This window comes from Ciconia boyciana, chromosome 1 (assembly GCF_034638445.1).
Source record: "Ciconia boyciana chromosome 1, ASM3463844v1, whole genome shotgun sequence".
NCBI classification, from domain to species: domain Eukaryota; kingdom Metazoa; phylum Chordata; class Aves; order Ciconiiformes; family Ciconiidae; genus Ciconia; species Ciconia boyciana.
In genome coordinates, this window is record NC_132934.1 from 154,635,127 (window position 1) to 155,211,842 (window position 576,716).

General features: G+C 42.2%; 6 protein-coding genes and 3 long non-coding RNA genes across 25 annotated transcripts; 5 read left to right on the forward strand and 4 right to left on the reverse strand.

Moving 5' to 3' along the window:
* Window positions 1-757: 757 nt before the first annotated feature.
* On the reverse strand, window positions 758-8,727 carry ING1 (inhibitor of growth family member 1). Of its 6 annotated transcripts, none has more exons than XM_072849867.1 (3): window positions 8,264-8,688; window positions 7,344-7,471; window positions 758-2,371 (listed from the first exon to the last, which is right to left on the reverse strand). In XM_072849867.1, exons 2-3 carry the CDS (start codon window positions 7,402-7,404, stop codon window positions 1,668-1,670), a joined length of 765 nt encoding a protein of 254 aa, XP_072705968.1. In that variant the 5' UTR covers window positions 7,405-7,471; window positions 8,264-8,688; the 3' UTR covers window positions 758-1,667. The 6 variants fall into 6 exon arrangements, with proteins under 6 accessions (XP_072705968.1, XP_072705969.1, XP_072705970.1 ...); XM_072849868.1 differs by lacking the exon at window positions 8,264-8,688 and adding an exon at window positions 2,463-2,562 and having other exon boundaries at window positions 7,344-7,484; XM_072849869.1 differs by lacking the exons at window positions 7,344-7,471; window positions 8,264-8,688 and adding exons at window positions 2,463-2,562; window positions 3,095-3,954.
* An 8,445-nt stretch (window positions 8,728-17,172) lies between these two features.
* On the forward strand, window positions 17,173-56,952 carry CARS2 (cysteinyl-tRNA synthetase 2, mitochondrial). Of its 5 annotated transcripts, none has more exons than XM_072849876.1 (15): window positions 17,173-17,543; window positions 17,660-17,710; window positions 22,429-22,546; window positions 25,254-25,325; window positions 25,963-26,068; window positions 26,782-26,865; window positions 29,693-29,822; window positions 32,600-32,733; window positions 36,688-36,755; window positions 39,487-39,553; window positions 44,617-44,752; window positions 46,799-46,922; window positions 48,917-49,015; window positions 52,696-52,959; window positions 55,967-56,952. In XM_072849876.1, the coding sequence occupies exons 1-15, from the start codon at window positions 17,320-17,322 to the stop codon at window positions 56,039-56,041; spliced, it is 1,752 nt and encodes a 583-aa protein (XP_072705977.1). In that variant the 5' UTR covers window positions 17,173-17,319; the 3' UTR covers window positions 56,042-56,952. The 5 variants fall into 5 exon arrangements, with proteins under 5 accessions (XP_072705977.1, XP_072705976.1, XP_072705978.1 ...); XM_072849875.1 differs by having other exon boundaries at window positions 44,614-44,752; window positions 55,967-56,951; XM_072849877.1 differs by lacking the exon at window positions 17,660-17,710 and having other exon boundaries at window positions 44,614-44,752.
* A 289-nt stretch (window positions 56,953-57,241) lies between these two features.
* On the reverse strand, window positions 57,242-110,289 carry NAXD (NAD(P)HX dehydratase). Of its 5 annotated transcripts, none has more exons than XM_072849870.1 (12): window positions 109,998-110,289; window positions 107,704-108,281; window positions 106,054-106,425; window positions 102,477-102,627; window positions 101,120-101,165; window positions 99,298-99,386; window positions 86,175-86,283; window positions 71,792-71,842; window positions 71,607-71,711; window positions 71,107-71,227; window positions 62,133-62,253; window positions 57,242-59,529 (listed from the first exon to the last, which is right to left on the reverse strand). In XM_072849870.1, exons 2-12 carry the CDS (start codon window positions 108,260-108,262, stop codon window positions 59,379-59,381), a joined length of 1,875 nt encoding a protein of 624 aa, XP_072705971.1. In that variant the 5' UTR covers window positions 108,263-108,281; window positions 109,998-110,289; the 3' UTR covers window positions 57,242-59,378. The 5 variants fall into 5 exon arrangements, 4 of the variants coding, with proteins under 4 accessions (XP_072705971.1, XP_072705972.1, XP_072705975.1 ...); XM_072849871.1 differs by lacking the exon at window positions 109,998-110,289 and adding an exon at window positions 109,843-109,982; XR_012040379.1 differs by lacking the exons at window positions 57,242-59,529; window positions 109,998-110,289 and adding an exon at window positions 67,902-68,021 and having other exon boundaries at window positions 107,704-108,876.
* LOC140646250 (uncharacterized) lies at window positions 108,941-115,143 on the forward strand. Of its 2 annotated transcripts, none has more exons than XR_012040380.1 (4): window positions 108,941-109,357; window positions 110,992-111,195; window positions 111,674-111,786; window positions 113,339-115,143. It is a non-coding gene; the product is annotated as an uncharacterized lncRNA (long non-coding RNA). The 2 variants fall into 2 exon arrangements; XR_012040381.1 differs by lacking the exon at window positions 108,941-109,357 and adding an exon at window positions 109,857-110,042.
* A 31,527-nt stretch (window positions 115,144-146,670) lies between these two features.
* Window positions 146,671-149,314, reverse strand: LOC140646253 (uncharacterized). 2 transcript variants are annotated; one of them, XR_012040382.1, is made up of 3 exons: window positions 148,950-149,314; window positions 147,340-147,442; window positions 146,671-146,747 (listed from the first exon to the last, which is right to left on the reverse strand). It is a non-coding gene; the product is annotated as an uncharacterized lncRNA (long non-coding RNA). The 2 variants fall into 2 exon arrangements; XR_012040383.1 differs by having other exon boundaries at window positions 147,340-147,468.
* RAB20 (RAB20, member RAS oncogene family) lies at window positions 149,187-178,240 on the forward strand. Its single transcript, XM_072849880.1, has 2 exons — window positions 149,187-149,758; window positions 177,163-178,240. The coding sequence occupies exons 1-2, from the start codon at window positions 149,587-149,589 to the stop codon at window positions 177,681-177,683; spliced, it is 693 nt and encodes a 230-aa protein (XP_072705981.1). The 5' UTR covers window positions 149,187-149,586; the 3' UTR covers window positions 177,684-178,240.
* A 5,798-nt stretch (window positions 178,241-184,038) lies between these two features.
* Window positions 184,039-330,140, reverse strand: COL4A2 (collagen type IV alpha 2 chain). Of its 2 annotated transcripts, none has more exons than XM_072849881.1 (48): window positions 330,010-330,140; window positions 329,630-329,733; window positions 329,433-329,493; window positions 287,164-287,244; window positions 236,450-236,584; window positions 236,323-236,367; window positions 234,075-234,191; window positions 233,287-233,358; window positions 231,680-231,715; window positions 231,527-231,589; window positions 229,180-229,215; window positions 228,472-228,513; window positions 227,871-227,945; window positions 226,601-226,645; window positions 225,335-225,397; window positions 224,528-224,572; window positions 222,093-222,146; window positions 221,760-221,826; window positions 220,252-220,353; window positions 219,691-219,846; window positions 218,569-218,661; window positions 218,117-218,283; window positions 215,229-215,301; window positions 215,041-215,147; window positions 213,655-213,856; window positions 212,829-212,888; window positions 211,852-211,914; window positions 208,179-208,286; window positions 206,077-206,298; window positions 203,717-203,878; window positions 202,957-203,127; window positions 202,623-202,766; window positions 201,269-201,394; window positions 200,738-200,919; window positions 199,791-199,854; window positions 199,327-199,401; window positions 198,603-198,710; window positions 197,455-197,562; window positions 196,101-196,172; window positions 195,575-195,700; window positions 194,037-194,153; window positions 192,318-192,479; window positions 192,084-192,182; window positions 191,228-191,374; window positions 190,500-190,616; window positions 189,458-189,649; window positions 188,783-189,069; window positions 184,039-185,787 (listed from the first exon to the last, which is right to left on the reverse strand). In XM_072849881.1, the coding sequence occupies exons 2-48, from the start codon at window positions 329,671-329,673 to the stop codon at window positions 185,533-185,535; spliced, it is 5,148 nt and encodes a 1,715-aa protein (XP_072705982.1). In that variant the 5' UTR covers window positions 329,674-329,733; window positions 330,010-330,140; the 3' UTR covers window positions 184,039-185,532. The 2 variants fall into 2 exon arrangements, with proteins under 2 accessions (XP_072705982.1, XP_072705983.1); XM_072849882.1 differs by lacking the exon at window positions 330,010-330,140 and adding an exon at window positions 329,916-329,934.
* On the forward strand, window positions 297,670-298,806 carry LOC140646256 (uncharacterized). The gene is made up of 3 exons (XR_012040384.1): window positions 297,670-297,888; window positions 298,139-298,342; window positions 298,458-298,806. It is a non-coding gene; the product is annotated as an uncharacterized lncRNA (long non-coding RNA).
* A 33-nt stretch (window positions 330,141-330,173) lies between the features above and the next one.
* Window positions 330,174-460,673, forward strand: COL4A1 (collagen type IV alpha 1 chain). Its single transcript, XM_072849883.1, has 52 exons — window positions 330,174-330,469; window positions 387,235-387,285; window positions 406,093-406,182; window positions 406,273-406,317; window positions 407,902-407,946; window positions 408,056-408,118; window positions 408,219-408,272; window positions 408,417-408,443; window positions 409,788-409,871; window positions 409,983-410,045; window positions 411,095-411,130; window positions 411,690-411,731; window positions 413,317-413,406; window positions 414,024-414,059; window positions 414,208-414,267; window positions 416,436-416,480; window positions 416,703-416,756; window positions 417,235-417,276; window positions 418,163-418,256; window positions 418,919-418,954; window positions 421,118-421,282; window positions 423,081-423,176; window positions 424,134-424,217; window positions 424,960-425,030; window positions 427,708-427,899; window positions 428,774-428,942; window positions 429,315-429,407; window positions 429,506-429,610; window positions 431,139-431,236; window positions 431,534-431,684; window positions 432,021-432,134; window positions 432,542-432,709; window positions 433,267-433,356; window positions 433,963-434,115; window positions 436,962-437,060; window positions 437,152-437,241; window positions 438,118-438,257; window positions 439,158-439,288; window positions 439,393-439,469; window positions 440,229-440,327; window positions 440,855-440,905; window positions 442,838-443,023; window positions 443,702-443,835; window positions 446,884-446,956; window positions 447,650-447,721; window positions 449,711-449,839; window positions 451,285-451,383; window positions 451,532-451,744; window positions 453,257-453,434; window positions 456,254-456,368; window positions 457,390-457,562; window positions 459,339-460,673. The coding sequence occupies exons 1-52, from the start codon at window positions 330,407-330,409 to the stop codon at window positions 459,418-459,420; spliced, it is 5,010 nt and encodes a 1,669-aa protein (XP_072705984.1). The 5' UTR covers window positions 330,174-330,406; the 3' UTR covers window positions 459,421-460,673.
* Window positions 460,674-576,716: the final 116,043 nt, after the last annotated feature.

The following is a 576,716-nucleotide window of genomic DNA, read 5'->3' on the forward strand; positions in this document are numbered from 1 at the left end:
TATAAATTTTAAGAGAATGTTGTGTTCCAAAAAAAAAAACCAAAAAACCCAACCCCAGTCTCCCATATTCTTACAAGCCTCCTGTCTGACGCACCAGATTCCACAACCTTCACTTCCACGTCCTTCCTACTGCTGGTCCCATCCCCTTCTCACTTGCAGTGAAGGCCCCCAGAAGAACGAGGAGACGAAATCAGCTCAGCCAGAACGTCAGTCCCTCCAGCCACGCTGGTGAAGGGAAGTCTGACCAAGCTTCACTATAAAGCTAAGCGACAGAGGATCTGGGTACCTAATCTAATGCATAGCACCTTGGTCAGAGCTAGTATGAAGAATAAAAATGCCTACCCTGGAACAGCTGCAATAATACTTTGAAAATACTGTAACGCAAAAGATCTTTCTGCTGATAACAAACATGGAATAATTTATATCTGTAGTGTAAAAGCATGAAAACAACTGAACAAGACCAGCTCTATACTATCGATTTTTAGATAAATGGCCAGGTCTGGGAGTGACTGCAAGCACAAAAAGAGTAGAGGTGGATTGAAAGTTAAATGCTATTTTGGCTCTCCTGCGACCTTGCGGGTCGTAAGTTCTATGAAGATTCATTATCAGCACTGTAATTTGGTTACCACTACAACAGTTTCAGGCTTCCTAGCAGCAGCTTGCTGGAGCTGCTGAGGTTATAGACAATTTTTTTTAAAGCTATATGAATGATCATTAAACATGATTGCTAAAGAAGCAAACTGTCAAAGTTGTTTCATTTATTTCTTAATATCACAGCTGTACAGTTTTCATACATACAGCAGGAAATGCACATTGGTTACACAATGGCATTTGGCTGCATTTCCAAGTATAATACAGTAAGTGCAACTCCACTTAAAAATGTACATTTATACAACTTAAACAAATTAAGGATTGCTACACTACTATCTGTGACAGTATAAAGCTTCATTTATGTTAAGTCTCATTACTAAACCACTTCCTGGTTAAATATAAAACATAGTCGATCATTTTAAAATGGCCCTTGTGGTACTTGGCCAGCATATAAAATATTTGTTGTGTAAAATTTAACCATTAACTTTTTTTTTAAAAATAATCCTCTAAGCCTATTTAAAACATTTGCTACCGAACTGTTATACTGACACTTTGTAGCAGGAACCAAATTTTACCCTCCTTTTGTTTACTCTTGCACTGCTTATCATCGAAAGAAGTTACATTTGTATTGTGTTGCAGCTTTATTCAGATACAACCAGATGGCTAAACTATTTAACAATTTTGCTCAAAAGGTAAATAACATTCTTCAATAAAGAAAACGAAATTACATTTCAGAGATATTTGTCATCAAAATTTTAATGGGTAGAGTGCTACCAGCACTGGGGGGAAAAAAAAAAAAAGTATTAATTTATCCTTTAAGACCCACCCAAATATTCAGTTTAAACTCTTATAACTTTACTTTTGGAATACATTGGTCCACAGACCACAGTCTTGTTACAGTTTACCAAATGAAAAACAAAATTGCTTATTGCCGTCCCTATAACAGGAATGGTTCAGTTTTAAACCTCCTTTAAAAATATACATTTTACAATCCTTTCACCTCAACAAAGGTGACACTGACAATAAATACACTGGTTTGGTGGTTTTATTTTTCTTCACTAGGAAAAGTCTACAAACTACCTGTTGTAGGCCCTTTCTTTTTTAGACTTCTCCAATGCCTTGTCCATAGTTTTCTCGTTTTCTCCTCTACATTTGGGGCAGTACCATTTGCCCTTTGGTTTATGATTGAGTCCCACGCAGGAGAAGTGAAACCACTCAATGGGGCACTCATCATTATCGCATCCTATCATTTCTCCATAGGAGACTTGGTTGCACAAGCAGTATGTTGGCTCATTGGGGTCAATAGGAAGGTCTGGGGGAGAAGCTTCCCTCTCTGCTTTAGCCTTGGATCGTTTCTTCTTCTTGGACGTTTTTGCTTTCTTCTCCTTTGGAGTTCCTGAGGTGATGTCATCGTGATCATGATTATTTGAAGCATTTTCTCGATTCTCATTATTTCTTTGCCGCCTCGATCTCTTATTGTTGGGCTTTTCAGCCTGCGCGATTGTCTCATTCTTTGACTTATCTTGGCTGGCTTTCCCGCTGTTTCCAGTGGTATCATTAGTCTCTTGACAAGTCTCAAACAGTTCCACATGGCTGTCCACTTGCCTAGTTCTGTTCTCAACGAGCTCCACCATCTGACTGACGATTTGGATCTTCTCGTCCCCCAGTTCCTGACTCCGAATCAAGGCTCTCTGTATGCAGTGCAACATTCTTCTCTTCTGCACGGCATCTGTCTCTCGTTTAAATTTTTCATAGTAATCATCCAGGTCCTTCAGAATCTCTGCAAGGAAGAAATAAAAACTATAAATATTTTCAACAAGGAGAATGGCAAAACAAAGCCTTCCCATATCGTTCCTTCCATGCAGCAACACCTTTTTGTAACGCACAAAGCTGATCAAAGACAGATTCCCTGAAGCTGATATCTGACAAGTGGCTCACGACTCCAGTGGATTACTTTTGTTCTAGTCAGTCCTGCAGGAATAGAATGCAAATGCCGATTTAGAAAAAAAGGAGTAAATATAGTCCCTTTTGTGCATGTTGACAATTCTTCCCTTTAAACTTATCAGTAATTAAAAAGAACTAACTAACTAAACAAATACACACACCCCCCCATCAAAAGTTCTAAAATTAATAGTAAAATTAGAGGGGAAATCAATAGATTCTTTTTCCTGGACATTCGCTGTACAACAACATTAATATTTTTACTGAATGACTGGGAAAGTGGGAGAAAGAGAGTGGGACAGAAAGAAAACACAAACCAGTGCAGAAATCAGATGCTGAGTTACTTAATAATCACTATCATACTTGATAGCTGATGCAGAAGAACTCCAAATACACGGGGCTAGGCCCTAAGCTATGGCAAGTTTCATCCAATACTGCTAAGCTATTTTTGCTGAAAATGTGAGGCCACTTAAATTCTTAGGACTACAGAATTAGGAATACAATATCCAAGATGTCTAGATTATTTCCTCCCTATACTTTCTGTAAAAAACCTTCTGCTTACTTTTTAAAACACAAAAATAGAATCTTCATTAAACATTTACTGCAAAGAAGGAGATAAGAAAGTTAGAAGATAACATTAAAGATGATATGCAACAACTGGAGCAGCTAGAGCTTCCGATTTAAAATGCTAACATTGAAAATATGTTAGATCTTGAATTGCACCTCAAGGATTGTTCCAACAGTGTATGAGAAAGAACACTGCACAAAAGTGTTTAAAGTGTCAAGAATAGTTCTAGAAACCTATTTTTAAGCAGATGTTTTTGAGTTTCACTACGATACTCAAATCAACTCAAACATGCAGGACACTCAGCATTTCCATACTAAGTCCTCAAAACCACGTAGAATGTTTTTCCTGCATGTCCTTTCTTCTCCGATTGTTCCCTTTCTCACAGGTTAGAACATTCGGCCTTAGAGAAGCAAAACATACTGAGATATAAAATCTAACCTCAATTCACCTAACAGAAACCAAGATCTCATATACATGCAAATGGCATTACCAAAACTGTCTCTGAATGTCACAAGTATGAACCTACTTTTTAAAAACTTTTTTTCTTTTTTTAAGTAACTGACTGTGGTAACAGCAATTTACATATGCAACTAATAGTTATCCTGTGATTTAGGTTTTGTCTTGCCTGGGTAGATTTTTTTTGAACACACGCCTTCCAAATTTCTTGTGAAGACATGGAAAGTTTATGCAAGTTTTACTTCAGTTTTTAGAGCTGCAGCCTATGCTTCTCACATCAGTTAAGCAGGACCTGTCAGCAGGTACTGCAACACAACCTATCTGACCAAAATTAATATTTCAATATGTTATTAACTATCTTCAATATGTTATTAACTATCTTAAGCCAATGCCTTTTTTCTAACTAAAAAAAACCCAACAAACCACCAACAAACCACACACGCACAAAAAAAACACCAAAAAACCCCCCAAAACACCCATCCCAAAAACCCCATCCCTACCACCACCACCAAAAAAACCCCAAATGTAGAGAAGATTAAGCGTTCAGGAAGATTAAAAATCCAGTGTTAATTATTTTCAGTGGCTGAAGTGCAAAAGTTTTACGTTCGAAGTTCTGGCACTTGACTGATGTCATCAGTTTAACCCATCTGAAGCCGGTGCGTAGGCATCTTTCATGAAGAACACTCTCTCTCTCGACACCACAAAATAATTAGTGACCTAATGGCTTAAGCCGGGCATGAAGAAAACTTCAGTTCTAGCACTGCGTACGCACACTAACACTACAGCACCACACCACCTCCTGAAACTGCTGTGTTACGCAGGAGAAAGAGCTGGCTGCAATGATCCTGAATTCTGCGAAGCCCGGCCGAGCGCGCCCTGGGGCACCGACCCGTGTAGCAGGCAGGACGGCGCGGGAGCTGTGCCGCTTCACAACCGGCGGGCAGACAGGACGGGAAGCTGAGCACCAGCGTCGGGAACGTGTGATTCAAGCCGTGCGCCAGCTCGAAGGAACAGCCTGGCAGCTGCCCGCTACGGCCTGCAGGAGGACTGCACCACCGCTCCTCGTACCAGCACGCTCGGCTGGAGCCGCCCGCCCGCAGGAGGCTGCCTTTATCGGAAGTCCAGATTTCCCCTGGCCTGCTCTAACAGAAAGGCCAGAAAGCTGAGTTTTGCGCCGTTTGCGCGTTACGCAACCGTTCGCCCGCTGGGAACGCGCACCCCCCGCATCGCAAACGCCATTCAAACGGCGCAAAATAAAAAGGTGCCGTACGCTGTGAAGGCTTTATTCCCCGGACAGCCCGCAGCCCCCACGGGGGCTCGGACACCGCCGTAACGGCTGCGTGCCCACGCACGCCGGGAGCCCCCTCCCGCGCCGCCGCCAGCGCCGGGCAGCCGAGGCCCCCGAGGGGACGGCGGGGGCGGGAGGCGCCTCCGCGGGCGGGGGGGGCAGAAGCCACCCCGGGATGTCCGCGCTCCGCCGCCGCCGCCGCCTCCCGGCCGGCTAGGCGCTTCCCGCGGAGGCCCCCTCCTCCGGGGCAACGGCGTGCGGGACGCGGCGCAAGCAGCTGCCCCGGCCCGGGGAGGACCCGCCGAGGGCCCGCCCCGCTCCCGCCCGCCCCTCTGCGGCGCCACCCGCCGCCACCGGGGCCGCCCCTGAGCCCCGCCCCCGCCGCCGAGCTGGGCTCGCCCCGCCCCGGCGGCTCCGCCCCGCGCCGGGCCCGGCAACCCGCGTGCTCCGCGGCCCGGGGAGGGAGGGCGCCAGGCGCCGCCATTAGCGCAGCCGTTCCTAACGTAACGGAGGGCAGCCCCCGCGCGCCCGCCCGCCGGCCGGGAAGCGGCCTCATCCCGCCGGGCCAGGGGGCCGCCTTCTCCTAGCAACCAGCGCGGCGGCAACGCCCCGGAAGTGACGGAGCAGCTATTGTTCTCCGGCAGGAAACCGGCGGCCGTCCCCCCGGTTCGCAGCGTAAGAGGGGAGCCAGAGGAAGCGGGGGAGGAGGCGGCGGAGACCGGGCGGAGAGGGGCGTCGGCCCGCCCACCCTCGCGCCTATCAGAGCCGCCGACGGGGAGAGCCCGCCCCTGCTGGCCCGGTGTGCCCAATCGGAACCAGAAAGAACCAGAAGAGTGAAAAATAATAATTAAAAAAAAAGCAGCCAATCGCAGCGGGCAGAGCGAGCTTGAGCCCGCCCCCTCCAGCACCAGCGCGCCATTCACGAGCAAGAGGAGGCGGGAAGAGCGGCGTCCCCCGTCCCGAGAACACGTCAGTCACACTCCGAACGCCCAAGGTTGGCCTGCCCGCTGCCGCCGCCCCAGCCAATCAGAACGCACAGGCCGGGGCAGGCCGAGATATTCAAATCAACCCCACAGAAAAGTTGCTTCTCGAAACGTCACAGGGGGCGGGGCACAAGGCGGAACAGCCCGGCCCCAGGACCAATCGGCGGGAGGAGGTGGGCCGCGGCCGGTCCGTGGGGAGGCTTCCCCCCTATCAGCCCCGCCGGGGGCGGGGCGAGCCGCGCTATGCTAACGACGGGCGTTGATAAAAGCCGCAACGACGCCGAGTCCCCAGCAAAGCGCGGAGGCGCCCGCTGGGCCCGGCGGCGCGTGCCCGGAGCGCGCGAGGAGCGCGCTGCCCGCCCTGCCCTCTCCTTTCCTCTCTTCTCCTCTCCTCTCCTCCCCTCCCCGCCGGCCCGCGCCCCCCGCGGCCGCCACGGCCTCCCGAGGAAGTTTCCCCCGGCCTCTTCCCCCGGGAGCCGCCGGGCTCCCTGGCGGGCTGCCCGACGAGCGGCTGGGGGAACCGCAGGGCTCGCTGCCCACCGCCCCGAAGGCCACATGCAGGGGGGCGTGGGGCGGCGCGCCCGCCGGGGAAGAGGGGGTCTTCCCCGCCCGGCGCCCCGGCTGTCACCGCTGCCGGCGGCACCGAATAAAGCCCTCCCCTCCCCCCTTCCCGAGCGGACACCAGCGAGCAAGTGACAAAGCTGCCCCGAGCCCCGCACAAACTGGCCTCCCCTTCCCTCCGCCCGTGGGGCATGGGGACAGCGTGCCCCGAGTGCCGGCAGCGCGGGGAGGGGAGAGGGAGGGGGGGGGGCACTTCAGCCTTCAGCACATCCGTAAACCCGACCGTATCACCCCCCCACGCACACCCCACACCGCACACGCCAGTCCCGTCCCCCCCGCCCCACGGAGCGGGGCCGTTTTACGGGGTGAAACGAAACCCACCGCGGAGGGAGCGAAGAAAGCACACCCTGCCCCCCACTCTCGCCTAACCCCCCTCTCCTCCCTCCTTCCCTCCCTCCCTCCCTCCCTAGCTGCCTCTCTCCCCTACTACAGCCATAATGAATACTGTACATTCCTAAATGTTGTGCTGTAATCTCTCCCTCTCTGTCCACCCAGCACTTTCTTCGGTACCCCCAAAGCCTTCCACCTCAGCCCCACGGCCGGGGACGGCCCCCCTTTGTGCACCGCACACCCCACTTCCCTGCCCCCGCCTTCTTGGCCAGCAATTTACACAGAAAAGCAGAGTCCTTGCTTAATAAGAGAAGCTGGAGACCTTTTGTTCCGCCCCATGACAAGAGCTAACGCTGCAGATCAGCCCCTCTCTCTCCTCGGATCTCTCCTCCTGGCTTTCTCCCTCCTCTCACCTCCCAAAAATAAAACTACCATCCCTGTAGGGTGCAGACGGGCAAACGGAGCCGAGGCTCAGCTCTGAAGAAAAGAAAGGGAAAGACACCCTCCCCCCCCAGCCCCATACCACACACACACGGGCACACACACATACATAGAAAGCACTTACCTTGATATTTGGCGTCAATTTCCCTCATCAAGGAGACATTTCTCTGCAGATCGAAGGGCATAGACTCGATGGAGTCCAGATAATCCTCCACATAGTTCACTAGGTGAAGCTGGTCTCCGTTTGCAGGACTCAACATTTTCATCCGGCAAAGAAAAAAAAATATCCTTCCCCACACCTCTCTCTCCCTGTCTGTGCGAGAGCAAGTGCTGCTCCCTCCAAAGACGGTAACCCCGATGAACGGCTCACTCCCTGCCCACCTCTCTCTGTAGCTCCCCCAAAAAACCGAGAGAAGCTACATCTGACTCCTCTTGTGTGAAACAGAGGGAGAGACAGACACACACACACCCTCCGCTAGTCCCCTACAGCCAGCAGCAGCTGATTGAATGGCTGTCGTTGTGGGTAATTCACGAAGGAGGTGGTAGGAACAATCAGAGGGATTTGTGTGTGTGTGTGTGTGAAGGGGGGGGGGAGGAGGAGGAGAAAGGAGGGGGGCTTAAACCAGCTCCTCCGAAACAATCTGGAAACAAAATGTGCTCTGCAAAGTGTCTGTCAGAAGCAGCGGCAGCCCCTCTGCATGCGCCAGCGCCGCTCTGCTCCGCTTCTCCTCCGCTCCCCCCTTCCCCGCTCTCCTCACCGCCGCCGCCGCCGCTGCTCCCCGGTGATATTAACGCAGCCTCCTCGCTCCTATACGCCGCACTTGATCCAACGTGGAAAACCCAAATACCAGTTTCAAACACTTGGGAAACATTCAGCCCCGCCACGCACGGCGCATGCGCACCCCTCCCAGCGCTGTATACACACACACACACACACACACTGGCACACTCACCGCGCACACACTCTCTCCCCCTCCCCCTCCCGGAACCGCGGCGGGTCGAGCGCTCCTCTGCATATTCATCGTCCCTCCTCCCCTTACTCACGTTTGGGGAGGGAAGGCGGCAGGGATGCGGTCGTAGCGAGGGGGTGGGCGGCTCGGTGCCGGCGTAGGGAGGAAGCCCCCGCGGTTGGGCGGGGGGAAGGGGGGGGGGGAAGGCGGAGGCTCCGGTGAAGTTGCGCGGACGCTGCGAGGAGAGCAGCCCGCGGGGAGGCTGAGGGGACAGTGCGCGGCGCGGGGCCGGCGGGCTGCCCGAGCTTGCGAGCGGGGGAAGTTGGATGCTTTTGCGGTAGGGCACGGACTTTGGAGGAGTCTCTCGCCTTCTGCGAGCTGGTGGCGGAGGCCGCGCTCACCCCAGAAAGGAGCAGCTCCGAGGGCTTTCCTGGGAGGGACGGGGAGAGGGGGGCATTGGGAACCATGCGACGCCACGGCTGTGGCTGCACCGCCACCCCGCTCTGGGGGCAGGGCCGTACCCGGCGCGGTGCCGGACGCTGAGGAGAAACGCTGCCTCCCTCCTCAGCAGGCAGCCGCATCAATCATCCCCGCGGCGGGTGACACCCGCCCCAGCCAATCACCTCTTCCCTCCTGTCCCGCCCCGCAGCTCCCTCGGCCAATCGTCGTCAGGCGGGAGGGAGGGCGCCGCGGTGACAACGCTGCCCGGGATACCGGGCCGCGGCAGAGGGGGCGGTAACGTGCGGGGGGAGGGGAGGGAGGCGGGTGCGCGCATGCGCACTCGCCGCAGCGCGGGGAGAAAATGGAGCCGCCCGTTACGGACGGGATTCGACTACGTTTCCCAGCGGCCCCCGAGGGGTGGTGGGCGGGCGGGCTTGCCGCGGTGCCCCTTCCTCCGCGCAGCGGGCTGCGGCAGGCGGCGGAGAGGGAAGGGTTAGCGGGTGTTGTCGGAGCAGGGGGAGTGCCCCGGGGGGCGCTTGGGGCTGCGTTATGGAGTAGCCCGGCGGCGGGCTGCCCCGCTCCTCCTGGGCGCCCGGCAGAGAAGGCTCTGAGCGCCTCCGGGGAGGAGGCGGAGAAGGGGCGCCCGGTACGGCCCCGTGCCGCTCGACTTCTCCCCGCCAGGGTGGCCCGGGGGCCGTGAGGAAGGACCCCGCTGTCGGTCACCTTTCCCGGGGCTGGGGCTCGCCGGGGGCAGCCTGCCTTTGTTTCCTGAAGTTGCTGCCGTGGCCGTTCATAGCCGGCAGCTACCCCGCCGCGGGCCGGCCGGGGAGATCAGACCCTCCTTCCTCCCCGGGCTCCTCCGAGCCCCAAGGGGCTGCCAAATCCATCCTTGCCCCCCCCCCCCGTGCGGGGTGCTGAGGGGCAGCAGGCACACCTGGCGGGGCAGGGGGCGGCGGTAGGGCCGGGAAAGCCCTCCTCTCCCGGCGATGGCCGCCCCTGCCCGCCGCCCGCCCCGCTCCCCCCTCAGGCGGCGGGGCTCCGGTCCCCCCGCGCCGCGCTCTCCGCCGACCGCGGCGAGAGGCGGGACGGGCGCTGAGGGGAGGCGCTGAGGGGAGGCGGTGGCGGCCCAGCCCCGCCCGCGGGGCCGCGCAGGGCGGGCTCCGGCCCGGCGGGGTGTAGCGGCGTTGCCAGCGCCGGCGATTTTGCCTCGTCCTTCGTTAGGGAGATGCGCTCGCGTTGATCCGACATTTCCCCTCGGGAAGTCCCCGGTAGCCCGCAGACACCCGGTCCCGCCAGGATCGGCGGGGTCGGGTAGCGAGGAGCGGGGAAGGCGGGCCTGGAAAACCTACCCCGGCTCCAGCGAAGCAAAACAACGCACGCTTTCAGCCTCTTCTATTTTTTTAAAAACGTCATTGGCAATCCCCTAATTTAGGGGAGACTGACTCATCATTTCTAAACGCTCAGACTTGCTGGTACAGTCGTTGTTTACTGAGGCACTGATCTTGTAGGGAACAGAGGGAGCGAACGGCCTGACCAAGGACCTCAGCATCTTAACCCTATATAAGTATTTCTGATGCTGTCATCAGCTTGGTGTCTGAACGCCCAGAGTGGGGTTTTCAGGGGAGCACAGGCAGCTATTTACCGATCCCTCCAGTGGGAACCAAGCGCCGAAATACTTCTGAGCAGTGGAGCCAATTTTCCATAGCATAGACTAAGCCCATTGGAACTGACCCTGCCCCACTCCTTTGGGCAGATTTCAGAGGGCAGTTGCTCATTTTCTGAAGATACCTGTAAGTTCTCCGTTCTTTTCTTCCCCTCATTTTCTGTTTCCACAAGTTGCTGTACTTGCTGATGTAAACCTCAAAAACCTGAGATCTTAAGTATGTAAATGATGATGAGTACTACGGCATCTAGGCAGCGCTCCAAGACAGTGTTTCTGGACCTGTGTGTGCTGGTTTACCGTGGCATCAAGAGGGAGTTGTGTAATGGCAGCACTAGCCTGGGAACACCTATCCTAAATTGTTGGCACCACTTTGTTAGTTACAGCCTGTTTCACCCTTGCCTAGAAGAAGCTGAGCCACTGTCAGCAATTAAAGGTAGTTAACAGTCCCCTGGCTAGTATAAGAATCCAAGCCAATAATTATGACTCAGTAGAGGCAAGACATCTGAAAAGAATTCACGAGTCCCAAAAAGAGTCATTCTTGCAAAAAGTTAACCGCCATTCTAGACACACAGTAGTAATTACACATACAAATAAGAAATCAGTTTGTAAAAGTACCTGCTAATGTACTAAACAAGCACTTCTGTCCCTCCTCCTTATAGAAAAAAAAAAAAATTAGAAAGGTACAACTTTCAAGTGTAGTTGTGGCCTGCTAGGCTTCAGTAATTTGCTCAAAAGTATTGATAGGCTTGGATGCGCTGAGGATAGAGAGCTTGGAACCATCTGCCTCTTAAAAGTGCCATCTACTAGATCTTCCTCTGTTAGCCTCTCATATGTTGCCAGAAGAGCAACAGAAAAAAAACATCATCGGACTTTGCACAAGTCCTACAGAGAGGATGGGACTGAGCTCACCTGAGACTGCATTTGGTATACACTTTGAAGGTCCCCTTTCACAGTTCCCGAAGATGATTCTCAGTGCTTTGTGTAGTGCTGTCATCAAATATACTTGTACCCAGAAATATCTATTCTCTGCACCTCCCTCTAGGCTCAGCAGCACTTTAGCCATCTTTTTAGAAAGCTGGGGGTGGGGGGGGGAATCAGGTATATGTGTACATCTCCAGGTTGGAAAGTTTTGGGGCATGTGGAACTGACACCCATTGCCCATCTCTGCTGCTTTTCCTCCTCCTCCTCTGCTTTCTTTTTACTTTGGCCTCTTGTCTCTGAACTGCAGTAGGTGAGAGATGGGAGATTTTGAATGGAGTTTCAGTTGTTCTTTTGTATTAGGGGCTCATTTCTTACTCTGGTGGAGCACTCACAAGTAGAAGTGTAGGGAATGATTGTCATGTGTCAGAGAAGGAAGAGACTTGTGGGCTTGATTTTCTTCCTATTTTCTATACTTCACAGAAGGATAAAGTATCCAACTCTCCTCCTTCTGCTTCCAAGCCCCTTTGCTCTGATTACAAGAAATCTTTCCTGTTTAGAAACCCAAATCTCTAGGTTTTTCAAAAGTTTCTTGCGGCTGTTACCTTACTAAAGATCTAAACTCACAGCAGTGGGAATCAAGGGAACCTATAACCAGATCAACAACTCAGGCAACTACTGTGGAGCGTATATATTACGTATATATAATATAACATGTACTTCATATAACATAAATATTCCAGTAATTATGGTTATTCCAGTCATTATGGTTATTCCACCTCATCAGCATAAAGTTCAGAATTCTTACTATGAGGAACATAAAAAATCCCAAACCTCCAAACATGTTCCACAAATGCAGATACTGAATATATGAGGATAGCTGGTATAAGGAATTCTGTCTGCTTCCTTTCTGTTTCCCTGCCTTAGTTGAATATTGCTATATGAAATACTATGTAATTACTACAGCTGTGTGTTTATTAGAAAATATAGTGTCTTCTGATCATTAGTCATTATACTTTATAGGTACAGACGAATCATGTGAGTTATTCCTTCTAATGAATTGCTGTTTTTCACCGCTTAATAGCTTAATCCCTCTCTTCTACAGTTACGTATGGGGTTTTTTTTGTTTGTTTGTCTGCTTACTCTTTATGAGGCTAAATTCATACTTACCTGGGTGATGATAATAGAATTTTACAAGTCTATTCATTTTGCTTACGGTTGAAGGTTTTGAAACAAAACTGCACAAGGTTAACATGCAAGATGAGCAGAGCTGAGGTTTGCAAGTATGAAGACCAGCAGACAAGCCATAGTTCACGCGTTCATGCAACATGCTTTGTCTGTGCACTGGCCAGTGTACACCATTTACAGGTATTTGGGCACAGATACCTGTTCATGTCAGCAAACGATGTGGGATTAATGGATTCTAAAATCTGGAGAACAAATCTAGCTGAGTCGGTCCTTTTTCTGCTTCCCAGTAAAGGCTCAAAAACTTCACAAACTTCCCCAACACTTACTTAGGCCTGCTATTCTAAACTTTTTGTCTTTTTTTTAAGTCAAGTCCTGCTGAAGAAAATGGGTATTTCACTGGATACAGCTCCTCATCTCTTCCTCTGCTTGCCCTGGGACTGTTGCACTCACTGCCTCTTTTCACATCTGTTTTCTGGCTGCTGCCATCTCTTTCTTGCACCTGCTGCACCTAGTGAGCTTAAACAGCACTGGCATTAAAGGTGAGCGAAAAATTCTGACTGGAACTAGGAATCGTGTGTTGCAGTACAAGGCCAAGGCAGAAGCACATCTGAGTTGTGCCAGCGTGGAGTCAGCACAGATCACAGGGAGCTTATTCCACAGGCTCCACACTCCCACAATGAGTTCAAGAGAGATGCACCTCAACAGTTGGAATCTGCTGACAAAGACACCAACCCGACCCCTGGCCAAATGCAAACCAACCCTCAGGCTTGTTTCTGTAAACTGTGGCGCAGGACCCAAACACTTCTGATGAAAAACAGGCAGCATTTGTTAGAGCAGTTGACGGGTAGGTTGTCTGAACAATAGTAGACAGTGTTAAAAACTCCGGGTCCAGCCTACTAGGCTTTTGATAAGAGCAGGAAAGTTTATTTTGTTCTTTAAGTCCACCAGTGAAATTTCTGTTTCAGTTTTATTTCATTTCCCCAGAATCACTCTTTTAGAATAGGTATCTCAAGATGATTTCTCTTTTATAAAAAACATAACTCTTTACTTTGTGAATATTTGGGGGAATGGCCACTCAACATTTACAATATTTCTGAGTCAAGCATCTGTAATAAACTTGAAACAATTTTTATTCTCCTTTTAAAAATTAAATGAGATTCTTAGACAAACTGATATGCACCTAGGTTTTGTAAAAATAAAAACACTATAAAAGGCAAGTCAAAATGTGTCTGTTATTCAGGCTACTACAAAGCGCTAAGAGAAATTCAGTCCACTGCAGTGGATTTAGCTCATCTTTGCTTTTGGTTTGTAGTTTGCCTTTACAACCTTTCCCCCCCTTATTTTCTCAGGTTCAGCTTCCTTGCCAGGTTCCTGAACTAGAATCTGACAAGAAGGGCCACAGATACTGGAAACATGTTATTGATAACACAACAAATGCAGCCTTTCTCCTCTGTCAACAATTCTAAGATGGTGTAGTTTAATTTTTTAGAAGAAAAATGCAGCACCTTTAGCAATAGGGGGAAAACTGTAAAACCTTACAAAGCATGTATCTCTTAACAATAAATAGAAAGGAAAAATTAATTTTTAGCTTAATTTTTATTTACTTACAATACAAAACATGCTCTGGGGTTTGCCCACTGATCTTACCTCTTGGGGACAAATCTTGTAGGTAGTCCTGGTCTTAATACCTGGGACTGGAAACTAGAAAATACATGAGGAGCCAGGTGAGCCAGAACTCCCAAAGAGCCTCCCTGCCCACCCCAGAAGTTTTGCAGAGCTGCTGGTGGAGAGAACACACAGCTGTGCTTCTACCAGATTTTCCTTTTCTATCAAGCCCAGAAGGGAAACTTGTCTTCTTGCATAGGCAGATAAAGGGACACAAAATATATAAACCCATTCTAAGGTGTTCAGGAGCTACCTCTTTACCTTAGAGTTTCAGTTTTTATTTAAAAAAAAGGAAGTTTTAGCCATAACAGCTCCTAAGAAGAATGTGAGAAGATGACCTGACAATATTAAATACACGGTGTCCCCTTGAAACAAGTTTACCTGAAGCTCAGATAGACACACCTCAGTGGGACTGTGACTAAGAGATGTACTGCTCTGGAGACCACATCTCCTACTAGCTATTCAGCAGAAAATACAGAAGTAACAGGAGTACAGCAGGCCCAGGCCTGGTATTGATGGGATGTACCCTGGCAACCTCTACAGGCATCTTCTACTCCAAGTGGAAGCAGAGATGAGTCTCCTGATGGAGACAGAACATCCTTTGCCACTATTCTGCCTCTCTGGTGGTAGATGAGTATGGTCTCATTCCACATGTCCCAGGCCAGGAATAAGGGTATCAGGAGGGGAGGTAGTTACAAGTGGCGTAAGTAGAGGTGTGCTTACAGCGATAGACCAGTTGTTTCTGAGAATGTTAATATTTTTAAAATACATAATCTATGGTTAAAATCCATGAGGATTAGTATTGCTTTTCCTTTTAAATTACATTCTTTTGGTACTTCAGGGCTTGTAGAATACTTCCCACCGTTCCACTGAATTTATTCTACTGCATTAAAACAAATCTCAAGCATGAATGATGCTAACTGTTTATTTCAGGCATTTAATAATTGTGGCCTTTCCTGCCCTCAGAAAATAATATTTTATAGCAGGACATAGAGGTTTCTGGACTAAATGCTGGAAGCCAGTCTGTGGATAGCACAGACACCAAGCCTTCTGAAACCACTGGGGAAAGAAAAAGCTCCTGCATTCTTCTGATCCGTTGGCAGTTTCATCCATGATAGCTAAACCTGGAATTAAGGCTAAAAAACATCCATTGTTACTTAGTATTGATTTGGACTCTGTCAAAGTGCTTGGCACCTTACGGAACAAAGAAGACGAGAGTTAATGACAACTCTTAACAGGATGTGTGTTGAATGGCAAAGACATCAAAACCGGCTCACTATGGAAACTGAAATAATTGGCTTGTGAAGCTTCCCGAGAAACATATAAAGCAAATATTTACAAAGGTTATTGGACGGTATCTTCAGTTGCATCCTAGCTAGTCTCAAATTAGCAAGCCCATGAAATAGCTTTCTTACTTGATCAAAAAGTTAAGATTGGTAAATGAAAAATATTGTGGAAAGTGCATATTAAGAAAAAAAAGGAAACATTGTCACTGTTAGGGCTTTATATCTGATACTCTCTAAAATGAAGCACGATGTACACCACAGTCTATTATTATGTAAAAGCAATTATTTTAAATTATCATATTACATATGAGAAAAATCTATCAAACCTGTCCCTGGCAGATAGAAGAGGAGACAATACAAGGACTTCTGTGAGGCAGTTCACCACGGGCATACCTATTCCCTGCAGTGTCCAGTCGAGAAAGGGTGCGTATTACCTTCCTCCCAGAGGCCAAGAAGAGCTTTAGCAGTTGAGTAACACAGTGGTCGGGGAGACCTGAAAAGGCTCTGCTCTGAACAGCCTGCTTAGAGGCTTCTATAGAGAAAGACAGTTGGGAGCAGGGCAGACAGCGTGCGCTGGAGCCGATGGTTCACTCTTCTCATACAAGAGCAAGGGTGGCTGCAACTGGCGCTAATAGGCCTCAACTTCAACACGTGCCAAGAGGACGCTTCCTAAAAACAGCAGTAGACCTGCGGTACTCCTTGCCAAAGGCTGGAGTTGGTGTGGGTTCACAGAGGCCGGGGAATTTAATAGTAGAACAATCTATTGAGGGAGGGTAAAAAAAATGGGGGGGGACAGACACACCAACACCAAAGTGTTCAGCTGAGGAGGTCATCTGGTTGGAAGCTGGGAGAGTAGCAGGGAAAAGATTATATATGCTTGTAGAGTTCTCACTTGTTTCCTTGGTACCTGCTCATAGTTACTTTTGGAAACAAGACGCTAGTTAAAAAATACTTTTGGCACCCTTATGTCTGTTCCATTACACTGTTACTCACTCTAATTAAGTAGCTCAATGTCCTAAGTGGATCAAGGCACTGCAGCCAGGTAAGCTCCATTTCCTTGGCATGCTCTGAAAGAAAGAAAAAAATCCACAACGAGACGAGAGAAGCGTAATCAGAAAACACACATCCTTTGCTTGTCCTGACACTGGAAAGGAAGCCGACCTTGGCAATCCATCAGCTGGCTAACGCACAGGGTACCTCACTGAGCACCTAGCAGCAGTCCACGTCCTTTTTGAAAATATCCAGGTCGGGTAGGACTTTACAGAGGTACGTGGGTGTAAGGGGGGTGCAGAAGTGTTTTTTGAGACTCTGATTTATTAAGTCCAGCTTGGCAACATCGCGTTTTTCTTTCAGGGGCTAACAGGCTGCTTGCCGTTCCCCCGACCTGCAAGGCACCGTAAAATAGATTCACCCCCGTTTGACCAAATTGACTTGACACAGCAGAGATAATTTTGTTAAATTACCACATATTTCCTACAAACGCGCCCACTAAAAACCTCGTTAAGAAGAAACCGCGCGCTGCTGCAGTTACACTGAAGCACAAGGCTGGCTGCGCGCTATTTCGGTCGAGCTGAAGCGGGGCACCGCCCGACCCAAGCCGGGGCCGGCAGCCCCGGCCTCGCACCCCCAGGCGCCCCGGCCTCGCACCCCGAGGCGCCCCAGCCGCACCCCTGCCCGCCGCACTCACCGCGGGGCCGCTCCGAGGAACACCCGGGCCAGGCCGGGCCGCCGCGCAGACAACGACCGCAGAGGCCGCCCCGCGGCCCGGCAAGAGGCGGTGGCCCGGCCCGGCCGCGCCCCCTGCCCGCAGGCCCCTCCTCTTCCTGCCGCTCCGGCTGTGGCTACCCCGCTCGCCTGCTGTTTCCCGGCACAGGCGGCGCGGCTGTCGTGGCGACAGGCGCGGCGGGTTGTGCCCGCTCCCCTCGCCCCCTCCCCGCGGAGAGGCGGAGCCGCCGGCTCCCCGCCCGGCCCCGGCCGGGGGCTGTGGCCATGCTGCGCGGAGCGGCGGCGGCGGCGGCCCGGCGGTGCGGCCCCGGCCCCGGCCCCGGCCCCGGCCCCGGCGGGGGGAAGGCGGCGGCGCGGCGGTGTTGCAGCGCGGCGCGGCGGCGGGAGTGGGTGCCGCCGGCGGGGCGGGACAGCGGGATCGTGGCTTACAACAGCCGGAGCCGGAGCAAGGAGCCGCTCGTACTGGCCGCGGAAGGAGTGGCGACCTGGTAGCCCCTTGCGGCGTGGCGGGCGGGTGCGGGGCTGCTGGGAGGGCCGGGCCGCGGGGCCGCGCCCGGCGGCCGTGCCGGGGGTGACGGGTGCGGTTTGCCTCCCCTCTCCGCAGGTACAGCTGCGGGCCGACGGTGTACGACCGGGCACACCTCGGGCACGCCTGGTGAGTCGCGGGGGGGCGATGTCCCGTCCTGCGTGGGCACGGCGCGGGTGGGAACGGCGGTAGCGGGCAGCGTGTGTCCGGGTGACAGACCCCGTGTCTGGTGACAGGCGCCGCTGGGAGCCGCTGCGGGGGCGCCGGCACTGGGCCTCCTGTTCCATGCAAAGGGCAAAATCCTGTTTGGGTCCGTCCCCCCCCCCCACCTCAGGAAGCACGAAAGGGGCTGTTGGTGCAGCTCGTCCAGACAGAGACGATTGTGGCGTGAAAAGTATTAAGAACGCGCACTTTTTTGCTAGGCAGGGTGAGTTATTTCAAATCGTATGGGCGTAACGTGACCTCTTGTGCAGAGGAGTTGGGATCCTGGAGCAGAGCCTCTTGTCCGTGTGAGGTGATAGTTGTGCCTCGAATTGAGTTTGGACACTGTCAGCACCAAGGCAAAGCCATTCAGGGTTGACTATTAAAAAGATGCTTTTAAGGTTAACAGATAAAAGTATCAGTTCTTAAATGTCGGAAAGCCCAGGTAGCTTAGAGGTCTTTTTGCATAGTAACAGTTCAATGGCTTACTGTGTTTAAAAAAAACCAAAAGAAAACAACACAGCATTTTCTCCGTACGTCATTCAGATAATTACAATAATAAACCGGCTTCATTATAAGTAACCTTCAAAAAATACTTTAAATACACCAGAGAAGGTTGCTGCCAGTTGTTTTAAAATGCACCTGATGAGAAGACATGCAGGGTAGGGTGCCTGCGGGTTCCTGTGAGGCTGAGGGGAGTTGCAGCAGCTCAGCTGCTCTTGGGCTCCTTTCTCCTGATTCTTAAAAGAACAAGATGCATTGGGCTCCTTGGAAGAGCAGGGGTTTCTCAGATTGCCATCTGTATGAAGATCAGACGCTGTGTATTTGAGTAATTCCCTTTTAATGTAGGGCATTTCACAGCTTCTGGTCCCGTCTCAACGTCATTCAGAAACTTGTGTTGAATTTTGCTCGATGTTGAGCTATCGCACTACTGCACAGCTGCTCCTTCTTTCTCTAAAAGGGAAGTTTTAAAATACCAATTATGTAACAATACTGTTGGCAACCTCTCCTTAACTGCTGCTATACTGTTGTGTGTATGTGGTGGTGTCTTTTTCCTCCTTGCTTTTGTCCAGTCTTAGCAGAAAACTAACCTAGCTTTTTCCTGGTGATCTAAAAATCAAGAAAATGGTATCTTGAATTATTTTGTTTGTACTTAGTACCTTTAGGGGAACTTTAATATTTAAAAAAAAAGTCGTAGCAATTTGTGTATTTAAGTCTACAGTTATTGTAATACAGGCTATGTTACAGTTTACCTTGAAATAATTACAATTTAAAATCATCACTTGAGAGCAACTGTATGAAAAGATGCTAATAAATTTCTTTCCTTCATCACTCCGTTGAGGTTCTCTGGTACGGCAGGACCTGTCTTCCCTGATGTGGTGTAGGAGGGAAGGGAATTGCAGAAGTGCTCCCGTCCTGAGGGGTATAGTGGATCTAGAGCACAGCATTTATCAAGGTGGAGAATTTCACCTTTTGATCTTGCAGCTCACTGTGGCTTTTGAATGTCTGTTTTTGTCAGTGGTTCTCCTTGTTCTCCTGCCGTCTGGCTCTTTTGATGAAAGGAGGGGGTAGGAAGGCCTTGCTCGCTCTGCCTGTTCTCTTACCCATCTCTTCCTATCCTATGTCCAAACTAACAATTTCAAGCTTTCCTGATGTGGAGGTTTGCCGTACATCTGTGCCACCTGGCTTTGACCTCTTCACTTGCTGATTTACGAAATAACAGTTAGGGCCGAATATTGCCTTTGGAGCGGTGTATCACGCAGATAAGTAGCTGTGTTACACTCTTTCTGCTGCCTCTTTAGCGCCTTCACGTGTTGTTCCTGTAGTGCTGTTGTGTGGCAAGATGCCTGTGCTGAAGACCTTCCTCTCTCTTTTCTGCTCAGTTAAACCCTCCAGCACATGAGGAGTTGGCTGTTCCTTCCCAGTGTCTGTGGTCTCTCGTGTCAGTGTTGACATCCTGTTGCCCAGCTGATTTGTTCGGGATGGTGGAGCACTCCTGATTTTATATTTTTTTCTAAAAAATTGTATATTTTTTCCCAGTGGCTAGGTCCAGCTGTAGAGCTTTGGTAGGCACAGCTGAAATGCATGCTGCTGATGGGGGTCTACAGGCCAGGAGATGTCCTGGGGAAGAGCATGAAGTCAAATGGAGTGATGGCTGTTGCTACTGTGCCGCTCTTGTGAAATACCATCATTTTGTTATACTCTTGCAACATGTTATCTTATCACTAGAATTCCTTTTTTCCCTCCTTCTTACATTTGACTTGTGGCAAGCACAACAAATGCGGCAGGCAGTAATGCAGAAAGAAATAATAGAAATGAGCTTGAGTTCCTTGAGAAGAATTTGAAAATAATGGCATTATTATTTTTCCCCCCTCCTCTTTCCCTTCCACAAGGATTTCTGATTTCTCCAAATAATCCAACTTTCTGTAGTATGTTGTGCTTTCCAGTCTTCAAAACAGGTGCTCTGTATGCCTCAATCTATAAAACCTCATTGTATAAAAAGAAAAAAATCAGACGGGCAGACAATGCCATCTTTTCCCTCAGTTCTGAGACTGGGCTTGATCATGCTGGTATGAGCTGCAGCCTGGTTGGCATCCAGGTTCCTGGCTGAATGCTTGGAAAAGAGTAAAACCAAGCACAAGAGGAGATTTCATTCAGTCCCTTGTGCCTGCTCAGCCTCTCTCCTGATTTTGACTATCTGGTTTTTTTTCTTTTCAGTCCTGAAATGGTAAGTACCCTGCTTTCTGAGGTGTCAGGAGATCTTGTTGTGGTTTAACCCCAGCTGGCAGCTCAGCCCCACCCAGCCGCTCGCTCACTCCCCCCCGGTGAGATGGGGAGAGAGTCAGAAGGGTAAAAGAGAAAACTTGTGGGTGCAGATAAAGACAGTTTAATAGGGAAAGCAAAAGCCGCGCACGCAAGCAAAGCAAAGCAAGGAATTCATTCACTGCTTCCCATGGGCAGGCAGGTGTTCAGCCATCTCCAGGAAAGCAGGACTCTATCACACGTAACAGTTACTTGGGAAGACAAATGCCATCACTCTGAACATCTCCTCCTTCTTCCCCCAGCTTTATATACTGAGCATGACTCCATATGGTATGGGATGTCCCTTTGGCCAGTTGGGGTCAGCTGTCCCAGCTGTGCCCCCTCCCAGCTTCTTGTGCACCTGGTGGAGCAGGGGAAGCTGAAAAGTCCTTGACTTAGTATAAGCACTACTCAGCAGCAACTAAAACATCCCTGTATTATCAACACTGTTTTCAGCACAAATCAAAACCATAGCCCCATAGTAGCTACTCTGAAGAAAATTAACTCTATCCCAGCCAAAACCAGCACATCTGCTCTGGCTCTTGCAGTGTTTCTTCCATCAATTCAGTTGGAAGATCAGAGGAAAGGGAACAGTGCGAAATTTGTGTCTGCTCTGGGAACTATGACTGCAGGGCTGTTAAATCTAATATCAAGCTTTTGATGCTGGCATTGTTCCTCTGAACAGGGTCCAAAGACCAATTTAATATTCTTATGGCATTGTGTCACCACATTAGATGAACCTTACCCCCAGTGAGCTGGTATTCATTAAAAACTGTCTCCCTGGCAGCAAGGCTTTCAAAAAGCCTTTTTCAATGTGGGCATAGAGCAAACAAAAACAACAAAAGGTATTTTTCTTCATCAAGATATTACACATCCATAAATCTGAACCTTAATGCCACCTGGTCCCTGCAGCTAAGGATGCAAATTGTTTCCGCTATTTGCTTACACTTCTTTGCTCTGACAGCCATGGGAGTTGCAGTTCGTGCGGTGCTGCGGGTGAAATGGGAACCTGTAGGTCTGTGAGTCTCCTTTCGGGCTCTGTTTTCTCCAAAGCCAGCGCAAAGCCTCTAGTCACCTTCTAATATCTCACCTAATAATTGGGTTTTACTCAGTCAAAGCGTGTTTTGAGAATTACAAGTGGAGAGTCTGTGAGTGGCAGAAGGCTGCCACAGCTCTATACAGCTTGTAGGTACATCAGTCTATCAGCATTAAATACTCTGTTTTGTGACAAAGAGCCTGAATAATTTTGATAATTTATTCTCAAGTGTAAATAAAAGAAAATAACCCACAGAGCGGCTGCTCTTTGCTATCAGAAAAGACCTGTGGTGGTGTGTGAATGAAATAGTTTATTGGTGGCTGGTAGCTGTAGTTGTTACTCAACCCTAAGCAAAGTTCATTTGATCCCTGTTTTATTTCTCCCTGTTCTTCTGCTCTGTGGCTTTTGAAAACCTGTTAGAATATACAAAGCCCGAAGGATGGATTTCAAGAATTTCTGATCTGTGTGTCTTATTTCGTACTGCTCGCTTTGAGAGAGTCTCCTGGCTCACATGTAGCTTCCGACGCACTTTGGTGCTTGAATAAAGAGATGCAACAAAAGAAAACACTCAGAAAATTTGATGTAATGTGTCACTAATGCCAGAAGAGGGTAGGCCAGTTCAAGGGAAATTTGCTTGACTTCTGTGCAGGTGGTAACTGGTTTTGGAAAAGCACTTTATGCACTGAAGACCTTTTCATTGCAAGTGTTGGGGTATTTAGATTGTCCCTGTGGCTGTTAGTGCTGTTGGTTATTTTTAAGTTTATTCTTACTGCTGCATGTTTAAAAGCTCATGTTTTTTCTTTTCCAGCTCCTATGTTAGGTTTGATATAATTCGAAGGATAATGACTAGGTTTTTTGGAATTGAAGTTATCATGGTGATGGGGATCACAGACATAGATGACAAGATAATAAAAAGAGCCAATGAGGTAGGTGTTTGCTGCAGTCTTTGAACCAAACTTTTAGTATTTTCTACAGCTACTTACATAGAAAAATTAAACTGGGTTTGGGTTTTTTTTGTTGAGTTTTGTTTGTTTTAATTAGTAGATAATAAATCTCGAGATTTCTGGTCCCCTAGCATGGCTGTAATGGGGCTGGGAGTCCAGAGGGCTGGGTGTCGAGAGCTGCGTGGAGGTCAATGGGTGCAGAGTTGTATGAGGGGGAGAGGCAGGAAGGGCTGCATTACAGCACCCACAGCCGGGGGCCTCCTGCCCTCGCCCCCTGCCTGGGAGGCCGGTGGGGAACAAAAAGCCCGGGATAATCCTCAGCACAGTTGGAGAGTATCTTATCCCAAAAACAAACACAAACCTTACCAGCCAGTAGGCTTCTGGCTGTCTTCTGGAGAAGCGTTGTGTGCCGCCGATGGTTAAAGGTAGTATATATAGCATTACCACGTGCAAGGGTGAGGGTGGTTCCTGAAAGGTGCCGAGCACCATCCAGCTGCAACGTCAGCATCTTGGAAAGCTTTTTGAGTCTTGTCCAAGTTCATCACCACGTGAAAGTTGACATTGAGTATAGCGGTAAATCTTGATAAGACTGGGGCTATAAGTGGCTCTCAGTTGGATTTTAATCAGACCTTTTTTACCAGCTGAGCTTGGTAAATGACTATTCCAATTATCTTTTTTTTTTTTTTAAAATGCTTTTTGGACTCTGAAATGCTAAGAATGTTCTGCATTTTATTCTGCTTTTTGAATTTTTTGTTTTGTTTTTAGAATCCGTAACTCATGTCTTCTGGATCATAAATGAATGTGTTGAATCAAATTGCAGTTGCAAGCTTTAAGCTAGTTTCTTGGTGTCAGAGAATTTGACAGCTGTCACTTTTATTTAATCTTTAAGTAAACAGTTACTATTGCAGTTAAATACAGGGCGCTGCATTCAAACGAATACTAGCACACTGCTCCTGTAGAAATACAGGTGTGTTCCCTCAGTCCATTTACTTGCAGTTTTCTAAGGCAGTAGGCCATTTAAAAAAAAAAAACAAAACAAAAAAACCCCAAACAAAACAAAAAACCCAAAACAAACCAGGCATTTTAAATCTATATGTGTGCATTTCAAAATTTTTCCTTATTGTCAGAACATTATGGAGATTTTATGTTTGAGGAGGGGTAAACAACATGATGTTTTAAAAGTATTTGTGTTCATTTACTGCATTCTTTGGTTCTATAAAGTAATCTTTTCATGGCTTTTTTTGGTGACTTTTTGAAGTGCCTGCTCTGCTCTGCACATTTTGTTTGGATGGCCAAGGCTTCTACCTCAGTAGCCTGATTTTGTTGTTGGGACCTCTGTACCTGAAGCATTACAGTGGTAGGATCAACATGCCTAAGCTCGTTCTCCATCCTTTGGTGGGATTCATTTAGAGAAAACCTGAAAGTTTGGCATCTAGTCTACGATGAGTGTGCTGGATGCCCTCAGTGGTCCTTTGAGAGAGAGATAAGTCTCTTTGTGTTTTGAACATCCATCTGGACAGGAGGAATTTCCCCATCTTCCTCATAGCGGCACCTTTGTCTCTCTGTTGATCGAAGAAGCAGCTGAACTGTCTTAGGGAGATGAGTCCCATCGCTGGGGTCTGGAAGAGCACTCTCTCTGGTCTGTAGGCAGAAACATGCCTTCGTTTCTCAGTGCTGAGCATCTTCCTCGTTTTCATTGCTGGATGAGCGTCTGGTCTGTCTTCACCAGAACTCCTGCCTTGTCCTGGAGCTTGTTCAGATAGTGGTTCCTACTTGCGTTCCGAAAATCAGACCCCTTAAAGATGCTCCAGGAATGAAATGGAAGTGATGAAACCAGATTTATTTTGTTAATGATTCAATTATCTGCAAGCTAGAGAGACTGACAGTATGTTGTCTTCTCCCCAGTAGGTTCTCTTTAGAGAAGATGTAAAAGCTCGCATTTGATGCTTTTGCTTGCTAGGGCAGGTTTTGCTGTCATGCACCTTTCAAGCCCTGGCCTCTTCTGAGTATTTGAGAACAAGTATGTTGTCATGTGCAAGTTGTCTCTTTCCTTTCGGGTTGCGCTTTCTCGTTACTTCTGCAAGGATCCCTGTTCCTGTCCGTCACCCCGTGAATGAGAAATGTGAAGAAGGTGCCTGAGAAGTGCCGCACTTGGCAAGCATGGGACTGACTTTTCAGTTCATTTCCCCTGATTGTACTGAGATCTATGAGTAATCATGATCAGCTGAAATAGCTTATTTTTCTTAATCACTGAAAATTAATATCCTGTCTCATCCTGCAAGTCTCTATCTGTCTTTCTGACATGTAGGTGGTATTGGTGTCCCCTGCCAATAATTTGAATGAAGTCCTGTGTACTGTACTGTATCTTGTCACAGGAAATGGAAGACCCTCTCAAGAGGAAAATAATGAGGCAGGGAAGGAGTTTGTTATTTTAATCTTTGGTTGCTTTCTCTTAAAATATATGTATTAATATTTTGGCTATTCAGAAGCATAAATGAAATACTACTTTTAAGTTATTTATAACTTACATCTCTTCCCCATGAATGCTGGATTAATAAGCCTTTCTGACTCTTTACCCTGGGGGCTTGTTAAGTCTTCCAATTAGCTATTAACTGTCTGATAAAAGATTGCAATATTTTATATTATTACTTTGATTTATGATTTACTAATCTGCTTCTCTCTTTTTCAGATGAATATATCGCCAGTAGCTCTTGCTCGTATTTATGAAGAAGACTTTAAACAAGATATGGCTGCCTTAAAGGTACAGATAATTGAGCTTCTAAATTTAAGAGTATTTTAAAGCAATTATTTTGATAAGGAATCTGATTTTGACAGTTTGATCTGAAAAAATAAATTGATTGCTTGTGTGACAGTGTTGCTCGGAAACTGAGTACTGATTTACTTTTTCATTCTTCTGGGAAGATATTGCACACCTTTTGAGTAAGGAAATGAGGGGAGAAGCAAACTCTAGATTTGGAATGAACAAGTTAAATTTCTTTAGGAACACAGAGTTTTTCACCCCGTGCAATAGACCCTTGGTTCACAGATAATACATATTTACTATAATGCAGAAGTAGCCTGATCTAAAGCATATGAAACATCAGATATTCTTTCATCAACTTCAGGTGTCTGCTTCTTGTCCAGAATACTTGACAGAAGCAGGGAGTAAGCCACTGGGAAAAATTAGTGGATTTTTTTTGCCATCCCTCGATTTTTTTTTTGTGTGTGTGTGTATTATCTTAAATGCTGCTTATGACCTTTTAATGATACTTGCAACATTTTTTTTGAAAGATAAAATTGAGGAGAAGGTTCTTTAAAATTTGTTTCTTAGAGTGAAGGGACTTGTCAGCAGTGTGTTTCATACAGGCTAATGAGATGTTACTCTTTCTTTGTTTAAGGTCCTTCCTCCTACGGTATATATGAGAGTGACTGACAATATTCCTCAGATAATTTCCTTTATAAAAACAATAATTGCTAATGGACAAGCTTACGCAACCTCACAAGGTAAGACTTATAGCAAGGCAACTCCCTGTTCAGCACGTGTACAGGAAATCAGTGCTCTTAGTAATCCTGTTTTGGGATCAGATGAGATACCCTGGGCCAGGCTTTCCTTCTGTTGATTAATAGACACAGTGTGAGCAACTTGTTCTGCCCACTCATGTCACCACAAACAACTGTTACTCAATTTTGAAGTTAAATGTAGCTCATTACTTAATGTAATTGTTCACTGTAATGAACTGCTATCTGAGCTCCTGTGGGGAAGTCCTGGCCTGGCTTCTACAAGAGAGTTGGGGGAACCTCTTAGCTCTAAACAGGAGATGCTGTAAAAGATGTGCCTGCAAAGCACAATGTGTGGATCTTTTTTTAGCAGAGCTGGTGGTAGGAGAAGCATTCGAGTGCATTATAACTGGAGTAGCAGTAAGCGATGTTTCAGTCGGAGAGGGGATTGTTGATTGTGCATGGGCAGGGAAGAACCTGAGGACCCCTCCAGAATACAAAGTTATCCTATGTGCCAAATGAGCACATGCAGTGAGGCTACTGAAAAGCTGGTGACATGGAAACGTGCTACTACTTTCGCAGTATTTCTGAGTTTATAAATCAGAATTTCAAATGGAAGTTGAAGGGTGTTTTGTTTTGCTTTCGGGGAAATGTTCCCTCTTCATCATGAATGTGAAGCCCCATCTTTGCTATAAAACTAAATATTTCTTTTCTGTTAGGTAATGTTTATTTTGATGTTAAGTCTTGGGGAAGAAGATACGGAGTATTAACTACTGTTTATCCTGATACCCAAGATGAAGCAGGTATGTTCATGGCGCCAACTTGTTTGTATCAATGCATTGTCTGAACTAGTGATATATCTATGCATAAACCTTTGTTCAATAGTCCGAAACAGTTTTCTAACCTGTTGTGTGTAACCAGCTTTTTGGTTAATTAAGACATCAGGTTTTTAAAAATTATTTATTGAGGCAATCACTGTTGCCAGTGCAAGAGGAAACCTGGTGATCTCTTTTCATACTTGGTTCCCTTTATACTTTTGTTCTGGTACCCTAGAACAATTAAGATTCTTAATTTTATTTAAGTACTTGGGAGTGGTGCATACAAACTTTATAGTGAGGTGGTGGTCTCGGCAGTTGCACTAGCCAGCAGTGAGATAGTCAACAGTAAATGCAGGGAAACGTCATCTACCATGTTATTGTCTGGGCAGTTGCACCCTTCTGATGCGTGCTAACCAGATGAATTTGTTTCTTTCATTACTTACCCCTGGACTACTGCTAAGCAGCCTGTTTGCGTGAGGGTGAGCAATCTCTTGATAGGTTGTGCTAGAGCATGCCTATAGCCTTGGCTGGGTGTTTTTTGCTGCAGTTGTCCAGCTGCTAAGCAGGATTGCTGAGCCGCTCTGTAGTTTCCGTAAGTTGGGTCCGATCAGGTCTTTGCATTGGAGAATTTGATGCAGGTCTCCTGTATCCTTTGCACGCTGAAGTTCAATATTTCTTCACTGAAAAAAAAATCTGTTTGCAATTACTGAAAATGCCTGGCAGGCTGATGCTCAGGTGAATCGCAGCCAGAAGCTTCTCACAGCTCTTCTCTGGAGTTGTTTCAGCATTACAACTTACAGAGGGAATGCGTTTTGTTGACAGTTATTTAGAGGCAGTTACTGACTGCAAAGGCAGCCAACAGCCTCCTGGGCTGCATTAGGAAGAGCATTGCCAGCAGGTCAAGGGAGGTGATCCTTCCTCTCTCCGTGTGAGGTGAGACGTGCCTGGAGTGCTGGGTCCAGTCCTGGGCTCCCCAGTACAAGAGAGAGATGGGCATACTGGAGAGAGCCCAGCAAAGGACCGCAAATATGATGAGGATGGAACATCTTTCATATGAGGAAAGGCTGGGACTGCTCAGCCTGGAGAAGAGAATGCTCGGGGCATCTTACCCATGGGTACAAATACCTGATGGAGGAAGTAAAGAAGATGGAGCCAGGCTCTTCTCAGTGGTGCTTGATGACAGGACAAGAGGCAATGGGCACAACCTGAAACACGAGAAATTCCATTTAAACCTAATAAAAACCTTTTTTACTCTGAGGATGGTTAACACAAGAACATGTTGCCCAGAGAGGCTGTGGAGTCTCCATCCTTGGAGATATTCAAAACCCAGCTGGACACTGTCCTGGGCAGCCTGCTGTAGCTGAGCCTGCTCCAAGCAGGGGGTTGGACTAGATGATCTCCAGAGGTGCTTTCCAGCCTCAACTGTGACTGATTCTGTGTTTTACCCCATTTCCCCTCAAGTCACTTAAAACTAAATTTACTGTTATTTCTAAAGATTTTGTCTGTTGTTTTGCTTATAACCGAGGTGGTGAAGAGTGCTTTTTTGTAGCAGTATACTCAAACAAGGGCAAAAGAGGGATGGAGTCAACAGATACTGGTCACCCAGAGCTTGGCAAACTAGTGAAAGAGCCAAGATGAAGATGCAGTGGATAAAACTAGGGTTATATTTCTGTCCCCTTATTTCTTATCAATTTTGAATGATGAGGCAGGTGTAATGGATTTTTGTAATGTGCTTCCCTTAATATTGCATGACGTTCTGAATAAAAACTGACTCTGCATAATATCATTAAAGTACAAGTGGAGTGGCTCAAGAAAAATGACCATCTAATAGATCTCCAAAAATAGCTGTGAATCATCATTAAAATGTGTTGATACTGGAATGCTCCAGGGATTGGTTCAGACCCAGTGATACACTCTGGTTTTGTTAGCGATCTGAAATAAGTAAAGGAAAGAAGTAAATCTAGCGTCAACTGCTGATAAAACAGATGAGTGGTGTTAAATAAGGGAACTTAAAACAGTGCGAGTTGCTTGCCAAGCTGGATCCCTTCAAGCCAAATAGGTATATTGTTCTGCATCAGTCAAATGCGAGGTCATGTATTTGTCAGCAAAAAAATACGGACTCCAGAACCCTGTTCTGTAGCTCCTGCCAGGGAGCGGTGTATATCCAGCCGGGGGTTAGGAGCCAGCAGAGACGAACCATCCTCTGCAGTACTGTGGCAAAAAGGACTACATCCTTGTCTGCGTAGTGAAGGAAGCAACAGATATAGCTGGGGAGGAGACCTTTGTAGAGAAGCCATTGGTGAAAATGGTACTGGAAGGTTGCTACTGTCCAAGAGTAGTTTTGATTCTCATCTCTCTTTTTGGTTTTACAGAATCTGAACCAGAAACTATTTGTGTCCCAGAGAAAAAATTGTGGGTCGTCTTTGTTGTTGTTTGTGGGTTTTGGTTTGGGTTGTTTTTGTTACCTTTTCTGCTGCAGTGCAATCTGTTTGTCCTGGGAAACTGGCTGATAAGTAACTAAATGAATGATGTAGAACTAGAGAAGGCCAAAAGGACTAAAAGCATAGGATGTATTAAAGAATCTTGAATCCATCTTTTTAGCCTGCAGAAATCTAATTCAACATATTATTTTTTTTCAAATGCTTGACTGAGAAACTGGAAGCCCTGTATAAAGGGGAAGGGAGGGAAAAGAAGTTGAGCGAAAGAGATTAACATCCGAGTAGTTCACTAAACACACATTTCTACTTGCTTTCATTTGCCCTTTTATTTTCTTTGAGACATATCCCATTAACAAATCACTTATTCTTGGCAGTTGATACTGATAAACGACATGGTAAAGATTTTGCCCTGTGGAAGGCTGCCAAACCTCAAGAGCTATCTTGGACTTCTCCATGGGGAAAAGGAAGACCTGGATGGCACATTGAGTGCTCCACAATATCAAGGTCAGATTTCGTGGATTTTAAATCTAGTGCTAGTTTCTGTTTTCAGTCACAGTACAATGGTAGCAGCAGTATTGAAAGTGTTTTTTCTGATCAGTAGAAGTAACCAGTTTTAATGTGAATACTTTGTGCAATTTGGGATGTCACGTGTGGCCGAAACAAACTCTGCTCCACCCTAATGGCATAGCTGTCTTGCCATGTTTTGGCACCTTCTCTTGAGACAGACATGGGTATTTAAAATACACTGTGCAGAATCACACAGTTGATTAACAAGTCTTTTCACTTGAACCAAGTAACCAAAGTTTTAGTGAAAGTTACGGTACCTCTTTCATTTGCCTCCCTTCCACTTCTTGCAGTGTCCATCGGACCTAGTCCAGCATGTAGTGCTGTCTCAGGAGGACAGGGTATGGGATTCCATCCTGACTCCAGCAAGCGTATGAGATCTTGCTGGCCTTATCTTAACAGCAGTTGCAGATGCTTGTGCTAATCGTCTAAGTGTTATTCAGCTTTCTTTAAAAGTCGGCCACAGTATTAAATATCCTGATTTCTCTGTGGCAGTATATTCTGTGGGCACGATGTGAATTGTGCCTAGCAGCATTTTGCTTGTAGTTGGTTTAAATTAATTTGCTCTTCATTTGGAGTTTTATATTCTCCACAGGGATGGTAGTACTTTGTCCTGCACTGTATTAACTTATGACCTATTAATTTGTATTTTAAAAAAGAGACTTTAAATCTTCTCTCCTGGAAGATTGATAGTGGTACTTAATTTTGTATTAGTCTCAGATCTTTTTTTGGAAGCTAATAACAAATTATTTAGATCTGGCCCTGTTTAACTTAAGTTTTCAACCCAGGCTGAAAGTAGACAGAACAGGTCCTTTAAGTTTGCCTTTCATATGCTTTGCTGGTGCACCTGGGGTTGTTAGTCATTACTACCTCATTGTGAAAACCATTTATAAGGGTGATTTTCTGTCTGTAAATAGCTTCAGCACTGTGAAACACTTCTTAAAGCAACTGAAGTGCACAAAAACATGCTGTATTTGAAGTGCAACCTGTGACAGAAGTGCACAGGTAAGAAATGCCAATTACAAAATGGCCTATCTGCTAATGCAGTGCTGTTTATAGTCTGCATTTCTCTCTGTAAAAACTTACTTTACTGTGGCTGGATGAGGCTCCTGCCATGTAAATAAGAGTTGACCCATGCATAGCGTAAGTGTAGTAATCTTGGACTGTGAAAAACGGAGAGCTTATTTTGCTAAGTTACCTAGAACGTTTTGCTGTCCCAGTCAGCTGTCAAAGGCCCGTTTTAAGCAATACCTACTTACCCGTCTGTTTTGCCAAAGATCTCAAAGCACTGTAAGTAAGTTAGGTAAACTAATTTTGAAAAGTCTTTGAAGTGTGCCTGGGGAAAGTGAATGAGAAGGGTGTTGGTCTCTAATGCAGCCCTGGAGGAGGGAACCTGCTGTGACTTAGGTCTGATTTCCTCCCTGGAGTTTCCCTTGCCGTGAGACGGGCCGCTCCTCCCGCCCCTGAGCGTTTTGCAGATCCGACTCTCCCCACGCCCCAGCTCTTAATGGTTTTGTTGGAGAAAACAGCAAGTGGCCAGTGCTCCCCTGTAGATGGCACAAGGGAAGCCATGAGCCAGGGCCACTCCTGTGAAGATCTGTGCTTAAGCTGATTTTGGAGCAGGCAGGAGGAAGCAGAGGGGCACGAGCTTGGGAAATGGCAACAGCTGGTCTGGCTTCCCTCCTCTCTTCTCCTCATTTTCTTTTCTTCCTGTGCCCCAACTGCTTCTGCAGGGTGTTAGCAGGGTGTTTTGTCCCAAAAAGGGACAAAAGTATTAATATCTAGCCAGCTACCAGGAGCAACTTGTTAACGTGACATATGGAAAGACTGTGTGTGTCTGTGTGTACACACATGTGCACGCCTGTGTGGGGCTTGCCTTTTATTTTCTACTTGTGTAGACCTTGCATCTTCCCCAGCTTGAGTGTCCCTGGTTTCTGGGCAGTTAGCGTTGATTTACCTCCTGGTGAGTAGGTAAGTGTTATCTTTGTTTAACAGATGGGCAAAATGAAGTTATTAACTTGCCCAGCGTGACCTAGCAGGGACTTGCTGGAGCGGTGGGCAGAGTGCAGAAGACCTGAGTCCTGGTGTTTAACCAGAAAGCGTCTAGGTCTGTCCTGTTGCCTCATGAATACCTCACTTCCAGCCACCTGTATTTGCAGAGAGGCCTGTGCCATGCAAGCCTGTGGATGACCAGCACAGATGCAGCCGTGCTGTTGGGATGAGAGGAATGGCCTTGGGAGATCAGAGGCACTGACACTTTCTTCTGACATAACAAAATAGGACTAAGCATTTTCTATTGTGAGTGCATACAGTATTGCCTGAATTCTTACAGAAAAGGTACAAGATAAAGAATAGTAATACCAAATTTACAGAAATGTTCCTCACTTCCAAGATGTTAGGTTTGCAGATGAAGGCAGGCTGTCTGATACTGAAACTAGCAGAACAAGGAAAAGAGATGTCCTGCTTGCCATTCTTTAATCTAAGTTAGAAAAATAATTGCTCCTACTAAGAACTAATTGCGGGCAGATACGGGTCCTGTCCATACAAGTTCTGCTGCAGTTTTGGTATCCAAGATCTGTGTAAAGTCTTGTTTTAAAACTGCAATCATTAAATTGTACACTTAAATTTATGATGTTTCATCCTATTTTTTTCCTGCATTTCTTTTACGAAAAGCTTTGGTAGTGTTCTACTTACCGATCAGGAAAATATTGTTACAGTGCAGTGTTTGGAAAGCAGCTGGACATCCATACCGGTGGAATAGATCTTGCATTTCCTCATCATGAAAATGAAATTGCACAGTGCGAGGTGTATCATCAATGTGAGCAATGGGGGAATTACTTTTTGCATTCTGGTAAGTAAAATATTAATCACCTGAGAGCCCTGTACAAATATAAGGGTTTGGTTTTTTAGGTTTGGCATTTGTATGGTATGAAAACAGATGCTCTACTACAGTGACCAAGTTCCTGTCCTCACTAAGTGAAGAAACATAAATGAGAGTGAATCTTGAAACTGTAGAATGAATGCCTTTATTAATAAAGCAGTTACAGTGAAATATTCCTGAATTTCATCTGGGGAAATCTCCAAATAATAAGAGTATATGCATTGCCCATGTACAGTGTTTACTCGTAATTAAAAATGTGGAAAGAAGAGTGTTTCCTGTAGAATCTCATTCCCTTTCATTTGAGGTTCCTCAAAATTTGAGGGTACTCTGTGATAGGCTTTCTTTTTTTAATTGTATTTTGGCTGTAACAGTCGTGCAGGACTGTTTTGTAACAGTCCTGCGGGAAGAGCATGAAAATATTTGATCTTTTCTATATGTGTTTATGTAGTCCTCCTAAAACCAGAAATTCCTGCTGTCTTAGAACCAGAGCCTGCAGTATCTGAAGGCAGGTAGTGAAGGTGGCAGGTGGGCAGATAACTGATTGTAGCGTTTTAAAAACATTGAGAAGAGAATAAACCAGTCTTGTTTTCCAGTGTCTCTCAGCACCAGTTGCTTGTGGGCTTCAAAAAAAGTTTCCAGTAGCAGGCAGAATCAAATAGCCTGTGTTTGTAAATACGGTGAAAGGCTTTTAATCACGATAAGAAAAAGATATCTCTACTACTGGAAAATAAGAGTGGCGAGAATGCTAAGATACATGAACTGATGAACCAACAAAGCTTACAAAGTTGTGATCCTGCAGAGAAATGTCTGAGCTGGGATGTTTTGTATGGTTTGAAATGTGGGGGAAGCCTTGCAGGCAGACGCTTTGCTGCAGCAACCAACCACTAGACATTCCGTGTTGCAATTCACATACCTGTAACTGTTTAAATTCTCCTGGGAAGCCTTTTTTTATCCACCAGTAAAATTATGCCTAGTGACGGGTATGAGAAACAAGACTCATGCTGAAGACCAAGTGAGTCAGATGCTTTGGTCTACTCTGGTCAGGCATGGTCAATGAGGTTGCTGGTGGGTAGAGACAAGGAGGTCTGTGACATCTATGGACTACATAAAGACCAAGTCACTCACCCCTCAGCTCTGTAGAAAAGTGGAGACAGTTCCAAAGAACTGAAGTCAATAGAAAGTCAGGTTCAAATCTGCAGTCTCTCTTCTTGCTGAACAGTACTTTGTGCAAGATGTCTTGGTGAACTCTTTGAGCTGCTTCCCTGAGTGAGAGATGCAGAGTTAAGCCTGTGCTATGCTCTGGGAATTACTTGGGCTTTCTTTTTTATATATATTTGTACTGTACGGGGTGAATATTGAATTCTAGTTTCAGTTCCCAGTGCAGAGCCTGTTATAAATCAATAGCAATTGTCCAGAGGCTGGTGCGTCCTCCAGGGTGTGCTTTGCTCCTGAAGTGCTGGGGAATTCTCTGCGCTTCCACTGAGATGCACTAGTTACTGCCAGGTGGAGCCTTCTGTTGAAAACCAGTGAATCTGACTTTTCAAGCTTGGAATTGAAACTGTAGGGGAAATATTCTTTGAAACTAACTAACTAAAGAGGAGTCAGTTTTTCTTTTTTTTTTTTTTAAAAAAAAAAAGGAAAAAGAACTTAATTCCAAGGGCAATTTGTACACTGAGGTTCTCTAGGAGCTGATAGATTATGTTCATTAAGTCAAAGAATTTTGCTGGAGGATGATAGTGTGAATTATTTAGGCCAAATGAATCAGCTTCAGAAACAATTTATTCTGGTAACAGACTTCAGAATTTTAGCAGACTCAGAATTGGAGGAGCAATCCCCATTAGAGGAAAAAAATCCCTGCACTGGGGATAAATCTTCTTCTAAGGACTTTATTTTTAGACTACTTGTACTCTGGGAAGAGCGCCAAGCCAAAGTTATGAAAATCCCTGTATTTTGTGATTCTTTAATGAAATCATTCTAAGTGCTGAAACTCTTGAAGAGGAATAGTATTTCAAATGCAGATGTTACCTGTACTTTATTAGGAAACCACAATCAAACTATTTTAAGTTGTCTGCCTAACGTTAAGTAAGCCAATATTTAGGCACCTTTGCAAAAGAAAAAAATAATAATGGTACCTAGGCTCTTCCCCTTCTCCCAGGAGAAGTTTGTGGGTTTTACTGGAGTTGCAAGAGCTGCAGGTGTCCAGTGCCTCTGACAGCCTGAACGTTCTTATTGAGGGCCCCGAGTTTAACCACGTGGCGGTGAAAATGGCCTCACCTGCTAGCAGTCAGGACAAACACGATGAAAACAAGATTTTGGTTTGGTTGTAGATTTCTGCTGTAGCTAGTTCTGTATCCATAGATATCTCGATTCTTTCCTATTCTCCACAGGGTGTGTTGTGCAAACTTTAATTTCCAGGTGGTCAGGGTAGGACTGGAGGTAGCCGCCTTATGGAGAATCCCCGCTGCATTGAATCATTGTCAGAAATAGCTAAGAAGTGAAACCAGATGCTTTTCATGTCCGTTTACCAGGCCTGAGCGGGTTGCTTTTGTATCCAGATGAGCATAATGGGGATTTTATCTGCTTGTGGAAGAGGGCATTCCAGGCAAGGCTGCAAAAGCAGCACTGTGCGGAGAGTAGCACAAAATTCAGATAGCTGCTTGGGCTGCTGAGCAAGAAATGCCACCTCTGCCACGACCTATAGAAGCAGAAGCATGATCATATATAGTCCTTGCAGAACATTCTGATGTATTGGTAATGCTGGACTGCCAAATCTGAAAGAATGCAGAGTGCTGATGTGGTATTAAAGAGTAAGAAAAGTTCCTGATTAAAAATCTGCCTCTAAGTACAATTAAGTGCTGGATTCTGCAGGTCACGAAGGGCCTGAAAATTGCGTGTTAGTTGTGGGTGCTTGGTAACTTACAGGATTACTCTTTTATTAGGAGAAGCCAATTAAGGCTTTTAAGAACACTTCTGAAATGATGCCGAGTAGTCTTTTATTGCCTACGTGTTCGGCATCTCTCCGGTGCTGTGAATAATTGATGTTTTCCATCAGCAGTGGTGCTGTGGCTAGCACGGATGAGGCTCGGGAGCGTACGGCCTGAGGTTGCCCATCTCCTGTCTTGCTTCAACAGAACTTTCAGTCCTGAAGCCAAGCTCTATGTACTCTCCTAAATGTGAAGGAGATCGTTACTGCCTTTTTCATGTACTACAGCCCTGCAAACTGATGGTCCATGCAGCTATTGAAAGCTCTAGCAATGCTCAGAGATTGCATTTTAAAATAAGCTAATTCAAATTAGGCATCATAGCTACATCCCTCCCTCCCCCTTCTTTTTCTCAGTCTCCCAAAGTCTGGAGAAATAGGGAATGTGTAGCAAATACATGTAAGGTATTTTGAACCAGGAAAAGAAACTTTTGGATTAAAAAAAATAGTGTAGCTGCAACCAGCAAGTAATAAGTACAGAAAATTGTTTGAGATATTGTAATGTGAGATCACTGGAAGATCTCTAAAGGTCTTAAAATATTTCTGGAAAGTAAAGAGTAATGGGTAAGGTACTTTTCTGTGAAGATTGAAAAGTATTTCCTTGCTTTCTTGTTTTTATCAGTTTATTATCAATTCTGAGCAGGGAGACTTTTTGTTTTTTCCTTATTAATGTCTCTGCTCATGGTGGTGGTTTTTTGTTTTTTTAAAAAACATTTTATTTTCCTATGTTTTAAAATTCACCCAGCCAAAGCTGAGGATGGAGAGGCGTGCAGGACTGTAGGCAAAGCTACTGAAAAATGTTACATGTTGCATTGAAATGGTTGGTGCATATCCATCACAGCATATGCTGCCTCCAGCGTTTCCAGTGTCTCAGTGCAGTCTTTCTCACTCACTCCCCATTCAAAAGCATGCTCACTTATCCTGATTAATTTTTTTCATTCTAGGGCACTTGCGTGTTAAAGGAAGTCAAGAAAAAATGTCCAAGTCATTAAAAAACTACGTAACAATTAAGGTAATCTATTTCTGTGAATTGAAGCAATGTGTGTTTGTAGTATGCAAATATTAATCACAGCCCTCTTTTGAGAAAACACTGGAGTGTGTGCTTTCACTGCAGTGAAAGACCTGAAGCGGAGTGTTTCTCTAGTGCTGGTGTACCTGTTATTGTGGATCTGGATGTAGGAAACCTGCTCGGACTCAGGGTTTGCTTATATGTGGATCTCACTGAGCTGAGGGCATTTGCAGAAGCAGCGTTTGTGCCCAATACCAGACTTCTGCATTGTAGGTTTATGGTTGGACTCGACGATCTCAGGGGTCTTTTCCAACCTAAATGATTCTGTTCTATAGTGATGGGTTCTCATCTGTCTCCTCTTAATAGTGCATATGCTTTTGGGACTCAGAAAGAGTGGACATTTTTCGTTGTTCTGCTTTAGGTGAAATGGGACATAGTGTCAGCATTTTGTCAGGAAGCTATTAGGTGTCCTGCAACCGCACTACGCCAGCGATCTCTCGTACTCTCCTTTATTTTTGTACGGTCACCTTGCTGATGCACAGAGAGCTTTGTCTTTTGGTACCCACAAGCTACGTGAATATGTCCTGTTTTACTGTGTCCCAGAGTTTTTGGTGTAGCCCAGAGCAGGGTTTCTCTGCCAGGCATGTGCGATACAGCTGTGCTTGGCGCTAGGGTGGCTCCTGTGATGGCTGACAGCTATTGCCAGAAGTGGGTAATTTCCTTCCTTTAGACAAAGCTTGAGAGGCCTTTTCAGCACATATGTTCCCCTTTGCCCTCTCGGAAGACTTAATTAAAATCCCTTTAAAAAGGAGTTCAATATGAGCTGCTTTATTCTTAATTCTCCTGATGCTGTCTGGGTACAGTTAAGCCCTGTCTCCCCCAGGAAAATTACCCATCACTCACAATTTCCACAGAAATTTCCTGAGTCTCAGCAGACATTGTGGACAGGGAGGAGAAATGACCACGAATGCAATGCATGCAGTTAAAAATTACATATAGAAACGTTCCCCTCCATGTCTGCGGTGGGGCTTCTTTCTGTTCAGAAAACAAAAACTTCAGGCCCGTCTCTCTTCCCTTGCGGGTCTCCGCTTTTAATTTCGGCCCTTAGGCACGGCTAACAAGTATTAATCCTTCCCTTAGGTAATTTTTCAGTCGAGTGAAGCAAACTTCTTCCCATACAGCCTTCCTGCATCTTGAAAGTTAAGCCCTATGTAAGCTTTTATGCCCGCTCTGGAAGAGGGGAGGCCTGTACGGGACAGGGCCTGCGGCATTCCCTTGGTCCTGCTGGCAGCCATCTGCATTCCAGGCCGTCGTCCGGGCACGGCCACCCTGCATCCTCCTCGTCCAGCTGCCCTGTTTGCCCTCACCCTTGTCCCTTTCTCTGACTTTTTTTTCCTTTTTTTTTTTTTAAATAGCTATTAATTCTGACCGCAAAATGCAGTACATTGCAATAACGCGTGGCCGAGCAACCTGCTTTGAAAGAGCAGTGATACTTTCTCTGTGCTCCGTTTTTAACGCAATGCAGAATTGGTTTTTCCAGTTTGGGTGGTCCTTTCCCAAATTCGAATTTATTTCTGTACTTTACTCATATTGTTCTACCCCTGTATATTAGCATAAAGCTTCTGGGCACATTGAGTACACTCAGTTACATAGAGTTAATAAAAAAAACACCAAAACCATCTACCAAAAGAAATGGTATCACTGTCTATTTCTCGATTTAGCTTGCCCTGATTGCCTCGATTATTTCTATTTTCACATGAGAGAGAGCACATAACTGATGCTTTGCTACCTTCAGTGTTCAGACTGGTTTAGCCTGGTAGCAGAAGCTAAATTTTGAAATGTGCATCTTTAAGCAAATGACACTTTCCGTATTTTCTCATTTGTATTGACTTCTCCTTATGATTTTCTATTTCAGTGGCACTTCAGTGTTACAACCTTACCATCACCAATTTGCAAATTGAAAAAAAAAAAAAGCAGGAACGCAGTGTTCACAGTCAGTCTGCCACGGTGTCCAGCCTTGCTGAGAGCAGAGTTGGAAGTGATTGAATGTCTTATCAGTGTGCCTTCCAAGCATTTAAATAGTTCTTTATACTATTAGTATAAATTAGTCACACTAGTAGTAATAGTAATAATTTACTATTTACTGTAGTAAATTATTTGTAAAGCTGGATAAATATTAGGGTGAAATTAATGAGGCTTCATAATTAACACAGATAAATTCTAGCAATATTTTAAAAAAAAGGTTTTTTTGTTCACTCCCTGTTTTCCTTCATATTCTAGTCCTGCAGAAAAAGTACGCTTACTTTCTTTTTCAATAAATCTTTCTTTTTTCATAAAGTTTTCAAAACTCACGAGCTATCCTTTCCTGCAAGATTGTATCCCAATCTTAGTCTGGTAATTTAAGTTTGTTTTTTTGCAAAGGTCTTTATACAGTGCATGTTTGATCATAATTACCAAATGCTTTTCACTGTCTTCTATTTGACATTGTGTGTATATTTATATCTTGTATATATGTATGCACATCTGTCTTATATGGAATTAGATTTTATTTAGTTTAGTCTTTAAACCCATGTTATAGCTTAAAGCTTTATGCGTATCTTAAACTACAAAGATGGGTTATTTGTCATGTTAGTTTGTCTGAAATATGCTGTGAAACTAGAGTAAGGGGGTGGAACAACTCCTGAAGAAATTGTTTGATGCAATGCTAAAGCTGTCTTTTTGTGGTGGAGTTTAGGATTTCCTGAAGAAATTTTCATCGGATCAATTCAGGATGTTTTGTTTGCGCAGCAGATACAGCTCAGGTAAGGAAAAAACCCCTTATTTGTTGGGAGATGCATGGCTTTCCACGCTTGCTTCCCAAGCTGGCGATGCAGAGGTGCGGTGGTGGAGCAGGCTCTCCCTGTGGTGCCTTGCAGTTCCCCTCTGGTAGGTGGAAAGCTTGGCGGTGCTCTGCGGGGCTGTTCTTTGGCTCTTGTGTAGAAAAGCATCTTCACCGAGGACAGTACTTAGCCATTCATCTAAATACCTTCCTGAGCTGCAGTTAATTGCAATTCTCAATTAATTGCATTTTCAATTAATGAATTAACTCCATCTCTGATTTGCATCTGTTGCAGTCACTTGTATTTCAGTCACGATCAGCTGTTTCTGGAGACGTATCTAGCTTTGCCTTATATTCCCGTAGGGTATGACAAGGGCTTGCTAATAACTTTTTATCTCCCTGCTGTGTTATCAGTTTTTGTCCCGTGGAGTTACTGAGTGTTCAAGCAGTTCTGTGGTGCAGTGCAGCTCGCTTACACCAGTGCTTGATAATCTAATGATCATCTTAGCCTGGCAAACACTGCTGGTGGGGAGAGGTGTGGGAGATTTTGCCAGCTTCCCTGTCTACACCATGGTGTTTCCAGCAGGCAGATGCTACTTCGAACTGGAAGAGGTTTTCATATGGATGAAAACTGTATTTTTTTACCAGTTTATTGGGGCCTTCCAAAGGCAGATGTTAGTTCCCTAACCACTGCTGGGTCGCCTGGCTTGTTGGCCGTCCTGGCATGGTAAGGGGATGGTGGAGCGCAGGGAAACACTTGCTGCGTCATTTCAGTGGGCTTCTGGCTGCCTCAGATAAAGCACCTCTAGCAGTGCGACCAGGAGAGCTGGTGTGGTTAAGGCTCTGTGGCTTTGCTAGTGTCCGTCAGCATACAATGTGCTGCAAGCCTTTATAGACGTGCAGTCATTAGACTGAGAAGTCTTTTTGCTTGTTAATACCTCTAGCTGCTTGCAGGAGCCACCCCTCTGGTCTTTGTGGTGGAGCCTCCCTCTCTAAGGCAGCTGAAGGCATCAGGAATGCCATGTATCTCTGAAATATTTTGAAGCATGGGATAGTAAAGAGACTGCTGGTTATTAACTGACAACCTCCACCATGGTAGGAAGGGAGGAGCAGATCCAGGTGGGAGGTTTGCTGCAGAACAAGCCCCTGTTTGGAGCAGGAGAGGGGGCAGGCAGTGGGGAGCACTGCCACCACGGGGTGAGGCTGCGATTCGGTGGCATACCTGGCTGTTTCGGGGTGATACCACAGGACAGTGGCACACCTGGCTGTTTCCTCTGGGTCTCTGTCAGGAGGTGAAATAAGTTGTGCACACATAAATGGCTTCCTGGCTTCGAATGGGGGTACTTGAGAGTATTGAACAAATGTGTATTTAAAACAAAAGAAGAAAAAAGGCTAACACCTACAACACTGTCTTATATAAGTTTGTCCTGTAAACAAAAGCCGAATGGCTGACAATTTCTAAGCTTGCCTCAGGGCAAGGAATGGCACTGGAGCCCTGCAGCAGACGGCTGCCTGTATGACTTCTCCACTGCATGTCAGCTGGCTGCATTTGAACCTCTGCGAGAAGGACGTGACTCTTTTTTTGCCTTACTTCTAGGTTAAATACCTTCCTGTGATAAAAACAGAGGGCTACCTGTGCAAATATAGGTGGGTTTGATGAAAGGATATGGTGGTGTTATGTCAGAGTATAGTGCCAGCAAGCCACTCGGCAGATAAGGATTGCTTGAAGGTCTGCTGCGCTTGCCACCTCCACCTTATGAGGTAGGGTGCAGTTATTCACTGTCCGATAAAGAGCCAGAGTCAGTCCCTGCTGAGCCAGATATTTACTATGCAGCCTGTCAGCTTGTGTCCCTGCTATCAATTCACTTTGGTCTAAAGATAAGTTTACTGCACTCCTCGTCTTGCTGTCTGCTTCCTAAGTATTTTTATTAGAAGTGAAATCCCAAGCACCTTCTGTTTGTTCCTAAAAAGGTTTTCGTAGCCTAAACCTGTTGGTGATGATTCCTGCCATCCCTGCCTGTGAAGGAGAGCCTTTTATACTTGCTAAAATCCAGGTTTTTGGGGTTGGGTGATGTTACCGCACTCGTTGAATCGAGCCCATGAAAGATCTTCGTAGGCATGCGGATGAGGGCAGCACCTGGCAGCTGGGAATGGCTCGTGCTTGGTGCTGTGGTTTACACAGATCTTGGGCTCGGGATGGGCCTTTTTTGTGGTCTGGGCTACCCCCTGCCTGCGTGTGTGCCCACGGAGTCACGTTTGTCCCCAGGTGCCCAAACTGCCCCAACCACAGAGGGGCAAGGGCTGGAGGGGTGCATGCAGGGAGGTGTGTGTGTTTTGTGGGAGTGGGAGCCCCCTCCCGTGGCAGTCATTGTCTCAAGGAGGATAAAGCTGGATGCCGTGCCCGTGGGGAAGAGGAGAAAAGTCAGAGGGAAGAGGCTTTGATGCAGAACATTCCCCTTCCACAGTGTGTCTCTGCAGGGGGTCCCGCTGCTCCATCACCCTCTCTGCCTGATCAGGCTGGTGGGGCGGAGCTGCTCGGGGTTAAGCTGAGCTCTGAGGGCAGTGGTGGTGATCCGGGCCTTCTGCTTTGGCTGATGCCTCTGGCTGTCCCTTCTTGGCCTGAATCACCACCCTTCGTCCCACCTGGGGCTGCTGGGAAAAGGTCTTTCGTAGGTGCCCCAGGCAGCAGCATGGTGCCCCACCACCAATGTGCCTGCCAGGCTGCTCCTGAGTGCAGCTTACAAGGAGACGTGCCATCTCCGAAGCCCTGTGGGACCACGTTGTGAGGCACTGCTTTTCCTCTTGCATCTCATCAGCAGTGGCTTTGCTTTTGCAGTTAGGTGGAGGGGCTGTCAGCCTGCTGCAGACAGCGGGGTTCTGTCCCCAAAATGCTCTCCTGGTCACCAGAACTGCTCTGGTGATTTGTGAACTTGAGTGAACTGTTAACATTTTGGTCCCTCTGGTCTTTAATTACTTGTTGGTGCTAATAAACATATGTTTTGTAATTTGACGAAGTAGCGATGATGCCCTTGGTGGCAAAGGAGGGAAGGAGTAGGGAGTATGGTGAAGATTTATAGAGCCAGGCTTGCCTGTGCCGCGCTGTGGGTTTGCAGTGCCTGCAGGCGGTGGTTTAGGAGAGTGCCGTGAATTGGGGAAGAAGAATGGCTTTAATCAAAGAGGGCTACATCAGGGTAAACTTTCATCAAGTATTCCTCGTGGAGTTCCTGTAACCAGGGTAATCAGTTGAGTAATCTTAGTGGATATAAATAATCTCTTTCAATATCTCACTGTTTTCTAAAAGTCTGTACATCAGTCTTTTTAAAAGCTGAGTAAAGCTTAATTTTAAAACCAGTGTTAATGAGGCAGTAATGCAGATTTTTAATTACACAGAAGTGGAAAATCTGACAAATACAGGTCCAGACTTATGCCTTAGTTATACTGGGGTAAATCCTACAGAAAGTCTGTTTAAACAGTTAGGCTTCTTTGGGATTTAGGCTAATGGAACCGAGATCACGTCTCACATCTGGCTGCTTCTGCCCTCTTAGATCTGTCCCCTTGCTCAGACTGACTGCTCTAAAGAGTCTGTGTCTGGCAGCATTGGGTAATTGCACAAATTGCGGCTGTAATGTGCGCAGGACCAGAGGTGAGATTGCTGTGGAAACTACAGGTGATGCTCAGTGCTGATGAGATTAGGAATACGCTGCAAGCTGTAGTTTGAAAGTACCTTAGTGCAGAGGTCAGGCATAAAATGGTGAAGCAAGATTGCACTGGCTACGAATGGCTCTTTGATACAAGTAATCAACTCTAGTGTGATATTGTGGGAAGGAATGCATTTAAACTTAGGCCTGTCCTTGGTGGACACAACTTCCACCAAAGCCGGGCGAGCTGTCTTGCGTGGGGTCCGAGTGCTCTTCTGCAGAAAATTGCATGTTACTGTACAAATAGAAAAATTGCCCCTTGCTGATGGCAGCTCGCAGTAAAATTCCCAGGGGGCCAGTCCAGCACCTGCGCTTCTGAGAGCATAGGCAAGGTGAGAGGAGCCTGCTTAACCCTAAGCCAGCAGAGGCGAATGCTGGTCGTTCCTGAAGCGCAGTTGCCTGCTGAAGCTGGAGTCCTGCTGAGTGCAGTCAGGGTGTCTGTGTGCGTGGATGCCATGTTATTGGGGGAGCTAATGTCGTCTTTCCAGTTGGTGGAAGAGAAGCACTGTAGGGTTAGGGTATAACAGATCTCATAATAAAGTAAAGCTCCGCTTAGGATCTAATGAATCCTTTACCTTAAGGTTTTACCTTTCTTTCCATTGACTATAAAGAGGCTTAGATGTAAGTGTGTAAGTTGGATGTGATGAATCCCATCCCAGACAGGCTCTTACAAGTTTAGGCAATTTGTATTTTCTCTAATAGTTGCCTTTGAAAATTGATATGGCCAGTTTAGGTTTGATATTGTGAGAGAATTGTATATCTAATGCAGAATCTAGACTGCAAAATTTTAGGTCCATCTAGATTTTAGATGCTGGTGAAGCAGCTCTTTAAGTGCCTGTATTCCTCACAGTCAGTGGTGAGGATTAGGTCTCTTTGGAGGTCTACAAAGACAGGTCGTGTCTACCTAAATTACAATAGGAACAAAATTAGGGGTGAAATCAAAGGTATGTCTTGCCAAATTAAATCTGGGGGGACGCTTAGAAGTATATCCAATCCAAATGCTTTGGAGTAATAACTTCACAGAGAGATTCAATAATGAAAAAAAAAATAAAATCAAGTAGCTATTGCTTCAGTCAGCTTCCAGACACTTTTTGAATCAGTCTGATACCTTTCCAGTAGGTTATACTTTGTCATATGTAATGATTATCTTTTTATACTGATTTAATTTGCCTAGTGCGCATTAAGAACGGAGTTTTTAATTAAATATGCAATTAATTGTAAGAAAAGTTTGCTGTGACAAATCATAACAGTTTTCCTGGGATGACTTTGTCTCAGAACATTGTTTCTATGTATGACAGACAGCATCCTCTGTATCATAACACCCAAATAATTTTTTTTTTCTTAGCAGTAGAATTTAGTGACGAGAGCATGGATGATGCAAAGCACCTTCTTCAGGCAATCTCCTCATTTATTAGAGATGCAAATGCTTATATAAAAGGACAGCTGGTATGTGACCCTGTTAGAGAAGACATACTGTGGGAAAGGTAAGGTGTACCTCCTGTATCGTAAAGATTGTGATTATGCAAGCAGTAGTTTGCTGACAGGCTCAGAGGACTAAACACTGTAGTGTGCTGAGTTCAGTTTAAGAAGCAGGACAAGAAGAAGGACTGAGAAACAGTCTTCCCTGCCAGCTCTCACCAAGGGCAGCTTTTTTCTTCTTTTTCTAGCCAGCTGCTTTTCCTCATAGTCTGCTACACTTAATTAATTACATTTTTATAATCAGTGTTATTTATCCGGTGTGCCTGTCCCAACACTTGCACCTTTACCCCTCTTGAGTGATGTAGAAGGCAAAGCTATGACTGAAGTTGTGAGGCTACCCAGTTTGTAAGCAGAACTGTGCTTAGCAACTAAAGAAGAAAGAGGACAACTGGAAAGTAATACACCTTGGGCACGTGAGCTTGTAATCAAGCTGGCTGGCACTGTGGCTTGCAGCAGAGGAGAGAAGGGGTTACTAAGAAACTGGTCAGGGAAGAGATGTCACAGGGAAAGAAGAAATTCTCCTCATCAGTGTCAGAAGACCCTGACACTGATGAGGAGAATCTTCTTTGGAGTTCCTTAGGAAAACCAGATCATCTTCCAGGAGGGAGACATGCTGCGTGTTGGGTGCAAAGCTGAGAAGACAAGTGCAGTGCTCTGGAGTTGGGGTAGGAGGGGCGTTGCGCACCCTGAAGTGACGTACGTGCAGGCAGCTCTGGGATGTAAGATCAGAGGGGAAATGGCCTGTGCTGTAGAAGTGAGAGGCAGCTTCCTTGTGGTGAGGGCACCTTACTGTCGGGGAGCTTGCGGCTGCACCGACTAAGGCTTGCAAGGGGCACTGGAGTGCGTTACAGGGAAAGGGGAGCTGAATTAACTAGTTGTGATATTTGGCAAAAGGGGGTCCTTCAGCAGGAGGCTGCAGAAGACCTGTTGGTGAGAGATAAGGCTGAGAGACGTGAGGCACATGGGCAGGCTGAAATGGATTGTCAGTGGGGGACGTGTGGGAGGGCACAACTTGTGTATCCCTAGATGTGAAAACAACCAAAAGGAAACAGAGCTCTTAAGTAGGAAAGTGGTAGATACACAGCAGAGAGAGGGAAGCTTGCAGGGAAAAGCATTGGGAGGAATGGGTTAGGGCAGTAGCCATCTGATATCTGAGGGGAGGCAGGCATTCCAGGCAAAAACACTCAGAAACAGGCACAGCTGTGTTGAGGAGAGCCCCAGAGGCACTAGGATAGCCTGAGGTTCCCCAGGGCAGCCCTCCTCCCTGAGCTTTATCGTGAAACGGCATCCTCGAGTCAGCACTGTCGAGGTCTGGTTTGCCTGGCTGTGTGCAGGAGCGTGCTGCCCGCAGCTGTTTGCAGCTCGCCATTTATTCCCCCTGCTGTCCTCATCCTCCCGCTCAAAGCGGCTGCAGCAGGTGGCACTGGTCCTGCGGCGATGAGCGCTGCCTGCCCGCTGGCTTTTGGCACTGTTACACGAACAGTCCCACCAGACCTTTCTGTCTCGGCCAAGCCAAGTGGAGTCCCACGGCTGGACTTGAGCTCACCTGGGAAATGAGGAAGCAGCTCCCGCGTCCGAGCCGGATCCTGCCAACAGGATGCCTGGCCGACCCCGGGTCAGCTCTCTTGCCAGGCACTGGAGTGATGCGCGTAACGTGGCTTTGGAAGAGAAACATGCCGTTAGCATGAAAAATGGGCTGCTGGAAAAAAAAAGAACTTAGCAAAATCTTTAATGTGCTTAATATCAACCTCATTTTCCATCTGTTTTTAAACAATTAAGGCAAGCCTTGCTCTGCCGTTGTTGGTTCCTGTGATTAATGATGTATTTATTGAATGGATGTAGCACTCTGGATTTTGACAGGCATCAAGTTTTTCCCTTTGCAGCTGAAGATGTGTTCTCCCTGATCAGTGTAGCATCGCCCATCATCGGACAGCCGGGAAGGAGACGACAGTATCCTTTCGATGACTCCCTCTGGCTGAATAGCTGATGAATTCAGCGTACTGCTGGCATCTTGTTTGTCTTATCTTAAACGTTACCTTTTCTTCTTGAAGGCTAGCCAACACAAAAGTAACTGTGAAGGCTGCGTTTGCAGATGACTTTGACACCTCCAGGGCTGTTGCGGCAATTATGGACCTCATTCACCATGGCAACAGACAGCTTAAGGCTGTTACTAAGGTAACCCATTAGGATACAGAGATCAGAAAATGACAGCTGTCCACTGTCCTACTGTTTAATGCAGACAGATTAGTTTATTGTTCACATAAGAAACCAGCAGAAACAAAGCTCCATAAATTGTTGACCTTAATGGTGCCCATTTGTCCTGACCGTGTCGCAGGAATTGTGTACGGCTATTGTTTCGTGCTTCGTTGTGTCCAAAGGATGTTTCTTTCTTGCTGCCCTATATTATTTATACCTAAGGTTTTTGAAAGGCCTGAAGCCATTGTGGCATGCTGCTAATTTTAGTGCTGGTTTTATGTTCTTGCCCTGCTTCTTTGCTTAATACCCGTGCACAGAAATCAACCTAAATTGGGAAATGGGGGGTGGTGGTTGCTGCGGGGGCTTTGGCAGGCAGTCCCAGGTGCATGGGGCAGTCATGGTGGTGAGTTCAGCTTTGGGGACCGAGTGGCTTCCGCTGGTCAGCAAATTATAACTGTGGCCTCAGCATGTCTGCATGAGTCCGTCTTCAGATGGCTTTTGGCAAATTGAGACTCTGTTAAGATCTCTTGATGCTGACACAAAGGAAGCATCTGGTAAGGACCAGACCTGAGCAATAAAAGTCTGAAGGACTTCTGGCTCTCCTTGTACCAACAGCTTCCTTTCTTGCACAACATGAGCAGCTCAGCCTTGTTGCTGTGCTCCTTGATTGCTGGTGTCATCATGTCCACCATTTTTGTGCTGTGAAAGAGATGTTGAGTATATAATAACAACTGAATTGACTCATTGGTTTAGAAATCATCCCTCCACCTGGTCTTGTTTTGGTGCTGGTTTTAAATTCTGTCCTTAGCCTTATCTTTCCCTTTTCTTTACAAAATGACTCTCTGAGCAAATCCCCAACTTGAGCCAGTTTGCAGCAGGGATCTGTAACAGCATTACCACTCCTTAAATACAAGTAGCCTCATTTTGCCAGTTGTTGCTTGTTTTCCCTGAATTCCTTCTGTCACTCACTTTGCTAAGAATTGGGTGCGATATTTGCGGGGAACTGACTCGGATTTCTGGTTGTGGTGGTGGAGCTTTTCTGCGTGCAGCCCAGCTGTCTGAGCGTTACCTCCTACTGACTGTGCGCACACTTTTTCTCTATAAGAGTTGTGAGTAAATTCACAAAAACATAACTACTCATTCCTCTCTTTAATCTTCTCGCCATTCTTACCTTAGTTGGCACATTCCTGTTTCTTTCCCTCAGCAGTCTGCTTCAGCTCCTTCCAGTTCAGATCCTTTGCAAATTTTAGGTTATGGCTTGTCTCAGGCCCTAATGGCGATGTCGGATAAAATCCAGTATCAGTTGCTAATTTGGTTGTGTATGTTATCACTCTTTTTTTTTAAGTAAGGGTTAGTCCCTTAAACTGCTTCTCAGTCTATCATTTAATCTTGGTTTAAACTTTTTTTTTGTGAAATAAATATGGAGGAAAGAAAGAAATACATGTCGTCTTAAAAATGCTATTCTGTCACTGCTGCTGGTGGTTGCTGGTGCTACTGGGGCATGACAAAACGCCATAAGCTATCTCAAAGCAGTCTTCACATTTAAATCAATAAGACGCTCAAAAAAGGGTTTGGGGGTTTTTTAATCATTTATTTTATAGGTGCCCTTGAAGCTGGGATTTTGTTCTTCTACTTTGTTTTCACACACACAGCCCTTTCATGCCCAGAAGTGCTATTTTTAGGTCTAATTTACTGCACGCATGTAATGTATGGCAGCTTCACGCATCTCTTCTCCTCGCTGTGCATGCTGGTAATAAGCTCTTCCCCTCCCCCATTTACTTAAATCTTTTCCCTTTGTGTTGTGAGGTGCTTTCATATCTCTGTAAAAGTTCCCATCTGGGCAGGTGTTACTGGTGGAGGTAGATCTATATAATTAGTAATAGTTTTCCCTTGTGGACCTAGGCTACAGAGAGATGTTGAGTTCTGTAATATGTATTGACTGGACAATCTCTTTTTGAGTGTTTTTTAAACAGGATGCTGGATCTCCTAGAAGCTCTGTTGTGTATGGAAGCATTATTTCCTATATAGAAGGCTTTTTTAATGCCCTTGGGATGTCCTTCGGAGAAAGACAGGTACGAAACATCTCGCCTGTGTGTACTAATATATGGTAGCAGTGCCAGTGTTATGTTTTATGGAACACTTTCCAGAAGCGTCAGGAATAACAAAGTTATTTATGTTTTAGTAAACCTTTCTGCACTGCTTGCAGTTTCTACTGTGATGTTTTAGGAGAGCATGTGAGCAAGTAGAACAGGAGAAAGCAAAGTGTGGGCTTTTTTCTTCTCTGAGATACTCCCGTGTCACTTCTGCAGCACTTGCGCTGTGGAAATGGAAGTTTGAGGAATGAAATGAGAAAAAGTTAGCATTGGAGGCCTTTTATGTTGGTCCTGTTATGCGTCTGGCTCTTTCCCGGCTCCTCCTCCTCTTTCTGATCGTTGCACCCAGGCTGACTTCGATAGCCTCACGAATATTTCTGGTTGTGACCTCCCTGCACAGCAGGAGCCAGGGTCCAGCTCCTCTGCAGAAAGCCAGGGTGCAGGGAAAGGGGCCGCTCTGCCTTGAGACGTGGTAGGGTGCGGCAGCCGGGAGGTCCCATCGTTGGAAATACCTTACATATCCTCTAGTGCTTGGAAGGGAGGGGAGGGGGAAAAAAAGGAGGGAAAAGCCCAAAGCAAAGGGAAGAAGGTGATAAGTACGAAGGTGATATCCTGATGTATGGAAGGGGAGCATTTAAAATAACCTAAGGTGTTGGAGACTAGCAGGCTGTTCTGTGCTTCTCTCCTGCTCAAATCTGGAGCTGAATACCAAGAAGTTGAAAACTTTCTTTAGATAAACTGTTCTGCAAAAATTTCTTTTGGGGGAGAGGGAGAAGAGGATAAGAAAATGTGAATAACCTTATTAATCCTTTGAAAGTCAGGCAGTATGGCAATAAATTCATATATTTACTTTGCCTCTTTGTGGATTTTTCCACAAATTTCTTTCAAAACAGCAGTTGGATGTGATTTGGCTGTGTGTTACTCCTGATAACCCATGGTTTGTCACGTTAATTTTTAGTGGCATCCTAAACACTTATATTTGTCTGTAAGTTGGATGTCAAAGTCATTCCTCCAGACTCTGGGCTGTCTGTATGCAGGTGCCTGCTGCATCTTTCTTTTTGCTGAAACAAGTGTCTGAATGCTTTTGTTTTTTGCATGCTGTGCTAGTTTCTCTGGGGCAGCAGGGTCAGCAGAAGACATCGGCGTGAGGTAGGCAGGAAGGAAGGACCAGCACGTCAGAGCCTTCTCTGTCCCTCTGCTCTTTCCTTTCAGCTTCCAGTAAATGAATGAGTCAAAATCTTCATCAGAAAGGTCCATGGGCTGCTGCAAACCAGTAAATAAAATGCTGCAGGGATTGTTCTCTGACCTCGAGACCAGCCACAACAGCTCAGTGTCCAACCTTTCTTGTCCCTCAGCCAGGTGGCCCCAGGCATGCAGCTTGCCAGGAGCAGTCCCTGACCACCACAGGTCCTGGCACGTGGCCTGTCTGGGAGAGGGCTAGCTGGCCTGGCTGCTGCTGTGCTAACAATTTAATGTAGAGGCTACGGGGAGCAGTGTTTGGGCCGGCTCTCTTCATTTGGATGTTTGTGTGTGCCTGTGGGTCTGTCTTGCTCTTAGGATGGGATTCACCTCAGCTAATTAGCCTTACAGTCTAATGTAGCTGCCTGTGCTTCTGCAGTAGTCAGTGGAGAGAAAAAGGCACCGCTAAGGGACAGTTCATGTTAGTCTGGTGGTTGTATAAAATAAGACTGCCTGTCTCTCTCTCTCTCTGCATTGGCAAGAGAAGGGGCCTGGACAGCCACAGGCAGGTCATATGAATCCATGTGAAATTTCTAGAAGACTTTGCTAACCAGGCAGAAGTCTAGGGAAATGTTTCTCTCTTAGGTAGCCTTACCACTTACTGCTGGGGAGTCTAGCCGGTGGGTGGAAACCATTGTGCCCGTTTAGAGCAGAGGAGCAAAGGTGAGGGCTTTCGCTCTGTCGATGAGTGCTGTATTGCGGGTGCAGCCGGGGCAAACAGGTGATCGTCTGTGGGGTAGGCAAGGGCTAAACTTCCACTTAAAACTTCTTACGAGCCTTTTGGATGGGTTGGTACTGCAGAAGAAGAAATTAGAGATCAACCCTGAGAGGCTACACAGTGTTTTACATGGCAATCGGATTGGTTCATCTCCTAAAGCTGCCCCTTCTTTTAGAGGATCTTGCCTTTGTGGCATGCCTGGTTTGAACTTTGGCAGTGCTGTCTGTAGACATGTTTCTTGCTCCCCTTATCATTCGTCTTTCCTCTCCCTTCTGTATTTAAGCATTTATCCTGCTCTTTTCCCTGCCCCAGGTTACAATGGAGCATTTTTGGCACTTGGATTTATTACCTTCTTCAGTCTCATAAACTTCTTCTTTAGTATGTTTACATGTTTTGAAAGTTTAGAGAATTTGCTGCCTTTTATAATTGTGGAGAGCATTGAGCATCTTGCACTCTAGCCCTTCAATAGCTTCCCCCTCACCTCCTTCTCCTCCTCTTTGTTTGTCTGCTTCAGTCAGCGACCTCTGAAACTGCTCCCTTTCATTTCCAGCCTGCTGTTTGGTGACTAAATACAGTCCCCTCTGGCTTTAATTACTCAGCTGCTCTTCTGCTCCCAGTCGAGCATCGCTGCCAGCGACTTTGCCCCCGGCCTTGGTGTGCTTTGTATCTCACTGCTCTGTTGTCTGCTCCCCGCCTTGTGTCTTAGTGATAAAATACTGCGATGATGTTTTCTTGCTTGTTGGAGGTTTGTCCTTTTCCTCCCCCTTAGGAGTTTGCCTCTAATGAGAAGCAGGGATGGTTTCTCTGCCAGAAGCGAGACTGGGAGCCTGGCTGTGCCAGTGCTGAGGAGTGGCCTTCCTTTTCTGCTAGCACCTGAGCTCCCATCCCGGCAGCCGTTGGGAGTGGGACCCTCTAGGAGGAGTGAGGCCGTTCCCTTCCCGTGGTGTTGACCAGCGAGACTTCTGCCAAGCCAGAGGAGGCCGAGGAAGCTCGGAGCTGACTGAGGGGAGGAGGGGGCCAGGCAGCAGCTGGAAAACATACGCCGTGTGCAGTGGCTGCTGCTTGGTCAGGTCTTGTTGGGTGGCTGAAACTGGATAAGGCGGATCAGATAAAAGTTCTGTGGATTCGGGGAGGTGCAAGGAGAAAGGGCAGTCTAGAGACTTAAAGCCAAAATACCTAATTTTCCTGGTTTGTGATTCTTGAAGAGGGTCTGCAGCTCAAAGGCAGAGTAAGGGGCTGGTGCACTCTCTAGCTCTGCAGGCGTTTACAGCCGAGGGACTGTCTGAGCTGGCGGCTGGGCTTCTTTTGCTGTGTTGGATGGCTGTTGCCAGGCGTTTCTTCCATTAATTTGTCTAATCCCTTTTTAATTTATGCACGCTTCTGGCATCTAGGAGGTTTCCTGTGGCGATGAGTTCCAAAGTTGGGTTATGCAGCATGTTATGTTTGCATGAGAGCCCTCTGCTCCAAGATAGACGTTGTCCTGTATAGGAATACACTGAACTACTTCCAAGTATGCCTGTACTGTAACTGTTGTCCAGCATTAGTGAGATTGCGATGTTTTAATTGTACCAATACAATGGAAAATGCACAACCAAGAGAGATGGCGACGCCTCAGTGTATGCTACTGAGGGTTGATTTTAAAGTTGGGGTTGATTTTAAAATCATTCTCACATGTTTGTAAAGCAACCTGTTTGATTTCTAGGTGGCTCTGGGAGGAGGCGACTCGACTGTGCTCTCTAACGTCATTGAAGAGCTTGTAAGGTTCCGCACGAAGGTTCGTCATTACGCGCTAGCTCTGCCGGAAGAAACAGCAGAAGCTGTGCCAATGGAGGGTGCTGCAGGAGCCAAAGGACCAAAACAAGAACAGAAAGAAAAGAGGCAGCAGTTAATGCAGGAGAGAAAACCCCTCCTGGAGGCTTGTGACAGTCTGCGCAGAGACCTTGCTGCCTTTGGAATCCACATAAAGGTAGAAGACAGTGACCTTCTTTGTGAGAGCATTAGTCATTTTTTTAAGACGGCGTTTATTTTTGCCCTTCATGCCCCTTCGGCAGCTTTCAGTGTTGTGCCCTGCTCTCTGTACGACTGCAGTAGCAGGAGGTAGAAGTTAAGCCCTTGCCTGGTTGTACTGCTAGCTTTCTCTTCTGCTTCTCCTCAGCCTCGTGTCTCCATGCAAGCTGTAGCTACTTCTGGAGTTGCTAAGGGTGTGTTATTTAGACACTGAAAGTCTTGTAATGTTCAGAAATCCCTAAGTTGCCCACGTTCAATCCAGAAGGAAAGGTACGAGTAATGTGTGCAATCTTTAAAAATTTAGATTGCAGAGGAACTGGAAAGTAAACTGAGATGACTTATGAAAATAATGCCTTCCCTCTACCCTCCCCACATTCCCCCACCCAAAATGCCCTTACAAGAAAGCCTCTTCTGTCTTCAGCAGCTCCATTTCCAGCTCTTCCTGAGCCATAAGTACTTTGTCTGATTCCTGTACCGCTTCTCTCTCCACCCTGCTTTCTGCTCTTAGCCTATACCTAATGCCACTGTTCTTTTCCTTTTCCCTTACCCCAGTGGTGTCTTCTGCTCAAGAGAAATCCCCTCACTGGCTTACTGTCTCCTCCTGGTTTCAAGGTGCTACATGACTTCTTCTAGTGCTGCTGCTTCCAGTTCCTCTTGCTTCACTGCCCTTCTCACCCCAGCTGCAGCCCGTGTTGGGTCAGTGTTGCTCCTTATATGCAGAATAATGCTCCACTTTCTCTCCAGCGTCTTTCCCCCTCCCTTCCTCCAGTTCATGCTGCTCATTTTTTCCCTCGCTTGGGAACTGAGCCTTGCATAGTCTCCTTGCATTGTTTTACCAATGGGAGGATATAAAGCACAATGACATTAGGGAGTGGCAGCATACATCCTCTTTAATTGCTGAACGTGAGAGCTGTCATTTGTCAAGACACCTATTAAAACCAAGTATGAAGTGTGGTCAGCTGTCTCATGATCTCAGATGAAAGTGAGTGTGCTGATACAAACTGGGGTGAGGGCCAAAGCGCAGTGGTGGTGAGCTACAGCTGGGAAAGAAAAGGAAGACACTGGGAAGTTGGAACACCTGCTTCCTTAACTTGTTTTTACATAGCTAAATCCTCGCTCCACTTATCTGTCAAGAAAGTTTGCAAATCCAAACAACTGCACTGAGATAAAATCTTGGAGAAGAAGACTCCCTTTTGATCTATTTGTCAAAAAGGCCACAGGCCCACCCCCACTCTTTTGAAGATTTGTTTTGGGTTGTTTTTAAAGGGATTTATGGACATTTAATAAAGTCCTAGAAATTGGCCTTAGCCAGGATTCAGCCCATTCCATTTATTTCAGGGGGTTTTTTTAATAACCTGCAGCTCGGTATAATCTGTCTCCTGCTTGTCCCAGAATAGTTTGCTCCTGTAGATGAAGCACGCATGCGTGGATGAGCACAAACAGCACGCGTCCAAAGCTGAACTCCTGCTTGTTTTGCTGCTTAACGAGTGGAAGTATCTGAAGGTGTGCTGTGAAGGTTGCCCAGCTCTTGCCTTTGCAGATCCCAGACGAGTCCTGCAAACCAAGCGATGCAGCTCTGCAGCTCCTTGCACGTGTTCCCAGAGCAAACACGTGACAAGACATGGCCCTACCCAAAGCAGGGCTCTCACCACCCTCGTGCTCAGCATGAGTCTGCTTGGCTGGGTTGGTTGCCTGCCCTGGGTTGGCTATTGCCAAAAATGCCACGGTAACACAGTACCTAGCAGCTGGGTCCTGAGTGCCTAATAAGCACTCGAGGAAGTAATTTGAATTTCTCTTTTCTATCCAGCCTCTGATTTCCATGAAACTGTTATGAGCTCCCCGAGCCCCACGCACACAGTAACGTGTCTGTTAACACGCTTTCCCTCTGTCACATGCAGCTGAAGTTGGCCAGAAACTTCTCAAGCCCATGTGCAGGAGGAAAAGCAGCAGTACAGATGAAGCAGACGAGCCTCATCTCCACCCAGTGCAGACTAGGAACCCCTGGTTTGGGGTTGGCCCCTCTAGGGTGCAAGTAGCAACTTGGAGAATGCTAGTAGCTTAATTCTCTTAAAAATCAGCTTTGTAGAAAGGGTAATCTCTCCTTCAGCTTGTAAGTTCATGATTTCTGTACACTGCTTTCTTCTCTCATGCTGCTCAATGCAGACAATGTTTTGTCCGAAGTTACAGAACTTGCAACAAACTGATTAAAATATCCACCGGTCTTTTCATGTCATTATAGTGTGCTTGAAGTGCAAGCTAATCTGCGCTACTAAGTGAAATGTAGTAATTAGGTATTTACGAATCAAAAACAGTTTTCACTTTAATGTAAAGAAAATTCTACCTTGTATTCCAGCCTCTCTCATGAGTCAGAACTCATGTAACATTGTCATGTTTCAATATTCAGATTAATTTTTGTTTTCAACAATTGCAGTCAAACAGACAGACCTTAACAGTCAGAAATGCTCGATTTGACTGTAATAGTCTCTTGCGAAAACACAACGGTATTGCATTACAGATAGCTACAGCAACAGGCTACTATCCTAAAATCCAGGAGATCAAATATGTTAGGCACTATATTCTCATGTATTGGCCATAAGAAGAGCCATTTTCCATGTCCACGAACCATTTAAACATAGAAAATGTGATTGCCCGAGTTTAACAGAAATTACTCATATGAGAGACACTACACACTGCTGCAGCATCCCACACTAAGGAGGTGACATTTCTATTGTGGGGTTTTTTCCTTCTTAACTGTGAAGAATTATCTGGGTTTGTTTTACAGCTTCGAGCATTATTAGTAACAATGGCATTCCTGTGAAGTGGTATTGCCGCCTCTTTCACCTACCCGGATTAATAGCTTTGCTGTGTGAAGCTTGGTTAAAAACCTGTGCCTCCAACTACCTACACAGCTATGATAGCTGTGTGATCCAGACTGCTGGGATTGACCTGCTTACTTCTTCTTACAGGACAGAGCTGCTGTTTCAACCTGGGAAATTGTGGAAGGAGGGCAAGCAGAGCAGCAGACTGAGAACAAAAGCTGATCCTTCATCCTTGGACTTGTTTTTTATTTCAGCTGCTTTGGCAACAGTTGTAAATACTAATGCTTTCCAAATAAAGTCTTTGGAACAGAAGGGCTAACAAAGATACAATCTGAGCAAAACTGTTGACACTACTCCTAGGTAAATAAATACAGGACTCACAGCAGGTGTGTATGCAGTGCAGGTGGGGGAAGCATCCCAAACACACGGCAGCATGGTAGCAGCAGCAGCATTGTCTGACACAGCCCTCGGTATATTCTAGTGCAGAAATGCCCCAGCCCCAGTTGCTACGTGATCTGTGCTCACACTGTTTTGCTGAGCTGGCACTGAGAATTAAAACATGGTGAAGACAGAGGCAAGAACTTAGGCCTAGCTCTGAGGGTGAAAGCACTTAGTTTTGTGCCCACTGGTTTAAACAATTGTGTTCCTTTCAGACATAGAAGGAGGTGACACTTCTAGCCTCAAAGTATTTCCTTATTGCAGTGTTGCTGGTTTGGTCCTGTGAGACCTTTAACTGTGATATGACAGTATCCAGTTATCTGCAAGGCTTGGTATCCTTTTAGTTTGCTTTTGCACAGAATACACTGAGATTTCCCTAGCACTGGGAGTGTAGCACACTCAGGATCTCTCCATCAGAACTGGGAAGATAAAATTAGTATGTTTAGTTATTACCTGCTCAGTTACCTTTTTTCTTTTGCCATGTTTGTGTTAAAAAAAATCCCCTGGTTGGTGTGGCTGTGGGTAGATGCAGAGAGGCCTGCCTTACACATGAGGCAAGCGTGTTCTAGTGGCTGCGTTTATATGGGGTGTGTACTTACCTACTGGCATACTTTCTTTAAATCAATTTATGAAAAGATAACAAAAATAAGAACATGGGTTCATCTACAATGAATTTCATCTGAAAATACGATTCACACAAGTAAAGCTTTGATCCTTTTGAACAGATTCTTTTATATTGTTGAGAACAAAATGTGTAGCTGTTTTCCTGCTCCCTTTCTGGCTCTCTGCTCCTAGAGAAGATGGGGGTGGGGGTGGGGGGGGTGGGGTGTATCTTCATTAGCCCTGTGGCAGGTGCTTATTTGACACTGTTGGTATTTTAAATTTGGTAGTGGCTGTATTGCTCAACTGGAATGGATGGCAAACAGCTCAGCTTCTGTGGGAAATGTGATCGCAACATACCAAACAAAGTACACACAATTAATTTGCTATTATTTTTATTTCCTACCAAAAGAAACTGCTACATTTCCAGAATGTTTAAAAATTGTAACAATTTGTATACATTAGTGAATAACAGAGTTACAACTTTTGCGTAGATTTAAAACCAACACGGCAGGTTGAAATCTGTACTGAGCTCTGTTAATTGATTGACTTCGCCTACAACTGCCATTTAAATTATAATACCACTGATGTCCTAAATACAAACAAATGCTCATTTTAAAGGAAATCCAGTAGCTGTTTTAAAATCAGTTTTAACTTTCTGATTTTATTTAAAAGGAGTCGGGCTTCTCAAATAGTTTTAGGGGGAAAAAAACAATAGTAGCTTTGTTTCCCCAAAGATGTAACAGTTTACAAAACTGCTTAAATTAAACACCTAAACCCCATCTCTTATGAGTAGACATTAATCTAAAAAGTCTGTGAACCCTCATAGACCAAAATGAGCAAACATTTAAAAACCTATTTTAAAAATAGGTAACTGGTTTAAAAAGAAAAACAAAAATGCATCGGGGTGAGGTAGTAGTCACAGTGCATCCAGAAATATCAACTATAAGGGCTGAAGGGAAATACTCGGAGCAGCCTTTCTGACTGCAGGTGCTTTCTGTGGGCAGCTATTGCAAGGTACGAGAATGCAATCTGACTAGTATGCATGACACCAGATTCCAATCTAGAGCTAGATCACTGGAAAAGAGTGGCTGCGATGAATATATAACATCTATTGCAATAACTAGACACATTATATGCTTGTTCCTGCGCTTTAATGAGTATATACACTTGGCCTAGATTGTAGGTTTAAGGGAAGTACCCACTTAAGCGTACTTTGCATGAACTTGCCCCTCTCTCCATATTGATTCAATCCCTACAAGCTTTGACTGAATTTCCAAACATTTAAGAAATGATACTGTGCAAAATCCCACGCAACTTCCCCTTTATACCCAACACTCATCTGCCCTGCCAACGAGCCAGACAGAGAGGACTTCTACTGTTGGGCCATACCTGTCTTGCTAAGGATGGAGCAAAAAGCCCCTAAACCCAAGTGCTGCACTCAGAGCTCAAACACCAACCCCCATTTTTCTATTCCTGCCTTTGACTTGCAGTGTACGGCTGCCTGCACAATGCTATGAGGGTACAGCTACGTGCCGTTGGCTGCCTGTTGTTCCTTCAGTTCATATTCCTGCTAGTTAATAGCTAGCCACTTGTTTATCTGTACGCTGATCTTCTCGGAGCTCTAACTCAGCAGGCATTTTGAGTTTTAAAAGCACTTCACTCTTCCATAATCACCGAGAGTTTGACCAGTTCAGTCAGGTATCCCTAAGTTTCTTATCCCACCTAGTACCTCTCCAAATGATAATTTCACGAAGTCCATCATACCAAGTTCTAGATGAGTCAAGGCCAGCTAAAGGAATAGAATTTTTTTTTTTTTCAGGTAAGCATAATTACTGTTTAATGCTAAAATACCTACAGGATATCCTTATTTGGTGATGGGGGAGCCTTAAAAAAAAACCAAAACCCAAACCCAAGATGTTGCAGGAAGGGGTGTCTTGTCGAAATGAACGCTGCCTCTGGGACCGGGAATGGGAAAAGGCAACTAATTACATTCAAAATCTACAGCAACTCTCATGCATTCCCTTTCCAAAGAGGCTTACTTTTTGCTTCTTAATATACTAGTATGGCAAAAATATGAAGTGCAATAGCTAATTCTAGACAGAGGGTCTAAGAATGAAAACACGACAACCTTGGTGCAATCCAAGAAATTCGGTTGAGCTGGTGGAAGAATTTTATCTAAGTATCAAGTGCATTTTTTTTTTTTTTGCTGTTCACACTTTAGTTATTGCTCAATAACTATCAAAAAGAACAGAGGAATACTTTCAGTTTAGTTTTATTATATTATAACAGATCTGCAACTACAGCTTATTTCAGCCAAAACATTTTTGTATTCCAAACTCTTAAAAAATATCTACATTAATCATATTTTTCTATTCTTAAAAATAAAAAAAAAATCTACCTAGCATACCAATGCTGCTACAGCACTTGAAAGGGTGCATTACTTATGTAAATTCTACGGTAAATGTAATTACTCTTGCAGTCATTGTTCTTCCTTTTCTTCTTCTCTGCTGCTTTGGCTTCAGGTTTCAAAAAGTTTGTTAAAAGCTGTTCCAACTTCTGAAACCATGTCAGAGGCAGTCATTGAACGTCCGAATTTTTGAAAGGCTTGGTGGTTAGACTGCCTCGTGAGAGAGCAAGCTCCAAATGCAGCCACTAGAAAGGGATTTTGACTAAAAGGAAAACACACGCAACATTATAAACAAAATCTGAACATTCCTGTGTAATTCATAAAGTGGTGGGCATAATCTTTGTACCCATAAACATTTGTCAGCATTGTTGGGAAGGCCTCTTAAGCAAACATCTGTGTTTCTCTGACTCTTGCATTGCAGAGCACCTTTGGCTGAATTTTTTTTTAACAAATACTTCCCTTCCCATGGCACAGCATGTGACTGAGTGAGAAACACCACCAGGGCCGAAGGATGCAAAAGGAAAACATGCTTAAAAAGTGGGTAAGAAGGTGTTCTAAGTCTAGCTTTACCGATGTGAAACTTCATGCTTTCCTTCAGAGGAAGACTGAATTCTCACCTGGCAGCCTTTTAACTCCCTCTCCTCCCCACTCACTGGGTAACTCAGTTTAGTTTTGTCTTGCAGGGGGTGGGGGATGCGGACAAGAGATGATTTTTAACAGGGCCATAGTCACTGCTCCGGGGCCTTCATTAGATCAGCTTAAAAGGGGTACAGCGACAGGCACACTCTCTTAATGCCTCCTATGTGCTTATGAACTGCCTGAGAATGTGTACCCAGCCCCAGTCCTCAAGTGCTGAGCCCCCCCTGGAGAAGGGAGCACAGCCCTGCCACCTCCAGAGCACCTTCTCACAGGCTGGGCCATGGGAGCCGCTTCCGCTGCCTTACAGCGCCAGAGCAGAGGAAAACAACTGCAGAATAATTCAGCAGCCAGCCCTGGGCTCCAGTTGCTGGCTGGTTAAAAACCTCACAAAGCTCAGCCACGGCTGGGACATAGCTGCCTGTAAGTCACTAAGGACCTACTGACTCCTGTGCCACGTAACGGTTTTGTGAAGGATCACGATATAAAACACAGGCAAAGCAGAACGTGAGTTTACAATTAGGTGTAACCAGGGCAGCTTTGAGTATCTTTTCCTTGAAAACAGCAACTTCATACACTCATCAAGGTGCAGGAGTGAGTATTTAACCCACCTCGAGAGTCAATCCTGGATGCCCAAACACTGCTCTGAAACAAGAGCTGTGCACAGGCTTCTGGACTCCAAACAGCTAAAGCACCTATTTCTAAGGTTACCGCATAACCAGCTTGATACACACCATACTCCAAAGACATCACCTTCGCATCCTGTCTACTTAACAGGAGGATCATACCTAGTATACCATTAGCACCCCTGAAAGCCAGTGCAATCTTAATGTTTCAAAATCCTGCTCTGCACAGACCCGTTTTGAAACAACAGAGCCAGGCACAAGCGTGGAAGGACTGGCTGGACTGCCTGCAGTGCAGCCTACAAGCTGATGCCCTGATTCACTGAACCCAAAAAGCTCCTCCTTTCCTGAAACACACGAGATACCTGCTGTACCAATCCTGTTTGTTTGAGAAGGGTCACCTTAACACCACCACAGGAGACACAATGTATTGCTGATTGCCAATTATACTCTCCCACTTTCCTTCATCTATGAAATAAAGGAGTTTCTGAGCAAGCTGTTTGGAAAAGCCACAGGAGCCCAAGTCAGGAGAGCCTGGAGAACACGTGCTGTGTTTGCTAATCTCTCCAACAATTTAATACTGATCTGTTGTACACCATGCAAAAATGAAGTCACCCTTTTAATGAAGTAAAACCAAATTCCTCCTTTAGTGGCAGCTGCAACTTCAGATAGATACACAATCTTGCTTTCATTTTTCTTTCTGGGTACGTTAGATTTCAGAATGTTAAAGTCTGGTTCAACTGGTCCCTCATTCCTCCTGGGGGATCTAGTGCAGTGCTCTCACAGTAACGCAAGCACAGACTAGTTAACTCCCATGGATATCTATAACTGTGCATCTGCATGCAGCATCCAAAAGACTACAAAATATCTCCACTCCTCCAGCTTCAATAGCTCATTACTTATTGGGAAGAGGTACTGTTATTCCCTAACTGCTTGTGTCAGGGTTCCTTTCAACTTTATTTAAAGCAGCTACTTTCACAGAAAGACTACATGACTAGATGGACCAACTAGTCGGACAGGAATTGACATAATTTAATTTAACAAAAGAGCCAACAGCCAGCTGCAGCTGCATGGCTGCTTTATGTATGACGAAACTGCGCTGCCATTTGGCCTTAAAATGGTTACCCTCTTTGAAATTGTATTTTGTTTGCAAGTTTCAACTTATCTGCCCCACTGAATTATGTAGGTACAATGCAAGAGGATTCACCAAATTACAAAAACAAAGCTAAATGACACGGTTTTTTGAATTACAGAGATGTTACTGCCAGTGACTACCACTTATTGATTCTTCATACTTTCTGCCTACAATCAATTGTTTTGAAAACACATACGCCATACACATATGTCCTTGGGAATCGATCCACGTTCACACTATTCTTCTGCCTCAGACTTGGGAGATGCTAGATTACGGAAGAGTTTGTTGTATTAAAATTGTAACTATTACGTAGATTGCTCTAGAACACCTTACGTTTTTTTAAAAGTACATGGATACCTTAGTCCCAACGACTCCAATTTCATTTGGAAATTTCTGTAGCAGCTCTACAACAGTTGCCATAGGAGAACACAGACTCACAAGAAGTAAGAAGTTATTAATTAATATTCATACCCATTCGTTTTTTCTGCTCCAGCAAGAAATGCCCAGTGCGCTAAGACTCCAAGAGAACCAGAAAGGAGGTCCCCCTGTCCACCACATCTCCGGCTGCTTCCTTCATGACTGCATACAAGTACTATGAACAGACAAACCAAAAACAAAAAGTCATGTGCATTTTTTCTTCTACTTACAATGATATCACTGTAGCTGTGAGGGTTAACCTCTGAGGCACACAGCGATTAACAGGTGAGAGATTAATCACAGGCAGCAGCATATGCTGAAATACACTATTCTTAAAAAAAAAGTATTGCATTAACATTTAAAACATACTTTTCTAATTACTTTTCAATCCTTTACAAATAACATCACACAACGTATACACTTTCTCCACTTCACTCGCCTGCACAGAAGATTCAGTCACTAATGAGTTCAGTGATTCATGTGAACTGATGCTGCCGTGATGAGCAATCACCCCAAAATGGACCAGGTCCCTCCACAAAGCCATTGCACAAACGCAGCTCTCCAGAGTTTCTGACCTTCAGAGTTTACAAATGTAAACCAAGGTGTTTTACAGAGAGGAAATGCAAAATAGAACTAAGACCTCAAATCTTCTGCCGTGCCCATCAGAAAGGTATTTTACTGAAAACAGCCTTTTCCTTAGGCTTTGTAAAAACCATATGCAAAGAGAGATCTCTTTTTCTGCCAATCAACAGTGTCCTCAGCATCCGTGTATGTTTCTGTCAGCAGTGTCACTGCGGGTAGGCTCTGTCAGAATATCAGATGTTACATTTCTATTTTAAATATACAAAGGACCTTGGTCAAACATCTCTTTGTGCAGCTTTCACTATGAAGAACATGCAAATGGTTTCACTAAATTTAACTCCTTTGTTCTCCACCCTCAACAAGCCCAAGCAGGAAGCCTGAAGGATACGTAAGGCACACAAAAAGAAAACAGCATCAATTCTGCTGCCCTTCTCCAAACTCTCTTGTGGGTATGTATCTATCCTTAGCCTTCCTTCTTGCTAGGCTCTGAAAAAAACCCAGGAGAAATTTATTTTCCTCTCCTAGGAGAACGGAAGAGCTGGCAGAATCATTGGTGGCCAAGTAGTGATCCTTTGCATCTCCAGTCAGCTACTGCAGAGCTACTCAGGTTCAGGACTATGCACACAATTGTTTGTGCACTCCTGGACATGCCAAGTACACAAGCAAAGTATAAAGCAAGACATTGCTTGAACAACAGCTCTTACCTCAATTTTCTCAAGTCACCTGGGCTGGGTTTCTCCAAGGTGTATGAACAGAGCAACCCAGGTGTTTTAGGGGGAGTACTATCCCTATTTTTAAAAGGAATTTTTCTCTTCCAAAATAATGGGAAAAATCTGCACAAAACTGAAGGACTTGCAGGTAAATCTTCTTGAATAGCAAGAGATAGATAAAAAACTACTTAACGCAAGTAAACCCTTTCCAGTTCATTAGCATAGCTCATTTCTGCTTTTTGTTATTCGGTGCAGCAAAGAATTGTACTTCACTTCCATTTCCTACTGATTCTTCCAGCAGTAATTGCTGGGCTCGTGAGGCCAGGCAGTTGTGCATTTTTGCTGCCACTGAGAGGGCAAAGATTCATTAGTCACCACGAACACAGCAGACACCGCTGCAGCGTTGCCAGCAGTTAATTTTCCCAATCACTCTTCTCCCCTCCCCCCTCCCCCCCAAATTAAGATTCCGGATGTGTTTCTCAGCGAGCAGTAGTTAATGTCAAATTTCACAAGTGTAATGCTCTTCTGAGTTAGCTATTTGAAGAAGGTATGCCCTTTTCGGTGGCGTGGTTTATTTATTTATTTTTTTAAAAATACAATGCTTTGGAGAAATTACCTCTAATTCTGCTACTTTGAAGATGGTATCTCACAGGATTTTCACTTTGAGGGCTTGAACTCCTGGCAGGAGGCAGGATGGAAATCCTCTGTTCAAAAGCTTTGGGGCCTTCTGACTGACAGCTGAGCACAAGCCCCTGCTTATTAGCTGTATGTCACCATCTGCCACTATTCTGTAGCCCCACAACCTTCCAGTCAGTTTTGAGCTGTACAGGAAAGCAAGATCTCCTCAAACTAGGCCAATTATAATACACCGCTACAAAAAAAAAAAAGTGGTCTTTTGTTTGTGTTTTTTTAAAAAAGTAAGTCTCGAATATGTGCAGACTACCTCACATGCAACAACAAAAGCAGACCTTTGTACTCCGCACAGAGATGCTGGAAAACAAATTCATGCAATAGCTTCAAAGAAGCAGAACTACAGGATGAGGGGGGAAGGTAAAACGCTCAGGCAATTCTTGCGCAGAGGCTCAACTCCTCAAAGAACATCTCAAAATAAAAGGAAGATGAACATTACAACAGGCAATGGGAAAAGGAATGAAAAACTCCTCTGAAATATAGTTGCTGTTAAAAGCTTTTAAAATAAAAGACAGAGAATCCCACGCTACCATCAAGACAAACTGGCATACTGCCAAATCCACAAAGGACAAAGTCTTCCTGATGCTTTTCCCAGCTTTCTCCTAGAACAACAAAAATAAAACTGCTGTCTTCCCACTCCCCCAATCCAACATCTCCCACTAAATGTCTGTGACCTGCTGTGAAGACAGCTCAAGCAGTTCTTTAAGGACCACAGGGATGATGTCCTTATAAGCTGCACTGAGCAGTGACAACGAGTGGCAACGTTACAAGACCTCGATTAGATGGACATGACTGAATAGTCAGCGGCGAGGCCGAGAAGGCAGGTAGTTCTATTCCCTGGAGAGATGCAGAACGATGTATTTACATGCGGATGAAGTATTTTGCAGTCCATTGCTCAGTGAGGCTACACCACATTCAACTAGGGATGACGATGAACATGCACATCAGAAAGCCTAGAAAACATGGTTCTTCCAGTCTGGAATAGCTGATGAGACCAAGATGACTGGATGCTGGACAACAGGGACACTGCAAAGACTGAAATCACCACAACGTGTCAAGGTTGAAAGGCAGCAACCAGGGCCACTTAAGGTCAATTAGTCTGACACTAGTCCCAGTCAAAATAATGGAGAGGTTCACCTATAATTCAACTGACAGACCTTAAGAGAGAGAAACACACAACCAATGCTCGTCAAACTGGCTGCTGGGACAGGGTGTTTTGTTTTGGTTTTTAATAGGTTTGGGCTACCAAATCTGATGTCATTATTTCACAGGGTGATGAATCGAAAAAATAACTCAGTATATTTAATAGACAGTCTTTTAACGAAAACTGATTTATGCCAAGCAGCTTTCTGAAAAAACCCTACTCCCTAGCACCTACCCGTGGAGCATACATACACTATCATAAGAAAAGGCAAGATGAAATAAAAATGTTATCGTTGACGAAATCGCTGAATGAAGTATGGCAAGGAGATCTGCTAGAGTGAGAACAACCACAGCCCTATTCAACGGTTTCAACATAATCTCAGCTATTAAACAGCACGTAAATATTGCCAGAGCTGTACGCAGCAAATACAACACGTCCCTCGCATATAGTCACCTGGATTTCTTGTGTACCTAAGTCCATCGAAACAGTTTGTACTGAAATATGAGTGCAACAGAAACAAACAAACAGAAGGCTGTCATACTGACAGAATATTGGAAAGTAGAAATTCAGGAGTTTTAGGTTCCAGTCAATTCAAAATTTTGCCCCAGACTCCCCTGGGTAACTGTGCCCAAGACATTTAGTAGCTCTACGCTTAATGTATTTCAGGCCAGAAAATAAGTTACCATCACTCCCTTTTCAGCACTCCTTGAAGATAAGATAAACATTAGCATTTGGGGAAGCATTCAGACCATGGCGTCATGCTTAACTATACCATTGCCAGCAAGTTTTAAGGAACTCCCAGCCCAAACTGTGCTGGCAGATCAAAGCCCAGAATGACCCATTTACGGGGATTGTATGCTTAATTAAAAAACCAGCCTGTTATGTAAAAATAGCTGCCCTCTCTTTGAAGGAAAAAATTAGAATTTAATAGTTTTGCTGACATCAAGCACTATGAGTTAACTGGGAAGCACAGATTTTGATACGGCTGTACACAGGCAGCCCTACTTACAACACTAGCTCCTAAACACATTACAGTTAGAAAACCAAAGGCCCATATAGTATAAAAAGTAATGTATGTCTGTGTGTTCTTGAGTTGCAACATTTGTAGTAGTGAAAAAACAACCAAAACAAAACAGGGATTAATTTTTGAACACAGAATATGAAATGTGTTTTTGTTTAGAACACAGAATGTGAAATATGGGATAGCTAAAGGTTAAACACGTAATACTGATGATGCTAAAGAAGGCTAAAGAGCCTATGTGAAACATCACACTTACTGAGGCTGCAGACCAAAGACAGCCTGGAGATTAAAATTTAACTAATGAATCTCAGATATCCTGAACAAGTTCTCTGCACTTGTTTTCCTCTTACAAAGCAGGAGTATTACACTTATCCTAATGTGCTCAAGGATCCGCGCATGAAAAGTACGACCATTCTGACTTCTGATATGGTCCAGCTGGAGTACATCAACTAATATCAGCCACCCCACAGAACAACAAATACTCTCATTTAGTTAAAAGGCTTAAGATTTCCATTTTCTATGCAAAATAATATACCTGTCAAGGACCATTCTGCTCCATCAAATGCAAAGTTCAGGTTTAGACCATTATCAGATCTTCAGTAAAATCTTTTAACAATATGTATCTCTGACCTGGCAGATATTCATACTAGTAAGAAATTTATCTTTTTCCTTTTGCAAGTTAGTTCACAAAAGCACATAGCTAGAGACTGTGGACTCCCAGAAACATGTCCCAGAGTGCATACAGACAGGGAAACCAGTGTTGATGACTTGGGCTGGAGAAATCACTCAACTGGTGTGGAAAATGTAAGTTGGCTTTTATATAAAGGGTGCTTATACTTTTATATTCCCTAATCACACTTTTAAAACTTAGATAGGTCCTTGAGTATGAGACACCAGGCAATTTAAGTTAAAAGAAAATAATCCAAATTTTCTATTGTGTTTCTTGGATAGGTGCAGGAGCCAGGGGACGGATGTGATGACAGATGAGCAACGTCAGGGAGACGGCAGGCTGGGCTGTGTGTGCAATGGAGAGCACAGTGGCACAGTGGACAGGAACCATGACCTCCCTGTTTTGTTCACTCTGCAGAAGCAGGAGTGGAGACAAATGTGCTGCCTCTCAGTTAAAATCTTGGCAAAATTTGCTGGGCAGCTGGACACTGTAAGAGCTTTCAGCTAAGAAAGCTAGGGACTAACAAGCACTGAATGGCTTCCTTTCTGGCTGTATAGGGAATGAATGGCAGAAATTAGAAGTACTGCTTGGGAATTTGTGGCAAGAGCTGGCTTTTTACCCCATATTCAGTACTCAGTAATCCCTCTCACATGCTTCTTTGCTTCTCTTGACCCCAGCTGCAGCTGGGCAACTGGAAAGAAATTCTGTTTGGCTACTGGCTCCAGATAAAAGTAGTCACAGGCAGCAGTGGGCTGGTTACCCATAAAGTCTGCCTTTTGGAAGGAAGGAGATGACAAACACAGGTACTGGGGAAAATACAGAAAAACTCGTTATAACATTAAAAAAAAAAAAAATCCAAATCCTCTACTTCAAGGACCTAACCAAATTTTAAACATGTTAGGAACTAAGACCGGTATAACCACACTTTATTATTGACCAGTTCTCCAAAGAATAATAAAAAGAAAACCTTAGAGAGCTGTGCCATAGTGAATAAAAGCTGACTTACCTTTTACCCACAGGCTGAGTACTCATTCCTACCCTGGTCAGTGATGGCACTGATATCACCTACCAAGAGCATGGTGAAGCTCATCTTTGTAGAGCAGGGAATCAACAACTGTAGACCAAGCTATAATGTGAAATTGCAAAAGGAAAGAGAAAAAGAGTATATAAAACTTAATTTAAAATCTTGGTGATTACGTTTAAAGGGCAGTTGGCAGCTCATAACTGAGATGGAGACAAATTTTAGAAAAATCTCCTTTATTGTGGAGGACTGCTACTGATTTCACAGAGGCCATGTACGTGATTCAGTACTGATTTTAAGGCCATAGGGAACCACCTGCATCATCTAATCTGATCTGTAAAAACAAACCTCAAAGGTGTCCAGACACTTCACAGTTTGGGAGTCTATCAAAGTTCTAGGTATGTTATTGTCATAGCTAATTTATTTGTCTGTTAATAAAGTCTGCCTTACTTTTAATCTGAATTTATTAAGCTTCAGCTTTCAATCAGAATTTATTGTGTCTGTCTGCTTAGATTACAGAGCTATCTGCTGACAGTAATCCTTCACAAACACCTGTACCTCCAGCTCACTATCAAATCATCTGATAACCATTTTCATCTCCAACTAACAGAACTGAATTGTCCACTGAATTTCCTACAGATGCATGAATAAAAGTATTGTGGAAATAACCACTACAATCACTCTAAGCTATAAAGTATTCACCAAGCCAGTCTTCCCTGCTGTAAATTCGGCATCCTCAAAAAGCCTTCCTTCCACAACAGCCAAGCACAGAAGGCTAAAGCTACATCGTTAAGTTTTCAATTTCTGCTTTTCCTGGAGAGCACTGAGACTTACTTTTTTTCAGAAAGCATGCATGCAGTATATTCCCAAATAAGAAAGTTTAAGAGTGATATATGGAAACTATAGTACCAGTGTGCTAAGCACATTTCAAGCAGGAAATGCCTGCAAATAGGTATGGCTTAAGCACTACAAACAGATGATGACATGAAAAATAAAGGCAAGAGGAGTACACAGATCTTTTCATAATATTTGATTGTGCTCAGAGGACATTGGCCTGAACCAATGATCTGGATTTCCCTCACACTGGAATCATCATGTATGTTGTCTCAGCTGAAAAAAAATGACATCAGATCAAAAGAACAGACAGATGAAAAAAACCAGAAGTTAAGAGCAAAAAACCTGGGAGAGAATTCAAGGTCAGTGACATGACAACATGTTCTGTGTTGTGGCACAGAGCAGAGAGTACATCTCCTTTCTCAATGTAATTTTGCATTTGAGAAGCTTTTAAAAAATTGACTGACAGTAACTCCCAGACCCAAAGAACATTCTTGTTAAAAAGAAGGTGAAGTCTATAGTTTCTGCAAAATTCTCAGGAATCTTCTTGCAGGCAACACAAACCCTAAAAACAGTGTTTGTAACCGACATTATAACCTGTATTAAACCTGACAACTGCTTTCTTACAGCTCAGCAATGCTGCCTGTAATGTCTGTAATCCAGGAGAGAGAAAGCATCAGTGATAGAACCAAGGTAAGAACAAGAAAGCAGCCTATAGCTGGACATGAAACAACTGCTATAAAGGCACAGAACTGTTTTTATTTCAAATCAAAAAGCCACTTAACTAAGAGAAAAAATATCAGAACACCACAGAGACAAAGAACAAGGTGGGGGGAAAAAAAAAAAAACGAGAAGCCCCAAAAGCACACAAGACATACACCAAACTTGTGCCACACCTGAACATTCAAAATTGAAATTGGAAAGAGTTTCAGTTGTTTCCTGGTTTTTTGAATCCTGCATGACAAGAAACAATAGAGACTGAGTGTTCCCCCTCTCCAGCAAGGATGGGGGTACACTTATCTCAAGAATAACAGCTCAAAAGGAGAACAGAAATATACTAAGCAATGTGCTCAACCTAAAGCGCTCACCCAGTTTTCCTGACATTCATTAAAAAAGCAACAATCCTGCATAAAAAGAACGTGGGTAACATAAAAACAGAGAAAGAAGATACACTACAGTGCTCTAAAGCTCTCTAGCTGGCATAAACTGGAGCCAGGATATTTTATCCTCTGGCAGAGTTCATTCTCCCTTAAGCCTGGCCTGACTGTCCAAGGTTACAAATCAAGTCTGCTATGGGTGCAAACATGACAGCAGTCTTCATGCAGGGCAACTTGGGTACTGTATGACCGATCAAAGTCCTTCACCACATTGGTGTAACTACATTGCTTCCAGATCCCAGCTTGCTTCACAGTCTGCTATAGTATATGTACTAAATGGGGGTACATGGAAGGTGGCTCTGCACAAAGCAGTTGTCATATTACATCTGTTTTTCTGTCATGAAAGACTCCCATGGCTCCCAATAATGAAAAATTGACTGTATATACAAAATGGTTCTGAAGCGGCATAAACATTTACCAGAGATTAGCATTTCAAGTAATTAGAGGCAGAGCTGCTGCTTGTTATGTATGTGAAATAAGACCACGTAGTCAAAATGAGATGAAGTTACTCATGAATTAATTTTATACTGATCACAGTAAATGATCGGTATAAAAAGCATCAGAAAGGCAGCTAATTTTATTAAGTATACTTTAACCATATTAGTGACTGTTTTAAAAAGTTGTAATGGCAATCTAGAGCTAATTTGTTGTTTGGTTGGTTGTTTTTTGTTTGTTTTTTTTTTTTTAATTGTCAGGGCTAACGTACAAGTCATATACGTACATGCTAATCTACAGCATGGTGGACAGTATCAAGGAACTGAGCAGCTCATGAACCTCAAGATGTCTTAATTTTTCAGACACACCAATATACGGTGAAACAACAATATTATTCTGCGTTAATTTAGCAATGACATCTGCACTTATAGAGACCATCTCAGCCAAGGATTTTATAACAGTTCACAAAGAACAAAAAATTAATTTATCAGTATCTATGTAATGTAAAATATACATTATAGCCATTTAAATGAGAAATAAAATCAGCAACTTTTTTCAGCAAATAAATTAAGTCACACTCTTAAACTATGAATTTACACAAATCATTTAAAGGTGATATGCAGAAGACAGCCATCCCTCCCTTTCAATCTTCAGGGGAATACAGTCAACCAGTTACTATATATAGTCCAACCACTGGACTACGACTCAAAGGAAACAAACAAACAAACAAAATCACATTGCTAAAAGCAAAAGGCTTCACTTACCTTTCTCTCCATCCGAAATAAGATCTCTCTCTCCCTTTTGAACAACTGTTAAATTCCCCATGGCTTGGCTGAGTCTTAATACACATCCATGATGATCACTACTGTCTACGGGGTCTCTAAGCTACAACACAAGAATTCCATACACAGTACATATTTTGCTACTAGAACAACATCTCTAACACTTGCTACTTCAGCATATGTATGGGGGGGAGGTGGAGGGGAAGCATCATCATCAGTCTTTCCAAGTATTTTTATTCTAGACCCACTGCAGTGCCAAAAAATGCATGAGTCTTCTTTAAAAAAGAGCTCTGTTTAAGAATATGTATTGTTGTGGCAATTATCCCATGGAATAAAAACCCAGAAGAATGCTTATCTCGCATATAAGAAACAGCACATATAAGAAACAGCACAATGTTTAGCCCAGTAATAAGTTGTTTATTTTCAAAGTCTAAAAGACTAAACTTACACGTACTTAAATATCAAAAAGGAAAACGGCTCACCATGGCTTCATACAGTCTACTAAACTCCATATAGTTTGGAGTCAGAATAGCTCGCTGGTAGCCTTGAATAAGCGAAGGCTGCTGGGAAATGAGCCACAGTCCATCCTGCAAAAAACAGTAAGAAGAACATTTACTGACTAGATTCTTAAATGTCAAACCATTGACTGAATCCAGAAAATACTTACAGCATCAATAATGATAGGAATTCCTTTGACTTTCGACTTTTCTATAATACCCTGCAAAAAATGCAGATAACTTTAAGATGCTTGCTAATTTAAATCTCATAAGATCTGAAACAAATTAACACAATACATCTGATCATATAAGTTGTTTTTACAAAGTAAGATACAAAAAAATCTGTTACATTCTGCAAAGTAATAAAAGACATTTTCGTATCAACTGGTAATTTTACAGGTACATTGTTCTCTCCCTGGTTCAGGTATAAGCAGTGTCAAAAGGGCTTCCATAACTGATGCCTTGGTGTTGATATGCAAACATGCAAGCAATCTCACTGAGTCTCCCTGCTGTAGGAGGCATGCAATGCCAACACAAGTCGCACATAGTAAACATACATCTCTACTTTAAAAAAAAAAAAAGAAAAATCCAAATGAGTATTGCCATGATAAAAATCTACCAATAACTATAACACTAATTTTAGTTGCTTTTCTGATGATAGCCCCATTGCGCTATTTGAATATACGTACAAACAAACATCCCGAGACAAGCAGTACCTACAACATGTCATTTCACTCGTGGTCCTGGAGGTTTCATACTTTCAAAGCAAAACCAAGGCAGCCCAGACAACAGACCATTTGCAAAAGTGTTTTTCAGCAAGCGGTATCTGCCAGTGGACCGTCTGCCCTTGCTCTCTCTCCTAACCAAGCAGTGGCAATGACTGATACCCAAGGTTTTTTAATGAGCAATGGCTGACAGTCAAGTTTTCTGAGTGTTGGTCATTACCAACTTGTCTTTGAAGCTGGAGAGTTTATCTTTTTCCTGTATAAGATGACAGAGGATGGTATCCATCCAAAAGTCTAATTATTTTTGAACATTATTAAGCTCTTCAGATTAGCTATCATATGGCACTGAGTTCCACAGGTTAGCAAGACATTATGTAAGGAATAAGGAAGCAGTTTCTAGTTAATTTTCAGGGTACTGAATGTACCTCTGTTCTTGTATTGTGGTCAAAATAAACACCACCCACCTTGCTTTCTGTAAATTATTAAGTATGGCATATACATATCCTCACTAACTCCTTCTTATCTGATTCTGATTTTTTCCAATACCAACAGAAATTTTTCCCTTCTATTTTTAAATGGATGACCAGAATTTAGCAGCGTGCTTCAACCCAACACTACTTTTGTTTGTTTGGGTACTATTTGCATGTCGTAAGTGTGAGACTGAAACACTACCCACTGCTCCAAGCCTGAGGACTTGTCTCAACACACAGCTGCAACTACATTAGAAGCCACTACAGAATAAAAACCTTTCCATGACATACACATGCCTGCACAGGTCTCAGCTTGGGCTGTGTGTCACAGACTGCCAGGTGTCCACCCTTGTCGGGATCCCAAGGGAACAGCACAAGTGTTCTCTTATATTCAGCTACTTAAATAATTTTGAACCAATTGCAAGTTTTACACAACTCATACCATTCAGCTACTACTAAATTATTCAAATTTATGAATAAGCATATTTAACAGCCGTGCAAGGATGGAATCTTAAAACATACCTAGCATTGGTTTTCAGTATGCCACAACTAGAGAGCCTTACTTTCAAAGCTTTTAAGAAATGTATGAGATAGAGTCATTTCTTTATTCAGTAATGTTAATCTGCACAGATGCGCACAGCTCAGTTTTCCTTCACAGAAGCTGTACTGCTTTGCCCACGCTGTGTTAAGTTCATTAACAATTATGTTTAATTTAACTCACTTGGTTATAATAAGACACGGCTGTGGATCTAGCAACCAGGTTTATGGGGCTTTTGTTCTGTATAAATGAATGTTAGACATCCAATAGTCCAATTATTTTTGAACCATACTAAGCTCTTCTGGTTAGATATCATATGGCACTGAGCCCCAGAGGTTAGCAAGCTATTATGTAAGAAAGCATTTAGATCATCCTCCCCAATTTTTGAAGATACAAATACCATTTACTGCAACCTCGTTTTCTAACTGATTTTAATTAGAGTATTTTTGTACATTAGCAGCTTCACCAAACTCCTTCAGTACACTTAAAATTATTACTGCTCCACTTCCCACTAATATGAATCACCAGTTTATTCTAGTATGTCAACTTTAGCAAGCCGGTCTTTCATGACACTTCATTTTTTAAAACCAAAAAAAGACTTCCCCAACAGATTCCATAAGGAAGTCTGAAGGAAGACACCAGATCTCAGAAGCCCTTATCCTTCCAAACTATTCTCTTAAATTCATTATGAGCAATCCACGGAACTAATTTTGCCAAAGTTCTGTTCCCGAAACAGTTAAGGTTTGGCTGCTGCTGTTATTGTTTGGCCCCTTTTCATGTTTCCTCATAATTGTCATCCTGACTACTGGTTAGAAGTTCTATTTTTGTCTATATATGTATCTAACAACAGGCTAAATCAAGAACCCTGAAGATCCATTGTCCACCAAAAGAATGTAAGTATAAGAAAAAATGTGAAAGTTACAAAGCATGAAAGTATATGTACAGTTAAACAGCTTCTGGAAGGCTGGGTCACTGGTACACTCCAGAGAAATAAGACATTTCTTCCTAATAACATTTTGAGTTCCTACCTCTCCAGCACGTCCTCCACAATCCTGAGACATTTGACCTCTGCTCTGAAGAGAAATTTCATCTTGCTAAGTAAAACCTACTGGCCAAGCAACTTTTATTGTGTACCCAGTCTCTGAGGTATGAGTTTCTATCCTTAACATACTGAGTGATCTTTGCTTTTTCTTTCTCTCTTTATAAAACAAATAATCAGGGGATACAAAGTCCTTTGTCTTATTTAGAAAGCTCATTTTTTATTAAAAAACAAAAAACCAAGCAAAAAGCTACCCTAATTATTTTCCTTTCCTCCTCCCTCCTTAAACCCAGACAGAAACTGCTTGGAGACAGAGGACCTCAGAGAGGAAGTTCTGGGGAGGGACGGGGTAATCTGGCAACCATAATAAAGCAGTAACAGAGATAAGAGAACCCCCCTAAGACAACTACCTGTTTGAAGGACACAACATTCATTGGAGAACCTCTGTCTCCTATTGATTGTGGACAGGACCCATCTCACCTGCTGCCATTTAAAGGTCAAATGGCTCACCACTGGAGAGCAATTCATCCCATGCAGCTTAGACACAGCATTTAAGGTGGGATGAATCACCAGACATACCTGTCTCTCCTCAGCTATCACAGAGGGAGCAGACACTTTACTGCTTTATTCTCAGACACAAAGAATTAGGTGAGATGAAGCCCACTTTTAAACACTCTATTACTGCAGATACTGTATAAAAAATATTTGGGTAAGAGGTGTTTACAGCAATAATGGCAACATCCTCTATGCAGAGTATTTTGTTCCTGGAAGCAAAAATAATTTTTCAGCCGCATCTGTATCTCTGTATTTGCAATGGAGTTTCCTGTTTTAATCCTAGTAGCATACAGAAGAACCTTCACTGTTAATTGCACAATTAATACAGCTCAGACTAACTTTACTTTCGCACCAAAACCTATTTAATCGTTTCTGATAGGACTATGTATGAGCAGGAACCATCTGTTCAGTTTTATCCCATGTAACAATTATTTATATGGGAAAGGATTTAGAAGAGAACATTGCTAATTAAAAACACTAAGAAATGTTACTAAGACAAGACCTGAAATCCAAACACCAATCACAGAAGTAAACAGCAACACATACAGGTATCAATGACAAAACCAAGACATCGCCCCTTCCCTTCAAACAACACTTTGAATATTAAGATTTTGGAGATTCTAGCTCCAAGATATCCCAGTGGACTACCTTTCTGTGCACAGAATATATTATACCACAACAGCAGTGGTTCAGCTTGGTGCAGAACAAGGCAGGAACACTTCCTTCACTCGATTCCTAAGCACTCGAGGGCATCCAGAAAGGAAGGACTGGACTCACAGGGCAACCCTGCACTAGCCACAAGTAGAGAGGACAATGAGGAGGAGGAGAGAGTGACATGCTGCTGTCATCCAATCCAACCTCATGACCTACAGCCACACTGGTTAGCTAAGATAAAGACTGCAATTTGGATCCTTCCTCTGCGACATTCACAGCCAGGGCCAAATTTCAGTCTCCTACCTTTCATGTTGAGAGTTCTAATAACAGGGGTTTGGGCAGCCTCTTGCTAGAGATATTCTGCTTCGTATGAGTTAGCTGAATACTTGGTGACTCCAAAACAGTGATTCCACAGCCCACAACATTTGAATGAGAAAAGGGAAACAGGTTCCAGCCCGCTGTGATTAAAATCAGCAATAATGAACTGTATTACGAGACTGCAGAACTCATGCTAGAACAAATCTGTAACAAGAGCTTCTTCTCCTAATAATTGAAGACCAAAGTTTAAGTTTCTACCCCAATTAAGGCAAAGAGGAAACGACCTGGGATTCACACATCCCATGAAGGTGCTGTATGGGACAACCTCCCACACAGTTATCATTTGTTAGTGGCACCAAATACTCAACATTTAGGAATGCCCAAAATAATATTTCAGTGATTGCAATTTTTGGTGGAGGTGGCTGAGGGAAGGAAAGCCAGAGGGGGTAAAATTAACCTGAACCTACTCCCACTCTACTCTTGAAATACACAATTTCCTGAAAAAAAAATCTTTGTTCTGTGACTGGGTATCTAGGACTTGTATGCAAGCAACCTACTCCATAAGAACTGAAAAAGAAGTTGTGTCACAGGAGAAACTAGTGTTCTGTCTGGCTAAAGGCAACCCTTTATTGTAATTGAGAACATTTACAAAGTAAGGGCAAAGAATTTATGTGCTTTAATTAATTCTTTTATTATCATGGAATCTATTCCTTGAAATGCAATGCATTCATTTTAGTAGAAATCTGTGTTCTCTGTCCCAACTTCCACATGGGAATTTTAAAATAGATTCCCAAAACCAAATTCCAATCTTCTTTTTGGGGAAAAAAACCAAACAAAACAAAACACAAAACCCCCAACACACTGAAAGCAGAACAACACACACATGAAATCAGAATCATTCCGGCTGGAAAGGACCACAGGAGGAAGAAGCTTGAAGCAACAAATGGACAGGCTACTGCTGAAAGAGAGCACAGTAACACAGAAAAGCACAGTACGATTTATCCATTTGATACCCTGCAGCTGTGCTATGCCATACAAGATTCACCTGCACTGCACTAACACAGACATCCAGGACTCTTGCACACTTCCACAATTATTATGGAAAAAGGGAATGGGCCAAGATGAGCCAGTGCGAGACACTGGCTGCAAAAAACAGCTAGGAGGGGAATGAGGGGAACGTGTGAGGGAGGAATAAATTGCTATGGAGCTTCTAGGTACTATCAAAGGATATCTAATCAGCCATGGAAGTCTTTGTAGAGCAGCCACCCTGAGGCACCAGGAGCAGACAGCAAGTGGTTGCACTCAAAGCGAGCACCCACAGCCTCTTGCAAAACTTTGCAGTCATTCTGGACTTCTCCACCCCAGTCCACGAGCCAGCATTAACACGCATATCCTATTTACTCTGCCTGCATACAACAGCATACAAGCTGTTTCTCCATGGCTCCTCAGAAAAGACAACTATGTACAGTTCTGCCCACACCTGACTTAGATATACTTTTCAGCTTTTTTAATTAGATGTGGATTGGCAGCAGAAGGCCTGCAATGACTTTTAATATATTATTAATTGTGTCACTACTTGTGTTTCTCCTGATGAACTGGTTTAGCTACACAATAACTTTGGCATTTGGTGTTTGCAAAGGGAAGAATCAGGAAATTAGAGCTAGTGGTTTTAATAAAAGATTGAATTTTAATGAAATAAACAGAAAACCACAATAGCAGCATATATAAAGCACCATCTATCCCACAACAGTAATTAATTTTCACTAAAGATGCATCGCATTGTCATCTTTCTACCTTGCGAAGGAAAGATACTGCAGGCAAAGTTTCCTTTACTGACACCTGCAACGAACACCGCATTTCCTAGGTCCCTTAAAGAGTCATGTCTTGGCCCACTTTGGCAAGGTTCCTTACCCATGTGCTCAAAAAGAAGTTCAAGCTTCAGCATGCCATAATAATGGACAGCATTGACCACGATGACATCCAAACATTTTAGGAAGCAGTATAACCTTGCCTTCAGCTCACCAAAAGTGCATTCTACTGCAACCTGCAAATGCCAAGTATGTAATTAAATCTTCTGCTAGATGTTCCAAAGTAAAGTTAAAATATCTTAGGAGAGCTGTTAAGCAGGTGAGGTCCTTTCAACGAGAGTTTGCACCCATACAGCGTGTTAATAACCAAACTTCTAAGAGAGAGTAATATCCTCCCTTGTCCAAACAGGTAACTGCCAGACCTCCTTGGCATCTGGGCAGTATGTGCCTTACCAGTGAAGCACCGTGCCTGTGTTCACACATTTAAAACTCCAGTCAGCTGAGGCCTGCAGAGCACGTCAATGCTATCCTACGCTGTACTCCTCCGGGAGGGTAATGAAAGGCCTGCCCATAGCCCAGGAGAGGTTGAAAGGCCCATTCTCTAAAAGCTCAAATACTACCTTCTGGAATGCTGGTTACATTAAGTTGACTGATAGCGCAGTTTAGCTCCACTGCTCCAGTCCGTGCTACTGATTTGACAACACTGGACTGACCGGGGCTGCTGGCTGACTAAGCTGGAGTTGCCAGACTCAAGGCAGCAAGAGTGACTAGCTTCTGGTTTGGTAGAGACATGCAAATGTGCGTAACCTGGCACTGGTTAGGTCTCATACAACCTTAAATAATCAAAAAGGAGTGGCAGCCCCTTTTACAAAGAACCCTCTACTGAAAGCTAGGATCAGAAACTGCTGTTGAAATGCTACCTATAGTTGCTTGTATTTTCTGCATGGATGCTGCTCTCATCCAACAATCCTGAATTCATGCTTTTGTCTGGAACAGGTCAAAGGGAATAATAACAATAAAAGGGAATAAGAACAATAAAAGGGAAGAAATGGCCAGAGATTTCCCTGTAAATGCTGCAGCTGGAAGCATTTCTGCACACCCCCCTCCCCAAGGTGCCTGGGAGGAACAAACAAGTTCGACCCCAACACGCTGCAAACTAATTCCTACAAACAGGCACTGAAAACCCTAGGAAGCATTTCTGCATTCCTTGCTTCAAGCCTGGATAAATGCAGGGACTTGGCTGCATAGAGGTCAGGATGCAGCTCTGCGGTAGAGATGCTTGGAAAATGGGCTTGGCAAGCAGAAGTTTGTAATCTTGCACAGCTAGAGGTAGGCAAATATCCCAAGCCCAGGCTATGCTCAAGCCTACAGTCAGGGTTGGCAGGGGCAGAAGCTTCCCTAAATAGAATATATTTGATACAGAAGGTTTTGAAAAATGTTAAAAATGGAGTTCCACTGTTTGAGATTCTTCACATTAGAGCCATATTTTCAGTAACTGGTTTTGTTTTTTATTTACCCACTGGTGGAGACATGCAGTTAACTCTGAAACTTGCTTTCATTAGTTCCCACAAACTGATCCAAGAACTCATCCTCCTTTCAAAACTCAGCAACATCAATCAAAATCTCACTTTGTGGACAAGATTTATATAATCACCTTTAACTAGCCTAATTGCCTCAGTTTTACTTTATATATTCCTGTATGCATAACTAGCACTAGCTCATTAATTACTCCACTAAGCTCTCAAACCTCACATAAGAAATGATTAACTACTGATCACCAGTTGTACTACTTGAAAGAAGAGTCACATAACAGAGATTAATATCCTTTCTTTGAAACAAATAGCTTCTTTATCTCATGGTTTATGCTCCATTCCATTTAGCTAAGTCTTTTGTCCTTTAACTGTAGTACCACATGCTAGGCCCTGTTTTCCAAAACAGATTTTCAGGTGCACAGGAAAATACTTCATTTAGGCCAGGCAGAGGGTGACAAGGACTCTAAAGAGTAACCCACTACATCACCAAGCTCATTAAGTGCTTTGGGAAATGTTAAAAGCTGTTGTTACAACTAACGAAGCTGAAGATGCTGTAGATGGCTGCTAACCAAAACTGTTCTATTCTACATAAAATAAATAAATAAATAAAGATGAGAATGATCCACTTGTAGATTCCCTCTTTGAATTCAAAGTAGATCACTTGCTGTCAAACTTGGAGCAAAACTGCAGCTAACAGTTTCTTAATATCTGCCTCAGTCATATGCTAAATTCTTAAAGAAGTTACATATTTGAAAGTAATGCCTGAACATAAGGAACACAAGAAAACAAAGCAAAAGCCTCTGAAATACTGTCCCAGTTATGCAAAAAAAAAGCACTCCTTTTTAGCTATCCCTCCCAAATTAATGATCAACCAGACACCACTTGAGAAGCCACATTTATATATTTCCATCCCTAAACACATTCAAATCCCGTTTAAGCAATAATCCTGTTTACTTCAATCCAAAGTAAAAAATCTAAATCAGAATAAATAAAGGCACTAAATTTTCTCAGGCTGTCTCATCCACTAAACATTTGCACTCACAAAGCAAACTCTACAAGGTTTCCAATTTATGGTTGATTATGTTAATGTTAGATTTGGCTTAAGATATTCATGGTCAGCTGATGGCATTTTGTCTTAAAATGAAACAAATAAACATAAACTTAAAATGAACTCTGCAATTTATCACTGCCAATTTCTTTTTAGGGTTTCTATCTGAATGATGCTCAGAAAGAGTTGAAAAGGTATCCAATTCTAGCATTTTGCTTAAAAATGCTTTTAAGTATCAAAATCAAGTTAAACAACAATATAAGCCTGCACACAGAAAGCAAATAAACATCCCACTTCAGTGTGAATGACTTTCATCAAGATCCATTACATATATTAGAAAATAAATTCTGCTTGCAAGCTGCATAAACCTGTATTTAAGGTCCTGTTAGCATATTTTCAAACACTGTTTTTCTAATCAAGACATTTGCAAGGAAGCCACAGAATACTAATAGTTCTTAGCACAAGCAGCAATGGTTCTTAGCATAACCAAGAGGATCTCTCTGCTTACAGCTGGCATTCCCAAGCTTTGCCCACACCAGTACCACCATCACAGAGAAAGAACTGCACCCGATCCCAGCAATTGCCTCATCTTAGGTGAAGATGTCCACAAATCCCGACTCTCATTGGGCTGTTTGAAAGCAATGACGCTTGGCTAGTAAGAGAGTAGTTTTTCACATGATACTACTTGTAGTATATGCATCAATCTTGGAGGCTGGGTGAGGGCTGAGAGAAATACAGTTCACACACACATTCTCACAGTGAGTGCGTGTACATGCCCTGTGGTTTTTGCCTCTGCAGTATCACAGGCACAAGATCTCATCCACCTCACCTCCTCCTAACTGAAGGCTGAGAACAGAAAGTGGAGTGTCCTCACTGCTACTGCAGTTCCCTATGAACTACCGAATCCCCACAGCAATAATCTCCAGAGGACAAACAGGGCAAGAAGCAAATGCATGTGACACATATTGAAGAATTAAGATTCTGGTAAATAATTTTTCTGCTAACTTGAGTTGATGTGAGCACTGATTCCAAAGAGTAACACATCCTGTGGTTCATATTCACACATGGTGGTAGGTACCACAGACAATACCTATCAACTGCAGCATTAGCCTGGGATGCTTCTCAGGTATATATACTTGGTACAAACAGAACCTGGAGGGCTGCTTAGGCAGCGAGAGGAAAATGCTTATCAAAGCCCATAGCGGCAGATTTAGCTTTAACGAAATGCTATGACAACAAAAGGTGGCTCTGTGTTCTGTAGCCCTTTTGAGCTTGCAAAAACTAGTGCAGAGAGTGTACTGAAGCACCTGGTCCCGTTCTCACAATTTATTAAGGCTGAGAATTTGCCTGAATCCTGAAGGCATGAGGCTTGAAGGGGGGAAATTAATCCACCTAACCAAAAACAAACACAGAAAGGCTGATACCTCAGTTGAGGTGGAACTGAGAATCCATCTGAAAGAGAAAACTTCAAATGGGCTCCCTCTGGGCACACACGATGGAGGTGATCCATGACAATGGCACAGACCTCTCCCACCCTTTGCTAGATGTTAACTACAGCCAAGACATTTTCACACAACCTTCAGATGATGTAGAAAATGAGATTTCTGAAATTTATATCCCAACAGATAGCAGAGATCTTTAAGCGCAAATGACTGGCTGAGGGTAGCGTTGCCGGGTGAGGGGGCTGGGAGGAGAGAAACAGCAACAGCAATGGGCAGAAATGGCAGCTAGGCAGGGCCGCAGCCAAAAAAAGAACCACCCAGGCTGGTATTCAGGACAGTTTCTTGGAGCTAAAAGAAAGACTGAGAATCAAGCATGAGGAACAACTACGCAGTTTGAGAACCCAGTCGATTTTACCATGTAATCTGAGTTACACAGAGCCATTCTTGCTATTAATCATTACCTCTCTTACAGGAGGGAAGCAAGCATACTCTGCTGAAAACACCAATCTTAACTTTGCTGCTGCAAGACAAAACATGGCAAGACTGGAGTGGCAGAGTCCAGGATTTGGTGCTACCACTTCAGGGAGAGAGGCAAGGAACCCAGTGATGATTCCAATGTCCAAAGTCTTACTTCAGTTAAGGATAGGGCTCTTCATAAGGATGAATGCTTTTCTCTACCTGATCCCAATAGTAACTACTATTCCACCAATCATTCTGTATCAAGTCCATTTGACCACAAAGCCAGTAACATACCCAATAAAGATTCACCAAACTCAGAAGCAGAAAATTTGACAGGAACATCACATTCATGCCAGAAGGAGTAGGAGGAGAAAGGAGATGACAAGAGGCTGGAAACTGATACAGGACACAGCTAAGCCCATACCTGCCTAATTGCTGGGCAGCAGCAGAATGCAGAACATTCTGGAACATCAGACAGCATCGTCTCCTCTCCCAGAAGGCTATGCAAGGAATATGATATTCTTTCCAAAGTCCTCTCAGGAGCTGCTCTCATCACTCTGCAGGAGAGCAATGTGGTTCCCCCACAAACCTGAGGAACAGCTCTTGATGGTACACACGGGAATTCCCCTACTTCCAAGCCTCAGGCTACAAGAAAAATCAGATCAGAGTAAGACCAGAAGTGCAAACGCCCCTGGAATGGCTGAATGAAGAATACTGTGGTGGGTAGATATGATAGGGACATAATATTGCTGCTGTGTGAAAAAAGGAGAACATCCAATAGCTTTGGAAATATGCTGCTTCGAAGCACTGACAGAGGACAGTCGTAGGGACCTCGGCCTTGCTTCCACATGGTGGCTAAACTCTTTGACAACAGAGTCTAAACCACCACCAGCTGCATACCAACTGAGGTCAACTCACGGAGGTAATGGTACTGTCGTCTCTGGCCACAATCAATCACGGACACTGAAAGAGAAAAACGGATGGCCTGACGTTGCCTACAAGGAAGCTGGCTGTGATGGCCAAGTTCCATGCCAGGTGTGGTACCGCACTGCGGAAGTTTGAAGTAGAATGGGGAGCAAAGATGCTTCAGTCTGCACACTCCAGAGCTAAGTGGAGCAGAAACGTGGTTTTGTTCCTTTCTCTTGAAGAGAAATAGCTTGGACTGCTTATTTGCTACAGAGTTGGAGGGTCTAACTAGGCCAAGACTAGGATTGCCACATCTGCATGGGATCCAACTGCACAGCTATTAGGACACAACAAATGCTTTCTTTAGGATATTTTTCTGAAGCTGCAGCTCCTGGTCCTGCAAACCCGTGGCTAGAAAGCTCTGACAGCGCATCAGCCCTCACCCAGGCAACTGAGGAACAGCACGTGAGGGGTTTGGCACTGACTCACACAAGTGGCATATGAGAGAGGGATATAACTTGTAGAGTGGCTTCTTGTAACAGGACTTGTAAGTGGAATTACAACCAAAACCAGACAATCACAGGAAGCCAGTAAGTATGTATTCAAAGAGTATCACCATGTTCTCAAGGGGGGGGGATCAAAAGAAACTGATCACAAGGTGCTGCTTTTCCATCAGACTGTTAAAAGGACCTGAAATGCCACAGTGCATACACTGCAGGTATTAAGCACGAGGGAGGCAGGTGCTATAGTAGAGATGCTAAGGAAGCAAAGTATTGTCTGGTCTGGAGAGAAAAGGTGAATGCACCATCTAGTCAACAAGTACTCGGGCTATTCCACAATAAAACAGTGTCCATGGGCTGTATACCAAAAATTGCAGGTTACTGCATTAGTATCTTAATTTCTCAATGCTCAGAAGAGAGAAGCAGCCCAAACACACAACTGTTTGGACAAGCACAATCGTTGGCAATGTGCTGGCACATACTGACAAGAACCAACATAAGAATAGCATCAGAGTGGTGACAGACCACTATGCCTCAGCACTTTAACGGGGCAGGAGGAAGAAGAGGGGAAGCTCTCTCCCATCCTCACTGCCACTCTGATACAAAACCCTGACCAGAAAACAGACACTAATCTACATCTCAGCCCTCTATTCATATGACAGCATGCTGAGGTTAGCTTAAAGAGAAAACAGAAAACTATGTACCAGCCAGCCTCCTATAAATGTTTAAAATAGCAACGCTATCATCACTTGGTTTTTTTCTTGAAGGTGAAGAGTGATATAAAGCTTAAAATTCATTGTTGAAGGACGAAAGGCTGAGAGGGGGACTCAGTCTTTCCTCAGCACAGAAAAGCACGAGTCTTCCTCAAGCAGGCAACCAGGGTTCTCTTGTGCCCAATTACAGGCACTTGTTAAAGCTTTTGCCCGAACAAAGAATTTAGAAGATTTGGTAGTTGGATTAAAAAAACCCCAAACACTGGGTAACTAATGAATAGTTACATAGTTACAGTGAAGACAAAGAATTTGAGCTTTAATATGACTTGAAATTAATAAAGTCAGATCCACAGCTCATATGAACGTGGCCTGTGATTTTAGCCTGAAGTAACTTCCAAACACCTTGTTTTCATTGGCTGGGTTTGTTTCTTTAATTTTAAGCTAGCTCACACAGGACGGCCAGGCTGAAGTAAAAGTATGCTTGTAACTCACTGAGAAAGCAAAATTATTTTTAGCAATGATGAAAAAAAAAAGATACAATCAAGGAATCTTCCAGATTCTTCTGTAATACAGATAAGCACATTGACAGATATCTATAAAACCCAGATGGAATTCAGATATAAAAGAAGCTTATGTTAGATATCTTAGATATTCTAAATGAATTCTTATTTTCTTTTGTTTAAAGTTGTTTTCCTTTAGAAAAAAAAGCTTAAAAATTTTTTAAAAAACAAGAAAAAAAGAAAAATCATTGCCCAAAATTTTTTTCTGTAAAAAGAATTCTGAGAAAATGTTTTCAAAACAGAATAAAATCTCTGTTGAAATTTTTCATTCAGAATAGAATTTTATTTCTTGATCAGCTGTAATAAATTTCTTTTTTCTTTCTTTCGGAATCCGTGCTCTTTATTAGTTTTGCACCTCTATATCATAAACCAACCATTTTTTGGAAGCAGAAGGAGAATTAAAGAAGTGAAGAGCTCCAACAGCAACCTTCTCTAACAAAAGCCTAGCAAAACCACCTTCCATAGCTCTCAAGGTATTCTAAACTACTTGGATAGTGTCATCTCCAGTCTCTTGCCTCCCCTGTTTTGCAATTTCACTGTGTAACTGTCAACATTTCTGTAAATTATATTAATTCCACTTGTTAGTATCACTGATTAATTCAGTAATACTTCTCAGGAAAAAAAAAATTAAAATTGTACAAAATTAGATTGACATTAGACTGAAAGATATACTTTGAACGTACAGAGATGTGTTGACAGTAACACAAGACATCCTCTGGAAGACGGTGTAAGTACTATAATTTAGAGTACAGAACTATCTAAGCTCCTGTTTTCAGCTCTCCCCTAAGGCTTGACAGAAAATAGGATTACCTCTTTATCCAGAACAGAAATCTGCAACATTTTATAATTAAAAGTATTATTTCTTATTGCAAGGGGACACAGTCCCTGTTCTTTGGTACCTCTCCTGATACAAGTTGTCAAATACAGTTCTGAAAATTAGGAACTCAAATTCATATTTATGTTCTTACAGCACAAGTGCTTTGCACCTAAGAAAACACAGGGCCCTTTATCTAGAGACACCAACATCTATTTCTTAATTAGCGGCTTTCACAATCAAAACAAAAGCAAATCAAAACAAACATACCGGTGCCTAAAATTCAGAGTGATGTTTACAGTTCAATAATGCAGACCATGACTAACAGCTGTAATTTTCAGTCAACAATATTTTATTAAATGTTATTTAGTAACCCTATCAAGAACATTTGTGTAATCATGTAAAAGATAGGAAATTGGTTAATAAAATTCAACATAAAAGACACAGAATAAAATATCAGTATACACATTACCTTAGCGTTCTCAAGTAGAACTTCATCTCTACCTAAGCCAGGTCCTATGACAACTGAGTGCAGTCGTGGTAACCACTTTTCCACCTCATGGACAGCATTGGGACTATCACTAAATGGAATTGGGAAAAAAAGACAAGTTTAAAAAGGCTTCATTTTAGTATTCTCAGAATCTGAGTTGTAGATGCAAGATAGAAAGAGGTATTTCCTATCCTGAGTCTCAGGCAATTTTATCCTCCAAACTACCAAAAATCTGTGACCCAGGAAATACGGAATGGTTGTCCAAACAGCTAAAATGAAACATTTCTCTCTATTCATTCCTTAGGGGATACCACATAAAAATGAGGAGGTAATTGCAAGTATCCACTATGGTTGTTACAAAATTTAAAAATAAAACCCAAGTAGGAAACCAACAATTCTTACAGTCTGCCACAATTCCCTACTTTAAGCTTCTTTGCAGAGATTACACCTTGGAGAGAGATCCACCATCTCACAGGTATATACTGCGGCTTGCTGGAAATGATGCAATTATTTATTATCCTTCATGGCAAAATGATAAATCTACTCATACGCTTTTTTGTCAGTTGCTTCATAAGCATTTGTTCCAACCGAATTCCAGCCAAACTGTCCCCTTTCCCCAAAAGGCAACAGGAGAATCAAGCTATTCAGTAAGGGTATTATCTGCTTGTAATGCCTAAGATTTCTGTAGCATTCAGGTTTTGTCTACATTGGAAAAATGATGAGAAAATCACTGCCAAATATAGCTGCCACAATACTGCATTCAGCCACTGACCAGAACTGTTTATTTTGTTCTGATCAGTTTTGTTGTGTAAATAGGCCAGAATATTTTGAAAGCACTGCCCAACAATGTCATTTAATCCTTACTGACAGTACCGAGGGAAAATTTAGCCTCCCTCCCTCCCCACTTCTGATATAAGCGATGACAATAAATTAACATTTTAACTGAAGCATGGGGGAATAAAGCTCCCTATAGGCTAAGCAAGGAAGTACTATTTGATAGTATTACTCAGAATATTTTGACCTTGCAATACTTCAACAAAGCTTTATTATTACAGATGAAAGCCCTTGCATGTTTTTCATAACCAACAGCTGTACTGATGGGACACACCACTTGGGAACAAGTGTTTAGCTTGCGTCTGGCAGAATCAGCAAATTCCACAACGATTTCTGCAAGTGCCAGGCAGGAGCCCAAAGCTTTTGCAGCTGCACCAAGCGACGCAGCCTGCTCAAGGCCGCAGGGATGCGGTGCCTCGCGCCTGGACGTGGCCCAGCGGCCCCTCCACTGACAATAGCTGCTTCAGAAATCCCCGGCTGCAGCCGCGCCAGCTCCCCAAAGGCACCCTGTGCTGACACCACAAAACAGCTCTGTCAAAACAAGGCTGCTGGGTGGAAGCGATGACCCGCTGCAAAGGCAAGGGAGACAACGAACCACGTGAGGACATCGGTGTCCCTGGAGCAGTCCCCCGCTTAGCAAGCTGAAGCTGAATTTCCATTTGAACGATGCAGCTCCCTCCCTTCTCCTCTAACTCACAAGGAAATAGTAGTAGCTTGAGAATTGCCAAACAGCTCAGTATTTTTTTTGTCCCTGTACAACCACCTATCAGTTTATAATGTAGATACAGGCTGGAAATAAAAATGATTCAAGAAATATTTAAAGCACTATTAAAAAAAGCCAGTTTTTTTACATGTGGTAGGTTGAACATGTGAAAAACTGTCTGTGAACCAAACTGTAATAAAATGTCACCATATCTGAATGCAGACCACTTCTTTATTTACATGCTGAAACTGATTTTATCTCTAGAAGAGCAATATATACCTCAAATATATCTATTTCTCAAATAAATATCTCATATCTATATATCATATAGTTATAAGAATATTGCTATATATATAAGGATGTTTGAATGGATTGGATTCAAAATACCTTCGGATAGTAGAAGTCAAATACATTAAATAAATGTTCCATTAAACATAAGCTAAGAACAGAGCCATAGATAGTACCATAACTGCTCTGCTCTTTTACATATATCTCATGCAAATAATCTCAAGGTAGAAAGTTTGCCAATTTATTTATATTCAGCATTGAAATAAGATAATTTTGTCTCCAACCCAATTGATAATGTGCACTCTTCAAAACAAAGCCAATCTCTTGGGAAATGAACAGTCCAACATTAAGCCACTGCTGCTCACTTTGCCTCTGGTAATAATAAAAACCTACTGTAGAGCTTTTCATCTTCAAAGCATTTTACAAACATTACGTTCACATAACTCCTCTGCAACTTCAAATCAAGAAGCAACCCAAGGCATATGAAGGGCCAAGAGATTTAAAATGGTGATAATGACTATTAACATTGCAAAATCAGCTATAAAAACATGCTGAAAAATAACTAATGGATTTTGATTCTTCATAAGAAAAGCAGAACAAATACTGCCTCAGAGAAGCATCATGCCAACTTCACTTTTAAGATACCTAATGTTCACAATGGCTGTGGTTATGCAGCTAAAGAAACCTTACAAATATCCTGTGTCTACGGCTTCTCTGAAGGTGGAAGGGCTATCGCATCATCTTATGGTTTATTCCCACACACAGACATCAAAGTAGTAGCATTTTAAAGCTGATAGGGTACAAATGATCAGCATGTAACTTTCTTCAGGAAGGGGTATCACCTTGAATGTTCCTGACTGTGGGATTTAGCACAAAGACAGACGCTCTTCTAGCACTTAACAGCTACAGTCTACACACAACATTTAAACATGCCCAGAAGAGTTCTCTGACACTGAGGGCAGCTGGCCTCTACACCCTCAGGCTTCCGAGCAGGTAACGCTCAAGCTGCCTATCAGGCGCGGTTCCTGGACCGTGGCGGGGCCTCAGCAGTGGAAGAAGTTGCTGGGAGGGGCTAGCTGGCACGGGCCAAAAACCTTGCCAAGGATCATTTGGATAATTTGACAGTACAAATAATCACGTTCGAGTACATGGGAATAAATATTCCTTGGCAGTGTTTAGTTTGTTACTACAGAAAAAGCCAATGTGTATTCTTGTTTGCCTGTGGATCAAAAACAGAAAAAAAACCCCCACAAAATACTTTGGAGGTACCAGCACAGAAAGCAAGTCAGGTCCTCAGCTGTTTGCTGTGTCCTACACTCACACAAATAACGTTGTTAACTTCCTTTGTCCCTTCATGCCAATTTCTCCACCTGATTACTAACCTGATTTCAAGCATCTCGATTTAATTAACGCCTCCACTGACCAAGACATGCATATACAATTGAAATAGCACTGTATTTTTTTTAAAAAAGTACCTAGAAAGGTATGAGATATGAAGAAGACATCCCTTTGATGAAAGAGATGCAATCTTCAGGCTTTCACAGAAAGGGATCAAGTAAGCAAGAATCAGTATTGTCTTTAGAGATGCAGAGCTATATGATAAGTGACTTGGCTTTTTTCCAGAACAGGAATCACAAATGCAACACGCCTACTCTAAAGCGCAAAGCTAAGATTAATATAAAGAGGAGTCAGAAAACCTCTTGCAAGGCCACAAGAAAACAGCATTTGAACTTCTGAAAAGAGGGTAAAAACCTTTGAGAGAGACTGATTAATGAAAAGTCTGGGATTTCCCAAAATACAGCAAGCTTTTTTGGAAGGTGATGGGACAAGAGACTGGGAAACAATCTGGCTTTCCCATAATTTGAAAATACAAACTGCACCATGGACATACACAACAGGAGTAATTTGGGAAGCTGAATCCAAACAGTAACACCTGTAAACATGGAGAGTGAACTACAATACCATTGTGCAGATGTGTGCTGCTAAAGATTCTGGTGACAGACCACAGTTGTAGATTTGCAGGGAATAAACAGATCTTCAAACAGCTATTTAACTTCCAGCTAACCACGTTATCACATGTCATTCTGATGAAAATCTAGATTACAACAGCTCACTGCTGTTGAATCAAGCAACCAAACAACACCCCTCCAAACCCCAAAAGCTTCCTCAAAGTCTTAGCTTGTCTGGAAAGCAACTGATAAAGCTCTGACTGCATACAGTAAAGAACTATTACAGGATAAACACGTAAATAATAACTGCAAGACAACAGAATCATTAATAAGGAAAACCAAAGGAGCTTCTGTAACTTGTCTCATTCCTGTGAGGTTTAGTAGGTCAGAAAGAGTCTAAAGCTAATGTCAACAATCAATCAATTTTACACATCGTCCATTAGTCAAAGCAGATCTAAACAAATAAACAAGCATACAGAGAGTCTCACGGGAGGCACACCATGAAAAAGGACTCCACAGATGTTTACCTGATCAACTTTCCTTGGCTATTAGTGAGAGGTAGAGGAGAGAGACAAAGCTTCGCTCAGTGGAGGCTGAGAAGACTGCGATCTCATGGGAAGACAGACACAACAGCTTTAGCGCTTGCCTTCCTTGAAGCCCTGTGTAGACAGGGCCAAGGTATGGTGTTCAGCATCTTGCATGATTATCTTTTTGCTCTTTTTCTGCCTCCAAAACGCATTGAGAGAAGTACTTTCCATGGCAAAAGCTATAAAGATTCTTCAAATTAAACAGCACTGAGTCTCTGAAATGGTGAGGACAAATTTTCTTACTGAATTATGACTAGCTTTAGATAACTTCTGCCAAGTTAAAATCAATACACCCTGAAAAAATTCCTCTTGTTTTGCAACCTCAATTATTTTTGCATACAAGAACAGCACTGGTTTGGTTATGGTGCTTATAGCCGTAATCGCTGGATTCAGTACTGCACAGTTTCACTATTGCCTCTTATCTTAATGCACAACCCCACAGCCTCTTATAATACCTTTTAGTTTTTAAAAGCTAGTAAAGAAAATAAAAACTTTAAGTCAAGCTTTTTGCTCTTCAGGACTTTTCTGTATTTCACTATCACACAATAAAAACTGACGTAAAAACACAGTTCTGTATATCTTCATCTTGGTGGAAGCTTGATGTAATAACCTTTCCAAAAACAACAAAGAGCCTGAAAAAACCATGGTGGCTACTGCCCTAAGATCACCCACAGTTTCTAAACATCTTCCAGAGCAATTTGTAATAGATACTTGACAGGTGCCATCTGCTTGAAAGTCTATTCTAGGCTGGTCATTGTCCGGAGTGGGACGACACTTGACAGTTAGGACTTGAAACGCAACTCCCCTCTCCAGCCCCCAAAACAAAGAAAATTTTGCTGTACACTGCATTTTATTCAAAGACTGGCTTTCACCAAATGATCAAAAGCCGCCAAGGCAATAGCTTTAATTGATCACAGAAAGCTCTAAACACAGCAGCTTTCCTCATTCAGGATGAACGACAGTTACTGTCACTGCTTTTTAGAGGAGGGAAAGGAACAACGGTGATAAGGTGCAGACTTGTCAAATTTTACATTGAAACAAGAAAATGTGAAGTCAGCATGGGTGTAACCAGGAGCTACGGAAATAGTAGGTAAGCATGAATAACAGCGCAGACAGGAGGCAGCAGTACCGCAGCTCTTCACATGTGTTTTAGGCAGAGCTGGAACCACCTTAGTCATCAGAGATGTGGCTTGGACGTCACAAAATGCCAATCAGTGGGACCTCCTGCTAGAGACGGACACAAGACACAACCAAGACTGCCGTCACCTTATCAACTATACGGCTCCTCGTTGGAGAGCATATTTTTCAAATTCTGCTCATTATCTTTGCACAGTTGGTGTGACTGAGGCAACTTCAAATGCTTTAAAATGTACCATTGCAAAAGTGTTATGTAAACTCAGACAAAGCCACTTTAAGTGGGCAGTTTCAAAAGCCAACCTAGAGTCTTATCTTCAAAGATGGGAAAAGTCTCTGATCTGAGGATGAAAGAGGTTCGGTTTTGTTTGTCCAAGCACTGCAGGTAATTATATTAATGTGAATCAAATGTTAGACCTGCTGACATTTAGATCCTGTCATGTTATACAGTACATCAAAAGAGTGAAAGACGGGACAAATGCGTAGCTCTAGAATTTAAGTAGTTATCTCAGAAAGCTGATTATTAACTATTGTGGTAAACTTTGGGTGAGGTCATTATCAGAAACTGGGTAAATAAGATAGGGAGAGAGATTATTATGGAAAGGTTAGGTCAAAGGAATTAAAGGGAAAAAATGAACAGCGCAAAAATGTTTGAGCATAAAATTAAACTAATTCTATATTCCAAGAGTAGCTGTATTTGTCAATGTTTAAATCATCATTCTTGTAAATTAACTCAAAATTTCCAGAAGCCCAAAGGCTTGAGGCAGCATTTTTCAGCCCCATGAACAGAACTGGAAATAACAACTTATTCTAGAAAAGCCCATTGATCCCATTATTAGCTCATGGGTCTCTCACTAAGTCAGGTAGAGCAAATCTCAGTGACAACACAGTGGCATGAAGTTAGCTGGATGCAATCAGAGACCAAAGAGAGTTACATTTAGTAAATTAAGATTAGTGTATTAAAATGCCCCCAAAAATTTTACAAGACAAAATGGTCATTTTCACCCACTAGGCTGTTGAAAGATCCTTATATAGTGTTTAATCTGCAAATGCTGGGTAGACAACAGCTATTTGCCTGCTACAATCTGATTAAATGACGGGGAAGAAAATGAAACAAAAAGAAAAACAAAGACCCTAATGAGAGAGGGATTGAATACTATTCAAATCAAGTGTTCCTTTTCAGCCATTGAGTAAGTTCATTTAGACACCAGAAGTGAACCTGGTAGGCTTCATCTGAATATTAACACCACAGCAGCAAGAACAGCAACCCATCAGCCAGGAGAAGCACTGGTGTCACAGGTTCAGAGCAAGAGACTGCTCTAAATATGCAGATACCACACTCTTTACTTGCTCCATATTCTACCTTCAAGGTAGCAAGACTGTGAATGACCTATTGAGGTATGCATTTAGAAAAAAATGCCATATTTACCATATCATGTTTCTCGTATCATAATAATGATGTCAAAACCCAAAATGTATTGCACAGCTGCTACTTGGACACCAAAGACTCTCATTTAGGTATCAGATCTTCTGTTTCACTAGGCACTGGGCAGGAGTGTTGTCAACACACTACAGGCATCAGAGCCAATAACAACCTCTTTAATAATGAACCCAAGCACAGTATACAAATGGGGTCACTTTTCTCATGCAGAGCCTCTCACATCCTGTGAGAAAGAGCCCCAAAGGAGAAAAAGCTATTGCTTGACTCTATTTTCTGAGCTTTCGCACACACACATAGCAGCACTCAAGGTCAACCTTATTATCCAGCCTTGTAAAGATACCACAGGTATCAACACAATCATTTTACAACCTGCATTTTACAACCTTCAAAGCAGTGGTAGTATGTTTTGATCTCAATCACATTACCAATGTGTGTTATGACAATCTTCCAAAAAAGTACGATAACCAAATGTCTTGACTTCGTATTTTCAGAGTTCATGGAAGTGGTCATGACCTATTAATACTTCCTGTTAACTGACTTGGTAAGTAGAATCTGTCAAATATTCTTCCGAATGGACTGCAATCAACCAAAACCTGTGACTTCAAAAGTGACAGAATGAAGTTGAGACGACACTGTAATTTCCCTCAGAATGAAACAGACTTAAAACATCCCTAGAAAAACTAATGCACCTTTTTTTTTTTTTTTAATGTTAAAACCAATAAAGTGAAAAGCTTTTATCGTGTTGGTGTCCCTCTCTGGTTTACATTCAACTCTTAAGGCACAGATGATATTTGAATCAATACCCAGAAGGCTAGAGTACTTCAAATCAGCTGTGGACACATGAGAAGACAAAACAAGCCTCAGTCTAAACATCTGTTTTGCTGACTGTCAGCTGGAAAAAGAAGAATGAGACCCTAAAAGCTTCAAATAGTAATCATAATAATAATAATAAAAGAAAAAACAAATCCCAGGCATGCCTGCCTTCACTCAAACTCAAGAAAGATTAAACACCAAAGAAATCTAATCCTGGTGTGAAATCACAGCAGTATGGCAAGTGTTCATAAGGATGAATTTGGCCAGGACCTAACTGGAGTAAAACGCTCCTACACATGTATACATCTCTTTCTGATGTATCAGAAAGCAGCAAGAACAGTGGCAGTCCCTGCAGTGATGCTAAAAATCTTTGACTCCTTCTCACATTTTGAGGAGGTGGCAAAACCTGTGTTAGTATCACCGGGGATAAAGACCTCTGCAACAGGGAGGAAAGGGACTATAGTATGGGGTGAATACATCTCCCATTTTTTATTCACTCTGTAGCATACAGCAAAGCAGCAGCAGCTTTTTGCCGAGAATGCTGGGCACAGGAATGAGGTCCATAAACAAGTTTTGTCCCTGGCACTGCATGACAGGATTAGAAACAGTTCAAGTATACTTCTCTGAGTCAGCACATACAAACTGACCTTTATCTCTCCCTAAGTACTTGGGGGGGGGACACCAACAAAAACTTTCTCATGTGATTCCTAGCTAGGCTGCTGTCTAAATGAGGTTTGGGAGGAAGATCACAAAGTTTATGCCTGCATCTTCTCTGCAGGTATAATAGGGATTGAGCAGCCAAGTCAAGGGAGGTATGTTTTTGGTAATCGGAGCAATCTGTGCTTTCTCCTTGACTTTCCGTGGTGACAAGAATTCTTACACTTCTTCCAGCAGCTGATTCAGAAGAGAGGTTAGTCCCACGTTACACAGAAGTGTTTAATAGCTACTCTTAGCTAACACAACTAAAAGGTATGAGCTTCCTCCCACAAAGGACCAATGTTTTTGAATCTCCTCTCCACATAATGGATTAGAAAGGGCCAAAAAACTTAAGATTGTTTCTGGGCTTTCTTTAAGAGATTTGGCACTGGTTAAAAGTGTTCAAATAACTTATCAGGAGCTCTCTATCTATGATTCACTTTCATGATTTTTTCAAATGATCAAAACATAGACAAAATCCAATAAAACTAGGTAAAATATGTTCCAGCATTCCTGATCTAAGCTAAGCTTCTTCATTAGCGGTAACTGGCCTCAACACACAGGCCAGCCTCATAAGAGTTTTCTCCCCAATTATTTTTATTTCAAACTGAAAAGAATAATCTTTTTCAAAATCCAAACCAAAACTTGAACTCTGCAATTAACTATAAGACTTTCCGTAATTCCGGCAATCTTTCCTAGTCCATACAGACCCATAGATACAATCGGCTGGGAGGAAGGTATTGGTTCTAAATCCATACCTAGTTCAAGGGTGACTTATTTGGAGATAATGGAAAATTACGTGACTTCTTCAGAACCACAAGAAATTAATGACCTGACATCTCATTCTGCTTCTCTGATAAAACTCTGGAAATCAAGGAGTATATCGACTGTTGACTTTATAACTTGTCTGACAACCAGGTCAGAAGCGGGCTACTCACTAGTATCTTGATCTTTCCTGGCCTACAGAGAATGAAAAACTCTGTAAGATTATGAAAAAGTCCTTGCAAGAGGGGAATCTAACACAATACATTTATTCTATTTTCTTTTAAAGTATAACCAGCTGGGTTCATATAGCTCATTTAACTCTGATCACTTGCCTATCAAGACAGGATGAGCTAACCCAACACAAGTAACCAAGAAGTCTATTCAACCTGACCTGAGCCAAGGAATTAACATGTGAAATATAAAAAAAGTCCCTGAAAACTGTTCTCTAGAAAGTTCCCAACACTAATGCAAGAAAATGTGTACACATCTACAGCAGAAATCCACGCAGAAAACGCCTGCAATAAAACTTAATAAAATGCAAAAGCTAAGTTTTACCTTGTCTGTATTTCTGTAGAGTTTACAGTAGGAGCAGGTTAGCTGAGAAAACAGAAAAATGTAGCACAAACCGGGGCTAGTGGTGACAAGAGCAAGGCAGCTGTGACCAAGACTCAGTATACTCCACTATTCAAAAGACCCCGACTTCTGCAATACACACTTTTCACTTCTCCACAGGAAAGCAAAAAGCAAGTCAGCAAAAATACTGAACTGGTTAGCTGGTCAGTTTTTAATTAATACTTTCATTAATACCAAGTTGTTGTGGAAGGGGCCATAATGCATTTGACAGAACCCCTGAATAAAAAGGAAAAGCTACTATTGATAATATTGACTATTCATGGCCCCTAGACACCCAGCTATCATTATTCAGCTCAGGTGGTGAGGACGCACAGAGCCAAGTGTTGAAGCTTCGTCTTTCCAGATCCCAGGCTGCCATGTGCAGTCCCAGCTCTCTTACTGTCACTCACAGAATAGAGAATGAAGTCACAAGAGAAAAACCACAGAGAAAGTTGAGTTACGGGTGTCCCCAGCTTGGCATGTTACACCGAAAGGAATCCCAGGACGGTATGCAGCTGGGGCCACATGGAATTGCACTGGCAATGCTGCAAGATGGATGCCCATTTTCATAACCCTCCTTCTGCAATCCTACTCAATCTTTCTCACATAACATTCCTCGCATCCTTGAAGTGACAGACATTTGCCAAGGACCTGAAATGCAACAGTGCAACTTCTAGCTCTCGCATACCTTCCCTAGTCATGCCGTCAAAGATCCGCAACGGCAGCTGTAACGAGCCAGAAGAGCCCTCACATTCAGGGGGCAGCGGGGAATAAAAAGAGCACGTTCTTCCCTTGAGGTGATCCCCTGCGAGGTGAAGGCAGTAGGGAAAGGTAGCGGCAGCCAAGTCGCAGAGGAGATGATAAAATGTCAGACTCTTGGCAGTACAAAATGGCAGCTGAACCCTGGCGAAATGCCAAGCTGTTCAAACAGTGAATTGAGGAGTACACAGGGCCATAATTATGATTAGCATAATAAGAGAGTGGTACAACAGCTACCTAGTTACTCTGAAGGGTCATGGAGAAATCATAACAAAGCAAAGTTTTAAGGAGACACACAAAAGAAAACAATGACGTAGCTGCTCGGTGGGTTTTACCCGGAGGTTCTTCCATGCGTGAAGTGCGGCCTGGGAGAAAGTACAAAGACTGTTTAAGAGATCAGGCTCTGAATCAAGAGCGGCCAGCCGTGCCTGCAGAACTCAAACGGCTCCACAACATATAAAAGATCATATGAAAAGTGTGACACTGAAGACAAAGGAGCTTACGAGGAAAAATAGGCTGTTTGTGTAAATTTGAATAAAACCTGGGCTCAATAGAGTCAGTCAAGATTTCTTCCTTTCTAACCAGAAAATATTGTTTTCTCTTTTCCTCAAATGAACCAGAAGAGATAAAAATATGAGAAAATTTAACAAACAAAATATGAACATTCTGGTATTTCCATTTTTTCATTTTGAATGTCATATAAACAATATTTACAGATCCATTGCTTCATGCAATTAGCCAGCTGTCTGGGTGAAATTAATCAGAGTTGTAATAAAAGTATTAAACATTGAGTTTCAGACTTAAAGCTATATGGATATGAAAATTGCTAGATTCACTGTGCTTTGTACATCTGGAGGAATTTATAGAGAGGGCTGAAGTTTCAAATCAAAATTTCTCTTTGCGAACAGAAAGATCAGAGTTTTCAATGAGATCTGAATTCCACAGAAGACACTGAGAATCTGTGTATAAAAAAAAATATCCTTATTTAGTAGGCACAATCTGGTCCTCCACGAACAGAAATTTTACTGTTTACACATTGTCACCTCCCTTTTTCTCCAAGATGCTTCTGTTTCTCCTATTAACCTTCTCCATTACCACAGACATCGAGAACCCTGTGTATACAAAAAATGCTTCTCCCAAGGCAAGGTCAATTCCTTCCCATACAAGACAACCATATGCTGTATCCTGAGTGTCATCCATCAAGACAACCTAAGTTACAAGCTAATACTGCCATTAAGATTCTCCATCTCATTTGTTATCATATGATATCAGACAGAACATCAACTGAAGATGTGCCTTCTGGATTTTAGAGGCTAATGCAGTTGGACTGATAAAAACTTTACCCCTGTATCTTCCCCTCGCTTTCAAACATCATTTTTTCCCTGTCTAAAATCCACAAAGTAATGAGTTTCTTCTATCTTTGAAAAACAAACAAACAAACAACACAACCCTTGATATCTGTCTAACTGACTGCTCTCTAAGAACCTCTCTCTACACCGACAGGAATGAAACCCACTTTTAGAATGTGGTTAGAACTTACAGCTTCCAATCGCCGGCATCCCCTGCAGGATCTCCCCACAGGGAGATCATATTTTTCTCCTCAGACACCAAAATATTTCTACTGTCATAAATCCTTCCTGACAGCAGTATCTAACAAATATGATTGTAAATTATACTTTTGCTAGCTTAATCACAGCTTTGCTATGTACACCAACAGACTTTGACACGTACTGGTGCAAGCTAAGCTCAGGGACATATACCTAAGGCACACATATTAATTCTCATTCGCAGTGTTCATTGTAAACCATCATAACACCTAATTGAAACAATTTATCCTGTAAAAGTTCACCAATCAGTAACATATTTCAGAACACAAATTCAAGGAAGCACACACTGATTTTCCCCAATTAGGACAGCTGCTTATTAAACTTCTCATCTTCTTGTTAATAAACCCTGTAGTTTAGATCATTTTAGGACATTCATTTATTCCCAGGAATAGGCGTGTAGCTAATGCAACATAGTCACGAAGAAAAATGAGAATCAGCATCTCTCTCGCCCAGTAATTTTGCATAAATGACTATATACACAGTAGTGAGAGGAAAAAAGATACACTACTGCTAAATACTATTAGGACTGAAGAAGCAAGACAACATACTCTATTTGCCTTTCAAATACAGATTCTAAAATGCTGACTTGTAGTGAATCTTAGTTCTGGATTTTGCTACTGTTCACAGTTAAATGCATTACAATCACAGAACACATGTCAGCAAGTACCAGAAAGCAAGGTCTTTGCTTTTTAAAAAATTGTACTTTGATAGTAATGAAAAAAATTCACAACTGATTGTCCTATATTAAATATCTAACTGTTTGTAATGAAAGGACAAACCCAGGAGTTTTTGCAATCTCCAGCTCACCCATCCTGTAACTCAAAAACAGAAATAATGCAAACTAATCAACTGTCAAACTGAAATGTTCGAACTAGTAATCCTGACTTGCTCATTTAAACAAAAGATAAGTCACTTACAGAACTGGATGAACAATCAGCTCTGGACTATATGATTTGATTACTGTTGCTGCATCTTTGGTACAAAACACATGGGATAAATCTGCACCCTAAAAAAGAAAATTTGCAAACAAAATTATCAAATTTATACTTAATAGTAACTTTATCATTCCAAAGTTTACTTACTGAATAATTCACCCGAATTCTTGCTTCTCGGTAGTTAAAGCAAACTTTATTTTTTTTTCTATTTTGGCTTATACTACCATGCAATGTTTTGGAGAAATTTTTCTGTATCCAACTTCCAACAGAATTTTTTGCTGTTTCTCACCTATAGGATGACTGAAAACACAGATCTTGAGCCTTTACTCACTTGATAAATGTTTCTCATTTGCAGATGAGCAAAGACTAAAATGTCACACGTACAATTAGAAAGGCAAAAGAACACAGCTGAACAAGAGACAAGCTACATTAGAGGAAAAAATAATACTTGCAAAACACTGCTATGGCAATCTGTGAGTACGTTTCCAGTCCTACCATTTTTACTCAATGGGCCAAATCCGTACCAGAGAAAGGCGGCACAATTTCAACAATACCCTTTAAATTAAATAAACATTAACGCTGAGGAGTTTAGCCTTAAGCTTCTGTTATCAACTCAACAAAAACAGACATATATATAAAAATTATGTAAGCAGTGACCAGAAAGCCTGATCTTGTATGTCTTGCATATTGAAATTTCCCAAGGTTAAGAAAGCATCTCCTCTGCTTCACTACTATACATTTAACATTTCAAGCTACTAAGTAATGCAGATACTTGATCCTATGACTCTTTATGTGCAGATGTAATGATCTGAGACCAAGTGACTTCAATAGGGGACCTCCTAGTATGCTACTGTATCTGCACATAGTGAACAGAAAGCTGAGTGGCCTTAATATCTTATATAAGAACATTAAATAATATCATTTCAGTTTTAAATCCTTGAGGGACTGCATCTGGGGGTGGGTGGTGCTGTCTGCGCGCATGTGTGTGCATGTGTGTGTGCATGTAAATACCTGGATGGTTACATACTTATTGAAACAAATCTTCAAAAAGAAAAACATACACAATGAACTGAATGTACTGACACACTATATATAGAGCACCGAAATGTATTATGTACGCATGATTTGTTTACATTTGGCTTATCACCACTGTATCTATGTAGTCTGCAGTAAATGTATTTTTAGCGAGTTAATATGTCACTAAAATAAGGAAGTTCACACTTCTAGGAAAAAAAAGCTTAGAAAATACTTCTGCTAAAGATTATAATGTAAATAAAATGTGCTATTAAAAATTACATTAAATTCAACCAACAATCTTTAGACTTACAGCACATAAGAATTTTACTAGCCTAAAGCTGTAAGTTTTGAAAGAAAGTTACTTCATTCAACACACTTATCAGGTCCAGAAAAAATTTCTGAAGAACTGACTGCAGCATTGAAAACATAACTTTAAACATTGATCTAAAGTTATTTTATTGTTCACTTTTGGAGAAAATATTTCATCAAGTTTTCAAATTTCCTATCCAAGTCTCTGATAAAACAGTTCTGCCTCTGAAATTTTCCATTTTTTGACAGAGAAATTAATAATTACCTTATACAGAGAAAATATTTACAGAAACATAGCAAATGACACATATTTACAAAGTATTTCTACAAATCCAGGACTAAGGATTTTCTTTTGTTAAATAGAAGACCTTCTAGAACTCAAATTTCATGTGCAGCACAGAACGAATGCTTTTAAAAAATGGCGCTTAGCCAATATAAATGATGAAAAGTTCATTTTGGATTGGTATAGAACACGTACCACTTTGAGAGCTGTAATTGCAGCAAAATACGGTGCTCCAGTGTATCTAGAATGAAATACAATTTAGGTTAGGAAACACAGTCATGAGATTAGGTCATCTGGAAATCAGCCTGCCATAATGAAGTCCCAAATTCAAAAGCAAATTTTAAAAAAAGCTTTCTCTTTTGCTTGCTGTAAAAGACAGATAAAATCTTGCTACACTGAAGCCAATCTCAAATCTTGCTTTGATTTCAAAGGCGCAGGATTTCACCTTAACCACCTGATCCTTTCATAGAAATATTTATAAAGATCATGCCATAAAAAAGCAAACTCTTCTCAGACAACCAACTTAAAAGTTTAGAGTCAAACAAAACAAAACAAGAGTCAGAGCACTGTTTGCAAGCCAAATCTGGGATCTGTGACCTGGATCAATCCCATCTGGTTTTAGATGCTTAACTAAAGTGCCTAAACTGTGATTCCGGTTGCCCTAAATTCTTATTATGAAGACTGAAGACAGAGATATGGACACAATCACCCTCCAGAGATGCCTACTTCCGCCAAGAGGTAAGAACCTAAGCGCATTAGACGAACAGGAAAACTAACTCCTGGCTAATCAACCCAGCTATAAGACAGCACCTTTTTGCTCTTTATAGAATGTTTATTAATGGCAGATGTCCAACAGCAGACCTATTTTACAGGAGAAAGGTGCCATCTCTACCAAAAGGGGAAAATGAAAAACAGGAGGGTGTCGTGGCTCATTCAAAGTATTGACCACATTCAGTAATCTGCACAAGAAAAGAATAGAGCCTGTTTTATTTCTAGGTCAGTACAGCATTTAACTGATTTATGCTGTATCTCTTTTTTTTCCCTGAAACATGCTATTTCTATTACTCCAGAACATAAAACAAGGTATTGACAGAATCTAGCAAACACCATGATTTATCAAAATAAAAAGCGTGCAGTAAGAAAATATTCTATTCCTGATTTAAGAGACCCAGTTCCCAAGATACCAAAATACAAAAAAATAATCAGATGTGCCACTGTCTTACTCTATTCTACTTATTATATAATTTCATCATGTAATGGGAAAAGACTAACACTGAGAGCAGAGAGTTCAGTAGTCAAAAAAGACAGAGAAGGTAGACACAGACACAAACAGCGTTCTAAGTTTCAACCACATTCACTACCAAAATTTTGCAACACAACTGCAGGGAAACATGTGCTTTCGTAAGTATGCATGGTCATGATGATGGACTAGTACAGCGCTCTGGAAAATACTCATGTTTTAAACGTAAGGTGAGTCTGAATGGCTTCTACAAGTATTTATAACATCCTCAAACTCTCTCAGAAACAAAAATCAAATTTCTGTTTAACTTACTCTTGACATCCTCCAACAATGCCTATACGTCCATCTTGACCTTTATGCCTTTTCCCTGTTAGAGGAGGGATAACATTGCGCACCAGTTGAAAAATATTCTCCATATCCTTTAGAGAGTGTGTTCTGTGCAGTGAAAAAGATCTCTCTATAACTGAAAAGAAGAAAATAAGTGTTACTTTGAAGTATGTTCTTTCTTAAACTACCATCAGCATTTCTTTTAAGCACTCATAAACACTAATAAAATCACTCAAAGATATACAAAGTGACATACTTCTAAAAACCAAATGCTTCGTCACTTAAAGGCTTTTAAAACAGTGAGTAACTAGGGAAGGTGATCATTTTAAAAATGAATTTAGGGTCTGATGCAGAGACTATTCCCACCGACTGCTCATAGTCCTAATTTAGAGCTCAGGTACAGAAAGAAACAACAGCCCAGAATAGTTATATGAACATTTTGTAACCAGAAATATCTTCTTAGTTCAGCCTGAAATCACTTCCATAATTAAGCTCAACTGAAATAGGTACACTTAGTAAGGACTAAACACATCCAGGCACAGAGCAAGCACAGAGCAACTAAAACCACATTTTAAACGTACACCCTGTCTTATTTTTTACTTCCCCTTAAAGACTTCCACCTCTTAGCAGAATCAGGGCCTATCTCACTGCTTTTTTGTTTTGGCAGGTGGTTACAAAGCATAATGAAAATCTTTCTGCAAAACTATAATCCAATGCACCACATGCATACATTACAAATATCAGGCAAAGATCATTTTTAGCTATAATATAACTACAGGTCTCTGATGCAAAGCTACATGTCAAGCTACATATTAAAACAACTGTACACTCAGAAGGCTACATATTCAAATTACTGTTTCAAAAGACTACAAAAATTTAGAATAAAAAAGTATTTCAACAATTACAACTAAAGAGAATTAAACTGTTTACCTAACATGGGAGAAACTTGAAGATCAGTACTTCTATCAAGGATGTGTTAACTATAAATTGCAGTAAATACACTAAAAGAATAAGATCTATTTCAACAAAGCTCCTCATAAACTATACAATTCTGTTCAGAAGAGCAGTTTATTTTAATGTTAATATCAGTCTCCTAGACCGTAGCTATGCTTACTTTCTTTTTTACAGATCTTCTAAAAAAAGCTTTCATGAAACTGCTATATGGTAATACATAATTACATAAAAAATAGCTCCACGATACTCCTTATTTTCAGCTGTATAAAACTTCGTAATCCCACCCCCCACCTCCAAAATGTAGAGGAGGGGGAAGAAAAAAGCGGGGGGGGGGGGGGGGGGAGAGGAAAAACTGTTCCACAAATTTTGGACATAATGGGGAAAAAATGTAATAAAAAAGAAAACTCCGCATCTGTGCGCTATCAGCAGAAAGCATCTTTTTCTCCGTCTTCCACACAATCTAAACCTAAACCAGACACTAATCTTCAGTAATAAAATGCTTTAGTGTTCAATAATGATAAATACTCCTGGCTGATCTTTTGCTTTTAAAATCCTTCTATAATAGAGGCATCCCATTCCTACTGAGGTTAAACAAACAAACAAACAAACAACCACCCTGTTTTGCATTATAGCCAAAATAGCTCTTGCAGTGACCCAGAGGAGAACAAAATGCTCATCTCCTCTGGAAATAGGGCAGATTATTTTCTTTAAATCACACTTCATGCACTCACTGGTTTCAACCACACAAGAAATATACTTATCATATAGCTTGTAACCCTTAAAGTGCAATGTTGTTAAGAAGGTCCTCTGCTTCTTTGTTGCTGTTTTTTGTTTATATGTAAATATAAAGTGGTTGCATAATAAATGGGGAGAAAACAGAGAATTATGCAAAAAGCAATTCTTAATAGAGCCCCACTTACCTACAGAAACACTAAGGCATACTTAGCTATAAACAACTGAAATCTTAATTCTGTAAAAGATGTGCTGCCTGAAGTGTTATTTTCACATTTTATTATAAACTCTTTGTTATACCTTCACCAATTAAAGGATCAGAATCCCAAGTTCTCTTGCTACAGTTAAATATACATAATGCATTTTTGCACAGTGTAATATGATTGTACACCTATGTGATGAAGTCCAGCAAGAGAAGCTGAACTTTAGTTTCAAGTCTTTACAGATAACGAAATGCTTTCAGTGAAAAACCTTTCAGAAGTAATGGTAAGGCCTTCTAGATACCATCACCGCAGTCTGGAACCTTAAATAATTTCCTAAGGGATTTTCTAAAGCACTTTAGGTTTCCTTTTAATTTAAAAGTGAATACAACATTTAAAACACAGAATCCATGCATGTGTTGTAATTTACCTACAAAAGTCTGCTGCCATCAAGGAATGCTACAGACCAACTATCCAGTCAAGAAGAAACACAACCAAGTCAGCCAGCCTAAACCCTCAATAGGCCTAACCATCCAGTCCCCCATGCATTTTACAGGGAAACGCAGTATGTAACGTAGAACTGAAAAGGCTCCAAGATTCTCCCAGGAATCAGAGAATGCCCTTTAGGATCTGGCATGCCGGATTATTATTCAACAGTGAGGCTGAGTGTTTTTCTTTCTTTTCAAACCATGCTTTTTTCTTCCGAGCACTGTGAAATTCACAATTAAAACAGAACAAGACTTATGTCATTTCCATGCGGCAGGTTACAACCACTGAGCCCCAAGTCGACTCTGGTTTCAGCACTGACAAGAGTATCCCTGTTTTCCTCCTGCCCACACAATCTACCTCCACATACAAAGAAGCTACGATAAAGATAAATGACACGGAGCCACAGATCCCGAGAAGTCTGTTAATGAATGCTAATATCCAATTATCAGCTTCTGGCCCACCCATAAGGTACGGAAGGAAAAGTCTGTGCATAAATACCAATTCTAGAGTTACTGCTTTGCCTTTTTCTTTAAAATAAATTCAGGTCCCCAAAGAATTTATAAATGAACTGGTGTACAATAAAAATATATGCCAATATTTTAATCTTCTATTACGCCTACTACAGTAATATGATGTTTAATTAAAAGATAAGATTCAGAATTTTGATTTAAAGACATTTATTTTAAAGAAGCTAGATTTTAACATTTGACTTACTTCAGTGTAGGCAAAACTCCACTCTTTTCCTAACCCTGAAAAAACATATGCACAGCCTTAACTTCACATCCTGGCTTAGGCCTGTTAACTTCAATAGCAGCAGAATTTCCACTACAAGGTACCTAGTGTTTCCAGACAGCTTTCAGCAAATGCACTACTTGCCTTTTACATATAAAACTTCTCCTAACTTCACTTTACAGAGATGTGAACGTGGAAAGACGTCCCCACTGTTTATAGTGTTCAAAAAGTGTGATTTCACTCATTAAAATTTGTTATAACTAATGTATCTATATTAAATAATCGGTACAATGGTACGAATGACGTTTTAATTTCATTTTACATCAGACAGACACCTTCACCACAATGTTAAATAATTCCAACTAGCTTTTATTTTCAAAAGCTACTTACTACCAGTGCTTTCACACAGACGTTTAAAAAAAATGAGCTTTTGTTTATGCTATAGAAGGAAGTACCTATCGGTGGAGAAAGTGCTGCTGTCATAGCATTATAATTAAAGTTATCCCCATATGAACGATGGTTCGCTCTCTGAGGTGGACTCGCTGGTATAGATTGTGACCTTTGTGATACCGTAGAAGAAATTCCTGCCAACATCTGTCCCAACATCTGTAACATCTGGAGCTCTCGAGCATGCTCAGCTTCCCGACGCTTGTCCTCAATTTTGAGCCTCTGCTCTTCATATCTGTAAAATTTCTCTTCTGTATCCACACTCTGCTGCAGGAATTTTTCCATCATTTTATCCAATGTTAAATTTGCATGGCGTTTTTTTGACCTTTTGGGCTGATTGAGAGGTGGGGTAATAGTTGGAGCATTGATTTCTTTAAAGCCTAAAACAAGAGGACAGACAATTATTTTTCTGAAGTGCTAAGAAGAAAGCAGCAAAAAAATCTCCCTATGAGATGTGGACCTAATACGTCACAAAGTTGTTATTCTTTTTTGATGTGAATTGTAATCATTTCAGATATTTTTATTTCAGAGTACCACAGCAAAAACACAAGCTTCTGCAAAGTTATAAAGGTAACATGAAAATTACACAGAGGCATATTTTAATTGTTGTAGTACTAAACTTCAACAATAGGAGTCTTTTTGATCTTCTAAAAAGGTTTAAGTGAAGGCTATTAAATAGTATAGCCTCATTTGTGTATTGCAGGTAATTACATTAATCTAAATTGAGTTTCAGTCTGTTGGCATTCTGGATTTGCATTTCAAAAGAACATTAGTGTAAACAATTCTTTGATGGGGTTTATGTGTAAAAAGAAGGTTGGTTAAACGTCAACCAATTGGCTGATCCCTCAGTGATGTCAACTTCTGAAGACAGGTTCATGTTTGTATTAAAACCACGGTATTAATCTAGATTTAAAACAAACAAATAACACTGTCGTCCGTCCCCCCCCCCCCCAACACAAACACGGAGCTGAGGGTAAAGAACGAGCAAGGAAGGGACAGGCTTTATCTAAGGGCTGCTTCTGTCCGCAAGCCTGCTAAAGTTAGAAGCAGTGTTTCTGAAACAACTCAAGCAATTAATTATGTAAAAGCTCTCCCCTAGCTTTCTGGCCTATCTGCAACAATAAGCAGATTTTTCAGGTATTATCGTCATCATCGTTTTAATGCCGATTAACAAAACTGCACATAGTCTGCAGGGAACGGGAAAACCCTCCAGCGAGAAGGATGCCTATTTTCTTGTACAGCGCTACCTGACACTTTGTCTTGATAATCTCTGCGCTAGTTTTCCCTTGGTTTCCCATTGATAAACACCGATAAAAACTCACTACGGTCTCCGTCCGCCCAGCATCTCCCCTCTCCCCCTACCCGGTTTGCAGCACTTCCCGCCCCCCGCAGCAGCCCGCTGCCCTTCCAGGCGGCATTCGGGGGGGGGGAGCAGAAGCTTTCGGGGCCGAGCAAGGTGCAGGGGAAGGGGGGGGAGCAGGGGCGGATTTCGGAGCGCAGAGGACGGGGCGGGAGAGAGGAGGGTAAGGCAGAAGCCACTAGAAGCACGCTAGCTGGAGAGAGGCGCGGGCGGTTGGGCTGCCAGAGCCCGGGGGGTGCCGCGCTGCTCGCGGGGTGAGGGGAGGACACCCGGCGCCGGGAGCCCGGCGGCTACTCACCGTCGCCCGGCGGCACGGGGATGGCGAAGGGGGGGCACTCCACCTTGATGGGGTGGTCGGCGTAGGAGGAGCACTCCCCGGAGTCCTCAGTGAAGTTGTCGCGGGGGGACTCCAGCTCGGCGTCCTCGTCCAGCTCGGCGTCCACCTCGCGGCTGTTGTGCGGCGTGCCCGGCGTGGGCGGCCCGGCGAGCGGCCCCGCCGGCTGGGCGCCGTCGGGCGGCGGGGCCAGGGGTTCGGGGGCGCCGTCGGGGCCCCCCCGGCAGCTGAGGATCCGATCCATCTCGTCGTAGTACTTGCATATCTTGCGGGCGTGCCCGTTCTTCTTCAGCCCGTCCCGGGCCTGGTAGTACTGGCGCTTGAGGCCCTTGATGCGGATGCGGCACTGCTCGGGGGTGCGCTCGAAGCCCAGTTCGGCCAGGCGGCAGGCCACGTCCCGGTACACATGGCTGTTGCGAAAGTTGCCGTCCAGCGCCGACTGCACGTCCGCCTCGCCCCAGATCTCCAGCAGCGCCCGCGTCTCCAGGTCCGACCAGAGGAAGCCCCGCGTGTTCGTGATCATCCTTGGCCGGCCGGGGTCACTGCAATGGCCGCGCACCGGGGAGAGGGAGGGAGGGAGGGAGAGAGCGAGGGAGGGAGGGAGGGAGGGACGGAGGGGGGCGGAGGAGGGCGGCGGGGAGGAGGAGGGGGGTTTAATGCCCGCACTCGGCTCTCCCAGGGGGCGCCTACGCCAGCCCCGGCAGCCGCGGTGCGGCGGGAAGCGGCGGGGAGCCGGGCCCCGGGCCCCGCATCCCAGCCCGGGCCGCCGCCGCTCGCAGCCCGCACGCACGCAAACAAAACTTTCCAGGCGCCGCTTTGCGCTGCGGGCACCTGCAAAAAGGGGGGGGATGGTGTGTGTGTGTGTGTGTTAAAAAAAAAAAAAAAAAATCCCTTCCCTCCCCGGCTCGCTCCCCTCCGAAAACAATGATGATAAATAAAAAATAAACAACCGGGCTCCCGACGCGGAGCCGCGGCACCCTCCCCCGGGGCAGGACGCGCCGCCACCCCGCTCAGGCAGTCATCCGTGCGCGGCCGGCGCGGCCGCTCCCCCGCCCCGGGCTCCTCCGGGAGCGGCAGGACGACGGCGCTGGCTGGACTTGGAGGCCCTGCTCATCACAGTGCGCCTCCCTCCCTCCCTCCTCCTCCTCCTCCTCCTTCCTCCCTCCCTCCCCGCCGCAGTGGAGCGCGATCTCTGCACACACGCACACACACAGGGCGCTGCAGCTCGGCGCACGGCGGCCGAGAGCCCGCGGCTCCGCTCGGCGCCCTACCTCACCCCAGCACACCGCCGCGCCGCGCCACCACGGGCAACAACCTCCCTGCCCGCTCCCCAGGGCCGCCGTGTCACTCAGCCGCGGGGCAGGCGGCCAGGCTCCCGCAGGCACGCACTAGCGCACACACGCACAACGAGCGGTGCCTGCGGCGCGGGGGAGCCCGGGCGCAGCCGGCTCGGCTCGCCCCTGCAGGCCGCCACAAAAGCCCACGCTGCGGCTGCCAGAGACGGCGCCTCCCGGAGGCCCCCGCTGGATCAGGCAGCCCCTGCCCTCGGCGGACCCCTGCGAAGGTGGTCGGGTTTGCGTGCGTGCCCCCCCCCCCCCGCCATCCCTTCGCAAGGCAGGTGAGCGGCCCTGCCGGACCCCGCTGCAGGCGGGGGTGGGTTTCATTGTGCCGGGCCGCCCTCGGGCCCCACTGCCGCCCACAAGCCGCTCCGGCCCCTGCCCTTTCGCTTTGGTTTTGCTCCGAAACCGTTCTCCGGCGGGAGCTGCGCAGCGACGGCGACAAGCCCACCTCCCCGTCACGGGGCCCCGCCACCGCCTCCCTCACGCCCCGGCCCAGCCCCCCCAGCGGGGCAGCCCGACCGAGGCCCCCGCCCGGCGGCCTTTCCCTCCGCAGGGAACACCCACCCACCCGGCCGCCCCATGGGCTTCCGTGGCCCCCCTCGGAGGTCAGCCCTCGGCACTGGCCAAGGCTGCCGCCGCTCGGGGCGCACCCGCCACCGGCGGCCCTCGGCGCCCACCCGCCCGGCCTGGCCCGCCCCCGCCTCCCCTCAGGGGCAGGCCCCACCCCCTCCCCGCCAGAGCCCCGGTGCAGAGATGTGTATACCTTCATCACACCGCAGCCAGAGGGCCGCAGCCAAGGCCAGCGCAGCCAGGGCGCCGGCGGTGACGGCGCCCCGTCCCCACATCCTCCCGGGGGAGAAGGCAGGGGCTGCGGCCGGGCCGGGCCCCGCGACGCGCTGCTCCGCGCTCTCCTCTTACCTAGCCACAGCGCGGGGCTCCCGACACCCCCCGCCAAGCGCGCAGGCAAGCGGCGCACACAACTCATCGGCGCGGCTTCCGGGCCGGGCAGGGCAGGGCCAGGCCGGGCAAGGCAGGCCTACGCGGGCGCGCCCGCCCGGCACCGCTCCGCGCCTCCCCGCGGCGCGCCGCGGCCTCCCCCCCACCCCTCGGCGGCAGCCAATGGCGGCGCGGGGCCTGCGCGGGCGGGCCGCGCTGAGGGAACGGCCGCGGCTCCCCGCGCCCGTGGGGCCGGACAGGGCCTTCCCCGGCGGCGCTGGGCCTGGCGCCCTCGGGCCTCCTCCTCCTCGGAGCGGGGGCGGGCGCGCAAGGTGCGCCCCTGCAGCGCGGCAGCGCGGGCCGGGCGGTTGTGTGGCGGGGCCCGGCCCGGGAGGGGAAAGGTAGAGCCGGGAGCGCCCGGCCGTCAGGGCGCTTTGGGGCTGCCTTGCAGCCCTTTTAATCGGCAGCAATTAAAAACTCCTAGGAATTACCATTTATTGCTCCCAGCATTTGAAAGCGCTTCACATTCCTCACCTCGCCAGGCGTTTGTGAGCAAACCCCTGATTTACGAGTGCGATTCATTTCTAAGCTGCTATTTCTAGCTCGGATACGTCATTTTAGAGCAGTATTCTTGTAATATTTTCTTTTACTTTAAAACACACCAGAGCCAGTGGAAATACCAGCTGATGTTCAGCTCTGGTCCTGCGGCACCTGCTTAATCTAGACAATAAATCAAAATACAGCGTTGCCCAGGAAAAACTGACATGGTTATATGCATGAGAAATCTGAAACATTAAAGCTCAAAACAGCGGTAATTTCTGCTCTAGACTCCTAGGTATTTCAAGCAAGAGTGTTGCTATTAACTCATAAAAGCTTCTAGCCTAACTACAGCAGTAAAATGTCAATGTTTCAATCAATATTTTGAAGGGGTGAAGACAGACAACATTTTCCTTTACTGTTTTGTGTTATATGTAAGCTGTGCTCAAACAGACCTGCTGGTTTTACCTGGACCAAACCCAAGCAGGAGAGATTTGTGCCTTTCAGCTTTGGGAGCATCATGTAAAACAGCCATGCTGTCTGCAAACTGCAAGACACACAACCTGAGCTTTTAGTAACCCAGATTGAACAGTAAACCAGGTACTGGAGCAGGAACTTGGATGCCTGACAAGTTCACTATCAGGTATTAACTCGTTTATTGAAAAGTTACTCTTCTATAGGTCCTGGTATCTGGTACGATTTTAAAGGCAATATCGGGTCAGTAAAATTTGCCTTGTATTCAGTCAACACAAGTAATGCTTTTTACCCTTTGATTATCTGACTGCGTAGCAACCCAAAAGATAGACTCAACAGCCAATCACATTTAGTTTTTACATGAGTTTTAACCCAGAAAAAAAGGTTATCGGATTGTTGAACACCACGTTTCTTACACTTGTGTTTTGATTCCATCTGGAAGGATAAAGAGTGTGTAGATTTCCTGTAACTCCAGCACTGACTTAATGTCTGGAAGAGGAGGGGGGAAAGAACGATGCAGATTTTTTTTCATCCCATCAAGTATCTCTGGCTCCACCAAAAACATGTCTTGTGCCCAACAAATGAGAGAAGAAGAAAGATGTAATTGTAATGTTGTTTTTCACTGGGTTCCCTGGTCTCCTTTGTAGCAGAGATGGAAGCAAGTTCTTCCGATGCTGCAGAACCCTCAGAAGTTGTTTTGTGGAATCAGTGAAGTTTTCAGAAACCAATTCTCAGTTCACGTGTAGAAGAAAACCTAAAGGTATCTATGGGCTTCGTCTATGCCAAAGTTGTTCAGGTTGTTATGGACGATCTTGACATCAACTAAAAGAGTCTTGCTACTGCTATTAGCCAACATGAGTGTAAAAACTTTGAGCAAAACACACTGCCACGCCTCAAACGTTCTACTGCTCTGCATCTAATTTAAGTTACCTTCTTTTGGTATAGTACCGGCTGCCATCGCCATACCATGTACAGTATAAAGCCGTAACTACTAGTGCCATCTCTGAGCCCAGCATCAGCGATGTTACTTACTGTAACATGCTGTGCATTTTTTATTGAGCTTCCTGTTCTGACAGTCCTGTCACTTTGTCTGCTTGTCTGTCTGCTTGCCCCTCTCTTACATGGAGGGAGGAATGACCCTGCAGAGTTCCCTTTCATGCTTTGGGCAAAATCCTTCTGGCTTCATTGCTTGTTGCTCCATTAGTGGCCCCTCCTTCTCAGAGTCTTGCCCCTCCTTCCCTAGCTCTTGATCTCAGCCTTCAGTTCCAGCATTTTAACCCTTTTCTAGCTGCACTGTCACCACAACATATCCTCCTCATTAGTGGAATAATTACTGCGACCTCTTCCTCCCCTGCTACACAAAGAAAGGCTAGCCGTCAGTGTCTGACCTGAGAATGTCCTACTACTGTCAAGGTAGGCAAGAGCTTGGAGGTTTGACTTAGTAGTAGATTGCAGCAGTCACTGACAGCTGATGCTTGGGGACAACAGAATGTACATATATAGATAGGGTGAGGTATGGACTGTAAGCTAGATGTCCCTAGGTAGAGATCCCAAAATAGTGACCACTCTGGAGCATTTTGTAGTTTCTTCTGCAGGTTCCTGCTGAATCTTTGTTCACAATATGTTTGCTTTTTGCTTCTGATCACTTTGTACCCACTCAGCACTGAAGTCTGAGTCCTTGCCATCCATTTGATAACTGTTGTGCAACCCTGCCTACCCAAGCCATTCCAAGGTGAACGTGGGCAGCAGGTGGCAATAGCAGAGCTTGCAACATACGTTGATGGTGTTCTCTCCACTCAAATAACTGTCAGCCTGTACTGGAATCACCATTTAATATCATAAATATTATAAACGTATCCATGTTAACATATCCATGTTAATAACTGCAACAGGGGGTTTAAGCATTCATGTGGAGTGAGGGAATGGAAGAACTTGGAAGTAATAAGTAGCTTTAATTGAAACTGCCCATAAAATATGACCAAAGATTTCTTTGTTGTTGAAATGGGAATCTGGAAGCACTTCTCACTGTGAAAAAGATGAAAAAGTGGAAAGTCTTAATTTCATTTGAATGTTTACCTAGCTAAGTTGTAGGAGTTAGAATTGGTAGTGGTAATAGAGAAGGCAGTAATGGTATATGTGTTAAGATAAAAAGGAGGCCAATCCTGCAGATGTTATTAGCAGTACTATTTACTGCCATTAAAGTGAGCGGGATGAGCATGTTTTACACCAAATATTATGTTTGTCTTAGTGCAGGACAAAATGTGTTTTTATATGGTGCAAATTTTAGTTTGTTTGTTTTGGTGTCTCTCTAGGCTGCAGAGAAACTAAAAACAGCATAAGAAGACCTGAAGCTATGATAATTATTCCTGTCACTATACTTCTGTGCATTTTTATATTCAAGACAAAGGATAGCAGCAAGCAATTAACAAGCCTTTACAAAAACACATCAACATGCTTTGGTTTACCTATAACGTTTACTAGACAGGAATGTCACATGGGCTGAAGAAGGGAAAGAAAACTAAATGAGAAGAAATATACTCACACCTGATTAAATACTGTGTAATTAGTTATTCCCTACAGCTTCTTGTAATTCTTCATATTTTTACCAGGGCAGTACAGATATTATCACTTCTAGACATATTCAGTATAATAATGTTTGTCAAGCCTTGTGCTTCTCTAGATAATTTTTGTTTTATCCAAAGTGATCAATAAGAGGTTTTTTCTTTTTGCTGAGTGTTAATGGTGAAAAAACAGATATCAAGGAAACAATAAAGATAACATTTCTGTTTTGTCCTCTTCTTAGAGCAGGCAATAAGAATGATCTATGTACTGCAATAGAAGTGAAGAGGGCTTTTTTGGGCTCACCCAACTTCTTCGAACAAGTTCCTGATATCTAGTGCAAACATACATAAACTTGCACACCTCTTAAGCAACATCCAAAAAGTTAAAACAAATCGTCTCTTTTTCAATAGGGAATAATGAGACTCTGAGAAAGTAAATATTGTGGAGTTACACAGTTTTCCATAAAACTGCTTTTGCTCTGTCCTTTGGTGGCAGAAGGTAACATTTGCCAAATCCATTAACTTACACAATTTAGAACACTGCTATTATTATGAAGTACACTACTAATTTATATCACTTTTCTACTGTTCAATAGCTACATGATGTTTTATTTTAGTTGTGTTGTAGCTGAGCCTGGAGGCTTTGCCTGGGTATTGTCTTATCCATTGTACATATACAAAAGTCAACCCTGTGGGATAATTGCTGAGGTGACTTAGAAATTAGAACTTATATTCACACTGTTAGGTAAGGCACAGCATTGAAGAAGCTTCCCAGGTGGAATGCGGCTGACATGCAAGGAATCCATTCCATGGAAGTTCCCTAAGCCTGCAACCTTAGATGTTGGTAACACCAGGGGAACTTGGTGTGCTGACTCTAAGAGGCACTGCCCGGAGGGTGGAGCAGTGTGGAGATGCTGCGGCCAGGCTCTGCAATTATATGGGAACTTAAAGGTGTCATGGAACTGATAAGCTGCATATTTACTACCCTGGGCCAACAGCCTGCCATGTTTTTGACAAAATGCTGTCCTTTTGGTGAACTTTGCTCATTATAACATCATTATAATACCAAAACACACCTCCATCCCAAAAGCTACCTGCCTCCAAGGTGCGACCACCCCTCACTGAGCTTGTGCTCTGAATTTTCCTAGCTTACACCTTTAAAAGCGAAGCGAGAAAACTTTACACCAATCCTAAACAAAGGTATGTATGACTAGAGTCACTCAAGCTCCACCTGAAAGGTGAAAAATAGTATAAAATGGCTTAAGAGAAAGAGAATGTTAGGGAAGACACCATCATGTACCACTCTGACATTTGGGATCAGTCGATGGGCTGAGCCTCTCTTCCCCCCCATCGGGACGCCTTTGGGTAAGAGTCGAACACTTGGTTATACCAGGTGCCTCCCCAGGAAACTTAGAAATCTCTATAGAGTCGCTTTATTATCTTTTAACGTGTTTGTAGCTGGCAGTGTTACTCATATTCTTGGTATTTGCACGTGCTTTGCAGACAGTGAATTTATCACCAGTAATCCAAAGAATCTGTGTGTCTGTTGCTCTAATAAACTGCACTCTTCATTGATCTAGCCATGGTAGTTCTCATTGAACATGACCAGACTCTTTATGTGTGGCCGTGATAGTTCATGCAACACAACTAGACTGGGGGTGTAAGCGCGTTATTTGTGAATCCGTAATCGTGAAGTTCAGTATGCTGGACACGACCGGACTTAAAACGTTGTAAATTAATGCTGTTGCCTTAGCGAAAGCCCTGAGAGGGCTCTGGTTCTGATAAGTGGCTATACACACAGTCCTTAGAAAATAAACCGTTGACCAAGTCTGAGACTAAGACTGGACCTAGCCACACCTAGACTCCTCTCTGAGAAGGAGTTTAGAAAGCAAGGGGGTCCTGTCTGAACCTCATGACTCAACGGGAGGGTTCCCTCCCCAGCCACTCCTCAGACTCCTATTTGTATGCGACAGTAACTCTTAATGCAACAAACCCCTTGCTCAAAACTCAGCTTTATGTGCATTTAAGAGAGACATGGATACTCAGCATGATGGACAGATTTGTAAATGATAAATTGGTTTTAGCTTAAGTGACACAGTTCGGTACAGTCTTGGAAACATATAGTATATCTTGAACGTGACTGCTAGAAGAAGACTACATGCTATATCCACAAAGGGATTTGAACGCTGAAAGGTTCCTCTTTCAGGTACCTTGCTTCCTTTTTTTTCCTGTAATATGTTGCTAGTCATCTCACAGATCCAGCATATCAACTTTAGTAGTTGTGTCCCCAGGTTTTTCTCGAGACTTTGTAGTTGGTTTCCCCACAACCCCCTAAGCCTTGCATTTGTAGTCAGTCTTAGATTGCTGTAGTGCCACGGGTGATGTCTTTGCCTCCAGTTGCTTCTGGAGTTGTGCATAATCTTGTTGCCCAAAGGAAAAAGCTGTAGTTCTCTTCCCTCCCTGTGAGAGCTGTTCATGTTACGTATTCCTGAGATCTTGTATATGGAAAATAGTCCTTAATATGCCTGCTCTTCAATATACAGGTGTTAAAATTTAACACGCGTACCTGAGTTTGATTACAGCATCCTTTACTTGAAAGTCAGCATGTATGCATGTGTATTATTTCTTCCTGTTGTTGCCACAGCTGTATAAGTGTATGGGCAGCAACAATTCATTTTCTTCATGCCAAGGCCAGGTCTGTGAGTTTTACTGGTATAATTAATCCCATTGGGGGAGGAGAAGGTCATTTAAAAATAAAAGCCAAAATAGGGTAAGAGGGTGGATATAACTATGTCGTTATAAAGATGACACATCAGAATGATGATTTTCCTTGCTGTATGGGAATAGCTATCCCAGTATAAAGCACCTTTATACAAATAGAACTATAGACGTGTTAAGACGTTGAGATGGCAGGGAAATTGTATTGCTTTAGTTCTATCATAATTAAAATAGTACCTATTTTTGACAGACAAGCCCCAAATAACCTATGGCAATTTTAAATTACTTCATTTGGCCAATGGTTTTCCACAAAGAAGCTTGTCCTTTCATGTGAAGTAAAATAAACTTTTCAAGACGACATTTCCATTTTCTATCCTTCATTATTGTTAACACCTTTCCCAGAAAGGTGTGCCACGTCAATGAATCCTGTTCTCCTGATAGCACATTTTCGTGAAGAGTAGTTAATGAAGGAGCAGCAAAGATCAGGAGGAGCGGGAATTTTGTGGGGGGGTGTGGGAAGGAGAGCGTTGACAGATGACTCCCCAGAACTAGGGCTGCCAAACAGCGTGTGTCAAGAAAGAGGATGTGTGGCTGGGGAGGAAGGGAGGCAGATAGCCCTTCTGCCCCTGAGCTCCTGCTGTCACCTCTGAGTTCGCATTAAAAGAGTTCAGGCAGCCCATGCCGGGGTCACCACTCTGTACCAACCCACCCCTCCTGCACTCTGCTCTCCCGCCGTCTTCCAGTGTCTTCCACCAAAACTGTGTCTCATTCACAAATTAAAATAAGATTAAACTCTCAGTGAGTGAAGGGGAGAGGTCTCTGCGTGCCCGTGCAGTTAGGGGAAGGTCTTGCTGCCCTGAGTCCATCCTGCTGGTGCTCCCCAGCTCCAGAGCCTTTCCTCTCCCTCTGCGCTTGCCCACTCTCAGCCCCTTCCCTTGCTGGCCACGCTGCGGCTCGGCATCTGGTGCCGGCTAGCTCTAGCCTCCCCCACCATGCACTGAGGCTGTCCACAGTGGCCTTCTGTTCTCACTCTCCCTGCGCAAGAAGTGGCTCCTACTGCTGGCAGTAAGGCAGACACAGCCTGCGCTTCACCAAAATCCAACCAGCCAGGACCCTGATGGAGGAAAAAGAGGAGGTGTGTGCGGCAAAACCCAGACACCTTAGCAGGGAGTAATCATGCCAACCCTTGGTACTGTGGTGGGGGGAACGGGTGGCAGAGTGATTATGAGCTGGAGTGTCTTGGGATGCTGAGGCCAACCCTCAGCTAGGTATGCAGAGCTCAAGTGAGCGGGCAATACTACCGTGTATCATCTTCAGCCTGCAGCGTTGGCTGATCTATCATGCTAAACCACTTCAGGTACCCCCACTCTGCAAATAAGGACCCCAGGACATTCCTCTTACCTTCCCCATTTTTTAATTACACATCCCACTCCCTCAGGCTACCACCCCTAACCTTTGCATCCCCACTCTCCCCTTCTTTTCTCTTGAGTACCTCCCTATCCCACTGCAGAGCATGATTTGGGCCCTGCTCTGTATTTTCTTTTGCAAAGAGGGTCCCAGCACTATGTTGAATGTGAGGGCGCACCTTGCAGTGGAGCAGGCACCGCAGCTGGGCACCGAGCCTCGCACACTTTTACAGGGTTACTGTGCATTTCCATACGATATGCTGTATGTGCCACAGGTGAGCAGTTTCTGCAGGTGATGGCAGAGGACCAAAGAAAGTCTGTAAGCCGCCTTCAGCCCTGTTGTCAGCTGGCGAGTTACCTGCTGTAAAAAAGTCTTTTAAGGCACTGCCTTCCAAGTGGCTGTGAAGGCTTCCTCCCGTTATACAGAAACCAGATTATCACTGAACTTATTTGATCCACTCCTAGGGAGTAATAAAATACACATTTTGCTCAGTAAAAACTCCATCTGGTCTCTGAGATATATTGGCATGGCAAGCATCCACCTTCCATTGCTGTTGCTCGCAGTCCCCATGCAGCCACTTATCAGTTCATCTGTCACAAGAAGCAGAAAGGTTTCCCTTGCATAGACAAAAAGACACCTCCCTGAGGCCTCTGGTAACTGGTCCTGCCTCTATTCTGGCAACCAAAGCCGCACATTTTAAGATTGTAGCAGCCTAAAAAGGATTTAAGAGGCTGCCCCTTCTGCTCAGGCATTCAGAACTGTCTCTCTGCAAAGAAACTGTGTAACGGGGAAGGAAAGCATTGGGAAGAAAAAATTAATCACCCTTTTTTTTTTCTGGGAGACCTCTTTTATAATACTTCAGAGCAGACAGGAGTTTGCTGTTAGGAAAATCAGCAAATGGAATGCCATTCTTTTGAGATAAAATGTGATGCCTTTCATTTGCAGCTGTGCACACAGAGTCTTAATCTGCCCCATGTTTATCAGGTTCAAAAGCACTTTTATCAAATTCACCGAGGAAAAAGAAGTGCTGCGGTTTTGGGCTTAACTATCCTTCTGATACCTGTGGGTCAAGGCTGAGACCTCAGGTCTTTCTTTTCTTGGAGGGGGACTTGTTTCCCTCCCTCTTAGGCTGAGTTTATTAAAGCTGCTGACCTGTTGCAGTCCATCGTGATTACACAAGTGACTCAGTCACCTTTCAAAAACATTGCATTATTTCAAGACAAAAACATTACTGAGTAATATCATGACGGTAAATATTTGATGGAAAAAATACTGTTTATCAGGTTTAACAGATGCTTGAGGTTATTAGCTCTTCTGTCAAGTGTGTGTTTCTGCATGTGTTTCCTTGACCCTGTCCAGAGGTGCCCTGTCTCTGTGCCCTTCTCCCTCCCTGGTTTTTGTCCTGTTGAGCCAGAATCCACTAGTATAGTAATTTTCTTGAGGGCACAAGGCTTCTCAGACTTGTTTACCAGCTGTAAGATTAATCTTAACTACTCTCCAGTGATTCTAGGGTCTAAAAGATGCAAAGGACACCTATTGATACATTAACCTATGAACAACTCATGTGCAGAGCCTGGAGATATAATAATTTTTGCTTTTTCTGGGCTTCCAGTCTCATGTTGTTACAAAAAGGCACTTGGACTGTTCAGTGTGAGTAAAATGACTCAGAATTGGAGGTCAAAGTGACAAAGGACAAAGATGACCTAATTGTGGAGGTGTGTGAGGATTGTTTCAGAGTAGTGGAAAAAGTGGAAATAAAGGAGGTCAAAGAGTTTCAGAAGATGCTTCTGGCTGAGTATTTTTGCCAGGTCATGAGCTGTAACGGGAAATATGGAGTGTAATTCAGCTCCAGATTGTAGACATCTAAATTTAGCTATTAAATGTAGGTAACTGCCTGTGAGCCACATACCTAAACTTCCATTTCAAGTGATGCAGATCAAGTCCTTAGAGTTATTTGGGCCTGGAGAACTACCAAGCTCATCCTAAATTAGACACCTACCAGGCCAGTCAGTCAAAGACCCACTCCTGCTGCTGCTAAGGTATTTCTTAAACTTTGGCAAGTCTATTTGGCACATACCCAGATGCCTAGGGTGCCTGAAGATGTGCTGGGTTCCCCAAAGCCAGAGGAACCACACGCATCCCTCTGGTAACTCTGTTGGCAGGGAGAAACTCTGAACCTGTTTGCCCACACAGAAACACACCAGATGGTTGGGACAGCTGAGTGTAATGCATCCTTCAGTGCAAGCCTCCTTGAATGTCCCAAAAGCTGCTCATATACTTGCTTTTTTCACATGGTAGACACGTGAAGGATGTAAACATGGCATCAGCTGCTCCTGGGAAGCCCAAGACCTTCATCTGTTCAGAGTCTCTCCGCCAGGCTTGCTAGCGTGGGCATAGTCTTGACTGTGGGGCTATGGATGGGAGCTGTAGGACTTGGGGCTGTTTGATGAGAGTGGCTAAATATGTCTGCAGTAAACGCTACTAATTAAAAAGACGTGGCATGACAACCCTGGCACTTTATAGGTATGGAGTATATACAGAACATATAGGGGAGGCTAGAAACTGATTTTATAGCTCCAGCACTAAAATATATAGCACACTCATTTACAAGAGAAAGGGCACTTTCCTCATGTATTTCTCTTTTATCTTACCCTCTACTCAGCCTAAAAGGTAAGAAAAAAAAATCCCAAACAGGCCTACAATCCCAAACAGGCCTACAAACAGGCCTTGCAGAGTTCACTAACAAGGTTTCAAATCTTTTTGGTATATTGCACAAGGATTACAGGAATTTACAAATGGATTTTCACAGCAGAACATAAGATGAGTACAGAGCATTTCTGGAAATACAGTATGTTCATACAGTTCAACATAAGATGTGTGAACACACAAGTACTTAACAGTGGATATTAAGAATAGATACAATTGGCTAACATTGGAGAATATATGCATAGATAATTGACTTGCACTTCATGAGAAAGTTCTTGGTCCCACATTGCTCATTGCACATTCCCTTCACAACGTATTCCTGGTACACATCTGCCTTAAAAGCATAATCAGCTTTGTCTGTGCCACTGTTTCTACACGGTCATGTTCTTTCTTGCTGTTGTTAGGCTTCTGTTTGCAACTACAGGCTGTTACTTCCATCTGCTGTGGGCAAAAATCTGCCTCTGAAAGACTCTCACTGTCCCTTGGCAGCATGCCACAGAAACATTTCTCCACAAAACCAGTAGCTGTCAGTGCTGGATTTTAGGGACTGCAGGATCACCTTCAGAACGTAACAGCATACCTTTACATTAGTTATTATTAGATCCCTCCAGGAGATGAATTTTTTGGGCCTGGACTTCTGAGCCTCTTCCATTCCCCAGATGGGCAAAGTGACTGATGTACAGCCCAGTGTTCATGCAAACACAGGGCAGCCTGGCAAGTTGCAGTGCTATGAATCTTCTCCTTCCTTTTCTCACTTTTAAGCAAGAGAGCTTGAAAGAGAAGCGATTCCTCTCTCATAACCCATATATATCACTGTGCTCTGCTGTCTACCCAACAAAATATTTCCTCTCTCCTACGCCCTTTGTAATCATTATTGACAGCACGATTCTTCTGATTGTCCATCAGATTTATAACCTGGGCATCACCTTCAGATTGAAACTTGTCTTTGAGTTCCTTGCATCCAAACTATGCTTAAATCTTGCAGGTGATTATTGCCTACTGTTCTGAGGAAGTGATCCTGTCTACTTACACACCAAAAAGCTTGTCAAATACAGGTGCTGCAATATTGGAAGAAGAGTGAGAACTGCTATTTTTTTTCATAATCCTTGTCTGTAATTCCTGTCGTGCTTAGAAGCACTACTCTCTGATCAAGACCCCATTGCACTAGGAATTGTGTAAAGTTTGTAAAAAGGACAGCGTCCAAGAAAACTTTACAGTCCAAGTGTATGAGACAACACTCGGGTGGATACAAACAAGCAGACAGGAAAATACAGAGAATCAAGAAGTCATTATTGGTCAGCATGGGGGTGACAGTACTGCCAGCACACCTGCAGCATAAGTTTCAAGATTTTTGCTGGAAAGCTTTGAAAAGCACAATACGTTCACTGCATAAACTTTATGGCATTCTTCTCCCATATGTGATAGCTGCGTGGGAGGAAGTACCAAAGGGTTGCAAGGAGAAATGCAACAGATGGCCAGTTGGTGGCTGGAATCAGCTTCTTATAGAGAATGAGGGATAACAACACAGTGCAAACATGCTAGGAAGGCCCTTGAAAATGAAGACAGGGATATATTTGATGAGAGAGAAAAAAGTGGAGAATAAATGTAAAGTTCGAAGACAAACTGGTGGAAAGGAAATAAAAGAAATGAATGGAGGGCAGAAGCTGTTACTTTTGGTGGTAAGGGTGCAACCTTAAGCTCAGCAAGTCCCTAAGCTGCTGACTATGGGAAGAAAGAGAGGAACTCTCTAAATTTCAGGTTTTCTGCCCATGCTCTGAGCATCTCTAAGCCTCCACAGGTGATTTCAAAGAGTGGGAGATAAGGTAAATACAAAGGAGAAGTCTTGCAAGTAGAGTTAGGCATTTGCACTGGCAAATGTTTTGGAAACTTTGCACTGAAAAGTAATGGTCTGTACATTATTTTCCCTAAATACACCTAATGACCAAAAGTAGGGTATGAGTTCAGATGCCGTGGTTTTGTTACCAGGACAGATGAAAGAATGAAGGACATATATAGGATGTGGGACTCAGCAACAGAAACTTATCTGTATTACAGTTACAAATTTCTTAGCTGTATTTAGCTGGCTAGAGAAAAACTATGACATTTGACTAAGATACTGCTATCCAAATAAATCCAATTCATGCACAGCCCACATTAGATTATTTGCAGGATACAAAAGTTTCTCTTAAATTTGTTGAGTTTTCCCTCCAACCACTCAGCACCTTTTGCGCTACCACCCGTTATCCCTGCAACATCTCTGCCTTCAGAGCTGCTGACCTCATCTCAGCCTTTTTTCCCCCCTCAATATAAAATAATTTTTGAACCAAACCACTTACAGTGAAATTCTTTTCACCTAACTCTTGTCATTTAAAAGTTAGCCTATTAATCTAAAAGTCAATCTACTGATTCAGTTCTGGATGAATAAATTGAGGGAGTGGTTCATTTCATTCCTTAAAAGTAAGTATGTACTTACATTTGCAAAGATATTGTAAGTCCTTTAAGGTAGGACTTCAGTTTTTTCTTGACCTTCATATCAAAACTGTGGTTCAGGTGCACTCGAAGGTAAATCCTGTATTAATAGTCACTGATTGCCCACATTGGGGGACGTGTTGGAGTACATCACTGCCTCCTCCTTTCTCATGTATCTAGGTCTTCCTCGGGGAAGGAAAAGAGCCTCAGGGAAGGAAAAGGAGCACAAACATCTGCCTTTCCCCCTAGTATGCAGTCAGGGTGGAGTCAGAGTGGCTATCTGGACCCCAATGCTCTTTGGTCTGTGACATATTATATCCAGCAATCTCTCTTTATGTTTGTTACGTAAGAGAGGTGTGATTTTTTGAGCTGTCAGACATGGTATGCAAATCTGTAACTACTTCACAAAGCAGGTCATAAAACCCAGGAAGGGGAAGAGGTTAATAGGCCTGTATTCAAAGGCCTTTGGCAGCCACTTCTGTCTCTTTCCTGTATTTTTTATACTAATCTCTTGAAATTTTATGATGTTGTTTTCATATGTGTTTTCCACATTTATTGATGGAGATTATTTAGATGTTCTTATTGAGCTGTTTGTGCGTCTGTGGCTGCTCTTCCCATGATGCTTCTCATTTTTAAAATTTCGTTAATACCTTTGAGAAAAATAGAAGTGTGCACAATAATTCATAGATGTAGCAAACTTCAAAAAAGCTGCTCAGGTTTCTGAGCTCTCAGTTTTAATTCTGTCTGTCTCTTTAATGTCAGCTGAACACTTAATACTGAGAAGACAGCTGGTTGCTCAGACATGGATGTACAACATCTGCTGGCTGCTGTATAAGCATGAGACTTGGAACAGCTTCCACTCACTGTGCACCTGACTTTTTTGAAAATGGTCCAGTTTTTGTGTTTGTGAACTGATTTGGTGCCTTTATTCATCATAGATCATCTCCTCATTCCTTCTTTATCCATCCTTGAATGTGTGCCACGCCATCTGAAAAGAAAAGATTGAACTGGAAGGATAGCACTTGGTTTTTAGCTTTTACACAGTTCTTTCAATATTTCCTTTAGTTAAAACAAAAAAGAAATTATTTTTGGAGTGGCTGCAAGTCTGTGTGACTCTTTATCTCCCTTGCCACAGGTGGCAGAAGAGAGAAAATGAAACACCCCAATGCTTACAAGCTTGGAGCTATGGGCAGGGGCTGCTAGAGAATCTGCATGGGGTGAAGAGTCTCTGGTCCTGCAGCAGCTGAACTATGAGGTCTCATTTCTTTAAAGAGGAAACAGGAAAAGCTTGTAACTAGTAAGTGTGCCTGAGAGATGAATTAAAACAGCAGCGTTGGAATCCACTCGCAATAAAGAAATTTAAAGAGCTTCTGGGTCCCTGATTGTAGCTGGGTGAGCATCCAGTGGGGAGAAACCTTTCCAGGGCTGTAACCTGCACTCAGAGTGCTTCCCGTGCTGCTGGGACCTTTCAGCAAAATACCACAAGATGGTTTGCAAGTGCTGAATATGTACATGTACAGATGGTGGCTTTCTAATTCTGTAAAATGCTTTCTTTCCAACACACAACACAGGCATGTCGTTCCGTGCTGGTGTGAATGTGCTCATGCAGTTTGCTAAAAACATCCTTTATGTTAAAGGGACAAATGGGGAAATGGGAACTTTATTTACCATCAACACAAAAGTAAGAGGGGATGCATTTCATTGCCTCTTTCCACTTCAACTTAGGTGCTTTCTCAGGGCAGGACCTGCACAGACCTACGCACATGTATAACCTCAAGTGTGCAAACTGATTTCCAGGGTGGGATGGGAAAGTGTTGATATGCTCAGAGTTAAGCACAAGGCTAAGAACTTGCAGATCCAAAGTTGGGAATGTAAGTTCTCCAGGGACAGGAGCATGCCTTCCTGGGCAGCTGGATATATATGTCGTCAATAGCATGCCCTCATCCAAAATTCCTGTAACCATGTTTGCTGGCACATCGCTTGAATCTCTCGGTCATGCTTACTAGCTACAGATAGTGCTTCATGAATGCATCTACACAAGTTCTGGATTGAAGTTAGCTCCCTGGAGTGAGGGTGAGGGGAGCTTACTGGGATAGGTACTAGGTGCTATCCAGTGTCCAGCACAGCCAGGGCTTTGGGTCTTGCCCAGAACCTGTAGGTACTATTGCTATAGAAATAATACTTTTTGCCTACTTTGTCAAGATATGAGAGGATTTGCTGCTTTTTAAGAAAAACGGGAAATTATTATTTAGGATTTCAAAGATTTCTACAAGGTATATTTTTGCTGGGATTCTGCATTTTTACCCCTTGCTGAACTATGTTCACTGGATCACTTCTTACTCTTTCCAAGCAGAATTTGTGAATTGTGCCAAGAAGTGTTGGTCTTTTAAGGTCTCTGACTCACCTGCACTGGACCAAATAGCTGTGGTGATTTAGGCTATAAGCATTTCAACAGCTACCTACTCCTTCCCTTGCCAGGGAGAAAATTTCTTCTTTTGGCTGGGCTACGGCAGTCCATAGGTCAGGGTAGCAAACCCACTTCATCCTGGTTTTAGCTACAATAAACTCTGAACTGGAACACTTACTTAAAGTATGTGCTTGATTATGCTGGTACTCTTCTGGGGGTATGTGGATGGACTAGAATTTTTTTTGGTGACTGTAGTGCCTTTGTCAGGTCCCTTCAACACAAATAACCTTGTGAGGAAATATGGATGCACCGATCTGCATTTTGGATTGTAGACAGAATCAGATTTTAGCTTACGCCACTGGTTGTGACAAGGGTAGAGTGTATTTGCTTGGTACATGTCCAAAACCTCTTGGCGGGTGCATTCCCTATGAAGGTTGAAAGGCAAAGGTAGACCTCATTTACTTTAATTTAGTTGCCTGAAGGTAAAGTATTTAGCCTCAGATTGTCATCCTAGGCTCCTTTTATAATCAACGACCAGGGAAACGTGCCATCCAAGATGGTATGTGTCTTCCTAAAATGAATGCCCGTGAAAAGTTAGGCAACTGAGAGAGACAATCCCTCTGTTTCCTTCCGTTATACTTAAAGAGGACATAGGGTACTAGCTCCGACTGCTGTGGATGGCTTTCAGGCTCCCACAGATCGGTGGCAATAATTCAGTGTTCACTGAACTTGGACATTCCTCTTCACAGGTAACAAAAGTAGAACACAACTATGAAAGCATATGAATAAGTGACAGAAGGACTTGAGATGATAGACATTTACAGTGGCCATCAGGACTGGATGGCTCTTCTCTAGGAGTGATAAAGAATGGAACAGCTGACTTGTTAATAAATATCTGCAAGTGATCATCTCACATTTATTATGCCATGCTGAGATGAAACCCTAACCCTGACTCTAACCCTAGCCCTAAGAATACCAGTTAAGTTATAGATATTTTATTTTTGCATTATCCTGAGGAACAGAAATATTGCTAACACTGAACTCATGCTAAAGAAATTCCAAAGAAATACCAACCAATGCTCTTAGTCTCATTACTAAGAATAGTAATTAGCAAACACATTGAGAATGACAAAATACTGAGATGCTTATGATTTAAGAGCAAATTATCCGCTTTCATGAGGATAAATTCTGACTAATTTTGTGTCTTTTTTGTAGCAAATTAATAAAGGAAGGGAGAAAGAAAACCAGGCAAATAATTTACTGTCTGAACTTTCACACAACAGGCTGTAAAAGAAACGTGAAAACCACAGGGTTGCAGAAGTTGTTCTATCATTAGTCAAAACCTGCAAGAGAAAGGAAGCAAAGGATAATAATATCAGTCTGAAATGAGGGTAAATCTGAATTGTTTGAGTGACCAGTACATGGAAAAGTTTCTCGTGTACTATCATCAGCCACAGTTAAAGAGAGAATTAGCCAATTATCATAAAATGTGTGTATAACTATTCAGCAAAATGTTACAGATCTGAAAACTTATTTCAAGTTGGAGACTAGCACTTATTTTTCTCAAACTTCATTTCATCCGGCTATGCTGCAAAACCTTCCTACAGTATTATTTTATTCAAGTATCTCATAGAATGAAGAAGGATTCAGTTTCTTCATCCAAATCCCTGGAATACATCCATTTGCTAAGTTTCAGGTTCTGCATTTTTTGGTGTCCATGGAGTAGGATGGGAGTGCAGCTGGTTGCAGTTGTTCATGCTTTATACCTCTTGACATATAAGAGCCTGGAAAAAAGCTGTGAGCGTGCCATCGTGAGTATGTTGGCTTGAACATTTGGCCAGTGGCATACAAAACAGAAACCCTAATGTCCGACCGCAGCACGCAAAACATGGAGTCAAAGTATGGCAATACTGCCACAGAGGGAGAAGAAAGCAACCCATGAGGTAACACTGTGTAAAAACATGGTAAAAATCTTGCTCCAGACTTAAAACTTTCTTTGGACTTTTGCATAGGTTTGCCAGATGGTTATTTTGTAGGGGCTGGTGGTAACAGGAGCTCGGCAGAACCGCGCAGGCGATCTTATTCACGGAACAGTTGCACTGACCAGGTGGTCCTGTGAGGTTGGCTGGGGACACAGACGCTTCTTTTTACACTTTCTAGGAAACGTCCGGATGCAATTAAATGAGCCAGGAAAAAAATCTGTTCTTCATTCCTTGGAAAGCTGAGGTAGTACGGAAGAAATGCTTTGGGTTTTCCAGAACACACTCCTAAAATGGTTTGGCGAAGAAGCGTGTTTGACCAGAGAAACACAGACAACACAGTATCACATTTTTGGACCCATGGGGTGAGAGGGAGAACTCCTGCAGCGTGGAAAAAACCCAAGATTTTTTTTTGCTGCCTTCTACGCCTTGTGACACCGTGAAGGTGTCACACAGCGGGAGCCACAGGGTCTGTCACTGGTAATCTTTCCACACCCTGTGGAAGCAGTTTCATTTACCTGCCTTCTGCCTCCAAACTGGCTTCTGATATTGAGTGGAGAAGGTCTCAGTGGGGGCCAGCTTGTGGTAGAAATACTTTCTTGCTTACACACATGAGAGCAATGAGTCTAATTCAGCTTGACACTTTCTTAACCTCATTTGAGTCCTGTTAAAGACAGGGTCTTCATCTTACCATTCCTTTTGCACACTCCTGTTCTTCAGCCCTTGGAAACACAGCGGCTTTCTGGAGGAGAATTGTTTCTGTAGCCAAGGGGGGGATGGCTAACCAAGTAAGCTGCTCCAGAACCACATTCAGCATCACTAACACACCCATTAAAGCCTGTGAAACGCATGCGAATAAAATTTATGGAATATGATTGTCATTTGCCTGTTTCCAGTGCCTCTTAGGTTGTCAAATAAATTGCTGAAGGTTAGGGCTTTATTATCCTCTTTATTGGAAGCATAGACTGAGGGATGGAATAGTGAAGGAATATGAATAATACCAAAGAAGAAAGTTGCTCCTAAGGTTTTGGCCAGGATGGCATATTCCCAATGAGCTAATGAAGACTTTGCAACAACCCTTTTTTTTTAATGCCTTCAGCTCAAAATGCCAACCGAATGAATCAAAATTAGGAGTGTTCAGCAGAGCAAGAAAGACTGCAGAGGACTGCTCCTCTGAAAATTAATAGAGACGTTCTGGAACCCCGCCTCAGATGCATGAATGAGTCCATAACCTCAGCTATCAAAAATTTGTTATATATGTAGCTTTGGGGGATTTAACAAGACGTTTGAAAGATCAGAAACTATAGGAGAAATGAAAAACAAATTAAATATGTTCATTACAGTATCATTACTTCATTTTGCCTTCAGAAACTGGCATGTATGATTTGGCTGAACAGACATGGAACAGTTTCTTTTGATGAGTATGAATTACAATGCATTTTGCCCTGCTGCCGCTTTCTGTTACTCGTTCCGTGGCTCAGGTTGCACAGGGTTTGATTAATGTACATGCTTTACACGGGGTCATTTTTTCTTTTATAGCCCCACTAATAATTATATAAAAAGACAGTATCTACCCTGGATCAGAACTCCCCTGTTAGAGAAAACACACACTTTTCCCCCCTGAATTTTTGCTCTACAGTTTTAAAGGAAAATAACTTTGAAGCTCATCATTTCTGCTCTTTAATGAACATAGTATTGGTCTAGGAAGAGAGCAAACCTAGAAATGAATAATCAGAGTCTCTTACTGCCCTGACAGCTACAGGCTTGGCCTGATGGGACGCACTTTGACAGAGTCTCAGGAACTAGTAATTGAAGGCACCAAGGCCATTTGATTTAGGGATCTAGTTTTAGGTATCCAGGTGAAAACAGTTACTCCTAATGTTCTGTATTTTTGTGATCGGACTGTTTGCATTTAATTGGTAAACAAAATTTAAACCAATGGAATATTATCATGTTAATATATATACCACTGCTAAAAGACTCAGCCTGCCTCCTGGCTGAAAAAGTTCAATTTTCCCTTTTCAATATGGATAAAAGTAGATTTTTTTTTGCTTTCCCAAAAGCTCATGCAAAATTTCATTTCACCCAGACTTCAGAGTTGTTTTTATCCTCATATAGATGTAACTCTACAGGCTTCAAAATGCCCCATATAAAAGTTATTTAACTTTCAAAAGACTTGACTAATAATTTCCATTGGTGTACAAGAGTTGTCGTTGCATTGAAACTATTTGGGTTGTATTAACATTTACAATACTGCAAATAGTGTCAGACACTGGAAGTGCTACTCCCGTGCCCAGGGCTGGCAGAAGGAAGCTGCTCCACAGAGCTTTTTACTCACTGTGAGCAACCACAGAAATACATTCAAGAGTCCACATATTATCATTAAACTTAATTAAAAATGGGAAAAAAACCTCAAACCACCTAAAACTCTCAGCACGGCAATTTGCTTCAAAGGAAATCCTCAGCTTGTTTTTGCCCTCCCCAGTTGCTCTTTCTTTACTTTGACCTTTGCTATGCAAGGTGCGTACCCAGATTTGGGTTAAGACACTAGGATATGTAGACCACAGCTAACTCAGAATTGTTCGTATACTCTCTTAACATATGAATGGCTGTATTTTTTCATGCCGCCAGAGTACTTAGTCCGGTCAGAAGGTAATTTCTGAGGTAGGTGAGAATACATAATGTATAGACTTTTTTTTTACTATAGATATACTGACATTGCATCACGACTTGGAAAGCGTGGAATATAGAGATTAAAAACTTGGAAGCTGACCTGATGACTTTCACTCCCAGCAGCCTAATCCAGTACACCTGCTCATTCCCGCAGGCTGTGCGCAGTAAGGAGTGGTGAATTCCTCTTCCCCAAGCCACAGAAACACCCTCGGGTAACTCCCGCAAGGTGAAGGCCCCCGTGATTCCTGCGGCCGAGGCAGTACCTGTCCACCAGGACACAGCTATGTGGCCTTCAGGACACATGCTGCTCCGAATGGATTTTCTGTTCTGCTCCAGCCACTTTGCACAGCTCAGGCACTAGCAGAGGGCTACAGCACGCCTGGAGACAGCCAGCAGAGAATTTCCTCCACACAAAGGGGCTTTTCATTGGTGTTAAGCACGCAGAGCCAGCAGAGCTGTGCTCTGCACCAGCCGTGCTGCCCTTCAGTGGTTTACTGGTGCCAGGGGAAAAGGGCAGACTGGAGAAGAGGGACGGACAGAGGTCCGTGTCCATTTTCCAGACAGCCCCAGGATGGGGAGCGCTGGCAGCCTGCACACAGAGCCCCTGCACCAAGACCATCACCTGCCGTTGGTGAGGAACAGTGGAGTTTTTCATATATATTTATGCACAGGAGGAAAAAATACCCTCAGCAGCAGCCCCAGCACAGCCAGGTGGTAACACACAACCTGAAAATTGCCCAGCAGGCAACAACAGGACACCTGACATGGGTTTTGTCCAAAACAGGCTCCAGCAAGGTACATGCCTGCATAGGAGGGAGCAGAGGGATATGCTGTGCCGGCACGTCTATGAGAGTGGAAGCAAGGAATATGAACTGCACTTTAAAGGAAGTTATTTGTTTTCATGTCTTTAAGGGATGCTGTCAGTCTCTATCCTCATCAGAAACAAATAGCAAACAAGTTTTCCAGGAAAGTGAGCATGATCTTAACAGCATCTGACTGCACATGTGAACGTTTTCTGAATACGATGACATTTCTATTGCTTTTTTATATAAAGTATCCTTGGGAAGAGTACTCCATGACAGAGAATTTACTGTAAAAGCAGAGCAGGAAAAAAGTGACTGAAGAAGGAAGGCCGCCTCATTTCAGTGCTGTAAACATGGAGATGGCTGTTCAGATCCGGCTTGAAACCCGAGAGATCTTGCACTCAACACTCTTCCCGTGGCATCCATTTCCAGCCGGCGCGATGAGGGGTCTCACGCTGGTCGGTGAATCCCCAGGCAGCGGCAGCCTCTGGGCTGTCATGACAACCATGGGGTTATGGCCACGGGCTCTGGATGCTCAGCACACACTGCATGGAGGTTGGGTTTGTGACTAATCCTTTACCATCAGCTGACTGTTGCCCCCTGCTAATGTTTCTTCCAGTTCAGAGATCACGGGAAGTCATTTCCACCGGGCCGTTCATTCGTATTGCTGACTTAATGGTGCTTTTCTGCCTAATGGTATCAGATTATTCCAGGAAATAATGTATCTAATGACCATTTTATCAATGGTCTAAAAAATAGTAGTCTAAAATAGTCTAAAAAATACCCTCTTTTGTCTCTTTCAATTCAGCAGTGGCCCCTAAACCATTTCTTTCCTAGGCTTAGGGTCATTCTTGATTACTGCAGTGGTAGACTACGGCCTGTGACAGGGAGCATGAACAGCAATATCCCAGGTATGTCAGCATCTCAGCACAGTGTGACTGCAATACAAATGATTTTTGGACTCATGCTGTGACTCTTCAGGGGAAGAGACTCTCCATCTCCACCTTCACAGCTCTTATCAGTGGAGCTTTTCCAGAGGGTGAACAACCTGGGTAATCTCTGCTGTTTGAATCATTAGTCTTTGTCGAGTATTTCTTGCTGTGATAAGCTTTCAGTTTAATTTGTGGATAGGATCGTTCATATTCAGAGCGGTGGTAGGAGAGCTGTATCCAAACAGGATAAAGGCTGGTCCTTACTTGCCACGGTATTACTGCAGTTTCCTGATGCTGTTGTTCCCTGAATTAGAGGGAGGGGGGTCAAGAGCGCCGTAGTCCTCCACCGGCACACCGGGTATGTGTTCAAGGAAAGACATGCAGCCCCTCCTCCCCCGGCCTGCATCTCAGCACCACCGAGACCAGCGCTGAGCTGCACCAGGGCCACCGCCAGCCCGGGCCACCGCTGCCCCGCTGTGAGACCCTCTGAGCGGCTGCAGCCTGGGCGCCCCGGACGCGGGCCCTCAGGGCAGCTCGAGGTCTGCCTCTCCAGGAGCAAGGCTGTTGCAAAGGCAACTGCTGAGCCTGATGGGCAGTTCCTTCGTTTGCCAGCTTCTTCAGAAGGTAAGACTGTTAATCCACCACTGAAGAAACGCTCTCTTATTGCAGCCACACGACTGTTATGTATTTTGGCTTTCAGGTTAAGCAGTTAGAGAGCAAAGAGTAGTCAGGAAATACTTAGAGACAGCCAATCTCCCGGGCGCTCAGAGCCAAGGGGCTTCCCCTGACTCTTTGAAGCTGATTTATTTATTAGCTGCTGGGGAACAGCAATAACCCTGTGTCAGTATTTGCCAGAATTTGTCCCCGATACCCTTCCCCATGAGGTGGGGCTAGCACCTCTGCAAAGCCACGCAGAGGGAGCCTGCTCTGAAGGCTCAGCAGGTCCATGAGGGGCTGGCATCCGCCACAAGTGAGGGTAGCTCTGCCAAAGGTACTGCTACCTTTAGCATCGCAACAGACTGCTTAAATGTAATAGGGTTGCAACTTAAAACACTAGAAGCAGGTTTTCTATTAGTTATGGCTTCCACGGCCACTTAAGTTCCATGGGAAGTGTATGCTTTGACCCCTGTGCCTAGAGTGATGCCCACCTTTCTCCTTGGGTCACGGCACACACATTTCCCTTAGCTGTATGACTTTAGCTAGCAGTTACATGGTTTTCAGAGGAAAGGTCTGAACCCGGACACCTGCAGCCAGGGTGGTCTGTCTCATTTCTCCTCATTCACTTTCCTATTAATTCAACAGTCCAAGCACACAGACTTGCAGGCACAGTGAAAAGCTCTTTGGCTTCCCAGGGGCTCTTCCAGGACAACGAGATGAATGGGCTCACTGTGAGGGCCCTCAAGAAGATTACAGGTGTAGCCCAAAGTGCTCAGAAGCCGGTTGATATTTGGGACTTGGTATCGTGTTGAAAAATGATTCTGTGAGGAGGAACATCAGAGAAGCGCAGGGCAGCCTGACTCTCTCCCACCGTACCACTGCAAATTGTTGGGATTTAGAAGGTTGGAAAGAGCAGAACCCCAAAATACCTAACGGGCCACCACAGCTGAGACCCCGGCGAGCGGGGCGGAGGAGGGAGCGGTGGGTGTTCACTAACGACTCCCGGTACGAGACCCCCCCGGCCCCGGCCCCGGCCCCGGCCCCGGCCGAGCCCTTCGGGGGGCCGGGGCGGCTGGAGGGCCCCGTGCTGCCACCTGCCGGCTCCGGTGCCCTGCGAAGCCCCGTAGGGAAACCCCGGCACCTCCCAGATCTTCCCTTCTCCCCCCGCTTTGTGCACTCCGCAAATTATCTTCTGTTTTTCAGACTTGTCTGGGACCACGCATATCCCAAGCATTCATGTGACATCCAGCATGTTTTATCCTACTTTGTAGTGGAAATATTAATAACACATACTGCACGTCTGACAGAGGTGATTTTTGAAAAAATATGTCTAAGATAAATGGTAATTCCTTTTTTTTTTTCTTTGCGAGAGCTTGTTTCAGAAATAATTCCTTCAGTTTAGGTTGTGCCGATACTCCTGGGGCACAGGTACTGTGTATATGTCTGCAGTCTTGATTTTCCTACTTGTCCAGATAAAGGCGCCTGCCCGAGTTTGCAGCTGCCCAAGACTGCACCTGCTCCCTCCTGTCTGAACATTAAGTTTTCTTTTACATGGAAAAAAAAGGACAGTGAAAGGACAGGTATGGTGTTTCAAGCATGAAATCAGGACACGAGTTTTTAAGCATCCAGACTTGGCAACAGAGAGATGCCGTCATGCCCTGTAATACAGCCATATCCTGAATGTCCTTTTGTGATTGGAGTTGTTCATGTTTCAAGACATTCACAAGCCCTGGTCCTCATGGGGAACTTCAGCCACCCCAATATCTGTTGGAGGCAGGGCATAAGCAAAGCGGGATGTTCCTGGAATGCGTTGATGATAACTTCCTTCTCCACATGATAGAGGAGCCAACAAGGAGAAGGTGCTGTGCTGGACCTTGTTCTCACCAACAAGGAGGGGCTGGTGGGGAATGTGTGGCTCAAGGGCAGCCTTGGCTGCAATGACCATGAAATGGTGGAGTTCATGATCCTTAGGGCACCGAGGAGGGTGCACAGCAAGCTCACTGCCCTGGACTTCAGGAGAGCAGACTTTGGCCTCTTCAGGGATCTGCTTGGTGGATTACCATGGGATAAAGCCCTGGTGGGAAGAGGGGCCCAAGAAAGCTTGTTAATATTCAAGGATCACCTCCTCCAAGCTCAGAAGCGATGCATCCCAACAAAGAGGAAGTCAGGCAAAAATGCCAAGAGGCCTGCATGGATAAACAAGGAGCTCCTGGACAAACTCAAACACAAACACGAAGCCTACAGAGGGTGTAAGCAAGGACAGGTAGCCTGGGAGGAATACAGAGAAATTGTCCGAGTAGCCAGGGATCAGGTTAGGAAAGCTAAAGCCCTGATAGAATTAAATCTGGCCAGGGACATCAAGGGCAACAAGAAAAGCCTCTATAGGTACGTCGGTGATAAAAGGAAGACTACGGAAAATGTGGGTCCTCTCTAGAAGGAAATGGGAGACCTGGTACCCAGCATATGGAGAAGGCTGAGGTACTCAACAACTTTTTTGCCTCAGTCTTCACCGGCAAGTGCTCAAGCCACACTGCCCAAGTTGCAGAAGGCAAAGGCAAGGACTGGGAGAATGAAGAACCGCCCACTGTAGGAGAAGATGAGGTTCGAGACCATCTAAAGAACCTGAAGGTGCACAAGTCCATGGGACTGGATGACATGCATCCACAGGTCCTGAGAGAACTGGTGGATGACGTTGCTAAGCCACTGTCAGTCATATTTGAGAAGTTGTGGCAGTCTGGTGAAGTTCGCACTGACTGGAAAAGGGGAAACATAACCCCCATTTTTAAAAAGGGAAAAAAAGGAAGACCTGGGGAACTACAGGCCAGTCAGTATCACCTCTGTGCCCGGCAAGATCATGGAGCAGATCCTCCTGGAAACTATGCTAAGGCACATGGAAAATAAAGAGGTCATTGGTGACAGCCAACATGGCTTCACTAAGGGCAAATCGTGCCTGAAAAATTTGGTGGCCTTCTATGACAGGGTTACAGCATTGGTGGATAAGGGAAGAGCAACTGACATCATCTACCTGGACTTGTGCAAAGCATTTGACACTGTCCCACACAACATCCTTGCCGCTAAATTGGAGAGGCATGGATTTGATGGGTGGACCACTGGGTGGATAAGGAATTGGCTGCATGGTCACACTCAAAGATTTGCGGTCAAGGGCTCAATGTCCAAGTGGAGACCAGTGATGAGTGGCGTTCCTCAGGAGTTGGTATTGGGACCGGTGCTGTTTAACATCTTTGTCGGCGACACGGACAGTGGGATTGAGTGCACCCTCAGCAAGTTTGCCAACGACACCAAGCTGTGTGGTGCGGTCGACACGCTGGAGGGAAGGGACACCATCCAGAGGGACCTTGGCAGGCTTGAGAGGTGGGCCTGTGTGAACCTCATGAAGTTCAACAAGGCCAAGTGCAAGGTCCTGCACGTGGGTCAGGGCAATCCCAAGCACAAATACAGGCTGGGCGGAGAATGGATTGAGAGCAGCCCTGAGGAAAAGGACTTGGGGGTGTTGGTTAATGAGAAGCTCAACATGACTCAGCAATGTGTGCTTGCGGCCCAGAACGCCAGCCATATCCTGGGCTGCATCAGACAAAGCATGACCAGCAGGTCAAGGGAGGTGATTCTCCCCCTCTACTCCGCTGTGGTGAGACCCCACCCGGCGTACTGCATCCAGCTCTGGGGCCCCCAGCACAGGAGAGACATGGACCTGTTGGAGTGAGTCCAGAGGAGGGCCACGAAGATGATCAGAGGACTAGAGCACCTCTCCTATGAAGACAGGCTGAGAGAGTTGGGGTTGTTCAGCCTGGAGAAGAGAAGGCTCCAGGGAGACCTTATAGCAGCCTTCCAGTACCTGACGGGGGCCTACAAGAAAGCTGGAGAGGGACTTTTTACAAGGGCATGTAGTGATAGGACAAGGGGTAATGGCTTTAAACTGAAAGGGGGTAGATTTAGATTAGATCTAAGGAAGAAATTCTTCACTGTGAGGGTAGTGAGGCACTATGAGCGTAGTGGGCAACAGGTTGCCCAGAGAAGTTGTGGATGTCCCCTCCCTGGAAGTGTTCAAGGCCAGGCTGGATGGAGCTTTGAGCAACCTGGTCTAGTGGAAGGTGTCCCCGCCCATGGCAGGGGGTTTGGAACTAGGTGGTCTTTAAGGTCCCTTCTAACCCAAACCATTCTATGATTCTGTGATTCTAAATCCACAAAACCCCCACATACTGTATTATGAGACTAGGCACCAACTTAGGTTGTAGATTCTTCCAGGATGTCTTCCAAAAGGATACCTATTTCCAAAGGATATCTTCTCAGGATAACCACTACAAATCCTGTAGAACTGCAGAAACTGAAATATCTTCTGAACCATTTCATGGTTGGGAGGATGTAATTTCACATCATCACAGAGGAAGTGAGGATCACAGTCACTGGACTCCCATAATTTTGGACAAAATCCTGTGAATTGTAAAGCATCTATGAGGGATGGCACGTGTGAGCAGAGAGCTCCTGCTTTCATGTTCCAATGAAAAATGTTCTTAGTCAGAGAGAGGAAATTGATGCAACACATCAAAATCCTCACTTTCTTAGCCAAAATAGAAACGCCTCTATGGGTATGTCTACATTGCAGCCAAATTCATGACTACAGCTCCAAGTTGTTCATGCTATCATAATTCCCACCCACAGGCTTCTGCTGTGTTAGTGATAGTAAGGGGTAAAAATACATTGACTCAGCTTTCCTCTCTCTGACATAATTTGGGTCAAAAGGAAAGGATTTTTTTCTTCATCTTACTTACTGGAAAAGATGTCAAGGAGATGACCTTGAGCATTCAGGCATGAAACTATGGTATCGTGCAAATTTTTAATTAATTGCAAATTAATATCACATTTTAATCGATATTAATTCATTGATATATTAATTTATTGTGAATTAATATCACATTTCTAAAATGCACAGAAATTGTGCATTTTTAAACAAAAACCTCTGAAAGTTACAAAAGGAAACATGGAGTCTCAAAAAAAAATGCACAGCAGATATTAATAAAACCCCTACTATGTTCGCCAGAGTTGGGCCATGACTATTCAGTATTTTTGATAACCTCATATAGCCAGTCTTATTAAAGCCTTTTGAAAGTCTGGGTAAACTGTGCTAGCTTTTTTTCCCTGCTTAGGAACACCTTTAAAGAACTGTAATCGAAGAGGGAGATTTTCCAAGGTGAGACTGCTTGACTAGGTATCAGACTGTGACAGCCAAAGCATTTTTATGGATCAAAAATATAGCTAAAGAGTGGAAAACATACTAGAAATGAATACTACGTTTCTTCATGACAAAAAGCTAATAGAGGGTTGTCTCAAGTTTCTGTATTAGATATGACATGGTTTGATACGTAAAATAAAAGAAGAAAGACGAAAGGTCAGTTAAAGAAAAGAGATGAATGAGGTAACTTTCACAAATGGTACAACATGTAGGATTCATTTCTCTAACGCTGGCCGACTTACCATGCCTTGTCGAAGCAGGTTGTTTCACCCCACTCCGTTTGCGAGGTGGAGTAAATTGCTGTGGTGAGGTTCCCGTTTCTCTCCACTGACCACAGAGGGAACCCAGACACCCTTTCTACTTGCTCACCTTTTCTTCTGGCAAGTCATCCCTCCTGCTTCAAGTTCTTTCATTTACCCATGTCCAGAAAAGACAATGCAGAAATTTAGAGCATCTTAACTGGATTTAACTGAAGGAGGAACACAATAGTAGATGAACCTCATTGTTAATAAATGAGAAATAATTCACCCTGGGGACAACTACATCAGCTGACAGGGTCTCCTACAGGATGCCTTCAGAAACACCTCTCTTCATTGAATGTATAGCCTCTGCACAAACCATTCAGTCCGGGAACTATGAGGAAGAAATGTGGCTCATAGGCTGAAAGAAAGCAAGAGGCTGCTTTCAGGACAAGGTACACCATGTATCCATGGCTCAGTTCAGATGCAGCCATAGAGGATGGAGGCGATGAGCTTAGGCAGACTGATTCATGAAGGTACTGGCAGGGTACCTACTTTGCACCTATGGTACAGGTGCATATGTCCTTTGTGCTGTGGAAACAAGTTTCCACTCCCACCCGTTTCATGATGAGTTGCTTCTCACAGGATATTTCCCATGGTGGGCTGAGGTCCTAAGAGCCCACCCATGGCCAATTTTTTTGGTTTTGTTTTCTGCAAAAAAGTGGACTGTAAAGAAGGCTAGAATACAATTCTGCTAATTCAGATAAACGATGTCAAAACTGGAGGCTGGACTGTTAGCCCCTGAGTACACCCTGGTGAACAGTTACTTTTACTGCTACATTTGTTATCATATTATATTAACGCAATTAATATGCACAAACAGTAGATGTTAATCTACTCCTCTCGTAGAAGAGGCTAATTTTTTTTGCTGCAATCAGAAACCCAGTTTGTCAAGGTCATGAATTATCTCATTCCTCGGCAATGGCTGATCTCAGAATGTGACCAAACCAGCCTCCACTTACTGGTTAATAGTTAACAGTTTATTTCAAGTGCCTGATAAATTCTGGGTCAGATCTCCTGAAAACATTTGAGGGCTCAGAGTTAATGTTTATTTTAGCAGGGTGAAAATATGAACCACTTATTTCTGTAGCCTTTTGTGATTTGATTTTATTTCCAGCATGAAACAAATGGGGCACAAGCAGCCACCTGGCTTGCCAGGGAGACCCAGTAAAAGAGCTGAACAGAAAAAACTCTCTGAAATAGAAGACTAGATGGGAGGAAGCTACAAAGACCAGAATAACAAGTTACCACTGCTATCAGATAGTTTAAGATAGTTTAAGGCCAAACATCTACCCTCATCTAAGTTTTGATCACGTTATGCAGTTTTTGCAAAACCTTTTCAATTCTATAATCTCTTACTACTATCTCTACATTTCTTTGCTTAAATCCAGTATAGATTATACTACTTCCTAAAATCCACGCTACTTAATTTCTTCTTTCAACTAGCTGGATCATGTCAACGTAAGTTTTATGATCCTTCCAGCTGATAGTTGAGAAGCAAGAGAGCAGCTGTGGCTTGCTCTTCAAAAACCTGAAAAATAAAGCCTTGGACAGTTGTTAGCCTTCATGTGGGTCTAATTTATACTAGAGGATGAGTTAGATCAGAATCTGGGAGACCTTTGCAGCTCCCTTCTACAGTCACCTCCTACCCTGACCACACCTCAAAATCTCAGTGTCCCACAGAAAGGACAAATGAGCCATCATTTTAATCTCCTGAAATGCCACAGCTTTTAGATTAATGCTTTAAGACAAGCTGACCCAAATTTCAGTTTATATGTAACTGCAGCGGTTTGGGGGCTGCTTCATAAAACCATTCCTTTCACAGAGGTGAGGAGGATTCAAGTGGGAAATAGAGCAAGTGTGCAGGAGCTCTTTCCTGGTAAATGCTGCGAGTGTCTCAGAATTAGCAGCTTTGGGACTTTCTGATTTCCATGAGTCTAACCTTTTTTTTTAACTTTTGGCCTTCACAAGGCACGGAGTTCTGCAATGTAATCACTCACTGAGAAAAAACAATTAATTCCTTCAGTTTTAAACCTTCTACCGCAAGATTGTAATGGCTACTCTCACTATTGCTAGCTTCCCGCTAGTTTTTCATCCTGTGTATTGGCAATTTGAGGACAGAGGCAATGAGGTAAATGTTTTATCTGGAGAACAAACTCCACTTCCATTCCCTGGATTGCCTAAATTCTTCCATTTTAAAAAGACCTTGAGTTTCAAGTTGTTGTTACAGTTCTTGTGCCTTCATACCATACAAAGGTTTGTTACAGATCTTTTCTCTTTCGTGATCACAAGATGTACTTATAATGAATATAAGCACATTGTGAACTTCTGTGCCTTATCCATCAAAACACAGGCTTTGACCTGAAGCTCACTGAAATGGATGGATTTTTTTCTACCTGCTCCGAAGAACAGAACTAACAAGTGTTGGCTGTGATTTCTCCGTTTGTACGCTATCATTTTTTATTTCCTTTTGTTACTATCCATTTTCCGTATGTCCAGAAGTTAGCTAATTTATAATCCTAATCAAAAACTGAGAATAGAATTTAAATTCAAGTCCATCTTTTTCACTAAAGAATTTTAGCATAGGCCTCATTTAGTTATGCTTTTAACTGTTAATAGTATTCCTAAGAGCTAAGAAAATACTTCAGCACTCAGCTGACCAGCAACAGGCTATGTGATCAGGTCCCTGCTTGCCATTTCACTCAGAATGGAAATATTTTTCTGCAGTCACTGATGTCTTCCAACCAGAGTGGATATTCCTATTAATTTTTCTTTTACCCTCTTCCATTCTCATTTGCCTTGTACATATTCTATAATGAAGCTTTTGTTTTACACTTTGTATCCTCTCTCTTCTCTTTTGGACAAACACCCTTTTGTTTCACCTTTTAATTTCAATTATTTTTTCCATTCAGTTTCATTTGTCTATAGTAAATTAATTTTCTCCTTCCTCCTTTTTCTGATCTAAGAATAGCAATCTTGCTCTGTTATTTTATAGTAATCTCATCTGAGCTTTAGAGAATTACAAGCTTCTTTATTTGAATTAAATAGGAACAAGCTCACTCCAATAATAGTATCTTACATTAACATCTCCAATATGTTCTAAAAGTTCTCTTTACTCTGTTATTTTTACTCCTTAAACAGACCAGCTTTGACACAAGCAGGTGTTTGAAGTCAATTAGATTATATCATATTAAATCTGGAATGAGTTTCACCCAGCAATTCTGTTTAAATTAGGGATTTAGATGAAATATCAACAAGCATTAATAATTTCTGCAACTTCCTCTATCTCACAGAAGCTGTTTTCTCAGTGTGTTAAAAGGATACGTATAATTCACATTCTATGAAAAAAAATTTCATAATAGAGAGAAACTTTTTCCTTGAGCATTTTCCTTCTTCCATCCTTTATGGTTCTAAGTTTTCTCTCTGGTTTAAGAGTTTCTTGCCCCAGGTGTGAAGGAAGGTTGGGATACCTTATACTCAAAGCTGCTGGAACCGATCAGTGATGTGTCAGGCCAAATACGGAACTGCTTTGCTCCCATAAGCAACTTAAGCAATGAAGCAACTTAAGCAACTTAAGCAGTGAAGTCGGCATAAGTGTAAATCAGCACAGAATGTAGTGCTACATTTCTGCAGTGCTCTGAAGATGAAAACGTCATGACAATACTAATTATTACTGATAACTAAATAGCCAAAGAAAGGCAATCTGCAATTATGTTTACCTCCCACTTGGCATTTCAAATGGAATAAAGCAAGCAAGCAAATTTTCAAATAATATTTTCAGAGCTGAAGCCAGACCAGGAGGTACTAAAGCAATTACTTCAGTGACTTGCTTTTATAAAGGGAATCACCAGCAACAGGTTTCATTTCTAGGTAACTTCCCAGGCTCCCAAGAAACACAGCAGCATCTACAGTCTGGAAAGATGTAAAAACAATAGCATGCAATTCATAGCGACTCAGAAACAAAGCGCCAAAAATATACTGCTTCAGCAAACATCGTTTGCATCAAATTTTCCCATAACAGAACTACATAGAGGATAATTGTATTATAGCAGGAGACAGAAGTTTCCGTTTCAGCTGCGAACATTAGCTGAATTGCCCTGTCAGAGGCAATTTTAAAGTACTTTTGCTCTTGAATTTAGAGCAGGATTATGTCTATATAATTAGATGGGAGAATATTTTTTTAAGGTGGCTGAAGGTCAAATCCCATCATGCTTATTTATACCTTGGCTATGAATAGTTCCACTGATCTCAGTAAGACTTCTGGAGGAGTACCCAAGGTGAGTAATGATGAAAAACTTGGTTATTAAAAAGAAAGGGCAAAAGCAAAACAGAACAGTTTCATAAGATCTATCAACAGCAATTTTCTAAATAGTGAAATTGAAAATGCGCTCAAACGAATGACAGAGAAATGGATTCCCAGAAACACTGTGATGTAAAGGGATGCACTGGGGAGTGGTGCACTTTATTTTAATCATAAACATATGGTTAAAGACACAGAAAAATAGGAAATTCTGAATGCAGCATCTTTATGTAAACTCTCTACAGGATATTACAGCATGGCAATGTTTCAAGTGTAATGATGTTGCCCTTATGCTGTGTTTTAAACTATTTTAATAAACTTTAGGGTTGTTTTAGTAGGCTTTAGTGCCTAGATATAATGTCTAATACACTGAAAGTCCAACTAACTAGCTATCAACCCAAATCTGAAATACTCTGTGTTTTTCATCTCTCTATACAAATTAGAAAGCAGCTAGGAAGTCCTCTTTCATCTTCTAGGAGGGAAAGATTTTCTGCTACAGGAGTAACTGTTACTAACAAAATCATCATAGCATCCTTTTTTCTAGTTCTAAACTAGGACTAGAAGAGGACTTGAAAATTTTATACAGTAAGTTTCTAATTTGAAGACTACAAACTTAAGCAAAAATGCCCAGTATTACTCACCAAAAACATGCAGGTATAAATTATATTTGATATTCTAAATTCCACCTTGATCATGCTTTCTTCTCTTAATCTCCAAGTCCCACCTTCACACATGTAAGTAAATCATGACTGTCTTTATACGCCTAATTACATTAATATTTCATTTCTAAATAAGTTCTATTATCCACCAATAACTGGTGCATCCCTCGCCCAAGGGCTAGAGGTAGGCGGATGAAGCAAGAGCCCATGAAGGTGTTCCATGCTTTTAGGAGAAATCATTGTGATGAATGTCATTTCACAGTGATCAGTTTACGCTTTGAAGGTCACAATATTATCTTTCTGTAAGGGGATAAAAAGAGGACAGCTGTTCTTTACTGCCAAATTCAATCAACTTCTTTTGACCTTTAACAAGCGCCCGGAGGAGAAGTCCCACTTCTCTCTGCATACTGCCAGTATGGGTGGGGAGGAGTTCAAAGAGGAAGGAAAAAAGGGGATCGCAATGGCTCATCCAGCCAAATGGTGAAATAAAAGTGTAGCAACACGGCTAGAGGCAGGACAAAATGTAACTCCTGACTGGCTGTGATTTTGCCCTGAGGCAAACTTGTCTGTGACACTCCTCAATGGCCTTTTCTTCCTGACCAGGAACAATGCTGACAAGCTTGGCACCATGTGAACTTCTTCATAGGGAATAGCTATGGCTCACAGCCTAGAGAAATGGCTTAAAGTAGGGTATAAAATGCAGAAGATACTTGATATGCATGAATGTCAATAGCGACAAGGTGGGCTCAGCTGAAAACACAGGTCTATTCTTCTGTATATGTTGCTTTTTTTAACGACTCACATTACGACAGTATTGAACTTGCACATAAAAATAAAGTTCTTCCAACTGTCACAAACCTGCATTGTGAAAACAACTTCACATTTAAAGGTCACAAGTTGCATTCGTTTTGGCTGCCATGTCATTATTAGTCACCAGGATTGTGCCATCTGATTCTGCCAAACCTGCACTCAGATTCCCATTCGTGGGCTGCTGCAGTCCATAGGACTTCTCACAGATACATGGATCTGTTTATTACGAACAAGAATCTTGATGAGTTTATAAGAACTAAAGCAAATTCTGTCTTACTACCAGCTAACTTACTCCATCCCTTTCATGATGCTGGAAAGAGTGAAAACCTAATACATCTTTTTATAGGCCACAATTCTGTAACTTCTCGCAGGCATATAGACCTCTCACATCCACGCACAGTGCCCTATTAAACTCCAGGAACATGACAGAATAGTAGGACAGCCTTCGGTTCTCATGTGTCGATGGAGTCTGATTAGACCTTAAAATGCTGCAGTTCGAAAAAAGAAATCTGTGCAAAACTCACATTTTGTGCACTTACGAGAATTTCTTGCATTGTGATCACTTTGAATCACAATTGCTTACTTTCTGATCAAGCCCCCAGTCCTATATTTCCATGTCATTTTGTGAGTGCATCCACACTAAGCCCCCTGAAGTTCAGGAAAAAAGTTTTTTCTTTCATATAGCAGAAAGTCTAGAAAAACTAGAGCACTGGTTCCTTCATATAGTAAAACATATCAATCTGTCTAGATAGGTGCAAAATACTGGAGGACTTGGATGATTTTGATGAATGGGAAGTACTAGTAAGGAGAGAATCGAGCTGGCTGGTGGTGTGGGCACAGCAGGGCTGCTCCCTCCACACAGTGCTGGCTGCCTGCTGTTCTCAAACTCAGATTCCTCACTGAAGAAAGCTGATTTGAGACCTTGACTCACAGTTGAGCAATGAAGGCTAAACTAACTTCCTAACTAACTCCCCTGGGTGGGGACTTGAGCCCCTATTTCCCCTATTTTCATCCGCATCTCTAGCATCTGTGCATCAGGGAAGAGTTTACTACAGCTTGCTGGCTGTATCTACAGCTTGGGTTGCCTTATGGTTTCTATCTAAGACCTTCTTTTCAGTTGCCTGTAACACAGACAAACTTTAATCATCCAGGTGAGGCTTTTCCATGATAAGGATGTCTCAAGCTGGTTGATTTACCCGTCTCATTTTCAGCGCGCTGTGATTCCGACGCCTACCAGGCAGAAGTAATACAGCGATATGCTTGTTCAGTCCTGGTGAAAGAAAACAGTCCTACACCTGAGGTGCAAGGTTTGAAGAGAGGGCAGAGCAGGGACACCTGCTGAGGGGAAGCAAAGGCCCGTGCACCTCGCTGGCGCGAGCAGCCAGCACTGCCCAGCTGAAGCTCCGGGGAACTGAAGCTCAGTGGCCCCAACCATGGGCTGACTCCTCAGCCTCCTCTGTGCTGATCACAAAACCAGCAGAAAACTATTCACTGTCACTGTTGAGCTAGCATTTCATCAGCTCATCAAGCTCAATTGGCTTGGGGAAAGGTCAAGCAGAAGCCAGTGCCAGCACAAGGAAAGGGGTGGGAAAAGGAGAGGGAGAAAGGGGTGGAACTGCAACCCTAGAGAAAGCAGACTAACTCTTGATTTGAAGTGCAGGGCAATTTCCCTTGATTAGGGCATCTAGGCTGTGGACTAATCCGTGGGGTGAAGAGGAAAAACCTAGTCTATGTAAGGATAAATATGTAGACAGAACAGTGGCAACGTGATGAATAGCTCTTTCAGGCTTTGTAGCCTGAAAGAGAGCGCCTTGAGAGTGAGCTGTCTGGAAGATGAGGAGTGCAAATATTTCTGTTTAATGAGCATTGCACGCTCATTTGCTCATTTAGAAGAAAGAAGTCATAAAGGAAGGCAATAAGCAGAAACAAAACCAGAAATTGCCGTGCTTCACAAACTGCTACCTGTTCATAGCTTTTGCAGTGACCTCATGCCTCACCAAGAGGTGCAACAGATAAACCACTGGAGTGCCAGCACGTTTTGAGGATGAGGAATAAGCCTCCCTTATTGCCCTTCTCTTTTGTTCGTAAGGCCTTGTCTAGTATTCACTAGATAGCAGAGGTACATGTCTCTATTTTATGGATTCGTCCATGTTTAAAAAGCAGCATGTTTCAGCGGTTTGTGCCTCCTTTATCATTACCAACAGTCCCGTTGAGGTCCCCTGTGGTATCTCCAGAAAGCACTCGTCTGGTCATGGAGGTTCAACATCCCAGAAGACAGAAACGCTGCCAGAGGAGGAAAAAGAGACAGATTGAGGTGCTGAACACCAAGGCCACAGCAAACCTGTGGCACGTTGGGGGCAGCAGTTAGTAGCTGGCATGACATACACCTTCAACCGCTTGCTCAATTTGTCTCCAAAAGATCAGCTCAGCAAAAATCAACCCTGTTCTGTGACAAACATTTCACCCCATGCAAACTTGCAAAATACTGTTAGCCTGGAGACCAAATGGGTCCCATAGGCAGGACAATGTATATAAATACCTGGGGAAGGCTGGCAAGGAAACAAATAAACAGGCTCTAATTTTCTTCTGCAAAATTAGGCAGCTTCCATACTGTGGGAGACTAGAAAGGTTGAGTTACCCTGACGCCAGTACAGTCATTATTGGCTCAGGTTTTTGGCAGGCGTACAAGGCTGACATTCCCGTTCTTGAGGGGGTTTTAATCTAGCACAGAAATCAGTAGGAAACTTTAATGCGTTGTCTGCCTCTGTAAGCTAGCCCAAGTGTCTGAATTCCAGAACATCTGGAGACCAACCATGGTGACCACGTTGCCACGCTGTCAGAAAGGCTAATGAACAGCCTCACTGTAATTAAATGGTGTCCTCAGATGCTCTAAAATGAAAAACAAACAAACCCCAGACAATGCGTACAGCCTGCATACATGCACTGCCCAGACAGTAAAGTATTCCACATTCCTTCCTATCAAGCGACTTTTGACGTTCTTCATGCCCATACTTACTACAGTGGAGACCTCCTGGTACAGACAACTCAGTGATTTGGGGAAATGATCTTGCAAGAGGCCTATGCATCTGAGGGCTAGAGAGCAAATTACAGGCTCTTAGTGTTTTCCCAAATATTTTCATATACGGTCTGTTATTATCTATATTGCATTACAGACTATCATGAGCCATTTGACTTTAACAACAGGCGACTTAAATTGTACGCTGTAGATGGGAGCGCATTCATACAAGGAGACGTCGGCAGTAATAACCAAACACACTGCGCTGTGCCTGGTGAACATGTTCTAAGGTCAGGGGAAGCTCAGACTGCTGAGGACTTCACAACCTTGAGCCTTTAAGGGCTTACCTCAGGAGCCCTTCTACATACCTGGAACCTGTCCACATCACCATTTTCCTAAATTCTCTCAAGGATCTGAAACAACACACAGTACTCTCCTGTCTTATTGCATCCGATTATTAGGGGTAGATTACTATGAAACAGAGATGATCCTTTAAGTGGTGAGTGGGAGGTATATAGTAGTGGGATAATGCACATCCCTGGTATATAGCACATCCCTGGCTGAGTCAGAGTCATTAGCTGTGGTACCGGCTCCAAATGAGTATTGGGCCAGACAGATTTGTCGTCTCATTTAGCTAGGCCACGGTTAACATACAAAATAATACATTACCATCAGTGAAAGCTGGCTGGTGACACTTTCAGGAGAGTCCCCTGTCTGACTGACCGCTGCTAGCTGGAAATACACACACTCAAAAATGTGGGGATGTGGGTATCTGTTTCAAGCAACTGCAGAAAACATCTGTGAAAGGAGCAGTGTTCACTTTTTATAGTGCATGTTATTTATGAACAAAACCTAAAATCCCAGTTGCATTTTCACCCTATTATTGAAACTGTTTTCTGTCCTAGCTTGTCTGCATCACTGTTAGAAACTATTGATACCTGTTTTGAACGCCTGAAAGAGCTACATTTCAGTAACTTTCAGTACTTGAGTTACTTTCAGTACATGAAAGTAACTCAAGTGCAGCAGAATCTTGGTAAAATACGGAAATAATTGTTTCAAGCGCTTTAACTGCTATGATTTGGTAGCAGAAGCTCTGCTGTAAATCAATAATCATACTTAAGCTTTTAGGTATTTCCTTATTATGTGGACAGTAAATCAATGCATAAGGTGAGAGTACATACATCGAGGATCCCTTTACTGGTTCAGATCTTCATGGTCTAAACTCTTTGATACAAGATTCTTCTTTTCTCTTTCTGAAACGGTGCCTGCCACTTCAAAAGGGAGTAACGGGCATCACACATGGGAATTTGCAAATAGTATCCATGCAAAAAGAACGTCTGTTCCTTTTACGCTTTCATACCAGGCACCCAGAAGAAATCTACTTGCGTTGCACTACCTCAGAGAAGCACTCTCATTCAATTAGTTTCTTTTTCCCAGCTCTGGGATTGAGCTGGGAATCCAGGCAGGAAACGGGAATCCGGGGTGAAGGCTGCACAGACCACAGCAAAATACTGCCATACAATAATGAAAGTGAAACAACCCCCACACACATAGTATTACATAGAATCACATCCCATATTATTATTTTGGAGTCTCTTGTAAGCATTTTTTTTCCAAATAATTTAACATCCTCTCTCTCTCTGGGTATCTCCAGTACTTTAATATCTGGTGGGTATCCAATTCTGAACTGAAATTATGTATCACCAGGTACAGCTGCAAAACCACAAATCTGGACAGTAAAAGCAGAATAAGCAAAGCTAACTGGCCATGGCTTAAAAAAATCCCTGCTACGGAGCAATTGCTTTTTGGCAGGTAAGCAAAAATCGAAGCATCACGTAAATGTGAAACCTAGACTGGCTAAAGAAATTCTAACAGTTTCGACATGAGACATGCAAGTGTGAGGATGCGTGTTCATTCATTCTGAAAAGTGCTGCTATCTGAATGCTTCCGCGTGGGGAGGGAGAGGAAATTGATAATTGGTAAATTCTCTTAAAAGTACTCTAACGGTTGTTTCCCCTCCAGTTGGTCTGCACGTTATCCCTTTCCTTGCCCAAAATTCGTAACGTGTCTACGTCCTATTAAAATATTTTCCCTGGTTTTGTTTGGCACGAAGATGATCGATGCAAGAATGGTAGGCTAGATCTCTGGGTAATTTAAATGACTGCGATTCTGTCACCTGAACTGGAATTAAGCTGAGTTACAGCAGCTGGGCAACTGACCGTGAAAGCGGGTAGACTTGCCACTTGGAAAATAATCCCCGATTCCTACAGAAAACCTACCTCTCACCGAGGCCAACATGTTTGTCTGGCAACTGGCACAGCTCCGTGGGAGATGCTTACTTCGGAGCAACTTTCTGCCTCTCCGTGTACACCCCGGGAGGGGAGCGGCAGGAGCGGGCTTTCCGCTGGGGCTGAAGGAGAGCTGCGGAGCGGGATACTTTGTCATCTCCGGCGGGAGAGACTTCGGCAGCCCGGGGTGCACCAGCATCCCCCCGAAGGCTCGGCGTGGCCGAGCTCCGGCCCGACGCCCCCGCGGGAGGCGGCTTCTCGGCAGCCCGCCAGCAGCCACCCTGCCGCGGGGCGGGCGGTACCGGGGCGGCCGGCACACATCACCCGGCTCCTCCGGAGCAGGACCGAGACCGAGGCCCGGGGTGGGGGGGTTCGCCGAGCTCCGGCCGCCTCCCCGCCGCGTCCCCTCCCCCTGGCGCCGGCGGAGGGCGGGGGCAGGAGCGGGGCCGGGCCGGGCCGGGGGTAGGAGGAGCCGGGGCCGAATCGCGGTTGCGGCGGCTCCGGCGGAGCCTGCGAAGTCTGCGGTGCCCGCGGAGGGCGGCCCTCGGCCCTCGTCCCGCCGCTTCCGGGCTCCGCCGCGCCGGGCGGAGCGGGCGGGAGCCGGCAGGCCGGGCCGGGCCGGGCCGCGATGAAGAAGCCGGACGGGAAGGTGGTGCTGCTGGGGGACATGAACGTGGGCAAGACCTCCCTGCTGCACCGCTACATGGAGAGGCGCTTCCAGGAGACGGTCAGCACCGTCGGCGGCGCCTTCTACCTCAAGCAGTGGGGCCCCTACAACATCTCCATCTGGGACACGGCGGGTGAGGCCCCCGGCACGGCGCGGCCCCTCTCCCGGGCGCGGTGCAGGGCGGCCCGGAGGAGCGGGGGGTCCGGCCCCGCGGGCTCCCGGTGTTCCCCGGCGGAAAGGGCCTCCCAGAAACTTGCGGGGTGTTTGCCGGCGGGCTGCCCCTCTCCTCCGGGTCCGGAGGGAGCGGCGCTTGCCCCGCCGCCGTCTCGGGCGGGGACTGCCCGCCGGCACCGTCCGTGCCTTGCTCGCTCTGCGCGCGTTTTTCTTTTCCCTAATTTTGGCTCGGCCCTAATGTAAGAGCTGTTGATGGGAAAGATTTGCGGTCGGGTGACCTGGCTCGGGACAGCTTCGCCTTTCCGAGAACCCGAGGGCGGGAGATGGAGAGGTGAGCCCCGCTCTGCCCCGGCGGGGCGGCCGGCACCGGGAAACCCTCCCGGGGTGCCTGGCGCTTAGCGCGTTATTTCGGTACTACTGTAGCGTTAGTCGCTTAAAACAAATGATTCGGCAGTAGAACAAAGTCTGGGAAGAAGTGTGTTTTTGAGGGGCCAAAAGGGACCTTACGACTGCTGATCTCTGGTATTTTTGGACCGGCTTGGCGCAATGTGGATGTACAGAGAAGATTGCCGTGCCTGTTGGCTTTCTTTTGCCCGAGCGGGTGGCTGCTGACTGCAAATCCAGGCAGGAGCCAGAGAGGTTCCAACTTTCGTTCGCCACTTCTCGCTGCGTGCTTTCAGATGTCCAATTGATATCGGCTGTCGTCAGACTCAGACTTTCCAACACCCGCAACTCGTGAGCCGTTCGGATGTGGCTCCCTCTTTCACCTCAGCGATGAGAGCCTGCACATAAGGATTTAATGCGCAGAGAGCGTGGGCTGCAGGCAGTTTCTGTCTGGGATAGCAGCACAGGGTTGTCTGGCCCGCTGTGTTGCGGCAGGCAGCGTCTCCGGGATGCAGGAGGGAGCGTGGGTTGTGGTTTGGAGTGCTGGGGTGGAGGAGGTGGGAGGGCAGGGACTGGAGAAGTGGTTTGTGGTCTTGGTCATATGAATATCTTGCTCTTGGTTATTAGGTCAGGAAGCTCTGCTCTGTCACGTAGAGGGCCAGAGTACGCCGAAAAATGAGGTGCATGGACGCTCTTGCCTATTAAGTTGCTCGTGGGAGAAATGGCTTGTTCGGTATTTTTCTTGTCTTCACGTTTGGCTGAATTTTGTTAAAATTTGTTAGTGGCAATATGAAGAATGCAGATTATATTTTCTTATGAAACTTGGGGAGCTGCAGTATCGTGCAATATTCCAGTTTCCTCTTGGTGACGTTTGGGAGGGAAGTTCATTTGCTGTGTCACTTCATGTCACAATCTAGCCCAAAATGGCTTTTCCTGTGTCAGGAATTGAGAAGGAAGAAGGGAGGAATGAAACTGCCAAAAAGTTATGCAGAAACAGTTTTTGGAGGGGGGAAGGAGATGTTTAAGAGCTTTTGCTTCTTGCATTTTTTTAGTCTATTACTATCATGAAAGCTCTCTACCAGTAGCTCTGTTTTCGATATGCTTTCTATGTCCTTTGCAGTATTTTTTTTTTAAATCTACTTCAGTTTTAGAATTGACATGTTTTACTGTGGGAAGTCTCCTGGGGGTACTTGTTGCTTGTTTCTAGAAAGCCAGACCCATGTGGGTGAATAGCAGTGGGCTTTATTTCAACAGAAGAATTATTTTGGTGAGATTGTTCTTTGGTAATTTCCCTTACGCCCGTCTGCTTTTTTTTTAATCATATACTATAAAATAAGTCCCTCCCAGGCTTTGTCTTCTGGTTTTAGAGCCCTTTCTTCAGTTGTTTATTCTTATTGCAGTATTTTATGCAGTGTTAGTTGAACGTTCAGGTTCCAGCTCTGTGTGGCATCTGGAAAGCTCCAGAGGTGGTTCTCCAGGTGCCAGGTGAAGCACCCGGGCGATACCTGTCTCGGGGCAACACGTGCGTCCAGAACTCATCGCCTTCCTAGCAGTCGGAGTCCCTCTGCCCCCTGGAGCAGGGCCGCTGCCGATGCTGCTGCCTGTGTAGTACCGCAGTAGAAGCTCCCGCTGCTTCCTGAGCCTTGGTGGGACTTCTGTAGCAGGATTGCTGAAGCTGTACTTGCAGAGCGCCAGCTGAAAAGTGTTGTTGTATTGTGCTGAGGGCGGCATAGCATATCTTCCTTATTCTTCTCTGTTGTTGGAATTAGTGTCAAGCCCAGTGTCCCCTCTCTTGTGTTTCAGAGGCAGGTACGGACTCTTGCACTGTCTCCCTGTTGACTTGTGCTCCTGCAGAGCGATGGAAATTGCCAAGACTGGGCTAGACCATGTTGGGGTCTGTGGCTCTAGTTTATTAACAGCTCTCGTTAATCTTCTAAGAAATAGCAGCTCCCAGGGCACATACATGCTTTCTCCTGTCCTGTTGAAGAAGGAAGGGACCCTGTGGACGCTGCAACTCTGTTAATGTTAAGTCAACAAGGAGATTCAAAAGCCTGCCTTATTTATTTTTTTTCTTTTGTGTGGACACAACATGTCTGTAGTCCTTGGTCTGTGGCTCTTATCTCTCTATGGTGTCACTTTCTTATCTCTACCAGGTGGGTACCAAGTAAGCTTTGAATTTTTGTAATAAGGAGGAGTTTAAAATTTAGCTCTTTTGTCTGTTTATTAACCTGACATTGCTTACTACTGAATTCTTGTGAAGCAGTTACAGGATCATCAAATACATTGTTTTCTTTAACTGTGTGTGCGTAGATATACAGGGGAATCCAGAAAGAAACAATCATCCAGCAGATGAAAAATTCTTTAGCACAACAACGTGACAAAAGTACAGTTCAATGTTTGCACCTATCTTACCTACCTAAATACTGAGTGCCAACTCAAGATGTCTGTCTTAATACCCCAAGAGTACTTTACACAATGTACACTGGAGAAATATGGAAGATTTGGCCTAGAAAATGAGGGCATGCTTGGTACTAACTACTACACTATTTCAGTACTCTAGTAAAATACACAGTTATACAAGGTTAACTGGAATGCATGTTCTTTTTAAATTTTCTTGGTTCATGTTATATTTAGTGTGTGAATGTATGCTTATTTTTGTTGTTGCTTATGAGCATTATTTTGGGGACTATTGTCTCTATAGAAGTCTCCTATATTTTACTTTCAGTTCAGTTTGGATGGTTATTTGTTATTCTGGTGGGTTAGGCAGTTGGCTGTAACAATGTAAACCTCGATACACTGAAGCTTCGTTCCTGTAACACAGAGTTTTGTTTTTACGAGATTAGACTTTAGTGATTGATGAGTATATCTGCAGTAGCGGTGATGGATCAAAAGTTAAGTATGTGTTGATATTAGTACTATATAAGTTTAATTGCTGATATTCTGAATTATTTAAAATATGTGTGATTTTTACTTATCGCTCTGTTGATCTTGCATTACTTCTCACTCTGTTACTCAGAAAAATCTCACTTTTTTTCCAGAAAGAATTAAATTTGCGTGTCAAAGTGCTTAAAATGTATGTTTCTGTGTTGTTATCACTCAGTAAATCACAGAAGTGCACACCTGACCTGTTCTACCAAGTTAGGTCTGAAGTGCAAATCAGTTATTCTAGGGAGGACTCTTCTCTTGGTTGTACATTCACACCCCTCCTTATCTTGGAAAAGTCAGCTGCTTAGTCTAGTCTAAATCTTTCATGTTGTTATCTGCAAGTCTTGTAAAATGGGTGTGCAGAAGTTGTCAGACTTGATTATTTTTTATGTAAATGCTCACAGCAAATAATTCAACATTTCCAGTTTTCCAATCTGATGATTATGAGAGAAGTTATTTGGAAATTGCATTCAACTCAAGGAAACAAGCCACGGATGGAAGAATACCTGGGAGAAGTATCATATGCTTGCCATGTTTTTATGCTCTTTTTTTCCTAGCCATCTGCTTTTGACTGTTTCTCCATTGTCAGAGGCTTGGATAGACGGTCTTGTGTCTGACCCAGTGTGGCTACTGTTGCACTCTTAGTGCAGAGAATTATTTACTCCTTAGATTCTGACACTACAAATTATATTTGCTTGTTTTCCGTTTGGGTCAGTTAATTCAAAGGAATTAAAAAAAAAAAAAGGTGCATAAACTATACAAAAAAAGAGAGAAACTGTAAACTTTTAGCATGTTTTAAAGGACTAGTCTGCTGGATAGAGGCCTAGTCTCTAAAGCATTTGAGCATATGCTTTGAGACCTTCATAGTAGTATGTTTGAAGTAGTATTTTTCAGAGCAAAGGAAGGTAAGCAACAGCATCAGCCGGAAGAACTTTCTCATGTGAAAGGGTTGGAGGTTGGAAACTCGGGATGTCAAAGCTATATATATATATGTGTATGTGCATGTGTATATATATCTTCTAGGCAGTGCTGACAGCAACTGTGGAGTAAACCAAAACTTCCTGCTGGGTGTTGATGGCATGCAGCTTTGAGCTAGCACGTAGGCTTTTATCTCGGGCAGTGCAAACATGTCCTGAAGTTCTGAGGGTCTTGGGCATGCTCCGCCTTTAAACCTGGAATACTAACACATGGTGATTGCAGCTAACAGTTTTGTGGCACTAGGATTCAGGCTAATTTTCTGATGCTTTCATATTTCAAAAGTAAAAACTTGTTTGTATGTTGGATTTCAGTCTCTTTAAGTTGATATTCATTCATTGGACAGATAAGTGGTGCCCCCAGCAGCAGGGTTTCTTAATTATTAGTGGTCCGTGTCCCCTGTGTTGCTGGCTTGGTATTAAAGCAGCAGACAGGTAAGTTAATGACAAGTATTTCATAAAGTTCACTTCATGATCCTGTAATTGCATTTTAAGAAAGAGGCTGGGTTTTGAACTTACCAACAAGTAGTCATGCAGCATGATAATGGGGAAACATAAAGGTTAAGTGGGGAAGCAAACTTCCCTTCTTTTCCTTCCTCTCATCTTAAGCTAGCTGTCTAAACTAGCTGATTTTACTTTTTTCTTCTGTGGATATTGTTGTGGTTTAACCCCAGCCGGCAGCTCAGCCCCACCCAGCCGCTCGCTCACTCCCCCCCGGTGGGATGGGGGAGAGAATCAGAAGGGTAAAAGTGAGAAAACTCATGGGTGCAGATAAAGACAGTTTAATAGGGAAAGCAAAAGCCGCGCATGCAAGCAAAGCAAAACAAGGAATTCATTCACTCCTTCCCATGGGCAGGCAGGTGTTCAGCCATCTCCAGGAAAGCAGGGCTCCATCACACGTAGCGGTTACTTGGGAACACAAAACACCATCACTGTGAATGTCACTCCCTTCATTCTTCCCCAGCTTTATGTGCTAAGCATGACGCCATATGGTATGGGATGTCCCTTTGGCCAGTTGGGGTCAGCTGTCCCAGCTGTGCCCCCTCCCAGCTTCTTGTGCACCCCCAGCCTGCTCGCTGGTGGGGTAGGGTGAGAAGCAGAAAAGGCCTTGACTCTGTGTAAGCACTGCTCAGCAACAACTAAACCATCTCTGTATTATCAACACTGTTTTCAGCACAAATCCAAAACATAGCCCTGTACTAGCTACTCTGAAGAAAATTAACTCTATCCCAGCCAAATCCGGCACAGATATTCAGCTATCAGTTCGTATTTTTACACCCCCCACCTCGTTATTTTGCATCTGCAGATTTTTTTCCTGTGCCTTTTGACTTGTCAGAGCTAATAGGGACAAGAGAGATAAACGTAGCCTGGAAAAGGCTTTTCTGCAGCTTGGGTCAGCCGCAATGTATCCGCGTAACGGATGCTTACCCCTCTCGTGACTGGTTTGCTGATGTCTGATGGATCAGTGCTGGTGAGCGTGTGTGAAGCTCAGAGTTTCTGATCACCGGTGTTTCATTGGCAGCAGTGCAGGCCACTGCCTGTGCTGAGCTTTTTTGGGCTAGGTGTGAGTGTTCAGCTGGTAAGAAGTGTTAGGTTCCTCTCTAGCTTAGTTAGGCTTTGAGTCCCTTGACTTTGGTGTTTTGTTTTTTGGGTTTTTTTGTTTGGTGATTTTGTTTGTTTGGTTGGTTGGTTTTTTTCAGTATTTATCTGTGTAGATGTATGGTTCCTTCTGCACATGTTTTTCTTCTGGAAAGGGGGTGACCCAGCAAACTTCTCAGGGATTGTAATATATTGAATATACTACAATTTGATAGTTCTGTATTAGTACTATACAGATACAGTTCTAATAGTACCGTACTATTAGAACTATTAATACTTATACAGAACTATTAGTTCAGATAGTTCAATTATTAGTACTAATATATTCAATAATCCAGTACTGATATTAGTACTTGTGATGGGGTGTGACTCAGTCCTTTGCAGTACGAGATCAGCCCAGGTAAGCTGGTCTCCCTGCTGCCCTGGAGGCAAACGTTCCCTTGTGTGGTGAACAATACACAAATTGGCTGTAGGTAGGGAGGAAGCATGGGCCTCCATCATATTGAAACAGAACAAAGAAGGAGTAGGATTAAGCAGCATATTTTCCTCACAACTGAAGGTCAGTTGTAGCTACTCTGTTCGATATTCTGCTGGTTTTGACTTTTGGAAATAGAGGACTACACTGGGAGGAAAGAAGCTAGTAGGCACGGAGGCATTGGGTTGATATTTAGTAGGCACGGAGGTATTGGGTTGATGGTTGGACTAGACGATCGTAGAAGTCTTTTCCAACCTTAATGATCCAAAAAAAAAAAAAAAAGCTACAGATGAGACGGTTAGGTAGGTTAGTCAAAACCAAAGAGGACTCTTGAGGCATGTGGGAAAGGCTTTCCAAACCAGGTGAAATGGTGACGGAGTAGCAGTTGGGGTTGGGTGTTGCTGAATGTGTGATGAGGTATGTTTAACTGAGGAGGTCATTTGTGGAAGGGTTTAGAGGATATCACCTCAAAAAGTGTCTTGGGCATCAGGGATCATTTAGTGAGAAAGGCTGCTGAGAGTGTACCTGTGGTCAAGAGGCTGAAACTTAACAAGATATGAGATGGAAATTATGGAGAATAAAATGCCTTAAGTTTTTTGCTGGTGAGTCATGGCTCGGGGACCCGTTGCCACCAAGAAGCTTTGATTTTTTGCTTTTTGCCTTTGGGAAAATTATCCTGCAGAATATGATGTTGGCTTCTGCGTATTAATTGTTCATTAATTGTTGCATGTAAAATGATGACAGCTGAAGACCAGTGCCTCGTACATAAATAGGGCAGCTTCCCTGGGATTACTGTGTACGGTTACAGTCCTCGCATCTTGAAAAGGAAATCGTAAGAGCGGAGGTTCAAAGGGACAGTATGGTTAGCTGCCGAGAAAAATCTCTTGTGTACCTGGGGAAAACCCCTGAAGAGAGTTCACCGTCAGTGAGCTCTGTATCCGAAGCCTCTGAAGCAGGTTCAGAGGCAGGAATAAAGGTTTGGCTTTAGACCATCCCTGGAAGCATGGTTTTGTTGTTGTGAAGCAGTGCACCAGATTACTTTTTTTCTGCAATGAATGTTTTCTGAAAAGAGCAGAAGAACTTGGGAAGTGATTAAAAATATGAAGAAATAATGGTCTGGAGAAAGTCCTGGAGGAAGTTCTATTTTCCGTGTCCCACAACTTAAAGATACAATGATACACAAGTGAAGTCAAAGGTGGCAAATTCACTGCTGCTGAAAGAAAGTGCTTTTGCATGCAAATGGAGTAAAAATATGGAAATACCTTGTCAGAGGGAACTGTGAAAAATACACAAACATCAAAAAGAAACGGGAGACAAAATTAACAGAGTTTATTTATTAATCTGTGGCGAATTCATTTTATTGAAGGAGGAATTTTGTTTCTAACGTGTAATTTTAGTACTGACTCCTGGGGAGGCAAGCTAATGGGGAGGGTACACTACTTGTTTGTTGTGAGTACTTGATGCAGGCCAGGATAAATGTCGTACATGAACCTCTGCAGTAACTTCTGTATTCCAGCTTCCATGTGAAATCCCCGCTTTGCATGTGGTATTTAATAATAGCACGCAAAGTGACCACACTGTTCTAGCCTAAGTGGGAACTACTTGACGGTTCAGTGAGACTCTCTCTTGAATAGTATCAGTGACCTGAGGTCTGTGCCTGGCTAAAGCTCTCCAGTGTCATGCCACGGCATTGCAGCTTGATGAACACTAGCAACTTTGGAGTCCTCAGTAGCACCTCAACTTCTATAACAAAAGAGGTTGTCTTTGTTTTCTAATTTTGGCCTGGAGTAAGGCCTGAGTTTTAGAGTCATACTGTAAAAGGTGGGAGAGAGGTTAATATTGACTATTTTCAAGTGCATCTGAGAGGACGGTGGAAGGGAGAACAAGAATATATGCTTGTCTAGTCTTTGGTGCATGGCCTGTGTTCTTGTTTTTCTGTGAAAATTTTGCTTCTCGGCTTTGGCTGATACAAATGAGTCTGTACAAGTCCTTGAATTGATTGAACGAGTCTACTTTAAACCCGTGTTTTAAAGCCCCAGATCCTAGGTTGGAGCGATACTGAGGATCTTCACAATGAAGAGTTTGTGCCTTTGGCATTGCATCCTTTCTTCCCTACTTACTGAAGGAGGAGGTGTGTTTTCCAGATATCTCTGCCAAAACTGACTTGACAGCTGGAAGGCTAGTTTAAGTGTTGACTGTCTGCTTTGTGGCAATACTGAAAATATATGAGAGAGGGAAGCATGAACAAGAGAAATGGTTAGTCAAACAGTGTAAATCCAATGGCAAAGCTGCTGACAAAAGTTGCAGACAAATGGAAATTCATCATCGTGGTGGATCAGGATGTGGGAGAAGTTGTAGAAAATTTCAGAAGGGTGTCCAAGAACCGGATTATTCACTTCCATAAAACAGGTCTCCTAGTAGGGTGTGTGCAAAGGCTTAAATAGGCGTTCTGTGCAAGACAGCACGTTATTAATGCCCTGTTGCACTTTTCAGTCTGACTTTAATGTTTGTGAAATGTATATGTGAGCTGTCTAAGAAATGACCGCTCCTTCAACAGTTTGGGCATGAGGGGGAAAACATGGGGACAGGACCGGATGGGATGCGATACTTTTTTTCCACAGGAGTTCTCTCTCTAGCTGGGTAGTGTTGCACAGAACAGCAAAAAGCTTAATTAGCTGTAACACAGAGATGAACGTGTACAAAGTAACTGATGTTGACCCAATTCTGGTTATTTCTGGGGTATCAGGCAGAGTCTGTAGTGAAAAACAAATAGCTACTTAAAATTAGTATTGCATGTTTAGGTGCCTGAACTTAGGCAGTCTGTGTGTTGTGGTGCCTTTTTCTATAGACTATGCAATGAACTTTTCCTTTCAGAAGGAAGGTGACAGTGGGTGCTTGAAATACAAGTACAGGGCAGGTAACTAGGCGTTAGCTGTATGGTTTTACAATTACTTTGAGTGCTCATGTATGGCAAGTACTCTTCTTTTTTCATCTCACATGTACATACGCACTATAGTGCACAAATGTCAAAGCCAGGGAGGCTCATAGCCAGCTTCACAGTGCCTTGGCTGTGCTGCTTCTGATACTTAGGCTGGTTTAAGTATCTTTACTTCACATTGCAATCGTATCTTATAGATGAGTTGTTTGCTTCACTACAATTATTGTCTTGTGTTGAAGCCACTAGCCATGTGAGCTTCCAAGTGATTTTTCCTGTGGCAGTGTTTCACTGGCTGAACTTGGTAATTCCTTGTGTGAGTCACATTGTGCTATTGCAAAATATCCAAACAAGTAACCTTTGTTTGGGTCTCCATCGAGAAAGATGCTGAGTCTGTGGTGGATACATCTGGAGCCATTAAAAATCATGAAATAGAAAGAATCATTTTCTCTCCCAAGCCTGAATGATTTGCTTTCTTTCAGGTGAACACTGGGTAGAACATCCTGGGATTTGATCAAAAGGCATAAAACTTGTGATAAATTCCTTTTTCTGCACCTGTCATATTAACTATACCTTCATATGCAGTACCTGAAGATATGCCTAGGAAATTAGATCTGAACTTGGCGATTAAACTTAGCTTATGCAGGTGGTACTGCTGAGAGCAGAGGTGGTCAAAGAAAAAGAGGTTTTTTTGCGTTTAGTTTGAATGAATTCTCCACACAAGTAATTTGCCATCCTTCACCACAGAGGATCCAGGATAACATCCTTTAGGACAACCAAGTCAATAAGCATACAAGATTTCCTAATCCTACTAACCTATCTGGGCGTGGAAAAAAAGAAATCTAGAAGAGAACTACTTAACATTGTTTTTAAAGGGAGATAGATCATTGGATGTTTTTGTGAATCTTCGGGTATATCTTTCCATCTTTTAGGAAGCAGAGTAGAATTGAAGTTGGCTTTGCACGGGCCACCAAGGAGCCATTCATGGAAGAACTCTGCCGACAGCCTAAAGACCTGTGTGAGCTTGAATTTATTAGTGTTTTTTAGATAAAGCAAAAAGAGGAAAATGTGTGTTTGAGCTTTTGCCTTTTCACCAATTCCATTGGAGCAAAAATACATTTCAGTCTGGTTTGTAGCATGGTGGAAACTTCATGTACAGGACTCCAGGAGGGACATTTGAAACTTTCAATACTCAGACAGGCTAACATCTTATGAATTAAAACTTCTGTGCTTTCAGGTTGTTTCTGTTCCACCCTTTCACAAATTCTTTTTTTGTTTTTGCTTTTTTTCCGTCATGAAAATAACTTATCATATCCTTAGCTACAGAGAATACCTCCCTTTTCCTTTTTTTTTTCTGGTCTACAGGTTAGTGAATTGAAGGTTGGAATAATTTTGTTCAATAATGATTAAGCATCTGATATAGATACTTCTCCCTGTTCCTCTCCTGTTGATCCACTGATGCTTTTTCTTTAATCTGTTATATGATTTACTATTCCTAACCACTGTTTTGTACTTCAGTAAATTCCTGCAAAATACAGAGAAAAGATGTTTTCCAGCCATCCAACTGCTTTTATATACTTAGTTTAAAAATAATGGTCTTTGGTACAGCTGAAATAGCAGTATATTTTTGCTTTACATTCTGCAGCTGATGACTATTTAGGAATTTTTAGTCATGCATAATATTGGACCATGGATATTTAAATACTTGACATTTTATTTTTCTCTTAATTATATCATTATTTGTAAAATGAAGGATAGATTAGTTGGACCGTCAGGAAAATGGTCTTCCTGTAAGAATATATTAACTAGAAACCCCAATGAAACAGTTTGGGAGGCAGGGCAAGATAATTTAATGTGTAGTACACTTCATGAAGAATGTGAAGCAAAAGTTAGGTAGATTGGAATAGCCTTTAAAACAAAAGAAATGTCTAAATGCTGGTCATTGGCCAGGTAATAATTCCTCTACATGAGTCAGCCAACTTTGATTTCTTCTTAAGCTCATGTTCCCAGTCCACTCAAAGACAGCAGTATAAAAACCATACATGTGTGGTGATGTGCCCTGGTTGCAATGACCTTCAGTTGAGTTCCTGCTTCCCTTTCCCCAAGGGCTTTGGGCTGACAGACTTCCCTTTCTGGTTGCGCAGCTTACTTCAGCGACGGGACTGAAGCTTCACGTAGTTTAATGCCTTATGTTGTGAAAGTCCTCAGAAGTCAGTTTCTGTTCTTCATAGTGGGGTCTGTCATCTGGATGTACAAATCTGTTGTTGCTCTCTTCTTAATTGTTGAAGTTAGAAATAAGGCTCTCGGTTATATTTTAGAGGGTTTTTTTGTTTATTATTTATTTGTTTCCATTCTCTGTCTGTCATTTGCTCTCAAAAAACCCAAAGATTTTGGCTCACTCAGAAAAGGGAGAAACGACCAGAATTTGTAGCAGTTTATAGTTAAAAAACGAACAAAAGATAAAGCCCTATGCAGTTGAGTCATCATCTTCCAAGCTTCATAAAAGGGATCATCAAATCTTGTGGGTTGCTGCAAGTGAGACTCAGGTGTTTTAAAACAAAACAAAAAAACCCCACTGGTGTAATGAGAGGGGGGTTTTTTGTTTGTTTTTTTGTTTTCGTTTTTTTTTTTCCTCTGATACAGGCTGTTGCTTATTTAAAAAGGAAATCTCTTAATTTTCTGAAACTGAAAATGTCTCAAAGAGCTCAGCTCCTCCAGCCCCCACCAGTATGATTACTTCTTATTTTTATGAGGAGGAACAAACACTCCTGTAAGACCGTCTTCAGGACATGAGCTTTCCTTCCCACAGCAGATAGCTATATGTACCACATTCGTATTGTTTCCCCTATCTCCTTTCCTGTTCTAGCATTGTGTGCCCTTTCCACATTGTTCTGCTCAACTTTTTTTTACTTGAAGCCTTGGAAGCCCAGTGGAAGTGGAGTAGTTGGCATCTATCCTCTTTTTGAGTGGCAGAGCACTTTGTGACCTAGAGATGCTGCCTCTGCCTTAATTATGAAAGAAAAGGATGTAATGCATGCAAATCTGTAGGCAGTTCCCTTTTGGTAAGTAGCTTCCCCTCATGGCACGAGGGTTGAATGGGTAGACACTGGACAGTGGTAACATTGCTCTTTGTAGCTTACTCTGTATAGAAAGTTCAGAACTGAGTTGTTTATGGTTTTTAGTGGTATTGCCTTTGTGCCAGGTTGGAGAAAGTTAATGAGACGAGATTGATTTTTACCATGCCTGTTTTGTGGTTTTCATTTCTTTAATCCTCAAATTAATGCCTCTAAACAGTGAATACTAAATGTGCTCTTAAGAGTGTAGGCAGATAAGCAAGAAGTGGAATTAAAAGGGACAAGTAGTACTGGAAATGTAAAAGCCATGTGTTCGTCTTAGCCAGCACAAGTTCTCAAAACACAAGCCATGCGTCCTGTGATAAAATTATCTGAATGAGGTGAACAAGTTTTAAGTACATTCCCATAAAACCCAGGTGGCAGCTGTATGTCTGTCAGTCTCCCACTCTTGGTACCTGCTGAAGACAGCCCACCGGATCACCAGAACTTCCTCCTGCTTTTGACAAATAGCAAGGATCCAGAAGCACCCAGTGAAGACGACTTCAGCTGAATAGAAACTGGTGGTGGTTGGTAAGGAGTAGAAGCAGTTGTAATTTTCTTAAGGATAAATTATGCATGAAGGAATTGCATGTATTCTTAGTTGAGAACCTGCCTATAAATGAACTGACATTGAAACAAACCATAAAAATATCTGTCTATTGAGTGGGCCTACCTTCATGTCCCATGTTACTAATGTGAGTTTCTCTTAAAAAAAAAAAAAAAAGTAGATTTTTTCATTCAGTTTGCAAGATCTATGGCCTTTACTTCTACCCATTTAGCAAGGTTTAAATATTTTTCAAATTGCTAGTGAAGGCTGGTTTGAAGTTAAACTCAGTGTTACAAATCAGGAGCTAGCATATAGTTATCTACTACAGCTGAGTTCCATTTCACCAGAAGATAGTTTAACCTTAAATAAGAGGCACTTATGAAGTATCTGCTGGGGCAGGCTGTCTGTGGGTGCCTGCTATTGATCTGATAACCATAACTTCCTAAGGCATTTCAGACAACTCCGTTATTCATTATGTGTGCAGGAATCGTTTCTCATTTTCGAAACATGTGACACAGAAGGTCACTTCTGACAAGACAATCTGCCAGCTCTCAAGTTTCTTTTTTTTGTGAAACCTGGTCTCTGTTTTTCAGAATATGAATGTTGTGATTTGTAGAGACTTTTTTTTTTTTTTTTTTTTTTTAGTGCTGAACAGTGGTGATAACCAGAATTCAGCTGCTGTCTTGCACTAACTTCTGATTTGTAAAAGCTCGGTCATTCGGAAGTATTTCTAGTCCTCCTCTTCCCGTCATCTACTCCTAATCAGCCTGGAAAGGTACTAGTAGGATAAAAGATTTATGGAAATAGTGCTTGAGGTACTGTTTATACTGTCTATATACGGGCTTAGTAATCAATTTTATCTCCAAAAGGAACCATGACCAATATACTTGGGTCCCCCTCTCTATATTGTAGGGCCCAGCGCCTGTCCTGAGCAAAGCCGTGCTGCTGCTGTGGGAGAAGAGGATGGTCTCTGGCTGCGGGGAAGGGTGGGAAGGTGCGTTCCCAGGGGTGTGTGACTGGGTTGTCCTCAAAGTCTTCCAGGCTGATGACCAAAGGCTAAAAAGCTGTTGCTTCTGGTGCCCTGGTGCTGTGGTAGAAGCACCCTGGAGATGCCTGAAAATGTCTGAAGACTGAGCTTTTTGCAGTGTCTTAAAACCCTCTGGCCGCTGTCCTGGGATGTCCCTGAAGCGGGGCTCTGCCAGCCCGTCGCCGCTGCTAATGCTTCCTAAGTATTGACAGCAGGATGGAAAGAAGTGTCATTGAAGGGCGGCTGACAGAAAATAGGTACTGCCATAGCTAATGTTCTTGTAAGTGAAATTCTCCTGTGGGTCTGTGAAAGAGAAAGCTAACTTACTGTTTTTTTGCCTGATTCCCCGTGTGTGGGTGTGCACAAAGAAGGTCATAGCTGCACGTTGGTGGTTTGGTTTCCTATACTTGGGAAGGGATTTGAAGACTGACAGCCAGGAGGCAGAAGTACATGATGATGTGTTTGGGGTTAAAGTGGTAATATGGAAAAAGAATCATGTTTCTAATATATGAGACCATTTAATTTTATTTATGGTTGGGTACAAAACTTAATCCAAAGAGGATCTGCAATCAGTAACAATGAACTATTTTCCTTCTGTGAAATGTCGCTGTCCTTAATGAAGATGTTTATTAAGTTCATGGTATTTCCTCGCTCAAAAAAATGGTATGGTGTATTGTATTGATTGACTTGGTATGTATGTAGTTACTCTTCTGCAAAAAATCCTACAGGGACTTTTGATTAAAAAAAAAAAGCCATAAAGAGATATCTAAGGCAAAAGCAAAGTATCTAATGAGGAAAGTGAAAAACCTAAGTAAACTTAAAACATGAATAAAAATGAAGAAAACCAGGAAGCGCTTCTTGGCTGTGAGGGAGCGGGCAGACGCTGATCTGCTAACTTCGCTGAGAGCTGGCAGGAATGCCTGACGAGTGGTAGCATTTCAGAGTGCTTCGTGAGTTACATTTAGGAGGGCAATCTCAATTAACCGTACCCATCTCTGGATTTATTTATCTTATTATTTTTAAAATCACACACCTGTATCAATGTTTGCTTGGGTGAACTGGAAGCCAAGTTAACTTACCGGTTCCTTATTGAGCAATATAAAACATCCAACGTGTGTGGAGTGACCTCCCGGCCCTGCGATGCCAGTCAAACTGTGCTGAAATACACCTGGCCACGCATTCCTGCCTGAGCTGAGGACCTACTTCTCAGTTGGAAGAGCAAACTTGTGGAGGGAGTGTGGGCTTTGAAGATCTCCTTTTGGAGTGACTCTGAAGAGAAGGACTTGGTAACCGCCTCTGCTTAGCACTTGCATAGAGAAGTGGGCTCATCTGCAGTGCCTGTTCCCCTGTGGGAAAGCAATTGTAAATTTAAGGAAAAAGTATCAGTTTTCAGGTACTGGCAAGAAAAACAAGCTGCTTTTAGAGCTCATCCTGTGGAAAATGAATTGCTTTTCTGTAGGAAGGACTTTTCTTGGAGGAGATGGATTGGTATTCCAGCGGGCGTTACGACCAAAAGGCTTCTTGCACAACCCAGAAGCAAGCGTCTTACGCAGGAGAGGTTGTTTTACAGCCCCGTCCTGTAACTGGCCTCTTTGTTACCCACCACTGAGCAATATTTGACCATCAAGCTCTGCTGCTGCAGTTAGGTGTTCAGTGCTATTGCTTCCCGCAGAACTCTTCCAAAGTAAATCCAAAGGGTGTTTTTTTTCCCCTCATGGTTTGCTTCCAATCATATCTTTCCTTAAGAAGGTCATCTGCCAAATGACCAGTTCTTTTTTAAGTAGCAGTTTAAAATTGTCTTTTAAGCATAAAGCTTCAGAAGAATTTCACATCGATGCTTACATTTTGCTTACTCAGATTCAGATTTCTAAATTCGTCCTTGCACTCCTGCTCCTGTTTTAGTACAGGCATACAGGAGGTTCATAAATTTAACTCTCAAGCACCCTGCCACGTTTTCTTTTCAGTAGAGATGGTGTTGATGCTAATCTCAGCTGGAGTTCTGGTGGAGCATTTGCTCGTAGACAGGATGATAATGTCCCATAAATCTGGCATGCCCTCATTTCTTTAGCCAGACTTCAGTGTTTAGATAAAACGTCTTCCTACACAACTGTGAGGTTTCAGAGGGAAATAGATAAATACCGGTGTCGTTTTTTCAGTTTGTGTTGCAGATGCACTCAAGATACGCTTGCTGGACTGGCGGGGCTAAGGTCAGTTCTGTTCTTCTTTTACAAGGCACTAGGCTTCCAGACAGCTGAAAAATACGTGAATTGCTTGAAGCTTCTGGGGTTATTTCCTTCACTTAAAAATAAACACAGTACATCAGGAGAACTAAACAAAATGGGTGGTTTGAAAAAAGTAAGTCTTACCTAGGTAAATGAAAATATTATTCAGGATTGTAGAGGCGTCAATGGGATCTTTAGCTGCAAATAGGTGGTTTTGTTTTGTTTTGTTTTTTTCAGGTCTAGCCAAAGTTTTTGTTGGCAGAAACATGCTAGGTAGTGTGGTTAGGAGCTTTTTTCTATGTAATGCTTTTTGTTACAAGGCATAATATGATTAAATTTAAAACTTTGGATAGAAAGAATATTGGTGGAGTAAAATCGGTGTTTCTATGGGAACTTTGATTTTTGAAATCAAAATTCTTTTAAGTTTAGAAGTGTGGGCTTAATTTAATTATTATAATGGTAAGTTGTGATTTATTCTTGCCAGCAAGAAAAATAATTTTGTATTTATGCAACGGAATAGACCCCAGGTACTCTTTTGTCCCAGAAAAGCTGGAACTAGTTCACGGGCTAAATCTTGGAGATAATAGAGATCTTCTCTGATACTATTTCTTCTCCTTTATATAGGAGTTGTGCAGCTCCTTTGTCTGTTGAAGACGTTGCTGGTTATAGATACCATGAATATGCATTTAGTCCAAAGACATGGAGTTCATAAGTTTCTTTATAAAAAGATGATTGCAGCTAGAAATATGCAGACTAAACAAATGTGTGAGGCTGCAAGTGAAGAGAGACTAATGGTGTGGAGTGCTGGTAACAGGTTAAGCTAGATTCATTTGGGCAACAATATGTATTTTGCAAGGTCCATTGAGTTGGTAGTAGATGACAAACTGAGCTCTTGGTACCTCGTGGTGTCCCAAAGCCTACAAGCTGTTCTGAAGAGTATACCAAGTGTTGGGAGGGGTGAAAGGAGTGAAGAATTTAAGTAACCTCATAGCTTTGGTGAGACTCTCTTACAGTCTTGGTTGTAGAATAATATGGAAAGGTTGGAGAAAAGAGATAGAAGTATGGTTAATGATTTAGAGGAATCTGCCAGAGGCAGAGAGCCTGAATATGAAAAAAAGTGTTGATTTCTCTGGCCTAACAAGAAGGAGGTTGTCATACAGGAATACCTTTTAGAGAGGAGAGTGGGGGTTTTCTGTTCTTTGGGGTTGTTTTTTTGTTGTTTTTGTTTTCTTTTTTTTGGGGGGTGTGTATGGTGTGTGGGGTTTTTTTCTTTTTTCTGTCTTTTTTTGAAGAGGATACATAATAAAGGTGAAAGTATCAAAATTCAGAGTCTGAAAGCTGAAATGCAGCAAACCAATTTGTGGGATATTAACTTCTCTGTCTTTGGTTGCTTTATAAAATACAAATTCCTCCTCAGTCACAAGACGAGGGCTGAGCAAAATTCTATCATCTTTATTACGCAGGAGATCAAACTCGAATGAGGATTACACTTGATCTCTGGCCTTGCTCTGTGAAATTTTTTTCTTTTGTTTTTCTCTCTTCTCTCCCTTATTAACTTGATCTCCTCCTTCCTGTGAGTGTGTCCGACAGGTCTGTCTTTGGGAACGGTAATGGAAGTCTTCACTGCCAGTTACGGAATGAAAACTGACAAACTACTATTCGGGCCTGGATTAAAAAAATTTCTGGGAGTATTTAAACTAGTTCATGACCAAACAATACAGGATTTGACAAGATGACTGAAGGATGTTTATTATAGTTGAGGTGTGGGTGAGAGGGTTTAACCTGCAGTGATCAGCTTTTTCGGATACCTCTGTGACTCGGCATGCTCTGCAGGATGTAACAACGGCGTGATCGGCACCAGCATAAGCTGCTAGGCATCTGCTCTTAGTTTCACTGTCTTTAGAAAGTGAAGCTTTTACTTTAAAGCACATTTCTCCATAAACTATCACACTGTTAAGTGTCAGAAAAACATAGCAAACGTTTACCCATGTTTCAGTTGTGGGTTCTTCAAAGGTATGCTGTGCATTAAGGCTATATGTCTTTTGAGTCATTTCTTCAGCACATCGGAAAAATGTTGTGACGAGACATTTATTTTGGAGCTTCTACCAGCACGTGCCTAGAAAGATAACCTTTTTGGAGGATATGAAATAAAACTAACCCTGCAGCAAAAATTCCCGTTATTTTCTGTTTTGCCACTTTTATTAAACGGGGTTTTGTATGTGCCCTTTTGCTGAAGAAAAATGTATCGCAACAAGCCATCATCTTCAGATGAAGCTCGGATGATCCTGTAGATCGTTAAACCACGTCTTACGGAGTTTGGCAGTACACGACGCTGACATTATTCTTGCATAACTTCTCAGTGTGCTATTTGTCCTAACAATAAAAGGCCCATTTAAGTGAACTTCTTTGGAAGAATTGTTTTATGTGAATTGTGCCAAAGTATCACTTTTGGAATGTTAATTGAATTGGTGTTTTAACAGCGATTAAAGAGTCGGTTGAAACTGCTTGACCTATTGCTATATTTCAAGTTTGACAAGGGAAAGCTGTTCTTGGAAAGGATAGGGGCATAAAGGGGGTTGTTCTCCCAGCCGGTCAGGGCTGTCTTGAACGGGTTGTGCTATAATCGCTCTGGGTGTATATAGCAAAAAATTAAAAAAGGAAACACAGCCAAAATAGAATTATGAGCACTATTTACTGATGAAAACCACAAAAGGAGAAGCAAATTAATAATAGTTGCATCTGTCATTTGTTTTAGCTGGCTGTTAAGGTGACTTTCCTTTTGAAAAGGCTGTAAACAAGGAATAAGCTTGAATCTGTAAAGAAATAGAGAGCACATTACTATTAGCAAAGTTGTTAATCCTTTTAAGGGAAGGCTCATTTTTCAGAAGGTAGGTGAAGTGGCTAGAGTTTTAGGGAAAAATCTTTTACATACTTTGTATTTGTTGGTCCTTGCTGAAACATGTCCTGCAAACCCTATTTATCACGTGTCTGTTATTTTTAGTTTAGTTATTATATTTAAAGGGGAGGGAAAAGAAGTAGGCTGAAAGAAATCTGGATATAGCTATTATATTTAAAGGAGAGGGAAAAGAAGTAGGCTGAAAGAAATCTGGATATAGCTTTTTTCATTCAATGTATTACTATTCTTAGGTATCATGTGTAGTGGAATTTCCATTTCCAGTAAGTAAACGCCCCCTTTTTCTTTATTTCAGATGCCTTCTAGTGATTCTTTTTGTTTGTAAAGATTCCGAATTGATTCCTTTCCTAGCCATACTGGTGGTGACTACAACTCAAAAAATTGCATTCGTATGCTGCCTTTGTATTAGAACAAGAAAAAAGAGCAAAATCTCATACAGGATACAGGGTGTGGTGGGTTTTTTTTCTCTGTAGTTCGTCATTATGCTCTTTAAAAACTTTATTCTTTTCCTACCTTTGTCCTGCTTTCCTTATCTGTTTCCATGTCTCTTTTTTTTTTTTTTGTGAAATGTAGTAGGGGATAGAAATACATGATTTGTGGTTTTAGTGCCCTTAACTAAAGCAGGGGAAGTAAGAGTGTTGCTTTTCTTAATGCACACTGATAGTTGCTGGTGTGGACAAGCCTTCCAGGGGGTAGTCGTCTTCTCTTGGCAAAATGTTAATAGCTAATTTAGATGCCCAAAAGGATGTTGGTTTTGTTACGTAAAGGAATGGAAATAAAGGACGAGTTTTATTTTTTCCCTTGCATATTACATCGGAAACAGAATCCCCAGTAATAGGCCTTGATGCTTGGTAATCCTAATCATCTCATCCAGTTTTTCCTGAATACTATCGTAGCTTCTCCTCTTATTCCACGGAGGATGTATTAATATCTGTTAAATATTCCTGCATAAGTTTGCAGGGGACGAGTGGTTATCCTCCAAAGATAAAATATAAGATTTATGCTCTTTTTTAAAATTGTGTTTAAGAATTAGTCCTTTCAGATGGCCCTTCAGTTATTCATCGCTGTGTATTTTTCCTCATTTTTGATTCCTATCAAAATTTATGTTCCCTAATAACACAGTTTACATATATTTTGGGATATGTTTTTATCCCAGACACTGCTGGATCACTGATGGTAGTTTAGTAGACTTCTAAAAAAAATAAATAAATCTCTCTAATATTTTTATTTGAAGGCTGCTGCTTAATCTCTCAGAATAAAAACCATATTGTGGTACCATAGCTCATAAATTTGGGATTATAGTGCCAAGGCATTTCCTGTTTCATCCAAACCTTTCTCTGCCTCCAGTTAGATAACTAGTTGGATTTTTCTCAAGTAACTTATCAGGCTGTTCAGACAAAATGGGATCTATTAAATTGAATATTTTAATATTTGGTAGAATTCTATTCTATAATCTGCTAGTAGATTGTGTAAGATTTCTGTGTGTGAATTCAGCAGGGACTAGATTATAGTGACATAATCCAATGCCGCTTCCAGATCAGGAAGATAATGTTATGTTCCTCCTGTGTAACAGTGCACTGAACTCGAGACCTGCCTTTTATTCAAACGTCATGGAGTTAAATGTATTAGGAAGCATCTTCTGCTTCACTTTACAGTTCGCAAGGCTTTCTCATCTGTGGCAGGCCGTTCAAATGCATCGCTGGTTCCTTTGAGTCTGCGACTTGCCTCCATTTGAATATTGTGATCTTTTTTTATGGGAAGATATTTGTAGCACTTGAAACAAATGTCCTGAGTATATTCGCCTTCCTGAATGCCAGCCTCTAGGGGAGGAGAAGACCTTATGCAGTATATTTCCTTTATCTGTATAAAAGCAGCGGTATAAATACCTGAATGCTGTCAGGCTTGGATCATAATAACTTTGGACATGAGCTTGTGAATAATGTCTGTGATATGGAGTGTGTGTGCGTGCTGGAAGGAACCATGCGTGCAACGTGATGGTGCTTTTACTTGTTTTGATGTTTTAAATTGGAGTGAAAAGTGCTTTACAGACTGAAGCTGAGTTAATTGTTTCTATTTATTGTAAAGGTGTTTTTGAATAACCCCCATTTTCTAAGACCAGATCTGAGGGGATTTAAGTAATTCATAGATAACAATTATGCAGTGGATAAGTTCTAGTCTTTCTAGTCATTGATTTTTGTGCCCAAGTTAAACATTTGTTAGTGGGGATGTGATATTTCTAGTATGATAATTAAAGCTGAGTGAAGGACAGTGCTCCATTTGATCATGATTCCTCGTCTTGCCTAAGCGAGAAGTGAATGATTGCTGCTGTTCCTGTGGCTTTCTTGCTCACACTGAACTGCTGTTTTGCAGAAGGAGCTTTACAGGCCTCAAACGAATCACATTTGTAGAGTGGGGATGTCTGCAGGGTCTTGGGAATTTCAGACTCCTTCAGAACTCAAGTGTTTGTTCATGAAGTCAACAAATACATAGATTTAAGGGAAGAGATGGTCTCTTTTGCCATTTTAAATCTTCTTTTAATATGAGATAGAGATACTTGGCTTAGCAATTGAGAGTAAGTTACATTTACAAATGGAGTAGGCTTGTCCCAATTGTATATTACATTGAGTCTGCTTTCTTGACTGTTTTTGATGGCTTTTCTTTGGAGAGCTGTATTAAAGAATTTTCCTTTGTTCACTGTTCACTTAACCCATGTGGCTGTTATTTTCTTCTTCCATGTGTAGCTCTTTCTACTTTAAAACATGAAAGTGAAGCCCTTTGGGTATTAAGATCAGTACTTTTCTATGTTTGTTATGTTCTGCTTTGGCCAAGACATCCATATCTAAGTTTAATAACTTAAATAGAAGCTCTTGAAATAGGGCACATTTCATGCCTTGAATGTTGATTCATATCTAACTAATGAGTATAAACTAAATAAATGTCATCTTGATTTTTAGTAGAGCTAGAGGTCTGTTGCATTCTGAAACGTCAATATACACAAGTATATTCTATATTGTAGCATTGTGAATGTCTAATACTAGGTGAAGGTGGAGCTTAAATGAATTTTGTAGTTGCTCAACTGTAATTGTTTTGGTGGTTGTATTTTTGGGGGGGTTTGTGGTGGTTTTTGGTGTGTTTTGGGGTTTGGTTTTTTTGCCCCTCCCAGAGACTTTTATTCTATGGGGAATTTGATCTCAGAGGACAACCAAATGCTGGCATTTTTCTAATGGATCGGGAAATCACGTATTCAGACAGCTCCTAGATGTGTAAAAATTGAGCTCTCCAGTGCTTTCTGACTCATTTGTTTCCACTAATTCCTGCTTACGTCCTCCATGTTAATCCTTTGGGATAGAGAGCTTTATTTTATCCCCAAGTAACCACAGGCATAGTTTGGTTCTTAATAAAGCTCCTTACTTCAAGGGAAACACGATAAAGCCACCTAGAAGAAATAAATATCAGTCTTGAACAAGGTAATGAAGAACTCTGACTTCATCAAAACTTACAGCCTGACTCACATGTGGGTAGGGGAATTTTCCTGATAGCCTTCAGGGACCTTTATTGTTTGTTCTTTGATAGTCAGTATGTATCTCGGTATACGTGCACAAACAGAAATCTCAGTTCCTAGGAAAATTGTTTCCCCTGATGTCCTTTAAAGGGTCACAACTTTACTGCTTTGTCTGCAAACAGAAGGAAATGCTGTTCCTTAAAAAGAAGCTTCTTTGTCTCTCTTGTGATCACGCGGATGTTCCCGCTGAGGTAACTCAAGAGCATCAGGGTCACCCTTTGAACCTTCATCCACTGCAGCTGAATCCTCAGCTCTCATTTCTTGCTAATACTGACTTCTGTGCAGTGTCACGGGTGTCATACTTTCTTTTTTCTTTCCCATTTTGGCTGTTTCCTTAGGGCACAGTTCTGGTCTCTCTTCGTGTACACTCAAGTTCAGACTCTCTTATAAAGGAGAAAGAGAATTTGAAAGGCAAAACCTAGCTGATACCTTGTGTTTGTGTTAATTCCTCTCTACTGTTCAGGTTACAGTCCTGCTTAAATTACAGTGGAAATCCTGGGAAGATACCTGGTTTATGGACTGAGAACTTTCTGGACAATTTTGCAATTTTTTTCATTTTTAATGCAATGTTAGCGTGCTTCTATTGCTCATCTCCATGTATTTTTCCACACTACGTATTTACTTTAAGAACTCAGGATTTAGGACCCTGCTCAGACTGTGATATCAGAGTAACTACAGTACTTTTTTCGGTACTTTCTGGAGGAACTTCTTAGCTCTTTCGTATTTGTGGTGTTTTATTCCCTCAAGACTTAAAGTAACAGTCTGTTTTGCATTCTTGTGTGTGCTCAACACTGAGAGATTTAAAACTTGTTCTTCCAGTAGAGGATTTCTTGAAAGAGTGTGTGTGTGTGGGAAGTTATGCTACTTAAGAAGTTGTGGTGAAAGCCTTTGAAGAGGTGGTAGGTAAGGAACATTCAAATCTGGCTGGAGGAAATCTTGTGCTCTCGTAAACATCAACAGCAACTTCACAGGCGACTTTGGATACCAACCCCAGAGACGGCGGGCAGGAGGAGAGCTCCAAGAAGGAGATGGGGGCAGTGGCTAGCACTGCTGCTGCCAGTGGATCCCACAGCTGGGAGCTGGGAAGGGAAGGGGATGCTCGGTCAGGCTGTGGTCCCATCCAAAGAAAGTGTTCATGTAGGCTGCTGCCTTCCAGCTGAGAGGCTGGGGTGTTGTAGGAGGCTGGCTAGACCAAAGCCTAGGCCTTAAGTTCAAGTCTCAGCAGACTTTAAATCTAGCCTTGCTTACTTATCAGGCTGGCCTCTTGCAAGGTCTACTTTCCCTTTCTTTCTCCCTTGGGTTTCTTACGAACTTTATGGGACTGAGGTCCATTTGGCTCAAAATTCTGCAATTCGTTTATGACAACCACCATAAGATCTTGAAAATGCTTGTTGGCGACACTGCTCCTGAGTGGGTGAAGTCTCCAACAGGACTTCATATACTTGCTGGAAGAGCCTCTGAAAAGCTAATGGTGCTGCAAGAAATGATATGGCCGTAGCGTTATCGAACTGCTGTAAATAAGGCAAAATACAAAGATGAAAAGAAAAATGGAAATTAGTTTTTGGTTGCTTGGCTTTAAGAAATTTCCCTAATGTTGTGCCTTTGTGGTTGATTTGGTTCTTCTTGCAATTCCTTTGATTGCAAATTATTTGATAGTTCTGCCACTCTTCCCTGTTACCTCTATTTTTTGAAAGGGTGAAATTGTTTAATTCTTGGATTCAGGGTTTACTGTTTAATTTAGCTAGGTGTGTAAAAAAGGTACATGGTTGTAGTGGGACCAGATGGGTCCAGAGGAAGAAATAACTGGCCATAAGAAGGGTGTGTCTGTTCTCCTGCAATAAGTTTTCCACTGTAACGTCTGACACCTCGGGGACAGGTAAGATACTAGTTTAAATACTTTGTGTAGTTTTGGGGGGTTTCCACATCTAGGGTTGTTCCAGCCCTTAGGTGCCAGAAGTGGTCTGTACAAGGAAACTGTGCTGCAAAAAGAAATTATGCATTTTTTCTGCATGTAGATTGTGCTGTGTGGGTGAGCGAGAGAGACTATCCATAATTCCTCTGACATAATTAATCCCTTATGCAAGGTAAATTCTTCTTACTGTTTCTTTTCCCTTGTTAACAATATATTGGTTGTAGAAGTAGCCAGTTCGTAGTTAGAGTGTAAAAATGTCATGGATTATATTATGCTGTGCAAGATTAGATTAGCATACAGATTCCATAAAACAAGTAATAGCATTGTTGTAGTACTCGGTTGCTGTAGCAAGTGATTTTGGGGGCTGGATTTTACGTCTTAGGCATCTGAAGTGGGAGAACGGGGGAGGATATATGTTCCATTGTGCTTTCCAGACCGCAGTATAATCAGGATTCGGGTAAAAACAAAGTAGGGCACGGCACGGCACAAACTTCTACTGAAAATCTGGAGACTTTTAAAAACTCACTTGCAGTGCAAGTGAAAGCACAACTTTGAACATGAGATTGGAGGAAAAAGTATAAAAGCACTGACTTATTCCCTCCCCTACACCCCAATCTCTCTTGCCCTTACCCAATGTACCAAAACAAGGGCATATCTATTCTTTTTTTTCCCCCTTTTTTTCTACCCTCCAGATCATTGGTTAAAGAATTTCTTTTGCTGGAGGAAAACAAATCAGAGGTTATACAAAATTGCACAGAAGCAATTCTCCATAAACTTTGTCTAATGCTTTTCTGAACGCCCTTTATTGAACTTTTGACCTCTGCAATGTCATATAACACTTATTGCCCATTATTCACTGGGTAGGAAAGTATTTAAACTACATGCATGATTTTTTGATGGGAAATCCTAATTTTCTGGATTATGAGAAAGAGTAAATAGTTGTTTCTGGGTTACTTTCTCAGTATTAGGCCTGAATCTATAGACATCTGCTTATACCCTTTTTCAATCATTCAGCAGCCTGAGAGATCCCACAATTTTTCCTCATGCAAAAGTTTTGCATATTCTGAGCACCCTCACCAGCTTCCTTTAGACCTCTTTATCACGTACTCAGCACCTTTTCAAATCTATTTCTCTGGCAGTTACCAGAGTTTCACTAAGTGTTAAAGGTGTGGTGAGCTTCGGATTTCATGTTCTAGCTTGGTGTTTTCCAGTTTTCTTTTACTGCTAACGATGAACACCGTGTCTCTCTTCTGGCCACCGTGGAGTTAGTGTCCTGAGGTTTGTCAAAGGACTTAACTACAGTGACTCAAAGATCTATTTTAAGTTCTATTCCCAACTGGAGTTAGGCTCTAAGTTACTTTCACAGTGTGCATGTTCAGGTGCAGATGTGTTTTCCCAACATACACTGACCTGTATTTTTCAGCATGAATTTCTTCTGCCTTTCCTATTCCAGTCATTTACAAGGATTTCGTGATGCTGTAGCTCATGGTGGTCAGTAGCTTTGTGCAGAAAATTAATGTAACCAGATCACTTCCAGATTTTCTATAAATGGAGGCTCTGTGCAAAGAGACTGTACAAAAAGAGTTGATAAATGATGATGATTCTTAAGAAGATGTTCAGAAAGAAGAGCGTAGCTGGTCCGTCGTCCCCCCCCCCGTTCATTCACACTTCTGCAGTGACCTAAGGCTGACTCTGATGGCTGGTTGAAATCTAGTGTGTTTTATCTTTTTCACGATCGAGTTTGGGGAGTACAGTGAATGTGCTACAGCAAATTTTACACCTAGCAGGTATTTGGGGAAAGTTGCAGTTCTTGATAGGAAAGGAAAACACTGTCTTCTGCCTCATTTCCCTTAGTCCCTTTGCAACTACTGAAGAACATTGTTTGCTTCCTAGAATTTAAAGAAGAGTCAATTTTGTCTTCCAAGAAATTAATTTGAAGGAGACCATCAAGGCTTAGCTGGAAGTGCTGGTAGATACTCGCTGAATGACGAGAAGGAAGAAATGTTTTGTTATTAACTGTTGGTTATTGAGTGACGGTCAGGGCAACGTAAGAGATGAATTACTCTTAAAATGTAGTTAGGGTTCGTGTTTAATACTCTAAAAAAAAGTGAGAGTACTTGTGGTGGGACAGATGCATCTCAATACAGGCTAATATGGCAGTATTAAAGACAACAGGTCTTTTCCTGTAAAGCCAATGTACCTGAGAACTGTGGGTGTGTAGCATAGGACTAAATTGCTTACAAAATCCTTCAAAACCTAGGAAGAAGTGGATTACTGACTTTGATCCAGATTTTTGATGTACTTGAAAGTGTGTACTGAATTTATAGGAGTAATAAGTTCTAGCAGAATTTGAACTAGGAGAACTTATTTTTTGTTTATAAATGGTTAAATAGGTGGAATGGGCCGTCTGTGGATGCAAGCAGGGGAGTTGTTAATGTGACATAAATAAACCAGTATGCAATTTAATAAAAAAACAACCTTTTTTTTTGCTTTCTGCAACTGTGAATGCTGTGTCACACTTGCTTGCTCACTCATCTTTACAGATTCCCTGCTCTGAAATGGAGCAAGCGGTGAGCTGAGCTGTTCTGGGGCATTGTTGCACTCTTAAGGAAAAGCAGAAGGAAAAAACTGAAAACGCTACAAATAACACATTTTTACCTTCACTGCTCCATCCGAACTTGTGAAATTAGCTTAAAATTCCTTAAACTCTTTTACTCAGTTAATAAGGTAGCTTCCAGCACACTAACTTTTTATTGTGTTTAAACCTTTGCCAGGACGGGAGCAGTTTCATGGCCTCGGGTCTATGTACTGCAGAGGAGCAGCTGCTGTGATCCTCACGTATGATGTGAACAGCCTCCAAAGCCTGACAGAGCTGGAAGAAAGATTCTTGGCACTAACGGACAGTGCGAGTGCCGACTGCATTTTTGCTATCGTTGGAAATAAAGTTGACCTCACCGATGACTGTGCTTTACCACCGGATGAAAATAAACCCGAAAAGTCTGTTGCCAGCTGCGGCTCGAAGGTGCGAAAACAAGTCCGAGCAGAGGATGCGATTGCGCTCTATAAAAAGATACTGAAATACAAAATGCTAGATGAGAAGGATGTTCCAGCAGCTGAGAAAATGTGCTTTGAGACCAGTGCAAAAACAGGATACAAGGTGGACTACCTCTTTGAAACTGTGTTTGAGATGGTAGTCCCAATAATTGTACGGCAGAAAGCTGAGGGGCCACCGCAAACTGTAGACATTACTGACTACAAGCCAGCAAAAAGGACAAAATCTGGTTGTTGTGCCTGAACCATTTACGTGACATAAGAAAAGGGGAGGGATTGTTCGCTCCAGCAAACTGAGGAGTAACAAGTGCTTGCAGTTCACCAGAAAGGAAAAGTCAAAGAATAAATAGACTAAAATGGTATATGTGGAAAAAAAAAAAATCTTCTGACCGTTAAAGGCTTCTGGGAAGCTCAGTGTACGACAATGGGAATGTGAATGAAATAATGGAGGAAGACTTGCCAGTTTCCGTGGGCTCTGAGGACAAATGGTGTGTTAGTACAATTAGTAGCAACAATCATTTGAACAGTTTTGAAGGAGGCTGATTTTTGATGACTCGCCATTTCATGTTGCATGTAAATGATCTGTTTGTTTACTCTCGACAGCTTTCACATGATTATCTTTTGCTTTGCGATTCTAACTTTGGAAGATTGAACACATGGTACTTTTTTTATTCTTAAGAAAAAAAACAAAATCCAGGTATAATTTATATTTGTAGCTAATAAATCAATTGCAATCTCTATGTCAGATATGGCAGTGTAAGATTCAGAAGCTGAACTATTAAAATCACTGTGGATACATACTATTCATTTGGAGGCTTTATTGATGTGAATTCTCCTTCCATAGCGGGCTTTCATGTGTTACAGGCAGCATCACAGCTCTTGCTGCTCTAATTCCAAGTTGCAGGAGGAAGTTTTTTCTTTCATTTTTCTCTTGTAATTCTTTTTAATGTGGCTAGCAAAGTGGTTTTTTTTTTGGGGGGGAAGGAAGCAGTTTTCTATTTTGTCTGCATTTTGTAGACACCTCTTTATGGTGCCTATAGGATACTACAGTGTTGAGTACTTGGGTTCTGTCTGCCTTCCAACGCCTCCTTAGTTGTGCCCAAGCAACGCTGCAGCTTTGATTTTTAGCAGCTATGCATGACATTACCATCTACCTGGAGGGAAGTGAGGACTGGCATTTTCTGATGTGAAACAGGCTAATGCAGGAGGAAGGGAAGAGAAACTGCCTTTTGTGGAGTAGAAAGGCACATGAAGGAGCACTAATGAGGTGTATGTGGTTTCTCTCCCGACTGCAGTAAAAAGTAGGGGTTAATACTCAATACTGCTCCTAGAGTTTCCCAACCCGCTCGGCTACAAAGAAGGCATGCAGTGACCCAGGAGCTCACGCTGAGACACCATAACCAGAATGAAGAACTGCTAGGTTAAAAAACAAAACACACCCCACCCCCCTACCCCCGCCCAACCCCTCCCAAGTTGTTGTATGGGGACTCCTTCGTCTTCCTATGGATGCTTATGGCATAATTTTCTAAAACTAAAGGGTTGGTTGTTCTTATGCTTTGCTGTTGCCTTTCTCTGTCCCACCCAAATCATAGTTGTTTAGTACATAAGGAGACAATTCCTAAATGAATAATGAATTAAATTATTACTAAGTATATTTAAAACTTTTTTTTTCCAAAAGTATGTCCTCTTGAGCAACTTGCTGCAGAGTAGCAGCTTTATGTTCTGCTTTCAAGTTTATGCACAGTACAAGTGTAGTGGGGAAGAATGGGTCGAGAGAAAAACCTGTGTACATTTAATCACAGAATCATAGAATGGTTTGGGTTCGAAGGGACCTTTAAAGGCCATCTAGTCCAACCCCCATGCAAGGAGCAGGGACACCTTCAACTAGCTCAGGTTGCTCAGAGCCCCGTCCAGCCTGACCTTGAATGTTTCCAGGGATGGGGCATCTACCAGCTCTCTGGGCAACCTGTTCCAGTGTTTCACCACCCTCATTGTAAAAAATTTCTTAATTATACGTAGTCTGCATCTATCCTCTTTTTGTTTAAAACCATTACCCCTTCTCCTATCGCTACAGGCCCTACTCAGGGTCGTCATCTTTTGGATTTGCTAGGGGTTTGCAGTTTAACACCTGCCAGTCTGTCAGAGACTTGCTGCTCCTGCTCTGTGGTATTTAAAACTGTATACAATTAAAAACCTTCTATCTATTAACAAAATTCCAAGGCCAGTATCTAGTCTTCCCTCAGGACTGGGAAGAGACAAACAGGCTACAACCTCGGTCTTGTTCATGAGCAAAGCGATCTGCCAGCACATCTGTGAGAGGGCCACCGCTGGCTTTGTGGCATCTGTTGACAACTGACCCTGCAGCACACACTGGTTGCAAGGTCAGGCTTTTGGGAGATGCTTGGGAAATGTACACCTAGAAGGTACAGAGCAGGAAAAATATTTGTAAATTTAACATCTAACACTTCTTAAGGTATAAATATTTGCAATTCAGTTGCACCAGGGTTTGATTCATATGAGATCTCAAGGAATTCTTACAGTCCTTCCAAAAGCTCCAACTTGAGTGTTTTCACTGAAGGAGATGACACGGGAACCAGTCTTGCATGTGGTGCTTTTACCCTTAGGGCTACACTTGGCTGGCATGATGTTTGTGGCTTTTTAGTGTCGCTGGCTATTGTTCCTTGAGAAATGTCTCGGTTGTGATGGGTTGTCTCTGTGCCAGCGTGTGAGAGATCGTGGGGTTGCACAGCAGAACCTGGGAGGCTGTGTAATACATGGGAGCTATTGATAAGAGATCAGGAGATCTGGATTGCTCAATGTACGTGCTAGCCCCATTTCTTTACTACTTTCTGAAGTCGGATTATGCCTTCAAGCAAAACTTGAAGGTTTCTGGAGTTTGATGTAGGGTTGTTTTTTTTTTTAATTTCACTAGTAATTTAAAATGTGCTGTAGCTGAGCTCCATTTTTACAGCCCAGTGTTGATGCTCTGTCTGCTGCAGCGGTGCCTATGCATGTCTGCGAGCAATCCTTCATGTCTGCAAGCATTTATTAGAGAGCACCGTTCAACCCTCAATTGTGAAATTGCACAGATTTTTTTTTCCTGTTTAGTGGTGCTGGTTTTGTTTTGGCTTTTTTTTAACAGCATAGAGGAGCAATACAACATGGCCTGCTCTTGTGCTTATTAAGTGTCCTAACATAAATTCATTTATTTCCCTGTGGCTTCTGCAGGTGCACCCTGATATCCCAGCAGTGCTAAAGGCATTTCTTTTTTTTTTTGCCCCTCCCTCCTGCCCTACATAATTTTACTGGAACAATTCAGCTTGGCTTATGGGCGGGGAGGAGCAGTGAAGCTGCAGGGTAGGCACTGGCAGCACAGGAACTGCACCGGTGCACGCTTGTTGTAACTCTTGTTGTCTTACTAGCCTCACAACCTGGCAGCCGATGTACTTCTAGCACAGCACCTGTAGGCTGGGCCACCAGTCAAGCTGGGCCAGCGCTAGGACCCGCATTGACAGCAGCTGTGCCATGCACCTGTTCGATGCCAGCTCTTCTGTATCCACAGGCTCCAGCAAGTGTTTTCCTCCGTCATTGCGAGGTTGCTTTCCCCGTCCATCACCTCGGTGTGCAGCCTGGAGCTGGGCCGGTCGTGGCTGGAGCCAGGCGGCACCCCTCCCCAAAAGGAGGAGCAATGGGGGGTGAAAGCGGGGACCCAGGTGCTCTGCCTGCCCTGCCCGGGGGAGGGGAACCTCGTTTTCCAAGTATTTATTTTCCCCCTCTCTCTCCCCATTATGTTTGTCTGGATTCAGAGTGAAATAAGAGATGTTATTTTTGGCCACGCTGGGTGAATGCGAGCTACGGGCCTGCCGGTGCCTGAGGTGATGGCCAGGCCAGGCTGTGACCCGAGGGATGGTGGGGCGAGCGGGTGAGGATCTGTCCCGGGCTGCTTGGGAAGGCCCCATCCCCCTTGCAGGCGTTGATGGTGCAAGACCGAGGTTGCCATTGGCCCCTGACCACCCCAACAAGGCTTCGAGTCTCGTGGGGGCCACGAAAGGAGCCTGAGCCCCCCGGGTGCCCATGGGGCAGGCAGAGCTGCTGAGCCACCTGCTTCGGCGTAGTTATGCCCTTGCCCATGCGTGGTGGGAAGCGCTACTGCCTGTTTTTACTTCTGTCGTTGTGGGGCGCAGTGATGTTACTTGTTCCCCTCGTCCAGTATGTCTTGCACCGACGTGTGCCTAGTCCCTAACGGCTGCGAGGCCAGGCCCTGCTCACCCTCGGTGGGCACGGGTGGCCATCCCGGGGGTGCCGCTGGTCCCCGCGTGGTTACTGGCACTGCTGCTGCCTGCAGTGGGGTGCCACCAGCACGCACCAGTGACCCCCTGGCCTCTCTTCTCGCAGCGATCTGATACGTTCTCTTGCAGGGTCATGCTTGCTGCTTGCTGTTTGCTAATTTTCTATTTCCAGCAGCAGTGGACAAGCCCAGTCACGTAGGGTGCAAACGAACTTGGCTGATCTGGTTGATACGCTCTGAGGAAATAATTGGTGTCAACTGATGTCGCTATGTTGACTTCACTATATCTGTGCTGATATACTGGTGCACTATTACCTACAGAAGGGGAATATAGTCTTGTTTACCTTCTCCAGGCTCAGCAGCATGTTATACTTCAGCGTGTTTCCAAACAGTAAAGTGTAGGAAGCAAACAGCACGCTCTGAAGCAAAAGATTTGACTTGGTCAGACCCAGGCAAAACACTTGTGGTTTTTACATCCTAGGCTGGAGCACTATTGTTCAGTAAAAAGATTGTTTTGTTTTGCTGTAGCTGAGTTTTTCCTGTATAAAAATGTTTTAACTTCTTAGAAGTAGGTTCTGGGATCACAGAATCGTGGAATGGTTTGGGTTGGAGGGGATCTTCAAAGATCACCTAGAGCCATCCCCCTGCCATGGGCCGGCACATCTTTCACTAGATCAGGCTCCTCAAAGCCCCATCCAACCTTGGCCTTGAACACTTCCACGGATGGGGCATCCACAGCTTCTCTGGGCAACCTGTTCCAGTGCCTCGCCACCCTCATTGTAACAAATGTCCTCCTTCTGTCCAATCTAAATCTACCCTCTTTCAGTTTAAAACCGCTGCCCCTTGTCCTGTCACTACAGGCCTTCGTAAAAAGTCCCTCTCCATCTTGCTTATAAGCCCCCCTCATATATTTAAAGGCTGCTATAAGGTCTCCCTGGAGCCTTCTCTTCTCCAGGCTGAACAACCCAACTCTCTCAGCCTGTCCTCATAGGAGAGGAGGTAAACTTGAAGCTAAGAGGCAGTTTGAATAAGTCAGTTCCCCTCCATGCTGTGCTCCGGGTTAGCTCACCAGGTGAAATCCTCTGGCTGCTGCAAGTATTCCACGTGTTTGCATCTGTGAGCTCCTTCCCCTTCTCAAACAGCAATTACGCAGGCTTTGGAGAAACACGGGTATGAGTACACAGACCTGAAGCACATGATGTACACAAAGTACAGAAGTTCAAGTCTGCTTGGCCCTTGTGGGGTTTTGTGGTTTGATTGTTTTTTTCCCTGCACCGTCTGTGCATTCCACTCAATGTGTGCTGATACTGCGCTGAACAAACTTGTTAAGAACAGCTTATGTGAGTCAGAAAATTAAGAAGCAAAGCAACCGTTGGAGGAAGACCTATCTGCTAAAGGTTTTACCTGCAAAAAAAAGTAGCTGCATAGGGAGATTAGGCAATCTATTAGCCATGAAAATCCAAATAGTTTGCTGTTGTTGTTGTTGACATAACCGGCTTTTACAGATTTGTATAACTTCCACTGGAATTCTCTTAAAACACTGAATGTGCTGCATTGTGTAAAATCACAAGTGATAACTGTGTGATCATCCCACGACCACTGATCTCTAGCAACACCTGGAAGAGGTAAATTGCTGATTCTTGGGTGTTTGTTACTGCCATGTTGTCATTTAAAAGAGTTGGTAAACGTGGAATAGATTTGGCTGGTGTTGACTGCAATGTTTTCAATTCTAAGTGTTGTATTTAGCTGAAACAAATACTAGTGTGATTAGTTTGTTTGGGGGCTGCCTTTCAGAGCTACAGCATGGCCAGAGAGCTCATTTCAAGCTCAGGTAATTTCTCTGTTTATGGATATATCTAATTATATGTACAACTAATCTAGGTTAGACAATGTGCTAGCTAAGAACTTTAACTTAATTTATACGTCATATTTTTTGCAGAGGCAACACTTGTCAAGTTTGGTTAACATGGGTTTCCTGAACATTGTAGAGCATGAATAATACGTTGCTTTAATCTGCAACATCGCAATTTATTGGCTTAAACTGTTCTTCCTAACAACGGATGAAATACTATTTCAGTAGTTCAGCTTAAAAAACAAGCAATTCTAGAAACACAGCTTCCCTCTTGGATCTTTTTAAGTGCCATGGAATGAAGAAGCGTATTCCTGGTTGAAGAGCTTTTGAATTTCAGTGGAAGGAACTTTCTGGTAGTGCTTTTCTAATTCCTCAGGTGCAAAGTAATTCAACAGAGCAGTCTGTACACATTGTATAGAAAAACACTGTTTACAAAATGGAAATCATCAACAAATAGAGGTGTATAAAAAAACGGGTTTTATTTATGATACAGCGAGGATGGAATGTAATTACAAAAGCCAAGAAGCACCTGAAGCAGGAGTGAGGTGAACTGTTGAAAAATCAACTGTCATTGCTATAAACAAAAACCTCTTTGATTTCAGTTTTAAACATTTGGGTATATAATCAGACTATGTGAATAGGAAATTTGCAGCTGATCCTTGTTTTCCCCCTCCTCTTGCAGTGGTGATGGACAACTTTGGGCTAAATTGAAGGGTAAATTTGGCCTGTATAGAAGGAAAGAGCTAGCCATTCTGGCCATTTATGAAGCCTGGCATGCAATAACCTGGTTCTCTATGGGAAAGGATGGTGCCAAGCAAATGCCTTGCTTCCTTCCCCTCTGCTTTTGCAAGGATGGACGTGTGCAAGTCGGGATGGTGCTCATCCCATTGCCACGTGTCGCCAGCTGCCAGGACAGCATGCCTTCAGCCAGACAACTGGCAGGTCTGGAAGTTCTGCGTTTGAAGGTCATATGGCATTGAGCAATATGCTCTCCTGCAAAAGCTACCCTATGTGCAACAGCTGCTCCAACAGTACATGGTTAAAACCTGTTTGTGATGAGTGGCTTGGATTCAGAGGGGAAAAGCTGCAACGCAAAAACCACACAGTGCTGCTGCTGTGTGGGCAGCGTGACACAGGTGAACGTCCACCACACAATGGAGCAAGAGACCTTTGTAAGGATCCTTTGGCCTGGGGTATGCCTAGAAAAAAATCATCAAGCTTGTAAAATAAAATGCTGATCTTCATCATACAGTCTCCTAATCAAAACAGGAAGAGTTGCGTTTTGTGGTCACTATTTTTGGGAGGCCTGTGGGTTTGTCTGCTATTGCCAGTGGTAAGTGCTAAAGCATGGTGAGGCTTGAAAAAGCCAAATACAATAGAAAGATGATTGTTTTGAGTGTGTTTGAAATGCCCAAGCATAAAATACTAAAATCAAAGTTAGGTTTCAATGATGGACATAAGCACTTTCCAGAGTATATTTTCAGTATTTTGCAAGAGTTTAGCACTTTGATCACCCTGTGTTAATTTACGGAACTGCAGCTGTTAGTGTTTACTGTTGTGACAAATACAGTAAATAGAAAAGATACATATATTCTCTTAAAGTAAATGCAGTGGATATCTGACCAAGGTAACCATTTGTTATTGAAGTTCTTTTGGCATTTCAAAGCTGCGAGTATTTGTATCATTTGGCAAATGACATAATGTTAGACTAGCAAAAAATGTATATGTATGGTGTAGTAGGAGAACACAGCACTAGATCTGTGTGTTAGACTTAATTTGTGTTACACTTAATTTGCTTTTATAGACACTTTTAAAAATTAATTTTCCATTCAGCTTTTGAGGTAATAAGTTAAAAAAGCACCAACATGATTTATTAAACTGTCTAACCATCATGGAAGGTTTCACTGTATAAGAACTACATGATAAGCAGGTTCCTTATACTGTGAAAGACTTCTATAAATTTTTCATACAGACTTGACATCTGCTGATATGGCTTCGGATGAGTCCTGCCTTCAGTGTATCTGCCGAAGGCTTGCTTTGGAAGGGCTGGTCGATCGTAGTGAGCCAGAAGCTGTATTTGTTTGCAAAGTAGTGACAGGTTCCGCGTGCGCCGTTGCATTCGATGAAAGGAGTCGCTCTGAAATCTTCCAGGCAGCTCCCAGGAGAAACCAGCGACTGTCCTCCACCTTCATCACCAGCAGCAGTGTGCTAAACGAGACAAGGAGGGCAGCGGTCAGAGTACAACCTCAGGCAACGCTGTCAAAAACTTACACGTGGGAAAAGAGAAAAACCACTGGAACTGCTTCTAATTCTTATCTCCAGAGCAGAGAGTCGGCTAATCCTGCAACTACGTAAGGCTTAAGGGTTTGGCTATGCTTTAGCTATACAAAGGAGCTAGCTCATATGTTGATGCCACTTCAAAATCTTCGGACAAACATCTTTTCCATAGTTAAGATTTTCACTGCTGGAAGTCTCAGACTTGGAGAATCATTTAGGTGGGAAGGGCCCACTGGAGGTCACTTCAGCCAGTCCCCTGCTCAAAGCAGGGCCAACTCCAAAGTTGCCCTTGCTTGCTCCAGGGCTCTGTTGAGTTGTTAATACCTCCAAGGATGCAGCTTCCACAACCTCTCTGGGCAACCTGTTCCTCTGTTTGATTACCCTCACTGAGAAGAACTTTCCACCATATATCTAACTTGAATTTCCCTACTTATAAAGTCTGTCTTACTCTGCAGCGCACACGAGGGGCACTTTGGAAACAAAATTAGCTTCTATACAAATAACTAGTTCCCTCTATGGCATATTCTTTGACAGCAAATCTCACCAAAATCACGTGTCTTTATACCACTCAACTGTTACCTTTGACACATACTGTGGTAATGAACTGAATGTTACTTTTCTTCTGTCAGAGGCATTGCTAACAAAACAGGCATTTCCTCTGCCCCTTTAAGAGCTGTACAGCTGCATTTTTAAGTGAAGTTGTTTAATTTTCTGTTAAAAACTGAAGGAATTTGCAATATAAAAGAAAGCAGCTGGAAAATAAAGTTGCTAAATAGTTTTGTAAATATAAGGAGAAATCTGGGCATATCCAATATGTTTGCCTGTCTATGTTTTAATAAACACCATACTATAAAAGTGCAAGCTGTAACTGGCTTGGTTTATGCTGCAAGAGGCCCACTGTGTTCGTATTAATGAGTAACAGAAGTGGCCACCTTTTAACAGAGTAAAGGACTCTCATCTCTGGCTGGTGTTACATGTTGCTGAGGGTTTAGATAGTTGTTTTAAAAAAAAAACCACACCAAAACAACCCCACCCCCCACCCCCAAAGCTGCAGCCTACCAGCTGTCTTACAAATTTGCCAGATTCGCTAAGCTATGAAGTTCAGAAGCAAAACTGTTCTAGCATCCCTCTACAAGAACAAAGTTGGTAAGAAGCAGCACAAGCTATTGTAGCTTTGAAGCCTTTGCCGTTGGAGCTGGAAAGCAGCTAGTAAAAACTGCACATGCTATTTGAGCCCTGGCTTGGGAGCAGACCCGCTTGACAACCTCAGGACGAGCACTGGCATTCCTATGCTCAGTGTACAAGCTCCAACTCTATGCCTATAATATCTCTTCTTGGCTTGGCCACGGCCTTTTATCCTTCTGCAACGGTTACACCACTGTGCCTTTATAGGCTGCATGATAGTGGAGTGCCCTTGCTACGTGAGATCTTACAGACTTCTACAGCTGTTTGGGCAGGAGGCCATGATGACTCCCTTCATGATTGTACCTTACTCAGGGGAAGGAGGTGACAAATTTAAGGCAAGGAAGCAAAACAATATGTACTCTGAGATAACCACAGGTGTGCTGTACTTCTTCCATAGTTGCCTGAGAAGCAAAAATGCGTACACCAAACACTTCATTTGCTCCAAACGCTAGCTGGGAAAAATGTGAGCTCTTCTCATTGAGTGTCCCTTGGTGCTGGCAGGCTTTGGCCTGGCGAAAAGTTCTTGCTAAGGTGACAACTTTGCTCTTAACAAATGCTCAGTGTTTACACAGGGCTTTGCAAACATTTAATTAATCCTTGGAATTCTTGTGAAGTAACTATGAGATTAGTATCAGGGCTTTTTATAGAAGCAAAAGAAAGGTCAAACATAGGGCTGGTCAAAAATTTGACCTGCCCTCTCAAAACATTTTTTTCTTCTGTAACTAAATTAAAAATATCAGATTTCCCTTTACCTTATTTTCTGAAAAATTTAAGTTTTTGGCTTTTGGCAAACAAATGGTTTGTGGGTAAGATTGACTATTGTTCTATGACCTTTTCTGCCAGAGAAATCTTATTTTTTTTCCCCAACCCTGTTTACTTCAGCATTCAGTCCAGTCTTTAATGAGTTAACAACATGGGCATACTCTTGCAGGTTTTGACTCTCATGTACATCAAGCAAGTCAGAAAAATGAGCATCTGTCAGATCATTCACTAACACATTCTAGCTGCTCTTTCTTTACCATGTTAAGCCCTCCGGTGCTTATATGATCCCTCTGTACAGTCCTGCAAGAAAAGCAAGTCGGGCCCTTCAGCAGGTCTTCCACTGCACACCTAATGCTAAGCTTTTCTGTAACATCCCATTTCCTAACTATAAGATCACAAGATCTAAGAGATCCTATAAGCCATGGGATAGACAGCTCAGCTCTTGTTGCCATTAGAGATACAACACTGAACTTTAATTTTAAAAACAACAGGAGGCTGTCTCTCTTTCCAGACTAGGTGAAAGACTTTGGCTTCTAAATCTTTGACCAAACACCAATGATTTTAAGTTTCCAAAAGAAGGGGAAAAGTTTTTTTTTTCCCTCCAGATCTGCTTCTTAATAGTGATGTGCATAAGTAACTCCCAATCTTTAGCTGTGAAAATGCTTTGTAGGCTACTGTCGCACCTCAGTGCAATTTTATTTGCTAATCCACAGCTGTCCCTGTGTTCTGCTCCAAAGCACTATTTTGTACATAAAGGACTCCACATGCTAGTCTGACAAGAGGCAATTTTCTCTGCAATTCACAGACAGTTTGTTTCTCCTCTTCTGCTTCCTAGAAACTAGTTTTGTAGTTCCCTCGTTCCCCAGTGTGATGCATGGTTTTGGTGTTGCTGGATCTAAAACAGAGCGGCCTTCCTAGTATCTAAGACTCAAACTTAAAACCCAGTGCCACACAAAATGTGACACTGGAGAACAAATACCATAAGGAAGGAATATCCAATCCACAAACTGCGCCAGCCTTCAGGGCAGTGAGGAATAGAAGCTTCTTGGCTGTGGACAGCAATTGCCACAGCTGGGGCCTCACAAACTGAGCAGCGACTGATATATGGCCTGATGTCTTCTTCTGCCACGGGCATCATTGGAAGAGGTGCTGTAGTTGAGAGCCAGTAGGATTTATCATTTCGATTTGCATAATAACAAATATCCCCAGGATTACAGTAGAGGAATGGCATAGTACTAAACCGAGCCAAACATGAGCCAGCCAGCCCTGTTAAAAAAGAAGAAAGAAAAAGAAAAAAAAGAAATTATGGCAGTCATTCTCACAGAAGACAATGCATGTTTTCAGTTTCCTGCCCCTTCCCAAGCATGTGTCAGTAAAACCCTGCGGTCCAGAATATTTTGCTGGCTTTACAGGTCCCCTTGAACAACCCTAATGACTTGCAGGAGCTCTCTCAGGGGCACTCTGTGCAGACATACAGTTTTTATCTTCTCATTTTGGTGTTTCCTACACCTGTTTACTGAAGTCCCCGCTTTCCCCAAGTTTGTTGTGGTTTTTTTGTTTGTTTGTTTGTTTTGTTTATTTTGGTTTTTGTTTTTTTGTTCTTTTCAGCCAGAGGGATGGAATTGAGGCTGCTGCCAGCAATATCTGCACATACCTAGATCCTGGTTGTGTGCTTTCTCTTGTCCTTCAAAGTACAGTAGGCTGTATCCACTCCAGAGTTTGTTCATGCCAACTGGGCACATTGGCTCTTGATCGGACTGGCTGTGCTTCACCAGCAGGTAGCCCATGCTAACGCTGCGACCCGGCATGCCTGGCAGTCCGGGGCTACCGGGACGGCCTGGCTGACCTTAGAAGAGGCGGGGGGAAGAAAGAATACAACTTAGTTTGTGCTGCCACAAATGCTCTGGTGCTAGCTGATATTCCAGCTAAGCTGCTGATGAACAAAGCTTAATTGCATGATGCCTCTTCTTATGGTAAGTTATTGTTAAAAGAGCTGTAGTTCTAGGATTATAGCAGTTGCTTTTGAAGTAGATTGGTGCTGGATCAGGCTCCCTGGTTTCTAGGATGATGTATTTCACTGTCAGAGCCAGGGAAAGTCACACACAAAGTTCTGATGAATTTGAGCATATTTTGTACCATACAGATGAGCATACATTTCCTTTAAAATGTTTTCTTAGTCCAAGATTAACCAATGGTTTTTTAATTGCTTGCATTTCCTTCATATGGTTAAAACTATGCTCTGCAAATACCTTTTCCTCTGTGTACTTAGCTAATTAAGATAGTAATTGTTCTGCTCGTTGACTGGATAAGGACACAGGTATTTATTTTACAAATACATTCCCTTAAACATCATCTATCCAAATATCACCTACCCAACCATTCATTTCCATGAATGTAACTGTTAGTAAAACACTAGGCTAAAATACTTAAGAGAAAACCAATATAAAAATACACTCAGATCAAAACAAACTCACTCACATGAGTGGGCTGACATCTACATCTATCAAAACTTATTCCAAAAAATATTGCTTTAAGATAGCTGTTAAAAGTTAATTAGTTGTCCCTTGTGAAGAAGCTGTGAAGACAGAAACTTTCTCTCTCCTCCCCTCCTCCCCATCCAGGGCCGTAGTAACTACAGAACAATTTATGGCAGTGAAACAGGAAAGAGGGAAGAAGTGCTGTGCAACATCTCTTACCTTCAAATCCCACCGGACCCTGAAACCCTGTTGCTCCTCGTTCACCTCTGGAGCCAGGAGGAGCTGGAATGCCACCCCTGCCCTGGAGTCCTGGCTCTCCAGGTGAGCCTCTGAAACCTTGCACCAACAATGGTTATAAGCACAGTGACTGCAGAGGTATCAACATGCTACTCACTTTGTTAACATGGGCTCTACTTGCGTATGTTTGGTCCTATCCACCAGGTTTACCAATTTACACTAAAGGGAAGATCCTATGGTTCTTGCTCAGGCAAAGAGCACTGACTTAACTGGAAAAGGTTGCTGGGATCAAGACTACATGAGCCCCACAACCCTAATCTTTCACTCTCGCTACCACCACGCATCTCTGATGAGGCTAGTAGCAAGAGGTGCACTGCATCGGGTCCATGCATCACTAACACTACATTCCCTGGGTTGATAGCACGCCCACAAGGATGTGCACATTTCCACCAAAGACGTTCAGTCTTGATTTAAGTGAGATCCATATCTGATGTTGCTTTGGCTATGTGAGTGTTGAAGTTTTCTCCTGTTTTGCTTATGTTCTGAATGCTAGGAGGAGGAGGAAAGCCAAGCCCTAGCTTTGAAAGACCAGAATTTGACTCTCCTTTCTGACTTCCAGAATTTAAAGTACAAGAGAGCCAAAGCAGTGCTCTTGGGGCCTCACTCTGCTAAGGGGAACTGAGCTTTCACTCTGAGTGTGCAATTCTTACCTGGATCGCCTGGTGGACCCTGAGGTCCCATATCTCCTGGGCTTCCTTGAGGTCCTATATTTCCACGGGGACCTGGTGAACCTTGCTCAGCAACCAGCCTTGGAGGAAGAGGGGGCAGCCCAGGAGAGCCTGGAGGGCCCTGAAAGCCTGTGATTAGAAGCAGGATGAGATAGTTTGATTAAAAAAAACCCTGTATTTTCCTTAATGTGCTTTCATCCACAGATATGTTGCTGTTACTTGGCTGCATACATGAGAGAGGGACTGTGGTCTGCAACTTACCACCTTGGGTACAGCAGCTATATTATATTGGGGAAACGTGTGGGAGTATGGGGATTTTCTTCTCTTGGACAGCACACAGATAAGCAGAAGGAAATGAATGATGCTACTGCTCCCTCATTTATGACACAGGAAGCTGGGAAGTTCCCCCCAAACAGCCAACAGCTCTCTGAGGTGCAGCACAATCTTTTGGTGGGCTTTGGGAGACACAAATACATGATGGTATAGATGGGAGTGAAGGATTTTAAAGATATTTCTAAATATCCAGTATGTCTACTCAGGAGGATTAGTTTAGATCAGGAATTCTTCTTTTTTTTAACCCAGAAAGTGGCTCTGATTTTGGAGTTGGCATCTCATACAAAAGAAATTCGTAAAGGCAAAAAGTTGACTACCTGTGTTAAATTCAGGCATCTGTCCGCTGGCATTTGCCAGGGGTCACACAGAGTCATGCAGTTGGAGAGGACTCTGGAGGTCACCTAGCCCAACCTCCTGCTCAAAGCAGGGCCAGTTAGATCAGCTCTGGGGAGCTGCAAAATGAGTAGTTTATAAAGGAGTCACACATCTGACTGCACTTACTCACCAGTTACTCCTCTATCCCCCTTGGGTCCGATAGGTCCCATATCGCCTGGAAATCCTACTGCGCCCACAAAGCCGATGACACCTTGTTCACCCTTACGACCTTTAATGCAAAATGACAGGTGGCATTACTGCATTTCAACACAGATCAAGTGAGTGCAAAAGTCATGTTATTAAAGCTGCTGTAGCACAGGAGGTTCCCCTGCCCCCAGCCAAGATCAGCGTTTCCCATCCTTACCTTTTGGCCCAGGGTACCCAGGAACGCCAGGTCTCCCTGGTGATCCAGGATCACCTCTACTTCCTTTTGGGCCAATTTGTCCACTCACACCTGTTTGTCCACTTTCTCCTTTGCTTCCTGATGGAGCCGGTATTCCAGGCTGCCCCTGTAGTCCTGGATAGCCTGTTTAGAGCACATATAGGTTGTAATCTGTTTATACTTAAGACCTGGGCACAGGGGAAAATAACAGTACTATCTAATTGTATCCCATCAGGTTTTATTTCCTTAATTTAAGCGGGGAGCTAATGCTTAGCTCCCCAATAGATTTATTCAGCACTCCTGCTCCTGCTCTCAGGCTAGCATACCCTTCTGCTGTGGTGGCAGAGGAATTAGAGCATGAAGCTCCCACAAAGCACAGTGTCATCTCAAGCGAGGTTTCAGCAGAAGTGGGATGCCTGCTGAGATACAGCCTTCAATGAGCTATTCCTTCCCCAGCAAATGCCCCACTTCACTAGGTGCTTCCCTGCTTCATCCTGAATTCTCCAAGTAACTAGAGAGAAATCAAAGAGCAGTGAGTACCTGACTCAGTGCCAGGTGGTAAATAAGCCAAGGACTTACTATTCCATGTATCTGAGTGCTTCAGTTGAACATTTGGATACAAATAACTACTTCATGCTGTCTTGGAAATTATGGGAACAGCTTCTTTTTCCAGAATTACATACTGCCTGAAGCTAAACCTGGACCTTGTTTCTGAGGAGGGAGGGACTTACTAACTAGGGTTTTGAGTGGGGCAACTCTCGTGCTGCCTGCTGAAGTTGAATCACGTGTGGATACAAATGCAAGATGCATGTGGCAAAGTAAGAGCAAGCCATGCCCGTCTCACCATTTTGGATGGGAGATGGTGTTCCTGTTCCCACTCTCCTGACTGCTTCTATTTTTATTTTTTAATCCAATGATGGCCTGGGGAGTGGCAATCAGTATGCAGAGTTAGGCCAACTAATGTTCTCTTTGCATTCGGAAACCTAGGTATTTTGCTGGTTTTCAGCTGGTTTGCCTGTTGTAAGTTCTTGCCGAGTTTACATAAAAATTTCCATGCATCATATAAAGATGATAGTGGGACACCTGCAACTTCTGCTACAAACTCTTCACAGCGGCACTACAGTTTGAAATGATTGTGCAGTCCAATAAGCAACAGGTATATCAGCCTCTAAATATAGAGACACACACAGTGGCTCTTTCATATGTGTGACAGAGGCAGGCTCATAGCATGGACTTTTAGAGGGAAGAGCTAATGCTTCCCAATGTAACTTTGCATGGTAATTTCACATAGGAAGATTTTGTAAATGATTAAGAAAATATTCCGTAGACTTGCAAGTCTGCCACAGACCTCAGATTTTAAAGTAGTAAATTAGCATAATGCTTCTGAAAGCTGTTAAGAGAATTCTGGATGATTAAATCTGTTATTTGCATGAAAATCAAACCCTTCCATCAGGACAACCTGGAGGAACTACCTTTTGCTTTCAGGAGGTCTGTCCTTATTGTCTTATGTACCATCAGTTCTGTCCAAAAATTATTCATGCACTTTAGTGTTGCATTTAGTAGGGATATTTTACTGAATGAAGACAGAAATAACAATGACTGCTGTTGCTAACCCAGTACTTAATCTTCTATTGTTGTCTGAGGGCACAACCTTGTACTTAATCTTCTGTTGTTGTCTGAGGGGAACATGGCATGAATTACCTGGCACTCCGTCTAGACCTGGGGAGCCTCTATCACCAGGATATCCTGATATATTTGAAATCCCAGGAGGCCCTGGAAATCCTTCCTGCCCAGGAATGCCAAAGGGTCCTTGGACTCCTGAAAGGAAGAGAAGAAATAATCAGTACTGCAAGGAAAATGCACAATTACAATTATAAGGACTCACCTTAGCCTAAGTGTAAAGAATGGGATTTTCAAAATGGAAAACACCTGCAGTTCCCACTGATTTTTGTTTTATTTTTTCAAATGATGTTGTGGAGGTTTTTCTTAAAAGAACCAAATACTAGTTCTGTGCCAAAGCTCTCTGGATAGCTAATTACATCTCACTGTGTGGAACAGTAATAATCTTGTGTCTGCCAGGTAAAATATTATTTCAAGAAAGGAAGTACTCAAAATATCCTAGGTATATTGAAGCAGACAAGAAAGCAGCTTTGTTCTTCTGTGTTCTGTGGAGTCAGGGGTCACAGACTTTGGTTTTAACTGACCCCAAAAAACCCTGAAGTTTGAATCCACAAAGTTCTCTATAGATGAAAAGTGTTAGATGGCCAAAAAACTGGCCCACCAATGACAGATTATTTTTTTAAGTAGATTCAAGCTGTCAGGAAGCCACAAACCCCCTTTTGTTTATTCATTTAAAAAAAATAAATATTTAATTCTGACAAACAAACATGAATGAGATAAGTGAAATAGCTGTTTCTTTCAGGGCTTGATAATAAATCTCTGAATGGTGTTTGAGATGGCACAGCATGTTAGTAACAACAAAGTGTAACACAAAAGAACAGGAATGAGCCATTGAACCAAGCAAGCAAAGGCAGCAAGGCTTTATTTCTATGCCAGTCCTTAATCCTTTCAGAGCCAAAATGTTGGAAAACTTTTTTAAAAAACCCTGTAATTAGTTGATTCATCCATAACATCAGCCTGGTGGCTCCCTGGTGGAAGAATAACTGGTGGGGAACCATACTGAGATAAGCGCAGCCCGCTACAAGGTGTGTTTAAGCCAGAAGGCTGTACGCTTATATGGCACGAGAGGTGACGGTAGGAATAAAGCACTGTGCATGGGAATAGAGCCCAAGTGGCATCAGCAGGACAATCACACACTGATGGACAGTGAGGCTTTCAGAAGAAAGGTAAACATTGATGGCTTTGCAACAAAAAGAAAGAAAGAAAAGCCATAGCACTTGTGTAACCAGATCCTCATTAAAAATATTTTGGGAGCTGATGGCTGAGAGTAGCCTCTGGCATTTGCAGTGTGCTGAGCTCAGTGGGTGCTACAAGATGCTGCTACCATGGGGAAGGACCCAGGCTGTCCTGGAGGGGCTGGCTTGTCCAGCATTGGGCAATACATGCTGCTGTTTTCTGAGCAAGGGCTGGCTGAGCTGCAGCCCTAACTCCAAACAGTGACCTTCCCCACATCAGGAGCTCTCCTATACAACTGTCTACATTATACTGCATTTTGTGACATCTATAACACCCCCAGCTGAAACAAATAATAAGTAGATGCCATTCTCGGGAATACAAACCTGGAACACCTCTGTCTCCCTTCTGACCCGGAGGTCCTCGGCTGCCTTCCACTCTGCTTGGCTCTCCCGCTTCCCCTTTGTCACCCACTGCACCTGGGAAACCTGCAGAGCCGTAGCCATCTGGACCTGTTGTGGAGTTGTTCAAAATTAAGATGAAAGCTGAAATGTTTCCGCATATAGCAATGTATCAACATGCTAACATACATGTATAGAGCATGTGGATTTACTAAATACATGAGTCTGTAATGGCCCATTGAAAAAATGGCTCATAATAGAAAAAAAAAGCCTTAAGGCTTTAACTTTATAAGAGGAAAGAAATTATGATTTGAAGTTGTGTTCTAATCCATCTGTGTGGCAGAACATAGTGTATGAAGTTGTTTGCCAGTGCCCACAATAATGAAGCAAATTCCACATTAGGCTTTGGATGACACAGTTAAGAAAGTCACATTGCAAAGATCTCACTGACCAAATTTGCAGCCAACGCTATGTTGTGCCTATGAACAGGCAGAATAAGAGTCTCACTTACCTGGTGATCCTGGTATGCCCTTAGTGCCTGGTAAGCCATGCAGTCCACTGATTCCTCTTAAGCCAGGCAAGCCTGTTTTAAAATAACATTCATGATTATCATAGTAGTTTCTATGAGTCTGTATATATTCCTAGGTAAAAAATTCAAATGCTTGAATAAATACTATTCTGTGTTAAAATTCTGTGTATTATATGCAAATTATTTAATTACAATAAGCTTATTATGAAATACACCACACCATGGTTTTGTGATTGACAAATTTTGTCATTATCCAATAAACTCACTACAAGATTTTTTTAAAAAATATCTCTGATCTGTCTGGTAGCATGCCATTAGTTCCAGTCTTGCTGCCACAATTTTGTTAATAACCATTTAGTTTTCCAAAATCCTCAAACCAAGACAATTATGGCATAATTGTAGGTTCTAAATGTGATTATAATGAAGCTCTCTTCAGGGGAAATTCACTGTGTCATTTAAAAAAACCAACAAAACCCTAACAAAATGTCTAATAGGTGCTGCTGCTGCTGCTACAGGTAAAATTTATCCCATCTATTTGTACCTGTCAAAGTGTTAAGCATGATGTTAAAAGCTAGATAGGTATCTCTAATCAATGGCCAGAGCTCTGGAGGACAATACAACCTTCACAAAAATAAATCTCTGTCTCTCTCTTCACTGCCTATAAAGGCAGCCTTCAAAACTGTATTAGCTTAGATTTGATGCAGATTCAGATAAACGAATCTTACTAAAAGCAGGGCAATATCTGGCTGTACTGTAGAAAAACATCTGCTTACTTAATATATTAAGAAATTAGGTGGCAACCAATGAGATTCTGTATCCTGTGATACAAACAGCTTAATTTTAAACTATCACCTGTATTTTGATAGCAGAATTCTGTCTGAGCTATAAGTCATTTATCCTTAAAACCAGACATTGGATCAGTTCGCAGTTTTTGATGATGATGTAGGACAAGTATATTGTTTGCTATCTAATGGCACATTATAATATTCTAATACTGTATATCACTACTCTTGCTGCATTTTAAATCATTTTCTGTTTTTTCTTCCCAGCTGTCATGAAAAATGAAAATGTTTCCTGAAAACTGCTTTCCTGTTTGAGGGAGGTCATCAGCAGTTAAAGCGAGCTCAGTAGACACCAGTCCTTCAGAAGCCATAAATCAGAAAGCAGCCACGTGCTTCTTCATTAATGCACCTGGACTTTGTGAGGCATAAATGTTTACTAGAGGGAACTCTGCCACTCTGAACTGCAAAAAGCCCCCTTTCTTCTTCTTCACCCCAAAGGAACAATAGCGAGTGCTCACACTGAAATGACTGAATAGCTGAAGCTGTATGAATACCTGCTTGTCCTGGTAAGCCAGGCCAGCCAGAAGTTCCCTTTTCACCTTGAAATCCAGGCGTCCCAGGGCTTCCTTGCTGCCCTGGGGGACCGACCAGTCCTGGCAAACCTGCGCAACAGTGATGAATCATTGCTCATGAGTGTCCTTAAAACGAAAAGCCCAAAACATGGACTTGTGCTACCTTCATTCTCCCAGGTAGCAAAATGAAGGCTTTCCCCTCCTAATGTCGTTGTATGACACTGCACCGCTCATCCAAGTGGAAGAAAACTGAAGAGAGCAAAGGTAGGAGAGGCAAGGTATAACAGAACAATTCTTTACAAACTTCAGGTTTCTGACAACCTCAGAAATACAGTGGGCTCCTCCTATGAAAATGGTAATTCTACTTTTATTGCCAGTTAAAATAAGTAATTTCATTTATGTGCACCTCAGTTTCCCCTTCTGCCACATCTGTTTTGCCTTTCCAACTGGAAAGCTGATCGGACAAGGACTGTTTCCCAGTGAGGTACCTACTGAAACTGCTCCAGTCTTGGCTGGAGTTTCTAAGCCCTATAATTATATGAGAAATGTGGAGCAACTGTTCTGAAAGAGCATTTTCGTGATCCTCCTGCAATAAGACATGTTCTTAAGCCCCGAGTTTATGATCCAGCCAGAGCCAAACCTGACTTTGGTTCCCCAGTGCTCTTGGCCAGTACAGCTGGCCAAAGAGCCTGACTCAAAGGCTCCTGAGTAACTGGGTCCTGGGAATATTGACTTCACTTATGGCAAAAAAGAGCACTGAAAAGCCTATCTCCTTGTAGTGCTGAGACAGCATTAGAATACCTGAGTAAGCCAGCAATACAACACTGAATACTATAACATGATCACTATAATATGATCACTATAAAAATGATCTATGATACTAAATGATCACATGATACTATAACATGATCACTATAAAAAAGGTAAAACTGGTATGAAGCAGAGTTAGGCTTTTGAAATTTCCTGTTAATAAGTTCTGCCACGAGTTCCACATCCTTTTCACTGCTCTTTACCAACTTATAGAATGATCAACATATTAAAAAATGTAATGACTTTCGACGGAAAAGAGATTTTTTTCTTCCTCTTCTTAAACAGTTTTATTCTTTGGAGCGTTAAAAAGAATATTTTACCTTCCTGTCCCAGAGAGCCAGGGACACCTTGTGTGCCCTTGGGGCCTTCAATGCCACGGAAACCAGGATCACCGCCTTCGCCTTTTTGTCCTGCGCCTCCTCTTGTGCCTGGAAAACCACAAAACCAGTATATTATTTTAATAATTTCTATACGACCCTAAGCTAACAAGCATAATGTGAAGCTGGCTACTGAATGGGTCCTGGTCTTGCCACATAAAGACATTCTTCTAGTCAGGGTGCTTGCATAATCTGGGAGAATGAATAGTCGTCTACAGCATGCTGGCCAAACCATCATTAAATTTGTTTTTAAAAGTACTCCCCAAGTTATGTGGAATATAACACTAAGGTTCAAGTGTGCTGCATGTGTAGGGAAATTTGAATAGATTACCTAACCAACCCAATCCAAAAGCGACCTGACTGCTATCCCATCTTCCATAATCATGGCCTGCTATTGCTCCTTTTGTCATCAACAGCAAAAAATTATACAGAAATGTTTACTGGACTTGCATGTGATTGATGTTTACTGCTATAACTGTACTTTCAGTTGAACAGGGAAATGTAGCACATACTCATTTCAATAAAGAAAAGATTAACCTCTTCAGGAGCTGTCATGAGAGCACAGGTTCAACAACCATCAAAAGCCCATGGTAAGCTCCCCCTCCCTTCCTCTGTGGACTTTAGTACGTGAAAAGTAATACATCCAGAGCAACTGTGAAATTAATACCTGTTAAGCCTGGCACACCAATTTCCCCTTTAAGGCCTGGCATTCCTGGTAAGTTTATAATATCTCCCCGCTCACCTATTTCAAGCAAAAATGAACACATGAGTGGTAAGGCTTTAATTTACACAGTATTTCCTGTTGTTTCGAAGGAATTGCAACTTCCGAGGCAAAATTCAGTAATTATTATCTTTCTAGAATAAAAGAGGAATATGTTAAAGAAAGAAAAACACAAAGTCTCTAGAACAGCCACCCTCCCTGCCATGGATGGATTTATCCATGGATAGTACACGTTGCATGAAATTAACAGTATTAACCTTTTCACAGTCTCCCACATCTACAATATGATTCCAAAAGACTGTATGAAGACTCTTTAAGAGTGAAGACCCCCTAAGACTCTTCAGAACTTAATGTTGAGCATTTGATGGGGAATGAATACAAAGAGCGCTCAGATAAGAGAACAAACTCACCTATTTCACCATGTGAGCCAGGAGTACCAAAATGGCCTGAAATTCCTGGAATACCCTTTTCTCCCTATCATATGATTGAAAACAGGTATCAGTTAATGAGGATAAGGATTTATTCTACCTTCCAAGCAGCACAGTTTGGCAACATTGAAAAAAGGCTATTAAATTTACCATTTTTGAGTTTCCATAGCACTTTATAATTTCTAGTCATTTGGCTGAAATCAGTTAAACCAAACCAGTACAAACCAAGTGGCAAGCTATGTTTGCAAAGACTTAAGTTTGAAATTGAGAACATCCTGTTACACATATATGGTAGTGAGTCCTGCAGTCCCTGGTTAGGAAAAAGTCCTATTGAAATCTAAGGGCAAAGCTACCTACGAAAGGAACATAGTTTTTGGCTCTCTTAGATAAATGATGTCTGTGAGTCTACTGCCAGGCCTTTTGTAAGAGTTTATTTCTTACAGTGTAACTTATTTTGCAACCAGTGTGAATCACGGTGAATTACCCTCTAGGAGGTGAGATTCTTAAACTCCTTTACTGTTAGATGAGTGACAGTGAGTCATTTTTGGCAGTGGTACCATCAGTCCTGGGAGAAAGAGAAAAGTAAGCCCAGTGTTGAGAATAATTTTTACCAACAGCTACGGCAACAGGACCAAGGACCTAGAAGGAACTGGTCCTCATCGGCAAAATCGCCCCCCCCATCTGGGTCCTCATTGGCAAAAGGCTGGCGCATGAAATTTGGATGTCTCCCAATGAGAAAAGAAAGGACTCTGGTTAATGAATATTGGAGGGATCAAGCAAAATTATTTGATCTATTTATTCAGTTTTTATTGCATTTTTATCTTTGGACTGTAGCTGTTCAGCACAATTTCAAGAGGTGAACACCACTCCCTAGAGAAGCTGAATGCCAGCACAAGGACACCCTTATTCCCTCATGGGCATGAACTCACCCTGCCTCCTGTGCTGCCAGGGAAGCCTCTGATGCCAGGAGAGCCGGCTGGACCGGGATAGCCTTTCAGACCTGTCAGCCCTTTTGCGCCGACGTCCCCTTTCACACCAGCCACGTAGCTAGGATGCCCAGGGGACCCCGGAGTTCCTGTCTTTCCGGGAATGCCTGGCATTCCCTTGCTACCTGCAGGTGGGGAAGCAGAAAAATAAAGAAGACTTAAACTATTAAAGCTGGGAAGGTTGACACACAGTTGCTTGTGTGTAAGAAGTTTTCCTGCTAGCAGCCTTCTCGAAACATGGTGCCATGATGCGCTAGTACAAAAAGGCAGCACACGTATGCGACATAACCCCGCAAAGCTTGGGGGTGGCTCTGTGAAACGCAGCTGGGAGCTTAGCTTTCGCTGTCAGAGACTTTGCTGGGGGGGGGCTGCAGCAGTGGTACAATGAGCGGGGAATATTTAATATGGTAACTGAGAAAAGGCACTTATTGATAGTCCTGAATGTGCTTGCTTTGTTTTGCTGTGACCACTGACCTTTTAAGCCAAGGAATCCCTTTGTGCCCCTTTCTCCAACATCTCCTTTTTCACCTTTAACTTCCAGCATCATGCCGGGCTTGAGCTTTGGGGGTTCTCCTGGTGGGCCTTGATCCCCACGGTCACCTAAAGGGTAAAAACCCCAACCACATTACAAAAAGCGAGTCAGTGGCACTGTGTTGGAAAAAGCAAACAGAAGAGTGAATTTAGCAAAAAGGGATTAATAGATAATCTTGCATAAGCTATGGAAAATCCACCTGCATAAAAAGTTAGCTGTGTCAATACAACATGTCAGCAGAACAGTCAAGTATAAGAAAACATGAAAAATGAGTTAAACTTTTGTACATACAATCCTGGGGAGCTGGACCCACACTCCTCTGTGATAGATAATTTACCTCTCAGTTAGGTATCATGTGTTTACAAAAAACCAAAAAGCACACTGGAGAAAGCACAGAAAAGTAGGCTAGTTCCAGTGAAAGGGAAACTCTCAGTCAAAAAGCCTTGGGCAAAAGAAAGTGTTTGGATTTGTTACCAGTTACTTTGGTCCTTTCCTTGATTTGAAGGTTACTGGTGACATCAGCAAATAATATCCTGAAGAAAGGACCCAAACAGACTGTATGACTGTCTTTAGTTCTTTGTGGGATGCAGGGACAGGCCAGCCACCCAGACTTGTCTCCTATGATCATGCACTGTCTTATAATTCTTCACCAAGACGTACATTTGCACTTTTCTTCACAGGGGCTGTTTTCACACTTGCCTTTTGCTCAGACCTTCCATGAATTACTGGGAGCACTGTTTTGCAACCTTTGAATTGCAGACCGGTTTTTCTTAAGTACCTATCTCAGGGTCCCTAGAAAGAACATTTTGGCCTTGTGGTAAAGCGTGTATTTAAATATAATTGTATGCAAAGAAAAAAGGACTCGGTTACAGTTTTCATTTCACTGATGATGATATCAACTGATATGTTTCTGACTTTTAACTATTTAATTGCCTGGTTTTCTGAATATTTCAGTGCCTTTACAGTGCAACTGGAGCAAAATCTGAATCTTTCCCCCAAGCACCTTATGCTTCCTGGGAAAAGGCTCTGCACATGCCCAGACGTGCCACTATCTGAGCTCAGCTGAATAATGAGATGTCTGTCTCCAATCTTAAACATGTAAAGATTCACAAAGTAACCTTTCCCTGAGCCTAAAATCCAGGCCTCTCGGCCAGAGGCCCACGTGTGAAAAAGGTGGAGGAATGTCTGAGCTAAATTTACCATGTGAAAAATGTGTCTTCTTTGTCTTTGTGTCCTTGTAAAATAGTTCTCCAGATGTGAAAAGCAAACACACTGGCACCACCCACAAGCAAATACCTTTAAAGCCACGTGAGCCCTGTGAGCCTTTATCGCCCTGAGCCCCCAGCGGGCCCAATTCTCCTTTGATTCCCTTGATGCCTGGTCTTCCTTTTAGGCCTGGCATGCCTTTGAAACCATCAATGCCAGGTGAACCTCTTGAGCCTTTGAAGAAAGAAGAGGAAGAGAACTGTTACCTCACTCAGATTTCTGTATTGTGGAACATATTAGGCATATGACCCTAATTCTTCTGTTTTAAACAGAGGTAGCCCAGCAGAGAACGCGTCTTGTTCATCTCAGCGCAGAACAGCTTTAAGCAATATTACTTTTTTCAAAGCAGCTGTCCAGAGCTCACCTTTATCTCCTGGAAAGCCATCCATGCCGCTTATGCCAGGGGGACCAGTCATGCCAGGTACACCTTGTAATCCCGGGTAACCTGTTTCGCCTTTGTCACCAGACAGACCTTTCAGGCCCACGGGGCCAGGAAATCCTTGCTCACCATCTTCTCCCCTAGGACCAGGTGGACCTGCCGTGTGAACATGCGAAAAGGGAGATTAAGCAGCGTTTGGACATACGTGATGATTTCATACAAGGTAGCTCAAGAGGGAGAAAACCGCTATCCTACCAGCTTCATGATGAGGGGGGGAAATTAGGATTTTTTTCAGCAAAGAACTGCAGAAATGATTACAAAGACAAAGCAGCTCATCAATGCAAACCAGCCTCGCTGCCAGCTTGGTTCTGTACCCATTCCCAACAGGACCTTCCCTTCCTCTTTAATAAGTATTAAGCCCCTTTTCCCTAAGACTACTCCCATTTGGTAGCTCCCTTCTCCCAGTCTGCCACCAGCAAGCTCTGACCTGGCTTGGTAGGTGGCTACAGAAGGAAAAGCAGGAGCTCCACCAGTGAGGACCATCATCACCCCTACTTCCCACCTGTGATACCAGCACAATTTGCAATCACAGTGTCTGCACTATTACTGTCATTTCCCTGGCTGGGAATTAAAGCATGGCATGTGCCACAACCCCAAGCTTAACTTTCCGCTGCGGAAACCATACAGTTGCCCTGCCACAGAGAACTGGCAGGAGGAGTGACACAGGACAGCAGTACTTCCTCACCAACAGGTCCTTGAGAGCCAGGCCCGCCGCCTGGCCCAGGGTTTCCTGGTAGTCCTGGGAATCCATGCATTCCTCGTATTCCTGGCAATCCCATCAAACCAGGGAGACCTTGTGGCCCTGGATCTCCTTTGGGTCCTGGCAAACCTGGGTTACCATCCGCGCCTAAAATACCATAACCATGCATTAGAGAGCATAAATATCTAGAGAGCTTATTATTACATATCACTTCTGTGTATGCACTAGTCTTTCAGGGTATGTTTTTCCTCTGAAAATTGAGTGAGGACAGGAAAAGCAAATTAAATGACTGCTCATTAGTTTTAAAATAATTGACATCACCAGTACTGATCTCAATATTTGCATCGGAAAGGTTGACTGGCTCTTTCAAATGAATGGAAACAATTTGGCAGCAGGGCGATATAGATGGAGCAGGTCTCTTCCACTTTTAACCCCAATAATTCTGTAATTCCTGATCTCTCTCTTTATCACATACATCTTTGTAAAAGAATCAAATGAAGCAGCTGACTGAACCGTTGAAATAATGCTCTGTATCTTTTCTAAAATGTGATAGGCAGGAATGGGAACATTTAAGGCAGGCAGTGGGTTCCAGTTTTGTGTTATTGTTCAGAAATTTTCAAGTAAGGTTGTTAGAAGGCATTGTTATAAGATTCATACAAATTCCTAAGCAAAAAGGCCCTGATTCTACATGACTTAGTGCACCGGGTGAAAATTTACATCTCTACGATGTAAGAGAAAAGTGGGTGTCAAGATTTAAAAGGTAATGCTCACTTTGCATTCAGATTGGAGAATCAGCAGCATACAAGACCTCAAAACTACATGGCACTTAAAATTCATGGATCTGCTTCTCTTTATTCAGGTTTTATATCAGTGTACGTCCATTGGCTTGACTGTAGTTAAGTTTGCTTTATAACTGAAGTCACATAAGGTGAGTTTTCTCAACAACAGAATATAGGCTTTAGCTCTCTATTCTGAGGGGCTAGTAGTTTAAGTGGCATAGATGACAAAGGAATCACTAGCCACTTCATATAAAACTAAAAAAAAAAAAAGAAAAAAAGACTCATACAAAAATTCACATGCTTTTTTTGGAGCCATTCTGTCAAAACTGTAAAATAAATCAAGAACCGACAAACTAGTAATGCTTTTTCTTTTCACTGTACTTACTTTTTATTATTACTGAAAACTTAGTTCTACAAAAATGCTTAGAAAGAAGGTACAAAGTGACATAGTATTTTTTTCCTTTTCAATCCATGTCTTACCCTGAAGTTCTTCCCTTTTTCAGAGGTGTTAGTGATGTTTTCTGCCTTTTCTCAAACTTGCCAAGTGCCACAGAGCTGCCTTCATCCCTTTCCTTCACTCTGGGGCTCTACTGATGGTGAAACCAGCTCTCCTCACTTCAAATAACTCATGTAAGGTGATGCTCTTCTTTTCTTTTTTGATTTGTATTGAAAATCATGAGAAGAGTCTCCAAAACAGGTTCCTGTGATATACCTCCTTGCTTTGAACTAGTCACACAATTACTGCTCCTTTCTCACTTCCACAACAAGGCAAGGGGGTAATCAGCAGTCCTAAATTTAACTATGTGTCCAAATGCTAGTGAAACTGTGTAGCAGGGAATGCTTAATTCCCACATGTGCTTTTGAAAGTCCACAGAATTCAGAGAGTGACAACGTCAGACTTTGTAGAGAAACTATGGTTTTCTCTGTTTTCTATAGGGATTTCAGCGTGTTTTTTAAGCTCTGTGAAATAATGAAATAAAATGAACACCTTAAAGTTATGATAAGTATATAATGCTATCTTTTTCTTGTTCCTGAGTGCCCAAAGACTGACCAGGTAAAATGGCTTATTAACATTTACTGAACACTATGTCCTCTTAGTTAAAATTTACAAATTCTGCACTAGTGCAGTGTGCTATTCTGCAAAGACATGCATTATCTGAACATCTTCTGGTGTGGGAAACAATCTCAGTATTATGCAGTATGTAAGTGAAAAGTCAGGATAGTAACTACATCACCATTCCCTTAACTACAGTGGGAAAAATTAACAGTACATCTGAACACAACAAAGATAAGCAAAATCTGGTTCTCTGGTATCCTATTGTAGCTGATTTCATGTAGTGCAATGTGAAGGAGTGCTGGTCATAAGCAATGGATCTCCAGAAGGTGTTTGGGGGAGCCAGACATATTGGTAACAGTTGAGGTAGATGGGGAAGGGATGGGAGATCATCAGGCACTGGGATTTGATGCTGGGGTCATCAGTACCTCCAATGCGTCCTAACACAATCTCTTTATTTATAAAACAGTCTCTTTATATATAAGCATTTCTTTATTTGAAGCAGCTGTTACCTCTAACTCCCGGTATTCCTTGATCTCCTGGCATGCCTTTCAACCCCGGGAAGCCGGGGAGCCCGACATCCCCTCGGGAACCTGCTGCTGCTCCTAAAACGTCACCAGGAAAGCCCTTCGGTCCTGCCACTCCCGGAGCACCAGATTTTCCTGTAAGGCCTGGGTGTCCCTGCAGTCCAGGTAGACCGTTCGGGCCCCTGTCTCCCCTGGGCCCAGTAAAACCTATAAATAAAACAGGGACTAGGCATCACAAGGTTCACTACAAATGTTGGAGTTCAAATCCCAGATATACCATCACAATGCCTTTTATATTATTGTAATTTCCCCTAGTTCTTAGCAGAAACTTGCAGAATCAAACGAAGTGTTATATAAATGTTTTTAAATCATGTAGCATTTATAAGAACAATTGACCAAATGTGGAAATCGGCAGAACTTACAGGTCACCCCTCAGGATACCTAGTGCCTGGGTGATAAAAGATCCACAGCTCCAAGCACAGTTACTTCTGTGCAATTCTTTTGACATGACTATTGCAGCATTTTATAAACATCTTATTCTGTAAAGGTGAAAAAATAGCTCCTGTACACAAAAACCTGGTTTGATATGCAGCAGGGGTAAGACATTTCAGGGAGTCAAATTTGAAAAAATAAATGAGGAGTGAATGCATATTGGTAAACTGGGAAGACCTGGGGGAGTTGCTCAGATGGGTCATTGCTGTTGCTGTTCTCCGCACATCTCAAGGGGCCAATGCCAATTGCTTCACGCTCTTGATGAAGGACCGCCACCATCCCTGTCCTCCACCCTGTAGGTGAATGACTGGGAGGGCACAAACCCCCATTACCACAGATGACAGGGGAAAGGCTTCTTGTGGACTGTGAAACTGGACCTGGACTGGAAGTTAAGTCCAAGCACTGGTGAAAGACAGTATGGAAGACTGCAGAAAATTGGTCTGAGTGCTGACCACCCTGTGGCCTGGGAGCCATACGGTATGGGAGCCCTAATTTAGCATTTAGAGCACTCTGCAGAGCTTAGCTGGGGAAATACAGGTTCACAGTCTTGCCCTACACTGCACAGAGCCATGTTTTATGATGCATTCCTTGCCTGTTGACCAGGACATGCATCAACGCTTCTTTTGCTTTCTCTTTTGCTACTACAGATGTTGTAGATGAGCCTAGAGAATACTTTCAGGTCGTGTGCTGCTTTAGGCTGAAGCAGCACCTGGACACTGGATTTGGGAAAGTTTGCATCACTTGGGTATCTGTGAGGATTTAGGATTTGGAAAACAGATAGATGGAGAGAGTGGCTTCTGAATTGTGCTACAGAAAAAACTCAGTGCCCGTTCCTCTGATCAAATTAACCTGGTCAACCACAGAGAAGTTTTAGTTTCTGGCAGTAACTCTTGCTGGACTGACTGATGATCTGTGAACATACCCACTGCAGCTTATATGTGTGGGCAGTAGCACTATTTTAGGCTCATCTGACTTACTATCTAGGAACAGATCAACTATACAGGCAATTAATTGATGTGTCTTGGACATCCTGGAGCCTCTGGAGAGATACAGAAGCCCTGGGATTTAATCTGTACCTATTACAGACGAGCATAAAATATGACAGGCAGTGAACACTTGCAAACACTGTTTGGAAACACAGCCGCCTATGGGCAAGGTGAGTAGCTAGTACTCTGCCTTTGATATGTCCAGTATAATTTATACTAATGCTGGAAAGAGTTAAATAGAAATACTAATACTAGTATTTTCTTCCTTTCTGCATCATCATTCTGAGTATATTCCATTTGGAATCTGAAATATCTTGCTATTGAATTTCTTTATTTCTATGTGAACTTCATGAATTTTTACTGTCACATGTATAATTTTGCACTATAAAGCAGATTTTAATAGGTTGGCGTCTATGTTGCTTTTCATCATTATAGAAGTTGCAGGAAATCCTTTGGAATTTGAAAAGTAGCAGTTTTGTATAATAGTTTATTGCTTGAATGTGGAAGGGAAGATAAGTGAAAATATATCTGGAATCAAGTTTTTGTGTTTCAGTGACTGTAGTAAAGAGGTCAAAAGTATATAAAGAATGACTAATTATTTCAAGATACCTGGAGGACCTGGGAATCCTTCCCGACCTGGATCACCTCGTGTACCATTTAGCCCTGGGTATCCCACTGGACCTGGATCACCTGGGAATCCTCTTGCACCTTTTGCACCTAAATTATATAAAAGAAAGTAAGACAGCGTGATCTGAACAAACAAAACAGAAATGTGCATGTCATGTAAGAAAAGGTAGTGGTAAATATCATCATGATGTGTTTCCAGATGCAAAGATGAAACTTTTTAAAAAATTTAATGGGACTATACTGTAGCTTTTTAGCAGTATTCAAGATCCCAAGACATGGGCCAAAAATCTAGGCTAAGTGCTCTTACAAACATGGATTAACCTGACTTAAAGACTAATGATATGGAGACTGCTAGGGTGAAAATAATTAGTCTCACAGACTTTTGGAAACTGTTAATATTTTGTAAATTAAGACTTTTAGCTTAAGGTCAAAAAGGCAATGTCGAAGAAGAATGTTCAACAGAAACGGGCACAGATGAGACACTGTAGGAGGAACAAATTTTTCCCCTCCCTGCTAAACTGATCACAGAACAAGAGCAGACTGGTTTAGATAACCACGAAACAGAAATGTAAGGCTAAAGGTTAGATCTAATCATCCTAGAAACTGAATACAAATTAACTAGCCTACTTACTATATTTGTAACAGTACAGGTCTATAGCCTCGGCAGTAAAAGGACTGTGCCCTGAAAAAGTGTTCCTCTGGCACTGAACTCATGTTCGTACCGAGTTACCTCTGACAGGTAAAATGAGACCTCACTTCCTTGTGGTGTAGTATTCAACATTTGGGTAAGGGCAAATATTACTGTTTCTAAACATCTCAAAACCTGCAAGCATTTCATAGGATTCTTTTGTTAAGTTTATAAAATTATTTTATTTATTTATTTTTTCACACAATAGTTTTATTACATGAGTATCATTAATTCATTGTATTCCAAGATCAAGATTTTTGGGTAGAGTTCTTTGCAAATAATTCCTGTGGAATGCTTTGTTTCCCTGCCCTCCCCACCTCCTCAAACTCTAAGTTCCCAGCTCAGGCTTGAAGGTCAACAACATGCTTTAACATTTTAAGTGTTGTTGCTAAGCATCACTGTGAATTACAACTCATTTATTTATTACACTGAAAGCAAGTTTCTCTCCACCTCTAACTATGACAAACCAAGGAAAACATCACTTGAATTTTGATACTTTTTTCCACTGTAGTTTTCTGAATTTCCATTATTTAACCATGGTTTTTTGCAGTTTTAGCTGTTGTTTGTGAAGGGAAGAAGGAAACCTTTAAAAAGGCCACAAATAAGGTGCACATAAACAGCCAATGCAGTGTGAATAGCATTTTCCCAGTGTCGTACAGGACTATTGTTCTCTCCCTTATATGAACAATAACTTCTCAGAAAGCAATTAAAAGGAAAAATCCTAGGCTTTCAGGTCTCAATGAAAAATTCTAATGTGCCTCTTACTCAAATAGCATCTTGGTCTTGTTTCCCACCTGTAATAACTGACTTTCATTCATTCTGTTCAGTATTGCACTAATTAAAAAGCCATGTTAGAGAAAGAAGATGGCAGATGGAGAATGTAACCAGTGCTTACCACATATTTCAGTAACTCATTATGCGATGTTAGCTGGTGTTAACATGTTGTGCTAAACAGTAGCAAGAAAAAGTTTTTCTTTTAGACCAATGTTTGGTTTGCAAGCACTTTAGCTGTACGTTTGAAACAGAAAACAGCTTAAACATTTTATTTAACAGCAATCATGTAGGTCTTGAGACTACTGAATAATCAGGATGTAACTTAGGGTGGGCTGTGTACGTTGCCAGGAATTTCAAAGGAACACAAGGACATGAGGGTGTGAGACTACAAAGATGACTCCTTGCTTGATATATTGGGTACCCTTAGCGCCTAGGACACTGAGAGACCTGATTGTCTATAGCAGAGCTCCATCCTGGCTCAAAAGAAGGCAGGAAATCTTGTGGACAAAACCATATCATTCTAAGCAGACAGTGAAAACAGTGTAAAGGAGGTGTTGGTGCTTTTGTGCCGATGTGGAGAATGTGGGTAGGAATGATGTGCCAGGAAACTTGATTGACACAGCTACGGCAACAAGAAGCTGTGAAAAGCTGTAAAATGTGTCCTGTTCCTCCCGGGTTTCCAGCTCCAGAACTGCCTCAAGTTGAAAGGTGGCTATGAACAGAGTTCTGCACTGGGCTCAGCAAGGGGCCTTTTCCAGTTTTTGGAGGGAAGAGATGCAAAACAAATCTTAAAATTACTAAAACAGATAAGCTGACAAAGACAGCGAAAGATTTGCTAAAGAGTTAACCAAGAGTACAAAATATAAACCACACGAAAACAGCGTCACTTGTGTTACAGCAGTCTTACAGCTAGGAGTTAAATCTGACTGTATCTGCTGAAAGAAAAACCTTCAAGCTCATATGAATGAAAGAATAAACAAATCATCATACTCAGAAAAAAATTACAAAGGCGGCAAAGAAAGCAACCTTCAGAAGCACTGATCCTAACAACATACTAAGGCATTAGGAGTAAGGAAACATAGGTACAGAGATACACATCACCTTTCAACAGAGATAAAATGTTCCCTTTTAAGATGCATTAGTCTGTGATAAATCAATCCACCAATCCATTAATGACATAATAAACCTTGTTCTGGAAAAAAAAAAAAGCTTGACCTTAAAATGTATAGTCCAGATCTCTGACCTTGGCTAAAGCACAGGGGGCACAGGAACGGGTGCATTAAGAATTTTACATTTCCCAAACTCTGAAGGACCCAGTTATGGTTTTTGTCAGTACCTTTAGCAGCTGGCAATGAGAAGGATTTACTGAAAAACAGCTTTATTGCTTAGGCTGGGAGTACATAAGCTTGTAGAAACTACCAGTGCTGGTCAGAGGTTCCCGCTTCAAGGTCAATCATTATGACCACTCAGCACACCTTGTCCATGCTTCTCTCAATTCCGTCTCACACAGTCCTTCAGACTCTGTCCCCACCTCCTCTTCCTCTTCCTTTTGGAAAGAGGTGGGGAACCCTCAGTGCTGGGAAGGCCCAGGATCACCAGATGGTTCCTCTGGGCTAGGGTGGACCAGCTCTACAAGGACCTTCCTAATGCGTGGCTACAGAAAACGCAACTGCATTTTGTCAGACAACCTGGCCCATTACACCGAGCCGTGTTAAAGACTTCAGGCTCACGCTTGCTGAAGGTGCTCTGTATATCCCACGAGGAGGAACAGTAAGAAGGATCTGCCACAGTCCTCCATTGCAACCTTTTATCATCCTGCTCTGAAAGGACAGGATTTTCCTTGTGAGGTGTTCAGTCAGCTCTGAGAGACCTCAGTATACTCTCTACCAATAAACTTGGAGACTCTCTCTGTATACTCAGACTTACTTGCATGTGGAGAATAGCAAATGGGCTGTCCTTTCTGTCTTCTGTTTCATGGCTGACACTCATTAGCAAAGGCAGAATTAGCTCAGGAACAGTGCAGCCACCTGGGCTGCACGCTGCTTAGATCCCTCTGCCGGCTTCAAGTTAACGCTGTCCTCCATTGTCATTTCTAAAACTCGCTGCCTGCTAAGGCTCAACTTTAATCGATCTGGCAAGATCTCCCTCAAAACACAGTGTATGTGGGAAACAAAGGTGAAGGCAAAATGTTACCTGTGGCTCCTGGCAGTCCTGGCTTGCCTTGGGATCCCTTTGGTGGCCTCACACAGCCCGCACCTGCAAACGAAGAGGGTTAGTTGCACTGTACGTGCTCATATGCTGCCTCTCGTCAGCTCTGCACCTGCAGTTGAGACAACAGCATTGAAGCATGTGAATGAAATTAACAGGCAAAACCCTAATTTAAAAAAAGTTTTATTCAGGGGCTGCTAATTAGGGATGGTGGGTATCTGGAGGCTGATCTCCTTCCCCAGCTGGAGGAGAATTAATCCACCTGGCTCTCTTCCCACAAATACTTGGGTTTCTTTTGATGTTTTGACTTTTTATTCTTCATAAAAAAAAAAAAAATTGGTCATGGGTGGCATTTTCAAGGGAGCAGTCAAGCTGAGCTCCACCCCAAGAGCTGCTCTTCTGCCAATTTACAGGGGCTATGGTGGCTGCTCCAGTTGGACCAGTGTTGGAAGGGCAGTCCACCCTCATGGATGACTGTATTTTTCAGAATGAGAGAGACATTTTGTTTCCCTGTGGGCAATTTATACCCCTGAAGCAATCAAGTCAATTTTTGGTACAAATGAAGGATTTTTTTCTTTATATGTCAAACTGCACTGAAAACCTTCACCCAAAGTTCTTCTTTAAATAAAGTTGCTTACATTTTCTTCGGCACCTCATTTCTGGACCAGTTGTTATAGATTGCATGGTAATCATTATTTTGTCACAATAAACACTTAGGAGCAATTAAATAAAAGAATTTCTGAATTGCAGAGCTAAAACAGCAATAATTTTAGAGTATGTTCAATTTGATTAAATTAATTTAGAGCTACGTACAGTATATGCATGGTTATTTGTGACCTGAAGTTCAAATAGGTTACAATCAAGAGCATCCAAAGCAGTCATCAGAAAGAAAGTATCAAGCCATTAAGAGCAGCATAAGACTAAATATTAAAATATATTCAAGCCATTTGTATGTACAGTACCTGACCATATTGGCTCGGTTCCATCTCCTCTAGAAAAGTCTTCAATGACCTGCCCACAGTCTATGAGCAAAGAATGGGAAAAGACAGTTATTATTTAAAAGAGAAAAATTATAAAATGCTCTCAATTCTAACCAAAATGTCTATTACAACATCAGATAATGTATTCTCTTATGTACTATGCATACATACAACACAAACTATTTGCTATAACATACTGGAACTCTCTATCCATATATTAATTAGATCCAGGCCTGAAACCTAACCCTGTCAGAGTTAGGAGGCTATGTCCCCCATGCACTGTGTAGGGTTGGCAGGTGCCTGCTCTGGTTTGAATATTCTGCCAAGCATCTCGAAGTCGAGCAATAAAACTCTGAGCTTGAGCTCTTGTGAATGTAGTCCTGGCATTCTTATGCTGGAAGGGACTCGGAAAGCTGCAGAGATACTATGAAGAGCTCTGAAGGATGGATACATGATTTTCTCTCGTCGTTAAAAGATGTTGGATGGGGAAGACCACAGAAAGCCACCCGTGAATACTCCAATGGCAGGACATTGCTCCATTGCCTCCAACTGCTTGAAACCTGAAAGATGTTACTTGCTGGCACTAACACGTTCATTCATGCTGCTTCAATACCTGACATGAAACTACTGGGACTTCTGAAGTACTTCTTTCTTTAAGATTTCTGCATAACTAATACAAGCAATCCCTTTTTACCCACATAACCTCCCACCAAATGCTACCTTTTCAAGAGCGTGCTGTACAGGTGCTGCACACAATTCAGTAATGATCTCCTATGGCTTTGATGTAAGACAGAGTGATGTCTCTTACCTAGTTGGCCAGGCTCTCCTGGCAGACCGGGCAGACCTGGAGGTCCTGGATTTCCATCTTGTCCATGGTCACCTGGAGAACCCCGGTACCCTTTTGGACCAGGAAATCCTTCACCTGGCAGGCCTGCTTCTCCTGGAAAGCCCTTTGGGCCTAATTCGCCTGGATAACCAGGATCGCCGGGGAAACCTCTGATACCATCACCCTGAGGGAAGGGAACAGAGGTGGTCACTCCTGACTTTGCTGAGAAACAAAACTCGAACAGTTGAACTACTCTCATGAATAATATCTTATAGCCAGTAATTCCTCAGGTGTTGCATCCCAGCTCTTTCAATCAACATTGCAAATAAAATATATTTGAAATAATCTGACTTTAATTTAGACCCCATGGCAGAAAAGGCATGAGAGAAGCACTCTTAGAAAGAGCTGTCCCCTAAAAATGTTGGCCCATGAACAGCACTTGGGCAGTATGGACCACTGCTGTGGAGAGGCTTACTGCCCTTTCTGAAAAGCTGCAAGTGGGTTTTGGGGAAACCACATGCATCGCTAGAGATGTTCTGGTGTGGCATTTACTTCTGAGACCTTGAGAAAATTTGACACAAAATCTGCCCAAAACGACAGATTTTTTCTTTGTCTGTTCCTCCAGTGATATTTCTACACTACTGAATCAACATCTTCTGAACATCGCTAGAAAATGTTTCCATCCTCAGAAGTAATATAAAGTACCATCTGTATTGGTAGTAAAAAGCAGTGTGGTCCAGATTGGACGATATGGCTCTGGCCCATCTTCAAATACGATGTAAGAGCATCCCAGTGGTCCAAAACAGCATTTATGATGGGTGAGATGAATTCCTCTTGTAAGGTACTTAACTTTTTCTTTTGCCTACAGAAGGAGCTTAGAAAATGAACTAAGACTACATGTCTAACCTCTATAAGACTACAGTTAGTCAGGTGAAGTGCTATCAAGCATATATATGATGACACAACCTACATTTTGAGGACGTAAAATTGCAGTAAATTTTGCTTTTCTTTAACTCAGTCGTAACAAAACTGTTGAAGTTCAGTCACACAGAATCTCTCTTAGACAATGCTAGCAGGAGTCACTAATAAACCACTTATTATCACAAACTAACCAGTAATAACAAGCTGGCCTAAATGGGTTATACACTACTACTTAGTTGTTTAAATAAAATGGAAATAAAAGTGAAAGATTGCTCTAAAAACCCTGAGAGTAAACCTGATGTTTAATATATCAATAACCAGCAAAGCTAGTCTAGTTGTGCATCATTATCTGTGAGAGAAGGATAGCCTGGTGATCATAACTCCTCAGAATTAAATGCATTAGTAATTGAGCGTGGTGGAAATAATTTAGCTGTATTTGCTACTTACCGGAAGGCCAGGCTGTCCTGGTAAACCATCTAATCCATCTCTGCCTGGGAAACCATCTTCACCTCTGATACCAGGCAGCCCGGGATCTCCTCGGATTCCTTTGGTGCCTAAAGAACACCTTTCATTGTGAGACCAATCTCTCATGAAAGGTATAAGTAATAGCAAAATGCACGTAATTTTTACCCTACCTTTAGTAGTTATGTGTAAAGAATCTCCCTTTTCTCCTTTTGGTCCAGGAAATCCAGCTTGACCTGAAAATCCCTGGTGTTACATACATTGGAAAAAAAAAAAAGAACCACTTAAGAAATAAGTATCAAGATTTGCATTTCTGCTTTCCTGCTTAAAAAAAAAAAGTCTCCTTAAATTGTACTGCTTTCCCATTACTTTCTGTGAATGATTTCCTCTTCAGTAATCCCATTCTTGTGCCTGAATCTTTATTAATATGCTCTAATTAGGACCAAGGTCTATGTGGCATGGTAGGGGAGCTTCTGCATGAGGATGACATTGGGAGAGCTGTGGCTTTCCATAAGCTAGAGTCCTGCAGACGACTGCAGCTGCAGAACTGCATTGGAGAAAACATGGTAAATTGCTCACTGTTGGCCACTAAAGAAAATGCTGTAAGCAACTCTTTGGCACCATGGAAACAAAACTCAGGGTTATATTGACCCTCAATTCCTCCTGCCCACCACTATAAAAGAGGACAGCCTCATAGCTGGCAGTGCATTGTGATTCACAACACTGTTGTGGGGCTGAAAAACAGCACCGTCTTCATTTACCAGAGACAAGAACTTGGGCACATAGGGATTAAGTGACCTGCCCCAAACCACAGACCTGTGGGAAAAGTTTTGGTTAGAGGGGAGAGCTGGAGGTCCCTGATCCAACCCAGCACTTGGAGCTACAGCAGGTTGCTCAGGGCCTTGCCTAGTGAAGCTTTGAAAACCTCCAAGGAGGGAGATTTCCTCTCTTGCAGAGGCAAACTGTGGTGAAGCTAAAGACCAGTCTCTGGCATTCCTGACCCCTTGGCATAATGCAGAATCCTCCTCCTGAACAGCCCATCGGAAAGCAGTATTGCTAGCTTCTGGCCAAGAGCCTTTCAATCACAGGACCAAACCCATGGTAGGTGCCAAGGCTCAGAGGTTACAGACTCATTTACCATTGACTATTTTATGCCAGTTAGCTTTAGTTCTGAATAATTACATTCACGCTCACTAAACTATAAGCCACGCATGTTAGGTTTTCCCTAGCCTCCTCTTACTGAATTCCAGGGCAGACGCTGAATGAAAGGGATGTACCTGATGCATTTATTTTTTGTTTAAAATACTCCTGTGCTATACGTTATTTAAAAGAGTGTCTTTTGCGTCACTGCCTTTTACTGACATCCTCCAAGATTTTCTTGGGTGAAAACCATGTGTGGAAACTGTATCTCAGCTGCAGGTCATCTCAACAATACAGGTTCACACTTCTGTAAGTCTAAAGGGGGTATAAGGGTATACTCTAAATTGAGTATAAGGATCCTGCTTTACCTGGGCCATATTTGCAAACTGCATTTTAATGGTCAGTGAAGCCACACCTATATACCATGGTAAAGATGTTTCTTTTGGACATTGCTTTTTGCAGACCAAAGGAAATCTCAGGAACTTAATATAATGCTGAATTATTTCACTGACTATATAACTGCAGAAATCTGCAGCAGTAATACTGCATTAATAATATGATATTCACATTGCTATTTTTTTATTTTTTTGTTTTCAAGGTTTAGATGTTGTGTATAATGCAATTTAGTACACAGGTGTTTTCAAAACATTTTACAGCTGTTTCTAATTTCTCTTTCTCCACAGAAAAAAATACCCTTTGCTTGGGATAAAATTTTATTTTCATTAAATTGATATAGATGTGATCTAGATGAAGTGTATTTATTGTCTGTATATGTAACTTGTTGAATGTGCTCAAAGAATTATGGAGTTACTTCTGCCTAAGAATATGGACCAAGAATATTTAAGCTAAATTGTTTTACTTTGAATTTGTTGCAGACCAAAAGCTGAGATAAAGTCAGGGCTTTTCTGCTGAGTGATATTTTGCTATGCTATGTCTGTATATGTCTATACTACTGTCCTACAGTAACATAAATTCTGGGATGAAGATATTGAAATTCTTCATTTCAAAGGCAAAAAACCTTGCAGAACTTGCAAAATTTTAACCAAAGTTTCAAGACTGAACTTTCTGAAAATACTTCGGTCAATTTTTTCATGACTTCTAGAAAGCAGAACTTTTCATAAAAGTATTTTGAATTTTCAGCAAAAAAATGTATTTTTTCTGCTTTTTTTTTGACAGCCACAATGAAGTAAAAGTTTATTTTATTTCAATTCTAAAAACTTCCAAACTTAAGCTAGCTGTGAGTTTGTTTTTTTGATGTTCAGAAGATCCTAAAGCACTAACTGAAAACATCATGTTTGCTCTGACATCTTTGCATAAACAAAATCAGTTTTGGGTCAGCTTTACAAAAATGTTATTCTAAAATCTTGAGAGATGTGGCCTCCTGAAGTCAGTTCTGACTGTGAGGAACCATGATGCAGTTGGCATACCACATAGTACAGCACCTTTAAGTGTAAATAACAAGCAAGCAATCATAAGCAAAGCCCTTTTCTCGGGGTTATTGAATGGTGGTTTTTAGGAAGACTTAATGTATTGTAAACAAGAACCTTACATTTCATCAGTTTGACATATGCATCTTATTAGCAACAACCTTACGTTACTACTGGCCTTGTTACTCTTCTAGATGGTCAGATCATACTCAGTACTACAGCTGCTTGAAAGGGTTCTGCTGAAACGGCTTTGTTTAAATGGAAAGTGGACTGCGGATTATGTGGAAATCTTTCACTCTTCCAAAAGCATCCTATTTTCACCTCCATCCTAGCAATTTTTGGCTTTCAGTATTTTGTAGATAAGCAATCTGAAAGCTATTGAAGTGCACAGAAAGAAAGAAATCGTACTTTTCATCATTTTTCCACAGAGAATACCTTGAGCTTTTTTTCTAGTAGGCACATGAAACTATGCAATAAGGAAACAAGTATCTCACTTTTGCTCCAGGGAAGCCAGGAATACCATGTGGTCCTTGATCACCAGGCTCTCCTTTTCCCCCAGGCTGGCCAGGGGTTCCTGGAAAGCCAGGAGGGCCAGGGGGGCCAGTAGAGCCCCTTCTGATTTCATCACCCACAAGGCATTTACTGCAATCCCCTTCTTCGCCTAAGGAAAGGATTGGAAAGAGAAGAAAGAATGCTCTGTCACAACAAATAGACGTTCAGCTGTATCCATTTTATATATAGACTTGAGAATACTTGAGTAGTTTCTCAAATACTTGAGTACTTTCTTACAAGAAACTCACACAATGTTTCCTTGTTGTGTTAGCCCCAGATCAAATTCATCGGTCCCCAAGCATGTCATAGTTCAATAAACTCAGACTGAATACAGTGGGAGCTTTACACAATGCATAACAGCAGATCATCTATCGAGTTATCTGTTATAACCTACCTTTAGGTCCTTTTCGTCCTCTTGGCCCGGGGAAACCTTGCATGCCAAATCTACCTGGTGTCCCCTCCTGTCCTTTTAATCCAAAGAGAAAACCTAGAAGTTTAATTAAATAAAAATATCAATTAATCTACTGTAGATTTACTTTTCTTCTCTTTCCTCCCTATTCCTTTGAGCTGCACTGCATCTGCCCTTTTCTGTTTCCCCTACTGTCTAACCCAGCCTGTTATCTATCCCCTGCTCTCTTCCTCTCTCCCTCTTCCCACAGCTTCCCACACCTGTTCTCAGTAACTTCCACCTGCTGTGGCAGATGATCCTTGCCATTCTTTGCTTTCACTCACCCTGAATTCCTTTGCTCCTCTCTCTCAGCACAACCTACTTTGCAGTAGCGCAGACCACCTGCTCTAGATCACCTCCTGCACATCCTTTTCTCCACTCCTGCTCTTGCACTGCAGTGTGGTGCTTTTCACAGAGGCACAGCACAATCCCGGTCAGAAGTGGCCTCTGGAGGCCGCCTGGTCCAACCCTCTGCTCAAAGCAGGGCCAACCTCAAAGTTACAGCAAGTTGCTCAGGGCCTTGTGCAGCTGAGTATTGAATATCTCCAAAGATGGAGAGTCTACAACCCCTCTGGGCAACCTGTTCCAGTGTCTGACCACACTCATGGTGAAAAAGGTTTTCCTACTATCTAAGCAGAACTTCCCTTGTTGCAGCTCATGACCATTGCTCCTTGCCCTGTTGCTGTGCTCCTTAGTGAAGCATCTGGTTCCATTTTCCCTATGACCTCCTGAGAGGTAGGGGAAGACAGCAGCAAGATTCCCCTTAGCTTTCTCTTCTGCAGGCGAAGGAAGAAATCCAGCTCTCTCAGACACTCCTTGACACTCCAATCCCTCCCCCAGCCCAAAACAGACTTTCTTTTCTTTCAAATGTTGCCAGGAATGTCTACAAACCATGCAAACCTTTCCTTCATTGATAAGCATGTAACACTTCTCCCCTGTGTGTCCTCCCTGCCACCCATTTCATTTCATTCCCTCAATCTACTTTCTCACTTTGCCTTGCCAACAGCTATCTTTAAAATAAGCAAAGATGTTCCTGTGAGTTCTCATCACCTCTCTTCATGCACTTACCGGGGGATCCAACGGGACCAGGTGGACCACGGAGTCCTGGTGTGCCTTGCTTACCCGGAAGCCCAGGTGGGCCCACCTGATAAGCAGGAGATCCAAATTCACCTTTTTCGCCTTTTGGTCCCATTTCTCCAGGTAAGCCTGGCTTATCCCCATCCACTGAAACAAAACCAGGGAAGAAGTTCAGAACAATTTCTTAACAACGCTGCTCAAAGAGCTGTAATGTAGCAGAAGGGAAAGTTCACGCAACTGCACCTAGCACGCAAGGAAAAACGGATATTTACCATAGAGCAAAAATGGTAACTGCACTTTTCACTTGAGCAAATCAATAGCAATTACTGAAGCAAGGCTCTGTCATCACCTCTACTTCAGTTGTTTTGCCAGAGCCCCACTGAGGCCCCATTGAAGGAAAATGCTCCTCTCAGTTTTTGCCCCCACAGTTAGTTATCTACCACTCCGCACTGCATATTCCACGGACCACACATATATATTCCTTCCCGTCCCGTATCAGTTAAAACTCGCTATAAAGTTAAGCTGCTGCAACATGAATTGCTGGGCTATTACCATCAGAGAACCCAGGAAGACCAGGCAGCCCACGATCTCCCTCCTCTCCTGGGTCTCCCTGTAGTCCAGAAGCACCTGGAAAGCCTGGATCACCTCTTGCACCTGAAAGACATCCCCAGTTCCACAAAACACATGTTAGTGTCGTGCTGTTTGTCACCCACAAATGCTGACTTGTGATACACTGCAGATTGCTCAGTTCTTAAAGAGTAAAAATGAGGAACTTCAAGGGCTTCAGAATATTAGCATTTATGATCGTTTCTTAAAGGTAGCTTTAGGAATGCAAAAACCTGCTCCCTCATGCTGCCTCAGTCTGAATAAAGAAATATATCTGAGAGATTTCTGTAAAGCCCAAATACCCGGGAGCTGAGCATGGACTGTGACAGGAATGGTGTGGAGCCACCAGGCCCAGGAAGAAGGAGAATACCTCTCAGCTCTTACTAACATGTTGCTAGAGCTACATTGCTCCTGGGAAGCACAGAAGACCAGCTCTCTGAGGAGAGCCCCTCCTTTTCTTACAAGAAGCTGCCATTATAACAGATGTATGATACGTGAGCTTTCCTCTGCTCCCCAGTACCAAAAGCATCTGCCTGGGCCCAGCTATTGCCTATAGAAAGTATTGTGCTCTTGTTAAAGGTCAATGATACTAGAGGACATATGGTGTGTCCAGCCCCCTGCCTGCTTCCTCCTCTCTCTACACCGTCTCTCCTGCTCCTAAAAGCCTGGCAGGGTACGGGGGGGTGATTTGAACAATATTTTGGGCCTCTTGCCCCCATTCTCTGGGAGGAAGGGAACCATTCATTGTTAGACTCTCTGGCATTCAACAAGACTAGTAAACTCAACGGTGTGAGGACACAGGCTGGGGCAATGGCATGTGATCATCCTTGCTGTTTGCTGGCACCTTCCCTGGAATAGTTCTGGCCTTGGCAAACTGATACCACCTTCTATATGTTTCTAGCCTGGCCAGCCAGAGCCACCCCAGCTCTGCAGGACAGCTGACAGTGGGTGCTACAAGCCTAGTGAAAAGATCACAAAGGAAATTTGTCAATTTAAAAAAGGAAAAAAAAAATCCTCTTCTATTCCTCAAGGCTTTTTTAAGTTTGTTTTTTTTTTCTTTCTAAATATTAGATTATAAGAATGGCCTCTGCTGTGCTGCCATTGCTGCACTTTATCCAGGGTCTCCAAAACAGGACGCAGAAGGGAGACTCTCCCATTCTTCCTTTCAATGGACAACAAAGTCACATGCTTTTTTGCTTGTTTCTCCTCTGTGGACGCAGGAATGCATGGATGCCTTTTGTACAGCAATCCAGCTTCAGCAGGAGAGACAAAGAAGCCACCTGCCTGCGAAACGGTGATTAGGGACCTCTCTCGGAAGGCAATTGTACCTTCTGGAACAGTTTAGCAAACCACAGTTTTTTAAGGAGTTGAATTGTCAGAATTTCATGCTTTTGGTCTATGTAGAAGGTAGTAAAACGCAGCTAAGATAAACTATCTAAGCAAAGAAGACGTACCTTTCCTTGGGAAGCGGGACGGAAAATAGGAGACTGGTCCTGGAGGACCGATCTCGCCTGGCTCCCCCTGTTAACAGAAGTTGAAGTATCACATCTAAGCACATTATTCTAGAGAATTTCTTTTAAAATGGAAAGGTATGCCCATGAAACACAAAGAAACAAACTTTCAAAAGCACTGACGTGACTTTTTAGAAATCTGAGATCTCAAGTTAGCAAACCACATAACCAGTTCTACAATGACAACAAACACAGTTGTTATTACATGACAGAAAAGAAAAGAAAGCAAAATGACATCTGGTTTATTGCTTCTAGCAAATGAAAGTAAAGCAGTACCTTGCTTCCCCTAGGACCATAGCCACCTGGTGGACCATCAAATCCTGGAAAACCCTGTAATACACATAAAAATGATTGACTTTTCCTTTATCAGAGAGAGAATAAAACTATTTGGTCGGTAGCAGCCGGCTTCCTCCCATGTTAGTGTGAAAACTATGCAACAGAGCTGAGCAGAGTTTGTCTCCCTGGGGTGTAGTAATTTGGGTAATACCATTAAGTCTCCTCATGTTTTGATGTTCCATCTCTTGGACCAAGCCTAACTCCCATCAAAGGCCAGAGGGACCTGCTGTGGCACAGGCTCTGTCGCCCCTGGCAGTGGTGCAGATGGAAGGAGCACCTACACCCACACCGTCCCATGGAAGCTGCGGGACAGGGGAGGAGAAAGGGGATCCCCTGTGTTCCAGCTGACCCTGAGACACGTGAGCCAGGCAGTCAGAACACACCAAACTTCTGCAAGAAGACTAAATGAGCCCGAATCATTACGAGTGGCCATATTTTCACTGGAATGCAAACAGCGAGCAGTGAAATAGCACTGAAGTGCACAAGTCCTTTTTGCCGTTTTCCAGGCAGCTGGAGCCTATTTGGCCAAAGAGGGGTTCCCTGTCCGAATGAGAAGAGCCCAGGACCAGCCCTGAAGGTGCCTTCATCCACCTCTCCCACTCCCGGGCATGCCATATCCCAGAAAAAAATTTCTATCCCTACCTCAGCGAATGTTATAATATGTAAGATCCTGCCCACTTCATTCTTTTAAAAGGTTTGAAATCCAAAGCACGTGGATTAAAACATGTGTGGTAAAACACGGTACATCCTATCACATGAGAGCGTACTTCAGCTGCTGCGGGTGCACAGAGCAAAGTGCAGATTTCAGTGATGCTGATACAGAAGAGATGATCTCTTCTGTGTGCTTTACTCAGCTCCTTGACAACTTTTGTTCTCTATAGAAAATGTTCATATGTACTCTGGAAAAAGACTAGTGTTAGAAAGGTGAGCTTTTAGTAGAAAACAGTGGCCAGATCATCAACCGATATGAATTAACACAGTTTCACTGAAACCAGTAGATTTGTATAATTCACACTAGTTAGATTATTAGCCAGCTTTTTAAAAATTCAGCACCTCCAGAGTTTCACAGTGGGAACAACTCCTACACAGAACTCGAATGTTAATAACCAGCTCTGTAAGTCACTTATGCAGTTTTGAAGCACTGCAAATACCACAGCTCTCAGCAAGATGCCACAAACTGGACCGCACGCTTCAGAGACCTTTCCATAATGGCAACTGTACATCACACCATCAGAGCAGCCTCTTGAGCATCAGGTGGAAAATCTCTTTACACTAGGTGGAGCTGGTGGTCTAAAAGTGAAACAGCAGCTTCCTAATTAATTGCAACTTCATCTGTGTGCAGGCAGGACTTAACCATCCTTCTTTCTTTCTTAAGAATCAAATCACTCAAAAATCAACAGAAAGGAGGTCGTTGTGAACAGCACATGGAGTAGGCTGTCCCCTCTCATACACACGTTATACAATGATACTCCCTCCAAACCAATGTACCTTCTGCTAAAATTGTTGCCAAGATTCACCCTCAATAAGGGGAAGCCACTGACCATTTCTGACTGGCGCATGGACCTATGTTAAGGTCAACCAGTGGGCTTCAATGGGTTTTGCATCAGCCTCTCCACATACGTATTACTGATAGCATATTCCCTTCCACACCACCAGGTTTTGTGATGGGACCGAATAGCTGTGCAAATGTTATTTTTCATATTTCATGTACTTTCATGTCCCATGTGTTTCATGTTATTATTGTTATGTCCTAGTGGCAGGACAAATCCTTAAACAACTAAGGATGGAGCAGCATGGAAAAGTCATGCATCCCACAGCTATTTGAATACCTCATGGAAGTGATTTCTAATGCTGACTGAAGAAGCCTTTTTCTGAGACCAAACAGAAAGTATGAGCTCTTCTCTGTCTGACAGAATGCTATTTTAAATATTTGGGTGTGTTTCCATGGGGACAGAGATTTAACTGGTATATTTATCAGTTTCCTTCTCTTCTTCTCTTTTTGTGATATTCAAGACAACCATACATCTTAACCACATCTGCAGAAAGCTATTCAAAAAAGTAAGTTTCTGCATGTAGGAAGAAGATTACAGAAATCATGGTCGCAGTAATGGGAACAATGAAAATGACACCTCCCCATAGTGCTCTTAAAACATGCTCATGTTTTAAGCAAAACAGACTTTAATTATAGGGCTATTTTTTTCCCTCACTGATGAGAAAAATAACTGACCCAAAATTACAATGATGGATGAATCCAGATGGTATTTGTTAGACTACAGCTGGTGTAATTACAGGCAGAATTTGTCCTCTACAGTTTACTTTTCAGACAGATTGTCTACATATATGTTAGAAACAACAGTCTTGTATGAAATACTCACTCTTTCTCCACTGAGTCCTGGAAAACCATTGATGCCAGGCAGTCCCTACAAAGGCACAATAACATTAGCAAAATGAAGTGACATCCTAACATCCTAATGGTTAAGAACCATTATTATTTCTTAGATAAAATAAATCTGACAGCTTGAAACTCTAACACTAACAATTAGAGTTCAGACACTTTTTCAATGAGATTCATGTATGTTGCAAACAGAACAGGTCTGAAATCTAATCTGGTATTTGATTTTTATCTCTTAATGAATACATTGTAAATTGAACATGAAGATTTTAAAGATAGCTGAGATTTTTTTTAAATATGTGCTGAGTACTGTTCTCACTCTCTTTAAGCACTTTAGAAACACTGCCCCCCAAAAAGCATCCCCAGATGCTACAAGGTAGTAGTATTTAAATTAGCTTTTTTTCTGGGGTCACAAGTAACCAGAGCCAAACTCATGTTTGTTAAACATGGTCTGATTAGAGCTAAGATGGGAACAGTGAAATACAGTCTGTGCTGAGGACCAGGACAGTACCTGTGGTTAGTGAGCACAGCTTTAGGTAAGAGATGCACAAGGCTTCCCAACGATGGTATAGGCATACCTGTGAGTCCCGTGGGGCCCTTCTCCCACTACCGTTTCAAAATGGCCTTTTTGCTTTCCTATATCAGGCAGTTCAGAGCTGGCCATAACCTGGTGGGCCGAAGAACTATCATTTCTATAGTTTGTTAATCTGTGTTTTGTTCCTGATGGCAAACTCTCAGCTTGGATTTGCACATTCAGCTGGGTGACTTTTACCTTTAATTAGTGACTCACCCTTTGTCCTGGGAAGCCCATTACCCCTTCTTCACCTTTTTCAGGAGCATAGAGAAGTACACCCTAGGAAACATTACAAGTCAGTTCAACATATTTCTTCATGATGTGCAAAAAAATTGTAACACTGTTTTATAGAAGCTGAACAGGAAGAAAATATCATTGTAACACATGGAGGATCTAATAATAGCTGCATGTGAAAGAACTGTTGTCCTTAAAATTAAGTGTAACATGCTTGCTTCATTACAATAGCAAGAGCAGGCCATTAGGGAGAGGACAGGGTTTCTCTCCTATCATCTCCTCCTTCTTTATTTCTTCTGAGGCTGCAATCTGAAGAAGAGCCAAAGCAATTGTTCAGCTATACAACCAATTAAGCAACTCAGCTTATGCCCAAACTGTAGCTTCAGAGAGCTATTTGGCAAACACAGGCATGCTGCTATCCATCCTACTATCAACAAAAAAAAAAAAAGGAGAAACACATATCCCCTTTTGCTACATCAGCATAAAATCTATGGTTTTCCTCATGTAGGCAACAAACCCCTACATGTGTAAAATCTGACCGACAGCTGAAGAACTGGCTAGCAACTGCACACGGAGGGCATCACGGCTCACACTGTGACCTTCTCCCATCACCTTCTGGAGAAGCTGACCAGACCATCTGAGAAAATAAAGCTCTGCAAAATGCTCAGTGAGGCATCCCTAATTGGTAAAGACTGTATTTTAAACCACTCTGGGAAGTAAAAAGGAACCCCTCAATGGCAAAGCTATTTAGACAGTCTAGAGGTTGCCTGTGAGTTAACTAAACCACATTCAGTCAAGCCCGGTTGACATCTCTAAATGATACAGCAACACATGGGATTACTGTCCACCTACTCAACAGACTTAATGACCAATGAGACCAAAAGTCTGCATGTGCTGGAGAGTAGACTGAAAAGGATTGAGAAAATCTCCATATATACTTACTTGATGAATCTTAGTGGAATTTTTAAACATAGATCAGCAGATCAGCAGCAGTAAAGAGATTTACTAATAGTTAAAGCTAAAATTAAAAAATGTGTGAGGCAAAATCTTATTTTGGTAAACAACTAAGAGAACGACTGATTGCACTGTGGAGTTATTACATGTCATGTTGTTCAGTTTTTCTAAAGCATCAGAACTGGTGTCTCTGCTTATGTTTCTCCATATCTCTATTGCATCATTTCAATGATGAATGCACCAGTATTAACTCCAATATTATGATTTGTCTTTGCTCTCCTCCACTTGACTTACTGCAATTCCAGCTTCCCCTTTTTGTCCAGGTTCTCCTCTTTCACCCTAACAGTAAAGAAAAAGTATTCAGATATGTTAGGCATTCCCATTTACATTTCAATAACTTTTCTACAACACAAAGTGACAAATGTTGATAAAGACAAAAAACACCACTCTTGTGCTGTTCTTTATTCATGCACTTGTCATATGAAATGCATGTTTCCATAAGAAGTTTTTGAAGTTGCTTTCTTAAAAAATATTTGATAATTTTTCTGAAAAGGTTTCTAGGAATGTGAACACCTCAGGTTGTTTCCAGGCTTGTTCAAGAGATGTCTGGGTGGTGAGTGCCTGAGTAATGCCTATAAATAAATGCACATTCTCCCATTTTTACCTACTGATTATCTATGAATTGTCTGATCAAAAGTAAGAGTTCCTGTTAGGATGAGACAAATCATAGCCTGAAGTCTACTCACTACATTGATGATATCTCCATTGAATATAAAGGCTCTCCAGATAAGTAGCTCATATGCAGACACCTCTGCTTAGTCACAGAAATCGCAACATGTCCGTTACTTAATGCAGACTGCAGACTGTCAAAGGCATTTTTAGATCTTTCAGTGACATACCAATTTACTTATCTTACTGCAGAAATTGCATGAGCCATGTGAACTTTCTAACTTCAAAGTTGGGATGAAGAACTACGGGTCTGGAGGTTGGTGTCTGATACAGAATATATGCATACAGGGTATGAGTACTTCTGCTCCCAGCAAGAAGCAATAGATGAGAATAAACTGCATCTTGCTGTTGAGTATTTCTCCAGTACGTATGAACAAGCCTTAACTGTAAGTACACAAATATCCGCACTATATAGTTAAGTTATATAAACAAACACAATAATTCAGATAACTTCCCTAGAGATACGCTTCTTTTACAGGAAGAAAATTTCACTCACTATGATGTAAAATAAGATACTGAATTATTTCTCAGTAGGTATTTCTGCTTGTAAAATGAGAAGATGTGAGTGATGGCCAGTAGTTGCGTACTTACACAAAACGAACAAGTTTGCCTAAGGCACCTCTAGTCTGTGAGAAGTGCTTTCTGAATGACTTTAGCCACCATAGTTTCAATAAATACTTCACGATCCAAGCTACGGGAAAGTATCAGATTTCTCTTTTGATATACTAAAGTCTTCTAAGTGCTATAGATAAAAGCACATTTGTACAATATTTTAGTTTTGGTACTGCAGAGCTCTCAGTTCCTTGTGCATTTTGGCAAAATACCCTGTAGTTACCTTGTGTTTGTCAGAGGGGACACCCATCAGTTCTCTTGTAGGAAGCCCAGGTGGACCTGGAGGACCTGGGGGGCCCTGTAGGAAAAACATAAGGGTACATTTACTAACAGTTATAATACCTTGTCAAGCTGTTGATCAGCACAGGATCTAAGGAACTGCAACAAACAGAGCAACGCAGATTTGCCCCTGCTACGAGTATGGTTCTGAACCTCTGAATACATTGATGGCAAGACAAATTTATTTTGTGCTGGGATTAACATATAGCAATACTTGCTCTTGCCCTGTATGTTTCCAGAATGATGGTAAAGATTATCGCTTTATATAAAGTGGTCTGGCTCTATAAATTTCAGAAGTGTTACCTCTGATTTGTGTTGGTGTAAATGAGGGTACAGTTAGACCTAGATATGTAGAAGTTAGTTCAGCTATGACATTCCTTATGGAGGTCATAATTACTTTCAAAGCTGTACTTGTTTGTTTTCCTCTTATAATTACATAATACAATTGCAAATTAAGAGACTATTTAAAATAGGTGCCTTTATAAATAGCAAATAACATCAACCTGTCCTTTATTAGTGATATTAATTCATTAGTTTTCCTTTACCTGTTCACCTTTTTCTCCATAGAAGCCAAGGCCCCTGTTGCCCTGCAAAAGCAATAGGTCAAGATTCACTAAGTGTATGACTCAGTTTTCTAATGTAAAATTCGAATATAAACATGCTTAAAGGCCTTTTCAGGCTTACAAGTCTGTAGGACACCACTGAAGAACTGCAATCAAATAATAGTCTAGGTTTACCTCAAAGTATTTTTATAGATTTAAAAGTATTTTTATAGACCTAAACATTCAGAAAGACAACTCTAATTAAAATCTCATGCTACCAGTGCTTCTTACAATAGACTTTGAGTCATTTACTGAGTAATGTCGTGAAAAGATCAAGCATTTATTTTGCAAGTTTTTTAATAGCACTGAATGTTAAATAAAAATACCTAAGTGGGCTGGAACAATGAACTCATATATTTTTTCCGCAGAGATATAATTGAATATTGTAAAGACAGCAAGGATTCTCCATTCATGAGAAGCTACTGTGACTACAGTAGCAAATTAAATCGGGCTCTAGAACTGGTTTAATCTTTTCAGGGTAGGCGATCCCAGTGTAAGATTAACTTCTTATGGTATGCAGCCAACACAGAAGGTCTTGTGCTACGCAGCCTTTGGTGCAGCTTGTGGTTCTTTATTTTACTGCCTTCTAGCCGGTCTTGGATAAACCTCAGTGACACAAAATCAACATAAACAACTGACACAAAGACTTACTTGTGGTCCTGGTGGTCCTGGGGGCCCTGGTGGTCCCTGGGGAAATACAATAGGGGAGAGTAAGTTACTTGTTGCTTTCTAATCAATGCACGCAGGAGGTCAGCTACTTTATGTCTGAAATATAAGTATATACTTAGAAGGCAGTGTATTCCTCAGCATTCAACGTGCTATCCTTACTATATTAGCTGTGTTTACTGTTCTGAAAAATACCCTCCTAAGTCACATTGTCATCTTTCCTAACAGAATAACAGTCTCCCAGCTTAGACCTAATGAAATCCCATTTTTATTTCAAGTAATAAGACCTTCTGCTTTTGGATCCTGACTTAGTAACATTTTAAGCTCAAACCTAAAGTTAAGCACGTCTTTAAGTGCTTCACTGGACTGTGTCTTAGTACTGTATCCATCTGTAAAGGGAGTTGAACTATCATATGCAACTCAGATTACCTATTTGGTATTGTACAGAATGAAATCAAAGGAAGATGGTGGAAATGAAACTATAACAAGAAAAAACTCTGCTAGAGTCTTACAAGAAGAGCGGTAGGAAAGCCATTAGTTGGAGAGACAACCTGCCTTGCTTCAGTCAGCTATGGTAGTTAACAGGCTCCAAAGGGCTCTACACATTAAAAACTCTGTCAAATGCGGGAAAAGTGGGGTGAATAAGAAGCATGAGCTGTTCAGAGAGGAAGATGGCGAATACGAGGCACAGAAAAGAGAGTGAGCTGCAAATTGAAACATCCACCTACTGAGCCCCGAAGGGGATGTAACTGGGTTATGCAAAGTCAAGCTCAACTTGCAAGGAAAAGATAACAACGTTCAGGTGGGACCTGAACTTGCCTTGTAAATCTCTGCCTTGTTATGTATCTTTGTATGCACAAACAATTGACAACTTCCGAAAAAATTGCTTTTGAATCAGTTTTGGTTAGTTAAGTAGTCTGTGAGCCATTGCGTAATCTGCTGGGCGGATGCACTGTGCAGGGCATCCTGCTGCCTGGAGGTCCTGCAGGGACTTAGGGGAGCCACACTTGCTCTCATGTGGGATCCAGGACTTAGAGAAGAGAAATGATGCAAACTCAGACCTGGGAAATACTCCCAGGTCCCTCTCACAGATGAGCCACTGCTTTACAAATGGTAAATATAGTTGGATGTATTTTGTTAAAAGCTGGCGATGGTGGGGATCCATCTACTCTGGAAGCGTGTTCAAAAGAGATGTTGCCAAGATGGCAACCGGAGGGACGTAGTCACGACGCTCAGAAAATGTATGGTTCATAGCACTCCTAACATCCAAGACAGTGCACTGGGAAGATGAGTCATTGCAGGCTGCGCTCCTGTGTGAACCTCATGAACTTCGTGGGTTCACTCTAGAGAAAGAGTAAGTAAAGGACTGAGGAGACTTCCCTTCAGGAGGACCAGAGGAGAAAGACAAGGTGCAGCTTACTCCAGATGATAAAACAGGCACTGCAGAAAATTAACTTTGGAAAGGCTTAGTGTGCTGTGGACTTAGTCCTAGATTTATTTTTTTGTGGGGTTGGGAGGGGAGGGAGGGTGTCCCTGCAAACAGCTGTGCAGGCTGTGTGTAAGAAGCACTGAATTATTATTTTTTTTTCTTCCCCAAATCAGTGATGCAGACCAGGTCTGAAGTGAATTTTGACAAAACAAACAAAAAAGCAAATGCTATAAAGTTGTCTTACAGGAAAATAAAGCAAGCATAAAGAAAATGAAATATATTGAATTTGAACATTTGCTTCTCACCCACAAAACCATTAGCCACGGTAATAAGAAATGTAGAAAATGGTATCTGGAGAGAACACAATCTTCCCAAATAACTATTCAGCAACAGTTATCAATGTCAATGCTGTAAATGTTGATTTTGGAAAAAATTACTGAAAAATAGTGTTAAAATAAAATTGTATTCTAAATACTAATGAAGAATGTTATCTATTCAATCTCCTGTGGGAATTGTGGAGAGCTAACATACATATCCTTTATAAGCAGAAAATTAGGACCTGATATCTTTGATAACTCAGTGTACGGGGATGTAGACGGGACTGCATTCAATAATCTTTACAAACGAGGCTCTTGAAAGGAGGCTAAAGAAATACAGTATAAATCAAAAGCCTCCAGCAATACAGAGTGAAAGAAAGTATACCTCTTTTTGCAATATTCATCCTTGTAGAATCAGGGTCTTCCAGTGCTTTTTAAAAGGTTTTGCATCCAAGGACACCTACTTGCTATTTCTAACCTGTTTTTTCTATCCATTTGCTAGGTTACAATCCAACATAATGGAACTTGCTGAGATGATTCTTCTGTTAGGTTAATTTCCTACAGAACATATTTTAAACATACTTACTGGTCTTCCTCGCTCTCCTCTTGGACCAACAGGTCCTTGAATACCCAGCACACCTGGAGGTCCCTTTAAATAAAAAAAACCCCAACCATCAATTAACGTTGTTCTGGTATCAGCTACTATTGACACTATCACATTTGTTGTAATACTACTTACTTGAAAACCATTGAACCCTGGATCCCCAGGTTCCCCCTAAAAAAACCAAAGAAGTAAAAAATGCAATAAATACTACACAAAATTGAATAAAATATTTTTCTCACTCATTAATTTTTTTCTCATTCCAAAAACTAATCATAGCATACAATGCTATACAAACCCTTAGATATGGATGCATTCAATAGAGGTGTTGAGATAACTGAATGTGGGCCACACAGATTTTGTACTTTCTATATATAATATAGTTGCATGCAGTACAGTAGGAGGGTACAAAGTTGTCTAGGGAAGTTAAGGATCCAAACTAAAAGGCTGAAATGGAAAACAGACCACGTTTAATTATTTTTTGAAAAATCTCATCTAACCAGTGGCTTAATTAGGGCTATAACCTTAGCTGAAAAGTACAAGCTCATTTTTCATGAGTTGCATGGGAATTACTGAATCATTTTCATTCTCTTCTGAGTCACTAAAAGCATTTGGAACATACTGTTTTCAGTGACCACATATTTTAACTGCAGTACATGTTGAAATGTTTTTGGAAATTGCATCCAAAAATGTTCTAGTGCAAAGACCTTCCAATACCCATAAATAATGCAGTATTCAGTCCAGACACCTTTAATCATTTTGAATAGCATCCTAACTATCTAGTTAATTTGAGTTTAGTTAACAGAATAATTTGTGGAACCAAGCACTTTCTGAAATGAATACAGGTGCCAGTATCCATCCTTGGCCACAATATACTTGAGCAATTCTTAATCGTTACTTAATCATTCCTTAATCATGCGTAATTACTAACAAGTGCAGATTTGAAGAGTTTCTGAAAGGAAAAGAAGATTCCATTAAAAAATACAGGCAACTTAGAAATATGTCAATAGAAAAACCTATTTTGGCACTCATTGCTGGCACAAAATATACATAAACGATGTCAGCAGATCCCTTCTGTGCTGAGTACAGCTCAGATGTAGCTTTGTACATAAATTTGTCACAATTTATACTCTAACAGCATATGTAACCCCTTATCTTTACCTGACACCTTCAAATTATACAAGACTATATATATGAGAAAAAGCTACAAGTGATTACAAAACAAGTTTTAAGGATTAGATACAGTAAAAGTACCCGTAGGAATACTTGGGGTTTACTAACTAACTAAATAATATATTGAAGCATATTTAATCCCAAGTCAACCAAACTCCTGCATGAAAATTATACAGAAAGGGTCAACCAAACTCCTGCATGAAAATTATACAGAAAGGATGCTAATATTAAATAGAATAATTCAATGGACAAAACTATGGTAAAGGAATCATGATACAAAGACAGTAATTGAATAAAGAGGGTAATACTTGAACTACAACATCTCCAGTGCCTCTGCAATCCACCTGTAGGCTGGAATTCCTTGCAAATAACTCAGTGGAGATTTTTTTTCCCTGGATATCTGATAGACTTTGCTGTAAGCAGAGAAAGCAGAAGCTGCCTTGCAAAGCCTACATGGAATTGAAGCAGGCCTCTTGGGACGCGTCCGTCAGAGTGTAAGAAAAATCAACTCTGCATCATCTGCTTGTAAAACAGTACTGAGCGTGAACAAGTCACAGGAGTTACAGACGTACCCTGTATCGGCTTGCGATGTCCGGCGGCAGTATATAGGGCTCCCCCTTCTGGCCCTTTGGCCCCTGGACTCCCTGGAGGTGACCAAAAAAATAACAGAAGTAAGCTTTCATATCGTATATGTTAACACATAAACAACTAAGAGGAACGAAAACTATTTGTTGGGGTTTTCATGAGTATATACATACCGCTGTTTAGAGGCAGAGACTATGCCTAGCTCTGGAAATTCATGGTTTAAAAACAAAGTGCAAACCCTCACAGTACATAAAAGAATGAATTTCGATTCCGGGGGAAGAACCCCCCATTATCTGGGAGTGGGATTATGGGGTAGCACCTCCTAGCGAGAGCAGCAACTGCAGCTCCCCAGGGCTGACACATGCCCTGGTAAATCCAGGAGCCCCACTGCTCGCCTCAGCGTGATCCTATGTAGCGTGCCACGGAAAGCCAATACTTTCGCCATGAGGCAGGGAAGAAAAAGGTTACTCTCATCAGGAATTGTGAGTTCAATATTATTTTATCGCTGTTGGATAAAGCTGTACAGGTTTTCCTGAAATAATCTCTCTGTAAGACCTACGTGACAGGTATAGCTCTGGGCAGACCTCCCAGCCCTGGCTGCAATTCAGTAACTAGGCATAGTGCAGTGTGTCCACGGTAAGTGTGCACGGACGCTCTGCTAGGCCAAAAGGGAGCTCCATTAAGAGATGTCCCATTTGCTTCCAACACACACGTGAATGAAACTCACTTCAGAACGACCTCAGCTTCAGGTACTCACGTACTGCCAGCTACTTACAATGGTACCAGGGAAACCAGAGAGTCCGGGACTTCCCGAGTCACCAGGGTCACCTACTGTCCCGTTACAGCCATCATGACCCGGTTTCCCCCTTGATCCTGGCTGCCCTGGATGACCCTGTTGAGGAAAAAAAGAAGTGTTTATCTATCCATCTGTTTCTAGTTTTCCTTTTCCTGTAGTCACAGAGTATTTAGACATTCTCACATTAAGCCCAAGGCTTGGATCCATGGGAAACTATGATTTTCAAAGACAGAAACAGACAGTGCCTTTTTTTAATATAGCTGCAGCTTGAACCAGATGCCCCAGACAGCATGAAAAAATGAGTAGTGAAGGACCTTTCAGAAAGGGTAGGAAAGCTATGTTCAATGCAGGCTCTGTTAAGCACAGAACTAAGCCAGATGAGGCTGCTGTGCAGGGAGCCACCAAGAACTGGGATTGTTAAGCATTTCAGCGCTTCACACTGGAAGAGTGGGAAGAAAGGTTCCTCGCTGGCTTTGAACAGCTTCCAAGCCGGAAAAAAAGTCAGAGACGCTTTTGGAGCTAGGTTGAGTGTCGTGATGAGGCTGTAAGTATGGAAGAAAACAGCAGGGCTCAAAGCAAGGGAGCCGGGGGCACTGCAGAACCTCCACATGGAGCCTCTGAAAAGTTAGTCCTGTCTGAAAGTGGATTTCCGTTGCTGTACCTACATTCACCTTAATTGCTGTTGCTTCTGGTTTGCACTGAGGCTGATGAGAAGCAAATCTGCCCTTGCGCAGCTCTTTCTTCCAGGGGACTCAGTCAGAAAAAGCAGAAACTAACATAAAACATTTCTCCCTTCTCCTCTATCTAGAGCAAGAGTTTTCTCTTTGCTTCTGCTCCCCTGCTTACAAGAAAAAGAAATTTGTCCACGTTCTTACCTAGCTCCATCAAGTACTGGCATTCCTCACCCCAGAAGAGATTCAGGCTTGCCACCATCCTCTCTTGGCCTCCAGCCCCACATGCTAGCACTGTGCCATTACAGTTCGTACATGTGCCTATCTATCTGCCTTCCGATGGTCAGTGTTAAGTCTTGGCCTGAGAAAACTGGTCGGAGAACGTAAGCGAGTGGGAAGGGCAAGGGAGCTTGAGGACAGGCCACAATGAGCATGCAGGTTCAAGTACTGTCTGAAGGTATTTATCCCTCACAACGCAATGTGCAGAGGTCGGGAAGGCAGGGCTAAAAAAGAAAACCTGCTCAGGTAAGAGAAGCGGTCCAGCTATAGCAACACAGAGCTTCCCAGGGGAACAATTTACTCTCCTTCCCAGGACACTTCCCAGTGCTTAGAAAAAACTCAGTATGATGTGGTGAGATGAACAAGATCTTCAGCTTCAGGAGTGTTAATAGGAATAGGAAAGAGGGTCTTCTGCCTTTCCTTTAAGAGTGAGAAAGAGAGAGAGGAGGAAGACTGTGAGAGAGAGAGCCCTGAAACTCGATAGGGAGCTGTTCTGGAAACACAAAAGGGTGAAAGCAGAGTGGATGTGGATGCGTGGGCTGCAGAGCGGGGCCCCCGTGTCAGGGAGCACTACAAAGGAAACCCAAGCCTGGGAACTCTGTCCAGGGATTCCAGTGACTCAGATTTCTTTGTTATTTTATGACACAAGATGTAAAGAAGTGTAAGCTGGGAAAATACTGTGCTGTGAACTTTACCCGGTTTTCCTCTTTGAATGTTTCAGTTTCAGGGACCTGGTCAATTTGTTCAAAGTTTGACACTGTTTAGTGTTCAGTAAGTTTTTTAAGACTATCTCGAGCATGCCATATGAGCTATAAAGCAAATAACAATGGTTAGTATTCTTAAAATCATTTGTCTTTCTATGTGCTTTGCAACTCTGAAATAATTAAGGAATGACCCACTGGTGTCCTTCACTCGCAAGCTTAGGAGATGTGAAGTGCTTATCTCACAGCTCTTTCCTACAAAAGAACATACTTAGCTGGGTAACCTCCAGGGACACAGGAAATTTCCGTCCGTTCTTGTCCCCTTTACAAGGGGATTTCTCCATAGGACAAAGCAAACGGACCTTAATTATCTGAGGGAATGAGAGGGAGCACAGATTTTGCTCTCTTGTGTATCTGCAGTTCCACTCACTTCAATGAATGCCCTTGGCTTCAAAGTGTGTACATGGCTGATGCAGAATTTAGCCCAAAGTTTTTAATTAAAGTACAAAGGCTTTAAACTAGCCTGCAATATTTGCAGTTGGTGATTTCTTGAAGATGAGGCAACCGGCTACTTACAGGAATGCCATCTGCCCCGGGGAATCCAGTGACTCCTCTTTGCCCCTAGAGTGAAACAGCACAATTAAAACCATGTTCTGCCCAGTATTTTGCTCATTAGCTAAAACATCTGATATTCAAAAGTTACCATTTCTCCTTTGGGTCCACTTATTCCTGGATATCCCCTTTCACCTTTGTGACCTTTGGGACCTTGCACTCCTGGGATCCCCGTCAATCCTGGTGGTCCAGTGTACCCCTGTGATCCAAGGAGTCCTGGCTGGCCCTGATAAAAATAATAAAAAAGCATTTATTTAGGAACACTTGTGATGCACGAAGCTGGATTAGTTATCACTGCTGCAATGGAGTCAATCTCTTGAAGGGAAAATAAACACAGAATCCCTTTCCGTTCCAGTAGGCCAGACTCTTTGATGAACGTCATCTGGAAACACCACGCAGAGAAACTCCAGCAACAGTGACCACATTGTGCATGACAAAATCAATACATGGAAATTAACACTCAAATCAATATTCACTACTTGAATATTCATGGCTACTCCATGAAAAAAGTGTCTTCTTTGGAATAAGGCTTCTCAAGAGTGATACTCACTGACCTACAACATAATCAATTACACTCCAAGCAAGTAAAATATGCTTAACTGTGAAATCTGCTTAGTGGCCATATTTCTCACAAATGGAGTCTGATATTTAAAGGCAGGAATTTCTGTCTCTTTGGGGACGATATTTCTATTTAGCAGTGGAGCCTGAAAATGATTAGACGCGCACGCATCCACACAGGTTGAAGAGTTGCACGCAGGGCTCCCTTGTCATTCTCCCTTCCAGCACTGGTTCGGCTCTTCAGGCCACTTCAAACATTGTTTAAAAATAATCCCCTGTTGACTGCCAACATCACAAGGCTCAACAGGGGAAAAAATCATTTTGAAATGACACAATGGTGGTTTAAGTAATGGGTGACAGTATGTCTGAGATCTGTGAACCAAAGCATTTGAAAGCTGTTCCAGGCGTAGTGTCACCAAAGGCACATATGTTTTGCATGCTCTACAGTACTTGGTGCGCTAATGACACCAATAGTAAATCGCCGCAATCTTTTCTGGAGAAATATGCTTCGAAGGCGCAAAGCACCATTTACCGAGACTTTCTAATTACGCCGATTCTAATGAAAGCATTTTTAAAACACAGTTAGATTTTTCACAGACCAGTCTGCAACAGCATCAGTATCTCACAAAGCAAGAATCACAGCAAAACATGAATAAACAGATATATATATTTATACAAACGAGCTGATAAAAAAAATAACACCTTGTTTTAGTATAAAATACTTACAGTCTTGCCCATGCCTGGAAAGAAAGAGCTAGAAGATGAATGCAATCCCTGTCCAAGAAGGATAATAGTTCAACTTCATTTAATGCCATTGAGGTGGAAGGAGTGAAGGAGGGCAGTGTGGGGACTTGAAGAAATAAACCTGAAGATATCCTAATTTCTTTGTATTCAGGAAGTTGTAGTAAAGATACTGAACAATGCCTTATTGATATTAGGTAAAATTTATTTTATTCTCATATTGAAGGATAGGCCCATTTGTGACACACTTTCAAAACTTCATTGTCAACAATCTATCTATAATTAACATTTATCTATGCTACAGTTGTCTTGATATTGCAAACTCGAAAACACACACTATGACTGAAACACAGCTTACTTCTGGTTTTAAAAACAAATCAATTTTCCACACTGTTTTCATGGAAAATGGTTGTCACAACAGTTGGAGTAGGTTTTTATATTTTAAATCTTGTTGTATTATATCAAATGAGTCCATACTGAGAAGCTGACATAGCCAAACAAAGTACAAAACTCAGGGCAATTTTTTTTCTTGGAAGAAGACTAGGCATGAGCCAGTATGAAGGATGAATTACATGGAGTTCCTCGGGACAAGCCACCAGGATGGATCTCTTACAGTATGGATCTTTTGCTATAGTGTTATGATTAATTTGACAAAACTGATGGTTTAGAAGCATTGCCAAAGGACACCATGGATTTAAGTGTTTGAGCTGCCAGCGTGAAAGAGAATCTCTCCTCTGCTTACAACCAAGCCCAACTTTATATACCATCCCTACTTCTACACCAAGCCTGCTCATGTGGATTATTAGGTGCTAGGAGGCCAACGCCTTTTCAAGTTAACAAACTGAGAAGTAGCAAAGGATATATGAATACATATAAAATATAATATGATTCGTGTTGGCAGGAGGCATACGCGTCTGAACAAGCGGTCACTCATTTCCTTGTGCCAGCCACAGCTGGCTATTACAGATGCATCTTTCTCCACACCAGTAGTTTTCAGTTTTTTAAAAATCAGTGAATCTCTAAAAGTTAACCTATGCAGGTGCAGATCCTTGTCTAAACAGATTCACAGCAAACATACTTTTCTTAGTTACCTGACTCAAGTGGAAAGATGCTAATTAGAAGCACTAGAATAATGATTGTAATCTGAACCAATATTCATCAGTGTGAGCTCCAAGATCAGGAAAAATAAGTCTTTTCTGATGTCACTTTTTCTCGACTTTCCTTACCTACTATGGCTCATAATTGAAGTATAAAGGAATTAAGAGAGAGTACACATGAAGCTAGTTTGTTCTTCCCCATACACCCAAATCTGGAAAGAAACCTTTAAAAAGGATGAAAACATATGAGATATGTTTTTGTCTGCAAAGAACACAGAAAAATTATTCAAATTTAATTGTAGATATTTGAGTTGGCTCCAGTTTCAATTTAATTTTGAGAGGTTCTGAAGACAAATGTTTCAGTTGCTTCCACAAAGAAAGGAAAACATGGATACTGTACACTGAAAGTGCCGCTTCATTTTTGAACTACCTGAAAGGCAAAAGAAGTCAAATAAATTCCAAAAGCTACACATCTACCCGAGATATGCAAACCATCTCCTTAGTGTCCATCTACACCTCTTTTGTGGGCAGCAGGCTGCAGGCAGAACACGTGTAAAACATGTACTGGTAACTTCTGATAAAATGTTGGTTATGTTCAGAATTGTCAAATCCATGCCTGGCTTTCTGCAGGGGCCATGCAGAGCTGCAATGCTTCAAAGGTGGCATTACATGGAACATGGTTACCTCTCTCATTCCTACACCAAATACCACTCTCCCACTTCCAGTCCCATTTTCTTATTTGTCGTGGAGGAAGAAGTAAACAAGAAAAACAAGGAAGAGACCTGGGCAACGCCAGCGCCCCTTCCCCATGCTTTGCTGGTAATTATCTGATCATTTGTTTGTTGAGGAATAGGAGTTATTTAACATTATTTGCAATAAAGACAAAATAATTGATCCTTCTGGGATCAGTTTAGCATGAGGCTAGAGTCAGAGCTGGGGAAGTACTTAATATCATGACAATGTTTGTGTAATTCTTTAGCCAATTAGTACCTTGTCTTTTTAACTGAATTAACTTTGTTAACCTTCGTTAACTCAGACTTGTCAGCTTTTACTTTGCTTTCTTTATGTTAGATCTTTTGTTGAACAAGTATGTCCCTTTTTCATTAGCAAATGACCTAAGAACATTCTCTCTTTTGCAAAGGTCATTGAGGAGATTTAAGCAAAGACAATCAATTTGAAAAGTTTAGTCAAATAAAGCATGACTCAGTTATTAAAGTCCTGAATTCCGCTGTGTGAAACATGCCACGCATGGTACTGCTCTGCTTGTGCTCCTGGAGGGTCAGAAATCCTAGAAAATTGTCCAAAGCTGTGAAATTGTGTCTGGATTAAATTTCCAGGTCAAAAAAAAAAAAAAAAAAAAAAAGCAAGCGTAGGGAAACATGCTATCCCTATCTGTCATATTTTAGACAACTCACAAAGTACTTTCTCTGGTGCTTCCTTTCCTTAAATGACAAAGCAAAGCAGAAACGTGCTCTGGCCCATGGTGCTCTCCAGCAGAAGGCTTCCCATTTTGCTGGGGTGAACTGGAACTCTTCCCGAATCCAGAGCATGGCACAATTACCCCATGTCACCCACCACTGGATTTACAGGCCAGTGCTAAGAGGCTTACCTAAGCATGTGTGGCATGCTATGGCCAGCACCTTGGAGGGAGCACGTGAGAAGAAAAGGAAAAAGTGGGCTGATGGGATACCTTGAAGACTAACAAGAAGTTTTTTTCTTTGTTCTTATACAAAACTTCCATGTTCTGACTGTTGAGATGAATTACAAAGCTCTCAATGTCAGGATACACTCCCAAATAGGCAGTCCCTGCTTTGCTCTTCCTGCGACTTCAGCTGACTGGAAGAGATCTTGCACAACTCATGTGGCTGGCCCAGCCATGTGCAAAAGCTATTTACAGAGAGGAGCAAAGGTCAGAAATTTAGGAAGCCTGGAGGAAACCTTCCCAGAAAATATTTGCAATGTTGTATATACATTGTCGCTTGTCCAGTGACGTGCATGAAAGAAAATGCTGTTGGGGTTCTGACTGAATTTAATAACTGCATTTTGCAATTAAGTCCCAGTGGACTTAAGAAGATCCTGAACAGACACTTAAATCTGTACTGAATGTTCACGTTTTGTAGCTTGAACTTTAATTTCCAGTTCTTTTAGGATCAGTCAAATGAAAGAGATGTCATGTTGCAATACTTTCTTCCTTCTAATTTACAGCTAAATTTACAGTGTGGAAACAAAACGGGTAGAGGAGGGTGTGCTAATTTTGAGAGCAACCAATTGTTTGAGGTGCTATACAAATAAAGATATAATAAATGACAGTATCCGCTCCAAAAGGTTTTAAAATACAAGAACATCATAATGAATTGCTGAGAAATCCACCTACCAGCATGGAGATATGAAGAAAGGAGAAAACTGTTGATTTGCAATAAAGAGGAGACAGAATCAGAATTACTGCAGAGCTTCACTGTCATTGAGCCCATTTCTCCACATTTCATTACAGACTTCCATTTTGCAACAGCTTCTGGTACACGGAATGTGATGATTCAGTATTCCCCACATGAAAATGATCCTTGTAGGCCATCATTTATTTAATAGTGGACAAGAAGAAAGGAGGTTAATTCCCCGACATTTTACAAAGGTCACTGGTGAAAGGACAAGTTCACTTCCTGGGGGAAGTGTGATCTGACCGTGACGGGCAAGCGGGAGCTGGGACTTTTTGTAAGAGGGCTCAGCCCAGAACGCTCCCTGTAAGAACACATGGGGAAAGGATGTGACAGCAAGGACCTCGATGCAGTCCCACTACAGGGAGACCAGCGAGCGGAACAGAGAGCAACTCAGCAGGGAATAAAATTGGTTATAAGAAAAATGAGCAACTTCTGAACCGATTACAAGTGCTAACCCAGGAAAAGGCATCCCCGCAGGCACACAGGAAAGAAACAGAAAAGTTTTTAAATGTAATGCTGGCAAAATGTGGAGAATGGGGTGTAAATGTAGGGAATTTGCAATTCTCTGAGGCATCTTCCATGGAGGCAGGCATAGTAAAGCAATCGTCGAGCCCAACTAAAAAATGTATGACCTTAGTGCTCCCCCCACCCCCAAAAATATAAACTACAAGGAACAACCTCAAGAACCCTGCTGCGGCACACCGAGTCAGACTGGGATGGGCATATCACCTGGCATTTCTCCTGGAGTGTAAATCCAGGAGTTTATGCATTGAACGTCTCAGAGGGGAATAGATAGGGGAAGGGTTTGGGGTTTCAGCTCCGTGCAGTGCACGCTGTGCCAGAAATACTTCAGCTGTGGGGTTGCACAGCGTTGGGCTGAGAGGCAGAGAAAAGCAGAGCACACGGAGCATCCTGCGGCCATAGCTCAACTCGTTCATTTCCAGTCAGCGACCGCTTCTGGCGGCCCCAGGCTGCCCACTGCAGACAGATCTCCACAGAGCTCGTCGCACAATGCCCTCTGACTATTTACAGAACCAATTCCCAAACGAGTTTAAGACCCTGTGGATCTTCACTGGTTATTTTTGCACAATTCTCCATGGCAGGGATACATGTGTAGTCTTCCTTTCCTGTCAGCTCTGCTAAGATGAAACTTGTGTTTACCCACACTTGTGGGCGGTTACTGGAATAAACCAAGTTTAAAACACCTCGCTTTCAAAGCTTCGCTGGGTACAACTTCAGTCACTGATACGCACAACATTGACCATGACGCAGAAGAGACTGGTACATTTCTACACCACACGTCATTATGCTGTACTCTGATAATGTAGTTTGAATGGTTCCATCCACCTCAGCATTTCGTTTTAGCAAGATTTAGACATTTTTTAATGGTAGAAAATGGAATGGTAGAATGGTGGAATGGTAGAATGGTGGAATGGTAGAATGGTGGAATGGTAGAAAATATAAATACATAGGGGAAAACATAGCTAATGCTAGCCACTGGAAAGAGTGATTACCTGGGAGAAAAAAAAAATCCTGAAGTTTGTGCAGGCTTGGCTGTTAAACATATTAGCACGCCACTTCATTTCTGTGTCTTCAGGACTGTAATAATGACTATTTTCTTAAAGACAGATGATCAGTCTCCATCTGCAGCGAGCATTCAGAAGCTCCTCACTAGATGGCACCAGCCATTGCTGCTGCACGCCGCCCCGGCCCCCACAGGTGCATTTTCCAGAGCATGTTATAACCTTCAGGAAATCTGATAAGGAGTTCAGGTAGGGTCAAAATGTCTTTGTGCGAGGTCTAAGGCAACAAAAGCAGGTTTCCTGCAAAATGTCTGGCAGCGAGATAGCTGGGAAAGTGCAAATGAAGTGGGATGAAATTCATCATGAAACCGAGCAGCACGGTGTCTGGAAATGCCCATGTTTCGTTGTTCACCCTTTATTTTGTTTAGTAGAAGGACTTGGTCTTCTAAGAGGAATGAGAAAAAAACATTATTTTATTTCTCTGTTGAATTGTTAAATTTACATTTAATGTCACAGGCCTGCATCTTCTTAAATTTATGCTCTGAATCTGCATTTTACTGTAGGGCTGGCATTAGCCTCTGCCATCGCATGGTTACCAGCTTTAGGAAGGGATGGACTTCTGTGATCTAACTTGAATGTTGATAAGCAAATGAAGCAAACCTTTCTCAAGTGCCTTAAGCTGTGTAATATTCAATTCTTAAACACGGAGTAGCACTGAAAGAGTCAGCAGGCTTTAAAAAAAAGTACATAGCTAATGGTTATTTCTATTTTTAATTTGTCTTTCTCTACTTCAGAGAAGGTTATTTAGCTGAGTTTCACATTCCAGCTTGTTTTCTCAGAAAAAGCTTTCCTTCTCATTTGTTAAAAAGCTTTTTTATTTATACCAAAAAGTAAACAAAAAATTTATAAAATTCACTTTAAGTTAAAAATAACCAAAAAATGAGGCTAGTTCACTCTAGTGGCATGGTAACAATTTGCTGCTCTTTCAACTACATTGTCTGGACATGCGACATTTTCTCTCAGAACAGCAGCGACCAAATGACATTAACATTAATTCCAGAGCAGTGATTCAGCTTGCAGAAGGGTTTTTTTTTTTTTTTAATTAAGGAAGGAATAAACATTAAATCTTCATAAAAAAGAACTATGAAAGGGTTCTCTTTACCAGAAGCCACAGCCCTTTTCTGTATGTAGTCAGTAAATGAAATAATTTTGTATTGTTTTCTGTTCCCACGGTTTGATCTAATTTGTGAACTTCCAGAAAGTTGCTATGTCACCCAAGAAGATAAAACATGTGTAAAATGTAGGTCAAGCACTCGAAAGAACCAGTTAAAAGTTTCTTCATGTCACAAAATACATAGGAGTATATGTCAGAAATGCTTTCTGTGCTTTGCAGAACTGTTGTAGAAAGAATGACACTGGGACCATGGCAATGCTCTCTTGAAGACAAACATCAGAAAGGGCAAGTCTAGACAAAATCTCATGAGGATTTCCATGCTAAGTCTTCAAAAGATTATTGCATAGAGGAAAGGAGAAGAGGAAGAAGGAGAAGATGTGGGAAAGAAGCGGTGGGCAGAGGGGAATGGTGGTTTTGTTTGCAGACTCAGTAAGGGGATAGCTCTGAAAGTTCAAAGCAGCATCTCTGCCAAAGTATGGCTGCACAAACAAATGATGAGGTGGTACGTGAACTAGGGTTTGAGTTTGCAACACAGGAGATGTTTGTGGAGCCTGCCTGCATTCACGTTCTTCCTGTGTGGTAATTACGAAGTACCTTGCCCCACTGCCACTGAGAAGTAAGCTGTGGTAGGATCAGCACGTATGCACACGCTAAAGGTGGAGCAGTGGTTGTCAGGCTATAAATTCACATCCTGGTTTATTTCTTGATAATTTACTGGCTTGGAAATTTGGAATCAGAATTAAGACATATAATAGCAAATACACTATCTGGTGAGCATGCTCTACTGAATTATGTGATAGGACTTGTAATGACTTGAAAGGCACTGTATTTTTTTTAAGGGTTGCATTTATTGAACAGATACAGATATTTATCTACATGCAGTGTAGTCATCCAAAGATCCCATCAGGTGAGGGTGATATCTTATGGCATGATATATCCTAATGCAGATATTCATACTAGGTCAAACAAATGCACCCTGAATGTGCCCATTTTTCTTAACTGTCTATAAAAGGAGCTTAGGTCCCTAGCTCAAATGTTGACCTCCACATTGCTGCTTTCTAAACTGTGCAAGAAGGCAATACCCCAAAAGATCAAATCCTGGAACTGTGGATTTAGCAGTTAGGATTAAGACTAAAATAAACTTGAGCATGAAAATTATGCTGCATGAAAAAGGAGCTGGATATAAATGCAATAAATTTACTAAACTTGGCAGGCAGTATATGCCAGAACCATTGCTACTGGTTGTGCAAAATGGTAGGATTTTCTTGGAAGTTATAAATGTTTTGGCATGAAAAAGTGATCAGATGATAATGTTGTGTGCTCAAAAGCATATCCATTTATTCCAAGTATATCATCTGGCCCCTACCTTGCTTCCTTTTTGGCTACTCAGCTACATGTTTCTTTTAGGCTGCTAAGAGCCACATAAATACCAGTGCTTCTATATAGCTTCTTAGATCAGTTTCTATCATCTTTATTCAGGGCATAACAAAATTTCTGCCTACACTGGGCTCTGCTAAAATTCTGGTATGGAGCTCTGGCAGGACATAAGGGGATCATGGGGAAATCTTCAGACCTCAGAAACCTGCAGAGCTGGCAGAGCTGGGGCTGGCCTGACACTGTGCAACCTGGACAGATGCTTTGGGCTAGTGTGAGAGAGGAAGTGTGATTAATGCAGCTACTCACTTTATGTTGGTTGAACTGAGAGTACCAACCTAAGGCAACTATAAAACCAGAAAAAAATTACTTCTATTGACATGTAAATGTTGTCCCTCTGAGTTCCAACTAAATACTGTCTTTAAGAGTTAACTAAAATAACTTAGAGATGTTACTTTGAATCAACTTAAAGTTGAGATCATGAGCTAATGATGTTTTACAGAACACTAAAATGACATTGATTTATCCTTGCAAAACATTCATTACCATTTAATTAAATGGAGAAGGTTAGCTTGATAGCCAACCAAAAATTCACCAGAGAGGAAAATCATCTTGCCAAATTTGCTCTTACAACCAGACAAACATTAAGATGATGGGTGTGGAGCAGGAAGAAGCAGGGAACTCCCAGTTACTCCTTGACAGTTGCTACATCATGCTTATGTAAAAGGGCAGACTTTGGTCATGGTACCTATTAAATGTTTGATGGAGCATTTTGAGGGACAGTGAATGCCTCACACACTTTTAGCACAAGGAATATGTTTTCAAAACAGAAGAAAACTCTGTTCGTTCAACATGGGTTTTGACAGGATTAAAAAAGCCAGACACTTTCCAGGGCACTATACAATGCAGTGCAATCCTCCTAATCTACTAGTATCTACACCAAAATCTTTTTTTTTTTTTTTTTCATTCTTTCCATTCATTCCATTCATTTCATTACCATCACACTATTAAGAGCTTTTTATGCCTTTTTTAAAATCACAGTTCACACAAAATGCTAACAACTTGCATAACATAGTGGGTTGGATAGCTGTAAGGTTGCTGCTTGGCTAGCTGGGCTCCTCAAGGCAAGACAACAACCAGCACCTGCTCGTGTTAGAACATTCAGTCATAGACCCAAAAGTCGATCTGCCAGCCCGATTGCTTTCAAATGGCTTTCGGTGGTGTGTGGGAGTGTTCTCAAGCTCCTAAAATTCAGGAAGTTCAACACAGATGTTTTCTGTCAGTAGGCGTTGGAAGCACCAATAGTAACATCTGTTCACTTTTCATATTTGTGAGAACATTTTTTATCTGTCCAAAAACCATTCACTGTTGAAATTTCCTAATTGTGCAACTGGCCAAAATGTTAAGCTCATTGGGCTCCATGAGTTTAAGAGTATGTGAAAATTAAAACCCCTGCAGGAGTTCAGTCTGTCATATGCCAATTTTTCCATTCTGTGCTCCTCTTCTGTTTAAACAAAAGCATAACTATTTTTGTGGTGGGAAAAGCTATCAAAACTGACTTGATCATGCAAATATAAGTTACTGCTGACTGTTTTAAGCATAGAAAGAATTTAATTCTCTTACAGAGGCTGTGACATTTTAGTAAGTTGTGTGCTGAGATACCCTCTCCACATGGGAGCCCAGAATACATGCTCTAGCAGAATGTACAAGGGACTCGGTGCAGACCTTAGACATTCTCACACTCTGGTCATGGAAATTTACAGTTTGGGACAGTCTCCGAGTTCCTGGGCAGGCCAGATGATTGGCTCTGAACCACCAGGAAGGATGGGGGGCTTTAGGGCAGATGTGTGCGGCACTATGAAAAATCATTTGTCGATGCAGAATGAGAGACATTCCTTTTTCTCCTAACACTTCTGGACAGATGGGTCTCAAGAGCAGTGGGGTGCTGTGAGATCATCTGAAGGGAGTTTGCACAGTTGTTTTCTCTACATGATTTGCTAATCTTGGTGTTAATACCAACGTGGATGCTCTACAAATTTCAGCAACTAGGACTCTACTGAAGCCTGCTGTTGAGTCAGCTTATCCTGAAGTTAAATGAACCCTTATGCCTTCCAGTGGATGTGGCTTGTTAACATTGCAAATATTCTAATGCAATCACTGTGACAGTCTTTAAACTGAGCCTGGCTTCATGTTGGGTTTGTCTCCAAAAACAACAAATAGCCTAAGTAATCTATGAGAAGTCTTGCCATCTTCAGGTAGTAAATAGAAATACTGAAAACTGTCAGCAGTTGTCTTTTATATACTACAATTAAGTTTCTTGACTTTTGTACGCACAGATTCACAGAAGATTTTTATAACTTGACAGTACTAGATCAAGCTGAATGATCTAGGGAAGATAAATGATCTGGGGAAAGCACTACAGCAACCAATTACTTGTAGAAGTCTCTGTGATCCCACACAAGTCGGGTTTTTTTTTAATTCCTTGAAATCAGGAAGACGACAATTAAAAATATTTTCCTTTGAATCCTGAAGGAAACAGTTCTATATCATCTACCTGAAAAAAATGCTCTCTCTGTTGAATGTAACTTGTGATAACAGTCCTGAAGAGGGTCAAGACTGGAGTATGAACTAGAACAGGAAGGTATAATTCTCCGGATCCATTACGAAAGATTTAGTTTTTCTGTTACGCTCTGTTTGAGGTAGCAATAATGGGGGCCAAGAGTGCCCACACATCTTCTGCAGATTTCAAAATCTCATCACTCATGGGAAAGGATGTTCTGGAGAACACCAGCAGCAGACAGTTCCACAGCTGTTCAAGGAGAAAGCCTATTTATCATTTCAAATGTTGACTTCAAAAGCTACTGGAAATCTTTTAACCATTTACTGTAGGCAGTGTGGGCTACACAGCTGCTTCAGCAGAGGAATGGGATGAGAATCAGAGCAAACCATTCTGTTCGATCCTTTACTCCTTTTCATTCTGCAGATACTGAGGGAGTGAAGGTACTATTAAACTGTAATGGCAAGTTGCTTTTACTTGAAGGACATGCCATTAGTTTGACAGGCCCTGAAGAAAATTAAGGTTGTTCTCAAACTGATAGTAAATGCAGGTAATGTGGAGGAAAAGAGAAGCCTTCTAGACAAGGAGAAACAGCAGAAGGAGCCTTCACGTTCTATGGGAATAACAGACAGATTGCTAAAGAATTTGCTGTGACTACTCATCTGGGCCTCATCACTGAGGACTGGTTTCAGGCTTCAGCTTGAGGAGAGCATCTTCAGTATTTCAGATTCTGATTCTGGAGTGCCTCCAAGCTTTGTTAAATTAGTGCCTTCTTGGGTAAAACACGGTCTGCTTGCAGTATTAGTTGTGTCGAAGAAATCAGTGCTGCGCAGTGATGTGCTGTCTTCATGAACTTACGATAATGTACTTGCAGAGATGCTTCCATCAGCCTAATGGGAGAGGCCACATTTATCGACAGGGAAATTCGAATTGCTGGTGATGAAAGGTCAGAATGGTGCAGTTCACACGTTAACCATGACCCTGAATCTCTGCTAGGACGCCTCTCCTCCTTTACCTTGTCTGTGACAGGCAAGGATGAAAGGAAGCAAGAGATAAATTTGAAGCTACTCCTCCTTTCCAAAAAACCAACTGATGCTGGAACATCTGTATCCTAGATTTTATAAAACCTAGATTTATAGCTCCTGGATTCCCTGGGTACCTGAAATGACCTCAACTGCCACAGGGAGCATCCAGACTTCTGTATTTTTGACAAAGACAGTAAAAAATGCACTTCATGTTCATGTGGCACCTCTGAGCTTTTGACGTGCCTCTTCCCTTTCTCCATGAAAAATGTTCCAACTTTAACTTTCTTACCTCTTCTGCAGTTGGGAGAGCTTATGGCTTTTACCTAGCTTCTGAAAAGAGCCAATGCTAGCTCTCCTATGCAAGCTAACACCTATATTTTTATTGCTTTTTTGTCAAGAGGCAAAGGACACTTGTCATATGAAAGCAAACAAACTCTGAGCAATATCATTATTGAGCGCTACAGTGGTCAGTACAGACTGTGATAATGTGCATGGTTAAATGAGTCACTACAGCCTAGAGACTGGTAATCCCCAAATTACCTGGACAATTACCAAGACTAACCAAATATTACCTGCACTAGCTGACCCTGCTTGAGCAGGGAGGGTTGGACTAGATGATCTTAAGAGGTCCCTTCCAACCTCAACCACTCCGTGATACAGTGAAATACGGCAATATACCTGATGTTCAAAATCCTCCTTAAGATCCTGCAATTTAGCTGTTCACCAGGTCTGCTGTTTAGATTTTTTCCTCTCTGTGATATGTGCAGAATTTTTCTATGTCTGTGTATGTATTTATTCTCCCTTTGGTTTGCTGTCTTCAGATCTCTGTGTATCTAACACAAGCCATAAAGCACTCTAGTTTCTTTAAAACAGATAAGGGGAGGGAGTCACGGACATGAGGTGGTATACTTCCTTACTGTTAAACACTGATAATTACTATGAACTATTCAGGTAAACTTAGCATTAGTAACAAAAGCCAGGGTGCAAGTTTATAGCTATCTGCCCGTGGATACAATAGGTGTGTGCTTGTTGCAGACATATTTGTGTACGTGTGAGGTCTCCCGTATCTTTAGAGTTTAGATGGGTGCAATATTTATGAGAAAAGCTAGGCTTCTGGTTCTGCAACGCTTTAATAATCTCAGCTAAACCCCTGCCAGACCTGTCACTCTACCGACTCTCCTGCTTTACACAGACCTTGCAGTTATGAACTAGATTGCAAAACTTTCTGCTGATAAGTTACTTGTTTCCACAGGAAGACACCAGCAAGCACTCCTGAGGAAAAAAATTATTTTTTTCTGAACACCAACTGATATTTCAGTACTGCAGAAGTCCCTCCTAAAGAACTGTCCCCAGCAAATTCAGATCTTAGTATGCAGAAAATGTGGGGAAAAAAAAAAGTGAAATGTATTTTGAAAATACAGAAGAAACGTTAAGGAAAATAGCTGGAAATATATTTCAAGATTTAGCAAAAGATTAGACTTAGTAGACTGTTTTGCAGCTGTTCAACTAAGTAACTTGCTACTTCATTCAAGTCTTATCTTAGACAACTGATGATGTCATTACCCAATCGAATAGCTAATCCTTGACAGTAGAAATCAGCGATGATTTGAGAGAACAGCGAATTGACGACAGGGCATGAGATTCTCCATCGCACTGAGAACACTGCTGCCCTAGACCGCTGCTGATAGCATAAATAGTAGAAATAAATAGTTGAAAGTAAAAAATAAACAGCTGAAAGTAGTTGGATCGAAGTAGGAAATGGCAGGGAAAGTGATAGGAAGGGCGAGGAAGACCCTGGAGGAATAGCAGGCTCCACCAGCGTGGGGAAGGCAGGGACGCCCACAAACTAGGATCAGTGATTCCCTCCTTCAAATGCTATTACTGCAAGGCTGTTTGGTTAACTGTTTCTTTCTAGTCTTTTCTGGTCCGTGCTATTTACAAAGCACATGCATTACTTTCCCTCATATATAAGATACATCTATTAATTGGCATGTTTTAAAGAAATACAGTTTTCAACTTAGAAAGAGAAATGGAAACTAAATCCTACCCTGACAGTATGTGGGGATCACTTCGTTCACTACAGAGGAACAAATCACTAATATTAAGGAACCAGAAGAAGGTTTAGGAAAAAAAAACAAATCAGGGCAAGAGATGCTCCATGAAGTCATGCCAAGGGACATCAGCATTTCTAAAGCCTTGGCAGCCACGTGTCAGCCATTAATCCTATTCAGAGATATTAGAAATGATATGTCTCAGGTGGAGGGCAGTGGGGAAGAGATGTGAAGCTACACGTAAACCCCTGGGAAGAAAACTGATAGAGACAGACTCGATGCCAAAACATGATCAAGCACACACCTGCACCTCCCACAATGACAACGCTGCCTTTGAACTGTGCTTCAGCTATCAAAAAATACCTACTTCTGGTGGAGCGTTCACAGGATAGGGAACCTACTGGAAAGAAAATTAAGTATAGATAGCCTTTTTGCTTTATTTTTGCTTTTTTCTGCAGTTTTGCTTTTTTTCCGCACTCTCTCTAGACTAACAGTAGCCAAACAGTAGCTAAACTGTAACTATTTTATTAAAGAACAAATTACTATAAAATTTACTTTTACCTTAATGTTTGCCTGATATTAAAGACTGATTGCAGGACAAACAGGCAAAACTACAGCCTTCTCATTCCTCAGCGAGTAAGTCCGTGCAGATACTGATGCTGGCTTGAGACTGGCCTGCACTGAGCTAGCAGCAGTATCGCTCCCGTGCAGCAAACTGAAGATGGGAAGCACCCATCGAGGAGAACACTTCCCTCCAGTCAATGCCACCACCTCCTCATGCTGACCTCTCTGAAGTCCACAGGGAGTCTTCTTCCACCCTTTGCAGAAACCCGCGTGGGTATCACAATCCCTATCTCACCTCAAGAGAGCCGCAGGTCTCAGACAAGCCCTTCTGCACTGAGGTGAATTTCTGTCAGTTTGGTATTTGCTAATTATTTTTTTAGACTGCTTCAGCATCAGCAGCAATCCTTCAACACAGAGATGAACAGGACTTCTTTTATTTATGGAGAAAACTAAGGAAGAGGCTTGGAAGAACATTTCAGAAGACAGTTTTTGTGCAGCTGTTAACAACTTCATAGAAGAAATGCAGAAGATATGTGTTGGGATAATAATACACAGCGACAAAAATGTAAACATGAAAAGCTAGGCTGTGACTTAATTTAAGCCTTGTTCAGTCATGTACTAGCTGAAGCATGTTTCCACCCTCATAATTAAAAAAACATCCAGAAATTTAAAACAACTGAAGCCACACAGCAGTGGGACTTCCTGCACCGTCCCAAAGACGTGTAGTAAAAAAAAATCAGTTAAATCTCTGAGATTAAATAGAAAATATGCAAGCATCAATTTAAATGCTTTTACATTATTAATCACTTCTTTTTCTAAATCTAATGGAACATGTGTGTGTTCAGTAAAATGCATCAGTATCAGTTCCAGATTTAAAAAACTGATGACACAGTTGATCTTAAATTTTGGGAAATGAGTTAAAAAACATTACTGAAAAGACTAGATTCTAGCTGTAAACAATACGCCTTGTTCCAGATCAGGTGCATTAGATGGCGGGGATTGAAGCACGATGCTCTAGGCAGACACAACTATTCAAAGGGCACCTTGCAGGCCATTTTGAGTGGACACCAGTCAGAGAAACCTGAGAATTACTCCAGCATGTCCTCATAGCAAAGCTGACTATCCGCAACTTAAGAGTCCATGGGTACACAAGAAGCCCCTGAATGGACTAAGTGAGACTTGAAAAACGGGCATTTCATGACCTTCAAGATATGGCCCAAAATATGCCTATCTTTTCAAACAACTTTAATACTGTATTACAGAGATGATATGATATGGTACGATATGATAATTATCAGAGCCTCACTCAAGGTCAGCTGTCTTTGCAGCCACATCTACTTCTTATTTTTTTGCAAGCTATGGTTGAGGGGTGTCAGAGGTGCATGGGAAAATCTGTGAAGCCATTTCAAGTACTTAAAACTTCCTCTTTTCAAATGCTCCTATATATCCTTCAGGAGACTTAAATGGTACAACATTGAATTATTATTTGTAATAAAGTTGTGGTACGAACATTTCCAAAATTGTACTTACTGATTCTTTTCTCCAAAGATTAAATTTTGTCTTGCAGAGACTCTTGCACCACCGCTACACCAATGAGTATTCCTGATGTGCAGCAGTGCATGGAAGAGCCACCAGCAGGCATTCCTGGTGGGGCTGCTGCCCTAGAAGTCAGGAAGCCACTGGTTACACCTCACTGCCCTGCTACTTCAGCGTAAAAAATGCAAAGTATGAGTTACTTCTGGTTAAATTAAGCCCATGCTAATTTCTTGGCCGAAGCCCATCAGTTCGTTTTAGGGAGAGATGGGTGCTGTGCAGAGCGGCTGCTCTCCTCACTGTCCTTCCCAAGGACCATGGGAACCCAACGGGACAATCAAACTCTAAAAAAAACCCCAGTGATTTTTGGTGGTGCCTATTTAACAGGACTGCTCAAATGGAGTTGTCCCAAACTATTAGCTGCTTCTCACAGCATCTGCCAGAAAAGTTTCTTCAGCTTTCTTTGGAAGGCAGAAACGAGGCATGCAATACATCCATCTCTGTACCACCTTCCTCTGAGTGGACTTCCTTTTGGGAGGGTGGAGGGAAGAGGTGAACACAGGAGATCTTCCTCTGTGGGGGCTGTGGATCTGCCTTGCTTAAGGGAGTCTTTGGTGCCACTCTACACTATCAGGTCTTCCTTCCATTGGTCTTCATATGGACTGAGAGCAATGGGGTAGCACCCAGTACTCGTACACCTACAATCCTGGTCAGTGCTGCCCATCTTCCAAGTAAAGAAGACTTTCCATCTCCATGCAATTGATCTACAATAGGCTCTACAAACATCAAAAAAGTAACAGCTTGTGTGCAGTACTCAGTTTTCTTTACAAAGTTATTTAAAATTCACATAAATGTGAAATTTAACACTAAAAATGAGCATAAATACTATGAAAAATTAATGTCCCAAGGCCACTTACTATCACAAGCATGAAATACAGAGCTCCTTGTTCAAGTTCTCCTACACCATTCCAGTCTATTCCCTCCTCATTATCTCCACAGAAAGACTATTCATTTCTGGTAAGTTGGTTTGATTAGTTCAGATAATTTTCCATCGCTGTTCACATGCTCTGTTCTGCCTCCTGCAAAATTGCTTACAAGCCGCAGTCACAGCAAAGAGTTTTTGAGTCACTCTCATGAACCTGCTCCAAAATTAGTCTGCGCTGCCCAGTGCCTGAACCCACCAAAATAATCATAATAATGTTTGTATGTGGTGCTATTAGTTAAACATTTGGAGCTATAGCTGGAGAAATAAGGATTAGAACTTTTGCTGGTAATTATAATCAGATGTCTGCAACAATCATTGCGGTTTTGCCTGATCATTCAGTTGTTGCTCAGACAGACATCCATGACATGAGCAGGAAATTCCCGTGAGGAAAGATTCTGGAAACGAGGTCCAAATGGTGCACTCTATTAGTTTGAATGGAGAAAATAAGCGTTTTTTTTGTCAGTTTGATTATGGAGTAGCCAGAATAAACTGAATACACCCCAATAAATGACATACCTTTTATCATTGAAATGTATTCATTTTTGCATTATTATATATTTTTAACATTTAAAAAATTGTGGATAGAAAAAAATTACTGGTAGCTGATACACACATACTAAAGATTTTTACCCACATTTTATTGGTAAACAATTTTCTGACACATTTGTAAGTAAATAGACTGTACAACGTATCTCTAGACAAATATCAATGGAGATGGATAAACAGTCTGAGAAAGGTTTCCAAAAAATCTCAAGCTGTCGTGTAATATTAACAGGAATACAGTGTGCTCTCAGCAGCACTACTCGGAGTGAAATGTTATGCCCATGGATGGTAAAGCAATGAATAAGCTGCAGTTAGTCCTGGTTGTGAAGCGCTGTGTTTTAAGGCTGCACACGAATGCCAAAAAATCTGTACAATTAAGTGTTACTAGTCCTACAGATCCCAAGTAGGCCATATAAGAGCTTATCACTCTTCTTGCTGTGAAAAAACAAAGCGAAACACAAGCTCAACTGCTGCATACTTGCAGCTTTTCTCGATCTGCAGGGCTAAACAAAGCTGGGAACATAAAGCCACACAAGCCACCCATTCTGAGGGCAGTCTGGACTTAAGCAGCCTTAAAACCAGAGTTGTTTAGGATTATTTCGCTGAATGTTTTCTTATCAGAAAACACCAATCTGTCAGAAAGGATTCTTTGAATGATCAGTTTAGAAGACATTGGAGGGGAGGGAAATGGGCTAGAATTCCCAATTCCAAAATGGGAGTTTTGGTCAAAATGAGAGAAGGTGCCAACTCTTGTGCTAGTGAACGGCTACAGCACTCACAGGAGCTGTGGGAAGCTCAGGTTCAAGCCTAGAGCACAGCTGCACTGCCATGTCTGTATTTCTTTTTCTAAATGTGGTTTTCCATCTCAGTCTTAAAAAAAAAAATTCTCAGTTTTGCCTTATTTAGGAATAAAATATCGCAAGTCTTGAAAATATTTCAGGTCGGCAAAATCGGCTCTGTTAACATTTGTTCTGCCACACACTACCCAAGAGCAGTCTCCTTGCTTTCATGCTGGAGGACAGCAAGTTTGGATCTTGCTGTCTCCTGCCTGTTACATCTGCTATGCTGTGAATGGAGCCAATGTCACCAGGCTGGCTCTCCTGGCCTTATTCCAGTCTAAGATTTCCTCATGCTGGAGGGAACCTCTTCAGCTGCTTTTACAGAGCAGCTTTAATTCCCCTTTCCTCTGCTGCTGTTTTCCAAAAGGGGATCGAGCAGAAATTTAGTCTTCCTTATTTTTCATCTTCTTCCCAACAGTGTAGCTTCTGACTAATCCGGCTTTGATAACTAAAGTGGAGGTAACAGCTTGTGCGCTCATCTTAATTAAATGGGCTTTCATTGTCATTTAACTTTTATTTTCCCTAATCTTCACGTGAACTGAAATGTAAGTGTACACGCTACAAATCAGAACTCAGATTTAGATGTATTTCTTTCTGAAAGAATTAGTGAAAAAGGAAAGGGTATTCAAAAGGTAGTCCAGACTGAATACAGTACTGGAATAGGACATTCACTGGCTTGCAGCACTGGATGCAGAAAAGGGTCCCAATGCAAAGAGAGATTAATGGTGGAAGTCTGCTAGAATAAGGTTCTCTCTGGGTCAACTTCTGGCCATTTACAGTTTATGTTAAAATCTGTGATTCATAGATTTCTCTGCCTTTCACTATAAAATTTTCTTAATTTGGGATTATTTTAGCTTTCAGTTCACAGCCGTCACTGCTATTTAAACAGTAAGTATGTTGCAATAAACTCTATTGCCTTGTCATCTCTGATGAACTCCACTGAGTTCAATTACACCACTCCAGTACTAGACCAGTGCAGCTGAACTGGGAACAAATTTGGGTCTAACATCTAACAGATGTGCAATGGGAAAATTTCCAATGTCTCTCTTTTTTTTCTTAGAAAGCAGTTTAGAGCTAGAGCTAGTTTAACTCCAGTTTCTCATAGCTTAGAATCTCTCACAAATAACAAGCTTTAGGAATAACATGGGAATGAAAGAAACCACACTAATATAACAAGAGGGAATAACAGCTCTGCTTAAAATACAAACTATTTCACATGCTTATTCCTATCTGTATTATATAGAATCCTTCCGCTGAAAGCATTCCAAGAATGTGCCATTTACCATTAAATCAATGAAGTCAAAGAGCATGGGAATGTACTCTGAGATCCCAGAAGAATCCATCCAGATTGCGCTATCAACAACCTGCAATGTAGTACAAGGTTGAGACCGAGCCTGATACTTTGTCCAAAAGCCGGGTGATTATTTTTTTGAAAGCCTCAAATGCATGCATTTAAAGAGTACCATTTGTGACTGTTTGTCTCAGGAAAGTTAAGCAAAGTTGGAAAATAATGCTTTTCTAATGAACATATTTTATTTTCTCTCAATCTATATGCATACAGTTTATTGCAAACAAACTGTATGTAAGCTGTTCTGAAAACAACCCCCTTAAAATAAGTAATTGAAGCTTACTCAAATACACGGCAGAAGCAGGAATTTTGCTGAGTTATTACATGCTCAGCTTTTTCACTCCATGCCTCGTCTAATGTTAGGACCCCAGCTTCTGAGATAAATATGATTCTTGTATAAACACATTCTTTCCAACAATATTCATCTGGCTCTTTGCGTCTAAGAGTATGAAACGTTACAGAGCTCTCAGCACTTCATTCTCTCTCTCATTCAGCAAGCAAAAATAAATCCTTGCTTTTTCTGCTGGTATATAATACGCAGTGCCAGGAGCTGCAAAATCCTTCCCTTTTCTAGTAGTGTCTAGCGCACTCAAGAACTCGTCGTTAGCCACAGACATGAAGAAATGTTAAACAAAGTGGCTACTGCATAATCACCTCCTCCTACAAGAGCTCTTGCGATAGGTTTAATACTCAGCTGCGCTTGAAGAATATCCTTGTTGAGATTAATGTGGCATCATAGCTGGACTGCTTGCGTAGTTTTATTTAGAGTGGCGTCAGCATCCCTGCAGAGCGATCCAGCTAGGCTATTTAAAACACATCTCAACAAGGCAAGAAATCAGATTTTTCATATTGAACGCTCTGGAATTTTCACAGGGGAGTGGGGAGGTCTCGATTGCTGTTGGGCTTCAAAAGAAGAAGTCCTTACACATGCAGGACAGAATTTGGCTCCTCCTTTTCAGTTTGGGCTACATTAAAAGAGAAGGACCCAGCACAGCTTCCCAGCTCCTGGATCCAGATACTTATCCCACCCATTTCCTTCCTGTATATCAGGATGAGACACAGGTGCTCCTTGCCTCCTTGCTCCCCCTTCTCTGCCCCATAGTCTACTGGAACAGCATGAAGCTCACGAAGACGGAGGAATAGAGCTTGTAGGGGCACTGGCACTGCAGGGCTGGCTGCAAGAGAACCTGCAGTATACTTCAATTTAGACACCACTCTAATGAAACAGCTGGTACCAAACAGTTACATGGAGACAACAAGCAGAAATTAAGAACACTACCATGATTTCATAGCTAAGATACCGCACTAACACTGCAAATCTGAGTAGTTTAATTCTCAGCTCCATCATGGCTTTCCTTCCTAACACTGGTGAAGCATTTATGGCTGCATCAGTGGATAACACCTCCTTTCTTCAAGCCTCTGTCTCTGTTGCTTCAATAGGCAGCATGTTCTGCAGCGGCAAAACTGTACCTTGTTCTCATTATTTGCATTACTTTAGTGAGTAAAGCCCTCTTTTCAGATTAGAATGAAATTTCTGTGTGAATAATAATGACAGTAGAATAGCTGTAACTCAGTCTGTCATACTAATTTGGAACTGTCCATTAAAGAAGTCCATGTTTATCTTTTTGTTTATTTCATATTACAAAGAAGAAATCTTCCCTAAAATTATTTGCATGAATTTTCTTCACAGTGAACTCATACTAATTGCGAGAGTGATTTGTTCAGTAAAAGCGTGAGTAAGCAGTCTTGCACACACACACACAAACACGCACACATGCGCAAGGAAAGCTCTTCATGCCTAGCATGCAGGTGCCCATTTTTGTGGAGGAGGGGAACCACAGTTCTTTCACATTTGCTCATCATCCTTATTGTGTGCCTGCTGAGCTCCACTCTCTGGAGGTCCACCTCCGGGGAGAGAAATGTGATACGGGCAGCATCCTATATTTAGATTAGAGAACAACTGAGAAGCCCAATGGCGGCTGCACCGAGCAGCTTTTCTGTCTATTGCCATGTCTACAGCAGCCTTGAAAATTCACGCTCTGCATAGCAAAGGGCCATGTTTCTTTATCAGCTACGAGTCGGCTTATACTCCATTGGCATTTGTACAGCACATCAGTAGTACTGAGCCAAGACAGTGTATAGACAAAAACTAGAACCCAATCCACCAAGGCATCCTTTTCAGAGCTACATTGCTCCAACTGTAATACAGCGCTTCGTGCAAAACTGAGGCTATTTTTTTCTCTTTAGTAACAATAATGTACTTTTATGGCTGAGTTCTCCATCAGTGTATGCTTCTGACACAGGGAACTAAAAAAAAATATTTTCCTGTTTCTTTGTCTGTGTATAACGACATGTGCCAAAAGGAAGTATGTTTGGACATTATTATGCAGCTTGCTGAGAAACTATCTTAAACGTGAGGTTTCTTCTTTCCTACTAGCCATTATGAGTCCTTATCTCAAGCATTCAAAGTATTTGCTAATTAGTCTCTCTTCTGCTGTTTTTTTGTGCTTTTTGTTGTTTTACAAAGTGGTTGCTATGAAAATAATAATAACTTATGGTCATGAACATTTCTGTCCCTTTTTTTTAATATTGAAAGGCCCTATTTTTATTGAGTAGGAATGTTAATATATCTCTGGGAATATCCTTGTAGAAAGCAGGTTGAATTTTGTTGTCAGATTGAAAAGCTGGTGAAATAAAAAGACTGAGTAAGTCTTTTTGTGACTAATTGCTACCAGGAGTTATTACTAAAGCCTGATCCAGACCATTAAAATGAGTAGAAAATAGACCCCCATCTCCTTTACATTATATAAGATGCATTAGGCATAAAGGCTTCCATTATTTTTCATTGCAAGATCTGGTTTCCATTTATCTGTTATCTTGCTCTAGCCCTAAGGAAACCCCAAACATATTCAAACAAGCATAATATATGCTTGTCCATATATTAACATATTTAGGGTGCTTTTCAGACATAACATGCCCACAAAGTTGCCAATGTGACTAAAAGCAGAGGGAAAAAAAAGTGTGACCTGTATATGGGAACAAGAACTTTTGACAAGAGTTGTGCAGCATTTTGCTCTAGCTCACACTAGCATTGCTCTGCTAATGCACAGCTGAAATTCACAACTAAAACATGGAGATGGAGTGGCTGTTTCTTTTAAAAAAAGGTAGATGGTATCGAGACCAACTTCTAAAATCTTCCAACAGAAACATCTTTCCATCTGCTGCTATAGTTTCTTTATCCTGAAATTGTTCTGTGGAATTTCCTGTTTACTCCCAATCTCCTAATTTATAGATCGTGTCCTTCAACACCAATGGAAGAGTTTATGTAATTCCCATTCACTGAATTCCTTCATTATGCTCTTGTAGAATGAACTGGATTATTATCTTAAAGTGTGTAAGTTCAAGAGGTTTAGCATTTCTTTGTAATGAATATTTCTACAAACTTAAATTTAATTGCAAGTTTGAGCCTCTTACTGACAATTGCCTAATTAAAAAAGAAAATTAAATTCAAACTCCTGGAGTAAAATCTAGAGTGTATCTTACAGAGTGACACTACCATTAGTTCTGAATTTCCTCATTTTATTGGTGCTTCCAGTATGTATTAGTTCTGTCTGAAACACCAACAAAATATAACGTTCTCGTATTCTGTTACCTTCTTAAAAAATCCTTCTCCTCATCACTTTTATGTCTGATCTTGAAGCACAGGATCAGCCTGGAGCAGACCCTCCAGTGTGACAGCTGGGAGAGCTATAGGTGACCAACTCAGAAGGGAGAAGTTTGCGCACCTTGCGTAAGGAATTTCCCTTTCACGGAGTTGGTAGGATAGGCAGCCTTTCCATGGGGCAAGCTGTGGGGCTCACCCCTGGCTATACAGATGCTTCTTGACCAGCGGAGACCAGGACCCGGCTCTTCTAACCCCCTCCCTTTTCCTCCAGCCACACTTCCTTTACAGAAAGGTCTCTATAGCAAAGGGCAGGCACAGAAAGCCAGTCTGCGCTGTCCTTCCTAGGCAGTATTTAAGGAGGAGGATGGATGAGTCACTTTTTCCATCTCACAGAAGCACGCACTTCCATCCTCAGCCCATCCAGCACCGGCAGCCTTCCTGCAGCCTGGGAAAATGGAAGAAGAGCACCCTGGATCCCAGTGCACACCGCCGTTCCTCTCTCTGTCACACAGGAAGCCTTACAAAATCCACTCCTAGAATGGCTTTGGAAAATTGTGATTCAGTTTATTTACTAAAGTAAGATTTGTATTGCTAAGTCCTCACTGCATTTTTAAGTGGTTTCTTGAAAAATCTTCCAAAGGTTGACTTGGGAACCACATTCATTTTAGCTTAGCAGAAACTTAATCAAGTACCTAAGAAGCAAAGGCCATTTGCTGCTGACTGGCCAAACTCAAGGTGTGATTAAATAATATTCATGCCCCTTCGCCCCGACTTCTCCGCCTTCTCCCCTGACGTAACATGTCACGAAAGGCCCCCTCGTTCCCTCCCCGACACCATCGAGAGAGGGCTGGGTGCTCAGTGCCCACAGCAAGAGAGGCTGAGACAGCACTGAGCCGTCTATTTAAACAGCACGCTGGCTGCCCATGGTGAGCGAGCTGGGCACTGTTATACCTCGTAGCCTAACCTGGCCCTCAGACAAACAAAACATTACACTGACAATACCCCAATTCCCTCCGTTTCCAGCAACTTTATTCAAACAGGGAGAGGAACACAAATACGTCAACTTCTGCTCTATGACAGCTTATCAAGGATCATGTCCACCGCATAAACATTTACACAGAACGGACTTAAATTATCTTCCCCTTGTGCAACCCTGAGCCCTGCTGCGTTTCAACCGCTTTCCTCTACTGCCCAGCTCACTGTTCCCTCCTGCTCCCCACTGCTCATCTCCTCTGCTGGCCTTAGTCCCAGCCATCTGCTGTGGGTTCCTAGACAAATCACATCCACAACCTTCCTCCTGTCTCCTTCACCATCCACCCCCACACCCTCCTGAAATCTCTTTGCCAAATAGCCACTTGGCAAGAAGAGCATCTTCAGGTTCATCAGGTGCACATTCCTGGAGAGAAAAGCACCAGCTAAAAGAGAAGGGTGGGGTTGGCATAGGGATAGCCAGGGAAAAGAAAAAAAAACAAAGAGGCAATGAAAGCAGGGTAGGAAAGCACTATACAGACTTGGGAGATTCCTTGCCTGGTAGCATGGATGGCCAGCTGGGTTTCGGTGAACCTTAGAATGAATGAAACACCCCACCTTACGTCTACTCTATAACCTGGTCTTAAAAATTAGGAAGAAAGAAAACAACAACAAGAAGGTGGCTGGAGTACTTCGATAAAATTTTTATGGGCTGTGAGATGCTCTAAAATCCAGCACTGAAAACCAGCCAGAAATACAAAGAGCTAATCTGAGCGCTTGCATTTTTTGTTTCAGCAGAAGAAAGTACAAAACAGACCAAAATCAAAACACAGCTAATTTTCAGGAGACACTGGGTGGTAAGAAGCAGTTGTGTTTTGTAAGAATAAGCCATCAAGAAGAAGAATGCATCCTACTTTGATTTTTTTTCTAAACATGGATTTGAGCTAGATAAGGGTGAATGAGCTCACCTCCCAGTAGAGATAAAATTCTCCTCAGACAACTGATTAGCTAAAAGACAGTCCTCATCATACTAAAACTATTCCAATCAAATCCCCCTCCTGAAACCTTCCCCCCCCCCCCCCCCCCCAGTTCTCAGTGCATTGGAAAAGTAGCTGCTGACAAATGGGAGAGCTGTCCATCTACTGAGTTTTTCAAGTGTTATGTTTTGGCTATTTATTGGCATAGTTACATTGCAAATGAACTTGTCACTCACTGGTATGTTCCAGCAAAATTTTGACCTAAGCAAAGCGTGCCCAGTCATTTTTGCCAATTGGCAGGGCTTGATTAAGATCCCTGTTATTTTTACTTTGTTTTGACTGGCTTTGAAAAGGCAGTCCTAAACAGGCTCTTCCCACTTTCTGGAATCTTAGGGAGTCGAGGAGGTATCACACTGCATGTGCAGAAAATACCGTGGGTCCATGCAGCGCTGTGCAATTACAGGCTGCCACTTATACATTAATACTCCTCCTCTGATTTACTACCCAGCTATCAAAACAAGACGTACTGTTGTGCAAGCATTCCTTCCACACTTTGATAAGGGAAATGATATTAAAACCCAAAGGGGTCGACACAGATTTCCACAACTCCCGGTGAATGTCACATCCTTCTCACGCTCCTCACCTTCTCCTAACTAGACACTGCAGTTACTGGCACCTTTCTAGAAATACTCAGAGCCTCCTGGATGGTGTGAGATTCTGACTGGGGACAGAAGAAACCCTCTAGTGACAGAAGATGATTGTCATACTGACTGACAATTCTTACAGTATTTGTTGCAGAGATAGTCGTATAGTCCATGGAATATTTCTCCATCTCCTCAGACTTAAATCCTTTAGGTATAGCTCCCACTAACAGGAGTTACTTGGCAATAAAAGTTGCACTAAATGTTGGACTGCAGCATTCAGATACATACACATTTGTCCAATACCAGATTCAAATCTGAAGGGATGCCACAGCAACAACATAATCCAAGACGGAAATGACAGTTGTCTCACCTAATGGTCTTTCTCACCTCTGAGTTTTTGAACACTGTAGACAGGCATATATACCCCATAAAACACATTAAGTAATCCCTATGCTCTTCTTAGTATTGATAAGCTCTTGGCCAGACAGTCTAAGCTCAGCTCTGGACACTGCATTTCAAGAGTCAAGACGAAAATAATAAAGGATGATCAGTGATAAAAGAAACTTTACCTGCAAGTAATAAATGAATGAGTCAGCTCTCCCTAGACTGCAGCAGCAAAGACTACGTGGGCCGTAATAGCAGAGATACCAACACATGCACTTCAGATATGTTGACAAGCTTGCTGGGGAAGACTGTGGAGTCTCTATCATTGGAGGTCTTTAGGAGAAAGTTAGAGGTATCTCTGTTGGCAACAGTAGCGGAGATGGCATACCTTACAGTTTACTAGGACATAAACAAGAAAAAAAGTCCTGTCAAATGTAGTAAGTGCTTATTAGTTGTACTATCTACAGAGTCTCAAAGAGATCAAGGCCTCCGTGTGAGAGGCACTCTATATGCACATTGAATAACAGTTTAGAGAGCTTTCAATGTAAATAAACAAGAGGGCCGAAGGAGGGAATTGTTGATATTTTCTTTACTAAGGTTGAGAACCTCAGTCACAGTGGTATTAACCAAAAGACAAGAACCTAGTTTCCAAAAATACTCAGTACCAAACCCTGGCTCCAAGTTCCCTAAGGAGCCCTCAACTCCCAGTTAGTTAATTCTTTAGTAAATAAGTATGATGACCAAAAATCAGCACACAACGGACATAACTTATCCAACACTTTCAAAAATCCATTTTACTTCATTAACTAAAGAGAACTGAGCTCTTGAGAGATTCACCTTATATGACTTCTCTTCCAACAGACTAGGAGTCTGTGGCTAAGCCAAGAAAGGAAGCAACATTTCCTGAGAGCCCAAGGCTACAAGCAGGACAGCTTGCCTGGAGGTTGCAGCAACTCCTGCACCTCATTTCTGCTCACACACTGGCTGTGGGCACAACTCAGATGCTCATGTGGTAATTACTGAACTATCAGAAGTACATACAGCTGGGCCAAAATCAGTGATGCTGTAGGGTGAATCAGTGAAGTAGGGTGAACTGCGAGCTGTAGGATTAGCTGCTGCTTCATGAGCTATCTGCCAATCCACCTCAGGAGTAGGGACAACTTAATATAGTATATATAAGAGGGAAGTGCTTTCTCCTTCTGTTTTTTGGTAGTTACTTCTCACATACTCCTATGTTATGCAAAGCTGATACTGAGGTTCTCTACCAACAAACAATGTGTGTATTGAAGTACCTTGTGTCCCAACAGGCCTGGGAGCCCCAGAATGGTAAAAAGTGCACTTCTGGTAATTAAAAGGTAGTAGTTACATGTTGTCTAAAGACAATACAGAAATCTAATCTCTTAGGGGAAAAAACCAAACTATTTTGAAAACAATGTTTCTGATTTTTTTTGTTTGCTGGACATATATCACTCTAAAAGGTGAACTAGTACACTGTAGTAATGCCCAATTTCACCCTGTATATTCTTGATTTACATAGTTTATTGAAAAGGTTAAAACTGCTTGATGTTAATAAAGTCTGCCTTTTTTGTTCATAATGACAAATACAACCTGATTGACATGAATACAGAATAAGACCTAGTGGAGACCATGGGTGAGATGCCCAGCTGATGAACTGCGGTAGATCCATTTCCTTCTTGAAGCTGATGCGGCTATTCAGTAATTGTCCTGTAAGAAGATCTGACAGATACTTTTTACTTTTATCTACTGGTATCAGAGAAGCTTTAGAAGAAACATGTGTGGGCAAAGGAATGGGAATGGAAGAGAAACTACCTACGGGGCATCTGACTACAACTGGTCCAAAAAGAGGAAGACACAGTTGTCATGGTTTAACCCCAGCTGGCAGCTCAGCCCCACCCAGCCGCTCACTCACTCCCCCCTGGTGGGATGGGGGAGAGAATCAGAAGGGTAAAAGTGAGAAAACTCATGGGTTGAGATAAAGACAGTTTAATAGGGAAAGCAAAAGCTGCGTACACAAGCAAAGCAAAACAAGGAATTCATTCACTGCTTCCCATGGGCAGGCAGGTGTTCAGCCATCTCCAGGAAAGCAGGGCTCCATCATGCATAACGGTTACTTGGGAAGACAAACGCCATCACTCCTAATGTCCCCCCCCCCTCCTTCTTCTTCCCCAGCTTTATATGCTGAGCATGACGCCATATGGTATGGGATGTCCCTTTGGCCAGTTGGGGTCAGCTGTCCCAGCTGCATCCCTTCCCAGCGTCTTGTGCACCCCCAGCCTGCTCGCTGGTGGGGTGGGGTGAGAAGCAGAAAAGGCCTTGACTCTGTGTAAGCACTGCTCAGCAATAACCAAAACATCTCTGTATTATCAACACTGTCTCCAGCGCAAATCCAAAACATAGCTCCATACTAGCTACAATGAAGAAAATTAACTCTACCCCAGCCAAAACCAGCACAACAGTGCACAGACGGATCAGACAGTATTCTTCTTCCCCCACCACGGACTTTCACTGGTTTCTCTCCAGAGAAACTACCAACAGTCATCTGTACACCTTCCAAATCTCATTTCAAGATCCTGAGTGGATGTCAGTAGCCCTTAAGTTTTGTGGCTAGCCCTCAGTTCAGGACTGAATTTAGCAGAGGTGAAGGTGGACTCTACAGCAAAGGTCACACACACATGCACTGCAGAGTTCACCTTTTATTTTTTTCACTTAACAAAGCAGAGGGGACGGTTTTAGCCTACAAGAGAACCATGAGCTCAAGTCCAAAGTAACAGGGAACTTGTTTGTTTTCACTCTTTTTCTCAGTATAACTTCTTGTTCAGCAGCACTACACTGTGTACCCTAAAATGTGGAGAAAATCTGGCCTACTTTTGACCTCGGAGACTATAAATAAATGTAGACAAAACACAGACAATAGCAGATGACTGCACATTTTTACATATATTCCATGAAATTATAGCAATATTCTTCTTCACAGAAGTTATTTATACCCTTAAGCTCTAGATAACTTTGCGCTTAGTGAAAATGGTTGTGTGTGTGGCACTTTAATGTAATGACACAATCTGGAAGTACAATAGCCTAAGTTTAAATAATGCTTCCTCACGAAGTTTCAGGCGCACAACTAAGGAGTTAAGTAGTTTCCATGTTTGTTTTTCCTGGATCCTGTTCTGAGACTATCTTCCATAGCTGGAAAAGGTCAACATCCTACCATTAATACAACATTATTCCCACAAGTTTCTACAACAAAAAAAAGTTTTCATAAACAAAAGCCATTTTTTTAATGTGGTGCATCAAGAGCCATGTTTACTTACGCTGTTATTTTGCCAGTACCTTATGGTTTAGAAAAGATAAGGCTATTAACGGAATTTAGAATACATATTTTTTGATCTTATTCCACATTGGGAATGAAAGAAAATGTTACTAAACTGTCCTCCCAACTTCCTCTCTTGAGAGGTCAGACAACTTGGCAATCTATCACTTCTGAAAAAAAAGTATACGTATGTATATTTGAAGGAGCCACAACATGTAAAAAAAATCATATACAATCATTCAAAATTTTCTGAACTTTGCTCTGAAAATAAATAATACTATGACATTAAGAAACCAGTTTGAAGTATTTTATAGTTATTACAGTAAAGCCCTACAAATCTTCTCATAATCAAAATGCTCAGAGGAATTTCTCTACTTTGACTTTTAAGTCACTTTGCTCCTATGCACTGGCTGGCAAACACAGTTCATCTGGGAAATGCATGTACATTTATGGTCTTTCCATTTCTCAGCTTTCCGTAATACTTCAAGAGAGTATTCATGAAAGCAGTACCAAAGTACTTGCGTGACATCTGGCTAAAAATGTAAAAGGACAAAATATTGAAGAGAAGTGAGGCTTTTTTCTTCACATACAGTTTTCAACTGCGGCACCTGCTTGGATTGCTCATTTATTCCCAATGCATATGATTCACACCCCTTCTCTCCAGAGAAACAAATGTGCAAAACTGGTATGTACTGTCCAGAACACGGATCCCACTATTTCTTCCCTTTAATCTTTCAAATCTAATGTGGAAAGAATGTATTAGAGAGGTGGTATCTGAAAAAGAAGGTGTGGTGTATGGAATTAAATATGTGATAACCTTGAACTCCTAAACCCATAAATTGTTATTATCTGTTAGTCTACTTGATCTTCCTCTTCTCTATAGCATGCCTTCCAGAAAACAATCAGCGAGCTGGTGCATGCTGTCAGTTACTAGTTTTAGATCAGAAATGCTCCTGTTAAGTTTTCTAACATGAGGGTAAACATAGAAACCTGAAGAGCCGAGGCACTCTTTGACCCTCCTGCACTGCCCACACCGTCTGTTGGTGCTGGGTTATGGTATAAGTCTGCCCTGGTCTCTGGGCACGTCTCCTTGGGGATGTCTTTCTTTGACGGACGCTTTTCCCTCCCCATGCTCCATTAATGAAAAGGATTTTGTGTCAGGGAAGCAACGTCTGACCTCTGTCTAAAACTTGGGCGAGTTACAAACCTTTGTAAAGTTGCATACACTCAGCAAAGCTTTTTATTTTCAGCGGTTGAAGCATGGGATGATCCCATTGCTTCGGAGTGTGTCCAAACCCTCACAGCTCCTTGGCAGGACCAGGCTGTGTGGAGACAGAGCACCCCATGTGGCTGGGTCTGCTGTGTACCCCACCAATTGCTTGCGTGGAGCGACGTCAGCCTTGCAGAGGCCTGGGTGGGTGCCCACCACAATGCTTAGGAGCTCTGGGAGAATCATTCCTATAGCTCCTCTTCCAAACCAGCCTGGGATAGATATGAGAACTGAGAGCAGGTTTCCTGTCCCTTCTCAGTCAGCATTCAGGCAACGTGGGGCCCATCCAGGGAGATGCCAGGCTGGATGAAGAGGTTGGTGTAGGCTGCCAGCTGGAGGTGTCCGAGAAATCAGAAGCAAGGTTGTGAAAATGATCAGTAATGGCAGTCAGATGGGTTCTGGTGGCGCAGGAAGATTGGGATTCAAGAGTACCAGCACAAGAAGGGGCTGAATTTTTTGAAAAAAGAATGGGTAACCGGTGAAAGAGGGACTTTATGGTCAAATGGGGATGCAGATGGCTGTAGCAGAAGTACAGAGTAATGCATAAAGGGAATAACAGTTGGAACAGTTGTAATTTAAGAGATTTTTTATATGCGATTCTGGATTACACAAGAGATGTATTACACAGGATTACTGACTGACAAGCAGGTCAGGATTTTGTACCCGAAATGGCACTTCCATTTAAGAGCTATTCAGCAGTACTGAGGTGCTGCTGACTGCCCCCTCTTCTGAGAAAAACGTGGAGAGCAGGTGAGGAATAGGTGGTGACTCTACCACCTTAGTTGAAAGATACTCAGTAAGTCGAATTGGAGGAGTAAGATGAGGTAACTTCCCCTTGAGAAGCTTTCAAGAATGCTCTGTTCAAATTTCTAATTTCTATGTTTGGTTAGCCCTCACCCAAGCAAGAAGTTTTGTTCAGAGTTCTCCATTAAAAGAGTCCTAACAACAGCTCAGGTAACCCATAGCTCAACCACTCTGAATATCTACAGACACCAATTCTGCATCCTAAAGATTCAGGTTAAAGACCTGGAGGAAAAAATGCAAAGGGGGGCTATACCTAGGTACCTAATCTAGTTGAGATACATAATACCCTAACCAAAAGGAGAGGGGCTGAGCACAGAAACTGATCTTGTAATATAGTAGTAAAAGTAACAGCATCCTGAAGTGGTTACAGGAACACACATAGTAGCACATAATGGAAAGCAAATGTGCAGTTCATATTACTCGGGCTCCATATCCACCAGCCACAAAGCCGTAAAAACACATATCACACTAACAGCAACAGAAGAGATTACATCATTTCAGGGACACATCTGACTCTGGCTGTAAGAGAATCCGCAGGAGCACAAATGTCAGGCTAAAAGCTGGTAAGAGCCAACAGAGCATTACGTACGCCATGGCATCGTACAAAGGCATATGCGCTGGACATAGACTAAACTGGCCTAAGTTTCAGGGTCATAAACAAAGCAGGGGATTGTTTCACAGCCCCATCAGAATTTATTCTTAGCATATTCATCTGCCTGAATATTCAGAAGTCAGATAGGAAGTAAATAAAATTCATCAGTCATCAGCTGGCTGATGGTCCTGCATCCTGGAGTGTTTACGGGTTGTGCAACACTTCCTCTCCCAAGGAAAAAAAAATCCTTGTAACAAGACAAAATGTTTTTTTCAGTCACTGGTTCTTAATAACAGTTTGTTGTTGAGGTTTTCTTTGCTTTGTCTCCGCTTACCTCATTTAGTATCCAAATATTAGTGGATTGTTTGAAAGACTTGCCTTTTGCTTGGCTTACATATCACTATGTGCACTTTTACAATTTTTCTTTCTGACTACCACCCTCTCCTCCTTCCAGCCCATCCTAACCAACTCAGGGAAGCTTCTGCTTGTTCTATAATTACACTGAAAGCTTTGTGCCATGGAAGGAGGCACTTTGAAGAAGGAAGTCTTGACGCTATTTTGCTTTGCAGAGTAGTAGATTAATATCTCCAGATGGTTTTACCTCCATTCTCCCCTGAAAGTCAAATTTAAGCAAATATGCCTATTTCTTATTTCCATTACAAGAACCTGAAAGGTTCTCACAGAAGGGTAAGCTGGAAGCTTAAGCATTTCCCTCCTGGACCCTCTGGAATGTCTTTGTTACTGTTGTAACTTTGATTTAAAATGCTTGGGTCTTCTACTGGTCAAACACCATAAAATCCGCCCGTGATGTTTCTGCTTTCTTATGAAACACACTTTGCGCCTCTCGTGAATTCTTAGATGCTTAGTTAGCTCTTAAAAAGCCAAACCTTATTTCTCACCAAATTTCAGTTCTGAAAGCTAAACAGACCAGCAACCACGATAACAAATGATCAAACTAGAAATGCCCTTCTTGCAGGGCTTCAACCAAATTGTGTCTGGTGGAAATTGCTGCGAGCTATTTGGCAACACACAGCTGGGGTGGGATACCTCCCGCAACTTTTTATATGTGCCTGCAGCTAAAGGGATGCATTTGCAACACATGCTCAAAGGGTATCATGTACTCACTTAAACAGGCTGTTTAATTCACAGATGTTATAGGACCCTAGGACTGACTTGCTTTCCTACTGAGTGAATTTTGAGGAAGTTCTTCCTTGAACTAAAAGGCTATTTAAGGCGTAGGGTTAAGTTTGACTTATATTTCAATTTATGATATGAAAAGACTATAATACTTGAGAAAACAGAAGCTGACCAATCTTCTTTCTGAAAAATACTGTAGATGTTTGAATAAACAAACTGCAGGAATAGATGAACAATTATAAACTAATGCTAGGTATTGAATTTCATTATGGGAATGCTTTTAACTGAATTGAAAAAGAAATTGTATTTCACCAGGCATGGATAACAGCTATGCAGCCTCTAACTGCATACACTTCCCGAGATCTTCAACACAATTTAGTTTAGAGAATGAGGAATATGAAAGAGATTTTACAGGAGGAAAGACCTCTACATCAAAGATCTCCTCTTGAAGCGAAGGATTCACAAGTGGCTGCAAGAGTGTTCCAGCAATTGTAAATACATGTCAGAGAAGTATGTTTATCCCACAAAAATGAAAAGGATTCCTGTTGATTTAACACACAGAGGCAGGAACACATTTAGCTTTACAATTATGCCTTATTGCAGGAGGGTTTATTCAGCCAGCTGGTGTTCTGATTTTCACCATGCAAAACATCTTTGAAGTCAGTTAAGTTACACAATGTATATAAATCAGGATAGGTCTCTGCCTAGGACTAAGAATAGATAGAGAAGGAAAATCCTTACAGGGAAAAGGCAGAACACAATGTCTGCAAGGGGGAGAGTAAACAGCAACCCATACTGCAGCTGTGTAAATGCACTGAGCCCACAGACTCGGCAGACATCATCATGTGTATATTTATACCTGAGTGTTGGGGCTTGTTAAGCAGATAAAAATAATCTTTTTTAAAGTGTACTTACTGAGAATGGCATTTAGCATTTATTTAGTTTTGGTAAACATGAGGGGACAATCTGTCATACTTAGGCAGGGGACACTGAAATTATTCAGAGGATTTTTGGTGATTAAATGTATATATGACTGACAGAATCAGCACTGGCTAGCAGAAACTATTACCTTACTTAATAAAACTATTACTGTGACAGCAATATGTATCTTTGATGGCTATATATGTACTTTACTAGAGAGGAGAGTACTCCTGTGGTAGCAGAGTCGTGTGCCTCTCCAGCAAGGCCTGGACACGATGAGGAGGAGATGCAGGGGACAGGAGGGCCTCCTTCCCCCGAGGGGGAGGACCCCCATCCCTCTGCACGTTTCTCGTTCTGCTTACCACGCACCATGGTGGGCCACGGCCTGAAGCGTCCTGCTGAGTCGTCAGTGTTGTCCCCGTGGGCAGTGTCAGGGTCACTTTCTGTTACTGCCCAAGGGGTTGGTCTGAGGGCACCCTGATCCTTCCCACGGGTGCTTCCTGACGAACCAACTCCCTCCTCCTTGGCCTTGGTGGTAGCCACGGATCTGGACTAGCCCCAACAGACCCGTTCTCCATTTCCATGTGTCTCAGGTGGCTTCAGAGGCACGATGCCGGAGGATGATGGCTCAGGGGACAGGAGAAGCAAGCCCGTTCTCTAGCACACTTGACTGAGGTTACCACTGCAGATCAGGCCCTGGAGGTGCTTGATCTTATGGAGGTGCCCTGCGTCTTTAACATCACTCCAACACATACCGTTCCCCTTCTCAAGAGATGCTCGAGCTGTGGTGCCAGATAGAAAATATGCCACTACACGCCTGCTGGGTCCCGAGGAAATAGCTCTACAGGTGAGCAGCTCCCCGCCAAGACGCTGACCACGGCAGTGCCGAGGCTGGCGACAGGAGGAGGGCTGTGCCTGCCTCAGCCATGGCGTGGCAAGCACTAGGTACCGTCCCGGGGAACCACCATCGCTTCTTGTTTTCCCCCTCCCCTTTCTGCTCGGAGAAAATCCTGACACTTCCCACCCTGGATGAGCTGTGCCGGGCAGTGTGTGGGGACTGAGGAAAAAAGGGAAGGGGAGGGAGGCGAGGGCTGCTGCTGCCCCGGCACCCTCACTACCTGCCGGGGACAGGAGGAAGCACCGGGGCCTGGTGGCCTCCTGCTCCTCGCTCTGTGCATGGACCATCCATGATCCTGGGTGTACGGGTCTACATGATCTACTTACCCTCCTCTGCAATTTGCTTGCAGGCACAAAACAGCTCATTTTTTAAGCAGAATTTTCTACGATGGCCAAAGGTCTGCTGTTAGCAGCAGCTGTATTTTATGATGACACTTTTCAGATGGCTTTACAATTCACCAAGTGGTTTTCTTAGACATGCTTCCTCTCCTCAGGCTGCTCTGCTGTTTTCCTGGGGGGCGTTACGTTTTTCTCCAATCTCCTTTTCATGATAAAACTCCACCCTCCTTGAGAAAGCTTTCTGGTCCTTCCGCCCTTCTCCATTCTGCTGAGCTTTGGATCTCTCCATCAACTTCTCCAATTTTAACACTTGTTATTTAACTGGATAAACTGACTTCTTTCATTTTACATTTATATTTCATAGCACATCTGCAGCATTTGAGAGTTCACTGCATGGATGTTTCAAACCACGCCATAGGATCTTGGCAGTTACACATGACTTCAGAGATTTTATACACATATATCTGACGTACAGAGGAAGTAATTAAACCATATGGACCTCTCCCATACAGTAGGAAGAACAGCACAAATCTCACTTGATTTATTATAAGCTTATGTCATTTAGCAAAACCAACTCTGCAACTGTTTGAAAGAAAGAAGCCAGCTGAGGAGAGGGGACCTGCACAGGGAGCGTGGCTCAGGCAATCCTGAGCGGTTTTATGTGCCTGCGGCCACACAGCGCAGTCAAGACCTTGCTGGCAGCACCAGGTATGAGCTAGCGGAGTGCAGTTTGGTTTGCAAGGCTTCATAACAACAAGAAAAACAAATGGATCTGTCCTCAGACTGCACATTTACCTCTGCCTCTGCTCTGATGGCAGGGGCTAAGGTGGAGGGGCTGCAGGGGACAGCACTGGAAGCTGTCCCTTGTCACTCAGGGGGAGTCCACCTGTTTCTGTTACTGCCCAAGGGGTTGGTCCAAGGGCACCCTGATCCTTCCCACGGGTGCTTCCTGATGAACCAATTCCCTCCTCCTTGGCCTTGGTGGTAGCCACGGATCTGGACTAACCCCAACAGACCCGTTCTCCATTTCCATATATCTCAGGTGGCTTCAGAGGCACGACACCCACTTCTATCCTGCAGCCCCGCTCTGTGCAGGGGCTGAAGAAGGACGAGGCTGGGCTCATGCAATTTAGGCTGTCCCGTCTGCAGGTACACTGATGGTGGGGGAATGGTCCCTACAATCTCTGCCACCATGCAAAGTCCCTAGCAAATATAAATAAAGTAAAATAAAAGCTGTGGAAAAGGGTGCAAGATGGTGTTACACTGCACATCTGTGCCAAGCACATGGAGGAGTGTGCTCTGTAATGGAAAGGGAGTTAGTCTCACGGTGGTAAGGGATGCCCTGCAGTAGCAGCAAAGTCATATTTGAACTGAAGAGTTTCCTGTGGAAAATATGTTCTATCCATAAACCCGCATGCCAGTGCATACCCTCATTAAAGACTGGAATAATGAACATATGTAGGTCCAACACCCACAGTGTGGTGTAGTGCCTTTGGTCCCTGTGCTGCTGGAGTCCCTGTCTCCTGGAAAGAAGCTGTCACTGTGCCCCTCTGCGTGCTGCTACCTCTGCCATTAATGTGGAAGTGCTAGCAATGCTCTTGGCACTGTATGAAGAGCCACACGCAAACAGCTCCTGCCCCAAAGAGCTTATATCCTAATACAGCCAAGCACAGCCAGCTGTGAAGACCATGGCACCCTGTGTTGTGGGGGGAAAAGTTCACGTCACAGAACCGGCTTCTCTCATTCCTCTTCCAGGCTACCGAGAAGGGAAGTCCCTTATGGCAAGCCTTTAACACAAAAAGGGTGGTGAAATGGCAAAGGAAAAGATGTTGCATGGTTGGGAGCAGATAACAGAAAGGTCATAAAAATAATACAGAAGCAGAGGATCTAGAAACTGAGAAACAGCCAAAAGCAAGAGGTGGTTTATAGGAAAAAAAGGAGTATTTGTATCAGAAGAGTATAATACAGACATATCCAAGTCCTTATTAGACTGGACAGAAAGACTATATTGGCTATTGTACCCTGACCAGAGTGAAGCACTATGTGTACTGGGGAGAACAGTGAACACAAGAACTTTCTCTTTTGCTCTTACACCGATACTATGCTTTGCCAACAACCTTGGGGCCAAATAAGCCCGCTTTTAAATGAGTTATAAGGCTCGATAATATCTCTTTAACCAGTGATACTATATTTGCAAAAATTGGTTTTGCTAACTAATAAAATAAGCAATAGTTAGACACAGAATTTCATCAAACAACCATGACCCATACTAAAAAAAAAAAACAAACCAAACCCACCAAAAACCCCCAAAGAGCTTTTCTTTGTTGGGCGTCTATGATAGTACTAGACAGAAAGGAATCCGACAGACTAATATAATCTTTTCATAGAAAAATAATTTTAGCCTGTGGGAGAAAAAATGCTGCACGGATGTTTTATTTGTTTGGGCTTGCAGCTTACTCATTGTCTAGAGCCATTCTCCATACCTAAACCACAAACTTCCATCCTTCAAGATCTTCTTTCTGTATGCTCCCAAAATGAATATCTAATTGTAAGATATTTTAACACTTGTCATCCTTTTCCAGGTCAATGTAATGGAAGCACTTACATATATTTCAACAGCACCATTCATTACACAAAGACACTGAAATATATTTGGAAACCTTACATACAAATTGAGGTAAATAAGGAACATTTATTCTCTTAAGTGTCAATAAGAAAATGCTGAGAACCGGCTCGGTCTGCCTCAGCAGATAGCGTTCGTGATGTCAGCCTGCCCATTCCCACATTCCTGGTCTCTCCAGGTCAGACTCAAAGGATTCCAATAATAGTTTGGTACTTACCAAAGCAGACAGAAGGAAAATGGGTCAATGTTACTTGCTCCCATGTGACAAAAATACAGAAAATAGAAACAAGGACCATTTGAGAAACTTGTAAAGCCTTGGACACATGTCATGAGAAACCATTTACACTCTCTAGAGTGTAATTTAAGTGCTAAGAGATGACCTGGATTATCCTCCTTGGACGCCTGTGTGAGCTACCCAGTTACAGAGCACGGCTATCATCCTTCTGCTGCACGTTCTTTATACTCCTGCTCACGGTAAGCAGAAATTGCAAAACTTGGCCATAAGCACAAAGAATATGGACAGTATATTTGTCCTAAAACAAGCCTGACAGCGCATTTTATTTCCATAATGAAGTGCAATTCATATGTGAAAACCAAGCAAAAATATCAATGACAGATGAGAATGTACCATGCTGTGCAGACACTATTGACCAGAATGAGTGAAAAGATTACAGAGGAGTAGAGAGTCATGCAATTGCTTAACTGCAGGTACTTATTTTCTAAATAAGGTAAAATATACTTTCAGTATTTCATAGGAAGACAGGAAGTAAAAAAAATTTGCTTTTTAACTTTGAGTAAAAAAGTATGGTAACATTTTTAAATGATTGTGAATTACATCCAACGGGTTCTTATCCCAGTGTCAGCTATTGCAACCAAAGTTAGCTTTCCACTACTCATCTCCAACAAGACAGCTAGCTTTCTAAAAGTTTCCTATTATTTCTTCACTACAGTTAAATTTTCTACAGTTAAATTTTAAGTCTTGTTTTATCATCTGCAATAAAGTGGTTCTCAATTCCTTACTGTACTTTGTCTTGCTTTTCTTCTCCATCTCTCATTCAAATTTGTGATATGCAAATGGACAAATACACTCTTAAAAATGCTGCCCTCAAAATAGATTCCTAAAATGCCCTTGAAATACTGGCTGAATTTATTAGCCAACTGCCATAAGATTTGTTTTCTTATTTGAGTGTAACAAGTCCTTAAATCAACAGAATACATAGCTAATGCAAAAGGTATCAAATGGTGTAATTTCAAACACAGGAGCTGAATCTGCATTACAAATAGAGTTAATCCAGCACATTTACTTCAGTCATAATTTTGTTTAAACTACAACCTTGGTATTCATTTTGATTAATTACACTAATTCTTGAGCTTTGTCCAATGCTGTTGAATTGCTCTCTCGTCACACCAGCTGAGATTGCAAAGGTTTTTGAGACAAGCTCATAGGAGAAGTATCTGCACAGATACAGGCCCCTAGGTCAACGGGCTCTAGTGATGAAGTTGAAAATGGAAGTAAAAAGGTGGATGTGTAGTTTTGACTACTTTTCAGTCAAGTATCATTCTTTTTCTCCTGTATAGTTGATTTGAAAAGACTTTAAAGAAATTCTGCTTTCAGGGCTGAAGCAAAAGACAGGGAGTGCAATTTGTTAGCAAGGGATGGACTTAACAGTACTGTAGTCCTTTACATTACAAACATATACATTTTTTACTTATGGAATAAAACAAAGTTTCATAGCTGGCTGAAGCAGAAACACTCTGCAAAAGACCAAATTAAAAAGGAGGGAAAAGATCAGTTTTGGTCAACGTGCATATTTTGTTTGATTTGAAAGACTCCATTTGAGTTTATTTTATCTTTTAAACATTCTGAACATTTACAAATGAAAATGTGATTTTGGCATGAAAATTTAATTGTGTTCATGCATGTATCGAAACAAAACACCCTGCATTTTCTTACATATTTTGCATTTTTTGGTTGAAACAAGTTCTTAGGAAAACCTTTCACCGACTGTTCCCAAATCTCGTATTTTGTGTAGAATGCACATATGGAAGGAGGATTCAATGCTTCTTGCTCATGGGAAAGTTATCTAACCTCTGTCCACCAGTTCAAAAAGATCTCTGATGTTGATTAAACATGTATAAACAGAGCTAAAAAAAAAAAAAAGAAACATGCATATTTCACTCAAAGAAATGTCAGAACAAATGTATTAACAGAAATTAGCTACCAACATGAGTATCCAGCTACACGGTTGATTGATAGTCACTGTAGCCCAGGTTAAGCAATTTTCACAAATAAAACATTAGGTCATAAACTAGGCATTAAGTTTCAGACTGACTCAAGTTCAAGTTCTATCAAGCAAACCTGTACCCTGCCTGCCTTTGGTAGCTAACTCTAGAGATTATGGGACTATTTACTGCTAACAGTTCATGCAATTTAGCCTTAAGCCCAGGATTTAGATGCTTGTGGAACAATGTCAAGACTTTAGGGATTTATGTATGCTGGCAAGACCTTGTATGGCAGTGTTTTGAAAGCATAAACATAAACAAAAGCATGCATTTGAAACTACCCTCAAACGTGTATGTAAAAGGGAACTGTACTCTTGTATCTGAAAGCAGAATTTAGCTTCACACTGTTAAACACTTTTTTATGGTAACACTCTTCTTTTCCCTTCTTTTGCAGTCATCAGTAAGCTGCTCTCCACTATTACCTTGACTAGCCCGAGAAAAAATGAAAATTAAATCTCAATGTACCATACCAGAATTGATTACAGTACTGAAATAATGAAGGGTGCCTTCCTGTCCATGCATAAGAATGCTTATTAGCACTATCGGTATTTTGCATTTAAATCTGCTGCCATTATAAATACCTCCCTCAAACACTTCCCCTCTGAGGGCAGCTCCTCTTCCTGGAAGTTTCCAGAGATTTAACCTTGGCCTATGAAGCAATATGAAATTTTGAAGCATCTTTTTTTGGTACTTCATATCCATTCTAGAGCAGAATGTGACAACACTTTTGAAGATACATGATCAAGTTCACTCCCAAAGCTTTGTATATGGCAAACACTGGAAAGCAAATAGGACATTTTTCAAACCATTACCATCTGGGGAAGGTGAGAACAAAGAGCGACAAGCAAGGGCAGGCCACTGCAAGGCACGCAAGCTTTGTGAATTTTTGGCTTGCGTGATCAGTGGGGTTTCTTCTGGTGGTGGGTTCATGTTTGGTTGTTTGCTGAGAGGCTTCCTGGAGATGTCTGAAGGGTGTATGAACTGGCAAGGTGGTTCCTCGACCCTCACAATGGAGGAGCTTGCACAGCAGAGGAGCTTGCATCAGCCTGTATACAGAGGCTTAGGTCAGCTTGCCTTCTTCCCATGACTCCTAGGTACATCTCAGTGAGGCCAGATCTTCCTTATTGCTACTTAGCTTAACATGGGTAGAGCAGGGAAAGGGAAAAGTAACCCCACTCACCTATCAAAGGAGAGGTTATACTAATATAAACTTTCAAGAGCTAACATATTGTAAGCTCAGGATGCAGGCAGAAGCTGAGCAACAGAGCAGAGACCACTCTGTTTGTTGCAGAGTGCAAGGTGTGTTATTGCTGACCCAGGAGGCAGGTTTTGTATGCGCAGCCCCTGGTCCTAGCAGAAGTCCTGGATTTGTTCTCTAGAGGCAAGAGTGGCTGAGCTGGTAGAGGCAGGAGAAACAGGTCCACAGGCAAGGCCTGCTAGGATGTGGTGGAGCAGTCCCACCTCTGCTGTGGCCGCCCTCACATGGCCACCAGCAAAAAAACCCCCTGATGTTGACTAAACAAGTATTTAGAGGATGTCAGTCTGAGGGAAGGTGGATCCTCAGCTTGGAACGAGGGATCAAACCTCTGATAAACTCTAACCCCCAGCTGATTATAATGTCTGCTTGGCATGAGGATGCTCCTGGAGCAGAGTGAATCTTCCAGGAGAGGACAAAGCAGGTGACGGTAGTGGGAGGTTTGATTATTTGGCACAGAGATAGCTGGATTTGAAACAGCTGAGAGGACTGAAAGGCCTGCTGAGTCCAAAGGTAGCAGAGCCCACAAGATGTCCAGATAGGTATTTAGTCTGGGAGAAGGGAGGAACCAGTGGTCACAATCTATGTTATACCACTGATGAGGGAAAGTAGAGTAGGGATGTCCCAGGGGGTTAACTCAAGGATGCTGTGTGGGAGACTGAAGTCCTTGTAAACTCCTTGGAACAAGAGAAACCTGCACAGGAGGAATGGGCTGGACTTCAGTCAAAATGGAACAAGGCCGCTATTACTGAAAATTAAAAAGTTCACAGAGAAATAGTTAAACTAGAAACAGGGGGAAGACTGACAGCCATGGCGGAACACCTGGTTCAGACTGAATGAACTTGTGAGAGAGACATGGCTAATGTTTAATACATTCCTGAAAAGGCAAGGGAGGAAATGAATAGCATATATGCAATAAATAGGGAAGGTAAATAACACCATTTACAATGCCACTTGACTGGTCCTTGCAACAGAGAATGGGAAAATTTGTAAGTGCTTCTACAACAATGCTAGAGGTCTAAAAAATAGTATTATGGAATTAGATTCCTTGGCAACAAATGACAGCCCTGATATAACAGGCATCCCATGCTGGTGAAAGGAAGATAATCAGCGGTGTACAGAGTTGCTAGGCTGTCTACTTTACAGGAGTGATAGGAAATGAGATACAGCCAGGGCAGTGGCACAGCATGTGAAGGCTAAAACAAAGCGTAACAGAAAAAAAGTACTGAGGGCAGAGGGGAGATTAGGGAATCCTTGCGGGTGGAAATAGCAGAAAGGTAGGACTTGGTTTGTATTTAGGACTCCCCTGTTAAAGACATTGATCATGAAATACTCAGTGAAATTAGAGAAGCTGCAAAACTATGTCAGGTAGCAAAACTGGCAAATTCCAACTACCAATGTACCGTCAGGCACAATGCCTCATTCAGATGAGATAAGGAGATAAAATTTTTGGACACAGCAACTGACTGCTTCTTAGCACAGTGAGCCCTGGGACCTGGAAGAAAGGATGCTGCTCTGGGTTTAGTCTCGAGTGCTTCAAGAGGTACTAGTGGGAGAACTGCTCTGTAAGAGCTTCACAATATAACTGAACTTAATGCTGTAGTGGGATGGAGTAAGCCAAACAAATACATCACACAGATATCCAATTTCAAGAAGGGGAAATAAATAAAAATCACAAAAATAGTAAAAACCTAAAAAAGCAGTCAAAAAGGCAAGAAGCCTAAAGCAACCTGGAGGCTTTTCAAAAACACTGTATTAAAAGCCCTGGTAAACTATGTGTCACATATAAAAAAGAAAGTAAAACAGTTCAATAAAAACCCTGCATAGCTCATAAAAAAGCCTAAGGAGGCTATTGTAGGGAAAAAGGTTAGCATTTAAAAAATTGCTGAAACGAACAGGAAAGCCCATAAAAACCAGATCAAGCATAAATGGCAACTAGGATGGCTATAAAAGAAGGTGAATATTTTGCAGAAGATCATCAAGATGATAGTAAGAAGTTGTTTAAAGAAAAGCAAGAAGCCATCAAAGGAAATAGCGGTACCACATGATGCCAAAGGCTTATAAGGGGCACTTAGGGACAATAAGGCCATAGCAGAGAAACTTAGTGACTTCTTTGCATAGGTCTTTACTGCTGAAAGTGTTTGAGAAGGTTCCAAATCCAAGCTATTCTTTGACCCTGATTAATTTCAGGTAAATATAAAGGAAGTAGTAGATAAAATAGATAAGGCAGATGTTACTAAGTGACCAGGAATGGGTGACGTTCACCTGGGACTTCTGAAGGAACTCAAGTATGAAATTTGGAACTGCTGGCCAAGGTGTATAAGCATCACATTACAAACTGCCACTGCACCAGTGGGCTGGTGCCAACCAAGCTCCCATGTGGAAAAGAGGCTCAAGAGGACAAACTGTGAACTGTGAGCCAGTTTGTCTGACTTTCCTGCTTGGCCAGGCAGTAGTCTACCTTAAAGAATACAATAACTGAGCACAAGGATAAGCATGGTAAAGCAGGCCCTAGTGACCACATATATTTGGATTTTCAGAATGGTTTTGACAAAATACTTCACCAAAGCTTTTTAAAATAAATTCCCTTGGGGTTGGAAGAGAGGTGAACTGAAGGCTTTTATGAACTGAAGGCTGTTAAAGGATAGGAAGAAAAGAATAGTGCTTGATGGTCACATTTCAAAATGGAGACACAACAGCAGTGGGTCCTCTCAGGCATGGGTGCTGGAACTGGTTTTAGTGAAGACTTCAACAGTGATCTAGAGAAGGGACTGAACCATGAAACGTCCAAGTCTATAGATGATACTAACCTCTCTCAGGTTGTTAAATGCCATGCTGGTGATGGGGATGGGGAGATCTGGTGATCTCTCATGCTGGGAGATCCAGAAGGAGCCCACCAAACTGGGTGGGCAGATAGGTTTCAGTGTTGGGGGGCATCAAGAATGGTATTGGGAAGAAAACAGAGGGTGTCAATTTGCTGCTAAGTAAGACCTTGGTGCACCCATAAACCTGTGTGCTGTGTACAGTTGTGGTCTCTCACAGAAGAGAGAGAAGAATAATGGGATTAAGGGTTGGAGTGTTGCCTTCAAAAGAGAACCTAAAAAGGCTCCTTTTGGACAGGAGAAAGGTGGGAGGGAAGACGACTGAGGTTTACAAAATTAGGGAAGCAGTGAATAAGATAAACGCAGAACTGTTCCTTCCCAAATCTTACACTACTAGAAATAGGGTGTACTTGATGAAACCAGAGGGAGATGGACTTAGAACAGATCAGACAGTAATTTTGTATTATCTGAGTAGTGAACTCCTTGGTGCCACTGGAGGTTGTGAAGACACACAGTTACAGCAGCTTCAGAAAAGGATTAGACAAATTCAGGGAGAAACACAGATACTGAAGGAACACATAAATAGGGTGATCTTGGGTACAAGGGAAACGGACTGCAGAAAGTTGTCAGACCTCTGTGCTCCCTGTAAATAGCATCTCCTACTGCCACTGTTGGGGACAGAGTAGTGGGCCAGATGAATTACTGGTCTAATTTGAGAAGACACTTCTTATGTTCTTATTTTGTAAAAATAGAGTAAAATATCAGATTTCATCAGATGTATCAACTTACACTCACCAAGAGCTACAAAGGAGCTACTGCCATTATACCAGCTTAGAAGCCAGTTAATTGTGATGCTCAAGAATTACACTAACAGTTAATACAATGATTGTATTGGAGTTAAACATTTCCCTAAGATATAAGAATGGAATTGACTTTAGAATATTTAAGTGTTGCATTTTGTTGAATTTTTTTTTAATTATGGAGAAAAAAATCTGCTAGATCTAGTCCATGTGTTAAGATTTAAACTTGTATGGAAAATGCTTGTAAGTAAAGATCAGACACTAGATTTCACAATTGTATAGCACCCAAAAGCAGACAGGAATGATTATAGGTGAACTGGTAACAGCTTACCCTTGGGCATTGCATTAGTGAAAGCAATTTAACAGGTATCTGTAAAGGAGTTGCAGTGAACTCTCCTGTCAGCCTTGGTTAAAACCAAATGTTTAAGCACTCCCAAAAAGTGGCCTTTATGGGGGGACATGAAGCTGTCATTTTATTCCACAGTTTCCATTATTCCAGCCTCTTGCAAAAACAATGGCTTGAGCACTGTTAGATGCTTGACTCAGACAGAAAGTACAAAGCGAGATTTCAATAGAGTACATTTTCTCACTCTATAGAAAGATCAAAAAGATTTCTACTCACTTCCACTTTCTACAAAGCCTTCTAGGTTGATTATGAAGTGAGGTTGATTATGAACTTCAATAGGTCAAACAGTTGGCCATTGTACTGAAAGGAGTTATCGTTTCCTACATAAGTGCATTAATGTTTAACAAATTTCAAAGGTGCATATATTGTGCTCTGCCCAATATATGGTTTGCAAAGAACTATAAATCTCAAAATTTTAGGACTTGCAATAAAAATCTAGGGGAAAAAGAAAGAAACCAGAAGTTTTTCGTTTGTTTCTTTCCTTTAGTCCAGGGTTTCCATTTCATTCAAACCAGAATTTCAATACCGTATCAGTGCTTCCCTTTTCTCCTTTACCTCTTCTCCAGGCACCTGGGTACTCCTTCCAGTATTTTCTCCACATGCAGCTTAGGGAGAGGATGAGTCCGTTGCCTTAGGAGAACAACTTAGGAGAAGTTGTCTTAGGAGAAAATGAGAATATGAATCTGTCTCATCTTAGGGAGAAGATGAGTCTGTTGTCTTTCCTCTCCCTTTCCACCCTGTGCCCTCCACTGAGGCTTATATTGTGGTTTCTTTTTGTGTGGATTTGGACACTCCTGCAGGACCTTCAATTCTCGCTGGAACTCGGATGAGCTTTTTGCCAGCTGTGAGAAGGGAAGAGGAGGGTGAGGCTGGTCCCCAAGCTTGGCTCCTGCAGCCCCAGCTCCAACCACCTGATTAGTCATGAGGTGCGGTTAGATAGACTGCATATTCGTATCCAGCTAACAGTAAATACGCACCTAGGTTTAAAGTAAAATAACTAGGCTGCAGTGAAGAAGAACAAAGACGAGAGTGTCATTACACACTAGAAAAAACCCGGCTTATGGAAGAAGTTCCCTTTACTCTTTTTCCTCCGAAGGTGTGAACTCAAAAGCGAGACAGGAGGTGGGAACTTCAAGGTGATCGTGTGTGGTCCAAGAAATACTTTCCTTTAGAGAAACTTCTCCAAGTAACTGCTCAGCATTTGCTGTGAATTGCAAAGGCGGTTACCAACAGTGTCCTGTGATTCTCTGAATTTCTGAATTAGACCTGTTTTCCTCCTGCGAATGAGGCAGAAAGTGCCTTTCACAGCTGTCCTCGCATTCCCGTGAGCAGCTCTGATGAGAGGCGGGAGGCTGCAGGTTAGCCGCTGCCTTTGCCTTGCGGCAGCAGCTCCCACACCGCCACAGTGGGCAGATGAAGCTTCTGCTCTTTCATTTTCCTGTCCCCACTGGATTTTGTTGAGCTGTGTCTGAGCCCAGGGAAAGTTGCAGGGCCGAGCCCAACCAAAAAAGAGTGAGGGAAAAATAAAAACACATACCTCTTTCCGACAGGCCTGCTAGATGCATGCATTAATTTGTGCTAGGTGGCCTTTTGTCCCTACAAACTGCCTGTATGAAACACGATTCAACTTTCCTGTGCCTTTGTGCCTCACCTTATCAGTCCTGAACCAAAAGCAGTGTAGACAGAATCACAGGGCTTCCAGCTGTCCTGCATCTGGAGACCTGGCACAAATCACCGAAGCCTGTCTGAATCCTCATACATCAAGACAGACAGTGCCTCTCTGCCTCTAGCACAGAGCCCCCAGAAGATATCAGCAGGCTTATTTTGTAAAAACCACTTTTTTAAAAACAAAAGCCATTGGATTAAGATAACAAATAAAGAGAAGCATCTTTATTTAAATGCTGTACCTTAAGACTGTAACTGAAGCAATGGCAGAAAATGAAGTAGGACATATAAATAAAAAGTAGACATTTTTTCAGACCTTTTCTACTTTCACAGTTTGCAACTGTATTTACCCCTCCAGTAAATTCACTTCATTCAACAGCTTCTGCTATGCATTCAGTGGGAGCAATCCAAAGAAAGTGCTTTTGTTTGCCTGGTTTTGAGAGACCTGTCATGAAGAGAAGGTGACTTCAGGGGATGGTAGGGCAGACAGCTGGCTGCAGACCCTCACAGCGCTGTTCCCACCCGAGTTCCAGATGCCCTGCAAGTGACAGCTCTGTTGTACCCGAGATGGAGAACCATTGCAGAAGCAGGCTCTGACAGACTGCTTCAGGCACTCTTACAAGTGCAAACATGCAATATGTCTATTGTGCATGTAATGAGTCACCTCAAACAGAAAATGTGTGTCGTGCCAGATTATACAGAGGTTTTGTGAGAATAAATATTCCCACTGAGGATTAGCATGAGACCAGAAGCTATGCCAAATTTGACTAGTCTCTAAAGGCCAATCTTGTTCCTTAAACCAGATGTTTAACAGAGGTTGTGACATCTGAAGAGACCAGCAGACACAAAATACACGCAGTGTATGCTGACTCAGAATGAGGTATATAATTTCAGAGTGTTAAAATACAATTTTTGAAGTGTTATAAAATTCTTTAAATCACTTTCCCTAATATTCCTCCACATCTTGCACAATTAACCACAGTAGCAAAATATAATTTATGTTTTGTAACATCCTCCTTTTCTCTTTTTTAGTGTCTATTTAAAGGGAGGCCAGTGTGATTGGTTACTGGGGTTACTTACTTCCCTGAGATAAATCAAAGAGTGAGAGTGGCAAGTGAGTACATAAAATCTGCCCTTATCTCCCAATCTAGATACTAAGCAACTCACAGGCAGCTTCTCATCAGTGGCACCTGACTGATTCTCTACTTTGGTGATTTAACATTTTCAGCTTTTCTAACCTATGCAATTAATTTTGTTTAGCTACCTCTTTTCTCTTACAATCTTGCCAACTTGAAATTAAGGGTTATTCAGTCAATAAGGAACATGAAAAATATTTCAGTCACAAAAGTTGGTAGTTTTTTGACAGATCCCTATTTTCACGAACTGTAGTGGAAAACAAGTACATCCATGCTTTGCTTTCAGAACCAAAAAAAAATGACACTGAAAAAAGACATAGTAATATCATACTTGAAGCTGTTTCATATGGCATCAGTTTTTGCCTTTCAGTGCCCTTGGAGGGAAGTGGCAGGAGGCACTCGCCAAACTTAATGTGCTGGATGATGAGGGTAAGGCAGTAACAGCTGGAAGGAGCCCCACCAGAAGCTGTGTCTTGGGGGAGGGCTTGTTTGTCCTCAGCTTCATCAGTTTGCTATTAGATTATTGTAATGGGAAGCAGATCATGAGCAGGTCATGGTCAGGGGATGGTAGCATAACCATTACAGTCCTCATGGCATGGTAACGCCAGGATCATCTGACTGCCACGGAGACATCGGGACTTCTGCTGTAAACAAGAGTGTTCCTTGCCTCCCACCTACACTGTGACTTTCCTACCACCTCTTCCTTTGCTCAGACGTGGAGTCAAGCTTGAGGAATGCGATGGGACTGGGAACTGACAGCCTGCTGTGTGGAGGGAAGGCAGAGAACTAAAAAATCTTATGAGGTTTGTGATAGCAGAAAGAGCATATGACCTGCTGCATCTCTTGCCTGACCTATTCTTAGAGATGGGTGGATGGAAAAGGCTGAGTCACCGTCTCAGCTGCAGAAGACCAAGCTGTACAGAAGGAGCCTGCCAGCCAGGGCTCTGAGCCATACAGGATAGGAACTGCCCTATTTCTCAGAGTTCTTTGTGGCAGGTGGCTAATCCCCTCCCCCCCATCTCCCTTCCTCTGCCTCATTCCGCACTGCTCCCCAAAACAAAGAACACACTGTCAGCAACAACCTAATGCCTGAAGTCCCAAACGGTTCCCTTCCAGCAGGGATTTCAGGTTTTGCAGGCCTGGATCCCTTCTGCTTTAATGGAAATCACACACATGGGGTATCTTTTCATCAGATACCATTTCGTTAGAAAGACTTCATGAACATTACTGAGTGGTTTTGTCCATATTCATTCAGCACTGTCACACAATCCAGTGATGCTCTAGCACATAGTGTCCGTTAAATTCTGATCTGATCAGCTCATCATGGCCGTCGGGTCCCTTGGCCCTAATCTTTGAGAGAAGAACCTGCTATATTGCATAACAAAGTATTTCTTCAAATCTAGAAGCTCGTGAGGAAGTAAGACGAAACAACAATAACTTTTTCCTGAAACAGAATAATTGTTTGAATACTCTTAGCAGTCTGATGCAAGTCCACCTATAGCAAACAGCAAGAACGTTTTACAGGAAAAAAATGTTACTTACACGGCTTCCTTTTTCAGGGAAACACTGACATCCTCCACTGCAGTCTCTTCCTCCACATGGTCCCGTGTAAGTCTTACCACCCTGCAAACCAGAACACACATAAAACGAATTGTTAAAAGGTGCCAGCTACAATACCTGGCACAGCACAATAAGCTTTGATTAGCAGACTTGCTGGGAACTTGCCCAAGCAAAGACCAGGATCAGATCTATGACTTCCAGTTGAAACCTCTTTAATCTGTGCTTAGAAGCAGCCGTGAGTGGCTTTCCAGTTCTTGGAGATGAACATCGAGAAATATAATGTTACTCTATTAATTTCCCTCCACATTTTCAAAACATCACAGCTCCATGCTGAGCAGTATCTCAAACATCTTTTTGACACATGCAACAGATACTGTATCACAGAAGCGCAGCTGCTTGGATTCTTCAGGGACATGGACTAAGTCCTAGGTCACAATGCAGCACATCCTTCTATGCGTGCTCTAAATCGCTGCTATATTTTAAAATATTTATGGATGGACATAAAGGAAGACGTAGGTATTATGTTCAAAATCATAAGCCAAATTCCTGCCCTCTCCTCTTCAATGGCTGCCTATTCTGGAGGCACGTAAACTTGCTATCAACCAACCACTGTGACCTAGAAGTCAGACCTAGATTAAGTAGATGGCTGCAGTTACATCTCTCCTGCCTGTCCGGAGCCACCTTGGCCTGGGCCGCAAATATATGGATCACAAAATATGCATCACTCCATGCAAATCCTTGGATGGACTTCAACAGGCAGGCCAGCTCCGATTACACCTAGCATACACTGCCTGCACGAAATGCAGCAGCCACAGTCACTCTTGTTCAGAAACCTGAACAGCAGCGATGCTGTGCACGCTGTGGTGTGACTTTAACTGTAACTTAATAATTAGGAATACTGTGAAGACCAGCCTGCGGCCCACCTAAGCCCAGGGTTTTGAACCCCTGAAAGTGCCCCAGCAGCCTAGTAAGCAATCTGGGAAAGGAGGAAAGGATTTCTCATTGCTATTTCTGAACCTGGTTTGCCTCACAGCAAATAATTAATAGAGCCAGAAGAAAAAGAGAGAAGGACGGAAGTCTAGTGGCTACAGGAAGGACGTCTTGGAACCACAGCCCCTCATTCAGGGCGGCTGCTAATTTTCACATGCACCGCTCCTTAGATAAAACCTCGAGGTACCCCAGCTGTAGGGTGCAGAGTCAGGCTCCATGTCGCTTGCTCCCCTTGCGGCTGGAAGAACCCTGAATCCTTCGTTGCACTGTGGCAGGGCCAAACAGTCCCTTCACCCTTCCTGCCTCCTTCATAGCTTGAGCACGTCATCTCTTGGAAGGGGGATGACATGGGTATAAACAAGCCTCCAAAACAAGATGGGTGCTCTGAACTGCTATGCTGTTGCTTAAAAAGGCAGTGATGCTACCGTTCCTGCCTCAAGCCCTGACTCAAGATGCTAAAACACAGAGAGGGACCAACCCTGCTGTGCTTAGCAATTTTCATGTAGCTCTAAGCAATCCCCTACTCAACACCTGGGGTTGTTGGGTCACATTTCTCAGGTATCCACTCCTACCGTTACACTACTGAGAACCTGAAAACACAGCTCCAGGCTTTGGATTCCTCCCGGGGAGCCAAATGAATAAAAGGTATGGAGCAGGTACCAGGCATTGCCTAAGTCCTCCTTCGGTCATATTTGTACAACATGCTCTCAATCTTACGGCAAGCAGTAATACAAAGTTCCCAAAACAAGTTCTTATGCTTGTCATGAGAAGGTTCATGTCTGTATTGTAACTATTTTTATATATTAAAATACTTTTGTTTCAGCTTCCTATTTAATTCTCACATTTAATGAAACAAGTAGGCTTTTCATACTGATAAAACAGGTCCACAGAACTGAAACCATGCCCTAAGCTATTTAAAGGTTAGGTGTTTGGTTCAAGAAATTATTTCATGGATGTAACAGTGCTCTACGTCATGTTATGAACTCTACTTTATGTTTAGGCTATTGTTTAGAGGAAATAATAAGCCAAGATAGTTTTATAAACTCCAGCAGCTTGCTCAGGTTTGTCCATCTTTTAGTTAAATGTTTGGATGGTCACAAACTCACTGTCTCTGTGTTTTTTTCTTATTAAGCTATTTGCAGATGAAATGTGCACCTCTGGCTCAGTATTCTTCATTTCATGGAGTTTCCCCCTCAACCCCTTTTTGGAAATTAAGAATAGTTCTATTCATTTTTATGGACGCCATGCAGATGTACGGCCTGTGTGAACATATTCCTCTGTAGGATGTAGGCCTTCATTAAGGAGCAGTGTACTAAGTAGTGCAGCCGACAATAAGAATCAACTCTGAAATTTTAGAGAGCTGTTTTGGTTGGAGCTGTAAATAACAGTATATTCCAGTCTAACAGTGACAGACTGACAGATACAGTAATTTTATCATGTGAGTTTTCAATTATGCCTACTAAGAAAACAACAAGGAGAACAATAAGTTTATTTCTTTCTTAATTAGCAGTGTGACTCTAAATTTGGTAAACTGTTGCTAAGGAGAAAATAGAGTATGAATCAGAACTATGGCAAGATATTTGTGCACTTGTAAAAAAAAAAAAAAAGGAGGCTACTAATACTTATTTCGACTGGAAGAAGTTCAAGGTCTATTGTTTGTGTACTATCCACCATCCAACATTTTAATTTGCATGCTGTAACAATACCAGCAGCTAACGTGGGGACACAATTGTTTTCTTCCACAATTTTAGGAAGCCTTTTTTTTTTAGTTTTCTCATTTTATGTCCTTTTATGCACATAAATTCTTCAGATAATTAAGAGAAAAATCAGGAAGAGTTCTCCAAAGGTAGGGAACATAATGGGAAAGCATTTGAGACCAGCATTAATGTATCTCTTCCGGAATATACTTGTGCTCTCCTTATTGCCTAATTTCCACTTCTTCACTTTTTGACTGCTAGTGGGATGACTCTGGGAGCTTTTAGTCACATGTAACATTTTCTACTTTATTATCTATGAATGTTTATAATTTCCTGAAGGCAGATCATTGCACTGTCGTTTAATCTGACATTACTGGGAAGTTACATTATAAAACATTATGGTTTAAAAGTTCTTTAACATTGAAAAATAAATCTGCTAAGGATCCTTGTAAAACTTTGTCAAAAACAATTATACACATGGGCACACAGCTGAGATTAAGGGAAATCAAATGGACATGTATCAGTCAATAACTGGAATGCAAAAAGCCCAGTTTAAAATTTAGTGATAGACAATGCAGTTTTAAAGTACCACAGGTATTTATTTCCTGAGGAAAGCAGATTTCTGGGAACATAACATCAATGGTGACAACCCAGTGTAGTTGTTCTGATCTGAGGCAGGTGCCTGGAACACCTTTTTGGTCAGTGGGGAGAACAGTCAGTCCTAGGACACAATTCACCCCATCCTGATACTGGCATCTAAGCTGACCAACTGCGTCTCTCCCAGAAAGCACCTACTCTTAACCGTAAAGGTGAGTGGAGGTGACTAGTTTACATGCAGACATCTACCCTCTGTGGAAGTCTAAGGAACGGGAGATGAATCTCCTGATTTGCTCAATATGCAGTTAAATGGTGAAAAGTGTGTTTGCAGCAGAATGGTATTCTAGGATTTGGGCAACCAAGCTGGAAGATTGGCAATGGCTGCCAATTCTGCAGTTGTTTGCTGGGAAAACCTTCAGTTCCAGGTCTTGCTCATGTTTTGGATGATCCCAAATTCCACTCTAAAAATCCAGAGTCTAGGCAGAGTCTAGAAATGGCGTTTATATAATCTAATCTAAAATTTCTGTGATACAGGCACAACATCTGGCCTGCTCTTAGACCATCAAGAGAATCTCATCAGATCTATTTCAGACATCTGAGACAAATCTCATCCTAGAAGGATGAGGGGATTAGAAAGGTAGCCTAGGGTAACTAGTTGAGATGTGTCTACAGCGCAGCTGTCCAGTTTCAGGTGAGATGAATCCTACGCTTAGTGTCCAAATCTGATCCTCAAAGCTAGCTGTGGCCTCTGATGGGAACACCAAGTGTGAGGAAAACTATTTAAAAGCAGATATATGGTGCAAACACAAAATGGGTTATACCATTGCACTGGTATGCAAGCTCTCTGTGCATAAGGTGAGGTATTGCTTAATTAGAATTAGGTTGGGGAGTCAAGGCTAAAGTATGATAATTCTGTCCAAAAATATGTAATCTAAATGAAATGTAGCCAACATGAACCACAGGGTCAGAAGGCAGCCTTTGGAGGCAAGGCTGTCTCATTTAGGCAACTGTAAGGGTAAAATTGCCTAGGTAATAGTGTCAGAAACACCAACTTCTGAGTATAACAAAATTGGGACCGATAAGGAAAAAGTAACTAGGAGTAGGTTGTTTTTTTGGGAGGAGTATAGGCAGAGAAAAGGAGGTGCAAGGGTGGTAAAAAGGTGGAAAAGAAAAAAAGAGGAATAGGGTATCCCATTAGGTGAAGAACAAAGACAGTGAGGATATGCTAAGAGCAAGAGCAGGGACATCTGCAGGCAGCGGTGATGCTGAGCTGTGGGCACAAGCCCACTGGGACCCCCCTTGGGAGAGCCCACAGGTCTCTCCACCAGGCATGTCCCCAAAAGACTTTGCTGTGGCAGGGTGGACTAAGAAGGGATAAACTTGTAAGGAAGGACAGGCTTACATCTGAATACCAATTGCAGGAAGAAAGGCAACAGAATTGTAACTCAGTAGCCCTTTTGTGTGATTTATAAGATCTCTTTACAGTACTTTTGTATGAATATTAACAATAAGCAATAGAATTGTAATTCAGTGTTTCTTGCAGTGATGTAGTTGTGAATTAATACTACTACTAACAGTGGTGTGTTATTTAGCCAACTAAAGTATTATTAGGTTCTTAGAGGAGTGTCCTTTAACCAGCAAACATCGTAAGTTACATCTGACATCTCCAGTCTAAAGGGAAAGAGTTGGATTTCCAGAGTAAGACCCCTCTACGAAGCTTTCCGTTCATCCTGGAGGCACCAAAACCTCCTGTCCATCTCTTCCTCCTCCTGGCAGGAGGGCAGTTTTGCTTCTGGTCACACATACAAGTATGTGCTGCACCAGCCATGTGGGTTCCAGCCGACTTGCTCTGGGATCTGAAAACCAGGCAGAAACTACCACACATGAGGGGCTGGAGAGAGACCCTCAGCTCTGTGGACAAGAGGCACAGATCCGCCTAGATCCACAGTGTTCAGAGCTAGGCATCTCTAGAGCAGACTTACCTTGCAGAGACCGGCACAGAGCAGTCCAGAACAGATGAATATCTGCAATTCACTCTCTGCCCTCATTTATTTACCAGCTTAGATATCTCCACAGGGGCCCATATGAGTATGTCTAGCTCACGGAGCCTGACCTACTGGAAAATGTGGTTACAGCTCCTTTATTTTTAAAACAGAGCTGGAGAAGATGATGGGGTAGAGGAGGACTGAGCGGAGCAGCTTTACTCTGCCCCATTCGTTGCACACAATAGCACAGCAGTCAGCACAGTCTCTTAGGAAATGGGAGACCTAACTGCAGTTCTCTGATGGAGAAAATCAAACACGCACCTGCCCCTGGGAAAGCTTTAACCAGCAGGCTGTGAACTAGGCTGGCATGGATGGAGAAAGGGAATGAGGAAAGCAATAAACGGAAAGGGAGAAGGAGGACTTTTCCAACTCTCCTTTTAATATTGTTGGGTCACTGTGCTGGAGTGAATATAAGATTGATGGTTCAAGGAACGTGAACACTACTTAAATGCAAGCAAGAGAAAACATGTAAGGAAGTGCCATCTATGTTTGTAAAGCTTGTCTATTTGCCTAGTATAAAAACCTTCTCATTTTTGTGTATGTGAAATAGCAAGCATAAAATGTGGGTGTCCCAACACAAAATCTTTTTTTGCCCTCTTGCTTTCTCATAATATTTTTGTCCCAAAACAATATTACTTATGTTAGTACATCTTCAGCCAACAAAAGACAACTTCTTTTCTGAGAATTCATAGAGTTCTGCTTCTGACTTAAATGCAGTTTCTTTCAGCCCAACTTTTAAAAGAAACAGAAACATATATGCAGTTCTCTTTAAACTTTTCTGCACTTTAATGATTTATTTTAGTACTAATCTTGGCCACGTTTGTGTAATCGTTATCTCTGCGTGCCCATTCAAGTAGCTTCACTTCAAGGGTTGGTATTGTGACAAAGAACAAAGGCAACCAGAGGACAGACCTCAAAGTACAGTTCTATGAGTACGGAAAGACCAGGAAATATAAGCCATTTCCTTACACGCAGCTCAAAAAAATTAGGGAAATGATAATAAAAATATTGCAACCTGGAATCGAAAGACTCTGCACACTGACATTTTCTTTGATAAAGTTTTATAGGTTGCAGTTGTGCATTAACTTCTGTCCTGACTAGCCCCATTCTGTTCTCCCCATCAATCGCAGTGGCCCCTCCGAGCCAGCTAAGTTTCACTAAGAGAGGTTTTAGAAGGTCTGGGAGCTTGCTGAAAAGCTGAACTATGACTGGGGGTGCTGACATATTGCATGCTTCTGCAGTGTGGCAACCAGGAGCACATTCGGATGCTTCACATGAGACTTCAGCCTGGAAGCCCTCTGGGTCACTGCCAGGGAGACCAGACCGGCCCACACCTCCAGGATGGACCTCTGTTTCCACGTTTGACCTGCAGCCGTTGAAACTCATGTTAATTTCAAATTCGGTTTATAAGGCCCTGACTTAGAAACAGTAATTTTCTGCTTCCTTCAAAAGAAAGGAGGAAAAAATAAAGTAGGAGTATGATGAGGTACTCCTGCTGTTGATGAACCAGACAGAGAGGAACTTCATTGGTTTCAAACATAACCGCACAGTTGTATTTGCTCAAAACCAGCACTTTACTCCTTAAAGAGTCGAAAACATTTGTTGCCTGGATGCCAAACTCATTTCTCTAGAAACATGTATAAACAACCATTCAAAACAAGTATGGAGAACGCTGTCAGCGGGGGAGGCCTGGACTGCCCAGCGTCAGGCTTGGTGTGGAAAATGCTCTGTCCTCAGAGCTCCAATGCCCAAGAGGGAACCAGCCGTCTGAAACCACCGGCTTGCAATCCAGTAGCTACTAGTGCACTGGACAGTAAGACCACTGTGAAGACCTTAGCTGGCGAGGGAAAGGGAGAGATAAATTGGCACATTCAGAGAGGAAGGAAAAGATGTGGGTGTGGATCCTCTCTCCAACTGTTCTGAGAATTATTTTGCTAAGAAATAATTCTTTCTTTCATATTTGAATGCGAGCCAGAACCTTTTCTAGACTGGATGCATGGCAACTGGAATAATTTAGTGCGTGACCTCAATATCATATCAACTTCCCACCAAGTTTATACTTCCCACCAAGAGTAGGGGGAGCCATGTATTTACACATCCTTCAGTGAGAAAAAAGCTGGAGGAGGAACAGGAGGAACATGAAGAGACTTACCACCAGCCATACTAAGAAAAAGCTGGTCTCTTAACAACTGCCTAATGCAGTCTTCCCAATGTGATGAGAACAGCAATGCTTGTGGCAATCAATTATGAATTATCGATTGGTGTGGAGTTTCAAATGCCACCTCCCTCTTACGATGGAGTGGATAGAGAAAACTGCGAGGCAGGTTGCCAACCAAGCAAGCAGCTTGCTTCAGTTCTGAGTCCTGACGGGCATGGGAACGTCAACAGAGGAGGAGTATCCAAAAGCGGCACTGCTCCCAGGGACTGGGATGCCTGTGCTCAATGTTTGGGGTGAGGGAAGGAAGAGCAAGAGAATACAAAGTCTCGGATGCTGAGAAGACCCCAACAGACAGAAACTTGTCTTCTCAAGTGTGTCTCAGCAAGCACGTTGAAGCCAGCAATGGGAAACATGAATTCTGTACCTCTCAGAAGTTAAGCTATAAAAGACTTTCCTCTTATGGGCTGGCTTGTGGCTCTTAACGGTTGGACTTGATGATTTTAAAGGTCTTTTCCAACCTAAACAATTCTATGATTCTATGATTCTTGATTATATGAACTTCCTGGCATGTGACCTTGATTTGAAGGCTGCATAGTTTCATTTCAAAGTGAAACTTCACAGCTCCACATGTTCCCTTTATTTGAGGTACTATTTACCATCCCCTCTTCAAATTAAAAAGTTCTCGTCGCAGTCTCGAGACACTGCCTTGTAACAACTGCAGAAGCCAGACATGATACAGTGTGAACCTACTCTTCACATTTTCATAAAAGCATTTCTAATTTTGTGGCGCTCATCCAAACACATATTTACTCAGCAAACCAGATGGAATCCAGAAGGAGCTGCTGTGATATAGTAGGCATTAAAAAAAAAAGTAAGGTCTTTAAGAGGCTCAGTCAGAGAGTAAATCTTAAAGGCTGTCTAAATATACAGTACAGATATTTGAATAACTGTCCAGGGGTCTTGCCCACTTGCCCAACATGAAGTTGTTTGCAAACAGTACACTTCTGAGCAAGCAGTGTATGCCGTGCCACAGTTTTCTGTCAAGAAGTCAGTGAACGGGGGTCTCATATTTTACAGGTAATGAAGTTGGATTTGGCTACATTTTGCCTTTTTTTCCCTCTCAGAGATGATTATATGCTATCCTAAGAAAGGGACTAGAATGTAAGATGGGAAAATCCAGTTAAAACACTTTAAAATGTCAAACAATAAAAAATAGTCACCACTATAGAAAAATTTATCACTCCTGCTTATTTTTGAAGAATGTGTAATGCCATGGGAAAGGGAATCCTAAAAAGCAGCCATGGGTCTCTGCATGAATGTGCTCCATCTCTCAGGAGCTAATGAAGGAGGGTTAAGATGCAGAGGGCTTTTCCTAGAACAAAATTGCATCCAGAGGAGGAAGAACAACGTCCTCTGGCACTTCTCTATTTGAGACAGGTGACTTAGTTGCCTCAAGGAATGACAATTTTTGTCTTAATCATCAACTAAGGCTTGAACATACACTAGCAAGAGAGAGGTGATGCTGCAGGCAAACTAAGCTCTTTGAAGAGTGTGCAGCCATAGTTGAAAATACTTCTTACATCTTACAAAGAGGCAAACGTTACATGGTCATCAACTGACACCTATGGCCCACAGCGATTACAGAAGGACAATAAAACTGTTGCTTATGAGCACTCCGTTTTCAGTTTTACCAACTTAAGAATCAGGTTTGCTTTCAGAAAAAAACCCCACAGATATGAGTCTAGTAAGAGTTTGAAGCTGGAAATGTATTAATAAAGGTAAGCAAAGGTACATACATTAATTATTACTATTAGTTAAGGCAAGCCCATTGGCTTCCCCGAATATAACGAGAACTTAGACACCTTGTGAATATGTAGATGCCTAAATTTAGGTGACTTCATATCAACTGACTCTTCGCTCAAATGGGAACTTTTAGCTAAATCTGAAAGAAAGGTAGAAGATTCAGAAGTAGCTAAAGGAAAATCTGGATTGGTAAGTTCAAATTTGTTTTGATATCTTGTTAAACTTGATTCCATCTTGTTAAATGCATGCTCTTAGATGCATATTATTTTAGTCTATTAACTTTTCTTATGAGACAAAAGACTCTCATCTAGCATGCAACATGGCATTCTTCATCTAAAAAGATGGTGGTCTTTAGAGTGCTGGGACATCTTAACATGAGCCCTTATTCACAATACCCCATCCCTAGAAATTAAGTGTATCTCCAAAAAAGCTACTTTGGTGGTTTTAAAAAGTAGTATTGCAGGAGTCAGAAGAAGTGTTTTCTAGTTATCAGTGATGAAGAAAGCACTCTGACTTGGCAAAGAAGATGTAATCACTTGTTAGGGAGTCTGTGAAGACAAGCTACACTGAAAGGCACAGTTTGTTTATCTTTCAATTTTTATTCTATTATTTTATTTTATGCAAACCACTGTGCATTTTGTATTTGATCTGCACAAGTGTAAAGGCTTAGGCAAGGCACAAGTTAGTGGACAGTGTTATCACCTCATATGTGCAGCTACACTGCACAGTGGATCAAAAATATTTTCCGTAAAGGAATGAGGGTAAAGACACTGTCAGCCCTTAATCTGAATTTGGCTTTTGTCCAGTATCTTATATTACTGGAATAAAATCCCCCTTCCCATCCCTAAGAACAGAAAGGCATTTGTTCACATACTAGTAGCATAATAATGAAACGCAGCATCCACTCATTAAAGTAGCAATTTCTATATTTAACTACTTTTAGTTTCTGAAGTCTAGTCATTTTCAGTTCTGGAAAGACATCCAAATAATGATATCATTTGCTTCAAACAATAGAAAGTCTGGATACTATTCTATATATGGAGATTTTTTTTTAGTCTATTTATAAACCACGCCAGTTATTTGACCTGTCTAGTTTACTCACCTACGTAAATTGGCAGACTCAGGAAGCTTACTTAAGAACATATTATTCTTAGTGATTGCTAAACCTTAAAAGTTGCTAAATTATACTTCAGATATGCATCCAGTATTTCTGAAAACTCATCTGCACCTATTACACTAAGAACAAACCAACCTGCCAATGTAGGAAAGGTTTTTGCTTTTGAACCAGCAGCAATGCAATTGCATTAGCCCTGCTCGTGGGGAAGGGACTGATAGAAACCAGCCATACAGCTGTTTGCATGGCTGTATTGTCTATATTTGTTCAGTGCAGTGCAACGGTACCAGGGTTTCCCAAAATGTAAGTATAACCACCGAGATTTTATTCCAGTCTCATGTTTTCTATAATTACTTTCAAATGCTTGATTGTGTATGAACTGCATTTATAAATTGAATTAGTTTTCCTCTGAAGAATAGCTGTTTTACAGCCGTAACCTGCTGACCTGGTTCTTATGCATTCAGAGATCCTGGGAGGGTTTTTTTCCCCCCTTGGGAGGGGTGAGGTTGGTGACAGTTTTTAATGGCCTCTTTTAATCCTGTTGTGCCTGCAGAATCAACTATAGCAGAGAAAGAGAGAGAGCTGAGTTTAAGTTCTTCCTGCAGAATTATTTACTAAATTGTAATTAGAAATATATACCAAGAACTGGAAGTATGGACCTATCACTGAGAGCATGATTTGAAAGGAATGGATTTGCACATGTTTATTGGTGATGGCACAGATGGACCGACACTGCTTTTAGCATACATGCTGATGGGTAAGTCTAGTCCAGTATAATGCTTACAGCCCTGGCTCAGTTTTCAGAGTTGGCTGTTGGACAAATTACTGTACGGGAAATATTAAATGTGGAAATTTGCTATGCAATTTTTCAGAACTGCTTCTTGGGACTGGACTGGTATTTCCTTAAAAGTAAGAAGAATGGATATGAGATTTGCAAACTGGAAACAGAACTGCATTTGATGATGGAAGTGTTTACTGCTAACTGCTTGGTCAGATGCAACACCCACCATTTCCTTTCTATTTCAGTCAAGAAAAAGCCCATGAGAACTAGCTTTCTTACTGACCCATTTCACTTTTCAGTTTAGAATTCAAAACTTAACCTCCTCCGTGAGCCTTCTCCTCTCTGCTCTGAGTTGATCAGTGTTGCCACTGGTAAAAGCCTTGGGTAAAGCAGATTGTTACAGGGGGTATACTGGATAAAGAAGGTATATTAGAGGATCTGACATATCAGGACTATATGCAGACCTCTGTGAAAGTTTTGCTATTTGCAAAGGGGTCAAGGCAGGTAATCTAAAATACAGAAGAAGGTGTTCAGAAAAAAGATCAATCTCTTCCTTGTGGATATAAAAACTCACAGTCAACTATTAGTGATAATCTCCTTTCTCACCCATACACTTTTGATTACCAAAATGTCTTGATATATTTTCTCATAAGAGAAAAGAAGGGACCTGCAAAAGCTCCTTTTTTTTAATATATATTTTGCAAATAAGGTGTCCCAACATGCATAAGAAACACCTGAAAAATTCAAACAGGAGAAGCATTATAATTCCTGCTCATAAAACTTACATGATATATTTCGATTCCCACTTCTACCAAAAAGCTGTTTTATTTAGTTACCTCCTCAGGAGACAAAATCTATAGCTAAACAGAATGATTATTTTGTGTATTTGTATCTGTAGATGTCAAAATCTGAAACCTGGAATGGCCAAATTAAGTTCTCCTGGATACTAAAAAATAAGTAACAGCCATTTTTTCCTTTGGGTATTTTTTCATCCTTCATACCCACTTCTACATAAATTTCATGGGAGGGGTGGGAAGGTTTTGTCTTGTCTTGTCTTAGTCTTGTCTTAGTCTTGTCAAGTCTTGTCTTTGTCTTGTCTTAGTCAAACCTTGTTTGACTAAGGTTTTGGGGGGGAGGTTCAATTTCCTTCAAAATACCCAATCGACTATACAAGAATATTACCACAGCCACACCGTGAAACTTTGGCTCAGGAGAAGATAATGTAGAATTTACATTTACCCAGAGTAAGAAAAAAGGGCTCATCTTTCCCATACGTACCACTGAGTTGTGACTTACAACCTGCTTTGGTTCAGTTCAGCAGCTGGGCTGATTTCTGCAACGTTGCAGAACTGAGTTAAATGCACTTTCCCAGAGTCGCAGGGATGAGTCACTGGTTCAGCTTGGTCTAGGACCCAAGACCTTCCTGCCTCCCAGTTCATTTCCCTAACCAACAGACAAACACTGTCTGCATTGCTGCAATAAGTCTTGTGTCTCAGTCTCCACACTAAAAATGCTCTTATCACAGTACAAACAACTAACATACTGAGATTATAAACAACCAAATATCAAGCTTCTTTAAACTGACTTAAGTGATGTCATCTGGCTTCTCTTTCACATTCTTTTTCATTATATGCTTGTCTTTTTGCAAATGGATCTATAAAAATCCGGAAATGTTCATGCCTTGGCAGTAAAGAGTAGAAAACAGACAATAAAGTAAGGAATACACCTATAGTTCACTGTATCAGAAATGAGATAGGCTTGATTCTTAGAAGAGGTAGAACAGACCCTGCGGTGCTCATCAAGCTCAAAGGTCCTAGCAATTGGTAACCGATGCTTTATTCAGAACATGTTTCCTGTATAAACTGTACACCCCACCTAACTCAGGAAGAATAACTCTGAATTAGAAATCCAGCAGAGACAACCAGCAGACTGGATGTATGTATTCAGCTTTGCCATAAGCAGCTTTCTATGAAACTCCTCATAGGTGACGTCAGCTCAAAATGTTGATTTTGAGACAGAATGCCCAAAGCCCAAGAACGGATCTTAGAAACACATTATCAGCAATAGTGTGGAAATAACCTGGGACTGCAATGTTCATGTTAAAGGGTCACAATATCACTCAAAAAAAAATTCCAAGCTTTATCTCCTTGCTCGCCTCCCTGAAACTTCACAGATCATATCTCATGCCTCTGGTTGGAACAGATCTTCAGATTAGAGACCAGTAATGAGACTGTCGATGTCTTGGGCAGGTACCACATTATTAGGGCAGTGGTCAGGCCTCTCTAAGATCCAAAACATAAAAACCCAGTGGCTTTTGCCTGACATAAGATGCAAGACTGCTAAACTCCAAAGCTTGGTAGAGGAAAACAGCTCTCCACATGTAGACTGAGGAATCAGGACCCTAGTGAATCATTATCATAGGTATGGCTCAACCACTGTCAAGACTCTTCTCCAGAGGCCCTTTGCTCTCCCACATAAAGCCACAGCTTCATTTTTGGGCATCAGAAGGTAACAGAAAAATCACATATTTGTCTTGTCTTTCTTATCCCTGATCATGGAAAAGTCAGTATCTACATCGTATTTTGTGAGCAGGATAGATCTCAAATTAAGTTGCTGGAAGAACTCTGCTACGTTTCCCCTCCTAGCAGAATCCTCTCTCACCATTTACTTTTGAAAAAGAGACTTAATGGTTGAACTGCGGAAAGCATGGTAAAATAGCTTCATTGCTTCCTCTTCACTAGATCTTTCCTTCTGTGTTCTTTTTTTCCAGCCTCTAATAAATCATTCCAGTTGATTTTTGAAAGGCAGGTCATTTTTATGAAAAGGTAACCGTACTGACACATGCTGGATCAATAATGGGGTTTTGAGTCCTATCACACTTTCTCAGCAACAGCTGTTGTTCACAGATGGATCTCACTAAGCACACATTTGAGGGGCTAAGCACTGATTGTTCAATGCCTGCAAGCTGCATAACTACAGTCTCATTTCTCCGTCTAATGAGATTAGCAACGGTCCCCAGAAAATTCCCGCTCTGTTTATATTGCTTAGTTTGTAATCTCTTCCCTTTTGTATCCTGAAAGGTAAGAAGAGGGTTTCCCTAGTCGTCAGATCCTGGAACCTGTTTAACTGAATTGGAAAGATGCTAAAACAAGTCTTGGAGGCATTTACTCCAAACCTCATCCTCTTTATTTCCTTAGTGTGTACTTACATGCAAGTGTAATTCATTTTCCAGCTGTGAAGTGTAATAGTTTTTCTTCTGGCTCTTTTTCCTTACTTTTCTGTTTTTTCTGATGAACTGGGTTCCACTCGGGCAACTGATTCTCGGTAGCAGGAGATCCCAGATCAGCCAGTACCTTTGTTTCAATTTCAATTTTTCTGCTGAAGTACAATCTTTTAGCACAGTTGGACCACTTCTCTACAGCTCCCAGTTTTCATGGCACCAACCGTTCACACAGTCCATTCAGAATATTTATTCTGCAGTTCTTATTTCTGATAATATTCCAATTTCCCCAGACTTTTTTGACTGATGCCCATTACCTTCCCTATGCATACACATGCTTTTTCCTTCTCTCTGTACAACACCTAGGTCACCAGATCATTTGGAGAACTCCCTAAAGTAGATTACAGTCACACTAACAACCCTTATTTGTGGCGTTAGTGATTCCTGCTGTCCACTGTTATGCAGAACACTGACTTCAGTAGCTTAGGAGAGTGCTTCTTCCTGCTGGTGTTCCTGTGCTTCTATATTATACATGAACCAGATTTTGGAGTCTAGGTCACCACTGATGCAGCTGGGCAAGATACTTAGAATATGGCCATGACAAAGACAATCCTTGAAGACCTTGGTACGGTTAGAATAAAGCCCCCTTATGAATTTCCCTTCTCCTGCTTACTGAGAAAGGGTATCTACAGTAACACATTTCCCAGAAACTCCTGTGACTTCCCGATGCCCTGCTTCTTCTTACTCATCCCCAAAAACTACCTCCCAGTGCAAATAGCCAGTAGCTCTGAACTCAGTTGTTCCACTAAATCCAACCATATCCCTTAATCATGGAAACTGAGCCTCTTGATGCATACTGGAGAACTTCATAAAGTGTGATGTTCTTGGCTGTGAATTCCTGCTACTCTGTGAGCTAGGGCTCATGGCAAATGTGAAAGTTTTTTCTGCTGCTGCTGTTTTTTAGTATCTTTAGGTAACTAAGAAAACATTAGTTCTTGTGTTTTCCTCATTAAGCCACAGCAATAATATAAAAATCACGTAAAAAGCTACTCCTAAAATCTTGCAATAGCAGAAACCCTCATCCTCCACACAAATTTACTCATTAAGCTCCTATAGACCCAAACCCCAGTATGCTAGTCTTTGTACAAAACCACAACAAATGTGACTATTACCCGACACTGGTAATAGTCTAACTCTCTCCTGTCATCTTTTTCTAGCAACAGGGGACCTAGATGAAACATGACTTACGTGACTGAAGACAACTGTTTATGCCAGATGCTGAAAGAGCAATAGGATGCATTACACAAACAATTCTCGGGTCTTGTATTTTGACCCAAAATACTAATTACTACCCACCCCTGTTTCCTATCTTATCTTTTTTTAACAATTGGATGCTTTCGGGGGGAGAGCAGTACAGTGCTGACATGCTTTGCTGTGTCTATTTTGCTAAGAGTAGCTGGCACAGCTGGCAAAAGGGAGGTTAACTGACTTCTCACTCCCCGCCCCATCCCAGGAAGGCAGTAGGAAAAACGGAATTGTTCTTCCGAATTGCACATCCGTCCTGTCTCCTCCTGGGAAGAGACAGCTATTTCTTATCTTGGCTGTTTTACATCACTGAAATGTGAAGGCAGAGTTCAAAGGAAGGAAATCCGAGAAAAGAGACACCTCTCTGTTTCAGAGCATTGAAGGGAACTGCTGTCTACGTACCAGAAGAAGGGTGGGGTGGTTGGTGGTGGTGGGGACAAGAATGTTGTAGCTAATGGTGAGCTAGAAAACCTCCACTGACAGAAAAATAAAACTTTTTGGTGAAAGGGAGATCTTTGATCTGCTATCTGCTCTTTATACTTTTGAAAAAGACATTTAAATAAATACCTTTACATTATTTCAGCCTACAAACTTCTTGTCAATAGTGATTGTCCTCTGAAATCCTAAAGAAAAGATGCGGCTGTCTGTTATTCATGCCTCAAAGATAGAAAGGAAAGAAAAACATCCTTTTTGCACTATTCTAGGACACACTGCCCCTGGAAATAGGGACTTATGGCTAAATCTAGTATAAATATTGTCATTTGGTAATACTTCAACGAATGCCTAATTTAGCCTTCCCGCTGGGGATCATAAATGAACACATGAGTTCTCTGAGAAGACACAAAGAAATTTTAATTATCCCATTTAGGAGGAGATCTGTTTAAAGGACATAGACCTGAAATACGTGAGTGGCAAACTTCAAAAGATCTGGAGCTAAAGATAAGCACGCAAAACTGAGAGTACTTATGTGAAGCTTATCTGGACTATTTGATGCTCTGCAAGACAGTACCAGAAATCAGGTACCAGCAGGTCTTCTGCAGTAATTTCAGAACTTCCTTTCCAGCTAGAAACTTGATCTGTTTGGTGGCAATTCCTCACCTCTGGACCTTGCATAACACTGAGAGCGTGGCACGAGAACACGAAACTCAGTAACTTAAGAAACTCCCGTCATGGAAGTGCTATCCGGGCATTTCAGAACTCAAAACTCCTCATGCAGCAATGCGAGCTTGGCCAGACTCAGCCAGTTTCTCCTGTGAAAGCAGACGGTCTGAAGAGCAGCCCTTTCCCAAGAACTCCCGCGGACAAGAAGTCTTCTCCACAGCCTAGAGAAGGAACATCACCTGTTGGCATCCGCTGGCAAGAGAAGGGAACAACGGACCAGGCTTTATCAGGCTTAACTGAACATTTATTTTCTAGCATTTTGGGCCTTTGCGTTAAAAACAACTAAGTTAAAAAGTGTAGCAAATGGTATGCACAAACACGTTCGCAAAAACTTGGGTAACTTCCCTGGGGTAAACAGTGCTCCTAATAAACTGCTCTGGTCCTGAGAAATGGAAAAATGTCTCTATGTGGGGAAAAAGATTCCAAGCAGATTATTTCTTCCTTTCTTTTTTTTTCCTTTAGGAAAGAAAGAAGACTTAATTCAGTAAGCCCGTTCCGCGTGGCTGGGGCTCTGCGTGGATCCCCGCACCGCTGCACTTTCTGTAAAGCACCAGAAACACCGCAGGGAGGGCTGCGCGGTCGCTGCAGAGACCAGAGAAGGGAGTAGTCAGGAAGCTGGCTGCCGGCGCAGCAGTCACAGCTAGCAGCAGCACCAGCGACTAACGGCAAAACCAGTAACAGAGCTCAGCGCGGCAGAACACGTGCAGGAATTGGGGACGGAGCAGGTTTGGCTGCAGACGGCGCCCACCCCCTGCGAGACCTGGGCACCCTGCTCCTGCAGGGTGGGGGGACTGGGGAGGGAACGGCAAGCCACTGCAGCCATCACCCCCAGCTCCTGGAGGATGGTGTGATGCTGCGAACATACTCCATGATGGCAGTTTTGCCTCCTGCTGTGGATTACTTAGGTTTTCCAAAATGACGTATGATTAATTGGAAGGTAGAAAGAACAGGGAAGTGTAAAGATTTATTTATTTAGGCCCTTTAGTTTGATTCATTGTTCCTGCGGAGGGAAGTACTGCTCAATAAGAGAGCGTAATTTAGATTGCCAGATTTCTGGGTGGAGGCTCAAACTGATGCAGTTTGTTTGGCTCTGCAGGTTGGGTTGGTTTTTTTTTTTTGGTGGGGAGAGCTAAAATTGATTCTGACCTGTACTGCTTCTTGACAGAGAGGCTTCTCTGACGTTGAATTCCCTGTTGGGCTAGACATCAGTCTACCTGAATGATGTGGACTTCTAAAGAACCAGTACATCATACAAGCAGGTATCAAATCTAGATGCATCGCTATCTCATACATAGATGGACGTGATGAAGTGTAATTTATCACTTGGACAGCTCAGCCAGGAAAGGCTGCTATTGCAATCACATTGTCAAATTACACTTCTGCCAGTGGAATACCTCTATGCAAAAAATACAAATTGGGAACAGCACAGGCTTTGCCTTTCTGGTTTTATCTACAATAGAAGCTTTTGTCAGCAAAACATATATATGTAATCCACAGATGGCTGGATTGCAGACCTGGCTAAAGATTGCTTAAATAGACCCTTACACTAAGCTAGGTGACTAAAAGGATGCAACTGAGATGGCACAATGCAACACCTCGTCCAAGTAACGTCCATTACTTCGTAATAATAAGCTTACATGTAAATATTAAATGCCATAACTCAAGTACATGCTTAGATATTACATGTTTTTGATTGAGTTTTTGGTTTTGAGAAAGATCATATGAACTATGCTAATTTATTCTCCATATTAATTCAGATATGTTGCTTTTTAAAAAATAATTTCTTTATTTTCCTTTTTGGAAAGAAACTCCAGTGAAAACCAAAATTCCAGAGGAATTTATTCTTTTTGGAGAGCTAGCTGTGAAAACATGCAGAATTTTCGGCTTTCCCATAATAAAACTTCCTTGGCCTCTAACACCAGAACTATCCGTTCCTCCAAGTGCAGAACACACTAATAAAATATTTATCGTCTAGGAAAGACATTGGCAGTGTTTTTCATACCATCTGCATTCTGACTCTGGGACCTCTCAAGAGCTGAGCAAGGGTGCTGCTTGGACGGCTTTCAAAAACGGGGCAAAGAGTGCTTGACATGCCACGGGAGGTGAAGAGTCTGTGAGCCGAACAGTTACTCACCCCCACTATCCCAGTGCACCTCGGCCCATGTCCGCAGCCTGGATATCACGTTCCAGCTTTGATAAAGGCATCCTCCTTGCCCATATTTCTACAGTAGCACCAAAAGCATTAATTATTTCTGATTTGCAGTGCTGAAACTGTGTTAGTATGTCAGGCACTTTGTTTCATCCTAAAGAAGCTCTGTTGCCACAACGTAGTACCTGTGGCATGTATTTTGTGGTGTGGTTCAGTCCCAGAGCTCAGGACGTGTACTTTGCATTTGCTTGCTGCAGGGCAGATGTCCATCCTACCTAAATAACTCTAGCTGCAAACAGTAGCATCTGAGGAACTGATCAAGATCAGTACTACCAAATATTTTCATTATGCTGGTTTCTAACAGCACATTACACTTCTAGTAATTCTTAAGCTGAAAGTTCAATATAGTGCCTAAAAATGCATTTATATGCTTTCTGCTACCGGTTTCTTGTAATCCTTGGGCTCAAAACCAGCAAAAATTAATTGTGTGTGGTAGGAGACAGCAACAACAGTATCAGAACACATAATAGCCAAGGCAAAGTTGGGAAAGATTATACTGGTGTTAATTTTGATTTTTTTTGTACTCAAACAAAAAAGTAAACTTGATTACAAAGAAAGTTTTTCCCAACTTCAGCTACAATGTTTTAGGTCTATACAGTCAGGTCAGAAAAAGTTACATGAATGCAACATACTTTCTGTGTAAATACAAAGCGTAGAAAACTTCAATATCAAAATGATAGATCACTCGAGTTATTCATTTCTTCTCTCTGAGTAGGAAAAAAAATGTTTTCCAGGTATTTTTCCATGAAATGTATTAAATGAGTTCGAAACGTGGCTTCCTTTCTTTTAGATTAAAAGTAGCACACACCTTCAGGAAAATAGTAATAATAGAAAGGTCAGGCAACTTTCTTTTCCATGCCTCCACACAGGCTCAAGGCGCCCGTGCTCTGAGACACCTCCGCCTCAGGGAGGCTTGCCCAGCCCCGCTTTACTGGGGAGATCTGATAAGGCTTTGAGGTGGATCGACAGGACTGCAGGCCATGAAGACCAGCAAGGCTGTTCCAGCTGTCTCCCAAGTACAGCTGGAGCCTGCAGACATTACTGCTGTAGCACAGCCTTCTGCATCAGATCGCTAGTCAAAAGCAGAGGAGCATCAATGGAATACGAGAGGCAGTTTTCATACCGCTTTGCTGTCTGATCTTGTTGAGGCTACTGCCTTTCCATGGAGGACTTCTGTCTTGTTTGACTAAAATCCTCTCCTGCACTGAAGTTTTTTTCTCTTGGCATTCAACTGCTCCCTTTCTTTAGGACACGGCAACACCTACCGTGCGACGAAAACAGGAGGTATCACAAGCAGCATGTGGAACAGGTTCCTGGCTAGCAACACAGAAAACAAGAACATTCTTCACTTGCTTGCTCATTTGCAAAAGAGCGAATACTGCTGAGAGCTCCCAAGCCTCTGTTATCTCTGTGACTGATCCTTGGTGAACATCCGGCAGCAAAATGAACTTTCCAGGGTGGCTGAATATCAAATAAAAGTGGGTTGCCTGGACTAGAGAACAGCACCATTACCACTTATCTTGTTGTGACAAAACGAGTTAGCGTATTTGTCATTCTTTACTTGATAAATGTAAACAGACACAAGGGGTGTGTAGGGACATAACATCATTTTCTTCCATTTCTCAAAAATAGCAAAGCTAAATATCTTCTCTGTAAGTGCAGCATATTCTAAAATTAGATAAACAAAGACTGCAGAAAGGTTTCTGGAACTTAGTTTGCTAAGTAAATAATGGAAAGAATGGTTGCCTCCATCCTTCCAGTTCTCCTAGATGTCTAACTGTCAGCAGGTAGATGGAAAGAGAGTTGTAGTTAAGAAACAGGGAGCTGAGTTACATCCAAGTGAAAAAAATGAAAGAGGAGCTACTGAACTGAAAGAAACCGAACTTCAGTATTAAAGTAATATTACATAGGGGGGTTCCCAGACTTGCTTGAATATGGCAACAACTCTTGCTGTCGTAAGTGGGTGTATCTATTCTTTGAATTCACAAATGAATCTGAATTCACAAATCCAAACCTGTGCAATCACTTCCTTCATCCTCCTGTTATATACACTCACTCCCATAACACCCTAGCTCCAGCATCCTCAGCCGGAGCTGCAGATATCCTATGGGCTTCTTTGCAGTATGTCCGTGCTAGAAGAAATGGGTACTTCTCATTTTGCCTACATGCAGATGGCGACTCAAGTGAGCAGAGCTGGAAGCCACCATCAGCCACCAGCAAACACGTACCACTTTCAAACAGTGTGTCTATATGGCTATTCGTAAAATAAATAGTCTGGGGATCACACAGGGGACTGCAATAATAAGAAAATGGGAGTTATACCCGTTTGGACTGAAAAACAACAGTCACAAACATTTGGCTCCTTAATGCAGCCCAAGTCACGAAGCAGAGGTGAAACCAGCCTGTTTGCAGGTTGAGCTTTGGTATTAGAGATCTGGAGTCCCCTCACTTGTGTTGGTCTATGAAGGGAAAATGTTCATCAGTGCTAGTCCTGAGACCTGTGTATGGGAAGGCCACAACAATAAAGCAGATACTTTGGAATATTCATATTACATAACTGCTGTAAAGAAGAGGTAGCTGTAATGGCAGGAATGGGTTGGAGAGAAAAAATGCGATGACTTGCAGAAAGGAGAATTAGGAAACCTAAAATCTCAAGGAACACATTCAGAAAAAAGAAATATCATTTGACTGCTACTCTGAATTTTATGCCTGCACTAAAAAAAGAGTCACATTAACTTCTGTGCTACTGCTTTTTCTTAAGCAGAGGTATGCAAAGCAGCTTTAAACTTATCTCTTATCTCTATGCTTGCTGTATATGGAATTTTCCAGAGGAATTTGTCTAGCAGATGTTTTTAACTAGAGTTGGTTAAAAGCATGATGAAGCCACAGCAGGGAAAATAAATAGCAGTGTTCTGACACTAGGAAGCCAGTTGTCATTGTTAGTGATGAAGAAAGATAACTGCCTGTCCTGAGCAGGAGTGCTCTGGTGGTCTCAGTAAAATCTAAGACGGAGGAAAACAAGTTGGACCGAGTGGCCAGGGAAGCACAAGTATTGCCTCATATACCTTCAAATTACAATAAGCCTTGATCAGTTATTCAGCAGTCTTCAGTATCAGATTTTAGGAGCGCTTGCTATGTATCTGGAAAATAAAATGTCTGGAAAAAGAAACTGCCTCTCACCTAACTGGAAACTAAGAATGAAAGGCTGGGGTCCTTGGGCCTTTAAGATGGAAAGCATTTATCCTACAGAGGAGTTGTTCTTCTTAATTAAACTACTGAAGATAGTCACAGGGGACACAGAGGGGCTGGGAGGGAGAAGGAATTGGGCTCCCTGCACATTTCATGCTACCCGTGTAGCTTGTTTCTTCCAGGCTGAGGAAGGAAAATGCCTGGAGGAAGAAATGGGGAGGAAATTCTACAGGGAATTTTGAAAATATTTCCTTCCCTCTGTTTTCTCATGGAAGAAGGGGACCTGAACTCTTAAAGATAAAATAAATGCTCCATGAAGCCTCATATGAATCAGCTTCTTGTCAAAAAAGAGTGCTCTTCTACATGCAACACTTTAAAAAGTTCCTGTGGAACAATTTAATATAATTAGTTCCATCCAATCTGCAGAACTCCACCGCTGATGTGCTGCTTTCACAATACCAGAAGCAAAATTGAGCATGACTGAACTCTTTTCCTGCAATGTCATGTTGCTATACAAATAGTAACTGACTTCAGGCTAAACATCGCGCTGCCCTTTGGGTCCAGGTTAGCCTGTGCGGGGTGGCTGCACTCTCGGGCCTCTTTGGACAGGCAATGAATGGACACCGTGGGTGGTAGGTTCCCACAGTGCTAATGGTCACAGAAAAAAATGAAGCAAGACAGAGGGCAGGGGAGGAGGAAAAAGAAAGTAGGACCAAGAAGTGGAAATCCATTGTATGTCCAGAAAGCTCAAAGGGAAAGAATAAACAAAGCACTATTATTCCTTCTGTGGCTGCTTTTTTTTATAATTCATTTTCTCAGTGGTTTTTTTTACTACATTTCTTTCATTCTCCTGTCTCCTGATCTTTCTTTAGCAAAAAAATACCATGTTGAGATGCACTCAGGCTTAAAAATGATTAAAAGAACCACACTGTACTTATCCTTCCAAGTGTCCCTTTGTGGGGAGGCACTTCCCTGCCTCCCTGCTGACTGGGCTGTTGAGCCAGGTAGCAAACACGGGGCATGGTGCACTTCACTTCAGCAGGTACGCTCCCTCCTCCACTTGACCCCGGATCACCGCGGAGCGTGCACCAGGGGCGTCACACATCCGTCGGGGAACCCCGAAGGCATTCCCTGAAGGACAGTTCCCTGTCCCCTGGCACCAGGCGAGGGCTGAGCCAAAGCTGCCTCAGGAGAGGCCACGGGAGACGCCGACAGCTGCTGGCAGCAGCTTCCCCCGGTGGGCAGCTCGCCCCAGAGATGCATTTGAGAAGGCGGAAGATGTTTCTCATTACAGGCGTGTGATCGCAATGCAACACAGCTAAGCTGTGCCCTGCAGGTTCATTACAAACAAAAGCCTCACAATGATAAATACAAGTTCCTGGGGATTTAATATGCTTGGAAGCAAAGACCTGAGTCCATGTTAACATGCACAAGCCAGCAGTGTTTTCTAAACGACAAGAGGCTATGGATACCTGGAAGATGAGGTGTGCTGCGGTGACACCTCAGAAGGGCCTGTTTGACACTCATTGCTGCCTGTGCAACCAGGGAAGGGACATGGACATCTCCAGAGGACAACCGGGCCCAGCTGTCGTGCCCCTCTAGACACCCACCATGCAACAGGCTCAGCTGTGCCCGGCAGGGACCTCCTTGCCGGCAGCCAGCCTAGACCTACTGCAGAGCCCTTCCATGGCTAACGCCGGGCGAGGGGAAGCCAAGCCTTTTAAAAACCTGACTTCTCCGAAGCATCTCACATTGGACATTTACTCTTGGCAGTACTTTGACCATTATGAAGGGGAAAACCTTGTATTAATGAGTTTATCAGGTCCACAATTTACATCAAGCAAGCAGGCAACAAGGTTTTCAGCTGCAGAGCATCTTTTGTTCACTTTTCCTGGCGATACGGAGAAATTCTTGGATTAGCAGCAAGCAAAAGGAGTGACGCATGTCTGTGGTATACATTCAGAAGTATGAAAAGAAATGCAAGGATTAGAAAAGTATGCCTGATAATGTTCCAATTTATTTGAGAAGCTTCACTTTACTGTCATAAGCGTGGAATTAGTTTCTATAATGGAGTTTCCAGGAGATCCTATTATTATATCATAACCATTTAATTTACAGTACTTGAGGGAAGGCTTTCTTCTGTTTCTTGGGATACCTCCCAGGAGAACCTGGCACTGGAATGCTTGAGTCAGCAAATACTTATTTTTGGTAGTACAACTTTCTTTCCAGCAAATGTGTGACCTATGGTTATTTTTTGCAAAAGAAGAGATTTAGAACTACCTATCTGCATGGTATCCTTTAATAGTCTGAAAAAAAAAATTACTTTCCCTAAAAGAAAACTTTGAAAGATACTAAATTTTGTGAGTTATTAGAATATAATTAAAGAAGGGATCATTTTCCACGCAGGATGAATGACATATTGTGCTGGTTTTGGCTGGGACAGAGTTAATTTTCTTTATAGTAGCTAGTATGGGGCTATGTTTTGGATTTGTGCTGGAAACAGTGTTGATAATACAGGGATGTTTTAGTTGTTGCTGAGTAGTGCTTATACTAAATCAAGGACTTTTCAGCTTCCCATGCTCTGCCAGGTGCAGAAGAAGCTGGGAGGGGGCACAGCTGGGACAGCTGACCCCAACTGGCCAAAGGGCTATTCCATACCATATGGCGTCATGCTCAGCATGTAAAGCTGGGGAAGAAGAAGGAAGGGGGGGATGTTCGGAGTGATGGCGTTTGTCTTCCCAAGTAACCATTACGCGTGACGGAGCCCTGCTTTCCTGGAGATGGCTGAACACCTGCCTGCCCATGGGAAGGAGTGAATTAATTCCTTGTTTTGCTTTGCTTGTGCTTTCCCTATTAAACTGTCTTTCTCTCAACCCATGAGTTGTCTCACTTTTACCCTTCTGATTCTCTCCCCAGTCCCACTGTGGGGGAGTGAGCGAGCGGCTGGGTGGGGCCGAGTTGCTGGCTGGGGGGTAAACCACGACACATAGACAAGCGTGTACAGATAGGGAAAACTTACAGTTTGATTAACCCACTAACTTTGTCCCAAGCAAGATAACTTTTCAGAAAATACCTTCTCTATAGAGAAAGCAGGACCTCAGCCAAAAGGTGGACTCTTACGAATAGGTTTTAAATAGTAAAGCCAAAACTGCCTTTACTGTGTGCTTTCTCGTGAGTTCAGACAAAGGTGCATATATCCCAAGATATGCTAAAATAACCGTTTCCAAAGAAGCAAGTACTTGGTTGCATAATATTCTTTTAAGGCGGAGGTCATCAAACAAACTCTTGATTTTGAAAACTGTAAACTCAAAAGAGGAAACAGCCCCAAGCCAATTGTATCCAGAGAGATGAACTTTATAACATAATACTTTCCAATGAATGGTAACAGTAATTTCATCCCTTCAGTCCAAGAACGGCTGCACTTTCTAAGTATACTATGTTTGTTTCTTTGCATTATTTTATCACAAACATCCCAATTAGGTAACATACAATCTCTGCTTCCTATTCCCACTGTCATCCTTTATAAACTTAATTTAAAACTCTAATTGGAGAGGATTGTTTATAAACAATAAACTCTTCTTCAATGGGATGACCTCTTTTCCTAGGTATCAAGTATCACAGTGTGAGCTTTTCCCTTCACCCTGTGAAGCCTCTATTAGGAAACAACAAAGTAAACAATAGGAAGAAAAGAGAAAAACCCACCAAGCTCTAGACCAGCTTAACTTAAAGAACTTAAGATAATCTTAAAGAAGTTAACTGAAATAGTGTGGTAGCTTTTCTGATTAGTCTTAAGAAAATATTGCAGGCTTCCCAGAGTACAATGCACTCGCACATAAAATTTCAAATGAATCTGCATCCATGTAAAGAAAAGATGCTGCATTACAGACCAATCCTTAACTTGTATTAGTAGCTCTTAACAGACTGATATCCAACCTTTTTACAGTGTCAAAACTATAAAGAAAACGTAGCAAAAATAAAAAGAGGTACTTGCCTCTGTTCCTGTGGAGCTACCACCTGCCTTTGCAGTGGTACTTCTAGTGCTGCCCTGTGCTGGACGGAAAGTTCTACTGCTACCAGTGTAGAACGTATGTATACAGGAGTCTCTGTATGATCCCAAAAAGGGGAAAACCCCTTTTATTTGTGAATGAGCACTAAATTCATACTTCCCACTGCTGCAACTTTGACAACGATCATCACAGCTAGCTGAACTAGATTTAGATTTAAGATTTAGGATTTTGCCACTGTGCCGAGTAAAACTGTGTTGACTAATGAAATTTTAACCTTACATATGTCAAGTTATACTGCCCACAGTTAACAGCATCTTGGCCCTACTCCACATGCCAAGTAAGACAATGAAGTTAACAACATCAGGGTAACGTTACATTTGTGGAAGTAGGCCAACTGATGAATGATACATATCTGAATTTCCTCATTTCCTTCCACAGAAGAATTTATTATTAAATGTAAAAATACAAGGGACCTAAGTGAAAATAAGTAGGATTGTTGGTTAAAGCATTTTAAATCACTATGACTATCTTAAGAGAAAGAAAAGGCAAAGGAATTAACTGGAATTCATTACACTGTAAGGAGTAGGCACACCAATCTCAAGTTACTATTTTCAGCCTAGTACACATAATAGGACAAGAGGGCAAAGGTAGAAATTAAAGAAAAACAAATTCCAGCCGTCAGGAAGCATTTTTCACATGAGAATCATAAATGTTGGAACGCTCTATCAAGTAAGGTTAATGAGGCTAACAGCTAGCAGCCAAGGAACATAAAATTAGATGGCATCATGGGTGGATGACAAAAAAGGAAGCAATTTTGTAATTATCCTGAAGGCAAGAATGCTTCCAATGCTCTTTGCATACCAACTTACACACAGGGCCACATTTGCCTTTCAGTTACCTCTGCAAAATCCAATTACCATCCCCAGGGGAATTACACAGTATCACTGACAGGATAACCTGGTCCATGGGTTTTATGGAAGGTGTGCAAGAAATGAGAAAGGAAGGGTTATTTTTCCTTAATTGGCTATCATTTAACAACTAGGTTCATTTATCCGATTTGCTGTCCTTTGCAAACTTCTTATATTCACTTACAGTTTTATACAATTAAATAATACGTAAGAACTACAAGAAAATCTGTTCTTGAAACTGTTCTCATGGAGCAACAAAGATAACAATTTCACTGCATCACTCTTCAACTTGATGCTGCGTGACATTCTGATTATGAATCATGTAGGAAATTACCATCCAACAAAACCAACACAATATATCTTAAATGGGTTTAAAACAGATATTTTGCTAAGTGTCAGATGAAATTTCAGTTAAAGAGACGCGGGTTTTTGGTGATACCCCATAATGATTGATTCTTCACCCAGTGCTATGTAGCAGTCGTGTAAGTTACACAGACAAAGGTGTAACATTTTCACTGACAAAGTTAACTGATGTCATGAAGATGGGGAACTATAAAATAAAGTACAATCTAGATTAAATGCTAAAATGGGAGCAAGGAAACTACATTTTAGCACTGCCCATTGTAAATTCTTATCCATAAACAAACAAACTTGGGGCGCACAGAGTAAGAGGGACTCTTTTAGGGGTATCTGTTTCTCTGACAAGAGGCGTAACAGGGTCTTGATAATCCATCAGTTCAACGTGAAGTCCCAGTACCACACTTCAGCGAAAAGAGATAATACAATATTTGGCTGTATAAACTGAATAGTACAAAATAGAAATAAGGAGGTTATGCAATTTTCTTAGTTAAGACTAACAAAATGCTTCGTCCAGTTGTGATTGACAATTTCAAGTATGAATGGAAGAGGACTTGGAGAAAAGTCATATGGAATGGTCAAGGACTTGAAAAAAAGGAAAAAAAAAGACTTGGAAAAAATACTTCTTTAGTGACAAATTTCAGGAGGCTAATCTACGTAGCTTCGTAAGAAGAATGTGAGAATAGGGGTTTAAGACAATTGTTTCACCAGATACCACTGCCATCAGCAATGCTGGCAAACATCATGGACATGCCATTCTCCCAGCTCCATGTCTGGCCTTGTAACGCTCCAAAATGGGTTAAATGCTACAAGCCACATATATATATGTAAAATAGTATCTACATAATGAAACTAGTAATGCTGAGCTCTTTCATCTACCTCACAAAGGTAAAACAAAAGCTCAGTGACAGATTTCAAAGCTAGATCAATGTAGTCTAACTTCAGGCTAACTTTAAAGTTAGGCTAAACTGTGTGTTTGTTTATTGTAAGAGTAATCAACTACGGGAACAACTTAGCAAGGGCTGTGATAGACTCTCAGGCATTGGAAAAACAAAAAATACAGATAGGACATTTCTCTAAAACCAGCAGTGTAATTCAAACACGAATTAAATTCAGGAAATTCTCACAGCCTACATTATAAATATTAGTCTTGTTTTATACATCCCATATTTTTCTTTACACCAATACGTCATGTGAATCAAGTGTACTCTATCAAACTAAGTCTGTATTTTCAACTGATGGTAGGCAAGGATTGCAGATGAGAGATAAAAGACCTAATGGTTTAGTGCCATAAGTCTTACGTATGAAAGTGTAATGTGGTGGAGTGTCAAAGGACTGCAATGACTAAAATTCCCAGCTGGCTGCTCGCATGACCATTATTTAACTCAAACCCCAGACATAACTTCACTGGTTGATAACAAATGTAGGAGAGAAATTTGGGGACATATTCTGACTCACTCTTCCAGGACCCTGTTCTGACCTTCTGGTTCCTAGAAATTACAAATTGAACCTGCTTATAGTAAAACATTTCTCAGCTCAGACAGAGAGATACGACATACAACTACAAAACGAGGAAAGCCAAAAGATGTATGTAATGTTAAGTCACTCATTATTACCTGAGGGAGGCTCGGAAAGCAGAACTTTAGTAACGATTAACATGAAACCCCACTGTCAGCACACACAGGCAGCATTTCTATTAATTGTTACCCTGAACATTAAATTCAGTCAATCCTATTGTGTTCTGTTGCATCTCCCAGCAACCAACAGAAAAGTCGAATGCTTACGGCCTGATACAAAGTGTGCTTAAATCCATTGATTTAGAGGGGGTTTCTACAAATATGCTGCAATCTCACTTTAAAAACTGACTGAAAACATTAGACCATTTGATAGCTCCAGCTTAAATTAGAATTTTCTGCTGAAGACAACATGCTGTTCTGCTTAAAAGCTGGTGTCACGAAATGGCTCTCATAACACTGCAGTTAATCATTACAAAACAGTTAAGCCAGGAAAGTATTGTGTTCTTCAGCCTTAGTTATTTAGACTCAAAGCAATTGGTCACATGTTCTTAATAATTAGACAGAATCCATGTGATAATATACCAAGATCTCATACCGCTAAGTCTTTACAAAGCATGCTGAACGTACTCTTTGGAAACATGTGACCTTTTGGGGCATGTCTAATGCAGCACATAGCAATACAGCACAGAGATTCAAAAACCTAGTTTCAAATGACCCACCATGGGTACTGTATCTGGCCTGCATAGCGTGGGTTGCAGTGTATTTGTAAAACCTGCTAGAGGACTTAATTAGGAAAGTTAAAGCTGCAGAAACACAGGGCTTACTGAAAGTAACTTTCATCATGGCAAGGTAGCCAGCTCAGTAACCTATAGTGATGGAAACCAGCAGGCAATAGCATGCTACTGTGAGAGTGGAAGGATATAACATTTATTTCCCTGTTATTTTCAAAGTGGAGAGGTGTTACAGATAATGTAATGCAACTGCGGCACGGATGTGTGCACTGAATGTTAAAGAGGAGAAAGCGATTAACAGCCTGCTTATACGCCAACAGGGAGAATGAGAGAATGAGTTCTTTCTCCTCCATATGCTTGGCCAGGCAATAAGCACCTACTGTATCACGTAGATTGGGGCATGGCTCACCTACACCACAGCTGCAGGATGACCAACAGCACAGGGACAGACAGGCAGCAAGTCCTGACTCGCTCATGCTCCCTAGTGAGTCAGCTGCAGCTCTCATGGTGGGGTTGTTTTGAGACAGTTTGTGTGGCTCTGCTGTTGCAGAGGCTGATGGACCGTTTGACACTCATGCTTGAAGGAGGACAGCTGCATGGGTCTACAGTGGCCAGCAATTCCAGGTCTCCCAGAGGCTCGGTTGTGAGCTCTGTCCTGCAGCTGGACCCCTTAGGGAGCTGCTCTCCGCTTCTGCTTGTGAAATGCTGGAGCTTCCCCTTTCCTCAGGTCTCCAAGTTTTCTGGTATTTGTCTTGCTGCTTTTGGACATGCACAGATTTTGGGAACAGATCATCAGATCAAAAGGTCAGAAGTCCTTCCTGCTTGTGTTCTGGAGCACAGTTTTTGTATACACTGCTCATTTGAAAGACGCAGGGGACAGCTGAAGTTACGAACCAGACTCTCTGCAAAGGCTAATCAGACTATCTAAAATTACATTTGGTTCTGAAGTGCCACAAAAAATGGAATTTCTTCAAGCTATGGCAAAACTGAGTTAGTCCTTCATCCAATAAAGAAAGAAAAAACCAAGCAACAACCTTGCACTTTTAATTCACCATTTCCCATGTCTTTTCATAGGAAAACAGTACTCCCTTTTGACAGTAGGCAAACTTGGAAGTAGGAAGATACAGTAGAAATTCTGAGATTGAACAGCAAGATTTCTGCAGCTGAAACAACTTCAGGTCAATCAGACCACAAAAAGACAACAGAATGGTCCCAGGCCTGGCTTCTCAGCTACTGAGGAATAGGACTTTCCTCAAAGAAAAGAGTAAATTTGTGTTTACAGAAAAGCTGCAAACAATGGGGGATCTTGAGATGAGAGTTGAATAGTCTTAGGAGGGTCCCTGTCCCTCTTTAAATAAACAAATCCTGTTTCTTCTGCGTGTACAGAAATGGGTTTGGGCAGATGACATTTCTGCATAGGTGAATGGATTACCATGGGGTCACCCATTATCTGCACACAGCACTGTAACCTCTCTCTGTCCGCAGCCTAAGTAGTGAAACTACTTGGCATCTGCATTTTCATATCCCTTTATCTTCCGAGAATGACGAACTTTAATCCCTCAAAATTAATTGTGCTATACTATGAAGTTACGTGTGCTTGTCTTAATGGAACATTTTTTTAAAAGCCTAATGAAAGATTGGTAGCCTCAAGGCTAAAAGTACATGGCCAGGGCAGATCTCAGTCTACCTCTCATTCATAACGAATGATGACTGTACTTCAGTTCCTCTCTCCTTGTTTACACATGTTACTGGCTTTATGGAAGACAGTGAATGATACATGACTAACATGGAAATCACATTAAATGAAAATGAAATACCTTGAAGAAGTAGTAAAAATTACATCAACCCTAATTTGAGATGGTATACTTCCAATGAAGCAGCTGACAAGCCTGGAGTCCACCTCATCGAAACTGGATTCCATACACAAAGAGCTCCCAACATGCCAGTACGATGTTTCTGACTGCCTGTGATTTGGTCATAGTGACTGCTGTATGTTTTTCCTTGGGAAAAAAAAAACAGATCAGTTTGTTCAAAGCATGAAGCCACGCATACCTATGAAGCAGTGCAGGATCATGCAAGCATGTTGCTGTAGGGCTCACAGGGATTCCTTACTCAGACAAATTCAGGACTACAGTCCCAACCTTCAAAGTGATTTATGATCCAGCCTCAAGCTACCTTACTAATCACTCATCTACTCAATGGTGATCCTATGTAGTACTGTGTCCCTAAGAGACAATACAAACCTCAAGCAAGAGATTAGAGTTGTGAAAGCAGAGGTAATATTTTCTTGAAGTTCTCTAACATCTTAGACTATAGAACATACCTTACCAAGAATGGCTACTATCTTATCCCCTTGAAGGCACAAACAGGGTTATTCTAAATGAGTAACAACAAAGAGAGTTTGAAGTTTCCCCTCTTACATAGAAAAATAATCACATCAGTATTGGTCAGAGCATGCATTGGACGGTTTGGATCTCAATTTGATGGCATAAATTCATAAAAGGAAATCAATGTTAAAGAGAAATACAATTTTTTCCAGATTGTTCCCCAGTCTGTTGGCCATGAGTGTATTTAAATAATCATTCCTTGGAAGGGATTCAGATATAGACAGTTTGATGTGTAGAAACAGTACTGTATTTCACTCTCTTTGAGTCTAATTAAGTCTATTTACTCATAAGAAATGGGTACTGATCTCTTTAGTCCCTGGTCACTGAAAGGATGGAGTCCCAAGAAGTCCTCTCCTCACTCTCTAAGGCTGGGGCAAAAGCTAGCAGATATAGGACTATCTTATAGAAGACAACTTTTTTATTTTTTTAAAGGCAGTATTAATAGCTTCATAGATAAGGCAGCAAGGCTGTGATCCGCCAAACAAATCAAAACTATTGCCATAGGCAAAGACTGGAATAGAAAAGCAAGAAAGAAATCTAGACTGGAAGTTGGCGTTGTGTGACTGACAACTGATAAACCCCAGTTCACATCAAATGAGGACAATTAAACCCCCTACCTTCTACTACTCACCCATCCTTGACTTTATTCTAAAACCAGAAGGTAAAAGAGCACATTTTTGCCATTGCCCTCACCTGACCACTCTATGTAGATGGAAAACCTTTTGGGAGAGGGAGGCAGTTGGAGGAGGTGCACAGCAGTGTTCGCACTCTCCAAGAACCGACCAAAGTGCAGCTGGGGAACGCAGCATAAGCCACCAGAAAACGAGCATGTAGCCAAGTGCTACATACTCTAGTCACTGTCCTTTCCTTGGGAAGGACTATTTTTCCTAACACTTAGGCACGACAAAGAGGACTAGGAAATGGTTTTTGGACGCCTCTGCTTTTGCAATTTGGTTTGTGACCTGTTGCTATCTACATCTATTTACATGCTTATTTTTGTCCTTTATTTTACTTACACGACGTAGATATCAACAAATAGGGCATGATAATGCTATGAAACATCACATAAAGCTTAAAACAAAACTATCAGGAGGGGTTTTGGTTTTCCTTGGCATAAATTTCCTATTCAAGTGGGTGATGTGGCAATACCGTTGCAAAGCAAGCCGCAAGTATTCAGAATGCTAACTGACATTTTCTGCACCTGACCATAAAACGGCTGAGTTCTTCTATTTCATCCCTACTCAGGTAAAACTATCCCAATACACTGATGCATGTGAGAAATGAGAGTGGGCCCTGATTTCCAGCCAGTTAATCTGTCACAGTCTGAGGCACACATGCTCCGTGCCTATGTTAATATATTAAGTAGCCCCGTGCCCTGCAGCTTGACCATCTGTACTGCTTCACTGTCAGAAAGGTCCCATGCATGCCTGTTGCTTGGGCTAGGAAGCTTTCGCTTGCTTTGCTTCAGCACTCCCTCAAGACATTTTTGGGCATGGTGCAGTAGTCAGCATAATCTAAGGACCACAGGCAGTCTCTAAGGGGTGACCTTGTTTTGGAAACCAAGGAGGCTAATTACCAAGGCTAGTTACTGTTATGGACATGGACAGACTTGTGCCAACTGACCACAAGGGCAGAGAATTCACCTGGGACTCTGTGGTTTACTGTAAGGGACACAGCCAAAGAAGCAGCAGCAGCCTGTGGGCTTTAGCGAGTTAAGAGATAACAGATGTGCTGGCTACTCTGGACACCTTTATAGCTGCTCCTCTATACCTACTCTTACCACACACCTGCAAAGCACCTGGGGAAAACCCAGCTTCAGCCTCACAATGCAAGGGAAATGCTTAAATTTCCATGTTTGTTTCCTTCTTCCAGCCAGTGTCACTTAAGATTTTTCCGAGTGTCATGCAGAGACGTTTGGGCCGTTTCCAGCAGGCTGTTTCTCTGGCTGCCGGCTCGGGGAGATATGCAGGCTTCCCATGCTCCGCGGCCCCAGTGGCTATTCCCAGCCCTGCGCGGGAGCGGCATTCCTTTCTGCCCACTCCCTTCGCCAGGGCTCAGCCCGGGACATGCTGGCAGCCCAGGTGAGCACCTCTGCTCTCCTCCCGGAGGAGCTCCCCGGGGTCTCCGCACCTGTGTTCAGGGTGCCTTGAGACTTGGGCCAGGTGGCTGAACATGAGTTACACGGGGTCAGTGAGGCTACAGCTCGAATGTAAAAATGCCTTTCCTCATCTCTTTGCAGCGTGCCCGGGGACTGCACAGGCAGAGCGGCAGGAGCCGACACTGTGCCAAGAGCGAGGCACACACGAGCGCGACGGGGAAAGCTTGCTAAGCTTTCCGAGTTTCCCGCCCCTACCTTAAGAAACGATTCTACTCCCCAGGGCTGCAAGGCGCAGCAAGCATGGGCAGGACCCGACAACGGACCTGACAACGGAGACTCCTGCGGTACAGGCAGCAAATCGCCGATTTGTACAGATGCGCTTTTTTTCCCCTTCTTTTTTTCTCTCTCTTTTTTTTTTTATCCCCGATGAAGAGCAGGTTTGTTTCCAAGCCTGCGTTTCTGCAGGAGGTCGGGGCATGCAGAGAGGGGGTCAGCTTCCTGCGGAGCCAGGAGCTGCGGCCTCCTGAGGAGGGGCAGAAGGGCAGCCATGCTGCTCTGCCTGCCGCACCCGGCACCGACGGCCAGGACGCAAGCTCCAGGAACCGCGTCGGACGTAAACAGTCATGAGCTCAGAGCCGCGCTTTGGGACAAGACTTAAACCCAAGGCAGTTAGTTGTTTTCTAATGACACAGACAAAAAGAAGAAAAAAGAACAGAACCAAAAAACCCATTTGCAGAACGGGACAAATGGAAGGGTTTGTGCTGTATCAAAAATATTTCACTTTGCCTGACATCCCTTTTTTGTATACAGCCTGATAATATAGTTGGAAGGTAATTCTGAGCAGCAAAGAACCTTTAAAAGCCTTCTGAAATATAAAGAAAAAGTATAGTTGGAATAAAGAATTTATTACTTGGCTCCATCAACCAATGGTGAGAGGAGGTGTGGGCATGATCTGCAGCTAAGACCTGCCAAAAATAAGCCAAGCCCTATTTATCTGAATGATCTTTACTTGTTGACTTCAGAAAGCTACTTCAAAATAAAGGCTGGGATCATTTATGAATAAATAGGACGCCTGAAATATCCCAGGAAGCATACATCCTTGGTAACCGATATGATCTAAATGTTCTTCTGATCTCGCATGTCTAAAATGAAAATAGAACTAACTGGTAAATTTATGTTGAAGATCGTTTTTTTTTCTCTTGACAAAAAGTCCTTTTTTGAGGAACGTCTGCTCTGTCAGGAGAAAAAAAGCCACATCAAGCCGCCCTTTCAGTTCATACAGAAGGCTCTGGCCAATTTTGAAATTCTGTCCCAGCCCTCCTAAAACACGGTGATTTCCCCAAAATTGCCACCGAATTTTAACGTGCTCGTCTGCTTTTCCAGCGCGCAGTTTCCCGCCCCCGGCCGGCCGGGCTGCACCAGGAGCTGCCGGCCGCCTCCCCGCCGGCCGCGGCCTCGGGCCCGCTCCCCCGTCCCGTCCCGCCCCAGGGGAGCCCCGGGCCGGCCACCCGGGCGCAGGGCCAGCTCCTGGTGCAGCTGTGCAGCCTTCCCTCGCCGAGGGGTGTGAAATGAGCTGTGTGGGAAAAAGGCCGTGAGAAGCGGGGCTTCCCCCTCGGCCCGCCAGCGGCTTGTGGTCAGCCAGGCCTGTGCCCGGCCCCGGGCCGCCCTGACCGCCACCTGTGGGCCGATGTCCCAGCCGCGCCTCGGCCCGTCCCCATCCCCGCGGCCCTGCCCAGCCCGCCAAGGCCGTGTCTGACCCTGGTGACCATCCCTGGAGCTGCTGGGTGCCGTAGGGATGTGCCAGGAGGGTGAGGGCCCTGCCCGCCTCCCCACCCCAGCCTCCATCTCCTGTCTCCCAGGAGCAGCACCCTGCACCGCCGCTGAGGAAACCATGTCCGCATCCCCCCTCGCTCCCAGGATGTACAAACTGAAACACGTGTTCAGAAAATGCAGTAGCCTCGAGAAACACTGCTAACTGTTGAAGAGGGGAAACTGTGCTGCAAAAACATGATTCAGGTGAAGTATGTGCAATTACTCATGGAAACACAGGTTTGCTCATTAACTTCTCTGTGAGAGCTTTTCCCTTGGTACATATCATTTCTAGGGTCTGAAAACAAGGAGCTACCCTTGCACAGTTGTGATTCACACCCGCACCTTCAGCTTCCAAATGGACAAAAAAGGGCACATGAAAATCAACAACGTCGGTCCTTAGTCACTCAGAAATGTTTGCATGATAAAAATCACATACTTTCACTGTAAGCTGAGTCAACTGCTGCTGTCAGCTAGCTGCTGCCATTTTAAAGAAAATAGCTGTTGATAAACATCAGGAAATACTGCAAATTTCACTGTGCTTTTTGCTCCGTAGGAGCAAACAAGGTACTGCGAATAGTGCAAGGCATTAGTTTCCTAAGGGAGAAGGGGTTAGAGAAGATAAGCTGCCTTCTTTGGCAAGCAAAGATATTGTAACTGTAAGCTACTAAATTAACTTTCAACTCTCCCAAGATCTTGGACCGGTATAATACAATACGAAGAATGTTCCACTCCTTGACCAATTTTTGGCTTGGAAAAACAAAAGCAAAGAACTAATAAAGAATAGTCTGGTCTCAAACAAGAAATTCATTACTGCAAAAAGAAAAAAAGATCCACTAATGCAAACTGTGCTCTGAACTACTGAATGAAAATATTTGTAACAAATGTGTTTGCTCATAGTATAACTGAATAAGCCACAATGCAGCTTTACATTCTGGGTAAGGCAAATCTGTTTGGACTTACGAATAATTTTTTTCACAAAATTTAAAAAATACATGGTAGGTTTAGTACCATAATGCATAAAGGCTTCCTGCGGTGCAATCACTACACAATAAAACCCAGATGTGCTAATGAAAAGGTCAAGGAAAAGCAATGTTGAATTTTTGAAACCACTTCAGCTACTTTCAGAGAAAGGTGACAAAATAACAAGATCTTTTTTTTTTTTTACATGATAGTTTACCTTGTCAGGATTCTTGTCTCTCAGTATCAACATTCTAACCTCTGAGAAATATGGGAAGCTGACAGAATTCTCTCTTCTCCTATCAAATGCAGCATGACTATACAATATGCCATTTAATAACTCTAAAAACCAGAATTACTCCAAATATATTATTGCAGACATTCATTGAGCATGCTTCTGATCTACTCACAAGAAAAAGTGAGTAAAGCCTCCACATATGGCTTTCCACTGAGAGATTAAAGAACATGGACACTCACAAGATCCTCCTCCTCATCGCTAGCTCCAGGGAGACACAATATGTTGCTTTTGGTGCAACCTGTCTTTAGTCCTTGATTGAATAACTTGAATCAGTGTTAGGATATGACTGTATACAAAGAATAGCCTTTCTCATTTAATCCACACAGACATAGCAGAAATGGCTCTTGACGAAATCATCCTAGGAATAATTATTAATTCATAAGAAATTAGGATAAGTAGTGGTTTCATAGGCATGGCAGCAAAAAAGAATTTCAAGGAAGAATTTGAGGAATAACAAGGGAAAGAGACATTTAAGGAAACTCTTTTACTGATGAGTGGAGCAGACAGCATACAAGAAAGAAAGGATCAGAAATAAGGAATTTATAGCTATGGACCATGACTACATTTCTATGTATGCAATACCTGCAGTGAGTGTGTTAGTCTGCCGGACATCATATGATTGCTGGCAGGTGAAATCCTGGCTCCGATAAAAGAAAAAACAAAAATCCCATTTGGGCAGCCATCCTGCTGCCCATCTACAGCATGATGCACGCTGTGACCCTCATCATGGAAACACCACTGCCAGATCAAGGCATGGCTGTTGGGGTCAGTGAAAGTGAGGGGTTTTGCCTTATGTAGCTGCCAGATGCCTGAGTGAAGTCCTTCACTCAGGACTTCTCAGAGTTCTTTAATGGAGCTGCCCCTTCTTCACAGCTCCATGACTGAATGCAGAAAGAGTCCTCTCTGAAATACCCAATAATTCTTTCAGGGTTCAAAGAAATTTTGAACAAAGTGATCAGATATGCCGAGAGGCTCCGTGAAATGCTGTTTTTTTGCAAGGTATCATTATTCTGATTTTTTTATGAAACACAAGTCTTACTCAAAGATGAGCCAAACTGTACACTTATTTAAACAGACAAAAATAAGCCACGTCTTCAAGCATGGAAATGCCTCAAATTAAGTTGTTCTAAAATAGGATTGCCACATTTCTGTTTGGGGCATGTCCTAGGCAGAGCTATTTCTGAAGCAGTGCGCAGGTAGGGAGCCTGGTATTTCCAGGAAGAAATGGATTCACTTTGCATGCACTAAGTAATGTGGCAGAAGAAATTGATACGTCAGACTGACAATTCATTCCCAGATCACCTGGGCAGCATGCATGCACTGTTACATCTTGCACACTGTGATCCTAGCGCATGCATTGACAGCGGACGTGCCCAGCAGGATGGGCTGAGTGATTACTCCACCCTGGCTTCTTTCAGCCTGGAAATCCTGGGGTAACATAAAAAGTCCTCCTGTTTCAACCAGACAAAAGTTTCCAAATGGAATAAAATAGGACACATCTGGGAAAACCTGGATGTAAGACAGCCACAGAGCACTGACACATTTTAACTCAGAGCATTAACTTAGGCAGCTGTGCCAGCCATCTAATCTCACTATGAAGTCTACAGAAAGAAGTACATGGCAATGTTTTAAGGATTGTTGCTTCTCTCTCTTTGATACCATTTCCCCTAATATATCCCTTTACAATGTCACAGGAGTAAAGAAAATTGTATCTCATGCACTACTGTAACTCTATTTTATTTCTATATAAATGTCTCTAGACATCTCTGTATGTTCTGCTTTTTAACAGTTGTGATCTGTTACTTGTAGTTATTTTTGTAAATGTTATTCTAACTTACTCTCTCAATTTTCTTTCTTTTATCTGATAATCATTCCCTTCTTTTCTGGGATTCCATTGCTCCCACCAGAATATAGCTTGGAGAAAAAAAAAAGTAATTTTCATTAGGGGCAGTTTAAGAAAATATACTAAAGGAGCACCAATAAAGTCATCAAATATTACAAAACTACTTAGGAAGAAGCATGCTTTGGGAAAGACAAAATTAAAAAAAATCAACATTAGCAGAAGACATATTATCTGTGAAGAGAAAAAACAATAATCCAAGAATTATATTTTGGATGCAATATATTTGCAGGGACAGAAAGAGTGAGAAGAAATGTGCAAACTTGCCTAAGCTTTGGGTAGTTAACACAACTTAATTTTATTTAAGCCAGATGAATATTTAAATCTACAATTTAGTTCCAAAGTTACTTGGGGCCTTTAACATTGCCAGCCAGCGTATGCCAAAGAGCACTAAAGATAACTGGAGCCTGATCCACTCCATTTGGCTGTCTCTCCCAGTATTTCCATCCAAGGACTCCTCTTCCTTAGCTCTCTTCAAGCCTGCAACCGGCATCCTCTCCTCTTGGCCAGAGACACCATTTCGTCTTCCCCAATCCTCAGGCATCCTAAACATCCTTCTCCTTTTTCTTCCTCTTGCTTCTTTCTTTGCTCAGAAACATCCGTCTCCCTAACAGCTAGCAGCAGCCTGCCAGGCAAGACATCCAGTCAAACGCTCTGAGTTCCCCTCTTTCTCTCTCCCTCCTTCCTGGCTTCCTCCTTAATCTCATTCCAGTTTCTTCCTATGTGCAATTTCACTCATTCAACAACACTTATCTCCAGCAGCTGTAACTCATTCACATATATATGGCTGTCAAACTCAGCTGCTCTGCTTGTCTCATTACAGGCAGAACCATGACTTTTAAGATCTGGTCCCCCACACTTTAATCATTCATAGCATTATTTTAATCCAAGCTAATAAAACACTTCACAACATTAGCACATTAATCTGTGTAACAAATAGCAGAAGATTCTATGTGACAAACAGGATTACAGTATAAAGAATGTGCCAGTAACCCACCTGCAATTACTCAGGTGCTGCTGCTTCCCACACACACCTACTTTGTCACTCTGCAAACACGCTGGACCAGAGCTGTCACCGCAAGGGGCAAGCCCACCCCTCCTCCCACCCCCAGCTGCCTGCTCCCAGTCCCATGCCAGCCCAAGTTTCTATGAATACAATCAGTGACCTGATCCAGGCTAAAGTTAGCTCTCACCCCTCTTCTCTTTTTGGGGACGGATTAGTTTAAACAAATAATTTTCCAATTCAGTTCACCACATGACTACAGAAAGACCTGTGCTGGCCAAGGGAAGGGAGTGGCATACGGGTGGAAAATGGGATAAATATTTTGGTGGCAATACAGCTCTAATTTTTCATGGAAACATGACCAAACTTCCTCGCTCACATTCACTGGGGCGTTTTATCTCCTACACGGCCGCCACCTTAGGAACTGTTAAATCAGGGAAATGAGACCTCCAAGCAGGCCAATTTACTCTGCCAAGATACTCTGGGAAAACCAGCGTGTGGGGATTCAAGCAGCCATGACCAGACTGCATCCGCTAACTGAGGTAACTCGAACACCTCTTTGGTATACCTCTATGTTAACACCACAGCCTGCAGTCTACAAGCAAGAACATGAAGGAGAATGAATTAGCCCATGCTACAGCTAAAGCTCAGGTATCATGCTACGCACGCTACCGCACGACTTCATAAAAAGAAGAGTCATACCACAAATGTCGCCTTTTTATGTCAACTGATCCCAGTGATTTCATTACTGGGCCTAACACACTTGCATTATCACCAGCCTGCTCTGGTTTCAATAGCGCGTGGTAATATTATCATCCATTTAGCGCTACTCAGCAGAATGATGTTTCTATCAAAACACCGCAAAGAAAAGTAGCACGCGACACTCGAGGTCCTTGCTCGCGTCCCTTCCCATGGGGCTATGGGTCCCCAGCCTGTCACCTCTTGCTCAGCCACCATGTGGAGAGACCAACCATCCATGCAGACCAACGGGCAAGCTCTACATGCCAACTGCAGCTTGAGTGCGGAACTGTCGTGTGTCACAACACCTGCTGCAGAAGCCCTGGTACTTCCCATTCCTTAATATATTATGCCATCTCACCACACAGATGTAACCACATCAGATACCTATAAGGAGTGCAAAGTCATAAAAAAGGGGTGAAAGTTGCAGACAGTAGGATAGCTTTCGAAAAAACGTAATCAAGGCCCCACTTGCACATGACCACAGAGCCTTACCCACACGTGGTGGCTGAGAAATGGAGCCATAAGCCCAGCCTTAGCAACCTTTCAGCCTGCAGTACCCAGGCCTGATCCAAAGCCTGCTCGCATTAATGACAATCTTTCTATTAAATTCACCACGCTTTGTAACAGGCAAATGTTGCACTCCCATATACATTATCTCTCACTTTCTTCACGTCCATGTGACAATGACCCAAGAGTTTAATAACTTCTGTTTACATCAACACCTCAAGCGGATGGTTGCAACCACCTACATAGCACCTAACTTACCTCTTTTGGGATTTAACAATTTAATTAAACAACAATTTATTTATAAACATGTCTCTGATTTGTAAAAATAAGCCCTAGCTTCAACTTCTCAGCCCTCAGATGAGGTCTGCTCTTAACTGAAGATACTTCATCTGCAGGTTAACTTCTCCGAAGTACTCTCTGGTATCTACAGCACTGCATTTTTGGTGCTTGTCTTACAAAAATGAAGAAGCTGTGGGGCTTGCTTCGCTATTGCTTTAACAAATTACCCATTCTGAGCAAAAGTAACAGTGGAATACTTCAAACAACCTGACACTGAAGCCTTACACTTCTCTGCTAAACATTTTGTTGAAGGCAGTAATCTGTAAGGCTTGCAGAGATGATTTGTTGCTTGTTTCTTTTAACGGAATGATAGATAAGCCATCTGGCAAAGGAAAATGCAGTTCCCCACTTTCTGGTACCAAGGAAACTGCTTTTTCCTCCTCGTTCTCCTCAATAAAAGTCATAAGGCATTTTACTTACAGCATCCACTTTGACGGCGGACAGCACGACTTCCATCAGGATCAGCAGAAGCCCCAGATCCCTGCAGGGAAGGCGAATAAGCACGATATTGTTTTAAGCTATCGCAAAACAAGCACGTGGTAAAACTCTGCAGTTAAAGGTAACAATACGACTTTAAAAGAGTTATTTCCAAAACCCTGCGGAGCGGAATTACTTACTGACAAACAAAAATACGAGCACTGGGAAGCTGCGAGATGTCCATTTTCGCTCCTTCCCTGCCCGGGGGCTCGGCTCAGGGCTTCCTCCCGCCGGACGGCCGCCCCTGCAAAGCAGCGAAGAGCCCGCACGTAACGCCGCTGCCCCCGGCGGTCTCCGGGCCCGGCGACGCCGCTGCCGGGGCAGGGAGCGGCCCCACCGGCCGGGCCGGGCCCACCCGGGGAGAGGGGGACGTCGCGCCGCTCCCCGCCCCGCGCAGAGAGCGGCGTCCCGCCGGCGCGCACCCACCCGCGGCGGCGCGGACCCCGACGGGCCGGGCAGAGCCAGTCCCCGGCCCCTTCCCTTCCCCTCCCCGGCCCCGGCCGCCGCGCCCGCTCCGCACCGTTGCGCGCCGCGCTGCCGTGCCCTCCCGGGCGGCAGCGGCCGTGTGGGGCGAGGAAGCGGCGCGCCTCCCCCCTGCGCCCGCCCGCCACCCACCCACCCGCGGCGGGGGGGAGGAGGAGGAGGAGGAGGAGGAGGAGGAGGAGGAGGAGGACCTGCAGCCGGCGGGCAGCGGGCGAGGTTGCGCCCTCCCAGGGTCCCCGCCCGGGGGGAGGAGAGGGGCTGCCGCCGCCCATCGGTTACGGCGCGGCGAGTCCCTCGCCCCCGAGGCATTGCAGGCGCCGCGGCCGCCACGGAGGGGAGAAGCGCGCATGTGGGGCCGGCCCCGCGGAGCCCCACACTGAGCCGCCGGCGCCCCGCCGCCCAGGGACCGACGGCGCGGTGCGGTGCGCGGCAGCATGCGGCTCTGGCTGGGCTTCGGGCTGCTGCTGAGCGCCGAGCTCAGCGCCGTGTCTGCCGCGGTGAGTACGCGGGGGGCGGCTCCCCCGGGCTGCGAGACCCTCTCCCGGGGAGGCGCGGGGACGGGACGGGACGGGACGGGACGGGACGCCCGCGTGGGGCGGCGCGGTGAGCCCCCATCCCTGCTCTCTGCCCCCGCCTGAATTGCGCGGGGCCTCCGCTCTCGGAAAGGTGGAGCAGCCAGGTGGGCTTCGCGGGGATGCCCGACTGCCCGCCGCTGCCGCGGGGCTGCGCCCCCTCGCCGGCCCTCCGCGGGCGCGGAGCGGGGCGGCCGGCACCGCGCGTGGGGCCCCGGCCTGCCCACGGGTTGGCGGCGGGGCTCCGGGCTAGCGCCGCGGGACGGGCCCCGCCGCGGTCTCGCTCTCCCACGGCTCGGCAAGGAGCGCCGCTGGCTGGGGAGGGAATATAAAGCGCGCACCCACCCGGGACTTAAAAGTAGCAAGTTGTGTCTCCATGGTAAAAAAAAAAAAAGTGAGCTTTTGTGGGGGGAAGGAAAGAAAAGAAAAAAAAGAAGTGGTTGGTTGCTTGGGCTCAAAGTGCCGTGCTCGCTGCCTGTGACCCCCGCGATGGGCAGTAGGCTGGAGCCCAGGATCCTGATGTTAATGGTTAAAGCTGAGTGTTGGCACCTTTCCCGATGGAGGCAGATTCAGCCACAGACATTTAAAATCGAAAGTATGCAAGTAGTCTGAAAGTTTTGCTCAGGGAGCTAATTTTATCACTGAGATATTAGCTATCTGCTGTCCTTAAGTTAATGGACTCTCTTTCCTGCTGCTCCTGAATTATTTGTGCACTTCCGTCTGTACCTCTAAGTAAAGGGTGGTTGACATAATAAGTCGAAATAGGTCATCTTTTTGTGTCTCCTTGGTGTCTTGCATTTGATTAGGTTGATGCCGTAGTAGTGAAATTCAGGGGTGCAGAAAACTCTTCAGTAGCCATGGGCAGATGGTTTTTTGTTGTGCTTTCTGCTATAAATGTAGGATCTTGGTATAGTAATCAGCAAAGGAAGCACCGGAAAGTGTTGTTTTAAACTCTTTTTCTGCAGTTTCAGGTGAAATTAGGTTCTATAATGAATCATGATATCTCTATGTGACCACGGGGACGGTATGTATGCCTTGAATCAGATGAAGTAAGAAATGCACTGAACTTCTGATGTCTTATCTGTTGCTCCTAGGCTGATAGTATCAGGCTTACTGTGATTGCAGTAAATCACTCGGTGATGCAGCTCTTAGGCAATTCACCCATCATGTGGCATTAAGCTGATTAAACTGTATTCCTTTCAGGATATAATTGATTTTAATTAATTAAAACTTTTTGAAGTAAATGATTCACGTTTGAGTTCTGAATTTTGTATTCCTAGAGGTATAAATATCTGCCTGTGAGATATGTTCCCGTCTTGCGCTGTGAAGTGAAGTCATTGGGTCAACCATGACTGTCAATCAAAGACAGAAAACTACGTAGGGAAGATGTGCTTATTAAAAGAAGATACGAACCTTAATATCAGTTATACAATTTCAGGTCTTCTGTAGCAACTCTGAAGAGGCTCTGCTTTACAAGTGTCCTTCATGTGCTGGATAGATTGTTTTATTAAAATCAAGATTCCTTGAAAAGTAATCTGGAGCTGTTAATTATATTATGACGTTATCCCCATAATTAACCATTCTTTCTGTGCTATGCTGACTGCAGATTTACACTTCCTCATCAGTGCCACCGGGAAACACAAGTATGCTGTGGAAGTTGAGCTCCTCGCAGTTTTGTTGCCTTAGATAAACTTTCTGCCGTACATGGGTGGCCTTTCAATCAATTCAATTCTGTTGGCATTGTCCCCAGCTCTGTGCTGTTGCCTGTCACTAGCAACGACCCAAAAGGCGATGGAGACTGTTGTTGGCTGGCAGCATACCAGGTGTGGGTGGTGGTCGAGGGGCTTCTCTTTGGAGGTCCTTGAGCCGGGCTGATGCCTCTGAGGGATTGTGGCTGGGTGGTGTGGTCCACTGTACACCTGGGCAGGACCTCTTACTTCTGCTTTTGGAGAGCTGTCAGAGCTGGCCCAGCGCTCACATTGTCCTCAGACGAACGAGTTCCCACTGTTTACATTTAAAGAGTAGCTGTGTTAGCAGAGAACTGCATGGCAGACAAGGTTTTATGCAGTACTGTTGCGATAGGCTGAATGGAGCAACTGCTTTTCTCCTGCAAAAAAATGATGCTGGTTCTTTCCTGCCCCAAAATAGCTTATATTAGCTAGATTTAAAAAAAAAATATTATTTGTGCAGCCACAGTCTTGTCATGTTCTTAATTGTCCTATAGCCTTCATCATGGAATCACTGGGGCTGGAGGGGCATCTTGGAAATGGTCTGCTCCAAGCCCCTGCTCAGAGCAGGGCCAGCTACAGCAGGCTGCCCGTGGCTGTGTCCAGCCGGGTTTTGAGTATCTCCAAGGATGGAGACTCCACAGCCTTCCTGGGCAACCTGCGCCAGGAAAAAATGTTTCTTCGTATGTGCATTATGGTTGTGCCAGGATAACTAACTGAGACTTGAGACTGTGCCTGTGAATGCAAATGTAGCAGAAGCAGCTCGTGCTTTGTTGTTGGTGGTGATTCTGCAGTGTAACAGGGCTGGCAGAGTGAAAAATTGTTTTTATCACTGACATATCCGTGATTAAATACATACAAGGAGATTTGGAAGGACTGCTCTCACAGAGGCATTTGACGTAGCAAAGCCAGCCTTGAGCCAGCTACTGGCAGGATCATGTGCCTCAGTACAGAAAAGGGAGCTGCTCCGCTGCAGCTCCCACAGGTTGTTGTAATGTGGCACTATAAAATGCATCCAGATGTGGCACTGGAAGCTCAGTGTTTTTTACGTTGACCAATTATAATTAAAATATTAATTACAGCTAATCTGGGCTTTTGTACCATTCTGTGTTCTTCTCAGGAGATTCATTTTCAATTTATAAGGAGAGCAGAGGGGAAGACAGGGCAGTAGATTAAGATGTTTCCAGGTCAGGCTGAGAGACTGCTCCCACGAGACGGTTACAGGAGAAGCTTGTTTTGATGGATCTCTGCAGGGGCTCTCATTTCTGACACTCTTCAGGCTGCCATTTCCTTTGAAGAAAGTCTGTTTCCTAACATTAGTACTGCTTGGTTGAGAGATGACAATGCCATGGAAATCCTGGTTTCATGTTTCGGTACCTTGTCGATGCTGCTGCAGCGCCCGTCCCTGTGCTTTCTGCAATGGAGCAAGATCTTCCAGCTGCACATGAGCCCTGGGGCAAGTTGCCTTCCACGCAAGTGGGCTAGCTGCCATTGAACGCTGGGGGAACGGAGGCGATGCCCTATCCACTGCTGCTCAGCAATGGGCTTAGCCATCTCTCTGCGTTCCCAATCCCTCTCCCTTTCCATGGTTAGTGTTGGCAAAACAGGAGCCAGGCCAGAGCTGAGAGCAAGCTCTATCCAGCTACTAGGAGAAGGCGGGCCAGAACAGTGATAAAAGCATGCATAATTTTTTCCACAAGGGCAGTGCTGATTCCACCAGTGCTGTTTGAGCCGAGCGTGTGGTGGCAGCTGGGGATGCACTGGTGGGAGGCCAGGAGGTTTCTGTCCCCGGGTAAGCCCTGTCTGCGGAGTGGTGCCCAGTCCCTGGCAGGGCAGAAGCAGCTCTGCTGCGTCACGCTCACACCTTGCTCGTGTCACCTCTCCTATTTTTAAATTGTATTTGGGCCTGCAGTCTGGCACATGCAATTCTAGGCCAAAAGCGAAAAAATAAATTGCTTCCAAGTAGTCTGAACAATTTTCCTGTTCCTTTTTTGTTAAAAACATGGTTTATTGAGACGAAGAAGTACAAGGCAGGTAAACTGAGAGCGGATAAAAGAAATGACTCGGGTTTTTGGCATGTGGCTGAAGAGAAGTCGTATGACTGAGTCTGAATGACTGACAGCACTTCACTTGGGTGTGCTTTTACTAGTGAAATAAGGCTGGGCTGATCACCTGCTTTCTGCAGCCATTCGTGTCTAGGGCTGCTACTGTATTCTATGCTGAGAAACCTATCCCCTAAGGGTATTTGACATCCTTGTCCCTGCATGTCCTCAAGGACTTGTCAATACCAAGAGCACGTCTAACAAACCTCAACAGGTTTTAGTTCAGGATGGAGATATGGTCATTTCAATTCAGAAAGTGTGGCCAGAAAGAGAGACCCAAATGACTTCAAATAAGTTAAGCACCTCTTGGGCTAGAAGGCTTCACAGGGAAAAGGGAAACGGGGTTCAGTTCCCCCTGCCAGGCTATGGAGGGGTGCGGGAGGGTCTGAAGAAGGACAGCACTCCCTTTTCTTCCTGTTGGAGTGAGGTGGCTTGGCAGGAAGGGGTATGAGACCTGGAGCAGCTGAGGGTACACCACAGAGGGCCATGAGAATGCGGGTAGGAAGGTGGCCTTCAAGCCCAAGGCGAGGAGCGCTTGCCGGGGAAGCGTCAGTCATGGGTTCGGCTGTCCACCCCCAGCAGTGGGGAGTCATTTGGTCAATATATATACAGAACAGAATGCATGGGCACTTCTGGGAGCAAGGGGGCAGGCCTGCTGACTCCTTGCTCCCAGGAGAACATCCTTGTCCCTGCTGTCTTTCCTGCCCACTTCCCCTCTCCCTCTGGCCACCTTTTCTACAGCATCACGGCACAGGGTGCCGGAGTCAGTAGAGAAGGGTAGGCTCTTTTGGGAACGCATACCTGTTTGCTGCCACCTGCGCTGGAGAACGCAGTCCCTGAGCCTCCCTGAGCAGTCGGTCCTGACTCATCTTGGTGAACTTCGTTCCTGGAGCCAGCTGTTGAGCGTCAGCACACGCAAGTGCATTCCTGGACCGTCATCCCAAGTAGCGCAGTTTTCGCTTCTGAGCGTTGGCGTGTATCAAATGCCTGCAGGACTACTGCAGTGTTTCATTGCAAGTCGTCCGCTTGGTGTATATAATCCTGGGATATAATTAGGTTATATAATGCCTGAGGTTATGCCAGATGTATATACTGTCACTTGCCCTGATCACGTAGAGAAATGTAGGATAGCTGCTGCAGGCAGCTAAGACAATTGTTTAAAAATGTCAGAAACCATCTCTAGGGATAGGCTTATGAATATTGTTCTTTTTATAGAACGAGACTAAACAAAGGAAGATTCAACAACCTCAACATGAGAATAAATTGACTTACTTCATCAGTGTTTAAAAGTTACATAGTGCTCCCTTCCCAGAATTTCCGTTGACTTTCCCATCACAAAGGCCCATAACACCTTGCAAAATTTGGTCAAAGGGAAGAATTTGGGCATGGGCTATGACCTGACTGGAATAGCAACCTGTGCCTTTACTGAGTAGCTGAAGGTGTGAAGTACTGCTGCAATTTAATGATGGTTGTGGGAAGATAAATTTCTGATCCTTTGGGCTGTGAGTGGCTGGAATTATCCTTGCTGATTTAATACATCAGAAAAGTACGTGTCGTTAGCACTCCCAGAGTCTTTATACAGCAGTATCTTGGACAATGTGGAAGTAAAATACAGAACAAATTAAAACATTGTCAATATGTCAAGTACTATCATTATGCTATTCTAATCTGAAGTGACTTGCAGTAAAGAAAAGGGCAAATGTGTTCTTCATAATGAATATAAGTAGAAAATATAAAAAAAACCCCACTGTGTGTTGTTACTCTCTGACAGATATAAACAGAAAAAGGATGATCAAAGATTTAGTAACAAAAAATTGTGTGCATTTTAGCTTTAGGTTCCTGTTTAGTATTGAGAAAAATACAAGTATATAACTAAGCAGGTTTCAGTGAATGTTTCAAAGACTAAAAAGATGACTGTTTAACCTTCCTTTATCTCTGAGATACTCTCTTACAGAAGGAGGAGCTTGGATAAACTTTCTAAATTGAAAAAAAAGAAGTACAGTAGTGTATATGTAAAAGCACTTTAGCTTCCAGTCCCTTGTACTTCTCCTATACTCTGTTCTGCTCTGTATTCACTTGTTACTACTTTGACTGATCCAGTATCTCAAGTATGTATTTCTTAGGAAACCTCTTAACATTGTGCCTGCTTCCATCGCGTTTCCAACACGGGCAAAAAACATTGTAAGCCTTAAGGTTGTATTAACTCTTCTTAGCTTAGGTGCACCTGTGGGGGTGGCAGGAAATAGCCCATTTTCTTCTCTGGTTTGCCAAGTCATCAAGTGTCTGCAAACTTGTACTTACGGGTTCCAGTGAGAAGCGTAGTCCTGCTTTTATACCCGTGCTGGAGTGTTGGAGTGGCGTCGGTGCCGTGCTGGTGCGAGGCGCTGAGGCGTGGGGGCAGGCGCAGGTGCCGTGGGAGCCGGCAGCCTGGGAATCCGCTCGGGTGGAGATGAGTCAGCCTTGCCTCGCAGCCCGCAAAAAACCCTCCTTTTTTTTGGCCTGGATTGCCTTACAGTAACATAATAAAAAAGGCATGGCCAAAGATGAAATGAAGGAAGCCAGAGAAGAGTTGGAAAAAGATGGGGTTTCTTTTTTTAAAAAAATTTATTTTTTCTTATGTTACCCTCATGTAGCATATCAAAAGGATGCTGTCCTCACACATGTTCTGAAGTAAACGGTGTAAGATTTTCCAACATTGTGCCAACCTAATTAATAGAAAGTGTAACTGTGTTTTTAGCAAAGTTATTCAGCTACTTTTATGGAATTTTAGGTAGGTTGGGGAGGGGGGTTTGGGTGGATCCAAGAGAAGGACTACTAAACATCCTCTGTTCCCCTCCTTTCCTCTGCCTTTTCTCTCTGTGCACACTCCTGCTGCCTTCACCTTTGCTGCTGCTGGCAAACAGCCCCTTGCAGGGTCTGAGGAAGGGTGTGCATCTTCAACAGAACAATGTAAGGGGCGAAACACAAAGTGCTGTCAAGTGTGCTGAGTAAACAAATTGCAAAGTAATAATTCATTTTCTTTCATCTTTTTGTGGCTTTCATCCGCTAGTAGCAGTGACAGAGGCAGCATTTTGAGATGAAGGTTTTCCAGATGGCTGAGAGGGAACTGATGGAAGGAATTATCCAAGTTATAAAATAAAGATAAGAATTAGTTTAATACACAAGGATTAGTAGGAAGAACTATAACATTTTAATTAGAAACCTAGTGAGTTAGGTCTTTTGCATTCGGAAGAGATATAGCCTTTTATAGAGTAAGCATGGGACAAACTATCCAGTATCCTGTCTGTAGATAACAATGTATACCTTAAAGAACATTTCAAATGCTGCAACTGGGAAGCGGAAATAAGTTTTTAGGTAAAGGTTGTCACCCCGGTGGAGAAACCTGTTCAGCTGTTAAAGTGGGAGCAGAGGAGATGTGCTGAAGAGCTTGAGTTCTCAGACTCCGTGCTTCATCTCTGAATGGAGATATGATGAAAGCCACAAATCAGTTCTAGATGTTGAACTTTTTTAAAAGCTGCCAGAAGTCTGGTGGTATTCCTTAGCATTTGCTAGAATAAAATGACTTGAGGCAACTAGCATTGCATCTCCTCTACCACCTTCAAAAAACAGTGTCCAGCTTTTTCTCTGCCCATGCTTGTCTCAGCTGCTGTGGGATTTATAATCTCTCTGGCTACATGGGATGTCTGCGGTTTCACCAAGACAGTCAACCTTCCTTCTAGCCAAGGTGCCCTCTCCTACATCTTCTGCACATGAAAAAAATGTCTTAACACTAGGGCATGAACCTGGTAGAGCATTTCTAAATGGTTTAGTGGATGAAAGTGTTCTAATTAATCAATGTAGTTGATGCTGTTCTTATGTGAGCATTATTTCTATAGATACTCATGTTGGAAATTCACAGTGAAGTATGTAATCTTTCATGCAAATAATCACTAACTTAGGGGAAAATGTATTGTTTTATTAGCTGGTTCTATTTTAATAGATAATTTATGGGGTCCTTAGTTTAGTATACAGATAACAGAATGAAAAAGGCTTTTTCTTTTCTTTTTTTTTTTTGTCATGACAAATGTTTCAGTTATAGCTAAGGGATAAAACAAATTAGCCCATTTTCACTGGATAGCTATGTGCTGACTGGATGTTGTAAGTCTTTTGGTCTTATTAGTCCAGTTGTTTATCTAGTAGAAGAAAACTTGTTTTCTACTTTACTGAAGACTTCTGTTGCAGTGTTTGATAATCTAAAAGCATTGAAATAAATCCTAAGATCGTAATAAAACCCAAATAAGGCTGAAAAATTACACTGGTATGGACTTACAGGGCTGTAAATAATTAGAACAAAAGTTTGAAAAAAAATTAGTCATTTTGCATTCATGGTGCACATATTAAGGGAAAAATCAGCTAAGTGAGGGTAGACTCAAACATTCCAGGAATTTTCGTATTGTGCTTGAAGCTCTGTCCCTTTTATGGCAATGGTAAGTCAGTTATCTGCTAGCAGAATAAAAAAGGATAAATTCTGGCTGCCATAAAGCCAAGATGCATGTGCAAGCAGTATTCAGGGCCAAAACTCAGAAGGTTTTTTATCTGTAAATACAAGTGTGTTTTCAACAGTTTGCGAGAACAGGCAAGGAAGACTAAAACTATGTAAATGCTTGTAATATTACAGCTTTCCTTGAGAAAATTATGAAGTTTTTTACTGAAACTATCATATTATTTTTTTTTAGCTGAAGTCTATTGACTGGGGCTGTATCTTTGTTAAGAACAGCTGCATTTTTGGAATCAACATGGAAATATTTAGAGAAAACTGGAAAATAGCAAGAGGTATAAATGAAAGTGAAAAGGAAGTAAAAAGCTTAGAATTATCCTAGGAAGTTTATGTTTTTATCCTTTTTTTTAAAAAATGGAATAATGATTCTGAGGAGTCAAGGTTGAATGACTGATCCCAAGGGAGTGGAGTAGAAACCAGGGCAAGAAACATCCTGGAAGCCACGTATTAGAAGAGGTTGTCAAAAACTGGTATTACAAAAAGAAAAAGTCAGGAAAGAGGGAAAGGACTAAGTTCTAGAGCCCTGCACTTACAGCTTTGCTTAGCTGGAGACCAACTGGGAGCTGACTCTGGCTCCTAGCCCTTGCCACCAGTTGCGAGGACCCCCCAGCTGGCAGTCCCAGCCTGGAAGGGGTTGTTCCTCTGGTTGTTACTGGTAAGTCCCAGCTGGGGGAAGACTCAGACATGGGTTCTGGTGATGTTAATTCTTACGTAATGTAACATTACTGGCTGCGACTTTCTATTGCTATTTTGAAACTTACTTCCCATTATGGACCTTGGTGATATAGCAAATGTTGTACCAGTGCCTAAAGTCTTTGGGTTAAATAATGTCTCGGCTCATGCTCTTCAGAATGCCAAAATAATAGTTCAAATCATGCAGAAAAACAAATCCGTCTTGCTGGGGACATGCCTTTGAAAATGTGCTCTGATTCACACTGGTCAGACAAACAGTGGATGCTGATTTTTGGTGCGTTTTCCAGGAATGGTGTGCTTGGTTGGGACAGAGCTTGTGATCTTGAATGGACTGGATGTGTCAAGAGCATAGAAAAGCTTTGAATGGTAGCCCCTGAGACGTGCAGGCAGGCAACTGCCAACCTTGCAGTGATTCTAGCTCAGTGCCCTCTGTCCTGTGAGGTGCAGAGTCATCTCCTCAAAGTTGCTAATGATTTCAGCTTCCATGTAATTAATTTTTAGTGTGGTTGAAGGTGCTAAGGATGTGGAAGGATTTTTCCTAGAGCATCAAGGAGGCCGAAGAAGATGATGGTGACAGGGCAAAGCCAGAAAACTGCATAGGCCAAAAATGAGGAAGATTGTTTTGTGAGGATGCTTCTGTGTGCCATTATTATAAGAATCATGTTTTCTTCTTAGTGTCTTCAGATAAAATCCTCAAAGGAACAAGCCTAGCAAGTGATTGCCTTATACCCATTTGTGTCACCACAGTCTTTGCAAAGGTCACGTACACACCTACTGAAAGGTGTTTGTTCTGAACACCTTCCTTGCATTCAGAAACACTTTCTTACCAGTACCACAGGAGCTGCTGGTGCTGGAATGGACCTGGCAATGTGAGAGCAAGAGGAGGCGGTCTGTGCTATCCTGCAGATACACTATTCCTGGATGCTGCCAGGCACGCAGAAAGTATGACGGCACAAAACACATGTAGGATATTATCAAGACTAACTGAACCTATGTTAAGGCCTGAGCTGGCATCTACATGGTCCCTGTGCAGCTTAAATGAAAGCTAGCATGTTATGATTTTGGTCCAGAGTTTGCAAATTACCAATTCTGTGCACAATTTTAGTCACTCACACAATATGAGAAACATCTGTGTATTGACAGACACGTAAGTCTGGACTCCATTTCAGCAGAATACATTTTGTATTTGTTCAATGTCAATATATCAATATAATTTATTTTAATAAATAGTCTCCTGTTGGTTAAAATTAGATAGAATCATTTTAGCTTATAAAAGAGAGCAGCATGCAGAACTTAATGCAGTGCCAAAACAGGCCATGTACTGAGTATCTCTCTTCTGTTGAGCTCAGGTTTATTTTAGCTGGACTGTTACCCTGTACCATAGGGCCCATAAGCAATTCTTTGTTTTTGTAAATCCCCATTCATTATCATAGATTAAAGTCTGAACATTTCATTAACAAAATGCGAAAACTTCTGCGTTTCCCTCCCCGTGCTTGCTCAGATGCATGCCATCATTGCAACGGTAACGGGCAATTACACGGAATGGGTTTGCACATGGCGCAGTGTGTATCTATATTGTGCAAGAGAAATGTGTGAAATTGATTGATATGGGAAGGTGCATATGTGATTAGGTCATGTCTTGTATTGTTTTTGATAACGCCCCTACATTTCTGATAAATGTGGTTCAGCTGTCTAGAAAATTATTTCACAGTTCTAAATCCAAAGATACATAAATCATGTCAAATCAGTCATGAAGACGGAGAAGGAGTTCTCTGCAGTGTCGCACATATCATTGGATCAAGCATTGGAACAGGCTGCCCAGGGAAGTGGTTGAGTCGCCATCCCTGGAGGTATTTAAAAGACGTTTGGATGAGGTGCTTAGGGACATGGTGTAGTGGTGGACTTGGCAGGGCTAGCTTAGCGGTTGGACTCGATGATCTTAAAGGTCTTTTCCAACCTAAATGTTCTAAGTATTGCTGAAAAGAATTGAATGTTGTGATGTACTTAAAACGTGAGCCTCTTATATGAGTTTTTCTGTACCTGAAGACAGCTAATGAATTTCTGGAATGTAAGGTAAAATGTAAAGCTTGGGTACAACATCACTAGTTAAAATTGAATTTGTAATATTGCATGTAAAGTGATCTGTTTCTCGTCACTATTGTTTGCTGTGTTAGAAAGTGTGAAGTGCAGAATTCCTGTGCTTAGATTTATAGTATTAGATGGAAGATGCCAAGAAAGCATTTTTAAAATCTGAGTCACACCATGCTAAAGGCAGAATTATGATGTACCTTCATGATTAACCAATCTCATAGTTGTCGCTGGTGGTGGGCAGTGATCTGTGTGTTTCCCTCATTACCAATTATTAATCTGATAGCCCGATATCAAGTGAGATAATTCATAGGAATTAGTCATTTGACTGAATTTTGGTGCTGATGCTTCAATATCTGACTGGCTGCAAGAATTATTTAATGACCCATTAAGTGTAAAACTGGGTCTGTCATGGAGAAGCCTGGTCGTACGCAGCTGTCTGCTTCTTTAGACTGGTTATTTGCCTGCCTCTGTTTGGGAAAAGGGATGGGACTGTAAGAGTCAAGGCACTTTGCACGTAGTGGTGAAATACTGAGCTATCAGCTGGGCAGAGAAATAATTTCTAACTATATTGGCTGGGTAGGACCAATGGCCACACTTAGTTGTCCCCCCATGCCTTCCCACGTGTGCTGTGCTCCCTGTGGGACAGGTGGCATTTCAGCCTTCTCCTTACACCTGCTTTACTGCGGCGTATGAGAAAGGCTACCAGCTTTTTCTTCCCTGGCTATTGCCTCCTACAGATAAAGCCTTGCAGGTGAACCAGCACCGTTCGCCTTTTGCTGGCTGCCAGCACCTGCGTTTGAAGCAGGAGCGCGGCCGAGGCTTGGGCTGGCCAGCAGCAGGGATGTGCTCCTGCGGGACCAGCAGCAGCACCCGCCGCCCTTCATCCCACGGGAGAGGCTGAGGAGCGCGGGTTGGCTGGCGGGCTGCGCATCCCAAGTCAGACACTTGGCGATCGCATCTGCTTCCCCTAAGCCTGAGGATGACGGGCAGGGATCCCACATCCTTGGCCTGTCCCACGGGACTGGAGAGGTTTGATCTCCAGTAGAGCCCGAAGTGGTAGCGCTGCTCCGTCCCTGCCCGGAGTCGCCTTCGAAGCAGAACTCTGGCTGCCTGCAGTGGGGAGCAAGAGCAGTGCCTGTGGCATCCCCTTCAAAACCTACAGGCGGTGAGAAAGGGGAGAGAACAAGCTGTAAAAAGGCCAGAAAATGTCAGTAAGATCTATGTGTCTTTTCTTACTTTTAGGGTGTTTCAGCGATTTGTTTATAACGTGAGAAATAACCTCTGTCGCTGAAGAATTATTATGTGCAGAGAAGTAGGCTAGCGGTCTTGGTCAGCAGAGTAAAAATGAGTTTTGTCAGCTTGGTTGTCTGAAGGTTATTTGATATTAACAGATTTATAGAGAGAAAAAAAGAGGCTGGCCAGATGTCCTGTGCCTGTTTTCCTCCCTTTCAAGGAGTGTTACCCTGTTCCCTAGACTGAAAGTCCAAAGTCATGTCTGTAACCACTTTGGTTTTTTTCGTATATGTTTGTTTCAATGTTGGGACTTAGTGGTGATGGGCTGATAGCTTCCTAAAAACTTAGTCAATTAAAATATAACAGAACACATGAAAATATATGGTATTGGCTAATGTCAGGAAGCCATTAAAAGCTTCTGGATGTGTTGACAGGTGAGAAACTACCTAGGTGTAGTGATCAAGGTAAATTAGCAAGGGAAAAATACCTCCTGAGGCTCCAGGATGAGTCATCAAAGAGAGAATTTTTTAAAATAATAAAGGCATTAACAAAGAGACATCTTGCAAAATGTTATCAGTAGAGTACAAGGCAACTTTTCTATAGGGTTTGGTTTAATATTTTAATGTGAAGTGAACACTTCAAACTAGCTTCCAAGACTGTGGATGTATTTCTTGGTACCTGTTTTTCTCCTCGTTGTAACTCTAACAGTACAAAGGAGACAGACTACTGGGTGGGATCTTCTGGTAGTCTTTTAGTCCAGAGCTGTTTTCAGAGAAGAGGGACCAAGAATGGGAGGTTGACTGAAACCCGTAAAGTTTTGTGGCTGTGCCCAGCTGGTGTACTGTTTCTTTTTACAGCATACAGATCACAGCATCTAGAACCCTTGTGAAATGCAGGAATACATGAGTTTTGGGGAAAAAGCAGCCCAAAATGTTTAGGACTAAAAGGTGACTTTTGGGTTTTTTTTTTGTTTTGTTTCTTTTTTCCAGGAGTTATCCAGAAATACTGGAAAGAAAAATTTTGGAGAAAACTTCAAAAGAAATGTACATTACATATTTTTGTCTCAGAATAGGCAGTAAAATAATTGCTAGGGTAATGATAAAAATATTACCGCTGTACTTTTATTTATCAGAATTCTTTCTAAAATTATAAATAGTTTGAATAAACAACTTCATTTTGGAACCTGCAGCATTAGCCAAACACAATTCCTGTGCACTGCAGCCTGTACTATTCTCAGTCCTGTGCAAAGTACACTGTCACGTCTATACGTTGGCATATTATGTTTCTTGACTAAGATTTTTTCACCAGAAGCATCTCCTTTATTTTTACTATAGAGTGAAGTACCTGTGCACATACTTGTTTCTGAAATCTTCGTTTTTGTTTCCAAATTAATGATACTGACACTTCATCTCTTTCAGCATTTTCTTTTTCTCTATTCTAGACATATGCCGTTGGTGCCTACTCATAGAAGTATCTGTTAATAGAACCCCCTCAATATTACATGTAATACTCAAAAGTATTTTATAATTAATTTCATGCAAACATATCTAGCACTGCTCACTCCTTTTAAGACTAAGAGATGCATTATGCATAATGTAGATAAAACCTCATTTTGGTAAGCAAGTATCTGCTGCAGATGCTTTTTTTTCCCCCCTCCCCTCATTCCCTTTTATTTTTCTTCAGGAAAAGTGTGAAACCCCCCTGCCCTCTCTCCCAATGCCTTTAAAACCTGTGGGGACTTTCCACATCTAAGTCAGGACCATGGATCTAGATGGATAATCAAGGAAGAATAACAGGTTCCAATGAAGTTCTTTTCCCTTGCCAATGAAGTTGGCATAGCCTAGATGCTGACTCTGTGGTAAAAATAAAGTGTGGGGTTTTTTTTCTCTTCTTTCAGGTTAAATTATGAACTTTCTCACTGTGCAGTCTAAGGTTTTATTTTTCCAGTTTGCTTTGTTCTGTGCCATGTTCATCAAAACTTTTTAGGTACAAAGCTATGGACATTGTGTCCTGTCCAAAGGAAGAGTGTCTGTTTCAGAAATAAATCTCTAATGTTGCCTCTGGACATGCACTGCCATGCCACAAACCCCTTGAGGGCTGTCATTTTTTGTCTGAAGGATCCAATGCGATCGTTGCATCTCCAGTGGTTCCCCTCCCATTGCACATCCACCTGCTCCCTCAGCTACAAGCAGAATTGCAAGCAGGTTCAGGTACTGCAGCCTGAAGTGATGGATCCGGCATATTTGTAAGGAGCTTGTCCTAGAATAGCTTTCTTGGTACCGTTCTTTCCCTTTCCTCTTTTTCCTTGGTGTATACAAGGAACTCTTCTCCCTGGGCAGCTCCGGCTGGCTGCGTAGATACCCTGTTTGAGCAAATAGTGTGGATCTCTAGCTCCATAAAGCTGATCAACTGCTTATCTGGTTCCTGTCCTAGGATAAGGTCAGCTTGTTGCTCATCTGGTGGACCGAGGGAGATGTTGCAGGCAGTATCCAGGACAGTTGCAGGCAGTATCCAGGCCAGCTGCAGGTGAATGTGGCTGGCAGCACGCGTGGGAGCAGAAATCCGGTCCCTATTTTGCCACAGGCTGCTTTGGCAGCCCTAGGCAGTATTTTTAGCTTCCCTCTGTCTCCCTTTCCCAAAAGTGAAGTAAGGATAACAAAACTTCCTGATCTTCAAAGTAGGATGTCAGTCAGTTCTGTGATATCCCTGTTCTGTGATAGGGATTATACAAAGCCTGAAAGTGTGTAATAAAAATTCATTTGATTGAGATTGAAGATTAATTTTTCAGTATTACCAGCTTCAGGAGTGAAAGCAGTGTGCATGTCCCAAAATCTGGCAGCTCACACCCATCACTTCACGTGTAACTCTGGGTTGTCCAGCTGTTCACTCTATTGGCTCTTGCTGCTCTCATTTTTAGGTGTTTCTACAGTAACCGCAGAGACAAAAACTTTAAATAAAGAGGCTAAATATCAGAATGGGAAAAAGACGGATGATCAAGGGGAATTTTGTCAGAGAGTTCAGGATAGTGCACTAGATTAGCTGAGGATTTCCATCTGAAGCTTTTATTTTGGCTACTTCTTCGTGACCCTCTTCGAGAACAAAGTTGTTCCTAACTTTAATTACAGTATATTTAAAAGCATATCTTCTAAATTGTTTCTGCTTAGGACCCCAAAACAGAAAAGTCTTTTTTTTTTCTACAAGAAAAGGCAAGTATTCACAGAATTATTTGGACGAGTAAAGGTAATGGATATGAATTTTGATATCCAGTGTAGAGGAAGAAAATAAAAGGAATTGGACAGAATAGCTTTAAACCCACATGCCTTATGATGCCTGCCAATTTGTCTGAGGAAAAAACAGCCAAGGTATCTATTTTAAATTTATTTCAGTGATTTAAAAAAGTCTTTTGGAAATAGAAATTTTAACTTTATATTTTTTTCAGTTTCTTTAACATGAAATTCCTTTCCAGTGAAAGAAGGGGAAATGAAGTAAATGAATAAAGGGAAGGCTTGCCAACAGATGATAAGCTTTGGATTGTTATACACAACTATTAAAAGTTCAGTGTCATAATAGGAGAGTATGTTACCTGCTCTCCTCTTCCCCCACTGCTAATTGAAAGTAACGAGGGACTGATTTAATTCTTCACGATTAATTTTACAGAGTTGGACAAGATAGAGAATCCAAGCTGTTCTCAGCTGGATAGCAAACAGTAGAGCTATTATTTTGGTCCGAAAACCTTGACCTCGTAGGGAAAAGTGATCCAACTGCTTCCAAAATAGGCACATCTGTATACTGTAGTACTTTGTCTCTCAGGGACACTTGATGTACGCTCCACCAGTTGAACTATGGGTGAGAGAAATGTAGAGTTACAGAATAAAAGGCATGAAACTACACCTCATCCCAAAAGTTTTAGGCACCCCTATGTGTTTTTTGTTTAGAAAAGTTATGTCAATCTGTTTTAGGAAGTACGGCAGACAGCTTCTGTTCTTTATTCTCTTCACTACTCACAGTTTCTGGTGGGCACCTAAATTACTTTACCTGTCTTAAATATACTTACACAGACTAAATCACTCTAACATTGTTACAAAAGTCATTTTTTCTGTATTCAGAGGCTGAAATACAGAAATGGAGATGGAAATGCAAAGCAAACATCCTATCAGTTTGCTTTGCTCTCTTTTTCCCTTGAAAGTGCAGCGTGTTTGAGATATTCAGAAGAGACATTGACATTTAAACATGGCTATGAAGTGAGGGGTGGATGTGATTTTACTTTTGTAAGCACTATTTTTTGCTTGTAGACAATTTTCTTTGTTGAGTTCAGAGTAAGAGAGCTCCCAGCCGCTGTCAGCTCGTCACCCCAGTAGTATCAGGTAGCAGTGAAGTAGGTATTGCAGAACTGATCGGTGGGGAAAGAGATCTGCTGCTTTTCCTGAAAGAGTAATAAGAAAAGGCAGTCTTCTGAGCAAACCTTCATTCAGCTGTTGTAGTAGGATTAGGGGAATAGATTGACCACACTGGCAAGGTATTGGGAATCAAGAGACTTGGTCTCTGTTGTAAATGCTTTGTGACTAATTTTACGGGGTTGCACAGGATGGGGAAGCAGGCTGGACTGACTTGCTGGCTGATGCTAAAGTGGCTGCATCCCGCAGGGCTGCCAAAAGAGACATTTCCACTCCTTTTCCTCATGTATGTTAGCGTCAGTGTTCATTTTGCTGTAAGCTGGAGCCCATTTCAGCCCGGCTGGTTCCCAGTGTTGGCTCCTGGTACGGCTGGCTGCGTGACGGTCGGCATTAGCACAGGAGAGGGAGCGGGGCCAGACCACAGCTGTTAACAGCAGCAGGGATTTGGGCTGTGCTGCAGGAACTGTGTTAACCACAGCTTCAAGGTGTGGTTTCACATCAGAGCTGGACTGACCTAGAGGAGGGGTGGAGGATGAGTGGAGCTGACCTTCTGCTCGCAGCCAGCTATTAGCTGGCTTCCCCAAACTGCAGCCTTGCTCCCTCTCTTGTCTGTTTGCATTTGGAGCAGTGGTGGCCATTAAATGTGTTTGCATGATGTATAGCCAAATGCACTTCCCTCTTACCGCTGTCCATATGCTGACATAATACTAATATATCTTCGTACAGAGAAAATGCTTAACGAATATTCTGTTTTCATAGTCAAGCTCTGTGCAACCTAAATATGGGCCCCTTCGCCTCATACTAGCCTTTAATTGCTTGATGGATTTCACAGGATCCCATCTCATTTAACACACAGACCAGACTGTGCTCACTGCGTGTGGGAGGACGCAGGGTTTTTTTGCCTTACTCTTCACTTTGTGGACTTGTGTCTTATTTAAGATCTCGTCATCAAGTCGTGCTTTGAAGGCAGAATAACTGCCTTCAGCTTCTTATGAGCTTCCTGTGGCTGTAACCACAATAATACCTGAATGCTTAAAAAAAGCACACGCTGATTTTTAGAAGCTTAGCCCCGAGGTGGAAGGAGGCAGCGTATTGCTGCACTCGGCTATTTCACCCCATTCTGTTAGTGCGAGCCAGAGTGATGCTTGAACCTTTCCTAAAGATTTCATAGCTATTTGCTGACCATTTGGGAGAGGAAGCATAGAGAAGGTAATGTCAAAAGTACCTCTTAATTAGCATTTGGTAGCATTTCATAGCTTGCTTTTAACACAGTAACTTCAGCTGAAGCTTTCCATTCGTAATTTTACCGCAATAGAGATGCCTGTGCGTGTACGTGTGTGCTAAGGGTCAGGCTTTATTTCTTCTGAAGTCTGGGGTGCCTGCCACGTGAGTTAGTACATATATTTGTTAGCAGGTATGTCTAGTTTTCACAGTAGAACAGTTTTGATTGTAGGTAATGGGAAATAGAAGCTTAGATTATGACTTCTGCAGTACATGTATCTTAAACTGTGTCTTCCTATTATTATGGTGTTTGTAATGTTAATTCTTTGAGATCGTCGGTCTGAGAAAAGATCCGACACCAACCATGTAGAAAAAGGTGAATGTATAATTAGTGACTGCCTGTGAAAAGTGTGGCAATTATTTGGGCAGCATCTTCAAGAGATTTCATGCTAGAGGCAGGGACTGGATCCCATTCTCCAGTGCACCCCTCAACTGCCTTAACCTGCCTCAGCTCTCCGTGCATCTTCCAGTACCTGCAGCAACCAAGCAGCGATCACGCAGGCAGCCTGCCTTATGGTAGCAAAGCCTAATGCTGAGATTTCATATTCTCGTTAAATGGATCTGAGTGGGGCTGGCGCTGGCCAGGGATGGCCATGCTCTCTCACAGCTCATGCCTATTTTCAGAAAGGAAAAACGTTTTCCACCAGACAGTTCCTTGCTGTGGCCTGCTAGGCAGCAAAAGGGCAAGGCAGATAGGGTGGTACCAGCTTGGCCAGGCCAGGCTGGCATGGAGGACTTGGGTTGCCTCAGAGCAATAGTAATTCAATGAGTTCAGCCTGTGCAAGGAAAGCAGAGAGAGCTGCTTGAGAAGAAAGTAACCCTTTGCTCAGGGCAGGGCTTACAGGGAGCTCTCACAGAGCACCTTGATTTTGCATTTCCTAACTTGCCTGGAAGTTAGGAGCATGGAAGGAGAATGTTGTAAATCGAAAACCTTCAGAAATAATTGACAGAACAAAGTGAATTGAACAAAAAAAGAAAAATGTCATCATGTTTCCATTTAACTCTTTCAAGAAAGGAAGGTTGTGAAGCGTAGCTCTGCCACAGATACTGTGATGAGAGGTACCAGTTCCCTGCTGCTCTCAGTAATCCCATCACTTTCTCGGGGCAGGAGGAAGGTGTGGTATTTAAAATCCTTTCTCAAAGGCTTCATAGTTACTTACTGAAAGCAGTGGTGAAATGGAAATTCATTTTTCCATGTCTGATCCAGACTATTGTTTTGCTCCAGTAAAGAGACTGCATTCTCTGCTTCTTTTCTTCTCATTTTCTTCTCATTTTCTCAGCCCAGTGTCTTTCCCCTGACTGTATCAGATATTTTCCTTTTACACTATCTATTTATCTTACCTGTCGTCCTTTTTCTCCTCACTCCTTTGCCCTGACAGTCCAGTCCCAGTGTGTTTGACTATCATTTTAGTCTTACCCTTCCCTCTTCACATGAAGCTAGTTGACCTTACATATGTTGCCAGGGCTACTAGCTTTGCCTGTAATAAGGAAGAAGAATGTATGCAGCAAACCACGGGTTTTGATGTTAGCATTGGATGTACTTGAGTATTTTGCCTTTTAACTGCTGATGAGCAGGCAGTTCCCAGTTTACAAGCTGCTTCATCTGTTTGATGTACCCGTTACAACATCAGTGCTTAGTCTGTGCTCCTCTTTTGGTGTTCCTGTCTTTCTGTTGAACTATTGCCAGATATAACTCATATGTCTGAAAACGTGGAAGAGTTGATGGAACAATTGTCTGTCTTTTTCCCTGGAAATTGTTCGGTGAGTTTTTGCTTTGGCAGGGTTCTGTGTTGTGTTTATCGCTGTCCCATCTGATGCTTAAAATCACCGTCAGAAAATGGAAAGGTCAGATGCTGCAGGACATCCTTGCAAACCTGCTTTCCATCTCACGAATATGAAGCTTTTAAAACTAGCTAAAAGCTTTGTTGAAGCAACTGGAGAATGATAAAAATCTATGAATTCAGCTGAAGCAATGGTAAAACTGCAACCCAGTTATTTTTAGGCTTTATGTAGACAGATGCAGGTTTTTGCAACCTGTTTTAAATTATCTGTGGTAATAGAAAATTGTATACTGCTATTAAACGTGTAAAGCTTGAAGTTCTCGTAAGCATGTTTCTACTTAGAGAGTATCTTTCGGAAGATCACTGTTGGCATTGTGATACGGCCTGTCCTACACAAGGTGCCTTCTAGGCACTGTTGGTAGCAGGTAGCTCCAGCTGTCTCCTGGATAGCAGTGAGCACCTCAAAACTAATTGTAAAGCTGGTGTGCATTATAGGTGTATTAAACACACAGAGTGTATTGTAAGATTTTTATAATTATCTGTTTAAAGTAGTAATTAATTTTAAAAAAAAAAGTCTTAGTTGTCCAAGAACATCATTGTATGCCTTTCCTGAATAATTTGACACTGTGAAGTTGGGTAAGCAGTGTGGTGTAATTTTATATAGCCCTTAGGGCAAAAAGAAATATGTAATTTTCAATCTACTAATAGGCTGAGCGGAAATACAGTAGAAGAGGAAAATGAGGAGTGTTGTGTAATATTATAGCAGGTGTTTTATAGCTTGTACATGCAATAGTTTCAAAGCTTATACAGACTAGAAAGCTCCCCATGGTTTCACTGAGCTTTAGTTTAGATCTTGAACATTGGACTTAGGGCTGTGCTAAGAATAAGAAATGAAGAAGGAAACCAGAAGAAACCTGACAGCCAAAAGTTCATGCTTCATTGGAGTTCCACGTTCTGATTTTGCTGAATGTGATCAGTAAATATTGATGAAAAATTGCAGGTAGGTATCATGGCATAAACATACAGTTTAGTAAGAATGACTGAAAAGTTTGAGGAACGATGGGGGTGGCTGCTTTGGCTACTGTTGGTGTTTGAATAAGAACTGTTTTCTTTTAATTCGAAGTGAACAAATATTAGAATTACATCACATGTCTTTTAAATGTTTATGGGTGTCATGACTTCCATAATGCATAAAACTGCAAGGAGAAAAAGTTGTGCTTTTTGAACAGCAAGATTTAAAATTCTCACTGTTGTTATTTCATTGGTTTTTAGGACCTTTTCTTTTAAAGAGTTTTGCTTTTAATATAAGTGACTAACTGTTTTACATTTTCAAAGGAATAATAATGACATTGTGTTGCATTCTAGATAGTTCGGAGTTTAGGAATGCGACTTTTATTTTAAGGTTGCATGGGATCTCCCAAAGGCATTTCACTTTTGACCTTTAGATGAAATAAATGGATGTTCGCTTTTTGTAGAACAGACAGAGCCTGCTGGTGGAGTGTAAAGGCATTTCTTATTTAGCACAAAGTCAAGCTTTATGTGGAGAATTAGATATACAGATTAAGCAACAGTACTAAAATGAAGTAATGCCTATATAATGCCAATCTTGTTCTCACCCTAAATAAGTTTACATCCTTAGACTCAAACTGCTAATGCACATCTGTGTTATCAGTTCTGCCTGTAGCTCCTTTGCTTCTAATTTTCCATTCATAATTTTACCGCAATAGAGATGCCTGTGCGTGTACGTGTGTGCTAAGGGTCAGGCTTTATTTCTTCTGAAGTCTGGGGTGCCTGCCACGTGAGTTAGTACATATATTTGTTAGCAGGTATGTCTAGTTTTCACAGTAGAACAGTTTTGATTGTAGGTAATGGGAAATAGAAGCTTAGATTATGACTTCTGCAGTACATGTATCTTAAACTGTGTCTTCCTATTATTATGGTGTTTGTAATGTTAATTCTTTCAGCTGTTTCTCAAGAGACTGTATGTGCAATGGTTTTGTGTGGCTTTAATTTTTTAAATAAAGTACATATGCTGTAAATGGATTTTATATGTTAAGGAAGGCAAAATAAAAAAAATGCCATACACTGGAAGCAGAAGATGGAGAGGTTTATTGTGATGCTCTGTAATCTGTAGAAATTAATTCCTGGCTGTGAACCAGCCTTTCTGAAGTGCAGAACTGATCAGATGGAACAGGCTGTGGACTCTTGCCAGGTGGTTTGTCCAGCTTTCCAGCAACGGGATATGCCACTGAGGGGTGCCCAAGGTTTCACTCGGCAGCTGTGGGTGCCGCCCTGGGCAGTCGTACCTGCCCCAGAAGGGCTGTACGCCGATGAGCAGTGCCGGGGGTCCCCTCTCCTGGCTGGGGCTGCGGCCAGGCCTGTTTAGTTTTGCTTGAACAATGTGTGCCACAAGGAGGAAACGCAAATGTTGTTTGCAGTGATTTACTGTACATACAAAGTAGGTCGCGGTGGTGTTGAAACATCAACTTCCCTTTTCAGGCACTTGGTTTAGGTCTACCAACAAGGATGACAAAACTTGCCAAGCTCTTCCCCTCCATCACTGCCCCTCTGCTGGACCCTCATAGTTTGGGGGAAAAGTCAAGAAAAAATATTATACAGAGAAAGTATTAATCACTGTCCCGTAAACTGTTACTTCGAATCCCAAGTGGTATAGTATGGACTATAGTATATCCCAAGGGCAGAATATGGCACCTCAGTACTAAAGTGCAGTGCATTTGCTTTTTCAGGAAAGCTGTAAATGAGTTTCAGTCTTTAAATGGATCATTGCTCAGTTAAAAATTTTTACAAATTTAGGTCAAAATCTGAATCTCGCACAGGCCTAACTTCACTGAGAAACAGGACATTTGGGCCAGAACGGGATTTCACAGAAGCAAGGTCTTTTGAAGAGCAGCTGCTTCTAAAACAACAGTTTAGAGGCCTGAGCTCTGAATGGTCTGAGTTAAGTGCAAATGATTTCTTTGTTTCACTGAACCTCCTCACCTCTGTAGTTTGAGCCCCTCTTTGTATTAGATGAAAGAGTTGCAGAGAAAGTTAAGACTTACAGGCTGCAGGAGTGCCTGCAGAGTTGCTTTTGTAGGTGAGAGATGGCTCCAGCAGATGAGGAGAGAAAAGAAGATGCCTTTGTGTAGGCTTTCCTCTGACTATTTGTTTTGTAGATGCACTCCTGAGCTTTAATGACCTTTCTATACCGCTTGCTCCCAGTGCTGGGCTCTGGTGATGTGAAGAGAATGGATTCTCGGCTCTCTCCCTGCCTTTGATTTTATCAAAGGTGGAAACAAGGGAAGGAGAGGCATTTCCCTTCCCAGTATCCTTCTCAACAATGAATGTGATAGATGGAGAGAGCATCCAGCGTGGCCGCTGTTTGTGCTAAGCAGGTTGGAATAGGCACCGGTTCCACTCTTCGCTGGTAAGGACGCAGAAAGAGGTGTTTGTCCTGTTTGTTCGTCGTGTGGGCTTGAACTCACACACCTGTTTTTGTCCCATGGTCAGTGATATTTTGATTGTGAAAAGCTGTGGAAATACTTCTGTGCAGATTTTCAGTCTGGTTTTGCTTATAGGAAAGTGGAAGGGGGAGTATAGTTGTAAAATAAAATTCTCACCAGCCTGTTTCGAATGATAGGCGTATGAATTTGGGGAAGGTTCTTTACTTTTAACAAAGTTTGCCTGTGTTAGAATAACCAGGTGGAAAATTGGAAGCAAAAGCATTGGCAGAGCTTCCTGTTCCCTCCACGGTGTGGGGACGGGGGCACCAAACCATGGCTGCATAAGGGTGACAGTGGGAAGCAGCATGAATCAGATGCACCCAAAATACAGTTTCCTGTTCTATAGAAGCAGTGAGTTCAGTGATTCCCCTCTCTGTGTTGGCTGCAGAAAAAAACCATTCTTGTGCTCTTCTGAGTATTTAACCCGTCATCCAGTTACAGTTGTGAAAAGTATAAAAAGCTTGGAGTCCATAAAAGGAGATAATTTGAAGTTAATAGGGGCAGCGCTGTGTCACACAGAAATGGAACGCAGGCCATCATGCGTTTCACTCTTGTGTTCTGCTCTATTAAATTAATCTGCCAATTTAATTCATGTCTATCCTAAACAAAACTTTACATGACGTAATAGAAAAGAGCTTGCGTTTCTGCCTTGCTGCCTCGGCTCTTTCATAATACTGTAGCTTTCTGTCAGCCGGAGGACAGCAGGATGAGCCTGGGTGGGGGTTGAAAGGCAGCAGAATGAATGGTTGAAGCTCAAGAGCTGATTAAAAGGTTGGCCAGAATGCCCACCCCCTGCCTCTGCTGTGCTCCCTGATACATATTAACCTAAATTGGTTAAATATACAACTTGATTTATGAAGCACAAAATTGCTTCAGCAAATGAAAGCTACCTAAGCCTGTAGATGTAGGATATTTCATTGCCCTGATTTTTTTTTCTTCAGTTAATAAGTTAGTATTTTAGTTACTGAACTTAATACAGGGTGCAATGAATGAAATTCCGTGCACCTGAGTATGTTTGATGGGGCAGGAGCATCACAATCAGGTGGGCCATGATTGCCCCTAAAGCTTAAGGCTGATGGATTTGACAGCAGATAACTTCACGTGTGAAGAATTATATTTTAAAACACTTGAAACAGAGATTAGAGAGGAAGCAGCTGTGCCCAGGTGGCTGAAGGCCATGCAGATGGAGCTCACTTGGGAGTTCGGATGCCCTTGGTGCTGGGTGCTGTGCTCTCCCTCCCCTACGTTGCTTTAGCTTTAGGCAGGTGGGAGGCATGGGGCCCCCGTCTGCACAGGATAAACCCGTTTCTATTCAGAGGGCTGCCATGTTCCTGGTGTCGAACAAAGCGCAGTAGGGGACAGAAGTAAGCCTCTGTTGTGTCCCCTTGTTCCCTGAGAGAGGACCCTGTCACTGCAGTGGGGAGGAAGGTGACAGTGGGGACACAGAGGAAGGAGGGGAAGGTGACTGCGATGGTGGTGGTCCCATAACCCTGCTTTTAGCCCTTCTGTTCCAGGTTCAACCCCTCCCTTATCTTTCCTGCCTTTGTGCACCCAGAAACACACTTTCTGCACATCTCTGCAACACAGAGATGTCCCTCAAACCTCCCTGTCCCTAAACCCTCCCACTTGAGAGCTAGCCATCTCCTCCTCTTCCTCACCAGCTCCCCTGTCCCCCATGACTTGCTGTGCTGGCCAAGCCTCACAGCCCCTCCTCTCCTTCTCCTCAAGGCCCACTTCTTGTTTCTAGAGGCTTTTAAAAATAGTCTGTGATTATCAGAGATCTGCCTAGACAGGAGGATTAGGGGAAAGTGAAGACATAACATGTGGGAGCCCTAATATTTGCAGCCTTGCTGTGCTGACCGAATGCGACTAACACTTGGAAGACTAATGGTCAGATGCCATCATTGATCTGTTAATTGAAGATGGCTTTTGTCTTAATCTCCTGTATTGCAACATGTTGGAGACATGCGTCACTAAATGTTTACTGTTGAAGATTACTGATGTTCTTCCAGACTGCCTTGTATATGCTCAGTTTTGAAGATTTTGTCACAATTGTTCCTCTGTGAATTTTAGAAACATACGTTAAGGAATGTGTATCTTTCATATTCCATTTGTGCAGCTGCAAACAAAAACTTGGTACTATCTCTCACTTTAGGGAAAAAGTAAAGAACGTGCTGTACCCATGTATGAGTCATGGTTCATTTATTTTCTATGAGAAATTTTAAATGCTGTATTGCGTGACCTTTGTCATCTTTGTGTACAGTGGAAAAAATATACCAAGCCAGGAATATCAATGGAAGTCTTCTCAATAACCAAAAACAGGCAAGTAAGTTCCCATTGGGTCCTATTTTTTTTTTCTTCACTAAATGGGTTTTTACTGTGGAACAAATGATGATGACTGCCTGAGAATTTACAAGCTAAATAAGCTTTGAGATCATACAGCCTCCTTGACTAACCAGCATTCTCTGATCTTACATCAAAGGAATGGGCCTTTTTTTGGTTGGCAAACTGAGTCTGGAACAAACATGTCTGCTTCCATGTTTTGAATTGAAAGCGTTATTTCTATTATTAATTATTGGTTAATATGGATAATGCATTTATTGCAAGTGGTGCTTGTAGCTTCACCCTGTTCATTTGGTGCTGTATGGAACTGAATGAACGATGGCAAGGGAAAAGTCAAAACGCCACACCTGGGCCTGAAGTGCAGATAGGTCCATCTCCCAGGTTCTTTCCCTCGCATGCTTCAAGTAGTGTTATTACCCAGTGCACCGTGTAATGCAGCAGGCATCTCTCATCTGCCCCCTTTCCCCCCAGCATCTTGCATTCTTTTTCATTAAGAGTTAATGTTTGGCTTGGTGCTAACCTAACAGCTTACCACAGCTTGTGCTGTGGAACCAAGCATGCCTTGTAATGGATTAGATACACGTCCTTAGAATAAGAGGGATAATGTGTCTGCTGTCCAGGGATATTTGTGGGGGCAGCAGAGAAATCAGAATGGACAGACAATAAAATGCTCTTTCATTCATGCCACAATTTTCATGAAGTTTCATAATGTCGTTTTTTGTGAGTGCATATTTTCCTAGTCTGTGTTCTCGTCTTACAGTTTTTATTACTTAATATCCTGTTTATTAACATACATCCTACAAAAATGAGCCCTAACATAAAGATACAGCGATTGCCTGGTGTAGCATTTGTCATAGGAAAATGGGAAATTCAGAGTAACTTTTTAATTCAAAAAGGGAATAAACATCTAGGAAGTATTTTAGGGGCATTGGTCTTTTAGGTCTGATTTTCACCGGTTGAGAGGAATTTTTAGCGATTATGAAAATGGTGAGGAATTGTGATTTATGGTTGGTGATGATTGTGAATTACAGTTTTCATAATTTCTGAAAGGGGAAGAAGTAGAAAATAGTTGAAAGAGTAAAGTTGAAGTAGATTCTCTTCAATAGACTCAGGGATGCTTTGGTAGGATCCTGTTGGGAGCAAGACTAAACAATTAGTGTTGTACCTTTAAGCAGCATAAACTATACAACTGCAATGGGAAAAACAGAAAGCATAAGAGGAAACTAATTGAAAGCTTCACTGAAGAGATTGAGTGAGTTGGAGCACATTACACTGCGTTGGAGAAAATGGCAGAGAGGCCAAATGACTAGGACCCATTATAAAGAAGTACCATGGGGCATGTAGGGACATACCTGGAAAGATCAGACTGAGGTAAAATGAACAGGGGGCATAATAAAGAGGGATTACTCCATGTGCTTGCAAACGGTAAGAGAAAACCAAAGGCAAGAAGTTGTGCCTCAGTAATTGGAGGTGAAAACCTCATGATGAGTGAGGCTTATATGTTCAGGTGGTTAACACATGCATCATCATCTGAGCTGTCTTGGGGAAGGAGCAGGCTAGAACCTAGTTAAATTAGATGGATATTTTAAAATCATTTGACCCTCATGACTCAGACTCATGGCAGCACTCACAGTCTAGTTTTTTTAAGCTGCAGAGCCATCAGACGAGGCAGTCTCGCTCTCCTGCCCCTGCCCACTCCCAAAAGCTTACTCCCACTCCTGAACTCTGCCCCTTCTTGTGCTGCCACGGGAATTCATCCCGTTACGTGGTAAAGCAGGGCAGGGAGTTGATTTGGCTCAATTTTTTGGATGTTTTAAAAATCCTTTGCTATGTTAGATTTTGGAAATTGACTTTCACCAACCCAGTCCACTGCATGCTTGTGCTGCTGGTAGGAGGGGATCGGTGACAGGTCTACTTTCGGTGGCTATCCTGACATCAAGTGTTGGTGGACCTACAGCATTGCCCCATGGACTTAAGCCTGAACTTCCAGCCTGTAAGAACTACCGAGGTGTAGTTGTATGTTACACCTGAACCGATCGGCTCCATCTTCTTACTCCTACCAGTGCACTCTCATTACTTCTCTTGTTGCCATAATTGTTTGTCCTACTCTGAACCAGTTCAGCTCACTAGCCTGTGAAAAAAGAATTATTCTTTTTAAAATAGTCTTTTTTTTGTGAGGAACAGGATGATTCCTTGTGGTGGCAGTGACTGTTTGACTGAGATTGACTGAGATAGACTCAGCTTCACCTTTGGCGAGGAGGCTGTTGCAATCTTGCAGTCATTAGCAGTTACCTTTGAGAAGTGATGTGAGGTAAGACAGTGGACAGACCAGCTGTAATACCTGCTTTGGTTTGCTTTTCTTTAAAATGTGGGAAAGGAATACCCGTGAACTAATACAGACTAATCAGTTTTTCTCAAGTTCCCTAAAAAGATCCCTGGCCGACTAAACAAAGTGGAAGCACCCGTGTAAATAAACACCCACGCTGCTCATGCTGGCACCAGCTGTATTAACTCAGGTCAGTGGCTCTAACACAGTAACAAGTGGTAAGTGGCGAAGCAGCAGATAACAGCGGATTCAGTAATGTTTTTAACATGTCTCATTTACTTGGTGATGCAAATGTCATGTGCAAATGTCTGGTCAAATGATGGAGGGAGGCAGTAGCATAGAGTCCTCCATGGGCAGCTTGCGTATCCTGTCTGGAAAAAAGGATGGGCATTGCTCCTCTGAAATGAGAGGAAAGAGGAAAAGCATAGGTGTTGAGCTATATAAAAAGTTGTTGAGAAGTGGGTAAGAATAAATTCTCTGTGTTCTGCAGGTAAGAAAAGAATCATTAAATTGCTAGGAGAAGGATTCGGGTTGGTCATTAAATCGGTAAGTTTTAAGAAAGACCAGACAAGTGCTATGAGGAACAGGTGTAGTTGATCCTTCCTTGAGACAGCAAGCTTAGTAGCTTCTTGGGTTCTCTTTTCAGATACTATTTTCTATTTTTTTAACTTAAAGAGGGAACATGGTGCTTAACTGCTAATATACACCAGCAGCAATTCAGGGTGTAGACACTGAGCTACACGATACCCTCAGAGAAATTTATTTTGCTTCAGAGGAACCGAAGGACTGCTAGGCAATATATGATGTCTTATAGTTGTCTCAAACATTGGCAATTAAACTCGGTTTCAGTGTGCATCAGTGAACACTTGGAAAACTAATCAAGCCTATTCGTATGTTATATTCATATGTTTCTTTGCTCCCTGTCTCCCCCTTTGTAGGATGCACGAGGGAAGTCCTTTTCAAAAAGTCATTTTTGGTTTAAAGAAGGCAGCTATGGGAGATGGTTATAAGCAATTTTGGGCGAGACTTCCACAGTGATTTTATGATCAAGCAACAGTTTTCTGTCACCTCCGACCCTGCTTGGTATTGCTTCATCTCACTTAGCCTTGTTCTGGAGTAATGATATCCAGGGAACACTGGGAAAATGGCTTTCTTTGAGTGCACCTCAGACTGAGTGAAAAATAAACGTACAAAAGGTTTAGAGGATCTTTAGCTCTTCTCTTAGGGTTGTACACCAGATGGAGGGTGTGCCCAGCTGCCTGTTCCTCCTGACCCTTGGTTTACATTTTTTCCAAATCTCAGTAAAGAAAAGTGCAAAAAAAAAAAAAAAATTAAGGAAGAAACATTAGCAAATATTTTCTTTCATCAGAGAAACAGGAAGTTTTAAAAAAGCGCTTCACGGAAAGGCCTTACCTCTGTCCGATGCTGTTTGTTCTTTTTAGCTAAATTTACCATTCTCCCAGATTCTTCACATTGCCCATAACTGTGAATTTTTAGTCATCTTTGAGACTGAATGCTCATGGGAGTTACGAGGCAATTTTGAAAAACTTCAGTGAATGCGGCTGAACTGTGTGGGGACCTGTTTAAGAGCAGAGAGGAGTTTTAATGTTTCTCAGGGCAAGGCATGTGTGTTGCCAACATGCCAGTCAATGTCAGAGAAAACTCCAGCGTCTTTTGAAAGGCTCTTTCCTCACCCCTCTTGCTTGCCCTCCCACGTAGCGCGGCTTCTCAGCACTGCCTACATTTTACACAAAACATACGTATTGGGGCAGTTAAGCAAGAAGACAGAGCCAATATATTGTTCTCTTAATTTACTTAGCATATGACCTTGCACATATCTGCAGCTTACATTAAATTACATGAGCTGTGGATATAGCATTTTGGGACCTTTTTTTAAGCAATGTATTCGTTATAAAGATAATGCTTTCCCTAGTGGGAAAAGGAAGACCATATTGTTATAGTGACATGTCTTTGTAATTTGAGATGACTTATTTCTTTTCAGAGCTTAGACATTGTGTGTGTGTAATTATAATAGTAAAAAACCAAATCTTTGATATTCTGAACTGCAGGCAAACACAGTTCAATAGAGGGGTGCAAACAATTAGTTTTTTAGTGGTTCTCCTTATTATTTAGAACCCAAAAAAGAGATGAAAACAGCCTGTATTCCCCCTGTACTTGTGATCTACAGAGATTTGAGATGCTGATTCATGAAAGTAAGCTAAGCTGAGAGGAATTTTGGGTAGCAGACCAAAAAATCGGCTGAGGGTTAGGGTTGGGTGGCAGCCCTATGTGTGTGTCCACACACCCAGACTAGAAGGGCTGGGGATGGAGAGGGACACCTCCCTGTGGTATCCCCTCTCCTTTTAGTCTGCAGTCTTGACCCAGTCTCAATTTTGTCCTCATCTCTGGCCTGTCTGGGGAACTCCTCCTTTTTCCCAGCTCTTGTTTCCTCCTGACATCTCCTGCTCACCACTCTTGCCCAACGAACCAAACTCCTTCATATTCTCCAGTTCTCCATATCTGGTCCCAAGTCTCTGCTGCCTCAGCAACAGGAGACTCTCCCAGTTCCCTTGCTGAGGCCACCCTTGCTCCATCTGTCCTGGGTTACAGCTAATGGTGACATCTTCACCTTCCCCTAGGCACCATGGGCTAATGCCCTCGTCCTGGTGGCCTCTCCAGTCCATCCTCTTATCTGGCTCTTTTTTCACAGGAGCGAATCTGTTTCCCGCCAACTTTGTGCAGTTTCTGTCCTCCCAATCTCCCAGTATGGAGAACTTCCTCAGGGTTTTGGTTGCTGCTGCTCTTCTGCATCAGTCCTGCCTGGTTCTGAAGCTGCCTGCGAGCGCATCCCCTGTCCTGCTCATCCCGAGTCTCCTCCTTTGCCATGCTTCCCAACGTATGCTACTCCTGGGAGGGTGCTTCACTTATCTACTGTTCCAGTTAATCATGGTTAAAGGGCTGTCTCTTTTCTCCCCCCCCCCCGCTGATTTGCATGTCATTGACTTATGTTGGTACTTGCAATGTATGTATATTTAAAATAAAATTAGTATTTTTTTTAATTAATTGTCTGGTTAAAGCCTGAACGCATGATGCTAGGCTGAGAGCAAAGCTCATCCCAGTTGGTGAAGTAGCTCACCCCAAACCTGCTGCTGAAGCTGCTGTTCTAAAGAACTCTAGTTTTTTCTTAGAAATATTTTCTCTCTTAGTAAACCGTGTAAAAGAAACTTCATGGAGAGTGGTGTGCTCTGAGTACTATTTCAGTAAATTGGTGACGATACAGCCAGATTGTCCATTTGTCTAATGAATGCTGGTGGTGGGAGCTTATCTGATTTGTGTCTTTGGGGGAATTCATTGAAATGAAATGTATGTATTATGCAGATCCACACAATAAGTAAAAATTTTTGCCTCCATTGGCATGAATATCTAGCTGACCAACTGAAGTTCCAGCATTGTCAATGAAGAGAGTAGAGTGAAGAATTATTTTTCTATTTTTTATTTCTAGGTTTTATTTCTAGGTCAATTCCTTCAGTAATGAAATACAAGCATGCCGTGGTTTGGAAGTAGGCTAAATATCCTTGCTTGATCTATATGGCCTGGCGATGGCCACCATTAAAAGAAGCTGTTTCTCACGCAATTCTCCCAGAAGTCAAGGGTCAAAAAGCTATGTAGACAAGTGGTGACTGACCACGTTTAAGAAAATTTCACAGTGTCATTTGAACCAGCATAGTTAATACTGTGTCAGAGTTTACAACATTTCCTGTTTTCAGTGCTTTGTAATTGTAATCTAATCTCTTTTGGTTTGGAGGGGAGATTAAGTCATTGCCAGGGACTAATTTTCGAAAACTGACAGTACATGAAAAGTCAGCTGGTTTTGCTTGAAAATGAAAATATAAAGTGAAGTAGAGTAGGCTTCTATTTTGAAGTGAAAATAGGCTGACAAATATTACAGTATTCAGTGTAGTCAGTGAAAAGCAGTTGTTCAACGTACACCTCTCAAATGTTATTTTTTTCTAGGTAAAGGCAAAGACTTTGTAGAAAATCCATTTCTGTAATAATCCATTTCTATAATCCACTTCTAATACAATAAGTATCACTTTTCTGAATCCTGAAAGCACCTTTCAAGAATTCTTAAACTAGTGCCTGTAAACTGAATTTATTTTTATAGCCATTTTATTATGGGATATGCACTTCTAGGAGCTATTATAAATGAAAAAAGATATTTGATGCCCAAATGGCTAACCTACTGCCACTGTTAATTTAGAATAAACAGATAGCATTCAAAATGGAATCTGATAAGTCTTCATTAGAGCTACATGAGACTGTCCTCAAGTATGTGTAAAGCTGCTGTTCTAAATTATTCTTAGTCTGTATTTTATACCTCATCATATTTCTGTCAAAGGGTACCTTTGCTCTACTTGTTGGGCATTTAAAATTAATTGACTACATCTTACATTTTAAAGGTGGCTAATGGCGAAGACCAAAATATTTTTTGCCTGAGAAGGTGCTGTGGTTTGAAATGTTGCTCCTGCAAAAGCCTTCCCGGGGAAGGAACTGTTGGGGCAGTCTCAGTGGCTCCTTCTGCTCTTCCTTCCCTCTTGGGGTGAATCTCAAACCATTCAGGAGTTAATTGAAAATAGGGCACACAATCGGAGAGGGATGAAATGGAGCGTATATGCAGTGCACAGAATGCACAAAGACACAAGACTTAAGTTTTTAATTTCTCCCTATTTTCCCATGAAACCCATTTCCCTATTCCTAAAACTTTGTATGTTCATAGGTGTGAACCTAAGCTGACAGAAGGGTTGAGGTCTTGAGACATTTTTGTGTTGTGAAAATGAGCAAGACCCTACTAATGACTTAACTGAGGAAAAAGTGATTGCGGTCATTCCCCTCTTAGAGATGAGAAAGATTATAAATGCTCTAACTGCAGGAGAAGCTTCAGTGGGAATTGGAGCTGTACTGAGACAACTGAAAAATCTTTTTTTTTGGTCCTTTTATTGTTGTTTTTAAACCATGGGAATCCTTTAGTGCCTTAAAGTTTTATTAGTCTCCAGAAAACTGGTGTATGTTTTCTGGATACATTTCCCCACTCTTTTACTCTAGTTTTCACACACTAAGGGGTTATAGAGATGATACTACTTGTACAGTCTCTTCCAGCTAAATTCCCCCACCTCTCAAGCATCACATTTCTTTTCAGAATTAAGCATCCTCAGGCTGGATCTAACCCATGTCCTAATCTGAGCAAGACCCTGCATAGCATCAATGTGCATCACCCAGTGCAGATACGATTGCGGCTTCCATTTAAGTGTCACCCACGTATGAAGAAATCAGGATTGTCATACCTGGTCACTAATGCACTTAGTGCTTTCATAGGCAGGAACAAAGCAAAGTACAGACCATGTCAGAGAGAGAAGATGAACTGTTGTTGGTAAGAGGAAACAATTGCAGATAATATGTGTTTCAGATGTTTAGGAGTGAGGTCCCATGGTCACAGTTTGTTCTTTCAGATGAGTTTGCACAGCAAAAGATGATATTGTCTGTTCCAGAGCTAGATTTAAACAAAGTCCCTGTTACTGGAAGGAGGAAAACAAATAATCCATGCACTAAAAGGAAGGGTCTTTCCTACAGCTGCTCCTGCTGTAGGAAATAGGGATTCCCTTTCTAGAAGCATGCTGCATATATTGTATGGGTTTTTTGTTCAAGGTAATTGTCATTTCTGTCTGTCACTTCTGTCAATCATCTCATATATTTCTGGTCAGTTTTCTGAAAGACACAGGCAAACGTTGTTTCTTCAGGAATAGTTTCCACACAAGGGTTTTCCTCCACTTTTTTTGAAAGGCAGTTTTTGAAACTGGGGTTTATGATACAGCAACTCTGCTGTCTGAAATCTTATGATAGTGCAACTAATCCATTGACTTACATCTCATAGATGTGATTTATATTTATACACCATAGTTCATACTGCAAGTTACTTTGCTTTAAGAATGGTCATGCAATCTAAGTCGTAGGCTCAGGAATTCCCTGCATGTTATCCAGGTTACTGGCCTTGCCTTTGCATTGCTAGACCTTGCTCTTCATGGTCATCCAAGCCCAAATCTTGTTGTGGCATGCAGTTAAATAGCGTGAAGTGGCGTAGTAGACCGACAGGCAAATACTAACGATGCTGTATGCTATTACAAGGTGTCACAAATCTGTTGTATTACTGTACAAGTAAGCTATAAAATAAAATAAAGTCTCTGGGGACTTGTCTCTGGTGTGAAAGTCCTCACAGGGGACACGCTTAGTCAGGGCACACCACAAATTGCCAAGAGCAGGGTTAGGATGTGAGCTGGCAGCGTGTCTGTCGGCCTGGGTGCGTGCCGGTCCAGCACTGTGTGCTTGTAAAAGAAGCCAACCTAAGAATTCTTCAGAAAAGAGCAACTTGAGCATTTGTAGACCAGTTTGGTTTGTCCTTGAGCTTTTCACTGCCGACAGTACCTTTAGGTCAGGTTTTTACTGCCAGTGGTGTCTTCTGCTCAGAAATAATCAAAAGCTCTCTGTGCCTTTACACTTGTTTGTTAGAACCTGTTTGAAGTTTGCTGGCTATTCAAGTATTTAAGACATTTCAGGACAAGTTGTACACATATTAGAAGTGCCACTGGAAATGGAAAAGACCAAAAGGGTTTACGAAGAGGGAAAAATAGTACGTAACTCAAGGTTCCTTCTGACTTGCACGTTAGAATGAACACTTCCATGTGGTATTAGGCATTAGTCACCATTGTTAAGAAAACAAAGAGAAAACAAAGCATTTTTAAGTGGTTTTTTTTTGTTAAAGGAATACACATTTTTCTGTATAAGAATGAAATATTGCAATACCTATAATTTTTTACGTTCCATTACTCCTCTACAATGATTTAAAAATTCTGGAAATAATACATTTGAGGTTTTGCAAAGATAAAATTCAGATGCTTTCTTCTTTACAAAATGGTGACACATAGCCATCTAAAAGGAAGGAAGGATGTGAAAAATAAGACCAAAGGAAGAAGGCTGCTGTCCTAATGAGTATAGCAGAATCTTCTGTGGTACTAATTGCCTAATGTTTCCATCTTCCCACAGATGCTATTTTTTGTATAGAGTTTTTCCAAGGGATGAAATGGTGATTCCATGATCTAAAAAGTGATACGAGTTACTGTTAAATCAGGCCTTGATTTGAGTAGTGTAAGCATTCAGAGTTTTGATATGTGGACATTTCAAGAAGACTATTTCAATACATTCTATGATGACCTGCTTCTGAGCTAAAAACAGGGGTTTTTTTCAGTTAAAATAACTGTCTTTACCCAAGCAACGCTTAACTTTGGTTGTGATATTTTGGATCTTTTCAGAAAATCTGCCAAGTGTGGAGACATGAGATGATTTAATAACGTGCTGGTTTTAAGAGAGAACGTAAAATTTTTCACACGTGAGAAATAAAACTGCTATGTTGAATGCATATACATTAGGAATAAAGAGTGATGAAGACGGGATCCTACACTGGAGGTTACAGAATTCATGGTGTTCTTTTACTTTGGCTGGTTGGAGTGCTGCTTCAATTCTTAAAGCTCTTCGACTTGGAAAATTAGACAAAATCTAATCATATTTACTAAATAAGTGGGTGCCCAAAGTTATGCTTGTCTAGCCAAATCTAAAGGACTAACAAAATTTTTCAAAATCGCTGGGTACTTTGGAGTTTCTGATCATATTGTTAGGTGATGTGATGGGTGCAGCACTCTGTTGAAAGAATCTGCTGCAATGGTTTGGATCTGCGTAGTGCTCTGCAATTTTGGAAATTATTAAGCTTATTTTTATTTGTACAGAGGAAGTAAAAATACTGATGTTAATGCTGTTGCTAAACTAAGCTTTGCAGGTGTGTTTCTCTTTTCCAGTAGTGTTTCTCATGACTTTTATTTTTTAAACTTGGATGCTCTAAGCATTGTCCCTCTCCAGCGATGTTCTTGTTTAGTTGCTCAAAACTTGTTGGATGTTCAGAACCTCTTGAAGGCCTTTTGACTCACATGGCCTATTTGGCATCACTTTTGTCTCTTTTTTGAAGGAATTGTGGGAAGGAGTCAGATACCATGGATGCATATCAAAGAAAGAAACCAGCCATCTCTTCTTTCAGTCTGGGTGCATTTTCTGTTTTGGCAAACAGTATCCATCCTCGTAGCCATTCTGCTGCTGCGTACACTTTGTAAATCGCTGTGGGGTATGTTCCTTCTGGGAGATGCTGTGGCACAAGCATGTTTGTGACTACAGATGCTTGGATTCTGAATTCTGTTGAAGTCCATTGGTTAGAAATTAGTTCTATTTTTGTTGTTGTTGGAGCTGAAAGGAAAGCCAGATAGAACAAAATTGCAATGTATGGCCTTGACTGTTCTCCTGTGGAGATGCCTGCAGGTTCTGGAATCCAAATGTCCTTTTCCTCTTCCTCCTCCCCCTTGGGACAACCTGCCGCTGTCCTACGTGCCCCTCTATTTGTCAGCCAGAGCTCCTAATCCCATATCTCAGCGCCTTTTCCTGCTTTCCTTTCTCCACTCTGAGTGCTCTGAGTAGTGCCGGCCTAGGGTGTTGCTCAAGAGGTCATGCTTCGTGAAGAAATGAAGGAAGGGTTAAATACAAGAGTCTGTCAGGGTGGTTTTGGGAGGTAGACTGCTGGGAAAACAGGTTGAGCTTCCCTGGCTGGCTTTTGTAGGCGAGAGCACTTTTGCTCCACACGTTTCCTGGGCTTCCAGTTTTGTTTGTGTGTGGTGATAGGGATGTAAACTCTTCCATTTCTGATGACTCTGAGAACTACTGGAAGTTGCATAGTTTAATTATTAAAACCCTTTTAAATAAAGTAACTTCTGTTTCTTTCTAGCACTGTATATGACTTCGATGAAATGTTTTATCTTTATCTTAATAGGGTACTTTTCAAACCCAAATTATTTTACTTGAAGATCAAATAAACTGTTAGAGACAGGGAACAATAAATATTGTAAAAAAGTAATATAAATAAATATCTCCTTTAAAGCAAGCACCAGTGAAATTAGGGGACTAATTCCCTTGTAAAAGTTTTGCTTACATTAAGTCTGGTTAAAATATGCTAATGGTAAATCAAACAGACTGAAGCTACCCTAAAAGCTTGAATTATTTAATATTTGACTTTTTTTTTTCCTGTTTCAACGTCCGCATTACATCAGCTAGAAGAATGATCCATGAGCAAATCCAAATGGAGTTACCATTATTCCTGTGCAAGAAATGTGAGGTGGGCCCAAAGCAAGTGTGTTTTTGGCTTAAAAATAATGTTTTTTAATAATTACCCTTCCGTTTCTTTGAAATTTATCTACTATTTTTGATCTACTATTTTTATCTACTATTTTTGCAGATTTCCAATCTATGAGACAGCCAAGAGGATGAGACTTTTTACATAGAAGAAAAACCTAGAAATTTTTCATAAACTCACATAACTCCCATGTAAAGCAGAGTGCCAAAAATGAAAGGCCCCCTGGTAGTCATGAATACTTGCAACACATCTGTAAGGTGGTAGTCACAAGTTTAAGGCTATGTGTAGGCAGCATTGATGCCCTTTTGGTTAATGGGCCACTTTTAGTAAGGAGATGTAGTGATTTTGATGACTTCAGTTTTCTTTAACTTTTCATGCAGTGTATATATGAGATTTTAAAAAGAAGTGTTATTTAGATGTGTGGTTAAAAGTGTGGTCTGTTCTAGGGAGCGATTTGGGAATACATCTGGCGCATTACGGATGTTGCCATGAGAATGACATGTTCTGAACTTTGAGTTTTAATATGACTTTTGCAGATGTGCTGGCATTGAAAGGCAGTCTCGTGATGTGACTTTGGGTGGTTTTGCTTACATTTATCACTTTTATTCCTGTTTTTTTGACGACACTTGTTACTCAAAATTGTCAATATTTGCATTTCTTGTTGTAGCGAAATTGTTAAGCTGAACATTTTCTCATTCATGAATCGACTCAGAATGTTCTGAAACAGCTAGACTAATTTATAGTTTGCAGACAGCTTTAATTCTAGCGAAATGCTTGTCAGTTAAGACTGTGTGAGTCTTCACATTTCTTTTGTACATGACTTGAAGTAATTTTTCATTACCTGAGGATAATTTTCTCGGATTTATGTTTGTATGTTAGTGTTGGGAACATACTGCAGATCGCAAGGATGTATACTTAAGGATGCAGGATAATTAGAATTTTTAAATTTCTTTAGCAAAGTTACAAACTGTGCGTACTGCTAGATGTACTCTGGATGACACATCTTCCAGAGGTGTTCACAGGCTGGGAAGGCTCTAGGAAAGAGCACTGGGAAGCTCCTTTTCAACATCTGTCAGAGTTCCCTGAAATTTGCAACTTACGGTGTGAAGCCCTGTTGGTATTGCCACAATGTATTGTCATTTTTGACAAATAAGAAGCCTGGCTAAGCTTGCAGTCACATTACAATTAACCGCTATTGTGAATTCAGCTAATATCTATAATGATATGAAGTTGGTCAACCTATTCTGAAAAAAAAAGAGGACACAGTATCTTACAAACCAATATAGAATTAGGTTATTAAACAGAAGTTATACAGGTATAGAAAATGGAAAGTAACTATCAAATTTATGGAAGAAGAATTTAGACCAGCGTAACTTTAGAGATACTTTGAACCTCCTTTCACTAATACCAATAAAAATGGAAGTATCTTTGTTAGTAAGTGGAAGTTACACTATTGGAGAAGGGAATGTGGTAAGTAATATTTCATTTTAAAGGTAAACTCTGGGGTTCTCCATCTTTTTCTGGCACAGTAGCATGCAGTAGCTCATAAATATATCAGCTGACCAATTTATCTCAGTGCCTGATGAAATGCTAAGATAGTTAAAATACTTGTGAAGCCTATGTCAGTCTTAAACACCCCACATTAGACTGTTCCTAGACAGTTCAGCCTGTGGTCCTGCTTGCGTCATCTTGCCTCTCCACTGTGGCAGCATTTTTTTCATTGACCCCCAGCATGAAGGTAGTTCAATGAGCTAAAATGGGCCATTACAAAAACTGGGGAAAAAAAGTCACTGTATTTAGTCTTCAGGTAGTTTAATCCCAGGATGGGTTTGATGTGTGCCAGTGGCAGCACAAGAGTAGGGGTAGGGCTGCAGAAGGGAGAGGACAAACCTGAGGCAGGTCCCACCAAGACTGGGCTCCGTGGCTTTTACCTGTTGTGAACCAGTGCTTCAGTGAGCGGCAGGAGGAACAGCCTTTGCTGTGCCCTTCCTTGTGCCCTTTGGGTGCCTTGAGCCTCTTCTGGCACGGTATCTTTTGGAAGAGCTGTGAAATGGATACTCAGCCCTCTTCTATAATAACCCATGTTTATTGATTTCAGAAAATTTTGATTTTTTTTTTGACAAAGAATGAGATCTTTAGTGTTTAGTATTAAGCTTTTACTGGACGGATGAGCTTATTGTGGTGTATTTGGGTTTTATTTCTAAATAGCAAGCAAGGATGTTGAAGCCTATTTGTGTCTGCTTGCTTGTTATTAATAAGTGGAACATTATCTGGCTGCTTCTTACTGTTTTTAAATAAACTGCTCACAAGATATTTACAGCTATATCAATGTTCATCAATGTTTGCACTTCTGCTGGCCACTACATGTGGAATGCAGGTTAGGCAAATGTTTAATTTTACTCAGCTATAGCTTTTCCATCACTCAGGAAGTTGCCATAGAAAAGAATGGATTTTCAGCTTCTCTTCTAAATCATGTTATTTCCGTTTCTGCAATGAAAGCTATTTACTTTTCTTTTTATACTTAATTAATATGGCATTTTTGTAAACTGTCAGATATTAAACACTTCCCTGGATGCTCATGAAGTATGCTTTTATTTACCAAAGGCAGTCAGTGACTGAAGTGGTACAATAAAAATTACGTTGTATGCTTTACAAGAGGAAAAAAATCAATTTTTGTCAGCTTCCTGTCTAGTCAACAAAGAAACATAAAAGAAAGAGAGGACTGACAAGTTTGTTTCCTTTTGCGTCTGGCAAATGTTGCACACTAAAATAATATTTCCTGTCACTATTTTGCTGTACTGCGGTCGTGTTCCAACATTTAAATTTTTATTAAAACTGTATTTTCAAATGTCAATTTTGAAAAATGGGGGTTTGAAAAAATTGTGTCTGTTTTTCATTTGGGCCAGACAAGTAAATTAGAGTACATGTGGATAGTACTGATTTTTCCTTGTGACTAGGTTTTAAAAATGCCAAAAGAATCCAGTTGACCAGCCACATTACTCAAATTGAGTTCCGCAGCTGAAAAATAAAAAAATAAGCTCTTTGACAATGTGTCTAGGTTAGTCTTTAGTTACTGATTTTGAGACAAATTTCTCTTTAGTAGATATGGTTATTTGCAGTGCATCATGCAGCTAGAATTTCACAATCCAATTGCAAGTGAAAACGTTTTCTGGAATAAAGAGCTGATTTGTAGAGGAAGAGCTGGCATTATAGTCTCTGCCAGTATGAACATTCTGGTGTGTTTATGTAAGTATTTAATTCAGAGCAAGTTAGGGCCCTAGGACTTTAGGGCAATAAAAGCTACACTGGGAATTTGCATTGCCGTTCTCTGAAGTCCTCTATGCCCTAGGGCTCTTAACTAAGAACTGGGTCCCATAGGAGGTGTAACCACCTCAAGTGTGGAATTTAATGGGACAAAGTGTGAGGTTTAGACCATCTCCTTTCCACCTAACTCCCCCTTCCTTCCCATGTAAGTTTGCTGTACATCAGATGAATGAAAGACAGCAACATCCCTAAAGAGGTCTGATCCATCCACTCCTTATAAGCCTAATGCACACAAGTGCCCTGAGTTCTTGGAAGTCATACAAGTCATTGCTAGCTTTTACATCCCGGTGTGGCGATAATGCTGCTCATCAGGTAGCAGAAGATGTGCTCCTCTCTGTAGCTCCTAATTCTCAGAGGAGTGTTTTAATCAGTAGATTAGGCTGTGGTGAAGCTCCTCTTCGTTCTTTTTGTTGAAGTCAGGTACAAGGGAGTCATAAACCACCATAGACCATGGGTGCCCAAGTGTGCTTGTGAAAGAGAGAGGCTGTTGCTCACCAAGGGAGGTATTTCCCTGTTTCTGGCATTGCCTGTGCAGGATCTAGAGCCAGCGCCTTACTCCAGATGTGAGGTGCTGCCTCAGCCATGGGGCACGGTAAAGTTCATGCAAAGTGGGCTTATGAACTGAAACAGTGATTTAGGGGTTGCGTCTCAATTAGCTGTCGGGTTGCTGAACTTTACAGGTGATTTGAGGGTTGGGGTTTGGTTTGGGTTTTTTTTTTCCTCTGCTTGTTTTCTTATCTCTAGACCCTTTCTTAAAGGACAACACCACTTGGACAAACCCCTGAGTATTACCACTCAGCTGGTGCTTCTCAGAGAGGAATAAAGAAGCCTTTGGGATCATTTGTTTGCAACAGCAAAGGAAGGAAAAAGCGCTTTTTTGCCCTTTGGTTAGTCTTCTTTGTGCTTCTGAGCAGCAGTTGAGTCTTCACTTTTTTACAGAGCAAGGGCTTTTGTAAAACCATGAGCTTTGCATTTAAGATATATATCTCTTGCAAGTTGTGACTCTTCAGCAGCCATGGCTATATCCATCTGGCGTCTTTAAATATGGAGTAATGTCCTTTGAAATGTAACTAGAACTGAGTGAAGTGTTTCAGGAGTGTGCAGAGTCTTTAGGAGAAAGGATACTGATGTGTCCTGAAGAGAAAGCAGCTCATAGTCAATGGCATCCTTGACAGGAGCAAAAGCCAGAATTCACTGGCCTGCTAAAGAGCAGAGAAAGCAGTGCTTTCCCTTATGGCTTTTTAGGAGGCCAAACAGATAAATGACTGACAATTTGTTGCAAAAATTATTAGTTTAACTGAACTGAAGTTATAACTCGGAGCTTAAGAGAAGATGCCCAGGTAGATTGTTCACTGGCGATTTGTTAAAATATTTGAGCAAAATGCATAGGCTAAACTTCTGCTACCGCTTCCAGTCCAAAATTTGCGGTAGGGTTATAATGCAAATACTCCTGAAACAGATTTCAGTTTAGGAAATACTCTTTCAATTTTAGGCCTGCCCTGTGATGTAGTGGTTTTTAGAACTGGCTGTCTGCAACAACTGGCTGAAATCTTTCACTAGAGCAATTAAATGCAGCTTTTTAACTGTAGCAGTGGTATTGCCATAGGATGAACCTGTTTGGAACTTTGAGATCTGTGGGGAAGAAAAATGGGTTTATAAAATGAAATTTTGTGTATATTTTGGCTGGCTGCTAAGTAGACTAAACATGCTGCATGCTTTTTAAATCCAGTGTTTGACAAGGATGTTGAACTGCTGTGGTTACTACTGCTGTTTCCAGAATACCATAAGGTTCTTAAAATGTATTAATTGGTCTTTAACAATCTTATGACTCATCGTTGAGTCTGCGGGCCAGAGTGAGGCTATCACTATTTTACCTGTCTCCTCTTCCACTGTTACTGAGATTAGTGAGCTAGCCTCCTATCTAGTGTTGTGGAGTATGGACAATGTATTTTAAATTGTTTCTATTAATCATTATTAATTTATTATTTCATTGTCAGAATTTTTGAAAAGGTTTAGGTTCCTTTTAGAAGAAAAGATGACTTCACATTAAATGAGTGTTGTTTTAATCAAGAAATCGCTTAGACAGCTCTGATAAATTCATGCAGTAAAAATTGCATACAGTCTAGTAAAATTTGACAGCCTCTAAATACTCCGGCTGACAGAGTCCTCCTGGAAGGATTTTAATGACAAGTCGTATACACCTGCAATACGCCATGGGGGTCAGTGGGGAATTCCCTTAAAGTATTCCTTGCAGAAGCTGCAGCATTTGACACGTAGAGGCAAATCCTCTTAGTAACAGGTTGCTGCACCTCTTGCGAGACGGGGCTGTGGGGTGGGGATGTTCATGCCGTTCAGGTACAGCCACAGTTTCAGGGAGCGACTCTGCAGTGGCAGCCTGTCTGTGTTGAGGAACTGCTGCCAGTGCACGTGCAGAGCCCTTGCTGCAGGTGCCGCGTACCCACATAAAGCTACGTCGTTTCGTACATCATGCAAAATCAGTCTCGGGGAGGGCTGTAAGTAAGGAACTGATGATGAGGAGCACAGGACTAAGATGGAGCAAACGGACACCGTTCATGCAGCATATGTGACATGGAGGCAGGAGGTCTCCTGGGCAAGATCCAGCCCAGGGTGATGGTGTTACCTGCACATGCACACAACCTCCTCCGCTGGTGATGAATCATGCTGCGGGAGGGTGTTAACGGGAAATTAGGAGTTGCATAAGCAAAAACGCTGTGCTCAGAGCCTATCCAGAGGAAAGCTGTGCTCAGGCAGTGTGAGTTCAAAACACAGCAGTCTGTATCTGTGCTGGATTGTACATCACCTGGGTTTCTTCTCTGGGCTCAAGCCTAGAAGTCCAGTTAATCTTCCTGTGCTTTTTTCAGATTCTTTGGTGTGCATCCCAACTAAGAGGATTTCGCCTCTCTGTTTATTTAGTCTAGGCAAGGGTGGCCCTCTGCTTCCCAGCACTGTGCTGTTTTAAAGCTGTTACTTTTAAATCTATTTGTTTATGTTGATGTTCATGTTTATCAGCTAACGGAAGGGAAAGCACCGTGTATGGACTTGCTGTAAACATTTGCAGAACGGCTTCACTGGCTTCCTGCATGTCCCTCCCGAGGCGTCTCCTTTGCCTTCAGGTTTACAAAAATGCCTTGAGGAGGGTTGGGGCTGCGTCTCCCCTGCAGCCTCGCTCTTTTGCTGCGCTCCCCCGCGTAATGGGGGCTTGCAGGGGCCAGGAGAGTTCCGGTTACAAAAGGGAAGTCTTAGCGATGGCTGTGGAGAGCGTGGCAAAGAGGTGGCCTCTTCATCAGGGCGATGATGGAGATGGTGCTGAGAGGGGGAGCAGCCGTCGTGGGGCGAGGAGCAGCACGTGCCTCGCGTGATGGGGGAATCGTGGAAGGGGCCCGTGACTCTGCAGCCGCAGGGATGGTCCTGGGGTCTTCGTGGCCCACGTGGGCGCGCAGGGTGGTTGCCACCTCTGTGCCTGGGCTGCCGTACCGGGTGTAACGCTTGGTGCCTAAAACAGCAGCTGCGCATTCATGTCCTGCTAACCACCATGGTAAATGAAACTGTAAGCGAGGAAGAGGGGTGGTTACATGGCCATTAAGAGGGATATTTTTCATCTCCACCTTTTGAGAAATTGTCCCGCAGCAAAGGAGCTTGGCCTGTGGCCATGCCACTGCGGTTTGTCCTCCTGCTGGCGGGCCAGGCCGGGCCCAGGCTGTGGGCATATGAGGGCTTGCTCCGGTGGCAGCAGCCGCCCCTTCCCGCGTTCCCCAGAGCTGCTTAGAGAGGGCTGCCGTGTGTGAGAGCAGGGAAGGAGGGAGTCCTCTGTGGCAGTTTTCTCTCAGCCGGGTTCTGCCTCTGGCCTAGGTCGGGGGAGTGCTGGGAGGTAGAGGGTGGCCGGGAGGGGCTGCATCAACTGCTGGGCTGGCTGCCTCTCCCTCGGCCTCTGCCTAGTTTTGGTGGCATTGCGTTTTGCCTGCCTGCTGGAGTCGTTTTGGGGCAGGCTTTCAACTACACCGAGCACCCATACTCAGATTTATTATAGGTACCCTTGTGCTTGTGAAAATGGGGGTGTGTGCTGAACACCAAAGGCCCGGAGGCCGGAGCAGCTCCGAGGCATTTCTAGAAAGCAGTTCAGCCCTGCGGGCGTGGGTTTACTGAGAGGATGGCAAGGAGTCTGCTGCCTGTACCCATAGCATCGCTGGCCACCGCTGGCAGAGGCAGCAGTTACGGGACACCACTGTAATGACACTGTTTCCATCTTGCCAGGTTATGGCTGGATCCAGCCTTATACCTCTAGCAGGCGCTGGAAGTAGTTGTGCAGATCCATCCCAGAAGGCAGCAAGAAAACCAAACTCGTGATTTGTTTGAGAGCCTGCAATCTCTCTGCCTTATGAACGAGAATGAAGTCTGATGTTTGGTTTCCCTTCAGCTTATATGTCTAGTTGACTGCTAGTGCTAGTTACGCTAAAAAGGCGAGTTAGAAGGCAGGGTGTTTGGATCTGTGTCACACAGGACAAGGAGCAGTTTGCTTTGTACACTCCAGAGTAGTAGCGTATGAGGCGGGTGGTAAGGTCTGCAACAGCCATGGTGGTTGTGCAACAGGTTTTCCTGTCCTCCCCTCAGGTCTGTCTTAAGTTAGCAAGATGAGGAATGGGAGCTTCTCACCTGTATCACCTGGCTCCAGTTTGCCTGTTCATGAAGTAGAAGAGTAGGGTGGGGATTATTGGTAACGATTAACGTATTGAATTTAGGAACGGTCATGCCCCTTGAAATGTATTCCTGAAAGCGCTTGTCACTGGATGTCAGAAAGTCCTGGAGTATGCTCTAATCCTCAGCTGTTGGAGAAGTAACACCAGTGACTGTAACACCAGAGGATCCTACTGGCACCTGGAATTTTTTTCACTTCTTCGAAAATATAACTGAAAGTGAAGTTCTTAAATAGGAAAAAGGTACAAAACCAACTGGACCGATATTCACTTGGTAAATACAGTATCCTCTGCTTGCTGGAGGCTAAGCAGTATCTGGCAGTCTGTGGACATAGACTTGCTAGTAGATAATGCTAATGGGAGGCTTTGTATTTTAATGATAACGCCATTAGTATTCACAAACCAGTTATCTGCTTTGAGTTGTGCAGAACTGAGTGGTGTAATGTGATATTCTGAAAATTTCAGAGTAAGCAAATAAGTAAGCAAATAACTTGATTGTTGCCAGAGCTTCCTGTAAAAGAATGTACTTAGAGGAAACAGTTGCTTTAAATGTCATTTTTGTCCAAATATGGAACAACAGGAATAACTTTATATTTCCTGTGAACTAACTGGCAGCCCCCTGGATTTGCATTGCTTTTTGAAAATGATGTTCACATCACCAACAGGAAAGTCGTGTTCACAGAGCAGCTTTCAGGGGACTCCCATGACCCTACCTCCAGGACAGAGCCCTGGGGAATTTGGAGAAGAATGTAAAAAAATGAGGTCCCAGCAACAAAACATTTCAGCTCCAGCAATCTGGTATTTTTTTGACTAAGAAGATGTGACTACTTTTTTAACATCTTTTTAGTGAAGTACTTCCAACTGATGCTAATTTACAAAATAAATACTTTCTGAAATAATTAAGCATTTAAAAATTAACTAATATTCCCTTGAGTGGCTAAAAGACACTGGAGATTTCCGATAAGAATCTGTGGTCTGTCTGCCATTTTTGTATGAACATCCTGTAGGATTCTGGTAATACTAAAAACAACAACAACAAAACAACCCTCCCCCCCAGCCAAACAGAAAAAACCCTGCCAAAAACTACAAACAGCCCCCCATGTCCCAAGAGCCATAATTAATTTTTTTCCGATTGTATTCTATAGAGCTTTTCTTAAAATAAGTTGACTTTCTGAAAATTATACAAGGCTTTTAAATAAAACCAGAGCTGAATTGTTGTAATTAGTTCAAATTTCATCATGCACAGTGATATTTCAGACAGTGACTTGCCATTCCTTTCAGATATTATCTGTATGTTAATTTGGGACTTGCTTAAAGTTTCCCTCAGACTAACAGGGATACTTAGTTGATGCAGTGACATACCAGTAACCATGAAGTACCACAGTTTTCCACTGTGTAGGTTTGTTCCAGGAGATTTTTCATTTGGTCTAAAGCTATCCCTAGAAGATTTACTAGAACAGCTCTGCATTGGCAGAGGAGTGAGTGGGGACCACTTCTGCTTCCTTCTGTCCTACTCACGTACATGAACCTACAGCCAAAGGAGGTCTTCAGGAGAATGAGTATTTTAATTCTCCTTATCCATGCAAGGTTTAATGAGCCTTTGGAGATTACTGGGTTGCACTTACTTCTGTTGCTTAAATGTAGGCATTTAGTGCCATTTGAGATATTTACATAAGCCTGGCAGCTATGACCGGGGACCTAGGGGAAACCTGGTCCCACCTGGCCTGGCAGCTGGAGGCAGGTGGTATCCTACAGGACATCTTGAACAGCACTGTTCTTCTGTGCTCTATGAATACCGGATCTACAGAAAATGGAAATGACACAACCAAGGACTTTAAATAGCCTACTACATGACAGAAACTTCCAGTGATTGCTGACTAGAGCTGAACTTAATTTGATAAAAGCTGTAAAACCAATAAGCTGTCCCTTGGTTCGGGGAATTCCCTGAACAGTCAAGTTGAAGTCTACCCATGATTTGCTGGGAAAAAAAATGAAAAAAGGACATAAAGATAAGCTGCCAACTTTTTTTTTTTTATGGGGGAGAAAAAGGACTTGGGAGAGGAGGAAAGACTGGAGCTTGCTGACGTTATAAAATCATAAAATGTTCCCGTTTGTCTTTTGTTTATCTGTCCATAGACATCTGAAACTGATGTGTTTACAAATGAAATGAGAACTGTGCTCAATTTCTGTTCTCTGCTTTAAGTCCTGAAAATGAAGGCATGGCAGATGTTCCTTTTCCTGAACCAGTTAAGGGTTGTAGTTCAAATCGTCAGTGCAGGACAACTGGCTTTGTATCAGCTCCTGTAAGGGACAGACTTGCCACTCTTCAGGCATTTGACCAAGACCAGTCCTTTAGCACAGAGATCGCCAAGGAGCAGCAGTTACCCTTGTCCCAGCAGAGGTTGCGGGAGTGACCGAGGATGAGGGCCAGTGCACTGAGTTGCTCTCTTCTCCTTTCTGACCCTCGGGAAGCTGGCAGCCCCGCTGAAGCCCGTCTGTGCACAGCTAGCCTTCTGGTGCTTCCCTCAGTACTTGTGCAAGTGCTCGTGCCGAGGTTTCCATTCTAATTACCAATTAATACTACTTGCCATAAAACGTGATAGTTTCTATGATTCACTTCAAGCTAGCCTTAGTAATGTATTCATTTTGAAGTGATGTTTTCTGTTTAGGCACTGCGCTTAAACTGATCATGTTTTTGGATGAAAATAGTGATGATATACCCCTCTACGCTGCTTTAGTTCAAATTTCAATTTGAACTAAATTCCAATTCAAGTTCAAATACCAATTCAAACACTAATGGAGACAGAGTATAACCTTTAAAAATTATTAGCTGGTACATTTTGGTTAGAAATGGGCGAGTTTGTCAGCAAATTAGTGATTTGATGGAATATTTGACTTTAGAATTGCCAAAATAAATATTTAAACCATATTCTGTGAACACAATAGTCAAAGATAAAATATTAAGAATAATAAAATTAGTAAGAAAAAATTTCAGAGACATTTTTCAGGAACGTTTAAATAGTACAAACAAATAGTTTGACTTTTCTGATTTTTCTTCATTTGTTATGAGCAAAGGAAATAAAAACCTGGACTCACAAAGGAGTTGCTATTTCCTGGTGGCTACTTCCTTGAATTTTAAAGATGCCCATATTCAGTGCAGTGAGGGACTTTGAATCCACTCTTCAGCTCATGGATGAGTACCTGTTTACCAGCTGGTGTTTGGGAAATCTGCTGTCACACTTGGGTAGTGCAGGTCCATGTCCAGCTACCCAGCTCTTGTGGAGGCAGGATGAGAACGAGTGGAAATGCCTTTATACTCCAGTTCTTTGGACTGTCATTAAAGAAGATGCTCAGGTTCCCATCTCTGATCTAATATGATTTCAGTGTGCCATGTGAAATGAAATTATTTCAGTGGGAGAGAGGGGATCAGTCTTGCCTTTGAAGTGCTCCACAGCACAGCAGGTTTCCTCCTCTTCTGAGACCAGTGAGCTCAGACCCTCTGAGGCAGAAGATAGCGTATGGTAGAACAGCTCTAAGTCTGGGTCAAACACTTAATGCAAAGCTGTGTTTTGAAGGAGAGCGACTTTGAGGTTTTGTGGTGGTTGTTTTTTTAAATTGTGGCAAAGAAGAATGATGTACTTACACTGAGCAATCAATTTGCTTTGCCAACACTTTTACAAATATGTTTTAAAACCCTAGTTCAGGCAGGACAAATTTCATTTTCCCCCACAGAGTTCCTGTCAGCCAGTATATCAATACATGACTTAACCTTTCAAAAATAATGTTTCAAAATGTACTTGTAGCTAATACGTATGTTAATACTGATCCATACCTTGTTACTGTTGTCTAAGCAGAACTAGAAGTTTGTAAGTGTGTCATTTGTGGTTTTTCTAATAGATGAGAGTTCTTGTTTCTTGCAAATCACAATTTTAATCCTTTTGTTTAAATACAGTCAGATATAGAAACAATGAAGCTTTTCATCCTGGTATATTTATTTAAGAAAAAAAGAGGATTTTATACTATTCATGTGTAGCCAGCTGTTTCCATAGTCTAACATAAATCTAATATTACAGAGGCAAATAACTAAACTTTGCTAACTTGCTAACAGTCTGGATTTTTTTGTTATCCTCTTCCTTCTAGCTAAGTGTAAATCAGAAATTTTAGAAACATGATTTTTTTTAAAGTTGTTAATGGGCTGCAAAATCAGTTAAGAAAAATATTGAGGTTAACTGGAATATAGCAGTGATTTCCTCTAATAGTAGTTTACATACAAAAGAGCAGTTCAGCTAATTCAATACACTTATATCTAAAGGGTAAAGACAAGAATAGTAATACAGCCAGGGAGCTATTTTGACATTCTGAAGAGAGAAGAAAATATGAGAGGAATGTGAGATAAGCGTCCTGCCGTTGGCGTCACCTCCCTGTTCTTGTATTTGGTGGGACGTGAAACTGAAGGCATCTATTGATCCAGCTCTTGTCAGCTACATGAGTTGCACATATGTGTGCGTAGGTGGAAGTGCAGTGTCTGCTATGTAGGGATAAATCCCCCTTGGTCTTCCCCGTTGTGATTAGGTTAGGGTAGGGGTAGAAGGGGTGGATTGTGTGGAGGGAAGAGATTCAGACTTAAAGCTGTCACTGTTAAACAGCCATCCCCATCCCATTGGCATAGCCATTGCTGGTGTTTGAACTTGGAACTTGTATTGAAATTCAGTTCCAATTGGGGTTTGAACTAAAGTGCGAAATCTTCACTGTTTCATCAGAAAACATGATCAGTTTAAGTGTCATGTCTAAAACAGAATATGTCATATTATAATGAATGAATCAGGAGATGAAATAATTATGACTATTTTTACTTGTTGAAGCATTTCAGCTGTGAATTAGGAACAGTGAATAGTCAGAGGATTTTGATATTTCTGCTAGTCTCACCAGCCACCTGTTTACAGGATTTTCAGTCATTTGAAAGACACTGTGTTTTGGGTGGGAGAAGTGACTGTATTCCCTGGAATAAGATTTTCAACATTAACAGAGTTAAGTAAACAGTGAGAATTTTATTAAATTTCTACCTTACATGTGTGCCTTACACGGTAAGATTTGAAATTGATTGATACCTATGCAATTAGCCTAAGCTGGTAGGCAGATCAGCAACTGAAACTCGGCAGACAGTCTGAGCTGATGTTGTGGGAAAGAGGACTATGTTTTGTCTTGAAGAATGCACTTCTGTAAGAGAGAGGAGTGTTCGAGAACTGACTCGGCCTTTGTATTTTTTTGGAGATTTCTGTAGCCTCCAGAAATGGTGCGTGTCCAAATATGGCAGTCGTCTCCCTCCTAGGCTGCTCATCTGGCTGCTTGCATCGTTCCTGTGCTAGTTCCAAGCAATAGTCCTCAAATGCCAGGAAAGTAGCTGGACGTGGAAAAACGGGGCAAAACACAACAAAAGTCTGTAGCTATGATCCAACAGATGTCTTACAGGCTGAATTGCAGAGCAGAGTTTCTTCCGTCTGCTGCAGGAACTTTTAGCAGCCTTCTCAGCTCTGTCACTCAAAGAGCTTTAGTACTCCTAAGGCTTGGTACGTGATTCATGGAAGTCAGAGGTCCAGGATGGGATGTCCATTCATTAGCGGCACTTTTTTAGAACTATATGTTAGTACGATAGTAAATGAATCACTGTCCTTTAGGAAAATCCTCAGTATGCATGTAGCACGTTCATATGTGTGATGTTGAAGGGATGTAATCTTTTTATAGTTTAATACTGATTTGCTAGCGTGATTCACTAAGCTTATCAGTTGCAGACAGTCTGGGAGAATGAAACAGAACAGAAATACTTGTCACAAAACGAAGTGATTTGTATCCCTAAAATGAGCTTCTGCTTCTGGGCTGACTGATATTTTGTGGGAGGAGTAAGATAAAATTAATGTCTTTAAATATTATATGAGAGGCTGGCCTGTGGTGCAGGGGAGCTATGGCTACTTGAGAACTGCTAGTCTACCATGCAAAATAGGTGAGGTATCATGGTGTACCTGGCCAAAATCTTTGGATTAGTCTGTAATTGGCTCCTAGACAAGGGATAAAGAGCCTGCCTTTTCATCCCCCCCCGCAGATTATACTTCCTGCCCAGCTTCCTTCTCTGTTTTGGCACTTGAAGGATAGCAGTGATTGCTCCAAGCTCCATGCAGTTCCTGGGGAAGGTGTTGTTTCAGAGACGATGTCTGGAGATAGGACAAAACTATTTATCTTCATTTGTCTCATTATCTCTAGTCATGTGTGGCGGGAAATCATGAACTGGATTCTTTGTATCATGAGACTGATTTAAAATCATAAAAGTTTAGATGTAAATAATAATTTGCATAGTTGCAGCTTACTTACCTTGTGATGATTATCTTTATTCCTTCAGGGTGAAGTTTCCCACTTAGGACTTGAATGTGTAAGGTTCTTAAGTCATTCCTAAATGAGTACCAGAAATGCAGATCTCCTTGTTCACAGTTCGAAAGATACTCAGTTAAATTTCTAACACTTTCCAAGGAATGAAGAGCTATTGTTATACTCTGTTGCATTCTGGCTGTAACCTCTAGCCCTCTGATCCCCTATATCCACTTTTCTCTCAGTTTTCCCCCTTGTTCTTATACATAGCCCATAATCCTTTCTGCCCCTTTCAGTCTCTCTGGCTTAGTCCTCCAAGGTGTGCTTCATCTCCATTGAAAGCAAACATCCAAAATAGGTGAGGTGGATCCCAGACCAGAAATGCCTGTTTCTTGCCGTTGAATAAAGGGACACTGCAGTGACTAGTAGAGATGTTTGTACCTACGCTGGGTTAGGTGAACCCAGCCCCTGATTCCTGTACCTGCTGTAACCATCTTGCTCTCTTTCAATTTCTCACCTCCTTACTTAAATGCCCCTTTGACCTCCTTAAATTGACCTTTGATCCATAAGCTGTTTCCAGTCTGGCTCTCCCATCTTTCCAGAGGACCTAGAGAAAGAAGCTCATACTTCCTCCTAGTGTATGCACAATGTTATCACATCCCTCAGATTCAAAAATACATTTTAGTAGCTGAGGATAATGCTATCCAGTAGTGGCTGTCATTGTTGGCCAACCTTCCATCCACCGGCAAAGGTTCAGTCAGCGATAGTAGGAGACGATGCTACTGTAAAATAGGCGCAGAGTTTTGTAGCGCAGGTGGCCTGTTCTGGCACAGCAGGCTACAGCTCTTGACTGCAAATAGGACCTTGTGCGGCTGCGCTCCCAGATGCTCAGTACCTTCTTACCTTCCTCGCCTTTGTTTATTCTAATCTGAGGCTTAAGAAACAGGAAAAATTGCATATAATGGCGTCATTTTTGGGAGCACAAAAAGAGACCTGAAAGTGCAAGTCCATTCTTCTGGCCATGCTAAATTTAAGAACAAAACCCAACTGAAAAATAAATAACAACATACTTTTTTTCTAAAATGGTGCATGTTAAATAACAGGCTGAAGGAAATATGTGGGGACTAACTTGAAAACAGATGTTTATAATGATTCGATGACGTATTTTAATGACATTCCCAGATGCAATTAAAACAGACTTCTTCTGAATTTAAGGGATGTGTTGATAAAACTGATAACATTCTACATGATACTGGAGGAGGAAGCATGAGCTGCAAGCCTGCGTCCTCCAGCTGTGATCTCATCAGGTCTGAAAAACTAAGAGAGGTCACACTGGGTCACTTCTTGAAGTGGGAGGCCCAATGTTTTTCCAGGCATAACCATGTACCTCAAGAAGTAAAGCGGATTATTCAGGGGGTGGCGCTTTCCCCTCCTGGTCAGTATTGAGTTGGCGTTGTAGCACATGTTGGCGTTATTTTTAGATCTAATTCTCTTTCTGCAGCATAGGATTCATACGCATTTTAATCAGTGCTAATTTTCATCTTTCTGTGCATTTATAATATAACATGGTAAAATGCTGTAATAATGTAAGAGAAAAAAAGTGAATAATTTTGCTTTATGTGAATATGGAGAAAGTTTGACTTCAAACAACAGATTCTGTGGATCTACATTTTAAAAAAAGAATGTCAACAAAAGCAACAAATTTTTCAGGAGTACTTTAAAACTTTAGTTTTATTGGACAGCCTTTAATAATTTTATTTTCAGTATTAAACCCCAATTTCTCTTTGATGCTTTACTTTAAAAGAAAAGGTATTTACCAAGTAAAAATGTTACTGTATTATTTAACTTTCCAGAGTGGTGATGATTATTGTTCTCACTGGAGGTTTTCCAAATTCAAAACGGATTAGGTACATTTGCTCTTATTCCCCAGAAGTACTGAGGTCCCCGTAGACTGTGGAGCCTGCAGGCGTGGAGGGACAGGTGCCCAGCATCCGTGCTGAGAGCTGGCTACGGAGAGGTGCTGTCCCTTACCGCTTCCGGATAACAGCTTAATGGGGCTGCTGAAGGATCTCGTGTGCGTTGGTGGAATATTCAGTGATACAAATGTTTTGCTTGTTTTCCTCCTAGTTTGTTTCTGAGGGGCATGACAACAGTGAAAGTGATAGACTGCTGAGTTACTCACCGGTTGCTTCATGACTATAAGGAGGAAAAGGGGGGAGTAGCCCAGATGCACTTAAGTGCACTGAAATACTTTGGTAACACAAAGCGACTGTAAGCTTTTACCTGTGCATCAGTTAATCTGACTTCTCTCATATGTTATCACCTTTCATGCTTTGCAAAAAAATGAGTGGCTTTATGATTATGTCATAGAAATTCCAATCTTTTGGTTGCTGTTGACTCGATCCAAACAAACCAACCCCCAAATCTCTCAAGTCTCCATCTTAAGGCTTCTGTGAACAAAGGTATGAAAGCTTTTAGTAGCTTTTATTAATATTAAGCTCCCTTCCTCCAACACCTACAGCAAGATCTTCTCTCCCTTGCTTCTGAGGGAAGTGGCACTTAGGAGTATTTCATGTGATGAGGTCAGCTGTCGGGACTAGCAAAGCCAGCTGCACATTCCACCTTCCTCCCCTCCTGAGATGAAAATGCCCCTCTCCCAAATCGTCCCATCCACCTGGCCTCCAGAATTTCACTTCACAGAATCCAGATAGACTTGGGAGTCTGTCAACATCTATGCTGAAGTACCATCATTTTCTGGAGGTAGAAGTTGGCTGTATTTTGACTTTAGTTTATCTAGTGTAGAAACCCCATGAGGTGGTGCTGTCCTAAGAAAAGCCTTTCAGAAAACAAGGATCTCTGTAGTATCTACTGGAAAATAAATCAGACTGGGTATGTTTTTACGTGTTTTCTATGGATTCTTCTGCTGCAATGAATTTGCTTTTACTGAGTGGAAGGTTTCCCATCATAATGACAATTACAGTTAGTCATTACAGAGGGCAAGAAAGAAAGATCACCTGAAGTGTGGTAGATGTAAGAAACAGACCAGAACCCTGGAGCTACTCATCGCCTGGCCAATAAACATTAACAGTTGCCTCCATATCTAATATTTAATATTAGGAGCAGTTTGCTCTCTTAGAGGCTGTGGTTTGACTTGACTTCATAAAATATGTCCAGAAGTACTTGACATAGTTTCCTGTGGTAATTATACCAATATTTAATTCCCTATAAAAACTATCATCTTCCTATCTGATGACTGCCAATTACTGATAAAAAAATTTAGTAAATCAATATTAAGAGATCTCATGGTAAACACCCAGAGGGTGTAGGCAACATTTTTTGACTTCAGAAAAGAAGCAAAACCCATATTCTTCATGTCTGTTATTTTTCTCCTTAAGCATACAAGATTGTATTGGGTCTGCATGGCAAGGTTTTGGTAGCGGGGGGCTACAGGGGTGGCTTCTGTGAGAAGCTGCTAGAAGCTTCGCCTGTGTCCGATGGAGCCAATGCCAGCTGGCTCCAAGATGGACCTGCCACTGGCCAAGGCCAAGCCAGTCAGCGATGGTGGTAGCACCTCTGGGATAACATAGTTAAGAAGGGGAAAAAAACCTGGGCAACTGCAGCCGGATAGAGGAGTGAGAATGTGGGAGAGAAACAACTCTGCAGACACCAAGGTCAGCGAAGAAGGAAGGCGAGGAGGTGCTCCAGGTGCCGGAGCAGAGATTCCCCTGCAGCCCATGGTGAAGACCATGGTGAGGCAGGCTGTCCCCCTGCAGCCCATGGAGGTTAACGGTGGAGCAGATACCCACCTGCAGCCCGTGGAGGAGCCCACGCTGGAGTGGGTTTGCTGGCAGGACTTGTGACCCCATGGGGGACCCACGCTGGAGCAGTCTGTTCCTGAAGGACTGCACCCCGTGGAAGGGACCCACACTGGAGCAGTTAATGAAGAACTGCAGCCCGTGGGAAGAACTCACGTTGGAGAAGTTCATGGAGGACTGTCTCCTGTGGGAGGGACCCCAGGCGGGAGCAGGGGAAGAGCGTGAGGAGTCCTCCCCCTGAGGAGGAAGGAGCGGCAGAGACAACGTGTGATGAACTGACCGCAGCCCCCATTCCCCGTCCCCCTGCGCCGCTCAAGGGGAAGAGGTAGAGAAATCGGAGGTGAAGTTAGGGAAGCAGGGAGGAGTGGGGAGAAGGTGTTTTAAGATTTAGTTTTTATTTTCTCATTATCCTAGTCTGATTTGATTGGTAATAAATTAAATTAATTTTCCCTGAGTTGAGTCTGTTTTGTCTGTGATGGTGATTGGTGAGTGATCTCTCCCTGTCCTTATCTCGACCCATGAGCCTTTCAGTTATATTTTCTCTCCCCTGCCCAGCTGAGGAGGGCAGTGATAGAGCTGCTTTGGTGGGCACCTGGCATCCAGCCAGGGTCAACCCACCACAAAGATAAATCATGAACTGCAGTTTCACCATCCCTTTCTCCTCAAAGCAATGGCACATATTTATAGAGATTAAGTATTTATGCAGGATGCAAGCCCTTTATTAGCAAACTGATATTAAAGAGATGCTTCTACAACTGGATTGATTTTGTTTTGAATATTCTGTTGGGCTTTGAATGTACAAATATAGAATCCTAGAGGAGAATCCACTTGTTTTAAGTTGAGACATTTATATTGCTAGATGCAGAGTATGTGTGTATTCTATAAAAATGAGTTATTTTTTAAATGGCCCAAAAGGCAATGATTTAGAAGCAATATAACCGTTTTCTATGGTTAAAAACTACAGCAGGTTTTTTTCTTCTTTTACAAAGGCATCTTTTATTGGACTGTGACTGAAACCAGAAGTGTACATCTATTTAAAGATAACAAAGTATTGTGCTGAGCTTAAGCGAACATTCCCTATGCTGACCAGCCTTGCAGTCTGGATGTTACTGCTGACATCCCTGGCTCGTTGTGGTATGCTCTGCCTGTCACCCGGTTCAGACAATTAATTCTCAATTTCTCTTTTATTTTCAGGGTTGTTCCGGTTGTGGAAAATGTGACTGCAGTGGAGTAAAAGGGCAAAAGGTGAGTAAGTCGGCTCTCTCTGCTTCATTATCTTGCTTATTTAAACCACATGGTGTATAATCTTCTGGGAGGCAGGTGAGCTGTTAGTTCCAGTGAGCACTTGCACCGCCACAGGGCATTGCTGAGGCCAGGCCACATGCCCTTCAGCAGGGTTTCCGGAAAGTGGCCAGCTCAGTGTCCGCAGCAGCAGAGGGCAGGAGGGCCAGGGGTGGGAAACAGCCGAATGCCCCGACTGCGGGGTAGAGGCCCTAGCCCGGTGCTTGACCGTGCCCTCCCTCTTTCCCCGTCAAGCGGGATGCTAACCCGGCACTCTCACCTTTCCTACACCTCACCTCCAGTCTTTTCAGTGGGTAGCAGAGGTCCTGGCTTGACATCCTGACCACCTCTGGAAGCGATGCGAGCAGGTCAGTTCAGAAATGCTCCTCTCAGCGTGCTGTGCAGATTGCTCTCCAGGAAGGCTGTGAGGCATCATAAGCAACATACCCTGACCAGGGTTAGCCGTGGGAGGCAATGACCTGCAATGGGAAGAAGGAGGTTAATAGTCAACTTAAATACAGCAAAGTGTTTCAGGTCAAGAAAAAAAAAATATTTAAAACTTTTTGACAGAACCTTGCAAATGAGTTAAAGTTTCAGCTATCCAAACTTTCTGTGTGTGAAACAGAAAAGGCACTTTAAAGGCTTCTTTTAAAGCAGTAACAGTGAAGAAAAAACATAGCGTACTTAAGCATTCCACGAGTTCCCCCTGTAAATTCCCTGCTTTTGTAAATATTGTAGACATTAAATTACCCTCCTTATCTCTTCCAATTTTGCTGTAGAGATTTTAATCTACAGTGTGGTCTGTTCTACATGCACATGTACTGTGTATCTACCGTTATAAATGAGTGCAAGCCAAAGGTTTTATCATCCTGTGATTGCAGTGGGAACATTTTTTAAGGTAAGTTGTTTAGGTCACCCAAAAGAGTGCTTAGAAGAGGTGGGGGGTTTGTTTGTTTTCTTTTGGGGGGTTTGTTTTGTTTTTTTTAAATAAATATACAGCTGGTGTTCTACATTGGCTCACATGTGATAGCTACATACTTACGGATGAGAGTTTTAAGAACGTTTGTTGGTGGCTTTTCTTTGGTGATTTCCAGAACAAGGAATGTAAATTACTTGATCTTTGCTTGGGTCTCCAATTATTTTCTTTGTAACAGAATATAGATTAATTTGTGAGACAGGTGAAAAGTGTCGAGGTTCAAAACATCTTTTAGATGGAGTCTCCTTTTTTTAATGACCCATTAATATCTGCTTAATAAAAGCCAGCTATATATTAAAAACAAATAAAGCAAAGATTTGGGAAAGAGTTCAGAACTCTGAATTTTTTCCTTGATATCTTGATCTTATTTTTCAGTAACAAGTACAAATGAATCATTGTAGAACAAGAGAGATATTATGTTATAACTCTCTTGTTGAAAGCCATTAGTTTTCAGTTCATAGAATATGCCAGCATCTTACAACGAGATCATTTTAAAAAATGATAGTTTGGGGAAATAAATTGTATTAAAGCTTATGCTTCATTTATTTCCAGCTGCAATCCTGACTCTCTTTGCTAGGGCTCTTTCTGTCGTTTTTCATTTGCATAGTCCAGAGTCTCAAAAAGTTCTGTTTGAAATAAATCGGCGCTTGTCTGATATGCTAGAAGCCAAAACTACCTCAAATTAATGTAGGTTATTTAAAAATGTGGAAGAGAAAAATATCAGTCCATAGCAACAGAAGTCATAGTAAATTCCAGATCTCATGCAACCTTGTCCAGCAAGTCAGTGTACTCCTCACTCTTCCTAATGGGATCCATCACAAACTTCTCTGACTTTAAACATGTGTGCAGCGAAATATTTACATACTTTTAGATTGTGTAGGAAATTTAATTATTGACATTAGAGACATTGAGACAGGTGAATGAATACCTAGAAAACAATATTCAAGAAAGGCATTTGAAGGTATTTTGGAATGCATTTAGAAGTAACTTGATTCAGATTAGTATCTATCAATGCTTGCTCATTACGTTAACACTCTGAGGCTTTCCAATGTGTACTTAGAACTCAGAAAACTGAGTTGTATTTAAAAACATCCACCCCCGCCCCCTTGTTTTAGCCTAGTGCAGCTTTTCATCCCAATTCTTTACATTTAATGCCTGTCTAGAATAAGGACAGCCTGCTACCCAGTCCCAGGCCTGAAGACAGAAGTTGGTGAGGGAAAGCAAGGGATGCATCCTTCCTGATTGCATGTGTAATATTTCTAGAAAAGGTCTTCCCAGCCAATGCATTTGGATTTGAAACATGTCTCTGCTAAACACGGTTCCCATTAATGCACACATCCGTAGTGGTACCTGTTACCTCAGAGATCTAAGTGAATGTTGCTTAATCAGAGCAGGACTGATTAGAAAGACTGATCCTAACCAGGATCCAGGCCAGAAGAGGGCCACCATGCCCAGCTCTTGTGGTACCCCAGGAGACCACGTCAGAGAACATCCGCTCTCCACTTCTCACATAGCCACTTGTGTGGGAAGTACATATCCACTCTGTCCCACACCATCCACAGCCAACATGTTGCCTACACTGGAAACCCTTTTGATCTGGCTTCCATGTTGTACAGAAGTGCGCAAACGCTGAAGGGCCTTTTCCAATCCACCCACACTCTTCAGCAACGTAACCACACCAGTTTACTGCCGTGGGAGCCTCGGCAGCTGCGGAAGTGGGTGCTGGGTTTACCCTTTAATGCCTTAATTATTAACATCTGGAGATATATTTCCTACCGTAGTGTGGGAAGAAGTTCCAGACCCTGTGATTTGGGGGTGGGGTTTAATTAAAATACATTTGGCCAAATAATCGTGTTAATGATCTCACCAGAAAAAGTGCTGAAAATAGTATTTGACTTAAAAGCTGTGAAATGCCCAAGAAATATTACACAACAGTGTTTCAGATGTGGAAGAGTAAATTATATTGCCATGTTTTTCTCTCTTATTTGAGAATCTTTTCATCAATATGACCATTTGGATGGCCATATTTAGAATACATTCAATATGTTCTCTCATTAGGCTGTTTCCATGAAAATTGCATCTCTATGCCAAACTCCTTTAAGATGACTCATACTTTATCAAGGGCATATAATTGACAAAGTCTAAGGGTTTTCATTCCTTTCAGAAAATTTCAGAAAGTGAGTGTGATTGCAACAGATGGCTCTTATCCTATAAAGCCTTTATTATTACACTGAACATCAGGCTGTTATTTTAAGCTATATAACGTCAGGTATCAAGTATTTGCCAAACAAAAGGTGCAGAAATTTTAGAAAAACATAATATTGCTAAAATAATACAATAATAAATAATACCTTACTGTTTTCCATTAGATAGATTAGCCTAAAACATCTTCATTTGTTTCCTCTTACACTTTTTATTTGGTTTTCTGCATAATAACTGACTGTTCTTTCTAACCTCGCTAAAGTGTGAGATCTGGTTAAACTGATTAGAGTTTTGAATGCATGCCTACATTTTATTGGGTTACTTAGAAGCAGACAGAAGCTATGTTTTCTCTTTCATGCCTACCTAGATTTTGAGAACAATTTCAAGCAGCAGTGGATATAAGAAGTTCTAGCCATTAATGTGTGTAGAAAAAGCATGTTAAGCATTTAATTACCATTTAGAACAAAGACTGTATAGAGCCGAGTAAAATTCTCCATGCACTGACTTTTTCCAAGAATGTTCATTCTCTCATTCATGACCATTTACACTCATTTTATTCTGTATCAGAAACATGTATAAATGGAGGTAACACTGGAACTTTGCTGTAACTAATACAGAATGATGAATCTTCTAACATGTATGAGTTAGAATGCATTAAAGTATAAATTCTCATTCTTTAGTATAAATACCTTATGATGATTGCCCTGCCTCAGCATTATCCGTTAAAAGATTATCAAGTCACAAGAATATCAAAGGTGATTTTGTCATTGTACATGAAGTATTGCACTTTAAAAAAAAAAATCTCTGCTAGGAAATTCTGAAAGAAAATAGAAAATAAGAATAGAATTAACTCTTACATAACTGCTGCTTTTGAGGGTGTTTTTATTTGAGATGTAAGAAAACTTCAGCAAATAGTTTTATATTGGCGTATTTTTGTTTGCCTAAATCTGAGACTGTATCCGTATTATTATACCTACATAAAAATTACTTCTCCGTTTCCCTTGATGGGTGCATCATCCCCGTGTGGATCGACCATGCTGCAGAAGTACACAAACTGGCTTTGCTTGAGCCATTTTGGGTCTGGAAGCCAGGTACCTCTGTTACTGGCTTAGGCTCAAAGTCACTGGGACATCTCTGTGGTCCCCTGTCAACAAGAGCAGTGACCAGTCTTTTCTCTCCTGCACATTCATACAGTCTTAAAAGTCACACATGGTTTTGCTGTCTGCAGGTGATTGTGCTTCTCCATTTTCTCTGGGAAATGAAGAGTTGACTGTTCCAGTTGACTGTGTCCCTGTATATTTGTTCGGTTTTTGGTTTTTTGTTTGGTTTTTTTAAGGTTTACCAGATTAGGAGGGCCTTCAAGGCTTTTCCTGTCATTTTAGGTATCAAAAGATAGAGCAAAAATATTTGTGATATCGATGAGTTAAAACAATATAAAACCCCTTGTTGGAGAGAAGCTCCGGCAGTCAGTGGGAAGATTGCTATTAAGTACTTCAGAGTTTCCTTTACAATATAGCAGAGGGCAACAAATCAGTTCCTCTAGTAGAGCAAATCAGTAATCACTAGATCTATGCTTTTCATATTCAACCTGTATTAGCAACATCAAGACTTTTTTAATCAAGAATGTTCGTTTTTACACTTTCCATTGGCACTATTTCATGTCAATGTTTACTATTTGGTTTTAATCAGTTCTTCCATTGTTTTGCTCAGTGTTTCTATTTAAGTGGCTGCTGTAGAAACTTTCCTCATGTACAGCAGCTGTTCATGCCTGAGTTGGAAAGACTGTGAACTGGGGACACCTAAGCACAGCTAAATTATACATCCCAGAGAGGGACATAAAGTTGACAAGAGGGGTGATGGGCAATGTGGGAGGCAAGATTGTGTTTGCAGTCTGGAAAGGGCTAATAGATAACATGAAATAATCTAATCATTCCTGAAAGGGGGAAATCAGAAGACCGTAATAAAATAACCAAAGATACTGATCAGCAGCCGATCCTGATGTTTTTCAAGGAGACTTGTGGTTTATAAATAGTTTCGAAAATCAGGCCATTGTCACAACGTTTGTGTCAATTCTGCAGTGACAGTAGTGTATTTTTATTGATTTACCCTTTCTTTATGTCACTCAGAGTAAAATAATCCTTTTAATTCAAATCAGGGAAAAAGAACACCTATGTTTCATAAAGAGAGCACACCAACAAAGCTACTGTTCTTGAAAAGATCGAGATGTCAAAAGACTTTTAGTAATATTGAGTGGGATATGCTAAGTATTGGAAGTTTTTTACAGTTTCCCAACTGGCAGACCAAACTGCTAAGTGGCACCTGGAGCCATCAGATTTTCTTCATTTAAAATAGTGATTGGAACCATTTGTCCCATTTGCCCAAATGAAACCGAATGCCTCTGGCAAAGTTTTCTATATTAAGATGTATTTTTGCACTCGGTATGGTACGTATCTTTGATTAACACAAACTAGTGGATTACACTGATGAATTCATCTCTGTGGAAAGACTGCTATAGAAGCAGATATCCCAGTAATCCTATGTGATGAGGTATGCTCATATTTAGTTTTCAGAGCTGACTTCTAAAGGTTTTCACACAGTAGTATTTCAGTTGGCATAATATGACCTTTTAAGCAGCTGTTGCCAGATGCATATCTTTGCTTGTAAAGGTGTTGGTATAATAATCTCAGGCATTTCTTCATGGAATAAAACATGCTCTCTAGCCTCACAGAGTTTGATTTTACATTTGTACAGCTGCTGTTAGTGTATGTCTTCATTATGGTTTCTCGAAGGATTACAGGGCCTTATTTTGATCTGAAGCATGTAGGTCTCCAATGAAGTCACTAAAGTTTCCCAAGTGTGATATCAAAGTAAGATGAGAAAAGACCTATAAAATCTCCACTTCTCTGAAATCTGCATGCTTGGGAAGCGGAGCTGCCCAGTGCCTGTGCAATACCCATGCGTAGTTTGGAATCTTCCCAAATTTAAGATTTTGTCCATGCAAACACAGTCACGCTTCCAGTATCTACTGACTACATAGCGATTATAAAACTTACGTCCCGGTGTGCATTTTTTTAGTATCTGGTCATATGTATGACGGCACCTGCAGTCTGCTCCTGCTTTCTGTATGTTCATCTTAGTGCCCATAATGCTAATACTCTATGATGCAGACAGGGTTTTGTGGGTGTAGATTACTGGTCTGGAACACCATATGTCTGGGGAACAGCAGTAGCTACATTTTATAGTTTACCCCTCAGTCTTCTTTAAATCATTCTGCCATTCAATTTATATTGTTTTTGCTGGGGATCTCAGACCAAGCCAGCCGTTATAATTGACGGTTCTGCGATATGTCAGTTCCCACACAAGAATTTAATACTTGATGCACTTAATAATCAGTCTGCCTACATTTTCTCTGTAGCAGTATTCACAAGAAGCAACCTGGGCATATATAATTATTACTAGGGAACCACAGTAATGTGGTAATCTCCTTAAGTTACTTTCTAGTCTTTCTAGCCAAGAGCAAAAAGTAGTTTGGGGGTTTGTTTTTGGTTTTGGTTTTTTTAATCTCATACTAGTGGTAGGTAGTTGTTTGATTCTCTTTGCTCAGCTACCTTCTGTTTCAGATTTTAGACCTATGTTTTCAGTGAGAGGTCATAACTTACATTAGTCATTGAAATCATCTGGCCATATGATGTTGGCTTTCAGAAAAGCAGATCTGAATTCTCTTAAAGTTTGGCTTTCATCAAGAAAGGGTAGAAAGCCAAATTTCATACAGAATTCTCAAAAACACTTCCAGGAGAAGAAATAGCAAAACTTGTAACCGTATATGCCTGGAAGGAGACAGAACAGGAAGAAGCAGCATGAAAGTGGGATTTGCAAAGAGGAAACCTGAAGTAGCTTCTAAAAAAGTGATAGTGGAGTACTTTATCATGCAAGCAAGTTCCTAACCATCTGGAAAACCTCTCTAGTTTAGCCAAGAAAGAAGCTTGATATCACAGAAGGAACAAGAACAGCTGAGAAAGCATTTTTAAGAGATGTTAAAAAGGGTTTATATTTCCTTTCAGGTAAGTGTAACACCTGAGGAAGTTTTACAGAACAGTAAGTAAATTGAATTATAGACAACATAGCAAAGAAAGTTAACCTAAATGATAAAAATAATTATTAGCTTTCAGTAACAGGTAAAATCTTCTCCTATATCATCCTCAACAACAGAAGAAAAGCAAAATTAAGCTTAAAGCCAAGGGAAAAGCAACTTAGACTCCCGTCTGGAAAATCATGTTTCTATCCCTTAGAATATTTAACAGTAACTAGAATGGCAAAACCTACCCATAAATTTTGTAGCTCTTAAAGAAAGCATGTGACAGCTTCCACTGAGTTCAGCTGGAACATTTTTAAATGTTTTGATATGCCAACAAAAATAATTCTCACCAAGGCTTGTGTCAAAGATCAGTGTGCACGGTTAAAGTAAATAACTGAGCTGAGTGAGTGAGCGAACACAGACGCTGGCATCAAATCGGATGTCTTCTCACTCTTTTCTCGTTCGACACTGTCACTGACTGTAAACAGATGCAACAAAAGTATTTCATGGCTAGTTAGCAGAATACTAAAAGCTTTGGGGGGCTTTGGTGACCCTGAGTTTTGTTAGAACAGTTTGCTCGACTGCTAAGCAAAGACTGAAAAGACGCTGCAGAACTGCAAAACGGTTGGGTTTAAGTAGTACTAACGGAGGAGAGGGACTCTAGCACAGAGTCTAAAGTGCCCTCTGGTTCCAACGTCAGGAGTTAGGTGAAAAAAAGGGAAGGATACCAAAGGTTCCTATAGTGGAGCAGTGACCAGAGAGGCCCGTGTTGCTGCCGGCTGCATGCGGCACCTTTAACGAGATTTGCGAGTTAAGGATGCGATTACAAATCTTCAACTCAAACTTCATTTCTGTCTGAAAATGTGGAGGTGGAAGCTGGAAATCAAGCAAGGACACACGCAGCCTCGTAAAACTCCTCCAAAGGGGATCTCTTTAGGAAGTTCTAGGTATTAAATGTAATTAATTTATACCGATGCCAAGGCATGGGAGCTGAGGGACGAGGTTTACCTCAGAAAAAAAGGAAAAGGATAGCGCTTGGGAAAGTGAAACTCCAGATGTAGGCCCGCTACAGGCTTTGGAGAGCAAAAGTGCCTCCGCACCCCACCTGCTACGGGGCGCAAGCAGCTTCCAGGAAGGCGGGGAGGGCGGCCGTGCCGGCGCGGGCGGGGCCGGGCTGCCCGTGCGGGTCCCGCCTGCCGGGGCTGTGTCACTTCCCCGCGGGCTCCTCTGGGTGGCAGTCAGGCATCGGGCGTCGCGGGTTCCGACAGGCCCCCTTACGCATCCTTGCCGCCGCCTTCTTTTTTTTTTTGTCAAAAAGAAAACCTTAAAGACACCTACTAAGCTGTATACCAACTTCTGGTTGGCATTCACTGACAAGTAATGATGATGCTGATATCCCCCACGATGTCAAAATAAGGAAAATGTTTGGTTTTCAGTTTTCTTGATGATTACCGCATCTTCGACAACTTTTAGGTTTAGGCTGAACGACCCCGAAGGTACTAGGAAAACATTGTATTGTAGTGTCTCTTCTCTAGTGCTTCTAGTTGAGTCAAGAGACTCGAGAGATTAAAGCGAAGAAACACTGATTTACACTTTTGAGGCACAATGTTATCTGCCTTCTGGTATTTTCCGGGTAAAAAGTCAGAAGCTAGAATATTTCCTCTAGCTCTTGTGGAAAGATATTTTACTCCTGTGCAACTTTCAAAATGTTTAAAACTTTAGAAATCCCATTTCAAACCGAACCCCCAAAAGCAGCTACAAGAGCACTGTCTAGAATAGTACTGTCTGTCGTGTACTCTCTAAGATATGAGCCACTTCATTATGAGAACTTTATTGCAGTCTGTACTGTCTAGGACCAGCTGCCCATGTTTTTACTATTTATGGAAGAGATTATTTTCTGTAAATATGTCCACGACAAACCTTTGGCAAGAGAATAAAACTTGCATGTAATGTCACATTTCATGCCAGGTCTAGGATCTGAACAAAAATAAATTAAAAAAACCTGAAAAGTTCAAGACCTTTTTTTTCCTACTGTTTAATCTTTAAATGTGAGCCTTTAAACGATGCCAAATGCAAACAAATGCTAAATAATTTTAATTAATGAAGAAGGAAGGGCGTGGAGCATTTTTACCCCTTATATTCTTGGACCTTCAACACTGGAAGTGGTTTAACACAATGTGCAATAAAACAAAGGAAGAGTTACTCAGACCTAATGAGTTCAACAGATGATTAGAAGGGGTGGGAAATGTAGTACCCTTTTGATTCAACCTGTCTCCAGGTGATAGAATTTCCTTCTTTTTACACTGCAAATGCATTGGTCCTTCAAATGTCCTCTTCCCTCATGGTTCTTTGAGGTTCTTCTATTCCCCAGGGTGGCTCTGACTGATGGGAAGAGGCTCCTTGACCCATGCCTGATTTAAAGAAAAAAAAGTTTGGAAAAACCCATGCATACCTTTGGTAAAAGGTTTGTGTGCCTTCCTCCTGAAACATCATGAGCTGTGTGGGTTGGTTTTTTTTTTTTTTTCAAAAATCAAGAAAAGTTTAAACATAAAGACAATGAACCACATACCTTGGTGTTAAACTGCCAAGCTTTGTGCAGACAGACTTCCACAGCTGGAAAATAAAGTTCACTTGCTGTCTATTGGCTTCTGCTATCTGTTAGTCTTGTCTTTGTATTCCTGTCCTTCCTATACCATGCCCTCAATCATGCTTTGAGGTAGACTACTCCTGGCTTATAAAATGTTCAAAATAGGGGTCATGCATGCTATCTTTTGTGAATGAATGAAAGGTGCATCTATCTCACTAAACTTCAGTGACATTTTCTTCTTTTTTCTTCTCTTTTTTTTTTTTTTTTAATGGAGGGAAAACAAGCAAAATAATATTTTGCTGTAAGTACAAATATGTTCCTCCTCAGCATCCTAGCTGCTTCTGGATCTGTAACATTTATCTACATTGGAGTCAAATATCACACAAAAAGTACATCAGCCAAAGACATACAAATGTAAGGAAATATTGAGAGCTTAAGTTAAGAGTGTAAGTGGCTCAAGAAGTCCTAAAAAATGAAATTTGGGCACCTCCATTGAAAAAACTGACTACTGCAGTTGGAAAATGAGGAATAACTATGGGGTGAGCAAGAAGAGGAATTACATGAAGAAAGCTTGGTAAATTACTTATAGCTGGTTTAACTGAAGTTGTACAATGCTGATAGGCAACCAGTTGCTTGACACTAATTAAATGGAGACTGAGTCTGTAGCCATGACTGACTTTTGAATGTTAATTTTACCTTAGTCAGCTTATTTTACTTCTTATTCAGCTTCTAAATCAAATTCAGACACACTGTATATCCACCCACTTACTTGCAGACCAACTAAGCACATACATACTGATATGTAGAGAAAAGGATAATCAAAGATTGTTATTTCTATTTTTATACTCCTGGGAAGCACTTAGCAGCTTCCTGAGGAATGCTCTGTGCAGCCATGAGGCGACACTGAAATATGCTTGCAGTCTAAGCATTCTTTCATATTTAGGAGGCAGAGGCACAGGCTCAGTCCCTGAACCGTAAACCTGAACAGCTCTCTAATTAAACATTTATACTGATAGACTCACTATTGGAGGGTTGGGTTCCTTTTCTATCAAGATGCACAGGTTCCCCAGTATTGTAAATTCATGAGGCTTAGGAAAGGATACTTCCATAGTCGGAAGAGTAATCCTTTCAGGGGGTGAAAAACCAGAGCTGAGTGAGATGCCATCATTTGGTGGTCAGAGTGCAGCTTCTGCCCCTATGTATGTGAACCTGTATGGCACTGGCTTTTGCACCATAAGTGGGTGCTTCTCAGTGTTCCCCCCTTGAAGTGCAGCCTGAGAGCTGGTTTAACAGTGGGACCGGAGGAGTCCCGCAGGTGAAAGTCACCGGGGAGGGAGCAAAGGGAGAAGGAGATGGGAGAACTAGCACCGTGGCAGAGAGGGCATGACTAGAGAGTGCTGTTCCCCAGCAGCTGTTGGGGTAGCTCTTTGTCGACGTACGTGTCTGTGTATAATGGAGAGCAGCCCTAGTAATGCGTCAAGTTGTGCAGGGGACTCATGCAGCCCACAGCCAGCCTGAGTGTGGAGCTGTGCAGGTGATGTAAAGCTGCCATGGCTGCTCCTTCTGTTAGTCATGCCAAAAATGCTGGACTCATGTTTCCATGTGAGTGAGCTTTCTCAGATGCTTCCTGGCAGTGCAAGAACCCAGACTTTGCTGACTCTCCCCCCTCCCTCCCCTCCCAACCTCCCTCTCCCATTCTGCATACTGTCAGGGGCTCAGCCCCAAAACTTCTGTGTGAGCCAAGATCTTTACAGAGCTCCTACACAGATTCTTTGCATGTCTTCACAGTTATGTTTGTATAATTAATTACTTGTTACTCGTGTGGCTCCAGAACTGTATAGCTATGGCACAGATAGAGTCTAGTGCTGAAGGATGTGCAGTGGGAATTTTGTAATGTTAAGCATCCTTAGTGCATTTGAGGACGCTTGCCCTGTGAACATATAGCAATAATTCTGTTTGACTGATATCCACTTCACACTTTCAATAAAATACTGAAAATGGTAAGTGCAGCTGAGGACAAACAGATGATATTTATTGTACATGCTTATTTTAATCCTGAAAGATATTCAGGGCCGGTGCTCCCTCTGGTGGTTAAAAACACTCTTTTAATAAAGAATTGGATATTCTCCACCTCTGTGTCTTCACTAATGTAGCCCTGAGCCAATTACAATTCTGTAACACATGCTTAAAAGAGTGTGTAGAGAAACACAGTGACTTGAGAGTGCTACTCAGATCGCACAATGGTGTTTCCCGCTGTGCTGTGTAATTACTGGGCTAACACCTCGAAGCCAATTCACTTGAGCGCTCGCAGTTACATCAGCTGAAGGAACAAATACAGAGCCCGCATTCACCTCATGTGGCTTGGGATTGTCTGGGTAGAAACCATGTAGTGCATTGCAAGGCTGTTGGGCATCGCTGTAGATTTCACGAGGTCACATTGGAGCATCAAGGTGTGATGAATGTTTTGGATGGTGGGCGTTTCTTGTTAACACTTGCACCTAGGTCTCAAACGAATTTCTTTCAAAAGCAATGTTTGAGACTGTTTCTAAAATCAGACTGAGGATAAGAGAAAAATGGAAAAGAAGGCTGAATTGTCAGGCCCTATTTCTCTCTTTTTGGAAACCACATCCTCCATTTTCATCTTGAAGCAGTTACATTTCTTTGCCACACATGGCCTTGGTGGCATTTCAGTTCAAAGAACATTAGCTTTTGAGAAGTGTGGAGCATGTGTGTTTGTGAGAGAGAAAGTCTGAGCTTATAACAATGTTGGAGTCAGCAGCAACACTGGTCTGAAGATGGCTCTCCGGCAAGGTCAAGCGTTTGTTGGCTTCCAGCTCAGCTCCTCTTGCAGTGAAGGCACAGCTGAGGAGCTCTGGTGGATGAACTCCAGCAAACCCCACTGCGTTGGTGTGAGAAGCTGCTCTCGCTGCCTTTCCGCCCTGCGTCCTGCATTGCTATGTCCTCCTCGTGTCGGTTTTGGCAGCCGCCTGGCCACCTGATGAGCTCCTCAGCTCACTGAGGCCAGAGCAAGCTCACTCGCTGAAGAAAAGTAAGTAAATTTAGTGAGCTGAACTGGTGCGGTGGAGGCTGAGGGAATCATACCAGCTGGTGTCAAGAAGGGTGTGGTGGCACCATCACTTTGAAAGGAGGAGGTGGAGAAGAGCTACCTTTGCTGGGTAGATCAGCTTAGCTGCCTTTTGACATCTCTCCCTAAGACTGAGTTTTATGCCTTTTCGACTGAAGGGCAGGCACGTGTCTGCCCTGCCGTCCCAGCTGCAGGGCGATGGCTGGCAGAGGCAAACGAAGCATCTTTCAAAGGGCTTCGGGAAGATCTGCACATTGTTATTCACCACGTGCCTGAGTCTCTGGAGAGCCTGAGAACATTATATTCGTACGGGCCCAGACACCCTGTGAGCCCACACTTCTGGAAACAGTTGATTTATATCCATGTTACCAGTCTCTCGAGTCTAAAATCTCCCAGTCCAGCAGTCCCTAGACAAAATAATAGGGGAAATACTTTATAATGGGATGGTGATTATTTCCTCCCCCTCAGCACTTAATTTATTACAACTGAATCTTCTGAAACTACTTACTTCATGTGACTCTCTTGCATAGCAATCTGCAGTTGTTCCATGTGTCAAACAGCATTTCATGGCTAATTTGGAAGAGTAGGTGCCGGCAAAAATATCAGCCTATGTAGTTATGCTCTTAACACGTTCGCCTCTGTTTAGAAGTCCATTCAGTTGCTTTTACTTTGAACTATCTAATGCAAAGGCATTTGCATGCATTTCACAAAAGCTGGACTAACACAGGCATCTTGCTTATTAAATGAGTGCAACAGCGACTGAGCACTTGCTGTCTTTTTACGTAGCACCTCCGCATTTTCAGCAGCTGAGTGGCAGAATATTCAGTTTTGTGAGCTGAGTAATGAATTCTCCTTTGTGCTTTCTGACAGTTTGCATTGAATCAGCAGAGGTACAGATGACTTGGTTACATCTGTTTTAATTTTTGAGCCTCATGAATTGATTTGTAAGAAGCAGAAGCTCTTTCAATATTACTTGCCAACATTTTGCAGCTGTGAATATTGGAACTTGAACAATACATAGCCCTTGCAGTCGGAGTCTCATGCTCTTCATGCATCGCAGCTAGAAATCTCAGTGCTGAGCAAAAAATAAGTGGGGTAGCAGCAGTGATCTGGTGCTTGCCAATTTATGTAGTGTGGATGCTTAATGAGTTGCAGCATAAATGTAGTGCAAACACTAGCTGTTGGGCTGTTTGGCTGGAACATTGAGTGAAGAAAAGAACTGGGCAGGCAAGCTGGGAAAGGATGCTGCTCAAGTATTTCCTTGCAATGCAAGGCATCTTCAGGACATGCTTATGTCTGTACTGTGCAACGTAATAAGCGATAGCTTCATCTGAGCTGGAAGTTCCAAATAAGCCACTTTGGGTAGGAAAGCAGCAGTACAAAGGTTGCTACCCCAGTGATCTCTGCGGGCTAATCTACCCAGTGACATTCAGACATGTGGAGGTCTGCGTTACAGAATCACAGAATCGTATAGGTTGGAAAAGACCTTTAAGATCATCAAGTCCAACCGTAAACCTAACACTGCCAAGTCCACCACTACACCATGTCCCTAAGCACCTCATCCAAATGTCTTTTAAATACCTCCAGGGATGGCGACTCAACCACTTCCCTGGGCAGCCTGTTCCAATGCTGGATAACCCTTTCAGTGAAGTAAAATTTCCTAATATCCAATCTAAACCTCCCCTGGCGCAACTTGAGGCCATTTCCTCTCGTCCTGTCACTTGTTACTTGGGAGAAGAGACCGACCCCCACCTCACTACAACCTCCTTTCAGGTAGTTGTAGAGAGCAATAAGGTCTCCCCTCAGCCTCCTTTTCTCCAGCCTAAACAGCCCCAGTTCCCTCAGCCACTCCTCATCAGACTTGTGCTCCAGACCCTTCACCAGCTTTGTTGCCCTTCTCTGGACACGCTCCAGCACCTCAATGTCTCTCTTGTAGTGAGGGGCCCAAAACTGAACACAGTATTTGAGGTGTGGCCTCACCAGTGCCGAGTACAGGGGCACGATCACTTCCCTAGTCCTGCTGGCCACACTATTTTTGATACAAGCCAGGATGCCATTGGCTTTCTTGGCCACCTGGGCACACTGCTGGCTCATATTCAGCTGGCTGTCAACCAACACCCCCAGGTCCTTCTCTGCTGGGCAGCTTTCCAGCCACTCTTCCCCAAGCCTGTAGTGTTGCATGGGGTTGTTGTGGCCCAAGTGCAGGACCCTGCACAAGACTTCACATGACTTTACAGCTTCTAGGTGGTAGAGTTTCTGTACTCTCTTGTTCAGTGTAGATACTTTGAGACTGATAGAATTTTACTGTAATTTAGTGTAGTTTTGCTGATGCCAAAAAAAAATCTCATGGTGGAAGTGGGTACTAACTGGGGCAGGAGTATTGAAGTTAGACCTTTGTTCATTAGCGCTGCTTCTTCCCTTACAAGTTTTGTCGCACTAGTTTTCTAAGACTATTATACAAACAGGCAGTCTGATATCTGGACTAAAGAAAGGGACTGGAACCCAGGAGACATCCCTAGGTCTGTTACTGGGTCTTGGTGGAATAGGTTGTCCTAACTTCTCTGAGTTTCCGTGGATGACATGGAGGAGTAAGGTCCCATTAACCGTGTAGCCTGAGACTGCACAAGTTTGGTCTGCTTACCCAATACTTACTTTGGACTACTTACCCCAAACTTACTTTGCAGTAAAATCAAATGGGAAGACAGAGTAGAGGGAGAGGTGTAAGCAGTGTGTAAGTCCATGCTCCCCTGTTAGAATAAGTGGCCAAGGTGGCAGGTTGCATGCAGAGGGGGATCTGGCAGCTCTCACACCCGCAGTCATGTTTATGTTTCCTTACTTCCCTCTGGCAAATCACAGGCAAAAAGATCAGCTCAGTTCCAGTATGAGAAACCATGAGTCTGCAGTATTTGGGACGGTACAGCCCTTCACACGCTCAGGAGTTATGGTCTCCAGTCCTTGGGACATCCAGTAGCTTGACTGGATGTCCAAAAGTCCTGGACAAATAGCCAGTTATTTTTCTTGTGGGTCTAACAGTTCAAGTCAGTAAAATAAAATGTTTCTGTGGAAACCTGGATGTATCTTAGCTTGAAGTGACTCAGTATGGTCTCGGCTCTGCTCCTGCAGCTATGTTTTACCCCTCAGACAGGGCAGCCTGGGAGGTTGAAGACAGCCTTGAGATAATTGACTATAGTTGCCTTGGAAGCCCAAGTTTTTATTTATTTCAAGCCTTGAGTTAACCTCCTTGGCAAGCTGAAGGGGTCATTACCTTTGTGAGTGATTTACAGGCACACTAAGGCCCTTCTACAGTGCCAGAACAGTTTTAAGGGAGCCTTAGACTAAGTGAAAATCTGATCTGTAAATCTCAGTTTTATCTTTCCTTAAGAATGGAGAAAAGACTATTACCCTGCGTTGCAGGGTGCAGTGGTTCGAAGTGAGTTGAAATCCTCAGATGAACAGAACTCCCGAGCACATGAAGTATTAGTCGTGTTGCACGACTCATTTCTCCGTAGGTGTCAAAATAATCTTGTTTTCTTCTCATTTGCACAAGTTATGCTTTTCTTCAGCAATGGAAAACACTGTTTTATGTACTTGAGTGTGTTCTTCCTCCTTAGTCCATCTCCCAGCAGGTCATGAGAGCAAGTGCCCAGGGTTCAGTGTAAAATCCTGGTCTGAAGTGACACGGCATCTGGTTTTGTACAGATACACTTGTTACTGCAGTGCCAATTAGCCAGCCAAAGGATGGGTTTAAGAAACTCAGTAATCTGTTCAACATTTCAGATAGCCTTCAGATTTTAGGATAATTACTTCAACATTTATTCAGAGGCCTGGATCCTGATACATTCTTCCTTAAAATATTTTTCAAAACAATTTTAATTACTTTGTAACTTGGACTTTGTACCTCTTACAGCTGACCTAGAAATATATTTCTTCAGCTGTTCTGCTGTTTGCTTTGTTTTGCTGTGTTTTGTGGTCTAACACACTGCCTGGGATTTGGGTTACTAGCAAACTTTATTCTCAAACCATGACAAAGAATACCGGGGAGTAAATAGAGGAGATCATGCCATTTTGGCACTTCAAGGAAAAACTGATTGTTTGCCTCAGAAAGAACCTTTTTATTGAAAAATTTATTTTTGTGGGAGGAAGGAAAGGAGAGGCAGCAGGAGAATTTTTCCTGGCAGGAATTTTTAATAAATGAGTGCTATTTTGATTTCACTGTCCCATGCTCTTATCATCTCAGTTAGTTTTCTCCTTGGCCTTGCTCTTCTTACCCGTCAATCACCTCTCTTCTTTGTCCCTTCGTCTTCTTAACAAAATCCTGGCCAAGGAGCTAAAAACCAACATCAACCCAGTAACTCCACAAATCTTGCAATTAATTTCATCTTCCAAAACTGTAACTAGCACCATGTCTGAGGGTCATCCATGCTTTCCAATGCCTGCATGTCATAACCTTTTCTTTTCAATATGCCTGTTATACTTACTTGAAGAGTGAGCTCTCCAGGACTCAGATGTTCTTCTTCTCTTGTGTCCTCAGTCCTCAGCTGACCCCTGCAAGTTACCAGCATATTGCCAGAAATCTTCGTCCTGAGAAAACAGGAGAAAAGTTTCTTGCTATTCACCATCCTAAAATCCAAATAGTAAATTGTTTGTTAATTACAAATAGCAATCTCATCTCTCACTGTTTTGCTGAAAATACTTAAATCTTTGTGTAGTTTCCTGTGTGTTTTGAACATCGTTGATTTTATTTCCTTGTTGGTGTCCTTTGAAAATTGGTCTGTTTTGAGTTTCTAAAACAGGTGCCTTGTTTTTTAGCTGTTGTCCAAACTTGTATACCTTTTCCTTTTTGCAGTTGCTCACTAATGGTTTAGTCATCCAGTATTCCCACTTTTTTTGGACAGTATGAAGTGTTTCTCCTGGTTTCACACCACACCTTGAAAGGACAACTCTAGTTACTTATGTGGAACGTTTGGCTTTTGATTTTTTTGATTTGCTGTTTTCAGAGTTTGACATGCATAATTTTTTTCCATCTGTCTCCCCATGTGTAGATTTTGCAGCATTTATTTAGTGTTCCTCTTAGTTTCACTGGGAGTCCGAGTACAGTGAACGTGTAATAGCTGCAATATTGATCTAGAGTGTGGATGGTTTTTCTGCCTCTAGATTTATCTGATTTAAATACATTTGGGGTTGCAGGGAGAGGGACAGACAGAAAACACAGATGTCCCATACAGCATTAAAGAAGAACCTAAAGGAGGACACATATACTCTGTATGTTCAGCTTCTTGGGAAGATCCTGTATCTCGAAGCACTCAGGCTCTGAACCATCCTGAAACTCAAGACTAAGTGACAAGCCTGGTCTCCAAAATCTGCTGTTGTGAATGATATACAAGAAGAGGAGTGGTATTGGCTATTCATACAGTAGTCACTGAACAGTGATATTTGCAGTTTTCAGGAATTGCTGATTTGGGGTGTTAGATTTTCTTCCAGGGTTTAATGGTATGTCTATAGGAATGCAGGTAAGTCTTATTAGAGGGAGAGTGGCCTTTGTGATCCTAGGGGTATAAACATGCTATGAACAGTGCTCTCTAGGGAGACAGAAAAAAGGTTTCATTGACATTCAAAGAGTGCTTTTCTATTATGCCACACTGAGACTCTGCCATCCTATTATTGAATCAGAAATATTTATTTGTTTACAATAAACCTTCTTTCAAATACTAACATGAAAGGTTTGCTGTCACATGTAGCTTCTGACCACCTAACAGGTTTCTTGAGCACAGAAACAGGGGATACGTGGGTTGCTTGAAGAAGCAGCTTCAGCTGTTCAGTTGCTAATGAGTTTTCTTCTTCCACAGGGAGAAAGAGGCTTGCCTGGACTACAGGGTGTGATTGGGTTTCCTGGAATGCAAGGACCTGAAGGTCCTCCTGGGCCACCAGGGCTTAAGGTAAGAACTTGAGCTTTAATATTTAAAGCACTCAGATTTCCCTAACTTGTTGTCCCTAGGAAAGACAAAGCTATCTCTTTTCCTTTGCAGGGTGATACTGGAGAACCAGGACTGCCAGGAACAAAAGGAACAAGAGTGAGTTCTAACTTACTTTTTTGCAATTCTGATGTCCATGGGTTTATAGGTCTTTAACTCTCCATGCTGCCTTCAAGTGCAAGATGGGTTTGGTCTCTTCTTTGAGTTAATCAATGGCATCCCCTTGTGCTGCACAATAATTTCAAAATTCTTGCTTTTGCCTTCTTTCTGCATTGGGCAGTCAGTGTCTTTGTCCATTTGCATTTTCACCTGGTATTTACCACTGCATCAACAGCACTGGTTTTAATATGCCTTTGGTATCTTTCTGACATTCCAAGAGGTTTTTTTCCATCTTGAATATGAGCCAACCTTATTACCTCATGCAAAATTCTCCTTTATGTTTGCCATCTAACCTTCTTCAAGCACTCCAGCAGAGAAGCGGACACACCCATGAGCACATACATGTTAAAAATGTGCACAGGGTGCAGAGCTGAATTAAAGCCAGGGACAAATATCTCTTGACTTTGCTAGAAGAGGCTCTGAATATGCCTGTAACCTTCCTGTTGTCATTTCTGTTTAACGTGGCACTTACATAACACTTATTTCAGCACATTATATTAGCCAGGGCCATGTCTTTTGGGGTTTTGTGAAGTGCCAAGCTCATTCTGAGCATTTTCACATTTCATAATGTAACGATGAAAGAGGATTTGAATGACTTGACCAGTAATGTTGTATACATTTTCAGCTATACCCTCTTATCCACAGATTTTCAAAATGCCGTCTCAGTTTTGTTCTCCATTTGCCTGCAGTTGCTGCAGCACATAGAATTTACTGAATCAATTGCAGTTTCTGAGCTATTACAGCGTGGGTATTCTGCTAGATTAAGAAATCCTTGTTTCAGTCTATGATGTTCATGATACCCTGGGGTATCCTGAGTGTTAATGTGAATTGGTCTCTCCTGGTAAATGTGTTTGTGTGCTATAGTGCAAGTAGACTGTATTTTAGCAATTATAAAGTTTTGGAAGATGCAAATACACTATCTGAGCACAGGATTCCCATACATCTTTTCTGCTTCACAATACATGTATTAGGAAATACTGCATGAATAAATAAGCTGGTAGGATGAAAATGATGTGCCAAGTCAAACTCCTGATTCATTACAGTGGAAGGCTGTTCAAGGAGAAAGAAGTGTCTCAACCTGGTAGGTTTTTTGATAATAAGGATGAATTGATATGCTGACGTGGAGTATGAAAGATAGAGAAGCATATTTACAGTGCCTTAACATCCTCTTCTGCTATGAAGAGGTGCCTACAGTAAATTTGATTTTGGGAATGATGGTTGTGAGAAGACAGCACCTCTGCATTCCTTTTTTCCTGTGCATAAGGCTCTGGTCCAGTTCCTGTTGAAGGAAATCCATACTGCTGCTTAAAAAGTTAAAGAAATATAAAAAATTGCTTTCAGTTATCAATTACCAAGGTGCCATGTTTGAGAGGTTTTGAAGATTAGAGCTGTTTTGTCAAGGAAGTTTGAAGGAAACTGTTACTTGTTTTTTGACTGTCACCGCTGGAGATGCAACTCGGGCTGCAGCTTGTCGTTGCTGTTTTGTGGGTTTGTCATTTCAGTTTATGTTTTTGTCAATTGCAGGGCCCCCCAGGAGTATCAGGCTTTCCAGGAAACCCAGGCCTTCCTGTACGTATGATGTACACGTATTTTTACAAAGAACATCGAAGTTTTAATTGTGACAACTGACCTGGATTATTGCTAATATTGCTAATTTCTTTACTTTGTTTTCATGTAGGGCATTCCTGGACAAGATGGCCCTCCTGGTCCACCTGGCATTCCAGGATGTAATGGCACAAAGGTGACATTTACATATCTTTATAACAGCATCTCTGTGTTGAAATAAAACATCCCTGAAGCATATGTTCTCTAAACAAAACCAACTTCTCTGTTCCCCTCAGGGTGAAAGAGGTCCAGTAGGTCCCCCAGGTTTACCAGGACTGACGGGGAGCATAGTAAGTAGATTTTTTCGTGCTTAATTCACTTGTTTCAACTCTGATTCTTGGAATGCAAATATAACTATATGAAATTATATAGAGTGTAAGATGTAAAAATACAATACTGAGGAAAGGTAACATCAAATATGTCTTTTTCCACAGGGACCCCCAGGACCTCCTGGAATGAAGGTACATTTTACTCTAAGTGTGTTCATATCCTGCTTCTAACAATAAGAATTAGGGTGAACTCTACACCCTCTAAGACTAGCAGTCCTTACTTCAGGACTGAAAAATTGTACTGACATGTTTCACTTTGTACTCTGTTCTGCAGTCCCACTAAATAAAGACAGTGGGGCGACCTCCAGTTAATAGCAGTTGAACATATGTGTTGTTCCATGCAGGTCTTAAAAGTGTAAGTATTACATGGATTACAACAGAAAAAAATAGATACATATAATTAATTATGTATAAGTGGTATGGTGGCCACCCAATTCTGCATAAAGATTTAGATGGATTTTATGGTTCAAACGTTTGTTTTGATATTGACATTTCATTTATCTAAATAGTTTCAAATAGATAATGTTTGTGGAAGAAGGTCATATAGCCCACAATATGAGAAGCATCCAACACATACTAAACAGTTTTCATAAAGAAAAAAATTTAACTAACTAGGTATCTGAGTGTGTTTTGTGAGCTGGAGAATGAAATATTGAATGTCAACAGAGAGCTTTTGCTCTTTAAAATGAACAGATATAATTTGGAACTGTAAGCTAAATAGAAGTCTAAATGTAATCTCAGATTTGTAATGACATGACTGCTTGAAGTTTTAAAATGCCGTTTTCTCTTTCTCTCACATGGGAAGAACTGACTTAGTCTGTAAACACTGAAGTACTGGAATGTTTCTTCCCTAGGCATGTATGCATAGGTATACAACTCCTGAAATAAAATCACTTACGATATTGCAACTTTGTACAAAAACGCAGGAAAAATGCAATCTTTTGCTGTCAAAAAAAGAGACATAAAGAGGTGGATAACGATCAGAATAGTTTTCTAAAGTAAGACAAAGTGGATTCCTTTTTTGAAGAAAGAGGATGCCATAAATGGCTCTTATGTCAAAATTTGGTATAAGACCGAAGATCTCAGCCTGGAAAAGAGATTGTGAGGTTACCACTTCTCTCAGCAGCCAGGACAGATGCTCCAGTCATGTGGTGACACTGTAGTAGTGATAGATTTGGTGGGAAAATCTTTCTGATTACCCATTACAGTATAGGAAATTAGTCTGTGGAGGAAGATTTGGCACTGGAATCTCTTCAGGTAGCTTTAAAGGACATTTGGCAATTAAGGTCTTAACTTTTAATATCTCTTGCTATGTTTCAGCTGAATTAAAAGAAGTAAGGTGACTTTTTTAAAGTCAGCTTTCCAAATGATTCCGAACTTTGCATAGCTCCATCTTTCCTCTCATCTCAATATTAGTGTTTTTGAATGTATTTGAATGGATGTTCAAGTATTATTCTTTTTCTTTCCATATTATAGGGAGATCCAGGTGAAGTGATCGGTCTTTTACCTCCTAGTGTGCTAAAAGGTGATAAAGGCTTTCCTGGCCAACCTGGACTACCTGTAAGTCTAAATGATGTTTGAATAACAGTAAGCTTCAATTAAAATTATATCGGTATCATGAAATTACCAAATAAATATCACTTTTTAATTATGCCATTTTCATTTTCATAGGGTCCACCTGGAACTCCAGGATTTCAGGGTCCAATGGGGCCACAAGGGCCTCCAGGAGAGCCAGTAAGTTTCCTCTCATGGTGATTTGCACTTTACTTAGAGAGCTTTATTATAGGAAAGTTCTACAAGGTGTGTATAGCCGGTGTTTGTTGGTATTTGGGAAAGATAACCTGTGGTTCCAGGCTTCATGTTTAGCCTCCTGGACTCTACCGTGGCAGGAATGATTAGGTAACATAGGCTTTCAATAGCAGCTGCTCCTACAGTCATCTTCTCGTCTTGCAGGCTTGGAGGGTATTTTTGTGTGGGAGGGGTTGTAATATCCCCTTTTCCCCCACTTAATTTATAGAAAGTAAACCACAAACCTAGCAGCCATATCTAAATCAAAATGTTTGCTGAGGTTGTTCTTATGGGCAGCCACAGTAAGTAGTACTGTGGAAAGCAGGATATCACCTGTCTGTTATTATGGTAATTGCTGAAGGCATTTCAGCTATTTGACATTTTGACACATCTAACAGATACCTAATATCTTCTCTTCCTGTACTGGATGCAGGTAACATTAGCAGGGATCAGTTATTCCCATCTCGTAAAAGTGCACCCAGTTTTTCTGGCTATTATAGTGAGCTGTGTGAGATTTCTTACCCTTCTGAAGAAAACTGAAAGTGATGTAAAGGAAAATGGTGGTACAGTTTAGTCAGCATTTGCACTTGCTGATGTGAAAAAGAACAATTTTAGTGAAAGAAAGGTGAGGAATAATATTTAGCATGCAAAGCTGCAAAAAAAAAAGTCAGCAATAAAGTTATTTTACAGTGCAGTGCCTTAGACTATTTTTTGATTGTTTCTTGTCTAGATGCTCATTAGGTCCAACACTTTTAACTGCAAAACAAGGTCTGATGAGACATCTTAGACAGATTCTGTTTGCTTTTATTATTTTTTCTAAATTGTGAGTAACGCACAGTAGCAGAAAAAGACTTTACATCTTGGTTTAATGGAAAGATTTGCATTGTTGCTATCTTTGTAGAATAAGGCATTATTCCATCTAGTGGAATATGTACACATATATGCTAAAATATGCACATATATACACATATATGCTAAAATGTACTGTCTTGTAGGGGCCACCAGGGCCACCAGGACTCCCAGGCGAGAAGGTAAGATGCTTTTTATTATAAAGATGAAGTCTATTTGTTTATTTATTTGGCACACCAGATCCCCAAAAATCTGGAAACTAATGGTCCTAAAGAAGTAGGTTTTTTACACTTTGGGATCTATTTTTATGTCTTAATGGGCATCATAAAGAGAGACTTTTAATACATTTTTTTAGTTTTTTTTCAAATTTGTTTAGATATGTTGTCTCACTTGATCAAATCAGTAGTAATTAAAACATTCTATGATTATTTGAACTCATCTAAAAATGTCAAAATTTTCACTAAAATGTTGAAAACAGAGCATACTGACAATAAAATTATCATCTGATAAATTTCATTCTATCTTTTTTTCACGAATTGGTGTGATGCAGGACTTAAAAAAACAGCAAGGGGTTAGGACATAGTTATTTCTTTGTTTCACATGTGCATTTAAAAGACATAACCTGTCTTTTACATCCTTTCTTAACTTTTGCCATGTACAAAATACCTTCATATGTTTGTATGCATGCATGTATGCACTGCTGATAAAAATTGACTAAGTATGTGTAATTTATCTTTTCAGGGCTACATGGGCTTGGGCTTTCAGGGTCCCAAAGGTGAAAAGGTAAGTCTCTTGAAAACTTCTAGAGAGCAACTGTCAGAAATATTCTTGATACTTTGTTTCAAATAAATAAACTGTTGGAATCAATCAATAGAGAAAATTGTCATTGTAATTTTTGGAAGACCTGCGTAAATCTGTAACTTGTACCCGAATGAACAAAAGTCATGAACAGTTACAGACTTTGTTCATGATAATGTTATACCTGCCATTAATTTAGGTCATTATCCTGTTTTGCAGCTGTGACTAGTACCAACTACTTTAGTTTGCAGTAGGCAGATCTGGAAATATTTACTCTGTATATTAGGACTCATCATGAGATTTATTTGAAATCGATTTAGTTCTGAAGGATGAGATTTAATATGCTATCCAGAATGATCAGAAATAATTGTGGTAGGACTCTTGAGGGCCTGTCTGCCTTAGTTTGGTTTGGTAGTGTATACTTTTGAAGCAGATCTTTCCGTTGTCCCCTTTCACTGTGTTTTAACTCAACCAGGAGCAGTTTTCAGAGCACACAGACTGGTTTACTTCTGAATGAGACTAAGCCAAAAGGTGTGCTCCAGGATTCCATTTATTCTCTTAACCAGCATCAAATGGGAGGTAAAACATGTTAGGTTTAATCTGTTACCTCTCCCAGTGAGAGATCTAGGCTAAAGTGCCTTATGTTGCGTTTTCAGGAGCCAAGAAATGCATGCAGTCATGGGTTATTCGGTAAATTGATGGTGTGTCTGAGCCCTTCTACAGAAGCTTCTCATGAGTGTCATTGACAGAGGCCTTTTGGATTATAGTAAATTATGTTACTTAGGTGGGGGTTTTTTATCTACCACCTTGTTTATGTATTTTGAGCCACACTATTGTTAACGGCTAGCATTTTTTGCAACGTGACACGTTGAAATTAACTTGTTATCATAGAATTTCTTGAAAAATGTTGGTCACAGAAGTATGTGGAGACTTCCTGGACTCGTCAAGTTTGTCTTTAGCAAAATATTAATAGTATTGCTATGCATTACCGCTTGACAGAAATGTATCAAGCCTTTTTGGGGATGTTTTACTGTAAAAGGTAGTGCTATAAGGAGATGAGGTTCTGACCCTGCTATGGACACATACATACTAAAAAAGTATGATCCACAGTTATCGTCTTGAAGTTGGCCTCTACAGACAGTTATAAAGCTGGTGGAACACTATAAGCTTTGACTAACATTTTCCTTTAGGGATCGACTTTCTGCACCTGACCTCTTTCCTCCTAATCTCCTTCCTCCTAAAGGAGGCACTAAAAAACTTTTGTACTATTACAATAATTAATTGGATATGTTCCTGATATTCAGTATTAATCAATCTTCACCCTAACAGGAGATTCAGAGATCTTTCTTCAGGGCAGTCTCTGTCTGTCACCCGTTATACAGTTGTGTCTCCTATAGCTGTATATGTAACCCTTTCTCTGACTGAGTTTGCTGAAATAAGAATTTAAAAAAACCATTTAGCTATATTTTTAAAAGTGAGTGGTAGTTCTCTTTAATGTTATTGGTCTTAGTAATGTTTGTTCTCAGTGTCAGCAGTTTTCAATGGACTATTCTGGATTTGGTGTTGACAGGGAGAACAAGGGGTAAGGGGCCCCCCAGGCCCACCAGGACCAGCACCACATATGAAAGAAAAAGGGAGTGAAGTCATAAAGGGAGAAAAGGTGAGACCCTAAATGATTAATCTTTTTGTGCTCTTCATTAAAATATGATCAATAGGAATTAGCAAAAAAAAAAAAACAGCAAAAAGAAAATATTAAGTCACCTACAGCCAATTTTTCAAAAATTTATCCCTGTTTTACTTCATGAATGAATTTTGATTGTCTTTCTAGAAGTTTCTCTGAAAAACATATGATAAATTATAAATGCATAAATAATAGCATAAATAAGTAACGCATACAGCAGAGGACTTTCTGAGGAAGGAGGATTGGTAAGCATAGTCCTGTAAACACCAAATATTCTAAACATTTGAACTAAGTAGGTTATACTGGACTTCTCATATACAGAATCACATTCATGGAATCTGAGTGCTAATGATTTTTTCAGTTATTGAATTAGGCAGTCTAAGCAATATATACTAGTATAGTAAACTAGCTTAATCGTTCACATTTTGTGCTTGTCTAACTTCTTATTGCACATGATACTATTAGGCATAGTTCTTGAAGTGGAAACAGGGTTAAATGTGCTTTTGCTGACATGAAGAATTAAATGATTTACAACCTAAATGAATAATGGTTAAGATTTTGCTTACTGATCTACATTTTTTTAATAATTTCGTTAGGGTGATCCAGGTGAAAAGGGTGAACAGGGAACCCCAGTGAGTATTGTATATATTTTTTTTTTATTACTATAAAAATTGTGAAGAATCTGATAACGGCCCTGAATATCTTTATAGCTATTTGATAAAAGCAAATTTACTTTAGAATTTGGCAGTGTTTTTAATCTGGTGTGTATTTATTTTCCAGGGATTGCCAGGTTCAGGTTTCAAAGGAGAAAAGGGTGAACCTGGGAAGCCTGGTCCACGTGTAAGTATGCTCAACTTTATCAATACCATAATTACACTTGTATTGTTTCCATAAGCTAATTAAACTTAGTAACCATTAGTGAAACACCAAATATGGTATATTTCAAACAAGGAAGTTTTGCTGTAGGACAGGTGTACACGTCAAGCTAGTAATAACATACTGTAATATTAGTATGTAACATGCTTTCAGATAACTAAGGACACCTAACAGTAGCTTGCAGTGCTGAAGGCAAAGGCAAGACTCCCATTGATCCCAACTGAAGCAAGATTAAGTCATTCCAGAACAGAAGGAAAAGCAAAGCAAACCAAATCACTCTGTAGGAGTGACTTTAGCTAAATGGAATGTATTGAATTTATTTCAAATATTTTTAAGTGCAATCTACAAAATGAACCTGCTTAGCCTAAAGGTACCGTTTCTTACAAGAAGACGAATGGAGCAAACAATTTAGATGACTGAGATACATTCGTTTGCTGGTTTCTAGCCTGACTGTAGATGCTTGAGGCCATAAGGTCTGTTACATTTGCCTAGTCTGACCTATATCATAGTCTCATCCATACAACTTCTGCATGAGTCATGCTGTATCTTTCATAGCTGAGCTGGTAGCACAAACATAAGTTTTCTCCATGCAAATGTATCTAAAGTATTGTTTCTCAAATTGTGGGTCTTCATAAACTGTTAGAAAAAGACCCAGCACATCTATAGGCATTGAATTGCACTTCAATCTGAAAAAGAGAAAATCTCCCTCTCTACTCTACTTCAAGGTCAAATATTCTGTCGTCCTTTTAGTGAAGATATGTGATGGGATTATCTTTGCTATCATGTATGTGCTTTTACTCTTACAGTAAATGAGGGCTCAAAAGCTGGAAGAATGGGGAAATGTTGGCCTAGAACTTGTTGAGGAAACCAGAGCATCTTTGAATTTTTCAAAAATACAGCTTGCAGTTTCTGCAGAGTTCCCTGAACAAAGTTTCTAAGCTATTTTATATATAATATTTGCTGTTCAAGGAAATCATAGCTACTTCTGAAATTAAGATAAGGCTTGCAAGATGAACAGATGTTGAGATCTGATATTCTAGTTTCATGGAATTAAACCATATGATTAATTTCAATCACAGTGTACATTTGAAGACTCTCCTGACTTTACAGATCATATTTTTAATTAATCATTAAAGATTACTTGTAACCCTTCTTTATAAGATACCATAGCTGCACACTTCGGTGGTGGTGGCCTGTTCACTTTTGATGTATCATTTTTATCCTTCACTTGCATTGTTTTAGATGGAATTTTTTGACCTAAACTGATGCGATTATATTTTAGACTGAATTGCATGCACTGTGTGTATTAAGTATTTACATTTTCTTGGTGTTACGGGACATACTCATATTGCTTATGATACGCATACAATCTAAGCACCGTGACACCAACTAAAAGCCAGCTTCCAGTGAATTAGGCTACGAGCCTAGATGCCAGTCCCTTCATAGTCCATGGGAAGAGAAAGGGAATCCTGAAAAGTAGGTTAGTCCCTCTAGGTCATTTATCACGTACCTGTTGATTACCCCAAGGGAATCTAATCCCCTCTGTAGGCTAACACGGTGGTCTAATAGTGAATCATTTTGCTCTGGAGGAGGGAACCTTGGATTCTAGGTTATCATCCGCCTTGTGATTTGAAATTACAGCTTTCAATTTAGAGGAAGTGTTTTTTACCACTAGATTACCACACGACCTGATACGGGGCCACTCTCCAAGCCTTCTGCTGAAACTGAGCCACTGAATGTCTATGAATAAAGGTTTTGTGAGGCTGGAGAGTATATATATAGAAAGGGATTGCTAAGGGAAAAGTTTCTGGGTCTGGTTCCAGTTTCCTGTGCTGTTGATATATTTTGTCTTGAAGCATCCTTGACTGGGAAATCCGTATGTTATTCCTGGATCTGGGAACAGATTTGCAGGATTTTATTTAATTCTGCAGCTTGTAGGATGTTGAGTAACTTAAGCAGTAGGCAGTCACAATTTGCCTGCTTTGTACCCTCTGCACTGTTAGCTGTGTTAGCACACTTCAGTTAATGCATTACAATAGTGATTGTTTTGTTCTAGTGTTTCACCCACCATATTTAGAAATTGCATGTATGTGGCTGTCTGTTTAAGCAGAGTGGAACTTGGTGTTTTACAGGGAAAGCCTGGAAAAGATGGTGAACCAGGACTGAAAGGAGAAGCCGTATGTATTTTGCTGAATTTTCAGTATCGTTTCTTAAATTCAAAACAAAGAACTATCTGTGTATTATAAATGGTTGACATTTTCTAGCATTCTGAATTGTTTACTTAAAGTTGTTGCTTTCGGTGAATTAGTGACTGGTTTGAAAATTTAAAACTTGGATGCTGACAGAGCTAAGATGCAACTATATTTGTCTTTTCTGGTTTTGCTGTCTTCTACATGCAGGGTTTGCCTGGTGGGTTTGGGATTCCAGGACGACCCGGGGAGCCTGGTGCTAAGGTGCGTAGTTGCAGCCTTTGCTTCCCATCACACAGAATGAGGAGTTAAGAGCTTGTATCGCGTGTTCATAGATGTGCATTAAAACGTAAATGTACATAAAGCAATATTAAATTAATTTTACTAAAAGTTGTAAAGTCATCACTCAGAGACTAGAAAAAGTAAAAATTAAGGTAGCTTAGGTATCCCTGGTTTAGATCTCTTATATGAATTGGTTAATGAAGGCTTTATTTTCACAAGCTTTTTGCCCAGCCAGCATATGTACAAATGTACTTTCCTAAAAATCCTAGTTTCTCTTTACGTAGTGTAAAGCAGTACAGGCCCGCAAACTAACTACTTGCTGCTTATTATAATGGTCCAGGTACTTATCATTTGGAAGTTGTATGAATCTCTATCAAAGTGTTCATTTGCTAAGGAAATCCTATTTTATGGGGAAGAAAATCTGAGCTGGATTTCAAATGTAAATTTTATTTTGATTTAGGGTGACAAAGGTGAACGAGGTTTTCCAGGACCTCCAGGAAGAGTAAGTAAAATAAATTCTTGTTTTATTTTAAACTTAAATGAAAATATAAATTTTGTAAAAGTCAAAGTGCTCAAACAATGAGGAATATGAGATACTATGCATGTTCTGATCTCATTCTAATCAGTCACGTCCTCATTTTTTCTTAAAGGAAGCAAAAAGTTGGATACAGTTCTTTTAAGTATGTTTGAAATTTGGGAAAGAAGCTCTCAAAGAATATGAATTTCAAATATTTTGGATTATGAAAATGATAGGCATTGTTAATCAATACAAAGTATCCAAAAGAGAGTTCAAAAGAGTAAGTCTGTCAGCTTTGCAGTCTATAATTTTTTTAACACTTCAAATAAAAAATGGGATTAGTCAGCAACAAATAGATCACTGATGGTGCTGCTTCCCCAACATGGGGGAAAATTCCCAACATCTGCTAATTTGATTTGAAAAATGGTGCATCCTTCCTGAATATTGTATTGCAAATGTTAGTATCCTATATGTCAAGCTCAGATCAATGTTAGAGGAAATTGCCAGAACATAATATTTTAAAATTAAAGGTAATACAAACCTAATGGGTCAGTGCTTAGACTATGCTGAGGTTTCTTGGCATCATTCTTGTTCAGAAAGGTGCTATAAAGCTCTCCACTTAATCCTACTACTGATATGAAGGAATTTTGGTAGAATAGGAAATATTTATTTTTTCTGGTAATTCCTCAGCAGCTACAACCCTCTCACAGCAGTTGTTACATATCACTGAAATTGCAAGTATAACCACAACTGCTCAAAATTGTTTTCACAAAACCAAATTACCTCTGTACCATCGGGTCAGGATGGGGGAGATACAAACGAGGGCACAGTTGTATGTTTCTAGTGTCCTAGTCTTTGTCCTGTGATGCAGGTTATAGATCCTGGACCAGTAGATACCTTTGGTGAAAAAGGAGAGCCTGGAGCTTCAGGGTTGCCTGGACTGAAAGGTCAAAAAGGTGAAAAAGGTATGTATTTTGCCTTGTCTTTTTGATTGAGTTATGCTTTTAGTTTTCTTATTAAAGGAAATGAAAATTGCACTATCTGTGATCTCAGGAGCTCCATATGGCAGTGAAATGTTCCAGTTATTTATTTAATTGCTTTCAGGTTATTACATTTTGTTGTAGTTTGTAGGACGCTTCTTCTCGTCATAAATAAGACTGCCTTTCAGTTGTAGATTGGAAAAGGACAAACTGGGATCTGGTTCTATGGCAGTTAAATAATCCAGTGAGATGATTTAAGAAAGATGGAAATCAACACAAGCATAAAGAGTATAATAATGCACAGAATCTTGAGACTCCTTTAAAAAAGTCAGTAGCTAAATTTTAATCTTAAAATTGGCTTGCATAATTTACAAAATTCTTCAGTAAACAGGGAAAATCAAGCATTCCCTTTCCCATTTTCCCCATTACAGACCTTACCCTGTTGAAGAAAGATCAGTGGAGAAGATGGCACGCAGCAGGGCCTTTTCCGTAAATGTATTGTTTGCAGATATCTATAGATTATGTAACTTAACCTTTAATTCAGCGCATACCAGCTTGTAATGTGTACTTAAATAATATGTGCTAAAAGTTCACTGATGTTGGCATTGCTGACTTCATTGCCTAATTGAAAACATCTCTTTCTAAAGGTTTCCCTGGTATACAAGGAATCCCAGGACCTCCAGGTATGAATTCATGGCCATTGATTTTGTTCACATTTTTTTTGTGTTCTTCTTGGGTGAGGAGTCCTGAGAGATGTTCTCCTTAGCTGCTGCCAGTTACTGCCTGACTTACAGAACACCCAGGCAGTGGCCTCTCTGGGGGTCTAATCATCCCGCTAGACCCTTCCTGTTGATTGCTTTTCTCGTGTCTCTGGTGTGATCCAGCCTTGCTCTATAGAGCCCTGATAACTTTCTGCTTAAACTGAAGAAGTAGTGTGCACAGGTCGTCAGAGATAGCCCAGAGAGTATGGCTCCATTGGGCAAGAAGAGTTGGAAAATGTGAATATGTGTTTGTGCATGTGCATATGTATCTATGGATGTATGCTCATATGTAGATAATTTGTTTTGCTCTCACTTCAGCTCTATATGTGTTTGCATAAATATAATAAAACAAGGTTTGTAGGGAGAAATAATAACATTTATTAAATCAAAGTCATTCCTGAAGGCTTCCTGCTTTTTTTTTTACTATGTCACTTGATCTAATAAAAGTTATTTCTTTTGCCTGCAAATGTTGCCTTTTTCATAGTCTTAACATCTTCACATACATGACAATGCTGCTATTACGTTGTTGTTATTTAGCCCCAGTCAACAATTAAGTACCACACAGCCACTCGCTCACCCTCCCCCCTCCCTGGTGGGATGGGGAGGAGAATCGGAAGAGCAAGAGTAAGAAAACTCATGGGTTGAGATAAGAACAGTTTAATAATTGAAACAAATAATAATAATAATAAATTGTAATGAGAAGGAAAACAACAAGGGAATGAGAGAGGAACAAAAACCCAGGGGAAAAACAACAGTGATGCAACCACTCACAACCCGTCAAAAGACGCCCAGCCTGTCCCCGAGCAGCGATCGCTGCCCCCCGGCCAACTCCCCCCAGTTTATATACTGAGCATGATGTCGTATGGTATGGAATAGCTCTTTGGCCGATTTGGATCAACTATCCTGGCTGTGCCCCCTCCCAGTTTCTTGTGCACCTGGCAGAGCATGGGAAGCTGAGAAGTCCGTGACCGGTGTAAACACCACTTAGCAACAGCCAAAACATCAGTGTGTTATCAGTATTATTCTCATACTAAAATCCAAAACACAGCACTATACCAGCTACTAGGAAGAAAATTAACTCTATTGCAGCCAAAACCAGGACATATGTATATATGTAGATGTGTTTGAACTAAACCATGATATTTGCTTTTTAAAAATTAAGCACATCATCTGTGGAAACCTGACTCTAGCACATCCTGGAGTGATACTACTATTACCTCCTTTGCTCGCATTTTCTATCTTGACAGTGAGCTAAATATGAAATGAATGTGAGCCAGGGTCAGATAGTTTCCAGGAAATTTTTCACAGTTTAGGGAGGAGATACTATATACCTCAGGCTGTAATAGTCCCTAAAGAATTCTGTGTGACAAGACAAGAAAAATAGTAGCTCTTAGTCTGTCATTACCCTACAGAAATTGAGATTTGTGTGACTTTCATATCTTCCTGCAATGTTGCAGAAGGCTCACAATTGTTTAGTGATCAAGTCTAATGATTTGCTGTGAACTGAAATAACTCATTAAAATATGAAGACCTGTGTGACTGTACAAATATCTAAAAGGAGATCTTAAGTAGTTTTTTCTAGCTGTTCAACTGCTTCTCTTTATTGGCTGTTTGCTTATTATTCCTACAGTTTTGGTTTTAGCATTCCTGAAATCTGCTAGCTTTGTTGAATACTTATTTACTGTTCTAAGTTCTTAGAGACACTGTCCCTTTCTAGGTGTGTTTAAGATTAGGTTTATTATGAGATAAGGAAGAGTGTAGTAGTTTCTAAGTGTAATAGCTAAATTAACTCCTGTGTTCCCACTTTTTCCTACCCGGCAAAAGTTGATTGAACTAAATCTCAGAAAGGCAGTTAGTACAGAACAAGAGTGTTTGTCTAGGGATCCAACCAAAGTTATTCTGAGCTGTAGTGTGTATGTAACCTCAGTTTTGTATAAATCACTGATAGTAAAAATACAGTCCCTTTTTATTTTGCACTAGCATTTTTCTGTTTCTCTCTGAAACCTAAGGGAAGCTAATGTGTTGATAATGTTACTGTCTTTCTGCTTGTAACTTTTTTTAATGTACGTTTTACTCTGTCCAAAGGTCAACCGCTTCCAGATAGGGTAGGATCACCTGGTGTCCCTGGACAGAGAGGTGAAAAAGGTGAAAAGGGTTCTCCAGGATTCCCTTTACCCGGACCCCCTGGAAGAGATGGTTTCCCAGGTCCTCCGGGGTTGCCTGGCCCACCAGGTCCTCCAGGCAAAACAGGTAGGTGAAGCACTCGGTTGCTTTTCACAATGAAGACTCAATAATGCACATTGCATGCACATGAAAAAGGATAAGGAGACAAGATTATAAAAGCCATAATCAGAATGCATCTGCGTCGTGGAAGAAACATATCTGAGTTGTTAACGGACCAAGTAAAAGCCGTTCCATGATGCAGTCAGCCGCTTGTTTCCTTACTGGGACAAGGATTCTTTGTGAAATGTTTTTAAAATTTCTTCAAAAGTACATTGTGGACTGTTAAAATATAAGCAAATAATTGACCTTAATACATATTGGTTTCCTGTGTGTCCTAATGTGCCAATTTAGAGATATTAATAGATTTTCAATTAAAAAAATAACAGGTACTAATGTTGTTGGCATAAAAGATAGCTGTTCAGTATTACAGTTTACAAGTCTGGAGTACCAATCTATGTAACATGTGTAAGAACTGCTAACCGAGATACTAGTCTGCTAGAAGTTTTTGTTGTAAAATGAAATATCTTACAGGAGAATGGGGTCAACACTTGCTTTATAGAGGTAAATGAAAAGTGAGTAATGATGTGACAAATACATAATATTAGTAGTAATGATAACAAAATTATACAGCTATGTATAATCAGATTCTGATAAAGCATTTTTAAAGAGAAAAATGTTTTGGTTTTGCTCTGTAATGAAGCAATGAAAAAAGTACATATGAAAGTGTTCCATGCTTAATAGCTCCTTACAACTGATGTTCTAACTTTTATTGAAGAAAAACTTTTGCTATAGGTGATACTGATATTGTGAGTTAAATTGTCATTTCAACATAAAGAATGATATACCTATTACAGTAGTTTAGGTAGTCTAAAACTATTGAAAGGAACATTATTCTCTATTAAATTCCTAAACCAAAATACTTGGTTCAAAAACAACTGAAGATGCCTAGTTGTTGCTGTGTTTGCTAACGAAGCAGTACAAAATCCAGCACCTAGAATATGGAATTAAATAGCTAAATTTTACCTTGCCCTAAAAATAAGAGCAATTCCTGTTTTTCATACAACATGTTTCTGTCACTGCTTAATTCTGCTCCTTCCCCAGACAATTCTTTAGCTTTCTTCAAGTTCATAATGGGAAACAATTTGTTTTCACGTAACTGTTGTTTGCCAAACTTCACATTAACATTTTGACTACTGGCTTTGGCCAAAATGATGTCATATTGTATTGGGTCAGAACCTGTGCCATATCATCAAACAGAACAAGCACAATTTGTATTCTCATATCAAGCCTGCTGAATATTCTCATTTGTTGCCTATATCAGTTCGTAACATATGAAGTTTCTTGTTTTCAGGAAGCTTTATTAGTGTGAAGAAGTTAAATAGGTGTTAACAAGCTGTTCTTGACCTAGAAAGTTTCCTAAAATATTGAAAACAAAAGTCAGGGTACAAAAAACTCTACTTAATCAATTTCTTCAGAACGGCAATATTCTCCATTCTCTTCAGGGTCAAACAAGCAATTTTTCACCCACAGCACTTTTCTTAGCCAAAACTTACAACAAAAATAGATTTTATGTGAAAGTTGTTTGTAACCTTACTATGGCAGAGCCTGTCTTTTCTCTCTAATTCTTGGGGTTTCTTAAGCAGTATGTATGGAATCAGAATACAGAATCCCAGTTAAATTTTTCAAAGTAAAACAAATAAAAAAAAAATGCTATCCTGACTTCTCACTATTCATAGATACATTCAGCTGGGACATTCATAAATGCAGCCCTATAATGGAAACTTGCACTTGTCAAACAATAGTCTTTATTGCATTTCCATTGCAGATGGAATTGATCAATGCCAGCAGGGAGAACCTGGTGCCCCAGGTAGTCCTGGACCTCCAGGAAGAGATGGATTTCCAGGAGAGATGGGAGAGAAAGGTAATATTATTATTTAAACTGATTGCTTTCTAATGCTCTGTATCCTGGAGCTTGGGTATGTAAAAAGGCTGAGCAAATTAGGCTGGATCCAGAGAAAGTGTACTTAAAGTTAGGTAAACAAATAGTTCGTGGACATGGAAGATGTTTCTTGAGTCTCTCGTGAGTAAAAGAAGGATATTGTGTATGGAGTTCTGTGACACAAACTTCACCCACATTTCACTTAGCCTACACATTGCTGGAAAGTGATAAAGGATGGTCCAGGGCTGAAAGAGGAGCTGGGAAGAAAGAAAGGGTTGAGTATGGCCCCATTAAGTGTAAATTGAACTGTTCATGGCAATTTAAGATGTGAATTCTGAGATGAAGAATTAGAGAGGGGCAGATGAGTTGGGAATGGAAATGGTTTATGAATCATTGCCATGAGTATAATTGAAGCTAAAATTGTAACACCTATAAATAGGACTGTCAGCCATGTGTTTTAGCAGCATTGACTGAATGGACATATAAAAATATGAGCTGCACTCATTTACACAATGGTTGATCCTTCCTAATCTCATTCTGCTCGCTGCTTTTCTAAAATTGCAAAATTACAGTGGCTATAGAGGTTCTCCTTTTTCTGATTCCTTTTTCTCCTTTTTATTCCTTCTGTACCCAGTGTATATTTCTTTTCTTCTTTCTGATCCTCTTCAGCCTGGTCCTTTTTAACTGATCTGTTAAATATTATCCCTAGGCTAAGACTTAAGTTGATTTTCATGCCATTCCTTTAAAAATTTCAGAGAATTTTGAATATCAGTTTGCTGATAAATTCTCTCTGAAGCATGTAATTAGAAGTAGCACATTTATTTTTATTCTTTCAGCATGAAGTGTATTAAATTTACATTTGCCCCTGAATCCACCTGCTTGCAGTTGTCTTAAATCTTTTCATTGTTATTCATTAGTTTTGTGGGGGTTTTTTTTCAGGTGACAAAGGTGAATCCTGTGCCTTATGTGATAAAGTAGGACCTCCCGGACTTCCAGGACCACAAGGGCCACCAGGTCCAGCAGGTAAAAACTCATTAACTACCTGAGAATTAACTACGTAGGCTAAAATCTAAAAATGCAGCATATATGATAAAATTAATTACTTTTTGTCCCACTAATCAAATTGTTTGTGAAACTAATGAAAGGAGGATGGAATATTCCTATTTTTGGTGTGATTCCACATTTCCAATGCAATCAACAAGAATTACCAAGGAAGCAGAAATTGGCCACAGTGGAGGGTCTTTGCAAAATGTGGCCCAAATATTTTCACAGAAGACTGTGAAAGTGAAAAATAATGTGGGAAGTATTTGCCCTATGTGCCCAGGCTTTGCAGTGGCCCATACATACGTTCCCAATCCTAGCATTAAATTCTGTGGCCAAAAAAAATAATTATTTTTCTGCTACCATATGAGAGAAGTGCCACATGCAAACAGTGATATTATACCTAATGTTTGTTCTAGTGGCTGTTAAGAAAAATGAATATGGTTTAGGTAGTTTCAAGACTGCAGCGGTTACATGATAGGTCTAAATAGTAAGGTGAATTCATTCCTAAGTCAAATGAATCATCACCTTCTGAGTTTATGACTGCAGACATATCGCACATGAGCACATGGATCCAGACAACTTCACTAACTGTGGCAGAATTATATTGATACAACTGGGGATGGAATGAGACACTTTGAGAAGGATCAAAAGATTTCACATACAATGAACTATTTGTAAAAACATGTAATAAATAGAATTGTATTTTTGTCTCTCTGATAAGGTTTTCCAGGACAATCAGGTTTCAAGGGTGACAGAGGCTTACCTGGACTTGATGGCCTTCCGGGGGTACCTGTAAGTAATGCCTTGCCAAAAGCTGTGTCCTATGAGGCATGTGATTAAAAACATGTGATCATCAGTGTGGTTGTGTAATAGTTCTGTTTAAAAACAGACCAGCACAGTGATATGATAAAATTAAGGAACTATGCCTAGCAAAATAAACTAGGAAGCAGTGTAGTTGAGCTATAAGAGGAAAAAAGACCTGTCAGAAATGGTTTATAATTCTGTGTTTGCCTATCTTATGAAGTCAGCAGGACACGTGACCTTCTGGCTGAGCAAGCTAAGCAGTGGAGTTGGGTAAAAAGTAGGATTTCACAGGAAACAGATGCAGGTCTGCCCTGACCTTCTCGTGAATCGTTCCAGTAACTCTTTGCTATTGTGTACGTACATATTGAGAGAGAGACAGTGCCATCTAGTGTAGTGTAAGCAATCTAATATTAGCATGCAATGTACTTTGGCAGTTTGTCTGAATTTTGGGAAATGTGTGCAGTATATTCCATAAAACATAATTAGTTAGCAGGAAAGCTAAGTAGTTTCGAAGAAATAAAGGAAGGCTGTGAAAGTGGATAGTATCCTGATGATATGATCACTTGTAATTATGTTGATGCAGCGCAACACAACTCTCAGTGCGTAAGGCCAGATATCAGAAGCAGAACAGCCATAAGCATAGCACTTGTCTAAAATTTAACACAAATTACTCCTAGATGAGCACTGTACTAGCACAACTACATTTGATCTTGTCAGAGTTCACTTGAGTGTCCCTGCGTACACTGTGGTATGCTGTCAAGGCCTACCTTATACTACATGTTCCTGTAGTATAACATGGGTTTTGACACCATTCCTAATGTAAGTAGACTGAGTTTGTCACAGTCTTCCCAGAATTTTTTTCCCAAAGCTGTTTTCTCCTTCAGCTTTCTCCAAAGCTGATCACTTTTGGCAACATAACTTCTCAGTGACATTCATGTGCACTAGCTTTAACACACACTGGAGTTACACAAGGTCTCTCTATCACCAGCAGTGGGAGAGAGGCACCTTCAGAAGTTAAACCAACCCACCTGTATGAATTCCTTACTCAAGGAATCTATTTCTTGCCCTTGAGTATAAATAAATCCCAGATGCCTGAATTCAGCCAATGAAAGTTAGCTAGGATGGACTCCATTCTCTATTTCCACCACGATAAATAAGATGGTATTACTCAGCGACTGAATTTACCATAATATCAGTGCGATCCATGAAAGAAACAGTGGAGAAAAATAAAAGAATTCCTAATGTATTTAAGCTTTTTTCATGTCTGGCATTTGTTCTCAGCACATGTTTTGCCACACCTTTATATTTGCCTTTTATTGCCTCTTAAGTTCTGTTCATGTCTTTCATCAGACAAGGACTGGCTGCTGTTCTGAATGTTTTTAAGCTTGTTTTGCTCCACAGAGTTCAGCCAGGTGGTGATCCAGCATATAGTTTAGCTTGGAAAAACTACATAGAGGCCAGCCTCACAAGCTCACATTGTTTAGAGCCATGCCAGAGCATCAGAGTCTGATCCAGGACCCACCAAAGCTAATAGAAAGATTACCTTTGTTCTGGTTCAGGTTTAAGTGGAGGGCACACATCAGCCATAAGCAGTGGACATTGCCCATGAAGTTTGTGCTTTACTACCCTAGTGAGTAGCTCTGATTCACTTGAAATTAGACAGACTGTTCCTATGAGAAAAGTTCATATAAGTCCTAGAAAATATGTAGGGAAAAACTGGAATTCTGGAAATCCTATAGGTATATTATTAGGTAGACAATTTCTTCCCAGGAGAGCTTACAAAACTCTTTTCTGAGCATGTGTCTAGTATTCTGATATTACCAACTGACTGTGATTGTTAATTGTACAAAATCAATGAATGTTAGTAATGAAGGGAAAAGTGTATTTGCGTCAGCTAAATGTCATAAACTACCTAGGGAGAAGCTTTCAGCCTTCAGTTAGCCTTAGCTCTTGTGCAAATAACATTTGAGTTTTGTATAAGACCATTACTTTAATTTCATAGACAATCTATATATTTGATGAATATTACAGTTGATTTAAAAGGTTTCGAAAGAAAGAAAATAATGGGTGGGCTTGTGTAAGCAATTTAAACCTGTATGTTTGGCTGAGTTTGTCTTTGCATACTGGAAGTGTGTTATTTTCCTGTATTAGTACTACTTCTGCTGGTATTGTAAATGTAGAGATACTTTTGTTGCATTTGCGTCAGGGAAATACGTTCCACACTGTTCCAGAATTCAGCATTTAAAGGTTGGGGCAGACACTTTAACTCTGAAAGTGCCTTTTTAAAAAGCCTCATTTACCTTGATGCTGATATTGTATAAATATGCATAACTGAAATCCAGTGGATAGTTTATTGAAAATTGAGTAGTATTTTGGTGTCATGGCCTGCAGTTCTTGTGTAAGCGGTGTAAATTTATATGCACCATCTAAAATTATATACCTGTGATATGATAAATGACAACATGGTCAAGACAAGAAGATTTGCATTAATTCCTTATTCACACTGCTGTGTCCTGGGAAATATTCTCATTTGACTGCCTCAGTTGAAAACTTAATGGTTTACTTGATTTGGGTCTACTCTTTAATTTCTGAAGATTTGTTTTCTTTTGTATCAGTTGAAGGGTTGGTAGGGCAACTGATGACATCGGAATTTATGAAATTTCAGGGCCCCCCCGGCACTCCAGGACTTATGGGCAGCCCTGGGGCAAAAGGAGAACCAGGAGATTTTTCTTATGATTCTATCCTGAAAGGTGAAAAGGGAGATCCTGGTTTCCCAGGACAACCAGGTATTCCTGGAAGAGAAGGAAGACCAGGAAAAGATGGATTTCCAGGTCCCCAGGGTCCAAAAGGAGCATCGGTATGTGTGTTTCTTTATGTTTACATATTGTCCTGCTTTGTGTTTATTTATGTTTACATACTGTCCTATACATTCTGTCTTTCAGATCAGAATTCACATGCTTTTATGCCCTATACATACTTTATGTTTATTGGCCTCATTCATTGTTCCACATCTTGTCCTTGCTTTGAGTAGTTCGTTCTTCCTCAGAGGAAGACTCCAGTTTCCCTGGAACTAGTGAGGAAGACGGTTCTTCAACAACAGACTATTTCAGAGTTAGATTTTGACCCTTCCTTTTTGCATGTCATGCAAATAAGTGATCTGACTCACTGTGTTCAGCATGGCTTGTTACTTTCAGGACTATAGAGCAAGGTTACTTCCCCCACAAAGTTGTGGGCATGGACAATAGTTTTGTTCCTTTCTCCCTTTATCACAGCTTGATAGTGAGAACTAGTGTGGATGATTTAGCTGATATCTGGAGATGATTGAAGGAATGCAATTATCCAAGTAGAGATTGTTAAGACAAGATTCAACTCTGTTCTAGCATACTTCTCTTCTTGTGGAAACTAATGCTTCAAAGTCTTGCACTAATAGAGAGTTCAGCTGATATGGATGTGGAGTTGTATGTGGAGCTCACATCTGTTCCCAGCTCCACCACTGGGAACATAGCCTACATGGTCCAGTTAGCTGCATTGCACTCTAGGTATGATTTCCATGTGCTATTCCATGTGGAACCCAGTTCTATTTCCATTTAACTCAATGATAAAAAGTCCACTTTCTTCAGCATTACAGATACCTGTGCTAAATCTAAGTTACAAAATATTCAAAGAGAGAGGATGATGTGTTCTGTCTTGCCAGTCAGGCAAGAAGTACACTTATACTTTTCAAAAATTAGGGTACAGCTGGCTTGAAAGGAGAACGTGGTCCCCCTGGCCAACCTGGATTCCCTGGAGTACGTGGTGAAAGAGGTTTTCCTGGCCCTCCTGGGGTAGGCGTTCCAGGGTTACCCGGTGACAAAGGAGACAGAGGCTTTGCAGGAACCCCAGGTTTACCAGGCCTTCCAGGTAACGCTATAGTATGCTTTAAAAAAAAAAAAATTACAAAAAAAAAAATGTGCCCTTGAAGTGGTACAACTTAGAGGATCACCGGAATTTAAGATTGAAATAAGAAGACTTTCTAATTTAAATCAGTGTTTGCTTTCAGCAGTATAATTGCAGATCTTTGAGGGCAGTTTTCTTGAAGAGTTTGTTAGGCCAAATGGGATGGTTTAGGTTCATCCTAAACTGAGTTCATCCTTGTTTTCTATGAATCTTCTACAAAAAAACTTCATAACAAGTCAGTTATAATGGTATGGATGGACTAATATTGCTGGCTAGGTAAAACTCCCTTGTTTAATTTCATCAGTTCCTGTACTTAATACATCTTTACATTCACAGGAGCAAAGGGCGAAGCAGGACGAACTGTACCGCTCCCTGGACCTCCTGGGGCGGATGGCCTTCCTGGGCCACCTGGTTTCCCTGGACCCCAAGGTACAGTAGCTTGTTAATCTTTGTCTGATGATCATAATGGCTCTCTTCCCCAGAAGCTACCCTTTATATTAACATTTGTCTTGTTTTCACTTGTAAAGGTGACAAAGGGAATCCTGGGCTTCCAGGTAGACCCGGGCTACCAGGAGAAAAAGGTGCTGTTGGGCAGCCAGGCATAGGGTTCCCTGGACCTCCAGGACCCAAAGGTAAGATAAAGTTATCCATCTAACAGAGCTGGTGTAACTGGAGTGTGAATGGAGGCCTGCACTATCATCCAGCCATGGCTGCATGAGATTTGGGAGGTGCAGCTGAAGAACCTGCCTTGCAAAAGTTCACAAGCACCACAATAAGCACGCTTTCAATGCACACTTGCTTTGTGCAGTGATGTGGTGCAGATACAGACAGTGTCAAAGCTACTGCCAGAATTGAAAGTGATATAGTACAACATCTTACATTGCAGCAACTGAGGTTGCTGAAAGACGAGATGACCTTTCTGAGAGATGAAGCACTGTGTATGGTTGGTCAAAAAAACCATGCTGACATAACTATAACATTTTTGGGCCAGAGCTAGCAGCTCTGCTGTGTCCCAGGCAGCTGAGAGTGGTTTGGTTAGAACACCAGCTTGCTCAGCATAGGTTTAGTCTTCCCTGCATGGCCATTGTCAGGGTATGCACATAGCTTAGAGGGAGTCTAAGTGTTCATATCCTAGTTTTGGATTTTTGGGAGATGTATTTCATAGTGCTGCTACTCATTTAGAACTAGATGACGCTAGCTTTCAGCAGCCACCTCAATCACCAAAATTATTCTTATTGTTCTTCATTAGTATTTCACTACTTAGTGTTCTTCATTATTATTTCATTTATTATGATTCCACACACCAATGAACTGGGAGGGTCAGAAAGACTTAATAAGGGGAAATGGCGAATCTTTACCTGTGACCACCTCTAGTTCCTCTGAGACTGGTGTGGGATGAAGCTGAACAGAAGAGGCCTGTTACCAGCAAGAAAGGAATGACATATCAAATACATTTCTTTCAAGGACCCTTCCTTGAATTCAGCCCTGCCCAATGACCTTCCTGGGGCTTAGCCTAAAAGCTGGATTTCCCACTCCCTGAGACCTTTGCCTGGGAGAGGAGCTTCATCTCAATTTATAGAGTGCGTGCTGGTGTTGAGTGAGTGCTATCTTTAAGTGATTTGCAGAATGTTGTATGTATTCCTTCCTGCATTTCCCAAGGCGCAGTGCATGGGCCAGCTGTGGCATAGAAACCTTCTGTGTGCAACCCACAGCGGGACGTGTAGGACATGGCACACGACATATACTGAACAAAAGGTGTTGATTCACAGATGGATTTTGTTGTGCATCCCTCAGTCTGATGCCCCCCACATTAAGTTGCCTTTTCTGAAGAAGACTTTGGGAACCCAGTTTTGCAGACAGGATGTTTCTCAATGACGTGAACCCACAAAGCTATTAATTTAAGAGAAGACACTCAGCATTTATTTCCTCTGGGTGGTTGTTTCTCATCAGAAGCCAAATGCTGCACGAAGCTCAGTGTTTGAATCTCTGTTGAGACATTTGAGAGCTGGCATCCCTACAAGTTTGACATAAAAGACTACACAGACCTTTTTAAACATGTCCCTGTGAGGATGTGAATAGTTCAGTTAGAGGCTTGAAGAAACAGCAGAAGACACTTACAGGCAGAGACAGTAATGATGTGAGTTTTGTTTTGTTTTATAGGTTTCCAAGGTCAGCCTGGCTCGCCTGGTCTTCCGGGGACTCCAGGAACCCCTGGCCTGGATGGTTTGCCAGGTGTACCAGGTTTACAAGGTCAAAAAGTAGGTGTCAGCTGCCGATACGGTTATCTGTGACTGCCCATGTTAACAGGAATGTGTGCAAAGATCCTGCTCTTTAAAAATAAAAAGTTGGCCAAACTATCCTTCATCTTATGTTTCCCACTATGCACACAAAGGAACAAAGTAGATGGATGAATGCTTGATGTTAACGCTAAAGGGCTTACGCTCTCCCCTGAAGTCATGTATAGCACTCTGCCTCCAAGTGATTTAAATACAGTCAGTGAATGAATTCTTGGTTTCGATGTGTTGATTCCCAATCTATTGTGTTTCTTTGCCTAGGGTGAACCTGGCGTAGGTCTCCCTGGCCCTAAAGGATTGCCAGGCCCCCCAGGCCCAGCTGGCATCCCTGGAGAAAAGGGAAATCCAGGACTGCCTGGCTTACGTGGCGAGCAAGGCTTTCCCGGCATACCTGGACAGCAAGGATTCAGAGGTAACATCACCGGAAAAATACAGCTCTCTATTTCTATTTCTTTTTAAAAGTCAATCCCCCATAGATGCAGCAAAAAGTCTATTCACCACTGAGATATCCTACTGATATCTCAGAGTATTGCCCTTTTTCCTCCCCTCGTTTTCTCCTACCAACCACCAGTAGCAAATGCTAGCAGCAAAGAGCAGCCCTTCCTCCAAGCCCAGGCAGGAGTCATTAGAGGCTGAAATGAGGTCTTGTTGGCCAAGTGCTTCCAAAGTACCTTGTAAAGCATCGTCAGGAAACAAGATTTCAGGTAACATCAGAGGACGCTCGGTCTATGTCTCTGTCTCCCCACAGGCAACCCCGGCCTCCCAGGACTGCAAGGCTTGCAGGGCCCTCCGGGAGCACCAGGGCTGGGCCCGCAGGGATCGCCGGGACCCGCCGGGCAGCCAGGACCCCAGGGACCGCCAGGTGAGAGGAAAATACTCCCATGACAGTGCTTAGGAGCGGACTTTTGGCATAAATGGGTATTGGTGTTGGTTAAAGCGTTGCTTGTGAACTGTTTTGCAGTGTGAGGTTGGTGGGAGTGCATGGGGGGCATGTTGGTGGGCCTCCTCCGTCTGGTCCAAAACGCAGGGCGAGGCCTCCTGAGAAAACACCTGCCATTTTGTTTGGTCTCCTAAGGTCATCAGTGGGTAATACATACAGGATCAAAGCCTCGCTTAGAAAGTGAGGACTATTTCTGCTGTCTGGCTTTGAGTCTTCATTCTTCGTGCCATGTAATTTCTGAACCGCAGGTGGACATTGTCAGATATTCTTGTTAACGGTGTTCCCCATACTCTGTTCAGGACTAATCCTGTCTCTTCTGTTTTTCCTAGGACTTCCTGGAATAAAAGGAGAAAGGGGATTCCCTGGTATCCCAGGTCTAGATATGCCAGGACCAAAAGGGGATAAAGGTAGCCAGGGCCAGCCCGGAGTACCAGGGTCTGTGGGGTTACCTGGCCTACCGGGTCCACAGGGGGCCGTTGGACTGAAAGGATCAGCAGGTAAACATATTTTCCCTTGGAAACCAGCATCTTTGACAACTGTTTCATTAAGTTGTGGTACCATGCCCTTTCACTCAGTTAGGAACTGAACCATCAAAGAGCCCAAGCTTGGGAAAACACACAGGCTGACGTCAGTAAAGCAGCTCTGTGCACGTGTAACTGAACTGCTACTCAAGTCCTTTGGTGGACCAAGTCCAGCAACTTGGCAGGAACCAGCCTTTAGCCTGTAATAATGAAAGGGGACTATTCTGCACAGTTTCAGTGACAGAATGTGGTTTTAATAATGCCTTTGTTAATGACAGCATTGTTTACTGTAATAGGAAGTTTTAAGAATCTGTCAAAAACCCATTACAAACTGTGTTTTATTCTGGTTTTCATAACACTGTTTTTACTGTTGTTTCCTCTATCAGGCTATTTTAGATTAATCATCTTCTTTGTCCTATTTTTCCTTAAGTAGTGCAATTCCTAATATGACAGGGAGTAAATAATTCCGTTTCTTGTGCTTCTTTACACTGCTTGCTTTATTTCTGTTATACACTCTTTCGCTTTGGTTTCAGGAGCCAAAGGAGAAATGGGAGTTATGGGAACTCCTGGATTGCCAGGAACTCCTGGACTAGTTGGTGATCGAGGGTTGCCTGGTGAAAAAGGTAAGAGAGAGATTTTCTCAAAATCAAAATTGTAAAATCCACTTTTTTCCTGGCAGAAGACAAGTCTGGAAGTAACCAAAGATAAGGATTATGCTTAGCCTAAGGAATGTTTTATGTCAAGTAACTTCCCTGTAAGTTAGAAATAGTGTAATTTAGAAAGCCATATCCTAGGAGCAGTCATGTATTTGGGCACCGAGCCAGGGTTTTTGATCCATTCTTCAACAACATAAGGGCTTGCTAGGTGCGAGGATGCTATAGATATTACTCCAAGAAAAATACTATGTTTGAAATTATAAAAAGCCAGCAGGAAGGTCTTAATTAAATCCTTCAAATAGTGCCCTGTATTACTGCCAAATTCCTACCCCTATTGTTTTAAGAGTCTAAAATTAATGGCTGTGAAGCGGGAAAAATATGTCAACTTTTTTGACAGAGCTGTTGTGAAGTCCTAGTATAAAAAAAATTCATATGAGATAAATGAAATGTTCCAGAGTGTGGTGTTCGGTGCTCAAAATTTGAATAAATAGCTAATTTCATTTGTTGATGTCTACTAAATATTTTTGCAAAGTTTTATATGCCACTATAATATTCTGTGCTATTCCTTTATAGGTAGCCAAGGTTTCAAAGGTATAGTTGGACCACAGGGTGATCCTGGTGTCAAAGGAGATAAAGGTGAAGCCGGTCTCCCAGGGAAACCTGGAACAATGGACAACATGGACATGGTTAGTCTCAAAGGCCAAAAGGGAGATCAAGGAGAAAAAGGTAACTTTAGTCTCTAACTGTGGATAAGTGTAATTAACACTCATACACTGTTAAGCAGCAATGCTTTGAGTTCAGTTGTATCTTAGTTTTAGACAACAGGTTTTAAAATAAGATTAAAGAATTTCACACAGCAAAAGCAGATATTTTTCTGGTATCTTTCAGCTCCATAGAAACAAAGATTAATCACTGACAGAGAGGGTTTTGGTTAGATGGAAGAAGTTCACTTTGCCCTTATAAAATCCGTTTTACCTCTTTTAACAGAAGACTCTCTCAAAAGAAAAGAAATTTTAAAAGTAGAAACTAGAACTTGCCAGAAGAGGAAAGCTGTCTTTCATGTCAAAAATATAGTGGAAACACTGTTGTGGCCATGAAGACCAACTGATACTGTAAGAAAAAGTGGGCAGACTTTTTTGGCACGTTTGGCACGTTTCTTTGTGACCTGAAGAAATTTCAGGAAAGACACACGTCAGTTTAGAAACATCTGGAAATATGCAGGAGAAAGGCAATCAGCTTTCTATTTAGAAACTCAATTTTTTTTTAGACAATGCATTATTCTTGTATTTTTATTTTTACTGCTACATGAAAATTCAGTTGTTTAAGATCATTCTCTCCTGTTTTTCTTTTCAAAGAAAAAATAGTGTATATTTTATATATTTTTATTATTTGTCCTTTTTTATTATGGTTTACTTTTTATTTAAAAATCCCATAAGAGTTTTTAGATAACTGATAACTGTTCTAGTTAAAATAGAAGTGTAGGGCTTAGAAGGGAGCTATCGAGATCACGTCGTCTTCTATTTCCCTCAACCAAATCCTTCAGCCTTTCATTGTATAGCATGTTTTCTGAAATAATTATCATTCTTGTTACCCTTTCTGACTTCTCCCCAATTTGGCTGCATGCTTGTTAGAGTGCACTTTGCTGAAACAAGTGAAGTACTTCAACTCAGGCCCTGCTAGAATGAAATTTCCCTTTCTTGAAACAACAGCCAACTCAGTTTGTGATTAGCTATAAACCTTAGTCCTTTACTTCTGGACTTCTGCCTATGCAATCATTTTTCATTTTGTATGCATGCTTTTGACTTCTCCTTACCACGTATGTGGTGTATTACACTTTTTGAATTTCATGATGTTGATTTTCAACCTTTACTCCAACTCTTCAAAATCCTTCTGCAGTCTAGTCCTGTCCTCTTTTCAAGCCTTTCCAGTTTAGTGTCATCTGTACATTTCATCAATGTATTCTCTGTTGGGCCCAGAGCACACGAGCACACGAGACTCCGTTCCAGTTTGGCAGTGAATCACCAATAACTATAGTATGTTATATTTGAACTGTGGAAACAGGAGAGTTTCACAGTCTAGGTACCTCTTATCTCCATGTTGTGAGACCTGAGACCCATGCATGAGACCTGCACCCATGTGTCCCAGTTGGGTCTCGGAGGAACCTAGGCATGTAGATAGGCAGTGCCTCCCAGCTGGGACAGCCAGGGACTGCAAGGGAGGGCAGGAGCCAGTGCGGAGTGCATCTGCCTCTAAGCTGAGATGCAGCTTCTGAGAGGACTTTTGTATTTGATGAGGCTCCCAGCCTATAAAGATTTCATCTAGATTAATTTTTCTCATTTGTTTCTGAACTTGATATATACTGTGGTATGAAAAGCCTTAAAACAAATCCACATAGGTTGTTTTTCATTACTTTCTTAGCTACTATTGGCTTGTAGGTTGACTGATTGATAATTAGTTTTATTTCCTTTCCAGAAATCCAAATTAGGCACACTGGTTACATGCATATAAAGAAGCCTTTGCTGAGAAATTCAAATGGTTAATTTCTTTGGTTTCTAACTTCTTCATCTCTCCAGCGCTAATAATGCACGCTTGCAAACTTGTATGCTCTACCTTTTCCTGACCACACACAGTCTACAGATTGGCCTGGCTCACACAGCCTGGAAGGGTACGTTCCAAACAGACCCCAGCCTGCAAATTTCTGCTGTTATTCTGCCTGTCTCATCCTCTTCAACCCAAAGATACTTAGTACCAGCAGAGAAAAATAGCCTAGTTATACTCCATAACTTTGCTGATCTATTAGCTGCCTTCATCTCTCTAGACATGAATATCACAGTAATGTTTCAAAAAGCTTCTAAAATACAAACTGTGCAGAAAAAACACAGTATTTATGGAAGATTGTCAGTGATGTTTAATGAAAAAATTGGGGTTTGGACATCTTGGGATGTTTTTAATAAAATCCACTTACTTAAAAACGCTCAGCGAGCTATCTTCAGTAACCTGTTGTCCTGCACCTATATGCAGCACTAACAGAAAGGGTTATGACCAAAAAGCTTGGACCTTAAAGCTGGAGAAGAGGCACACCACAGAATAAGAGGTGGAGCCTTCTGGAATGATGAAGATGCTTTAACATTAGATAGAACTGAGGAAACAGCAAATTTCTAGCTGTGAACTGGTTGTTCACATGTACCTTTTTAGACAGCAGAACGGTCAAATCAATCATTTCTGTTAATACCTGATATTGGCTGGCACTTCTGAAGTCATTCATTAATCTAACTCAAACAGGTGTTTGTTTGCAATTTCTTTTAAAGATATAACTTGCCTTGTAATTTGCACAGACACCTGTAAAATTGTAATAGTTTGCAGCCTTTCCTCAGCACTGGTTTGGTGACTGGAGAGTTGTGTTTTACTCAAGTGTGACTCTACTGTACAGTGTATGAAGCTTGAATTCAGCCATTTCCTTGTTCAGCAGAAGAAGCAACATTGATCAAAAATTAACTAGAAGGATTATTATATGGCATTACAGTAAATTTTGATAAAACTCATCTCACTGTGTTTGTTTTCTTGGTGTCCAGGGGACCATGGAGCAACAGGAGAAAAAGGGTTACGTGGGGAATATGGAGAACCAGGAATTCCAGGGAAGGATGGTGAACCTGGTACTCCAGGACATCCAGGTATGTTTGAAGCTAGCAACAGAGAGACTGTTCATCAGGTATTTTAAGCCACATTAACTAATGGGACTCTTAATTTCTCTGCTGTCTGTAGGACCAAAAGGTGATCAGGGCCCCCCAGGGTACCCAGGGGATCCAGGAATTCCAGGACAAAAAGGATCGGTTGGTGAAATGGGTTTGCCAGGTACTGGTTGCTGGGAATTTCTTATTATTGTTTTCCTCAAGTTAATATAGAACATTATGAGAGACCTGTGTGGAATATTTGTTGGTGTAGATCTACTGAACGGTTGCACTATTTGAAGTGTCTGAACTTTAGGCTTTTGGGACATTGTTTTCTCAATCCTATTGTGATATACAAATAACAGGATGGTTTCCTAAGCTTCTACATGCAAATTATTTAGCTGGATATGTAGGATTTGTGTATTTGTTGCAGGCAGGCAGTTTTTCAAGTGATACATGTTTGTCTGTCTGTCTCTGTCTCTGCTAGTGTGTGAACTGCATTAAGCTTCTTGTGTATTTTCCCCCTTCTAAAAAGTTTGGTGAGTTGCTGTGTACTGCATGTTAACTACAAGCTGTAGTGGTCTGGGAAGAGTGTTGTTGTGGAGGGGATTGGTAAAGAATAGAATGGAGAAGAACTTATATCTCAACATGGAAACTTTGTCTCCATTCAGATAGCCTTGTGCCTAGCATATTTAGGAAATCAAAGGTGAAAGACTGAAATGGTAAAGGGGGACAGAGAAATTTGCTACAGCAGAGTCCCTTTGTCACTGTGGTCCTGTTAGAAATTATTTGAATCAACATAAACTTTTATTCAAATCGTATTTTTAGCAAGAGCTCTGTTTACTCTGAATCCAAGATTATGACCTCTTATAAGGGGAGCTTATCTTCCCATAAATGTCCCATTTAGAGAGTGGGTCTCGGAAGTTAATTTACTAGCTATTTTAGTGAGTTACATTCCTTTTCTAGCGCTGAATAGCTAAGGCAGTACTGAAAAATTATTGTCAATGCTGCTAGGGTACCACTAGTTCTGATATACCGATTTTTCCTTTTCTTTTACTAGGAACACCTGGAGAAAAGGGTCTGCCAGGAGTACCAGGTTCACCAGGCACGCCAGGGTTCCCTGGGCAAAAAGGTGAAAAAGGAGACAAAGGAGCACCAGGTTTTCCTGGAATTGGCTTTCCAGGTTCTCCTGGTGAGAAGGTATTTACACCCCTAAGGATTTAATTGTTTTCTCTACCAAGTACCTCATTTGAAAAGATACCTTTGGCTTTTAAGCTATTTTATTATGTTTTCTATTATGCTCATTTAAATACCTGATGAGAAACTTGAAAAGTGTGCATATGTGCAGATTTCGATGCTTTCTGTTTGGTAGAACCATTATCTCCAGGGTTCTTATTTATTCTATCTCTTCAGAATATCCTAATTTACAGTGCTAGAAATGGGGGGGAGGGGAACAACTTTTAAAAATACTAGATAAATAAAGTGTAAAGGGCTTCTTACAAACAGAGCAAATTATCACACTGAAATAGTGTTTCTGTACTTTTAGAGAGATACTGGGAAGCTGAAAAAACCTATAAAATGCTCAGATATTACTGAAAAGAGAACTGTATTAATACTGTCTGTAAAGTTAATTTAATCTCTAATAGTATTCTAATAGGATTCTCATTTGTTTGACATTCCTTTTCCTAGCTATACAGTGACAGTAATTATGAATTTATAAGTAAAAATTGTAAAAATAAAACTTACTAACGTGGTAGCAAACTTGCTGAGGACTTAAAAAAAGATTTTTTTGAAGATGATTAAGTGTAATAAGTAATTAAGAGGCCAATTTGGAAAAGACTTTGTAAAATCTGTCATAAAAATGCGTAGAAAACTACTCATTTTCATATGTAGGTATTAAGCAGTTGCTAGAAAAGTCAATAATTCTGATAGTGGAATTTCATGCCAAATTTAATCCTAAATTACTTTGTTTCTAAATGGAAAAAGAATGAAATCCTTTATAAGTCTGATGGATAAGAGGGGTGACATCTACCACTGCAAACAGAAAAAGCTGTTCCAGAATTAACGTGTGGATTTTATAATGTGTGCTGCTTCTTCTAGGGAGAACCAGGAAGAACGGGTAGTCCAGGTTTATCTGGAGATAAGGGTGAAAAGGGTAGTGCAGGAATTCCTGGAATGCCGGGTGCTCCAGGTCCCAAAGGATCCCCTGGCATGGCAGGATTTCCAGGCAAGTGTTTATGCTTTAATAAAACAGAAATTGCAGTGAAAAATTCATGTGAAACTTGTACCAAATGTCCTGCATGTAAACCCATGTCTTCTTCCTTTCTTTAGGGAGCCCTGGCCGCCATGGAGAAAAGGGTGAAAAAGGACTTCCTGGCTTAAGTGGCATTCCAGGTTTAAAAGGAGAACCAGGTAGAAAAGAAATATAAAACACCAAATGCTACTTAAAGTATTGTTCACCTCCAGGCAGTGGCTAAAACAAACACTGTGGCATTCTACATTGTTTTGGCTCAGATGTTTCCTGGTACATTTGTTAATTTCATAAGCAAAAAAAGACAGTGCTGTTTCCCATGTAAATCTGAGTCAGTGTAGTGTGGGGCTAATACTTCTTTTGCACTGTTTGTGGAAGAGATATTACCACCTTCCACAAGACTGGTTGTTGCTATAGCCATTAGTTCTGTTGTTTCTGAGTTCATTTAAAAACAATAAAGTTGATCCATGGGCCCAAACCTGAATCACCACATTAACATCATTACACAGATGTTAAAGAGGAAATAGAGTAGGGAGGAGAGTAAGTCCATTGCTGTTGTGAGTATAACAACATTTTTTAACTTGGAGCCTTGTGTTCTTAGTTTACTGGCTGCAAGACACATCATCTCATTGGACAATGGGCTGTGCTATTCACAAGTCTTTGCTGGAGTTCCTGCACTCTAAACTCACTGAGATTCATGATAATTAGCTATGTCAAAATCTGTAATACTTGAGCCCCGTCTCACACTGATTTAATTCAAAAGTAACCTCAGAGAAAAGTCACGCTGAAGTCATCATGCAGTATCTGCTTGGTCTCTGTGGGAGCAAAAGAATAAGTTAAGCTTTTTGTTAGAGAAAAAAAAGGTGTAAAACGAAGTCTGATGATTCATAGGTGAAATGAAAATGGCAATAATTTTTCAGGTGAACCTGGCGTTCCGGGTCCTCCTGGTTCCATTGGACAGAAGGGTGAACCAGGTTATGATGGGATTCCAGGTGCAGCTGGTGTAAAGGGTGAACAAGGTACTGTGACTGTCATGTTAAGTTTATGGGGTACGAAAATGCACAGAGACAGGCTACACAAGAGTAGCTGGTAGAGGGGTGTGCTGGGTTTGAGGTACTTCGGGTGGAAACTTAGAAAATAAAGTTAGTATGGTGTTTTGCAATCTACTGACTATCATCCATCATTGTAAAGCTAATAATTTAGATGAGCAACCGTGTTTAATCAGGGTAATCTTGAAATAATTTCTTTCACAAAAGCTGGCAATACTTTAAAGAATTGACGTGTTTTGGAGTTAATTTCAGTCTGCAACTTAGCTGTGAAATAATGGAGCAGGCTTCCCTTTTCTTAGGGTAGGGTTTTCGGTAATACAGGGCCCATTGTGCTAGATACAATACCAATACATAACAAAGACAGTCTCTGTCCTGAAGAACTTTTGCATAAACCATTTATTCAGATTTTTATATGTGCTTAATAGAGTTTTGTTCATTACAGGTTAAATTTAAGTACTGTCCCATCTTCTAATTTTTTTGCTGCCTCTATATTACAGGTATTCCAGGTAGAGGACTTCCAGGATTTCCCGGTGCCAAGGGAGATAAAGGTAAAACACTTCTTTAAACAAGCAGCAAATTTCCCTACCAACATACTATAAACATAATTCTGTAATTCAGACAAACTTTCTACTTCATTCTTTTACATGCTATACCTTTTCAGAGCAGGCAGAAACTCTGAGAGGCTCAAATACTAATTTCTGTTACAGTGGCAGCATCTTGGACATGAGTTAGATATGCCCTAAAATAGGTAATTATTCATAGTGTGGAATTTACTGCAAGCTGTGCTGTGATGAGGTAATATAAATAACTCCTGTATTTGTGTGCTGTGCTTTTGACTCCAAGTATTTCTGTTTTCCTACTAATTTTGCAAGAATCAGACTCTAGTGAGGCTCTGTGCACCAGACAGCTAAAGACAGTAGCTCATGGCCAGGATTCTGCAGTAATTTTTTTGCCTAAGTCTGTTCTGCAGCCCAGATGAAATTTTATTAATTGCTAAAATAGTTGTTCTCTATAGCTCAGTAGACCATGCCTAAGCTATGCACAGGAACATGGTGCAGAGGTGCAAAAGATCGCAGAGACCGGATGAGATCTTACTGAAAATCGTTATTACCTGGACTCAGGACTTACTAGCTTGGGCACAGGCACATAGCTATCACAATTTCAAGACCACTTGTGGTCTTCAGGTGTGTCACTACACTGTGCTGTGAGAACGGCTTGATTGGCTTGAGTCAGTGCTTGTTCAAGGTGTCTGTAATGCACCATGCTCCATTTTATGAAATAAGTATATCCTAGACACTAGACTGCAACAGATACAGTAGTGAAGAAATACCAAACTGCTGCTGATAAAGGAAATTGTGTACAATTAAAGGATTTTCCATTTTAAACATCCAGAAAACAAAAAAGATTCAACTAGTCCATCTATGAAATTAACATGACATGGCAGATTTTGAAGAACTTACATAGCTTGAAAAATCAATGCCCTACCTCACTCTTTCATTCTGTAAATACAGGAAACTTGTGTGGACAATCAAAAGTGATAAACCAGAATTTTAGAATAACTTTTATTTACCATCTCAGAGTAATTAACAGTCGTTAATTGCTAAGAAAGCCCAATGTTAGATAACTTATTTTAATAAGCAAATTTTCTAATCATAGCTCAGTAAGGCATGTAGAATGCTAGATTATTGGAGCACTTTTCTCACCCTACCCATCTCTCTCATTTCGTCAGCACAGCTCACTTGGAAATATCTGATTTTAGAGTAAATACATATCCAGCTGACATCATTTGTGTTCCAAATGTGTTGTAGTTCCAAAAAAACAAGTCCGGGACTTAAAGACCCTGTTCTGTTTAGGCAAAGAGCCAGGGATAGTGTTCTTTATACATTTTATTTCTCTTAATGTTGTACTTATACCAGCTAATCTATATTCTTTTTTGTTCAATCATGATCTAAAATTCGACTGAATTGCAAATTTTAACTATTTGTACAAGCCTGAAAGTAAGTATTAAGTGTCTAAATCTAGATCTTAGTAAAAAAAGAATTCCCTTTTTCTCCAGGAGCAAGTCCTTTTGTGCTTAGTCAAGCAAAACACCCGTTACTCAGCTATGCCAATAATAATTGTAATGGAGTAAGGATTTGGGGGCTTTATATTCTTCGTGGAACGACTGATAGAGAGATGCTGAATGTTCATCTATATTTAGAGTGAATTAAAATAGCCCAGTGATCAGTTCAGCTGAGAAAAGATATGTCAGTCAAACTACTCTTTTCCTCATACTTTATGTCATAATGTGGAGAATCATACACTCCCCAAATACAAAACTTTAGTTTTCCTAAAGTTTTGCATTTTTATACAAATGCATAAAGGCAAGGTCAATATTTTGTTATGGAATAAAGCTTACTATGAGTGAACAGTAAGGCAGAAGGGTTCAGTGATTGTGATCCTTTCTCTAATCAAGTTTTGGGGGTTGTTTCAAATCTTAGGTGCGAAAGGTGATGTGGGTTTCCCAGGATCCCCAGGAAGTCCGGGGATCCCAGGCCTGAAAGGAGAACCAGGATATGCTGGTCCACCAGGCCCTAAGGGCAGCCAAGGTCTTCCTGGACTACCAGGAAGTGCAATTGAGGGCCCTAAAGGAGACAGAGGACCCCAAGGCCAACCTGGCCTTCCAGGTAATTCTTTATCTTTAGTATTAATGTACTGCTGTTAACGAAAGCTCACCTAATTAATTAATAATATAATGAATATTGCATATCCTTGTTTATCCTCTTCTCACAGATCAGAGAAAAGCTCCCCTTCATAGGCAGTTTGGCATTATGTCCTAGAACAGGCTGATTTTATGTCCTCAGGCAGTTGGTTTTGTCCAGAAGTCTTTCTGACATTGAGAAGTTTGCCTCCCATTTCTGTGTTTCCCTCTGGATTTTATTTACTGTTTTGAGGCAGCCATGGCTGTATGTTCCTATGTCCTGGAGCGTTAATGTGTTTAAAAATGGCCCAGCGTTGCCTTACCTTGGCAGTGGCCCTGTGCTAGAGATTAAGGAGGAGAATAGAGCAGAGCTGCAATATGTCTCTAGCATGTTCATACTTGAGAACATACCTCTGTTTGTTCTGCACATACAGAAAACTCTCCACTATTTTCCATCAGCCACAAGCTGATAAATGATAGATGTCCAGTCAGATGGGAAGGCATATGGACCTCCCTGCAACAGATTCTCCTACTTATTTTCTTGAAATGTTGTTGCGATAGTTACTTTGGTCCTGCCCATCCGTAAATTGAGCCAGCTCGTCCTCCATCAGGTACTGCTCTGAACAAATTTTGCCACTAAATACTCTCTTCTTCCGGTTTCTAGGTTTACCAGGTCCAACAGGGCCACCAGGACCCCCAGGTCTGAAAGGGGCCAAAGGAGAGCAGGGGAGCAGTGGCTGGCCTGGGACTCCTGGGGGTCCAGGAGTCAAAGGTGATCCAGGTTTCCAGGGACTGCCAGTAAGTTACTTTCAGTACACTCCAGATTTGCTGAAAGCTGGTTCTTGTAATTAATGGATATATTAATAATAGATGTTTCTTGTTCAAAATAGTGATACTTTATGCTCAAAGTGCCTTTGGACTTGCTGCTGACAATGTAAAGTCAGTTTGAAAACATTTCAATTCTCTCCTTTTAAAGGCTGCCGACCAATAAGCCCCAATGAGCTAATGAACTTATTAGAAATTTATAGATAGTGAGTAGTAACATACAACACCCAGAATATAATTTACAGTGTATTAACAGTACAGGATGGCTGCAGCACATCCATAAATCCTGCAAATGCATTATTAGTTAATTTTAAAGGTTGCATATTTCACGATAAATTGCCTTCTGAAAATACCTGAACTGTTAAGTTTTGTTATGAAACCTTTCAAATAAAGTGCACTTTCAGTACTGTCAGTGATGAAATATAGCTGCGGATTTAGAAATACAAACAGGCAATGCTATTAATACATTGTTGTCATATATTATTCATTTTCCCTGATCTAAAACAGTCCCTTTTCTGTATATTAGGGAGAATGAAGTAGAATAGCACAGTCACCCAGAATAGTTGGTCTTCTCTACTCTTTCTCTTGGAGCGTCTACTGCCTTTTTCCATGCTGAAAAATATGCTCTATATTTTAACTTTTCATTTCCTCTTTCCTACTAAGAAAATAATAATAAAATTTATGGAAGAAGGAATAAGAAAGTAGGTAGGTATGACTCAACAATTCCTAGTGTACAAAAGGAAGGAAGACTCAAGAATAAGGTCCTGATGTGAAAAGCAGGATACTGATAGTGGACTCAAAAGGTCCATGTTATTCTTGGTAATGCAAAGATCTGCTGCATCCTTTTCTGCATCCTTTTCTGTCTCTACACAGAGACATTAAAGATTTGCTTCAGTGTTCTGACACTAGATCTTTGCTATGCCTTTTTATCTTTGAGACCGGACCATACCATACCATACCAGCTTTAAAGGTAGTAAATTTCAAAATAACATTCCAGTATATTTTCCTTATTTTAAGAATTTGCGGTACTTCTGCAGAGAGCTAAATTCTAAAGCTTTTCACAGGTTGATACTCCAGTCCAAGACTGTTTAATTATCAAGAATGGGAAATGCCAAAGGATTTTGATTCCATGCCTTCAGTCAGAAGAAAATGTTTTACTATCCTTGATCCACAATGCATTGTATTGGGTTGTTAACTCAGTGTGAAATGATCCAGAGAGTTATTTCAATATTAATCTTCCTCTGGTGATACATACTAAGATGGGTTTCTAATGTCTTCATCCTCCCCAATGTGAGAGGCTCCTGCCCTGATTACAGCTCAATTGCTCATACAGGTCTCCAGGTACATGGTAACCTATATCAGAAAGGAGATTTTGTTACAACATGGGTGACACAGCCTGTCCAAAAATCCTATCCAAAAAAAAGTGAATGCGGAGATCAGACTGTGGAATACAAATTCCATGGGTTTTTCTGTGCATTTTAATGTTGAAATGAGAAAAGAAACATTTTCATCATTTTTATGAACTGAAATAGTTTTGTTTTGTTTGGAACAGATCCAAAACAAAATGTTGTTTGCCAAGCTATATCTGATGGGAAAAAAAAAGTTTAAGAAGCTGCATACTGTTGTGGGAAAAGTATTTTGATGGAAAGCTTCCAATAAACTCCTCTTATAAATAATTCCGTTTTATAATTATAACCTAAAAAAAAGTTATTAAAAAAACCTCTTTTGATGAGATTGTCTGACTCATGACTGTCTTGAAAATGAACGCTAGCCCTCCTGTTTTGTGCTGCAGAAGTTCACATGTTATGGTACAAAGAGAGGGCCATTTCTTTAAACAATCGTACATACTGTGACTATGTGACTGAAGGAAACCAGGGAACCTTACGTCATTAATACCTCCCTTACACCACTCCGAGGGTAGCATTTCTTTTGTTTAACTTTGGAAGTCTCACTGTTGACATCCGTTTTTGAATTAGTCATCTCTTCTCCCTTTATAGTCAGTGGAAAGAATTAAACGTTTGTAGGGAGCCGTTCTTCTCACCTTAATATAAACATCTAACTTACATCAAATGAAAAATCAGTCCTCTGTGTGTCTATTCTATTGCTCTCCAAATATGATGAGATGAGTCCTACTACCATTGCTATTTTTCACTGAGTACTCAATTCACATCTCCAACCTCTGATTGGTAAGTTACTTAGCAAAGGGATTTTGATTCTTTCCTCCACCTGTGTTCCACATTTTATTATATAGGGGACTATCACAGTCATATTGCTTCAGCCAGGAAGAAACTCTAAACTATACTTACAAGCTTTTTGCAGATGATCTGCAACAGACAAAAGAAGAAAAGGAAATTGGCAATTGTTTAAATGACTATTTACAGTGTCTTTTAAAATATGGTCTTGGTTTTCCTTGAAATGAGGCTACAATGAATTTGTTACCATTAATTTCAGGGGAGCAGTTTATAACAGTGAAGGCAGAAGGAGGAGTTTGCATTGTGTTTGAAGTGTTTAAGTCCTTGAGTATTTTAGCCCTGTTGAAAAGTAAAAATCTTCAGAGGATTGTAAATTGTTGAGCACATTTAATTTTATTCCACATGTGATTGTAGAAGTTTTCAAGTCTGCTGTGGTCTAGAATTACCCCATTTAATTATCTAACTAGCAACTGCCTGCTGGGGCTACACTTAAATTAGTATTTGCTGAGATTTGTGCTTACTGATGTTTTTCATAACAATATTGTCTCTGCTTGAGAGCCTTTTTATTAGCTATACCATCAGTGAGACCTTATTCTGATCTAGTATCTTTGTAAGGCAAAAAATAGTTTAGCAAGAACAAGGTGTCATGCTTGTTCCTGTAAGAGAAGCTTCTCATCTAATCATGGTAGAGACTAACCATTCCTTAAAGTTAATGGCTTTTCTCTCATATTAAATTTTTTTTTCATAGGTTTTCAAAAATACACAGCCTATTTGAGAGTCATATCATAATAGTGTAGGATAACTATACTTCACATTTTCTTTTATACAGGGTAGTCCTGGTTTACCAGGAGATATTGGCCAAAAGGGTGATCTGGGACCTCCAGGAGTTCCAGGCGTTCCAGGTGAGAAGAAAATTTACCATATTCTTAAAAAGTATGCAAAGAAGTCTCTTTCATATCCTCAAAGATGCTCAAAGAATGTTGATCTATGTTGCATCTATGAGCATCTATGTTACAAATTATTGAAACAGGACATTGAAAGCTGCATCAAAAAGCGTACAAGAACATTGAGATTTTCCTCAAGGTTTTTTGCCTTTTGCCCGTTTTCTTGCTTTGCCAATTTTAAGTGTGCACTTGCTTTAAAAAGTGGATGTAAAATCAATTGTTTAGACATTACCAGTCAAGCATCTTCAAGATTTTCTTGAGAATTGGAGAGGCACATGTTATAGCTATATTTCAGGAAACACGAGCTCAGTATGTCTCCATTGTTGACTACATTGCTGCTACTATCACCATCATATACATGAAAACACCACGTGTATGAAAAATGCAGTTATTAATAGAAAAAAATTAATTCTTACAATTTAGAGAAAGATATTATTTATTAAAGTAAGATAAATTTGTTTTCAGTCATTATTTCTTTGGTGACTTAGTGCTGTTGTTTGTATCTTGTTCTTGCAAACAGCTTAAAAGTACTTGTGTGAATAAAGTCATGGCCCTTACGTGATTATGGGGGTCATACATAATTATTCTGCACATATCCTTCCAAATCAAGAAATTATTGAATTTTCATGTAAATATTTCCTTTGACTTCAGGTGCAACAGGACCTCCTGGCTTTCCAGGCCTTAAGGGTGAGCGAGGTGACCAAGGTCTTCCTGGATCTAAAGGTATAATATAAAGACTTGCTTTTTTTCCCAGATGTTGTTGTTAAAATGGTTATTTGTGACTAATCAATGGATATGTCCCTCCGCCTTTTATTCAGTGTAAAAAGGTAGAATGTGAAACCAGATGTCATGGTATCAGCGTCTGAACGGTTAGATTAGATTTAAGTATTGGGTAGAGACTGAATGTATTTATCTCCTGCTCTGAAAAATCAATACTGAGGTTTTGTCATTATTAGAACCTTTAAATGGTATATCCTAGAACCATAGAATCATAGGATGGTTTGGGTTGGAAGGGACCTTTAGAGATCATCTAGTCCACCCCCCCCCGCCATGGGCAGGGACATCTTTCACTAGATCAGGTTGCTGACCTTGAACACTTCCAGGGATGGGGCATCCACAACTTCTCTGGGCAACCTCTTCCAGTGTCTCACCACCCTCATTGTAAAAAAAATTATTCCTTAAATCCAACCTAAATCTACCCTCTTTCTGTTTAAAACCATTGTCCCTTGTCCTGTCACTCCAGACCCTGGTAAAAGATATCTCTCTGTCTTTCTTATAAGTCCCCTTTATATATTGAAATGCCACAATAAGGTCTCCCTGGAGCCTTCTCTTCTTCAGGCTGAACAACTCCAATTCTCTCAGCCTTTCTTCATAGGAGAGGTGTTCCAGCCCTCTAATCATTTTCATGGCTCTCCTCTGGATGCGCTCTAACAGGTCCATGTCTTTCTTGTACTAGGGACCCCAGAACTGCATACAGTACTCCAGGTGGGGTCTTATGAGAGCAGCGTAGACGGGGAGAATCACCTCCCTCCACCTGCTGGCCACGCTTCTTTTCATGTAGCCCAGAATATGATCGGCTTTCTGGGCTGCAAGCACACATTGCTGGCTCATATCCAATTTTTCATCTACCTGTATCCCCAAGTCCTTCTCTGGGGGGCTGCTCTCAATCCATTCATCCCCCAGTCTGTACTGATATTTGGGATTGCCCCAACCCAGGTGCAGGGCCTTGCACTTGGCCTAGTTGAACTTCATGAGGTTCACATTCTCCCACTTCTCAAGCGTGTCAAGGTCCCTCTGGATGGCATCCCTTCCCTCTAGTGTCTTGACTACACCACTCAGATTGGTGTCATCCGCAAACTTGCTGAGGGAACTCCATGCAATCTAAGGTCTGGAAAGCTATTTCAGTCCTTGGGAGGCCTGTTTGGGTGGAGATACCAGCACAGACAAGCTGTAGTGCTTCCATTTGGATTTCAGCCACAGCCATGCAGTTGCGGTGGTGGACACCATTTTCTTTCAGCAGGTCACAGTCTCCTTACAGTTCTTAGAAAAAGAGTCCACTTAAAAAATGGTAATTCTTTTGAAAGATGTCATCCTTCTAATTCTAAATCCCTGGAGACCTCAAGCTTCTGGGTAGGCTTGCACAGCCATCAGTTAGTTGGCGTGACTATTGGGGCTGCAGCCTAAGCCTGCTGGTGAGCAGAGCAGGCAGCAGCCCGATAACTGGCAGAGTGTGCAGCTCTTCTGAGCAAAATGCCGTGCAAACTGCCGATGCCACCCCCAACAGATGCCACCCCCTGTTTGCGCACCCTGGTCGCAGTGCTTCTGGTCAGAGCTACATCTGTGGGCGTGCTCTGTCCTGTCTGATGCGAGATGGGAATGTAGGAGGTAGCAATATGGTTTTCAGCAGCAGCATGTGCAGCTACTTAGGTGTTACCAGAGGCTTGTCAGTGGCAGGGGCCCAGCCCAGGCTGTTTCCCCCCTTGTGCCTTGAACCCCGTTGTCTTCTACCCTCAGTCAGCTTTGGGTTTGGCTTCTTAACAGGTATGACTCTACCCAATGCACATATAAAGTCTTGGACACATTGATATGTTGTAGCTATGGGCTCTGTCTATTCTCTGACTACATAAATGGCAATACAAGGTAACATTGTTTTCTCACTTTTTTATTGTGCAATACTAAATATGTGCTGATTTCCTCTGTTAACTTTGGCAGGTTTACAAGGCCCACCAGGCCCGCCAGGTGCTTTTCAGCTTGTTAAAGGGGATCCTGGCTTACCTGGCCCAGTAGGACCAGTTGGTCTCAAAGGATTCCCGGGAATTCCAGGTCCCAAAGGACAGCAAGGTGAGAGTTTCTAACTTGGCAGCAGAAATACATTTTAAGTAATGTAAAAATAGACCAATGGTACGCTAGACACTAGAGATTTTTGGTATAATATTATCCAACTTTTTCTAACCCACTTAAATTGTGTCAGCGATGAGGAACAGAGTCCTTCTTTTTGAAGCTCATCCAAAGGAGTCCCAGAAACAGATGCCTTCCTAGTGATTTTTTTATAGGCTCTCACTCTGCAGTCATCACATCAGTATCTGAGATCAGCCATAAGCAGAATGACTTGCAACATACTGCTCATCCTTTCCCCAGAGTGTATTTGTTAGGGTATCTTCCGTCTTTAGTGTTGAATCCAAACTTAATTACTGTGTGTCTCTGGGAGAAGACAAGCATGATGAAAACCACGTTGATCTTGGAGTGGAAAGTGCTTCCTGAGGAAGCTTGTTCCATAGTCCTAGATTTCATCTCTTAGTCCAAACATTGCAATTTTTATAAAGAAAAGACGAACTGCAAAAATTAAACACATTAGGGAATAAGAGAATGTAGCAAAGGGTAAGACAAATGAAATGCTGGCACAAGGACACATGTCCTTCAGAATCACAGGACATGGAGAGTGGGAGCTCAGAAGTGTTCTTAAGCTATTAAGATTCTAAAGGAAAGCTTTGTTCCTGATTGTTTTATGAGAAGGTGATGGGAAATTATGGTGCAATGTAATGGAGATCTTCTTTCTATTTAATATAAAAGATAGGGAAGTTTGCTCTTGAAGGTGGGGTGACAACTCTGCAACTGCTGTCCATTAGGAAATAGCTATGAAATAATCTCAGCGATTAAACACAGCATGGGTTTGCTTTTATGGGATCTGTCACTGTTCTCTAGTAGTCAGTTCAATACATGAACACAATATTGCTTTTTGAGTGATCAGGAAAAGGACAGCTGTGACTATCTAAAGCTTCTGATGTGCCACAGAAATGTTGGTGTGGTGCTGATGGTATTAACTTATTTTTCCCAAAGTCAGAGTTACTGAGTTTATGTAGGACTCAAAGCATCCCTAGAAATCAATGAAGGGAAGACATAATATATGTCTGAAAACCTGTTTGGGAAGAAGCTAAGAGAATACTGATTTTCCCACTGTTCATGACCCTACTTTTTTATGGTCTGTTTTTGATTGGGTCATATGATAAGCAGAGATGGAAGAGATTGCTGCCCTTCCTTTTCATACTCCAGGCAAATACTAGTTATTTTAGAAGCACACCCTCTGCTTACTTCTCTGTTCTTCTCTACTATAATCACTTCACCTGCAGTAACCCACATATGTGCTCTAGATATTGAAATATATGCACTGAATCTGCATGAGTTTAGTTTATGCTGAGGTGTACCTATGCTGTACTGTATTAAAAGCCAGAAAGTCAGAACTAACATGAAGTAATATCCAGTAATAACTATTCCTTGTTTTTCAACAGGGGTGACAGGACCTTCAGGTGTACCTGGACCACCTGGTAGTCCAGGGTTTGATGGTAAACCTGGGCAAAAAGGAGAAGTTGGTCCTTATGGTCCCCCAGGTAAGCCCATGAGTTCTCCAAAGACTTGATTCTTTCATAGAAAAATAACGTAGGAGATTAGGTGTGAAGGTCTCTAATTTCACTTCTTTAGTTACATAGGCAGAGTACTGCTGTCTGTGGAGATAAAAGGAGACTCTCTGTATTGTAGGGCCCAGAGGATTCCCTGGTCCACCTGGCCCTGAAGGTTTGCCTGGAGCTATGGGCCCACCAGGTGCACCATCTGTTGCTCATGGCTTCCTTGTTACCAGACACAGTCAAACTACTGAAGAACCATCGTGTCCATTTGGAACAAGGCTGATTTACCATGGCTACTCCTTGCTTTACGTACAAGGCAATGAAAGAGCACACGGCCAAGATCTGGGTAAGTAGAGACCAAATTAGAATTCAATTAGAATTATTACAAACCAAATGTTTCTTTAATTTGTAGAACTGTATTGAACAAACCTGGGTAATTATTCTTGGCTAACTGGTGCTTCATTATGCCTTCTAGGTTGGTACAAATAATGGTTTGGTGTATAGTGGAAATAGTGTCCGTTTATTTAAGAAAGTCTTTATCAAAGCCTTTGACATGGTCATCCGTAGTATCTTTGTAGTCAAATTAGTGAGGTATGGGCTGGCTAAGTAGGTGATAAGGTGAGTGGAAAATTGGTGGGTCCATCAGGCTCAGAGGGATGTGATCAGATGTACAAAGTCTGAGTGGTGGTTGTTGATTAGTGATGTCCCTCAGGAATTAGTACTGGGCCAATACTGTTTAATGAAGTTATTAATGACTAGTGTGATGGGATAGAGTGCACTCTTAGCAAGTTCGTGGGTAATGCCGGACTGGGAGGAATGGTTGATTCCCTAGTGGACACAGCTGCCATTCAGAGGGACCTAGTCAACCTGGAGAAAAGTGCTGAGAAGAACCTCAAGAGGTTCAGTAAAGGCAAATGCAAAGGGATACACCTAGAATGAAATAACCTCATGCAACACAACAGACTGGGGACTGACTGCTATTTCCAGTAGCAGCAGTACAGGCTGCTAGAAAGCTGCTGTGCAGAAAAGGACCTGGGAGTCCTGGTGAGCAACACTGAACATGAGTTAGCAGTATGCCCTTGCAACAACTACCCCATTCCCCACTGCATAACCTACTGGGCTCTATTGGCAAAAGTGCAACCCGCAGATGGAGGGAAGTGATTCTTCCCTTCTGTTTGGCAGTTGTGAGACCGCATCTGGTATATTGTGCCCAGACTTGGGCCTCCCAGAACGAGGAGGACGTTGATATACCACAGTGAATGCAACAGCTAGCTACTAAGATGGCTAGTGGGGTCTGGACAGTTTGATGGAACTGGGCTTGCTCACCCTTACCAGAAATTTAGGGGGAGGCCTTTATTGCTGTCTACAGCTGTCTACAGGGAGGGTAGAGAAGATGGAGCCAAACTCTTCTCAGAGGGGCTCAGTGACAGAAGCAGCAATGGACACAAGTATGAGATATATTCCAGTGAAACATAAAGAAAAGCTTTTTTACCATGCTGATGCTCAAACACTGGAACAGGACCCCAGAGAGCTGAATCTCTTTCTTTGGAGATACTCAAAACTCAGCTGGCTATGGACCCAAGCAACCTGATCTAACTGGCAAGGGGTTAGGATAGATGAACTCTAGAGGTCTTTTCCAACCTAAGTTATTCCATAATTCTACAGGCAAGACTGGGCTACTCCTTGCCTTCCCCTGTTCCTTCCTTATGGAGCTAAGAGAAGTCACTTCCTCTGAGAGAACTGGGCCCTCCAGAGCAAGTGTTGTCTGCTTTTTAGCTGCTCCTGGAAATATTTGTTTGGCAGTTGGCAATGGTTTAACAAAATTGATTAACAAGTAACCTTTCACTTAATATTTCAGGCACAGCAGGAAGCTGTCTTCGTAAATTTAGTACCATGCCTTTCTTATTCTGCAATATCAACAACGTATGTAACTTTGCATCAAGGAATGACTATTCCTACTGGCTGTCCACTCCTGAACCCATGCCAATGAGTATGGCTCCTATCACTGGTGATAATATCAGACCATTCATCAGCAGGTACGGTTTCAGTTCTGCTGTGTTTGTAAAATGAAGAAGCCTGTGAAAAGTATGTATGGTACTTATCTTTTTGGAAAAGGCTTTTAATCTGTATATTTTTATTTCCTGCCTTTAAATTTGAAGTTTGAGTTCCTTTGATGAAATGTTTCAAAGTGTGCATGTTTTCAGTTTAGACTTTGATCAAAAATAAACCCATTTTGGGGGAAACCCAAACAAATAGAGTAGTCTATTTTGAGTCTAATTGAAATGAAAAGATTTACTTTGAAATGATGTTTTGCAAAAGCTATGATGTACTTTGAAGGAGAAAAAGTTTTGTATTTATTCACAATCCTTGTCCAAAACAGTTCTTCTCTTTTTGACTCGCCATAGCTAGAAGCTGTTTAGGTTTTTGAAACTTGAGAAACTTTTTTAGGTTTTAAGCTCAGTTTCCTTTTGTTTGAAAATGGTAGCATTATTTATCATATAGTAGACTGCCAGGCTTCTTCCATTGTTTTGGACATACTGCTTGAATACAGCCATTATTGTCTGAATTAAAGGAAATAGTTGCAAAATCAATCACCTATTTTTTAATAATTCCGGATTCTCAGCTAGCATGAAGTGTGGCACTTAAATCAGACATAACTGTTCTGCACCAAAGCAACATGTTGAACTTTTGGTCCATTTTAAATTTTAAGGCCACTAGCAAAAAGTGTCCTGGTGTAATATTCCCAGTGCTGAAGACAGAGGTGCGAGCAGGAGTGTGGTGAACTGTACCACTGTCATTAGATAAGTCTGACAAGGGAATCTCCAACTTATAACTTAAATGATAAATAGGCATTACTATGATTCCTATCATTGCTTCTAATCCGTATCAGCTCTTGCTGATCCCTCTTCCTGCCATATAAAGTGAATGGGAGTGGAGATTGCTGTTACTGTTTTCTTGGGTCTCTGTATACCATCCAAGAGAAAGGACAATTCAAATCATCAGTGGGTTGTAGTCTTGACATCTTGGTATGTTCAAAAAACTATTTGGCTCTACTGCAAAAACATTTTATATTTATTTTGCATAACAGAATCCTTCTTGTGTCTGCAATTGTACTCTGTACTCTGGTTTTGGTTTAGTGCCATAGAAATTGGTATGCCTTGAAAATGAGTGGGCAGGTTGAGGGCAAGATTCTCAAGAGAGACTATAGTTTTTGTTGGTCTTACTTTTTTGGTTGTTCATTGGATGTGAATGGAAGGGGCTTGACTTTCAGAAAAATTCAAATGACCAACTTCTGAAATTCATGTTCTTTTTATGCCATCCCTGATCAAGCACCCAAAATAACCTTTAACAATCACTTTTGAAACACTTGCTCAAGGAGGTACTCACCAACATTTTGCCTTATATATACAGAGTAGGTTTTGCACCATAAAAATGTATATGTGTGTGTATATATATGTATATGTGTGCATGTTTGTGTGTATGGGTTTTTCTGCTTTTAGCCACAGCAGAGAGTGAGATAATTGTAAGACACATTTTTTTAAACCAGCAAGGAATCTGAGAAGACTATTCTTTCAATTTATTTTATTAGTTGGGGCTTTTAAACCAACAGTTTTCCCTGTCCAAAAATTGAAAAGGTGTAGAAGTGTCACTTGCTGCCTGGGGTCATGGGACTTCTTTTCATGTAAGGCCTTCCACTGAAATACCAGAAATCTCTTGAAGCAAAGCAGAGGTCCAAGAAAAGAGGCAGCTTTACATTCTTCTTTTAACTTACTCTTTCATTGATGTGTTTCTTAAAATAACTGTCTTGCTTCTGCACTAAAGATGAAGGCAGTAGGTATGAAAGCAGTCTTCACAAGTCAGAAATAGAAGGCTTTCATTCTGAATTCCTTTGCTTCTGTGCATTTTCCAGAATCCAACTTAATCCATTTTGCACTTGATTCTTTTCACCGCTCTGATAATAGGAATCAGACTGTTTAGTTCTAAGTGTCTGTTTTGAATCATTTTCATCGCTGCTAACTGCAGTAGCCAATTTAGGAGTTGTACAAGAAAAAATGGATTATGTCTACCAAATTCCTTATTACCAGCTCCCATATTAAAATTTCCAGACCAGCTCACATTTTTTATGATTCTCCTGTGAAGGCGCAATTGGTCATTGGATTATTCAGTAACCTAGAAGTTCTGAGACACAATTAATTTATCTAAAGTAAAAGAACTGGTGCTGCATAGCTTTCTGAAGAGTTGCTTTCAAGTTCATTGTTCAAATTACTTTGCTGGAAATCTCTTACTGGAGATAAAGACCACAAATGTAAATAAAAGCCACTTTCAAGGAAAATGCATGGGGAAGAGTCTGCATTAGATCAGATTAGCAATGATTACCTTTGTAAGACATTTTACAGAGAGATGGCTTTCTCTCTGGAAGTCACTCAGGGCTATGTTTAGGATGATGAATTGCTGTTACTTGTCTCTGATCACAGTAGACCACTTTTAAGTGATACTTGCTGAGTTACAATGTTTGGCTATTTGCCTCTCATGTTCATGACATTGAGCACTTTTAGAAACTACAGTACAAATGGGACTAGAAAAAAACAAATACGTTTAAATATTCAGATAAGAGGTCTCTTGTTCTTTGCTCATAGGAAAGCTAATAGGAATAAGACTTAATAGTTAAGCTGTCCCTAAGTAAATGAGAAAAAAAAAAAGGTTGTTTTTCTAAAAGAAATGTTTTGATTTTCCTTTGTTTTTGAAGGTGACAACGTTTTCTAATTCAAGATTCCTTAAAGAAAGTAACTTCTGAAAAAAGAAGAAGTATTAATCCTCAAGTGCATGTCGCTCATTCATGTCTTGGTCTTTCTAGATGCTCTGTGTGTGAAGCTCCTGCTATGGTAATAGCCGTTCACAGTCAAACAATTCAAATACCACCATGTCCTGAAGGCTGGAGTTCACTTTGGATTGGTTACTCCTTTGTCATGGTAAGTGCACTGGGGCATACTTTGAGCTGAGAAAAGCATTTGTTTCACACGTCTGATCTACACTCCTGCTCTGGGAAAGTTAATATCTGACTATGTCACCTCAGGTCTTAGGAGGGCATTAGACCTCTACCCTTTCTGGTGACTTTAAAAAGATTCTGGTTAATTACTAAATGAGAATAATGCAATAGCAATTAGTTGTTCACTTTTGGTTCACAGCTTTCTCTCTTGTTTGCAGCTCCAGCATAGGATCCATGTGCTGAATAAATTAGGAAATTAGCATAGTTTTCCATTGTCCTTCTACATCTATGTTGCAGTAGCTTCCTAGAGTGGTAGCATATCAGTGCCTGTCCTCTTCCCACTTTTTGATAAATAAGCCTTCAGTTTTGAAATGGCATTTTTGACCTGTTATCCAGTTTCTTCAGCTGTATCTATACTAGTGAAATAAATAGGACCAAGGAGTGGCCTGGAATAGCCACTTTGTGGTCCACCATAGTGGTTAGTTGTTAGCATGCTTCCTGTCATGCTCACAGCCTATATGAACAGCCACTCTCCCAGGCAAGGTCAGGGCATGGTCTGAGAAACAGTGTGGATCCAGAGCTGCTAGCACTCAGCAGTGGGAGAGAGGCCACTGTGATGTGGGGCAGGAACTGGGTTAAGCTTTTTGGATATAAACCATACCAGTCTGTATGCCTTCTGCGCCGGAGAGCTGGCCGTGGCCTGTTGCTAGCATAGAAATAGCTTGGGTCCTACTGTCAGTCCTGAAGGATTTCTATGCATACAGGTGCCCTGAAGTTGATATTGCTGGTTATCCTGCCATTAAGCGAGAGAACCCAGTGCCACCTCTGGAGCCCTTCAGCTCCACCTTCTTGTTCCTCCTTGAGCTGAGGGACAAAACAGCAGACGGACACAACAGAGGACAAGGAGAGGCATGTGAAGAAATATTTGTGCGAGAGAGTTAATAGGTGGTGTAGCAGAAGAGGTAAAGAGTCCCTCTCTGACTGATGCTTTTGCATTTTTCTAGCACACCAGTGCTGGTGCGGAGGGCTCTGGCCAGGCCCTGGCATCTCCTGGTTCCTGCCTAGAGGAGTTTCGCAGCGCTCCCTTCATTGAATGCCATGGCCGGGGCACCTGCAATTATTATGCAAATGCGTACAGCTTCTGGCTTGCCACTATAGAGAGGAATGAGATGTTCAAGTAAGTTCATGATTTATTTATCAGTATTTGAGACTCAGTCAAGCCTTGTCACTAAATAAGAGAAGTATTGTTTGAATATAATACATGGTTCAAGTATTGGCTGTGCCCCAGCCTGGTTAGTATATGCAGTTAATGATTTTCATAACAAAAAGAAAAAAATTATAATAGCTTTTGGGGGAATTAATGAATGTCTCTTCCATTAGTGTTTACAATGTGTCATTTGTACCTGGTATTTTGCTTTTCAGAATAACCTAACAATGTTTGCATTTCCACTATGTTTGATTGTATTCACTGAATCGTAACTGGGATAGGCTGACATACTGATCAAAATTAAGTTAGAATATAACATTCCCCCTAGTGGATGTTAACACATAATAGAACCACTTGAAATTAGTGCAGGTGTTGAACTAAGTGAGCTGAACAATTATTTACCTTTCCCTAATGTTGGAGGAAGTATGTCTGAATAAAATGCAGCTGAAGGCAGAGGCCTTAGGCATTTCTTCAGTCACGCTGAAGTTCTAATTTCAGGAATTAAGTGGCAGTAGGCTTTGTTCTGGTCTCCTGCACATAAGTATTTTTCAACACCATCTAATTTGTTCCGTATGAATGTTATTAATATGTAGCATATAGACCAGTTCCCAGGTCTGCATGGCTTACCTGATTAGCAAACATTCCTCTGGAGTGCAGGCAAGCATCCTCTTCCACTGCAGTCCAGGCTGCTGCTCCTGGTACCCTTCATCTAGTACCCTTCATCTCTTCATGTCTTCTAGATCTGTGAATGCTCCTTAGCCTGTCTCGGTCAAAATAAAACAAGTTATTTAGCCATTTTTGACTGTTTGTCTATGAGATAGTTGTCAACTGAGTAGGCAGAAAAATTGAACACTGGGACTAATTATCACTGGGGCTGTGATAATCTCATCAACCAGAAAAGCTACTACTGAAAGAGCCCATTTGTCAACACTGGGGTAAGCACTGGCTCCCTAGGAAAGAGGAAAGCTGGTCAGAGGAAAATTTAGAGGAGTCAGCGCTACAGTTGTTTGTATTCATTGAGTCCTCCCAGAGACCTGTCAACTTCATACCCATTTCTGGCTACAAACTGTATCTCAAATTAATAAAATAATCCCAGATCAGGGTACATGTCCTACTGTCATAATTCACAAATACTCTTCAGTTTCCTATACGCTCATAATCCTTTTTAAAGAAAAATGTTAAATGTAAGCAGACATTTGTCTGAAAATGCTTTATTTACAGTTGCTAGGAGTAACTCCTTATGAGAGGTTAGAGACTTTGGTCTAACCTCTAACCTTTAAGACAAAGTCTTAAAGACTTTGGTTTGTCTTTCTATACGACATCACATAATTGCCTTTGCTGGCTTTTCATTTTTCTGTAAAGTCACAAGAGTTAGCAGAAACTCATGAACAGTCAAATGTCTTCAGTTTCTTCGCCTGATTGTTTTTTACTACCCAAATTCCAGCATGTTTTCAAACTGCTGATTAAGCAGGTAGTGTTTTCTGGTTAAGAAAACGTTCAGTCTCATGACAGAACTGAATTCTGAAGTAACTGGAAGTGGACGGTGTTTAAAACTAATCTTGTGATAGTTTGTGACCAAACTTGAAAGTGAATATACATCAGAGAACTTAGGGACACCTTGATTCAGCACAGCTTAAAGAGGCACTTGGCTGCATGCAAAGTTTGTGTTGTCAATTATGAACCTGAAAACTGACTGTTTGTATCGGCAATTGTTAATGGGTCTTTTCCTTTATTTATTTTTAATAGGAAACCGACTCCCTCAACTTTGAAAGCAGGGGATCTGCGCTCAAATGTTAGCCGTTGTCAAGTCTGTATGAGAAAAACATAATGACTTTTGAATTTCAACTAATTTCACACAATATGGTGCTATTCGTTTAACAGCAATGAAGCCTAGACATATATCATATGTACCTCATTGTTGTCCAATATGAAAACAGTAAAGTGCCTTTTAGGAACTTGCATAACTAACACACACTGCTTTACTGGCCCTGTCCTTGCTGAAGAAGAAAAGAGACAACAAAGATAAGCTTCAAATGTTGACATGCCAAATGGCACTTTTGATCAAAATATATCTATTTTTTATATAAATGCAATGCACTGATAGAATAAAAAGTCAGCATTTATCCAGAAAAAATGCAAAGGTGCTAGGAGGTGTGCAGTTCTGCCTTATACTGTTTGACCACCCTTTCTCATTCTTGTATTATATATTTAGATTCATTTTTCTTCCCCAGATAAGTTTGTTGTTACCGTTACCTAGGTGTCTCAAAATCCCAGACTCTTGGGTATGTACTTATTGTTCCTGTACAAAGCAATACTAATGTAAAAAAGAGTTTTGGGATTACAGACTGTAGTTAAGCAACATGTAACCATCTTTTCACAACATAGAGTGCCATCCTGCAAACCTTTGCTTCTGTTTGTAGTCTTTAGTGCTATTGGTTTTAATGGGACTACATCTGGAAGAGATTGCCAAATTGGTTTCCCAAATAGGCAAGTAAGTGTGTCTGCTATGTTGGTACTATGCAGCTTCTTTATGCAGTAGAACAAACTTTCCTGTGGAATAAAGAATGATCCAGCATGGTCAAGAAAAAAAATATATATAAATATTTTAGTAATTTATATAGATGTCAACCATTAGGCAAATCAAGCTCTGAGTTTATCATTTCAAAAAGAAGCTTACAAAAGTTTTCTTCTTTTCAGTGTCATGAATTAGATGTTAAATGCCAAAATATGATGTGAAATGTTCATTTTACATAGGCCATTTTAATGCTGAAGTTGCAGAGACTGAACCCAGGTTAATAGCTATTTGTGTTTATTATAGTAAATCCTGCTTTGAGCTTATAGTCTTTATTCTGTATTTAATATTTTTCAGGGTTTTAAACACTACTCATACACTGAATGACTTGATTTTCAAAAGTGTAAGGCCTTAATTTTGTTAATATTGTGCCAAAAAAATTCTTCAAAGTGGCCTCAGAAATATTTCTAAAGAATTTCTATGCAATGTTACCATTGTTTCAGCACATCTCTGTCCAAAAGTGTTTTATAGACTATTACAATGCAAATACCAAAAGATTTTTGCAAATGCCAAGGCCTTTGTGTAATTTCTTACATGTGTATTTCTTAAGAATTCAAGTTCGTAATAAAACTATTTGTGTAAAAAAAACAGAAGAAAAGAAAAAGTTTTTACTAATTTGTTACTAGCATTCATTTACAGCAATGAATTAATTTTTAATAAGCCACCAATAAATGCACAAGCTTGATGCAATCCTAGATTATTTTTGTTTTGCACATCTTTCAGATGTACAAAGCATCTTCAAAAGGGGGAAACAGAACAGTGTATTGACACCTCTATTGTTACCTTGTAAGAACTGGTACTGACAGACAAAACGGGGGTTACGCATCTATTACTGAAATATGTTTGATGTGAACAGGTTACAAAAATCTGCTAGCTTCATCTTAGCTCATGGGAAGCAATCAAGTTATACACATTTTTCACTCTTCCCTTGAATTTTTCATGCACATATCAGAAGTGAATTATACAGGATAAAAATTAAAATATCTCATATAATTTTGCTTGTAAGTGGGCAAGGTGAATCTTGGCTCTGGTTGTCTGAAGAGGAAATGGGCTGTGATATCTTTTTCCTTGGCAAAAGCACATAATTTGTTAATGTTTCATGTTGTTTTCCCAAATTTGTGAAGAGGCTGCTGCTGCTGCTGCTGCTGTTCTGAACTCACTTTCACTTAAAATCCTTGAGGACATTGGCTGGCCAAATGACGGAGGGCCCCTGGATGGAAACTGGCTGTTTCCTATAGTGCTGATTCTTAACTCTCATGGAAGTTTTGACAGATGATAATTTTATTTCTAAATGACCAGTCCTCACAAAAGTCCCTTACTGGCCTATAAAATCCAAGAGTCTGCTTATGTCTAATCAGGCTCTTGCAGGGTTTTCCAAAGTGCCACTTGTTATTCAGAAGAAGAGGAGAAGAGTATAGGGTGATTCCTTGTGGCATCTAGGAAGAATTAAGCAGACATTCAGCCTTCTCTAACTCAGAGGATCCAAGCTGCTGTTTGGACTTTTTAATTGCACTCTACAGCTTATCTCCTGGTCAGCTAGGGATTTAATTTGCTTGGTTCGAATTATCTCAGAACTGACAGACAGCTGAATTTATAAAGTCCTGCATGTATGTTTAAATCAAATCCGTGCATAAGAATACAATTCCTTTTGCTAGTGAAGGGACTACTCACTGCAGCTGGATGTGTACTAACCTGTGTTTTCTCAACTAGGAGCATTTTGGAAACCAAGTCCTTTGAAAATTCTCAAAAACTGTTTGAACTATAGTTTGATGTCTTACTTACCTGGTAGTAGTTATTTATTCTGTAACCCCCAGCTCATAAAATGGCCTAAACTATTGTCATGCTAAAGATGCTATTTCTACTTAAGTCAATGAGTAGACTTTTCAGTGGTTATCGCATACCAATCAGATCTACTGAAAATGTGAACATTAGATTTTGATGCCCTGCGTGAGGAGAAGCGTGAAGCACTTTCTTGCTTTCAAAAAATCTGTGAGTACCCCCTATTCAGTCATTTATGGCCAGCATTGTCGCTACAGTACAATTTATTGTGTGAACAGGCAACTGCAAACACATCATTTGTAAAATTGTCTTGCATAAGCTTAAATTTCAGGAGAAAGCTTTCCTAAAGAAGTACAGCTTGTTTAGTAGGCCTGACTGTTTTTGAATGCAGTACTTGAAGAGTAACTTTCATGACCCAAATAAACACATTTCTAAAACAGCAGGTGGTGCCCTTGCTCTCTTTGTGGTAAGATTGGTACTAACAACTTTACACTAACAAATGCCTTGTTCTCTAATCCACTAACATGTAAAGCAGCCTGACAGTTCTCTTTTTTCCCAAGCCTCTGTCACTGTTCTGACATGTTCTAGTCACCAGCAATTTTCCTTCTGAAAGAGGAATGGAGCAGTCTTCAGTAAAAAAAAATAAATATTCTACTCACAGACAATTTAAAAACAGAATATAATGAAATAATCCAATATATGTTTTGAAACAAATGATCTCTTAGCCTGTGTGTCTTTTCTGACAGATGTACATTCAGTTTATAATTATATCTTTTATCCTTTTCATAGTGGTAACTTCCTTGATGAAATACACTTTTTTCTATGAAACAGGACTCCTGAGAACAATATCCCCATACTAGACTCCCTGAGAAGCGATTGTATTAAAGCCATACCTTTTTATGACTGAAATCGTAAAGCTGCATGACTTTTTGAGAATTCCTCTCCTGCCTTTCATGTTTTACAAATCTTGAGTAATCTGCACTAACTACATAGGGTGGAACATAAACATGTAAAACACGGGGCCAGGCACGTGGGTCCCAGAGCACCCACTAAACCCAGTAAACAGAAAATATGGCACAAAGCAAGACCCCTGACAATTTGAAATCACAGCTGTCTTGGTGTCTGCCTGTATCTCCGTCCCTTGCTCTAATAACAGTGGTTGGCAATGCCTGCACTCGGACCTTCAGGGGGAGTCCAGCAGCGTTCTCCCCGAGGCTGCGGTGGAGCTTCCTCTCCCTTTGCTGTTCATGTAGTGGCAGTGATGTGCTGCCCACTGCATTTCTACCTCCTCATACAGAAACAATCTTTCTTATGAACTTCACATTCTGAATTCGATAACACAGTGAGAACAGGGGAGACCAGTGTGGATCCTTAAATGCATGCATCAGGCTCAGGCTGATGCTGAGGCCAGTTGATGGTCTGGGATAGAATTAATCATTATTAAGAAAAGAAGTATCCACTGGCCACACGGAAGCATTCAGCCTCTCTGTTTTCAGACTGAGGTAAGAGTGTACAGAGAAGGAAATCATTCCACCCATCCACTAGTTATAGTATAGTTTATTTAGTATGAATGTAATATTAATTGTGAGCTTGCAATATTGGGGGGGGGGCTGTACAGCATAATTATAAATAAAAAATAATATGCAAACTTACTTTTATCACTAACAGCTGACCAAGAAGCACCACATGTTATTTGTGAAAGATGTACTAACAGTCAGAACAACCTCAAAAAATAATTTCCTGAAAGTATACTTTTTTTAAACAATTCTCTTCCTTCAGAGTGTCAGAAGAAAGTCCTTCCAAAAAATGCAAGGAGGGGGTGTGTGGTTTTGTTATTTCTCTCTAGCAAACAATATGCTTGTTGTGTTGCTTGAGGTGTTAATACCTGTGGGAGGATAAATCACTACTACTTCTCATGAACTCAGAAATGCTTCCTATAGTAAAGATATTTCACCCAGCCAGGCTTACTGACACCACCCTCCGTCTTCAGCTCCCGCTGTAAGAGGATGTTACTCTGAGCTGAGTACTCTTACTTACATTTCAATGTTAATTTTTAAAGATATGTTCCTTTCCAACTTCTTATTGTCTTCAAACCAAAGAGAACAGAGCGTTGCTTTTATGTAAACAATCAAAAGATTTACAAATGTCTGAATCTTTTAGTTTTACGTATGTTAGAGAGCTGCCTTCATTTTCCTCTGGCTATATGCAGTCAGCTATATTTATTATAATTGGCGTGCAGAGGACAGAAGACTTGACAGAGTGAAAGTTATAGATGGAACATGATCATTTGATGCTCTGTCAACTCCTGTCTCGCCTAAGAAAACATGTTACGTTTCATGCAGAATTGTGGCAGGCTTCATTTGTCATCTCAGCTCCATGAAGTATGATTTACACTGTAGTAAATAAGCATGTAAAATGGCCTGGGCAGGGGCGAAAGTCCTTGTAAAACAGTTTAAAGAGCATTGATCAGACCTTTTTTATTATTCTTAACGCACAGCTTTTAGACCAGTGTAACTCACTGTATGCTTTCTCTAGAACACACCTCTCCGGCTCGCACCAAAGTGGTCATTTCTCACCATCGGTTCCTGGACGAGGTTCAAAGTGCAGAGTGCTAGCACATGCCCAGTGCTAGCTTCTGCCAAAGCTTTTGTTATCTTTGTGGGCATAGTAGCTGGCAGTGGAAGATGTTCCCCTCTTCCTATTTCCTCTAAATAATTACAGCAGCATTTTTTCCAGCCTAATTTTGGACATGAACCTGTTTGTGAGATGTGATCAAAGTGGCAACCAAATCATAGGGACTTGAAATGCAATCACATGAATCACATGTCAAGAATTGCTTCTGTGTACCGCTTTCAAAAATGTATCTGGGAATCCTCACACTATCTGCCATGCTCAGACACTGATTCCCAGGGGAGTCTCTGTAAGTATTGTTTTATAGTTCTGTTGAGATCTACCTCCTGTTATCATAGCATGGAAGATGTGTTGCAGCGTCTGCGGGAACTCTGACAGGTAAGACGGTGAGTACCAGACAGAAGTGAATGAAGACTCTTGGTAGCTCAACAGGCACATCTACAAACGAAATGACTGTTTGCTCTCATTTCCACATAGACTGACTATGGCTTTTTCACAGATTTTTTCACCACGCTTGATCAGCAATTGGGAACTGTCAACCGTCTCTGTTTGAAGCTAATACCATCTGGGCCTTTTAGCATTGTCCCTGAGCTAAGGGAAGGACCTAGCCCAGGGCAGTCAAAGATACACCCTGTCTTATTCTCAGCCCTCCCTTTGTCAATAAAAAACACATAGGAAAGGAAAGAGGTGCTGGCGTTCCAATAAAAATATACTGCAGCTCTCCTCCTCTTCTGTTCAAGGGCAAATCTTACTTCAGGCGAAGATGGTGAACTCTCTAAAATGGGAAGGAAAAATCTGAAATGGAAATTTGAGAAAATATTCTCTAGATAATATATTCACATTATACCAACAGTTACTCAGAGTAAGAAAGACAGTATCTGAAATGCTATAATCGCCTACGGTTATGAGGGAATTTGAGAGATTCCCCATAAAGATGGGGATTTCTTGACAGGAAAGCTACAGAAGTTATGAAGGCCAAATTGAAAAAACTACAGAAATCACACCGGTTGAGTAGACTGTCCTGAAGACAACCTTATACATTTGCCATAAAAATCATGTTCAGATTCCAAAGATTACTGTGATTGCTAGCGGTGCAAACCAGAAGCACAGCATTTCCTAGAGGAAGGCACTGTGACCTGGGGAGCACAGGGGGATAACTGGGATTCTGCTCAGGTGAGGTGCTTTGGAGCCCCTGCAAGGCTGCACTTACAGCCACTCAGAGAACCGACCTAAAAGATTGAGTAGGTCCTACTAGGCAAAGCCTGAGATTGTCTGAGAGGACATTTGTGAAGAGGATCCGGGAGCTATGACCAAGCGCTTGATTCACCGCTATGAAAAATAGGAGCTCTTCTGTGTAGCTTTAGTACGAATGCAGTTTTTGGTATGTTTTGTCCTGATCTATTGTAGTCAGAGAAATCTAGCCAGCACATGTATATTAATAGCTATTAGCAAGAAGTAGATTTCTTTCCAGAAACACAAAGTACAGTGGAAATTTTTAAACTTTTTCTCCTCTTTTTCAGGCAAATCGCAGAGAGAGAGAGAGAGAAATTTTGTAGTTGTTTGTTTGCTCTTGCAAGGCACTGAACATGACCCCTCAGGAATGCGTAGGAGAGGAAATGAAAAGCAGACGTGGGAAGCTGAAAAAGCAGCACTTCGCCTCTATCATTAAGTATATAATAAGGTAGATTACATCAGTTGTTGGCCTAGTCTCCCTGGTGAACAGGTGTCATAGATACAGCACCGTCTAATCAAATATTAACTCATCATGTGGCAGCAAGTACTAGGAGAGGGAACGTGTAAGATCATCTACCTCCTTTCACATGCGGCCAACTCTCTTCCGTGAGACACTGAGGTTCAGTAAAGGACATTCTTGTCATTCTTATGGAGTGAATCTAATTTTATATAGTTGCCTAGACTTGCGACAACCAGGTTTTTTTCTGCTTCCTATAACAAAAGTATGTTGGATACTAACATATGAACAGCCACAGACTCAGACAAAGGGTTATGTTTATGTACATAGTTATAAAGTAAACCCATAGGAGTTTAGTAGTAACTATCTTCAACCGTTAGTTAGAATAAACTGATATACAAGATTTTTGATTCATATATTTCTACGTTGTTCACAATTGCAAATAAATGCCATTGCTCCCATTTTACAAGGAGGAAAAATGGAAATGAAACTACATGCAGTTAGTTAGAAAAGAAGTCAGTCCTTAAGTCCTGGGCCAGGTCTGTCCCTGCTGGATCATGGTCTGCCCCAAAGTGTCTGGCACTCCTGAACAGTGATGAAAAAAAGAAAAAAAGAACTTGTTTAGTTTTTGAATATTCCATTGCATTTGTTAGACTTTTTACTTTACACAACCTTATATAGAATCAAAAGAGTTGCAGTAATTTTAAAATGACAGCTGGATAAGTTACGTGGGTATTGTATATAAGATGTCAAATAACATGAAAGGAGTCACCTGATGAGAGTCGCTTTCTGTCCTCTCAGTCATGTTCCTGGAGGAGAAGAAAATCAGTAAAGTATGGTATTCAAACTAGGACCTCCGAAGTGAACTAATGATAGATGAAATGAGGCAAGAAATTTTTTTCAGGAAAGACAGCATATCACTTACTCTCTTTTTCTTTGGGCTCCAGGAAGAGTCAGTATAGAAGGAGAAACGATGGCTAGGAGAGGGTGTTCTGGATGACCAGGTATCCTGACATATGGACTCTTAGAAGTGTCCTCCTGGGTCCATCCTAGCTGTCCTTTTTCCGAGATCAGAAGCCTAAAACTCCTCCACACAGTTTCAAGGAGGGGGCCAAAAACTCCTCCTGTTTAACAGAGAAGGGACTTAGTAAATTGGGGGGAAATTGACCGTAAAATAACTCATCCTGGAGAGTCCTTTATAACCGTCAAAGGAGGGAGATTTGGAACTGTTTTTTCAATAGAAATGTAGGTGCAAAAACATGTTAAGTGTTAAGGCCTGACAAATTTGCATAGTTATTTGGTGGGATTGCCTGAGCTGGCAGGACTGAAGAACTAAGACGCTTTCCATCCCAAGCTGTGTTAGCACTTACTGAAAAGAAATGCACAGCTGTTGGCCATATCTGCAGTTTCCTATTGTCAGATATTGCCTTTCCATGCTCTGGTGGGATTTTTATTACGGATTATATATACAGACACATATATATATATATAAAATCAACAGTTATTTTATATATATTTTACATCTAAGAACTATTATCCCATCATCTGTACTACTTGTCCAGAACATTATTAAAATTCAGCTGACAGAAGGGTGAACCTCATGTGTAAGAGCTAAGAAGTCCTGCTCTGTAGTTTTTAATTACTCAATGAAGGTGGGAGATGTGCCAATTGCTGGAGAGATCTAGGTGCAAATTTTAGCTCTGACTCAGCTCCACCTTGAACGGAGATACAGGGGCAGACTGTTCCCTTTCCACCCCGCTTGCTTTTGGGAAGAAGCCCAGAGGCACGGGAAAGGGCGGGCAAGCTGGCAGTGAGCTCCAGCAGGTTCGTGATCTGGGCAGTCGGTGAGTTAGGGCGGGCGGGTGCATCACGGGGTAAACTCGCTCTGTGGCTGGGACACGGCCAAAGCGCATGGCCTACAAACACAGCACCTGCCCCACCGTGCAAATACAGCTGGTGTCATCCCACTCTGCTTCTGCTCAAGTCAATGAGAGTCCACGGGAGCAGAGCTGGCGAGGCTTGAGCACCTTGAAAAATCCCTTGTGATGTATTTAAAAAGAAGGGTTCAAAACAAGCACCGCTAAGCCACCTGTTGCTGATAAAGCCTTGTCATTTATTTGAGATTAATTGAGGATGTCTCTTTGGGTTCTGCGTTGTATCACCTTCAACATCTTTTGGCTACCTTAATGTGACAGAGCCAGTGAAAGGAGGCAGTCTTCTTGAACTCTCACTTCTGGAAAGGAGACCAGTAAGAGCTTGTCATCAGTTTTTATTAACACTAAATATTTTAGCAAGCTCTTGCCATTTTAAGTATTGTGGGGAAAACAAAGCAGTCATCTGCCTCCTCTAGCAATTCTCATAGCTCATGAGACTAATCGTTCCTGTCAGGTAGCTGGATAGCTTTTTCATTCTTTATAGCTGACAGCCTTTTTGCATTTGGTATTGAAAGCACAGGCTTCAGCCTTATGCTACAACGAATATCCTACATATTTTAATCACTTCCTAGAATCACTCACCTTTTGAAAGAGGCCCAGCGCTGCACTGCACAGCACAGAAAGGACAGCATTGAGTCTACGGGATTCTTACTCTCTGGAGGATTTGTTGGCAGCAGCGTAATGCTCTCAGTGAAAGGCATTGAGAACAGGCTCTGGTCTGATCTTGGTGAACTTGTGATCCTTACTTTTATTTCATCCTCAGTGTGTGCTGTGAGCTGATCTAGATTTTAATTTTTTAAAATAGCTATATTATTGGTGGGTCCTGGAGGGCTTGTTACAGAAAAAGAAATACAGAATAGGAATATTCTCTTGTTTTTGAAGGAGAAGTGGAGATTCAGCTGCAGTAAACTTGTACTGGTGGGACAGGTTTAAGCACTTAATCCTTTTGCTGCTCCTGTTATAACAATTCCTAGAATATGGCAACACTAACAGGATGTTTTTCATAGAGATTAAACAGGATTATTCATTTTAGTGACTCATCTCCAGCCAGCCCATTGTTGAAAGCTGTGGCTGATTGCACAGTGTGTTTTCCTGATGAAAGGGAAGCAAACTGAAGAGACCTGTTCCTTTTCAGCCACCATCTATTCTGACCTTTGCTCTCTGTTATCAATATAACAGTTCAAAATCCCAACAAAGTCTAGTTCTCTTCAGCGTGTCCTGTGTGCTAGCCCAAGCATCTGTCTCTCCCTGTCCTTCACCTCTACGGACTTTTCAGAGACAACCACCACAACACCATGTAGTGTCTACCCCTCTGTTTTGTTTCAGAGTGGTGTAACATCTGTGCGTCAATATTAGGGGCACATCCTCATCTGGTCCTGCTTAGAAGTTAATTCCGGGAACAACAGGCCCAAGACTATTTCCTGCAACAAAGAAGTCCTCCTTTGACAAGGTAACAAGAGCAGTTGGGTGGAATCACGAGAGCAAGTAAATTGCTCCACAAAAAGATGCAAAGATATCTTGCTTTCTTACAGTAAGGCAGGAATTGTGGTGCTGAGTAAGGCTCTCTACTCTCATGTTCCTCTACTACATATATACAAAGTCTGCCCCTTTTCTAAGGGCAAACTATAAACTTCTGATTCAATTCATTTTCTGTCCTCTTAGTCTGCTTGGGAAAGGTTTAAGTAGGGGGACAAACAACAAACGTCTTTACTTTAAAAAAATACAGCCTAGCTTGGAGTGTCTCTTTTAGTATTAACTTTCCTGACACAATTAAACAGCTTCTTACCTTTGGCTTATCACCAAGGGTTTCTCTGTGAAAAGCTTGCCACTTGAATTTTTTCGTAGGTGGGAAAGTCGATTGGCTTTCTAGGAACTACTTTTAATCTTTCAGTTTTGTAGGTCTTCTTCTGGCTTGTTACCTACTACTTTATGGACGTGAATTGCCAGAAGTCTTTAGAAGTATAGCAAACGTGTCAGTTGAGAGAACTTTTTGGGATACGTTCTCTAAATAACTAATTGTACCCAGTAACAAAAGTAATGTTCTTACATTGTAGACAAAACAGACTTCAGTTAAACATCATGGAGCAAAAATTGCTTGGATTTTCCTGTGAAGCAGGAAATACATGTTCTCTTGACATCATTGACACGGCACGTACTGCCATCTGGGTGTCCTGAGAAAGCACCTGGCTTGCTTCCTTACCTGCTGCTCTCGTCCTTTCTCAGTGGCCACATCAAAGTGCACTATAAACACAAAAATGTCATCAAATGCCACGCTTTCAATCTTACATAATGCCATTTGCTCCAGGCTTTTGCAATGTGATTGATCATCCCTGTTTTGCAGGTGGAGGAGCTGAGGCAAAGATGCCTGCGAGCCATGGGCCGGGAGTAGAGCTAGAGCCCATCTTCTTCACACACTCGATGCCTACTCTGAGGCCGTGTCCACACCCGCTGTGGTTGTTGTGTCCACAATTACTGCCAACTACTGCCTGTATAAAAATACTCCTGAAATGCTGAAGCGTCTTAAGAGACCATATGATAATACTATGTTTATATAACGATTCACGCTGCAGTACTAACCCAAAATCAATCATAGCTAACGTTAAAGGCACTTTTTCTGCTCCACTTTCTTCCTCTGTGCCTAGGTAGCTGAATGCTGGTGAACAGCCTCATTTTACACATGTTATTTGATATGCGTCTATGTGTAGGTCACTACAAGAGTACATTAGGAATGCAGTGACATTTGTCATTCAAACCGTCACATCGACCAAGCCACTGCAAGCGTTAATTATTTCACAAGTGACTGCACTCAGTTATGTGTCTCAGGCTGGCGTATTGCCAAAGAAGGGTGATTTTTTTTTTTTAATGAGCCAAAATTTTCTTTCCACACTAGTACCCTGTTAGATGGGATCGCGGGCCTTAGATACTTTCGGAGTAATGTGAAGACACATTGGTAACAAACAAAAAGAGGTTAAAATTGCAAACTGCTAGCTGTCCTATGTTTTCTTTCTTTGTGGCAGATTGCTGAGGTTCCTGCTACACTGTTCAATCTTTCAGGAACTGAAAAGGCAAGAAGCTATTTCATTGCCCACAGGAACTCAAGGGGGTTTGTATTATAGTCAAATAGCAAGAAGCCGTTTCAATTGGTGCCATTGCCAGGAAGCTCACAGTACAGTTTAAGTCTTTGTCATGAATCCATGAGGTTTTTTCTTACTATAGGCTGAAGCGAGAACCGTAAACTGTACTACAAATCAATGTAATTTAGTAATGTATTAAGAGAGAACAAACAGGATTTTTCTAGAATTTAGGAACAAATTGTCTGTAGACTGCTGCTGATGGCTTAATCTCCATTTCATTCTGTGAACAATAGGACATATGGCCAGCTGGGGTTTACTAGATACTTCCAAAGCATCGTTGTTTCCAGTTAGAAATGCTATCCGCTGTGAAGGCAAATCCCCACAGTGGAGGCTGCTGAGCCTTTGCACTCTGCCAGCGTAAGGCACTGCCCTGATCCTGTGTAGCCCAACTGGAGCCATGGCTATGACAGGAAACCGAGCAGAGATGGGGCAGCCTGGAAACTCTGTCCCTGGTCATTATGTTCATTGCTGCTATAAAAAGACTTCAGTCAATTATGAATTTTGTCAGAACATTCTAATACGGTTGGAAGGAGAAGGTCACTTTGAAAATAGCTCGTATTTATTTGTCTGTCAATGCTCATAAGAAATTATACACATACACCAGATGCTAGACTGGCTGTGCCCTTTGTTCATAACACAGGCAATTAAAACAAAAAGAAGAATGTCCAAGCGGTATAGTTTTAATAATCCCAAAGATTAGCAACTAATCCCAAACCATAATGAATTTTCCATCAGCATGGCTTGTAGGTCACTGTCACTATGAATCTAGTCCAGTGAAGTCCATTACCCAAAGGAATGCTCATGGACTGCAGAAAAACAGAACAGAAGCCAGAGTCAGTGATAGAAAAAATAAAAATAATAAAACATTGCCCAGAAGGTGCTTTATTGACAACCTGTAGATGGCAGTGCACTCAACTCAACTACTACTCACATACTCCGCAATGAAAATACCTTTAAGGAGGTAAACATCCATCATCTTTTCCATTTACGTCACTTTCTGTTCCATTCCATCTTAATAATACCAAGCCTTAGTGCCACATGGTTACGAGGGTCCTTGTCTTTAATCACAAATGTCCTTTGAATGACTGTTCGGCATATTGGGTGAAAAGACTTGGACTTCTGCTCAAGTACCTGAATTCTGGACAAAATGGTTCCACCTCTGTGACCCTACAGAGAAATAGGTGTGTGAGGGGAGACATGTCCTTGAGAAAATGGGAAAAGTCCTCTGGTCAGAGCATGCTTTTGGCGAGTATGTTCTATGAGCACTGCCAGTGTAGCATGAAGTACCAAAAAGTCAGTCCTAAATTGCTGTTAGTGACCCACAGGTACCTGAGGCCACAGCCCATGGAAGTCTGAGGTTCTGGTGCAGGTGAACTATCTTAAGACCAAAACTGTGAAGCAGAAGCCTTCTGTTCAGAAGCCGGCTTATCTGGGAGGGAAGGGGAGTACATGGGATTACTTTAAACTGTGATGTGACTACACACTGACATGAAACCATGACCTCAGTGAATGTCTGAAATGATATCAAAAATATACCCATGTGAACACATGAACACTTGACACTGTCTCCTGCAATCCAAGTTAGAATGTTATAGCCGGGATGGGTGGACAACTAGATTGGTAAGAAACCAGGTGGATGATCAGGCTCAGAGGGACATGGTCAGTGGATCATTTTCCCCTGAGCATGCAACAGGGTAGGCACCACAGGGTCTATCCTGGGACCTGTGCTGCTTAATGTTATTATCAGTGACCTGGAGGAGGTCGTGGAGCACACTCTCATCAGGTTTGCAGATAATGCCAAACTCAGGGTGGCCAGACAATACCCTCCATGGAAGGGCTGCCATTCAGAGGCTCCTAGACAGGCTGGAGGGATGGGCCAACAGGAACCTCACGAAATTCAAGAAACCAAATGCAAAGTCCTGCACCCAGGAAGGAAGAGTCTCTTGCAATGATACAGGCTGGGGACAGACTGCCTGAGGAGCAGCTCTGGGGAAGGAGCTCTGGGGCAGCGAGCTGGGCAGGAGCCGGCAGCAAGCCCTGGCAGCAGAGACAGCCAGCAGCATCCGGGGCTGCATCAGCAGGGGCACTGCCAGGAGCTCGGGGCAGGGGTTGTCCCCTCTGCCCAGCACTCGTCGTTAGACCACATCTGGATAACGTGGCCAGTTGGTGCTCCCCAATGCAGGAAAGATGCAAATAACCTGGAGTGATTCAACCCGAAATGCTGAGGGCTGGAGGGTGTCCCTGTGAGCAGAGGCCAGGGCAGCAGAGGCTTGTCCAGCCTGGGGCAGAGATGGCTTCGGGGGCACCTCACAGCCACCCCAGTGCCTACGGGGAGGGGATGGAGAGGGGGCAGCCGGGCCCTTCACAGCCATGCATGGCAGGGCAACAAGGTACGGCAGGCATGAACTGAAACGAGAGGGGTTCAGCCTGGGTATTGAAACCTTTCCCCATGGGGACAGGCAGGTCAGGGGGCAGGCAGCGGGACAGGCTGCCCAGGGAGGTCGGGCAGGCTCCGTTCTTGGGGGGTTTCAAGACTCATCTGGGCAAAGCCCTGGGCAACCTGGTCTGACCTCACAGCTGGCCCTGCTTGGAGCAGGGCTGCACGAGGGACCTCCTGAGGTCCCTTCCAACACGAATTATTTTATGATTCCATTATTCTAACCAACAATATTAGATATAGGAGCATGAAGAATATTTCTCCTGTTACGATGCTATTCCCATCCAATTACGCACTAGTGATAAATCCTGACTGGGGACAGTAACCCAGACCCGTGCATCTTGACCACTGGCATAAATTAGCGTACACTTTATTGACTCAAAAGTGTTTAAATATAGCAGATGCTGTTGCTCATTTTTTACTGTGAATGGCAAATTTGTCAACAGAATATTTCAAAGCTTCTTCTCAAATATGGAACAAAGAACCAAATTAAGAGTTCTGCTTTTTTTCCATCACTATTTACAGTTCACCACCAGTATCCTGTAATGGACCTGAGTGTGACTTAATACATTTTGTTTCTGATTTTTTCTTTTTTTAAAGCTCTGTTATAATTTTAAATTTTATTGGTCATTCACTACGACTGGTGACATTTCACTGATTCCTTCAGCTTCCACTATCTCCTTCCTTTTTAAAGTTAAAACCTATCATCACTGTCATTTCTTTCCTTCCCAGATTCTAAATATTTATTTTGAGGATTTCTTTATCACTCTGCATCTTTTTCTTTTTAATCCATTGCATTTTTCATGGTTGCTCAATCACAGTTTTTTATTTAGCATCCAAGAACTAGCTCTTAAACATTTCCTTGTGTGCTTTTTTTAAAGCATTTCTTGCTCTATGTATACATTCCAGTCTATAATGTTGCCAATTAGTTTAAACATTAAAAATGGCTATTTAAAGCTTGATAAAATATAATGCTGATTAGTAACAGTACTGTGGTCAAATAAATTTAACCCAATCATGATCATTAATATACAGGCAAGCATAAATAATCTAAATTAGCAGTGAATATTAGCTTGTCCACCAAAATGAGCTCTAATGTGGCAACTCTCTTATCATCACCTTCTATTAATATTTTAAGGTCTCTGTAGTTACCTTAGCTAACTCTTCACCCAGACGCAACTACTTGCACTTTTTCAAACTCCCATGAAAAATGTCTGATGTCATTCATCTGTTGCCACCACCTAAAAAAGTGAGGTCCTTTTTCTAAATGTTCCTAAGGTAGTCTGTACATGGACAAAGTGAGCTCCAGAGGTCCCTTCCAACCTCAACGTACTAATGGTACCCGTGAATTCTCCTGCAGTACCTTCAGTATCTACTTCAGTACTATCTGTGCTCACTGCTTCCAATTTTGTGCAACATCTACCCTATCATTTTTAACTGCTTCTCACTGAGTACATTATAAATGGAATATAAAAGCCTGTGTACTTCAAAGACCCTTGAACCTGGACAGCATCATGGTTCATAGAAATGGGTTTCAGGTTCAGAAGCAGTATCTGATGTCTTAGTCAGTGGGATCCCATAGACTCACTGCTTTAAACCACAGTGCTGGTGCCACAGCCTTCCTGAGCCCCTAATTACCAAGATACTTTTCCTTGTTAGCTGGGGAAGCTCTGGTTTCTAGTTAAATGTAGAGCAGGGACCATGGCAAGAAAGTAAATCAAACAGACCCAGGAATGGAGAATATAGCACTCTGAAAAATATTCTATGAAGACCCTCCAACTTTGATCTCACCCTTCTAGCATATCCTAGGTTTGATCAGTGATATTACACAATGTTGTCATTCTTTCCTCAGCCTGATTTTCTTTTTCTTACAGAATTGGGGTCCAGGTTGCAAAACCCAGGATTCCTTTCCTTGTCAGCTTTCTAGGCAAACACATTAAAAGACAGTAGCCATCGTTCCTGTATGGAGACATGCCACGCTTTGACAGCCCATGATGTCTCTGCCACACACCTGGGCTGTACCTTTCCCACCAGGGTATGATGCCTTCGGTGCTCCGCGCTTGCTCTGTGGCTTCTCTGCCCACTCCCCATCGACTACTTCAACCCACAGGTTGAGAAATTGCATTCTCAGCATTTTTAAATGCTCCAGTAAGTAAAACCTAGCATGTGTAGTTAATCATTGATCTTTATTTTTATTAACTTAGTGCTAGAGGTTCAGAATAAGAGACTCTTGAGTCCTCTGAGAAATAAAAAAGCAGGGGAGGCAGGGAAAGGTGTGCTCACTCCATTACTGACTGCGTTCCAGCGACTGACACATTGCTGGGCGTAACCCACAGCAGCTATAGGAACTGCTGTAATTTAAGGCCGTTTCTCAGGGATTTTCCACTGGCTTCAGATCCTCCAGACTTATGAGCTCTACAGTTGTTCCCCACTCTACCTTGGAAACTTCTGTACCAGGCTTGTGAAAACAGCCACCTATTTTGGCCCTGACCTACCTTTCTTGGGTAGCATCAGACGTCTGAGGCTGATGCAAATTCCCTAAATGCTGCTTGATTATTTGGGGATATGTGAGGGGGATGCTGAATTGGTCCCTTCCAGTTCCTTACTTGTATATACATGTGGTGTACACGGATGCACATGGATATGTGCACATAGCTTCAGCTGCTCTCAGATGCGGGATGCATCTGTGCCTCAGTGAGATATGGCAGCTCCCCTTGATGAAGCTGAGCTCTACCCTGTTGAGGGAAAAAACCAGTGGACTGGGCTTAACAGAAAATGAGCTCTCCACCTGTGAACCATCCAAATGCGTGCGTCACAGACTTCAAATTTTGCTGAACTTGTAATCAAGGTTATGCAGATGCCCATGATTTTGAGGAACTGGACAAAGTGCGGCGAGCAAGGATATGGTAGAGGAGAAAAAGATGAAGAGCTAAAAAATTTCTGATCTCAGTGACAGTTAATTAGAGTGTTGTTCTTTGTGGTGAAGTGTATGGGGTAAGCCCATACCTTTGAGAGAATCACCGAGAAGCAGTTAACATCCAGCCACACAGGGTCATGCTTTGAATCGGATTTTGAAGTCAAATCTTGCAGGAAAGAGGCGGTTACCCTTGTAATGCAAAGATGAGAGAAATGCTTGTGCGTGAATGCGGTATTCTATGCAAAGAAAACACACACAAACTGAAAACAAAAAAGCCATCAAGCAAAATACATAAAATGAAAACACACATACCTCCTGCTTCATTTCACTAAGTAACATAGGCTGAATCTTACCTGAAGGACGCATTTGTAATGAGTGGATGCATTTTTAATGAGTTTGTACTTCCTCGTATTCAGAAAGCGTACTCCTCTTTTTCTGCAGTCTCTGAGGGGAGGTAATTCCCCACTCAGGCTCCCATTCCCAGCCGAGCCCTGTGTCCCCCTGTTGTGCGGTCCTGTACGCTTGTACTGCATCTCGTTGTCATTGACAAGAGATGAAACAGCAGCGCAGAGGAGATGCCTGGCACGGCGTTTTACTGCGTGTCAGTGCTGTAAACTGCAGCCGAGCTAAGGAGTGGCTCTAACCCCTGCATCCGACAGGCTACCGTAAAACGAAGCACTTCTTTGTTGGCTTTTAAATGCAGCACCTCTACATTTACAAGCTTTCTTGAAAACTTTCCCAGTATTGATGTGATCCGATGGGAAGCTCCTACCACCCCTTTGGGCCTATTTGCTTTCATATCCTAAATGGGTGAGTTTCTTAGGAAAAGGAATATTGGCAAAGTTTTAACTGACTTGCAGCAGCTAATTCAAAAAGAGACAGGGAATAAATGAACCAAAATCTGCCCATTAAGCCCCTGCTAGTGTCCATCTTCACCATGGCAAAGAGATAACCTACAAAGCTGAGCCACCTGACTTGAATTAATTCGGACACTTGGGGCAGTCCAGGAATGTACTAAAGAAAGATGTTTCTCCAAGAGACACATTTACACTGATATGTAAAACATGACGTTATCCCTACGTATTCTCTAGAATTGCTTGCTAACTCAAAAGCTCCTCCATAAAGTTACTTTTTTATTAGCTGTGGAAACCTAATGACTATTAAATGCAGTAACACGGTGACTTTACTTCTAAAATTGCAAGGTCCATATTGTTTGTGTCAGTCCTCTTAAATCAGAGGTCTTATCAAGTGAATTTAGCTATACCTTTTAAGAATCCTTAGCATACACCACTGAAACTAGTTGTCCTGCATTATCCAGAAGGTAACAATGCTGATCGTTAGCTAAATACTAGACACAGCAGACCTCTGTCAGAGCCCTTGGCTCGGAGCGGTTTCTGAAAAAAACCAGACACTACCTGGGAACAAATATTACCTGCATGAAATACTCTGATTGGCAGAATGAAGTCGCTAAAACCAATAGAGCTGAAATTTCCTGGAAATTTGGAAGGCAAATAGCTTGAACAGTGCTTCATTCTGTATCTGTGCTTACACTGACGAATCTGCTAAGTTTTGTCATATATGCCGAAAAGAAAAGCCAAGTGAAGTGACGGAGCCCATACTGATGTCACAGAAAAAGTCTGCATCCTGGAGCAAAGGAGACAGACTTGTTAAGGAGCATAGGACTGGAAGAGATCTCTGGATCTTCAGTACGTTGGATGGAAAAAAACCTGTGCCCTTGTTGTAAAATCTTATTCTCCCTGCAAGGATATCATCTTATTAAAAGGCACTACAGCTAAAACAGGTGATTGTACGAATGAAATCTGCTTTTGCTTGACATGTTATTTCACTAAGTTCTAAGTGCAACTTTGTCCTGGACTTCGAATCCTGTTTCTAGTACTGAAGGTCTAGTGGATCTCTGCAGCTGGACAGTGGGGCACAGTCTAATGGACATGAACTCAGGCAGACAGAAAGGATCATGCATTTAACCTAATAAATCCAGCTTGGTAGAAAATGGTCCTAGTCAATAAAATACTGATTAGAAAAGACAGGATGGTCAGGCTCCATACAAAACCACTCTAAAATGATACCAAACGATGCCTGCTACTTTAACAGGCACAGGAGTGGTTGCAGCATGCAAAACAGATCTCCAAATCACAGTGAATCTGGAGCTATGTGAAGAAAGAGCTGATTTAAGACCAAAGTTCAGTAGATACTCCCACACTGCTGTTTGAACATGGCTCTAACCATGCGGTGAGCCCAAACTTGTGTCACATCCCAGCTGTGGGTTGAAGACAAGCTGGAAGAGTCGGGGGTACTTGGGCTTGGATTAACTCTGAGTTTAGGCATGCACTTTCTCTTTACACCAAACCCTTCCTACGTGAATCAGGCTCTTTAGCCCCAGCCTGGGAGACACGCTAGAAGTGTGCAAGAACCATATGCATGAGGCTGCTATTTAGATTAGTTAATAGGCTGGTTATAAATATCACATTAACATCATGTAATCATTGTCACTTCTGTTATCCTTAGCTGGGAAAAGAAAGTATTTGGAATGATATTTTCAAGGGACTTTTCCGCGAGCCAGCTGAAACCAGTTATGTTACAGGCAGGCTCGTGTAATATGCTGCTGTCGGCTGGCACCCAGATGCACAGTCAAAAAGACTTTGTCAAACCCTTGGCTCTGATGGGTGAGTGAGGAGCAAGCAGGTTATTTCTAAACTTTAGCAGCTAGCTTGCATTAGTTAGCTCACTTCTACGTGCAGTTTGGACACTCCTGAAATGTCTGTCACAGGACATAAACATTTATGATTTCTTTAACGCCAAACCCTTGGGCTCAGAACCAGTTAAGGTTAAATGAATACCTGCTATTATTCTTAGCTATTTCGGCTTAAAGTAAACCCAGTATGCTTAGTTATTTAGCAATCAGTTACTTCATGTTTTTAGTGAGTGTGAGGCCAATCACGCCTGTCTAGCTGGTCCACAGCACCCTGCAGAGAGTCTCAGTTTCTCAGTGTGAAAGTGCACAGGGCCGCCTACATCGGCAGATGTGCTGCTGCTGTGTGCCTTCTGCTGAAATGGACCGAAAAACCCCTTCGCAAAGCAAAAAAACCTGTTGAAATAAGGGAGGGCCGGAGGAGACTCTCTTCCAGCATATTCTCTGGCGTTAGGATCTGATTCTTAAGCTTTGGGTGTAGCTCCCTGCTCCACAGCCGTGTCTTTCTCGCTGGCTCGTTTGTTCTGGCTTCACGCCTGTGTTTCACTTCTTGCTTCCGTAACATACAGTCACATGGCACACAGAACCAGCGCCATGCAAGTTAGTTTTATGTAGTTATACGACTGACGAAATCGCTAAGTGGCAGCCTCTTTTTTGAATAGAGGTTATAGATTTTCTTCTCACGGGGCTTGGGACTTTGCTAAGGAAATAGCTTTGCTTAGCAGGAGAGCTTTTGCAGCCAGTTGCAAATCACAGAAAAACCCTGAAGATATTTGTAACATCCTCACAAGCCCTCTTTGCCTTTCTGTTTGCATTGGTATGTTCCTGCACGTAGAATTATCAGCGAGAAGTCTTTTGGTTGCTTTTTTTTTTTTCTTTATGCCAGGAATCTTTTCTTCATGACTTGTTTGGTACTGAGCCAAATGTCAGCGGTATAACATCAGTGATTTTACCCGGGGTAAATACCACCTATTTTTCTTTTCTGAGAGAATTTAGACTGTAACCCCACCCTTCAGGGCTGAGTTATGATCACAGCACTCTCTCAAAGACGACAAGTCAGGTTACAGTGCTCACTAGATTAACCAAACATAAAACGTGAATGCAACAGTTCACAATCACAATGAGTAAATTCCCTTGAGAAACAAGAGTTCCAGTTTAGCAGAACAACAACAAATTAGCTTGTTATGAATAACATTTACAATAACTTCACAAGTGAAGCTGCCATTCTGTTCTGCTAACTGTATAAGACACGAAGTCACAAGGTGAAACTGCCAACTGCTAGGAAAGAGAATAAAATTCACTCCTTCACATCAGGGCTGATTAGAAAAACAACTATTGCATCTCAATTTGTGTTCTTTTTAACCTGCTGTTGCTCAGCCAAAGGTCCTTTCCACCGATGACAGTTTTGTAAGACAAATCTTGCAGGTGCCTAACTGCATTCAAAATGCACGTAGCACTCTGCAGACTAATAAGAAGGTGGACCTATTCAAGGAGTTGAAAAATGTAATCTTGCAAACACATGTGAATGATCTCTTTGATTTCAAATGAGAGCTGTGATGTGATTAAATTTTCTCCTGTGCGTATGTGTTCGCAAGATTAGGCCTGAAGCATGAAACTTAATGCATGATTTAAAAAAGAAAAAGGAAAGAAATGCTTTTTGGTGAAAGAACAGAGGAAATAATGCCTTTTTAGGCTTTACTGACTTTATGTATCTTTCTACTTAAACTATGTATATGGGTTAGCGCTTTTTAATTTATGTGTAGGTGGAACGGAGGTCAGAGTTGCAAAACCAAGTACTGAATAAAAATAAGAAAGAAAGAATGCATTTTATCAGGTGAGAGAGCATCATGATAGAGGTGCAGAGTCTGGTGTTGAGAAGCAGCCAGAAGGCAAGGCAACAGCAAGCCTCTGTCTCTGCTGATTTTAGGGTTGGAAGGTGAAGGGACAGGTTTTGAAAGCAGGATGGGTAACAGTTGTTACATGGAAAATCCTAAGCAAAGACATATGCAAGGCAGTGGTCAGCAACATATTCATCCTCCCCTTCCCCACATTGTGATTTACCTCAGACAGCTTAGCTCAGAAAAATTTAATATTTATCTTTACTGTGCTTTTGACTGGCATGATTTTGTTGTGAAAGCCACACATTTATAGCAACAGCAGAATGTCTGTCCAGAGGCCAGACTTCACCACATTTTCTGCATCTGTGGGCATTGACCCCAGCCTAGTTAAATAGGCTGAGATCATGCCCTGATGCCATTTCACGCCTAGGCAGGTGCCGTTTTATTCTTGAAGGACCTATTTGGAGCTGGAATTTGAACAGAGCACAGGACAGCAAGTGGGAAGACAATGGTTTTCTGAGATATGACTAAAGGGAAGGATAAGGCAAACTCATTTTAGCAGCAGTATGTCATGGTCAAGGTAGGAAATATGCAGAGACTACAGGGAAAGCGATTAGATCCACAGACAGATGGTCAATATGAGCTTAGCACTCAAGATCAAATTGAGGGACGGAATGAATCTCACCCTAAACTGTGTTTAAAAAGTGATAAGTGGGATTCGGTTTGAGTCTAAGATGCCTAAATTGTGGTTACGGTATATAGGTGTCACACATGGGCCACTTGTCTAAGCTCCCACTACTGTCAACAGAGGTTTAGTCAGTGGGATCCAGAGAGAAGCACAGCAGACAAGCTGCTCGGGGCGTGATTCAGCTGTCTAAACATAGACATCTAATGCCAGTTGAGGTGCCCAAGGCTGTGCCATCTGGCCTACAGCTGCCTCCCCTGAAACAAGTAGGACAAACAGGTCTGTGTTATATCTGCCAGCCTACACAGATGCCTCAGATACCTTCACGCATCTGAAATAGATGCTGGACACTTATGTCTAGGAGTGCATCTGAACCAGCTGAATCAAGTCCTAGATGCCTATTTCAGAATGAGCCCCTAGGGTGCTCTCCAGGCTCTCCTAAATTTAGGTGTTTTAAACCTGATGCGATTCCCATACAGACACTATTTCCAAGTTAGTCATTATCACCACCCTCACAGGTGTGCATATAAACAGGCTCCTACTGAAGGTGAGCTATGTAATCTGAAAATGGTGCTCAAGATTATACTAGGGGATACCTGCTGGTACTCTCTGACATATATATATTTTTTTTTTTAACTACAAAGGGAGGCAAGATTAAATAACTTGCACTTTTGTATCTGACTTCTAAACATCTAAAACCAGGTGAAGTGAAATACAGTCTAGTGAAATAGTTCCAGAAGAAGAATTGACAAGATTTAGGTCTGGTCTACACAAGAAAAAAAATATTTTCCATGTAATTAGTGGTGCAACTTTATCTGTATGATTTCATACTGGTATGAACACTTGTATTCTGAGACCATTTTCCAATTTCACTTATATTGCTTGTGAGGAGGCTGGGGTAAAGCAGTTCCAGGATAAGTGTGCCTGTGTGGTATAACTCATAACATTTCACTCCAGAGACAAAGGCTTGGGGATAGAAGAAGGGAAAGGAGAGAAGGGCTGGTAAAACCAATGTCACGGGGGAGTTAGTCAAACCGTGGACAATGGTAGTAAAAGGAAGCACTCATTTACGTTCCTTCTGATTTTCTAATACTGATGATAAAACTTTGGCTCCATTTGCTTTGTTTTTAAATGGTTTGTGTTTTTATACTTACTGGCTGTTCCTTTCATTGTGAGCCTTTTGTTTGATACAAATTGTTTCAATATGTCTTTGAACTGCCTGTTTGAACACACGGCTTAATTCGCTTCCATTTTCAAGAACAAAATATCTCAAGCACTCAAAAATGTTTAGAAATAACTCCACAGTCATAAAACATTAAAATCTTTGCAAGTGCCTGGAGTAGGAAATGCTGCTGGTTTGTAAGATGTGCAGTCTATTTGAAACCCAATTGTGTATTTCATTTAAAATGAAAGTATGTAAAAATAGTTTGTTGGTTTAAAGCAATTTTAATTGAAGCTGTCCCTTAAAATGACTTCCATCCTCGGAGCTTCTGTTTTTTGCTGCCATTATCGGCAGTCTCCAATCGTGCGAACGCTTGTGCGTGATATGACAATTGCCGTAATCTAATTGACTTCAGTGGGACAATACCTAAGAATAATGTTACGCCTGACAGCTTTTGGAGAAGCAGGGTCACTGTAAAGTATTCCCCCAGGTGAGGGACCCAACTTCAGTTGCTTGCATGGTGTGTGTAGGAGCCATGTCTGTCAAACTTAGTAGCCAGTTACTGCTCATGGTGATGTAATCTTTCTGCTGAAGGTGGCATGGGCTGGGGTCAGATGAGAACTGATGTCATCCTAGGGTTACAAATATGCTTCAAGACGTGTATCTGTAATGACGCTCAAAACAAGCAATGTTTTGTGTTATCAAGGGCCAATGGCACAGTTTTATAAAAGGCTGTAATAAAAGGTATTATAAAGGAAGCAGAGAAGACATTCTTTCAATATTTAATTTTCTGTGCCTTGTTTCATGAGCACTTCAACTTTGCAACTTTAAATTAAAGTTGCCTTTGTATAGTTGTTTTTGGTGTGGTTTTTTAACATTTCATTTTGTCGATGCAAAGCCAATCCAACTATTCTCTCCTAGGAAATGTCTGAATCACAGTCTTCAATGTGGAAACACGGGAAGCCTAAGTCACCTTTACCAAGGAATCCCTTCTGTGGAAAGTCTGGAAATGTTACAGTGTTATTTGCTCTATTGGCTGAGGTATTTTTGTTCCATTAAAAACAGATGCTATTCCTTAGTATTAAGATAGATTAATTTCACAGATACAATGGGATCCTATTATAGCAATCTGGTTTTGTTTTTAAACAGAACAATTTCATCATATGCATGACGCCTGGCTATAATATAACTGTTTTGATGTGCAAATGGAAATCTGGGAATCTGACTTTCTTACAGTATATGTAAAAGGTGGCTATATTTGTAGACTCTAAAAGTGGATTCAACTGTACAAGTGTTTGAATACATACCATCTGTGTTAAACATATGTTCTTTTTAGGCCTGAATTTGCCACTGCCATTTTTTCTTTGAAATGACTACAATGTACTTCAAACTGACCAGGCATCTCAGAATTCAAGATTATTTGACAGCCATCTTGTAAAAACTTGGCACATGTTAACAGTAACTTGTTCTGTAATTAACAAAAAAAATATGAATTGGATTAGTTGTGAGATGAGGCACTTCCCAATGCTGCGAGGAGAACTGAGTGTGACCTGGGGTAGAGCCAGCCGTGCACAGATTTAAGCTTCAAAAGTGGCGAGAGAGGACCTTGGGAGCACGAGCACAAAACGCGACCGGAGAGCGGCGAGCAGCCTACGGTATTGTTGTCACATCTGGTCCCAGAGACGGGAGTGAACGGAGGGCTGCTTATAAACAGCTGAGCTGAGGCACAGTTCTCCTGCAGCCCTTCCAAGCGAGGTATGTTTTCAGTAAGTAGAGGCTTAGTTACGGAATTTAGTTCTCTTTCAAGAACATCTGTGGCTTGCTTTTCTAATTAGAAGGGCAGTCTACAAACAAACGAATTTTTATGCTGGGAGAAGAAACGACGTCTCAGAAAGAGGCTCAGGGCTTTAGAAAGATGCAACAACTCACAAGGGGGAAAAATAATCAAGCAGCCATGCTTTTCAGAACAGCCACGTCACTTTTTGATAGTGTCACTGAGCCCTGACAGTTACATGTGTGATATAAAATGAAATGTCACAGGGTCTTCCATTTATTATACTCCATCATAATTGATAGCCTGAGTCTTTCCAACACAGGCTTTGATGTTGCTGTTTGATTTATGTGAGCTGACTCTAGTGCCTTGAAAACCACAGCTGAAATCAGTGGGGTTGTGCAAGGGTGTATATTTTTGCCCTGGAGCTCAGGCTGCAGGGTAGGAAAATAATTTTATAAGATTGAAGATTGCTTTTTGGATTTGCTGCCTTGAAATGGCAGACTAATGTACTCAAAATTTTCATTTTCATAAATGCGCCTGTTGGTACATGACTGGAGAATGTGAATTTCTGGAATGCTGGGTTGGATTGCTGAGCACCTCCTGGCCAGCACTCCCCTGAATCGCAGGGCACTGAGACTACTGAGTGGATAAAGAGATCTGAATCTAGCCCATGAAAATAAATGAAGGAGAGGAAAGCTGATTGTAACAACAGCAAAAACAAAAAAAAATCTTTTTTAGTTTTTGGTTCAACAAAGGAAATGCCAAGTCCTGCATCTGCAGAGGAATAACCCCATGCACCAGTATGTGCTGAAGGCCACCCAGATGGAAAGCAGCTTTGCAGAAAAGCATATGAGGGTCAACAAGCTGAACATGAGCCAGAAATGTGCACTTGTGGCGAAGGCCAACAGGGCAGCATTAGGAAAAGCATTGCCAGCAGGTCGATGGAAACAATCCTTCCTCTCGGAGCTGGTGAGGCCACATCTAAGGTGCTGGGTCCAGTTCTGGGCTCCCCAGTAGAAGAGACATGGACGTACTGGAAAGTGTCCAGCGAACAGCCACAAAGATGATGAAATTGAGACTGGAGCATCTCTCCTATCAGGAAAGGCTGAGAGCTGGGATTGTTCAGCCTGGAGAAGAGAAGGCTGAGGGGGATTTTATCAATGTGCATAAATACCCATGAATAAGAGGGAGCCAGAATCTTTTCAGCAGTGCCTAGTGACAGGACAAGAGGCAATGGGCACAAATTAAAAAAAAAAAAAAATTCAGTCTGAACACGCAAAAACCCCCATTTTACTGTGATAGTGGTCAAACACAGGAATGGATTGCCCAGAGAGTCTGTGGAGTCTCCATCCTTGGAAATATTTAAAATCTTACTGGACAGAGTCCTGCGCAACCAGCTCTATCTGACCCTGCTTGAGAAGTGTGGCTGGACTGGATGATCTCAAGAGGTTCCTTCCAACCTCAACCATTCTGTGATTCTGTGATATTCCACAGTAGAGTTGCTGCCGTGGTTAATTGCATTTGCTCATCAGATATAAAAATATGTCTGTGGAATTACCCAGTATCAGAGTAGCTGCACGTAAGAATCATCATTCAAAGCAAAAGCTCTTTTACTACGAATTACCTCAAAACCTACAGGAGCTTCCTAGGGCGCAAAGGGTGAATTGACTCCCTCATGGTGACTACTCCCCAGATTCCGCCTGTTCTAGTTCTGCAGCTCTCCAATACAGTACAAATGGCACTTGCCAATAACGTAAAGTTGTAACTGTTTGGTTAACTACTTGAAATGATCTCAAGTAATATCTCTGGGGACAGGTTATAAAAACCAGGCTAAGACTAGACTGAAAGCAGAGAGGGATACAGCTATCATATAGGATTTCCATTTTTATGCCTAGTTGTCCTGGTTTCAGCTGAGATAGAGTTAATTTTCTTTATAGTGGCTGGTATGGGGCTACGTTTTGGACTTGTGCTGAAAACAGTGTTGATAATACAGAGGTGTTTTAGTTGTTGCTGCACTAGTCAAGGACTTCTCAGCTTCCCATGCTCTGCCAGGTGCACAAGAAGCTGGGACGGGGCACAGCCAGGACAGTTGATCCAAACTGGCCAAAGGGCTATTCCATACCATATGGCGTCATGCTCAGTATATAAAGCTGGGGAAGAAGAAGGAAGGGGGGGATGTTCAGAGTGATGGCGTTTGTCTTCCCAAGTAACCATTACGTGTGATGGAGCCCTGCTTTCCTGGAGATGGCTGAACACCTGCCTGCCCATGGGAAGGAGTGAATGAATTCCTTGCTTTGCTTTGCTTGCGTGCGTGGCTTTTGCTTTGCCTGTTAAACTGTCTTGATCTGCACCCACGAGTTTTCTCTTTTACCCTTCTGATTCTCTCCCCCACCCCACCGGGGGGCAGTGAGCGAGCGGCTGGGTGGGGCTGAGCTGCTGACTCGGGCTAAACCACGACACTAGTATGTAGCTATGCTGCAAATTCTGTCATAAGGGTGACATGTTATGTCAATTCTATAGAGTATTTTCCTTTTATGGTTATGCTTTGTTGCTCATCTAGCTGCTTATATGAACATTGCCCTGGCTGCTTGGCAATGCACTGTAATTAATGTTATATTAAGTACCACTGCCTTTAAACCAGGGTTTCTTAAACACTGTTATTTGTAGTAGAAATAGGGTTTCACGTGCCAGATAAATAATTGAAGTACTGGAATGAAGCTTTCTTAATACTATATTCTATGCTGTTTAGTGGCACAAATGTATTTTATTAAGATAATAAAATTAGTCTTCAACAGCAAAACCCATTTATCAGACACTTCATGCAAAGACAATTAGTTCGCTGTTGCCACATAAACTCTTTCCTCTCTCAATAATGCTGAAGCAGACACCATTTGTCCTTTGTTCTTAATGCACATTTGTCTGTTATCTCCTAGTCACTGCACAGAAACAGCAACCACTGCATATAACTAAAAAACCTGAAGATGTACATGTTTCTGGAAAGAATCAGGTTTTCTATGCAAGGTCTGTCCAGTTGGTCACTTCCCAGAAAGACTGGATTGCGTGACATAGGCACAGAATTTTGTGTTCGGGAAATCCCAGAAAGAAATGCAACACACTGTATGGGTATGTGCCCTCTGAGTGCCCAAACCAGACCCCCCTACCCCTGCCCCTCTCACCTTCTGCGCTTTCATGCCTTCCTTGTCTTCCCCACAACAACGCTCTCCCCTCATGCTCCCATACTCTGGCTCCCTTCCCAGGCACGGCCCAATCTTTGGACATTATTCCCCACCACAGACCCTCAGTCCTCCCTCTCTCTCCAAACCACTGGCTAATTCCCTTACTCATCTCGCATACTCCCCAGCTCACCCCCGATCTGTTCCCATGGCACAGACCCAGAGCGCAAGTCCCAGATGCTGTACCTAGAATCAGCGGCTGCTTCTTTGGACACTCACTGCAAGCACCACGGTCGAGCAGTACAGAGCGGATGGTGTACGCCGCTGTAAGTCCAGCAGTAACAGCCCCAATTCTCCCTCCTCAGCCCCCGAGACCTGTAACACATTTACCGGCTCCTTGGTCGACCGGGTGGCTGCAAGGTTCTCTTATAACTGGCTCTGGTGCTCATTTAATACAGTGTAGGTGGGAGCCTATAAAGAAATGTAATATACAGAGTGCTTAGGGCTGAATTAGCCATGAGCTGTGTGGGCACGTGCACTTGCAGGGGGTCCGCTGCTTCCCTCTGATATCTTTCTAATGCTAGCAAAGACAGTGCTGGTTAAGGGGGAAAGGGAGTCTTCACACCTCGGAGCCACTAAGTAAAGCTAGCTTTGGAGCTCTGCAGGAAACACAAGTGATGGGAGAAAAATCTTTGAGGCAAGGCCAAGAGAAAGATAAGACCTGAAACTTGCATAGCGTTTCAAGCATGTTTCTGAATGCCACACTGGAGAATGGTTTTCTGTCCTACTGATACAGGGGTGTTCCTCTTAAATTTGGTCATGTCAATAGGTGCTTATAACATTTTGGTAGCCAAATGTAGTAATTCCATTACTGCTTTGTTACTTGCTGGAAAATACACTGATAGTCTGATGGGAAAGGATTGCCCACGGCCTCTTCATCTGGCCATTCTTAGCCTCCAGGCTGCCCATCTTTTATTTATTTTCCTAACCATTCTTGTTTCCTGCTCCTTCTCTCCAAACTGCCCATTTCCACCTCCCTTCCCCTTGCTCCAGTCTTCAGCCAGGGCCAAATCTGCCTTCGCAGGCTTGTTCTTCCTGCGCTGCCTCCCGAGGTCCTTCCTTCCGCTGCCTCTTCGCCCTGGAGTCCAGGAGTCCCACCCTCGCCCTGGAGTCCTTTCCCTGACCTGGCCACTCCAGCTCCAGTTTCCTTTTCTGCTTTGCCCAAGTAAAACTGAAGTCTTGCTCTGCCCTCTGCAGCTTCCACCTGGAACATGTGCAGGAAGGGTGCAATTTCTAGACAATTAGCTCTAGATTTCTAAAGAACGGGTGAAATCGCTGTTTTTCAAAGGCTTATAACTGGACCGTATTGGATGGAAAAAGCAGAAGGTGTTTTTACATGTAAGCCACTCATCCCCCCTTAGATTTCAAGTGACCTCAGTGAACCTCGAGATTTAAGAACAGGTTTTAGTCTTTTTTAAAAATGTACAAAACACCATCCTTTCCCCACACTCACTCTTGTGGGTGGCTGGACCTTGTCGTGTCAAATTTTCCACAAAAATTCAGCATCCAGTGTCCACCTCAATCTGAAGTCTTTCATACATGCAGTTAGAGGTTGACAAATCCTCTGATGGAAAGTCTTGTTAAGAGTACTCTCATGGAAAGTGCCAGGCTAGCTTCCTAGCGGGAGTTGCTACCAATCTCACCTAGTACAGAAATGAAAAAAACCCCTCATTTATTGATTTAAACACCAACTACTGAACATTCTAGTAAAATATGTTACACTGACACTGTGTTTTGGTGTCACCTCACCCAAGACTTAATTAAGACAACTCAAAAAAGCATACTGACTTCAATTAGCTTTGTATCAAGTTCTGACCGAACAAACAACCGCTCATGAGATGAGAGAGAGAATAAACATGGCCTTTTTTTTTTTTTTTTTCATGTGAATTTGGAGGAGGGAGGGAATAATGGGCTGAGAAACGTTTCATTTCTTCTTGTCAGGGTGAAAGAAAGGAAAAACACACCCAAGATGTCTCTTTAAAAGATCCATTTAAACAGGACCACTGTCGAAGGAGGTAATTATTTTTTTATCATAAAAGCTTGACAGCCTCATTTTAGGGCTGAAATGCAGGAACAAAATGAAATCTTTTGTATGATGGATTGAGTTAATGCACAGCAGCTTTCTGAGTGGGAAAACCAGAGAAGTGATTAGGTTATTTTTATTACTTTAGCTAGAGAGACTGGATACTGCTGCTACAACTAGTCACCGGGGTGTAATTAATAGACTATTTGCTAATAGAATATAGAGCTTTAAAGGCAGATGCCGGTCGGGATTTCAGCTCTCTTGCTCCCTCCCAGAGGGTTGTAAAGAGCGCGGAGCTGCGTGGCATGGGCCGAGTTGTTCTCCTGGACCCTGCACGGTTAATGTGGGTTGCTCAGAGAGACCTTTGCTGTGCAGAGGTCTAGACAGACCATGGGGCCGGCCGGGCTGCTGCGGCTGGGCTGCGAGCCGCTTGGCAGCCTGCACGCCAGGGTGTGTGCGCTCAGCTGCCAGCTGTGCCAGCTGCCAAAAAAAAGTCCCAAACTCGGCTCAGCAGCTGGGAAAGGTGGGGCTGTTTTGCAAGAGGAAACTAGGAGCCATTTCTACCACCCCGGGTCAGATGGTGAGGGCTGGCTGGAGAAGTGAAGAGCTACCCAGAGCCTTTGTGTGAGCTCTGACCTGCTGGTATGCGGCGAAATCTCAGAGTGCCGCAGACAGAGTTTCAATTCATGCCACCCCATCAGAGGTACCACTTCTTTCTCGTCCAGTTGCAGCCGTGAAGGTGGTGTCTGTTAAGGCTAACCCAAGGTTAGCTGACAGAAGAGTAACTTTCCAGCACCTCTGGGTATTGTAGGTCTTTACAAGACAAGGAGTGAGGGAGGAACCTGGTCTCACTCCAGTTGCTTTGCATATATGTGCTGGTCCAAGGGAAAAAAGAAGCAAAGTGAACCAGGAACTTGAAAACAGCGTGTGTCAAGGACTCCCTGACACAAGCAGAGCCCTCGTCCAGTGCGCTCTAACACACATTATCCTAGTTTTAGGATACATCTCAGCCTTGGAGAGCCAGACTGAGGTTACTGTGGACTTTAAGCTGCCCCAGTTTGTGCTGGAGATGGGGTCAGTCTCCCAGTAGGGTCGGAGTACAAAGGCCAGAACTATGTCTCACTGGTACTGCCTCCTCTATTTCTTATTTTTCATGTAGATAGGAATATGGACCTAAGTGTTTATTTACATGTTCCTGATTAAAATGTTGTTTACCACCGGGGGAAAGAGCATTTAAGATAATGTGTGTGGGAGATATTAAGAAAATAAGTGTAATGAAAGCTCTGAAGGCTTGTGTTTCCCAGAAAGGATGCTAACAGGGAGAAAAAGTAATTTCTTGTGGATGCAGTGTAATCTTTGAAGACACCCAGTCTATTCCTCTGCCTCTCTGACACATTCTGCAGAATCTCAGAGATACAAGATTCAAGCCTCCAGACCTTTTATCCATTTTATTCTGAATTGTTTGCAGCGCTCTAGATGTCCCTATACTGCTTGTATACCTGTTTACAACTCTTCCCCCTGAATCCCTGAGCCTGCAGTTAGTCAGGGAAGGGACATACACGTGCCTTCCTTCTCCCGTCCAATGCTGTCCACATAGGTTTTGTTTCACCGCTTCAATTTACTTTTCCAGCCGTGCGGACCGGGTACATTGAGGGTTTGCTACCTTTCCAAGCACGGTTATTTTGGCATAAGTTTGTGAAGCAATTTAGGGCCCGTTAGTGGTGAGAGGGCTGCCAGAAGCCTCCTTGGGGACCTCCCCCACCTCCGGGACCACTTTTCTGGGTGGCCCTGGCCCATGGTGCCCGCTGGAGCATCAGCTTTGCTGATCCGGACCTGCCTGGCTGACTTGACATCCCAGCCTGGCCTCGGCCCGTTCCCGTCCCCACGGCCCTGCCCGACCCCGGTGACTGTCCTGGGGCCACTGGGGCTGCGGGTCTGCGCTGGTGGGTGAGGGCCTGCCCTGCCCTGCCACTGCCCTCGGCTCTTGCTCCCCTGCCTGCGCAGGGCAGTGCGGTGGTGTAGCCCGTCTCATGCTCAGATCTGCTTCTGGGTTGATATTTTAATGCTTTTTTTTTCTTCTTTTTTTTTTTCCATTTATATAGCTAGTGCCGCAGCAGGTAATCCTATCTGTGGCTTTTGAGAGCAGATTCAGGCATACAATGAAGTTAGTTTCCAGAGCTTCACTAGCTACTGCACATCAGCTGCCGTGGTAGCTGCCTTTGTATGTTCTTAGTCTGCAGCAAATGCAAGATAATTCAGCTTATCTTAACTCTTTATTACTGCAGGCTCAATTAAATCCAATTACCTCACATTTGCTACAAGTTTACACACACAGAGGATTACTGCTGCTCAGCTGATAGTGGAGAATCTGACAATGGCTGAGCCGAGCCTAAATATTTCTTACTACTCTTAAGGATAATTTATACCACTGTCTGCATCTCTTCTGAATTTGTTGCCCTAGAGCTTTATCTCCGAGAGAAGGTGGTATGCTTCTAAGTGCCAGCGCCTGTTAGTAAAGGAATTTGCATTGGGCTAAACTGGTGACAGTGGAGAGAAAGGACCAGGCTCTGCAACAAATGGAAAGTCTTAGCCTCAGGCTTACACGATACTCCAAGCATTGAAAGGTTAGGAAATTCCCTTACAGGAATCCCAGGCCCTGCACGGTTAGCCAGAATTTATCAGAGACGTTTCTAGGGATGAAGTCATGCAATATTTTTCTGTTTGGTGTGTTTCAACAGGAGAGAAATTAAAGCTCAAATCTCCCCAGTACATTTACAGTTAAGTTTTGGAGAAGTTTACTGCTAAGTAGGTACAAAGGATGGAAAACTTAATCAGAAGAGATGGAAGAATTCAAGGTAGACATGTAAAAGGATCAATCCAGCAGAAAGTGTCGGTGGGGGGAGAATAGCAATACAGGCCACCTCTGAGGAGACAAGGGACTTTCTATGGAAATTAGGCCACAAACAGAAGAAGGACCATTTTAATATGGCGTATATTCTGAGGCCCTGATGAGTAAGATATTTATAGAAAAAAATTGCACACGTGTGATGCTCTGCCATCTGAGGCTTAGTGACTCCCAGAAATCTGCTACTTAGGCAATCCATTATTCACAGGATAGAAGCACATGATAATGGTTACAAAATAAAGTGCATGCTTTTTTTTTTTTTTTTTTTTAATAAAACAAGGCAGCACGCACAGCCTGGAGGGCAAGGTGAGCACAGATTACCTTTGCACATAACGGGCTAGTAGCTGGCTTTTCAGGTAAGGTAGTAATGGCTTGTAATGGTGTAACTAAAAGAAGAGATCTTCATCTATTTCCCTCAAGCAGATTTTATGGGTTTTGAAGAGCTAATTTTGTACCAGAATGATCTTGAGTGCCATACTGCTAGCACTCCAGAAAAGTATTCCAGCACCTGCTCTCACACAGAATTAGCTCTACTTATATTCCTAAAAAGAAGACCAAATGAATTATGCTATCTGCTATTAATAATTTCACATGTATCTCCCAAGAGCCATGATATTGTAAATATTCAGCAGTTTCTATTCATACAGTAATAGGAAGAGGTAATACACTACATTATGGATAACTTCAATTTCAAAATAAGTGGAGGACCGAATGTTTGATCTATATATAATACAAAATGCTTTTAAAATGTACACCCCTACAGTTTTGGTTATTGTCCAATGATAAAAACTAAAAACTAGACAAGGATAAACTATGTCCATGTCAATTTGTTTGTAAAGCACCCTTTTTGAACACTGATGGATTGTGAGTCAAGTGGCTTGCTCTTTATGTTCAGTGCATACAACAGGGATTTCAATAAGGTCAAAACTAGTAAGGTAAACCTTGAAAGCATTTGCTATTTATAAATCTCTGAACTTCGAACAAGTACACATCATACACTGGAATCTGACCTTAGCAGAAATAAAATCTAAAGGGGATTGAAACTCACACAGTCGTTATACCACTTCTCACACAATATCATATTTAAGGCACGTTCTCCTAGGAGCTTCTCCAATGAATATGGTTCATAGGTCAAAACGTTCAGCTTTATTTATCGTAGCCTTAAATATACAACTTCCCTGAGTGTGAGAGGCTTTAGAGAAAAAACAAATGATGAAGAAAGAAATTGGGACATCACATTTACGTATTTTTCAAGGTAAGCTCAAAACCAGCCTGAGAGGTATAATTCTGGGGTCCATTTCAATCCAGTTCCGTCCTGCCAAGTGGCAACACTGGAACAGGAAATCTAGATGATTTTACGGTTTAAATTCAATTCCATCAAGACTGAAATAAACACAGTAGTGACTTTTACTGTTCATATTTACTTGTAAAGATTCTTTAATACAGAATTTTCCAGCTGAAGTCTGGGAAGTGTCAGACCTTCTGTACCTGCTTTATGTGGTTTTACATCAGATATGCACTGAATCTGACCGGCCTCATTAACTGCAGATATGATATAGAGTCACAAGGCGCACAGGTGATTTTAGCTACGCAGGACTGTAAAAGTCAGGGCAAAGACATTCGAAAGCCTATACTATATGCAAACCTTCAAATTCCTAAGGCAGCCCTGGAGAGGGAGGCATGAGAAGACACCCCTTCTGCTGACTGTGCTGTGGTAACGAAACAGCTGGGAGGGAAGGGGAGCTGATATTATCTTCAGCTGACCTAGATGGATTTGGAAAAGGACATAAGTCTACAGCTTCAGCCAGGGGTTATAAATATGGGATTAAGTTCCCATTCCTTTATACTACACTTCCATCTAGGAAAGCTGAGTTACCTCAGTGTTTCCACAGTTGTGAACTACTGATCTTTGCCATAATGGCTAAATAGCCACATTTTCGTTCCAGAGCTGTCTGTCTACCATTTATAGGTCACCCATTAAAGTGACCCCTTTAGTGAGTTTTTCATATAGCAATTATATTTGGGGATCACATCTTTTTGGTGGCATGATATCATTCCTGTGATTGGCACTCACTAAATGAAAGATATGTTTCAGATTTTGGAGAGAGAGAGATGAAAGACTCTGTGATCCTCTTAACAATCTATCCAAAATGTGGATAATATATTTAGATAAAGAGAAATGTTACAGCCATGAGAAAGATCTATTAAGCTGTCTGAAAGGAGAAGAAACTACGGAAATGAAAGAAAAGGAACAGAAAATTATATTCTTCATGGGACTGTCTTCAATCCATTTGCAATGTCCTCAGTTCTCTTCATGGTCACTATGAAGCCCAGCTGTGGATCGGACACACAGTGTGGATGTGACCCTTACTCCACGTTTTAACCATGCCAAAGTGACTGTCAGCAGGCACGCTCCATATGTCATCCTGTAGAAAGGAAAGAAGAACAAAATAAAAATAACACTCTCTTCTGAAGAGGAGGATTTTGCACTCATGTTGGAGATGGAAAACTGGTCACATCAGACACTATAGAGAATAATCAGACCTTGTGTGTTCATCTAGAGGTGACTCCTTCATCCGGTGGCTGAAGCATTCTCCCGATTAAGGTGTAGCTGCTGAGTGACCGAAATCATGGGTTTAGATGCCAGAGTGAAGGGGTCATTTTACAAACTTTGTCTGTTAAAATGTGAGATCTCCCTGTAGCATATCTAAAAATCTTCATAGTCTTAATTTGTTCCAGTCTTGCTGGTCAAGTTCATGTCTCCTATCCACAGGTACTAGCTAGAAAGATAAATGCTTTGATGGAGAGTTCAGTCAGGAACAAACCTAGCGGGGTTTGCTGCCTTACTGTTACCATGCAGGAAGCAGGCTTTGGGAGACTAAACCCAGCAGAAGAAACACTGGCTTGTAAAGTGTCAAAATGTACCTTTGCTTCACAGCTTGGCCATTCTGTCAAATACTGGTAGGGAAACCACAGATGCTTCTTGTTTTTCTCAGCCTAGAAGGACAGAACAACCTTCTGATACTAGGCTGTTTGTGTGAAGTCTGATAAACACCTGGGGCCAAAAAGAATGACTGTCCATGCTGAAATCTGGAACCAAAAGTCAGACAGACATTTTATTAACGACATCCCAGTGTAAAAGAGTCCTCAGATAATATTTTTTTACATCACATCATTGTACTGTGAGCAATTGTGCTGAGATTCAGGGAAAGATGAAGTGATGACTTTAACAGATAGAGAGTGGATTGTGATTTGGAGGTAAAATAAGTCCTCTTTCCATTAATAATTTACAGGGATAAAATTTACACTGACTTCACTAGGACTTTGCCCCATGTAGCACCATTTAAAGCACTCTGAGGCTTGAGCCCTGGACATTTGGAAGCAATGAGTTCATAGGGAAAAATTCCGCTGTTCACTTTGCTTTCCTGAATTTTGCTTTATTTCTGTGGTTAGAGGAGTACCTGCCACCTCTGTCCCTCTTTAAGGTTTCAGTTTTCCAAGATGATTATGTCTTTCAGAATGTGTGTAGGCGCTACCTACCACCTGAAACACACAGATATTATTTTTATGCTGACAGAAGCAGCCTGTGATCTTCAATATCTCTAATTGTGAAATGACCTATAGTAACCTGCTGACATGTGAATGTATTTACTTCTCAGTCAGCTTTGAGTGTCAAATGCTAAATGCAGCATATAAAGACATTAGGTGACTCTGTAACAATTTCTGGAAGAATCTGGATCCATAGCCTTTTAGTAGCCTTTTGTGGATTTTACAAGCACAGCAGTAAAAGAACCAACTCATTTAAGATCTATGAAGGTAAATTACCTGGTATAAAAAAAGCCCAAAGTTGCAAAGTTGGCAAGAGTCTGTAAATGCCCAAATGGCAGCATAGCCTGGAACAAGCAGTTCCTATGATCAAACCAGATCTGGCTACAGTGACCCAGGACAGATAAATTCAAGTTATCCAGCACGAGGCTCTGAATAAGCCCTAGTTCAGAGCTGACCCAAACTACATCATGCTAGACCCTGTGCTGGGATGGCGCTGAATGGAGAATTCATTTAACTGTCATCCTGATATGACTGGTGCTGTCTCATGCTAGTGTTACACATGGCTTTTTGCTCGTTTTAGGAATCTGTAAATGTCGTCAGCGCATTGGTTCTGACATGTGCACTGCCTGAACTTTTAATTCAAGGAAATTTATTCTTTTCACTCATGTGAAGCTCATGATGAGCACAGACTTGTTCCTACCCATTCTATGGCATGAAGTAGGTACAAGTTTTCTAAGTATTATTTCAGAGCTCTGGCTTCAAGGAAAAAACCTGACCTGGTGTTTATAGGAACGGCTCTTAGCCCAGCAGTGCCCATTAAACAGGTAGCCACAGGGAAGAGGGTCTGGCTGAGTCACTGCTGCAAAAGAAAAGAGGTTCAGTAACCAATCCTCAGCCCAAGGCTAAGTGCCACGGACTGGATTACGTCCACCCCATCCAGGGCTGGCACTGCTAGATGTTATTTGCCCTAGTGAGGGCAAATGGGTACCATTTGAAACAACAGCCAAACAGTGGGAATGATCAGGTCTCCAGGAGCTGAACTCATTCGCTTGTCCTCTTGCTGAGCAGCAGGGACTGTGTTTGTGGGTCCCAAGAGATGTGTTGCCTTTGAAGGCGTGGGAGGAAGAACGGCTCTGTCCCTAGCCTTCTGCAAACCCACCTTCAGAAAAGAGTACAAAAAATGTAAATTTTGCTTCTAGAGATGCCAGACTTCCAGGAACTCCCGGAGCAGTGTTTCTTCACACTGCTCTTTTCCAGGAAAGTCTTTATCCCACATGATCCACCCAAAGGGAAACAAATATGAATCTACCTACTTGCCTTATCACACCAGGAGCTCAGAAGCACTCCTGGTACTTGGCATCCCTCTCATGTCTCCCTGTGCAGTAGCAGAGCCTTACCTTCAAACCGAAAATGTGTGGGGATACTGAGCACCATCTTTGGCCCCTTCCCTTGGACACCCCAGTTTGGTATTGTGCTCTGTGGTGCAGAGAAGACCAATTTGCTAGTGCTCTTGGGTGTTCTTCTATTTTTGGACTGCAACAGAAAGTGTTTTGTTTGGGATTTTTTTTCCTCCACCACCACAGAACTGTGATGTTGTTCTTTTGTTGTTGTTGATCTTCTATATTGGTTGAAGGAATTAAGCAAACACGCTTTATTTGTCAATCTGGCAAACGGAAAGAAAGAGAAAAGAACAAATCCAACATCACAGGATGCTAAGAAAATGACTTCTATTTTTAGCCTGGTACATTTTCAGACATGTAAACACCTCTGTTAATCGCAGACCCTGCGGCAGTGCTCTAGGGATTATTGAATTGCTTGGAAAGCTGGCAGCCCTATATGGCATACCAGTAAACGACTTGACAAGGCTAATTGTGTTCCAAGTTGTTTTCAGCACCAGTGGGAAATGAGGTCTGTGTCCTGGATGTACTGTACAAACTAAGTAGTAATGACGAAGGAAAGGGAGGTGGGAAGAGCAGGGTGCTGAATAAAGGTAACAGGATCTATAAGCATATGACATTTCACTAATATATTTGGCCTCTGGAATTTGAAAAGCAGTTGCATGTTTAAAGGGAGTGAGATGGACTATTGCGACTGCCTATGTTTCCCTTGGAAATTTTAAATGGCTGTTAGGTCTTGAGTACATCCTTCTACCTCTCTTCTCTGTAACAGTAAGAATATGAAATTCATTATTAATGAAGTTTCCCCTCTAGACACAGGACTTTTCAAATCCAGAGAAGTTATTTTTTTCCCTCCATACACTTATGAAGCCTAAAATTTATGTCCATAAAGTTTCAAGCTCTAGTAATAACATTTCAAGATTGTCCTCTCTGGGAAATTCCCGGTAGTAGCAAATGATTTGCAAATACTTTTTTGCTTGTCTTCCTGTCTTCAAATATGGGTTTCAACCTAATCTATTGCTTGAGTGACTTATCTGCTGTCCTATGAAGTGTTCCTTAAAGAGTACTTAATTCAAAACCTGTGTGAGCAGGTGAAACTTCTGTAGTGTTTGCACCTGTTTATCTCACTTTTAAAATTGGTTCTGCTCATCAAATTCAATATATTTAACCAAACTCTATTTCACAGCATTTGGAATGCATTCATCAGACATTGATGTGACCCTTTGGGTTCTGGTGGGAGGAGGCAGGTAACCTTTTATAACTCAGAGCTCTAGGAAAACTAGCTTGCTTTCTGTGCTGCAGGAACAAACATGCCATAAAAACACCTCATTGAAACAGATTTAACAACATTTCCTCTTTTTATGAGCACAGCAGCAGATTTGTGCTAGGTCTGGCTTTGGTGCCTTCTTGTTTTTCTCTGTCATATGCTGTTAAGCATACAATCTCCTGCAGAAAGTGAGCTGTTTCTTCTTTCCTAGGGCATATCTTCCAGTCTTGCAGTGGCAATGCAATCTAAGATTGTGATCGTACTCAAGTGTGCTAGCTCTTAAGAGCTGGTGTTATAAGCCCTCTGACTGAGGGTTTAATAACAGGAAATCTTGGGGAACGCAATCTCAAAGGGAAATTGTTGGCATCATGGGGCTCAGGAATAATCTGTCTACCAGAATAATAAAAGGGAAGCCAGATAAAAGGATGAAAGGATGTGAGAGGAGGTATGGAGGAATGGAGGCTTGGGGAAAATAGCCAGGAAATGAGAGAAGGTCTGGAAGAATATCAGGGGTGTGATGGAAAGAGATTGTGAAGAGAAGCGTTTCCAGAAGGGAGAAGCCTGGCAGAGAAGTATGAAGTGGTATTAAAGGGAGTGATGCATGCTCTGGCTTGGGGGCAGGAGCAGACTGAGGCTTGCAATGTGAGCACTCTCCTTCTAGGGCTCCGGGCCAGAAAGCAAAAGGATTTTTATGTTTGGGAGTAGGCTAACAGGCAAACTATAAGCCCATCTTCCTAAAGCTATTATGCAGCCTTTTGTTGGTATGCTTCAAACAAACTGGTGAGGATGTTACTTGCCCTCAAATTTGTTCAGTTAGATCTGGGGTGGGCAAGTCCTGAAGGATACATGTATCCCACTAAAAAAAAGACTAGAGTGTGTTCTCTGGCCCACCAAGCAAGTAGCACTGAAATGATATGGCTAAAATCTTTCTTCTCTCAACCAAATAAACTGTTCTTATCCATTGTCACTACTGGAAGCAAGCCTTTGTCTATGTTCTACCCTGAATCATGCTTGAATATGGTGGGGAGGAGCTAAACTATGCAAGGGAGCCTATGAACCGTGTGGCTGGTCCATGGCCCTGTTCAGTTTCCCAGCAAAGTCATAACCCATGAAAGCGCACTGGGGTTCAGAAACAAATGGGAGAAGGAAGCCTTGCTGCAGAGAAACTCTTGAGTCATTCTTTAGCTCTGAAAATGAATGTGAAGTCTTCAAGGGATGTTTCCAGTCAGTGTAGGTTTTCCTGCTTTCCACTATGCCTGGCATGAATGAGATCAGCATCTAAAACCTGCACAAGGATGAGCATACAGCTGGTCTCTCCCAGTTTCCCCTATCAGAATGATGATGACCAATTGACAAGGGTGCCAAGTCACCAACAGAGCCTTGGGATGGTGCCAGCACTGTGATGATTTTTAAAATAAGTTTGAAATACATCAAAAAAGGTTGACATAGGGATGACAGGTTCAGTATAGGGGTAGTCCCCTTCTGTGGGGACCCTGAATATTTAGAGATGAGTTAACTGATGATGGACAGGGATTGGAGAGATTGGTCCCAAAATGCTAAAGTAAGCATTCATGATTATTTTGCTATACCATCAGGAAATTAATAGGTAATCTGCATTGGTGTGTGTCATAGTGTAACCTGCAGCATGGTTTCCTGATGATCTAATCTGGTGTCATAGTTGGAGAATGTATCTATCCCACATGCCCTGTCCTTTACATGGTGTTGGGATAAAAGGGCAAGGGAAGTAAATTGTGCATCTCTTTGCAAAATAGAGCTAGGATGTAGCCAAAGTACCTGTGCAGATCCATAAATTGAAGAGTACTCAAATCTTCCCATCACATCCTACGCAGTTATAGTGTATTTATTTTTTGTTATCATGAAGCTGAACTTTTTAAGAAAGTAATAATAAATAAGTTCATAAGAATCTATTCTGAGAGAAGCTGTAACTATCAAGACCAAGATCTGCTGTGATTACTCCACAGACATCAGCACAAAAATGGCAATATATTCTGCCAACAAACAATGTGCTGTTCCATTGCTGTAGGACTATCAGCCCCAAATTGCCATCTGTGTCTCCTGCAGTGTTCAGTGTCCCATGCGGCTAATTAGCTGGCATATGCCACCATGTGAAAGAAGGAATTGTTCTGTCTTGTTGGAGGTTTTTTTGTTCAGAATTTCAGAATATCTACACTTGTTCATCTAAAAGGTAAAGTGTTTATTATGGGGAGCCATAAATGTTCTGAGTACTACACAGAACAAACAGGACACATAATCTTGACTGTAAAGAATTTGTCTAATTTAGACAAAAAGCTTAGAGGGGCAGATAGATGACTACTCATACATTTTCAAAATTACTTCAGATGTAAAACTGGGTTTTCAAGAAGAAAAATTCACAAGCAATTCTTGCTTTGAACTGACTTGTTTTTAGGTAGGGACTGACCACAAGTTTCAGTTCCGATATTCCGCTGCAGAGTCTTGCAAAGTTATAGTTAGGCTGTTTGGGGTTTTCTTTCTTCTTTGTGTGTAATTTCCCTTCATGAACTGAACTGCAGTCCCACAGATGCAATCTCATCTCTTGCTAATAGGAGACCATGTGGTGTCTCACGGAAGATGTAGGCTAAACAATAAACCTTATTTATAGAGAATAATGTACAGAAAATAGTCTGTAACTCCCAGCGGAATAGAAATATTTCACCAAAAAGAGATTCACAACAAATTTTCACAAGGCAATTTCATTTCACTGGTTTTGTCTGTCTTTCCCTTGTGGAAGGGCACTGTCTCCATGCCGAACAGACATCAAGGAGCCAGAAGGGTGGGGGATTAGTAGTTGAAAAGATGAAGAGAGGAGACTGGTTTCTGAAATACTTGGAGCTGACAATACTGCTAATAACCTGTGGCTGTTTTTTAAAGAATTATAACCTGGCAGACTCATTCAACTTCTGCTGACTCTAAAAGGTTATTGAGATAAATATATGGTTGCTTACTTTAGCAGTATAAGTTTGCCTAAATAATTTTTCAGACCTTAGAGAAAGAGAAATTTGGCCTGAGACAGCTATTCTGAACTCGAGAAGCAATGAAATCCTGTCTAGATATATTATCCAATATTATTATTTGTAATTAATACATATTAATGATTATTATGACTAAACTTATATCTACCTATGGCTAAAATGCTTCTGCTGCGAGTACCCTGGGATACAAACCACCATTTTCCATCCAGAAACTAAGGGCAGTACTGAGCGATTCCTGTTTCATGCACAGAAGCTCTGTGGAAAGTAAAATTCCAAATGAAGCCCTAAAGGCAGTGGGGAAGCTGGGATGCGGCAGCAGGACTCCTTTAGCAGGAATTTTCTTATTACTTCATGGAGTTAAGAAGTTGGTCTGGCAGGGCTCTGTATCTTTCCAGCTGAATCCCATACATGAAATAATTTCCTATTGCTTGTGGTTTAGAAAGTAATTATTAGGCCATGCCCAGAGAAAATTCAGGGTAGATCTGAAAAACTCTTCAACAATGTAGCTGTGATCAGAGCAAGACAGATCTCTGTGGAGACCCCCTTAGATAAGTCCCACTGATGTTCTGCTGGGCTTTCAAATGCTGTTTGCAACTTCAGAACTACAATAAATCTGTAATAATTCACCTCAGCAGCTTCTCTCAGGGGCTTTTATCCTAAGTAGTTTGCCAGCTTTCTTAAACATGCTTTACTATATATTGACACTTCAGCTTTTTGGGTATTTCTGTTTCCTTGCCCGTATGAACCAGTCCTTAAAATGGCCTGTTTCCCTGGCACCAGGAATGAAACTGGAACAGCTTGTCCTGGCAACTGTTGCCAGTCTACAGTAATTGGATGCATTAAAAATAAAAACAACAACAAAACAATTGTTTTTCCTCATTCTTTCCCAGTAGAAATCAATTAGTCACAGCCTTTATTTAGCACATGTGACATTTACCTAAGCAAAGGCAACTGGTGAGCCGGTTTTGTGTAACAGTCCTGGGGAGCACAGATCTTACTCATGCTCCAGGCTTCGCTCTGTTGTCCTGCTTGTCACCAAGGGTTAGTCATTATTCAGGGCAGTGCAGGATGTTTCTGGTAACAGGACAAACTGCTACGAGATCCTTATTGCCATGAATTTGAAAGGAATTGGACGGGGGAACTGGTTTCTTTACTTGCTGTTGGGGGTACCCTCCAGCAGCACGCCATGCAAAGAGCTTTCCCTGCTGGGCTTCATGCCAGGGCCACGTCCTCAGCATAAACTGTCACCTTCAGCGCTTGCTGGCTGCTGTCCGTCAGATCTCCGTGTGCTCCTGCCCACGCGAGGGCTCGTGCAATAAATCACACACTCGTTCCTCCATCAGACGGTACCTGCCCCACTCCCTCCCCATCCCCATCCTGGCAGCGCTTATCTGCAGGCTCCAGGGAGAAGTGGGGGATCATTTTATTTTCTTGACAGACGCCTGACTTATCACATGTGGGTGCAGTTGTCTTGGGAATGCTGCTCAAGTCAGGTCAAAATTCAGGAGGGGAAAAAAAAAGGATAATCAGGAGAGTCTTGGTTTAGTTTGTGGGGTTTCATTTTTGTTGAGGCAAATCTCGTGGAAGTGGAGGCCCTAGGGGACTTGCTGCAGATTCAGATTAATTTCCCTTCTCGGACTGAGGTCATCTGGAGCTACATCACCCATGTGTGACAGAAACGCCTTAGCCACCTGGCACGAGGCAGATGATGTCTTGATACAATCTCTGAAAAAAATGTGCAGTTTTGACTCTCTAACCTGCTTGTATTGGTATGCATTTGGGCAGTAGTATAGCTGGGGTCTATGTACCTGTCCTCCCACATGGTACCTGCCCTAGTAACTGTTGATTTTCCTCTCCTGCCGCCTCCTGCCACCGTTGTGACTCCAACTCATAATTTTCTTTGCATTTATTACCAGCATCTAGGAGACAATCGAGTCAAATGAAATGTTTAATGCAGCATGTGAAGAATTTTCTCAAGGTTTCCCTTTGCTTCAACAAGAAATATCAGGAATAATTCTTGGTTTGTGCCAAATTGAATTATTATCTTGATTTTACTCCCATTACTGTCACATCAGACATTATCACTGTCTCAGTTCTGACTGGCCTTGTGTGTTGCCTGTGTTTTGTGTGTTGCCTGTGTTTTGAGGGGTGGTTTCTGTCTGTCAACTCTCTCAGAAAAAGGCTCTTTCTTTTCTCTGACGTCTTGAATGAAAAATAATGCTCTCACCTCTCAGTTTCATCTAGGCATCACCCTGCTTCTGCAAAGCAAGCTATTTTGGTGCATACATTCACATGAGGATGTTCTTTAACTCTATCAGCTGGTGATTAATCATTGCTTAGATTCAGAATATATAAAAATTTTATTTTTAAAAGATACAGTGCTATACATAAAAGCCTCCAAGGGTGACTTTGAAGTTTGAAGATAATTATTTGGCAAGCAATGTGGGGTCTGCTGACATGGTTGGTTAAAGAACATATTGTGCTAATTTGCAGTTATACTAACAGAGATAAGAAGCCTGAACTACAGAATTGAGTACAATCAGGGGCATGTAAATGGGACCTATGTTATGTCTGTTGGATCTCCTGAGGTTCTGGCTCTAGTTTAGAGCATTTCTTTATTTAAAACCCACTGTCGGAAAGGGAGATATGTTGGATGTTCCAGAGGAATGTGAAAGCTGGAAGACTCTCCAGAAAATGAGATTTCCCTTTAATGCATGATATGCAATTCATCTATTGTTACCTGCTTTTCCTCTTCTGGCTAATTACAGAAGGTATGAATTTTATTCCCCATTTTAATACATCTATCGGTGTTTAAGACTTTATTGGATGAATTGATAGGTTCTGAATTTCGCGAAGACTCCACAGGTGAGGGTGTAGGGCAGCAAATAACTGTGAGGACATTGGTTTTCTAGTTTGGCCTTACTGAGAGTACCTCAAGATGAACTTTGGTTATTCGTGCAGGAGTGATTTAAAATACCTGCTTCATTTTTCTGCCAGACATTATTACCCCGACAGCGGAGGCAGCAGAAAGGGTGATATACCCTTCTCTCAGCTACAGAGGTCATAGCCTGGTGTATTCACTGAAACTGCAATAAGTCTTAGCTTTTGGGCAGTAACTCCTGGCTGTGTGGGCAGGCAGCTGAGAGTAATAACCTCTTAAATTATTCCAGCGTACATTGCAAGAACTCATTTAGAGGCACTCTGCATAATCATGGGCCCATATTTTCTAAGGTGTATTTCCTTTCATGAAGCTTTGTGTACAGGCTGTATGTTTGCACCTACGTACATGTGGCTATTAGGCGTATCATCTGTGCATGAAACTGTAAAAACGCACACATTAAATTGTCTTGTGTGCAGTGTGGGTGGATATCCATAGTGCTGCTGATCACAGTAATGTCCTGGCACCTTTAGAAATCCTGTTCGTCTGCCTCTGTAAAGTGGCTGACAACGGCACCATGCTCCAGCACCTGGCTGGGAGCCCTGAGATGGCAAGTCAAAAGTCAGACATTTCTCCTTCACACCAGAGGTCCACAACATGCCTGGCTTTGGACCTATCATGTAAACCCCTTGAGGATCCCCTGGGGTTCTCACAGAAAGCAAGATGCGTCTTTTTCTCTCCCAGGAGCTGGGAGCTGCTGCCTCTCCCTGATGTTTGTCAGGATGCCATGTCCACAAACCCCCATCCCTGCCCTGTGGCATGCCACTCAGGAGCTTACCTGTGCACCAGGTTTGGCATCTGTGCTGCTAATTCTTGCTCACAGGTGGAGCTGTACTGTTCAGAAATCAGCTCAATTACCAGTATCTTTCGAAAATATCTTGTGGCATAAAAGCTTTGTGGATTAGGAGGCAATGGCTATACAACTGTGATGTTTGTGGTTTTGGGGTTTTTTTTTGTTAGAGGGTTAATGATGTGCTATAATCCCACATAATTACTAAATTCTTAATTGAGCCCAATAAAAAGATTAATAAAGCTGTTCTGGAATAATTACTTTGGTGTTCTTTACATAGAGAAAGCAACAGCAATGAGCACAGTCTAAGAGGGGGCAAGCAAGAGCTATGACAATCTACATCCCTCCTCACCAGCACCTCCTCTGCTGGTCTAGTCCTTCATCAAAAGCTTTTAAATAGGCTTTTGAAGTCGCGTTGACCTCAGTTGACTTTGGAGTCCCAGAATTCTCTGTATGGATATTACTTGCCCCTTAATTCTTGGGATTTCCTTAGGAACTTCTGATTTGACTGAGGCCTAGGTCTTTTTCAAGTCTAAGTCAAACTATTCTTTCCCTAGCCTTCATATGTCTTTGAAAAGTATTACTTTATAAACAGCTGTACTGGACATTTCATTTGGGATGGAGGAGAAGCTGGCTAGTGGTTTTCCGTGGTAGATGTATCTCTTCAAGAAATGCCTGCTGGAAGCAGCACTTCAAGGTTTATCTTGGCATATCCAAACCGGCACTTGGAAGAAATAACTTCATTCATGGCTCTAGTTTTTGTTGTTGCTAAGAATATTGTGCTTAGTAAAGTATAGTATGCACGCATGTATGCCAGGACAAAGATACAATATCAATGGAGTTGCATATGAGGTTTTGCAAATAGTTATCAGAATGAATAGTTAACAGGCATGTCAACCGTGACACATGTGAGCCTCCACTCATGTTCATAGGGCTTGCAGCTGAAGTCACATAGGAACTATGGTTAATACGGGCCAATCTCAGTTAAACCTTAGTGATCATGCATGTTATCAAATCAATAAAAACGCTGACCTGATCTACCTCAGCTTGAGCACCGTTATCCTCAGGTTGGCATCTGGAACTGGAGTCCCCTTACAACATCTGACAACTGCAAGGCCAGTAGTGCCAGAAGCTTACTTTAACCCATAAGTGACACCTTTTTCTTCTGGGAGGATGATTTTTATCAAGCCTGTTTTCTGATTTTGATTCTTTTCCTCAGAAAATGAAGACTATTAACACAGTCCAAGTACATATTAAATTTTGAAAGGGTTGATGTTTCCTTTTTTCCATATAATCTTTGGCTGCCTCTGCCTTCAAATGTTTCTGTTCCCCTCCCTCTGCCCTGAAGAATTCTGATAATGGGTTTGGGTGAAGTCATCAAAAAATAAAAGTAGTGAAATGCATGAAAAATCAGAAGGGTGTCTACTTTTTCTTGGATTGCTTCCTTTGAATAAGGTCTGAAGCAATTTAAGCAAAACATGATCTTTTCTTCTTCCATTAGTGAAGGTCAGTTATCAGTGGGTTATACATGTGTAGAGAAGTTACCTTACCATAAATACAATTTTCACTCTTATTCCTTAAATTTACCTTGTGATAGCCATGCTACATTGTATAATCTGTGTAATCATAACAAAATTTAGAATGATCTGTAAGCACAAGCTGTAGTTCTGATTAGATACCTTTATTATGTGAAGTTTTCAGCCCACTTCAGATTTGTTTCCCTCCTTCTCTTTCCTCATCAGCAGATTGTAAATATTCCGGTAAATGAAGACTCAAGGTCTGCATTTCTTCTTAAGAACAATGATCTTATGAATGTTGTTGACTTTCTTTGAAGAAAAAGAATACATAGCAAGAGATCTGGTACTGAAGGCACTTTCCCTCATACTCCTTCCCCCAAACCTCATTCATCTGGGTTCCACCCTGATGAATGTTTGTAGTGACTTTTATATTATAGTTTCAGATTGGGGTTTGTGTGGATTTTTGATGCAACTATGGACGTAGAGGTAGGTATCTGGTGCCTGAGAGTATTTCAGATATACTGTCTCAAGGGTTGCTGTAGACCACCTGCACTGATTTTCAAGGTAGACCTGCAAGAGAATGTCTATGCTGCACAGTGGTCCGGTGTTTAGAAAGCAAACTTGCTTTCTAATTTGCTAGCTTGCTAGCTCGCTAGCAAACTGGCTCTTGAGAATCAGTTAATGATAGATCATATATCTGAAGTTGGCACTGCATTGTGGAGTGCAGCCGAAGCCTTAAGAGCCTTTAAAGGATGAGTGGCTATTACTGATCTATAAAACATTATTGCGTAGCAATTTATTCCACAAAACCAAAATGAGACAAGGAGAAACTGTATTCATTACATAAACAGCACTCTTTGACAAACAAGACTGACATTCTATAAGCAGCACACATGTAGGAATGAGAATTTTATAAAACAAATCGTGAAAGGAACAAATTGTTACAGTCTGATGTAATTTCAGTAATTTTGTAATTGAGAATTTCCACCCACTATGCGTGAAAGGAAAAGTACACATAGTCCTGCACACCCGTTATGTATTTACTTCTTCGATAGTGGCAAGCATGTTAGCTGTTGAAATGACGGCTTTGGGTCCTTTCCATTATTCCTTGACCATTCACAGAGATGTCATTGCTTCCTAAAGTTAGGAAGGGGAAATTTGTATTTCGATAATTAATATCATTCCTAATTGGAAGAAAGAAAAATTTTAATCAAAACAAACCCAGCTATTTAATTGGGGCTTTTTTCTCCAGCAACACAAAATAAGCTTATTGGGAGGAAAACTGTATGATAGCTTATAGTTGATTTCTTTCAGACAGCAGTAATGGAAACTGTCCTTTTGAATATAATTACATATGTGAACAATCAGTGAGATCTGCCAAAGTTTTCATTGCTGTGAAGTTAATCTTTCGTCTTTTCAAACATTTATTTATAGATCCAGATCAGTTACAGGAAGAACGACAGCAGCTATGGCCTCAATTATAAATGTTTGTACTAATTGGTAGAAAAGTGTACATGTATATATATACAAACACACATACCGGTATTCCAGACACACACCAGAAACTTCTGTACTGCTAAAAGTAAAATCAAACTCATATTTTCCATTTCCATTTTTGAACCTACCTTTGTGTTATGCTGCAAATTTTACTGACTTATTAGGTTCAGGCACTGCTTATCATTCAAACTTGGGTTATTCATACAAACCAAGCCTGAACATCAGATATTGGAAGGTCAGTTTTTGGCACTGCATTTCTGGAAAGATGTGAACCAGTTGGAAAGAATCTGAAGGAAAGCAACAGGAATGAGTGGAGGTCTAGAAAACATAACCCATGAGAAAAGATTGACAATACCAAGGTTGTTTAGTCTAGAGAGGAGCAGACGGAGGGGAAAAATTTTAATAGTTTTCAAATACCTAAAAAGCAGCTACGCTTATCTATTTTCCAAGCTGATGGCTGATAAAGCAAGAAGGAATGATCTTAAACTGTGGTAAGGGAGAGACAGATGAGACACTAGGAAATACGCTGTAATGGTATGGCCAGAGAAGCACTGGAAGAGTGCTGGAATCTCAATTATCTGGAGATTTAAAAGAGTAGGTTAGAAAAACATCAGCAAAGAGTAGACTTTGGAGGGGGGACAGGGGAAGGAACGAAGGGGTTGAAATAGGCAATCTTTTGAGGAACTTTTGAAAACTCCTTATTTCTGGATTACATGATTTCACATCCTGGGCTGTTATGGTAGGGTATCACACTCCCTTCAATATCCCTTCAGGCATTCATGATAGCTTGGGGACAGATTAGGATGCACCAGTGGAAAAGGTTACCACCCCATGTCGTTGCATGCAGTGGGAGCACACTATTTCTTTGTTCTGTCTTTCCAGTCAGCTACCAGAGTGGCTTATGTGGATGCTCCAAAACCATTTCAGTCAAAATAACTAAATTAGTAAAGATCTATTTGAAGTGTGTATGCTAACCCGGCTATCTCATTTAACTGAGCAACTTCTGCCAGTAGGTCTCCAGCAAGATCAATGATAAGGAGGAGGTGAGGCTATTCGGTTGAGCACGTTTTCTTCTCCCCTCTTCAGACTTTGTAGACATTGCTCTGACCATAATTGTCCCTGCTACTCTTGATGCTTTCCCACCTGCCATCCTTTCTTCAAGGAACAAATCTCTTTACCATTTCCCCACATCCATTTATTTTTAGATAATTTTTGCTGTTAGACAAAACTCATGCACCATGGGTTGTACCTCTGACATTTTTTACTGGACATAAAGTTAATATATGTTAGGATAAGTTACAGTCAGTGCAAGACAGACTGGGGTTGGAGGCTGTTGTTGTCCTCAGAAAGAAATGGGGAAGGTAGAAAATGTTTTACTGTTGTTTTAAATATCATGTTCATTTTGATATATTGCCTTTCTGGCAAACCAGGTCCATTCTTCAGAAACTGCCAGCATGAAGCTGATAATGCATTACACACTGCAAAATCAGTCCAAGAAGTTATAGTGGTAACTGGCAAGGCCTCCTCTTCCTAACAGCCTGTTAAAGTTTAGAGGGTAACTTGGACATTTCAGTTCTTTGCTAGCTGAAACTCAGGATATAACTTTAGATTCTGGGGAAGAAAACAGAAACTGCTAAGAGACTGATCAAAGGGTACTTCTCAGACTCTTACACTGAGACCCAAAAAGGGCTCACAGGTTGTGCACTTCACCTTTCGGTGCCCAGATTTGAGTTGGACCAGCAGCCCCAAGCCAGGTGCCTGGCCCCTCTCTTCAGTGCATGGGGAAAGCATCCCAGAGCGGAGGGGGCTGTAAGTGCCTATGACCTGGGCAGAAAGCTGCCCCAGCTGGCTGCTGGAAAACACAATGGGTGGAGGTGCCCCAAAAAAGCCCTGTTTTCTCCTGGGGCCTGTCCTAGCCACTGGGCTATGTTTGGGACGCTGCGAGGCTCACGCAGATCTTCTTCTTCTTGAAAAGGGGTCCGTGAGTGACATGTCAGAGAAAGGAGATAGAAGTGAGAGGGCAGACTGGAGAAGGATGCCCACCTCAGTGCGTGAGGCCACCTGGGAGCTAATCTGAGCTTTACAGCTGTGATATGTACCAGCAGGCGGTGTGGACTGATACCCTTGTAGACTGATTCTGGTCAGAGCTGGAGAGTGCCTTCAGCCTTGTGTCTCCCACACTCCAGAGCTATCCCCTACCTGTGGAGTCTCTGGACAGGGAGAGGAGACTGCTGCCATCACCCTCCTTTCCTCTAGCTACATCTGACAAGGGAAGAGTCCTCACCTGCTCTAGTTTTGAAACAAAGGTAAGAAAAATGTTCAGGACTGTGAATCTTGAGGGAGACAACGGAACAAGGTGCATGCATCCCAGAATATAAAACAAAAACCTTCCCCAAATAACCCTTGGTTGTCTTAGCTGTGTCCATACTCAGTATGCTAGCCGGTGTAGGTCATTGTGATGTGCTCGTCCGCAGCATCTCCTGCACTGGCCTCCTTGGAAGTAGCAATACTTTGCAGGACTGGAGGGAAAATATTGATGAAAGATTTTGAAGACATCAGATCATAGTTAACTGATACGTCTTTTTTTGAGACTATGTAAAAGGGGCGGGGGGGAGCTGTGTTATCGACAGGGATAATCTTTGTATTACACAGATATTTTGTTAGGAACCTCATGAAAATGAACATGTTTAGCAATATCTTGCAGACTGATAAGCCTGAGTCCATGACTGCTAAAAGGCTAAAATAAACCCCAAACTTTCTTCCAGTTTTTTGAGACCTTGCATCCATCTGCCACATTTCTTGTCCTACCTTGCATTTCTGGACCCTCTAAAATTCCCAGGTGTGTATAAGCATGACTCATACAACCTCCATCTGCTCTGTGATCCATGTTGGGCATAAGAAGCTTATATCACTGCCATAAAGCCAAAGGGCTCCCTTCAAACTAAACACTCTTTTTGGGTGGGTAGAATGCCATCTTAAAGGGATACTCCCATCTGAAGATTTTATTGCACTTACATGTAACTGTTTGGATGATGCAGAGGGCTATAAAGGTTTGTATCCTTATAAAAAATCAGTAACGCAATGGAAGAGGAAAATTAATTCCAAAAAGCTGACCTTTTTACAAGAGTTCTTCAAGATTTAGAATTGTCATAGAATTTAGAACTGTACCTAGGGTCTATCTTTCCAAGCTGGCTATCTGCTTTCAAAGGCAAATACATGCAAAGATGCATTTCATTCAGACTAGAAGTTGAAATCCTTGCCAGATACAGCATAACACTAATGAAGATCAATACAGTTTGTTTGGAGTGTTAGAAATAGCTATAAAAATGGAAGTTAGTTCCCTTCTGTAAGTCCTCAGTTTACAGGTTTACTTACAGTTTACAGATTTACTCACATTAATCTAATTAAATTTAACAAGATAGTTAAAAGTATGTCCACAGTTTCTTAAAAATAGTTCCTTCTCTCTGTAAAGCAGTTCTGGAAACACTGCATAACAAGATAGAACTTAGAAATCAATGGCAAATGGTGTGTGGCAAGGGAAATCAGTAACGCTGTTATTAAGCAGGACATTATTTTGCATGTATACTGGTAGAATAGAAAGACATTTACCAGAGCAAAACCTACTATCTGGAAATACGACGTTGCCTAAAACATTTCAGCAACACAGCCAAGGAGTAAGTGACTTCAGGAAACAAGAAGTAACTCTGGTTTAGCTCAGGAAAGCCATCTCCTTTTCTTGAAACAATTTCATAACCCTTCACTTGCATATAAATTGCAAGTAGCAAGAGACTTGTAAGAGTTGTACAGGCATGTTTTGTATGATGAGCAGCCTCCTCCCCGCTGCAGTTTTTGGGGGCGGGGGGAGCAGTAACAGCATTCTTCATAGGGTCACCATTCACACTTCAAACGGGACATATATGGGAACTAGAATAACACTGGTGGTGTTCTGAATGTATATTAGAAAGCACCAAAGTGGATATAATTTATCCCTGTGGCATCCAGATGCCATGGAAACCCACCTCATATAAGCCAGGATGTTTCTTTTATGATTTAAATTCCATTTCTTCTGGCCCACATGAAGCATATGAATACCACCAAGGGAGAAATCACATATAAACTAACAAACACTTCTTAGCAATTTCAAACCTTTTCCAAAGTGACAGTAAGATCATTTGTATGATCCCTGTGTACATATTCAATCTTTAGTTGCTTCAAGAAGAAGCAGAAAACTCTTTAATGTGAAACTTCATGTAAAGCTCTGTCTATGACATTTTAGTATGAACAGTCTTACACAAAATCAGATTGCATTGGACTTCCACTGGACGGAGAAGTGACCAGGACAGAGAGTCTAATGAAGATATTTTTTCCTTAAAGAGTGACTAAATAGAAGGCCCTAAAAGTTCTTAAAATCTTGCTTAACAGTTTAAATAACCTTTTATTATCTTTTTTTGTAACATGGTTCTCAATCTCTGAAGGTTCCCACTCATTGTGAGAAAAGAAAATGGATAATTCATATACTAAAGAGGAGTAAGAGAGTTCTGTTGTTGGAAATCTAACTTCAGGAGCAAAGTTTAAACTAAATTTTGTAGGAAAGGGAGAGGCTGCATGGCAAACTCTGAATTGTCTATAATACCCTTAAAATTCAGTGAGGACCAGCTGAAGACTTGATCATCTTTCTTGTATTTTTTCAGAGGCAAATAAGCAAAGTCACTAGAACTGTCTAAGTCCTCCCATGAAGTTTCTGTGGCTGAGTTCTGTAGGTTAGCTTCGCATTGCAGAAGACAGACATTATCTCTCAGTCACTCACCACCTTCCAGATGTATCCTTCAGCTCCTTCACAAATCTGAAATTAATCTTACTGTGCTGAAGCTTAGAAAACTCTTTTCTCTAAAAGTGTTTCTTGTTAGCAGATGACTAATCCTTGCCATCCCTGCCTTCCTGTGCTATTAGGAACTTCCCCTTGTACTGCCTGTGTTTTCCTATGTCTCAGTGCTGCAACACTTACATTCACAGGTACTCTGGTTTTTTCACTATCTACAACAGCTGCATTGATGACAGCAATTTGTGGGTGTATAAATACCTGGGGAAAAAAGTGAGTGCCATGCTTAATGCTCTGGAACACTTTGATAATGACAACTGCATATTTATTTTCTTGGAGGTTGGTCAATAGCTATTGGCAAGGTGCAGGGATGGACTGCTTCTGTCAGCCCGATTGGAGCTATAATCTTCAGTAGAGCTTATTCATTACTAAACTCAAATTAGACTTTATTCAATAATATTGTTAAAATATTTACACAAATATTTTCTTACAAGTTCTGAGACCAACACTCCATGTTGCGTACAATATATGCTTTGCCTCCAAAGGCTGTTTTAGTAAAGGCCGCTCTTCTTTCCTGCTTTACTGCTTCATTCCCCTGTTGTTGAAGGTCTCTGGCAGAGGAGCGCAGGAGTAAGCTACTGGGCTAGCTTTGGATGCCACCACCACTAACCACCTGCATGAAGTTATTACCCCCGAAGAGGGCGAGCAGAGCAGAACACGTGCCCACACCTTGGCTGTTCCAGTTCATGCTTAAGCTGCTGATGGCAGTGGATTCACATTAAGATGCCAAAGTGCAAAGCGCAAAGCGCATGGCTTTCTGCCTGGTTTCTTCTGTGACGCTGGTGGTGACCACCAGCAGAAGAAAAAGCAGCTACAGGAGAGAGGAGACCCGTAACATCTTCAGTTGCTCCAGCTGTTGACCAGCGAGTGTGATCATCGGTCAGAGTAACTGCAGTCAGAGCTGTCACTGCAAGTTGCACAGACGTATCTGAACATGCTTTGAAGTAGCTACCCTGGGTACCACCGGACAAATAGTTGAGGCAGCACAGAACCCAGTGCAGGCTATGTTTCCAGTTATTTGTGGGTGTATAAATACCTGGGGAAAAAAGTGAGTGCCATGCTTAATGCTCTGGAACACTTTGATAATGACAACTGCATATTTATTTTCTTGGAGGTTGGTCAATAGCTATTGGCAAGGTGCAGGGATGGACTGCTTCTGTCAGCCCGATTGGAGCTATAATCTTCAGTAGAGCTTATTCATTACTAAACTCAAATTAGACTTTATTCAATAATATTGTTAAAATATTTACACAAATATTTTCTTACAAGTTCTGAGACCAACACTCCATGTTGCATACAATATATGCTTTGCCTCCAAAGGCTGCCTTCCAGCTTCTCAGGTGGTTTGCATAACCCAAGCTGAGTGTTGTGCTGCCATAGCTACATAGTAACAGCACTCCTGCTAGTTTAAAGTTAGACTGGGCTTGCATGCATGAGCTCCAGTCATGGCTCCACACAAACAGACCAGCTCTGCCCTTATTTGTTTGTACAGTGGGATTTCAATTCCCCACTGGGACCTTCAGGCACTGCTGCAATAGAAATAATAATGAATCATTAATAACTTCTGCTGAATCATTTGAAAACTATTCACTATGCAGTTGATGTTTATTTATTAGTGCAGAATAGGTGATGCAACAAAAGACAGCAAACGAAATGAGCTGTGGACTGTTTTGCTCCAATTCATTGTACATTTTCTTCTGGGGATAATTATGGCTTAAAATGAAAGCAAATTGTGTGCATTTGTGGTTGGAAAGATTCCCCTTGCCTCCCAATATCTTCTTAAAATGGCTTTGTTTATTAGTCCTGGTATTGCTTTACTATTAATGCAGTACTGATAAAGTGTCTGGAGAGAGGTGTGGTTTTTTTTTCCAAAACGGAGTTATGAGATGTCAGAACCGGGTATATTCTGTCCTTCTGTTAGTATTTCTATGTTCTTTTGGCATAAATTCATGCCAGCCTCCACCTTTGGACCCAAAACAGCTAGATGGAGCTCTTTCCTCTCTAATTAACAGGAAACTGTCTTAAAGAACTAATTTAAAATCTTTGGACCAATCCTGCCAATGAAAATATTCTAATTTTTTAAATAAGATAGCTCTGAGTAAGAACTATGTAGGAAGGTTTTGCAAGATTAGACCCAAAGGCTTAAACTGGAAAGATGTTAATAACATGCATGTGAACAGAGCCAGTTCTGCACTGCATGGACTATTGACAAAAAAGATAAAATGAAAGAGAATGAAGTATAACTTGAAGGTTTCCTGTCAAGCAGTATCTCTGTAATTTATATACACATATATACAAAAAATTGGATTAGATGATATAATGGTCTTTCTTTGTCTCTAACTCAATGAATCTAGACAGGTATCAAGTGCATTCGTTAGTGAAGATAGCTAAGATGCTGCTTGTAAGAAGCTGTGTTGAAACAAGCCAGGTAGAGGTCCTGTGATCTTCAATAGCATGGCCAAGAGAAGACTAAACATTGTCTTGAAAATGTACAAAGCAAGGCAGCAGTCTCAGATGTTTGTGCTAGTTACTCTTGCTAAGTTAGGAAAATCTACCCTAGTATGGAGATATTTCCTTCTGTCAACCCTCAGTAAATGAAGATAAATGAAAATGGAGAACTGTTTGCCTTGAAAATATGCACAGTAAAGATATGCATAATTTATATAAATGTAATTAGATATTACATTTTGGAAAAGTAAAGGTAACTGTAATAAAGATCTGAGGATGTTTACTCTGTTTTCCTTTGTCATGCATACACATATGCTGGGATTGCACTAAAACATCTTAGAATCAATGGAAGATTTTCCCACTGATTTGGGGGAACTAAAAATAAACTATATCACATAATTGCTTTCACAAACAACTCCTCAAACTGCACTCTTGAAACTGTGCTCCTGTCAACTACTAAGAGATTCTGGTTATAGACAGGGACACAACTGAGCTGTCTGCTTCTGCTTTGTTCTCCCCTTCACAGTCTATCAACACCATGAGCTAGCAGAAGGGACAGAGTTGCAGTGGCACTTTGTGGCACCCACGCATCACCTCAACTTCAGAGCACACAAGCATTTTCCAGAGGCTACCACAACCCCCTGCTAGTTCTGCTGTCTAAGACCTGGAGCCTGTCTTCCCAGGCAGCCGAAGGGTGGTGGGCATACTTGCTTCCCTTAAGTACCTCCACTGCCGTGCCCCAGGCTGGAGGACTCTGAAGTGGAGCCTGGGATTTTCTCAGTTGTACATGGCACTGTGGACCTGAAGGAGTCTGCCTGAGCTGCATAATTCAGTCTCATGCTGCTACAGTCAGTCACCATTTCTATCCCTCTTTGCCTGTTTAACTCCAGCTAACAATAGTTACTGTTTGTTGCCGCAGCTCCTGCCGGAAATCTGTTCCAGGATCTCACTGCACTGAAGATTAGAAACCTTCTAATCTCCAGATATACTTATTAATAACTTATTAATAGCCAGTTTATACCTACCTGTTCTCATACAAGTATACCTGAAAGACCTTCTCCCTCCATGGTGCTAATGGAATAGAGTCAAGCTGTGGCTACATTAGCAAATTAATTTCAGTAATAAGACTGGATTGGTAGACAGAAGCAGTCAGTGCCGAGACTCTTGTGTTACATCCTTTACAGGCAGTTTGGAATTTACTTGGGATATGATTTATTCTGGTTGAATGCCCTCATTGCACATGTGGTTCAAAGCTTTCTAAAGGAAATCTGTGCTTCAGACCTTTTCTTCCTGAATCTCAGGTTACTCTAGGAAGTGCCACACCGTCCATCTGCCTTGTGCAGATTCATGCCACTGCTCACAGCAGTTTCCTCACTGCTATTATCTGTGTAAGGTCAAACGTACGAAACTATCACTTCTGTTCCTGCTCATGCTGTCTCTGCATGGCACCACCTGCAGTTCCACCCACCTCCCTCCTCATAGCCTGCACAGTGTCTGCTGCACCGTGCTGCAGGCAAGGAGTGAATCCTGCGGCTTCAGTAGGTATCCCAGCAGGACAGCCAGAGTGAACTGACGCTTGCACTCCTGGATTTCTGTATCTGCTCTGACTGCTTTGCCCAGGCTTGACTGGTGTTGAGTTGAGACTGCTGGGACTGCATCACCATTGGGATGACCAGTAGTGCGTGTGAAATTTCCCACTGCAGTGGAGCACCACCAAGAATCTCTCTTGTGAGCTTGTGCCAGGACCTTACCATCCTGACATGAAATTTTGCAAGGTGATGTCTGTATTCAGAATAGCAGCTGTAGCCCTATGGAGCCTTACAAACTTCAAAGCCTGGTCTGTGGCTAACCAGTGTGGGATGGGCAAGTCCACCATGGGCAGGGTGCAGTGAAGCTCTCCAAGACCATTCTCCACACCTGCTTCCCACATATAGTGCAAATAGGTGACATCAGCAAAATAATTGAGACCTCTGCAATCCAGGGCTTGCAGAACTGTGTGTGTTGTGGGGGAGAGGGGCAGGGCCCTTCTTTCTCATCCACTTCCCGGTGCATGGCAGCTATGATCACCTAAACTGCAAGGGCTACCACCACTTGTTGTTCAGGCCCAAGGCAGGCCAAGATGCCTTGATAAAGTTCACCAAAAGGACTCAGGATACTCATGCCTTCTGCAGCCCTGGCCATGAAGTCAGCGGGGCACTGGCACCATCTTTTCAAGCTGAACGAGGATCATTCAGGGCACTCAGGCCCTGTAGAGATGCTGCATATCCATGCATCACTGGATCATGAGTCTGTGCTGAGGACTACACCGGCAAGGATGGGATGCATGTGCAAGTCACTGCATGTGCAAGTCACTTGCATTTGGCCAACACACTGCAAGGTGGACGGCCATGCAGAGCAGCCTTGATGCCAGTGCCCTCCAAATTATGGGTGCGTGCTGTGTTCTGCAGGGTTGAGAGAGAACACATTTTGGACTGCAACTGTGAGGAACAATTTCTTCAGAAAAACTGTGCACAACCTGTTGCACTCTGCAAACAGAACACCCAGGATTACTTGCATGCTTGGGATGCTATCTGTTCCTTCACTGATGGAGAGCATCTGAGACAAGATGTTTAAATGCCCCATCTTTTCCAGAAATGAAACTTCATAATGGAAATCAGAAAGTTTAAAAAAGAAAAAAAAAATCCCCAAATGTCTTTTAGGTCTGCTTAGTCTTTCTTTTCCTCCAGGAGAAACTACAGGGGATTTCTATAGCCCTAGGGGGGCTTCAGCTGCTCACTGGTAGCATTCAAAACACTATCCCTTTTCAGCAGACACGGTTACTCTAGCTAAGTCTTTGCTAGCTCTCTCTGCCTCCTATGACTTTTTCTGCATATCAGTATGTGCTTTGACTCAATAACTCAGGAAAGCACCCCCACCCTCCATTGAGGTGAGTCTCCTGCCCTCACAGGTCCTTTCTGGAGTAGCTGCTCGGGAGGATGTAGCAGCCAGAATACACGCAGCTCAGGTGAAAGGGGCGGTGGGTGGGTGTGTTTTTTGCTGCTCAGCAAAGATCTGACAGGAGAAAGGGGCCTTGAGGGTGGTTTGCTTGCATGTGGCACTGCAGGGAGCTGGCAGCAGACACAGTGGTGGGAGGGAAGCTTGTTGAAGACTCTGTTAGTTGAAGGTGCTTGGGGGATGGGACAATCGGTAAGTGTTGGAGTAGCAGAGCTAGCTGGCCCTGAACACTGGGAAGGGACCCTCAGCAGGAAGGTTCTCCTCCTGTGTCAGACGAAACTGACACTTAGTCCTCCTTCATTCTTTTCAAATTTTAGGAAAAAGATCTCCCATCTCTTCTGTGCCTAGGCTTTTGCCTCAAATGCTCGATTCACCGAGAGACTGAGCCCTTCCAGCCTCACAAGTTGCCCGTGTTCCTTGCCCCAGAGGGGCTTAAAGCTGAAGTCCCAGAAACTGTGCTTGCCCTCCCACACATGAAGCACTTAGGGATCAAGCTTTCTGCAATGACACAGCTATTCAAGGAACCACTACTACACCCTTCCCATGCTACGATGGGCCACCAGTACCTACAACCCACACTCCCTTCTCCAGCAGCTTGCTCTTACCCTATGCAAAAAAAGTACTGCACATGCTAGGATGGCCCAGAGTTTTAGATCAAGGTGAAATACCTGTAGCTAAGCAGAAATGGGTTAGCACAGGTGACTTCATCTCCTGAGCTGACAGGCCCCATCACTTTTAAGGAGATCAACACGGTAGAGGGTGGGAAAGCCAACATGGCCACTACTGCTTAGGAGCAAGGACAGGGAAACAGAGATAGGGAAGGGATCAAGGGGTGGGGAAGAAAACACAGTCAGCAGTGCAAACGTCCCCCTGGGGAACAGTGCCCACTGCTGTCAGTGTTATAACACAACTCGGTGGGGATAACGTTGGTAAAAACTGGCTAGCATGGCCGAGTCAAAAGGGCCACACAATGCCTGTGATTGTGCCTGTTGAAGAGAGGAAAGCAGTCACCGTGGTGTCCAGAGCTTGCTCTGTCTCCACCAGGCTGTCTACCTGCCATTGCTGGTGTGGAGGTCTCTCTACAGGCCCCTTTCTCCTCCAGCTCCTTCTCTTCCCAAGAACCTGGACTTGAAGCTCTGAAGAAAGGTGGAGGAGCTGCTGTTGTTGCCACCTCTCCTGCTCCTGAGCTCCTGGCCCTTTTAAGCATCTGGAATAATCCTTGTATCACCAGCTCTGAATTGTCTCTCCCCTCCTTCCTCGGTGCTCCCTTGAGCCTGAGGCACTGCACCATCTGCTGCGGTGGCCTCTTGAGCCTTCTGCTTACAGCAGTGTTGCAATGGGCGGGCAAAGGAAGGACGAGGCAACCTCTGTGTCCCATTTTCATGAGAGGGTTCTTGGAGGAGACGAAAGCAAGTCTGTCAGACCCTGTGCCTCTGAGGGTGCAGTGCCCTGCTCCGTTGCCTGTGGTCATCCTCCCCACCGTTCCCAAGCTGTCATGGGCACAGCTTTCTGGAGAGCTGGAACAGACCCTTGTCTACCCTGACAGACTCCTCCGAGAGGCAGGTGAAGCCAAGGTCTGAATAGCCCACCAGTGACTGATTAATTACCTCTATGCCACGTCCAGCACTTTGACACAGGAGACAAAGTCTCCAGTGGGCGGTTAACCTCTGCAACAGAGGAAGGCAGAGCAGCAAGAAGCTTCAAGTGTTCAAGTGTTGAGAGGAGCAGAGCAGAGAGTTGCTGTTAGGCAGTGAGAGCAGAAAGCTTCCTCTGTGCTCACAATGATCCCTTACTTTGCTTTCACTGCCTGGAACATGTATATATTGAGCCAAGACATTCCAGCTCCCAGAGGTAGTAGATGAAGGTTTTGATTGCAGTGAGGGCATCCCCTCAGGATTTGTCACAAATCTGCTGGATGCCTTGCTACGGCCTGTCAGACTGAGGAATGGTCTGGGGCTGTGTGTTACAGGGGCTGTGAAGAACCCTGTTGGGCACTCCCTCCAGTAACCAAACTCCTGGAGCTGCTGCTGATGCCACCATATGTCCACTTTCCCATCTCTCTCCAGGTCTTGAGACGCCATGCTGTGGACTTCTATTAGAAGTGATGGTGTGTCTGCAAATATGATGGAGAACCCTTTTGTCTCTCCACTTTTCTTCCAGGAATACAAGATCCACAGATTATCCTCTGTTTGCAGGCTGCCTGCTCAAATAGGGAACCAAAACTGCTTCTCTGCCCTAGATGCTGTGTTCCTGGAAGCACATTTTCTCCAAAACTTCATTGACTATTTGGTGCCGTAATGGATTTCTACAAAAGGACAGGCATGACCACGGGAAGTCATGGAAGCACAAGCATGCAGAACCATGCAGCTTCTTTTTTGGTGTGAGAATGTGGAAGAAAGATGGAGAGGAGTGGTAGCCAGCTGCTACTCCAGTAGCATCCTTATGTTGTAAATACAGGGAAACCTTTCAGCATCTACTTTTAGTCTCACGACTGGGGGCAGGAATGGGAGCAATAGTGTTATTGTGCATGGTGACATCACTACATCTTCAGATGATAATCCAGTGCATACATGAAGGGGAAGGGACCACGCAAGAGTGTCAGTCCACAGAAGGCTAAGAGGGATGACTCACCATGGTGTGCTGTGTTTCCAGCTTGCCTGGATGCCTGGACTGAGCTAGATGCTCCTGCTGGGTGGGATTGGATGAGAGGTTTCAGATGTAAAGAGTTGCTACATGGAAGAATTCTCTGGCAGCTTATAACCCTTGGGGAATAGTTTGCAAAAGTGGTCAGACCAGCAATGTGCTAAAACATAGCTCTAAATATACAGCTGTAATACAGCTGCTAGAGGTTCACTCCTTCTCTCCCCAGCCTAGAGACATGAGTATGAAACTGTACCCTTACCCATGCTCAAATTAACCTGGACAGAGGGTGAGTGTTGCAGGTCATGGTGAGAGTGGCCAAAACAGGAGCCCCTCAGAATGCCCTCACATGCCTTCTGCAGGGTTTAGGGGTGGGGTGTCTAGGTCAGTACTGGCCTGGTGGCACCGTGATCCGGGGCTATGGAGATTCAAACAAGCAGCCAACTTTGTGGTGGACTCTCAACTACAGAACTTTTAAAGCTGTCTGTAATGGACAGATCTTCTGTCCCCACAGTGTGATTATTTTCTTCAGAAAAACTACCTTTCTCGTCTTGAATTTCATGCAACATTGCTAGCAACCTGCTGATACTGCCACTGTGTTATTCAACTGCCCAAGTAGTTTTCAGCCTGTTCATCTCACAGTTTTATGAAAGATGTCATTTCCTCAAGTGTCTGTGAATCTTCTAGGAGAATGGGCAGGTGTCTGATATTTTGACAGACAAGACAAAGATTGCAAGTTGGAAAAGGAAACAGTGACAAGGTTGGTCTGGTAACCAAGGGGAAGGGTAACAGACCCAGAGACGCCTCTGTAGAAGATGAAGGGTCATATGCAAAAACAGCTGAGGCATAGCACTTGCTGATAAATAGGAAGGCAGAGATGGCACTTGTTCCCTTGCATGGCAGGAGAGAGGCTTTTATGGTGTCATGGGATCTGTGGAAGAGTCAAGAACCTCCTCACAGCATAGATATTTTATGTAACATCCAGTGGCAATGTGGCTCACACCCTGGCTCGAAAACCACTGTCCCCATGGAGCATTGGAGCACTTCTGAAGTGGTGATTTCATTTTAGTTTCCTCCAAGGGGAATTTAACTTCAGTACACCAAAATCACTCTGCTGCCTGAAACAAGATGCTGGGACAGAGGCAAACAGGGGAGTCTCTTCAAAACTGCACAACTGCTTCAAGCCACAGTGTCAATGGAGACATTAACTCACACTCTCTTCTCAGCCTTCAGAGGGTGAGGGGAAACAAGCTAAGATTTTCACATCGGTGTCCTGGCCTTGTAGATGAGATGTGGCACTGAAGATTGTGCCATACCTACAGGATACCTGGTCTAGTTTCCATGCCCAGTTTCTCTTCTGAGGAATTTGGGTGTAGGGATGCTTTTTTGCATCTGCCCCACCTTAGTGTAAAACCTGGTATCTGGACCTGGGAACCTGGAAGCGTCTATGGGTCAGTAATATGGACATGACTTGTAGGCTGCCGCCTCTGAACATACTATGTTGCACTGCAGCTGGATGCCTCCTACTGTGTCCAAAAAGACCAAGTTTGATGGCAAACCTACCTCCTTAGTTATATGGAGAAGGCCTTTTTTTTTTTTCATTTGGCGGTTTGGTGTTATATTTCATATAATCCAAGCAGATGCCTCTCAAAAGTCCTATAGTATTGAAAAGATTGAACAAAAGTAATCTAAGTAATTTGGGACAGTAAACTTATCCCATTGGATCTATGTGCTTTTTTAATTTCTCTCCTTAAATGATACTTTTGGAACTGAATGAAGTGGAAAAAAAATGGACTGGATTTTTTTTATTCCACCAAAGTGTAGCAAAGGGGTGTGGTTTAAATCAATCCTGTTTCCTCTCTTGAAGAGATAATGTGCAAAACCTTTGCACATAATAACACATATTTTAAAAGCAAATCTTTGACATAGAATTATAATTATTAAAAAATGAAACGGAAGCTTCCCAATTCAGAGTCTGGTATTTCCCCTTCACTACTTTGTATCTTCCAGTTGGATAAGCATCAATGAGTCATCACAAGGCGTTTGCCTGAGGTTCAGCTGTGTGATCACATCTAACTTTGTTCCTCACCACCTGAGGGATTAGCAGGAGCACAAATTAAGAGTTTAATCTACTTCAACCATTAAGCACAAATATTCAAGTTATATATATCTTTTTACACTTATTGTGTGATGATAATCAATATTAGATTTTTTGGTTTTGTTTTGCTCTTTTGATGCATTTCTTTGGAAACAAGATACTCCAATATTTCAAGGTGACTCATTGCTGAGATTTTGCAGACTATCAGGCACCAAAAATCTCCTGGAATACCTGACAAAAAGTATTTACAATCAGACCTGCTTAATCCTAAATCAATCATCAAGTCCCATTTCTATATAGGCTAGAAGAATCTTTAGGCTAACAAAAGGGTGACAGGAAACCAGATAGCCAGATATTTGGATAAAGTAAGAGGGATTAACCAGGCCCTAGTGATGTTCTGCAAAAAAGGAAGAGTAAATGCCAGTTCGGAGTTCGGAAGGGCAGATGAGAAGTAATATTGCATACTGCCTCCTCTTTGCCCTATTAATAGTAGGACTTGGGGTGAAGAGTTCTTTGACAGCGGTGGGCCTTGCAGGAAGCAGTCAGCAAAGTCCAGCTACAGAGGTACTGTGGCAAACAAGGCTCAGGCACTCCACCTGGAACACAAGGAAGTAATTTCTGGTGTGCAGGCAGTCCTGGTTGATTGGCAGAGCCATAGGAGGGATAAATCAAAGCAAAATAAATTTTAAAAAGCCTGTGTTATCAGTGCCCTGCTGTGCTGGCAAGAGTCATCTTTGGTGTCCTTGGGTTTTTTTCTCCCATTTTGAACGGCACAAGGAACACATTCCCAGCATAGCTCATGAAGCTGCCTGCTACCTGCTCCTCCCTGAGCCCTTTTCTTAGGACCTTCTACCCTGACCCTGGGGGAAGCAATTAGCTTATAATGGCAGTGAGGATTTCTGTTATTAATTAGTCAATAAGAAATTAAGCTTCACTTTATTTGGATTCCTATAGTTTATATACATGAAGTCATGCACTTAGAAATATTATGCTTGTCATCCTTCTCTTTCTCCTATTGTTTGTAACACTCACTTGTGTTATTTCCTATGCTAAAATGTAGGATGTTATCAGATGTCTGTGGAATGGAAGTGAACGTGTCTATAAAGAGATATTCTATATAACTAGATGCTTCTCTGAGGTGTGGGAGTATACTGACAACCATTTGTGCAGCTGAGCCTCCTCTGATTCCTTTCAGACCCCTTATCATACCCAACATACTTCAAGCGTGAGAGTATTTTTGAATTTATAGTTGAATATTAACCATTTCCTATTTGTTGTCTGAGATAACCTGGTTGGGGATAAGGTGAGGAAAAGAAATGGTGAAGATACTATGCCACAGGGAAAACAGAAAGATTTAAAAAGTTGTGAGACTAAAATGGATCATTCTTTTCTAGGCAGCAGCTAATGTCAGATATTTCAGGAAAAGTCGCATTTAAAATCCACAGAGTTGGTTTCTAATGCTGCTGATGGTATTCTTTCCTGATCCATTAGCGATCTAAAAAATTTCCTGTCCTGAAAAATGAGTCCTAGAATGGATCAGGATGTTCTAAAATAGAAAATCAGGAAGACATTGCTCCAAATGGAAACATTAGGATTAACCTTTGTGATGATGGTGATAAAAAAACTGACAGCTGTGAAAAGTCATCATCAACCATACCTGTAAATTAACACATCTGCACTCTGTTAGGGAAATGTGGCTCTATTCCTTCATTTTCTTATCTTATTAAATTGTTTTCTTCCTTCCTGCTTTCCTTCCACTCTCTCCACCTCCCTAAACAAGGGATCTAATCAGGGTAGAGAGGGCAGGTAGGAAGAGCAAGAGGAAACAGCTAGTGGAAAGGTATGGCTGGGCAGGTTGGCAGGCAGATTAGCCAGGTGATGGATGGTACTCAGGAATGTTTGCACACTGTGCCTCCTTAATTGCTCTCCATGAAGTAGTGAACTAAAGAAGGAAGGGCTGATTTTATTTTAATCTGAATTGCTCACATGACCAATGTTCATTTCATCAGACCTTTTTCCTTGTCAGCTTGAGCTCCCTATCATTCTGTCAATGAATATTCTCACTTTTTCTGCTTTTTATATATCTTATACATTTTGCTATTCAGCTTTCTGAGTAATAATAGCAAAGCAGGCTGATGGATGCAAAAGGAGAGCAAAATGCATGCTTACTATCCTTGAATTACGTACTATCTGCTAGAGTGCAGTACAAAACACTGTCCATGTTATAAAATCAGAGCATGTCAGAGTAAATTATTATCAGAAAACTTATCCCTAGACAACTCTCATACACTCAATTCAAGTCTTAGGGAAGATTCTATATAGACTCTTGATGTCTATATAGACATTTGATGTATGCACTCTGTCTTTGATACCATTTTATTCCTAATGAAGAACAGAATTCAAAGCTTCAGTTAGACACAAGGTAAAGTAAGAAACAGAAGGCAGTGATGAGCAGGATATAGGCAAATGCAGGGTTGCACAAATAGGTGCCTAATCCAGTTTGTCCATGCCAGGGCTAGATTTTTTCTCAACAGCCACCAATGCCTGTGCTGTCCCTGAGGGGCTCCCTACCAAAGGGCTCCCTATAGAGGCCCAAAGTCAAGGCTTTAGGACTAGGCATGGCCAATGGCAGTGAGCGCCCTGCTCAAGGCATCTTTGTGTCCCTTGTTGTGGGCTGGAGGCGAGGATGAGTAAAATACGGCCTCTGAGCAGTCTGGCAGAGGTAGCACGCTTCTGCTCTTTCCAGCTGGGACCTGAATGTTCATTTGCACAAGTGAAGGGGCCTTTTCCTATTTGAGGTTGTGCGACTTAAAGTGCGTATTCAGTAAAATGCCTTGGATAGTTGCAGTGCATTCTCACTTTGTTAATTAAAGCAGAGTTGTGTTTAATTCATTTTGACAGCACACTTCTTCCCCCTGTTATATTTGTAACAGCAAGAATCCTACTCGCTGGCTAATAGTTCCACAGAAACATGCAATTACAGAAATTGCCTATCAGTCTTCATGTCTCTTGCTGTGGCCAACATAGTGAAAGCACTGAAACTTATGTGAACTGGGTGTATGCCACGGAGGCTTTTCTGTCCCTCCAGGAAATCACAGGCAGCACAAATTTGTGTGTCAGGAAGGAGACAGAAGCATAGCTACAGATGTTCTTAATGGCTGTCAAATTCCTCAGTCCTATTTAGAAATAAGCACTGTTCTCTCTGATCCCTTGGGCTAACTCTGAGAGTAGACTTAACTAGTTACCTAACATAAAAAGTGAAAAAGAGAGTAGGTGTATGGTGTGAATCCATGGTGATGCACAGACTAGATGTTAGACAGGGTAAGAAGAAATTATGTTTCCTTCCATCTATCAGCTAACTGAGAGAATGGTAACCAGAGAAAATACAGCCTGGTAGGAGAAACTGGAATCTACAACAGTGTATCCATTGTGACCCATTAAAGAAGGATATGAGCAATAACATCTGGATGTGGAAAAGAGAAGAAGAAAAGAAGCATTGTTTTTGGCAGAAGAAAAGCTGACAGTTTCCTCCCATCCACATCTACACCTTCTGTGTCTGTTCATTCGCTACCATAGCCCTAGGATGCTCTTTGAACAATGGTCCATAAAAACATTCACAATTCCAGAAAAATGTTTGAAAATGCTACCTTTGTCCATTATACACAGCATTTTAACCTGCAGCTGAAAATACAACACAAGAATTCATTAGATGCCACTGCACCCCTGTGAGACAGGAAAGGGTTGTCTTCTTTATTTTGCAAAGAAACGATGAACAACAGCAATTTCTAATGCTCAAGTATAAACCTACAACATCAATAACAAAAGCTAAAACACAGTGCAGCCTTCCTCTGTGCAATTGTCATCTTCTTCCTTTTAATACATTTACCAGTTAAAAAAGAATGAGGAATTCAAGCTAATAAAATACAGGGAATTATTCACATAGGCTAACCACAATCTCGTAAGGCCAGTCGCTCTAGACACTAAAGTGTCTAGACAGTTAGGATGAGCTGCCTGCTAAAGGAGACTTACTTTCTCTCTCTTTCTGTCTCTCTCTCGCTCGGCTTCTGAACACAAATGGCCAACAGCACATGGCTCATAAGCATTTTGGAGAAGATGCCCATGTGAGAAGAAGGCTAAATGCTTGAGGTTATGCAGGAGCTGAGGCCAGAGGGCAGTCCAGACCCTGGAGTGGGGAGGAAGCTGCAGACTCCAGCACTGGTCTTTCACGGCCCTTTCATGTCCCACGGTGAAGCAATGAGACCCTTGGTCAAAGCAACCTCCTTCCTCCTGGGACCAGCCCTCGTGTTCCTCTTCTCCTCGGATCTCCTGTGATGTGTGTGGTATGTACTTTATGACTCTTCATCATGCAAATACGCTCTATGGCTCATATTGGCAGGAAGACCAATTACCCTCGAGTTATTTAAGGAATTATGCTAAAATTAGCAGGGAGACGCCCTTCAGGGTGAGAAATGGTGGGTTTAAGTTATTTTTAGACTTTTAATTTCAATTGAAAACAATTTTTTCAGGTATATGAGTTCCTGACAACATGAGAGTTAAGCACTCAAGTACCTTTAAATCTGTGGTTCCTAATGCGTGCTGAATATGCATTACCACCTTAGGTGAAACAAGACAGGTTTAATGTTTGATCCAAGCCCTCAGCTGACATTTATCAGAGCTGGTCAGGTGCCTGTTCATTTATTTTTTTCACAAGAAAAGTATTTCCACATTTTAAAATAATTGCTTTAATTATTTTCTCTAATGAAAGAGTTGAACTGACAAATATTTCACAAGTTATTTCACTTTCTTCTCTGACTTATTCACTTCTTGTGTGTGTTTGTTTGTCTTAGTGAGCAAAGAGAGCCGGGACATCGCAGCCAATGTAAAAGTGCAACCCTTTGTTTTTTTAGTATACAATGACTTGCTCGGTGCCCTGGAAATTTATTTCCATGACAGCCTTCTTGAATGGCATATTTGCCATTTTCAGTTTACTCTGCGTGTGTTTGCGTATGCGTGTGTGAGCGTGCGTGTGTGCTGGCAGCTGGGTGTGCCTGGAGAACAATTCCCATTGATGAGAAAGGCGAGGAGGAGGTATTTAGGAGATGTTATGAAAGACTTAGAAGGAAATAGTGCCCGTAGCTGCCAGAGCGAATTAATTATTAATGTTTATAGCTTCAAAGTTTTCAGAAGCCCAGCTGTTCATGGTATGTGTGTGTGTACATACGTGCGTGTGTACGTACGTGCGTATGTGTGTAAATATAAATGTAAATGACTCACGCTGTGTTTAGTCAATGAATGAGTGAAAGTGCCCAGGCTTCAAGCAACAACTAGCAGACATGCCTGAGAATATCCACCCTAGTAATCATCACCCAGAACCTGTAAACAGTTAAATTTCACTTGCTTGGGACTTTCTGGCAGCCCTGATGTTATCATTGCAGCTTATAGAGTCCTTTATGATGTGACAAAGGGACGTATTGCTTTTTTTTACAAAAATATCGTGCATGTTTACAGGTGAATGATAATACTTAAGACAGCAGACTTTGTTTTGTTCCAGGAGAAGCCATGTAGCTGGTTTCAAATGGCAGAAGTCTGGTGTTCCCAGAAATGACCTGTATTTAAGGAAACAGTTGCACAACTAGCCAACAACCAGCTTGGCATGAGAGATAATTTTTTCTTCATTTCTGAATAACTTATGGAAAAATTTTATATGGAAAAAACCTCCCTAACCCAAACAAGTAGAGAGAGACAAACAGTTAAAAATTTTTTTAAAAAAAGGCATTAAGAAACTATAGCTGAGCACTAAAAGAGAGCTCTGATTTTTGTAATGAATTATTTATTTGAAAAAAGGAAAATAAATTACATTTGTTTGATTTTCACCCCTTCTCCAGGAGTAAAAGCTTTTGCTAACAACCCAGAAGGCCTAGGTCTTGCTCTTTTCTCTGCTTAAGTGGATTTGCACCTGGACCTCCAGCCCCACAAGCAGCGTGTCTGAATGCTCTGAAACAAGTTATGTGTTCTCAGCCTCTCTAGCTGAAGCTTTCCTATCTGTATGGGATCCTGAAACATGCACTGAACCTGGTATTTGAAACTATGCTGTCGTGGTTTAGCCCCAGCCGGCAGCTAAGCACCACGCAGCCGCTCGCTCACTCCCCCATGGTGGGATGGGGGAGAGAATCGGAAGAGCAAAAGTAAGAAAACTCAAGGGTTGAGATGAAGACAGTTTAATAGGTAAAACAAAAGCTGCGCACGCAAGCAAAGCAAAGCAAGGAATTCCTTCACTGCTTCCCATGGGCAGGCAGGTGTTCAGCCATCTCCAGGAAAGCAGGGCTCCATCACGCGTAATGGTTACTTAGGAAGACAAACGCCATCACTCCTAATGTCCCCCCTTCCTTCTTCTTCCCCAGCTTTATATACTGAGCATGACGCCATATGGTATGGAATAGCCCTTTGGTCAGTTGGGGTCAGCTGTCCCAGCTGTGCCCCCTCCCAGCTTCTTGTGCACCTGGCAGAGCACGGGAAGCTGAAAAGTCCTTGACTAGTGCAGCAACAACTAAACCATCTCTGTATTATCAACACTGTTTTCAGCACAAATCCAAAACATAGCCCCATACCAGCTACTATAAAGAAAATTAACTCTATCTCAGCTGAAACCAGGACATATGCATAAACTCCTAAAACACCCGGGAGTTTAGTCTCTCTGTACCAATGAGTATTGAAGCATTTTCTCTCTAGTGAGAGGAAAGGGTTCAAATATTTTCAGATAGAGGAGGAAACTGAACCTCAGATTCCCACATCTTGGATGTCTGAAAAAGTAATGATAGATTTTTTTTCCATGTCATTTTTTAATCAATGCCTACATCTATCCTTTCTTTTCCATTACCTCATTGTTGTTTTTAATTACCTTACTTGGAAATAAGCAAAAAGTTTCATTTGTTCTAAGGTTTTGGCTTTTTTTTTTCACTTGATCACTTCAACAAGACAAATGGGATGCTTTTATTTGTTCATGTCACAGCATTCCCCAGCTTTTGCTCTCAAAAACTTCCTTGCACCTGTTATATTTTCCTTGCTTAAAACTGTAGCAAACCAGTGCTCATTGCTGGCCAGATCTTGTGGTCCCTGACTGTGCACAGAAAATACCTGAGCAAATAGAGTAATATCACACCTTCCAGAAGTGGCTGCAGAGAGTGGACAGAAAGGACTCATCCACAAAGCTCTGAGGTCCTGACTTAGAGAAAGAGCAAAAGCCAGACTAAGAGAATTTCAGTAACTGGTGCTTCATATCAAAAGAATTTTTAGAATGTTAAGATTTTTTTGTATATATATATATATATATATGAGAAAAATTTTAGTAGTCATCAAATTCCAGTTAAGTTTAGGTTTCTTTCTTCTCTGTCACTTCACCAGGTTTAATCAGGGATTAAAGCTGAGACTTGTACACCCCTGGCATGAAAGGTTCATGCATAAGGAATCGGGGCAAGGAGAACTGCAGATTCTGCTCTGACAAACTCAGCCACATGCACTCCTGAGCCTGGAAAGCCAAGGAAAGCATAGACAGAAGGTCTGCATCTGAGAAGGCCCACTAGCACTGCAGATGTAGAAACGGAGTACACCCAGCTGGTGTAGAAGTGGTTAGCATCCAGAATTTGAGTCCACTTTCAACATACCGGTTACTGTTCACAGGGGGATTAGGTGTGGTTGCACCTGAAAAGGTTAGAAGTTAGAGGATGGTATGTTCCTATCGAGTTACATTACGCGTTGCAGCTCCAAAACTTGGCTGATTAGGCTTCTGAAGTCCAGGTAGCCAAGTTTTGTGCTGCTTATACATATAACATCCACCACATCCAGAGGCTCATCTTCTACTGTCTTCATTTTAGTACTCCCACCTTCAAGGGTAAGGTCAGCAAGCCAGGCATCAGTGAAGATGAAGTCTTCAACAGTTCCCTTCTAGAACAACAACATTCAGCTTTAGCTTGGTTGTGTGTGTATGTGTGTGTTTGCAGAGACGAGAGAACAGCCACCACTATTGTGACAATAAAGACATGCTTTGCCAAAATCTGGGGTGGTTGAAGGCAGAGGTTTATTGAGAGCTAGAGAATAGCGCTGTGGGGCAAAAGCCTGCCATGATGTGGAGGGGTGGAGGGGACGTAGCATTCCTCACCTAAACAGTTTTCCTCAAAGCCTCTTTCCACACAGAACTGCCCTGACACGTCAGAGCTGAACAGTAGCAATGTACCAGATGTCGTTACACAAGTGTTAAAAACCTGAACGATGCCATGCCAAACATGCACCATGTGCAGGTGAAACCTGCTGAGCCCACACTCATGGAGGCCTCACAGCCAGTGGCAGTACCCTTGGAAAGAGGGAGGTGCCTTGCACCTTGTAGGGTCATAAATACCAGCTTCTGTCCTCATGCTTTATCAAGTAAAACTTCAAAAACTGTCGGGGAAATTTCTTCAGTGTTCCTAAGTGTGTAGGTTGGGAGTGTTCAGGGGCTTGGGGAGTCTACCCAGTCCATACACCAGATGTATTTGTAAAGTACTGCCTAGGTATCTGAAAAGGCATGGGGCATCTCAAGTTTTCACAGCAGTACAACTCCTTCAAGTTGCTTTGTGTTACGATTACGCATACTGTTTACATGGCTGTTAGCAAAAGCAAATTAAAGTTATAACAGACCCACCTTCATCAACATCTGACCGCCTCCAGACAACCGGTGGTGTGAGCCATAGATGCTTGTTGATCTGTCATTCCTTGACTCTCAGCAGCTGCTTGCCCTCCTCCCACCCTTTCCTCTCAGGGCACTTCCTACTTGAAAAGCATCATATGTCTGGGGCAGACTTTTGCCATCCCTGTCTTGGCACCAGAAACTCACTGAATCATGTCAACCCTGCTGCCAGCTGTACAGCAGCCTGTTTCTCCATGTAGACCCCTCTAACCGTATGGCCAAGAACTCACAACCTTGCCAGTTTTCCCTTAGTTCTTATTTAGCCAGCTACAAAGCAAAAACAATCAAAAACTCATTTGTCTCTTTGGTCCCTGAAGCATGTAAAAATTAAAATGTCCATCGAAATGTGTCTCTAATAGAAAAGCAAGAAGATAGCTGGGAGAAGTTTGTGTACTTTTTACAAATAATAGTTAACATTCGTAAATAAAGGTTAACACAATTCTGTGACTAGGTCTGGGCTAGCAGTTCTGAGGTATATGAGAAAAGAAGGGTAGCAACATGAAGCAATGTACTAAAATCAGTTTCTCTACCAAACAATGTGATGGCAGTAAATGTTGCATCTCTCTTTCAAAAGTATCATAAGGAATGTTCATGAGATCAAAACCAGAGAAACCAGTTCTTCAGTAACTAGTAAATTAGTTGGAGCAGTAACCAAAATTAGAGTTATAAAATGCTGTGATGAATGTAATGTAACAGGGGCAAATAAGCACTGCCTTTGCAAAGAAAATGTCTATTTGTGAAAGTCTCAGCACAACAGCAGATTCCAAGGGATGAGACCGACAAAAACCAAGAATTGCATTTTGTATGAGAAATTGATGTTTGAGCAGCTTGAATCCTTTCAACTTTTTGTTGAAATGCCAGGAGCTCCTAGTAGGCAGAAGATCAAGCACACATCAGTGGACTTCAGCACTCAGAGTCTTGAACCTCGGCGCTCTCCGTCCCGGGGAAGATACCTGACTCTACAGCACTGGCAATCTTCCACCCTCCCTCCCTCATTCTCACATGCACACACACACACACACTTATTTTTGTCACAATTTCGTGTGATCTTAACACACATAGAAAGGTTGCCACTGAATGTTTCTGTACAAAGGCAGAACATTTGAAATAAATGTTGAATTCCAAAATAAAAATGTTTTGTTGAAAAATTCCAAACCATCCTTAATAGAAAAGCACGCAGTCCTGAGATCCAAAGTGCTTTTATTAAAGCCTGTCACAAAATTTTTATAATTGTAGCTATGTATGACAAATAATGTTATCTATTTTGGATTAAACAGAGCTTCTAGGGATTGCCGGAATCAAAAGCGACTGTCAGCACACAGGAAAAACATTTTTTTCACCATCTGAACTGTAATGAAAATCTCTGCTCATAATGTAACATCAGTAATAGAAATCAAACAGTGCTAAGATAGGCAAGAAGATGGAGAGGAATACGGTTATGTAAACTGAGAGCATGCCAAATGATGGTAGTCACATCTAAGAACAACAAAGCAAAACAAACCAAAGCCTGAACTGAAGTTTCGTGGCCATGGGCTAAAATCACGAGGATTATGCAGAAACCTCTGCATCATGAGAGCGTGAGATAGTTCATGCTAGGAAGGAGGCAAGTAAGAGGGACTAAAAGACAGAGATAAAATATTGGAAATTTAAACAGAGAGAGAATGTAAATTGGGAGATTCCTTTTATGGGTCTCAATACAAGAGAAAGAGGATGGCCTGTGAAATTGGGAAACAACGCATTTAAACATGGTTTAAAGGAAATACTCTTTATGCAATGTGTAGTTATCTATCAAGACTGATTGTTAGAAGATAACTGAGGCAAAGGGCTTAGCAGGATTTGAAAAATGATTAGACTTTTATACAGATAATAAGAACATTCATAGTTAATTAGACAGGATAAGAAACGTACAGGATATACCCATGGTGTGTTCTGGCGTAAGAGAACTACCAGTCAGTGGAGGTTAGGTAGATATTTCCCCCATGGCTAGACTATTCTGCACCTGTTCAGTCTGAGTTTTCTTTCACTTTTTTCTGAAACATTTGCTGTCAGACTCAGGGTGACAAACCAGTCTGTGGATCAATGCTGCATTGTCAAATGGTAATTCCTGTGCCACAGAGACAGTAAGGTTAGAGAATAGTATCTGTTTGATTCTAAGACCTGGAACTGGATCTGGGAAAGATTAAAACCTGTACAAAACCGGTATTTTGCTCTGCCCAGGTATGTCTCTTCAGATAATGTGCAGAGTTGTTGAGACCCTCATGATCTTGGAAGCTTTTTGCCCTCTACTGAGCTTCAACAAAACTGGCTGATGCCTTCCCAAAAAAGTCTGGGAGGATCAGCATGGGCTGCTTTGTCTAAGAAGAGTTTTTAAAAAATAACAACGGCCTGAAACTGAGCCAGATGAGGTTTAGGATAGGGCACAGCTGGCACTGGTGGAGGTACTCTCTGGCAGCAGAGGTGACGACAGCTCAGAGGACACCTGCAGTTCACCGAGTGTCTCATGGGATCTTCGGGTCTTGGTTGCCCAGGCTCTCTTCCAGCCCCAAAACCTTGGTGTCTTCTCTGCAAAAGCAGGGAAGAGGAAGAACGATGTTTTCCTGCACCTCACCTCACAGCAGAGCTGGGGTCTGGCTGTAGCCCTTACCTGGAACTGGGGGTTGGGGAGAAATCACTGATCTGATAACAGACATCATCTCAGAGATGAACAGAATCATTTAAAAAGGATGAGAAAGTTATAGCTCTCAGCCCAATCCACAGTGAGATATGAATTTCTCTACTTCTGTAGCACAGGTTTCTTTTAGCTTTTCAGGGAAACGTACCTGTAGAGAAGATGGTTTTTGTTCATTGATCTCAGTTGTACAGCATTTACAGCAATTTTGCCATCCAAAAAATGTTGCTATTACAGTACTGACCAACTGACCTACTCTCAGTAATGGTGGGATGCTGATCCTTTGAGGGTGACAGAAGAATTTAAGTCTTTTAAAAAAGGCTGGGAAATTATTTTAGAGAGTGCAAGAACAATTAAAAAAAAAGTTAAATGACTATCCTTGCTAAGCCTGTTTACATCCAGCATTGTCAAGTAGATTACAATAAATATATAAGAAGACTGTATGCCTTTTGTGGCTCATTCTATGGGTCTTATTGAAGGATGGCATAAGGTTAGATATGGTTCTCTGCTGGCTGTTTTACCAGCAGTCCGGCCTCCCATTATTTTAGGATTGTTCTTAGAAGATTATATAGACTGAAAAATTCAGTCTGTAGTGTCTGAGAAGCTCTGTTTGCTCAATATTTCATATTTCTTCTGTGGTCAGGCCTAGAGGCAGTAAGAGAGAGCACTGTCTTCTGCAGTCCTCTGAAGAAGAGATTTCCCATTCCAAAGTTCTTATGTCAACTAAGATTTTTAATAAACTCTTTTATCTTAAAAATTACACCGTAAAAGTAAGGTTGACAGCATATGCTTGACCTTAAAATTACTTAAATTCTTAGAATAACTTTAAAAAGTGTATTTTCATGGTTTATATCTAATAAACAAATAAACTAGGTTGATCCCAAATGTCAATGTAATACCATTCTCAGTTGTCATAATAATTGGATACATTATTATAAATAACCTTTACATCTTAAAATGTGTGGATACACAGACAGGATAGACGTGGTTTAACCAGACTAACATAAAATGACTTAGTTAAATTGTTTTTTCATATAGTGAAATCTGACTGATACCTGCATAGCCTATGAACCTGGTCATACACATAACAGCCGTTTCTGTGTAGATTAAGGCTTAAAATCTGCAAAGAAAAATATTACATCGTTAAATGACTGAGAAGTAATGGTGATGTTTCTCTGCAAACTTCCACAATAATATAAAATATTTTAAAAAGTCTATTTTTCTTTACCGAGTACATATAATTGATGAACTTGTTTTTCTGCTACTTTCTTAAAGAACAATTGAAATTTTGGAACATGCATGTATGAAAAACCATGGATATTTTTAGGAATTTGTGCTTTTTCAGCTGAAATCCAATATGCCATAATATAAAAACCATGTCAGAGATTTATTTTTCATGCTTACATATTTTCAACAATTTTCATTGTGTGTCTGTATAGTTTATATGTTTCTGGTAAACAACAACATGTTTTGCAACAGGCAGAGATTTGAATACCAGCCCTGTGGAACAGGATACAGATATTTTTTTATGATTAGATTACAAATGATGTGGTTGAGTAATGTCAGATCCTGTCATTTTTAGTTAAAAGTAACTGAAATAGGGTCAAATTTAAAGAGACACCTGTCATCAGATGTGGTGCTTTCTGATAAAACAGCAGCTCAAATACATCTGTATAGGAACTCATTAAACAATATATATATATCCACAACCACAATACCTTTCGAGAAGCAGCTTTTTACACGCTGGTTTTAAATTACTTGCTATGAGAAGATTTTTTTTGTGTGCTTTTTGAAAAATGCTAGCAATGTTACTGGTCAGTTTTAATGCTGGAGAAACCTGTTAATAGTTCCAGGTTAGTCCATGATATTGTCAGTGAGAGAAAAAGGGAATATGCTCATGTTTATTAAACAGTCAGTTGAGGTAATGTGAAGAAATCCTCCGACCCTGTTCGATCTCAATTACACTGTGTGAAACCAGACCAATTCTGGGATTAGTCCTCAGATAATTCAAGGAAGTTCCCAACTGACATTGCAGCCTTTGGAGTAAAAACTGCCCAAGAGTTGTCCTGTCATTCAGATGTAATCTTTCAAGTTGTTCTTCTGAGGTTAAATAAATTATTTTAAATCTCCTTGAAAATGCTTTTGAAATTAAAGGAATAAAGTTTATATTGTCATCACCACTTTTAATAAGACTCTAGCCATTTGCTTGTTCCTATTGCTTGAGTTACAATAAACTTAGAGAAATCTCATAACCTGTGAGGAGTCTGACTGGTCTCAGTGAATAAGATACTGCCCACCATCAGGAAAGGAATCAGAGTTTTTATCAAAAGGTTTTGATCATTTTCTAAAATATGTGTTTTTTCTTTTAGCTATTTAAAATGCTATTTTAACCTTTATCTTTTAAACATACGTTTTCAATTTCCTTTAACATCTCCTTTGTTTATATACTCCATTCTCATGACTTCTCTTTAGTGTTCATTACCCAAATGTAGGCTGATGATCTTCCATGGAGCTGGATGAATCTAAAAGGAGAGGAAAAGGTCCAGAGGACAAGGGAGAGAGCAGCAGCAACTCCGCAGCGTGCAGTCGCATGCTAACATTGGGCAAATTAGTCTATGTATGTTTGAATGGTTTCTGAACCAAAGGTGTAGAGATAGATAATTTCCCAAGTTCTTTTCATGCCTCTTTATAAGGGTCTGGCCATATCAATATTAATTATAGCAGACTGTATTTCTGTGTATAAGGTTCTCTGCTTTCATAAACATGCTGCTTTCAAGCCATTCCTTCATCCTCTCATTGGTTAAAATACGACATGCTTTTCAAATCTAGGCACCTTTGCCTCCCACAGAAACAAATGCCAAGAAGTCTCTTGGTCCCCATGAGTCCACCTGAGCGCCTTTCCTGATGAGAGCCAGTCCTTCCTCAGAAACAAAGGTTAATCGGCTGATCAGGTAAAGTACAACTTGCTGCAGATGAATCCTTAATCATGCCCTTACACCAGGGCAGCTGGCCCTAGCCCCACCGTGCAGCACCAGATGTGGGGCTCTGCCTTGCCCTCGAGCCCTGCTGCAGGCAATGGGTAGCCCAGCAGCTGTGGTCTTGGAAAGGAAGGAAGTAAAGTTCACATGGAAACTTCCAAGTTCTTCCTCCGGCGATGTCTGCATTTCCATCCATGTGCATATGCTATGTTATTTTTTAATTTGATAGAAAACATGTCTGTTCTCAGGGTGCTGTACAGTTTGCAATGCCTGTTGGCCTATTCTTTTTCAACAACAGCTTTATGTGGCTCAGCTTTGCTGGTAATTCTGATAAAGATGATGGTGATAAACATGAGGGTGTTCATGAAAGCACAGTGAGAGGTAATATGGGATACGCTATTCTCTAGTAGGTTAAAGGGAGGCAGCTCTCCGCTTATATGACTCTTTTATTACTGTACGTATTGTGTAAACATAAATTCTTTCATGTCTGGTTACTTTGTTCATCATGTGGCTGTTCATATACTTACACAATTCTTAATTAAAAATTGCAAAATCTTTAAAGTTTCATCTCCCTGGTCCTGTCTCAAAATTAATCTGTTGAAAGAAAATGCTGCCATGCCAGCTATGTGCTGTACAAGGACTTGAATAACTGAGGTGGCTCTGTTGCACACTCCCTGCAAACTTGCTAAAGCAAAACGGGTTGAACAAATGCATCTTCATTTGCCTGTGACATTTTTCTGTTTGCCATGGAAACTCTGTTTTGTTTGTTGGTTCGAGCACCCAATGCTGATAATTGGAACTCACAGGACAGTTTTATCTTAGAAGAAGTAGCTAACTGTGGACCAAGAATTTCTTTGGTACAGTCTTTATATACTTAAAAATATATTTATATATTTAAAAATTCAAAGTTCTGTTCTCCTGAACACTGTAATACTAAGGAGGAGGCAGCTTCCATTTTCAGGAATTCAGACATGTCCTTTCAGTTAGTACTTTCCCCCCCAAAACACTATTTACCCAAAAAAGCACTGCCTGAAGGCAACACACACTACTGGATTTCTCTTTTCCTCCTGGCATCGTACTCACTTTCTGACTGTCTCATGCCCAGCTGCAAAATAAATCAGTACTTCCAGATCCTGTTTCTGCAAGCAAGCCCCTGGGAAACCTATCAGTTCACATAGCTTTGGTTTTGCTCTTGCTTTGTTGGGCATTATCTTAGTACTACAGCTGCCACTGACCAAAGGAATGTTTAATTGCTGCTTCAGTATACATTGAATGAAGGATGTTTAGTGTACACATTACCTTTAAGCACACCTATGATGGTAGCTTTTACCATCTTTCAGCTGGACTTAAGTTTGTTCTGTCCCGGTGCACAAGGTGCTGTACATTAGTCCATATGCCAGGAGCTCCCCTGCACATTGAACCACCAGATCTGGAAAATCCCTCATATGCACGTGTTGTGGGAAGGGAGAGGCTTTCATGTGAGCTTGTAGCCTGGGAGAATTTGACTTTTTCAGCATGTATTTGAGATCCTTTCTGTGTCTAGTACAATCGCCCAGCTGGTCATAGAAGAGGCGTACCAGACATTTTGGATAGAAGGTAAACTGTGCATAAGTTCATGGGATAGGGCCTTTGTGGTGAGGAAGGTGGGAATCAAATGCTGGAATCAAATCAGACTTTGTGAGCCTGCACGATAGACCCCTGTGTTTCACTTCGATAAGTCACCAGCCATACGAAATAAGTTAACACTTGCTTTAGGGTTAGTAGGGTTACTACTAGGGTTAGTAATATTTCATTTCTGCTCTGAACTGCAAAAAAAAGTCACCCTCAAAGATGCCAGGTATATAATGAAGCTTAAATGCAGATACAAAGGGAAACACACTTGTCTTCTTGGCAGAAACACTTACAGAAGAGATGAGGCACACCCCTAGGCACCTCACCTCTCCTCCTGCGCTCTTCTGTGGGGATTCTTTCTGTAAACTGATGAGTGGTTGATCAGTCATCTTTCATTCTAACCTATGGCAGAAACAATTTCCCACGCCTATCCACTCCTGATGTAACATTTACTGAAGACAATTAAAAAGTTTTGATTTCAGGCCTGAAGAAGGCATGCCCATCCAAAAGGCAGTCTGTTTTTTACTGGCTGGTTTAATAAAAGATATTACACACAAGGTTTGCCTAACGTATCTTTTGGTCATTCCTTCTATAGCAGTACAATTAAAGCTGTGCTTGGCTTATAGAGACACAGGATTAAGGACCTATGTCCCCTTACAAGTGCTCCTCTTGGACTTGAGCATCTGAATGTCCCTAAGCACAGCTAGGCTCTGAATGCGATATTAAGTGCAAGACAAATGGTGTGTAAATAAATAAGAAATCCTAGAGAAGCTCCTCAGCTATTTCAACTGCAAAAGGAGTTCCTCAAAAGATTGTTCTAGATATCAGTTCTTGTTTTAAGCACTAAGAAATGCAGAATTACATACTCAGTGCATTTATACTTTAGCTGGAGCTCTGTCCCTAATTTACCACACTAAAATTAGACTGAGAAGTATCATTTCTGTTTTCATCAACTAGGTTAACTATTAGCAGTCATATTGTCATGGCTGAGCTTTCCCGAAAATATACATTTATGTTCTGTGCAACTACTCTCTTATGAAAATATCACCAAGAGGAATTAATCGTATGCATTCCTCTCTCACACCCCCGGGGTGCCAGCTTGCTAGGTACCACTGGGCTGAGAACAGTGTAGGTTCAGTAATAGACACCTTCCCTTTAAAGACTGACAGGTCCCCACAGATTTCAGCTCCGAGAGCCTGACCACACGTCCTCTGCTGACAGCAGCAATGCCACAGTGGGAATGCTTGGCAATCCCACCACTGTCCCCTCTGCAGATTTGTTTGCGCTAGCACTTTTTACCCGGTTTCAGCTTTAACCTGGCTCATTTTGATGGATGTGGGTCAGGGACTGACTACCCAAGTAGCTCAGCAAGCAGGTCTCTAGGACAGTAATCTCTAGTAGTCTGGCAGGGATAACCCTGAAAGGTGGGCTCTTCACCTCTTCCCCCTGCAGCTAACAGAGAGGGAATGGTGATCCCATCGCTGAAGGTTTTGGTTGTCTTTTCCTTTTTTTAATGTTTGTGCCTCTGAATCCTCTTTAGCACAAGAACAACAACTGGTAGTCTAGCGGCTACATGTGCTAGGGAACAGACATACGAATTTGTATAGGAAGGAATATGAAAGGAAATATTCAATCTTAGAATATGGAGGTTTTATTTTTCCAGGCATTAGTGAGATTATCCAACTACGGAGGAGGACTGTTTTCATGCTTCCCCTGAAATTCTTTTCTGTACCTCATTGAGCTTCTGATTCATTCATTCTGTGCAAAACAGAATGATTGCAGACTTTAAAAGCCTGTATCTTTATTACTGTGGGTGTACTCTTCCCCCTCTTTTTTGTTGCTAGGCCAAATGGGTAAAAAGAATGATTTCTTTAATTTATCTTTTAGTTCAGAGCTCATTATGGACAAATATTAACCACTATTTCATAACTTTTAACAGATGAAGCTTTATCTTCTGAGGTGTGAAAATGTGTGTCTTAACAAGTGCCTTTCCTTTTTTTCTGTAGGCGCTATCACTAACATCCTGCTGCCTGGAGATCAGAGGGACCCAGATTTCTTCTTGCTTGACTAGCGCAAGGGCAGACCTACATAGAGACCAGCAGGCTCTTCCTTGGGAGAAGCTGGCAGCTCAGGCATAGTGGGAAGAGCAGAATGTCTGCTTACCACCTCTGTGCTCCATCAGTAGGGGGAAAAAAAGGGGAAAATAAGTGGTTCCTTGAAGCAGCATTTGCTGGGCCCCGCTGCAGTGCTGTAGAGAGAAGGAGCAGAGTGGGCAGGTGGTAGCATGTGACGGTACCATTGGCTTTCTGTACTGGGGATTGACTGGTAGGTCAGCACAGGATGTCAGGGAAGGCGGCGTACTGGTGGCACTGGTTATCAGATGCAGAATATATCCTCTCTGCAGCTTTTCTGCATCTGAACAGAGACCACAGCCAGGTGAAAGGGAGGAGCAGTGCTCACTGCTTTGCAGCAATCTGATGCCAGCCGCTTGAGTTAGAGCTGCATCGCCCTGCACTTCAACTTTGGGTCATACTGGAGGAGAACTCAGCAGAACAGAGCCTCACTTCACCCGTTCTCCTTTCTGATTCCCTTCTCTGGCCATTCCTCCTTTCCTCCTCTGCTCCCCACCTCCCTTGTATCACTCCAGTTTCTCCTTATGCTGGGTGGCTGTTGAGACATCGCATAGCCGATCTTGGCAGTGTCTTTGTCACTGAGCTTGCCTAGGAATCCCTGCATCTTCCATTATTTAGTGAAAAGCTTCGATGTCTTATATTCATTTTGAATTGTGTAACAGTACTAAATATTTCACACTAGCTTAGTACCTTCATCAGAGGTTCTCCAACCATTTTCAGCAAGGATGGAAGATTTTTTATAATTTCTATTCTTCCTAATACACAGCTGGGTAAACTGAGGCATCAACATGCAATTTGTCCATTCCATGAAGCAATTTGTGCATTCCATGAAGCAATTTGTCCAAGATCACACTGGGGTCCAGGCCTCGTGTCACCTGTCAAATTGAAGTTGCAATGGGATAATAGCTGTCAAAATGAAGTTGCAATGTGAAGCTGCAAAATGACATTATCATCTCTCTTCATTCAAAACAGTCTAATGAAAAGTATGCAAATGTTTTATTTGCACATCAATTGCATGGTCCTTAGGTAGCCAGGCTAGGAGACAAGTCACCCTTCTGAAGTGGGAAGAGTCTGCTCACACTCACATCCACCAGCACAAACTTGTCTTACCTCTTCAATCCCATTGAAGCATGATGCCACCGAAGCTTTGTGCCAATAAATATCCCCAGGATAAGGCTGCTTACAAGTCTTTGCCATTCATGAAATTCTCTAAATGTTCGCTGTCATGTGCAATATTTCAAAGGCATAACAGTAAGAAAACGTGTGCTATTTTACAAGGGTGAGCTAAATGCGTTTCTTTTGCCCTGTGCTTGAGATGAAAAGAAACCAGGCAATTAAATAAGGAAGTCTGAGGCCCATTTTATGGCATCGTATGTGACCACAAAAGGGAGAGTGGTAATTGCCACTGGTGTGTGATATCCTTTAGCAACCTGACTCAGAGAATATCTCCGCATCCTAGAATGCCGGTGTTTTATAAAGCCTGCAGGCACATCAGTCTTCAATAAGAGACCTCACCCCATTAGAGCATTTAAAATTAATTTTAATCCAGGGAATTCAGCTCCTGTCTTTAAACCTTTACAAACAAGTTTAAAGCTGCCATGTACCATAAATTCGTGGTGGTCTACAGAGGTTTTTTTATAAGCTGAACAAAGCATAACAATTACATGGGGGATTCAGCAAGGCCCAGTTGGAGTGTACAGATAAATACGCTTAGAGAAGAGTTCTTTCAACCTTTTATAATAGCTACTGTATGTATAAAGTCTACAGAAAAATGTCACTGTGATAACAACTATCCCTTAAGTCAGGCGTGTTATAAAGGAAAGACAGTGCTGCTCCTTTATCCGTATGACAATAAAAGAGCAAGGTAGGTATCCTGTCCCATTGCCAGCACATTGTAATATAGGTGCAGTTTGCCATATACCAGGGTGCTGGAATTTGTCCTGTTCTGCTGCAAAATATGTGGAATTCTGCTGCTGCTTGACTTCATGTGTTACTTCTTACTGAAGTGTGCAAACAAATGTTGCACATTCATAGCTTTGAGATGAAGTAACACAGAATTTCAGCTCTTGCCCATTTAACTTCACAATCGCAAGATGTTGTACTGACGATAGCTAATATGCAGCCATTACCAAACTGTCCAGGCTTCATCTTCCAGGCTGTTCCAATTTCCTTCCTATTTGGCCTCTGTCTTCTCAGGTAGTAAGGCAACGTTGATTCCCACCTCCTCTTTGTCAAAGCCTCTGACCTTCACTACCTGTTACGCTTCAAGCAAGTACTCTGTGCTTTCACTGCTGCTATTTCACCCTGCAAACACACCATTAATGGTGCTGAGACTCTTCCCTGGAGCCGGCACACTGACACTGCTGCTTACTGAGCCTGTGACCCTGCTGTGTTGCTGTGCTCTTTGGCAGCGGTGCCCTGTTGCAATTTCAAAGGCAGAGATTCCATTGCACCGGCAGGGCTCAGGCTGAAGCACCAACTGCTCATGGGACACTGCTTGCCATCCCATCAGGTTTGCTGATCCAGCTCCCCGCAAAGTTACATTCCAGCCCCAAAAAGTGAAATGATCCAAGCTAATGGTCGCCCCAACCCTGCACTAAAAATAGTGCTGGTGTTTTTTAAATGGGATCACTTCTTCGATCCTAGAAAGAAGCAGCTGAGATGAAAGAAGATGGGCATCTCTTAAACCTGCTTCCCTGGAGAAATCTTAAGTGAACACTAATGCTCATTTATTTTCAGTTGGTATTTACACACTGACTCCAGTCATAATTAAACTGCAAGCTCCTTAGGGCAGAGACTAGCCTTTTTTTCTGTGTTAATTAACAGTTTATGCAACAAGGCCTCTATGACTGGACTTCTGAGTGATACAAAAGTCTGTGTCTTATATTTTTCAGGTTTAGGGGAGGTTCTGACAGTCTTTGCACAAATAAGATTGACAACTGGTTTAGAATCATAATGCATGCACATTAGTTGAATGCTCCTGCTAAAATGATAAACAGTTATAATTCAGTTGATGCTAAAACTTGAATGATTGATTATATTAAGGATTTTGAGTTAGTAGTCTACTGTAGTCACTCCCATCTCTCCAGGCTTTATTTCAGGCTGTCTGCACAGTCAGTAGAGGAACAATACATTGATTTACTCCCAGTTCATATTTTCAGTGTTTTCTGGAGTGGTTAGGGTTGGAAACATATTTATTTTCCTAAGTTAAAGCTTGGGTTCCTGGGGGATTCCAATGGGCTGCTAACTTCGTAATGGCTGCCAGGAGCAGCTACTGACTGGCCTTTGCTCTTCTGGCTCCAGTCTGTGGGTCAGTTAGAAAACAGTAAATATTTTCCATGGAATTTTGCAAAAGACCTACAAAAACTTCTCTGAAGGAAAAAAAATCAGGTATATTTCAAATATTCTGTGTAATACTAGAATTGTTTGATTCTGAACACTGGAAATTTTTCAGTTGCTTAGCTGGTTGGTAAGAAAAAGTGAAAGAAGGAAATATGCTATGTGAAAATTTTCTTTTCAAAGTCAGTTTTTCATTAAAACTTTTAAATCATCTGCATTTGTGACAAATAGAAACCACATGGGCATTTAAGTTGTTGTTTGTATAATGTGTCAGAAGGAAATTTAGAGCTTTTTCCAAGCATCAGAGAAACGTTAGGAGTTTGCAAACTGTCACCAGTCTCATTAATCACCCTGGATTTTTAAGTATGTAATTCTAACCATGCTAAACAATTAAATCAAAGTTAAGGCCAAAGCTTGCCTCTGAATACACTTACGCAGTATCCATTTAAGTCAATGTGAGGACAAAATTTAGCTCTTAAGCCTTTTAACTGATAAAGTCCTAAAATAGCTTTACAGGCAAGAATTTCCTGGCAAGACTAGAGTTTTGTAAATCTAAAAGCATGCAATCATATTTCAATGTAAAATAGCATATAAATATCAAGCTACATCTTGAATTGTAGCCAAATGCAACAGTATATCAAGCATGGCTCAGAAGCACTATATACAAAATTAATGCTTTGTCAAGTTTCTGTGTCGGTACATAACAAACACAGAAATTTGCACATACATATGTATCACTGCACAGAATTGGAAGCTGCCATTGTCCTTTTTTTCTCAGTTACAAGCTGTTTTGCTAAAAGGAATATAACATTTAGCTTTTGAAGTCAGAGCAGGACATAAGTGGAGAGTTTTACATCTGATAAACTTACTGCCGCTGCGTAGTGTATCCCTCCAGCAGCCACGGTCAGCTCAGTCAGTGGCTTACTAGCTCGGTCAGTGGCTAGTGAAGTACTTCTGAGTGTAAGTATCAGAGAAGTTTTGAAAAAAACATTTTAAACCATGCTCTCATTTGGGTAAATCTCAAAAGCCAGTGAGAAATTTTCATGTGTCAGAAAGCAATGATACAATTAATCTTTTCCAGAACCTAAGTTCCTATTTGGCTATTACGCTCAGCCTACATAGATCCATCCTTATTTAACACTGTATACACTATATTTTCATTTCCTTTCATAAACCTGTTGTTTAGTGTTATGCATTGCTGGACCCCATCCTGGAGGAAAGTACAGTTCAGCAGCAGAGCAAGTGATTTCTCTATAGATGGGATTTGAAGACAAGTGCTTAGTGACTGATGCAAAGGAGAAAGCAGAAGCCGTGTTGGGATGCAGCACTGAGGATGACGTTGTCATAGTGACAAATCAAAGCCATCTCTGCAGCAACATTGTGAACAGATGTTAGTGGCTCTTGTCGAGGCCAGAGAAGAGGACTTTGAGGCAGTCAGGGTAATAAGAGCCCAGACTACTAAAGCCCAGCTTTAGCTGTATGAATGGAAAACAACAGAAGGCACAAGACCAAATAAGAACAAGCTCTGAAGCTAAAGAGAGTGATGATGGTAGAGTACCTACAGATAAGTAAGCTTTCTTTCCTTGACAAAGGTTATCTGGATATACTTTCACATTGTGGGTCTGTATGTAAGAACACTGAAAATAAATTTTTCTTTCTACATCAGTAATACCCGTAATGTCCACAGTTCAGCAGTTATGAGTCCTGGAGAGAGAAGGAGACAATGACAAGAGACATCAATGGGACCTTTCTGAGCTGTATCTGATGAGGAAAGGAAGGCATAACTGAGGAGACCTAAAGAGATTACTTCAACTCTGATGCCAAATCAGCTCCTTCAATTCGAGCCCACCCATCAGTTGGGTGCTGAACTGCCTCAGTTCACTGCTTAACCTTCTCAGGTAAATCAAAGCTAGTGACAGCTACCTAGCAGCCCTCAGCAGTGCTTCTGAGGTGGTTTCACAAATGGATCTGCTGTCTGTACAGAATCAGAGGATAGAGGACAGGGCAGACCACTGGAGGTAGTCCCTCCCAACTCACCTGCTCAAACCAAGATCAGGGCTTTGCTTAGTCAAGCTTTGGGTATCTCTGTGGGTGGATTGTCCACAACCTCCCTGGCCTCCTGTTCCAGTGTCTGACCACCCTCATGGTGAAAGTATTTCTCTTGTATCAAGTTGGGAATTGCCAGTGTTACAGCTTGTGGCCATCATCTCTCTTCCTTCCACCTTGCCTCTCTGGGAAGAGTCTGGCTCCATCTTCTTTATACCCTTCCATGAAGCAGCTGCAGACAGCAGTAAGGTCTCCCCTTCACCTTCTCATATGGATGAGCAAACCCAGTTCTTGGAACCAGCAGGGCAGAGGGCTGAGTCTAAGCACATCAGCCATCCCCAGCTGTGCCCTCCCCACTCCTAAATCAGAGCCCATAATGCTGCCAGTGGGAAAATAGCATCCTGTTGCTTCTCCTCTGTTCACTGAAACAGGGCTTCTTGTGAGCCCTCTTTGTAAATTAATAGTTTCTTATAACAGAAGAAAAAGACTCTTGTATCTATGATCAAGTTCTTATTCTAGAGACAACAGTTCTAAAGGCACATACTACAGAAAAACTGCTGACCTTTCCACCAAATGGTAGAAAAAGAAAATATTCATAATTCCTGCTGTTTGATTCCTAAACACAGTAGAATGGAAAAACTCTCTTTCAGTGAAAAGTAAGTTAAAGAAGAATTTAATTTGTGAATGCCTTAGCTTTTTCTCCTGCTACCTTTTGAGTTTTCAGAGGAGAGGGTTCTTTGCATTCCTGCTTTTGTAAAACAATATGCAGCAACACACCGAGAGCCCTAAAACACATAAAACCATACTGGGTTTTTTCCTATTTTTCTCCCAGACAAATTAATTCTTCTTGAAAAAGCAACATCTTGAAAAAACTTCCATCAAATACACTGGTCACGGTTGTGTTCCATCTTCCCCACACACACATCTATTCTAGCATTCAATATTCAGAACACCATAACTTTCTTAAGCAAATTGAATTCATTTTATGGAACAAATGAGAGTTCTTCTGTATTGATTAGTAAGTCGGTTACATTGGAAATTTGTCTGCCAACTGACCTCATTTTAAATACCAACGCTTGGAGGCTTTGCTTCATCTTTCACCAGTGCTTATTTAAGAATGGCTTAATTTTGTCAGTTCCACTGAGGCTTTCTTGTCTTACCCCAGTGAAACTGAGAAAAAAACCCACAAGTTTATTGAGTCTGAATGCTTGTGCAAACAATGCAAACACAGATGAGGATTCATAACTTTTATTAGTGTGTGTATATATATATATATATATACACACAGAGAATATACACAGAAAGCTTTTAAAAAGGGCTAGGGTAAAATTGCATTTCAGTAGAGTCCAGGTTAAAAAAACTTAACTTAATAAAATGTTTTTTGATAACATTCAGCTTTACTATTTTCATTGCTATACATTTTTTAAAAAGACTTTTCAGAAGGTCTAATAGTTAAAGAAGCTATAGAGCCCTGCATGCTGGTCCCAGCCCAACTCATGTATCCCTCCCACTTATGACTTGGGACATTCCTAGGTTTGTCACTGTTACGCAGACATGTTATCGTACAGCTACTGATTTTCTTTACTGTTTAAAAAACAGGCAAAGGTGTCTGAGAAGGACACTTTCTGGTGGCAGGCTTAGTTACGTCCCTGTTCTCGCTGTTCTCTCAGAGTCCAGCTTGATCAATGAGTTGTCTCTGATTGCAAAGCTGGTTTAAGAGCTCTTACCTTCCCTACCTTTGGCTGCTCATTCCTCTCACTGAGCAGCAGGTCACTGCCCCCTCAGCAGTGATGAAGCAACAGCTACGTCACTGAAATAACCCAAGGTTTTTTTTAAAACAACTTGCAAAAAGTATTGGTGGGTTTTTGCTTGTTTGTTCTTTTGGTTTCTTTTAAGCCCAGTATGGTGGCTGGCACAGCTCCACAGAATTAAACTAGCACAACTGAGGAAGTGATCAATTATAGCTATGGGGCGGGAATAAGCAGCAAATGCAGGAACCTCTTAAAACAGCTGCCACCTGGAAAAAAGTTCCTGTAACTACATCATTGTGTGATGTGCTGGGGGAGTAGAAGAGTATTTTTATGAATATAACTGCAGTGATTCATGTGTTTGGTGTTCTGGAATGTGTTGAGCATATGGTATTGCAGGCTTTATGTAAGTGACCTTGCAAGTTTGTATTTTTAAATCTATTATGGAACAACTAATGAATAGGTTCTGATTTCTCCTTCCTACTGGTGTAAATCTTGAGTTTCTGGTAAGTACACTGTTTGGGGCAGACCCTGCAACCATTCCTGTAGGACAAGCATTTCTTCCATCCCAATGGAACGAGATGTTCTCCACAACAAGATCTCTTGGGAGATTTTTGCTCCTGGCATATGCTACCTTGGGTTTTTCCGTGGGAAGAAATGATGTGAGCCATGATAGAAATGCAGAGAGATACTGTATACAAAGTCTTATCATTTTCCAGGGGCACAAATAAGCTAGAAATCATTTTACTCTTCTCGTTCCTTGACAGAGATATAAGGCTGTGACTATAGTAGTGAGCGACGTGCTGCCAGGGAGCATTCCTGGGCCCAGAAAGTCCCTCGTCCCTGGTGCTGCCCTGGTGGACATTTCCACTGCGGGGCTTTGGCCTGGCATCCCGTGGGTGCTGTGTTGAAGAAAAGAACTTGGTCTGGACTTCTCAGTTAGCTTGTGAGCTCAGTTAGCTCCACCTCATAAAAACCTACACACCAGGGCCAGCTGAATCTTTCTTCCGAGTGTTATAGTTCAGCGGCAAAAATTCAGTGTGTCATGGCATAAAGCATTTTTCATGGAGACCATCAAGGCCTTAACTGCATATCGTAGGCAAATACATTTCTTCTGTATTGCGCTGAAATTCCTATGCTAGGCATGTAATGATTGCATACTGTGTTTAGCTGTCTTGTAAATAGTGCCCTAAAAGTGTGATAACTACGTTTTTTTCACTACAAATAGTTAATGCTAAATATTAGATCAAATAGTGTTGAAGCCTTTTAAGTGAAAGGCCTCAATTAGTACTTTGTGGAGTTCTGGACTGCCTTTGGTGACACATATGGTCTGCAGGGCCTCAGATGCAGAAATCGATCAGAATAGCTCTTCCAAAATAATTATTCCTCTGAGCCATTCTGCAGGCATTAATCCAAAATGTAAATGAGCATGTTCCAGAATAATTACTCTACTTGCAAAGCAGGGTAAATACCTAAAATGAATAATTTCTATTCCAAATTATACTCTCTGTATAGAGGAGTCATTCTAGAATATAGGAATAGCAAAAAAATACGTAGACTGTGTTAAGATTTTGATTACTCATATAATCCTGATGTCAGTAATTTTACTAAAAATTCCTATATTTCTACATTCCTAAAGCCATTTAGAGTGTATGTGGTTGTTTCAAGCACATCTACAAAGCTAGATGATTATGTCAGATGTATTTGTACCAAGTAAAAAATAAATCAAGTTTGAGTTCCTAGGTTTGCGTATTTACTATGGAGATAAGGATTTTTTTATAGTTTGAGTACAGCACATCTAATGTAATGAACTAGTTTACTTGCTTGAATGATAAATCGACTAAGGCCCCATTTAGATGAACATTTATTTTTGTGGCAGAGCAAGTTCACGTCGTATCTCCCCATCCGTATGCTCTCCCATTGTACAGCTGCACAGTGAACCAGGCTGAGAAACTGATAACCCAGAAAAACACCCAGAAAAAGTATATCTTTTTAATCTGTATTAGTTCCTCACTCCACTTTGCGGCCCTTATTTGGCACCACACACAGTTGTACCGCATGTGGCATACAAAGGAAAATGAATGGCAGGCTGACAATAACAACCCCTTTTCCTTTTATTTCCTTGGAACCTTCCATTGCTTTATCTAAATGTAGAAAACTTTCTGCTGTTAAAAGTGGTAACGAATAATTTCCAAAGCAAAAGTGAGTGCGTGTGTGTGTGTATCCAGTTGCTGTCAATCAGTCTAATGGCAGTGTTCTGAAAGAGGATCATATTCCTTCATCAGCTTTCAGTATCTCTATTAATTACTGTTGTGTTTAAAACTATGTTAGCTTTTATTTTTTCTTGTAAGTTACTATGCTGACTTGTCAGTATTTTAGCTTCTTTTCTTTTCCCACTGGCCTCTAAGAGTTTGGTTCAGGTCTCTACAAGTAGCATGGCCTGCTTGAAATTATATTATAACACCACAGTTCTAATTATTTGCATGCAAAATTAAAATGCAAGAGAATAATTATGCCAAAAATGTTCTCTTGTCTAGACAAAACCTTTTAAGGATGGCAGGATGGGGGAAGGCTTCTGTACTTTTCTCCAAGTAATTCTGCACAGCTACTGTGCAGAACAAGCACCCCAAGGACAATGCCTTTGGGACATGTCAGACCTGCTGATTATCTGTACACATGCACCAAGACTATTAGGTTTTGGCAGTGTCAGACTGACTACCCATAAGCTACTGACTGCATACGACATGGAGTAAGGCCAACGTGTCCTGACTGTGCTGGCTTTACTTCTTACCTGACTTTTGCACGCAAAATGACCGCTGATTAATAGAGTCTTCTTCAACCGAGACAAAAATTCTGAGTAGTAAAAGACAACTTGGTCTAGAAATCCATGGATATATCAGGTCAGGCCCCACAGTAAATCTAATCTTGGTAGAAGCCTTTCAGATAGAACAGTCAATTGTGAAAAGAACCCTGAAAATGTCTTCTTGAAGGCATCCTGCTAATTAAGGAGCTGAAATTCAAGCAACTACAACCTTAGGAAATGTTTTGTGAATGTCGGTGCACATCTTTGTGCATGTGCCAGATTTTTGAATGTATAGCTTTTCCATTGCCAGGGATACGAATGTGAAAATGTCTAATAAGTAAGCCTTGAGCCAAGCAGAAACGAGACAGCCAGAAAAATCTGGCTAACCCAAGCCACTTTTTGATATTTCTCTCAAGAAGACATCTATAAAGCACTAAATTTTAGGACCAACGCTTTTTACCGTTCCTAAAGTGTTAGCAGGAAGAGCACAGTAAAAAGCCGGGCCAATAAATCGTTATGAAAAATCGTTACTGAGCAGACACAGAAGCCAAATTAAAAATAGGACTATCACCACTTTATTAAGACTCATATTTTTTAAAATGCCTGCAGGGCAGTGCTCCTGTTACTTTTGCCCTAAGACCAAATCCTGGCTCTGCACGCAGTTATCCCCAGACAAGCACACACAAACACTTACAGACAGCTTTATTTTAATATGTACACATACCCTGAACAGCAGGAATTGTACATGCCATATCTTGTGAAATGTATTCTGTCCACAAGCTTAAGCAGTCTTCACAAGAATGCAAGTACAGGCTGTGTAGTTACTTCCACAACTGAGTATGAGATACCATGAACTGGGTCAAATGATGGGTGGCTGGGGTCCGGGGCGCGGGAGTCACGTGTCTGATGTGCGTGTGCGTGGCTATATGTGATGGGGCATCTCAGGGCACCACAGATCACATGCTGGGAGGGCGAGAGAGGAGGCAAGGCTGTACTGCTGGTCTGCGAGATACCCTGTAGAGACACGATGATAATTGGGTAACTAAATAACTGGTTCCTCTCCAGCTGACGGATGCCGACCACCAGCTGTAGCCTGAAGTAGGAGAGTAACCGTGGCACCACTCTGTACGTGCATCATGTTGGCTTGTCCAGGCAAGAGAGCATCCATGTACAAACACAGGGCTGATAGTTTCTGACCTTTAAATCATACCAGAAAAGTCTGTTCCTGCTCTGTGCTTATGTAGGGAGTTTTGGAAGGAAAAGACAACCTTCTGGCCACATGGCACTCTGAGAGCATGGACTTTGTAATAGCTGCCTGAATGAGACCCAAAGTGAGGAAGGCGTTGGATTATCTAATAGATAGGACTCAGTTCCGAAGAGAGTAAGAGGTAGAATTTCAAGTTGCCTTCCTCCTATGAGGATAAGATGTCAGTAAGTGGTAGCAGAGAAAAAGGCTGAGATTGTGTTTGGGAACCAAGGATTTCCTGGACAGATGCTAGGGCTGGATGACAGGGGTACTTCTTTGTCTTCTTTATTTGATGGCTATCTGACCTTTTTCTTGCAGTAAGAAGTGGGTCTTACAGCTGTTTCGTATTTGCTGTCATTCATCGTCACATTTTCACAAAGCTCTGGCCAACAGTAAGCATGGTAGAAACTTCCTATTCTTATGACAGGAGCCAGAAGAAGGCACTATTACAAGTCAGAGATGTAAGACTAAGGTGTAAGATGGGACTTAGGGATCAGAACCAAAAAAAAAGTCACAGAATCACAGAATCACAGAATTGTATAGGTTGGAAAAGACCTTTAAGATCATCGAGTCCAACCAAATGTATAGGACCAAACCTGCAATTTTAGATTCCCATTTAGGGTACTGCCTTGAATTCCAGGTTCCCTGACGGGAACTCCATGCATTTCCTGCTCACCCTCTGTGAACGCTTCAGTTCTCACAAATGTGATTGAAATCTAGCTGCTCAGCTTCACTGTGCATAATTACCCAAGGGATCCTAATCTATTAAGCATTATCAGAGCACACCTACAACATACCCACAGGACTGGGCTCCTCAAGCTATGTTATTGTTTCCACTTCTTAAAAAACTGGACAAAGTAGTGCTCTTCTTTCATAATTTAGTGATCAGAGCATCTACTCATGGAACAGAAAACCCATTTTAGTGCCCTCAGACCAACATCTCCTATGTGACCATGTCATTCTCTACCAGCTTCCTTCCTCCACCAGTTAAAGCTGTGCCACCATACATAAGAGATTTCAGCCTTACTGAGGAATGAGATGGAGAGACATACTTACAATACTGCATCTCAGTGGGCATAGCACTGAGCTGAGAGCTTGGAGTCCTTTGTTCCTGTTTCCAGGACAATTTCTGTATGTCATCCAATGACTATTTTATTTAAAAACCAAAGCTGGGAGAAGGGACTGGAATCCAGATATACTCTGTTGTGCCTTCAACAATAAGCCAAAGAGTAGTTCTTTTGTCTGTATTACGTGCTTGGTTTCTAGCCATGCCGTTTCTGTGATAGCCCCTTCTCTGTTCACTGCAAGGTGAAAGAAAGGTAGATGACAGCCTCCATGGAGATCAATAGCAATGATCTCTGAAAAAAACCCTAAATTAATCTGGTAGATTCACAACTTATCTTAGGGAGCTGAGAAAGGGTAGAGCATGTTCTTACCCCCAACCCTCACGCACATTTCGTAGGAGAAAAGTCTTCTAGCCTGAACCGCAAGCAACTAGTGGAAAAGGCTAGAGAAGGAGTTGGACTGGAAAATGATTGCAGTTGACTTGCCTAGACAGACACAGAGAAATGAAATGGCAGAGACATCCTGTGCTGATCGAGAGGCTGTAGAGAAATCCAGAAATACCAGTGTGGTGGGTTGACCCTGGCTGGACGCCAGGTGCCCACCAAAGCGGCTCTATCACTGCCCTCCTCAGCTGGGCAGGGGAGAGAAAATATAACGAAAGGCTCATGGGTCAAGATAAGGACAGGGAGAGATCGCTCACCAATTACTGTCACAGACAAAACAGACTCAACTTGGGGAAAATTAATTTAATTTGTTACCAATCAAATCAGACTAGGATAAAATCTTAAAACACCTTCTCGCCACCCCTCCCTGCTTCCTGGGCTTAACTTCACCTCCGAATTCTTTACCTCCTCCCCTTGAGCGGCGCAGGGGGACGGGGAATGGGGGCTGCGGTCAGTTCATCACACGTTGTCTCTGCCGCTCCTTCCTCCTCAGGGGAGGACTCCTCACGCTCTTCCCCTGCTCCAGCCTGGGGTCCCTCCCATGGGAGACAGTCCTCCATGAACTTCTCCAACATGAGTCTTTCCCACGGGCTGCAGTTCTTCACAAACTGCTCCAGTGTGGGTCCCTTCCACAGGGTGCAGTCCTTCAGGAACAGACTGCTCCAGCGTGGGTCCCCCACGGGGTCACAAGTCCTGCCAGCAAACCCGCTCCGGCGTGGGCTCCTCTCTCCACGGGTCCACAGGTCCTGCCAGGAGCCTGCTCCAGCATGGGCTTCCCACAGGGTCACAGCCTCCTTTGGGCACATCCACCTGCTCCGGCGTGGGCTCCTCCACGGGCTGCAGGTGGATATCTGCTCCACCATGGACCTCCATGGGCTGCAGGGGGACAGCCTGCCTCACCATGGTCTTCACCATGGGCTGCAGGGAAACCTCTGCTCTGGTGCCCGGAGCACCTCCTCCCCCTCCTTCTTCACCGACCTTGGTGTCTGCAGAGTTGTTTCTCTCACATAGTCTCACTCCTCTCCTCAGCGGCAATTGTGCACATTTTTTTTCTCCTTCTTAACTATGTTATCCCAGAGGTGCTACCACCATCGCTGACTGGCTTGGCCTTGGCCAGTGGCAGGTCTGTCTTGGAGCTGGCTGGCATTGGCTCCATCGGACATAGGGGAAGCTTCTAGCAGCTTCTCACAGAAGCCACCCCTGTAGCCCCCCCACTAGCAAAACCTTGCCATGCAAACCCAATACAACCGGTATGATAGAATTTTCCCAGAATTAGCTGTCCCTGAGCAGTTTTGCCAGAGGAGAAATCGGGTGAAAGTTACACTTCATCAAAAGCAGAAGAAGGGGGAAAGTCCCATGACACAATCATCTCAGAAGTTCTCCCTACCAGCATTTGGACTGAAAAAAACTAAAGGACAGAAATGAGCTCAAGACTCTGTGACCCAAAGAGATACCATCATTTGGCTAAGTTTCAGTTTGCTTTATGCCTTCCCTGCTATCCTGCTGGAGAAGGTGAGGCATGAACTTCCTCGGATTCCTTGAGAAAAGAAGACATCACAAGTGTTTGCATTGCTTGCATGGGGGAACATGTGGTGAGGTGGAAAGATGGAGCTCAGCCATCCGGGTCGTACATTTCCGGGGGCTGTACAAGCTGTATCACATCACTGCCAGAGTGGCACATGCCTCAGGGCAATCGAGTTCAGGCCCTTTGCCCACATTCCCTGCCACCAACCTTCTTCCCTTCTCAGATCGTGGGGGATGAAGAGTCCTGGGTCTGCAGAGATGACCTGAAGGGGCAGCCTGGAGACGATATCAAATTGTGTTGCTTCTGCTTTCTCTCACAGCTGTCATGGCTTGTTCCTCTGTTTGCTTCCAAGCCAACAGCAGCCTCACCTGTTGTCAGTATTCAGGCTCTCAAGCTCTTTAAGCTCTTTGCTGAAAGATGCTCCCCAAGTGTCAGCTCCGATCATGCCTGAGCCACACCAGTGAAGGTGCAACCCCAATAATAGTATGCAGAAATTATATTGAAGTGATAAATACTTGAATGATTAATCATTAGTCATATGATTCGCTCTGATAAACTAAGCTAGAATAGCACTGCTATCTTGATTCAGGCTCTGAAAGGAAGTAAGCTGGCTGCCGCAGCACCTAAAGGCAAGCAGCTGCCCCACAGCCAGCCCTCCCTGGGTTTCAGGAGGCTCTGTCATTTTGGCCTGCCTTCTGACTGTGTTGGTGACACCTAGGCACAACCACTGCCGGGGCTATCCTGGAGGTAGACCCTGGGATCTGTCATTTCTAGATGGCAAGGTAACCTGTTGCCCAATTAAATCTGGAGCCCAACTTACTCTCAGTAGTAATGCAGTAGCTTTGTTCGCTAACGGTCTTCCAAACAACGTTACTGAAAGTATTTTTTCTGTACACTGTGCTATTAGCCGATACCTCCCATAAAGCCAATAAAGACCGGGTAAATACAATGACTGTGCTAATGACTGGTTAATGAAAGTGAGAGCCAAGTTATAATGGCATCAGCTTTTGAGAGACTAGCAGCAGCAAATAGAGTTGTTGGCTTCTTACATTTTAGTGTGTAAGTCCTGCTGACTACTGAGATCGGTAGGGAATTGAATTGCATGGTCAGCTGGACTATGTGGTCACCTCTTTCCTCACTAGCTGCAGTAACCCTGCGTCTCAAACTTCTGTAAAAACAAGGGAGGATCCTTGAAGGCCAAGTAGTGAGCGCTTCCTTAGAGCAGTTAAAATGCTGCAGTGTATGTGTGTATTTAAATATATATGTGTGTGTGTATGAAAATGTGTCTGTAATAGAGACAACTATCTCGGCACTGTAGCAGGAAGGTAGATGGGCTTTCTTGTTTGAATAGAAGTAGTCCTTTAAGTAATAGCACGGTTGCATAACAGCACGGAAATTTAAAGCTGATCTCTGTTTGCTCTAACAAATGTAAGGCTGGCACCCTGTCAGTTATGACTCAAGTAACACATTATAACACTTCAACCATATTGAACTGTGCGTCACTAGAAGAGTTATTTCGTACTCTATTTTCTTACTTATGGAGGAAGAGCAAGTAGCAGAATGGATTATTTATTTCTTTTTGGCGAGCTGTGGGTTTCCATTCGCTTTGACTGGGGTGCATTGTAACGTGATATGACTGCAAGACTGGCTTTCTTACAAAAACACCTTACCTGAGTAACAGTGTTGTTTCTAGAGAGGAACTACGCTTTACACAGTACTCTCTACTGTAAGCACTGGTGAGGTAACGAGGTCATAAAAATCAGCAAAAGAAAAAGATTTAAGGGTTCTAATTTCACTGTTGACCAATGTGAGGAAAATAACTCCCTCTGTTTTTCTCTCTGCTTCTCTGCAGAGAGGTCTGCAGTTGCTGTTACTGAAGACCACTGACCAAGCAATGGAGCTGGAGCAGCTGTGATTTCATCCTCACTTTACCTCTGTGCAGCAATATTGCCCTACCCTTCATAAAGCTTGTGGAAGTCCAAAACATGTAACACTTGCAATTTTCTTTACTGTGTTTTTGTGGGGTTTTTTGTCAGATTCTATTTCAGTCTTTATTTTCAGCATTAGGCAGCTTCTCATGTTAGCCATTTTATCTTTTGTTCTGAATAGCAAATCTTTTTCATTCTTTCACTTATTGTCACCATTTTAAAATCATTTTTTCTCTTTTATGTTGCAGGATACAATACTCATGAATGTCATAACTGGCTGCTTAATCTGGTGTTCCGTTCGATACACAGTTAACCCTTTTGTTCCAAGAGTAGCTGAGTAGAATCCTCCTTTCTTCTCCCTTTGTTCTGACAAAAGCTCTTTCTCTCTCTCCCTCTTTGTATATTTGCTATAATGTAGCTCCCTGTTCTGCTACCAAAAGACAGGAGCGAAAGAAAAACTTTGTGATTTCTCCCTTGCTTAAGTGCTTGAAGCAACATTCTGTGGGCAGCAATTTTCTCTGTCGCCCTGTACAGTCATTCACCAGGTTCCCCTTTACCTATGGAAATCTTACAAGCAGCCACAGAAGGAGGTAAACCAAACTACAGAGCTTTTCATGGGCACTAAGATACAAGTAGTCTTATGCAAAAGTACTTTTAACTAAATGTTTGTCTCCTTTTGTTTTTAAACTCATTAGGCATAATTGCCTACATTCATACAGAAATCTCATTCTCTGAAGCGTCTTGAAAGCTTGAAATCTTGAGCCCCATTAAATTAGACCTAGACACAAAAGGGCCAGGTGTTACCTTTGACAGTGGGATTTCTGGATCATTTAGGTACTTTGGATATTTTTGTGTAACCTTAAGCTATAAAGGAGGCTACACTCTACTTGAGGTTGTCAACAATATAGAAGAAACACAGGTCTAAGATAACAAACTTAGTTTTCACTACTTTGAAAATCAGTGAAAGAATTGGACAGTTGCAGTAGACCACACTGTTTTCAAATACTGGCCTGATGCACTCCTTTACAGTCCTAGGTAAATGATGCTACAGGTAAATGATGCTAGAATGAAGCTACAGGTAGATGATGTTAGAAATAAAAGTCAGATTTCACATGGGAATGTTTGATGCAGAATAAAGGGAGATTCTTCACACTACCAGTCCCAAGGAGTTATGTTTCAGAAGATGTTTTAAAAACTGGCTTCAAATCATTCATAAGTGGTTGTTACCATTGCCAGTAATATGCAACAGAGTCTCTCAGTCACAAAACAGCCTGAAACTTATTAAGATCTGACTATTATTGACTTCAGCTGAAGACTGTTTAAATCTGGGCTTTGACTCCTGTTTAGAAGAAGATTTAGCTGGGAAGTGGCCATTGTCCCAGCTGCCCATCCTGCCCAAAGTTTCAACCACAATAAAAAAGAGGTTTAAATGCGATTGACATCTAATGCTCCACTGCTGTAATTTTCAGCATGATACATTAATGTATGATTAGCATTAACATAAAACCACTACCAGTTTCTGTTTATGACTATAGGACAAACTGTAAACAGAGATGGTTCAGATTTGTGTCCTGCTCAGCCACTGCTGGGAGAGGGATGGGATAGTTGTGGGTGAAAGCTGCCTCAGCTATCCCAGCTGAACCGGCCAGCGAACACAAGCCTGAGCCTTTTTAGGAACTGTGTTGTAAGTTTATTCTACTGGAGCCAGAGGTGTTCATGTGTCTGTCTAGCAGCTCCATTCAAAGAGATCATGAGTTCCCAGACAAGCAAATAAATAAGTCCTGATTAGACTGGAATTAGAGATGACAGTATATTTCAGAGGCCTAACTGTTACAATCCTTGCATAAAAGATGCAGACGTAAAAAAAAAAAAAAGAAAGAAAAAAGGCAGTGAAAGCTTTGACAACAGCTGATCTTGCAGGTGACTCAGGTGTTTCTCCTGCTTCTTTTTATCTTTTCCTGGGGAGTCCTGTTAAGGCTGTAAGATAGCAGCTCTGGGCTATGCCCTTTCAAATCACACCTACCACTCATTCCTTCCTTACTTATTCATTGTCTCATCACTCATCTGTTCCCATCTATCCATTTGCTAATGTCATTCACCACCTACTTCAAAATTATCTCCCCATCCACTTACTGAATGAGGGATTCAGTTAGCTCAAGGACTTTTATTTTATGTTTTAAACTTATTTTTCCTACACTCCGGAGGGTTTCCTCTCCGAGGTAGAGCTGCAGAAACCTGTGGAGCTTGGGAGGGGAGCTTGCTGCCGGCACAGTCCTCGCTCTCCAGAAATGCCTCAGTCTACGGAGCTTTTGACCCTCTCCATTTCCCTCCTTGTTGCCACTGAACATCAGAAACTCTAAAGGAGCAGGATGAACTTCTCTGCTCCCACGAGATTTTTCACTCACCGCACTTACAAAGCATGTGCTGGGCTCTGAAATGCTCCAGACCAAATTACTGACTAAGGTTAGTCACAGAAATAAATCACAACACTTTTTATTAATCATAATGTTTACACGCGAACATTTTCTGCAGTGCACCCTGCTCAAAATTATTTTATAGACAAAACCCAAAACCCTCAAAATGAAACTTTTTGGACTTTAAAACCCAACATCAGCATTTTTGGTGATGAAAGGTCCAAATTATCTCTTATCACAAAGTATTTCCTAGTACTGAACTTACTCCACAATTCCAAAGCTTTAGATAATACTTCAGTTTACAGAGCTTCGTAACATTATGCTTTTCTTTAACACCGTTTCCCTTAGATATAGAAGATTCTCCATTAATAGAAGTTTTCTAGCCATCATTGTTATAAAGAATGCCCAAGGCTTAAAAACAGGCATAAATACAAAGAACTCCAAATTTATCACATGTAAAATTTGATGTTTAAGCCAAGCTCATTAATTTTTGCTTGACTCATGATTCTTGAATGCTGTGATTCGCAACACTAAATAAAAACTCATTAAAATGTCACGTTTTTCTACTAATGGACTTGAAATCTAACTTTATTTTCTTTTTTTCATTTCTAAATACAAAAATCCTTTCAAGGTTGTGAAAATCTCAGCTGTAGCCCACCCCTCTCCACCTCATTTCCTAGCTAGTTTAAAAATTATTTTTCATTTCCCGCTTCCAAAGGACTTATTTGAATAAAATGAACAGGACAGTAAAAATATTGTCTGGCAGCATATTTGAGCTTGAGAGAAATTTTCCTGGAGACTGAAGAGAATGAGAGCAAAAAATCAAATTTGAGTGAAACAAAAGAGAGAGTGCTAATTATGGACTTGCTGACACCATTTGATCTTCAGCTTGCAAAATGCAAATATAATTCCCATTGAGTTGTTTAAAAGATCACACATCTGAATTACAAAATGGCATGTGCCATAGCCTTCTGAATAATCATGTTTGCCTAGGATCAATGTATTGAGTGACTGAAGGACATCTGTCCGTCACTGTGAATGTTATGTTACACTGTACATCTATTGACAAAATGCATTCATGTTTACAGAGCTGGACCCTGGGTGCTTTATATTTCCAGGCATAACGTATATCTATGTTTACGATTGCTTCAGTTCATAAATATGCTAATGAATCACATTCTGTGGCTGTGGGTAACATCTAAAGATGAGTTACAGTTCGATAAAAGCAAGGGTTTTCTAAAATGGCCTGGGAAAGGAAGAGGTGGATTCATTCACACTTCCCCATCAGTGCGGTGACCGGGCTGTGTCGCTGGAACTGGGCTCTGGTCACCAAGCTCTTGCTTGCTGTGGAAATTTCCTCACCGGTACTACCTCATACACGTCATATAGCTGCCTTGGGTGGCCTAACAGCAGAGAATAAGCTCGTCTTTTCCAGCTTCATCTCCCATGCTCAATGGAAGGCCCCTTCATCCTTTTCCCCTGTTCCCCGCTGACCCCGTGGCAATTGTGGTACCTCACTATGTGCTCCCTCTCCACAACCTGCCACACACATGGGGGTGAGTACAGCAAAGCTTGTATCCAGCAGCTCCCTCTCCCTCACCAGAAGAAAATAAATCAAAGCAAGTTGCCCTTGGAGTCCCACCAGGTGGGCTGGGCTGAGCTGAGCTGAGCATCTTTTCCTTCAGGTACAACCACCTCTCTAGCTCTGCTACAGCTTTGCAAGACAGAGTTTTTGACTTTGCCCTAGGACAAGAGCTGTTCTTGTCTATAAATAACAAAAGAAAAGTCCACCAGATTTTCAGGTTTTTGGTTGGTGGTTGTTTTTTTCTGCTGGAACAATAGCAGGAGACACCCTTCTGATAACTTTATTTTGCTTTATGTATCAGGACCGCAGTAATACACCGAAAGCTTGTAAATCATAGGCTGAAACTTTGAGGCAGTGAAAAGTTTTGAGTCAAGTCTATTCGACTTTGTCAAAAAGCCCCTGGCAGAGCATACGCTGTCAGTCACAGAAGCCATTTGGTGGGCTGTGCGGGGAGCAGCGTCCATCTGAACTAACCCGAGCTCCGCACCTTTCTGGGCTCGGCCAGCAGGTAGGGAGGTCATTTTTAGCTCGCTGAGGGGAGCTGCTGCTTCTGGCTGCTGGGGAGAGCCCGAGCGGGAGTCTTGGCTCTGCTCCTTGGCTGGACTCGCACACAATGAGCCCATAAGGGCTCTGCCAACTCCCCGCTGGTGTCTGGCTGCTGGCTGGCAGATGTAAACGGCTCCTTAGCTGGAGGGTGACCATGGTATTCAAAGCCAACACACATACACACACAATGAATATTTTTATTCCCTCATATAAATTGTTAGACATTTGCTGCCAATTATTTGCTAGAAGTTAAGGCTTAAAAGCCTTCTGCAGTCCTTTTCTAGCTCTTTTCTGCCCTGCCCCCCCAAAAAAAAAAAACAAACCAGCATTAATCTTGTTTTGGCTCTGAGCATTTCGCATTTTATTATTTTGATTTAAGGTGATATCTCGCCACTGGTACTTCGTTTATATGACAGGAAGAAAATTTTTATTTTCCCAGGCAAATGTTTTACCTCTCACACACATGTTGTGCTGTCAGCAAAAGAGGGCCTGATCCCCCAAAAGCGGAGATGCTCAGACCTAGGGTTGCCTGGACCTCAGATTGAGAGTGGTCAACATTTTGGCACTACCAGGAGCCTCACCTGAGCCAAGGACTGCAGGAATAGGCCAGTGTTTGTCCAAAAAGTGCAGAAAGCAATATTGTCCTGCTTTGGCATCTCTTTTGAGTCCTTAAGGGTGTTAAGTGTTATATGAAAGCTAAAGTTTTGTTTAATATTTTGCTACTTGTAAAATCAGCCATTAGCAGGGACAGACATTTGGCACTCTGTTTCCACTTCTTATAGAAAACAGGGAAGAAACCCTTAATTTAATGAGGCATTTCTCATTATTGCAGGCAACATGACTACTGCCTTCTTTCCCTTGTTAAAAGAATCTCTTAGACTCTGTACTCAAAGTATCTTTCCCTTTCTCTCTAAAACCTAAGTTACGATGTTTTGACAGAGCTTGTATGTATTTCAGAAATTCATTGACTTCAAGTTGTTCCTGTTCTTTTTGGCATTCTCATATCATGACAATTACAGAAGCCTTTTAATTTTTGTTTTCTTCCCTTATTTTGCTGTCAACATACCGGAATGAGGACAGCAGCTTTAGAAAGTATACTTACTTAGTATTTTGTCATATTAAAGATACCCGCTCTTTGAAGTTAAGGGGAATGGGTTGTTGAATCCCCAGGTAACTTGCAATTTCATACACATAGTATCTTCAGGGTCTGCAGAATTTATTTCAGCTCATACTTATTGCTTGATTTTTTTCATTTTTTTTCTGAGATGGAAGGTGGCCTTCTCAATTTGTTTATAATGCTACTACCGCTGTGAACTTACTACCAGCCAAGTACTTAAAATTAAAAAAATACACAAAATATGTACACAAAGCTCACTGCAGGGAAAATATTTTATTCCAAATCTGTGCAGACATAGAGAGGAAAAGGGACTAAAAATTGCCAAGTAACTTAGAGTTGTGGAATAAAGCTGTACACAGGTGTGCTCCCTAAATGCAGGCTTCCTTGAAGATGGGTTCTGTTGTCAGCAGTCGAAGTGTATATCTCTCCAAGCAATACCATATTTGGCTTGCATCAATGGCTTTTGACAAATGTATGTAATCTTTATCATCTCGTGGTTGAGTTATAGATAAAACTTACCGTCAAAATGATCTTCCTACTGCTCCAGCATAAATCCATACCTGTACCTTGCAACTATTCCTGATTTTTATGCTGTCACTCATTTTAAACCTAAAGATGCACATAGTATGCAAACTTAGCGTCTGCTCAGTTTTGCTGCTGAAGGCTGTTCACTGCAGAAACAAGGAGCTCCATGAATTCACTGTGAAAAGGGGGGGTTAATATAATGGAATGAATCCCTTCATTAATTTAAGCTCCTATATCAGTGTTATGTGCCTTTTATACTGCTTGGGCTTTTGCTGCCTGCCAACCGTATCTCGATTCGAAGCTTTGAAACATCAGAAGGGATGTCCGTAACCTCAGTAGCATTACTCTCTGCTGGTATGAGTGGAATGTTGGCCCTGCACAGGGAAACCACGTCTCTCCTTGTTAACTCCTACTGATAAAGCAGGACATGAAAGCCATGGATACATCTCATACGTAAATGCATTCGGTTTGTTTGAACTGGAAACTATCACAGTTCATTGACCTTTTATGAGTTTACCAACAAAAATGTAAACGGTGGAATTTGTGAGCCAGTGCAGGGCAGAAATGGTACACCCTAGTGCAAAATGTGTTGTCGAAACTTTTCTTTGCATTCTCTTGTGTTGTCTGAAGGAAATAAACAAATAAAACTAACTCCTGTTTAGTTTTTTCGCCAGCTGGCTTTCAAAGCACCTCCATATTTAAATGTGAACTGTAGATCTTTAACTAAAATGTAAAATTCTTGGCTACTAGAGGAAGAAATACAAGAAAATATATTCCAGATTGGTGACAAATGCTATGTAAAGTCATATACATTCTGTGTATAGTGGAGTACTATTTGGTTGTCACTGATTACATACAGGGATATATACATACAATTCAGTTTCCACTGAAATCACTGTGAGACTACCTTTACTTAATGATCAGGTATTGACAAGATTTGTTCAAGTAATATGTTCAGTCTCTGCCCATTTTCTGCATACATATATACATGAGGTTGTGGAATAAAAAAAGTTTTCTTGGAATAAACGTGGAGTGACCGCTATTCGCAGATGACAAGGCTGCAGTGTGTGACAGTGCCCAAGTAAGTGTGTCAGAAATGTGTTACACAAATGAAGGGCACATGGTTTAGAAGAAATTTAATTATTTTTAATATTAATAGAGTTCTTTTTAATACTTGTGGTACAGCTCTATCAGCAGCTGGTGCAATGCAATGGGGAAGCACTGGGTTTTGTCTTGTTGAGATCTATTATGGTTCCAGAACCATATGTCTACTTTGCATCTTTAGAATAGAATAGAATAGAATAGAATAGAATAGAATAGAATAATTTCAGTTGGAAGGGACCTACAGTGATGATCTAGTCCAACTGCCTGATCAATTCAGGGCTGACCAAAAGTTAAAGCAGGTTGTTAAGGGCATTGTCCAAATGCCTCTGAAACACTGACAGGCTTGGGGCATCGACCAGCTCTTTAGGAAGCCTGTTCCAGTATTTGACCACCCTCTCGGTAAAGAAATGCTTCCTAATGTCGAGTCTGAACCTCCCCTGGTGCAGCTTTGGACCATTCCCATGCGTCCTATCACTGGGTACCAGGGAGAAGAGCTCAGCACCTCCCTCTCCACTTCCCCTCCTCAGGAACCTGTAGAGAGCAATGAGGTCACCCCTCAGCCTCCTTCTCTCCAAACTAGACAAGCCCAAAGTCCTTAGCCGCTCCTCACAGGACATTCCTTCCAGCCCTTTCACCAGCTTTGTTGCCCTCCTCTGGATGCATTCAAGAACCTTCACACCCTTCTTAAATTGTGGGGCCCAGAACTGCACACAGTACTCAAGGTGAGGCCGCACCAACGCTGAATACAGCGGGATAATCACCTCTCTTGACGGGCTGGTTATGCTGTGTTTGATGCACCCCAGGATGCGGTTTGCCCTCTTGGCTGCCAGGGCACGCTGCTGACTCATATTGAGCCTGCTGCCAACCAGCACCCCCAGATCCCTTTCTGCAGGGCTGCTCTCCAGCCACTCCTCTCCCAATTTATACTTGTGCCCAGCATTACTCCGTCCTAGGTGCAGGATCCAGCATTTGGACTTGTTAAATTTCCTGTTAATCATTGCCCAGTGCTCCAATCTACTTAGATCCCTCTGCAAGGCCTCTTGCCCCTCAACAGAGTCAACAGCACCTCCCAGTTTGGTATCATCAGCAAACTTGCTAATGGTGCATTCAACTCCTGCATCCAGATCATTGATAAATATATTGAACAGAACTGGTCCTAGACTTGAACCCTGAGGAACACTGCTGGTGACCGGTCGCCAGCCAGATGTAGCCCCATTCACTCCAACTCTTTGAACTCTGCCCTTCAGCCAGTTCTTCACCCAGCGCACCATGAACCCGCTCATCCCACAGTTGGACAACTTGTCCAGCAGGATGCTTGAGGGACAGTATCAAAAGCCTTACTAAAATCCAGAAAAACTACATCCACTGCCTTCCCTTCATCCAGTAGGTGGGTGACCTAATCATAGAAGGATATCAAATAGTCAAATCAATAATATAAAATATAGTTAAACAGGACTTTCCCTTTGTGACGTTGCCACGTTGACCGTGCCTGATGATTGCACTATTCTTTAAATGCCTTTCAATAGTACCCAGAACAACAGTAAGGTTCATGCCAACGGTTGGTCCATGGCACACACAGTGTGTGCAAGGCAGGTGACTGCTGGAGGACCTTGAGCCCATGGTGCAGGTGAGGTGCTCTGGGTAGTGGCCCTCTGTGCTTCTTCAACCTTGATTGCCTCTGGAGGGAAACTGCTCTAAACACCAGTGATGTGCTTGGTTGTATAGCACATCTCTAAGCATAAAAGGAAGGCAAATGCATACCAAAACCAACCTCCTCTGGTACATTAAATCACTAACATAGAAGCACAGACTGCATTTTTGTGATCCTTAATCATTCCATTATCAGCCTTACAAGTGTGTCTATACATATGATATAGTCCACAAACTTTCCAAGATATATCAATGATGATATTATAATATATGCCTTATAAATAAGTGGTATCATACAAAACCAACATATACACACCTAGGTATGTTCCTAGTGCATAGTAATGTGTTTGCCTTTTCCAGATCTTCTAAAATTATTATTGAGAAGTCATACTTCTAAAGTCATATTTTCACTTCAATGCCAGTCCCACTATGTCCAGTGGGACTGGGTGCTGCTAGGTGGTAGGTTCCATTGAAAAGTAGTCCATTGACTTCTTTCTATTCATGACATGAAAATAGGATAGGTTTTTTTTGCAAACTGTGAAATTTATTGAGCTTCAGTGATTGTCCCAAAATCATGTAGAATATATTATGATAACTAAGTAGTGGAAAGACCTTTGAGTTCAAAAGATAAATGGACCTGTTTGTTGGAGCTTAAGAAACAGGCTGTGTGATTTGAATGGCAATACTCAATGATTTATGACTTTGTAAGGTGATTTTGTTTCAGAGTTCAAACTCTCTTATTGTATGCCAAAAGTCTTTCAAGATCATTATGTGTTCAGAAGTCTCTTAAATATCTGGATATTTCTGGGGGGAGGAGGGTGTCAATTTGCAGAAAAGATAAATAATTTCTTTTTTATTATTATTATGCCACAGTTTAACACAAAATACATAAGGCAACTAAGACAATATATCTGCAGGGTTTAGGTTTAATAGAAGTAGTATACAAAAAGATTTAGCTATTCTAACATGGGTAGAAAGAAATCTATAGGTAAGGGACAATCTGTAATGTAATAAGTAATTGACTTACTATGAAATGATTCATGTCTCAGCTGTATGTGAGGTACAGATAGATATTCCAGAGCACAGCACACACTGTACCCTGGACTGTAAAATAGCAAAAGCCCTTAGGTCAGAAAGAGCTTACGAGATAGATAGGCACAAATGCTTTAAACACTGTTACGAACGGGGGAGGACAACCATTCCGGATTTAAGCTTGCTGTAATAGTAGCCCCCATGCTCAGTGGAAACTGATGCCTCTCATGTGACGAGAGGTAACCTTGAAGATGCTGACACATGCCAGACATCTAGATGCAGAATGTAAAGTGTCCCCTACCAGCTCCTCTGCATGGTGTGATGTTGGTACACTTTAACTGAATTTCAGTGATACATTTTGTTTTGTCATTTCTCAAATCCATGCAATTTTCCCCTCTAAAATCTACCTCAGAATGACTACATTAAGGATATATAATTAGTTTTTCTACCAAATCTGAAGTGAAATATTGATATCACAAAATAGAAATGCTCATCACAATTCACTTTATCTCTTAATAATTTTTGTCAGTTTTTAGCAAAGGAGCAAGAAGAGAGATAAAGCTTTCTCTGATGGACTCATCCGGTAGACAGCTAAGACACTTTTTAAAAAATAATTAAGTGAACTGCTATTTAAAATTATTAAGACTATAAACAATAGTGCTAAAATAGCTGCTCAGCTCCAAAGAGAGCAAGTGAAATTCCTAGTATGTCAGATACAAACTTGGTGGTGGTCAGGAGGAGGGGGGGTTAGAAAGACATTTCTAGGCTTCCTTGTAGAGATTGTCCTTATCATGTAAACCTTTATTTGAGACATTGACCTTAAGCCATCACTGCAATTTTATTTCAGGACAATTGAAAGTAGTCCAGTAAGCTCTCTGTAAAATAAAACATGTTTAGATGGTAATCAGCAGTAGATGAAAATTAAGCCATTCCCAGACTGTGTAATGAAAGGCTGCGGTAAGTTGTCCACATCTGGTCCTTGGAACCATTTAAACTGCTTGCCATGAACCTTAATAGTAAAAGGGCATGGGGCAGTCTGCAAATAAAATTAAAGGGTTAAGAACTGACATATCTGATCCTAAAAGTTTGGGACCACTGTTCTCAGCCTCCTCTTGCTAATTTTTTTTATTTCCCCAGATGCTAGTTGAGAGCACAAAATGTAAGCACTTACCTTCATATTTCAGGTCAATTTAGCTTTCTCTCTCCTGCCCCACTGAAGTTGCTGACTCTGTCAACCTACTCCTGAGGCCCTCCTGAAGTGACCTCATGTATGAAACATATATATTTTGAAATACATTAATTTCTTAACAGTTCAGCCTATCCTTCTCATTACTCTGTATCACAAGCTATTTCAGACATGAAGCTGGTCTTGTTTCTACCAGCCACCATACTTCTACAGGATTTACTAGTGAGGAATTAGTCCTTGGTGACATACAGGGGCACCATCTCCTTTCAGATATATTTGTAAAAGCATTGAAAAGCTACTTGTTTTTCTATAAGCCCATCTGGACTTATAGGTTTGTTGGTTTGGTACCTTTCAGAAGACAATTCAGTGTCCATGGGGAAGTGAGCATGGTGGTTTGGTTTCCAGGGGCTTCTCTGAGCTCCGCACTAATGATGTTCCTGCTGTCAGGGGATCCTAGCCAAAGTGCTGCTTTTCAGAAAGAAACTGCCAAGCTCCTACTTGAAGACTGGAAAAATATTCTCAATAGGTAAGTCTTCAAGTGCAACAAAATATGGGAACAAAAATTCCTTTCCCAAAGTTCCAGGTCTCTGATTCTAGATAATTTATGACTTTGTTTTCCCCTCTCTTGATCACATTGGGAAGGTTCGGAATGTGCAGGTCGTTGTGAGTGAGAATGGATGGGATGAGCAGGAATCTGTATGTACACAACCCCAGGGGAAAAATAATTTCACTGAAGTGTTGTCTGCATCTGTGTACTTACAGAATGAAGTCTTTAGCAGATACAGATTCATATACATTCTTTGAAATCTAGGAACTATTCTGATTTACACCAGCCAGGAATCTTGTCATTGAGCATCTCGTTTTCTTTGTTCTCCTGGATCCTTATTAGTATCTGGCAATTTACTTTTAATAAATTTTAGTAATATGCAGTAATCTACCTATAACATTTATCAACATAACTTTTAGCAAAACAAGCCCTAAGTTTTGAGATACAGACAACCCTGAATACTTACTGAAGCTGTTCGGCGCAAACAACATAGCATTTCATAAAATGGTCCTAAGTTTTTGTAACTAAAATGACCCATTTTATGCCATTCCATACTTAGCAAAAGCTGTCTTACATAACTGTGTACTCAGCTTTATGGCTCATACCGGGGAAACTGAGAACCCTATTCTTAACCATTAGTAAAACATTAGTAAAACTGTATTGAGCTTTTCATTGATACCTGAATGGGGTTATGCTGGTCCCTATTCAGTATGCTGGAGTTTTTAAACGTAACGTTTAATCTGAATAGGATTAACTATTCAGTAGGAACAGTAGGATCCAAGTAGGATCCAAGTAATCCAAGTAGGATTACTCTGCAGCTGAATTTTGAAGCAAAATATATGTATTTGGACAGTCTTGCTGATTTTTTTTCTAGTTATAAATTTAGAAACACGGGGCATCCGATGCTTTCTATAAATCTTATTAGTTATGAAGTTGCTGGAAAACTGGCTTAAATCCACAGCTTCTAGGTATTTTAGAAATAGTTCTCACTCTGTTTTTCCATGTATAAGGGAATATAATTTCTGCCAGCTATCTCCACAAAACAATTAATTTATTTCACAGTAACTTCAGCTGCTGTCTGCAATGACTTTAGTTACAGCTTTAAAAAGTATCAGGTCAGGCTTGCCAGTAATGTTTTGCAGGTTTTAATTCCTTTGTTTTATTTATGGAACTTACCAATTTCCTACAGAATTTTTCAATGCCTACAAGAAGAAACTGATATCTGTACATCAGAAAAAGTTAATTAAAACAAAATTTCTTGCCTGAGACAGACAAAAATCCATAAAGAATAATCTTTGTACTCCTCGGTTGGCATGCCTTACCTTTAGGAATTAGATAAACAACTCCCAGAGCTAAATATACGCTTTTTTTTGTTTGTTTTTGAGTGACTAATGAATTTTGGTGTGTCAGTCTTTGGCAGTTTAGTCTGAACTGTTATTAAAAGGTCCTCATTTTTTTAGAAGAGCTTGTGTTTTCTAGTCTTTTGATTTGCCTAATGTGAGTATCTGAAAATTAATCCATTCAAGATGTGGTTTCATGGCATAAAGCGCTCAGTGAGAACACTGGCTTCAGGTACTCTTTTCCCTTTCTCCTCCTGCCATCCTGTACTGTGGCACGTGGCTGAGAACAGACCCTCAGCTCTGCTCAAAAATTGTTTGTGGCACCATGCTGTGAGGTTGAACATGGAAATGAAAATCTTGCAGATAAACTCTTCGTAGTGTGAAACCATGGCCCAGAAATCACTTGTCACTCTAGACACTGCAGGTCTTCCTGTTCCAGAATTTGGAAAATCATCCTGCTCTGTTTCTTCCATTTCTAAGAGTCAGTTAAATCATATTCTTTGAACTCTGTGTCTTCTCATACAACACGCTTACAGAGCTATTGTTCACTGGATCTTCTTTTCCATTATGATTGCATTGTTTGGATGTTATAAAAATGCAGAGGCATTTGCAGGTAGGCAAAGACTGTCATTCCCTTCTGCAACTCTTCTTTGAGGCAGAGGGCGTAGATTCATTTCTCCAAAATGATACAGGTTGCATCTGATTAGAATCTGGCAATTACTTCTGTGAGAAAAAATTGTAGCATGAGTTTTGTATTGTAAACTCTGGTTTTCTTATTTACCTGTCTGGTGCCTGTGGGTGAAATTGGAATAATACGAGCAAAGTGATGATTTTTCTTAACGGGATAAAGACATCCATGATCAGAAGGAGGAGTTGCACAGTCACATTGCTCTGCCTCTGATACAGGAGCCAAAAGCTTACACACCATGGCATCCTGTGCTAGAAGGAAACCTATCGTGCCTGTAGCTCCCCTGGTAAATTCAAGCCTGATTAATTATTTCTGGAGGGTCATTCACTGTCAAATGTTCCCTATGGGAGCCACAGTACATGAAGAATTACATAGCACTTTTGGCAAAAGATAAGACACGGGGCACTAATTGGTCTACAACAGTGACAATCATAACCTTGTCAAAAAATAACCTTTGCTTAAGCAGAATTAAGAGCATTTGAATGTCTCTGCCCACAACCACTACCCACTACTCTATCAGCACTGTTCACAGGCATGACATTCAGAGAAATCATAAATCTTGACTTCTTTTTCTCCATCAAGCATGACTTTGATATGTTAACTTAGATATTGTACTTGGTTGTATCCTAGCACAGAATGGGCTAGATTGCAAATCACAACAAGTTGTGCGTCTACAGCTAGCAAAAAAATAATTACTAGAAAATTAGGAAACACTAATTTGTTGGTCCTGATTTTCGTCACAAGAGAACATGAGATCGTATCTTTTTCTATTAGAGAGAGTCACTTTGCTTCTAGCCATAATCCCAAGGGTGTTTTGATAACAAAAGTCTAACTGTATCCTCACTGCTCCAAGTTAGCAAATTACTTAGCTTTTTATATACGTGGATTGATAGGGCATCTGGGAAATGATTGTTCATTAGGAGAAAGCTGACATAAATACATGAAATAATATTTTAAGATGATAGGACAAAAGCATTATGCAAGCTGATGACATATTAGCAATGATTTTAGCAGCTATTTGATTAATCTATGGCAAATGAGCTAGTATATTTAATTACAATTTTATGTGCTGTTGATACTTGTGCTATAAATAAGGGAATTACATGTGGGTCACTCCAGTGTTTGGTTGTGGAATTGTTTACTTGACATACTGATGTCATTAAATTATTATTCCAGATCACCGGGTAATCATGGTGACTTTTTACAAGAAGGAATCATCTTTTCATTGAGTCAGTTTCTAATTCAGTCCCTGAATTCCTTTAGTTCCAGATCTATTTTAAGCAAAATATACAGAGGGGTTACAAGTGTATTTGTGTTGCTTACATCTCTTTGTGTCAAATTCAAGTATGAATAACTTGTTTTGGCATTCCAGTTTCTGGATCCTGACCTAAAGCCTGCTGAAAGCAAAGGAAGAGCAGTCAGGTCTCTTGATATTGCATAACAAAAGCGAGCTAGGAATGAGTAACTGGCTTGAAGCCCACGTGTCTCTGCTGACCTGTACCCACACAGCGTCAGGTTAGTCCTTTTTATATAAGAATTGCCGTGAACGAGCAAGAAGTGACAGGCCAGTGCAGAGCTGGGGAGTGAGCTAACAAGTCATCTGTGGCGATGATTAAGACCAGGGCTAGAGCTCACTCCCTGGCTCTTGCTTATTTAGCAAGGTGTACCTTCACTGACCTCCATGAGGCCTGGGTTAGACATATGCAGTAGCGTTGTTTGCTACTGACTCATCTAGTGTAGTATGAACAGTACATGGAATGGAGGTAGTCTTGACTGACAGTTCATAAGCTCTTCATGGAATTTGTCCCCTTATTTGCATTAAATGTAATGGGAATGAGAGTTCAATGTTCCTAATTTGATTAATCCTAGGTGAAAAGTATGGCTGTGCTAGTGAAAAGGTGAGTATGAATTCACAGTTTCACAGTAGCTCAACTTCAGTGGTAAGACTAGTTTAATGAGTTCCCCTCCTTTCTCCTCCCCCCATCTCAGTCAGCCCTTTTCTTCCCCCAGTTGCTCATTCCCACGCCCTGTCCCCTCCAAAGCAAATGTTATTTTTAATCCAAATCAGTTCAGTGATCCAGTTTAGATTGCAGTTCCACAAACAGTTGTGTTGACACAACTGTGGAGGTGGTACAATATAGGGAGGCAGGAATGAGTGGTTAGGGACAGCATATTGTGAAATGACACCTTGAAAGCGATACCTGGAAATGAAATACTTTTTACATTAGACCTATGGAATCATTATCATAATTATACGTCAACAAAGCAGAACATAAAGCTCAGTAGAGAAAGTCAACAAAATAAATCACCTTGTCTTCATACAAACCCTAAAGCCGGGGAGTTCTGGTAATCTGCCTTTTTCTGGCTTTAGTTCTGCCAAGCTGAGGCGATAGCTGAAATGTTCAAGACTGTCCTGAATTATAAAATGGGTTGCATATGTTGTTGTTTTCCTCCCCTCCACTCCCGGGTGAGTTTATTTTTCATCTTGAATGTTTATGTCGAACTCTCTGTCATTCTACTGCCCATCTAATTCCTCATTCAGTTTTATAGTTAAGCAGTAATTAGAAACTATCGCTGGGGAAAAAGCATGTTTTAGTTATTTGATGTGATCCAGCCTCATATAAAATATAAACTCTCCAAAGGTAGCAGTAAGAGAATTGCAGAGGACCCATTCTTACCTCAGATTCAAAATAAAACGTTAAACCCTGTAGCTTAGAACAAGTGCTTCTTCTCATAACCATCTCCAAACAAAGTACAGCTGGGTTTAAAATGGAGAAAAGCAAGACTGATTATGCTTTCTTTTCTTAAAGAATTTGAAGTAAGGGAATCTCAGCAGAAAGCACAATAAAGCGGGCAGCTGTATAATGGGTATGACAGATCCCTCCCACATCCCAGTGCTTCTACGGACCAAGCCCTCCCATTTGGAGGTTTGTAGACGGACACCTTTGCCAGGGACAAGCCGATGTAACAGTGCGAGTAAGTGTCTCCAGTTCCTCACTCTCCTTTGCCACACAGCGACTGAGACTTAGGTGGGACGAGCGGGGAACGGGCAGCGGAGGGGTGGGGGCAGGCATGCCTGCCTGAACACCCAGCCCCTGCCCTTGTGAAATCCACTGCCCGTCTCTCTGCTGTGAAAGACGCAGAGAGCTTTTCAGTCTTCAGACAATCTTCCAGCAACAATGAGAAACTGTTTTTTCAAGGTAGGAAAAAAACCCCTGACTGGCTCTCTACTTGCTCTTTTTTTTTTTTTTAAACAGCTTTACCTATTCATAAAATAAGGCAGAAGGGGGCAAAAGATTTATCTTGCCCTTGGGTGCTAATGGCCCACAGAGACCCATGAGATAAGAGGGAAAGGCAAGCAGTGAGAGACCCACATATCAAACCTTGTTCTTTTTTTAATCAGGAATGTAGTGGGAGCAGGAAGGAGGCAGGATCAGGCAGGCTTGAATGAAAACATATTTGCAAGAACTTCTGTCTCTAAAATCTTTTCTGTGATGTTTTTTAACAGTAGAGCAGGCTCCCCTCCTCTCATATAGAGGGCAAGACAAGGCCTTAAAAATTTACTTCACGTTTCTGTTTCCATTGAGGTATGTTTATTGGTTGCGGTAATTCTATGATTGCTTTTCAGTGGCTTACAGGCATAGAGTATGTTTTATTTCTGTATCAATATCATAACAAATTGTGTTCAGCACTGTTGAACCTGCTAGGGTTGGGTTTTTTTTCATTGTAATGTCTCACCTAACCCATGGCAAATGAGTTCTGGCAGATTTACCTTACGACATTGCCCTTCCCCACCCCATCACACCTTGACCTGACTCTGCCTGTCGTGACCCTGAGGGCATCGAGGACCACCTTGCCCTGCCCAACCCAGGGCTCCCCTCACCTGCCCACGGCCCAGGACCCCATGTCAGCCCCTCGGGGCCGTCAGCCCTGCCCCAGCAATGCCCCAGCAACGCCGCACTGCCGGCTCCAGCTGCCCGGGGCCCTGCCCTGCCCGGCCACAGGCCCCGGCTCCAGCTGCCCGGGGCCCTGCCCTGCCCGGCCACAGGCCCCACCGAGCCTCGGCCCAGCCCCATCCCCATGGCCCCGCCTGGCCATCCTGGGCTGTCTCTGGCCCTGGTTCCCCTCACCGGGCCTGATGCTGACCCCAGCCGTGGGCCGACATCCCAGCCTGGCATCTCCTTGCCCTCGCTTTTCTCTTTATTTCTCCTCATGTGATGCGTTGGCTAAAATAGTCTCTGTTTTTCACCATTTCCTTCAATAATTTTGCTGAACTTCTGCTCTTCCTCAGAGACTGTGAGCACGTAGCGCACCAGTTTATCTTGAGCTACCCAGATTTTTCTTTGCAAAGTAACCACTACCAAAGCTATCCATACTTCAACGCAAGTCTAAAAATATTACCATTCCAACTGGGTAGATATGCCCTACATACCTATTGCCCATGCCTCAAGGCGAGGTGTTGCCAGGATTTTCATTGCTTCTTGGGATCCCAGCCATGGACTGAACAATTTCATTTTGGTTATTCCTATGCACTGCGTACAGAAATATTGTGCGTTTCACAACTGTTACAGGTTATGTATTCAAGCTTTTGTCTGTTGTGTGTCAGTTATCTCACATTCTTAGGCTAAAAAGAAGCTAGGCAACAAAATGTTATGTGCGATGGTGGAGCAAAACCCTCTTCTGAATCAGA

What these genes read in the sequence shown, in the direction of transcription:
- RAB20 (XM_072849880.1), top strand. Translation starts at nt 149,587, where the DNA reads ATGAAGAAGCCGGACGGGAAGGTGGTGCTGCTGGGGGACATGAACGTG. An exon ending in CTCCATCTGGGACACGGCGG is followed by an intron (nt 149,759 to 177,162) that starts GTGAGGCCCCCG and finishes AACCTTTGCCAG; the next exon opens with GACGGGAGCAGTTTCATGGC.
- CARS2 (XM_072849875.1), top strand. Translation starts at nt 17,320, where the DNA reads ATGCTGCGCGGAGCGGCGGCGGCGGCGGCCCGGCGGTGCGGCCCCGGC. An exon ending in GCACACCTCGGGCACGCCTG is followed by an intron (nt 17,711 to 22,428) that starts GTGAGTCGCGGG and finishes TTTCTTTTCCAG; the next exon opens with CTCCTATGTTAGGTTTGATA. An exon ending in AAGATATGGCTGCCTTAAAG is followed by an intron (nt 25,326 to 25,962) that starts GTACAGATAATT and finishes TCTTTGTTTAAG; the next exon opens with GTCCTTCCTCCTACGGTATA.
- COL4A1 (XM_072849883.1), top strand. Translation starts at nt 330,407, where the DNA reads ATGCGGCTCTGGCTGGGCTTCGGGCTGCTGCTGAGCGCCGAGCTCAGC. An exon ending in TGGTACTCCAGGACATCCAG is followed by an intron (nt 437,061 to 437,151) that starts GTATGTTTGAAG and finishes TGCTGTCTGTAG; the next exon opens with GACCAAAAGGTGATCAGGGC. An exon ending in AGGTCCCAAAGGACAGCAAG is followed by an intron (nt 449,840 to 451,284) that starts GTGAGAGTTTCT and finishes GTTTTTCAACAG; the next exon opens with GGGTGACAGGACCTTCAGGT.
- NAXD (XM_072849870.1), bottom strand. Translation starts at nt 108,262, where the DNA reads ATGATCACGAACACGCGGGGCTTCCTCTGGTCGGACCTGGAGACGCGG. An exon ending in TTCTACTTGAGAACGCTAAG is followed by an intron (nt 71,843 to 86,174) that starts GTAATGTGTATA and finishes CATTTTTTGCAG; the next exon opens with GGTATTATAGAAAAGTCGAA. An exon ending in GGAGCAGAAAAAACGAATGG is followed by an intron (nt 59,530 to 62,132) that starts GTATGAATATTA and finishes TTTTCCTTTTAG; the next exon opens with TCAAAATCCCTTTCTAGTGG.
- ING1 (XM_072849865.1), bottom strand. Translation starts at nt 8,636, where the DNA reads ATGGTTCCCAATGCCCCCCTCTCCCCGTCCCTCCCAGGAAAGCCCTCG. An exon ending in GCCGCCTTCCCTCCCCAAAC is followed by an intron (nt 2,372 to 8,263) that starts GTGAGTAAGGGG and finishes TCTTCCTTGCAG; the next exon opens with AGATTCTGAAGGACCTGGAT.
- COL4A2 (XM_072849881.1), bottom strand. Translation starts at nt 329,673, where the DNA reads ATGGACATCTCGCAGCTTCCCAGTGCTCGTATTTTTGTTTGTCA. An exon ending in TCCCCTCTGACAAACACAAG is followed by an intron (nt 226,646 to 227,870) that starts GTAACTACAGGG and finishes CTTTACTGTTAG; the next exon opens with GGTGAAAGAGGAGAACCTGG. An exon ending in CTGGCAGCACAGGAGGCAGG is followed by an intron (nt 199,855 to 200,737) that starts GTGAGTTCATGC and finishes ATCATATGATAG; the next exon opens with GGAGAAAAGGGTATTCCAGG.